Here is a 551,878-nt window from a genome sequence, read left to right as displayed (position 1 = left end):
CAAAAAGGTCCTAGAATCAATTGCCAGAGCAGACCCATTGGTCATCCTACTAAAGTTTTACAACTTGTATTAAAAAGGGCAGAACATAGCCTAGTGGTAAAGTGCTCGCCTGATGGCAACCAAGTTGGTCTAGGATTGATCCTGTCAATGGGCTCCTTGGGTTATTTCTCGTTCCAGCCAGTGCTCTGCAAATAGTGTAACAATCATCCTCATCATCATGGCGGTGGGGGAGGGTGGGTGCAGTTCCCATAATTATGGTATTTATCCTGTAACCACTGTTTCTATTGACAGAATAAGATGACGGATAAAGCAAAGTCATATCCTACTACTAGCAGGATATGACGTTTGACATCTTTCATGCGACGTCACACACATAGGTACATTACAAAATCGCTCATTTGACCTCAAGGTCTTCATACAATGTGGCTGAAATAACAGAAATAATAGCTTTTCCCCTTAATGTTTATGGTTTGCAGGATAAAGATAATAACTAGTTAATGATGTCAGACATCTGCTTTATCCTGTTCAGGCTGAATGAGAAATTACGCTGGGCAAAGCCTCGTAAAATTTCCCATTCTTACCTTCACAGGATACAGCCGATATCTGACGTCATTGACTAGTTATTCTCTATATAAACATGGTTAATTGTAGCATCTACAACTGAATGCCGTATCATGTTGTTTGGAGCCTACATGTATATAATGAAATTTAATGAATTGCTTCCCTTTTTGAACCCTTCAAAATAAAGAGTGTTAACATGACATCATAGGGGCTATTTTCATTTTCTAAGATACAAATTTAAGCACAGTTTCTTTAGTATAATTGCTAGATACATGTAGGCTAATGTTTATATGCTTGGTTATGTAAAAACAATACTGGTTAGACATAATTTTGTTTACTTGTATACAAGCAAAACGTTATTTTCTTGTAAAACACCTCAAGCCAACTATCTTGCATGTGAGTCTTTACACTGTTATGTAGCCCAGTGTTAAAGCACTCGCAACCAGCCTTGGTGGTGCAGTGGTTAAGCCATCAGAAATAAGGCTGTTAGGTACAGGGTTCACAGCCCGGTACTGACTCCCACCCAGAGCGAGTTTTAATGACTCAATGTAAGACCACCACACCATCTTCTCTCACACTAATATCTAACTACTAACAACTAACCCACTGTCCTCGACAGACAGCCCAGATAGCTGAGGTGTGTGCCCAGGACAGCATGCCTGAACCTTAATTGGATACAAGCATGAAAATACATTGAAATGAAATGAAAGCACTTGCTTGATGCATGGTAGGTACAACTGGTGTAACAAAGGCTGTGTTATGTACTAAACTGCATCAAAAAATATAAATTCCTCGCTGATAATCAGAAAGTGTAGCCCATTGCATGGCGGTAGTGGGTTTCCTCTCTCATTATCCGTATGGCTCTTAACCATATATCCGACACCATATAACCCAAATTAAAATGTAATGAGTGTGTCAGCAAATAAAATATTTCTTCCTTCCTTCCATTATGTAATTTTAAAAATAATCAAAATAAACCACGCACAAGAGTGTAAAACATAAATTCTGAATCTGCCCACCCATTTGTCAGTGGAAGTGTGTGTTATTAAGGAAAGTATTGAAGGCAGCTGGCAGTTGATAAAAGCCAGGTGCAGACGTCTCAGTGTTAACTGTGTCTGCTTATTTATGCAATGAACAACGGTGCAAAGACAGAAAATCTTCAGGGTCATGGAGAATTTGTCTGCCAATTAACAAAAAGGTTTATGTGTAGACCTGCCTTTATGATGATTTATGTGTAGACCTGCCTTTATGGTGATTTATGTGTAGACCTGCCTTTATGGTGATTTATGTGTAGACCTGCCTTTATGGTGATTTATGTGTAGACCTGCCTTTATGGTGATTTATGTGTAGACCTGCCTTTATGGTGATTTCTCTGCCAAATGTCAACAGGATTGAATAGGGACAAATGACTTATGTTGCTAGTTAGATACTGAAAAAATAAACTGGTACATAAAGAATATTACATGGGTGGCCGTTAGATACCAGTTATCTTAAAATGAGATGTTTTAAAACATATCTAATGAGTGGAATATATTTTTAAATAGCAACAAGGGATTTTTTTTATTGCATTTTTTCTACAGATAGGGAACATACATGTATATATATCCGGGTCATGAAAGTAAAAGTTTAATGACACCACTACAGCACAATGATTTATGGATCATCAGTTATTGGATGTTAAACATATGGTACATTTTTATTCATAATATTATCTTAGAGGAAATCTGATATATTTTTTCCATTAGCAGCAAGGGATTTTTGTTATACATACTTTCTCAAAGTCAGGACAGCACATACAATGGCCTTTGATATACAGTCATGGTGCACTGGTTGGGATGGGAAAAAAACAATCAAAAAATGAGTCCACTGATGTGTTTTGACCCTGTGATGCAAGCGCCTCAGGCAAGTGCTCTACTAAGTGGGCAAGGTCCCACCACACACCAGGGTCATGAATGCCTATAGTTAGAATGGGAAAAATCCTGTGGGTCCATTAATGTGTATGAATCCAACAACCCATCACAGGGTGTGATCTTCCTCATTCGTTAGACGTCTCATCCCAGGTGCTTTGTCTCAGGATCGAAATCCCTCTGTGGACCCTTTCATTGATGTGCTCTAGTGGTGTCGTTAAACAAAAAACAAACTTTAACTTTTACAACCCATGGCACTTTATGTAATTAAAGTTTGTTTTGTTTATTGGAATCACTAGAGCACATTGATTTATTAATCATCGGCTATTGGATGTCAAACATTTGGTAATTCTAACATGTAGTCTTAGAGAGGAAACACCTTACATGTTTTCATTAGTAGCAAGGGATCTTTTATATGCACCATCCCACTGACAAGATAACACATACCACAGCTTTGATATAACAGTCGTGATGCACTGACTGGAACGAGAAATAGCCCAATCCCAAACCGACCACGCATCAAGCAAGCTCTTTACCCTTTATGTAATTAATGCCTCTGATCTAACCACTGAGCTACATCTACTACATCTAACCCCAATCCCATTCACAGACTGCGTGGGAATTAAGACAAAACTCATTTTAAACTGTGTGTATACTGGCGAACATTCGGAATGCAATCATCAGTTCACCTTCGACATATTCACTGATTAGTTTCAAAAGCACGTCCCTGATTGTCTCACTGACATTTGAAGCCCGATCATCAATGAGGAATTTTTCCGAACCAGTAATAATGTCAAACAAGACAAAATCTCATTAATCAGTTACCAAGCAGGTCTGGATTGAGTAACTCGGACATATGTTTTCACACACACGTTTGATAACACAACAATAAACTATGGAAGCATCGTAATTGTACAGTATAGATACCAGAGTACCTGCAGCCATATACTCTCCACACAACGTAGTTGTAGTTAAATAGATTATAGAGAAGGAAGGAGATGTTTTATTTAATGATGCACTCAACACATTTTATTTACGGTTATATGGCATCGGACATATGGTTAAGGACCACACAGATATTGAGGGAGGAAACCCGCTGTCGCCACTTCATGGGCTACTCTTTTCGATTAGCAGCAAGGGATTTTTTTATATGCACCATCCCACAGACAGGATAGCACATACCACAGCCTTTGATGCACCAGTCGTGGTGCAGTGGCTGGAGCGAGAAATAGCCCAATGGGTCCACTGACGGGGATTGATCCCAAACTGACCACACATCAAATGAGCGCATTACCACTGGGCAGATAATAGAGAGGTTTCACACCGGTTATGGATAGTGATAGGTCATCACTGTATGTATAGTTGGTGTGGTCACAGCAATTTGCTTCACAATCTTTACAATTAATAGGCCTACTACATGTGAAACATTTCATGGCTAATATATACTGACAGCCATAGAAAACGCAGCACCAACTCAAGTGTCATTAAATCAGTGACAGTAGCAAGCAAATTCTATTCAGGCACTGTATTACAAAAATGACACTATTCTGCAAAGAGATGACAAAGTTCAAGAGGTTGGTAACATTTTTAATTTCATTAACCATCACTTATTGTGCATGGGGTACCAAACAGAATTTCTGGTAATGTGGTATAAAATGTCAATATCGGGTGTGGCCATCATAGGCATCCAATATGGCAGCACAGCAATGTCTCATGGAGCAGATGACCATCCTGATGAAGGACTGGGAGATCTAATGCCACACGCAAACCAAATTTGTCTCCAATTGCTGAAGAGTGTAAGCAGGGGCTTGCAGCCGGAGTAGTCATCCCATTGAATCCCAAACATGTTCTATAGGAGCAAGGTAGGGTGACAGAGATGACCATGGAAGAACATTCATGTGTTGCTGATTGAGATAGGCCATGGTGAGTCTAGCCGTGTGAGGCCTGGCATTATCATGTTGTAACGTCTGTAGATGAGGGTTAGCTGCCATGTGGGGCATGACATGGTTTTGGAGGACCTAGTCTGTAGGTTTGGGCATTGCAGCGTCCTCAGAAGATGTAAAGGTCTGTCCTACCATGCATACTGATTCCTCCCCATATCATCACACTACCACCTCTCCAGCAATTCACCTCATGGACACAACAGTTGGCATATCTTTCATCACGTCTCCGGCACACACACATCTGCCCATCGGCATAGCTGAGATGAAATCTGGATTCATCTGTAAAGAGGATCTGTCCCGAATGGCGTCGTGTTCATCGACGATCCGTTCCACGAACCCACTGAATTCGCTGTTGTTGTTGCTGCTGTATCAGGATGGGTCCAACACAGAGTCTTCTGGGTTGCAGGCCCTGCTCCCGTAGTCGGCATCGTACGGTCTGTTTGCTGATGGGACTGTTTGGGCCATGGGTGGTAGTAGCTGTCCTGAAATCTGTTGTGCATGTGAGACAGGTAAATTTGCTGATCTTGGTGGCGAGCAGTGACACATCGTGGACCAGGGCGGAGTCGATCACATGTGGTGACAGTTTGTCATAGGCGGTGTTGCAGTCTCACAATCGTAGAGTTGTGGCAATTGAATCTATGGGACACTTCCCTCACTGACAAGCCGGCTCTAAGACATCCTATGGCTCCTTCCCTCTCAATGCCAGAAAGTCATAGCATCGTGAACATCGTTGCATTAACCTAAGGTCGATCACAACATGTGAATCTGATAACTCAATTTCCCAGCTTTATGACCATAGAACTAGTACTGTAAGGTGCCAGTGGCATGACTTGCAAATGCGTTTTGGAGATTTTCAAGAATGGTTCCCAAATAATAACATGCTTCAGCACGTGCACAAAGTATGGTTTGACGTGACCTTCCATCCCGTTGCATTCATTCTACCCTATATTTCAGACCACATCTCCACAAAAACAAAAAATTAGCCAAATAAATGAGTGTTGCATTTTCTATGGCTGTCAGTATATAATATGTAACTGACTGCGAGTGTGTTCTGTATTGTGATTGGTTAATTACATTCTTTTTCCAGGATCAAATAAAAATAACACATGGAAAACTAATGATGTCATTAGGAAGTGGCATCATTAGCAATTGGAACAGGTGAAGTTGACAATTCAGGGGTCTATAGTTAGATTGTATTTTTTCAAGAAATACCAAATATACAATTAGTTCCATAGAAAAATTATTCAGTTTAAAATGGACATAACCGTATGGAATTTTTAGATATGCGGGTGTTATTGACTATTTGATCCCGCAAATGTCATTTTTGACCGAAGGCATTAGCCTGAAGTAAAAAATTAAACATTTGTGGACATCAAATAGATAATAACACCTGCAAATCTAAAAAATCCATATGGTTATATCCTAAAAAAAATTATATATACATTGTCTATCAGTTCTGAAAATGCTACCATTTTTAAGTCAGAAGTTCTGCAAAACTAGCTAGACGATTAGTAGTGTTACCAAACCATATTTGGTCCACATTTACGAAGCCTGTTTTTCTCAAACATACATGTAGGTATTTAAGCATATAAATGTATGTAGTTACATACATGTAACACATTTGTAAATTCTGCCTATATTTTTGGTCAACTATCACTATCGATAACAGTAATGGTCTGGTTGATTATTTGTAGTTATTTATCATCACGTACAAACAAATGTAAAAATAGCTAATATAACACAGGTTATAACCAGCAGGTCTGGATGAATGAATGAATGAGTGTTTAACGACACCCCAGCACGAAAAATACATAGGCTATTGGGTGTCAAACTATGGTGATGCAAATAAATAAAGTGATGATCAACATCAATATAAAACTTCAAGATTTAAACAAAAACAGTGTAAAGAACTGTGCAAAAACACAAATATCACAGATAGATACTGAATTTTACTCAAAACTTCAATTTTGTGCTGTATTGGCCATTCTCAAAGAGAATGTTACACCCCTGCACCACGGTGAGGTTACAGCAAAGTCTGGATGAAGCTCAGTGATAAAACGGTCACCTGATGAACAATCAGTCTAGGATCAATTCCTATTGCTGGACCCAATGGACTATTTCTCATTCCAACCAGTGCTTCTTAACTGGTGTTACAAAAGCTGTGGTATATACTATTACCTATCTGTGGGATGATATAAAAGATCCCAGACTGCTACTAAAAGATATTAGCCCATGCAGTGGTGGAAATGGATTTCCTCTCTAATGTACTAGTAATCTTAATTAAAATGGGCTATTTTTTGTTTCAGCCAATGCACCATAACTGGTATATAAGCAGCAAGGGATCTTTTATATGCACCATCCCACAGACAGGATAGTACATACCATGGCCTTTGATATACCAGTCATGGTGCACTGGATGGAATGAGAAATGGGCCACCGATGATACTTCTTAGGAGTGCACATATCACAGCCTTGGTGCACTGGCTGGAACGAGAAATAGCGCAATGGGCCCACCGACAAGGATCGATCCGACAAGGATCGATCCCACACCGACCGCGCATCAAACAAGCTCTGTACCACTGGGCTATGTCCCGTCCCTCTCTAAGACTATATGTAGCCGATGATTAATAAATCAATGTGCTCTACTGGTGTCATTAAATAAAATAAGCTTTTTAAAAGAATGTGTTGATTGTAAAACATTTCTTTCTTTCTTTAAGAATGCACCTTTAATTAAGATAAGCATTACAGTAAAACCTCTTAAAACCAGACCCTCAGTAAACCAGAATTCCCTCCAAACCGGATGTTGTTGCTGGTCTCTTCTTCAATAACAGTACAGAACACAACCTCTCTAAACCAGCCACCCCTTGTTAGTAATATTACCTTGATCCTGTAGGACCGGCCTCGGTGGCGTTGTGGCAGGCCATCGGTCTACAGGCTGGTAGGTACTGGGTTTGGATCCCAGTCGAGGCATGGAATTTTTAATCCAGATACCGACTCTAAACCCTGAGTGAGTGCTCCGCAAGGCTCAATGGGTAGGTGTAAACCACTTGCACCGACCAGTGATCCATAACTGGTTCAACAAAGGCCATGGTTTGTGCTATCCTGCCTGTGGGAAGTGCAAATAAAAGATCCCTTGCTGCTAATCCATGTAGCGGCAACAGCGGGTTTCCTCTCAAAATCTGTGTGGTCCTTAACCATATGTCTGACGCCATATAACCGTAAATAAAATGTGTTGAGTGCATCGTTAAATAAAACATTTCTTTTTTTCTTTTTGAACCTGTAGGTGTCTGATTTACAGCGGTTTCACTGTATACATAAGTTCAAATCTCTCAGTAATGGCTGCCACCTAGACAGAGCTGAAAGACTCAATGGGGAGGTGTAAGACATTAAATAGAGCATAATACATGAGTTACCAGTTATTATCAAATTTATGTCCCGAGTGAAATAATTTTCACTTGTCCCGAGTGAAATAATTTTCACTTGTCACGAGCTTTAGTGAGTGACATGTGAAAATTATTTCATGAGGGACATAAATTTGATTATGACTGGTACCATGTTTGTTACTCTATTTGTTACCCCAGCTATTTGGGGTTTTTTAAAAGCCTTTATTTTCGACAGCCTACATCGGCTACACATCCATGTGTAAACTACTTTACTGTTCTGGGTATTGCTTTAACTTTGTATTTTATTCACGGTTCACAGATAATTTTCAAAACCCAAAGTTCTATATGTTTTGTAAAAAAGATCTATAATGAATTGCATTAAACTACCATTTTATTACAAGTTTAACACTGAAACCAGAAAAATGTAAACCCAAATGTATGTGACATCATTGTCTGTGCTTTGCCAAATCATGATGACATCATACTGACAAGGTGATTGGTTTGTGTTGGCGTCATATTGTCCAATAGTAGTGTACATTAAACCAATGCATGATAATTTCTCAGTGAGAAATTATGATTTTTATTTTCCCCCTTTGTGAGCGCCTGCTGGGGTAATAATTCAATTTAAGTATGAAAATAAAGTTTAAAAAAGCACACTTGTTTTTCAGTATTAATTATTTCTAAACAAACACAATCATTCATACTGTACGTGTGTGTATGTGTATATATGTGTGTATGTGTGTATGTGTGTGTGTATATGTGTTTGTGTGTGTATATGTGTGTGTATGTGTATATGTGTGTGTATGTGTGTATCTGTGTGTATATATATGTGTGTATGTGTCTGTGTGTATGTCTGTGTGTATATATATATATATGTGTGTGTGTGTATGTATCTCTGCATGTCTCTGTGTGTGTATGTGCATGTCTCTGTGTGTGTATGTGTGTGTGTATATGTGTGTGTATTTGTGTGTGTGTGTGTGTACATGTGCGTGTGTATGTGTGTTTGTGTGTCTGTCTTTGTGTATTTCTGTATGTGTGTGTGTGTGTGGTGTGTGTGTATGTCTGTCTGTCTGTGTGTATGTGTGTGTGTGTATGTGGATGTGTGTGTGTCTGTGTGTGTATGTGTGGATATGTGTGTGTATATGTGCATGTGTCTGTGTGTGTGTGTGTGTGTGTGTGTGTGTGTGTGTATACAGGTATATGTGTGTGTGTATATGTATGTATTTGTATGTGTATGTCTGTGTATATGTGTGTTTGTGTGTCTGTCTGTTTCTGTGTGTATGTATGTGTATGTGTGTGTATGTCTGTCTGTATATATTTGTGTGTGAGTCTGTGTCTGTCTGTGTGTGTGTGTGTGTGTATGTGTGGTATGTGTGGTGTGTATGTATGTGTGTGTGTGGTGTGTGTGTGTATGTGTATGTGTATGTGTGTATATGTGTGTCTGTTTGTATGTGTGTCTCTGTGTGTATGTGTGTTTGTGTGTCTGTTTCTCTGTGTGTATTAGTGCGTGCGTGCGTGTGTGTGCATGCATGTGTGTGTTAGGCATTCAGACAGGTTAACCAGCCTTACTTTAACTATAAAAGCATGCACTTTCTCTACACATCTGGTTATCTTACCGCCTTCACAAACACAAACTTAGAAACAATCACCTCGCCACCAGGCTGCTGGGTTCCCACAAAGGAACCTCATCAGCAGATAATGGTTTTCTACAATATGTCATTAAATTACATACCTGCAGTTGTTGCATTGGTTGAGATTAGCAGCCTTGATGAAAGTCATTCCACTAACTAACCTCAACGCATCAAACACCCGTCAGACCATGTGGTACGCCAGACCTAACAAAAACCAGGGCCAAGCAAGTGATTTATTTTTGAATGCATCAATCTCCACAAAACACGAAATTAAGTTATAAAGCTGTTTGCCAGAATCTGAAACAAAAGCAAGAGTGGATATAACATTGTCCAGAGCATGGCCAGGATTGGTGTTATTCAAAACTTATTTTTGGTTGCCAAGGAAATGCTTCTGTGAGTGGTTTCAGTCTTTGTGTGGTAATTATAATAATAATAATAATATAAATCAACCATACTGCATACATAATGAAATTATAAAAATGAGAAACATATGCAAAAAATGTCTGACATTGTATATATTCAACAGTATATATATCTCTAAAAATCGCAAGTAACATATTTACAATCTTCTCAAAATTTCTTAATGAAAATATATTTGCGAGATGTTCCTAACAAAGATGATGCATGTATATCAAGAAAATAATACCTACAAATATGTTTTTGAAAAATGTTTAGTTTAGACAGATTTTGTGACATGCACAAATTTGTATTTTATGTGTTCAAAAGATATGTAGAAATATTTTAAATCATAGTGGTTTATGTCTATAGTATTTCAGAAGGCAATAATCATGTGGAAAAAAAAAATCATGCAAACAGAATCAACTACATGTATGTAACATTACAGGGTTTGAAAGGAAATGTTTCATTTAACAACACACTCAACACATTTTATTTACAGTTATATGGCATCTGAAATATGGTTTTGGACCACACAGATACTGAGAGAGGAAACCCGCTGTCAACACTTCATGGTCTACTCTTTTTGATTAGCAGCAAGGGATCTTTTATATGCACCATCCCACAGACAGGATAACACATACCACAGCCTTTGATATACCAGTCGTGGTGCACTGACTGGAGTGAGAAATAGCCCAATGGGCCCATTGACGGGGACCAATCCCAAACCGACCACGCATCCAGTGAACGCTTTACCACTGAGCTCCGTCTCTCCCCTACAGGGTTTGAGACAGCTGAATAGTAACCTGTATGACTCTAATAACAGCCAAAGCTCACATTAAGTTCATTTATTCCTTTATTATTATTTTCATGATTATATCTAATTAAGATTCAAGCACGCTGTCCTGGTCACACACATCTCAGCTATCAGGATTATCAGTCCAGGACTGTGGGTTCATGATTCATTGGTAGTTGTTAACATCTATCCAATAAGCTGTTAAACTCAGTCTAAGTGGAAGCATGTACTGGGATGTAAAACCAGTACCTACCAGTCTAAAGTCAGATGGCTTAACCACTGCACCATCAATCAAAACTCCATTTCGTGTTGGTGGTTTAAATAATAGAGCAGGGGTCTTGCTACTTCTCATAAGCAATGGTGGGCCTGCCATCTCTTAAGACTAATTTCCAATACGCCTGCTATTCATTGTAGTAATATCCGCCATCTGTTTATTTAGGCTGCCATCCAAAATCACAAGTCATGCCATTATCTTGAACTATCAGAGTAATTAGGGTTCATCGTCGTTTACAAGACATTTTCAAAGTATTTGTACCCTGCAAATCTTAGTAACCTTCCCTTCCTATAAGTGGAACCAGCTCTACTGATTCCCTCCATCCCTTTCCAGAATACTGGAGAGACCACTGTAGACACTTTAATCCTTGAACTTTGCTCAAACAAATCCACTTTACAGTTGACCATTTCAGAAAAGATTTCCCATGCAAACTCTCTCAGTACAAAGATATTTTGAGTGGAGATCACAATTGAATTGTTAATTAACATGAAATGTAAAGTTCAGTTAATCCTCCATCAAACCAAATTTTAACCATGAATTGTGGCTGAACAATCAGACATCAGGCTCAAAACCTCCAACATATAGAGTCAATAGGACAGAATTAGAAGTAATTGCTAGTGGCCGTGTGGTTACAGTCGCAGGCTGTCAAATGCCATGTAAATCTGTGCAGTAGGTTTGAATCCTGCTACTTATTAAATATTACAAACAAAATTAATTTTTACATTCAGAACATAATGAATAGTTTATACCGAATACTGCATACATTATGTTCAATAATTAAAAAATAACAATGATATAAAGATTATATGTCATTTATAGGTAGTACTAAACCAAATAACATCTGGCTGCATGGGTCAAAGTTTGAGGTGCACCCAACTTTTGATAGAACAGTTAATACCACAAGTCCTGCCATTTGTGATAAATGTAATTTTGTTTCATCTAGTACCACTGTCTCAATTAGTACATGTAGCCTTGTGCTATGAAACAAGTACCAAACATTTCTGTTAAACTAGGGGTGTTGTAAAAACATCTGTTCACTTTGTATGTCATTTTCCGCAGTTAATACTTTGAGGTAGGAGTTGTAGTATTGATATTTATGGGTCATAGTTTGGTTGATATATTGCATATAGTGTTTTTAAACACAAACAATAACATGGTCGCCTATGGGATTTTATTTTATCACATGAGCTGATTAATTTGGTTTCTCAGAACCTATAAAATAGCATTAAAATCCAAGAGGTTACTAACAAGCTGGTTTGATATGACCTTACAAAATATATTTTAAAATAATTCTTTGATGTCAGAAAGGCATTTTTTTTTTATAGGTTAACAAAAGTTTATGTACACTGGTGCAGTCTGCACACCTGAGCATTTGTGTTATATTTTAAAGTTAAACTCTTTTTTCAAAAATATTTGTTTCATGGCTACAGTACAATGGAACAGTAAATGTTTTACTACTGAAATTATTTTAATTTTAATATTTTTTAACTGAAGCAATGAGTGCATTTTTAGTGGCACCCCCCTGTATTTACTGGCCTGCATGACGGCACATAAGTCAGTGCAGAAAACATTAAAACAATCACTTTGTTGCTAATGTTCACAGAAACAACAACAGGAAATGGATCTAACTTTTTGTAAGTTCTAGACAACAAACACTTCCTATTATAGTCTGTTTTTCATGATAGTTTGATTATGCAAATGAGATAAATATAAATGGTGTTCCATGCTCCTTAGTATGAATAACACAAAATGACAATATAAAAAAGCCAACGTCAAAATTTATGATCATTATATTCAACAAAAGTCTGTTATTTAACTGTGCAAATGAGCACAAATAGTGTTTGTTACAAATATAGGACAATCAATGATAATTTTGAAACAGACTATAGCTAAAAATAGGCCATGCTGTAAGTCAGGGCAGCCATATTGCTTGTGTTGTTTCACTCGGAGGGAAATTCAAAGTATGCATGGATGTTTACATTAACATATAACATAAAACATTACTTCATTTATGGATTCATAAATTACAATAAGGTATGCATTGAAGCTTCTATGTAAACTTGTGTAAGTTGATATACAAGGTTAATCATTACAGCGGTGACAGACATGTGTTAACAGGTGATACAAAACATGTTGATCGAGGCTGGTAAAAGTATACTTTTAGTACATATATAAGAGATTTTTTTAATCAAGATGTTTTATTTTAACCATTATGAATTGAATTAATGGTGTTTGTTTGTTTACAAACATACCCCAACACTTGTTTCAAGATGTAATGTAACATAATTAAAGGGACATTTCTGAGTTTGCTGCAATGTTTCAGGTGTTATCAACTAATAGAGACTTTTTAACTATTGTAATTACATATCAAATATATTTTTCTGCATAAAATATTAGTGGCTGTATATTAAATGTGTTTTTGATCGTTCTAATATTTATACTCGGTTAAATTTCATTTTATTTCCTAAAACATTTGGGGTTTTTACGTACAAAATTATTTGAAGACAAAGTCTAGTTTGGGCTTCTTACAAATATTAAGACGACCAGAAACACATTGAATATACAGACACTGATATTGTAAACAAGAAAATATATTTAAAGTGTAAGTTTAATCGTAGAAATATTTTATTAGTCGGAAACATCTTTCTTACAATGCAGCAAACTCAGGAATGTCTCTTTAACATGCACAGACTTTTGTGCCACACATGCTAAGGTGACATGAGTGTTCTTTTTGTTTTACTATCACAGTAAATAGTCTGACATTTAATGGACATAGTCTGCTCTGTTCATTTAAAAGCACTGTAGGCAGCAGTAACTCAAATCCCACCGATCGATGATCATTATAATTTACTACCACAGATGTACAAAATCACTAACAGTAATCCCAGGGTACTACTTTATAGGTACCATTAGAACTACATCTACATAGTAAATCTTGAAGTCATGTCAAAATGTCTTCACTGCTTGTTACAATTACAATTACAGAGTAAAGTTTTGTTCTCAGAATGTCTAACTAATAAGAGAATAAAAACATTTTTGGTTGTGGGATGATTCGTACCTGATTCTGTTTGTGCCTGGATGTTCCATACTTGTTTTATACTTGTTTCATACTTGTTTCATACTTCCATGTTTCATACTTCCATGGTCATTGGATTTCTTTAGAATCAGTCAATACTGCATGACCATTAATAATTGTTTTTGTTGTTTGTTTTTCATAAGAAATGTTTACATTTATAATCCAGCATTTAGCTAAAAACACATCACAAGTCTTTGATTCAATCTTTGTATGGTTGCTTACACCATGCTGAATATCTCATATCGCATAGGTTGTTGTGATACAATCTGTTTTCTTACACACCCGTTAGTGAGAACACCATGCATTAATTTTGGTTACACATGGTTGTTTACACACACACGTGTGTTAACAGTTTCAAGACATACGACTGGCTGCTCCTAGGTGATGACCAAGTCACCAATGCCATATATCCAATGAAAAACTACATGATGGAAATAGATTAGACTGTGACGTATAGTTAATCTGACATTCATGTGTCTGTGACGTGTAAGTCAGCTACAAGTCAGACCACACAGATATTGAGAGAGGAAACCTGCTGTTCCCACTTCATTGGCTACGCTTTTCAATTAGCAGCAAGGGATCTTTTACATGCATCATCCTACAGACAGGATAACACATACCACAGTCTTTGATATACCAGTCGTGGTGCACTGGCTGAAGCGAGAAATAGCCCAATGGGCCCACCGACGGGGATCGATCCCAGACCGACTGCTCATCAAGCGAAAGCTTTATCACTGGGCTATGTCCCGCCCATACCATATTTGAAATGATAAAATACATAGCACATCATTAACTATTAAATTGGTAACTATAATTATAATTTGAACCTGCAAAGTAAACTATAATTGAATCAAGGACATGTTATACTAAAATAAAATAATAAATTTATTACAAATTCCTATCTTTCCATGTCCACAAGCTCACAGTAATCATGTTTGAAACCTCAGAAAAAAACCCAGTAAACATTTCTCAAACAAACTACAAACTAAGTCAAAACAAAACAATACATGTATATAATTCAAAATAAAGGTTGTACTCATTGAACAGGGGATAAAAGAGTTAAAGTTTTGTTTTGTTTAACAACACCACTAGAGCACATTGATTTATTAATCATCAGCTATTGAATGTCAAACATTTGGTAATTTGGATATAACAAAACCCACTACAGTTTTCCATTAGTAGCAATTGGGATCTTTTATATGCACCATCCAACAGACAGATTAGTACATAACATGGCCTTTAATACATGTATACCAGCCATGGTGCATTGGCTGGAATGAGAATGAGAAATAGCCCAATGAGCCCACTGACGGAGATCGATCCCAAAATGACCATGCATGCTTTACCACTGGGCTACGTCCAGGCCCAGGGCGTAAAAGTCTAGGGTACAAAATGGTACAAAACATCCAGGGATGAACAGGATCAGGTAGGAAATGTCCTGTAATCAACATACAATGTATATAGTCCTAGTACCAGCTCCTAGCCAAAGTGAACTTTTGTTTGGTTTGGTTTAACAACACCACTAGAGCACCTTGATTGATTAATTATTGGCTACTGGATCTCAAACATTTGATAATTCTGATATGTAAACTGTACATGTAGTCTTCAGACGAAACCCACTACATTTGATAATTCTGATATGTAAACTGTACATGTAGTCTTCAGACGAAACCCACTACATTTGATAATTCTGATATGTAAACTGTACATGTAGTCTTCAGACGAAACCCACTACATTTGATAATTCTGATATGTAAATTGTACATGTAGTCTTCAGACGAAACCCACTACATTTGATAATTCTGATATGTAAACTGTACATGTAGTCTTCAGACGAAACCCACTACATTTGATAATTCTGATATGTAAACTGTACATGTAGTCTTCAGACGAAACCCACTACATTTGATAATTCTGATATGTAAACTGTACATGTAGTCTTCAGACGAAACCCACTACATTTGATAATTCTGATATGTAAACTGTACATGTAGTCTTCAGACGAAACCCACTACATTTGATAATTCTGATATGTAAACTGTACATGTAGTCTTCAGACGAAACCCACTACATTTGATAATTCTGATATGTAAACTGTACATGTAGTCTTCAGACGAAACCCACTACATTTGATAATTCTGATATGTAAACTGTACATGTAGTCTTCAGACGAAACCCACTACATTTGATAATTCTGATATGTAAACTGTACATGTAGTCTTCAGACGAAACCCACTACATTTGATAATTCTGATATGTAAACTGTACATGTAGTCTTCAGACGAAACCCACTACATTTGATAATTCTGATATGTAAACTGTACATGTAGTCTTCAGACGAAACCCACTACATTTGATAATTCTGATATGTAAACTGTACATGTAGTCTTCAGACGAAACCCACTACATTTGATAATTCTGATATGTAAACTGTACATGTAGTCTTCAGACGAAACCCACTACATTTGATAATTCTGATATGTAAACTGTACATGTAGTCTTCAGACGAAACCCACTACATTTGATAATTCTGATATGTAAACTGTACATGTAGTCTTCAGACGAAACCCACTACATTTTTTCCATTAGCAGCAAGGGATCTTTTATATTCACTTTTCTTACAGACAGGACTGGATCTATGAACATAGCATCAATTGGAGTACTACAAGAATATAAATTTTTTCCATTGTTATTTGTAATTTTCTTTAACAGTCTTCTTGTATGTATAAATAAATCACTGGCTGATTTATTTACCTATCACCTTACCAAGATTCACTCTTAAACTACTTCATCTACATTACAGAAATGCATTAGTCAAGGTAGTTAGATGTTAATGGGTGGTTTGTGTCAATAGGATGTTATTTAAAGAAAGAAAGGAAAAAACAACTAAAATATTCTCCAAAAGTGTACTTTAACACAATGCTCCTAAGAAGTAAGTTTTCTGTATATTACTTGATCCAGTTTACTCTTAGATGGAAACATGTAAGTATATCACTAGAAAAAACTGTACAAAAATACATGAAGCAACACTTAATATAATTACTCTAGTAACTTTTTATAATTCATCTATCCAGACTCTAAAGGCAATGTCACACAAACTGAGTGTCATGGATAGCCATGAGAATAGCTGACTGAGAAGACCAACATTATACAGGGGCGAGATGTAGCTCAGTGGTACAGTGCTCGCCTGATGTGCGATCGATCTAGGATCAATTGCCATCAGTGGGGCCCATTGGGAAGGAAGGAAGGAAATGTTTTATTTAACGACGCACTTACGGTTATATGGCATTGGAAATATGGTTACGGACCACACAGATATTGAGAGAGGAAACCCACTGTCGCCACATCATGGGATACTCGTTTCGATTAGCAGCAAGGGATCTTTTATATGCACCATCCCACAGACAGGTTAGTACATACCACGGCCTTTGGGTGTTGTATGTCAAACATTTGGTAATTTTGACATATAGTCTTAGAGAGTAGTACATACCATAGCCTTTGATATGCCAGTCATGGTGCACTGGCTGGAACGAGAAATAGTGGGCCCATTGGGCTATTTCTTGTTCCAGCCAGTGCTCCACAACTGGTGTAACAAAGGCCGTGGTATGTACTATTCTGTGGGATGGTGCATATAAAAGATCCCTTGCTGCTAATCACAGAGTAGCCCATGAAGTAGTGACAGTGGGTTTCCTCTCTCAATATATGTGTGGTCCTTAACCATATGTCTGACGCCATATAACTGTAAATAAAATGTGTTGAATGCATCGTTAAATAAAACATTTTCTTCCTTCCTTCCTTCCTTCCTACAAACATTACAATTTCATTGTTTGCTATACATTTTGTTATTCTCATAGCTATTCTGGATGGATTTATATCATGTGGCATTGCCTTACAATATATAAAGAAAGGAAAGAAATACTTGTCTGACACCTCAGCACATTTTAAGCTATCACTATATCTGGAATCTAACATGTTTATTGATTTTTTGTTGGTGTGGGTTTTTTTTACATTGGAAAAGGCAAAGAGGACCTAGTACTCAAGAGAAAAAAAAGTTTGTTTTGTTTAATAACACCACTAGAGCACATTTGGTAATTTTGATATAAATATATATATAGTCTTAGAGAGGAAACCTGCTACATTTTTCCATTAGTAGCAAGGCATCTTTTATATGCATTATCCCACAGACATATCACAGATATATAGCACATATCACAACCTTTGACATGCCAGTTGCGGTGCACTGGATAGAATGAGACTCAAGAGAAGAATGAAACCTGATGCCACATAGGCTACACGTATTGAAAAAGCAGCAAGGGATGCTTTTTATGCACTTTCTCATGGGCAGGATAGCACACACACATATACATGTACAAAGGCGTTTGATATATCATATATGTGTGGAACCAACTGAGATGTATAGTATCGGCAGCAGTAGTGACTACTATGTATCTGTATTAAGAAGTTTGTTTTGTTTAATAGCACCACTAGAGAACATTGATTAATTAATCATTGGCAATTGGATGTCAAATAATTGGTAATTTTGACATATAGTCTTAGAGAGGAAACTTGCTACATTTTTCCATTAGTAGCAAAAGATCTTTTATATGCACCATCCCACAGACAGGATAGCACATACCACAACCTTTCATAAACCAGTCGTGGTGCACTGGCTGAAACGAGAAATAGCCAAATGGGTCCACCGACGGGGATCGATCCCAAACCGACCTTGCATCAAGCGAGTGCTTTACCACTGGGCTACGTCCCGCCCTCCACACCTGTATTAATAATATTTGCACTGATTCACCAACTTCATTTAATTTATACAGTGACCTCGGTTTAGTCCTTTTCCATATGTTTGGATTAACAATGATTTAAACAGAGTACCAGATTAGCTTAATGTTTCCAGTGTTATCAGCCAATGACAGACTTATAAAATCAATCTGGTTTTGCATACATTTCTGAGCTAGACATATATGCACAATAGTACTATTGATCTAGAAAATAGTACTAATATTCAGGACAGGAATTAGAAGTCACGTAGATAAACATGCTAAACTATGAATGTGCATGCAGTCAAATCAGAACAAGGTTGAACATTTCAAACTTTGAATTCAAGAAACTGCCAATTCTGGAACATATCTCCACCACATGACAGAGAAATAACAAATTATATGATTATGCAAGCCTTTTTTTGTTTTTGCTTTTGAGTAGAGTTATTATTATTTTTTTTTTTTAAAGTTTATTAACCCCAGAAGGAAGGAAGGAAGGAAGGAAGGAAGGAAATGTTTTATTTAACAACACACTCAACACATTTTATATATGGTTATATGTCGCCAATTCATGGGCTACTCTTTTTCATTAGCAGCAAGGGATCTTTTATATGCACTATGCCACAGACAGGATAGTACATACCACTGCCTTTGTTACAGTTGTGAGCACTGGCTGGAATGAGAAATAACCAAAGGGGATTATCCCCAGAAAAGAAATATGGTAATGCCAGGGTTGAGGGCCCTGGTATCACTACTGTACATTAATGTTACAGGATAAACAATATACAAGAATACAAATAATATGTTATGACAGTAATAAACCTGTTACTGGTACCACAAGAAGAAATAATAGAAGGAAGGAAAATAAACAAATAGGAAGGTAGGAAAGGTTTTATTTAAAGGCTGTGGTATGTACTACCCTGTCTGTGGGATGGTGCATATAAAAGATCCCTTGCTGCTAATCGAGAAGAGTAGCCCATGAAGTGACGACAGCGGGTTTCCTCTCTCATTATCTGTGGGGTTCTTAACCATATTTCTGACACCATATAACCATAAATAAAATGTGTTAAGTGTGTCGTTAAATAAAGCATTTCTTTGTTTCAATATTCAATAAAATGTGAACCAGTTTCAAGTTCTAATGTGGCACAAATCCATGAACTCGTAACATTTGATCACTTATTTCTCTGACAAATATTTGCTTTTTCTTGACCTGTATATTGTAACAACACAGATGTTCCACTGTTGGAGATATTCTCCCTGTGGCTAGCTGATATTTTAAAACACCGCTCTACGGAAGTCGCTTCAAAGCATTCCCACGAAGACGAGACTTTCTTGTAAATGTTGATACTTTATGAAATGTACCCCCAGCCAAGCAGACACAATATTATAACTGATTCAGCGCAAAATGGTTAACAATAATACATTTTGGCATGATAAAAAATACTACAAGGTCTTCTCAAAATGATAAGATTCAACACAAAAAGACTATGTTATTATTGACTTATTAAAACATATTTTATTACATATAATGTACAAATGGATTGGGCACAAGTTATCTAACTTACGAGACCCTCTCCCATGTTATTATTAACAGTACCTAAATAAAAAGGATGTCCTGGACTCCAGGAGTCAAATGTTAATTTTGGAAGGTCACGGCAAGTGTTACATTTTGATTAATAACAGAAATAAGGGCATCAACAGAACTTGGGAGAGGCATCAAGGCCAATTTTCCTTCAAAAGAAGGAAGGAAGGAACTGTTTTATTTAACAACACACTCAACACATTTTATTTACGGTTATATGGTGTCAGACATATGGTTACGGTCCACATAGATATTGAGGGAGAAAACCCACTGTCGTCACTTCATGGGCTACTCCTTTCAATTAGCAGCAAGAAATCTTTTATATGCACAATCGCACAGACAGAATAGTACATACCACAGCCTTTGTTACACCAGTTGTGGAGCACTGGTTGGAATGAGAAATCCTTCAAAAGAAGGTCACAAAGGCAACTTAATTTCTATCATATGTTTTGTTTTCTCAGACAAAAATTTATTTTATCTTGGTACCTTGACTCTAGCCTTTGCAGTTTATGAATACAGATGTCTTTTATAATATTACCAATGATAAATGTACATTTTCTTATATATACAACACAGAATGTATGGGAAGAACATGATGGTAAATCAGGTAGGCCATTCTTCTTACAATTAACAATGTGATTTTTGGAACACAATGGCAATTATGTTTGTCACTATAGAGCACATTAATTTAATAGTCATCAGCTATTGGATGTCAAACATTTGTTAATTTTTATATGTCAGTGCATTGATACAATTTGAAACCTGGACTGGCAAAGTCAGAAGCTGTGTCCAGGGTAGATTTGTCTGAACCCCCAAAAACTTTCATTTTGTTTAGTGACACTACTAGTGCACATTGATTAATTAATCATCGGCTACTGAATGTCAAAAATGTGGTAATTCTGACACGTAGTCATCAGAGGAAATCTGCTACATTTTTCCTAATGCAGAAAGGGATCTTTTATATGCACTTTCCCACAGACAGGATAGCACATACCATGGTCTTTGACTAATTGTGCAGCGGGATGTAGCCCAGTGGTAAATTGCTCCCTTGATATGGGCAGTTGGTCTGGGATTGATTTCCTTCTATGGGGCCATTGTGCCATTTCTCGTTCCAGTCAGTACACCACGACTGGTATATCAAAGGCCATGGTATGTGCTAGCAGGTTTCCACTCTAAGACTATATGTCAAAATTACCAAATGTTTGACATCCAATAGCTGATGATTAATAAATCAATGTGCTCTAGTTGTATCATTAAACAAAACAAACTATGGCCTGGCAAAGTCAGAGGCTGTTCCCAGGGTGGATATATCAAAACCAAGGAGATTTGGACACTTAAATAAGGTTTCCTAATCATAAAAAGGACCTTTTATGCCATTTTTCTTATGGGCAACAGCCATGTAAAGTTAGTGATGATTATTACTAAATTACTAGTCTCAATATAAATCATATACAAACTATATATCTGACGTGTTATTTACATTCTTCATTAAAAGAAAATCAATTTACAATCGACATGATATATTTTTTAATTACAATTATGAGATAGATATCTTTCTTGTTCAATTTATGATACTGAAATATTGGGGTGTTTGAGCACATGCATACATGTATATATATGATACATGTGGATATTATTATTAATATTGTTAAAATAAGTCATCATACATTCGCAAAAATAATTTATGAAAAAACTCAAGTTGTATAATTTTGTATGGGGAATATAATAGCAAAATAATTATTATGGTAAAAAAAAACCCTTAATTTGCATAATTTGTATGGGGAATATTTAATAGTAAAATAATTATTATGAAAAACCTAAAGTTGCATAATACTGTAGGTGTATAGGTGTCAAAAGTGGGGAAGAGGAGAGCACTACACCCACACATTATTTATCGACCCCCTCCTGAATTGAAAAAAAAGAAGAATGTTTTGTTTAACAACACCACTAGAACACATTGGATGTCAAACATTTGGTAAATTTGAGTTGAAAGGCCAATTATTATACTGAACAATAAAAGAAACACACATTAATCTGGTTTTCTTTAAAACTATTTACTTTGAATCTCAAATTAATTTTTATATGTCTGTTAAAATAAAAAACGTCTGGTGAACATTTTAGGCTCATGTTGGCAAAATATTTACATTAAGTGAATCATGAAAACCCCCCACCATATATTAATATATTTGCATTTCTTTTCGTTTTCGCAGTGCACCACGACGGGTATATCAAAGGTGATGGTATGTGCTATCCTGTCTATGGAATGTTGGATATAAAAGATCCCTTGCTAGTAATGGAAAAATGTAGCAGGTTTCCTCTCTAAGACTATACATGTACATATATGTTAGAATTACAAAATATATGATATCCAATAGCCGATAATTAAAATAAACCAATGTTAAACAAAACAAACTGTGGCCTGGCAAAGTCAGCGGCTGTGCCCAGGGTGGATATATCTGAACCAAGGAGATTTGGACATTTAAAGATTTTTCTTTAAAAAAAATAATTGGACCCTCCAGTTACTGGCATCTTCCAATGTCTATTCTGGATGTATGCCATTTTGACATACTGTACACGTATGTATTCCAGAAAACTGTTGTGAATTTAGAACATGAACCGCGGTTCATACCAAGACTTCATTTTGCCTGAAAACCTGCATGTTGAGAATACCTGTCATACTGGCTGGAGACAAAAAAACCTCATTTCTCTACCAGCTAGACCTCGTGTTTCTCTATCGTTTCTCTATCGCAATCTCGCCTTCCAAAAACAACACAATAACCGACATTCCATGCACCCATTCATACGCATTATTTCCGCAAGGCTCGCATTCACGTCTGTCTAATGCAGTCACAATCATCTACTAAATTGTTTAGGATTTTTTTGTGTTTTTTTCAGCTTGTGTTCAGACACACACTGAGTTCAACCTTCAGACTAAATATATATTTAACATCACGACTGGTATAGCAAAGGCCAAGGTATGTGCTATCCTGTCTGTGGGATGGTGCATATAAAAGATCCCTTGCTACTAATGAAAAAATAACTGGCCTCGGTGGCACAGTGGTTAAGCCATCAGACTACAGGCTAGTAGGTACAGCATTCGCAGCCCGGTACCGCTTCCAACCCAGAGCGAGTTCTTAAGGGCTCAATGGATAGGTGTAAATCCACTACACCCTCTTCTCTCTCACTAACCACTAACCAACTAATAACTAACCACTCACCTGGACAGACAGCCCAGATAGCTGAGGTGTGTGCCCAGGACAGCATGCTTGAACCTTAATTGGATATAAGCATGAAAATAAGTTGAAATGAAATGAATAAAAATGAAAAATGTAGTGGGTTTCCTCTCTAAGGCTATATGTAAAATTACTGAATGTTTGACATTCAATAGCCAATCATAAATATACATGTACATTGTATCAGAAGAAAAATAACAATATATCAAGTTGTTTTCTATAAACCCTGTTACATATGATTTTATGTATTATAAATTTATTACATGGTAATACATACAGTAAAAAATAACTGTTTCATATTATATGAAATTGTGTATAATAAATTTGTTATTTGGTTTCTGAATACACCAATACCATGTATACAGTTATAATGGAACATGTATGTACATTTTATTTTATACATTTGTTAATTGGTTTTACAAGGCAATAACATTTATACAGTTTCTTTTATATCAAGTGGAATTGAATATTACGTCTCTTACAAACATATCATCATGGGAATGTTATTAATTTATGCTACAGAACATTCATCAATTTGGTGTAAACTGTTTGAAAATTAACTAAAGCAAAAATCCTATTCAGTGTGAGCCCTGACATAATTAAGGTTGCACTGAACCAAAAACACATTGGTTTGTTAATCATCGGCTATTGGATGTCTAATATTTAGTAATTTTGACATATAGTATTAGAGAAAGAAAGAAAGAAATGTTTTATTTAACGACGCACTCAACACATTTTATTTACGGTTATATGGCGTCAGACATATGGCAGCAAGGGATCTTTTATTTGCGCTTCTCACAGGCAGGATAGCACAAACCATGGCCTTTGTTGAACCAGTTATGGATCACTGGTCGGTGCAAGTGGTTTACACCTACCCATTGAGTCTTGAGCCTTGTGGAGCACTCACTCAGGGTTCCCCCTCCCTTTTTTTTGGAAGGGTGGGGTATCACGTGGCCGCCCTCCATTAATGTTCAACCAGCGAGAACACTGGCAAGAGATCTGATATACCAGTCATGGTGCACTGACTGGAATAAGAAACAGCCCAATGGGTTCGCCGATGGTGATCGATCCCAGACTGACTGCACAATAGGTGTGTGTTTTGCCCAACAAAAGAAGAATGTTCCGTGACAAAGTTTTAGGTGCATCGTCAAATATTTACTGAGTAAAAACAGCTGTGGCTCTGATTGGTAGTAATATTGTACATTGATTATTTATGCAAATATTATTATCCATTGCCAATAAATAATTACACTTTTATTTGTTATACATTTGTTATGCAGTAGAAATGAAAATGATTTTCAGCAAAAATGACGGTTGCTAATAAAAATATTATAAGTATAAGTTTGTTTTGTTTAATGTCTTTGTATAGAGCACATTGATTTATTAATCATCGGTCATTTGGTAAATTTTTATACAATTTTAGAGAGGAAACCCGCTGCATTTTACCATTAATAGCAAGGGATCTTTTATATGCATTATCCCACAGACAGGATAACACATACCACAGCCTTGGTGCACTGGGTAGACAATATAGAGAAAATGTTACTTCTTTCCCTAACTCCAGCTAGTGCACCAGCTAGTGCACTGGGTATATCATTTCATTTCATTTCAACTTATTTCCGTGCATATATCCAATTAAGGTTCAAGCATGCTGTCCTGGGCACACACCTCCACTATCTGGGCTGTCTGTTCAGGACAGTGGGTTAGTTGTTGGTTAGTGGTTAGTAGGGGTTATAAAAGGCCGTGCAGACTGCTGACTGCCTGCTCAAAGTTGGCCACTTTTCTGCTGTCATGACTTCTACGAAGGTCCAGTTGAGTTGTGAGTGCGGTACAGTTGAGTTGTGAGTGTGGTCCAGTTGAGTTGTGAGTGCTGTCCAGTTGAGTTGTGAGTGTGGTCCAGTTGAGTTGTGAGTGCTGTCCAGTTGAGTTGTGAGTGCGGTTCAGTTGAGTTGTTAGTGAGGTCCAGTTGAGTTGTGAGTGCGGTCCAGTTGAGTTGTGAGTGTGGTCCAGTTGAGTTGTGAGTGCAGTCAGTTGAGTTGTGAGTGCGTTCCAGTTGAGTTGTGAATGTGGTCCATTTGGGTTGTTAGTGTGGTCCAGTTGAGTTGTGAGTGTGGTCCAGTTGAGTTGTGAGTGTGGTCCAGTTGAGTTGTGAGTGTGGTCCAGTTGAGTTGTGAGTGTGGTCCAGTTGAGTTGTGAGTGTGGTCCAGTTGTGAGTGCGGTCCAGTTGAGTTGTGAGTGCGGTCCAGTTGAGTTGTGAATGTGGTCCAGTTGAATTGTGAATGTGCTCGGACTAACAACTGGGTGTCATTGGATCCAATTAGTTTTTTGAATCAGATATGATGGCCATTGTAGAAGTCGTAAGAGCACTCAGAGACAGTTGGCAGTCTGAGCCTTGCATATAAGACTATGTGTCAGAATTACCAAATGTTTAACATCCTGCAGCCAATTTTTAATAAATCAATGTGATCTAGTGGTGTTGTTAAACAAAGCAAACAATAGGTAAAGAGCTAACGTTAATTTTTCCCCAAATAAAGTACAAAAATTGTTATATACAGTGAAACCGCTCAAAACCAGACCCTCTGTAAACCAGAATTCCCTCAGAACCGGACGTTTTGTGCGGCCTCCTTTTAAATACCTGTACAGAAGACAACGTCTCTAAACCAGATACCTCTTAAAACCAGATTTTTACTTGGTCCAGATGGTGTCCAGTTTAAAGGAGTTCCACTGTATATATATATATGAACTGCAAGCACTAGAAAGCTCTCCATCATAGACTGCATACTAGTCTCAAAGGGCGTGGTTCCAATGATTAGATTTCCTTATCTTGCCAGGATTCCAGTCTGCTCTTTCAAAGCAAACACACTCATGTTATTATTCTTTTTTATTTTCCGCTTCTTTGATGTGGTGCTGTCATCTACTCATTTTAACCTGACATATCCATGTTTCAACAGCAAGTTCCCTCCATTTCTTACGTGCTAAGGGTTTTTCCATATGGATGATAATCAGGACAGTAGGTTATGTTTTAAATACATGTACAAAAACAAAAATTACCTACCGGGTAATTTAGCTGATTGTTATTAAAAATAAAATCATAAAAATAGTTTTTTTTAGCTGATTTTTGTTTAAATACAGAATAAAATACATACTTTAGCTGAATAGTTTTTAAATAAAGAATAAAAATGGACATAATTTAGCTGATTTTTGTTTGTTTATCTTTTGTTTTGGTTCTTTGTTTTTGTTATATGGAATAAAAATACATACTTCTGCTGATTTTTCTTTTAAATAGAGATTAAAAAATTGCATAATTTTGTTGATTATTTTTAAAAGACAATAAACTGACACAATTTTTAAATATTTTTTTAAATACAGAATAAAATTTACATCATTTATGTGATAATTGTGGTGCACTGGCTGTAACAAGGAGTAGCCAAATGGGCCCATCAAAGTACATCAGGTGTACACTTTGCCACTGGTCTATTTCCTGCCACCCCCCTCCCCTCCACTCCTTCAACAAGGATGGATCCTACATGCTGTTACATCTTGGATAAGAGGTTCTTCACAAAGTTGCTGCATCCTGTAGCTGCATCCTGTATCTCTGGCATTTCATTGAATTTAAATTTTAAAAACCTAAAATTCCTTCAGATTGGAGCTTTAAAATTTCCTACCGATGTAAGATATTTCTGACTAAATTACATATTAAATACACTTTCTTGTTTAGAACTTCACTAGCTCTCTGTACATACAATGTGTTTCTGGTTGTTCTAAACAGTTATAGCTAGTAGTCTAAACTCTATTTTACCTCCCAATAATTTCATACATATGAAAATATTTATATTAAGAAGTAAAATGAACTTTGAACTATAAAAACATTAACATGACTAGAAACATATTGTATATACTTCGTCTGACAGCCTGTAACCAATGATTAATTAATCAATGTGTTCTAGTGGTTTCCTTAAACAATACAAACTTAACAGCAAGCAACAATAATTATGTTAAACCTGACTTGCAACAATAATTTTGTTAAGCATGGCCTTGCACCAATACATTTGTTAAGCTTGTTCTGATAATAAGTTTGTTAAACCTGCTCTGCAATGATAATTTTATTAAGTCTGTGTTTGTAACAATAATTTTATTAAGCCTGTGTTTGTAAGAATAATTTTATTAAGCCTGTGTTTGTAAGAATAATTTTATTAAGCCTGTGTTTGTAAGAATAATTTTATTAAGCCTGTGTTTGTAAGAATAATTTTATTAAGCCTGTGTTTGTAACAATAATTTTATTAAGTCTGTGTTTGTAACAATAATTTTATTAAGCCTGTGTTTATAACAATAATTTTATTAAGTCTGGCCTTGCAGCTATCATTTTGTTAAACCTCTCCTTCCAATTATAATAATGTCAAATCTAGCCTTGCAACAATAATTCTAGCTCGTGAAGTGGCGACAGCAGGTTTCCTCTCTCTGTATATATGTGGTCCTTAACCATATGTCCAAGGCCATGTAACCATAAATAAAATGTGTTGAGTGTGTCGTTAAATACAACATTTTCTTCCTTCTGTTAAGCCTATATAGCCTTGAAACAATAAATGTTTTAAAACTTGGCCTTGCAACAATAATTGTTTTTTAAAGCCTGGCCTTGCAACAATAATTTTGTTAAGCCTAACTGGTCTTGTAAAAAATACAAGGTATTCTAACAATAGCTCCAACTCCAAGCATGCAGCCCGACAGTTTAAAACCTAATTAATGGATTGCCAAGCAACACCCATGCTCCTCTCTTGTAGCCCAATATGTGATTGGGAAGTGATGGATTAGTTAGACGAGGGCCCGTGTTCCGATAACCACGTGCAATACTTTAACTAGGCATGTACCGATTTCTGACAGCTTCGACTCAAAGTCTGCTGCGGAGAGCTCAAGAAAAACTTCAAGAGATCCCCTCAATCTGTCATGTTCTATGTTTTTAACAGGGCCCAGGAACAAGTTGAAAGGTGCTAGAAAAAACATATCACCCATCACTGTTAACTACATTTCTCCAGAATAGTTAACATAGAATTGGATTTCTTGGCACACTATGAAAAAAAAAGTTGAAAAAAAAAGAATTAGGAAAAGAAGTTCGGCAAGTTGAAAGTTCTGAACAGCATTACTAGGAATGTGGTAGTGATGTATGTTAGTGAACACATTACTGACAAAATCATCATGTGAGCTGCATGAAGTGAGGGAGGAATTATATACAGGAAGAAAAATTGTTAATGAATGGTGTGGGTTTGTGGGGTGGGCGTTCAAGTGTCTTGGGTAGCCAAGGGAGGGAGGAATTATATACAGGAAGAAAAAAAAAATGCTGAATGGTGTGGGTTTGTGGGGTGGGCGTTCAAGTAACTTGAGTAGCCAATCGGTGGACAATAAAAGGCCAAGGACAACTACATGGATGTTTACATGGATGTTTCTCCTTTACAATGTTGTTTTAAAACTTGTAGCCAAAGAGCTACGTCACAAATTGACTTTTATAACACCCCAGCACATTTATAATAAGTGGCTATTTCATTTGAACTTATTTTCGTGCTTATAGCCAATTAAGGTTCAAGTACGCTGTCCTGGGCATACACCTTAGCTATCTGGGCTGTCTGTCCAGGACAGTGGGTTAGTTGTTAGTTGGTTAGTGGTTAGTGAGAGAGAAGAGGATGTAGTGGCCTTACACCTACCCATTGAGCCCTTAAGAACTCGCTCTGGGTTGGAGCTGGTACTGGGTTGCGAACCCTGTACCTACCAGCCTGTAGACCGATGGATTAACCACTATGCCACTGAGGCTGGCTATTAAATATAAAAAATATCAAACAAACAAACAAAAACAAACAACAAGACACATATAATTGGTTACATGTTTCACTTGATAGCAAGAGATCTTTTATATGTAAATTCCAGGACAGCACACACCACAATTAAAAATATTGAATTTCGGACCAGGATTTCTGGAACTTAAATAAAATAATAAAAATCACATGGTCTGGAAAGAACTAATGACAAAAGGTTAACAAATACATCAAAAACATTAATAAGCATTATACCCACCCTCCCAAAACAATTCACTGGAAAAACAACAAAAGACATTGATAAATAAACACCAAAACATGAAAAATATTCAACAAGCCAAATGCTAAATAACAAATGGAAAGATCTATGCCACAAAACATTAAAGGTGATAAAAACCACCTGTACATATACATACCAAGAGGAAACTTCACGTGTTGTTTTCATGGTCAGTTATTATTCTGTGAAATATACTCTTCAAAAAAAGTAGGGGAACCTGAAATATTAATGTTAATATCAACTACTAGACTGAAGATACGTTTTGACCACAGACATCCTGGTAAAGAATGTTCAGGTCTGTTTATCAACACACTGAAACACATTCCATAGTTTGCACTTGCATCACACAGTTGCCCTGTAGGTTGCACTATACCAATTAATTTCCGGCTGGGTCGAAGTTCGAGGTGTACCGAACTTTTAATAGAGAAGTTAACACCACAAGTCCTGTGATTGGTTATAAATGTGAGTGTGTTGGTTGTAAAAAAAATTAGTTTCATCTGGGCTAAAAATGTATGCAATTTTATTTGATGTAGTACCACCGTGTCAAGTAGCCTTGTGCTTGGAACATGTATGGGGTACCTGTAAAAAAAAGTACTCAAATTTTGTGCGAAACTAGGGGTGTTGCAGAAACATCTGGTTATACCAAAAATGAGCCATGAAAGGTACCATTTTCTGCAGTTAATACTTTGAGGTAGGGGTTGTAGTACTGATATTTATGGGTCACAGTTTGGTTGATATATTGCATATAGTGTTTTTAAACACAAACGTTAACATGGTCGCCTATGGGATTTGAATTGGTATAGTCCAACCTGTACACTATGTGGGGTGTCATTCTTGATTTTGACAATTTCCAGGAAGGTCGATTAATCACTGTGGAACATTATTTCTGTCAATCTTTTTCATTCTGTTGATCATACAGTTGTTATTGTTTTGTTTTTAGTAATTTTTATTGTTTGAATTTGCAATTTACTGATAAAAAAACGTCAGCTTTCAAATTTCACTTCTGACCACAATCGTCCTTCAAGATCTTTGGTGGTCATAAAACCTACTGTAATACTGAATTGTAATTGAGTTGTAATGTTTGCCCATTTAATTCACTATTATCATATAACCATTCCCCACAGCTAATATACATGTACCATATAATTTTGGCAATTGTAAATTCTTATTAGAGTTCCCCATCTTTTTTTTGAAGAGTATATATACTGGTTTATTATCTCAATCACAATGAGGGGGTGGACGAAGCTCAGTGGTAAAGCACTTGCTTGAAGCATGGTCAGTCCAGGGTCGATCCCCGTCAATGGGCACATTGGGCTATTTCTTGTCCCAGCCAGTGCACGTGTCACAACTGGTATATCAAATGTTGTGGTATGTACCCGTCTGTGTGATGGTGCTTATAAAAGATCCCTTGCTACTAATGTAAAAATGTAGCGGGTTTCCTCTCTAAGACTACATAATAGAATTACCAAAGTTTGACATCCATTAATAGCCGATGATTAATAAATCAATGTGCTCTAGTGATATTGTTAAACAAAACCAACTATAAACTCAGTCACTAAGAGGGAAAATGTAGAGATATTTGAAAACATTACTTCTGTATGTGCATCATCTGCCGACAGAGTTTGTAAAACTAAGCCTGACATTTAGAGAATCTAGCAAGAAAACATACACTGGCGCGTTCCGAACAGGTGGGTGCTTAGAGGGTGATCAGATAGCCAGCATCCGTCTAACGTCGTCTAATGTGAGAAACACCTGGGTGGCCACTCTTGTAGTTATACAGGGCTGTTCTAGAGGTGATCACGGAGGGAGGAGAGGAAGGGGGTTGCTGGGGAGGAGGGGGATGTGGGTGCTTAGAGGGTGATCAGATAGCTGGCATCAGTCTAACGTCGTCTAATGTGAGAAACACCTGGGTGGCCACTCTTGTAGTTATACAGGGCTGTTCTAGAGATGATCACGGAGGGAGGAGAGGAAGGGGGTTGCTGGGGAGGAGGGGGATGTGGGTGCTTAGAGGGTGATCAGATAGCCAGCATCCGTCTAACGTCGTCTAATGTGAGAAACACCTGGGTGGCCACTCTTGTAGTTATACAGGGCTGTTCTAGAGATGATCACGGAGGGAGGAGAGGAAGGGGGTTGCTGGGGAGGAGGGGGATGTGGGTGCTTAGAGGGTGATCAGATAGCCAGCATCCGTCTAACGTCGTCTAATGTGAGAAACACCTGGGTGGCCACTCTTGTAGTTATACAGGGCTGTTCTAGAGGTGATCACGGAGGGAGGAGAGGAAGGGGGTTGCTGGGGAGGAGGGGGATGTGGGTGCTTAGAGGGTGATCAGATAGCCAGCATCCGTCTAACGTCGTCTAATGTGAGAAACACCTGGGTGGCCACTCTTGTAGTTATACAGGGCTGTTCTAGAGGTGATCACGGAGGGAGGAGAGGAAGGGGGTTGCTGGGGAGGAGGGGGATGTGGGTGCTTAGAGGGTGATCAGATAGCCGGCATCCGTCTAACGTCGTCTAATGTGAGAAACACCTGGGTGGCCACTCTTGTAGTTATACAGGGCTGTTCTAGAGATGATCACGGAGGGAGGAGAGGAAGGGGGTTGCTGGGGAGGAGGGGGATGTGGGTGCTTAGAGGGTGATCAGATAGCTGGCATCAGTCTAACATCGTCTAATGTGAGAAATACCTGGGTGGCCACTCTTGTAGTTATACAGGGCTGTTCTAGAGGTGATCATGGGGGAGGAGAGGAAGGGGGGTTGCTGGGGAGGAGGGGGGGGGAGTGTTTAGAGGGTGATCAGATAGCCGGCATCCATCTAACATGAAAAACACCTGGGTGGCCACTCTTGTCACACAGGGCTGTTCTAGAGGTGATCACGGGGTGGGTGGGTGTGGGAGTGAGCTGGGTTTGCTTAGAGGATGATCAGATAGCCGGCATTTGTCTAACATCGTCTAATGTGAGAAACACCTGGGTGGCCACTCTTGTAGTTATACAGGGCTGTTCTAGAGGTGATCATAGAGGGGTGGGGGTGGGGTAGGGTTAAAGTTAAAGTTTGTTTTGTTTAATGACACCACTAGAACACATTAATTTATAAATCATCAGTTATTGGATGTCCCACGTTTGGCAACATTAACTTGGTCTGTTTATATTTGTAATTGCCATTTTGAGAAGCATAACAGATAAGATCCAGTATCAGTGTAATTGTTAAAAAGTTTGTTTTGTTTAACGACACCACTAGAGCACATTGATTTATTAATCATCAGCTATTGGATGTCAAACATTTGCACGGGATCTTTTATATACATAATACTACAGACAGGAGAGCACATATCACAGCCTTTGATATACCAGTCATGGTGCACTGGATGGAGTGAGAAATAGCCAGCTATTGGATGTCAAACATTTGCACGGGATCTTTTATATGCATAATACTACAGACAGGAGAGCACATATCACAGCCTTTGATATACCAGTCATGGTGCACTGGATGGAGTGAGAAATAGCCAGCTATTGGATGTCAAACATTTGCACGGGATCTTTTATATGCATAATACTACAGACAGGAGAGCACATATCACAGCCTTTGATATACCAGTCATGGTGCACTGGATGGAGTGAGAAATAGCCAGCTATTGGATGTCAAACATTTGCACGGGATCTTTTATATGCATAATACTACAGACAGGAGAGCACATATCACAGCCTTTGATATACCAGTCATGGTGCACTGGGTGGAACGAGAAATAGCCAGCTATTGGATGTCAAACATTTGCACGGGATCTTTTATATGCATAATACTACAGACAGGAGAGCACATATCACAGCCTTTGATATACCAGTCGTGGTGCACTGGATGGAGTGAGAAATAGCCAGCTATTGGATGTCAAACAGTTGGTAATTTTGACATAAGAATTGTGTGTCACTTTTTGTGAATTTATTGATGTAAAACAGTCACAAATTGCATAAAATCGTGTAGACTGGAATGAAAAATAGCCCAACTGATGATGATTGATTCCAGACCAACTGTGCACGAAAGTAAAAAAAAAATTGTTTAACGACACCACTAGAGCACATTGATTTATTAATCATCAGCTACTGGATGTCAAACATATGATCATTTGGACACAGTCATAGAGGAGGAAAATAGAGAGGAAACCTGTTACTTTTTTCCAATAGTAGCAAGGGATCGTTTATATGCACCATCCCACAGACAGGATAGCACATATCACGGCCTTTGATATACTAATGGGCCCACTGACAGGGATCGACCCCAGACTGACTGTGCTTGAAGTGAATGCTTTACCACTGGGCTATCAGTGGAATTGAGTCAATGCATGTATTATATAAAACTTCAGCTGTATCGTTATTACACTGATTTGATAGCCGCCAGCCTAATGATATTACATGCAACAGAGATGGGGACATTTTCTTTTTTGCTGGTCGTGGACTAATTTCAAGTCCCTGGAGACCAACATAAATTATTGATGTGTGTCAGTCCTACTTTTCCACAGCTTGTACCCAGTGTGAATATTAATCTACAGTCACTAATGGTGTCATTTACATCACAGATTTCACCATTCCGTGTCCTCCCAGGACGACATTTCAATTACAGTGACAGTTCTGAGTTTCCTTCCCATTGCAGATGCAGTGCAGGGGGTGGGTTATGGGAGTTGAAACCCCTCCCTGTTCAAGCTGAGTCCAATATCTTTTGATATGCTCCTATACCACTAAGGTTTCGTGCATGTCTTTCCTGGATCCCTTCTCTGGATAGCCAGAAGCCTGATCCAGGACAGAGCAAAAACAAATTCTGTATAGTTTGCTGGGAATCTTGACTAGATCCCCCTATAAACTTCGCTTGCCACAAACTAGACAAACCACCATCCTGCTAAAATTTCTGAACCCGCACCTGTATTGTAAGATTCTTATTTCTAAAAGAGTCTTTTTAACAACTAAAATTACATGTTTAAATACATTTTACTTAGCAGTCAGTATATTTAATGTGTTTGTGATTGCTCTAATGTTTGTTACTCATTTAAAAGATCCCTTGCTGCTAATGGGTAAATGTAGCAGGTACATGTGTCCTCTAAGAATATATGTAAAAATTAACACGTGGTTGACATGCTATAGCCTATGAACAAAACAAACCTATTTTCTTATATAATTAATTGTCTATATCATATGCAAGGAGTGAGACGTAGTCCAGTGGTAAAGTGCTCACTTGATGCACAGTCAGTCTGGGATCGATCTCCATCAGTGGGCCCATTGCGCTATTTCCAGCCAGTGCACCATGACTATTATATCAAATGCTGTGGTATGTGCTAACCTATCTGTGTGTGCGGGGGGGATTGCATATAAAAGATAACTTGCTACTAATTGAAGAATGTAGCAGGCTTCCTCTCTAAGACTATATATCAAAATTACTATATGTTTGACGTCCAATAATAAATCAATGTGCTCTAGTGGTGTCATTAAACAAAATGAACTTACTTTATGGTATGATTCTCAACATCATATACAACTATGTCTGGATCACTAGTCCAATCTTGACACAGCTTACAGGTTGCATAGTACTAAAGAAGAGAGTTCTGTGTCAAAGTTCGAGGTGCACCGTCAAATATTTGCAGAGTAAAAGCAGCTGTGGGTGTGATTGGTAGTAATATGTGACATTGATTATTTGTGCAAATACTGTTATCCATTGACAATAAATAAATACACTTTTATTTGTTATACAGTTGTTATGCAGTATATACCAGAGGTTGAAACTAATGCGGGGTACCCCCAAAAATGAAACTGCAATTTTCAGCAAAAATGACGGTTGCTATTAAAAACATTAATTAAATCTTTTAAATGGTATGTGACACCCAATTTTCTTGCAGGTAGATTACATGTGCTTACTTCCTGGGCGTGTTGATACGCTGCTTATATCAGTTTTATTAGTAAACGTTAACATTATCGGCAATAGGAATTGATTTGGTCTATTAGAACCTATAGCAAATGTTACACCATACCGGTCAGATTGTAATGTAAGCTTAAAGTGTCTACACTGTATAATATAATCTGTCAGCTATGACTAGTCATAATTTGCAATGATACAAATCCCAATCTTTCCCCTGAGAGATCTGTTCCTCACTATGGAGTATCCAGGGGTGGCAGCGTGAGAGTAGACCAGTTTCCATGGGAATGGTGAACACAGTTTTACTCTTGGAAAGTTTAAAATCAATTCTGAAAGCATTGATCTCAGATAATTTGTTCTGTGCTAAATAGATATTTGTGTTTTATTTTAAATATTTGGTCTGTGATATATTTTGTTGGATCTATACTCCATTCTTGGTATAGTTTGATCATGGTCTGTGTGTGAATCATGAATGGGTACAGGCATGTAAGCAGTGCTGGATTTATAAGGTGGCAAAGGGGGCAATTGTCCCGGCTCCCCCCACCCTGCCAGAGCCCCCCCCCCCCCCCGACTAAGGACTTCCTTTATAAAAAAATGTAATAATTATAAAATTAGTACATTTTTTTATTTGTCATGTAATTTAGTTTCTATGTTGAGGGGCCAGCGAACCTGAAGTGCCCCGGGCCCCCCAAGGTCTAAATCCAGCCCTGCACATAAGAAAAGTTTAAGCAAGCAATCACGGTCTAATGTTTTGTTTACCACAGCTCTGCTATTAGTTTTTGTGGTTTAAACAACAGATGTTTTGTTTTAAAGTTTTAAATTATTTTTTATGGATATGTCATTGGTTCTTTGTTCGCATAACTATGACAACTAGTATTCATACTGATGTGTCTTAAACATTTAATTAATTCAACCATCCATCATCCAAAATCCATCCATCCACCTATACCCATGCATTCCTCCATCATCATCCATCTATCCATCGATACCCAACCACGCACCCATGCATACAAAAAAACCACTCACTCATCTACCCAACACCTACCTACCCACTCACAGTTTACACATTTTAATGCTAAAGTTATATATAATCAAAATACATTATTGTCGTCTATTATCTGTGTACTATATTTAATTTGTCTGTTCGACCATCCATCCATCCATTCATTCTCCCTGAAAGAATACAAAACCAGCTTAAACTGTTTTGTCCATCCATCTGTACAACCATCTACCCATCCACCCATTCATCCATTCATCTATCCATCCATCATCCATCCATGCATCTATGCATCCATATATCCATGCATCTATCCAATTACCCGTCCGTCCATCCCTTCATCTATCCATCGATTCATCCGTCCATCCGTCCGTCCATCCGTCCGTCCATCCATCCATCCGTCCATCCGTCCGTCCATCTGTCTGTCCGTCCGTCTATCCGTCCATCCATTCAAATCCATCCGTCCATCCATCCATCCATCTGTCCATCCATCCATCCGTCCATCCATCCATTCACCTACCCCATCCCTCCTTCCATTCTCAGATATCACACTGAAAACAAATCTCAGATGTTTCTGGTGAAATCTTCAGTGTTAAAAGCCATTGTTTGTTGCACACACTGCATGGTGAGCATCTTGGCACACTAAGAGTCAATAAGCTTGGTTGTAAAGCATCCTAATGTCCGTCAGTGCCACATTGGTCACCAGCAGTTACAGCGGCCATAACCAGCACCGAATTACTCACTGTACTGGTAAGTGTCAGACAGACTCGTATTGTTCACATCATAAACTCTGTATTCATTCTGCGTATGTACGTGAAAGTTTTAGTGCACGTACTACAGTGAGAACTAATATCTTGTACGGTACTACATTCACGGTGGATGGGATTCTCAAATCACGCAGGGGTCTGAAACAATCTGCATATAACACACAGTGTACCATTAAAATAACATTTAAGGTTAAAGCTGTTCTGACAAAAGACATTAAGACAATACTTGGTGGGATGGAGTGAGAAATACTGAAAATTGACCTTTGTTTAATGGATGTGTGGGAAGGCGGGTGGGTGATTTGGCAGGCAGGTGGGTGGATAGATGGATGGACAGACAGACAGAAAAGATAGAGATGAAACCTATAGTCCCCCCCCCCCCCCAGTTCGACCGGTAGGGGTGCTAATAAGAGGGTTTGCTCCATTGATTCCACGAGTGCTTCATACGGTTATACAAACTGCATGCGTGTACCCCTGCCCACTACCAACCTCGGTCGGACTGCTAGTGCTCCCTTGCACTTGCCAGCATGGGCAGTCCCCTCTCCAACCAACCCCTACCTTTTTCTTGTCCATGACAGGCATGCACTACAACAGCCTGTTCTGAATGTGCCTGTAAAACCCTATGACTTGACCTGCATGCCTGTGATGTCATTAATGAATTGAGTTTAGACTCCTACTCGTGTTGGGCAGGATGTAGCCCAGTGGTAAAGCATTTGCTGGACGTGCGGTCGGTCTAGGATCAATCCCCGTCGGTGGACCCATTGGGCTATTTCTCATCCCAGCCAGTGTTCCACAACTGGTGTAACAAAGGCCGTGGTATGTACTATCCTGTCTGTGGGATGGTGCATATAAAAGATCCTTTGCTGCTAATCGAAAAGAGTAACTCATGAAGTGGCAACAGTGGGTTTCTTCTCTCTATGTCTGTGTGGTCCTTAACCATATGTCTGACACAATATAACTGTAAAATTTTTAAATGTGTTGAGTGCGTCGTTAAATAAAACATTTCCTTCTGTTCTGAATGTGCACTTAAAACACTATGACCTGACCTGACCTGACTCGACCTGCATGCATGTGATGTCATTAAAGATTTGAGTCTAGACTCCTACACTTGTATAAGCCAGTGGTCTCCAGGTACCTGTACCCATCAAGACATGATCATGGTCATTAACTTGTTCCATCGTAAAATAGTCTTTTTCAGACATATTTCTTTAATTATTAATTATCAACCAGTTGTTAATTATTCTGGTGAAATGATGTGCTACAAAAAACTTAAATTTCAACAAAATCAAAGATTTATTTACCTACAATGTCAGCTTTGAAAAAAACAGAAAAAAAAAACCCCCAAAAAAAGAAAAGAAAAAAAAAATACCAACCAAAAAAACAAGCATGCATAAGGCCCCAGTGTAAACATGCAGCACTGTAAAGCAGCGAAATCACCATCCATAATGTTCTGTTATGTGCTGTTAAGAAAATACTGATCTTTTTGACAGACGGAATGATGAAAACAGCAAAACAATTAACAGTCCGGAAGCTGTGCTTCTTCTTTTTGAAATACTGGGCATTCCAGACTTTGGGGTGAAACTCGACTTCGTTATCCTTTATCAGCTTGTCAAGGGGGGGGGGAGAGGAGGGGCTTGTTGGTTTGTGTAGATGTTTTATGCAGCGGTTTTACCTGGCATACTGGGTCAACAATTTTGTATTGTTTTTCAGGTGTTGGTTTTCCTAAAGGTTTTTTGCATTTGTAGCATTCTGGTACTGCTGCCAGCTAGCACAGTCTATATAGCCATTAGTTTGTGTATAGTAAATTATTTAGTTAACTAAGTAGAAAATCCAAGAAATAATTTTTTTTTGTCTACCAGGAAAGTAGTTGTCAAGCTGGTATAATTATTGTCTGTCTGGTGTAATTTGCTTTAAACTGTAGTGTCAGTTAAAAAGTTTGTTTTGTTTAATGACACCACTAGTGCATATTGATGTATTAATCATCGGCTATTGGTTGTCGACCATTTGGTAATTTTGACATATAGTCTTAGAGAAGAAACCCACTACATTTTTCCCATTAGTTAGCAAGGGATCATTTATATGCACCATTGCACAGACAAGATAGTACATACCTCAGCCTTTGATATACCAGTCGTGGTGTACTGGCTGAAACAACAAATATCCCAATAGACCCACCAACGGGGATCGATCCCAAACCGACCGTGCATCAAGCGAGCACTTTACCACTGGGCTACGTCTCACCCCATAGTGTCAGTCTACCAGGTATACTATTGGTGTGCTTGAAATATGTAAGCTTGATACTAAAACTAATATGACGTTTGTGTGTGGAATTAGGGCAGTGAAAGTTATTATCATAACATGAATCCATATTCCCTTTCTTTTACTTTAAAGTTGAGGGGTGGTTGTATTTATATTTATGGGGTCAGTCTGGAATCCTTGCTACTGAGGGAAAAATGTAACAGGTTTCCTCTATGTCAGAATTATCAAAATTTTGACATCCAATAGCCATTGATTAATAGATCAATGTGCTCTAGTGGTGTCATTAAACAAAACAAATTTTAAACTTTATATATTGACTGAAATGTTACATGTAAGATCTTTGATCACATAATGTTACTACAGTCAAATCCACTTAATTGGATATTGGATTGTTGTATATTTCAGATATTTGAATATGTTTCTCCTGCACGAAACCATTTGCTATTATGACAATACAAAATCCAACGGTTAATTGGATGTGTTTTTTAACGTGCTTTCGGATATTTGAATATAAAATTATCCTTGTCAAATGGCAATTGCATGTAAAAGCTATAGAAAAGTTTGTTATGTACAGATCAACTTGATGCGTTTTTGTAAAATGTATGATCGTATGTAATACCATACTATGTATTTGATTTTGTGATACACACCCTAAAGCATAACAATGGTTGGAAGAACTGAGTAAGGATTATTTTATTCAGTGATGCACTCAATACATTATATTTACACTTACATTGTACATAGCATTGGACATACATGTATGGGGTGGGGGTGTGGGGGGGGGGGAGGACGTAACCCAGCACTTGATGTGCAGTCAGTCTGGGATTGACCCCCATCAGTGGTCCCTTTGAGCCATTTCTAGTTCTAGCCAATGCATCATGACTGGTATATCAAAGGCTGTGGTATGTGTTATCCTGTCTGTGGGATGGTGCATATAAAAGATCCCCGAAGATCACTAATGGTGAAATGTGACGGGTTTCCTCTCTAAGATTGTCAGAATGACCAAATGTTTGACAATGAATAGTCGATGTTTAATAAATCAATGTGCTCTAGTGGTGTTGTTAAACAAAACAAACTTTAACTTTAACTATTGTTATGGAACTAACAATACTAACATACAGTAGAACAAAATCACTTAAACCAACAGAAAAAAAGCCTTTAAAACCTAAAACATTACATTTTCCATTGCAGTAACATAATACTAACTCGTGCACATAATTGTACCCAAATGTCAGGCCTTAGATGAATTAAAAGAGCAAAAAACTTGAAACCAGAAACATTATTTGTTAATCACTTGCAGAAACATGTACATCTGCAGAGTTCTGCAAGCAGATGATCACACCGAGTGCATTCAGCAACACACAGGAGTCACAGAATAATCAATCATTTAATGGTTAACCTTTTCTTTTTTTATTATTATTAATTGTTTTGTATCACTCTGCCACCTTTTGTTTTCCTCCTTTGAAAGTTTGTTTTATTTAAAGACACCACTAGAGCACATTGATCGATTAATCATCAGCTATTGGTGATGTGAAACAGTTGGTAATTTTAACATATAGTCTGAGAGAGGTAACCCGCTACATTTTTCCATTACCCCCGGTAGTAGCAAGGGATCTTTTATATGCACCATCCCTCGGACAAGAAAGCACATACCACAGCCTTTGATGTACCAATTGTGGTACAAATACATCAGCTGGAATGAGAAATAGCCCAATGGGGCCCACTGCCGGGGATTGATCCTAGAGTGACCATGCATCAGACGAGCTCTTTACAACTGAGCTACATCCTGCCCCCTTCTCTTCTTCCATTGGGCTATTTCTCACTCCAGGCAGTGCACCATGACTGGTACATCAAAGGCCATGGTATGTACTATCCTGTCTGTGGGATGGTGCATATAAAAGATCCCTTGCTGCTAATCAAAAAGAGTAGCCCATGAAGTGGCAACAGTGGGTTTCCTCTCTCAATACCTGTGTGGTCCTTAACCATATGTCTGACGCCATATAACCATAAACAAAATGTGTTGAGTGTGTCGTTAAATAAAACATTTCCTTCCTTCCTTCTCTTCTTTGAATTCCTTTTAATTTCTTCCTGATCTGGCAATTCGTCTTATCTTTCAACTTCTTTTTCTGTCCACATCCACATGCCAGTCCTTATCTCTCAAACTGCGATAGGTGCTTGTCTCTTGTGGCTATCCGTGCCACACACTTGTCATTTCCCATCAGCTTTACCTGTGGGCATAGTCTGACCACTTTGGAGAGAGTTCAACAGTTACTTCTTGCATTGTTAAGGGGCACTTATAAGCACCTACTATTATACCGTACTCTCCTACTACCAGTGTTAGTTAGTGCTATGGGTCAGCTAGACCAGCTTTATTAGCGGCAGAGGATGAGGAAGTACACAAGACTGCTTTCATGGAAAAAGTTGAGACAGGTAGGCGATGGTGTGGCCAGCTCAGAAGACCAAATCGGAGAAAACTGATAGACAGGGTCGAAACAGATTAAAATAGTAGGACAAATTGGAAAGGTTTTTTTCAAAATTAAGATAATGAGAATAACAGGCATATGGTGACAGATTAGAAAGATGAATGAAAGTGTGAGCCGACTTTGACGTGTTTTGAACCACTGTTGACAGCTTGATTGTCCAGTTAAATGTTAACTTTGTACTAATATTATGAACTATGAGCTGCACAGTTTAAATCTATTTCACTACATACTTTATATTCTCAATCACAAGTAAAATATGTTATTCCTACTTTTGCTTTCACATACGCCCTGCAAAGCTAAAACATTCTAAACTTTACTGCAAATGAAAACATGTAATGTCATTTCTTGATATTTAACTACGGTACCACTTGGCAAATAATGTTTTTAGTCAGGTTTTAACTTAACGTTATTATAAAATTAACCTTTAAATCCTTTAACAACAATTAGATCATTCTTTGTTAAATTATTCAAAGCAGTAAGAATTAATTTAAAATTAATAGACTTAATAATGTATATACGTATGTATATATGTAATATATGTAATTGATGGAGTCAATGGACCATACTTATAGATGAACTGTACTGTTGCATGTATGTTTATGGACTATATTGATAAATACATGGAATATTCTGATAATAAAATACTTGCTAAAATAACCATTGGTAAAATGGTGCATTGATTGACAGCTAATTAGTTGGGGGGTTTTAAAGCTGGGTTTTTTTTAGTATGTTTTTATTATATATAAATATATAAATGAATAAAGTGTATATTCCATTGTTAATTCAAACTATTTGCAGTAGTTATGTTTGATCAATATTTCTAACATTATATTTTATAATAAGCAGAAACCGATAAAATTAATGCATTTATTCATATTTAGTATTGTCCGGCATATATTGCTAATAAAATTGTTTTTAAAAATTATCAGTTAAAAGTACATTTAAAATTAGGTTCTTGTAAATGAGATTAATCTTTCATTCTACTATACAATGAGCTCTAGTGGTGTCATTAAACAAAACAAACTAACTTTTTTTGTGGTTTATTTAATATAATGGGGACAGGATCTACTCAGTCAGTAGTGACGTCACCTGAGGTGCTTTGATCCTAGGATCTAACACACTCAATGGACCCATTCTCTCATCTTTCTTTTCATCCCAACAAGTGCTCTATGACTGGTATATCAAAAGTTGTGGTATGTGATGTTCTGTTTGTGGAAAAATGCATATAAAAAATTCCTTGGTGCTAAGAACAAAATGAAGCAGTTTTCCCTAAGACTACCGGTATGTTAAAATAATCAAATGTTTGATATCCAATAGCTGACGATTAATAAATCAATATGCTCTAGTGCTGTCATTAAGCAAAACAAACTTTATCTTGATCTTTATCTACTATACACCATTGTTGTTTTTTGTTCTTTTTTAAAAACCTTTTACTCAAATACACGTATATTTTACTGGAACCAATTCGAACCAAAAGTTAACAGCAAATTCTTTGAATTCCTTTACCTCATCATAAATCATAATAAAAATGTACACACTGTGTTCAATAAATGTGTCTTGATGTGGAAAACCCGTTATTGTCGGCCAATAATTCAGACTGCTAGGACTTCCTGAAAGGCAAACACTGGAACTCTTTTGTAAAAAAAACAAGATAAACAACACAACAACCGAAACGCTTCGTTTATTACTGTTCTTGAGTTCTCCTCAACACGTACGTCAGTGACAAGACAAATGAACACGAGAAAAACAAAGCCCGATCATTTGAGAAACCTAAGCACGATGTGTTCCTTTGTGCAGTGGAAACCAGTTATACATTCTTCTTGTGGAAGGGAACATTATTGTAATACTCAAAGTCTAATAGTCACTGATGATGTGCTGTGCAGATGCTTTTAAAAAAAATTGCCACAAGATAAATGAATGTGCAAAAGCTTATGACTGTTAGTTATGAAAAATGAGAAATAGGTTTTTTCTTCTTTTTTCAGTAAAACTGCATTTAAATTTCTAACTATTAGAAAAAAAAGAGAAAGAAATGTTTAATTTCGTGATGCCCTCCATACATTTTAATTACAGTTATATTGCACCAGGAATATGATTAACTATACCACAGAATTAATTGGAGAGGAAACCTGTTGATGCCATTCCATCAGCCACTCTTTTTGATAGCAGTTAGGAATCTTTTATATGCATCATCTCACAGACAGGATAGTGCATACCATGGACTTTATTAGACCTATTGGCAAATGAGAAATAGCTCTATGGGCCCATGCACCAATGGAGATCGATCCTAGACCAACTGTGCATCAGGAGAATGCTTTACCACTGACTACCAGCAGGCAACCATTAAGTTACATGTAATTGTGTCATGCAATCTGATATCATACAGTTTTGACAGTGATTCATGAGTGCATGTCATCACAGCTGTACTTATTCCATGAGCTCTGTTCTGTGCCAGTTTTGATTTAGTAAACTAGTCTGGGAGTGGCTGTCCTCTTTATGGCAGTGGAAGGATGAAATCTCCAGTAAAGGATGTCCTCATGAGTGGCTGTCCTCTTTATGGCAGTGGAAGGATGAAATCTCCAGTAAAGGATGTCCTCATGAGTGGCTGTCCTCTTTATGGCAGTGGAAGGATGAAATCTCCAGTAAAGGATGTCCTCATGAGTGGCTGTCCTCTTTATGGCAGTGGAAGGATGAAATCTCCAGTAAAGGATGTCCTCATGAGTGGCTGTCCTCTTTATGGCAGTGGAAGGATGAAATCTCCAGTAAAGGATTTCCACAGGAGTGGCTGTCCTTTTTATGGTTGTGGAAGGATGAAATCTTCAGTAAAGGATTTCCTCAGGAGTGGCTGTTCTCCTATAGAATAGATGAGGCACTTGTTAAAGATTAATGTAATTATCTACTATTTTGGCAAAAAACATTCGACTCTGCATTATGCAGAGATACAGCCTGATCAGGTACTGATCATGTACATGTATTGTTGTTCAAATTCATTATGCATGGTCGACATGGTGCAGTATCTGACACTTAGTTAAAAGATAGAGAGTTACTCCACCCAAACAAGCAGCAAATGGGTCTTCTGCATAAAATTTACCATAGACAGAACAGTGCATACAACAGTTTTGTTAAAGGCGCAGACCCTAGTTTCAAGCCGTGAAAATGGACACTAAGTTTAGTTAATCTACAAACCTGTAACACATTTGGATAAAGTTACAACAGAGTGAAATAAGATTCTGTGGCACTGAAACATGGAAATACTCTTAAAAACAGACTACAGCTCATCTCCATAATACATGTATAAACATTACTTTTTAGATGTATGTGTGTTTTTAAAGATTTAGTGGTATTAGAAACACCAGGATGACCATAAAAACTTCAGATGTACGGAAATGGATAATCTAAATAATAAAATCTATGTGATGTCTAATTTCAATAATAAAAAACGTAAAAAATATACTGTAGAGTTTACAAACTATATGCATATACTAGTCCATCCCATTTTCCTATAAAAAACATTTTGTAAATAATTTCACTTTGGTTTGATGTAAGAAGAAAAGTAAAAGTATTTTTGAAAACCCCCCCAAAAACCCCCATTTTTTGTGTGCAATTTAGAAAACAATTGGCTCAGAAATAAATAACTTGTAGAAAATTCCATAGTATGGAAAAAGGCATTCCCTGTAGGCAGGACTACAGGGTCAGTTACTTTAAACAAATCAAACTTTAACTCTTGAGTCTGTCTCTGTCTGTCTCTGTCTCTCTCTCTGTCTCTCTCTGTGTGTCTCTCTGTCTCTCTCTGTCTCTGTCTCTCTGTCTCTCTCTGTGTGTCTCTATCTCTTTCTGTCTCTGTCTCTCTCTGTGTGTGTCTCTCTGTCTCTCTCTGTGTGTCTGTCTCTTTCTGTCTCTCTCTCTCTTTCTGTCTCTCTCTCTCTCTCTCTCTCTCTCTCTCTCTCTCTCTCTCTCTCTCTCTCTCTCTCTCTCTCTCTTTTCTCTCTCTCTCTCTCTCTCTCTCTCTCTCTCTCTTTTTCTCTCTCTCTCTCTCTCTCTCTCTCTCTCTCTCTCTCTCTCTCTCTCTCTCTCTCTCTCTCTCTCTCTCTCTCTCTCTCTCTCTCTCTCTCTCTCTCTCTCTCTCTCTCTCTCTCTCTCTCTCTCTCTCTCTCTCTCTCTCTCTCTCTGTCGATGTTGTTAAACAAATATTCCTTTCCTTCTTCTCTGCTTATTGCCCCCACCAGCAGCATTCTCTGACACAACGTTTAACCAAGGTAATTGCTTTGCCACTCACTGGAACATTCATACACCGGTAACCTAAGCAAAATGTTTGCTGTCGTTCTCCGCTCAACAGATAAAAATGAGAGGGAAGCAAATGGAGAAAAGCTCCAAAATTTCTTTTTTCTGGTTCCTGCCTTGCAACAGGATATGTGTTAGCAATGTGCAGATCAAATGGACCAGAAAAATAAAGAAAAACTGGTGTGTTTTAGTTTTTTTTTGTTGAATGGAAGCATGTTTTTTTAAACAGGAAGAATGAAAGTTAGAATGAAAATGATGTTTACATAACATTTAGTTTCTTCTACTGTTTTACTTCATCCAGTTCAGTGCAAACTGCCGGGGTATGGAACCAGCCCTGAGGGGACCCAGCTGTCCTGGTGCCTGGCTTCTGTCACACCATGGAGTTAAAGTCTTAAACTATAACAGTTTGTTTGTTTGCTTTGTTTAACGACACCACTAGAGCACATTGATTTATTAATCATCGGCTACTGGATGTCAAACATATGGTTGACACAGTCATAAAGAGGAAACCCGCAACATTTTTCCATTAGTAGCAAGGGATCTTTTATATACACCATCCCACAGACAGGATAGTACATACCATGGCCTTTGGTACACCAGTCGTGGTGCATTGGTTGTAATGAGAAATAGTCCAATGGGCACACTGATGGGGATCGATCCTAGACTGACCGTACATCAGGCATGAGTTTTACTACTGGGCCTCGTCCCGCCCCTAAACTCTAACAAGATCCAGCTTGCCTGGTGCACAGTCTTGAATCAATCCCCTTCGGTTTCTCATTCCAATCACTGCATCACAACTGGCATATCATAGTTTGTGCGATGGTGCATATAAAAGATCCCTTGCAACTAATGAAAAAATGTAGCGAGTTTCCTTTCTAATACCCCATTCTCACTTGAACGATTTTCTACACGAATTCCGTGTGACTACCAAATCATACAGGGTGTACAGCAGTATGTTGATGATTTGCACAGGTTGTAGGGGTGCCGTGCATAATTCGGATGGGTCGCATGCCGATGCAAGTTTTTTCAAATGTTGAAAATTTCCATACACCTGTCACATAGTTCGCATAGTTCGCATTGGTCGCATGGGGGTTGCACAGCAGTCGCATCGCAGTCTGATAGGTTACATGGGAGTCACACAGGAGTCTGAAGGGAGTCCCATGGCTTGACTGTGTGACTCCCAGCGGTTCCCCTGCGACTTGCATGCAACATCCATCAGACTGTCATGCAACTGCCATGCAAACTGTGCGAAGCTAATGTGAGCATATGCGAGCCCAGTGTGACTGCCATCAGACAGCTGTACAAGCTGTAGGAATATCATGCAAGTGAGATGTGATACCATGTGAGCCTGGGCAGATCTCATCAAGAAATATATAAAAAGTGGCCTCAGCGGCCTGAAAATCATTTGATGCCAAAAGGTCCTGCTTTTATGCAATTTTTGCATATCGGACGGTGGATCGAATGACGCTTGTATGGTGGTCGCACCACACTCTTATTGGTTGTACCACATGTGCACAGGTTGCACGTGAGTTGAACAAAAATCACATGATAAACACAAACTAAAATATATGAGGCCAAATTTGGAAAGCCAGTTTTTCTTCAATGCAGACTTAGTAAATTTCGGTCATGGAATAATGGGTTTGCACGTGAGTTGAACAAAAATCACATGATAAACACAAACTAAAATATATGAGGCCAAATTTGGAAAGCCAGTTTTTCTTCAATGCAGACTTAGTAAATTTCGGTCAATGGAATAATGGGTTTGCACGTGAGTTGAACAAAAATCACATGATAAACACAAACTAAAATATATGAGGCCAAATTTGGAAAGCCAGTTTTTCTTCAATGCAGACTTAGTAAAGTTCGGTCAATGGAATAATGGGTACAGTAAATGTTTGATGATTAAGAAAAAAGTAACTAAGTTACTAGAGACCATTGTAAAGCTGAAAAGAATAAAAATGTGTTTTGTTCACGAGATTGTCATTTACAAAACCATAATGTTCCTATTTTACGTCTTTCTACCAACATCATTAATAACAAGCATTCTGAGAGTACTGCTAAAGCAATACATGTCCCCTACCAGGCCAAACAATTTTTCTTTTCTCCTAAATTCAAGGGCCATAACTCTGTGAAAAATTAGTAAATTGCCATGAAAGTTAAACTTGATCTACAACAGTACATGATAAAGCTATAAACAAACTGTCATCTCAATATATCCACACATTACAAAACAAATAGTCCAGAAAACAAATTTTCATATCATCTAAGTTCAAGGGCCATAACTCTGTCAAAATGGGTAAATTGCCATTAAAGTCAAACTTAATTTGTAACAGTACATGATAAAACTATACACAAAAGTTCAGCTCAATATTTCAAGGCATTCTGGGGAAAAAACCCATCCGGAAAACTATATGTGAGATAGAAGGATGGACAGATGGAATGACAAACAGACAGATGGATGGACAGATGGATGGAATGACAGAAGGACAGAAGAACAGAGATGAAACCTATGATGCCCTCTGGTTGGACCGGTAGGAGACTAATAAACCAGACTGCATTGCTTAAGGAAAGCTATCATTCTTGCTCTCCATCACTCCCCTGAGACTACAATTCATGGATAATAATTTGTAGCTCTCCTTAGCATGTGAATTTAAAAAATAATAATACAAAATGATTAAATACCAATGCTCAGTATGGCAATATCTTAAATGGCTCTCCATAGAGAAGCAATTAATCACTCCCCTCAGGATTTTTTTTTATGACAAAGTCTGACAAACCCGTAATGGTCTACAGATAACTATAAACTACATTCAGTTTCCAGTTTCAGCATTTCTTTTAAACAAAATTCTCGCTCTAGCCAGTGCACCACGACTGCTACATCAAAGGCTGTGGTATGTGCTATTCTGTCCATGGGATGGTGCATATAAAAGATCCTTTGCTGTTAATCGAAAAGAGTAGCCCACGAAGTGGCGACAACGGGTTTCCTCTCTCAATATCTGTGTAGTCCTTAACCATATGTCTGACACCATATAACCGTAAATAAAATGTGTTGAGTGTGTCATTAAATAAAACATTTATTTCCTTCCTTCTTTAAACAAAAATGTGCTGCGTTGTGCATTCTCCAGCATTGAATAAAATGTCACCAGTACAAATGACCAACATTAAATCACAATGACATTATTTGCTGTAAGCCGATCTGAGATATATTGGTGTTTTAAAACAAGTGACATATGTGACACCTTGTGTTTGGAAGTGTTCAGACAAATCCACAAAATGCTGTCAAGAATGCATCGTTGGGTGTTAACCTGCAGTGAAAGTAATTCAGTTATGAAGTCCTTGACTAAACATTCACTCACATTACATACACAACAGTGAATGGTCAAGGCTTAGAAATGACAGCAAGGGCAGATGCATTTATTTTTTTTTGTAGGAAGGGGGTCCAATGTTTAACATAAGTGAACCTACATGTACAGTACTCTAGGGGTTACATTTTAATTTTTAAGGGCCACAGCAAGTGTTGCCTTAAGTTTAATCACAGAAATTAGGGCATCAAGGCAAGTCGGAAGGGCACCAAGGCAAAATTTTCATTCAAGCGAAGGGCATGGGGCAGTGGTTGAAAAAGACAATGCAGAGGTCGAAATTTAATTTTTTTGGGGAGCATTGCAAATGATTTTTTCCTCCGTTTTCTCCGACAAAAATGACTTCACCCAAGTGCCTTGGGCTCTAGCCTCTGCAATCTGTTGCATGCATATGTCTTTTATAATAAGAATGATAATTTTACTATTTCTTACATACACTTGTATACAACATGGAAAATATGGGAAAGGCATGGCAACAAACCACTAGGGCAACAGAGGATTTTTCTTGCTGTTAGTGTGTAACAAGAAAGGTGGGATACCACAGCACAATGGCCATTGTTAAAAATATGAGAAATGCATTTTGTGATATTAAAAACACCAGGATGGCCAAAACACTTCAAATGTACGGATATGGATAATCTAAACAATAAAATCTAAGTAACGTATGATTTCAGTTATCAAAAATGGCTCTGATAGTAAAAAATATGCCATAGTGTTAAAAAACTAGGGTATGTCCCTTTAAGAGCAAGCCCTATTTTGCATGGGTTGTTCAAACAGGATGATTTGTATATTTAATGCAGACAAGGTCATTGGTTAGTTATCTCTAAATGATCCTGTAAATAAATGTTATATGAGTGTATGATCAATATAATCTCAGTGATAAAATATGAAAAATATATTTCCTAAACTCTGGGGTAATCAACTGAAATATCATCCAACCTGTTTGCCAACGTTTTAGTTAATTATTATTTTCATTACTGATTGTACATTTTATTTATTAGGTCCTCTTTTCATTAGCATGATTTTGTGTGCTATTTTTCATGTAAGTTTATTAATATAGTGTTTCAGCATGCAGGCACTGTACCTGCTATATACATGTTTCAGCATGCAGGCACTGTACCTTCTATATACATGTTTCAGCATGCAGGCATTCAATGAACAGAGAAACAAGTTGATTGATGAGAGAGATTTCTGTGTGTTCATTTTTCATGTGGTTATGTCATAATGCGAAGTGTTTAATAATGGCTTAAAAGTATACTTTGAAGATGTCAACTTTTGTATTGTAATCTGCTTGTCAAAATGCACTTATGGAAATGCACACTTTAACGTATGAAAACACACATGATAAATTGCATGCAGAATCGTATTAATAGAAAGTGGGCCTTATGTTTGTTTGTTTTGGGATTTCTTTTTGGGTGGGGGAAATACTTTCACCTTAATTTCCCCAGACAGTTTAAATATTTTGATATATTGAAATAGAGTAAGCTGAATGGTGTTGAGAAATACAGTATCTGGTCTGGTCAGTGCAATCTTGGCATGTAAACAAATGTATCTAACAACTGTCACTTGATCAATCAGCTGATGCCAGTTTTAGTGAAACCAGTCAGCAATCTATTTCTCATTTCCTGCTCTATAGTCGCTTCAATTGTTTGTTGCTTTGTTTGTTTGTTAGTTTCTTCATTTGTTTGTTTACTCATTTGTTTGTTTATTAATTTAATTTAATTTAATTTAATTTAATTTAATTTAATTTAATTTAATTTAATTTAATTTAATTTAATTTAATTTAATTTAATTTAATTTAATTTAATTTAATTTAATTTAATTTAATTTAATTTAATTTAATTTAATTTAATTTAATTTAAAAAGTATTCACTTATTTATTTATTTATATATTATTTATTTGTTATAATTCATTAATTAATTCTTTTTACTAATTATTCAATGATAATTCCATGATGAAACCTGAATAGTTAAAATGATACAAATTACACACCTGATAAAATATTTAAACATAAAATGGAAGAGGCTTGCAGAAACAGAAATGACTGGCCAATCACCTGGCACCTGACTTAATGATGCAGTAACTGGCACCTGACTAATTGATGCAATAACTGGCCAATCACCTGGCACCTAACTAATTGATGCACATCTTTGGTATAATTATTTATTCACCATCCATTTGAACACAACAATTATCAAATTAAAAAGACTACATATCAGTTATTTATATAAATATATATACATGTATATAAGCTTATGGCATACAATTTTTTTTTAAAACCCAGGGTATTTGTTTGCCATTTCTTAAAGCCGCAGAGTACAGAACATAATAATCCATGTTTACAACACCGGTATGGAAATTACTGTCATAAAGCTCCAACACAGACAATATTAACAAAAATAAAACATGCCTTTTTACACTGTCTGTTTGCCAGAATTATTATGTTGATCCTGTCCTCCATTACGGAAAGCGTTGCAGTCGTAAAGTGTACGTGAGACAACATTCCATTCTTGATGCCAATCTGGGGGAAGAAAATCATAAACACTTCATATAATAAACACATGCAGCGTTACAGTGTTTCATCTTCATGGCTGATTACAAAACAGTCCATGTAACAAGAAATTACAACAGTCTAAAGTCGCAGAGTTATAAAACAATCTTTTTTTTCATCTTCTTCAAAGAAAAATTATTTCTGATTTCCCATTCTGAAAGACTCTCATATAACCTTTTTTTTAAATATAAAAAATGTCTACCCATTCATTAAATAATTCAATAGAAATGTTCTGAATATGACCCCAAAAGCAATACTGAACATCAAATAAGTATTTGCCAATTTTCAAAGCAAACTTAAAATTTTAATCTAGGATTAGCCAGAATGAACAGATTAGATTTCATGATGAATCCATCTTCTTTTTTAACTTTTCTCATCAGTGTCAATTGTAATGGGAAAGAAAATCACTAACATTTTGAAAATTGTATCTCTACAAAAGACGGAGTTAAAGGGATATTTTGACTATGAATCACTGTCAGATGCTTCGACTATAGCACTATTGTTACTGTAGGATGATACATCCTTCCTATTTTATCTGTTGGAAGGGTTCCCACATGCTAGACTCGTACCAAATTACACACAAAACAAGAACTACATGCAAGTCACTAAACATTTACAAACTAGATCACCTTGTAAAAGTAGCCATATTAAGTTGCATCTCTGTTACAACTAAGAGTGCAAGAAGTAGTTGTACCACAGACATAATTAGCATTCAGAGGTAACATGCTCTGTTGGTGGCCCCGTGGGCTATTTCTCGTTCCAGCCAGTGCACCACGACTAGTACATCAAAGGTACACGTTATCTTACAAATGAGAAGCACATTGTTTCAGTTGTGAGCTGAAGTTTGCTGTGTTAATTAATTGGAAAGTCAATGTTAATTATTAAATAAGTGTCGCTGGTTTGCTCTATGTTGTTGTTGTTAATATTTTAACATGCTCCTATACCACTAAGGCTTCGAGCATGTCTATCCCAAGTCCCGCCTCTTGATGCCAGAGGCCCGACTTGGGACAGAAAAATTAAGGGACAATTTTGAATTTTATTCTAAATCGTAAAAAATAAATAGGGGGCCAATTTTAAGAATAAACAATAACTAAAAAATTTTTTAAGCGCATTCCTAAATATTATTTATTATATTATATAAACTTTAATCTATAGTTTTTAATTTTGGACACTAATTAATCGGGCTACCTAAACATAAAAAATATCTTACTTGCCCTATGGAAAAGGAAAGGTATTGGTGACATTGGTGGCATTGGGGGCACAACCTTGTTCTCACGAAGGCCCTGCATGATAGTTATTTAAATTTATAAGAGGGTCCTCAATCTTATTGGTAACCTTGTTGCTCTATATGAATTTAGTCAATCATGGGGCGAGATGTAGCCTAGTGGTAAAGCACTCACTTGATGCGTGGTCGGTTTGGGATCGATCTCCATCGGTGGGTCCATTGAGTTATTTCTCACTTCAGCCAGTGCACCACGACTGGTACATCAAAGGCTGTGGTATGTGCTATCCTGTCTATGGGATGGTGTATATAAAAGATCCCTTGCTGCTAATCAAAAAGAGTAGCCCATGAAGTGGCAACAGTGGGTTTCCAGTTATATGGCATCAGACATATGGTTAAGGACCACACAGATATTGACAGAGGAAACACGCTGTCACCACTGCATGGACTACTCTTTTTGATTAGCAGCAAGGGATCTTTTATATACACCATCCCATAGACAGGATAGTGCATACACAGCCTTTGTTATGCCAGTTGTAGAACACTGGCTGGAATGAGAAATAGCCCAATGGGCCTTCCAACACAAATCTATCCTAGATTGATCACACATCAGGCGAGCACTCTACCACTGAGCTATGTCCTTCCCCACTATTGCATAGAGAAAGTATTACACTTGAAGTTTGTAGCTCACTAAACTTAATTTCTAGATCTACAGTATTCTACCATTTATTTTTTCGGGGTATGAAGATGTAACCCGTAAGAGATATATTCAACTGGCTGCACTTGAAAACCTTGTACCCCCCCTCCCCCCCCCCCCCACCCCCCGAGTTACATTTATTTTGTGGACCCATCCTGATTGAATGGATGATTAAAAACCCTGTAGTTGGACTTTTGTATACTCGGGGGAAATTAAGCTGAATGCAGCTCATTGTCTCTGTATCAAAGCACAAGTGTTGTGAACTCATGCATGTACTTTAATTATTAGGGGACGAGATGCAGCCCACTAGTAAAGCCTGATGCACAGTCGGTCTTTAGGATCGATCCCTGTCTGTGGGCCCATTGAGCTACTTCTAGTTCCATCTAGTGCACGACTGGTATATCAAAGGCTGTGGTAGGGACAGTAGCCCCCACTGAGAATCTCAGGGTTTAATTTGTATTGTGTTTCATTTGTTTATAAAAAGTAATGCCCCCCCCCCTCCCCACCCCAGGATTTTGATATGGGTACGGCCCTGTCCTGTCTGTAGGATGGTGCATATAAAAGATCCGTTGCTACTAATGGAAAAATGTAGTGGGTTTCTTCTCTAAGACCATAATGTCCAAATTGCCAAATGGTTGACATCGAATAGCCAATGATCAATAAATAAATGTGCTCTACTGGTGTTGTTAAACTAAACAAACTTTAACTTTTTAATTATTAGAGTCAGATCCTTTGAAGATAGTATTACAAGGAAGGATTCAGGGGAGGGTGCTGGGGTGCACATCCAAGGCTTTAGATTGCATTAAGCTACAGCAATAAATGTTGTTTAACAACACCACTAGAGCTCATTGATTTATTAATCATCGGCTATTAGATATCAAACATTTGATAATTTCAAGATATAATAGTTGAGAGGAAACACACACAATGTTTCCATTAGTAGCAAGGGATCTTTTATATGCACCATCTCACAGACAGGATAGCACATACCACAGCCTTTGATATACCAGTCATGGTGCTCTGGCTGGAACAAGAAATAGCCCAATGTGGCCACCGACGGGGATCGATCCAAGACTGAGCACACATCAGTCAAGCACATTACCACTGGGCTATGTCCCTCCCCTGCAATACTATAGGTGCTATGTTATGATGTTGTAGCCACCCACACTCTGGGCTATGTACCTCCCCTGCAATACTATAGGTGCTATGTTATGATGTTACAGCCACTCACACTCTGGGCTATGTCCCTCCCCTGCAATACTATAGGTGCTATGTTATGATGTTGTAGCCACTCACACTCTGGGCTATGTCCCTCCCCTGCAATACTATAGGTGATATGTTATGATGTTGTAGCCACCCACACTCTGGGCTATGTCCCTCCCCTGCAATACTATAGGTGCTATGTTATGATGTTGTAGCCACCCACACTCTGGGCTATGTCCCTCCCCTGCAATACTATAGGTGCTATGTTATGATGTTACAGCCACCCACACTCTGGGCTATGTCCCTCCCCTGCAATACTATAGGTGCTATGTTATGATGTTGTAGCCACCCACACTCTGGGCTATGTCCCTCCCCTGCAATACTATAGGTGCTATGTTATGATGTTGTAGCCACCCACACTCTGGGCTATGTCCCTCCCCTGCAATACTATAGGTGCTATGTTATGATGTTACAGCCACCCACACTCTGGGCTATGTCCCTCCCCTGCAATACTATAGGTGCTATGTTATGATGTTATAGCCACTCACACTCTGGGCTATGTCCCTCCCCTGCAATACTATAGGTGCTATGTTATGATGTTACAGCCACCCACACTCTGGGCTATGTCCCTCCCCTGCAATAATATAGGTGCTATGTTATGATGTTACAGCCAGCCACACTCTGGGCTATGTCCCTCTCCTGCAATACTATAGGTGCTATGTTATGATTTGTAGCCACCCACATTCTGGGCTATGTCCCTCTCCTGAAATACTATAGGTGCTATGTTATGATGTTGTAGCCACCCACACACTGGGCTATGTCCCTCCCCTGCAATACTATAGGTGCTATGTTATGATGTTACAGCCACCCACACTCTGGGCTATGTCCCTCCCCTGCAATACTATAGGTGCTATGTTATGATGTTGTAGCCACCCACATTCTGGGCTACGTCCCTCTCCTGCAATACTATAGGTGCTATGTTATGATGTTGTAGCCACCCACACTCTGGGCTATGTCCCTCCCCTGCAATACTATAGGTGCTATGTTATGATGTTGTAGCCACCCACACTCTGGGCTATGTCCCTCCCCTGCAATACTATAGGTGCTATGTTATGATGTTGTAGCCACCCACACTCCCCCCCCCCCATAACAAATCCTGTCACCACTCCTCTATTACTTGAAGCAATTTGATGAACCATGCCAATGCAACTGATAAGTACATGTATATAAAATATTTAAATTAATTAATTTTTTTTAGAAAATAAAGTTAATTATACCTACTTAAAACAAAGTTATATGCAGTGCTTCAGAGTTGAAACAAAAATGTGGCAAGTGGTTATATAGAAGGCCTATAGACAGTACAAAAAGGTTTTATAGATTTGCACTTCAAACATCAGTTTGAACAGATTTCTCAATGTAATGGAAAAATGCATTGATGGATGTATGAAAGATTAAAGTGACAGACCCTAGATTTTAAACACTACCACATATTTTTTTAAATTATTAGAGCCATTTTTAATAATTGAAATGAGACATTATTTAGATTTTATTGTTTAGATTATTCATTTCCGTACATCCAAAGTGTTTCTGGTCATCCTGGTGTTTTTAATACCACAAAATGCATTTTTCATATTTTTAAAAACACACATACTGAAAAATATCTGTTATGGAGACGAGCTCTGGTCTATTTTTAATGATATTTAACCATTTCAATGACATAGACTCTTGTTTAACTTTATTATAACTTTATCTAAATGTGTTACAAGTAGTTATTATTAATGTGTTAATATGTTATTAATGTGTGGTGGGTGAAGCAGCTTACACATGGGGGAAAAGTATAAATTGGTTATCGCTTAGTTGGTCCTGCGCGACGGCATACAATATTTTCTATTTTCGTCTAGTTTGTGCTAACCATTCCAATCTGGGGAAACATTTCCGGATGATACCCACTGCTGATTGGGGCAGTCTCCGAAGAACCTTTCGAAACTAACCAATCGCACAATGTACGAAATTTTCCACAGCACTTGTTTGGCACCCTCTTTCGCCATTGGTTAATTCCTCACTCGTTTTTTGAACGCACCAACCATGTTGCAGTGTGGTGCACACATGTCCTAGTTGCGCGCAATTCCAATCACTTTTTGAATTGGCTAGCTCACTGTTAAACGTATCTCTCTGCTGAGAAATTTTTATACCCACCCACCACACACCATGTTTACTTAAGTAGTTAGTATAATAGTTTAGTTTAGTTATGGAGTACCATAGTAGTATATCAAGGTATTATGTAATAGGCATCCTCGTCACCTCTACATGTAACTAACATGTATTAATAAATAAAATTCTATGGTATACTTGTCACCCAAAACCAAACTTGTTTGTTGTTAATTAAAATATATATACCACCAGGAAATATTAATTTGTAGATTAACCAAACTTAATGTCCATTTTCACAGTCTGGAACTAGGGTCTGTGCCTTTAAAAGGTTTTTTATTTTTATTTTATGACCCTACTATAGAGTACATTGATTTATTAATTATCCACAACTGGACGTGAAACATTGGGTTATCTTGAGATTTATTAATTATCCACAACTGGACGTGAAACATTGGGTTATCTTGAGATTTATTAATTATCCACAACTGGACGTGAAACATTGGGTTATCTTGAGATTTATTAATTATCCACAACTGGACGTGAAACATTGGGTTATCTTGAGATTTATCTTGAGATTTATTAATTATCCACAACTGGATGTGAAACATTGGGTTATCTTGAGATTTATTAATTATCCACAACTGGACGTGAAACATTGGGTTATCTTGACATATAGTCTTCAGAAGAAAAGTTATGGTTAAAGTTCATTTTGTTTACTGACACCACTAGAGCATATTGATTTATCAATCATAAGCTATTGGATGTCAAATATTTGTTAATTTTTGACATATAGTCTTTGAGAGGAAGCCCGCTACATTTTTCTGTTAGTAACAAGGGGTCTTTTATATTCACAATCCCACAGAACTGACAACACATACCACAGCTTTTGATATGCCAGTCATAAGGCACTGATTGGAATGATGGAAATCCCAAATGGTCTGCTGAGGAGATTCAATTCTACAAACCAAGCACCTCAAGCGAACGCTCTATCAACAGAGTTAAATACCATCCAATACGAAGAACAAAGTAACATTACAAAATAGGTTAAAATAGAATAATTAAAGAGTTTCTTTAAGTAGGCTCAAACTACCAACTTCCAGCACAAAGTTGGCCAACTTTCTGCTCTAACGACTTGTACAACTGTCCAGTTGCTAGTCTGAGCACTCTTACAACTCAATTCTTGATGTATACCCCATTAGTTGTTAATCTGAGCACTCTTACAACTCAATTCTTGATGTATATCCCATTAGTTGTTAATCTGAGCGCTCTTACAACTCAATTCTTGATGTATATCCCATTAGTTGTTAATCTGAGCACACCCATCATAAGTTGGGAGTTAGAGAAAGTAAAACCATTGAGTTAGCCAATTTCGTCCTAAAAGTTGGTAGTCTGAATTTAGTATAACACAGACTAAGGCAGTGTTACACAAGTAAACTACAACTAAAACTATCAGTACATTAAGTAAGATAATGAATACAATTTTTTAAGGGGTAAGTTCTAGTCATAACTAAAAATATTCTAGTGGAGGCAATTAATGACGGAGGACCATCTGTATTACCTACATGTATTGCAGTCGATCACAGAGCTTGGTGCATGTACAAACATTTCCTTTCGGTTTCCACACTAATGCTGATTCTGTACCCTGACTTCAGGGGACTTGGTTTGAGTTTGGAGTTTTCCTTCTCCAAGGAGAGTTTCCGTACTAGGATTCTGAGCCTCTCCAGCCCAGTTTTGATTTTGGAGTTTTCTTCTCCTAGACAGTTGTCTTTCTTGACTCATGTCTTCTGTCTGTCTGGTCCATATTAGTCTAGTCTCTATCCTTTGATCAGTCCAGGTTGGGTGACCCTACCTGGAGCTGAAGTTCCAGCTGGCATAGCTCTCTGAGTCATTGAGACATGCAAGCTACCTTACCACGTCAAGGAACAGACCATGAGATAGCTGTATTGCAGTAAATTGCTCAGCTAGCTCGAATCAATAGGGTTCAACCTAATTGGAAGACTATTTGCCTTCCCCTCCATTCCAACCAGCTTACCAAAAATCATGGTATGTGCTGTTGTGTCTGTGAGAAAGTGCATACAAAATATCCATTGCTGCTCATTTAAAAAATATAGTGGATTTCTTCTAAAGACTTTGTGTTAAAATTACCAAATGTCCAATATTGCAACAGTCGGTGATTAATTAATCAACGTGCTCTAGTGATGTCATTAAAGAAAAACAAACTTTTAACTGTATTATCTACACTGCACTTCACACGGTGTGATTTATCATTGAGATAATACATTCTGCTCCACTAAACAGACCGAATTTATGTAAATATTTTTACCAATGCTTTGTTCGAGTGTTTGAACACTTTCCTCCAATCAATAGCTCTTGATGCTGTCTGAGTAATGATGTAAGCGTCCTATGTGACAACACATCTGTGTAATGGCCAGACATCAAAGACAAAATTGCATGCTTCACGTCAACTAAACACGGTGTTGCTGTAAGTCCATTACTAAACATGATGGACACTTGAGTGGGGCCATTTGATCAACAACCACTATACTTCTACCTATGTACACATCAAGCAAATCTCCTGCTGAGATTGATTATGTGGGAGGGTAAACGTTTATTTCATTATTATATGAAGAAATATTATTGTGTATACACAGACAATTACTATGACATTTTGATGAGTATATTTACAAAAAAACACCACATATTATAAAATTGTTTAAAGAATGAGGTATTTGATTAACAATTCTCATAGGGACTGCAGAATATGGGGGAGGGGGCATGACAAATGTCCCTGTTTTTGTGCTCAGAATGTGGGAAAAGCCATATTTGTAACAATTCTCATAGGGGCTGACGAATACAGGGGAGGGGGGCATGACAAGTTTCACTGTTTTTGTGCTCAGAATGTGGGCAAAAACATATTTGAAGACATGAAATTCAAAAGTTTCTTAGTGGAGCATATGTCCACACCCTCATAAAAGATTTGAGGACTGGGTCCTCGAATTTACTCGCTTGGGCCTTGGCACAGCGGCCTCTGCCACTTTCAACAGCACTCTGTGGTCACAGTTTTATCATGTGGCCACAGAAAACTGTGGCAAACTAATGCTAAAAACATTAAGCCAAGGGGTGTAGGTTTGTTTCATAGAATAAAACTACAAGTGGACGTAAACATATACATTATTTTCCCAATCTGAAATTGTATACTTCTACACGACTGTTCAAAAAAAAATCTGATCAGGTGTAATATAACTTGAACTGTACAGTTTTGCTATATCATCTATTCTAAAATGAAAGTGAATGGATGTTTAATGACACCCCAGCACAAAAAAATACATCAGCTATTGGGTGTCAAACAATGACAAATGATGTATTCTAAAGGAATGTTAATGAAAATGATCAGTGGCTGTTAGGTGCAGAACAAGACATATGGAACTTGTTAAACAGACAATACTACATGAGTGGCCATTAGATACCATTTATCTCACAGCAACTTGTTTAAAAATGTATCTAACAAGGGAAAGCGAGATGGATACATTTTTAAACGACGTAGCTGTAACATGAATTGTATCAAACAGACATGATTGTGGTATTCTGTTTTTTTACTTATCCTCAAAAAACTAGGTTTAAACACTCACCTAAGTTTGGTTTGTAGAATCAAGTGTCCATTGGTTTTTTCTTTCCCAAACCAGTGCCCTGCATGTGACTGGTATATTAAAAGCTATAGGTTTTTCCTGTCACAACTATTGATATACACTGGTATATGAAAGGTTGTAGCAAATGCTGTCCTGTCTGTGGGAAAATGCATATAAAAGATCCCTTGCTGCCAATAGAACAAGAATTCTACAGAATTAAATGTCATGCCTATCATAAACATACATGATGTCATTGACACACTGACAGTTGCATCCATAGATATTCATCTCAGTGTATGTCAAAAAAATAAAAGTAAAATATAATAAAACTTAAAAAATCATATTAAAAAATTACATTACATTAAAATCTTAATTTATTTTTAATTTTGTCCCATGTATTGTAATAAACATCCAAAGGTGAACTATACTCTTCAAAAAAAGTAGGGGAACTTTACTAAGAAGTTACAATTGCCAAAAGCCAAAATTGTAAGGTATATTAGCTGTGGGGAATGGTTATATGATAATAGTGAATTAATTGGGCAAACATTACAACCGGTAGTTCAGTATTACAGTAGGTTTTATGACCACCAAAGATATTGAAGGACGACTGGGGTCAGAAGTGAAATTTGAAAGTTGATATTTTTTTATCAGTAAATCTCAAATTCAAACAATAAAAATGACTAAAAACAAAACAATAACAACTGTATGATCAACAGAAAGAAAATGATCAACAGTAATTAATGGACCTTCCTGGACATTGTCAAAATCGAGAATGACACCCCATGCACGTGTACGGGCAACTGCGTGATGCATGTGTAAACTTTGGAATGTGTTTCGGTGTGTTGATAAACAGACCTGAATGTTCTTTACTAGGATGTCTGTGATCAAAACGTATGTTCAGTCTAATAGTTGATATTAACATTAATATTTCAGGTTTCCCTACTTTTTTTTGAAGAGTATATAAACCAAGTTTTATTGATGTTGGACTTATTGTTTGTGATAAAATGGAAGCTAAATTAAAGCTTTAATGTTAAAACCAAAAGTTGATGCTGTCAACACCACTGTCAAAATAGTATAACACCATTTAACTTTGTAAAAGACAAAACACATTTTTGTTACGGGTTTCCTCTCCAAGACTACATGTCAGAATTACCAAATGTTTGCCATCCTGCAGCCGATGATGAATAATCAATGTGCTGTAATGGTGCATTAAACAAACTTTAAACTTTTATCTAGTCAATATTTAGACAAATTTCACCTCAAGTCAATTTATATTGATTTCACTTACGCTTGATTTATTGCATAAATTTAATTAAGATAACAATATATATATAAAAAAACCTACACCCCCTGCGGACCTAAATTATACCAATTACAGTAGACTACACAGGTTTTCAGGATACTGTCAATTACACTTGAGTCTTCCTATGACCCAATGATCAGATCAGCTGACAGGAAAATAGGATCAAGTTGGCACTGAAGTAGAAAGCAATACAACTGTACTATTCTCCTTTTTTTTACCGATCTCCACTGCCTTTAAGTTTTGGTGAGGATTTGATGTGCACGCTTTCTGGAAATTGTTTGCTGACCTTTACCGTAATCCAGACATAACTACTGTAACCAGCATCACTGGTGAATTAACCAGATCGAAATGAAAGATGTGTAAATGCTTATTGATGCCGAAATAACTTGGTGTGCCCCAAATAACAATGATTAACCATCTCAAGGGGAGATTCGTCACAACAGTTACACAAGCTATAGCCTTTTCACAACCGGATATAAAAATAAGAAAAAAAAATATTGGTGAAAGGAAGAAGGAAATGTTTTATTTAACGACGCACTCAACACATTTTATTTATGGTTATATGGCATCAGACATATGGTTAAGTACCACACAGATACTGAGAGAGGAAACCCGCTGTTGCCACTTCATGGGCTACTCTTTTCGATTAGCAGCAAGGGATCTTTTATATGCACCATCCCACAGACAGGATAGTACATACCACGGCCTTTGTTACACCAGTTGTGGAGCACTGGCTGGAACGAGAAATATAGCCCAATGGGCCCACCAACAGGGATCGATCTTAGACAAACGTGCATCATGCAAATGCTTTACCACTGGGCTAGGTCCTGTTCTTGGTGAAAGGATATCTATCAGTGATGGAGTTTTCATACTAAACTCATAATTAATTAGCTTTATATTAAATATTTCTTGTCATTAATGAAAGAGAATTTTAAGTACTGTCATTTTTAAAAACAAATATAGGTAAAAATGTTAATTTATTATCTAAACAAATTTAATATAACGATTAATTCAAATTGTTTGTAGTTTTTATTATTATTTTGACACCCAATAGCCGATGTATTTTTCATGCTGGGGTGTCGTTAAACATTCATTCATTCATTCATTCATTATTATTATTTTTATTATTGATTCTTATGAACATATTGCTAAATATCTGGGGCCTAATTCACTAAACTCTTGCAACTTTGCGATCTCGTAGTGCAATGCTTAAAGACTTACAAAGAGGATGCTTTGTTGTCTAGCAGAGCCTAAGAGACCTTTGTGAATTAGGCCCCTGAACAACAAAACCACTATCCACGATTAAGATCGTATCTCTGCACAATACAGATTCGAATGGGCATTTGGCAAAATAGTGGCTGATTCTATGAATCTCTATCTGATGCCTTGTCTATAACCTGTAGGAGGACAGCCACTCCCAATGAGATAATTTACTGAAGATTTCATCCTTTTGCATCATCAGAGGACTGCCACTTCAGACTAGTTTACTGAATCAAAACTAGCACAGGACAGAGCTCATTGAAATAAATACAGCTGTGATGACATGCACTCATGAATCACTGTCAAAACAGTGATGATATCAGGTGTAAGCGAAAGTTGAGCCTATCCTGCCACATATACAGATGACATCCACCATGAGTACTGTCACAATATGCTGGTAGATTGTTCAGATATTTGGACTAGTTTAGATCAATTGTAGCATATAATTTTGGTTCTGGTCAGTTCTCAAATACATACATGTAATTTGAGTACAACCAGATATTACACATACAATTAATAGCATTTTGTAATGGCATCATACACCATGTAATCCCCTATCTATACTATTGTTAGATAATGTGATATAAATTATGTACTACAAATTGACTGTAGCTTTAATTTGTGTTTTAGGAAGATAGGAATTTAATGGAGAATTAGGTCTTAACAGGGTTTTTTTTAATAATGTGAGAAGGCTGTAATAAATACAATAATAAATTGGCATCATCTATTCTATTAAGAAAAAGTGATAAAAAAAAGTTTTGAAAATAATACATAACTCTCAATTAACAACAGCTTCCCTTTGTAATGTTCAGCAACATAAATTTATATCATTCTTCCTTTAAAATGTCAATTGTTTAATAGCTCCTTGTACAAGCTTGTAGTTTGTAACTACATCACTAGAGCACATTGATTAATTAAGCATCACCTGATGGATGTCAAACATTTGATACATGTAATTGTAACATGCAATCTCCAGCGGAAACCTACATTTTTCCATTAGCAACATGGGATTTTTGATAGGCACTTTCCCACAGGCAGGCCAGCACATACCATGGCCTTTCATATGAATGTTTGGGACATGAAAACCCCAATGACTAATGTACATCCACGAAGGGGGTATGATCCATTGGCCAAAGTACTTCAGATGAATACTTTATGAGTTAGATTTTGTCCTACCAGGTTTTGTAGACACTTCTGAAAATAAAGGTTTCACAAAGAAAAAAGGAAGGAAGGAAATGTTTTATTTAACGACACACTCAACACATTTTATTTACAGTTATATGGCGTCAGACATATGGTTACGGACCACACAGATATTGAAGGAGGAAACCCGCTGTCGCCACTTCATGGGCTACTCTTTTGAATTGGCAGCAAGGGATCTTTTATATGCACCATCCCATAGACAGGATAGCACATACCACAACCTTTGATGTACCAGTCGTGATGCACTGGCTGGAGCGAGAAATAGCCCAATGGGCTCACAAAGAAAAAGTCCTATTTGTCACATATATAACAAAGTGAACAATTTGGTTAACATTCATAGGATAGAGATAATGAAATAAACTGTGTCAGACTTTATATTATGTCATCTATAGTCCGTCCCATCCTCCTACACAAATTCTTTTTGTAAATAATTTCAGTTTGGTTTGACGTAAGAAGAAAAGTAAAAGTGTTTTGGAAATAATTTTTTTTTTAAAAAGAAGGTTTTTTTGGTGTGCACATTTAAAAACAATCAGTTTAGAAATAAATAACTTGTAGTAAATTTAATAGTATGGAAAAAAAGGCGTTCCCTGTGGGACAGACTGTAGCTAACAGCTTGCATGATACCGCAGTCACCAGAATTAATGTGCGTCACAATCATTACAATACAGCTGAATGATGAACGATTCATTCCATTTGGTTGACACAAATGTCGCCCAGTACTCGCTACCGTGGTGTTCTCCCAGCAGTCAAGTGTTTGACCAAATTCTATAGCGCGGTTGCCACATACGTTATGAAATTACGCACAGACACAAATCAAATTCTTTTTACTTGCATCAGTCACAAGCGCAGAGTTACATCCAAGGCCAGTCTCAAGGAGAAGGCAAGAGTTTTATGCTGCTGCTGCTGCAAAACTAATAACGAGACCAGTGAATATTGGCTTATGTAATGTGAATATTACACACAATTGAACATTGTGAAAGAGCTATGCAATGGGAATCTGCATATTATGTAGTGTGAATATTACACACAATTGAACATTGTGAAAGAGCTATGCAATGGGAATCTGCATATTATGTAGTGTGAATATTACACACAATTGAACATTGTGAAAGAGCTATACAATGGGAATCTGCATATTATGGTAACGGCTACAGGTCTGAGATGATCATATTAATGGAGGGATGAGGGTGGGAGGAGGGTGAGGCAACCTAATAACATGTATCTCTTTATGCCTGGAAGGTTTCTGGATTATTTTCTTTATGACAATACGTGGTGGGTTTTGATTAAATGTAGGGACTTTTTTTCATGCATAGTGAATAATGCAGTCATCATAGCTGTTGATGCATGATATTGTGGTATATTAAGAGTGTGCCTTGCAAAATACCTCTCACTTCAACACTTAAAGTCGCAGATCTTAGTTTCAACCCATGAAAATGTATACTAAGTTTGGTTATTCTACAAACCAGTAACACAACTGGATAAAGTTAAAAAGAGTCTGTGACATAGAAATAGAGAAATACCCTTAAAAACTGACATAGAGCTCATCTCCATAACTGTTTCTTCTTAGAGGTATGTAATTTTTAAAAATATAAAAAAAGAATTTTTGTGGATTAAGAAGCACCAGGATAACCAGAAACATTTCAGATGTACAGAAATGGATTAAATAACCAATACAAATCTAAGAAGTGTCCGATTTCAATCAACAAAAATGGCTCAAATAGTGAAAAATATGCCATAGTGTTTAAAACCTAGGGTCTGTCAGGATTACCTCACCTCGGGTCCATATGACCCATCCTGCTGGTATAGCTGTTTGGGTCACTGAGACATACATGCGGCAGTCTCTATGTGTCAATGAGACATACACGCAGGAGTCTCTTTGGGTCACTGAGACATACACGCGGGAGTCTCTTTGGGTCACTTAGACATACACGTGGGAGTCTCTTTGGGTCACTGAGACATACACGTGGGAGTCTCTTTGGGTCACTGAGACATACACGTGGGAGTCTCTTTGGGTCACTGAGACATACACGTGGGAGTCTCTTTGGGTCAATGAGACATACACGCGGGAGTCTCTTTGGGTCAATGAGACATACACGCGGGAGTCTCTTTGGGTCAATGAGACATACACGCGGGAGTCTCTTTGGGTCACTGAGACATACACGCGGGAGTCTCTTTGGGTCACTGAGACATACACGAGGTAGTCTCTTTGGGTCATTGAGACATACACGCGGGAATCTCTTTGGGTCACTGAGACATACACGCGGGAGTCTCTTTGGGTCACTGAGACATACACGCGGGAGTCTCTTTGGGTCACTGAGACATACACGCGGGAATCTCTTTGGGTCACTGAGACATACACGCAGGAGTCTCTTTGGGTCACTGAGGCATACATGCGGGAGTCTCTTTGGGTCATTGAGACATACACGAAATCATTTTATACATTTGAGATTCACTTTGACCCAATTATTTAAAATTTAGCTTTGTGGTAAGAAGAACAAATATGGGAGAATATGCAGATACCGTATGCTGTCTTGTATTAGTTGACTCCTTAGTTTGACCCTAAATATCAAGTACAAAATCATCGGCCTCATGTATCATTCAAAGAACAAAAAGATACATAATATTGTATGATGGGGTGTTTTTATTTATACTGTGCACAAGTTATTGTTACATAAGCTGTGAAAGGCTTTAAGGGTCTGATCAAAATTTGTAAGTCACGATCAGGATTTTATAAACCAATTTGCTGCCTCCATGTATAAGCCGACTCTCTTCTTTTGGAAAGTATTTCTAGACTTCAAAACTCGGCTAATACATGGCAATATATGGTACCTATACAGTTAAACCCCTATAAACCAGACACCCATGGGATCAAGTAAAACCTCCAGTGTTATCTGGTTTAGAGAGGTTTAGAAGTTCATTTTGTTTAATGACACCACTAGAGCACATTGATTAATTAATCATTGGCTATTGTATATCAAACATTTGGTAATTCTGACTTGTAGTCATCAGAGAAAACCTGCTACATTTTTCCTAATGCAGCTAGGGATCTTTTATATGCACCATCCCACAGACAGGATAGCACATGCCACGGCCTTTGATATGCCAGTCGTGGTGCATTGGCTGGAATGAGAAACAGCCCAATGGGCCCACCGGTGGGGATCGATCCCACACCTACCGCATATCAAGTGAGCACTTTACCACTGGGCTACATCCCACCCCCTAGAGAGGTTTAGAGAGGTTATATTCTGCACTAATATTTAACAAGGGACCATGAAAAATGTTCAGTTTTGAGGGAATTCCAGTTTACAGAGGGAATTCCCGTTTACAGAGGGAATTCCCGTTTACAGAGGGTCTAGTTTTGAAGTGTTTCGCTGTATTTATATTGCAGGAAAAATCTACTGTACTTTTAATAATTAACATAATTAACTGAAAAAGTTACAATGGCTATAATTAACTGAAAAGGTTACAATATCTTACATTTTCAGTGCAATCAAAGTATGTGATATTTTTCAGATCACATACTTTAAGAATTTGATAATTTTGCAAATTAGATGTAAATTAGTTGAGGTCTCGGCACTAGGTTTATTGACATTTAAGCAAATGTACTTGGGTGACACTCCATGATTGATGTATGCATTCATAATCATCAAATAAAAACATTTCAGTGGCAATTTGACACTGAAAGCTGTCCAGCGTTCAGAAAACAAAAAACGTTAGGCATAACTTTATTTTGATGTAAGGACATCCAAAATGATGTCATTCGAGTTTGACGTCATTTCCATTCAAAAATACACTGCGCCACATATTCTTACGTCATTTGAATATCTAGTAATGGCGGACTGGAATTAAAGTTGCATGTACAGTTTACAAAAACACGTTGTATTAAGCTTGAGCTTATATGATAAAGAGATTATTACCCTCGTGTATTTTGATATCGTCAATATCATATATTAGGAATAAAAATAATGTATTATGCTCGCCAGAGGCTAGCATAATACAATTTCTCTCTCTCTCTCTCTCTCTCTCTCTCTCTCTCTCTCTCTCTCTCTCTCTCTCTCTCTCTCTCTCTCTCTCTCTCTCTCTCTCTCTATATATATATATATATATATATATATATATATACATGTATATATATATGTCTAGGAAAAACCAACATTTAGCTAATGGTTGTTGATAAGATGGATACAAATTGTTTTCAATCAGATATTAACTGTCTTTGCGTCAGACGTAGTGAGAAAAAGACAAGGTCTATTTGCAGAGTCAAACATACTGCTCTTATCAGTGGTAGACACACATTATCTCTCTCTCTCTGTTGCAATATAACAGGTCTGTGGGTAGAGACTAATGGGGGCAAAATCCATTTTAATTAATCATGGATGACTATGTAAATCATTTAAAGGTGCATTCACACTGTTATTATAGAACTGACATTTATATTATAGAGGACACACGAACAACAGAACACAAATAACACTTGAACTGAACTTGAAGTACAGTTAAACCTGTGTTAAACAGCCACCAAAGGGAGCAAAAAAAAAAGGTGTTTTAATACAGGTGCTTGCTTAATACAGGTTAGTTTATATAATATTAGATGATTGGAGTGTATGAAGGTGGATGTGGCCACTTAACACAGGTGTTTGTTTTAATACAGGTGGCCGCTAGAGCAGGTTGTCTATCATGTACATATGGTGTGTACATTGCCTGTATACTGACATTTAATGAGTTACTTCCTTTTTCTAACCCTTGAAATAAAGAGTGGATTACCCGGTATTTCAATTTAGCGGGGTGGATGCAGCCCAGTGGTAAAGCATTCGCCTGATGCACGTTTGTTCTGGGATCAATCTCCGCCGGTTGTAAGAGTGCTCAGACTAGCAACTGGACAGTCTTAGAAGTTGAAACAGCAGAAAGTTGACCAATTTTGTGCTGACAGTTGGTAGTCTGACCTTAGCATTAATAAGTCACATGTTCTTATACCTCCTGAGGTGGTTGCTTAGTAAAACAAATCTGTGTATAAAACATACAGAGAAACCTTTTTGGACTAACTTTTTTCAAACCCCCCCTGCTGAAGTACTTAAGTAAACCATCACAGAAAAGGTGTGTGAAAGCTGTTACTATAAAGAAATAAAGTCATTCGGCAGATATTTTACAAGTTAAGTTGAATAGGGCAGAAATTACAACAGTGTTCTAAAATGTTATGTCAAATACTAGTCTACATAAACAATGAGGGCTGTCCCAGAACTAATCTCATAGTAGCAGTATATACAATAGCATCTCAGTAGGTCAAAAAGTTCAAAGTGCACCAAACTTTGAATATCACATTAAATAAGCTGGACCATGCCTGCTATTGGTGAGATATACATGCGACTGGACTTACATAGTTATTATAAAATAATGTTTCATCTGGCCAGTACATTCTTTAAATTTAATTTGAACTAATATCAATGTACCAGCTAGGTATGTGCTATCCTGTCTGTGGGATGGTGCATATAAAACATCCCTTGCTACTAATGGAAAAATGTAGCAGGTTTCCTCTCCAAGACGATGTCAAAATTAGCAAATGTTTGACATCCAAAAGACGATGATTTATAGATCAATGATTTTATTATCCATATGGTTCAACATAACCGAGTTAATAATAATCATATGAAGCACACGTGTAATAACAAGTGTGATGACGTAATTTTGGGAAGCGACATCATAACATGACGTTGCTTCTCCAGTCCTAGCTCAGACTGTGCATTTGAAATATGACGTCATTTTGTCGTCTTCTAGTTGTGGCTGAAACATTTTGAGTTGGGTCTTGTTATTCATAAAGAAAACAACAATAATAATATGGATAATAAAGAAATTATTACACTTGCGTGTGAGTCGTACTGATTTTACGAAACTCGTGTCAGGATTCATGTATTACCCTCGCTCTCGCTTGGGCAATAAAAATCTTGACACTCGTTTTGTAAAATCATTACGACCAATAAGCTCGTATAATAATCTCTATTTATTTTATGGTATATGCCCTATAAACCAAGTATACAGTGAAACTCCTTAACATGGACCCTTTGTAAACTGGAATTTCTGCAAGACCTTTGTGGTCCTTTTTTAAAAATCAGTACAGAACATAAACTGTCTAAACCGTTAATACTGAACGTTTTACTTGGTCCCATGTGTGTTCACTGTATACATGTATACGCATTGGAAACACTGCTACAGACTCACCATGCATAGAATAACAATGAAGGTGTTTCCCACTCAACCCATTGTCATCAGACTGTGGTTAAAAAACTTTGTGTTATATAGCGTCAGACATATGGTTACAGACCACACAGATATTGAGAGAGGAAACCTGCTGTCGCCATTTCATTGGCTACTTTTTTCAATTAGCAGCAAGGGATCTTTTATATGCACCATCCCAGACAGGATAGCACATGCCTTTGATGTGCCAGTCCAGATCATGAAGTCTTTATTATATTATTTATGTATTAGACCAGACTGTACTATGCAAGTGTCCATACATGTATGATTATATGCACTGCTCATTAATTATTTCAGGTGTGTGTGTGTGTGTGTTGGGGGGGGGGGGGGGGTCAGTGGGGTCAAACCCACCCCTGCTCAAGCAATTTATTTTTTCCCCAGGGGAGCATGACTGAAACTCCCTATAAACTTCACTCACTACAGTCTAGACTATCCCCTGCTAAAATTCCTACACATATGCACCTGCATTTTGTGTTATACACAATGTATAGAGCTTAATAAAAACAGTTTATATACAGGTTCACCATTAAAGAACAGGTAGTGCTGGTCACCTATCATTTAATCCAGCAGTACAAATGGAAGAGTAAATAAAAAGACGGCCACTGTTGTAAGCAGTATATTGTGTCAATAAAATCTCAAAAGGCTCATTGATGACTCGGAACGCCATGTTATTTCTAGTCCGTGCCACTTGCATTCTACACGGGAATTTTGGATATTTGTTCACAAAAGTCTATGCATTATTATTGCGTGCTGTGACATATTTCGACTGCAAACTGTCTGGACATTCTCCATTGAGAGTTGTTTGTACAGGATTAGTTTACATGCCGTCTGCCCCAAGTGCCAGGAGAGTCCATCGGAAACTTCAAATTTTTTCTGTTGTAACCATACATCATCAGTGACAACAGAGACCATGTTTTCAAATACCAGTTTTGTTAAAAATTATTTATGATTAATAAGCAAGGCATAGGGTACCTGAGTACCTTAATTGTCCAAGGGCACAAAGAGCCCAAGATGTCTAAGGGGTTCATACTCCAGAGGTATGCTTCTCCAAGAAACTTTTTAAATTGACATAAAAACTTTATTGCCTGGCATTTAAAACACAAATGAAACTGTTTAAACTGGATTATTTTGCATGGTATATGATACGATAATTTTTAAAAAATTATTATAATTTTTTGTATTAAGAGGAAGAGGAAATGTTTTATTTAACAACACACTCAACACATTTTATTGATGGTTATATGGCGTCAGACATATGGTTAAGGACCACACGGATATTGAGAGAGGAAACCCACTGTCGCCACTTCATGGGCTACTCTTTTTGATTAGCAGTAAGGGATCTTTTATATGCACCATTCCACAGACAGGGTAGTACATACCACGTTCTTTGATATACCAGTTATGGTGCACTGGCTGGAACAAGAAATAGCCCAATGGGCCCACCGACGGGGATCGATCCCAGACCAACCACGCATCGAGCGAGCGCTTTACCACTGGGCTACATCCTGTGTGGCGTAACATACATGCACTTAACATTCTATGAAATTTTTTTTTTTTAATTTTTAGATGATTTAAAACAAAATAATTGTCCACTATTTTTTTCTAATACACAGGCTAAAATACTAAGCCAGTTACCCCTCCCCTACCCCTCCCCCACCCCACCCCACCCCCCAAAACCATACTCCCCAATTATTTATTTTCTTTGTAACAGTATTAAATTTTTTTTTTAATATTCCAGAAGCAAAAATGATAATAATTTTTTTTTTTGACGTACCGGTAACATGATCACAATACTAGTAGTGGGTGGATTTATTTACATTTTCTGACATTTGTCTTTTTTTTTTTTTAATCCCATTTTCCACTTCATTTCATTGTAATCTTTGTGATGGAATTTTAATGACTGGAGATTGTTAGTGAGTGTTAGCGCACATAACAAAGAAGGTTAATGCAAACAGAGACATTTTAAAGCTTCAGTCAGTGGACTGATGGTACAAAGCCTCTGAGTGGCCAATTAAGGCTACACAAATATTTGCTTTCATCTTAAAGAGAGTCTGGAGCCACAAACACAAGAATTGTTGAAGATTTGGTGGGGGTTTTAATCTACATTCTTAAATATTTCAAGATTAGATGACAAGAAAATATAAAGATCGTGATTACATCTAAAATAAACGTACTCATATCTATTTTAATTTGTTACAACAAATCCATTCATTATGAATCTGTCAACAGATGTATAGATACTGTGTGGAGCTGACAAGATTGTAGGCTGTTTGAGAGAATCTGTGTTAATTCAGAGATAAGATAAGATACATGGCCTGAATCAGGGTGTAGTCAAAACAGATAAATTACACTGATTATCACTGTACTTCCATAGAAACTTAAAAAAAAAAAAAATTTAACGACACCACTAGAGCACACTGATTTATTAATCATCGGCTATTGGATGTCAAATACTTGTTTAAAGGCAACATTACATCAGTTACAAACAAATCTTATGAACCATACATTTTTTAATTTAACAAAACAACATTTTTACATACAATTGTATATACAAATGTATTTCAAACTAGTTGACTGGTACCATCATCTTCTATCATGATATTCATCTAATGGTAACTACAAAAACCAGTCTAGCAAGCAACTGTGATTGCTCACCCTCCTGATAGATCTGGTGTGATAGATTGTAGGATATTGATCACCTTCAATAGATTCAGAATTTTTCCAGTAAAGATTACATGTTTTCATATGCCAGATGGATGGATGTGTGGGATGGATGGATGGATGTGTGGGACAGATGGATGGATGTGTGGGATGGATGTGTGGGATGGATGAACGGATGTGTGGGACAGATGGATGGATGTGTGGGACAGATGGATGGATGTGTGGGATGGATGGGTGGATGTGTGGGATGGATGGATGTGTGGGATGGATGGATGTGTGGGACAGACGGATGGATGTGTGATATGGATGGATGTGTAGGATGGATGGATGTGTGGGATGGTTGGATGTGTGGGATGGATGGATGTGTGGGATGGATAGATGGATGTGTGGGACAGATGGATGGATATGTGGGATGGATTTGTGGGACAGATGGATGGATGTGTGGGATGGATGGATGGATGTGTGGGACAGATGGATGGATGTGTGGGATGGATGGATGTGTGGGACAGATGGGATGGATGTGTGGGATAGATGGACAGATGTGTGGGACAGATGGATGGATGTGTGGGACAGATGGATGGATGTGTGGGACAGATGGATGGATGTGTGGGATGGATGGGTGGATGTGGGAGATGGATGGATGGATGGATATGTGAGATGGATGGATATGTGAGATGGATGGGTGGATGGATGTGTGTGATGGATGGTTGGATTAGGAAAAAATCCAGTGTGTTAGCCATGCTGATTCAACCCCAAGATCCATGACACTTCAGACTGGTATGTAATAATGTAATAACTTTATCTAAAGTTCACTTATATAAGTAAGGATTACATGTTCTCATATTCCAGTCGTGGAGCACAAGTTGGAAACAAATACCCATTAATAAAAAACTAAACTAAAGGTCACTTATAAACTAATGATTTATAGTGCAGCTAGTGTTGGTGGATATGCAGGTAGCACCAAAGAATTCAACCTCTCCCCTGATGCATGTTAGAAGTCAAAAAGTTCGGTTTCAATTTTCCACCACACAAATCTTGTCATCTTTATCTAAACAATACCATGGCTCATTGCAAATGAGATTTACTGATCTTCGCAGTTACGGAAAAGCAGAAAAAATACATTAAATTTAGACAACAGCACGTCATATATATTACTGTTCAACTTGTTTTACTACTGTGCTCACTTAACAAGGTGTGTATAAATCAGTAAATGAGAGCTAACAACCGAGGCCATGCCAACAGGTTTATTTACTTACCATGACAAGCATTGTACAAACTGAGTACAAAGAGTGCATTGCATTGGAGAAAGTTTTAGAAGGATGGATTTTGTTATGTTTGCCATAACTTGGTTGCTTATTTCATAAACATTTTTTTTGAATAAATTAAATTGCAAGTTAAGTCACTTTAAATATAAATACAAATATTAATTATTTAAAAAATGTATCTTGTTTTCATAGAAATAGGAATAACAGATTTGTAAAAAAGTATTTTTTGTTTTAGACATGATAAAGAAGAATGGATGAATGGATGATACAAGGAAGACAGGAGGGGTGTAGCCAGAAGGGGTGGGGATGGGGGGGGGGGAGCAACACCATAATAACTATTTGGATGCCACTCACTGAAAACCCGGCCTAAGCCAATGTAGGATGGATGAAAAAAGGATGGATTGATGGATAGATAAATTAATTGATGGATGAATGAATTAATGGGTGGGTTTTGGGCGGGTGGGCTTGCAGGCGGATGGACAATTGGATGAACGGACAATTGGATGGTCTAAAAGACAAAAACCAAAAAGAGGAATATATCAATAGCTGCCTGGTTTAGAAAGAAAAAAAGGAGGTGCCTAAAGATGGATGGATGGATGAAAAATAATATTTGAAAAATAGCAATAGATGTTCTGGCAAACATAAATAATTGCTTGTGTTTTTATAACATTTAATAACAAATAAAAATATGATTGTTTTTACAACTGAACCTAATATCTGAATCATAATACTAAAGAGTTTAGAAAAATAAATATGGAATCTCTATACTAAAAGAGTTTATAAACATAAATCCATATTTTCTAATATTTAGACATTTTTATAAAGATTTTTGTGGAAATATTGTTTATTTAGCCAAGCATTAATAATGCAAAAAGGAAAAGAAATGCCGTGAGAAATGCTGCAAGTTCAGTGGAAAGTTCAACAGGATATTTCCCATCATGTGTTCATATTTCTTTAATTACACATGGAAATTGGTCCTCAGTGGTTAACAAAAACTCATCTGGATGGTGTATTGAATAGCCTGTGTCAATCACGGGTCAATGTGACAATACTAATATCATCAGCAATATTGACAGGTTAGCAGTACACGACAATACTAAAATCATCAACAGTATTTAACTCTCCTACATGTATGTGAAAACCAACACAATTCTATACATGATTGGGTAGATGGATGAATAGTTGGATGGGATGGATGGGATGGATGGAATGGATGGAATGGATGGATAGTGGGTTGGATGGGATGTATGGATGGATGGATGGATGGATGGATGGATGGATGGATGGATGGATGGATGGATGGTTGGATGGGATGAATGGATGGATGAAATTGGGTTAGCAGATAGATAAAAGAATGAATGAATGGGTCATTTGATGTGTGAGTGGATGGATGAGTGGATTAATGAATTGATGGATGGATTGATGGATAGATAGATGGATGAAGAAAGGAAAGGATGGATGGGTGGCTGGACAGAGGGATAGGTGGTGAATAGATGGATGGATATATGCATGGATGGGTGGACAATTGTGTGTGGATGTATGTATAGTGGGTGGATGGATGGATGGATGGATGGATTGATGGATAGATAGATGGATGAAGAAAGGAAGGGATGGATGGGTGGATGGACAGAGGGATAGGTGGTGAATAGATGGATGGATATATGCATGGATGGGTGGACAATTGTGTGTGGATGTATGTATAGTGGGTGGATGGATGGATGGATGGATGGGTGGATGGACAGAAAGCCAAATGAACTTGGATCGATGCATTGACTGATAGCAGTAGGATAGTCAGAAGGGAAACGGATTGCATGGATGGGGGCATAATACATGTATATGAATGCCATTCCCCACAATTGATATGTCCCACAAGTAAGTGATACGTCCCACTATTAAGTGATACGTCCCACTATTAAGTGATACGTCCCACTAGTAAGTGATACGCCCCACTAGTAAGTGATACGCCCCACTAGTAAGTGATACGTCCCACTAGTAAGTGATACGTCCCACTAGTAAGTGATACGTCCCACTAGTAAGTGATACGTCCCACTAGTAAGTGATACGTCCCACTAGTAAGTGATACACCCCACTAGTAAGTGATACACCCCACTAGTAAGTGATACACCCCACTAGTAAGTGATACACCCCACTAGTAAGTGATACGTCCCACTAGTAAGTGATACGCCCCACTAGTAAGTGATACGTCCCACTAGTAAGTGATACACCCCACTAGTAAGTGATACGTCCCACTAGTAAGTGATACGCCCCACTAGTAAGTGATACGTCCCACTAGTAAGTGATACGCCCCACTAGTAAGTGATACGTCCCACTAGTAAGTGATACGTCCCACTAGTAAGTGATACGCCCCACTAGTAAGTGATACATCCCACTAGTAAGTGATACGTCTCACTACAGCCGGTGCCAACATCATAAACTCTAATCAGATTTAAACACAAACCTCATCAATTTCCATTCTTCATAACAATTTTATGGGGCTATATTGTTTGGGTATTAAGTAGGCTATTAGACTCACTACAAATTCATATTAAGTTTATATCCCTTGTGTGACATAAGTTTTGTTTGTCACACGTTAAAAGTGTAATAAATCAATCTGTACATAATTTGACAGGAAATGGAATCTTGTTCAATATCTAACTCTGTATTCTAAAAATAATGTATTGATCCCAAATAAATATTTGGGTCTTTGACTAAACATAAACATTTATCAAATTAAGCTGAAAGCATATTGGTTTGTTACACGCAATAAACTGACATTAATATTAAATTAAAATTAATTATTCAAAATTAAAGAGACCAAAAACAAAACTTATATAATGTTAACTGTCATTATGTATGGATGGTGGGTGATTTTTGGAGAATGGATGGAATTTAGATGGTTGGGCTGTTGCATGAATGGATAGATGTGTGGGATGGATGGATCAATATATGGGATGGATGGATGTGTGGGATTGATGGATGTGTGACATGGATGGATGTGTGGGACAGATGGATGGATGTGTGGGATAAATGGATGTGTGAGACAGATGGATGTGTGGGACAGATGGATGGATGTGTAGGACTGATGAATGTGTGGGACAGATGGATGGATGTGTGGGACGGATGGATGTGTAGGACAGATTAATGTGTGGGACAGATGAATGGATGTGTGGGATGGATGTGTGGATGTGTGGGACAGATGGATGTGTGGGATGGATGGATGCAAGGAACAGATTGATGTGTGGGATGGATGGATGTGTGGGATAGATGAATATGTGGGATGGACGGATGGATGTGTGGGATGGATGGATGGATGGATGGATGTGTGGGATAGATGGATGTGTGGGATGGATGGATGGATGTGTGGGATAGATGAATATGTGGGATGGACGGATGGATGTGTGGGTTGGATGGATGGATGGATGGATGTGTGGGATAGATGGATGTGTGGGATGGATGGATGTGTGGGATAGATGAATATGTGGGATGGATGTGTGGGATGGATGGATGGATGGATGGATGGATGTGTGGGATAGATGGATGTGTGGAACGATGGATGTATGGGATGGATGGATGTGTGGGTCGGATGAATGTGTGGGATAGATGGATGTGTGGGACGGATGGATGTGTGGGTTGGATGATTGTGTGGGTTGGATGATTGTGTGGGATAGATGGATGTGTGGGACGGATGGATGTGTGGGTCAGATGAATGTGTGGGATAGATGGATGTGTGGGATGGATGGATGTGTGGAATGGATGGATGTGTGGGATGGATGGATGGATATGTGGGATGGATGGATGTGTGGGATGGATGGATGGATGTGTGGGATGGATGGATGTATGTGTGGGACAGATTGATGTGTTGGATGGATGGATGTGTTGGATGGATGTGTAGGATGGATCAATGGATGTGTGGGATGGATGGATGTGTAGGATGGATCAATGGATGTGTGGGATGGATGTTTGGGATGGATGAATGAATGGATGGATGTGTGGGACAGATTGATGTGTTGGATGGATAGATGTGTTGGATGGATGTATGTGTTGGATGGATGGATGTGTGGGATGGATCGATGGATGTGTGGGATGGATGTTTGGGATGGATGTTTGGGATGGATGAATGAATGGATGGAAGGATGGATTTATTAGTGGGTGGTATGTGGCTAATGTATAAATGGATAGATAAATGGATAGATGGATGGATGGATGGATGCATGGATAGATGGATGGATGAATGGATGGATGGATGGATAGATGGAAGGATGGAAGGATAGTTGGATGGATGGATGGATGGATGGATGGATGGATGGATGGATGGATGACTGTATGTATGTATGTATGTACTGATACATGGATAGATGAAAGGGTGGATGGATGGTCTCAAATGCAAAATGTAAAATGAGATACAGATGAAAAGCTAAAGTTAAAGTTTGTTTTGTTTAACAACACCACTAGATCACATATAAATTTTTAATAATTGGCTTTTTAAGTTTTGGATGTTAAATATTTGGTCATTTTGTCTTGTGGTCTTCGGAATAAACGTGATACATTTTTCCAATAGCAGCAAAGGATCTTTTATTTACACTTTCCCACAGACAGGACAGCACATACCACAGCCTTTAATATACCAGTCATAGGGCACTGACTGGAAAAAAAAAAAAAAGAAAAAAAAAAAATGGGTTCCCTGAGAAGGTTCGATCCTGCGACCAAATCACCTCAAGCGAGCACTCTATCAACTGAGCAAGATCCCACCCTGGTAAAAAGTTAACAACTGAGTTAAATGAAAAGTAACATATTCAAGATAATGATCTGCAATAGAGCCACGGTTTGACGGACTATTTGAGTTACAGTCTACATGCACAGCGTTTCATTTACATACATCACTCCCGACTGACGTATCGGTGCAACATGCGATCTGAAATGCTCTAAAATATCTCTGTTACAGGCGCAGCATGGATAATGTTAGATCTCCATTTTGGGGATAATTAGATAAAGTGAGACATCAAAACGACCCCGCTTCATCTCACTGAGTTCATTGTTATAAACTGTCAAAATTAAATCTCGTTGATTCGGTTAACTTTAGAAGATAATGCTCATCAATGGAACTCTGCACCTCGGTCACAATTTTATTTCTATGTGCCAGGCAGAACTGAATGAGTGTAATTTGTGTCTTGGTTAAACTCGACATGGCTTTCTCTGATCTGATGGATAAACCTGTTGTTGGCCATGTCAAGACCAATACATTCTTAGTACCTGCAATTTCTACTGTTTATAGCTTGAATAAACAAATGAACAAACAAATGACACCTCAGTGATATTGTTATCAACAAATAAGGAATATATTTTTGATGAAATCTCAGTGTATTTTAAGTATGACTATTTGGCGTCTAACAGTTATTTTAACACTTGGTCGAAATATGGGCATTGAGTGAGACACAGAGAGAGAAAGATAGAAACAGAGACAGAGACAGACGGTGATAGGAAAGACAAGAAGAGAGACAAGGACAGGGGGGAGAGAAAAGAAAGAGATACACTGAGAGACAGAAACAGAGAGACAGATACAGAGAGACAGAGACAGAGACAGAGAGAGGGGGGAAGGAGGGAGGGACAGAGAAGGAGAGAGAGAAAAAACAAGAGAGAGAGAGACACACACACACAGACACAGACAGACAGAGAGACAGAGAGACAGACAGACAAGTAGCCTATGTGGCAGCAGGTGGTTTTCTATTGTACTTTAAACCAAGTTTTTAATTGACCACATGTTAAACATATAATTCCACATAAAGCTTGTGTCAGCTGACATTTATTAAGATACACTGAAATCTAAAAAGACCCATCAAAAATTGACATATAAAAAGAGTGTTAGAAATAAAAATGCTAAAATTTCTAAATTAATAGGTCAATCAAATCTATAATAACTGTTATTTCCATCTCTTTTATTTTATTAATAGTCAGTAATATGGTTTAATAACAACAACAATAATTATAGTCATTATTATTTCTATTTACTGGAGTTCATTTTTATATATAGCACTAATGGTACCTTTGATGTTTTCCACTCAGGGGAATATTTAATATCCATGTATAAAGTAAATGGTGATTGTTTGGTCACATAATTAAGTCAATGGGTCATGTTATACTAATAATGTTCTGTTGAGCTTAGTACAAGTCATTCTGTATACCAAATAACAAAGTAAGTCAGTAAACAAGCAAAGTTACACACTTTTATTTTATTCCTTGATTCATTCGGAATAAAGTAGAACTTTTTTTTATTATTTAAAGAAACTAATTAGTACATGTGGTTATAAAACATTTTAAATTTTGATTTATTAAACAAATCTTGGTGGCACAAGGATGTAAAAAAAAAATTGTGGAGTGTATGGCAGTCCTCCTACAGGAGACATCAGGATGTAACATCCTGTAATGGATCTGTTGAGAGTGGCAGTTTTCATACAGGTGACACCAGGATGTAACATCCTGTAATGGATCTGTAGAGAGTGGCAGTCTTCCTACAGGTGACACCAGGATGTAACATCCTGTAATGGATCTGTTGAGAGCAGACCTGTCAACCTTTAGTCAAGAGAAAGCAGGAGGTGTGTGTTGAAAAAGCAGGAGATTTTGTCAAAAAGCAGGAGATTTTTTAAATTCACACAATTTAACCCAAAATCGCAAGATTTAAAAAAAACATTATTACAATAAGTTATATGAATACTTTATAATGTCATATATACTTCTTAACTTTAGATCTTGGCATTAAAAAAAAAAAAAAAAAATTATTATTATTTTTTTTTTTTTTTTAAGTTTAAATATTATTATGATTTAATACATATTTAAAAAAAAAAAAATATTTTATCCAAAAATGTTAAGAACATGAACAAGAAATAAAAAATTTAATTAGTACATTTACGGTATTACACTTACAGCCTTACAGGTTGCGTTACATTATCATTTGTGGTTAGTGTACCTAAGTACCACAGACAAATTTATATAAATCTTATAAATTAATATTCAGTTTTTACTATAATGAGGAACGGTGGCGTGGTACTGATTTAAAATCATTATAATGATGCAATAAACATTGTATTTTCATTAATCATAAGTAAAACCTCATTACGGACATCGTGTGAAATATACCGGAATTATACCCATTTCCGTGAGTAACTTTATGTCAATGTCAAACAACATTTTTTAATTGTACAAAAATAATTTCTTGAAGTGTACCCTTATAACCAACATTTTACCGCACAAACATACAAAATTAACTGACACAAGTATGTTTATACAGCTAATTGGTCTTTTCGTTGTCTTGCTGTGACATGTGATTTTAACATGCATCGTGTGTATCGCTGTCAACTCAGATTTGTCATAGTTGCATTATGTAATCCAGTGGGAAGACATTTTACAATTCAGAGGTGTTATTAAAAGTAAAGTTTGTTTTATTTAACGACGCCACTAGAGCACATTGATTTTTAATCTTATCATCGGCTATTGGAACTAAATTGGATAGTTTTTTTTGTTTTATATGGCAACACTGAATGTCAATACACAGCCTGTTTAATTAGCGGCAACACGCTTCGTAGCCATTACGATGACAACAAACATTATAATAACACATCATTTTATAAACTCCATGTGCTTTTTTAACAATATAAATAGGCTATCCCACAATTCTCACTTCGGCAAAGGTTAAACAGTCGGGACAATTCGGCCTGTTACATTCTCGGAAACCGAAAGTAGTCGACATTTTCCGAATGAGAAAAAAAGGCAGAGTTACTTCCCTTCTGTTATTTTGACAAAAGAGGATCGATTTTTTTTTTATGCTTACAAAAATGTCATTTAACAGGAGAAACTGTCTCCCGCACAGGTGAAAGGAGATTTGATCAAATACCGGGAGACTCCCGCGGAATCCGGGAGGGTTGACAGGTCTGGTTGAGAGTGGAAGTCCTCATACAGGTGACACCAGGATGTAACATCCTGTAATGGATCTGTTGAGAGTGGCAGTCTTCCTACAGGTGACACCAGGATGTAACATCCTGTAATGGATCTGTTGAGAGTGGAAGTCCTCATACAGGTGACACCAGGATGTAACATCCTGTAATGGATCTGTTGAGAGTGGCAGTCTTCCTACAGGTGACACCAGGATGTAACATCCTGTAATGGATCTGTTGAGAGTGGAAGTCCTCATACAGGTGACACCAGGATGTAACATCCTGTAATTAATCTGTTGAGAGTGGCAGTCTTCCTACAGGTGACACCAGGATGTAACATCCTGTAATGGATCTGTTGAGAGTGGAAGTCCTCATACAGGTGACACCAGGATGTAACATCCTGTAATTAATCTGTTGAGAGTGGAAGTCCTCATACAGGTGACACAATGCTGTAATATGTAAAGGATCTACTGGAAGTGGCAGTCCTCCTATAGGTAACACAATGATGTAACATCCTGTAAAAGATCTGTTGAGGGATGTAATATCTTTCAATGGATCTATTGAGTGGCAGTCCTTGTACAATTAACACAGACAGGATATATTGGACTGTAAACGATTTTCTGGAAAGTGGGTCTCCTATTGTCGAAACACCTGAAAGTGAGTCATAGACTCAATCAGAACTTTACCCAAATATCTTTTTGACTCTGTCTTGTGCAGCGATATGGTTTTTAATTAAGGAAAACAGCTTTGTTATTCAGATTTCAACATGATATACTTTTTTTTGTCACATATGACAGCACACACCATGGCCTTTGACAGACAAGCTATGGAGTACAGACTGAAACAGCAGAAGACAGAGGCAGATCAATTCTAGACCCATCATGTCTGAGACGACACCCAGTGGAAAACCAGCTCAAAAAGTAATAAAAGTACCATGAAGGCATGTCTGCTGTCTTGACAATATTGGCATTTGATTTAATGGTTCCATGTTCAAACAAGACAGTTATTTATTCAGAAGAGATATTTGGGCCCAGAAGTGTGTAGAAAGATAAATACATATTTGATTGGACGTAAAAAAAAAAAAAAAATTAACATAAAAAAAGAAGCTACATTACAAGATTAATTTGAATTTAGTTGTTCATCTTAGCAGCATTGTCCTAAAACTGTCACTGAGCAGACTGCAACTGTAAAAAAAAAAAAAATCGTTTAACAAAACCACTAGAGCACAATGATTAAGACAAGTAGTCTTTAGAGCAAACTACTTTTTTTTCCTATTAATATCAAGGACTATTTATATGTATGTTTTCACAGACAGGACAGCACATACCACAGCCTTTGATATACCAGTCATGGGGTACTAGATGAGTCAGAGAATGGGTCCACCGAGGAGGTTTGATCCTCCAACAAACACTGAATGTTATTTTATTATAAAATAAAGAAACTAAAATCAGTAAGGTAGTCACTGATAAATTTTCCCAAAATCAAAAGCAACTTTTATATATCAACTTTGTAGTAGGACAAATATCAATATCCATTTCTATTTCATAGTCATCCATGTAATCTCCATCTTAATCATAATAAAACAGTAAGTAAAACACTGTCGTATAAAAACAAATATTGGCACCATTGAAACACATTCTTGTAATCTTTGCCGTACCAGACGGGAGTTTCAAACCCACTCAATAAGTTGTAATAGTTCCCTTGCTTGGGAGAACCGTATGATGCACTCACCACCCATTAGACCTGTGGCATTTCAGTATAATGTCTTCCAAAAACCACACTCTCTGTGTTGACCTGTCCGACACAGTCAAACATAATCACGTATTTTGCACATAAAGCTTATTGGACTGGGCTGCTATGGAGTGCAATTCCTCTCAATTGCAGGCCGTTTTTACCGTTTCCCATTGATCATGACATTTCCCATTCTCTTACAGCCTACAGGAGCTGGTCCATAACATGACTCAAAAGACCAGCAACCAAAAACCTTGTTCGATTCGATCGGATCAATGTGGAATTTCGATCATTGATTGCTGAAGTTTGACGGAGTGAGAGAAAAACCTAGATGAATACAGGTGAACACAAGCAATGCGATTGGAATGAAAAAACTTCCACCCTGAGGTTTAGACCGTCTCTCATTTAAGGGTGGCACATAGCCCAGTGGTAAAGCGTTCGCATTATGCACGGTCGGTTTAGGGTCAATCCTCGTTGGTGGCCCCATTGGGCTATTTCTCTTTCTAGCGAGTGCTCCACAACTGGTGTAACAAATGCTGTGGAATGTACTATCCTGTCTGTGGGATGGTTCATATAAAAGATCCCTTGCTGCTAACCAAAAAGAGTAGCCTATGAAGTAGCGACAGTGGGTTTCCTCTCTATATCTGTGTGGTCCTTAACCATATGTCTGACGCCATATAACCACACATAAAATGTGTTGAGTGTCATTAAATAAATCTTTTCCTCCCTCCCTTCCTTCCTCCCTCCCTTCCTTCCTTCCTTCCTTCCTTCCTTCCTTCCTTCCTTCCTTTCTTCCATTAAAAAACAAGTTAGTTTGTTTTGTTTAATGAAACCACTAGAGCACATTGATTTATTAATCATAGGCTATTGGATGTTAAACATCTGGTAATTTTGACATATAGTCTTAGAGAGTTAAAATTTGTTTTGTTTAATGACACCACTAGAGCACATTGATTTATTAATCGTCTATTGGATGTTAAACATTTGGTAATTTTGACATATATAGTCTGAAAGAGGAAACCTGTTACATTTTTTGATTAGTAACAAGGGATTTTTCATATGCACTATCCCACAAACAGGATAGCACATACCACAGCCTTTGATATACCAACTGTGGTGCACTGGCTGGGACGAGAAATAGCTCAATGGGCCCACCGGTGGGGATTGATCCCAGACCAACCATGCATGAGGTGAACACTTTACCATTGGGCTACGCCCTACCCTCTCCACCCCCAAGGCACAAAGCCACAAGAACCCAAGTAAACACAAGAACCCAAGTAAACACAAGAACCCAAGTAAACACAAGAACCCAAGTAAACACAAGAACCCAAGTAAACACAAGAACCCAAGTAAACACAAGAACCCAAGTAAACACAAGAATCCTGGTAAACACAAGAACCCTGGTAAACACAAGAACCCAAGTAAACACAAGAACCCAAGTAAACACAAGAACCCTGGTAAACACAAGAACCCAAGTAAACACAAGAACCCAAGTAAACACAAGAATCCTGGTAAACACAAGAACCCAAGTAAACACAAGAACCCAAGTAAACACAAGAACCCTGGTAAACACAAGAACCCAAGTAAACACAAGAACCCAGGTAAACACAAGAACCCTGGTAAACACAAGAACCCAAGTAAACACAAGAACCCAAGTAAACACAAGAATCCTGGTAAACACAAGAACCCTGGTAAACACAAGAACCCTGGTAAACACAAGAACCCAAGTAAACACAAGAACCCAAGTAAACACAAGAACCCTGGTAAACACAAGAACCCTGGTAAACACAAGAACCCTAGTAAACACAAGAACCCTGGTAAACACAAAAAACCTAGTAAGCACAAGAACCCTGGTAAACACAAGAACCCTGGCAAACACAAAACCCCAGGTAAACACAAGAACCCTGATAAACACAAAAACCTAGGTAAACCCAAGAACCCTGGTAAACACAAAAATCCAGGTAAACACAAGAACCCTGATAAACACAAAAGTCCAGGTAAACACAAGAACTGCGAGTGAAATGAGAAAATGTCCACCCCTAGGTTTAGACCTTCTCTTCCATTATTGCTGCTGCTTTGAATTCCAATCAATTTCTCAGAGTCGGAATGCGACTATTCCTGATGAGATGCCAGACCTGCCTGAAAGAGAAAGTGATAAGACACACCTCGACTGTCACTTCAGATCACTGGAGACGGTTTTTTGCTCATTTCCCAGGTCAATTTCAATATATTTTTTTCTAACATTGTTTTTTTAATATCAGAACATGTTGAAGTTAAAGTTTGTTAAAATTTTGTTTTATTGCTACTTTCCCAGTTCAATTTCGATATAGTTTTTGTTTCTAAAATAATTTTCTGAATATCAAAACAAGTCTTAGTTAAAGTTTGTTAGAGTTTGTTCTATTTAATGGCATCACAAGAACACATTGATTAATTAATCAACAGCTATTTAATGTCAAACATTTGGTAATTCTGATACATATTCTTCAGAATGAATGAGTGTTTAATGACCTCCCAACACAAAATAGTCTTAATAAATTCAAAGGAAGCCTGCCACATTTTAAAAATTACAAATATACATGTAACAGCATGGAATCTTTTATATGCACTTTCCCACAGACAGGACAACACACACCATGACCTTAGATATACTAGTCATGTAGCACGAGTTACGATGGGGGAAAACCCCCAAAGAGTAGGTCCATAATTTTTTTTGCTGATTATCAAAACAAGTTCAAGATTCTTTTTTTTTACAATATTTAAATTTAGGCAGTGTTCTTTTCTTTTTATTAGCCAGACCAAATTAACATTCTGATATATATCAATATACCATAATTTCTTTTAATTTTTTTTAAAAAGTTATTTATGATGTTGGGTAACCATTTATTTGTATAAAACACTGTTATACCCACTCCCAGCTTGTTTTAGTACCGGGTTGCACTCACCCGAGTTGTACCAGTAATAGGTTGTAGGATAAAACCAGTAAACCAGGACTTGTACACCAACAGTTGTGGCATGTACTGTCCTGTTTGTAGGAAGATGTATATACAAAAAGCTTTGCTGCTTTTTTGCTACCAGTATCTTATGTGGTAACAATATATTCCCCCTCCCTCCCTCCCTCCCCCCCTCTCTCTTTCCCTCTCTCTCACTCCCTCCCTACCTACCTCTCTCTGCCTCCTCTCCCTACCTCTCTCTCCCTACCTCTCTCTCCCATCTTCTCTCTCTGTTCCCTCCCTCCCTTTCTCTCGCTTGCTTTCTATTGCTCTCCATCTGTCTCTTCCTATCTCTGTCTCTTATTGAAACAACCATATGGTTAAACACAAAAATTGCTGTAGTTTAATATTTGTTTGGGTGTTGTTAAGCAAATATTCTTTTTGTTTCCTTTCGACTGATGATCAATAACAGAAATCTGTGAATACAAGGGTGTTAAATTTCATAAATCTAGCCGCAGAAAAGTAAACAATGGAACACTTTACATGCACTGAAACAACAAAATCACAAGGTACAAGATTCATTAATGATTGCCACATGTTACAGCTTGGTTTGTTAATGACCGGCCTCAGTGATGTCGTGGTTAGGTCATCGGTCTACAGGCTGGTAGGTACTGGGTTCGGATCCCAGTCAAGGCATAGGATTTTTAATCCAGATATCCACTCCAAACCCTGAGTGAGTGCTCCGCAAGGCTCAATGTTTAGGTGTAAACCACTTGCACCGACCAGTGATCCATAACTGGTTCAACAAAGGCCATGGTGTGTTATCCTACCTGTGGAAAGCACAAATAAAAGATCCCTTGCTGCCTGTTGTAAAAGAGTAGCATATGTGGCAACAGCGGGTTTTCTCTAAAAAAAACAGTGTCAGAATGACCATATGTTTGATGTCCAATAGCTCATGATAAGAAAAAAAATCAATGTGCTCTAGTGGCGTCGTTAAATAAAACAAACTTTACTTTTTTTGTTTTGTTAATGTTCCCTTGTGCCCTTGAACGGTCTACAAATCATGTACTTAACATTGTCTCAGGACACAGAAACCAGTCTATTTGTAAGACAACTCATCATATTGATAATTTCATTCATTTCAACTTATTTTCATGCTTATATTCAATTAAGGTTCAATCACGCTGTCCTGGGCACACACCGCAGCTGTCTGGGTTGTCTGTCCAGGACAGTGGGTTAGTTGTTAATTGGTTAATGAGAGAGAAGAGGGTGTAGTGGCCTTACATCTACCCACTGACCCCTTAAGAACTCGCTCTGAGTTGGAGCCGGTACCGGGCTGCGAACCCTGTATCTACCAGCCTGTAGTCCTATGGCCTAACCACGACACCACCTAGGTCAGTGATATACCGATCAACTCTTTTTTTTAAAACTTTTTTACTGTCTGTGAAAAAATGCATATAGAAGATCCCTTCCTGTACAATTATATATTGCTGGAAAAGCTGTAATGATCTTTTAAAAGTTGAACACTCTGTTCCATATAGTTATTTAAAGGTAATGTACCCCATGACTGTTATATCAATGACTGTTATATCAATGGCTGTTATATCAATGGCTGTTATACCCATGACTGTTATATCAATGACTGTTATATCAATGACTGTTATATCAATGACTGTTATATCAATGACTGTTATACCAATGACTGTATATAACGACTGTTATATCAATGCCTGTTATATCAATGGCTGTTATACCCATGGCTGTTATACGCATGACTGTTATACCCATGACTGTTATATCAATGGCTGTTATACCCATGACTGTTATATCAATGGCTGTTATACCCAAGACTGTTATACCCATGACTGTTATATCAATGACTGTTATATCAATGACTGTTATATCAATGACTGTTATATCAATGGCTGTTATATCAATGACTGTTATATCAATGACTGTTATATCAATGACTGTTATACCAATGACTGTATATAACGACTGTTATATCAATGCCTGTTATATCAATGGCTGTTATACCCATGGCTGTTATACCCATGACTGTTATACCCATGACTGTTATATCAATGACTGTTGTACCCATGACTGTTATATCAATGACTGTTATATCAAGGACTGTTATATCAATGACTGTTATATCAATGACTGTTATATCAATGACTGTTATACCCATGACTGTTATATCAATGGCTGTTATATCAATGGCTGTTATACCCATGGCTGTTATATCAATGACTGTTATATCAATGACTGTTATATCAATGACTGTTATATCAATGACTGTTATATCAATGACTGTTATATCAATGACTATTATATCAATGGCTGTTATATCAATGACTGTTATATCAATGACTGTTATATCAATGGCTGTTATACCCATGACTGTTATATCAATGGCTGTTATACCCATGACTGTTATACCCATGACTGTTATATCAATGACTGTTATATCAATGACTGTTATATCAATGACTTTATATCAATGGCTGTTATATCAATGACTGTTATATCAATGACTGTTATATCAATGGCTGTTATACCCATGACTGTTATATCAATGGCTGTTATACCCATGACTGTTATACCCATGACTGTTATATCAATGACTGTTATATCAATGACTGTTATATCAATGGCTGTTATATCAATGACTGTCATACCCATGACTGTTATACCCATGACTGTTATACCCATGACTGTTATACCCATGACTGCTTTATCAATGACTGTTATATCAATGACTGTTATATCAATGACTGTTATATCAATGACTGTTATATCAATGACTGTCATACCCATGACTGTTATACCCATGACTGTTATATCAATGAATGTTATATCAATGACTGTTATATCAATGGCTGTTATACCCATGACTGTTATATCAATGACTGTTATATCAATGTTATATCAATGACTGTTATATCAATGGCCATGGTACAATGTATATGTGTTCTCCTACATGTATCTGTGGGGAAAATACATATAACAGATCCATTGCTATTGAGGGAAAACTGTAAGAGGCTTCCTCTAAGATTATGTGTGAAAAATTACCAAATGTTTGACATCCAATATGAACAAAGCTAACTTTAACTTTCTTATATCCAAATGAAGTTCAAGAACAATGTCCTGGGCACTTAGTTGTTTAGGCTGTCTGTTTGGGACAGAGGTTAATTCAGGCCCGTAGGAAACGGGGGTGGGGTAGGGGGAGGGGACATGCTCCCCACTTGTGAGCCTTTTTTTTTCTTTCTTTTTTTTACACATTAATGTTTGCCATTGTAACCAAAATCTGATATAGAGTTTGTACCTGATCCGTCAGTGCCCCCCTCCGCCCCCACTCCCAAAGTCGTTCCTATGGGCCTGTAATGCTGTAATGGTTAGTGAAAGAGAGGTCAGTAGGTCTATAGGTTTAGCTATACCAAATAAAATTCTATATGAGACAAAGTTAACATAATGTGGCTAAAAAACCCATAATCAAAATATCAACCATATTATGATCCATTTATATAAGTACTACAACACATCCCCCCAAAGTATATTAACTAAAGAAAGTGAAATCTTTCATGGCTCATTTTCAACTACCACAATCATGCTTCCTGATTTGGCAACCATCTTGGCCTCCATCTTGGATTTTTCTAATTCCTCAAGGGTGCTTGGATTATCGTTGTACACCCTCTACAGAGTCAGAATCCACAGAGAACACTTATGCACCAAATTTTGCACAACGAAAGCCTCCAGACTAAGGAGGTTTGATTCTACCAGTTCAGCTGATCACTCTACCAACGGAACTAAATTCTGACCAGTCTTTTCAGGGCTAGCTCTGGCACTCACCAAATTCTGACCAGTCTTTTCAGGGCTAGCTCTGGCACTCACCAAATTCTGACCAGTCTTTTCAGGGCTAGCTCTGGCACTCACCAAATTCAGACCAGTCTTTTCAGGGCTAGCTCTGGCACTCACCAAATTCTGACCAGTCTTTTCAGGGCTAGCTCTGACACTCACCAAATTCTGACCAGTCTTTTCAGGGCTAGCTCTGGCACTCACCAAAGTCTTTTTCTGACCAGTCTTTTCAGGGCTAGCTCTGGCACTCACCAAATTCTGACCAGTCTTTTCAGGGCTAGCTCTGGCACTCACCAAATTCAGACCAGTCTTTTCAGGGCTAACTCTGGCACTCACCAAATTCTGACCAGTCTTTTCAGGGCTAACTCTGACACTCACCAAATTCTGACCAGTCTTTTCAGGGCTAACTCTGACACTCACCAAATTCAGACCAGTCTTTTCAGGGCTAGCTCTGACACTCATCGAATTCACCAATTGTGAATTTAAGAAACAATTGGTGAATTTTAATTTGGTGAAATAATTTTATGTATAATTAAGATTAAGTAATAATTAAGATTTTGTTGTAAAATGACTAGGTTTTTTCAAAAAGAAATTACGTTTAAAAGATAATTTGGCAAAGTTTTCTGCTCACCGAGCAGATTTTCACTTGTCAGGACAGACAAGTACTTATTTTGAATGTTACTAAATATAGTTAAATATTAGAATTCTGCATTGTCTGTCTGAAAAAAAAGAGTAAATCTGTCATAACTAATGCTTCTGATTCATTGAACAATGGAAACCTTTCAACTGTTTTCCATTATTTCCATGGCGACAAAAATAAAATACCCGAGTGAAAAAAGTCAAGTAAATTAACCATATCAAAATTGTATAAATTAATCCACACTCTTATTTCTCTCATCTGCTACAGTGAAAAACCCACTTCCATTGACTCTCTTCACATTAAAATACATCTCTGGTCCTATTAATAAATAATTACATGTAGTTATCGGATAACAAAAAGCACTTATTGAAATGTAATACTCAATATGTGTTTTTTCCCCAGTATTTATCACTGGATGTAATGTCTAAATATGGTTAACAAGCTGATGTTGTTTTTTAATATTAATGTATACTCTTCCAAACTCTTTAAAGACATTCATATCAAAATGGGTTTTTTTGGTTGATTTTTAAATATTAATTCTGTGAATGTCTTGTTGGTTATTAAGAGGTCATGCAGAACAAAATAAAAAGAAGGAATATATGATTTATTTAATGATGCACTCAACACATTTTAATAATGGTTATATGGTGTTGGACATATGGTTGAGGACCACACAGATAATCAGAGAAGAAACCTGCTGCCACCACTGCATGGGCTACTCATTTCGATGTGCATCATTCCACAGACAGGATAGTACATACCATGGCCTTTGTTACATCAACTGTGGAACACTGTCTGGAATGAAAAATAGCCAATGGGCTCACCATGTATATTCTTTGATTCTTGAAAAATAGGCCAAGGGCTCACCAAGTATGTTCTTTGATTCATGAAAAATAGCCAATGTGCTCACCAAGCATGTTCTTTGAATCATGAAAAACAGCCAATGGGCTCACCAAGTATGTTCTTTGAATCATGAAAAATAGCCAATGGGCTCACCATGTATATTCTTTGATTCTTGAAAAATAGCCAATGTGCTCACCAAGTATGTTCTTTGAATCATGAAAAATAGTCAATGGGCTCACCAAGTATGTTCTTTGAATCATGAAAAATAACCAATGTGCTCACCAAGTATGTTCTTTGATTCATGAAAAATAGCCAATGTGCTCACCAAGTATGTTCTTTGAATCATGAAAAATAGCCAATGAAAATGGCTCACCAAGTATGTTCTTTGATTCATAAAAAATCAATGTGCTCACCAAGTATGTTCTTTGATTCATGAAAAACAGCCAATGTGCTCACCAAGTATGTTCTTTGAATCATGAAAAATAGCCAATGAAAATGGACACTAAGTTTGATTAAAGACATACTGTCACAGATTTAAGGACCTTATTTCTCTAAAAATGGATAATAAATACAAACTACATTGATTGATGGAAACCAAATCTAGCTATTGCATCACCTTAACTGAACCATGATGGAGTGAAATCCATGTCAACCCTCTCAGCAATTTTAGTTTTTGAATTATGGACCATTGCCATAATTCAATTATTTTTTACAAATATCATTAATAAATGGAGTATGGTGGTTATGAAGATTGTTGAATAAAGTACATTTAGGGACAAATCAAATTATTTTTGTTCAGGTAATACTTTGTTAGACCATTAAATAGGTCAGTGGTCTGTGACAATATGCCTTTAATCTACAAGCCTGTAACATATTTGGCCAATTGAGTAAAACAAGTCTATGATGCTGAAGTGGGGAAATACCCTTAAAAATTAGATTAGAACAGTTACTTGTGCATTTATAAAAATATGAAAAATGCATTTTCTGGTATTAGAAATATCAGGATGGCCAGTGATATGGAAATGGATAATCTAAACAATAAAATTAATTAATTTTTGATGAAAAATGATAAAAAATTACCCTCATAATGAAACATATGCCACAGTGTTTAAAAAGTAGAGTCTGTCGATCACTTTAATATCGAAGATTGACGACCAGAAGTGTGCCTGAACTTATAAAACTTAAAAAGTCTAGACTTCAATCATTAATGACGTGACACTTGCCCAATTTGTAAGGCATTGCCAACGCATTACAATCTCAGACTCTTGTTAGAGTCTTAAGTCTAGACTCTCAAAGCTTTATCCACACAGGGCCTGGTTATGTTCACTCGATTCTGTGAAACAGAGAGTATTTATTTGAAATGTATTTCCTTGGTTTTCAATATAGTTTTTGAAGAGACATACAACACTGTATGTACCATATGTGAATAAGCCCTCTCCCTTTTGACAGCATTCAAGAAATTAGGTAAAACATTCGCTTGATGCACGGCCAGTCTAGGATCAATCCCAGTTTATGGACTCATTGAACTATTTCTCGTTCCAGCCTGGTATATCAAAGTCTGTGGTATGTTCTGTCCTGTCTGTCAGATGGTGCATATAAAAGATCTCTTGCTGCTAATGAAAAAGAGTAACTCATGTTGTGCTAACAGTGGGATTTTCCTATCTCATTATCTGTGTCATCTGATAGAAATAGAAAAGGGTTGTGTGTATTGTAAAATAAAACATTTGTTCCTGCCTCCACAAAAAACCATCATGTCAGGATACTGTGATGAGCTTTAAGGATAACCAACAGGATACTGGGTGTACAGAAGTCGATTGTCTAATGAAGAAACACTTCAAACTAGATGTGAAATCTTTTTTAAAAGAGAGAGAAATACCATAATATTGCTAAATAATTAAAGAAAGAAAGAAAGAAATATTTTATTTAACGATGCACTCAACACATTTTATTTATGGTTATATGGCATCAGACATATGATTAAGGACCACACAGATATTGAGAGAGGAAACCCGCTGTCGCCACTTCATTGGCTATTCTTTTTGATTAACAGCCAGGGATTTTTTTATATGCACCATCCCACAGACAGGGTAGTACATACCAAGGCCTTTGATATACCAGTTGTGGTGCACTGGCTGGAATGAGAAATAGCCCAATGTCCCCACCGATGGGGATCGATCCCAGACCGACCACACATTGAGCGAGCGCTTTACCAACACTTTTTACTCGTAATTGGAAATACAAACACAGTGAAATAGATGTAAACCATCTAGCTCATAGCTGACAATTTTATTATAAGGTTAACCCTAAATACTAAACATTAATACAGACCTAACTGCAAAAGCTGAACCCATTGAAACGAAGGCTAAAGAAAATCTATATCTCATATCTCATGATTCTGGAATTATGATCTCAGGCAAGACAAAAATCTTACAACCAGTAGTAAACTTTACACTTACAGGCTTCAAGAATTGTCCTACACTGGCTATCTGGTGTGGTATACGGAAGGCGCCAAACCTTGTCACAGTGGAGCAATTTTACTGAATAACTGATTATTATCTTATCTTCTTTCATAAGAACGGGCCATCTGTTTCAGATTTTATTACATTTTGTCGTGGTGTAAAATCCAGAGCAACAAAATATCACAGAACAGGTTTTTCACAAAGATCAGACTTTAATAAAAAAGAAAAAAAAAAATTAAAAAAAAGAAAAGAAAAAAGAGATCACACTTCATTTACGGTTTCCTGTAATTCAGTGCTACTTAGTGTGTGGCCACTTGACGTCTCCACTCTTTTAACTTGACCAGAGCCAGACATGATTCCAGCTTTCATAAATCATGATATTCGTGATCTATATCAGGACTAGACCAGGACTGATCACAAGGGGTGTGTGGAGCCAATCCTACTTAATAATTTACACATGGTCAGTCTGAGTAAAATGTTATTTTATATGTGGTTGTAAAAGATGTTGTCTCTATACCCCACCAATTTTATCCTTTTTATTCACTCATTTCAACTTATTTTCGTGCTTATATCCAATTAAGGTTCAAGTACACTGTCCAAGGCACATATCTCAGCTATCTGGGCTGTCTGTCTAGGACAGTGGGTTAGTTACTAGTTGTTAAAGGTTAGTGAGAGAGAAGAGAGTGTAGTGGTCTGACACCTACTCATTGAATCATTAAAACTCGCTCTGCACGAGTGGGAGCCAGTACCAAGCTGCGAAGCCAATACCTACCAGTCTTATGTCTGATGGCTTAAGCTGCAAAGCCAATACCTACCAGTCTTATGTCTGATGGCTTAAGATGCGAAGCCATTACCTACCAGTCTTATGTCTGATGGCTTAAGCTGTGAAGCCAATACCTACCAGTCTTATGTCTGATGGCTTAAGCTGCGAAGCCAATACCTACCAGCCTTATGTCTGATGGCTTAAGCTGCGAAGCCAATACCTACCAGCCTTATGTCTGATGGCTTAAGCTGCGAAGCCAATACCTACCAGCCTTATGTCTGATGGCTTAAGCTGCGAAGCCAATACCTACCAGCCTTATGTCTGATGGCTTAAGCAAGACACTACCAGGGCTGGTTTTATCGTTTAATTCTTCATATGGTTAATTAGAGATTCCTGTACTATTATATACTTAACAACATTAATTAAGGACTTTCTGATAATTCATGTTACTTTAGCTATTTTGATTACAGAGGACTTCTGAAAATTTGTGGTAAATATGACCCATGATACAAAAAAAAGGTTAATGTTTGTTTTGTTTAACGACACCACTAGAGCACATTGATTTATTAATCATCAGTTATTGGGTGACAAATATTTGGTAATTCTGACATATAAATGTAGGCTTAGACAGAAAACCTGTTACATTTTTCCATTAGTAGCATGGGATCTTTTATATGCAGCATCCCACAGATAACATAGCCTTTGATATACCAGTTGTGGTGCACTGGTTGGAACAAGAAATAGCCCAACGGGCTCACTGACAGGAATTGATCCTAGACCGACCACGCCTTAGCCGAGTGCTTTACCACTGGTCTATGTCCTGCCCCACCCCCACATCTCCACCTCGACCCATGATACATGCCAAAATCTTGTTCACTGTTTGTTTTTGTTCACGCTCAGCTAGGATCTGGTTCTTAAAGGGACAGACCCTAGTTTCAACCTGTGAAAATTAACACTACGTTCAGTTAATCTACAAGCCTGTAACACAAAAATAAACTAAAACTCAACTCTATAACTGTTACTCCTCAAAGGCACGTGCGTTTTTAAAAATATGAAAAATGTATTTTGTGATATTAAAAACACCAGGATGACCAAAACACTTTGAATGTATGGAAATGGATAATCTAAACAATAAAATTTAAGTAAAGTATGATTTCAGTTATCAAAAACAGCTCTAATAGTGAAAAATATGCCTTAGTGTTTAAAAACTAGGGTATGTCCCTTTAACGATTGTCTATAGTTTTCTATAAATTGTTGTTTAAATCATTAATTTTATGAATATACTACAATGTCAATACTTTACAATGGAAGAAACTGCATTTTTTAAAACCATATTTAAAGAAAAATACCAAATGTATCTTCTGTATAACCTTAATTAATTTTGTTGAATTATATTGCAGGGGTCCAATACCTGTTAAGGTAAAAGCTGAAATAATATTTCATAAGCTGAACACTTCATATCATACAGTTAATTAGAAATAATTTTTCTGAATTTCAGATCCAATCTTACCTACCGGTAGTGAAAATTTTATTATAGGTAAATGGAGCTGAAATCAGATAGAAAGCTGATTATTGTTAATTTGAATAAAAAAAACCCCACCCATTATCCATAATTATGACCATATCTCTGCACAATACAGAGCCAAAACAGTGATTGATTTCACGAATCTCTATAGGAAGACAGTCACTCTCAAAGAGATCCTTTACTGGACAATACAACCTTCTTGCAATGCCAAATAGAGGACTGCCACTCCCAGACTAGTTTGGCAAAACAGTGATTGATTTCACGAATCTCTATAGGAAGACAGTCACTCTCAAAGAGATCCTTTACTGGACAATACAACCTTCTTGCAATGCCAAATAGAGGACTGCCACTCCCAGACTAGTTTGGCAAAACAGTGATTGATTTCACGAATCTCTATAGGAAGACAGTCACTCTCAAAGAGATCCTTTACTGGACAATACAACCTTCTTGCAATGCCAAATAGAGGACTGCCACTCCCAGACTAGTTTGGCAAAACAGTGATTGATTTCACGAATCTCTATAGGAAGACAGTCACTCTCAAAGAGATCCTTTACTGGACAATACAACCTTCTTGCAATGCCAAAAAGAGGACTGCCACTCCCAGACTAGTTTGGCAAAACAGTGATTGATTTCATGAATCTCTATAGGAAGACAGTCACTCTCAAAGAGATCCTTTACTGGACAATACAACCTTCTTGCAATGCCAAATAGAGGACTGCCACTCCCAGACTAGTTTGGCAAAACAGTGATTGATTTCACGAATCTCTATAGGAAGACAGTCACTCTCAAAGAGATCCTTTACTGGACAATACAACCTTCTTGCAATGCCAAATAGAGGACTGCCACTCCCAGACTAGTTTGGCAAAACAGTGATTGATTTCACGAATCTCTATAGGAAGACAGTCACTCTCAAAGAGATCCTTTATTGGACAATACAACCTTCTTGCAATGCCAAAAAGAGGACTGCCACTCCCAGACTAGTTTGGCAAAACAGTGATTGATTTCACGAATCTCTATAGGAAGACAGTCACTCTCAAAGAGATCCTTTACTGGACAATACAACCTTCTTGCAATGCCAAATAGAGGACTGCCACTCCCAGACTAGTTTGGCAAAACAGTGATTGATTTCACGAATCTCTATAGGAAGACAGTCACTCTCAAAGAGATCCTTTACTGGACAATACAACCTTCTTGCAATGCCAAAAAGAGGACTGCCACTCCCAGACTAGTTTGGCAAAACAGTGATTGATTTCATGAATCTCTATAGGAAGACAGTCACTCTCAAAGAGATCTGCAATGCCAAATAGAGGACTGCCACTCCCAGACTAGTTTGGCAAAACAGTGATTGATTTCACGAATCTCTATAGGAAGACAGTCACTCTCAAAGAGATCCTTTACTGGACAATACAACCTTCTTGCAATGCCAAATAGAGGACTGCCACTCCCAGACTAGTTTGGCAAAACAGTGATTGATTTCATGAATCTCTATAGGAAGACAGTCACTCTCAAAGAGATCCTTTACTGGACAATACAACCTTCTTGCAATGCCAAAAAGAGGACTGCCACTCCCAGACTAGTTTACAAAATCAAAATGGATAGAGTTCAGTGGCCTAATTCACAAAGGTCTCTAAGGCTCTGCTAGACAACAAAGCATCATCCTCTTTACAAGTCTTTTAGCATTGCACTGCGAGATCGCAAAGTTGTGAGAGTTTAGTGAATTAGGCCACAGATCATTTGTGGACAAACAATAGGCAAAGCTTGCCCAAACACTACATGTGTACACACACACAAAAAACCTCCTCAATGATTGCTTAATTTGTTGTTTTGCCAACAGTGGATCTCAGTTTATCTTCTAATTATAATTGCTACAACAGACCATTCTTCACATCACCACTATAGAATGAAAAAAACCCATGGCATGAGATACTGAATGAATGACTGCACTTTGGTTTGCAATGTGTACATAGATAACACACAAATTGCACCATTTCTTAAAAGATAAACCTACCAATTAGAATGCAGACACAATTAACCAAAATCTATTACATCAATTACACATTTTACTTCCCCCAAAAGAGAACTCTTTTAGTATTCCTCAACCACCAACACCACCTAAAATATAGATTAAATGTTCCTATATTCACAATTTGTATTTGGTAAAATGGCTTCTAATATTCTTTGAAAATCTCCTGTGAAAATATAACACATCTTTTGCTGCTAGATTAATTTAGATAGATTCAGTTTATTTAATGTCTGCAGTGTTAATGTCTTGGTTTTATCTTCATCAAACGTTCCTGTGTCTGGAGTTCATACATTACTTGTGACACCTTTCTTCTTCGCTAGAGGCGGATGTTCTCCAAAAATAAACATCCTCATCTTCTTTAGAAACTGCTGACATTGCACCATCCCTTAATTATTATAGATTCTTGCTAATTTGCAAGTGTTTCAATCTCAGACATGCTGACCTCAGTTTATTAGTCAGTGCAACATATTTTCGGCAATTACAGCTTTCATAATTCAGCTGCATCATTAAATGAAAAATTACTTACAACTTGTGGCTTAAATAAGAAACATTTAGCAAATTCAGCGTTCCTGATTGTTCTGGTGGTTATAGTTGATCGAAATTAATTTTACATGAAAGAGAAAAGATATGTCTCTTGGGAACTAAAGTCACTGACTTTGAATTGTCTTTCAAACATACCATAAAACTGTTGAGTCCCCCCCCCCCCCCCCCCCCCCCCCCCCCCCCCCCCCCCCCCCCCCCCCCGACTCATGCATTGAAGAGAAAAATAGCTGTGTATATAAACCTTTTCATTTTTGGCTAACATCATGTAACATTTGAATACAATTGATAAATAACTGATGCATAACAGATACATGTACATGTTCCATTGTTAAACACTTTCTAAATGTACATAATCTACTTCATGATTTGATGTCTGTGAAGATATTTAAGCATTACAGACACATATAGGCTCAAACAACAAAAACATAGAGTTCATTCTTTACTTTTCAGCAAAGTGACTTTTATCAGTTTAATAGCACCTATATGTAGCTTTGACTATCTGGACATGCATGTATGATTATGAAAAGTTAAATTTTAAAAAACAAGTGCTGGTTAGAAATAGAAATATCAGTTTTAAAAATGTTACAATATTCAATAGAGTTTATAATTTTGTAAAATGGATTCAGGATGCAATTCTTATGTCAACACACCTGTCTGAATTTCCAATAAGCTCTGTCTTTTAATTAATTAACTGTTCAGGTTTAGTTAGATTTGTCTAAACAATCATGGAAGTGGCAGTCCTCCTAAGGCAAAGTAAGACGGATCCTGGAAATGACAATCCTTCTGTTGGTAGCAGTTATGGTATTGTCAAAACATTCCTTTGACTCTGCTTTATGGAGAATTTAAATTTTGACAATCCCAGAGACAGATCAGGAAGAATGTATCATCCTGGGTAGTGGCAGTCTTCCTATTAGCAAAACACTTGACAGTGACTCATGGATGCACTCATTCACCCTTTTGATCTTCTGCCTTGTGTAGAGATGTTATTTTGAAAATGTTAACGATTTTGATGTTCAAATTCAGATGAAGAATTCTACAAAAGACATATTTTAAATTCCAATGGATTATCTGATGCAGACATTGTAATTATCAAGGGCCTGCCTGCAAGAAAGCTTTGAAATTCTATGAACTAGAAAAAAGGGGGGGGGGGGGAAGGATTTTTCTTTTTAATGTCACTTTCAACACATTAAGAAAAAATCTACAGTTATATGACATGAGACATTCCTGAAAGCAGATGCAGGTACTAATCTGATAAACCATCGACCCATGCAGGCATTGAAATTCTTCACAGGGACAACCTTCTTCAATGGGTCACGGACCATGGCAAGAGAGCCATGTTATTTTTATGCTGGGTCACACTGTTGCATATTTAAAAAGTCTGGAATATCTTGCAATGTCACAAGTGGAGTTCCTTAGGGACCTACTACTTCTGCTGGAGAAATTGAGGTTGTTTCTTTCTCTTAAAATTTAATAACTCAGAAGCGAAGTGGCAGCTGAGCTTTAGAAGGACAATCACTCTGCTGACACCTTCTGTTTTAAAGGCATATTGTCACAGACCACTGACCTATTACATGGTCTAACAAAGCATTATTTAAAAATATATATATATATATATATATATTTGATTTTTCCCTAAATGTACTTTATTCAACCATCTACGGGTAACCACAATACTCCACTTATTAATGATATTTTGTAAAAATAATTGAATCATGGTAATGGTCCATAATTAAAAAACTAACATTGCTGAGAGGGTTGACATGGATTTCACTCCATCATGGTGTACTTAAAGTGATGCAATAGCTAGATTTGGTCTGTAAAAATTAATGTAATTTTGATTTATTATTAATTTTTAGAGAAATAAGATCCTTAAATCTGTGACAGTATGCCTTTAAAAGACAAATTTGTAGATGGTCTGTTGTTAGATTTTTAGCCACAAAACAGTTCACAGTTCAAACTTTAATTTACAGTTTCCAGTATATTAATTAGTGAATTAGCAAACAATTCTTACTCTTGTGAAATTATTAATATACAGTGAAACCTCACCCAACGATCATCCCAGTATTAAGACCATCCTGCTACAAAGACCAATTTTTTAAAGTCTGGAATATTTCCTTATTATTTTATAGCAAAACTACCCCAGGAATTAAGACCACCCTGCTATTACGGATTACAACCAGTAAAGTCAGACCCAATGCTCGTTTTCAGTACAATTTGACCCCACAATTGTGACCACAGCATTTGCCTGTCATGTCACACAAGTGACAAATAATAAATATTGTGAAATATTGCCTTGCCATGGTATTAACATTAATCACATGTTGCTTGAAAAAGTAATTTAATACATGTATATTGTAGTTGTATATTTATTTCCTGGAAAGAAGAAGAAATTACTTTCGTACAAGCAAACTACTAGTCTACCAATTACCAGTACTCATAGCAAGTCATGGTTAATTTTTTAAAAGTACAGCACAGTCTTTTTATTCTACAACTTGCAGACAAGTAGTAACATGTTTGTATATAGGGTGTATACTACCAAATTAAATCCCATAGACAATAGTAACATATGTGGCTAAAACTCCTACCTGCAGTGTATCAATCGACATAAACACCATGGATATAAATACTACCACCCCTCACCCTTAAAGTGAATCAGAAAAAAATTAGGGGTCAAGCTGCTCATTTCAGTGTCTGTGACTACCCTAGTTCCACAAAAAAATTTAGTACTGTTTTTTTACAGGTACTCCATACACGCTTCAAGCACAAGGTTACTTGACACAGTGGTACTAGATGAAATAAAATTGCATACATTTTTTGTGCAGATGAAACTAATTTAACCAACACATTCAGAACTGGCCTCGGTGGCGTCATGGCAGGCCATCGGTCTACAGGCTGGTAGGTACTGGGTTCGGATCCCAGTCGAGGCATGGGATTTTTAATCGAGATACCGACTCCAAACCCTGAGTGAGTGCTCCGCAAGGCTCAATGGGTAGGTGTAAACCACTTGCACCGACCAGTGATCCATAACTGGTTCAACAAAGGCCATGGTTTGTACTATCCTGCCTGTGGGAAGCGCAAATAAAAGATCCCTTGCTGCCTGTCATAAAAAGAGTAGCCTATGTGGCGACAGCAGTTTTCCTCTACAAACAGTGTCAGAATGACCATATGTTTGACGTCCAATAGCCGATGATAAGATAAAAAATCAATGTGCTCTAGCGGCGTCGTTAAATAAAACAAACAAACAAACAAACCAACACATTCACATTCACATTTATCACCAATCACAGGACTTGTGGTGTTAACTTCTCTAGCAAAAGTTTGGTGCACCTCCAACTTTGACCCAGCCAGAAGATATTTGGTTTAGTACTACCTGGAAGCAAATGCAATTCCATTGTAGTACTTTATTTTGCAATGATTAGCTGCAATCAGTCAAGTGCTCGAGAAGTCATGCATTTGTATTTGTGGCAATGGAAAGAAAGAAATGTTTTATTTAATGACGCACTCAACACATTTTATTTTACGGTTATATGGCGTCAGACATATGGTTAAGGACCACACAGATTTTTGAGAGAGGAAACCCGCTGTCGCCACTACATGGGCTACTCTTTCGATTAGCAGCAAGGGATCTTTTATTTGCGCTTCCCACAGACAGGATAGCACAAACCATGGCCTTTGTTGAACCAGTTATGGATCACTGGTCGGTGCAAGTGGTTTACACCTACCCACTGAGCCTTGTGGAGCACTCACTCAGGGTTTGGAGTCGGTATCTGGATTAAAAATCCCATGCCTCGACTGGGATCCGAACCCAGTACCTACCAGCCTGTAGACCGATGGCCTGCCACGACGCCACCGAGGCTGATTTGTGGCAATGGATGCCATAAACCATCAGAAGGAGTTCACAAAGTTGTTGTAATCTCTATTGTGGGGGTATTGTGTAATAATTAAGAAAAATAGCAGGCCCATGCTCACAAATAACTGAAGTAGACTTGACACTTGATTATTCTTGCAGTTCAGTGTAAATGACAGTACAACGTCGTCACCTATTAATTTTATCAGTTGACACATTGTTGACAACAACTGGAAAGGAGGGTGGGTCGTAAAATACAGAATTAATATTTACCAAACAATCATCATTCTGAATACTGGTAGTTTGGTATTAGGACCAACCTGCTAGTATAAACAATTTTAATAAGTCTTGCTGATGGTCGCAATAGCGGAGTTTACCTGTATAAACTGAACTACTGGTATTATTTTTACCTAACTGTTATTATATAGACAATAACTTACGAGTTACGAGGAATTACAGATTATCTGTTCTGCTAAAGCTCGTGACTGACATTAATTTCACGAATGACAGATAATCCGTAATTCTAAGTATCAAGTGGGCTATTGTATTTATTACCCATAGTGTAAATAGTTTAGAAACTTAAACTTTAAACTTCTTACCTGACACAAACTATATAATATACAAGACGTGAAAGTCTGAGGAAACTGATGACATCATGAATAAAAAGCAATGATGTCAAAAGCTATCTTTAGGTACACAAATCAAATGTAAGCAAGAGAGGTCACATTCTAGTGTTTCTAGTGGGAAGTGAATGAACTACAAGGAAATTAGTTCAGAGCATGTTTAATTGTTAACAAGAACAAATTGCTTGAACAATTTCAACAAAAACTGAACACCGGTGGAGCTAAATGTTTTGTAAAATCTCAGCAACAAGAGACGACAGTCGAGAAAACCGATGACGTCACCAAACTAATGTTATGACGTCAGCGGGGAAAGATAGAAAATATATTCACCTGCATCTCACTGCCCATATGGGTAATAAACAATGGCCCTAGCCTCCCTTAATTATCCATGTCAGTGGGATCATTGGGCTATTTCTCATTGCAGCACTCCACAACTGCTGTAACAAAGGCTGTGGTATGTACTATCCTGTCTGTGGGTTGCTGCATATAAAAGATCCTTTGCTGCTATTTGAAAAGGAGTAGCCCATTGCATGGAAGCAGTGGGTTTCCTCTTTCATTAAATGTGTCGTTCTTAACCATATGTCATTCTTAACCACATAACTCTAAATAAAACGTGTTGAGTGCATTATTAAATCAAACATTCCTACCTTCCTTCCTTTCCTTAACTACCAGTATATTCAAGGTTAGACACACATGAAGTTGTGCAGTGGGTTTTCTCTCTCATTATCTATGTACTCCTTAAACATATGTCCCATGCCATATAACCATACATAAAAATGTGTCTTCCTTCATCTTCTTATACATGTTCAAACCACCTCGGTGGGTCCATTCAGCTGTCTGGGCTTTTTCTAATTCCAACCAGTGCACCACAACTGGACAAAGGCCATGGTATGTGCTTTCCTGTCTGTGGGAAAGTGCATATAAAACATCCATTGCAGCATCAGGAAAAATGTAGCGGGTTTCCTCTGATGACTACGAGTCAGAATTACCAAATGTTTGACATCCAATAGCCGATGATTAATTAATCAACGTGCTCCAGTGGTGTCATGAAACAAAACAAACTTCTTTTTTTTCTTATACATGTATAAATAGCTGTAGTTTAAAATGTGTTCAAGTGTTATTAAACACACATTCCTTTCCTTTTCTAACAAAAAAAGTACATGTATTTTATAATCAATACTGGTCTGTGGTTAAACTGCTAAACAGATGTGACACATGGTGACAAGACACTCCTCTGTCCAATGGAAGCATGCCGGTCTTCAACAATTATATGGTGAAACAAAAACCTCTTAAGTATACCAGCACCAGTTTGTTGTCTCATCAATAAATAAACTGGCCTCTGTGGTGTAGTGGTTAAAACCATCAGACTTAAGGCTGGTAGGTATGGAGTTCATGTCCCACCACAATGTGAGATTTTTTAATTCCAGTTCTGACTCCAACTCAAGAGTGAGAGCACTGCTAGGCTGAATGAGAAGGTGTGAGGCCACACATACCCAGAGTTTTATCTGCTTCATGGGTGTGATTATGGGGGTTTCTCCCGAATGTATGACCGCACATGGAGGATGATTACCGAACATGCACTGCAGGTTCTGTGCATGTACCCCGGGCTTGGATGATACTGAGGTAGCTCAACTGACAGCAAGCATGGCTTGGCCCTGTCAAATTAGGGCCGTATCCTGGGGGGGGGGGGGGGGGGGGCAGGGGGGCAGGCAGGCAGTTGCCCCTCTGAGAATCTCACTTTTCTTTCTTCTTTCTTTTTTACTCCAGAAAATACTAGTAGCATACACGTCTCAGGGTTTAATTTGTATAGTGTTTCATTACTTTATAAAAATTAGTACCCCCCTCCGTAAGACTTTGATCAGGGCATGGCCCTGAAAGTAGTCCCATACCGAAAGGGAAATATTACAGCTTCACCGTTCATCTCATTATCATCATCTATGACTGTGATATCCTAACACTAAATGTCTTTATCTCTGCGTTATATATTTGTGGGGTCTTAAAAATAAAAACAAAACAAAAATACAGCAGTAGTTTAAAATATGCTAAGATCATGTTAAACAATCATTCCTTTCTTTTTGTAACAATAAAGTATTTTATAATCAATACTGGTCTGTGGTTAAACTGGTAATCAGATGTGACACATGGTGACAAGTGTCTCCAGTGTCCAATGGAAGCATGGCAGTCTTCAACAATTATATCATAAAACAAAAACTTAGTTTGCATGTAGTATATGTAAAACAGATCATTCTCACCATGTTCTCTGAAGTCAATTTTTACAACGTCTTGCCATGTAGGTGTGTTGCACATCTAATCATAGTAGACTCTTATAATAGTGTTTTAATGAGATCATGCCAGAGGGTCAAGTTTTATCATCTTTGCACCATTAGCATCAATGTTTTATTTTTTATTTTTGAAAATGCACAGAGCCTCCTATTTATAACATACTTTTAAGGCCGTACCTAGCCTAAAATAACGAGCAGGGCAATATAAAACAACCAGCTAAGCATCTTCTTCAGGTAGACAACAAAGGCATTATTATTATGTATCTGTTTGTCTCTCTGTCTCTCTCTCTCACTCTCTCTCTCTCTCTCTCTCTCTCTCTCTCTCTCTCTCTCTCTCTCTCTCTCTCTCTCTCTCTCTCTCTCTCTCTCTCTCTCTCTCTCTCTCTCTCTCTCTCTCTCTCTCTCTCTCTCTCTCTCTCTCTCTCTCTCTCTGCCTCTCACTCTCTCTCTCTCTCTCTCTCTCTCTCTCTCTCTCTCTCTCTCTCTCTCTCTCACAGTATTCTTCATTTTGTTCCTTCTTGTAATGATATCACAGGGAGATATGTGCTGCCAGGATGAATCTCACAGTATTCTTCGTTTCTTTCCTTCTTGTAACGATATCACAGGGAGATGTTTGTTGCCAGGATGAATCTCACAGTGACACAGAGGGATTCCTGGTCACCTTCAAATAATGTGCTCTAGTGGTGTTGTTAAACTTTAACTCTCTCTAGTCTATACTTCTTTCCCAATATCTCTTCCCAGTACAAGTTCTCATAGGCAAGACAGCACATACCAGTCTTTGATAGTCCAGTAATGAAAGTATAAAAAAAAGAACAATTATAAAGTTCCACTAAAACCAAGGCTGATGAGCATTATATTGTTTCCAGAAATGTGGAAGGGAGGGACTTTTAAGCTTTTATTATTGTTATTATTGTTTTTAATTTAATGGAACATACATGTACACTACAAGGCAAGAACTTCACCACAGAAAGGCTTCCTTCAATATTGCATGTTGGTAAACGGTTCTAAGATGTAATATTTGGAGAGGAATCTATAATGCCTTTAGTTACTGAAGAGTGAACTTGTCATGGCAGTGTTTGTTTGTTTGTTTTGTTTAATGACACCACTAGAGCACATTGATTAATCAATCATCAGCTATTGGATGTCAAATATTTGGTAATTCCTACAGTCAACAGAGAAAACCCACAACATTTTTCCTAATGCAACAAGGGATCTTTTATATGCATTTTTTCCACAGACAGGAAAGCACATACCACAGCCTTTGACCAGTTGTGGTGCAATCGTTGGAATGAGAAAAAACCCAAGCAGTTGAATGGATCCACCGAGCTGGTTTGATCCTGCGATGCAAGCACCTCAAGCGATGTCATGGCAGACCGTCTCTCCATTAAAACATTTTTAAAGTCTGTTTTGTTTAACGACACCACTAGAACACATTGATTTATTAATCATCAGCTATTGGATGCCAAACATTTGATAATTTTTACATATAGTCTTAGAGAGTTAACGTTTGCTTTGTTTAATGACACCACTAGAGCACATTGATTTATTAATCATTGTCTGTTGAATGTTAAACATTTGGTAATTAATTAGTCTTAGAAGAAACCCACTACATTTTTTATTAGTAGCAAGGGATTTTTATATGTATTTTTCCACAAACAGGACAACACAGCCTTTGATATACTAGTCGTGGTGGAATGAGAAATAGCCCGATGGCCCCACTGATGGGGACTGAACCCAAACCGACCACGCATCAAGTGAGTGCTTTACCACTGGGCTACGTTCCGCTCCTCAGTCAGAGGATATGTCCATTGATCCTACAATCAGGTGAATCGCTACCAACTGAGTAGATCCTGCCTCCCTCCTCCCTGTATACAAACCGACCATGCATCAAGTGAGTGCTTTACCACTGGGCTACGTTCCGCTCCTCAGTCAGAGGATATGTCCATTGATCCTACAATCAGGTGAATCGCTACCAGGTGAATCGCTACCAGGTGAATCGCTACCAGGCGAATCGCTACCAGGTGAATCGCTACCAGGCGAATCGCTACCAGGTGAATCGCTACCAGGTGAATCGCTACCAGGTGCATCGCTACCAGGTGCATCGCTACCAGGTGAATCGCTACCAGGTGCATCGCTACCAGGCGAATCGCTACCAGGCGAATCGCTACCAGGCGAATCGCTACCAGGTGCATCGCTACCAGGTGAATCGCTACCAGGTGAATCGCTACCAGCTGAGTAGATCCTGCATCCCTCCTCCCAGTATACAAAATAAACCACAAGAAAACCCCATATGTAAGAATGTAACATTGCAGCCAGTGCAGGGAGGTTGCAAGATCACCACATTCTGACTTGAAAGTGAAGCTGGTTTGATAAAGTGACACTCCAACTGCACAAGACATCTGGTAGCCATTCTCGTAGGCATCAGTTACACCAGTGGCTGGTACAGTTATGTCTTGGGAATCATCTTCAAGCTTGTCCTATTATTACAGACATTTGCACACACATAATTTGTACCAAAAGAAAGAAGTATTTTATTTAACAACGCATTCAACACATTTTATTTTACGGTTTTATGGCGTCAGACATATGGTTACGGACCACACAGATTGTTTTAGAGGAAACCCGCTGTCGCCACATAGGCTACTCTTTTACGACAGGCAGCAAGGGATCTTTTATTTGCGCTTCCCACAGGCAGGATAGCACAAACCATAGCCTTTGTTGAACCAGTTATGGATCACTGGTCGGTGCAAGTGGTTTACACCTACCCACTGAGCCTTGCGGTGCACTCACTCAGGGTTTGGAGTCGGTATCTGGATTAAAAATTCCATGCCTCGACTGGGATCCAAACCCAGTACCTACCAGCCTGTAGACCGATGGCCTGCCACGACGCCACCGAAGCCGGTCTAATTTGTACCAGTGCAAGTCACTTGTCACAAGGGCGGGATCGAGCTCAGTCAGTAGAGTGGTCACCTGAGGTTCTGGCAGCGTAGGATCGAACCATCTCAGTGGCCCTGTTCTAAGATTACGAATAAATTACAAAATGTTTGACATCCAATACCCCATGATTAATAAATCAATATGTTCTAGTGGTGTTAAACAGAAATAAACTCAAACTTTTTCATTTGTCAGACAAACTATACATATACATGTACAACGTATATACATAAATAATGCTAAGCACTAAAGATCATTCTCTGTTTAACTGGTAGAATTCAATGAAGGAAAGAAGGAAATGTTTTATTTAACGACACACTCAACACATTTTATTTACAGTTATATGGCGTCAGACATATGGTTAAGGACCACACAGATATTGAGAGAGGAAACCCGCTGTCGCCACTTCATGGGCTACTCTTTCTGATTAGCAGTAAGGGATCTTTTATATGCACTATCCCACAGACAGGATCGTGCATACCACGGTCTTTGTTACATTAGTTGTGGAGCACTGGCTGGAACAAGAAATATCCCAATGGGTCTACCGACGGGGATCGATCCTAGACCTACCATGCATCAAGCAAACGTTTTATCACTGGGCTATGTCCAGCCCCTACAGATTCAATGAATAAAAATTAATCACTTAAAAGTTTTGCTTCAAGCAAGTATGAAGCAAAATAATGTGATTCCACATTCCACATGTGATACAAATTAAATTAGGATCACACTGAGAACAAAATCTAGGTGGTCAGTTTTACTTGAATGGCAGATTATGGCTGAACTGCAAACAAAAAACAGAAAGAAAGAAATGTTTTATTTAATGACGCACTCAACACATTTTATTTACGGTTATATGGCGTCAGACATATGGTTACGGACCACACAGATTTTGAGAGGAAACCCGCTGTCACCACTACATGGGCTACTCTTTCCGATTAGCAGCAAGGGATCTTTGCACTTCCCACAGGCAGGATAGCACAAATCATGGCCTTTGTTGAACCAGTTATGGATCACTGGTCGGTACAAGTGGTTAACACCTACCCATTGAGCCTTGCGGAGCACTCACTCAGGGTTTGGAGTCAGTATCTGGATTAAAAATCCCATGCCTCGACTGGGATCCGAACCCAGTACCTACCAGCCTGTAGACCGATGGCCTAACCACGATGCCACCGAGGCCGGTAAACTGCAAACAAGAAATTGAACCTAAAAGTTGGTACAAAAATAAAAGTTTGTTTTGTTTAACAACACCTAGAGCACATTGATTTATTTATCATCGGCTAGTGGATCAAGCCAAACATTTGGTCATTTCTGACAAAGTCTTAGAGAGGAAACCCACTACATTTTTCCATTAGTAGCAAGGAATATTTTATATGCACTATCCCAAAGACAGAATAGCACATACCATGGCCTTTGGTGGTGCACTGGCTGGAAATAGCCCAATGGGCTAACTGACGGGGATCAAATTTAGACTGACTGTGCATCAGGCGAGCGCTTTACCACAGATGCAGTCTGAAACATAATTATGAATGCATGCTTGATGCATCGATAACATGAACATGTGTATTTTGAATTTTAATATTTTTGTGTTTGAGATTTGCTTGAGATTGGTTATGAAATTGCATGGCTTAAGAAGATATTATCAACAACAAAAAACTATAAGCATTCAGGTTTTGGCAAAGTGGTTAGGCCATGGTGTCTTCACTGTTGAGTTCAGAACACTAAAAATAATGATTGCTAACATTAATGGCCGTAGCAAATTTGCATGGAAAGATTACATGGATATAATTCCAATCTGTAAATACTTTACATTGCTATAAATTAATGCATGGATTGGGACAAATAATATCATGTGATTTACAAAACTGACGTTCATAGCTGTATGAACATCGTTATTTGCACTACTTTCGGCAGTGCTTAAGAAACTAAGTAGATTGTTGTTGCGTAGTGCCCATTATGAACAGTACACATGTGCGTAATGCAAACAAACCCAGGAGTAAGTTGAGGCTGTCTATAATTGTTCTATGAAATATCCTCTTAAAATTGACTCGAAAAAAAGATAGAAAAAAAAGCCTCAGAAAAGGCTCAGAATGCATCTACAGGCATCCTGAGTTTCAAAATTTTTATGGGGGGGAGGTCCCCCGAATCCCCCCTCCTGGGCACACCTTTGATGTGCGTAATGCTAACATTTTTCTGGCTACGCAAACATATATTTTGTTAATATTATCTCTTGTAAAAATGTGAGAATTGAACAGTAGAATGAGGATCCCTGTGTGCCATGTATTAAGTTCATCAATAAAGGAAGGAAGGAAGGAAGGAAATGTTTTATATAACGATGCACTCAACACATTTTATTTATGGTTATATGGCATCAGACATATGGTTAAGGACCTCACAGATATTGAGAGAGGAAACCCGCTGTCACCACTTCATGGGCTACTCTTTTCGATTAGCAGCAAGGGATCTTTTATATGCACCATCCCACAGGCAGGATAGTACATACCACGACCTTTGTGACACAAGCTGTGGAGCACTGGCTGGAACGAGATCATCAATAAAGAGTTTGATTGTTACATAACAGTATTTTATATTGATGTAACACTTATAAATTTGGTAATACAAAAACTGAAAGTGATAACGTTTTGAGGTTCATAAAAGTAAGGGGTGGGATGTAGGCCAATGGTAAAGCGCTCACTCAATGTGCGATCAGTCTGGAATTGATCCCCGTCGGTGGACCCATTGGGCTATTTCTCGTTCCAGCTAGTGCTCCACAACTGGTGTAACAAAGGCCATGGTATGTACTACCCTGTCTGTGGGATGGTGCATATAAAACATCCCTTGCTGCTAATCGAAAAGAGTAGCCCATGAAGTGGTGACAGCAGGTTTCCTCTCTCAATATCTGTGTAGTCCTTAAAAATATGTCTGACACCATATAACCATAAATAAAATGTGTTGAGTGCGTCGTTAAATAAAACATTTCCTTCCTTCCTTCATAAAATTGGTGAAATTAATACATGGCACACAGAATCCTCTTCACACACTTACCGTATGTTTGAAGGCTTTGCACTAACGCATTGTAATGCACTCTTACAGTGTGTAAAACAGTTCTGTCATTCATACGGCCATGAATGCCAAAACATATCATGATAAATGTTTAAATGCAATAAAACTCATGCTTCAAGGATTCAACCTCTTAAAATACATGTATATCACTTGACCAAATGTTCACCGTAATATCATCTCACAGTCACGGAGGTGCAGAACTTGGAAGAAGAATTAACGGATGGATTTCAGCATCATTTATCTGCTCATTCAGAAGACATAAATGAATAATATGTATAAATAAATGTCCATGCTGACACTAAAAAATTATTTCACTTGGCAGATATGTAACTAAAAGGGAATACATAGCTTTGGTGAAAATAAATGTTTCAGGATATTTACTGGCAAGCAACTTGGTTGAACTAACCAATGAACTTGATAACTTGCTTCAACTCACAAAAACAGTAGTAAAAAACAAGTTAATGGAAATGTTCGACTATATGGAAATAGATGGTATGTGGAATGTGATATGGGTCAAGTATTAAAGTTAAAAGAGTCTTTGTTTAACCACACCACTAGAGCATATTAATTTATTAATCACCGGCTATTAGGTGTCAAACATTTGGTAATTCTGACATATAGAGAGGAAACCCACCACATTTTCCCATTAGTAACAAGGGATCTTTTATATGCACTATCCCACAGACAGGACAGCACATAGCATGGCCTTTGATATACCAGTCGTGGTGCACTGGTTGGATTGAGAAATAGCCCAATGGATCCTAGAGTGATTGTGCATCAGTCCAGCTCTTTACCAATGGGCTATATCCTGTCCATGAGTCAATGTGTAGTTCTTATGAAAATGGAAAAAAATTATGTTTATTGTTGACAAAAAACCCCACTAAACATTAGCCTAATGCACCGAGTACTGGGGTCATGCTTATCAAATGTTTTAAGCTTTAAACAAAGTCTGTATGAACATAAAGTCTAGCAGAACAGGAATGAAGAACAAGACTTTTGAGTATAGAGCATATTGATTTATTAATCATCGGTTATTGGATGTCAAAAATTTGGTCATTCTGACTTGTAGTCATCAGAGGAAACCCACTACATTTTTTATATGCATCATTCATAAACAGGATAACACATACCACAGCCTTTGATACATCAGTTGTGATGCAGTACTGGCTGGAGCACAAAATACCCCAATGGGCCCACTGACAAGGCTATGTCCTGCCCCATATAGTGTTAGAGAGGAAAAGCGCATATAAGAGGAAAAAAAAAGAAGAAATGTTTTATTTAACGATGCACTCAACACATTTTATTTACGGTTATATGGCATCAGACATATGGTTAAGGACCACACATATTCTAAGAGGAAACCCGCTGTCGCCACTACATGGGCTACTCTTCCGATTAGCAGCAAGGGATCTTTTATTTGCGCTTCCCACAGGCAGGATAGCACAAACCATGGCCTTTGTTGAACCAGTTATGGATCATTGGTCGGTACAAGTGGTTTACACCTACCCAATGAGCCTTGCGGAGCACTCACTCAGGGTTTGGAGTCGATATCTGGATTAAAAATCCCATGCCTCGACTGGGATCCGAACCCAGTACCTACCAGCCTGTAGACCGATGGCCTGCCACGACGCCACCGAGGCCGGTCCGTATAAGAGGAATGAAATACACATGTATAAGTTACTTATGACATGTAAACATGTATCCTCTTTCAGTGGATACATTTTGTTATTTCTAAAGTTAAACTTTGTTTTGTCTAATGACATGTTGGACATTTTGTAATTTTGACACAATCTTCAGAGGAAACCTGCTATATCTTTCCAGCAGGAGCAAAAACAGAAAGGAATGTTTTCTTTAACGATGCACTCAACACATTTTATTTATGGTTATATGGCACCAAACATATGGTTATAGACCACACAGATTATGGGCTACTCTTTTCGATTAGCAGCAAGGGATCTTTTATATGCACCAACCCACAGACAGGGTAGTACATAAAACCGCCTTTGATATACCAGTTGTGGTGCACTGGCGGCTGGAACCATCAGGAGCAAGGATCTTTTATATGCATTTTCCCCACAGACACAGGTGCCAATTCAAAGATTTAGTAAATCAAACCTATTATGATTCAGAGTTATCTTCTCATATGTAAATTATTTTAACATAGTACTATTAGTTATCTTCTCTTGATGATATCATTTACCTTATTCAAATATGACAAAATATCTTCTGAGATCAATATTTGTTTCAATAAAATATCAAAATAATTGTTATTGTCAGAAAGAGTTTTCGTGCAAACAATAGTTACTGAAGAAAATCATTTGACTTTTTGTGAAAAGATTCAACAGTTCAGAAAAACAAAACCTTTATCTGAAGATATCCTATTAAGTGTTATAAAATAATAAATGGTTTAATGTGTGTTAGATATTCATTTAACAGTGTCATTTTCTCAGAAAGTGATACTTAGAAACACACATAAACAGCACTTAACTTATCCCATACACACTAAAACATGAGCCAGTCGGTGTGTTATTAATGATAGGACATACCTGAAATACACTGGCCGATGTTGAACTACCATAAACCACTGGTAAAGATAAAGTTAGTTTTGTTTAACAACAAAACTAGAGCACATTAATACCATAAATCTGTCACCTGCAATCAGTCAGAGATAGTCTTGTCCTGTAGTCCCACTTCAAACTAGCTAGATCACCACAACACCACACCATACACTATACAGTACCTACAACATAAAAACAAAATCATATCAGTACTACATTCAAAATTATATATCTGTAGAATGAATCCAAAGGAAGTTATAATAAAGCTATAACATAACTGTCAATCATAGAATATAAAGATATTTTATAATTCCACAAACTCGAAACCAACAGAAAATGATTGACAGTCAAAGTCTCCACCACATTATCGTCATATCAGAACAGATCTTTATTTTGCTCAAGGCCATCAAGGTAACATCAGAGGATTGTATACATATAACAAAAAAAGATATATATACATACGTTAACACCATTAATCATACATCTAAAACATTAAAAATATGTAATCTTCCTGAGCACTTGACACAAGCACACAAAAAGAGTCCTCCCCCACAAAAAAAGAAGACCACCCCCACACATACACCTATTTAGGAGTTTGACACATTGCTATATGGTTGAGCATTTGCCCGAGGTGCTTGTGTCACAGGATCAAACCACCTCGGTGGATCCATTCAATTGAGTAGGTTTTTACTTGTTCCAACCAGTGCACCATAACTGGTCAAAGGCCATGGTATGTGCTATCCTGTCTGTGGGAAAGTGGATATAAAAGATCCCTAGCTGCTAATGGAAAATGTAGCGGGTTTCCTCTGTTGACTACAAGTCATAATGACATCCAATAGCAGATGATTAATTAATCAATGTGTTCTTGTGGAGTCTTTAACTTTGACACTGCAATATTTTCAGGATTTAGAAAATATTTTTACCAAAAATATCACAATAATATTTTTCGGATCACAGTGCATAATTACTGCTATAGAACAGACATGAAGTACAATGGAAACTCCATCTAGTATTTATGTTCCTTTATGTGCCCTGTAAGACATTATACATACCAAGTTTGATACACTGCAATGACCATGGGTCTAACTCACAAATATCTCTTAAGCTCTCATGTCCACTTTATCATTTCAACAATCATACATTTGCTGTTTTTCTTTAGAAATTTTAAGACAATGAAATGTGCATGTGTGCATATTATATTCCTTTACAAGATTTATTACAAATCTATTTTAGATTGAGGAATGTTTTGTACTTACTGTTACATACATGAATTATTAATCGTGATATTTTTGTCAAACATGTCTGAGACAACATGTAGACAATTGATCTTGTCTAGCACCTGGTATGCTCTTTTGAAAGATGAGGGGCTGAATTTACAAAGCATTGTAAGGTACGTATACAGTATGAGGTAGGATGTAGCCCAGTGGTAAAGTGCCCGCTTGATGTGCAGTTGGTCCGGGATCGATCCCTGTTGGTGGACTCATGGGGCTATTTCTCCTCCTAGCCAGTGCACCATGACTGGTATATCAAAGGCTGTGGTATGTGCTATCATATCTGTGGGATGGTGCATATAAAAGATCCCTTGCTACTAATTCAACAATGTAGCGGGTTTCCTCTTTAAGACTATATGTCAAAATTACTGAAAATTTGACATCCAATAATAATAATTAATATATCAATGTGCTCTAGTGGTGTCGTTAAACAAAAAAAGAGAGAAAAAAAGAAGATTCTAGTTTTTGTTTATCAACACCACTAGAGCACACTGATTTATTAATCATCGGCTATTGGATGTCAAACATATTGTCATTTTGACAGTCATAGAGAGAAAAGCCGCTACATTTTTTCCATTAGTAGCAAGGGATCTTTTATATGCACCATCCCACAGACAGAATAGCACATACCATGGCTTTTGATATACCAGTTGTGTTGCACTGGCCGGACCGAGAAATAGCCCAGTGGGTCCACCGATGGGGATCGATCCCAAACCGACCACGCATCAAGCGAGTGCTTTACTACTGGGCTACATCCCGCCCCCAAAGAAAGACAAAAAGCTTTGAAGTCTGATGAGTTCTGTTTTGACAAAGAAAGAAGAAATATAGAGTACACATATGTAAGACAAAACCCAGCTTTGTAAATTCAGTCTGATGAGTTCTGTTAGGACAAAGAAAGAAGAAATATAGAGTACACATATGTAAGACAAAACCCAGCTTTGTAAATTCAGTCTGATGAGTTCTGTTAGGACAAAGAAAGAAGAAATATAGAGTACACATATGTAAGACAAAACCCAGCTTTGTAAATTCAGTCTGATGAGTTCTGTTATGACAAAAAGAGATTAACCCTATTTCCACCAATGTGTACTTTGGAGATGAAAGTCTTCAGGTCTATACTACACAAATACAGTAAAGTTTGTTTTATTTAACGACGCCACTAGAGCACATTGATTTTTTATCTTATCATCGGCTATTGCACGTCAAACATATGGTCATTCTGACACTGTTTTTAAGAGGAAACCCGCTGTCGCCACATATGCTACTCTTTTATGACAGGCAGCAAGGGATCTTTTATTTGCGCTTCCCACAGGCAGGATAGCACAAACCATAGCCTTTGTTGAACCAGTTATGGATCACTGGTCGGTGCAAATGGTTTACACCTACCCATTGAGCCTTGCGGAGCACTCACTCAGGGTTTGGAGTCGGTATCTGGATTAAAAATTCCATGCCTCGACTGGGATCCAAACCCAGTACCTACCAGCCTGTAGACCGATGGCCTGCCACGACGCCACCGAGGCCGGTCTAATTTGTACCAGTGCAAGTCACTTGTCACAAGGGCGGGATCGAGCTCAGTCAGTAGAGTGGTCACCTGAGGTTCTGGCAGCGTAGGATCGAACCATCTCAGTGGCCCTGTTCTAAGATTACGAATAAAAAAATTACGAAATGTTTGACATCCAATACCCCATGATTAATAAATCAATATGTTCTAGTGGTGTTAAACAGAAATAAACTCAAACTTTTTCATTTGTCAGACAAACTATACATATACATGTACAACGTATATACATAAATAATGCTAAGCACTAAAGATCATTCTCTGTTTAACTGGTAGAATTCAATGAAGGAAAGAAGGAAATGTTTTATTTAACGACACACTCAACACATTTTATTTACAGTTATATGGCGTCAGACATATGGTTAAGGACCACACAGATATTGAGAGAGGAAACCCGCTGTCGCCACTTCATGGGCTACTCTTTCTGATTAGCAGTAAGGGATCTTTTATATGCACTATCCCACAGACAGGATCGTGCATACCACGGTCTTTGTTACATTAGTTGTGGAGCACTGGCTGGAACAAGAAATATCCCAATGGGTCTACCGACGGGGATCGATCCTAGACCTACCATGCATCAAGCAAACGTTTTATCACTGGGCTATGTCCGGCCCCTCCAGATTCAATGAATAAAAATTAATCACTTAAAAGTTTTGCTTCAAGCAAGTATGAAGCAAAATAATGTGATTCCACATTCCACATGTGATACAAATTAAATTAGGATCACACTGAGAACAAAATCTAGGTGGTCAGTTTTACTTGAATGGCAGATTATGGCTGAACTGCAAACAAAAAACAGAAAGAAAGAAATGTTTTATTTAATGACGCACTCAACACATTTTATTTACGGTTATATGGCGTCAGACATATGGTTAAGGACCACACAGATTTTGAGAGGAAACCCGCTGTCACCACTACATGCGCTACTCTTTCCGATTAGTAGCAAGTGCTCTTTGCACTTCCCACAGGCAGGATAGCACAAACCATGGCCTTTGTTGAACCAGTTATGGATCACTGGTCGGTGCAAGTGGTTTACACCTACCCATTGAGCCTTGCGGAGCACTCACTCAGGGTTTGGAGTCAGTATCTGGATTAAAAATCCCATGCCTCGACTGGGATCCAAACCCAGTACCTACCAGCCTGTAGACCGATGGCCTAACCATGACGCCACCGAGGCCGGTAAACTGCAAACAAGAAATTGAACCTAAAAGTTGGTACAAAAATAAAAGTTTGTTTTGTTTAACAACACCTAGAGCACATTGATTTATTTATCATCGGCTAGTGGATCAAGCCAAACATTTGGTCATTTCTGACAAAGTCTTAGAGAGGAAACCCACTACATTTTTCCATTAGTAGCAAGGAATATTTTATATGCACTATCCCAAAGACAGAATAGCACATACCATGGCCTTTGGTGGTGCACTGGCTGGAAATAGCCCAATGGGCTAACTGACGGGGATCAATCTTAGATTGACCGTGCATCAGGCGAGCGCTTTACCACAAATGCAGTCTGGAACATAATTATGAATGCATGCTTGATGCATCGATAACATGAACATGTGTATTTTGAATTTTAATATTTTTGTGTTTGAGATTTGCTTGAGATTGGTTATGAAATTGCATGGCTTAAGAAGATATTATCAACAACAAAAAACTATAAGCATTCAGGTTTTGGCAAAGTGGTTAGGCCATGGTGTCTTCACTGTTGAGTTCAGAACACTAAAAATAATGATTGCTAACATTAATGGCCGTAGCAAATTTGCATGGAAAGATTACATGGATATAATTCCAATCTGTAAATACTTTACATTGCTATAAATTAATTCATGGATTGGGACAAATAATATCATGTGATTTACAAAACTGACGTTCATAGCTGTATGAACATCGTTATTTGCACTACTTTCGGCGGTGCTTAAGAAACTAAGTAGATTGTTGTGGCTGTTTTCTTTATTGTTTAAAATTAATAAGATTACTGCTAATGTTGAATCAGTAAATAAAGGTGTAGTGCCCATTATGCACAGTACACATGTACGTAATGCAAACAAATCCCAGGAGTAAGTTGAGGCTGTCTATAATTGTTCTATGAAATATCCTCTTAAAATTGACTCGAAAAAAAGATAGAAAAAAAAGCCTCAGAAAAGGCTCAGAATGCATCTACAGGCATCCTGAGTTTCAAAATTTTCATGGGGGGGAGGTCCCCCGAATCCCCCCTCCTGGGCACACCTTTGATGTGCGTAATGCTAACATTTTTCTGGCTACGCAAACATATATTTTGTTAATATTATCTCTTGTAAAAATGTGAGAATTGAACAGTAGAATGAGGATCCCTGTGTGCCATGTATTAAGTTCATCAATAAAGGAAGGAAGGAAGGAAGGAAATGTTTTATATAACGATGCACTCAACACATTTTATTTATGGTTATATGGCATCAGACATATGGTTAAGGACCACACAGATATTGAGAGAGGAAACCCGCTGTCACCACTTCATGGGCTACTCTTTTCGATTAACAGCAAGGGATCTTTTATATGCACCATCCCACAGGCAGGATAGTAGATACCACGACCTTTGTGACACAAGCTGTGGAGCACTGGCTGGAACGAGATCATCAATAAAGAGTTTGATTGTTACATAACAGTATTTTATATTGATGTAACACTTATAAATTTGGTAATACAAAAACTGAAAGTGATAATGTTTTGATGTTCATAAAAGTAAGGGGTGGGATGTAGGCCAATGGTAAAGCGCTCACTCAATGTGCGATCAGTCTGGAATTGATCCCCATCGGTGGACCCATTGGGCTGTTTCTCGTTCCAGCTAGTGCTCCACAACTGGTGTAACAAAGGCCATGGTATGTACTACCCTGTCTGTGGGATGGTGCATATAAAACATCCCTTGCTGCTAATCGAAAAGAGTAGCCCATGAAGTGGTGACAGCAGGTTTCCTCTCTCAATATCTGTGTAGTCATTAACCATATGTCTGACACCATATAACCATAAATAAAATGTGTTGAGTGCGTCGTTAAATAAAACATTTCCTTCCTTCATAAAATTGGTGAAATTAATACATGGCACACAGAATCCTCTTCACACACTTACCGTATGTTTGAAGGCTTTGCACTAACGCATTGTAATGCACTCTTACAGTGTGTATAACAGTTCTGTCATTCATACGACCATGAATGCCAAAACATATCATGATAAATGTTTAAATGCAATAAAACTCATGCTTCAAGGATTCAATCTCTTAAAATACATGTATATCACTTGACCGAATATTCACCGTAATATCATCTCACAGTCACGGAGGTGCAGAACTTGGAAGAAGAATTAACGGATGGATTTCAGCATCATTTATCTGCTCATTCAGAAGACATAAATGAATAATATGTATAAATAAATGTCCATGCTGACACTAAAAAATTATTTCACTTGGCAGATATGTAACTAAAAGGGAATACATAGCTTTGGTGAAAATAAATGTTTCAGGATATTTACTGGCAAGCAACTTGGTTGAACTAACCAATGAACTTGATAACTTGCTTCAACTCACAAAAACAGTAGTAAAAAACAAGTTAATGGAAATGTTCGACTATATGGAAATAGATGGTATGTGGAATGTGATATGGGTCAAGTATTAAAGTTAAAAGAGTCTTTGTTTAACCACACCACTAGAGCATATTAATTTATTAATCACCGGCTATTAGGTGTCAAACATTTGGTAATTCTGACATATAGAGAGGAAACCCACCACATTTTCCCATTAGTAACAAGGGATCTTTTATATGCACTATCCCACAGACAGGACAGCACATAGCATGGTCTTTGATATACCAGTCGTGGTGCACTGGTTGGATTGAGAAATAGCCCAATGGATCCTAGAGTGATTGTGCATCAGTCCAGCTCTTTACCAATGGGCTATATCCTGTCCATGAGTCAATGTGTAGTTCTTATGAAAATGGAAAAAAATTATGTTTATTGTTGACAAAAAACCCCACTAAACATTAGCCTAATGCACCGAGTACTGGGGTCATGCTTATCAAATGTTTTAAGCTTTAAACAAAGTCTGTATGAACATAAAGTCTAGCAGAACAGGAATGAAGAACAAGACTTTTGAGTATAGAGCATATTGATTTATTAATCATCGGTTATTGGATGTCAAAAATTTGGTCATTCTGACTTGTAGTCATCAGAGGAAACCCACTACATTTTTTATATGCATCATTCATAAACAGGATAACACATACCACAGCCTTTGATACATCAGTTGTGATGCAGTACTGGCTGGAGCACAAAATACCCCAATGGGCCCACTGACAAGGCTATGTCCTGCCCCATATAGTGTTAGAGAGGAAAAGCGCATATAAGAGGAAAAAAAAAAAGAAGAAATGTTTTATTTAACGATGCACTCAACACATTTTATTTACGGTTATATGGCATCAGACATATGGTTAAGGACCACACATATTCTAAGAGGAAACCCGCTGTCGCCACTACATGGGCTACTCTTCCGATTAGCAGCAAGGGATCTTTTATTTGCGCTTCCCACAGGCAGGATAGCACAAACCATGGCCTTTGTTGAACCAGTTATGGATCATTGGTCGGTACAAGTGGTTTACACCTACCCAATGAGCCTTGCGGAGCACTCACTCAGGGTTTGGAGTCGATATCTGGATTAAAAATCCCATGCCTCGACTGGGATCCGAACCCAGTACCTACCAGCCTGTAGACCGATGGCCTGCCACGACGCCACCGAGGCCGGTCCGTATAAGAGGAATGAAATACACATGTATAAGTTACTTATGACATGTAAACATGTATCCTCTTTCAGTGGATACATTTTGTTATTTCTAAAGTTAAACTTTGTTTTGTCTAATGACATGTTGGACATTTTGTAATTTTGACACAATCTTCAGAGGAAACCTGCTATATCTTTCCAGCAGGAGCAAAAACAGAAAGGAATGTTTTCTTTAACGATGCACTCAACACATTTTATTTATGGTTATATGGCACCAAACATATGGTTATAGACCACACAGATTATGGGCTACTCTTTTCGATTAGCAGCAAGGGATCTTTTATATGCACCAACCCACAGACAGGGTAGTACATAAAACCGCCTTTGATATACCAGTTGTGGTGCACTGGCGGCTGGAACCATCAGGAGCAAGGATCTTTTATATGCATTTTCCCCACAGACACAGGTGCCAATTCAAAGATTTAGTAAATCAAACCTATTATGATTCAGAGTTATCTTCTCATATGTAAATTATTTTAACATAGTACTATTAGTTATCTTCTCTTGATGATATCATTTACCTTATTCAAATATGACAAAATATCTTCTGAGATCAATATTTGTTTCAATAAAATATCAAAATAATTGTTATTGTCAGAAAGAGTTTTCGTGCAAACAATAGTTACTGAAGAAAATCATTTGACTTTTTGTGAAAAGATTCAACAGTTCAGAAAAACAAAACCTTTATCTGAAGATATCCTATTAAGTGTTATAAAATAATAAATGGTTTAATGTGTGTTAGATATTCATTTAACAGTGTCATTTTCTCAGAAAGTGATACTTAGAAACACACATAAACAGCACTTAACTTATCCCATACACACTAAAACATGAGCCAGTCGGTGTGTTATTAATGATAGGACATACCTGAAATACACTGGCCGATGTTGAACTACCATAAACCACTGGTAAAGATAAAGTTAGTTTTGTTTAACAACAAAACTAGAGCACATTAATACCATAAATCTGTCACCTGCAATCAGTCAGAGATAGTCTTGTCCTGTAGTCCCACTTCAAACTAGCTAGATCACCACAACACCACACCATACACTATACAGTACCTACAACATAAAAACAAAATCATATCAGTACTACATTCAAAATTATATATCTGTAGAATGAATCCAAAGGAAGTTATAATAAAGCTATAACATAACTGTCAATCATAGAATATAAAGATATTTTATAATTCCACAAACTCGAAACCAACAGAAAATGATTGACAGTCAAAGTCTCCACCACATTATCGTCATATCAGAACAGATCTTTATTTTGCTCAAGGCCATTAAGGTAAAATCAGAGGATTGTATACATATAACAAAAAAAGATATATATACATACGTCAACACCATTAATCATACATCTAAAACATTAAAAATATGTAATCTTCCTGAGCACTTGACACAAGCACACAAAAAGAGTCCTCCCCCACAAAAAAAGAAGACCACCCCCACACATACACCTATTTAGGAGTTTGACACATTGCTATATGGTTGAGCATTTGCCCGAGGTGCTTGTGTCACAGGATCAAACCACCTCAGTGGATCCATTCAATTGAGTAGGTTTTTACTTGTTCCAACCAGTGCACCATAACTGGTCAAAGGCCATGGTATGTGCTATCCTGTCTGTGGGAAAGTGGATATAAAAGATCCCTAGCTGCTAATGGAAAATGTAGCGGGTTTCCTCTGCTGACTACAAGTCATAATGACATCCAATAGCAGATGATTAATTAATCAATGTGTTCTTGTGGAGTCTTTAACTTTGACACTGCAATATTTTCAGGATTTAGAAAATATTTTTGCCAAAAATATCACAATAATATTTTTCGGATCACAGTGCATAATTACTGCTATAGAACAGACATGAAGTACAATGGAAACTCCATCTAGCTGTATTTATGTTCCTTTATGTGCCCTGTAAGACATTATACATACCAAGTTTGATACACTGCAATGACCATGGGTCTAACTCACAAATATCTCTTAAGCTCTCATGTCCACTTTATCATTTCAACAATCATACATTTGCTGTTTTTCTTTAGAAATTTTAAGACAATGAAATGTGCATGTGTGCATATTATATTCCTTTACAAGATTTATTACAAATCTATTTTAGATTGAGGAATGTTTTGTACTTACTGTTACATACATGAATTATTAATCGTGATATTTTTGTCAAACATGTCTGAGACAACATGTAGACAATTGATCTTGTCTAGCACCTGGTATGCTCTTTTGAAAGATGAGGGGCTGAATTTACAAAGCATTGTAAGGTACGTATACAGTATGAGGTAGGATGTAGCCCAGTGGTAAAGTGCCCGCTTGATGTGCAGTTGGTCTGGGATCGATCCCTGTTGGTGGACTCATGGGGCTATTTCTCCTCCTAGCCAGTGCACCATGACTGGTATATCAAAGGCTGTGGTATGTGCTATCATATCTGTGGGATGGTGCATATAAAAGATCCCTTGCTACTAATTCAACAATGTAGCGGGTTTCCTCTTTAAGACTATATGTCAAAATTACTGAAAATTTGACATCCAATAACCAACGATTAATACATCAATGTGCTCTAGTGGTGTTGTTAAACAAAAAAAGAGAGAAAAAAAGAAGATTCTAGTTTGTTTTTGTTTATCAACACCACTAGAGCACACTGATTTATTAATCATCGGCTATTGGATGTCAAACATATTGTCATTTTGACAGTCATAGAGAGAAAAGCCGCTACATTTTTTCCATTAGTAGCAAGGGATCTTTTATATGCACCATCCCACAGACAGAATAGCACATACCATGGCTTTTGATATACCAGTTGTGTTGCACTGGCCGGACCGAGAAATAGCCCAGTGGGTCCACCGATGGGGATCGATCCCAAACCGACCACGCATCAAGCGAGTGCTTTACTACTGGGCTACATCCCGCCCCCCAAAAAAGAAGAAATATAGAGTACACATATGTAAGACAAAACCCAGCTTTGTAAATTCAGTCTGATGAGTTCTGTTTTGACAAAGAAAGAAGAAATATAGAGTACACATATGTAAGACAAAACCCAGCTTTGTAAATTCAGTCTGATGAGTTCTGTTAGGACAAAAAGAGATTAACCCCATCTCCACCAGTGTGTACTCTGGAGATGAAAGTCTTCAGGTCTATACTACACAAATACAGTAAAGTTTGTTTTATTTAACAACGCCACTAGAGCACATTGATTTTTTATCTTATCATCGGCTATTGCACGTCAAACATATGGTCATTCTGACACTGTTTTTAAGAGGAAACCCGCTGTCGCCACATATGCTACTCTTTTATGACAGGCAGCAAGGGATCTTTTATTTGCGCTTCCCACAGGCAGGATAGCACAAACCATGGCCTTTGTTGAACCAGTTATGGATCACTGGTCGGTGCAAGTGGTTTACACCTACCCATTGAGCCTTGCGGAACACTCACTCAGGGTTTGGAATCGGTATCTAGATTAAAAATCCCATGCCTCGACTGGGATCCGAACCCAGCTAGTACCTACTAGCCTGTAGACTGATGGCCTAACCACTATGCCACCAAGGCCGGTACACAAATACAGATGGCCTAACCACTATGCCACCGAGGCCGGTACACAAATACAGATGGCCTAACCACTATGCCACCGAGGCCGGTACACAAATACAGATGGCCTAACCACTATGCCACCGAGGCCGGTACACAAATACAGATGGCCTAACCACTATGCCACCGAGGCCGGTACACAAATACAGATGGCCTAACCACTATGCCACTGAGGCCGGTACACAAATACAGATGGCCTAACCACTATGCCACCGAGGCCGGTACACAAATACCGATGGCCTAACCACTATGCCACCGAGGCCGGTACACAAATACAGATGGCCTAACCACTATGCCACCGAGGCCGGTACACAAATACCGATGGCCTAACCACTATGCCACCGAGGCCGGTACACAAATACCGATGGCCTAACCACTATGCCACCGAGGCCGGTACACAAATACAGATGGCCTAACCACTATGCCACCGAGGCCGGTACACAAATACAGATGGCCTAACCACTATGCCACCGAGGCCGGTACACAAATACAGATGGCCTAACCACTATGCCACCGAGGCCGGTACACAAATACAGATGGCCTAACCACTATGCCACCGAGGCCGGTACACAAATACTGATGGCCTAACCACTATGCCACCGAGGCCGGTACACAAATACAGATGGCCTAACCACTATGCCACCGAGGCCGGTACACAAATACAGATGCAATGAAACAAAAGGAATACCAGCATCAGTGATGTAGTGGTTAAGCCACTGGACTTAATGCTGGAAGGTACTGGGCTTACATCCCGGTACCGGCTCACACCCAGAGCAAGTTTAATCACTCAGTGGATAGATGTACAGCCACTACACCGACTTCTCTCTCACTAACAACTATAACCCACTGTTCTAGACAGCCAAGATAGTTGAGGTCTGTGCCCAGGACAGCATGCTTCAACTGTGTTGAATATAAGTACAAAAATAAGTATAGATAAACAAACAAAAGAAATGTTTGTTTAAGGACACGTTTTAAAGTACAGCTATTTTGTGTCTGACATATTATTACTAGATGGGGTGTGATGGCCTTGATTTCCCCAAATATGCCATGTAGATAGCCAGCCCTCATTAACCTAGGCCACCATATGTATATATAGCCACTTCTGTGTGGAGTAACTGACATGACAGCCTCCATTACAGTCGTATTTATGGAACTAATCTTTGTATGCAATATTTAGCACAATGGATGTACTGTAGTTGACTGGACTCGAGTGAAAAATGTGGCAATGGATAATTAAGAACAAAGATGGTAGTCTGCAGTACAAATTAAAAGAGGAGAGCAGTCAGAATGATTGGAAACTGATAAAAATGTCTTGCAGATGATATTAGAGATTTTGGTTGACAGAAGAAGAGAGAGAGGAAACCCACATGCACTGTATACGTTACTCCTACCACAAAAGCAGGTGTCTTTCATATACGCTTTGCCATAGGCACACAGTACATGAACCAGTCATGAGGTACAGGTTGGAATGGGATAAAGTCCACTGAAGATGTTCAATTACGAGACCCATTACACTTCAGGCAAATGTTCTACCACTAAATTGTGAAGATGAAACCTGATTTAACAATGCCTGTCCAGGTCAGTGCACCGCGACAGGTATATCAAAGACTGTGGTATGTGCTATTCTATCTGTGCTGCTAATAAAAAAAAATGTAGCAAGTTTCCTCTGAAGAATACATACATGCATGCCAGAATTACCAAATGTTTGACATCCAATAGTGGATGATTGATAATGTGCTCTAGTGCTGTCGTAAAACAAAACAAGCTTTTTGATTTAATAATCAACAAAAAACTTGCACAAAAGTAGGCCTGCCAGCTTGATGAGTTTTGTAAACACCACCACCAAGTGGCCACTGCAGTAACACCTGACATTCTTCCAAGCATGGCTCCAATTAACAGGCAGTACATTAGAGATGTGTGGAGCACTTATGAACATAAACAATTCAAAGTGTCTCACCTCAGTTAGGTATTGCTCCTGATGGGAGGAGATCGTGGCACTGGCATGGCACCAACATTGTGCTTGTTGACAAAGCGATGGATGACTGTATTCAAATGCAAAGTATGATCGGTCGTAACAAAACACATTCCTCACTGACAGCCATCTTATGTTATTGCTCACCCGACATTGTTACAGCGAGGGGGGAGGAAGGAATTTTTTTATTTAGTGACGCACTCAACACATTTTATTTACGGTTATATGGCATCGGACATATGGTTAAGGACCACACAGATATTGAGGGCTCTTTTTGATTAGCAGCAAGGGATCTTTTATATGCACCATCCCATAGATAGGATAGCACATACCACGGCCTGTGATGTAGCAGTTGTGGTGCACTGGCTGGAGCGAGAAATAGCCCAATGGGCCCACTGACGGGGATCGATCCCAAAGCAACCATTCATCAAGCGAATGCTTTACCACTGGGCTACGTCTCGCCCCTCATTACAGGGGGGATGCATGGGTGGGATATATAGACCAGTGGTAAAGCGGTTGCTTGATGTGCATCAGTCTTGGGTCGATCCCCATAAGTGGGCCCATTGAGCTATTTCTCATTTCAGCCAGTGCACCATGACTGGTATATCAAAGACGATGGTATGTGCTATCCTGTCTGGAATGGTGCATATGAAATATCCCTTGCTACTATAATAAAAAAAAACATGTAGTGGGTTTTCTCTCGGACAATATGTGTCAAATTTACCAAATGTTTAATATTCAATAGCCGATGATTAATAAATCAATGTGCTCTAGTGGTGTTGCTGAACAAAACAAACTCTTTTTTGGTTACAGTGTTTAGCTCAGTCAACAGTGTTCAACTGAGATATCTGGGTTATAGGATCGGCATTTCTCATCAAACTCATTGGAATGTTTTCCAATGCCAACCACTGCTTTACAATGATCACTGAACAATCTTGGGCCAAATTCCAGTTGCCAATTCAAAAGTTCAGTCTGTAAATATTATGTGTATTTTGAAATGTAATCAAACCAGATTATGATTCAGGGTTATCTTCTCACAACAATATCAGTTAACTTTTCTTGGCAACATCAGTTAGTTTAATCTTGTAATATTACAGTTATCTTCTCATGGCAATATCATTTTCCTTATTCAAATATGACAAAATATTATCATCTCAGAGCAGTATTTGTTATTTTCAACCAGCAATATCAGCTATCTTGTTGTAACAATACTAGAGTTATCTTCTCATAGCAATATTAGAGTTATGTTTTCATGGCAATTTCAGAATGTTGATGGTATGACTATACCAAATAAAATCCCATAGGCGACCATGTTAACGTTTCTACAACGTCCCTAGTTTCGCACAAAATTTGAGTACTTTTTTTTACAGGTACCCCACACGTTCCAAGCACAAGGCTACTTGACATGGTGGTACTACATCAAATAAAATTGCATACATTTTTAGCCCAGATGAGACTAATTTTTTTTACAACCAACACACTCAAATTTATAACCAATCACAGGACTTGTGGTGTTAACTTCTCTATCAAAAGTTTGGTGCACCTCGAACTTCGACCCAACCAGAAATTAATTGGTATAGTGCTACCTATACTGATAACATACATGTTTCAAAAGGTGGGGAATCATGTGTTTTTATGACAACCAGGATCTGGTGTCTTCTGACATAAATTGACAACCTCACTGAAACTGTTGTTTCTACAGTGCAGCCTAATTTAATGTACACCTCACAAAGCACATGTATTTTGTACAGTTTTGTACAAATGCAATATGTCATATTTGAAAGAAAAAAAAATATATATATATATATATACTCCTGAAGATATTTACTGTCAGATGTGTGTGTGTGCTCAGCTATATGAAGAGACAACATGGATATTCAGAGTACCTCAACTCCTTAAACTTATTCCATTGAAACACATGCACTTGACTGACCCCCAAATTATGAAGACCTCAATAGGCACATCAAAGAAATATCAGTATTAAAAAAATACAACGTCTGAGGAAGGAAAAATCAACATGACTGCATCTGTATGAAGTAATGACATAATGTCCTGCACATCACTGTTGGAGGGAAATCCTGTATGCTGAGTGTGGGTATCTTCAAGTTACCATGTGCGGGAATTTCAAATCCATCAGCTATGCAGATTTTCAAAATGGACCATCAAAACCATTGGCAGCCACCAATATTCCTGACTATATTTTATGTATATCTTACTGTAGTTGGAGGTTTTAAATATTTGTGATATCTGGAATTATCATGCAGCTTTCGCATATTTATTTTGGATTTATTACAAAAATAACCTGTTTTTAAATGACATAATTACCCGAACATCTATTGTATTGCATTATTTTCTAATTCAGATAAATACAATATGTATATTGGATGTATTCTTATAATCTGTAATCCAGCATATTATTTAGCTATTAACATTGGATAATACAGCATTAACAATAAAATAAATTATCAACTTACACCAAGGTAGATAATCAAATCTGGAATAATTGGTTCCAAATCTAGTATACACTTAAAATACACTTCATGGGAGCAAACTAAGTGATTATTTAAAAAAAAGATTTGATCTAGAGACGTAAAGATATGTTTACCAAGCTTATTGTTATGTATAAATGAGAACAGAAGGCACAATAGAGATCAAAATTTTAATTATGTCTTTGGTAAAGTTTTTCTTCAAAGTAAAAAAACATTTTTCCTAAAACTACAAATTTGTCTAAAATATGACTTAGCACCCTATAAATATGTCAAGAGGACAATAAAAATCAAGGTCTTTAAAAAGTTAAGCTTTCAGAAGTACATACATGAAACATTAACTATCTTTATGGAAATTAAAGACATTAACCCAATATTGTCACATGTTATTTTTAATATAAAAATAAATTGCTATTAAAATCTAAGTTCAGGTTGCCTAGATATATTACCATATTTAAGAGCAGTTGTATATGGCAAGTCAAACACCATGTAAATAAAAATATTAAAATCTTTATAGTATGAATTATAGGCAAAAACCAACTTCTCCTCAGTGCTAATTTTTATTCAAACTCCATTCAGAGCCATGCACAGTAATTATTGTCAAGGTCAAGGTCATTGTGAACTTGCATGGCCGAGTGATGGCTAATTAATCAAATAGTATAGTTTAATTTAATTAAATCACAAAAATTTAAAAAAAAAATATTATGCACTGAATATGTGCTATAGGTATGACTATACCAAATAAAATCCCATAGGCGACCATGTTAACGTTTGTGTTTAAAAACACTATATGCAATATATCAACCAAAATATGACCCATAAATATCAGTACTACAACCCCTACCTCAAAGTATTAACTGCAGAAAATGGTACCTTTCATGGCTCATTTTCGGTATAACCAGATGTTTCTACAACACCCCTAGTTTTGCACAAAATTTGAGTACTTTTTTTTACAGGTACCCCACACGTTCCAAGCACAAGGCTACTTGACATGGTGGTACTACATCAAATAAAATTGCATACATTTTTAGCCCAGATGAAACTAATTTTTTTTACAACCAACACACTCACATTTATAACCAATCACAGGACTTGTGGTGTTAACTTCTCTATCAAAAGTTTGGTGCACCTCAAACTTCAACCCAACCGGAAATTAATTGGTATAGTGCTACCCGATAAGCACTCGGCATTTACGGTGGTGGAATGAAGCTCAGTGGTATAGTGCTCACCTGAGATGGGATGGGTTACAGGAACAATCATCCTTGATTAACTTGGCTCAAATATGGTACAACAAAGGCAGTGGAATGTACTGTCCTGTTTATGGAAAAGTACAAATAAAAATTCATTGTTGCTTAATCAATAGGACTAGCCTACTGTATATGTGATGGCAATGGGTTTCCTCTCTATACCTTTTAACTAAGTATTTAATGACACCACTAGAGCACATTGATTTATTCATTGGATGTCAAACATTTGGTAATGTTGACATATGAAGGAAGGAAATGTTTTATTTAACAACGCACTCAACACATTTTGCTTACGGTTATATGGCGTGGGACATATGGTTAAGGACCACACAGATATAGAGAGAGGAAACCTGCTGTCACCACTTCATGGGCTACTCTTTTCGATCAGCAGCAAGGGATTTTTTATATGCACCATCTCACAGACAGGGTAGTGCATACCACAGCCTGTCAGTCGTGGTGCATTGGCTGGAGACTAGAAATAGCCCAATGGGCCCACCAACGAGGATCGATCCCAGACTGACCGTGCATGAAGCGAATGCTTTACCACTGAGCTATGTCCCGCCCATATTTTGACATAGTCTTAGAGAGGAAATCCGCTACATTTTTCCATTAGTCATGTCATGTCATAGGGTTTTATGTGCACATTCAGAACAAGCTGTTGTAGCGCACGCCCGTCCATGACAGGAAAGGTGGGGGGAGGGGAGAGGAGGGACCGCCTGCACTGGCAGGTGCAAGGGAGCACCAGCAGCCCGATCAAATCGGTAGCAGGTGGGTGGGGGTGGTTGTGGTGCTATGGAATTTGAATGGAGCAGTTAAATGCCAAAGAGAAAAGGGTGCGCAATTTTGATTGAGGGAATTTGGCAATTTTGAACGGTCGGTCGAAAGGTAAATGGCCGAGCTAATATAGGTTTTGATATTAGTGAATCAAGAGTAGCTCATTAATTTTAGACCATTAGTAGCAAGAGATCTTTCATATGCACCATCCTACTACCAAGGCCTTTGATATACCAGTTATGGTGCATTGGCTGGAACGAGAGCTAGCTAATTGGGCCCACTGATGGGGATCGACCCTGGACTGACAGGGCATCAAGTGATTGCTTTACCACTGGGCTACGTTCTGCCCTCCCCCCCCCCAAATAACTATAATGAAACCTTCTAAACTGGACACCCAAGAACCAAGTACAGATTCTGGTTTTAAGGGGAATGTGGCTTAGAGAGGTTTTTTTCTGTACTCACATTTAAAAAGGGACTGTCAAATGTTATAGTTTGAGGGAATTCCAATTTACAGATAGTCCAGTTTTGAAGGTTTCCACTGTACACTTTATAGACACATACCATACATGTAGCAAACAGCCATAAAATATGTTTTCTGTTTCACTTGCTTTTCTAGTAAAGGGAATATTGAGAACACTAATGTTGTTTGCCATTCATTCTGTTTTGAAAATATTGATAACGACTCACTGGCCGAGTTTAACTTTAATTGCTTAACAATAACCACGTCATTATTTGGGGATCGCAAATAATGCCAAATCTTGCGACATCTTTTGTGATGGAAAGAACACCAGGCCAGTCTTCACTGCAACTTCGTACATGGTCACATAATTCTACTAGTAAGATGCATTTGGTCAGTCAACGGCCCAGTAATTCCGGAAACTGATGTCATTTTGTAAACACGTGCACCGATGAACTGTGTGATGATTCTGTTGTTTTAAGTTTACCTTATTAACTTTGTTTACACTACTGGATGGTCAGTACTTTTTTTATGCACAAACTTTATGTTTGTAAGACAATGATGCCCAGTAACAACAGGTAACAAAGAAATTTTTAAAAATAATATTGATTACTGGCAAATTAAAACAAAAACATTACACCAATCATAATTTTTATTTTTTAATAAATATTTTTAGTTGGGTTTTTTACATAAATTTCTATATATCCAACTGCATGTGTTAACTGTAATAGTTCCGGTATGAAGTACCGCTCTGTTTTAGACTGTCTCCCATGCTTTTTTGTAGTTGGATGGCTGTTACAAAGTGAAAGTCAGTGCTATCGGTTAATCGAATAACCCGGTTAATTGCATAGGATCAAGTAGCACCAAGGGTATGCAAATAAGCGGGCTTGACTGTATATATATATATAAAAAAAAGAAGTTGAGATTTAATTTGCTATGAACAAAATTTTGTTACAGAAGCTATATCCAGCTTCACCGTGAATTGTATACATAATAGAGAGAAAATCATCCCAGACATTTTGTGTTATAGTTTCATAAAATCAATTATCTTGTAATGTCAGATTCTTGGAAGAATCTACAAATTAGACAGGACAATTCTCCACTGATCCATCATGGGATGGTAAGCCTGATAAATATTCACAAGCAGAGTAAACAGCTAGGCTGCAATATCAGCACACTGTCTGCAAGATCACAATTACACAATACACAGTCATGGAATTTTAAGCTTATAGGACCAATAGTAAAGTTAAATTTGTTTTGTTTAATGACACCACTAGAACATGTTGATTACTTTCCATTAGTAGCAAGAGATGTTTTATATGCATTTTTTTTTACAGGCAGCACAGCACATACCACAGCTTTGATATGCCAGTTGTGAGGCACTGGTAGAGGTTAGAAAAAAAACAATGGGTCTGCTGAAAGGTATCAATGCTAGGACCAAAGCACCTCATGCAAGAGCTTGATTGAACAAGTTAAATCTTGCCCTTTGGATTAGTAATGGAGCTTTTATATGCATTCTGCAGACAGGACAATACCTACCATAGCCTTTGATATACCAGTCATGGGGCACTGTATGGGATGTAGCCCAGTGGTAAAGCACTCACCTAATGCACCGCTGGACTAAAATCGATTCCCATCGGTGGGCTTATTGAGCTATTTCTCATTTAGATTGTTTATTGCCCCCATCCCAACTAGTATCCCACCCACGACTGGTATATCAATGGTGGGGGACGCAGCCCAGTGGTGTAGTATAGGAACGATGTCGGTGGGCCCATTTATTTCTGGCTCCAGTCTGTCGGATGGTGCATATAAAAGATTCCTTGCTACTAATAGAAATATGTAGCAGGTTTCCTCTCTAAGACTATATTTCAGAATTACCAAATGTTTGACATTCAATAGCCGATTATTAATAAACCAATGTGCTCTAGTAGTGTCATTAAACAAAAGCAAAATTTCACTGGAACCCATTGTATCTCATGCGAGTGTTCTACCTCAGAATTGAAGGAACAATGTAAAAATGGTTCACTGTATTTAGTATACTATATGCAGTAATGTACTAGTTATATATATAGAGATTATTAAATGAGTTTGTGTGTCATACTGATTTTATGAAACAAGTGTCAGGATTTTTGTATTGCCCGAGCGAGATCAAGAGTATTACATTAATCATGATAATAGTTTCGTAAAATCAGTACGACTAAACTGCAAGTGTAATAATTTCTTTATTATCTATATTATTATTGTAATTTTTTAAATAAATAACAAAGACTTTCTAAAATGTTGTAACTATAACTAGGAAGGGGATGACGAAATGACGTAATATTACACATGCGCAGTCATTATACTTGTGTGCTTCTTATGGTTTGTATTAACTTGGTTATAAAAGTATATATGCATGTACTTTATATATTAGCTAATTAAATTTATACAAGATTCCTGAGTTATACTGAATATCTTTCCATCCATCTGTCCATTCATTTGTCTGTCTGTTTATCCATTAATACGATTGTCATTCCAAAAATCATTAGGAAAAGCTGGGGCTTTATACTTTACACAATTTTCTAGGATTTGTGAGAAAGGGAAAGGAAATGTTTTATTTAACGACACACTCAGCACATTTTATTTATGGTTATGTGGCGTCAGACATGTGGTTAAGGACCACACATGTATTGAGAGAGGAAACCCGCTGTCGCCACTTCATGGGCTACTCTTTCCGATTTGCAGCAAGGGATCTTTTATATGCACCATCCCACAGACAGGGTAGTACATACCACAGCCTTTGATATACCAGTCGTGGTGCACTGGCTGGAACGAGAAATAGCCCAATGGGCCTACCAATGGGGATCAATCCCAGACTGACCTCACATCAAGCGAGTGCTTTACCACTGGGCTACATCCAACCCCAGAATTTTTGAGGATGCTGAATTGTTAATAAATGCCAGGAAAATAGTTTTCTTGATTTATAATACTTATTGTTTGCAGGGGTACTTCAGGTATATCAGCATCTCTCTAATTCACAAATATACCCTTAAGTGTATGAGACAGGGGGCAGGGGGAAACTGCCCCACCCCCACCCCCACCCCACCCTAGTGCTGGAGCAAAACCTCAAATTCGGGGGAAATGTGCTAATCTGAGACCTTTTTACTATGTATTTCCATCATTCTACCCTCAAAATTAGTTGTAGTCCATGTAAAAATGTGTAGTGATTTGTTTACAACACTATATAACTGTTGTGCAGTAATGCTAATACAAATAAATGTTGTTATCCAGATTCGGGCATTTTCGTTTAATTCAGGCAATAGCCAGCCTGCTCCCCCCCCCCCCACCCCCCTACAAAAATGGAAGCACGTACGCCTATGAATATACCCTGGATATTAATTTATATACAACACTAGGAGACAAATTGTCTTGTCGGTCTTCTAATACAAGTATATATAAATATTTGTATAGTGATGGAAATAAGGAATTATACACACACACCCCACCCCCCCACCCCCCCAAAAAAGACAAAAAAAGACTGTATGACTCCAAAGTCTGCATCCATAGTGGTAGGAAAAGTTTGTTTTGTTTAACGAAACCACTAAAGCATGTTGATTTATTAATCATCGGCTATTGGATGTCAATTAATTTTGACATATAGTTTTAGAGAAGAAACCCGCTACATTTTTTCCATTAGTAGCAAGGGATCTTTTATAGGCACCATCCCATAGACAGGATAGCAAATACCATGGCCTTTGCACTGGTTGGAACAAGAAATAGCCAAGTGGGCCCACTGACGGGGATCGATCCTAGACCAAAGGCACATCAAGCGAGCACTTTACCACTGGGCTACATACTGCCCCTGCATGTTTTGCTTAACGACACAACTAAAGCACACTAATTTATTAATCATCAGATATTGGGTGTCAAACATTTGCTAATTTTGATATATAGTCTTAGAAAGGAAACCTGCTACATTTTTCCATTAGTAGCAAGGCATCTTTTATGTGCACTATCCCACAGGCAGGATCCACAGCACATACCACAGCCTTTGATATACTAGTCGTGGTACACTGGCTGGAACAAGAAATAGCCCAATGGGCCCATGGATGGGGATTGATCCTAGACCAACCGCATACTAGACGAGTGCTTTACCACATGGCCTTGTCCAACCCAACATAGCGTTAAGAAGTCAACCATGTTAATGGCTGTCCATCCCACATCACCGACATTTATTCTCACAATACATCTTTGTATTTTATACAGATTGTGATTCCTTTTTTTTATCTTAGGTTTTTTCTTAGTATATCTATTAATCTGTGAATTTGTGTGTTTGTATGCATGTGTACATATATGTATGTATGTGTTGTGTGTTGTGGTTTGTGTGTGTGTGGTGTATAGGTATACGTGTATATGTGCATGTGTATATGTTAAGAGTATGTATATGTATGTGTGTCTGAGTATGAGTGAGTGTGTGTACATCATGTGTGTGTTTGCATGTGTGTCTATAGGCATAAGTATCTGCATACCATAAGTAAAGTCTCTTTTGTGTGCATTACATCACAAGAAATACTGAAATTATTATCTCTCTGAATACCTCTCTATACACACAGCCTAACTCGATCATAATAATAGCGCCAACAATAACTGTCATATGCTATTGAATAGAGGTAGCAATAACTGTTACACCACTGCATGTCAAAGTGGCTGCACCGAAAAGCATTATCAGTGTCAGCTCGGTCACACTGTACACCACACTGTATATACGACCAACGAACAGCTACAACTATAGGCATACGTCCTACCCTGCAGTATGGGAGATTCAAGGGAACCGCACAGCTGGTCGACTGCGGTAACCAGTATTGGATCAACAAGCTCAATGAGCAATAATGAATGGCCCAAGCCAAGAAATTGCCGGCTTAGCGATGATCAGCGCCGATTGGATGAGGTCCGACTGTCAGTCAGTCACACAGAGCGTTGCCGAACAGGTAGGCTGTTAGATGTTTGATAACATGTGAAGTACGCCAGCCAGTTTTTCTCCATGTGTCTTTTCTTGGAGTGTGTGTGTGTGTCTCTCGTTGGAATCTCTACACTGATCAAGGTGAGTAGATAGATATATTTATATGTATATATATATATATATATATTGTCAACTGACGGTGCTTAATGATAATTAAGTGTGGTCATTGATTAACTTTGATATATAGCTTGTGGGACAGAGTGTTATTCTTTATAATTACTTACTGAGTATATGTATTGATCTTACAGCGAGGGTCTTTCTTCTATAGTTAGTGGAGCATTTAATGCAGTTTTTAAAACTCTTATTTCGATACTTGCTTTTTGTTGTAACTATAGATGTTAAGAGAATCTTTCCGAGTATGTATAGATATTGTGCAGAGCTAGGCCTAACTTCTATAGTCAGTGGACCATTTAATGTGATTTAAAAAAAAAAGCGCTGTATTTCGATACTTTCTTTTTATTATTTTGCTATCTTATCAGATATTGTGAGGTAGCAATTTTCTAAATTACTTATTGAATAGATGAGTATATTGGAGTTAAGTAGCTATGTCAGTGGACTACTTAATGTGATTTTAAAAACACACAAAAACCCTGTCTTGTGCTACTTTCATTTCATTAGTTTAATCATTTGTTCTTACTAGACGTTGCCTGTCAGCTACTTTCTTAATTACTTACTGAGGAAATAGGAAATGATATACTATGGTCATGCAGTAAACCAAATAATGTGATTTAAAAAAAAAATATATTTGCTACTTTTGTTGTTGTTACTGTATGTTGAGTTCTATTTTCCAAATTACATACGGAGTATATGAATTGATATTGCACTGAAGCCTATGCTGTGGTAATGCATTGATCCATTTAATATGATCTGTAAAAAAAATGTATTTCTACATTTTTATTGTTATTGGATGTTAAGGGTTTTTTTTCAAATTACTTACTGAATGTATGAATTGATTTTGCACTGATGGCTACATTATAGTCAGAGTCAGCCATTTATTGTGATTTAAAAAAAAAGGTAGGAAGTTTTTGCTGGACTTTCTTTTTGTTTTTAAGCTACACAATATTGAGTTCTACTTTCTAAATTACTTATTTAGTGTACAAACTAATAATGCATATACGTTTTATATAATAAAATTTTAATGACTATCAATGGATAATGGATAAGTGACTTAAATTAGGTATACCAAAATTTAATATTACTTTGTATATCTCTAACACCCAATAGCCCATGTGTATTTTTGTGCTGGGGTGTCGTTAAACATTCATTCATAACTTATTTGCAATACATTAATTGACTAGAATGTTTATAAAATCAGATTCATGATTTTTTTTTTTTTCACTTATTTAAAGAAAGATGATGAATTTTTAAAATGAGAGATTGTTGAATTGTATTCTGTGCTGTAATATGCATTTCATGCCATTTCATAATCAAACTATGATTTTTTTTTTCTTTCTAATCATATACATGTAACTGAAGTTGGAACATGATTGAGTACTTATAATTCCAGTATTTGCCTAGCAATGATGGATGGAATATTACAAACTGGCATGAAAATGTCATAAAAATAAAGATTTTTATTTATTAAAAAACCCCAAAGCTTTTAGGCCACATTTACAAAGCCTGTTTTTGACTTACATGCATTTAACTAGATATATTTACAATGCTTAAATGCCTGCATTATGAGGAAAAACAAGTTTCATAAATATTCAGCCCTTTGTTTCAACTTGTCATTCAAATAAGCCATAATGCTAGACTATATACTAGTGTATCAAAAAGTTGTATGATAACATTTTCCATTGTTGTGTCATACATACAGTATTTATAACCCTCTTTATATTTACTCTCATAGGTAATAAATTGATTTCTGCATTGAGGTTTTATAAGTGGATCTAACTTTGACATACATAGAGGTTATTACCAGTGTTTTTCGGTATCGTCAATATCATATATTAGGAATAAAAATTGTATTATGCGAGCCTCTGGTGAGCATAATACATTATTTTTATTCCTAATATATGATATTGACGATACCGGAATACACGAGGGTAATAATCTCTTTATCATATAATCTCAAGCTTCATACAACATGTTTTTGTAAACTGTACACGCAACTTTAATTCCAGTCAGCCATTACTAGATATTCAAATGACGTAAGAATATGTGGCGCGTTGTATTTTTGAATGGAAATGATGTCAAACTCGAATGACGTCATTTTGGATGTCCTTACATCAAAATAAATTAGGGCTTAACGTTTTTTGTTTTCTGAATGCTGGACAGCTTTCAGTGTCAAATTGCCATTGAAATGTTTTTATTTAAGGAATATGAATGCATACGTCAATTATGGAGTGTCACCAAAGTATGTTTGCTTAAATGTCAATAAACCTAGTGTCGAGACCTCGACTAATTTACATCTAATTTGCAAAGTTATCAAATTCTTAAAGTATGTGATCTGAAAAATATCACATACTTTGATTGCACTGAAAATGTAAGATATTATATGATACATAACATTATGAACCTAACAAAGATCAATTACATGACATATATAACATTATGAACCTAACAAAGATCAATTACATGACATATATAACATTATGAACCTAACAAAGATCAATTAGACATATATAACATTATGAACCTAACAAAGATCAATTATATGACATTATTGAGAATTAAAACCTGTGCTTGTTTAAAAAGCAGATCATAAAATCACCTGTTTTGGAGGATCAAAATAATAATGTCATGCAAGAATTATAAAATATATACATAGATTTATGTATATCTCGGTCGGTATAGAATGAATGAATGAATGTTTAATGGCACCCCATGCAGCACGAAAAATACATCGGCTATTGGGTGTCAAACTGAAAACTGAAAATTGAAAACTAAAGTGATGAGCAACATCAATATAAAAATTCAACAGTTAAATAAAAACACAGTGTAAAGGACTGTGTAAAAGTACAAATACCACAGATAGATATAAATTTAGAATAAAACTCAGTTATCACGAAAAAAATTGCAATAAAAGTTCTGGATGGAATCGAAAGGATTCCACCACAGTTCGTGGTCCAAATATATCTCGGTCGGTATAGAGTGCTCATCTGAGGTGTCGGGTCAAAGAATCGAATCCTGTCAACGAACACATTCTCCGATTGTTTTATTGCCCCCATCCCAACTAGTATCCCACAACTGCATATAAATGATTCTAATGGAAAACATAGTGTGTGTTTCTTCCCAATTTCCAAATGTGTGACATCCAATAGTCTGGGGTGGGATGCAGCCCAGTGGTAAAGCATTTGCTTGATGCGCGGTCGGTCTAGGAACGATCCCCGTCGGTGGGCCCATTCGGCTATTTCTGGCTCCAGCCAGTGCACCATGACTGGTATATCAAAGGCCGTGGTATGTGTTATCCTGTCTGTGGGATGGTGCATATAAAAGATCCCTTGCTGCTAATCGAAAAAAGTAGCCCATGAAGTGGCGACAGTGGGTTTCCCCCTTCAATATCTGTGTGGTCCTTAACCATATGTCTGACGCCATATAACCATAAATAAAATGTGTTGAGTGCGTTGTTAAATAAAACATTTCCTCTATTTCCTCAATTTCCAATAGTCTATGATTATTAATCTATGTGCTCTAGTAGTTTCATTCAACAAAAGAAACTTTAATCATCAATGTACAATTAATAACAGTCATGCAGTTTAGTTACTTTAAAAGCACGGTTACACTCCATTTGAAAATATGTTCTTTTGATTTATCTTTAAAAAAGTACTTTATTCAACCAAACACATAGTTGTCATATATATTTATACCACTTTTTATTTAGGCTACACACACAGAATGAGAAAACAAAGAGCATTTATTCAATTAAATGACTAGGTTGGTTATGGCCATATATGGATAATAATGCTTATTTACTGTTGCAAATATCCATTTTACTGTCTCTGCTTTATGTCACTTGAATTTCCAACAGTAAAAACCTGTATTAGACCTAAAGTACACAAAATATGGTCAAATAGTAAGCTGCTGAACTGTTATCATTATTTTGATATTGATATATACACAGAATTATGGATATACAATGTATAGTCATAAATCCAACGAAATTATGTGTGTGTGTGGGGGGGGGGGGGGGGGGAGGGCTATAGACTGGTAATCACAATTTGTAGGTGGGTTTTTGGGTCATGTTCCCCTGGAAAATATTCTTAAAACAAGAAAATTTGCCTTGAGCAGGGGGTTTTGGTGCATATAAAAGATCTCTGTAGTGGGTTTCCTCTCTAAGACTATATGTCAAAATTACCAAATGTTTGACATACAATAGTCGATGATTAATAAATCAATGTGCTCTAGTGGTGTTGTTAAACAAAACAAACTTCTTCTTCTAGAGTAGGAGGTATGACCCCCCCCCCCAAAAAAAAAAAAAAAAAACCTCACCTCTGTTAAACAAATTTCATTCATGGTCTATAAGGAAGGTAGGAAGGAAATGTTTTATTTAACGACGCACTCAACACATTTTATTTATGGCTATATGGTATCAGACATATGGTTAAGGACCACACAGATATTGAGGGAGGAAACCCGCTGTCGCCACTTCATGGGCTACTTTTTTCGATTAGCAGCAAGGGATCTTTTATATGCACCATCCCATAGACAGGATAGCACATACCATGGCCTTTGATGTACCATTCATGGTGCACTGGCTGGAGAGTCATAGCTATAATGCCAGCTGTTTAAAATGTTTGCAAAATTACTTAATAACAGGCATTAGTTGCATAGAAACTGTACACATGTGGCATTAAACTTCCTGTGGAAGGTCAGCTGATGTGCAACACTGGCTTTAAAAACTTAAAAAAAAAAAAAATGTTTAAATTAATTTATCAGTTTTGTCCTGTCAATTTGCTCCAATTACCAACCTACACATGCTGTCGCCATGACATTATATCTGCACTGCATGGGGACTCTCTGCCAAGCTGGCATGTCTTGTATTGACAGAAAACTCTTCACACTCTTCGCTTTGTCTGCATAGAATTCCTAATTATTGAAGAAAAGTTCTGTCTTATTGGAAAAAATCCTCTTAAGCAACAATTCTGCTTGTATTGAATAAGTCCACACTAAGAATAATGATTACATGATGTACTATACTTTTAACACTTTTGAAAACCTTATCTTTAAACTCATTGCTCTTTAATCCATGTGTATACATAAAAGCCTTTGATCAATGTGCTATGTTTTGTACAAAAAAATCATTGATATATTCATGCACTATAAAATTTGCACCGAATACCTGACATATTTTTATTTGTGCTATTATAACATTCACTGATGCATAAAACTGTTGTTATATAGTGTCTGTACATGCAGCCAGTTTCCCTCCTACTCAATACTGAGGCACAGGACAACCATACATAAAAAAGACACTTTAAAGAAAGTTAGAGTTTGTTTTATTTAACGACACCACTAGAGCACATTGATTTATTAATTATCACCGGTTACTGAATGTCAAACATTTGGTCATTTTTGACATGGTTTTAGAGGAAACCCACTACCTTTTTCTATTAGCAGCAAGGGCTCTTTTGTATACACTTTTCCCTAGACAGGTCAGCACATACCATGGCCTTTAATATACCAGTCTTGGTGCATTGGATGGAATGGTAAAAAAAATATAAAAATATATTTTATTAACTAAATTCACATTAATTTCTCCTACATCAGTGTCTTCAACTCGTAATCACATACCTGTATAATTCTGGCTTTAACCCTTGTCAAATTCAACCGGTGAGAGGAAAATCAACACTGCGGAGGTCATATTTCAAAAGATTTGACCTGCCTTTTAATAAAAATATTCACCATCTACTTTACATAGACTGTTGTTTGAAACCCGGGTTGCGGAGGTCTCGGTAAGCTGTTGTAGGTATATATGTGGTCCACTGTTACACAATGTGCACACCTGGTATTTCACAATAGGAGGCACAGACCGTCAGGCTTTTTAAGTCTTTGTAGCACTCCTTTTAATACTTCTGTAAGCTATGGTATGCGTGTGGGTAATTTTCCTTTTTGTTGCCTCGGTCGCCATCAAAAGAATATGAAGTCTATACCGATATGGGTCGTGTCATGTTTTTTTTTATTGGTAGGCTGAGTTGCATATAGCACGGTAGTAATTATGTGCCTCGGTACATGTAAATAATATCTCGAGTCGAAGTTTTGTATGGCTACAGTATTAAACATTTAATACACTTTGTGATTTTTCTTTGAAGGTATATATGACATGCTCAAGTTACTCATGTGAAGCTTCAATTTATTTTATTATTTCATCCATTACTTATAGTCCTTAAATCTAATTAAGGTTCAAGCATGCTTTCCTGGGAACATACTTCAAATACCTGAACTGAATGTCCAGAACATGCATAGGAAGGAAGAAAATGTTTTATTTAACAACGCACTCAACACATTTTAATTACGGTTATATGGCGTCAGACATATGGTTGAAGACCACACAGATATTGAGAGAGGAAACCCACTGTCGCCACTTCATGGGCTACTCTTTCCGATTGGCAGTAAGGGATCTTTTATATGCACCATTCCACAAACATGATAGCACATACCACAGCCTTTGATATACCATCTCGTGAGAACATGCAGAGAGTTATATAGCTATGTATTTAGTGATAGAGAAGAGGGTGTAGTGGCCTTACACCAACCCAATGAGTTGTTAAAACTCACTCTGGGTGGGAGATGGTATCGGGAGGCGAAATCAGTTCTAACCAGCCTTAAGTCTGAAGGTTTAACGACTACACCACTGTATGTGTTAGGTGCTACATGTACGTCAGACAATATCTGTCACATGTTTTTTTTTAGAACACTGGATGAATTCAAATCTCATATGTGTTATCAGAAGACATTTTTAAAGGATTGTGTACTTGTACTTTAAAAAGATTAAAACAATCTTGTTACATAATCCAGACCAATTGTCATTTAAATGTTTTTGAAGTAATTACTTCTTCTAACGTTGTATGAGTTATTTATAGATGAGGGATTGATCATTTGCTGACACAGTATCAGCTTGTTAATTTGTCAAACATCAAATAACTGTGAGCCTCCTGGACACTTTCAAACTTCCACTCCCACATCTCGACTCTCCACTCCCACACATTAAATAATTTAATGCTGGATCACTTATTAATCAGGAATTCCACGAATCAGAGGGGCGGGACATAGCTCAGTGGTACAGTGCTCGCTTGATGCGTGGTCCATCTGGGATCAATTCCCATCGGTGGGCCCATTGGGCTATTTCTCATTCCAACCAGTGCACCAGGACTGGTATATCAAAGACCGTGGTATGTGTTATCCTGTCTATGGGATGGTGCATATAAAAGATCCCTTGCTGCTAATCAAAAAGAGTAGCCCATGAAGTGGCGACAGTGGGTTTCCTTTCTCATTATCGGTGTGGTCCTTAACCATATATAACCATAAATAAAATGTGTTGAGTGTGTCATTAAATAAAACATTTCCTTCCAGGGAACAGATACTCATTAAAAACAGAAGCTTAAATTGTCTAAAGAGCTGAGAAACATACATGTCATACTTCAATATTTAAAGGTAATTTTTCAGCCATTCGGAATCAAATCTGGCAACCTGCATTTTGAGAAAAATATTTTATGCACAAAAAAAAGAAAAGAAACAAAAGTTGGCTGAGGCTTAAAAGTATGAAAACTCACATTCCAGGTACGAAAACCAAACAACAAAATCAGCTAATATCACCGTACAAGAAAGAGTTCAGGAGATATGACATGATTATACAATGTCTGTGAAAATTAACATGTACTGCCTTCTACTTTACAAGGCAATACAACACTTAACCATGGATAGAACTTACAGAATAAATTGTAACTACACGTATAGTCTAACCACACAACTCCAATATGTCGCCATCCTCCTTGGTGGACACAGGGGCAGGACGTAGCCCAGTGGTAAAACGCTCGCTTGATGCGCAGTCGGTCTAGGATCAATCCCCGTCGGTGGACCCATTGAGCTATTTCTCGTTCCAGCCAGTGCACCACAAGTGGTATATCAAAGGCCGTGGCATGTACTACCCTGTCTGTGGGATGGTGCATATAAAAGATCCCTTTCTGCTAATCGAAAAGAGTAGCCCATGAAGTGGCGACAGTGGGTTTCCTCTCTCAATATCTGTGTGATCCTTAACCATATGTCTGACACCATATAACTGTAAATAAAATGTTTTGAGTGCATCATTAAATAAAACATTTCTTTCTTTCTTTCCTTGGTGGACACAATCTCTGATAGGGCCCCTACCCCACCCACCCCATCTCAACCATGAGTGACTCATGACTGATGGTATATGTCAAAGGCTGTGGTATGTGATATCCTTTCTTCTGGAAAGTGCATATAAAAGATCTATTGATGCTAATGCTAAATATAGTTTAACATGTATTACGGTTTAACTTTATGTAAGGATGAATGTTTATATGAATGTTTATATATGTAAGGTTTTATTTGCAATCATGCAGTTTATGAAAATAACCAAAATAAGACAATTATTTTCTTGAAATTAAAGCATAATTTCGATCGTCATACAGTTTTCAGTGAAGAAACAAAAATATGAATGTACGTATATTATATATTTACCTACATGTATATTCATGTATACGTGTATTGTTTAGTATTCTTTAGAACCTAATATATCAGATGTTAGACCTGTCACAAAGATCAGATAGCCAAAATATATCACTTAAATTCTACACCAGTTAAAGTGCACACTGTATGTATGTATGTCAAATATACAACTACACAATTTAATATAATAATGTATGGATGGCCTGGAAGTACTTTCGTCTGTCTGTGTAGGTTACAAGATATTTACTAAGTTACCGAGAAGGCTAAGAAGACTTCGACTGATAGATACCATGGGACATGTTTGATTACAAGATAAAAACACTTGTAACCAATATATCAAAACCCAACTGAAAGTCTCAAACTGGGGACCGTCTCCTGGAACGTAAAATGTCAGATGTCATCTGGTAAAGGTAGACACACACTGTGTAAACTGAAGTAAACACTTATAACCAATATATCAGAATCCAACTGAAAGTCTCAAAATGGGGGCCGGTCTCCGGAAAGTAAAATGTCAGATGTCATCTGGTAAAGGTAGACTCACACTGTGTAACTTGAAGTAACAATCTGTAGTGTCATACAGACCACATACAATTTAACAGTGTTTATTTTGCAGCATGTACATGTAACATGTGGGCCAAACTAAACTCCTTTCAGATTATTATCACAACATTAAATACCGGCCTCGGCATCGGTCTACAGGCTGGTAGGTACTGGGTTCGGATTGCAGTCGAGGCATGGGATTTTTAATCCAGATACCGACTCCAAACCCTGAGTGAGTGCTCCGCAAGGCTCAATGGGTAGGTGTAAACCACTTGCACCGACCAGTGATCCATAACTGGTTCAACAAAGGCCATGGTTTGTGCTATCCTGCCTGTGGGAAGCGCAAATAAAAGATCCCTTGCTGCTAATCGGAAGAGTAGCACATGTAGTGGCGACAGCGGGTTTCCTCTCAAAATCTGTGTGGTCCTTAACCATATGTCTGACGTAATATAACCGTAAATAAAATGTGTTGAGTGCATCGTTAAATAAAACATTTTCTTTCTTTCTTTCACAACATTAAATATTATTATACTTCTGAGGAACCCTGCACATGGGTGAAAGATTGAATTTTCGTCATTTAGTTTTCGGAGTTTTTTTTAGACAGTCTTTTATTACTTCAAACAATTTTTATTACAAACTTCAGCAACATTAGCAAGGAAGACTAAACAGAATGTCTGTTATTATATGTCCTACAAGATGTGACCACATACATGGAAAAATTTAGATGGAATGTGATGACTGTACACTGGGCTTTCACCCCCAATCAATCAAGAAGAAATGTTTTATTTAATGACACACTGAACACATTTTATATGGTTATATGGCGTCGGACATATGGTTAAGGACCACACAGATATTGAGAGAGGAAACCTGCTTTTGCCACTTCATGGACTACTCTTTTCGATTAGCAGCAAGGGATCTTTTATATGCACCATCCCACAGACAGGATAGTACATACCATGGCCTTTGTTACACCAGTTGTGGAGCACTGGCTGGAACGAGAAATAGCCCATTGGGCCCACCGACAGGGATCGATCCCACACCAACAGCGCATCGAGCGAGCACCTTACCACTGGGCTATGCCCCCCTCCCCCCACTAAATAAGACCATCATGTAGACAGTCAGCCTTCATCAGCAATGGCTATATATATACATGTCTGTCGTGTATATAACCACTTCTGTATTAAGTCACAAAGATGAGGCTATATATATACATGTCTGTCGTGTATATAACCACTTCTGTATTAAGTCACAAAGATGAGGCTATATATATACATGTCTGTCGTGTATATAACCACTTCTGTATTAAGTCATAAAGATGGCTGCGCCCATTGGGGTTTTATTTATGGAATTCATCTTTGTATGCAATATATAGCATAATGTGTTTACGGTAATCAATTCGACATGAGCACAAAATGATTCTTATAAAGTACAACATTGAGAAGTACAAAGATGGCCTTTTAACTGTTGCATGTAACTTATAACTGTGAATAATATTATAGATTACAAACTGGGTAATTAAACTTCATTTTGCCACAGATTAACACACTATGAGAATATATACATACACCCTAAATGTTTAATACAATCAATCAACCATTTAAAACTGAATAAATCACATAATTATATCTGTTATTATTATTATTTTAAATATGTTCTTTTCATTGAAAGAACCAGTGTCATGCAAATATGGCTATAGAAAAAAAATCCATTTACTGTGAATCATGGATATGGAATGTCAAAAGAGATAAGATTACAGAGATTATTGTTTAGGCCAGCAATATTGATACTGTATTCAAATATATTCATTGCCATTAACTCTAACCTGATGCAGAAAAGACAAACCTATTTTTCTAGCAATTTTCATAAATATTGTATATAATACATGTACATGTAACACTACCACACAAGTGTAATTATTTATTATAAAGTATCAGATTGCATACATGTCTAAACGCAGAAAAAACATGTAATCGTTTTCATGCAATATATTTAAAAAAACAAAACATAATGCAAATAAAGAACAAAAAGTTAAAAGCTAAAGTTTATTTTGTTTAACAACACCACTAGAGCACATTGATTTATTTATCATCAACTATTGGATTTGGTAATTCTGACATTAGTCTTAAAGGGACGGACCCTAGTTTTTAAACACTAAGGCATATTTTTCACTTAGACCCTAGTTTTTAAACACTAAGGCATATTTTTCACTTAGACCCTAGTTTCAACCCATAAAAATGGACACTAACTTTTGTTAATTTACAAACCTGGATACAACAAAGTGAAACAAGAGTCTGTGATGTTAAAATACCCTTAAAAATAGCATAAAACGCCACTCCATAACCATTACTTCTCAGACGCACATGCATTTTTAAAAATATGAAAAATGCATTTTGTGGTATTAGAAACAAAAAGGATGACCAGAAACACTTCGGTTGTTCAAAAATGGATCATCTAAATAATAAAATATAAGTAATGTTTGATTGTAGTGACCATAAATGACTCTAATAGTGAAAAACATGCCATAGTGCTTAAGAACTAGGGTCTGTCCCTCTAAAGATGAAACCTGCAACATGGTTTCCATGACTGGTGGTAGGCAAGTTATCTTTTATCTGCTCCTTGTTCAGTTTAATTCCCACACAGTCAGAAACTTATTTCTTGGGTGTAATAATAATAGTTATCCAATAGGTTTCAAGTCAGGAATATAGCATACTGATTAGGTATTGTAATAATGTCATTATACTTTAATTTCACACACAGTTCAAAACTAATTTTCTTGGGTTCTCGCCACTGTAACACATTCATACTGATACCAATGTTTTTATAAAGAGGCTAATTTATGTACAATCATACCATTATTCAACAAGTTGAGTCAGGAATCTGGTGTTATGAGGATTTACATGGAATGAGTTTAATTCGGATATATGTGTAGGGTTTCTATGGTCAGATTTGTTACTTAATCCCAAATAAACCCATTTGTTTGTGACAGCTGTGCGGAATATTAAGATATTTCAAGTAAGTAAGTAAATGACTTCAGAAAGCTTTATCTGCATGATTAGATTAGGTACGTACACTCAAAGATCACAAAGGCGTTAAAAGTCATTAGAGTATATTTCAATGGGTTTTTCATGTGAAAAAAAGTTTAAACGAAATGAAAGAATAAGGCTATAATGTGAAAAGAATCAGAAAACCCCCCAGGTAATTGACCGGAGGGATGTACAGGTACAGGTATACATAGCTCAGTGGGAGTATATTTTAATGGATTTTTCACATGAAAAAAAGTTGAAATGAAATGAAAGAATAAGGCTTAATGTGAAAAGAATCGAAAAAAAACCCTAGGTAATTGACTAGAGGGATGCACAGGTACAGGTGCAGGTGCAGGTGCAGGTACAGGTGCAGGTGCAGGTACAGGTACAGGTACAGGTACAGGTATGCATATAGCTCAGTGGTAGAGCGAGCACTTGCCCAAGGTACAATAAATCATAGGATTTGTTCCCATTCTCACCAGCTCACCATGATTGGGTTAAGGAAGGCCATGGTATGTACTGTCTTGCCCACGGGAAAAAGCATATAAAAGAATTTAAAAAGATACCTTGTTGGATGTTTTCAGTAGTATGTTAGACACCAAATAGCCATAGGTTAAGATGTGCTATGTTAATGTTAAACAATTTTTTTTTCTAAAGAAAAGAAGACTGACATGCATGTTGACACTGCCCGGGGTAGGAAATATCTCAGTGGTAAAGTGCTAAACTGATGCACAATCTACCATATCCTGGATTGACCCATGTTGGTGGACTCATTGGGCTATTTCGTGTTCTCCACAACTGGTATAACAAAGACTATATTATATACTATCCTGTCTGTGGAATGGTGCATATACAGTAAAGTATACTTATAACGAACATGCTTAGAACGAACTACTGAATAGAGCGAACTGATCGTAAAGTCCCGTTTTATCTCCCTATACATTAATAACTAACTTGTACAAATGTGTACAACGAACCACTGCTATAACAAACTAGCTATCATGGTACCTTCCAGGTCGTTATAAGAGTACTTTACTGTACCGGTATATATATATTTATACATAAATATAAAAATATGTTACTGCTAAACAGTAGCCCATAGCATGGCAGCAGCAGGTTTCCTCTCTCATTATCTGCTAACTGTCCAATGCCATATAACCATACATCAAAAATGTTTTGAGTGCCTCGTTAATAAAAACATTTTTTCTTGTGACACCGGGGTGTGTATGACATGCACTATGACTAACATATGTAAACACTAATCAATTCCCACAATGCCATTCATGATTGCCTGACATTAATTACTGCAGTCAATGGACATGATTCACAGGAAACGTGTGGTGGTGTTTTTTACTATCACAATTATATCTGGCATGGAGAGACAGGGTTAGTTGTCTGTTAATTACTAATATTCCTAATATACTCACACTGCATTATCAGCTCGTTAATAAGACACCGATGTGTTACAAATATACATGTACCGTCTTGAAGAGAAGCCAAAAGCCACTAATATAATATAGCATGGCTGCATGTCATATTTCTGCTTATCATATGTTATATGTTCCAAGACCATGCAGTAATTAATTCTAAAGAAGAACATGTATTTGTTTTGATGCTCAAAATGGTTGTAATGAGGGTCAAAAGGTCAAACATTAAATCTATCTCAATATACATGTATATATATATCATATTCAGGTATGGCAGACCAAAGGGGGGGGGGGGGGGGGCTACCAATCCACTTCATTTATATAGCCAATAATTCTGAATCAAAAATAGTATTCAGTTCTGAAATCATTGGTCCCCTCTGGTTGAACCGGTAGGAAACAAAAAATCTTAACTATTATACACAAGTATATATATATATATACATTGTATATATGCAAGTGATTAACTGACTAGGAATATATATCTGTTATGGCCAGAAACTATATTCCCGCAGTTTGCGACATGATAGCCGGGGTTAAAATACTGTCTGGTCTCGTTGCTTGCTTGGCATCCAGTGATCTGTCAATACCAATTAGCTGGACAAAACCCAACGGCCAATATCCAATCCAATATTTGTAAATCAAAACATTTTTATCACCGCACAGTGTCACGATTAATAGAAAAATGAGATGACTCTCTAAATATTGTTATCGCGCTCACTGCCAGCTGCAATTAATGTTTACGATTTGACAACAATTACATGTGGCTAGTTGTCTTGCGAGTAATATAATAATGTACGTTATTTTGATAATTTAATAAATATACAACATATATTTGATTGTCTATCTTGTATATATACATGTACATGTTGTATGTAATATAATAATGTACGTTATTTTGATAATTTAATAAATATGTAATATGTGTGTAATAGTTTTGTATGTAATATAATAAAGTACATTATTTTGTTAATTTAATAAATATGTGTTTGATTGTCTTATACATGTCTGTAATAATATAATAATGTAATGCTACATTATTTTAATAATTTAATAAATATATAATGTGTAAATAGTTGTACAATGGTGCTATGAATAATCTGTATCCATAAAGGTTACATTGTATTCAAAGGTGTCAGAAGCAAGGTGGGTGAAAATCACTTAATACAAAAGAACCTGTTTTATACTAACCTGTTATAAGAAGCCACCCTGCTATATATTTACTGTACTGTAGGAATATTAAGAATGAATCAATGAATGTTTAATACCCCCACACAGAATGTTAGAAATCTGAATTAAGCAGTCATCTGTCTTAACAAGCCACCTTTGTTATATTGCCTTGAGTGGCCGCTTAACCGAGGTCAGACTGTATATAAATAAAGTCAAAGTGCAATATACTCGCGAGTAACATAATTGCACGCCACATTATAGATCCAACCTCTATACAATAGGTGGGAAATGTTCAGTGCTGTTTATCATGAAATCTGTGGCCATCTAGCTGTGTTCACATGTTCGCTTTAAGAAAGCCACATAATCCATGTCGATACTGTGTCTCCTGTTTATCACCGACCATGTAACAGATACAAAAATGAGCGAAAGGCTCAGACAATCTTTTGGAAATAATGCAATCAGCCAATAGAAAATCATACATTCACTTCTAAAAGATCATTCATCAATTGTGGAAGTTCGATTCCAGAGTTCAAGTACCAGCAATTTATCATTCGTTGACCCATTTGTTCAACCACACAACATGCTTGACTGACCCCCATGTTATATTGAAGTTTTTGCATTGGTCACTGGTTTTCATACAGACATGTTTTTTAATACATCTGCCAAGTGCATGTAGCAGACGCACACAACATTTTGTGCTTTTCTGATGAATAAACATTATTACATCTTCCTTGCACTTACTTATTTACACTGGATGCATTCCAATATTTGTACATTACAAACCTTTCAGATACGTCTCGTAAAATAACCGTAGACGATAGTCATTCTGTTTTTCTGACATGTTTTTGAACATCTTCCATTAATCTTGATTAATAACTAAAGTATCTGTCTAAGTTTACGGGGAATGCTATGAAATTAAATCAGAATGAAATGTTGACTATGAGATCCATTTGGAGTTGGCTGTAATTGCACTCCAGAATACATTGTCATTTTTTGGTGTGTTTTTTTATCTGTCTGGTAATCTTTCTTTCCAATATAGAAATTGTGTATTTCCAACTGCCAAACTGCCAGTGGTTAAGTGAACTAAAGACATCTACTTACATGTATTTCCCACTGCCGAGCTTCATTACCAAGTTGGAAGTGCTGTGAATATCACAAAAAATAGTGCATATTGTTGATTGTATAGCAAGTACATTTACTGTCAATTCTTGAGACGATTTAATATTGTAGACATGTCATATAACTATTTATTTTTGTACTGTTGGATGGGTTTTGTGAAGAAAAACAGAATGTTGTATTGTATTACTATATGGTTATGAACAAAAATATTTAAATTAAAAAACAAAATCAAAAACATTCTTGAGCCTACATGAATAAAATAAAAGTTTGTTTTGTTTAATGACACCACTAGAGCACTGATTTATTACTCGTCAGCTATTGTATGTCAAACATTTGATAATTCTTACATATACTCTTAGAGAGGAAACCCGCTACATTTTTTTATTATTTCATAATTCATTTCATTTCAACTTATTTTCGTGCTTATATCCAATTAAGGTTCAAGCACACTGTTCTGGGCACACATCTCAGCTATCTGGGCTATCTGTCCAGGACAATGGGTTAGTTGTTAGTTGGTTAGTGGTTAGTGAGAGAGAAGAGGGTGTAGTGGCTTTACACCTACCCATTGAGTCCTTGAGAACTCGCTCTGGGTTGGAGCTGGTACCGGGCTGTGAACCCTGTACCTACCAGCCTGTAGTCCGATGGCTTAACCATTGCGCCATCAAGGCCGGTAATTTGATTAGTAGCAACGGGATCTTTTATATGCACCATCCCATAGACAGGATGGCCTTTGATATACCAGTCATGGTGCAGTGGCTAGAGCAAGAATGAATAAAATAATGCCAATTGTTACACTTATGAAGCAGTGGCAATGGTTCCATGTGTAAAATAACTGCTGACTCTGGACACTATAAGAATGTACTTTGCCAATTGATGACCAATGAATTTTTGTCAAACTTAAAGTTTATTTTGTCAATGACACCACTAAAGCACATTGATTAATTAATCATTGGCAACTGGATATCAAGACATGTCAAATGCCTAGGCTATAAAAATCATGTTGTTTGTTTATACTTATTTCCATGCTTATATCAAATTACGGTTCAAGCATGCTGTCCTGGGTGTACACCTCAGCTATCTGGGCTGTTTGTCCAGGACAGTGGGTTAGGGATTAGTTGTTAGTGGTTAGTGAGAGAGAAGTCAGCATAGTAACCTTAAACCTACCTACTGAGGCTGGTAAAAAACTTGTAAATGGGCATGCTATCTTTTTGCTTGTGCAACCTTTTAAAATGTTTGTTAAAATCCTTTTCTTATACATGTACTTCAAATTAATGATGAGACTGCAAATGGTTTATGGTGAAGACAACTATACTGCACATATCCACTGGCCACCTTAGCATGACAGTTCATACCCTCAAATATGATCATTTTCATAAGTCAGTTAATAGATCAGTTTATTTTAACAACAAAAAACACAAGTCACTATACTATCTGAAATCATTCACGTAACATGACTTACTATGATTAATGAAGGATACTTTTTTCCCCTCTAATAACTCCCTTGTGTATCTATACATGCCATGTGAGAATCTCATAATAAAGTAATGTTAGCATGAACCCACCTTCGTGAACCTGTCTTCCATAAACCTACCCAACATGCTGCAACTGAACTCCCGTTAATTATTCTATTTCCATCTCTCCTTTCAGAGGCAAACAACTGATAATTAAGAAGTGAGTCAACACAGAGCTGAATTCATCATCCAGCGCAATCATCCCTGCAGGAGGTGAAATGATATTGCAGCAACAATGGATAAACATGAAGCTTTCTGCAGGAAAAAAGTGTCCAGAATTCTCCTTCGACCATGCCTAAAATCACTTAGTCCAATTAAAATTTGTGCTTGATGTGAAAACAGCAACAACAATTCTTAAACAGCTTGTGGACAGTTTGTTTTCCATGATTTTTCGGATAAGCAGATTGTAAATATTTCCTTCCTTCACGAGTCTCACATTGTTGAACTGGTGTGTAATTTGAAAACAAGATAATCATTTCCAAACAATCATTATAGGATTGTGTTGAAAAATGTGGCCTCCAATTATCAACGGAACAAGTTGACCTTGAACAAAAGTGCAAGATATCGACATATACACCACTGAATAAAAAACAATTCTAAAATTATTTTTTAAAGGTATTGTGATGTGATATTAAATAAACCCCCATAAACTGTTGTTAAAAAGGAAAAAAACAAACATTGCCAAACATTTGTGGATTTGCTTGTAGTGTGGTCTAAAAAACCAAAACAATGATTGCCAATAAGTCTAAGAATGAGTGACGCCAGAGCACCGTGATGCAATGATGTCCGAACAGTCCTGTTCAATTCACGGATTATACTTTACCATCTCCTTGGTGGGAGTCGTACTGTGGAGCAGCTACATACCAGGTACGTCCTCTTTTCTGTCTTCATCGCCAGGCAACAGCATCGGGAAATTCCAGCATCTTTTTGCTTACCGGTAGTTAATAATAATGACATGATGGTCAGCATTTTATTTTATTCATTATTATTAATACACAGAGTTTAAGGAAAAAAGGAAACAAACAGAAAACCATGACTAAATTTATTTCCATATGACTGTACATTTGACATTTTAATAATTAATAGTCCTGAACAAACATTTACACCTGTCTGCTGCAAGGGATGTTCATCCGACTTATTTCCTTATCTGCAAGTATCAAATAGATTAAAATAATATTCTTCTCCATCACAGGCATAAAGATGTCAAGATTGCACTCTCAGAAATAACACCGTTTGTCACGACACATGCGCCTGTGATGTTTAGTTCAGTATTTTCTGCACAAGTCGCCCCAGTAGATCAGGCTTGTGTAAATAAGTGTCAGTACTTAGAAGCAAACAGAGGGCATTCACAGCCACACTAAAGAAATAAATTCATGTTTAAATGGTGAGCAAACCACCCAGAACTCTATAATCCAAACTTATGTCTGGTACATGTAATCCAACTCTGGTTTTGATTAGCCATGGGTGGGTGGCTAGGTGCTTGGGTTTTTTATTATTTAAAAAAAATAAAAACATGTTTTAGTGATTTAAAAACCCACCAAAAATTACATGTGGAAGCTCCTGGAATCCAAAGTTATAATGACAAAACGATAAATAAAAAAGCCCCAATCCTAACATTTAAAAGAAGAAATTAGTTTTAAAAAACACAATTAAAAACAAAGTTTAATGACAGAGTGAAAACTATTCAAACTCAACTTTTATAAGATGAAAAGCCACTCAAAATCCAATATTTAAAAGGGGAAATTATAAGTGAAAAATCCCAAACCCAACATTTAAAAGAGGAAATGAGTGAACATTATTTGAAACCTAGTATTTAAATGCAGAAATGAAGAGTGGAAAATCTTAAACCCAACATTTAAAACATTTATAACTGACAAACTATGATTTGAGTTTTGTTAATGATTAATCTAAACTATTATCAAAAGCTTGCTTCATGTGTATGGGTCTATCCAGAAATTGCTTTTGAAGGGATTTTTTTTTTAAAAGAGGATTTGGGTTTGTAATGAACTACCAAAGTGTATTTTATGAACAATATTACAAAAAAAAAAACCTGCAGAATACCTGAAAGGTAGTTTGTTCTTATCCATAAACATCCAACCCCTGAAATTTGTGACAAAAAAAAACACCTAAACACTGTTGCATCTGCAATGGCATTTTTAACATCATACTTTGTCATTATTTAACGTATACTGATATCATAAGATGATATGAATTTCAAGAACAGGTACACACCTACATGTACATGACACCAGGCCAGGCACAGCCTGTGAACATGTACAATATGTCCTTTTATAGCAGAAATTAGCTCATCATTTTACACATTGTTGCTCTGGTGATTAAACACAAATATTCTTATGATGTGGTATATATTTGTTCATATAGGTTACAAACATTATGATTCACATACAACTCATAAGCAAAAAAAATAAAAAAAATAAAATTATATTAAAATTTTTAATGGAGCTTTATTCTATAAGCGGTTCTCCTCCCACTGTGCATGAAAAGCTATTCCATTAAAACATCTTAAGATTTATTTTTTAAAAATCCTATTTTATAACCGATACCAGATCCAGGGCTTCTAGATTATGGTAGCCCCACTCCCATGGCTAGTGATATTCAGTGTTGGGCTAGTAAATAACTAACATAACTAGCCCGACGGCTAGTGGAAAAAAGATAAATTGTCAAAAAGTAAAGTTTGTTTTATTTAACGACGCCACTAGAGCACATTGATTTTTAATCTTATCATCGGCTATTGGACGTCAAACATATGGTCATTCTGACACTGTTTTTAGATGAAACCCGCTGTCGCCACATAGGCTACTCTTCTTTACGACAGGCAGCAAGGGATCTTTTATTTGCGCTTCCCACAGGCAGGATAGCACAAACCATGGCCTTTGTTGAACCAGTTATGGATCACTGGTCGGTGCAAGTGGTTTACACCTACCCATTGAGCCTTGCGGAGCACTCACTCAGGGTTTGGAGTCGGTATCTGGATTAAAAATCCCATGCCTCGACTGGGATCCGAACCCAGTACCTACCAGCCTGTAGACCGATGGCCTGCCACGACGCCACCGAGGCCGGTATAAATTGTCAAATGCTGCATTTACATATTTTGTAAATATGAATAACCTGCCCCCCTTTCCGCCCCCAATGTAAGGATTTTTAATCTCTGTCTCCCTCTTTAGGTGACATATCGGATTATTACTATTATTAAAATTGTATTTATTTAAAGTAGGGCTAGTGGATTTCTAATCATGGCTAGTACATTTTTAAAATCACTGATCCGATGGCTAGTGGATTTTTATAAAATTCTAGAAGCCCTGTCAGATCAGTCAGCAACCAGATCTTTCCAACAAAGAGCAGATAAGCAGAAAGTCTATCGTTCTGTGGCCGTTACATGTTTCATGATGAGATGTGGCTGTGGTCAATGGAAATCTCACATTAGTCAGCAAGGCATGTTACAGTATAAGGCAATAATCTCAGTTAATAATTGCACACAGTCAATTACATAGACACCGTGATTGGCTTGGATCAAAGCCAATTCGCCATGTAATCATGCAATTACACTGCTGATGATGATGGCCATGATAATGATGATGTAATATTTTCATGCTCATCCATGATTCCAGCATGCCAGTGCCATTCTGGATTGTCTGTCAAAGACAGAAACCCTGCCTGCACCGTATAATTACATAATTTATTACAGATTAATAGCAAGGAATCTTCTATTTGAATTTCTTCCCACAGACCGAATAGCTCATAAAGTAGTCATGTACCAATTGTTAAACATTGATTTTAGCATTGGCATCATAAGGAATTTATTAAAAAGGGATAATTTTTGTATTGAACTATATAATATATTTTATAGTCAATTCTTTTTCAAACCAAATGACATTATAGGAACTGCAAAAAAAAAGAAGAAGACAAAAATGAATAAAAACAGGGGTAGGGTGGGAAGGAGGGTGTCATCCACACATCCATTACCCCATGCATCAGTTGGCATGTGTGTCACCAGATATTTCTGAAGGGGGTTAATTTTGGTAATAAATTAGTACATTTTATAGTTAATATTTTTATTAAAAACAAATTTTAGGACTACAAAAAAATCCCACAAAATTGCCAAAAGAAATGTTATTCAGACCCCCCCCCCCCCCCATTTCCACCCTGATGACATAACACAGTGGAATAACTACATCACCAGAACATTTTGCAAGAAGTGAATTTTAGTAATGAAATAAGTACATTTTATGACCAGTATATTCATATATATTTCAAAGCAAAAAACAAGGAACAAGGAACAAAACTCAAAAAAGGGGGTTCATCCACATCTCCAATACCACACCCCTATCAACTGATTTGAAATGATTTAATGGGTTCTCTGAGTGGAATACCTGCTGGTATATCATACCTTGAACTGAAGTTCCGACCATTCATCCGCATGACGCTTGACAATTACGTTTTCCTGTCGATATACTTTTCAAAAGAATAACGGCTCTTGTCTAGGGAAATGGATCCATATTTTCAATCAAGATCTTGTTGAACCTGGCATGTTAGATGCATTTTCACAGTAACGTAACCACTTAAAAGACCTGCAAGACACGAATGGATATAGAATGGCTGGTGGAGCGGAGTATCCATAATTTATGATTTATATTTTTCACACTAATTTACCTTATTATACAGTAAAGTAGCGTGAACAGAAGTTATATAATAATCCCTGGATATCCTTTTTTAATCAATAACTAGTGGGCATTAAAAGTATGGAAATGGTGACACAATATGGCCTAGCCATGGCACACCCTATACTAGTATTCATTGCCAAATTGGCTAGTTGCTAATTTTTATACAAAGTAGCTATAACAATCAATATTCAATTGATTAATAAAATGTTCTTTAAATTGGCCTCTTTTGGATAATTTTCAACAAAATACTGTACATACATGAAAATTGGTTGAAACCAAATTATATCCAGTGTAAGCCCTGCCTAGCATGTAAACAACATGCTTCTACCATATATACTGTTATTTTCCATTAGCAGTGGAGTCGTTTTAGACTTTTACACAATTTTCACCATTTAAATAAAAACAGTGGATTTGACAACTGTTGGCTGCGCTCATGATGGGTGCCATGTAAAATAATGTACTGCTTCCATATAAACAGATAGTTTCCATTAGCAACAATGAGTCTTTTACATAAACTTCACCATTTACATCAAGACAATGAATTTGACAGCTAGTGGCTGCGCTCATGATGGGTGCCATGTAAAATAATGTACTGCTTCCATATAAACAGATAGTTTCCATTAGCAACAATGAGTCTTTTACATAAACTTCACCATTTACATCAAGACAATGAATTTGACAGCTAGTGGCTGTGCTTGTGATGGGTGTCACTGGTGGGGCAGAATATTCTCATCTTTCATAAACATCTGATACAATCATTGTTTGGGCAGTGATTCATGAGTGCAAGTCATCACAACTGTTTAAATTTCCAATGAGCTCCGTCTTGTATAGCTTTTAGATTTGTCCAACTAATCATGGAAGTGGCAGTCCTCCTATAGGCAAAGTAAGAAGGATGCATAATCCTGAGAAGTGGCAATCCTGCTAATGGTGAAACACCTGAGAGTGCTGAATCAGAACAGTCATGACACTATCAAATGTCCTTTTGACTATCTTGTACAGAGGAAACCTGTAAATTAAATGGTATCTAAAAGGATACTATCAAATGTCCTTTTGACTATCTTGTACAGAGGAAACCTGTAAATTAAATGGTATCTAAAAGCATACTATCAAATGTCCTTTTGACTGTCTTGTACAGAGAAAACCCATACGATAAATCGTATGTAACATGATACTGTCAAATATCCCTTTCACTGTCTTGTACAGAAAAAAACTCTTAAAATAAATGGTATTCAGTGGCCACTCAGTAATATTCTCTATATCACTGAGGCCAGTATTGTTTCTTGTATACTAGTCACATAAAAAAAATTGTAAAAAAAAAAATGGTTGCAAGAAGTAAAAAAATGAAAAGCCTATATAGATCCAATACAGAGCATTGATCCCTCAACCTCAGACAGATGCACCATATTACAAAGGAGACACTAAACCTACCCAGGAAGGAGACAGGAAGCCAATGGCTGCAGCAGCAAGCTCTCTCTTTTTATTTGTGTTTTTGTTTTGCCTGGGATACCCTCTCAGTATAAACAAATCAGCAACTCTGTAACACAAACATGTTTAACTGTATTGAATGTAAACACAGGCTAAATGAGCATTATGGAACAAGAAGGCAAAATTATAGAATTAATCAATTTTCTGATAAATCTCATATGAGATATTTGTGTATGGTTCTGATGATCCGGTATGGTGGAGGAAATGCAATCAACCTATGTACAGAATTGGAAGTCTGGGGATGAGCTGAAAACATTGACAATGTGATTCTGCAATGCCAGTTAGCTGCTGTAATTTTCACTCATAGTCTGGTGACCAGATTAACATTGTAACAGCTTTGGCAATGAGCAGCCTAGTCTAATCTGGTGGGTCAATTGCTGCTTACGATAAATCTTGGATAAAGGTATAGGTTTTAATATACATTCTGTTTGGAATCCACCACTGATACTGTCAAAGGCTCAGCACAGGGCAGATGTGCATGAACTTTAAGTAGACAGATATGTAGACACATGAAAACTGTTTGAAATTTGGAATAGTCTTTGTTATACAGGAAATAGTGATGCCCTATGGGTTTGGATGGAAATACATGAGCAATAAACCACATACTGTATGAAACATCTTTATATAATTTAAAAGTCACAAAATAATATTAATTTATAACCTTTGTTACTTTATTACAGTGGAATAAACAAAAAGATAATAAATGTTTCTTCTGTCAATATAATTATATTTGATGTTTAAAATATTTTTCTCTGAAATTTCTACATATATTATATATTTTAACTGTTTAATTCACTTTCAAAATAATGTTTACCTTTTTGTCCTACTACATTCAAAAGAAAAAAGAACAATATTGCCGAACAATATGCAATGCCTTTCGTGTCCTATGTGTTAAAACAAAGACATACAAACAGTTAGTTCATGTACTCTGACAACCTTTTACCCGGCAAGTCAAACACCAGCTTACATCAATACAGCAACATACTGATTAAAGAACCAAAGATGATAAAAAATAAATGAAGGGAAAGAAGGCGTCTTAATTAATAGCAGGTGTCCACACAACTAATTCCATGGTTATTCACATCAATGATATTTGGCTTAGTGTTACCTTGTGAATGGTGATAAAGGCTTCAAAATTTTATTAAATATTTTATAAAATGCTATTTAACATTACCACAGGTGTGATAAAGTAGTACTGGGTTGAAATAGGTTTCTTTTACAGTGTGTTGGTCGTATTTGTCAAAGGATTATTTTAGGGTAGGGTCAGGTAATGGGTGATAATACTCAAAAGCTACCACTATTCCAATGCTATCACCTATTTTCCAACCCTAGATATGCATACCTTACTAAAAATTACTACGAGTCTTATTCCCCAAAATGCATAGCACAGTGGTAAAGCGCTCACTTGATGCGAAGTCGGTTTGGGATCGATCTCTGTCAGTGGGCCCATTGTGTTATTTCTCACTCCAGCTAGTGCACCACGACTGGTACATGTACATCAAAGGCCGTGGTATGTGCTATCCTGTCTATGGGATGGTGCATATAAACATTCCTTGAAAAAAGTAGTCCATGAAGTGGCGACAGCGGATTTCCTCTCTCAATATCTGTGTGGTCCTTAACCATATGTCTGACACCATATAACCGTAAATAAAATGTGTTGAGTGTGTCGTTAAATAAAACATTTCCTTCCTTCCTTCCTTCTTATTCCCCAAAATGATACTGATAAATCCTATTGGCTCATGGACAATCTGGGGGAAAAAGACATACATTTATTGTACAGCTGGTAAGAATAACCAATGTGATGACAACTCTCAGTAATTTTCACTTTGGAAAGATGGCCATGGCATCTGGCTTTTACCTTAGTTGAAAACAAAATAATAAAATGTTTTACATATTATCAGCACCATGCATACTGCTCCAATACTTGAACTTTAGGAAATCTAAATGACAAAACCATAATACACGATCAAGGCCGCCATATCTCTGCACAATGCAGAGTCAAATGGGCATTTGGCAAAATAATGGTTGATTCCATGAATCTCCATCTAGAAGGTCAGCCACTCCCATGGAGATTCTTTACTGGAGATATTGTACATGTGTAAGTTCTGCCTGGATTAATGTTGCATGGCATACAAAAAATGACAATAACAACAGCAAAAATGTATATTTTGGGCAATACTGGGTTTCTTCTCCCAAGTTGGTGATAAAATAATAAATAATAAATACATTACATCTCCCACACATCTAAAATACTGGATGTAATGAAAAATGAAAATGGACTGATCAGTGAAAAGACTAAAACATTTGCTCAAAAGGAAAATTGTGACTTATTAATAAAGCCAGTAAATAATTATGTCCCTTGTGTGTTTATAATAACATGGAATTCCACTTGCTAATCTTCGTATTCTGTATACAAAGCAGTGCTGTGTAACAATGGCTCTATCAAAGGTCTTGGTATGCATATAGTTGCCCTGACGGCCGAGTGCACGTTAATATTCCTCGGAGGTATGCATCTGTCACAAGAATGTGTGATAACCGAAATATTATCTGCCAGTTATTGTGTTGGGTCATACCGAGTTTTTTGTTGTTTATATCAGTATAGAATTGAAAAAACAGCTCAAATTGCTGCCATCAGAACTATAATACATGTATTTGTGTTGGGTCATACCGAGTTTTTTGTTGTTTATATCAGTATAGAATTGAAAAAACAGCTCAAATTGCTGCCATCAGGACTATAATACATGTATTTATATATAATGGCAGGAAGCTCCAAAGATTCATATGTTTATACTGCATGTTAAAGTATGTGTTTTTAAAGAGTGGAATAACCTGGCATTAGGAGTGAAGAGTGTGATGAGGTCAGGAGTGTCTTGGAATCAATCTACAGTAAACACCCTCATAACCAGAAAATGGAATTCCCTCAAAACTGGCTCCTCTATGAATTGGAATTCTTTCAAAACTGTATTGTCTGTAAACTGGAATTCTTTCAAAACTGTATTGTCTGTAAACTGGAATTCTTTCAAAACTGTATTGTCTGTAAACTAGAATTCTTTCAAAACTGGACCATCTGTAAACTGGAATTCTTTCAAAACTGTATTGTCTGTAAACTGGAATTCTTTCAAAACTGGACCATCTGTAAACTGGAATTCTTTAAAAACTGGACCATCTGTAAACTGGAATTCTTTCAAAACTGGACCATCTGTAAACTGGAATTCTTTCAAAACTGGACCATCTGTAAACTGGAATTCCCTCAAAGATTGACAATCTAAAAACTGGAATTCTTTCAAAACCAGACTGTCTGTAAACTAGAATTCCTCAAAACATGCCCCTCTGTAAACTGGAATTCCCTCAAAGATGGACAGTCTAAAAACTGGAATTCTTTCAAAACTGGATGTTTTTCATGGTCCCTTTTTTAAATAATCATAACAGAACAGAACCTCTCTAAACCAGATATACCCTTTAAAATCATGGAAAATGTCATGAAGATTATTTTTCTACAGCATATTTTTACCCTGGACCATTTTCCCCACACATAGACAAAACACCATTATAGTGGAATGCACATTACATCCATTTACTTGTGTGTGTATAAAGTTGCACACTTGGAAGTGGATATCAGTATTGAAATACTGGAGAAGTTATCTCAGGGCTAGAGTTCGGCAATTGCCTTCATTAGCTAGCTAGGCTATCTCGTAACAGATAAAGCATTATACAAAGCCATGAACACTGGCAAAATATTTCATGATCGGATTGTCCAACTTGCTGCATGGAAGATTCTATTATTTCCACTGAAGGGTTCCAGAATTTATTTTTTTCATCTTATTCTTTTGCAAAACAACATGAGAGCATATAATTAAAAAAAAAAACTAAAAAAAATAATCAGAGATTCAGAGTATTAAATCTTTTGTAAGGTTTCTAATCTGAAACACTGATGCACTCTACAGATGTGATAATTATTATTATTTTATTTTTTGTATAAGCATCCTACTGATCCAACCGATGTAGCTTAGGTTTTGTCTTCATCTGTCTGTTTGTCCATCCACCTGTCTGGCTATTCATTCATCCATCTGTCTGTCCCATATACATAGTTTTCCGAACATTTGTTTTTTCACAATGCCTAAAGATATTCAGCTTAAATTTTGTGTATAACTTTATCACATACAATTACAGATCATGTTTGACTTTATGGGAATTTACCCATTTTTGACAGAGTTATATATGACCACTTGCTCCTTAGAGGTTTGAAAATGTGTTGTGCCCGATAGGGGCCATGTTGTTTTAGCAGTACTCTCAGAATGCTTGTTTCAACCTACATGTTACGCTTACAGCTACTGATTTCTCAAAGTTATTCAGTACTACAGTGTATATATGCAATGTTCCACAAACAGGATATCCACACCCTTTGAGCCTCTTATATACATGTATATATCCACTGAGCTCTGTTTGGTGTCCGTTTAGATTTGTCAAGCCATGTAGTCTGATGAGTGCCAGTCTTCCTACTCCTGGCATAGGATTGTAATATCCTGGGGAATGGCAGTCTTCCTACACCTGGCATAGGATTGTAATATCCTGGGGAGTGGCAGTCTTCCTACACCTGGCATAGGATTGTAATATCCTGGGGAATGGCAGTCTTCCTACACCTGGCATAGGATTGTAATATCCTGGGGAATGGCAGTCTTCCTACACCTGGCATAGGATTGTAATATCCTGGGGAATGGCAGTCTTCCTACACCTGGCATAGGATTGTAATATCCTGGGGAATGGCAGTCTTCCTACACCTGGCATAGGATTGTAATATCCTGGGGAATGGCAGTCTTCCTACACCTGGCATAAGGATGCAGTATCCTGGGGAGTGGCAGTCTCCATACATCTGGCATACGGTTGTAGTATCCTGGGGAGTGGCAGTCTTCCTACATGCATCATTATATATCCTGGAGAGTGGCAGTCTTCCTACAGATGACATAATGGTGTAGTATCCTTGGGAGTGACAGTCCTATAAATGAAGCACTACCCTCCATAAAACCCCAACAACAACAAAAACAAAACAAGCAAGCAAAACCACCACAAACACAGTGATTTGTGAAAACCACCACAAACACACAGTGATTTGTGAAAACCACCACAAACACACAGTGATTTGTGAAAACCACCACAAACACACAGTGATTTGTGAAAACCACCACAAACACACAGTGATTTGTGAAAACCACCACAAACACACAGTGATTTGTGAAAACAATCACAACCTTGCTAATGCCCTTTCAACTCTGCCATGAGTGGAGATATGATTTGGATCATGATAATGGTTTTGTCATTCACAAGTTTGATATATATACCAACCCTGTGGTAGAGTACAACTGTGTGCAAACACAGATCTCTTCTGGTGCCTAATGCTTACACTTACCACAAGAATTCACATTAAAATGTTAATTCATTTACATTGTTATTCACTGGACACCGATGTCTCAATTATCAGTGTTGCACGATTTTCTTTTCACTCCCTAAAATCCCTCATTAATATCACATCAGATTACAGTGTTGGCAAACACCAATAACATGTCTCATTTAGTTTATAGAAAAATCAATTTCCATAATGTTTACATAATTTCTGATTTCTGATCGTCCAGTGCAGTTGATCTGCGAAACAAAAGCTGATGGACATTTTACACCAAACAAGCAAATGATGAATTTCAGAATCTTTGTATGGTCTTTTATCATAGCAGTCAGTGAGTACAGGATGTAACTCAATGCTTGTTAGGGGCGGGAACTAGCCCAGTGGTAAAGCGCCCGCTTGATGCGTGGTCGGTCGGGGATCGATCCCCGTCGGTGGGCCCATTGGGTTATTTCTCGTTCCAGCCAGTGCACCACGACTGGTACATCAAAGGCCGTGGTATATACTACCTTGTCTGTGGGGTGGTGTATATAAAAGATCCCTTGCTGCTAATCGAAAAGAGGAGCCCATAAAGTGGCGATAGCAGGTTTCCTCTCTCAATATCTGTGTGGTCCTTAACCATATGTCTGACGCCATATAACCATAAATAAAATATGTTGAGTGCATCATTAAATAAAACATTTCCTTCAATGCTTGTTAGAGCTAGAGCATACCTGAGATGTGATGGCTCATATAGTAGAGGATACATTACTCAATATTGCTCAAAGTGCATGCACACTATTTTATCCTCCAGGCCCTACATGTATATACACTGACAAGACAAGAGCTAGAGTATGCCTGAGATGTGATGGCTCATATAGTAGAGGATACATTACTCAATATTGCTCAAAGCATGTGCACAATATTTTATCCTCCAAGCCCTACATGTATATACACTGACAAGACAAGAGCTAGAGTATGCCTGAGATGTGATGGCTCATATAGTAGAGGATACATTACTCAATATTGCTCAAAGTGCATGCACACTATTTTATCCTCCAGACCCTACATGTATATACACTGACAAGACAAGAGCTAGAGTATGCCTGAGGTGTGATGGGTCATATAGTAGAGGATACATTACTCAATATTGCTCAAAGCACATGCACACTATTTTATCCTCCAGGCCCTACATGTATATACACTGACAAGACAAGAGCTAGAGTATGCCTGAGATGTGATGGCTCATATAGTAGAGGATACATTACTCAATATTGCTCCAAGTGCATGCACACTATTTTATCCTCCAGGCCCTACATGTATATACACTGACAAGACAAGAGCTAGAGTATGCCTGAGATGTGATGGCTCATATAGTAGAGGATACATTACTCAATATTGCTCAAAGCACATGCACACTATTTTATCCTCCAGGCCCTACATGTATATACACTGACAAGACAAGAGCTAGAGTATGCCTGAGGTGTGATGGGTCATATAGTAGAGGATACATTACTCAATATTGCTCAAAGCACATGCACAATATTTTATCCTCCAGACCCTACATGTATATACACTGACAAGACAAGAGCTAGAGTATGCCTGAGGTGTGATGGGTCATATAGTAGAGGATACATTACTCAATATTGCTCAAAGCACATGCACAATATTTTATCCTCCAGACCCTACATGTATATACACTGACAAGACAAGAGCTAGAGTATGCCTGAGATGTGATGGGTCATATAGTAGAGGATACATTACTCAATATTGCTCAAAGTGCATGCACACTATTTTATCCTCCGGGCCCTACATGTATATACACTAGCAAAACAAGAGCTAGAGTATGCCTGAGGTGTGATGGGTCATATAGTAGAGGATACATTACTCAATATTGCTCAAAGTGCATGCACACTATTTTATCCTCCAGGCCCTACATGTATATACACTGACAAGACAAGAGCTAGAGTATGCCTGAGATGTAATGGGTCATATAGTAGAGGATACATTACTCAATATTGCTCAAAGCACATGCACAATATTTTATCCTCCAGGCCCTACATGTATATACACTGACAAGACAAGAGCTAGAGTATGCCTGAGGTGTGATGGGTCATATAGTAGAGGATACATTACTCAATATTGCTCAAAGCACATGCACAATATTTTATCCTCCAGGCCCTCCATGTATATACACTGACAAGACAAGAGCTAGAGTATGCCTGAGGTGTGATGGGTCATATAGTAGAGGATACATTACTCAATATTGCTCAAAGCACATGCACACTATTTTATCCTCCAGGCCCTACATGTATATACACTGACAAGACAAGAGCTAGAGTATGCCTGAGATGTGATGGCTCATATAGTAGAGGATACATTACTCAATATTGCTCAAAGCACATGCACAATATTTTATCCTCCGGGCCCTACATGTATATACACTAGCAAAACAAGAGCTAGAGTATGCCTGAGGTGTGATGGGTCATATAGTAGAGGATACATTACTCAATATTGCTCAAAGTGCATGCACACTATTTTATCCTCCGGGCCCTACATGTATATACACTAGCAAAACAAGAGCTAGAGTATGCCTGAGGTGTGATGGAGTAAAGAGTAGAAAGTTTGTAAATATAACTGATATGAATCTTAGAAACTACTGTAATAGCAGTGACTTAAAACGTTTCCTATACAGTAATTTAAATATTTGGTTATATTTCACAAACCTTGAGGTTACTAACAGCTTCGATCACCATAACTGATGCTATTAAATACAAGTTGAAGATAACAGATTTCACACATGTACAAATACATTCATCACTCCTAGCACAAAATGTTAAATTATAAGTTACGATAATTAACTTCAGGAAATAATCTGGCTATAAATAATGTAAGTGTACATTAGAGATTACACATGTAGATACTATTTCTAAAGTGAATGGTATGTTTGACTTAAAAATTGATCAGATATGCAACATGTGCTGTCAATCCGTAGAAAATCAAAACCCAGATCACATGCTGCAGTTGAGAAAATGAATCACACCAGCTCATATGGATAGCACGATGTACTCATTTGTTATGCAACATTGAACAGATACTGAAAATGCATGTTGCTGTAATGAGTCAATCATTTCACATGTACATCACTGCACAAATATAAACACAGGCTGACGATGTTATAATCCCAATGAAACCCATACCCTCCCCATACATACATGTACATGTGCTACCTCACCCTGGGACATACATGTGCTAACTCACCCTGGGATATACATGTGCTACCTCACCCTGGGACATACAGATGTTTATACCATAGCTTCATATTAGAGTACAGCAATCTGTGCTCACACTGGAACAAATTTGGGTTTAGTCATGTTTAAAGTATTTCTTTGAAAATTATAAACATTTAGTTAATTTAAGGACTATTTTATTAGCCAAAGACTAGATGTTGTAGTCACTTAAATTAGCATGAAAATTAGTAATTGGCTAATTTGGTAATGGACAATCCAGAGGTCTCAGTGCATATAAGCTACATATATATGCTCCATGGTGATGACCTGACACCAAAGTTGCACCACCCAATGAAATTAACACTACCAATAATTGCTTATTATGTGACACTTTTATTAATCATGCAAGAACAAGTTCTATATAAATAAATTGTAGAATATGTAAGGAATAACATTTATCCTATATCTCATTGTTTAAAAATGTACCAAACTCATTCCTGCTCATTAAATTAGTTTTCAAACAATGTGTAAGACGAATGATATCGAGCAACCACTCATGTACTATTCATTATACATACCTGGTATTCTTGATGCTAATTGGAAGAGGAAGCCCATGTAAAAACAGATTATGTTTCAAAAACCTCAACGTCTGAGCATCATTCAACCTTAAAATAACCATATAATAAATCATATTATCATGAGTAGCCACTTGTTATGGTTAATTTAATTTTCCCTAATCTGAAATGTTTTTTTTGTTTTTCAAAAGAGAATTCTTCTTCCTATTTTAAATATAGTTAATGACAGACCTAAGTGATGGTCTTTAACAGACCACAAAATATTTTCTCGACCAGAAAATTCTTGATCCATATTTTGACCTGGATACACATTCTGTTTGGTAAGATAAAAATTAGAAGTAAAAAATACTCAATCACTGTACATAACTTGAAAGAAAAGCGAGGAATTCAGTGGAACTGTATGAAGATGTGCGTGTGTGATGTTTTCAAACACCCGGATCTGTAGCTACTGATGACACACAAAGATAACTATTCAGCACAATCAGTACTGACAGTCCATCCACCAGGCCAGACACAGATATATGTTTACAAGCACGTACTATAGTAAATAATACATTCCTGTCATTCATCATTTCAAGTAGCATTGGTGGAGTTGTCATTGAACCATTGGACTTAAGGCTGGTAGGTACTAGGATCATCTCCCTATACCGCCTCCCACCCAGAGCAAGCTTAACGATTCAATGGGTAGGTGTATAAGGCCACTACACTGACTTCTTTCTCACTAACAACTAACCACTAACCCACTGTACTGAACAAACAGTCCAGATAGCTAAGGTGTGTGCCTGAGACAGCATGCTTGAACATTAATTGGATATAAGCACTAAAGTACCTATAAATGAATGAATGAAAGTGATTTGCCAAAATATGTATAATTGTATGCATGTACACATATATATATTTTTGTGTGTGTGTCAATGTGTTATTTGTGTGTGTTATTTATTTGTGTGTGTATGTGTGTGTACGTGTGTGTGTGGTGGTTGTGTTGTGTGTGGTGGTTGTGTGTGTGTGTGTGTGTATGTGTGGTGGTTGTGTGTATGTATGTGTGTGTGTGTGTATGTGTGGTGGTTGTGTGTGTGTGTGTGTGTGTGGTGGTTGTGTGTATGTATGTGTGTGTGTGTGTGTATGTGTGGTGGTTGTGTTGTGTGTATGTGTGGTGGTTGTGTGTATGTGTGTGTGTGTGTGTGTATGTGTGGTGGTTTTGTGTGTGTGTGTATGTGTGGTGGTTGTGTGTATGTGTGTGTGTGTGTGTGTGTGGTGGTTGTGTGTATGTGTGTGTGTATGTGTGTGTGGTGGTTGTGTGTGTGTGTGTGTGTGTGTGTGTATGTGTGGTGGATGTGTGTGTGTGTGTGTGTATATGTGTGGTGATTGTGTATATGTATGTTTGTCTGTCAGTCTGTCAGTCTGTGTCTGTTGACAATAACATACACGTAATTTAGTTTATCATTATATATCCAAATATCCAACTTAGTAGTTGAAGCATGCTCTCCTGGGCTTGCTTTTCAAATGCTTGGCATGTCTGTTCAATGGGTTAATGGGTTAATTTGAAAGAAGAAACTAAATATACTTCTACCAAATGGGATTGTCCTACAAATTAGCAATTAGTAAGCAATTTCCCAAGAGAAAACCTGACTTATATATAAACCACATACTGACTTTGAAGCTAAAACCAGCTTGCATATACTCTCATAGCACTGACCAAATTATACCTTTCTAAGTGACAGAACACATTAAAATATATATATATAGACATGTATATATTTGTTTTCTTAAACCTTTTTTGTCAAACTTTTTACAGGCATATAAATTTAATATTTTGTATTTTCAGCATATTTTTAATGTCTTCTTAATGGGGGACAATTATAAACATTGAACAATTTATAATATTTAGGTTCCCAATTTTCTTATTCAACACAGAAGTGAAAGTAACAATTTATAAAAAAATTATGATTTTATTGGGGGTTTTGTTTTCTTTACAAACCCTTCACACTCAAACTTTGTCACCCATTGACTCATTCACTTATTCACCCACCCATCCACCCATCCACTCAATACATGCTATTAATCTCAGTCTGGGTGGACGCAAGAACCATAATGCAAACACTGCTTTATGTCTGAATAATTAACTATTCTCCCTATTAAATGATTAAAACTTGCTACAAGTGGGAGCCTGTACAGGAATGCGAACCCAGTACCTACCAGCCTTAACTTTGATGGCTTAACCATTCTTTCTATTAAGCAATTAAAACTCGTGGAAGTTGCAGAGTCTATGGCTTGACCACTCTCCCTATTAAACTATTTAAAACTTGCTACAAGTGGGAGCCTGTACAGGAATGTGAACCCAGTACCTACCAGCCTTAACTTTGATGGCTTAACCATTCTTTCTATTAAGCAATTAAAACTCGTGGAAGTTGCAGAGTCTATGGCTTGACCACTCTCCCTATTAAACTATTTAAAACTTGCTACAAGTGGGAGCCTGTACAGGAATGTGAACCCAGTACCTACCAGCCTTAACTTTGATGGCTTAACCATTCTTTCTATTAAGCAATTAAAACTCGTGGAAGTTGCAGAGTCTATGGCTTGACCACTCTCCCTATTAAACTATTTAAAACTTGCTACAAGTGGGAGCCTGTACAGGAATGCGAACCCAGTACCTACCAGCCTTAACTTTGATGGCTTAACCATTCTTTCTATTAAGCAATTAAAACTCGTGGAAGTTGCAGAGTCTATGGCTTGACCACTCTCCCTATTAAACTATTTAAAACTTGCTACAAGTGGGAGCCTGTACAGGAATGCGAACCCAGTACCTACCAGCCTTAACTTTGATGGCTTAACCATTCTTTCTATTAAGCAATTAAAACTCGTGGAAGTTGCAGAGTCTATGGCTTGACCACTCTCCCTATTAAACTATTTAAAACTTGCTACAAGTGGGAGCCTGTACAGGAATGTGAACCCAGTACCTACCAGCCTTAACTTTGATGGCTTAACCATTCTTTCTATTAAGCAATTAAAACTCGTGGAAGTTGCAGAGTCTATGGCTTGACCACTCTCCCTATTAAACTATTTAAAACTTGCTACAAGTGGGAGCCTGTACAGGAATGCGAACCCAGTACCTACCAGCCTTAACTTTGATGGCTTAACCATTCTTTCTATTAAGCAATTAAAACTCGTGGAAGTTGCAGAGTCTATGGCTTGACCACTCTCCCTATTAAACTATTTAAAACTTGCTACAAGTGGGAGCCTGTACAGGAATGTGAACCCAGTACCTACCAGCCTTAACTTTGATGGCTTAACCATTCTTTCTATTAAGCAATTAAAACTCGTGGAAGTTGCAGAGTCTATGGCTTGACCACTCTCCCTATTAAACTATTTAAAACTCGTTCTAGTATAGGAAACCAGTAACAGGATGAAAACCCTGTACCTACCAGCCTTAGAAAGAAAGAAGTATTTTATTTAATGACGCACTCAACACATTTTATTTACAGTTATATGGCGTCAGACATATGGTTACGGACCACAGATTTTGAGAGAAAACCCGCAGTCGCCATTACATGGGCTACTCTTCCGATTAGCAGCAAGGGATCTTTTATTTGCACTTCCCACAGGCAGGATAGCACAAACCATGGCCTTTGTTGAACCAGTTATGGATCACTGGTCGGTGCAAGTGGTTTACACCTACCTATTGAGCCTTGCGGAGCACTCACTCAGGGTTTGGAGTCGGTATCTGGATTAAAAATCCCATGCCTCGACTGGGATCCGAACCCAGTACCTACCAGCCTGTAGACCGATGGCCTAGCCACGACGCCACCGAGGCCAGTCTACCAGCCTTAGAGACTGATGGCTTAACCACCAGACGACCAAGGCCAGTGTTGGAGTATGTCACATATTCTACATCTACACAATATGGATGACAGCAAATCTCTCATTAACTCGGATAATCCCATCTGCTTTGTATTTATTATACATAGTAACACAACTGTGACAAGCTGTCAGTAACACCAGCTAAATAACATAGGATATTCTCTGTCGAACAATAAACTAATGCTGGTCTTTTCAGTAGACAGATATTAACTTTATGTGCACTTTATACATGATAGTCTGAAATTTACATAATCAGAGATTTGACTTGTATTAGCGGTTATTACAACCTGGGCAAAAAATGCATCTTCTTCTTCTTCTTTTGTGTTCGGTTTCTTAATGCTTCAAGAAATTCAAATCTCAAGTTTTTGCTGTCTCCATGAACTCAACAGTTGGCAATAGGCCATTTCTTTTACCCTAAAAACGTTTTTCTACAATTGTTCTTAAAATGTATCTGAAATAGATGTAAGCAGTGAAATATGAAATATTACTTGATGTGTTTCTAACACTGAACATTGTACACACCATACAGTATGTCCTGTAAATTAGTATGCCTGTAGGGTTGGGTGGCTAGAATAGTTTGGTTAGAATGGACCACCCCTAAAAGTATTAGAATCATCTCCCATCTAAAACTGCACTCAAATATGAAATGGTCTCTAATCCTACATACATACAACAAATCTTTGATTTGTTCAAACAACACCACTAGAGCACAATGATTTACTAATCATTGGTTATTGGTTAAAACCTGCTACATTTTTCCATTTAATAGTAGCAAGAGATCTTTTAAATGCTCCATCTCACAGACAGGACAGCACGTACCACAGGCTTTGAAATACCAGTCGTCGTACACTTGCTGGAATGAGAAATAGCCCAATGTTCCCACCAACAGGGACATGCATATACATACATATGTATATAAAGGGATCAAAGATGAGGCAACATAGAGATGTCATGATTTGGTAATCATATAAACCATAAAACCCTTATTTTAAGATCCACCCTATGGGCATCATTAGGGCCAAAACACATGACCAGTTAAAACAGTTAATAACCTGATATGCATTTCTTTCCTCCACAGGGGCAGGACATAGCTCAGTGGTACAGCACTCACTTGATGCATGGTCGGTCTGGGATCAATCCCCGTTACAGGGCCCATTGGGCTATTTCTGTCAGTGCACTATGACTGGTATATCAGGCCGTAGTATGTGTTATTCTGTCTGTGGGATGGTGCATATAAAAAAATCCCTTGCTGCTAATCGAAAAGAGTAGCTCATAAAGTGGCGACAGTGGGTTTCCTCTCTTAATATCTGTGTGATTCTTAACCATATGTCAGACGCCATATAACCGTAAATAAAATGTGTTGAGTGCGTTGTTAAATAAACCATTTCCTTTCTTTCCTCCACAATAACATACAAGGTGAGATTAACATATTTTCTCTTTCTGCTAAAACTCATCAGATCTGACATCCAAGGAACAACTACATGCAAAATGTCAACTTCAATCCAGCTACTGGTACACACATACAGTCGGAGTAGATATATACACATAGGAATCTCATGAAAAAAGGATCTTACACAGATCTATGGCACACACACTAATGCTAATAGCTGGCCTGGCCAACAATCTGTATAAATATTAACCCATCTGCCACAAAAAGCAATAGAAAAGCAAAAAAATGGAAGTCTCAATAAAGATTTGCAGTTTTCCACACTGGAGATTTATGATCACTTTGTTTAAACAAAGCAGAAAAATGGCCAGTGCAAATGGGATGTCCTGGAAATGTGAGATTTTTAAGCGTCATCTATTGAGACGGATCCTCTTGCCTGGAGCCAAACACACATCAGAGTATTGACCTGGCTTTTGTTTATGTTAAGGAAACGTTTTACAAGTCCCCTGGGAATTTTGGAAAGCATTTCCTCGAGAAGGCTTCATAATGGAACGTAAATATAGAATATTATAAAAATTAATGCTTCCTTTTTCCCAGGAGTACACATGGCTATTTTGAACACTATATTTCTTTTACTCTCCAGCAGATGAGTAAACTGGGCAATTCTTGTGGGGACAATAAAGCAAGTGGTATTGGATGAGACAATGGAAATACAGCTACCAGTATGTATTAAGACACCATAAACACTGTTCTTGATTACAAGTAAACAAGTATATACTGGTATTTCTTTGTTTAAAAAAACATCATTCAAAATCCAAACATGAAAAAGAACTCCATTAAAATATGTGCACGGTGTTCCAAGCATACAAAAAGGTGTCCACTATTTAATAAATATCTCATATGTATACTTATACTTTTAAGATTCAACTCCAATTATTTTTTATCCATTCATCAATCCATTGATCCATCCATCCATCTTTCCTTCAATCCATATTCTGTATATCTACCAACGCACACCATCCATCCATATGTCAGTCAATTCATGTACCAGTATCTATCAATTTATCTATCATATCCATCCATCATCTATTGTTCCTGATCCATTCATCTGCTCAAATTCATCCATTTAACTCCCCAAATCAAGCATCTAACCAAATTAATCCATGAATCCATCCACCCAAATCCATCCATCTATCCACCTAAATCTATGCATCTATCCATCCACCTTCCCAAATCTGTCCATCCATTAACCAACCCTCTTAAATCAATTAATACATTATACATTTACATATTCACACATTAAATGTCATTAAGAACTGCACACTTCCTAACACTGAAGGTATTTTGTCTGTTATTTTAGTAAATGTTGTCGGTGTAGTTCAAGTAGGAATAAACAGAAAACGTGCCAGCTAGAAAAAAAAAGGAGAAAAAAAACCTACTTACAGTTTTCAAGTGCTAAATGTAGTGTAGAGTTTAGAAAAACGTTAATCCTTATCATCTGAACACCACATGGGGCAAGGAAAACCGAGAAATGTTTGGTTAACAACACCTATTAACACATTCTTTCTTTCATTCATTCATTCATTCATTCATTTTAAGTTATAGTTGGATGGATGGATATATAGGGATGGATGGATGGATGGATGGATATATAGAAATGGATGGATGGATGGGTGGGTTTGGGTGGGTGGGTTGGTGTTTGAGAAAGGATGGGTGGAATGGTGGGTGAATGTTGGATGGATGGATGGATGGATGGATGGATGGATGGATGGATGGATGGATGGTTGGATATATATAGATAGATAGATGTATGGTAAGTGGGTTGTGGATGAATGGACAGACGGACATATAGACAGACAGACAGTTGGACGGATGGATGGATTGGTTGTGGATGAATGGATGGATAAATGGACAGACAAATCTATTAGTGAATTGACATACACTTAGCTAAGTAATAACTATATATAGTTCCCCTAGTGGGAATCAACTACTTTGTTGTATGCCAGTGAAGCAAATATTCATTCTTTGAACTGCATTTTAAAAATTAATTACAAAGATCTAATTTTGTAGAGAAGTGACAAAAGGTTATTGCCTAGATGCATTGAAGCATTTCACACACTGTTTCTATTGCATTGTACAATTATTGCCGTCTGAGTGCTACATTAATTGAAGTAATTTAACTCTAAATGTTGGAACATAAAATGAGGTTATTTGCACGATACAGCAACAAACGACTATAAAATAAATTACCAATGTCAGTGTCTATAAACATCATTGTGAAATTTCAATAGGGTATGAATTTGTTTGACAAACAACTCACATAAAATAACATTGGCATCCATTCAGTTTTACCATGTTAAATGTAGTAGCTGATGACATTAATTAAATTGTATTCTTACAACTTTAAATAGTAGATGAGATTACTAAACATAGCCATAAAGTTTATAACTTTTTATAATAACACTGGTTTCAGACATCTATGGCTCAGTTACTAGAATTACTTAATTGTATGGCTGTCTAGATGTGGATGGGGTTTTTTTTAACTGTGGCTTGTGTTCTCTTGTCTGTGGTAAAATGAATATATCCTTTTGTAATGGACATATGCTCATACAATACAACACTCAACCACTGAGCTGCATCTTGTACTTCTTACACAACACTCAACCACTGAGCTACATCTTGTACTTCTGACACAACACTTTACCACTAAGCTGCATCATGCACTTCTGACAATACTCAACCACTGAGCTACATCATGTACTTCTGACACAACACTCAACCACTGAGCTACATCTTGTACTTCTGACACAACACTCAACCACTGAGCTGCATCATGTACTTCTGACACAACACTCAACCACTGAGCTACATCCTGTTGTAACAATACTCGACCACAGAGCTATAACCTGCACTTCTAACAACTCTCAACCACTGAGCTGCATCATGTACTTCTGACACAACACTCAACCACTGAGCTACATCCTGTTGTAACAATACTCGACCACAGAGCTATAACCTGCACTTCTAACAACTCTCAACCACTGAGCTGCATCATGTACTTCTGACACAACACTCAACCACTGAGCTACATCTTGTACTTCTGACAATACTCAACCACTGAGCTACATCCTGTTGTAACAATACTCGACCACAGAGCTATAACCTGCACTTCTAACAACTCTCAACCACTGAGCTACATCTTGTACTTCTGACACAACACTCAACCACTGAGCTACATCTTGTACTTCTGACACAACACTACCACTGAGCTGCATCTTGTACTTCTGACACAACACTCAACCACTGAGCTGCATCATGTACTTCTGACACAACACTCAACCACTGAGCTGCATCATGTACTTCTGACACAACACTCAACCACTGAGCTGCATCATGTACTTCTGACACAACACTCAACCACTGAGCTGCATCATGTACTTCTGACACAACACTCAACCACTGAGCTACATCTTGTACTTCTGACAATACTCAACCACTGAGCTACATCATGTTGTAACAATACTCGACCACAGAGCTATAACCTGCACTTCTAACAACTCTCAACCACTGAGCTACATCTTGTACTTCTGACACAACACTCAACCACTGAGCTGCATCTTGTACTTCTGACACAACACTCAACCACTGAGCTACATCTTGTACTTCTGACACAACACTCAACCACTGAGCTACATCTTGTACTTCTGACACAACACTCTGAGCTACATCACTGAGCTACATCTTGTACTTCTGACACAACACTCAACCACTGAGCTACATCTTGTACTTCTGACACAACACTCAACCACTGAGCTACATCTTGTACTTCTGACACAACACTCAACCACTGAGCTACATCTTGTACTTCTGACACAACTCTCAACCACTGAGCTACATCTTGTACTTCTGACACAACACTCAACCACTGAGCTACATCTTGTACTTCTGACACAACACTACCACTGAGCTACATCTTGTACTTCTGACACAACACTCAGCCACAGAGCTACAGCCTGCTCTTCATACAAAAGGAGGATAAAAACATGAAAGCTCTGCTAAAACAGTAACAGTATCCCATGACTGAAGTGTGATGCAGTTATTGTCCAATTACTGGTTCTCCTGTTTAACATGCACAACGGCTTCTGGGAACAATTTTACTTGGAGTGATCAGACAATTTGCCTGCCTCCTGGGATAATTATTTTGAATGGTATGTAATATGGCTGAAGTATAATACATCTCATATGTTCTGTGATAGAAAATCTCCCTCATTACTGTATGGTACAAACATATAACTGCATGTATATTTTACACCAGACATTTAAAAAACAACATTTAAAACATTAAAAGAAATTAACTAAAAGCAAGCAAGAAACAAATAATTTAGTGGCAGGACGTAGCCCAGTGGTAAACCACTCGCTTGGTCGGCGCTCGGTTTAGGATCGATCCCTGTCAGTGGACCCATTGGGCTATTTCTTATTCCAGACAGTGCACTACAACTGGTTTATTAAACGCTGTGGTATGTGCTATCCATCTGTAGAATGTTGCACATAAAAGATCCTTTACTACTAATGGAAAAATGTAGCGGGTTTCTTCTCTAAGACTATACATGTATGTCAGAATTACCAGATGTTTGACATCCAATAGCTGATGATTAATAAATCAATGTTCTCTAGTGATGTCGTTAAACAAAACAAACTTTTTTTCAGAAATTAATTAACAAATTAAATACATAACAACAAAAACAATTGATACATAGTCAGGAGAGAATGTAATTCCAACTGAGATAATAATAATAAAAATAAAAAAAATAAAAAAACCCAGTGAATAACAAAATCCCACAACCTTTCTACTGATTATGTAATATGAACTTCAAAAAAAATCTGTTTTAATATTGTATGTTAATTATACACCTAAAAGATAATTCAAGGATAATTAGGCAAGTCTATGACTTGAAATTTCAGTACTCAATGAATACCTTTCTGAAATAGAAAATAGTACATGTGGACACCCTAGATACATGTATTACCATAGCAACAAGAGTTTCAATAAACATTCAACCTCTCCAGGGAGTATTTTGTGTTTGATTATTAACAGAATTCCCTTGATAGAACCCTGATATACAAAACACAAACTTAAATGACACCAAACGCACTGCACAGCCCCCGTCAAACTGACATGCTTTAATAACTATGGCAGGATTGGGAATCCAATGAAAATTTGTGATTGATCAGTGGCTTATAGTTTAGAAGACATTAATCATTTAGCTACTTGATATGAAATGTCTCCTAAGGTGCCTTTTTAAAGACTAACTTCAGATATGGCCAATATATTATGCTTCGATTGTTTTCATGTTAAACAGTACAGATAGAGATCCACACACACACACACACACTCCTAAGATGCAGGTTTTTTTAAAGACTGATTGTAGATACAATCAATATGTTATGGTGCTTGAAGGTTTGCACATTAAATGTTACCAATACAGATCTTGAAAAGAATGGGCTCATTGAGCATTCATTTGGTGTCCCATTGGTGACAAGGTTAAAAGGAATGAATTCAAACAGTATCAGGTAGGGGATGGAAAAAAACCCCTGATGATCGTATTTCAAATAAATGTTATCGTCATTTATAATCCATTATTAGACACACATAAACATTGTAATCTCTGTCTCTAAAGGTTTTGTAAAATACTTAGTCAAGATGATACATCCTTCCTACTTTATTTAAAGGATTGACTGCAATACCTAAGGATGATAATCCTTTGTACTTAGTTATTAAGGACTGACTGTCACTACCCAGGATGGTAAACCTTTGTACTTACTTGTCCAAAGGATTGACTGCCACACCCAAGGATGATAATCCTTTGTACATAGTCATTAGGAGGATTGAAAGTAATTCCCAAGACAGGTTTGACAAGTTGAAACCACAAGAAAGAAATGTTTTATTTAACGACGCACTCAACATATTTTATTTAAGGTTATATGGCATCAGACATATGGTTATGGACCACACAGATTATGAGAGGAAACCCGCTGTCACCACTACATGGGCTACTCTTCCGATTAGCAGCAAGGAATCTTTTATTTGTGCTTCCCACAGGCAGGATAGCACAAACCATGGCCTTTGTTGAACCAGTTATGGATCACTGGTCGGTGCAAGTGGTTTACACCTACCCATTGAGCCTTGCGGAGCACTCACTCAGGGTTTGGAGTTGGTATCTGGATTAAAAATCCCATGCCTCGACTGGGATCCGAACCCAGTACCTACCAGCCTGTAGACTGATGGCCTACCACGATGCCACCGAGGCCAGTACAATACCCAAGGATGATAATCCTTTGTACTTAGTTATTAGGAGGATTGACTGCCACTACGCAGCATGGTAAACCTTTGTACTTACTTGTCCAAAGGATTGACTACCACACCCAAGGATGATAATCCTTTGTACATAATCATTAGGAGGATTAAAAGTCATTCCCAAGACAGGTTTGACAAGTTGAAACCACAAAGCCATATGTCAAAACTATCTGTGGCCATTTCTTGTTTCAGACAATGCACTATGACTGCTATATTTAAGGCCATATGGTATGTGCTATCCTGTCTGTGGGATGTTGCATATAAAAGTACCCTTGATACTAATGGAAAAATGTAGCGGGTTTTCTCTCTAAAACTATATCTGAAAATTATAAAATGTTTGACATTCAACAGCTGATGATAAATAAATCAGTCTGCTCTAGTCGTGTCGTTAAACAAAGATAATTAGTGCTTGATTTTTTTTGTCAATATACTACAAAGGCCTATATCAACACAATATGCAGCATTAGTTTTCCTGAAGCACACGAACATTCCACAGACACAATTATGATGTGGTCGTGCACACACATAAAGACTTTATCACATGCATGCTCTGTGGCTTATTTAATATTTATGGGCCCCATAATTACTGTGATATAATACACAGTGATCACAAGCTTACAGTATTACAAACATATTCAGTTTGTTATGTCCCATGGAATACATAATTAATAATACAAATAATTATACAAGGTTAATTAGTACTAAAATATAAAGGGAATATTTTTTAAAGTTATTAGTTATTATTTATATATTAAAGAACAAAAGTAATGCAAGATGCGTAACAATAAAATATGTTGCTTTATAAGCAGTAGGTAGTTAAGTAGTAGGATGAACTTAACAGTGGTACCAGTGGGAACAGCCGTAGCTGTAATATATACTGTAAATCATAAAAAGTTATTGAGCATAACATTTTAATGACTTTAGCGAGGTAACACAAGATGCTAATATTTCATGACACTAAATTTAAAGAGCCGTACACACACACACACACACACAAATTGGGTAATTGGTTTTTACAGTGATTAATTGAACCCACAACAATGGCTACATGTTATTGATTAAACCAAAAGGATAGTAAACAGCTTATTTAGGCATACACATTAATTACTGCAATTTTCTACTAAATGTAAATTATCTGTATAGCTACATTTATATTTTTAAAACATTATATCGTCTTATCTCACAAATTAAGTTTTCATTTTTTTAATATGATGACTTCGCTGAAGTTTCATGTCACTAATATGCCACTTTTTAAAATTTCACTTAATTTTTAAATAATTAATATTTTATAATTTACAGTATACGAATTGCTGTAGATCTGGAGTTTTATTGATGGCAGTTTTTCGCCTCTGGCTAAAAATTATTGCAAACAGTTGAAGAAATATTTTGTTTTATTTTTATAGCCATATGAGCATTGTGCCTATGGCAAAACCTTTTCAAAATTGTCACAGGTACATGTAACTAATTCTTTTGTTTCAGCCCTACTGGGTTTTTCACCCTCGCAACCATTGCTAGTGCTGCTAATGAAAAAATATCAGAAATATCAATGTGCTCTAGTGATGTCATTAAACAAAACAGCCTAACTTTTTTATAATTACTGCAGCAACAACTATAGCATACATATATAATGTTGTTTATAGAATCTGTTTTTTAGATACAATCTTGGAATCAGAATATCATCGGTTTTAAAAAATTAAAACAACCCCCCAAAATCATACATTCAAATTGAGTTAAAACCTACAAGTATACAGCTGTTTTGTAAAAATAAAACAAACCCCCAAAATCATACATTCAAATTGCATTAAAGCCTTCAAGAATATAACGTACACAATATACAACAACATTTTATTCATTTTCATAACATATAATCAAAAGCTGGCATTAAAAAATAAATTCTTTTCAACAGAATGGTCCTTTCATTTTTAACTGACCCACTTTTCTGCATGGCTCCATACTGCAAAGCCCGTATTTGTCATCAAGTTATAACCCTATTAGATTGGGCACACACAAGGAAGTCCGACAATCTTCGCCCGATCTTGCGAGCCTATAGGCAGCAGGAAGCTTGTTTTCCTCAGCCGCTGCTGAATCCTGTGTAATTCTCCATGGATGCGCCTCAAGCTCGGCTTAGAACAGGATTAGAACAGTCTCATTATACAAAGACTCTCTCTTAATAAGCTCGTCTGCTGTAACGGACCGATAACACGGGTGTTATAGCCGGCACAATACACTATTACAATTCAGTCATTCTCTACAGAGATAATCCACTGGTCTCTTTGTATATGTTGTCGCTGCACGATCCCTGGGCCCCGAACTATTACTCGAAGACAACAGTGTATATGCCAAAGGGATTGCTTTCACTAAAAATGCATTCATTCGTCTCCGTGGGTAATGTTTACAAGACATTATGTTGGTGGTGTGACTAGTAATAAACTTGCACACGATCCTTCCACACAAATGTACTTCCCACTCATAAACATCAAAGTATATTTCAAGTGCTGGTGTACTTAAATGTCAAAAATAATTCATTTTGTCTTCGTTCGAGGGCCTATAGGGTATATATGCACTTGTAGCTACTATGTATGGTAAGCCAAGTTTGTTTTTCAGATAAAGTTTTGCAAGTGGCTTTTTCTTCACTTTCTGAACAGATTATAATTATGGTGTTTGCTGTCCTGCTTATGGAAAATTAAAGCTTGTTATGTTAAGAGCACATTAGTTGATGAATGATAATCACTCATTAATTATCGACTACTGGATACTGAGATTGGGTAAATACTTGGTAATTCTGACATCTAGTCTTCAATGAAGTTTATTTTGTTTAATGATACCACTAGAGCACATTTACTTAATAATAATCAGCTATTGGATGTCAAATGTGTTAATTCAAACATGCAAGAAAAAAACCAATACATGTTTTTATTGGCAGCAAAGGATCTTTTATGTGCACTTTTCTACGGACATACCAACTGTAAAGCACTGGTTAAAATGGGAAAAACCCAATACATGTTTCTATTGGCAGCAAAGGATCCTTTATGTGCACTTTTCTATGGACATACCAGTTGTAAAGCACTGGTTAAAATGGGAAAAACCCAATACATGTTTTTATTGGCAGCAAAGGATCTTTTATGTGCACTTTTCTACGGACATACCAGTTGTAAAGCACTGGTTAAAATGGGAAAAACCCAATACATGTTTCTATTGGCAGCGAAGGATCTTTTATGTGCACTTTTCTACGGACATACCAACTGTAAAGCACTGGTTAAAATGGGAAAAACCCAATCAAAGAATGGGTCCTTTAACCCAAGCACCTCAGGCAAATGTTCTATCAACTGAACTAGACCTTACTCCCCCCTCCCACCCACCCCGCTATAATCGTCATGTGTGAATCTTGAGTTCACGTAAAATTTAATTACTTGGAATCTAAAAAAGTAAAGTTGAAGTTTGTTTTGTTCCATGACACCACTAGAGCACATTAATTAATTAATCATCGGCTGTTGGATGCCAAACATATGGTTATTTTGACATATAGTCTCAGAGAGAAAACCTGCTACATTTTTGCATTAGTAGCAAGGGATCTTTTATATGCACTTTCTTCCCACAGACAAGAAAGCACATATCATGAGCTTTGACCAGTCGTGGTGTGCTGGTTGGAGTGAGAAATAGCCCAAATGGGCCCACCAACGGGTATTGATCCCAGACTGACCGCGCATCAAGCGAACGCTTTACCACTGGGCTACGTTCTGCCCTCTCCAAACGTCTGACACCCAACAGCCAATGATTAATAAATCAGTATACTCTAGTGGTGTTGTTAAACAAAACTCACTAACTTTTCGCTTCTACATGTACACTGAGATGGTTTGAACTTGCGACGCAAGCACCTCAAGCGAGTGCTTAACCGACTGAGCTAGATCTCGCCCCCAAAACCAATCTGGTCATAAGAGAAAGGTTTTATTGAACATACGTACACATTTTCACTTACAGTTATATGGTGTCGGATGCAGAGTCTTGAAAAGTGTGTGTGTGTAGGTGTAGGTGGGAGTCAGTTTTTTTGTCAAAGAACAAGGCTAGAAAACAAAACAGTATAGTGCACAAATATGAAATTCCAGAAAAATCCCCAAGATGTTTAATCCTGTTTATCTTGTCCCATATCTGTCTGTGCCGAGTATACATCCACTGACCCCAGTCAGTTTGTATTTATCACGGTGAGGCACCAACACGTAGGTGTCAGCATGCGACGAACTCTGCCTAATCCCTGTGTTGGGCCGCACCTGTATGATGTTGATCTGGCCACCAGTTTAGTGTGTAGGTGTATGACACACGGGTGTCACCGACCACCTACCTCTCGGGTGACATATGAAACAACATGACATTTGATTCTCCGATCCGAAAAACTTACCGATCAAATCACGATACGCAAGAATAAACTTATTGTGTGTGCATACACATGTACTGTATACAAGTATGTAATGTATGTGTTCCTGTACAAGGCTGTCAGGTCAAGTGTTGGAAATTAATAAACATGCTTATAAATCAAATAAATGTTCAAGCATGCTTGTTGTGGACACCCCAAAACAAGAAGGTGATGAGGGTGATGTATGTATTCTGAGCTGCATTTATTAAGTTTGTTTTGTTGTAGATATATATTCACCAACAATTTGATGGTATATTTCCTGTTATATTAATTTAATTTTAAGCATAAAATAACAACCAAGGCTATATACATGTGTAGCAATCATAGGATTACGTAATGCCATGGAGCGACAGAATTTAGTTCAGTTGGTAGAGTGTTCACCTGGTCCCCACCCCCAACCAATGCCCCATGGCTGGTATATCAAAGGCCATGGTATGTGCTGTCCTGTCTATGGAAAATGAATGAATGTTTATCGACACCCCAAAAACAAAAATACACCAGCTATTAGGTGTCTATAGAAAAGTGCATATAAAAAATTCATTGATGCTAATTCAAAAATGAAACAAGCTTTCTCTAACACTATATATTTTTTTAAAATACCAAAGGTTTGACACCCAACAGCCAATGATTAATAAATCAGTATACTCTAGTGGTGTTGTTAAACAAAACTAACTAACTTTTCGCTTCTACATGTGCCTGTAATAACATGTTATAAAAGTGTCATACCAGCTACATTTCTCCTGTCTAACAGCTAGCTTATCTGTCAGGAATTGGGTGGGTGGCTGAAGATTAGCTCTGTATAAAATGTCTATTATAAACTACTCACGTTACATGTATAGGTATATATAAATACATTTCCATTAGCGTTATGGGGCCTGCAGCTGGGTTTGAACTATAAAAATCTATTTATGAAACCATCCTTTTTTGTTCCATCATTTTAGTTAATGAGTGAAAAAAAAGTGTTTTCTTCTTGAGAATCTTAATGCCTCAGTCACCTACCCCTGTAGAGACTGTCAGCGATCCATCCATCCACCAACCCACCGAAAATCCAGCCATTCGCTCTTTCCTTTCATCAATTAACCCTCAAAATGTATTTTTGGTTGTTGATTTACATGTATGTGTACCATATATTCAATATTCAAATAAGTATATTTTTACACCCACGTCTTGTATTTCATGAGAGTTTCTTGCGCTAAAACCGTTGGATATAAATTCCATGGTACTTAAAACCTGCACCACAGTGTCGATGGTAAAGCCCACTACAGGAGGTATATAGAGGACAGTACTGGATACACAAGCTATATAGTTCCCGCAGTTGTACATCGATACCGTTAACAATAACGGGGAGACTCAGTATTGGGCAGACACAAAAGAAGCATGTTTGTCTTGAGTTCCGCTCGACTATTCACTCGGTGTTACGGGGCTCACCATTGTAACACTACACCAGTATTGTTAGTTGTAACACTTTGCCAAAAGACACTGTAGCGTTTTTGTGAGTGAGCTGCCCTTGAAGATAAAAAAGAAGAAAAAAATCCCACAAAAATCTTTGTACAAAAGACTGTAAATTTATGTCAATTTCAGTGGCAGAAATGTGTTTATTTTTATAACATGTTCAAACATACAAGCTGTGTTGTGAATAATTAATCACTGAGATGTTCAATGAAGAATAAAAGAAGCAATTGTATGACAAAGATATGGATTTACAAGTAACTACTTGTATGAATTTAAGAGTTGATTGCTTATGCATCAGGGCATATAGACCAGTCTTCTACTTCGGTAAGACATCAAGAAACAGTAAACAAACCTTGAAAATTATTTTAATAATTACAGATTACATACAGGTAATATATATGCATGGTCTACATGACTGCAACTATAATCTACGAGACTTAGAAGATATATAACTTGTTAATGATATTTAAGTTGTCTACTGCTGGTGGTGTTTTGGTAACTTCCTTGTCGTATTTGTTTTGTTTAACAACAGCACTAGAGCACATTGATTAATTAACTGTCGGCTAATTGATGTCAAACATTTAGTAACGCTGACTCATAGTCATCAGAGGAAACCCACTACATCTTTTTTCTAATGCAGCAAAGGATCTTATGGTGTTTCAGTTGTCTATGCTCTGCCTTCTTAGTGGTTTTTAAGATGTCTGCTGAATTTAAAGTTTGTTTTGTTTAACAATGTCTTTAGAGCACATTGATTTATTAATCATCAGCTATTTACCACATTTGAGGTGATGGCAGTCAGGTAGTTGATAACTGGGACACATGGTTAGAAGGAAGGAAACCTTAAGAGGAAAGCCACTATATTTCACCATTAGTAGCAACGGATCTAGCTTTTCTATGCACTTTCCTACAAATAGGACAGCACATACCATGACTTTTGATATATCAGTTATGGGGCACAGGAAATGGGTGCACTGAGGGAATTTGATCCTTTGACTGAAGCATCTCAGCAAAACATTCTACCAACTTAATTAAATCTCGGCCCTACTCCACCAAACTTATGCTAGCTGTAATTAAGTTCTTAGTGATGTTTTTCTTCAGTGGATATAACTCTATCTGACAGACACTTGAAAAATGTGAACCTATACTGAAATATACTGTTTGATGGACACTGTGGAAGAAAGGAATTAAACATTTTTTTTAAATTCCACAGCCAAGATTCGAACGAAGTCTTTTGTATGCCATGACCAGCCCACACACATTGCCTCAGTGCAAATGTAACACATTCAGCTTTGTTTTGTTCACAGAATATCTGCATTAAACAAATGGCACAAAGATAAGTAGTCAAACTTGGCACAGAGATAATTAGCCAAACTTGGCACAAAGATAAGTAGCCAAACTTGCCACAACTATTTACGCCCTGTATTCCTGTTCTTCGTGAGTTGAACTATATGTATATGGGAGTTCTGGGTTTCCCATGACACCTCCCAGCTCCCAGGCCACCATCAAAGTGGTATCAAACCGAGAAGAGATGTGACCTGTGCCAGGTTACTGCTGATAGCCCGTTAGAAATGGGGGGATATTAAAGTAATTACCGGCAAGTGCCATCATAACAACTACAATTAACCCAAACACCTACAGATAATAACGATAATCATTCATTGATGCTAATTGGCATGGATCTGTTCTGATTCATGCACTGGATGAACCAGACATCAAGAACTCAGTTCAGACTCACACCCAAGACATTTTATGATCAAAGGAAAGGAATATTGGTTAAATGGCTCCACAGTATCATTGGTGTGCCTCTGTGCATTTGTCCATCTGTCAGTCAGTACCGGCCTCGGTGGTGTCATGGTTAAGCCATTGGTAATAAGGCTGGTAAGTACTGGGTTCGCAGACCTGTGTCGGCTCCCACACAGAACAAGTTTTAATAACTCAGTGGGTAGGTGTAAGACCACTACACCCTCTTCTTTCTCACTAAACACTAACAACTAACAGACAGCCCAGATAGCTGAGGTGTGTGCCCAGGATAGCGTGTTTGAACCTTAATCGGATATAAGCACGAAAATAAGTTGAAATGAAATGAAATGTCAGTCAGTATACAAGTAGACGAGACACATACACACGTTTCTGTGTAGCATCTTTCTAGGGTTTTACTGTACTAGATACATGCAACCCGTACTTAGGGAATGTTTAGATAGGGTGTGGAGACATTGATTACACTGGGTTTTCCCCAAACAATATGACCCCCCACCCCCACCCCGTGTAAATGGAAGTAAGTATAGTTGTGGGCTGGCTATTAAATGACACAATTGGCGGCCTTCATGGCAGCTGAATGTATGGAATTCATCTTTGTACTAAATATTTAGCATGCTGTGTATGGTAGTTGACTGGACCTGAGTGCAAAAAGATCCTTGCAGAATGCGGCTTTGGGTAATTTTAGTACAAAAAAGGTAGTCAGCAGTACAGATAAAAATAAGAGAAGCAGTCAGAATGACTGGAAACTGTTAACACAACCTTGCATATTATATTATAGATTACAGAAGAAACTGCATGCAAAGTGTTTAAACATACAGAATACACCTATAGTCCGTACCACAGAGAACGCCTTTCTTCACGATATAGAATTTACTACAAGTTATTTATTTCTGAGCCAATTGTTTTCTAAATTGCACACAAAAATAATATGTTCTTGTTATTTCCAAAACAGTATTACTTTTCTTCTTACATCAAACCAAACTGAAATTTACAAAACAAACAGTTTTATATAATGATGGGATGGACATAGGTACCTAGGAAATAAATGTACCCACCATACTAACAAATAACTGGGTTTTTTTACTGTTGTTTGATTTTATCTATAGGAACACTGTAAATAAAACAACTCTTTTGATCATTCACCCAGCATTAACCAACTCTTTGTATTCATCAGACTGTCTCTAATTAACAGGTGTCATGCAGGTATAACTACTGAAGACATGGTCATTTAACACATCCTTACGTTACTTTGTCACAATATCTCCACATATCTCTCAGGAATAATTTAAAAGCACTTAAATATATATACACATGTATTTGTCATGATACAATGAATGAAAATAGCATGTCAAGATTTCAAATGATTGTGTGTAAAAATACACGTAATTGTTGAATAATAATAGTATTTTTCATATATCAATAACTACCATATATGTAACAAAAAGGTTAATATCCTAAATTTAATGTATGATAAAAAAAAACTGGATTAATCAAAACATGACTTTCAGGAGCACCAGACAAATAAAATTACCATTCCTGCAATTTTCAGAGAACAGTTTCTGCAACACAAATTGAAAGATTTATAGATTCCATGTTTTCAAAACTTTAAACTGTGGTTTGAAAATCAAAATCAAAATACACATGGTCTATATAGACTTTTAAGACTAGACTTTACAATTTTATAAGCATGAAGCCAATTTAAGTTAAGCATTCATGTCAAAACATACATCCCTGTTTAAATACCATCTTGTGACACCAAGGAATGCTGGCCACACTTGTGTGTCATCCTATCACCTGGAATACCTGGCCCACAGGTGTTGTACTAATCCAGCTGGCATTACCTGTGTAAACTTCACTAAGTTGTGCAAATCACCAGGTTTAATCCAAAGGAAAACAGGCAAACAGTAAATTGAGGTAAACATGACACCCATCAGGAGGTGAGGTCCAACAAGATAGTCAGGCATGATGTCTTTGAAGTGCCATCGCCTCAAGTGTTGTAAATTGTTTTATAGTTATGTGATTCACTTGTTATCAGCCATACACACCACCCACCACCACCAGTAAAGTAACTTCTTGTTTAAAAAGGAGATTAAATTATTGATATGTATTTGAAAGGGCTTCAAATATGACACCTTCTATAGCAACCAAACAAAGAAATATTTGGTTAACAACACCTCAGCACATTTTAAACTATGGTTATTTGATGTATGACATATGGTTATTTTGAAACTTGGTATAAGAAAGATGGAAAGAAAACCCACTGTCCTCACTCAAATTAAAGAAAGAAAGAAATGTTTTATTTAACAATGCACTCAACACATTTTATTTACGGTTATATGGTGTCAAACATATGGTTGAGGACCACACAGATATTGAGAGAGGAAACCCGCTGTTGCCACTTCATGGGCTACTCTTTTTCGATTAGCAGCAAGGGATCTTTTATATGCACCATCCCACAGACAGGGTAGTACATACCACAGCCTTTGATATACCAGTCATGGTGCACTGGCTGGAACGAGAAATATCACTCAAATTACTTCTACCAAAAGGCATCAAGGGATCTTTTATACATACATCTTATAGACAAAACAAAACAAATTGTTTAACAACACCACTAGTACACATTGATTTATTAGTCATCAGCTAATATTGACATATAGTCTTAGAAAGGAAACCCAATTTATTAATCATCAACTATTGGATGTCAAACTGTAAATTGATATATATATATAGTCTTAGAAGGAGCAATGTAACAGTTTGTTCAATAGTAGCAAGGGATCTTCGATATGCACCATCCCACAGTCAGGACAGAACATATACCACAGCCAGTCGTCATGCACTGGCTGGAACAAGAATTAACCCAATTAGCCCACCAACTGGGATCGATCCCAAACAGGACCACACATCGGACATATGGTGTCAAACATTACAGATAATGAGACAGGAAACCTGCGGCCACCTCACAATGAGTTACTCTTTTCAAAGAATTTTTTTATTAGCAGCATCTCACAGACAGGATGGTACATACCACAGCCTTTGTTACACCAACTGTAGAGCACTGGTTGGAATGAAAAATAGCCCAATGGGCCCACCGATGGGGATTGATCATAGACTGACTGTGTATCAGGGAAGTGCTTTACCATTGGACTACATCCCAACCCCAAAATAATGAATGTGTAAAGATTTTATTTTAAATGTGGAAAAAAGGACCTACGCCAAGTCCTGTGTAGCTATTTCATTTCATTTCAACTTATTTTCATGCTTATATCCAATTAAGGTTCAAGCACACTGTCATGGACACACACCTCAGCTATCTGGGCTATCTGTCTAGGACAGAGGGTTAGTTATTAGTGGTCTTACATCTACCCACTGAGCCATTAAAACTTGCTCTGGGTGGGAGCCGGTACTGAGCTGCGAACCCAGTACCTACCAGCCTTATATCTGATGGCTTAACCACAACACCACCAAGGCCAGTGTGCAGCTATTATATGTCTGTCCAAGCTTATCAATATATAGGTCTGTGTTCTCCGGTATGCCGGAATTTAAATGCTATGCAAATTCCCCAGAGAAATTTGTTGCATCAAGCAAAGCTTCCTGTCTTAATAATGAAGCAAGTAATGTCAATATCTGCCGATGATTCTTCCAGGCAGCGCAGACCAAATATTTGTCATAAACAACTCGCTGTTAATTGTTAGTGGCTGCACCAAGCTGGTTCCAAGTCTGACAAATGCATCTTGAATGAACATAACAAAATATTAATTTTTTTCCATGATCCATATGGTTTAACAATAAATTGTGCCAGAGATAAGTACACCCATGTGTCTCGTATCATATTGTGTAAACATTTCACAGACAACTCTCCAACATTATACATTATAAGACTTGAGTATGATTTTTTAGAACTGGCACTCAACATATTAATATTGTCTGAATAGTTTTAGTCATTAAAACACATTTCATTGACTTTTTTTTTTTTTTTGAAATTGGAAGAGGAAAAGGTGGGGTGGTCATGCACATTCAATAAATTATTACACTCATATAGGAGTTGTATAACATGTCTGAGACCTGGAGGAAACACATATAGGAGTTGTATAACATGTCTGAGACCTGGAGGAAACACATATAGGAGTTGTATAACATGTCTGAGACCTGGAGGAAACACATATAGGAGTTGTATAACATGTCTGAGACCTGGAGGAAACACATATAGGAGTTGTATAACATGTCTGAGACCTGGAGGAAACACATATAGGAGTTGTATAACATGTCTGAGACCTGGAGGAAACACATATAGGAGTTGTATAACATGTCTGAGACTTGTAGGAAACACATCAAATGAAGTGATAAGTTTTGTTCCCACACGTTTCCTGGAGGAATAAAACAATGTACCAATTATTCATTTGATACAAGTTCTCATTCCAACCAGTGCACCACAACTGATCAAGGGCCGTGGTATGTGCTGTCCTATCTGTGGGAAAGTGCATATACAGGATCCCTTTCTGCATTAGGAAAATGTAGCAGGTTTCCTCTGATGACTACACGTCAGAATTAACAAATGTTTGACATCCAATAGCTGATGATTAATTAATTAATATACTCTAGTGGTGTTGTTAAACAAATAAAAAATTTTTATACAATTTCTGTAGCACAAATGTTGAAGTAAAGAGTGCATGCACCAAATAACTGAATGTTTAATTTTATTTATGGTACTCTCACAGGTAAACAAGTAATACTGTAATCACAAATCATGCAAAAATAAGTAAAACTTGCATATCATTTTTATCTATTCTGCCTATACTATAAATAAAGCATTGTGCTTATGAAATGACACATTTATTCCTTACACAAATTAACATATTTTGGCAAAACCCCCCAACAAAATTGCCAAAAACCCACAAAACAATTCATTCACTAAAAATAAACATCATCCAGTTTACATGCAATATATTCTGCCCTTTAGAAGATAAACATTTGCCAACTTTTGAACAAGAAAAAACATGAGGCAGAACCAATAATTAGACAAGAAGAGAGCTTTACTAATTTGTTAAGTAAAACCAAATGTGGTAATAGCCAAGGAGCTCTTCTCACAACACTGTTATAAACTACACTCTTGGTAATGTAGCTCGGATTAAGAGCATTCATAAACCACAGATACTCCAGTATATTTACAACAAGTTCTAGAAACATTATCAGGCGCGTGCGCAGAGGGGGGGGGTTTGGGGGTCGAAACCAACCCCTGCTCATGGCGAAAAAAAATTCATATCCCGATTTTTTACATTCCTGTGAAAGCAGCTCAGCTAGCCAGCAGAAAACACCTCAGAATAGCCCTAAAAGGGGTCAATTTTTCAAAATTTTCGGGGGGAGGGCACCCCAGACCGCCCGCCACGGGCTTCGCGCCTCGACCCCCCCTGCAAAATTTCCTGCACACGCCCCTGATTATTAATCCTCAAGGACAGGGACGGGATGTGGCCCAGTGGTAAACCACTCGCCTGATGCGTGGTCACTCTAGGATCGATCCCCGTTGGTGGGCCCATTAGGCTATTTCTTATTCTAGCTAGTGCACCACTAGTGGTATATCAAAGGCTGTGGTATGTGATATTCTGTTTGTGGGATGGTGTATATAAAAGATCCCTTGTTACTAATGGAAAAATGTGGCAGATTTCCTATCTATACATGTATGTCAGAATTACCAAATGTTTGACACCCAATAGCCAATGATTAATAAACAATGTACTCTAGTGATGTCGCTAAACAAAACAAAAACTTCAAGGACAGTTACTGAAAGGGCTAGATCTACCTCAGTCAGAAGAGTGCTGGCCTGAGGTGCTTGGAATGTAGGATCAGACCCACTCAGTGGAACCAGGCTGTAAAAACGACCAATGTTTTGTTTAACACCACCACTAGAATACACTGATTATATATCAATCATCAGCCATTGGATGCCAAACATCTAGTCATTCTGACAGAGTTTTCAGAGGAAACCCTGCTAAATGTCTCCATTACTGTAGCAAGAAGGGATGTTCTATATGGACTTCTCAACAGAAAGGACAGCACATCCCTTGTGGAGTACTGTTTTGGATGGGATAAACCCAGTGGCTCCACTGAGGAATACAATGGCCATTGATATACCAGTTGCGGGGTACTGTTTGGAATGAGATAAACCCAATGGCTCCACTGAGGAATACAATGGCCATTGATATACCAGTTGCGGGGTACTGTTTGGAATGAGATAAACCCAATGGCTCCACTGAGGAATACAATGGCCATTGATATACCAGTTGTGGGGTACTGTTTGGAATGGAATAAACCCAATGGCTCCATTGAGGAGTTTTGATCCTACGATCCATGCACCTCGAATAAATGCTCCACCGACTGAGCCTGGGTTAAAAGCTTTTTACAAACAGGATTAGAATTAAATCTGCTGGGATCACATTACACATTGTAACAATTTGCAGCCATTCAGTGGCATGTAAGTAAGAAAGTTAGTTTCATTTGAAGAGAGTGCCCATTTTATTTAGTTTGTTGGAAACGGAACACTTATCTGACTGTCAGGTTATTCAAGCTTGAAAGGGAGTTCAACTCCCATCATTATAATGTAAAAACAGTTAGTTCCTGCATGTAAAACTTGAATAAATGGAAGAAAGAAAGAAATGTTTTATTTAACAACGCACTCAACACAACTTATTTACGGTTATATGGCGTCAGACATATGGTTAAGGACCACATAGATATTTTCAATGGAAAACCACTGTCACCACTTCATGGGCTACTCTTTTCGATTAGCAGCAAGGGATCTTTTATATGCACCATCCTACAGACAGGATATCATATACCACAGCCTTTGATATACCAGTTGTGGTGCACTGGCTGGAGCGAGAAATAGCCCAATGGGCCCACAGATGGTTGAATGAATGAATGTTTAACAACACCCGAGCACAAAAAAAAAGCCCATTGACTGATGGGTGTTAAACTAGGTAAATGCACTAGAGCTGAATGTCATGTCTTGTGGTGTGTATGAGGTTTAATTAGAATTGCTTCCCTTTCTCAGATCTCTGGAAGTAAAGAGTGGTAATATTTCAAACTCTAGCTGGCAAACTTGTTAATTATTAATTTTGTTTTTTGTTTGTTTTTTTGTAGAATGACATCAGCTATATACTCTTTTATTTTAAGGTATAAGTTAAACTTATTAAATTTTTACAAAGGCTAATGTTTCTATTCTTGGTCAAGTAAAAACAATAGTGGTGTGTTACCTGCAAGGTATTTGCTGAGTGTGTGGCCAGACAGTTACACAGAGTTCTACTTCAGCTTGAAGTATGTTTTACCAATTAGCCCAACGTCTACTGTCAACACCAAAGATGTGGACTGGTGTGTCAGAAAATGTGTTAATTACTACACGATTCTACAATCTTTGTACCGCTCAACCTAGGTCTGAGAAATTATATATTTGTTAAAACCTGAAATACTGCGTGAAAAAAAAAGGGTTTTCACATCCGAAACAAATTATAGTCAATGTCTGACATGTGTCTAAACTTTACATCTGCACCCAGACATTGATATATTACAAAACTGCCAGCCATGCACTGAATGGAACTAAACGTTCTGTCTTTGATATATTGGAAGACACCAAGAACGTATAAATATAACCACCATAAACCTTCTGATAAAAATAAACATTTAATTATTACAGTTTACAGGTGTATTGTATTAAGAGATGGACCTTGAATGTATTTGCTAAAAAGTTAAGTGTTTTTGTTTTGGAAAAAAACAACCACTCTCCCTCCTCCCCCCCCCCCCCAGTTCTATACATATACATGTATGTGTATCTTCTGATGGCTCTTTCTTGCTTTTAGCTTCAGCTCCTAGTTTTGATGACCACCTAGCTGCCCCCTGTTTTCATACAGGACAGGGGGTTGGTCTTTGTAACGGGGAATGGCAAATACAAGATAAAACATTAAAAGTTAGTGTTCATCTACATGTAATTGCGAAAGGTTAAGGAAACACGATCAAAATCAGTTGCCAAGATCAAATCAAATCACCAAATACAAATTCATTTTGAATTTGACAAATAACCTCCGCCTTCACCCTTCAAAAATCTTTTTGTAAAAATTTATGATTGACGTATTTTAAAATTGCAATTGCAATGTCATAGATGTCTATTTTGTTCCATTTATGGTACTGACATTTTTTAGAATTTTGACATGAAGTTAAAATTTAAAGTTGGTTTTGTTTAACGACATCACGAAAGCACATTGATTTATTAATCACCAGCTATTGGATGTCACACATTTGATCATCAATTCCCACAGACAAAACAGCACAAGCCTTTGATATACCAATCATGGGCACTGTCAGGTTGGGATGGGGGGAAATTCAATCAGAGAATGGGTCCACCATGAGACTTTGATCCTATGATCAGGTGAACATGCTACCAACTGAGCAAGATCTCGTCACTGGCTGGATTGGAAGACAAAATTACTTTTTAAACCTGCTATTATCTGGTAATGGAAGAACTAAATGCAGATGAACAGATATAAGGATGGTAATCAAAGAAATGTGGCTTGGAAGATAGACAGATAAGAAAAAACCCCAAAACTTGTAAACATATCTACTTGTATAAAGACCGACTTTTTAAATAAACATTCGGTCACCATTCCTCACCAATTCTGAAATTAGATTTACAGAAACAATGCAGCATACACAATTAAACACAATTAAACCACACCGAACTATGTCAGTGAGTTAATGTTTTACTACTGTCACCAGCCCGAATCACTTGATTCAGAAAACCATTTCAAGGGAGGATATGTGACATGGTTCAATCAATGTGAATTTTTACGATGAGGTGAATTATGCAGCAGACACCAATATATCCATGATATTGGTCTTTATGCAGATGTAACCTCATTGTGAGTTCCATTATCCTCAATAACCGCACCTGGTGTGCCCACTCATTGCCGTTACATACACATATAAAGGCTCGACCCATTCTCGGACAGAAAACTTCATCAGTGCTCTACATCCATACAAAATTTCTGCCAACAATTACAAAATGCTATTTCCCTGATGGCAGATCCAGTAAGCAATAAGTTTTAATTTGGACTTGTTTCAGAACGGCGAATGAGAAATGTCTTCTGACTATTAAAGCAATTGGAGTTATCAAAGAAACCAATAAACCCAAATATTCTGCGAAGATAAAAATTAGTTGCGAGTAGAACAGACTTTATTACATGTACATTTATTAGACGTCACATAAAATTCTTCAAATTTCATTGGTTTTAGATTAAGTGGATAGCCCGCGGATTAAGTGGATACCTAGCCTGCATTATATTTACCTTGAGAGGTCCCATGGCTGCAATATCTTTTGTCATAATATGATCTACTGCCAAGAATTCTGATTCCACGGTAGTACCACTTTGCTTGAGGATTTGCATATCTTCGAATATAATCAAACTCTTGTTAAGGCTTTTTTCTTCTTCTTTTTATTTACAAACAATGTGTGCTTACATATTTATTCCTCACATTTAGAAATCCAGTAGATCTTACTTATTTGAAGTTTTGATTAAAACTAGAGTAAATATTTTTTCTTACAAAAAATTTACATTTATACTTTAAATACCAATACACCACTAATTACTGTATTAAAATGACCTGTGGTATTTAAACTATAAATGTCTGCCACTAATTACTGTATTAAAATGACCTGTGGTATTTAAACTATAAATGTCTGCCACTAATTACTGTATTAAAATGACCTGTGGTATTTAAACTATAAATGTCTGCCACTAATTACTGTATTAAAATGACCTGTGGTATTTAAACTATAAATGTCTGCCACTAATTACTGTATTAAAATGACCTGTGGTATTTAAACTATAAATGTCTACCACCAATTACTGTATTAAAATGACCTGTGGTATTTAAACTATACATGTCTACCACCAATTACTGTATTAAAATGACCTGTGGTATTTAAACTATAAATGTATACCACCAATTACTGTATTAAAATGACCTGTGGTATTTAAACTATAAATGTCTGCCACTAATTACTGTATTAAAATGACCTGTGGTATTTAAACTATAAATGTCTGCCACTAATTACTGTATTAAAATGACCTGTGGTATTTAAACTATAAATGTCTACCACCAATTACTGTATTAAAATGACCTGTGGTATTTAAACTATAAATGTCTACCACCAATTACTGTATTAAAATGACCTGTGGTATTTAAACTATAAATGTATACCACTAATTACTGTATTAAAATGACCTACATTCAGATACTTGAAAGGGCAGAACACAGCCCAGTGGCAAAACGCTCAGCTGATTCGCACTCAGTCTAGGATTCATCTCCGTTGGTGGGCCCATTCCAGCCAGTGCACCACAACTGCCATGGTATGTACTATCCTGTCTGTGGATGCATATAAAAGATTCCTTGCTGCTAATAGGAAAAATGTTGCAGGTTTCCTCTCTAAGACTAATGTCAAAATTAACAAATGTTTGACATCCAACAGCCGATGATTAATAAATCAATGTGCTCTAGATATCGTTAAGCAAAACAAACTTTATCTTTAACTTTTAATGTAATAGCATGAGAATTAAAAAATGAATATTTGTTTAAAGACACCTCAACACATTATGGAATGTGACTATTTGGTGTCTATTTTGACACATGGACAAAATACTGAGAAAAGAAAATCTCAGCTCCATATATAGACTACTTGCATCTAATAGATGCAAGGTGACGTTTTACAAAGACAGAAACATACCATGGCCTTCTGAAACACCAGTCATGTGTTATGTGGCTGGAATGGGAACTATAGCTTAATGGGTCCAACTTAGGTTATCAATACTGTGGCTGCATGACCATACTAGTCAGTGAATTATACCGTAACCCCTCCTCTTTTGATACAGAGATGAAGGAAGGAAAGGTATTTTTTAATGACGCACTCAACACATTTTATTTACGGTTATATGGTGTCAGACATATGGTTAAGAACACAGATCTATATAGAAAGAGGAAACCCACTGTCGCCATTTCATGGGCTACTCTGTACCACAGCCTTTTTTTTTACACCAGTTGTGCAGCACTGGCTGGAACGAGAAATAGCTCATTCATGGGGCCACTGATAGGCACTGATCTTAAACCGACCATGCATCAAGCGAGTGCTTTACCACTGGGCTATGTCTCAACCCCCCTGATACTGGGATGAAAGCAACTGATGGAACAGCCAAGGTGAAACATCCACAATTCTGTCTTTAGTTTCTGTGTACTGCATTATATCAGTTTCTTCAGGTGACACTGCATTTTGTCTTTACCCCTGTATTAAAAATGAGCTTTAATCAATACAGTTTGATGACAATGTGTTAAGAAACTTTTTTTATTATTTCCATAAAATGATTTGGTAACAAGAGTTACAAGAATTGGTATGGATTTAAAAGTTAATATATAATATGTTTTAAATAAGTTTTAGCATTAAACAGTATATAAGATACATGTATATGCCATTTCATCGGTTCCCTTGTGCTTCAGACAGACTTTACTTTATTATATCATTTTCGAGTATATAATAAAGTGGAGTATTATATATTATATTTTGAGTATTGTATAGTGTATATGTATTATATCATTTTCGAATACTGATATGTTGTACATATATGCAACATATCAGTATTTGAAAATGATATAATATACTGCTCACAAACATTTTATGAGATACTCTCTGTTAGTAGTGTACTATACTTCATTATACAGACTACACAAACAGGGTTTATGGCAACTGTAAATACTACTCACAAAATGACTTTATTGCCAGAACGAAGTCAAAATCAATGGAACATGACAAATATTACTGAAGCATGAATTTTGAACAATGGACAAAAATAACACTTGCAACAATGAATTAACTTTTAGAAAAATGTGCTCTGGAAGTGACTGCCCATAACTGACTGTGTATTTGACAGGCACAAGCAGGTCAATAGGTCGTAATTATGCATTCCTCCTATGCGCAGATGATCTAGGATTGATCCCTGTCAGTAGGTCCATTGGGCTATTTCTCTTTCCAGCCAGTGCACCATGACTGGTATATCAAAGACCAAGGTATGTGCTATCCGCTATCCTGTCTGTAGGATGGTGCATATAAATGATCCCTTGCTACTACTAGAAACAATATAGTGGGTTTCTTCTCTAAGAATATACGTCAGAATTACCAAATGTTTGACATTCAATAGCCGATGTTGAATAAATGAATGTGGTGTCATTAAAAAACCCACCAATTGGACTATTTCTCTTTCCAGTCAGTGCACTATCATTGGTATATCAAAGGCTGTGGTATGTGCTATCCTGTCTTTTGGATGATGCACATAAACGATCCCTTTCTACTAATGGAAAAATGTAGCGGGTTTCCTCACTAAGGCTATATGTCACAATGACCAGAAGTTTGACATCCAATAGCTGATGATTAATAAGTCAATGTGCTCTAGTGGTTTCATTAAACAAAACAAACTTTAACTCTCTATTCCCAAGTGTTTCATGAACAGTACGGATGCAGGATGCAGTGGTCCAGTAGAGGAACGCTTGCCCTAGTGTGATTGTTTGTAAGATCGATTGTACCCAATAAACCCTTTATTTATTCATTCCCTATATGTGCCTGTAACTGATACATCAAAGGAACAGTGAATATGAACACTGTAAATCATGAAAATAACGCATCCTGAATTAATTGCGTTGGGACAGGTACATGTACACACTAAGATTCATATTTTTATTAATGCGTCTGGCAAAGGCAATTTTTATTTCATTTCATTTCAGGTTATTTTTGTACTTATATCTAATTACTGTCCTGGGTAAACACCTCAGCTATCTAGGCTGTCTGTCCAGGACAGTGGGTTAGTTGTTAGTTGTTAGTGGATAGTGAGAGAGAAGAGGGTGTAGTGGCCTTACACCTACCCACCGAGTCGTTAAAACTCGCTCGGAGTGGGAGCCGGTACCGGGCTGTGAACCCCATATGTACCAGCCTTATGTCCGATGGCTTAACCACGATGACTTTGAGACCAGTTGCAATTTTTAAAGATCACACTGCAACATATGTGTACAGGCTCCCATATATTTCTAAGAGGGGCAGGTTGGTTTTTGCCCAAATTAAATGAAAATGCCCAAATCTGAATAACAACATTTATTCATATTAGTCTTAATACCAAACAGCTATATATTATAAGGCTGTAAAACAAATAACTACACATTTTTACATGAATTACAACTAGTTTTGAGGGTAGAATGATGGAAATACATGGTAAAAAGGTCTCAGGTTAGCACATTTTGCCAGAATATCTCTATAATTTGTACCCAATGTTTCAGGTTTTGCTTGAGCACTGTCCCCATCTCATACGCTTATGCACGGCAGAACAGAAATTATGAGTTGTTTTCACAGAATTTACTTTAGTTTTAACTCGCATCAATTAAATAACAACAGTTGGCATTTGTTTTGCTTATCATACGAGTGGAAACTAGCCATTTGTATTAGTCGGTAGTAATTTCCTGTACCTCTTATACAAAGCACCACAGAAATAACAAGGTGTGGAGCAAACACAGCACATAGAATAGAATGGATGTTTATCAACACCCCAGCACAAACAATCTATCACCTATTGGGTGTCAAACTATGTTAATGTTACACAGTACATCTACCTAGTATGAAAAAAAGTTTGTTTGTTTAAAAGTTTGTTCTGTTTAACGACACCACTAGAGCACATTGATTTATTAATCATTGGCTACTGGATGTCAAACATTTGGTAATTTTGACACATAATCTTAGAGAGGAAACCTGCTAAAAAAATTTCATTAATAGCAAGGGATCTTTTATATGCACCATCCCATAGACAGGATAGCACATACCACAGACTTTGATATACCAATGTTGGTGCATTGGCTAGAGCGAGAAGTAGCCTAATGACTACCTAGTATGAACAACAACAACAATTAATGGGCTGTTCATTACACTAGTCCAGAATACATTTCTTTTACGTTTGTGTTATCTTGTTCATTACAGGATTACTTTCTAATGATATAAAATAGCACTTCATTCTAATAGATACACACGTTTGGGTGTTTCAGTTTTTCTAGGTGGTAACATAGGTTAAACATATAATGTGTCAACTAATTACTGGGCTGTTACATCGGACACATTTTTTGCATTGATATCTTGCTCACATGGTTTACAATGGCCTATGTCATATGTACAGTATGTGGCAACAACAGTTTTCCTTTTGTTGAAACAACCATACGGTAGTATATATATATATATATATATATATATATATTTATACATGGTATATATATATTTATACACATGATAGTGATATGTCTGCAAGATGGTGCAGATAAAAGATCCCTTATTACTAATGGAAAAATGTAGCTTTTTTCCTATCTTAAGACTATATGTAAAAAAAATATCAATTGTGTGATAGCTGATGACTAATAATGGTGTTGTTAGATAAAAGAAACTTTTTAACTTGATGTTAATCAAAAAAGAAAGAAACAGCAACTAATAATGGATCTACATGTATGTAACAGAATCTTGGTGAAAATTCAACAAACAAGTAAACAAACATGTTTCACCATTTGGCAGCTATGGAGTGTGTGTATGTGTGTAAGCGTGTATGTCTGAACGCCAATACGTGTAATTCACAATTTACATGCAACACATGTGTGAGAAATTGACCCGGCCCGCACATTAAACACTGTTCCAGACAAAACACATTCAAAGACAAATGCACAATGTGATAACAACAGAAAGAAGTGACATTGCCACGGTTACATGGGATTTATTCCCTTTAATGAAAGTGTGAAGCAGTGAAACAGTTTTAATAGATTTATTCCTCTTGAAATTGATTTCTGTAGGAAACAGCTGCACGGCAATAGCTAATCCTCCTTTCATTTTAGCTGGCTTTGAAATGCACAATGTTTATTACTACTGTACTTAGTAACATTACAAGGAACACTGCAACAATAGTATTTAGTGTACTATTGTGTCTCACACCAAACAGCCATAGTTTAAGAGGTGCTGAAGTGTCGACCATTGAACAGACATTCCTTTCTTTTTCTATTCCTCACATCTACCATTTTGTTAAGCTGAGTTCACACTTAAACAACTTAAACTGGTTTAGCTGAAACACATTTTTATTGAAAATGAAGTGTAATTATTTGCACTTGCACAATTTAATTAAGACATCAAAACAATGGATTACTGCTTATTCTGACTGTGATATCATTGTTACTTCCACCTTCTACCAGTTTAACTAAACCAGTTTACGTTCACTAATACAGTTGAATCCCGTTGGCTCAAACCCTGTCAGTGATCAAAAAAGTGTTTGACCCATTGGGTAGTTCGACACAACCATTTGGTCAACAACATATAAGTATAACTTGGGACTTCGTTTTTTGGTTCAAGTGTTGTGGTATATTCAGCCCTTCCAATTTTGACCCAACGAGATTCTACTGTATTGTATGCCGGTTTAGCTATACTAGTATAGTGAAAAGATCGCGTTCACACTTACAGTTTAAACAGGTTTAGTTATACCAGCTTAGTTAAACTAGTTTAAAATTAAAGTGTGAATGCAACTATTAAAACATATCGGCCTATTAGTGTGCTGGGGTGTCATATTAATTAACATACATTTCCTTTCTTGCTAGTGGTCAAACAACTAAAGTTAAAGTTGTTTTCTTTGTTTTAATGACACCACTAGAGCACATTGTTTGATTAATCATCAACTATTTGATGTCAAACGTTTAGTCATTCTGGCATATAGAGGAAACGTGCTACATATTTCCATTAGTAGCCAGGCATCTTTTATATGCAATTTCTCATAAGACATAATAACACATACCATATGGCCTTTCATACACCAATTGTAGAGCACTGGGTGGAATGGGAAAAAACTTAATGGGTCTGCCAAGGAGGTTTGATCCAATGACCTTGAGGAAGGTGCTCTACCAACTGAGCTAAATCACACACTTCCAACAACTGAAGAGGTAGAAAGGTCTACTCTGTATACCGGTATATATATATACAGACAGATCCCTAATTAACTGTTGCATTTGAAGAGGTAGAAAGGTCTACTCAGTATACCGGTATATATACAGACAGACCCCTAATTAACTGTTGCATTTGAAGAGGTAGAAAGGTCTACTCTGTATACCGGTATATATACAGACAGATCCCTAATTAACTGTTGCATTTGAAGAGGTAGAAAGGTCTACTCTGTATACCGGTATATATACAGACAGATCCCTAATTAACTGTTGCATTTGAAGAGGTAGAAAGGTCTACTCTGTATACCGGTATATATACAGACAGACCCCTAATTAACTGTTGCATTTGAAGAGGTAGAAAGGTCTACTCTGTATACCGGTATATATACAGACAGACCCCTAATTAACTGTTGCATTTGAAGAGGTAGAAAGGTCTACTCTGTATACTGGTATATATATATACAGACAGATCCCTAATTAACTGTTGCATTTGAAGAGGTAGAAAGGTCTACTCTGTATACCGGTATATATACAGACAGACCCCTAATTAACTGTTGCATTTGAAGAGGTAGAAAGGTCTACTCTGTATACCGGTATATATACAGACAGACCCCTAATTAACTGTTGCATTTGAAGAGGTAGAAAGGTCTACTCTGTATACCGGTATATATACAGACAGACCCCTAATTGACTGTTGCATTTGGCAGCTAATAAAACCAGAAACCAGAACTGGAAAGCTATCCTGTCTGTGGGATGGTGCATATAAAAGATCCCTTGCTGCTAATCAAAAAGAGTAGCCCATGAAGTGGTGACAGCAGGATTCTTCTCTAATATCGGTTATATGTCCGACGTCATATAACAGTGAATAAAATGTGTTGAGTGCGTCGTTAAATAAAACATTTCCTGGAAAGCATTTTGCAACTGAAAAAAAAGAAGATTTAATGGCAAGTTGCATTTCAGTGATAAAGTTTTATTGCCTGTTGGCCAATCCATGACTTTCATATTTTTGTAAAAGATATTGTTTAAATGTTTTGTTTTTACCATAAAATAAGCACATCCCCAATTTGTTGTGACAGTCTTATCTAGATTTTATCATTTATGAAAGAACACCAAGTCTGTGTGAGAGTAAACTTTCATATGTTAATGAACCAACTGCCAACTTGTAACGGATGTGTTTTTAAAAGCTTGTCTCACCCATCTACAAACAAACATAAATACACTACCAGACAACCGGTGCAATTTGTGAAAAAAACAGGTTTTAATTTGAAACATAACTCAGTACTTAAGGAAAACACAACTAGTGGATCTCATGTTTTCGGTAGTTTATTGATACAGTTCGAGATAACTAATTACATCAGTTTAAAATGGTCTAACAAGTCGGAGTTGCTGTGCACTAGAGATTAAACTTTGTATGTGTATGTTGGTGGGAAGGATGAATAAATAACATGAGGGTTCATAGGGGGCTGTGGTATGAATAAAATTATTGGTTATTACAGAAAAGGGCATCAGACATGTGGTGATATCTTAATCCCGTAATGTCTAACATGACCATGCTTGTTATGGCTGATAAACAGTGAACCCTATAATAAATGGCCACCTGAGAGAGTATTGAATAACAGACTCTTAAATTCAGTTAGGACAGGTACTTGCTATAATACATATATAAGTTGGTTTGTCAGACTGTACTTTAAAAACAATTCCTGACCTAACTTATATTATGGGGTGTCATTTAAGATATTCTCATATTGCGCTTTGATCTATAATTGGGTGGGACGTAGCCCAGTGGTAAAGCCCTCGCCTGATGCATGGTTGGTCTGGAATCGATCCCCATCAATGTCGGGATGTGTGACTGGTCTGGAATCGATCCCCATCAATGTCGGGATGTGTGACTGGTTTGGAATCGATCCCCGTCAATGTCGGGATGTGTGACTGGTCTGGAATCGATCCCCGTCAATGTCGGGATGTGTGACTGGTCTAGAATCGATCCCCGTCAATGTCGGGATGTGTGACTGGTCTGGAATCGATCCCCGTCAATGTCGGGATGTGTGACTGGTCTGGAATCGATCCCCGTCAATGTCGGGATGTGTGACTGGTCTGGGGTCGATCCCAGTCATCGAGTCCATTGGGCTATTTCTAGTTCCAGCCAGTGCACCACAACTGATACATCAAAGGCCGTGGTATGTGCTATCTTATCTGTGGAATGGTGAAAGATCCTTTACTACTAATGGAAAGATCACTTACTGCAATCTCAGCTATATCTTGGCTGTCTGTCCAAAACATTAGTATAGTTAAAGTTTGTTTTATTTAACAACACCACAAATTGGTATATTTAAAGTTTGTTTTATTTAATGACACCAAAAATTGGTATAGTGGCTATAACCTCCCCATTGATGAAGCCATTAAAACTCACTGTGGGTGAGAGTCCGGAACCAGGATATGAATCCAATACCACCTATATCAACTTAACCATTACACCACCAAGGCCGGTAACATACACCACCATGACCTTTAGTTGTACATGGAACAAAATTAAGTTCCACACATCACTAAGTGAATATTTGGTGAAACTGTGTCTTTTTTTCTGATTGCTCTGTCAAACTAATATTTACCCAATCATTTCCTACAAAGCTGCAAGGAAACTGAGATAACAAGGCCTCAGTGTTTTGAGAACAGTTCGAGTGAATTAAAAAGACACAGTTTGATCTTTGATGCCCTGTAATTGACTTGATTTTGGGGAGTTAATTTGATTGTCTCTCATTCAAGAGAGGTCATCAAAAGTAAAGTGCTAAAGCCTATTGGAAACACTCGGGGAAGATTCCTTGCACTTGGCCAAACACAAGGTAATTGACAGACTTGGGAAGGTTAGGTTAACTAAACTGCACCAGAACCTTGGATGCATGTACATAGAGAGATAATTAAAACCTCAGCACATTGTTGATTTGTTTATTTTATCAATAAAATATTTATTCATCTAATAAGGGGTGGGATGCACATAGCTTAGATTTAATGATTGCACCAGGTCATATATGATTGACTTGCCTTTAAAAGACTCAGGTTTTTTCATGCCCTAACAAGTGCCCCATAAATTTTTTCCTTGTATTGCATTCATACGCCGACTTTTGTCCATCCAAATAAAATTTCTCTATGATTTGCATCAGGTTTCCAAATAATATTCTATTAAGAAATGTGGGGAAAATATAACCCACCTGTCTTCACTGAATGAAAAATAGATGGAAATTAACCGAGGTATTTAAAAAAAACCCAGGTATGATAATATTAATTACTATTTTATTTCATTTCATATCACTATATGTTGTAAACTGAAAATGGTTGCTACCTGCATAATTTTTACCCAAACCATATTGCACTGCTGTTTACAAACTCAAGATTGTTTATATTCCACATTTTATACTCGCTCTGCAAAAAAGAAATCAAGAGAAATACATGATTAAACATAATAAATAGTGTTTCATAATCATTTCATTGTCCTGCTCTTGATGCTATACACATTTTTAATTTAGGTTTAGTCAATTTGTTACTTTTTCTTTCTACTGATTTAAAGCAAAAGATGACATATTAAAGTGGAATGATCAAGTGTATATTTTATCAGAGTCGAGGACCCTAAGATCTGAGTGGATTAGTTGAGTTGTTCATTTTCACCACCAGGAGTCTAATTCACTAAACTCTCGCAACTTTGTGATCTCACAGTGCAATGCTAAAACACTTGCAAAGAGGATGCTTTGTTGTCTTACAGAGCCTAAGAGACCTCTGTGAATTAGGCCCCAGTAAATTACTTTACCGGTAATTTGAACTGCTGGTAACATCATTACAAAGAACCCGTGTACACTTTTTAACAATTTACAGACATTAATTTTTAATTGTAAGTGTAATTAAAGGCAGTGATGTACGTACACAAAATTTACCAATCGTAACATAGCCAACAAACACAGTGCCAAGGGCCATTTTAGAAACAATCACATTGGTTATGAATGAATGCATAACAATTTATGAATGAATAAATGAATGTATAAAAATGTATGAATGAATGAATGAATGTATAAAAAAGAAGTGAATGAATGAATGAATGCATAAAAAGAAGAGAATAAATTCATAAATTCATTAAAAAGGGGAATGAATGCATAAAAAAGAAGAGACCAATTATTAAGTTAGTATATTGTGTTTTAAGGAAAGATTAATTTTTATATCGTAAAAGACTCGATCCAGAATCAGAAAATGTTCACAGGTGTGTGTGCAGAGGGAGGGTTTTGGGGGTTGAAACACCTCTCTGCTCAAATAGCACATTTTCTCTTTTCATAATATATTTTCTACAGAAGCATGACTCAACCCTCCTATAAACTGTTGTCCCTACAGTCTAGACAGTCCCTACAGTCCAGACAGTCCCCTGATAAAATTCCTGCACATGTGCCTGTTTCCAAAAGTCCAGAAGCAGAGGTCCTCATACAATGTAAATAAATTGCGTGCCAGAATCAACGAGTCTAGATTCTTTACTTGAAAGGTAACTTAACGGAGATGACCAACTTTTGAATTACGAAATAGGAAGGAAATGTTTTATTTAACGACGCACTCAACACATTTTATTTACGGTTATATAGCCTTGGACATATGGTTAAGGACCACACATACATTGAGAGAGTAAACTCACTGTCGCCACTTCATGGGCTACTCTTTTCAATTAGAGCAAGGAATCTTTTATATGCACCATCCCACAGACAGGATAGTATATACCACAGCCTTTGTTACACCAGTTGTGAAGCACTGGCTGGAATAAGAAATAGTCCAATGAGCCCACTGACAGGAATCGATCCTAGATCGATCGCACATCAGGTGAGCACTGTACTACTGAGTTACTGAGCCCTGAATAACAAAATAGAGTTTACAGGAAAGACTCACATGTTCAAATTGTTTTAAAACTTTTATAAGTAACTCTGCCCCCTTCTCAAAAGAATCTTCCTAAGAAGAAGTCCTTATAAAGTAGAATGCTTGCCAAGATTAATGAGTCAAGGTCCTAATTTGAAAGCAAACTTCATTGAGAGTTGACCCACTGTTGGATTATGATACTGTGTTTAGGGGAAAGGCTTTAATTTTGAACTTTGGTCAATATCTGCTATTGAAATGAGTTGTCTGTGAAGACTGCAGGCTGCAGACAGACCTGGCATCATTTCCAGTAGATGTGTCTCAAGTTATCCATCGGCCTTTCAAATTATTCAAATTCAACTTCATTACTGTGTGCAAATTGTGATTGACAAACACTGCTAGATTGATGACCACTTGGCCCTTTTAATCTACATGACATCAGTGCAAATTAGATACATACAATGTACTGATGTTCACCTTCAGCTGTAACACTTGTTATTCTGGTCATAAAATTGCAGACCTTCAAATAGGAATTTTTAAAAAGCTTTATTTTGGTCAAAGAAATATAGTGACAATCTTAGACCTTCAAGTAAAAATTGAACTAAAAAGCTTTGTTTGAGGAAATATACATGTAGTAACAGAATCTTTCTATAATTTGAAGAATTGCAGCAATTAATGCAAGAAAATAGGATTTATACAGCCTAGTGGTTTTCTGTGTCCATCCCAACCAGTGCTTTACAATAACTGGCATCAGATATCATATGACTGGATACGAAAGTGGAACAATCCAACCACCAGCTGAGATAAATGCAGAGTAATGCAGCAGTGCAGCTGTGGTTTCCTGTTATTTAACATGCATTAGAAAATTAAAAAAAATATATTATTAATCACCCCTAATGCCAACTCACTGATCTGATGATACCCCCCAGTGTTTTTAACATTTGAACCAGACATACGGTACTCATATATTCTCTTGTGGGTTTAATTTCACAAATGTTGCTTTTCAAATTAATTAATAATTCTGCATATCAGAAGTTGCTGTTCAGTTCTGAGACCAAGAAGTTAGGGGATTATAATTCCATGATTTAATTCATTTAATATAGAACTGTATTTCAAGAACTTGCAAATCAGGGGCCTAATTCACAAAGGTCTCTTAGGCTCTGCTAGACAACAAAGCATCCTCTTTGCAAGTCTTTTAGCATTACACTGCGAGATCGCAAAGTTGCGAAAGTTTAGTGAATTAGGCCCCTGGTCATTTTAGTGATTATAATTATACTTAATTTTAATTGTTAAAATAATTTTTTAAAATCAAAATAGAATGACATTATGAGAATGGTAAGGAGGCTTAGTTTTAGTGTGATTCCAAAAATAATAATTTCTTAAACAAATAAAGTGGCTACTTAACAGTTGGTCAACTGGTGTAATGGTATTTATAAGCCTTTCACTTAAGCTTGGTACATGCTGGGTTTGTACTCCAATCCTGGCTACAGATTTTCAAAGCTATCTTAGCACTATGATATCACAAAACCGGCGAAAGTTATGACATCACTACAACGGTTTTACGATATCATGGTACTAAGATAGCACTAAACTGGTTTTAACTTGGGGCGGGAAGTAGCCCTTTGGTAAAGCGCTCGCTTGATGCCCTGTCGGTTTGGGATCGATCCCAGTCTGTGGGCCCATTGGGCTATTTCTCGTTCCAGCCAGTACACCACGACTGGTATATCAAAGGCTGTGGTATGTGCTATCCTGTGCATATAAAAGATCCCTTGCTTTCATTAGAAAAAATGTAGCGGGTTTCCTCTGATGACTATATGTCAAAATTACTAATGAATCAATGTGCTCTAGTGGTGTTGTTAAACAGACCAAACTTTTTTTCTTTTTTTTTTGGTTCCAACTCTAGAGACATTTGGCATAGCTAGGATGGATTTAGCTCTTTCAGTAGAGCATTCACCCGAGTTGGTTAGGTCATAGGATCAAACCTCCTCGATAAACCCATTCTCTGATTACGCTATATGGCCATTTCCTTAATTGCCAGAGTGGCTATAGTATAATATGCAATAATATGCACATAAAAAAGCACCATATTTATTACCAATTGAGAATGCAAACAAGATTAAAACATGATTACAATTTTCCCAATAGCCAATATGTCTTTCATTCGTGCTCGGGGGCGGCCATTAAACACCTATGATTACAATTTCAGATGCATTGTACTGTTTGAAACAGCACTTTGTGGTTATATAAAAAAAAGGACAATGCTGGTCAATTAAAAGTTTTAATTTTTTCACCCTTTGTTTATGTATTACATCCTCCGAGCTATAAACTTATTTATACTCTGAAGTCATTTGCAGATTTCCCAAGGTGTTAATACACTTCATGCCAGCACTGATCACACACAATCAAATTGGGCAGATATTATGATCACTTTTCCGCCTTTCCTTTCAATTATTCACGATCGAGGGTCTGTACAATAGCAACATACCTTCCAGACACATGCAATAAAACGGCACGTTGCGGCACGATAGATTAATTATTACTTGTGATCAGATCTGGAGAGGAATGTATCAAAGTGGTTTGATCTACCCCCATTTCAGATGAAATGAAGCTCATCAAAGTTTCAGTGACTTTCAGCTGAATAATTCTTGATTTGTCATCTAGCTCTTCAGCCTGTGGCTAAGACAATTGATTTTGCTGATGCCTTAGCTCGATGTCTCTCAGCCTTGCCCCGGGATCTTTTACGTGTGTAATGGTAATTGAAAATCTGCTGTTGATAACCATCCATGCAGTCTTTGAATTCAGCACACCCAAAATACAGGCTTCAACAAAAGTTAAATTTGTTTTTGTTTAATGACACAACTGGAGTGCATTAATTTATTAATCATCAGCTATTGGATGTTAAACATTTGATAATTTTGAAATAGTCTTAGAGAGGAAACCCACTACATTTTTCGGTTAGTAGTAAGGGATATTTTATATGCACCATCCCAGAGACAGGATAGCACATACCATGTCCTTTGATGCTCAGCTGGTCAAGGATTGATCCCAGTCGGAGGGCCCATTGGATTATTTTTCATACCAGCCAGCACTCCACAACTGATATATCAAAGGCCATGATATATGTATTATCCTGTATGTGGGATGCTGCTGCATATAAAGATCCCTTGCTGCTAATCAGAATGAGTAGCCCATCGTGTGGTGGCAGTAGTGGGTTTCCCTATGTCATCTGTGTGGTCTGTAACCATATGTCTTACACTATATAATTGTAATTAAAAAGTGTTGAGTGTGTCATTAAATAAAAAAAAATTAAATGGCAAGACTTGTATTTTTGAATCTGCCATGTAATTCTGGTCTAAAAATTAAACTTGGAAAATTAATCACTTCCAAATAAAACCCCCAACTTTTTTCATTCATTTAAAAAAAAAATCTATAACTAAAAAACCAACCCACATGGCTGGTATTACATTAAATCATTGGATATGGATAAGTTGCAAGTGTTAATTCAAGTAACAAGCACATGGGGTTGTTCAGAGTTCCCTGGCAGATGCTTGGCTATGTAAAGTTACACCAAAACAATTTCCTTTGGCTCTGTGGAATAAACTGGATCCAAGAGCCTAACAATAAACAGACCTGGCATATTCAATTTGATTTATCACTATCACTAAACTAGATGCATTTATTTAAAGCTCCCACTGAAAGGACCAGCTTAATGGCAAATTGAACTTTAAGAAAGCATCCATACAGATTCTAAGCATCTGAAACGAAAGTAACCTTGAAATTATTACAATATAGACAAATGAAAATTAACTACATGTATCATAATAAACAAAATGCATTTCTTTAAAACTTTGAATGAAAGGACAGGTTTGAAATTGAACTAGAAGCACATATATATCCACACTGATTGATCTCAAATCCTCTGATACTGGAGATGGTCAATATATATAAATATCACTACTGTTTAACAAAGTGCATTTATTTAAAGCTATCGATGAAAGGACAGGTTTATGGCAAACTGAACTAGAAGCACATATATATCCACACTGATTGATCTCAAATCGTCTGATACTGGAGATGGTCAATATATATAAATATCACTACTGTTTAACAAAGTGCATTTATTTAAAACTTTGAATGAAAGGACAGGTTTATGGCAAACTGAACTAGAAGCACATATATATCCATACTGATTGATCTCAAATCCTCTGATACTGGAGATGGTCAATATATATAAATATCACTACTGTTTAACAAAGTGCATTTATTTAAAACTTTGAATGAAAGGACAGGTTTATGGCAAACTGAACTAGAAGCAAACATATATCCATACTGATTGATCTCAAATCCTCTGATACTGGAGATGGTCAATATATATAAATATCACTACGGTTTAACAAAGTGCATTTATTTAAAGCTATCGATGAAAGGGTGCATGGGCTTATATATAAATGTATGGCATATTATATTCCTACAGTGATCCCTATTTATTTCAATTCATATGAAACTGAAGAAAGATGATCATATTGAGGCCTGAATGAACTAATTTTGCCTTGCTAATGGAGATGAGCAGATAATAATATAGCTCTGTGAAATGTTTAAGTGTATGGTGAGACCAGTAATCTCTGCCCCGCCCCTACAAGTAGTCAGAAGATGTGGGCCATTCACAGGCAGATGAATCACACACAATAGCCAATAATCTCCAGTATTCAAATGTAGCTACTCAATACAGACAATATGTGTGGGACTGACAAATATTGCTGGCATTTTCACATGTTCCAAGTGAATTATTCATAAACCCAACTGGTTTACTTTCATGTAAAAGTAAATTTTATTTATTTTCTATATGAAACTAGTATTTACGTAGTCATTAGATTGCTATATATAGCTTTCAGAAATAAAGTAATCTCCAATTGTTTGTTGGCAAGGCCGTATACTAAGATTTTTGTCCCGATTAGGTTCATTCTGTGGAGCACTAGCTTGAGGTGCTTGGGTCAAATCTCCTTGGTGGGATCCATTCTCCAATTGGTTAATTCCCATTCCAACCATTGCCCCATGACTACTATATATCAAGGGTTGATGGAATGAGTATACAAAATATTATTTTCTGCTAATTGACAAATATAACAGGTTTTCTATGAAAAAATCTGAAGATTGTTTTGTTTAATGACACCACTAGAGCACATTCATTTATTAATCATTGGCGTTTGGAAGGAAGAAAATATTTTATTTAATGATGCACTCAACACATTTTATTTAAGGATATATGGCGTCGGACATATGGTTAAGAACCACACAGATATTGAGAGAGGAAACCTGCTGTCGCCACTTCATGTGCTACTCTTTGATTAGCAGCAAGGGATCTTTTACATTTACCATCCTACATGGTAATACATACCATGGCCTTTGATATACCAGTCGTGGTGCAATGGCTGGAGAAATAGTCCAATTCATTGGCTTTTAGATGTCAAACATTTGGTAATTGTGACATATAGTCTTAGAGAGGAAACTCACTACATTTTTCCAATTAGTAGCAAGTGATATTTTATATGCACAATCCCATAGACAGGATAGCACATACATGTGTACATGTGCCTTTGATATACCAGTTGTGGTGCACTGGCTAGAACGAGAAATTTCTGTGAAAACTGTTGGTCACAATGACCAAGTGTTTCACACCCATTAGTCGATGATTAATTAATCAAAGTGATCTATAGTGGCATCATTAAACAAAACAAACTTTGGATCCAGACTTGTTCATTTTTGAAGGCAAACCTTTTTTACAATAATACCATACTGTTTATTGCCATCTGGCACCCCTGGGTTTATATCATATTATTAATTTCATACAAGGCCAGGCCTGTGCTTTATGGTACGTCCAAAACTGCCTTTTAATTTCATGCACCGTAAGTACCACACCACACAGACCTGAAGCAATTATGATATGAGCCTTTCATCAAGTAATTACATGTATGTAATATGTGTAGCTGTCAGTGTGTTGGCCAACCTCTAACACAGTCCTCGGAATCTGTCTGTGTTCACAACGGCACAAGTAACAAGATGAAGTAATTAACACATTAGCATGATTAGTTTCATTGAGAGAGAGGCGAGAAAAAATGCTGAGTGGAAATGTAGATGGAATATTCATAGCTGCATGGCATAGGAGAGTGTTATTAAGTGTGTTCTTTATGATTCCCAGTGCCAAGGGGAGACAACGCATCGGATCAATTTTGCCAATAAGCATCAATCTATCAAGTAGGCAAGCATTGCTGTCTAATGATCGCATCTCATCGTTTCGCACTCTGTCAGGGATGCACAAACGCAATCTGAATACCAATGAATGCAATGACTTGTTGACGTTTCTGCTAATTTGTGCCGATCTCTTGTAGCCGGCCCACAAGAACCATCCTTTTGGTTGTGCTTCTCATGTAGCGGAATTTACACACGTAGGAGAGCTAAAGCTACGCAGACATCCTTATTAATCCCCCATTCATGGAACAACTAGCAATTACCTAAAAAACCCACAAAAATCACTGACCACAAACCACAAGATTATATGGCCTGAATACTTAGTCTAAACCACATACCATAAATCCTTCAGTAGAGGGCTGCACTGAATAAAAGCCTACTTTGATTAGAGGTCGTGTCTCAGAGCGTCGCAAAACAAATCCATGAAGGCCTGATTCTGCTATTTTTGCTTTATCAGGTTAATGACCACATTATAACCAATATGGCAAGAACAACAGAAAAGGAGAACAATATTTCATTTCTCAGTGAGGTAAGAGGCTTCCAAGTACCAGTATACAAAAACGTTTTGAAGCCTACAACATAACATGACCTTACAGCAATGCTATATTAGAAAATTCTGCATGAAAAAAAATAAAGTCCTGCCTTGAATAGAGGCAGGGTCTCAGATCAACACAAAAAATAAATAGTTAATGTTTGTTTTGTTTAATGACACCACTAGAGCAGATTGATTTATTAATCATTGGCTATTGGATGTCAAACATTTGGTAATTTTGACCTGTTGTCTTAGAGGGTAATTTTTTTTTCATTAGCAGCAAGGGATATTTTATATGCACCATCCCACAGACAGGATAGCACATACCATGGCCTTTGACACACCAGTCATGGTGCACTGGCTGGAACGATAGATAGCCCAATGGGCCCACCAATGGGGATCGATCCCAGACCGACCACACATCAAGCTAGCACTTTTACCACTGTGCTACATCCCACCCCTCGAAATAAATAGAAGCCTAGGCTTTTATTAAAATATTTACGGTAGTTAACTCACCCTTCTTGAAGAATATTCCATTAAAAAATGCAAAATGCATTGCAACTGGTTAACAATTGTGTGCTTTTTGTCATAGGAGATCTTAAAGTCGATATAGGTGATAGTTACAATCTAGCATGTGGAATCTGTGTCATTGTAATGAGTTTTTTCACAAGTTGTGTCTAGACAGAATGCGGAGATAATTACAGGCAGCTCGAGAATAATACATCTTAGTTGTTAACCATGTGGTTTGGAATTTAGCTACCATGCTGAAAGTTTAAAAGGATGATGATTACCTAACAGAGATTGATCGCAATACCTAACAGTTAATGATAACAACCACCAATTTGTCAACAAAGTTACGTTTGTGTTGTTTTTATAACACCATTATAGAGCACATTTAAGTTTGTTTTGTTTAACGATACCACTGGAGGACCTTGATTAATTAATCATCAGCTATTGGATGTCAAACATTCGGCAATTCTGACTCGTAGTCATCAGAGGAAACCTACTACATTTTTCTTAATGCAGCAAGGGATCTTTTACATGCACTTTTTCACAGACAGGAAAGCACATACCACGGTCTTTGTCCAGTTGTGGTGCACTGGTTGAAATAAGAAAAACCCAAAGAGCATATTGAAGACATCAAAGATTTGGACATATAGTCTTTAGAGGAAGCTTGCTACATTTTCCCATTAGCTGCAATACAAGAAACCTTTTATATGCACTTTCCCTCCAACAGGACAGCACATATCATGGCCTTTGATATGCCAGTCGTGGAGTACTGGTTAAGTATGGGGAAAAGCCCAGTCAGAGAATAGGTCCACTGATTTAATCCTGGACTCAAGCACCTCAGGTCAGTGCTCAAGCATCTGAGTTCGATCCCCAGTTAGTCAACATAATAACAACATCCTATATGGTTTCTAATGTAAAAGCTGACAAGCCCTGGTAAATTGCTAATCAAAAAGAGTAGCCCATGAAGTGGCGACAGTGGGTTTCCTCTCTCAATATCTGCATGGTCCTTAACCATATGTCTGATGCCATATAACCATAAATAAAATGTGTTGAGTGTGTTGTTAAATAAAACATTTCCTTCCTTCCTTCCCTCTCTATATATTTGGTAGAAGTAATTATTAACCCACATGTTGTGGAAGTAGGGTTTTCTCTCTCCCCCTCCCCTCCCTCCCTCCCTCTCTCCCTGTCCCTCTGTATCTGTCTGTCTTTCTCTCTCTTTGCATGTTAGAATAAACTGTGCTGATGTGTATGTTAAAAAAAAAATCAGTTTCTAAATGCAAAATTAATGTTGTCCTTGGAACTAAGTAAATGCATCATGTAATGGCCTGTTTATATATGCAATTCAATTAACTACTAGCTGATAAGAACAAATGTCACTGTGTTATCAGTATGATTAAAATTCAATAATTAATCACAACCCAAAGGCAGAACTGATCATTCTTCCTATCAACAATCAAATTACAAACTTATTCTACCATAACAATTTGCTCGATACATAACAAAATATACCGGTACTGTTAATTCATTAATATGATTGTTTTGATTTAAACATATTTCTAAAGAATCTCCACTTTGTTTTAACCTCAATGTTTCCATTATCTGTCCTTTTCTTTTCTTTCCATAAAGATCCATAAGGTTTTTTTTTTTTCCTTTTTTTCTCATCCCTCTGTCCCCCCCCCCCCCCCCCCCATCCCTCCATCTCTTTATTTTCTTCACATTCAGAGGCCTAATTCACAAAGGTCTCTCAGGCTCTGCTAGACAACAAAGCATTCTATTTGCAAGTCTTTTAGCATTGCACTGCGAGATTGCAAATTTGCGAGAGTTTAGTGAATTAGGCCCCAGATCCATATACTTGCCCTTGTTCTTTTGTTTCTTCTCATTAAAATCCATGTTTTCACCCCACTCTGTTTCTTGGGGTGTTTTTTTTGCTGAGATCAAAATAGTTTTTTCTTCTCAGTCCTTTTATTTCTTCCCTGTGTTTCCCCAATGTCCATTTTCCTTCCCTCTGAAATGTGTGTTTTCTGCACCAGCATGCACATACACACATTTTCCATGTTTCCCTCCTATTGTCACATTTTCCATGTTTACCTACTATTGTCACATTTTCCATGTTTCCCTCCTATTGTCATTCTCCAAATTTCTCCCCATCTCAACCAATGCATCATGTCTGGTTTAATAAAGACATGTGCTATCCTGTGTGTGGGAAAGTGCATATATAAAAGATCCCTTGCTGCTTAGTGGGTTTCTTCTCTAAAACACTATGTCAGAATTACCAAATGTTTGACATCCAATAGCCAATGATTAATAAATCAATGCACTCTAGTGGTGTCGTTAAACAAAACAACCTTTGGTAACTTTTGTTCCACCGTGACAGCTATATACACATTTCTCCTATATGGCAATTCATTCAACACACCTTGCCACTTTAAAAATCGTATTAATATTTCATCCTAACTCAGTTAATTAATATAAATTACACAAAAGCTGCCAATAATTTAGCATACATTTTTAGCATAGGACTGTTACAAATATATGTAATACAGCAATATTTTACAGCTTTTAAACAAATTCAAGATATGACAACATCACGATTCCATGAACTGTTGTAGATAACTATAATCAGCTTTTTTTTTTTTATGTGATATCCAAATTGCATGCTCCTAGCTATCAAACAGATATACCACAACATTTTGTAGAATCAAGTGTGTTGAGTGGAGTCTGGACATGTTAGAATAATCCTAACCAGACCACATGTATCAACACAAGATTAGAACCAGTCTGATAAATCACTTCCCATTAATTGCAAGTACAAACATTAACACCACTTGTAGTTCGTCTATTCGCCAAAACCTTTGGGATTCACCTTGTTCCAACCAGTACTGCACACATGGCATATCAAAGGCCCTGGTATACGTTTTATTTGTGGAAAAAGAGTTAATGTTTGTTTTGTTTAGCAACACCACTAGAACACATTGATGTACTAATCATTGGCTATTGGATGTCAAACATTTGATAATTCTGACACAGTCTTTGAGGAAACCCGCTACATTTTCCCCATTAGCAGCAAGAGATTCTTTATATGCACCATCTCATAGACAAGATAGCACCTACCACAGCTTGTGATATACCAGTCGTGGTGCACTGGCTGGAGTCAGACATACTAGTATCCATGCATGCAGGGATCTTTTATATGCTCTTTCCCCACATACAGGACAGCACACATCATGACCTTAATTAATATGTACCAATTGTTGGGTCCAATTAAAGAATGGAACCACTGAGGGGGTTCGATTCTCTGACCCTAGCATCTCAAGCAAGTGATGTCCCAACTAAGCTACATCCCAGCCCAAGGATATTTGAAGTGTATGTCTGTTAATGTTCAAGCATGCTGTCCTGGGCACAAACCTCAGCTATCTGGGCTGTCTGTCCAGGACAGAGGGGGTTTTCAGTTGTTCAATACAGGTCAGTTTCTGTTATTTGATAATTATTGACCTAGAACAGAAAGTCGTCTCTTAACTGAGCTGGGGTGAGACCTAGCCCAGAAGTAAACTGCTCGCCTAATGTAGGGTCAGTCTAGGATCGATCCCCGTCAGTTGGGCCATTGGGCAATTCTTATTGCAGCCAGTGCACAATGACTGGTATACCAAAGGCTGTGGTATGTACTATCCTATCTGTGGGAAATAAATTATTGTATGCTACTAATACCAGCCTCGGTGGTGTCGTGGTTAAACCATCGGACATAAGGCTGGTAGGTACTGGGTTCGCAGCCCAGTACCGCCTCCCACCAAGACCGAGTTTTAACAACTCAATGGTAAGACCACTACATCCTCTTCTCTCCCACTAACCACTAATCCCCTGTCCTGGATAGACAGCCCAGATAGCTGAGGTGTGTGCCCAGGACAGCATGCTTGAACCGTAATTGGATATAAGCATGAAAATAAGCTGAAATTAAATGAAATTACCAAATGTTTGACTCTGACATCCAATAGCTGCTGATTAATAAACCAATTTGCTCTATTGGTGTCATCAAGGAGAAACTTTTTTAACTTTGAAGTGTTTGTCTATAAATGTTTATGTGAGAGGCACATCAACTAATTTTCCAGTTGTTCAATACAGATCAATTTATTATTGAAGAGATGGCTCTTTGTGCAGGTTCAATCACAGTTAATTATTTGTAACCAAACACCTCTTGTAAAAACAAAAAAAACCCACTGGTTTTCACAAAATACCAGACATATATAGACCAGTTTTAACATTATACTTGTCTTCTGGTTTTGTAACACAGTTTTGGACTACTGTATACAAAAATTGTTTAAACAGATTTTGGACAAACACTGCTAGCTTTAGACAGAATGCTTTGTGCACAGTTATTGGCAGTTGCTAGGTAAAGAAAACAATGTGGTTTGGTAGAACAATTACAGACATAGAGAAAGCCATCAGAAAATCACACAGGCTGTGAAGCTGGTAGTTTACAACTCATCACTCCAGAATCAATGGGCACACATCATCGTTCACAGGAGATATTAACGTGACATTATACTACCAACACACCATATCTCACACACGGCCATATATCATGTGCCTTCACTTTCAAAAAGTATTTTATTAAGAAAAATGTACAACTCAGTGTCTATATGTACAATGTATATTGCATAAAAGTAATGATAAATATATTCAATAATACAAGGTACCAACATGTTATTTAGTTCTATAACTGCCAGAAACTTTTATTAGACATTTAAAAAAATTAAAAAATTAAAATAATTAAAGTATGAAAAAAGAAAATAATTATTTGTTTAAAAAAATGTTTTGTTAAAATTTGTTTTGTTTAACAACACCACTAGAGCACTGATTTATTAATCATCTGCTATTGGATGTCAAACATTTGGTAATTCTGACATTCTTTTCCCACAGACAGGACAACACATACCACAACCTTTGATATACCAGTTGTGATGCACTGGGTGGAACGAGAAATAGCACAATGGGTCCACCGACAGGGATCAATCCTAGACAGACTTTGCATCAGACAAGCACTTTACCACTGGGCGTGTAGCCAATAATTTATTCTAGAATTATTCTAATTTGTTTAAAAGCTGTAAAATATTGCTGTATTACATATATTTGTAACAGTCCTATGCTAAAAATGTATGCTAAATTATTGGCTACCACACACCCCTATTTGTTTAATGACCATTCAGCATTAATATAAACATATTATATATATATATATATATATATATTTTTTTTTTTTTTTTTTTTTTTTTTTTTTAAGTTACAATTACTACCCAAGGTTTTGGTAGCATCCCACTGCTTTTATCAGAGGAATGCAACTAATTAATTATACTGTCTATGTAATGTCCATCTTCACTTACATGCATGTATATAGCTGTTTAACAAATTTAATTAGATATAAGTTTTAAAAAATGAAATGTGTAAACTTTTCACAGTTTCAGATTTTCACATATTATAGTTATTCTACATCCATATTAATAGTTATATACATTTACATGTATATCGTTTTAATTGAAGATGCCCAAACCACTAAACTGATCTGTATCGATCGCATTAAGCTAATAAAATATGTAATTTCATTTCTAATATTATAAAGTGGAATACCGGTACTAATATTTTAATGTTATTAACATTTCTGTTTTCTTTTGTAAGTTAGGTTTGACTATATATTTATAAATACTAACTTTTAAAAGTTGTTTCACTGTTTAACACAAATTTGACTATATCATATATATATATATATATATATATATATATATATATATATATATATATATATATATATATATATATATATATATATATGTACTACTTTCTATAAATTTAATTGTTAAAAAAGTCCAAACTACATATACTACTTTCTATAAGTTTATACATTATAAAAGTGCTATCAGCAGATATTACTTTTTATAAATTTATTAATTATAAAAGTCCTAAGTGTAGATACTACTTTCTATAGATTTATTCATTAAAAAAGTGCAAACTGCAAATACTACTTTCTATAAGTTTATTAATTCAACAAGCTCTAACTACAGATACTACTTTCTATAAGTTTATACATTATAAAAGTGATAACTACAGAAATTACTTTCTATAAGTTTATTCATTAGAAAAGTACTAACTACTGAGTGATGTACATGCAGTGTTGTCAAGCCCAGACATAATTTGTGATGAGGATGGGATCTCAAAACCAGTGTCCTGATCTTTAGCCTTCTCTGTCTGACTCGGAATCGGAGTTGACACTCACTGTGTATAAATGAATAACATCGGAGACGCACACTTTGCATGACTTCACTTCCCATCACGAGATGAGAATCACTTGTAAGTCACTAGCTTGAAAAGTCTGCAACTCACGGAGGATCGGAATCAGGCTCGCAGACATTGCGACATTAACAAGCAGACCATTGGTTTCAGGTCCTGATACATCCTTTGATTTGGTGCACACTTATCTGAAATCCTGCATCAAGGCAACACCATTAAAGGCATTACTTTGTTTGATGCAGCTAAAGGATCCAATTATATTCTTAATTGTTTAGCTTCTCAATAAAATCTTGTCATGCAATTGTGTATTTGCACAGTATTACAGCGATAGTCCCAGTCTGTCTGCTCGTATAATGTACATACTTGTCTGATTCAAATTAATCTGTACAAACAGAGCAATGACTACTTATGGTACGTACATGAAACTTTTGCATTTACAAAAGTTTTATCAAATATTTATGGTGATAAATCTAGCAAGTATTAATATATATTGTTGCTGAACTATTATCATATCTTTATGGCAATAAAACTAGCAAGTATTAATATATATTGTTGCTAAACTATTAAGAAATATTTATGGTGATAAAACTAGCAAGTATTAATATATATTGTTGCTGAACTATACAAATATTGTATCTACATATGGCTCTAAACAACTGTAATTTGAAGAATACATGCTTTGTTCTTCATGTCATAATTCTTAAAAAACATATGTTGCAATGAATCAGCTTTTAACAAAACAGGTTTTTGTCATCTCTTGAAATACATTTAAAAATTTAAGATACATTTACTAGGTTTTCTTAGTTCAGCAAGGATATGTCTTTAGTTGTATGATAAAAGCTGGTTTAGAAACCACAGAAATTATTTTTAAAATTTTGTCAACTATGTCGCACATTACACAAAAATGACATCATGTAAAGTCAATATTGTGCAAAAGATGTCCTGGATTTTATATTGAGAATGGAATGGCAAAAATGGGACGATTTTGAAGAACCATTTAAATAGATAAGTGGATGTATAAGTTGTCATTTACAGCATATTTTAATTGTGCATGTTCATTTCTGAGCAAAACTTTATAAACAATATCTCACAATATAAGGAAATACTTGCATCAACTGATGGCAACTTTTATTACAGTTCTATGAATTGAATGCTGCTCTAGTTGTGTCATTAAACAAAGCAAACTTTAACCATATATTTCACCCCACTGAGCATAACACAGAACCGAGCACAATCCAATATTGAGCAATATATATAACGACATGAAATATGTTTTGTGGGTCACATTTTATGTACTGACTGTATAGAATGAACACCTACACACACACAATAAACATCACCTCCTGACAAAGTTGTTAACGGGCCAACTAGATTTAAAGTTCCAGTTAGGAGGAGACGAAATTATGTCTCTCAATAAACCATACAATTGTGTTCCGAGGCCAAGAAACCGATCAATAACACAGTTATCATGGCATAGATATTGGGAGTTACGTGCCAAAAAATAAACACTCCAGACTCTTTCTAAACATCTATATTATCATTGCTTTTAATTAAATGCATTCATAGCTGTGTAGTACACTATTGACAATTACCCGCCCCAATTAAACAACATTTTAGATATCTTCCTGCCGAGAAAGCGGTGATCAGATTTATTGGAAACTGTGTCCTGTGTAAATACGGGATGACAGGACAACCATTGATCACGGTGCGCGTGTTTGATTTGCGATCATCGTTCTGTTTGGTTCATCAGGCATGAGAAGAAAGCAGTTTTGTCTTCATAAATGCGGCCGATATTACAGCTTTCAGAACCCGGCCCGAATTAGGTTTGTAAAAAAACCCACCTGACAACATATCAGATAGTTACTTCAGTGGTGCATGCCTGCTTACGTGTATACACACACACACACACACACACACACACACACATGCAAGTGCGCACACACACATAATGCATTCTGTCCTATCCAGATATATATACCTGGTAACTACACATACATATAACTACAAATACATGTACATGTAAGCAGCACTGACTGTACTATACAAACCGGCCTCGATGGCATTGTGGCTAAGCCATCGGACAACAGGCCCATTTATTTATCTTAAAGAAAGATCCTCCACCTCAGTGTGAGCACTGTCAGTGTACTCTGACTGTGCGTCACATTTTGGTGGACTGTCAGTTTTTGAAAGAAATTCGAAAAGATATATTTGGACCACGAACTGTGATGGAATCCTTTCGATTCCATCCAGAACTTTTATTGCAATTTTTACGTGATACTGAGTTTTATTATAAATTTTAATTATATCTATCTGTGATATTTGTATTTTTACACAGTCCTTTACACTGTGTTTTTATTTACCTGTTGAATTTTTATATTGATGATGATCATCACACTGTTGTTGCATTTTACCATAGTTTGACACCCAATAGCAGATGTATTTTTCGTGCTGGGGTGTCGTTAAACATTCATTCATTCATTCCAACCCAGAGCGAGTTCTTAAGGGCTCTGTGGGTAGGTGTAAGGCCACTACACCCTCTTCTCTCTCACTAACCACTAACCAACCAACAACTAACCCACTGTCCAGACAGCCCAGATAGCTGAGATGTGCCCAGGACAGCATGCTGAACCTTAATTGGATATAAGCACGAAAATAAATTAAAATAAATAAAGTACTATACAAAAATAAAATGCACAGTAATCATATAATATGTAATACATTATATGATTAAAATGCATTTGAATTTTTTTATAGTACTGTATGTACATGCAGGCTACCATAGTATATAATTTTTTTTTTTTTAAACTTGATTTTCATTCTTGCATCATGTTACGGTTCAAGCACTCTGTTGTGGGAACATATCTTTGCTATCTGTACAAGACAGTGGGCTGTAAGTGGTATACTAATAAGGTTAATATCTAATTGTGTTACGGTTCATTCACACTATTGTGGGAACATACTTTTGTTATCTGTACTGGACAGTGGGCTGTAAGTGGTATACTAATACGGTTAATATCGAATGACTGATTGGATGATAGATATACATGAGTTAACCAATTAAAAAAAAAAAAGTTTCTAAACATAAGCTTCTGAACTTGCTTAGAATATGTTTTCACCATTTGTATAGTTTTAAAAAGAAAGAACACATATTTTTTTTTTTTTTTTTTTACTTGTTGAAAATTCAAATGTTTCAAACAAATTAACTGATAAAAATAAACAAAGAAATAATATCAGTTTCTAATAAGTACTGCTAAATGTTGGACCTAAATTTCTTTATTTGAAGTCAACCTGATTCATATGCAACTTAATTTTTTTACGTTTTCCTCCAATGTTCTAAACAAACAATCTGTATTGTAATTACTACAATGGCTGGTATATTAAAGACTGTGGTATGTGTTGTTATGTATGGAGGAAAATGTGTGTAAAAGATTCCTTGCTGTAATGGAAAAATGTAGTAGTTTTCCTTTGAAAACTGTGTCCGATTTACCAAATGTCTGACATATTCAATAGCTTATGGTGAATTAATTTACACATATGTGCTCCAGTAGTGTCATCATAAACAAAATAAACTTAATCTTTATAATCATTACCGCTATACAAATTCCTTTCTTTGCTCCTTTAGTCATATATAATTAAATTATAATCTTTTCTACAGCTTTAACCCTAGAGGATCTTATCCATACCTTTTCTCAGCAGTAGGCTAAAGGCTGATTTGGTGTAAGAAAATTGTGTTAATAATCCAGATTTTGTCATAACTACATCCTGAGGCTGGGTTTTGTCATCATTACACTGTCTGCGTGCCTGAAGTTTTATTTGACTAATCAACTTTCCCTTTTATTTCACTGGGATTAAAGTCAGAGCCTGACCATTTAACCTACTGAGTGGGGGATTGGAAATACTGTTTTAACTAATCAAATCTTCTGCTTATTTGGGGGGATTATGTTATGGTCTGACCATTTCACCTATAAATATACTGACATCCAAAAGAAACTTTACATTCATAAAATTTGAATAATTTGATAAATATTGTTGTTAACTGAAAAGAACCAATTTAGAAACCATTTTACAAACACTTTGCATGTATCACGACGTGCATTGTAATAATAATAAATTCTTTATTTAGTGAGGGTAACACAGTTAGCAAAAGCTAATCTTCCCTGAGGCCCTCAGGTACAAACAATACAGAATTACAATACATACATTTATGAACAAATAGAAAATACATTTAGGTGTTGAACTTCATAATACTTTCATATCCCACCATACTGCTTGTTGGTTATCTGTAATACAATTTCAAGCCTTGTAACACTTCCTTTGGCCGTCAGTATATATTGGGTACTCTTACTGAGTGGGCACCGGCCTCGGTGGCATCATGGTAGGCCATCGGTCTACAGGCTGGTAGGTACTGGGTTCGGATCCCAGTCGAGGCATGGGATTTTTAATCCAGATACCGACTCCAAACCCTGAGTGAGTGCTCCGCAAGGCTCAATGGGTAAGTGTAAACCACTTGCACCGACCAGTGATCCATAACTGGTTCAACAAAGGCCATGGTTTGTGCTATCCTGCCTGTGGGAAGCACAAATAAAAGATCCCTTGCTACCTGTCGTAAAGGAGTAGCCCATATAGTGGTGACAGCGGGTTTCCTCTCTCAAAATCTGTGTGGTCCTTAACCATATGTCTGACGCCATATAACCATAAATAAAATGTGTTGAGTGCGTCGTTAAATAAAACATTTCCTTCTTTCTTTCTCTTACTGAGTGAAGAAAGAAAGGAAGGAAGAAATGGTTTAACAATGCACTCAACACATTTCTATTTAGTATACGGCATTAGACATATGATTATGCTTAAGGATCATACAGATAACGTGAGAAGAAACCCGCTGCCAATTTGTCATCCTTGGGCTAGTCTCTTTGATTAGCAGCAAAGGAAATATATTTGTCTTCTCCAAGTAGACAAAAAAAGAGAGAATATTTTAAAGTGAAAAGGGCATCTGTGAATCAAAATTTGTCATGTGTCTGAAGAAAATAATCCTAGTGCTAAGATAAAACAATATCTTACTGACATAAGAGTTATAACCAAAAAAATAATAAACACAAACTCAGCATAAAATAAAGTATTGTTCATTTTCAATAAGTACCAAACTGACCCTAATTTTAACCTGCAGACCCTAGCTAATATTTGTTTTTAAACAATTGCCAAGATAATGATGTTGTAGTGATCAATTTAATTTATTAAATAATTATTTAAAAAAAAAATCATACCTTCCTGTCCTATTTATTTATTAGAATGTAATAGGAAACAAACAACTTTATTGTTTAGCTCTATGTACCTTTAGTATTATGGAGATATGCAGTGCATGACACCAACCCCCCCCCCCCCCCCCCCCCCCCCCCCCCCCCCGCAAAAAAAAAGCCAACCCCAAAACAAATCCCCCAAAACCATCACAGAACTTGATGTCTTTTTCTGTAACAAAGATTTACTCCATATTGGACTTTTATTAACACTTACCTTGTATTTAAAAAACATAACTTTTCAGTTTAATATTTTTAAAGGTTCATGTATACTAATTGCTGTCTTCATAAAAATTAACTTGGCTACAAATTGGGCTTTTGTATTCGAGTTGTTGTTTTAAAATGTATCTGTATGTTTTGTGTGCTATATGATCAACATAATTAACTTAATAAATATCTGTGATGTTTCAACTGAAAAAAATCAAATGACATGAATTGTTATTTTGCAGTTTTTGTTATTTATTCCATCATTTACTTCAGTTACCATTTACATGTAATTTAATCAGACTTTAATCGTTAACAAATCATACTTTTAACTATCATTTAAAAAAGAACAACAAAAAACAATGGTCATCTGATGCTTAAGTCAGATAAATACTTGATTTCTTCATCAATGTACATGCAAATACCATATATCAATTTTATCTATCATTTTATTTAAAATGCTACACATAAATACAGTGAAACCTCTCTAAACTGGACACTTATATGACCACCACCGGCCTCGGTGGCGTCGTGGTTAGGCCATCGGTCTACAGGCTGGTAGGTACTGGGTTCAGATCCCAATCGAGACATGGAATTTTTAATCCAGATACAGACTCCAAACCCTGAGTGAGTGCTCTGCAAGGCTCAATGGGTAGGTATAAACCACTTGCACTGACCAGTGATCCATAACTGGTTCAACAAAGGCCATGGTTTGTGCTATCCTGCCTGTGGGAAACGCAAATAAAAGATCCCTTGCTGCTAATCGGAAAGAGTAGCCCATGTAGTGGCAGCAGCGGGTTTCCTCACAAACTCTGTGTGGTCCTTAACCATATGTCAAACGCCATATAACCGTAAATAAAATGTGTTGAGTGCATCGTTAAGTAAAACATTTCTTTCTTTAAGTAAAAAGCCTGTTTTAAGGAATATCCAGTTTAAAGAGGTTAAATTCTGTACAGATATTTAAAAAGAAACTGAAAAACATCCGGTTTTGAGGGAATTCCGGTTTACAGAGAATCCAGTTTTGATAGATTTCACTGTACAATATAATATTCTACACAGTATAAAGACCCTCACACAAAGTATTTACCTTTTATTCTTCACATTACCAGAAATAACACAATTCGTTTCAGCTGAAAAGAGAAAGAGAGACAGAGAATAAATTTGCACACACCCAGTCACGTGTTGTATTTGGCAAAAGCATTACCTGGATCCACAAACCTTTCAAATAAACATTACCGTTTCAGTCTTCCAGTGCAATAATATGGCAAACCCGATACTAGGTGTTTGGAAAACATGCTTTATAATTGTTATACATCTCCTCAGTACACCCTACTAAGCTCAGCAGTGCTGCCCCCTGCCAATAGGCACGGGTCCAACTCCTCGTCAATCACACATTTTACTGCTTTCCAAGAAACAATTAACAAATTTTATGCAAAATTTTCCTGTTTTTTCACTCTTCATGTTTACCCAAGAATTTGAAAGCTACAGATGTTTCGAGTTACCAGGATGAGGAATATGGTTTAAATGATCTCAATTCAAGATGGCCACAGCAAGCGTGAATGGAAAAGTTGACAATTACGGTTCTTCACTGGGTGACTGTTGCAGGAAGTGTCTGGTTAATAAGCAATCGGAGTTAATTAACTGGGTTTTAATAGTGAAGACGGCTTAACAACCAGAGCCTGGCTTTAATAGTGAAGACGTCTTTAGAAGGAAAGCCTTATTAAAAATGATTATAGACCACACAAATAATGAGAGGAAACCTGCTGTTGCTACTCCATAGGCTACTCTTTTTTATTAGCAGATAGGTATCTTTTATATGAACCATTCAATAGACAAGATAGTAGTAAACCATAATTTATGGAGCACTGGCTAGAATAAGAAATAATCTAATGGGCCCACTGATAGGGATTGATCCTAGACTGATTGTGCATTACACAAGCATTCATCATTGGGATAACCTTCTTATAAATACACATTTCTACTAAGTACATACACTGGAATAGCCTCCTTATAAATACACATTTTTACTAAGCACATATACGGTACTGATACAGCCTCCTTATAAATACACATTTTTACTAAGTACATACACTGGAATAGCCTCCTTATAAATACACATTTCTACTAAGCACATATACTGGAATAGCCTCCTTATAAATACACATTTCTACTAAGCACATATACTGGAATAGCCTCCTTATAAATACACATTTCTACTAAGCACATATACTGATACAGCCTCCTTATAAATACATATTTTTACTAAGAACATATACTCGAATAATCTCCTTATAAATATATATTTCTACTAAGAACATACACTGATACATCCTCCTTATAAATACACATTTCTATTAAGAACATACACTGATACAGCCTCCTTATAAATACACATTTCTACTAAGAACATACTGATACAGCCTCCTTATAAATACACATTTCTACTAAGCACATATACTGATACAGCCTCCTTATAAATACGACCGGCCTCGGTGACGTAGTGGTTAGGCCATCGGTCAACAGGCTGGTAGGTACTGGGTTCGGATCCCAGTCAAGGCATGGGATTTTTAATCCAGATACCGACTCCAAACCCTGAGTGAATGCTCCGCAAGGCTCAATGGGTAGGTGTAAACCACTTGCACCAACCAGTGATCCATAACTGGTTCAACAAAGGCCATGGTTTGTGCTATCCTGCCTGTGGGAAGCGCAAATAAAAGATCCCTTGCTGCCTGTCATAAAAGAGTAGCCTATGTGGCGACAGCGGATTTCCTCTAAAAAAATGTGTGTGGTCTTTAACCATATGTCTGACGCCATATAACCGTAAATAAAATGTGTTGAGTGCGTCGTTAAATAAAACACTTCTTTCTTTCCTTATAAATACACATTTCTACTAAGTGCATGTATGTTTGTTTAACAAAACAAGCAAACTTAAATAATTCTGTTTTACATCCTCCCCTGGCTCCCGACTCTCACACCTGCATGCTTACACTAGCTGTGAAGCTGATCACCAATCTTGTTGGATGCTGAGATATTTCCAGGTGCAAACCACACGCTTAATTGCACATGGACAGACCAGCAGAATACTAGTAATATTATATACATATATACAATCCCTCCATAATTAACACTGCCTGTTTGCCAGGCTGATGATCAAATACCAGCAGAATATACTATAGTAATATTACATATACTCCATCCCTCCATAACACTGCCTGTATGCCAGGCTGGCGAACTAAGACCAGTAGAATACTAGTAATATTATATATATACTCCATCCATTCGTAACACTGCCTGTTAGCCAGGCTGGTGATCAAAGACCAGCAGAATACTACTGGTAGTACCATATTTGACCGGAAATAAGCCCAGGGGGCCAAGACAACTCATTGTAAGCTTAGCATGGGGTGGGCTTATTCCCAGACAAGGGGCCAGTTTTGTTGAAAAAAACACACAAAAAACTAACAATTAAAATAAATAATAATTAAATGAACTAGGAAGAAAATGAAAAACGTCCAGTAGCACATCTATTAATTAGTGTTCCATTTGTTATTAATAAATAATAATTGTTTATTAATTAAATTGTTTTCTTTTACTAGTATCTAATTATCAGAAACACACCTTCTATGTTACAATTACTTACCAGTGCTGTTTATTTACATTCAAAATTTAATGCTGAGAAGACTTAAAACAACAAACTCAATAGTGTATACACACGTTTCTGACAGGCAGCCAGCTTACACTACAAAGAATTGTCAATCTAGGCCATTGTTCTTAGCCAATCAGAATACGGTATTTGCCTAATTAGCATTAACTGCGGACCCAGTGTGGTGGTAAAAATAGACATTGGTTTTAGTTCAGACTTGGGTTTAGGTACTTCAAAGAAATACTGCAGACATGAAATTAAAAACAATGTTACACACTGTTACTGTTACACTACTAAATCTCACTGGTGGTAAAATATTGTGTTACATTTGTGTTTAGTTATCTGCAGGAGGTATGACCTTTTAAATGAACTTTGAGCACACTTGCAGTTTTGTTATTTATAAGGTGACGAAGTTGGGGGTGGGCTTATTTACGAATGAGGGCCTAATTTCTTAAATGCTAACAAAACGGAGGGGGGCTTATTCAAAGACATGGGCTAATTTCCGGTCAAATACGGTAATATTATATATACTACATCCCTCCATAACACTGCTTGTTTGCCAGGCTGGTGAACTAAGACCAGCAGAATATACTATAGTAATATTACATATACTCCATCACTCCATAACACTGCCTGTTTGCCAAGCTGGTGAACTAAGACCAGCAGAATATACTATAGTAATATTACATATACTCCATCCCTCTATAACAATGCCTGTTTGCCAAGCTGGTGAACTAAGACCAGCAAAATACTACTGGTAGTAAATATATATATTCCATCCCTCCATAACACTGCCTGTTTGCCAGGCTGGTGAACTAAGACCAGTAGAATACTAGTAATATTATATATACTCCATCCCTACTAACACTGCCTGTTTGCCAGGCTGGTGAACTAAGACCAGTAGAATACTAGTAATATTATATATACTCCATCCCTCCATAACATTGCCTGTTTGCCAGGCTGGTGAACTAAGACCAGTAGAATACTAGTAATATTATATATACTCCAACCCTACATAACACTGCCTGTTTGCAAGGCTGGTGATCAAAGAGGCAGAGTGTGATGCAAGGCTTGTTAGACAGTGCCAATTAGTGGCTTCAGATAGACCAGGCATCTGTATGCCAGCATGGGAGTTCGGGCTGCGAATTCACTTACATTTGCACAAACATAATTGTGCTTATTATACAAAGCAAGTGGAGACTCATCAAGACATGACACCTCTTGTCAAGTAAGTGGGTGTCACTTTCAGTTAACACAGCAAATCAATGGCAGGACGGACCTTGCATGATGGCTGCCTGCAAACACGGCATGTTTGTGCATGCTCATTAGTCACTTCTCAGACGAGTGAGCGGTTAATGTTATGATTAGGTGAGGTGCAAGAGTAGGGTGGAGCTTTGTTGGTTTTTACTTGACCTATTTTTGCAATGTTCAGCATTGTATTTGACAATATTGGTCAGTATGGTGTATTTTGTTACTTGACCCATTTACAATGTTCAACATTCTTATTTGACAATATTGGTCAGTATGGTGTATTTTGTTTTCAAAATTCATACAGCACCAAAAATATAGCATATTCACCAATATTGTCAAACAGAACATTCTATTTGACAATACTGGTCAATATATGCTATATATTTTTAAACTTATTCAACATTCTATTTGACAATATTGGTCAGTATGGTGTATTTTGTTTTCAAAATTCATACAGCATAAAAAGTATAGCATATTCACCAATATTGTCAAACAGAATATTCTATTTGACAATATTGGTCAATATGCTGTATTTTTTACTTGAACTATTTACTATGTTCAACATTTTATTTGACAATATTGGTCAATATGCTACAAAATGTATATTTATTAACTTTAGCTATTTACAATATACATGTATGCCAATATGCTACATGCCCTATTTTTAGTTTAACCTACATGTATTTATAATGATTAACATTCTATTTGACATGTACTTTGTTGGTCATAATACAGTTTGTTTTTACTTCAGCTATTTACAAGGTTCAAAATTCTATTTGAAATTAGAAGTTATTATGCAATTTTGTTTTCCTTAAGCTACATGTATTTATACAGTTCAACATTTTATTTTATAAAAGCAGCTTAAATAAAACATTCAATATATAAAATATCCTAAATAGTTAAATGTTAATTTTTTTAAAGAAATTAAAAAAGACCAAATATAGGCATGAATGAATTAATTTTTACCAACACCCCAACACAAACCCCCCTCTCCCCCCCCCCCCCAACCATTGGCTATTGGCTTTTATTGTGTGTTATATCACCCAAATATATCATCCATGTCATAAAAAGCAATATACATGTACATCCTGCTGGAAACAGAAAAAAGGAACATTTTTCCTACACCTCCAGTGGAGTGGTTATCATGTTTAAAAAGATAACAAACTGATTTAGCAGTTGACCAAACTGATTTAGAAGTTGGCATGCTCATCAAGGAAGATGTGTGTAAATGTACGTATGGCACACATAGACTGCGAATCAAGTGAATCGAGAGTTTTGGCGCCAAGTGCAGGAGACGGTGTTTTAATTTTAGCGGTGGTTTTCGATAAGATCTCTGTGAAATGAGGTGTAACTGTGTTGATTCCCGCTCTTCCTGCAAGCTTATATGACACTGTCAGACTTATTGTTTTACGTTCATTTCATCTTATCATCTTATCGACATAAATATTTCCAAAATCTTCAGTCTAAGGTGTCAAGGATGGAGTCACTACAATTATTAGAAAGATTCAGGTGTTTTTTGTCTGGTTATCTGTGTGAGTATGCATGCACATCTAGTGACAGATCAGTATAAAGACCTTCCATAAAATATATACATGCTGAGGAAGGAAAGGGGGGAGGGAGTTATGGTATTGCGTACAAAGATAGTACAGGGGGTGGATCGGGGGGGGGGGGGGGTTCATCGACAGTGCATACTCCAAGCTGTTAATTGTATCCAATGTACGTTTCAGTGAGAAAGAGTTTGTTTTGTTTAACAAAACCACCAGAGCACATTGATTAATCATTGGCTACTGGATGTCAAACATTTGGTGATTTTGACATATAGTCTAAGAGAGTTAAACCTGCTACATTTTTCCATTAGTAGCAAGGGATTTTTTATATACACCATCCCACAGACAGGATAGCATGCACCATCCCACAGACAGGATAGTATGCACTATCCCACAGACAGGATAGCATGCACCATCCCACAGACAGGATAGCACATACCACGGCCTTTCATATACCTGTCGTGTTGCACTGGCTGGAATGAGACATAGCCCAGACTGACCATGCTTTACCAATGGGCTATATCCAGTCCCTTTCAGTGTGAAAGACCAGCGCACACCCGTATATCGGTATGGTGGGTAATGATCAAATGTACAAAGATGAACATGATGGAAAATGATAGGACATTCCCGATGTTGTACATACATACATACATACTATATGGATGGCTCATAAGTTCTGTTTCTAGCTGTCTGGTGGTGTACATGAACTTAGTAGCTTTCATTAACATGCTGACAATAAAAATAAAAATTCATTGTTGTAAGTTTTAACTACTGAAAATAAACATCAAAATGGAAAAATATACTGGTGCATTTTCTAAGCTGTTCAGCATATTTAAAATTTTAGTTAATGTTGTAATGTACATAGAATTCTTAACTGTAGATGATAAATAATGATAGATAACAGGAGGATGCTCTTTAAAACAACAACAATCCATACTGACATAATTATAATATATTACATGCTAAATAGTCAGCTTGTAGAATGAGAAAAAAAAAAAAAAAAAAAACCCCCACGAAAATCAACATACATGTACAATCATGTGGCTGTACTGTTTTTCATATAACAAAATGTGGGGGAGAAAAATGCCTGAATTTGTTTTAAAAACAACATTCAATCCACGGGTAGTACTGTTTTTCATTAGCGGAATGTGAAACAAAACCCCAAAAGCCACTGAAAGGAAAACATGATCTTCAGTCAGTGCTAATGGTGCACATCATTGCTAGGAGGAAAAAAAAACCCCGAGAAAGAATAGAAAAGAAAATGTCAGCTGAAGCACATTACAGGAGACTGACAAGGCAAACACGTGTCTAGGATCAACTCATGTGAAATGCTACTGCTGCTTTTTTATTGGTTCTGTCTCACATTTTGACAAGTCTCATGAACAAATTTCACTGATGAACATACACATGTAAGTCTCATCCATAACTCTCATAATTACTGCGCTCTTTTATTCTGACACTTCATGTCATAATCACTGTTCGTAAAATTTAGGGGGCTATTTGTTTAATTACACACCCATACATGTCCGTACACACACCAAAGTAATAGTAGTAGACAGAGAAGGAATATAGAATATAGTGTACTTAAGAACACCTCAGCACATGGTTTAAGAAGCAACTTTAAAACTGATATCATACATGTAGATGCTGTGCCCATTAGGCTACTTCTCATGCTAGCCAGTGCACCATAACTGGTATATCACCCGTGGTATGTGCTATCTAGCTTGTCTGTGGGATGGTGCATATAAAAGATCCCTAGCTACTAGCTACTAGTACTAAATAATAACTATGTAACTGGTACATGCTTCCATTTATGAAACAGTGTGCAACTTTATTGGATATTGTTTTTAAAATTAATTGTAAGGAAACTTTACATAGGAGGAAACAAAGCAGTTACCTGAACAATTAATGATATCGCACTTCTTCAATATTTCATCGTTAATCGTAATTTGAGTTAGTAATCTCTAAAAAAAGGTCATTATGTTACATGATCTGAACCCTTTAGAAAATGCATACTTAAGACTCTTACTGAAATTACTGTTAAAAGTAACCTCAAATCTTTTAAAATAAAACTTAAATTTTTATGACATTTTGGTAAAAATGAAGTGTCATTCATCAAAAAGATATACATGTATGATCTCTTTAGATCACTCCAGTAAAGTCCAATTAAAGGGCATTTTGTGCTAAAAGATATGCCACATATATATTTAGGCTAAGTGTTAAAGCTAAAGACAATTTTAGAAATGGCTCCAAGAAATCATTATCAATATTTCTGAGATGTTCTGGTAATGGCGTATATAAGGAGGACTAGATGGCACCAGATTGAGCTAAATTGTCTTGTCAAAAAACCTCCAATAATATTTTGAGAGAATTGATGTTATTTGACTTCAGACATCATTTCTAGAGCAATGTTGGTTCAGGACTGTGATGAAAAAGACATTAGTTCCAGATTCAGAAAAGAAATAAGAAAATAAATGTATAATAAAAAAAAAAAAAATATAGTGCGGTCTCCGTTTTTGTTTAAAAAATAAGTGCCATCTTTGTGTAAACAATTAATAACAATGGTTACTAAGTCTAAATGTAAACCAATATAGCATGGTTGCCACGAAAATAAAATGAATATTTAATAATACCCCAGCACTTAGTTGATAACAGTTGATTAAACAATCAAACATGGTATTCAGGATATAGGATCTGAGAATGGTTCCACCGATGAGGTTTGATCCTACGCCTCAAGAACCTCGGGCGACTGCTCTACCGACTGAGCTACATATAGCTCCCTCCAATATTAGTCTGCTGATTAAGGATGGATCAATTACACATGTAATCTGGGGAATTCATTTCTTAACTCTTGTACAAAGTGCCATTAAATCAATCATTGTCTGACTCCAATTATAGCAAAAAATGTTTTTCTAGTTTTAAGTAAATTTATAAAAAATATTTACAAATAATGGTGCTCTTGCATGCCATTCAAAACATCGTGATGAACATAATACTTTTGTTTTCTAATTTGGAACAACAACTAATAAACAAAGAGTAGAAAATGGCTATTAATCATCCAAACATTACAGTTGAGTCTTTCAAATTAACGGAGAGGATTTATTGAAATTTTAACAATTCTTTCAAACAAAGAAAATTTAACCATCACTGTTGGTAAACATAAATCAGCCGAAAAGATCCAATATGCTTTCAAATAGTTTCCTTTACCTTGAGAAATTAAAATGTCAGTAATGCAACTAAACTTGATTTACGATGCTGTTTGCTGGAGAAAAAACTGCTGCTACTGGTGTTGCAAAATAATAAATCATGACAAGTATGTAAAATACAAAATAGCTGATCCTGTAAGTACATATGTAATGCCATCTTTAAACAAGCATTCACCGAGTACTGCTACACATGTCCATTACTGGGCCCAATACATTTTCTTATCTCCAAAGTTCGAGGGCCATAACTCTGTAAAAAATGGATAAATCGCCATGCAAGTTAAAACTTAAGTTGTGGAATATTGGTTGGTTTGGGGAAAATGCCAATCAGATAATAGGTCCACCAACGGGTTTTGATCCTACAACCCAAGCACATCATCAAGTGCTCTACCAACTGAGTTAGATCACAGCCTGGAACAATACATGTCTACAAACAAAAATATACTTTCCACATCATGAGGGCACCTTTCAGAAAATTTAAAGCATTTCACAGCAAAAAAAAATAATTTTAAATTGAAAATTTCATTCTAGTATTTGTTTGGGGAGGGGGTGTTTAACATTGCTGTCATTTTTGTCAAAAACAATTATTGCTGAATCGTCAGTGAAATACTAGACAACCAAATAGCAATGATAACTTCCAGTAGTGAAAGAATATCTCTTCCCTTGACAATTTCTTAATCTGTTCCTTTCTTTTAAAATTCTGGATATATGCAAGAAGAAGTGGGAGTGTTAATTAAAGTTTACATCAGAAAAAGGGTCAAAGAGTTCTTGGTACAAAATGTGAAAACATGAATTTGAACAGCGCACCATGCATTGTGGTATTGCTGTGGAATGAAAACTTAATCATTCCTTTCCTTTCTTTTAAACATTCTGGATATATGCAGGAATACGTGGGAGTGCTAATTTAAGTTTACAGCAGAAAAAGGGTTAAAGAGTTCTTGGTACAAAATGTGAAAACATGAATTTGAACAGCGCACCATGCATTGTGGTATTGCTGTGGAATGTCTTCCCCAATTGTGGGGATTCCAGAAACAACTCTTGATCATTGAGTACAAATCATGTCAGAGTTAATTACATGCACTTGCCAAGTCATGGATGATACTAAAAGCATTCACAATACAGTCTCTTCCCTTCACGTCATCCGTCATTGTGATTAACCGTGAAGCAATACAGAGCTGGATTTCACCGTAATAAGCAGTACTGACTAGAAGATGATAACAGGGATCTCTCCAATGAAACAGGTAATTTGGACACTTTATCTTCCAATTAATTACCCACTAATCTCGTAAGTGTGCTCTTTATTCAGAAATCAATGCCTCACAATAAAACATTTTTATTTTTATTCAAGATGACACATGTATCATTTTTTTGTCTAAAATCAGAATCATGGTCGTCAGATGGGAATCATTCACACAGACAGCTTTGATGTTGAGAGTATCACGGCCACGGCATATTTTTACTGTACGGTAATGTAACATGATAATGCACAAATCTCATAAAATCCCTGTGACTTTTATGGAGATGAAAAATAAGAATAAAATGCATTATTGTCAAAAGTTCCACGAGTATTACTGTTACTCTTCCATTAAAAGTTAATAAAGTTACTACTGTTGGTTTTTTTGGTGCTATTTCTGAACATGGCTGGTATTTGTAATAGGAGCTAATTAATGGAAAACTCGTTAACTCTTACAGCACAGCTTGTACAGATTTTGCTTTAAAAAATATTGTAGATTTTTATTTTTGTAATTTGCAGGTGCATTGTGCAGGAATTTTAATAGAGGGTGTCAAGACTTTGGTTTCCAAACTTTATAAGGGGTCAAGTCATGCTTCTTTGGAATACATATTGAAAAAAAAAAATTGGGTTGAGCAGTGTGGGGTTTCTGTTCCTGGAACCCCCCTCCCCCCTGCAAATGTGCCTGATTTGTCATCTTTGCTGATATTTACTCCTTGCTACCTTGAGCTGTTGTAAACAGAACAAAACATTCTAATTTCCAGGTGATAATTATTGCTTGGATGTTATGGGGTACTAGAGAAATGCCAGACAAGATGATTGTAAGCACATGTTCTTGACTTCAGGTTTTTATTCTAGGTTACTGAAGAACAGAATGGACTGATTACATGCCGTAAATATACTACACATATCACATAATGGTAGTCTAGCTGTCAGAAACCATGGCATGTACTGTACTGTCATTGGGGAAAGTGTCTTTATTAATATACTACACATATCACATAATGGTAGTCTAGCTGTCAGAAACCATGGCATGTACCGTATATCTTCGCCTGTAAGTCGATCTCGGCTATAAGTCGAGTCCCTAATTTCAAGCCCTGAAAACGTATTTTTTTATTGACCCGTTTATAAGTCGACCCATGGAAAAACTACTTATAAATATTGAAATATTTCTTATTTTCAGCACATGAGAACAATAATATTTGAACAAAAGAAAATTATTTTACAAACTTCTGTTTTCACGTTTTGTACATCGCAATATGATCAGACTATTCCAATCAAACTATCATTATTACATAGCATCAAAACGAAATATTCCCTTAGTAGAGAGTGAAAGCTGTTTGACTGTTACTGTATAGTACTGTACAGATGGTTTTGTGCACAGACAACAACTTTATTTTATAAACACTGACAACAGATCACTACGATAAAACTGAAAGTATCACGTTTGCCGCCATATTAATACATGTAAGGAGGATAACTCTGGAAAGTACACTGGTTTTTGTACCAAATGATGTGTGTCCCTACTGCTGTAGATAAGTGAACTGCAGAGATCAGTCTATTTTAAGAAAGCTTAGTAATATTCATGAAGTTAATCACCGGCAAAACATTGTTTGAACAACCATTAATGCCAGTGACCAGATTTCAAATAAACTCAGGCAACAGGTAGTTAGTATTGTTTACATTTTTACTATTAGTTATGACTGTTAATTTAACTAAGTGGACTGTTGTCTTGGCATGTGAGTGAGATCGTACGCCTTTTCGCATAACCAAAACCGTTCTAATGCCCAAAAAAATAGGTTATAAAAAATAAATGTGTCAAATTAACATATTTGAGTATAAATACATGGCATACTTCAGCAATAAAACTTGTAAAATAATCCCCAAAACAGTAATATCTTTTGGTGAAATTTTTTTACCCTCTTATAAGTCGACCCCCCAAGTTATAAAATCATTTTTGGGTGAAAAAAATTCGACTTATAGGCGAAGATATACGGTACTGTACTGTCATTGGGGAAAGTGTCTTTGTTAATATACTACACATATCACATAATGGTAGTCTAGCTGTCAGAAACCATGGCATGTACTGTACTGTCATTGGGGAAAGTGTCTTTGTTAATATCAGAAGCCATACATGTGTAGATAAAATTTATGAAATGAATGAACGAGCGAACAAATGAAGGAATGAACGAGCAAGCGAACCAACGAATGAACGAGCATGAAAAACACATCAGCATAATGGTGACAGATTTCTTTTTTAAACCAAAACTAGTAATAAATATATATATATATATTAAAAAAAAAAAAATCAAGTTCAAAGGTGAATACCCAAATACCTTTTTTCCAAGGATTTTTTCTTTTTAATGGGGAAAGGAGTGGCTGAAAGAAAGAAAAAAAAGAAAGAAAGAAAGAAATGTTTTATTTAACGACACACTCAACACATTTTATTTACGGTTATATGGAGTCAGACATATGGTAAAGGACCACACAGATTTTGAGAGGAAACCCGCTGTCGCCACTATATGGGCTACTCTTTTACGACAGGTAGCAAGGGATCTTTTATTTGCGCTTCCCACAGGCAGGATAGCACAAACCATGGCCTTTGTTGAACCAGTTATGGATCACTGGTCGGTGCAAGTGGTTTACACCTACCCATTGAGCCTTGCGGAGCACTCACTCAGGGTTTGGAGTCGGTATCTGGATTAAAAATCCCATGCCTCGACTGGGATCCGAACCCAGTACCTACCAGCCTGTAGACTGATGGCCTAACCACGATGCCACCAAGGCCGGTAGGAGTGGCTGAATGCCACTGGAAAAAGACTTGTTTTAATATGGTGCATGTGAGTGTAATTTTGAATACTGGAGATGCCCTTTCTGTGCAAATTCTATCTAGAAAATCCTTTATCTGCCTCTGTACTTGTATATTATATATTTACTATAACCATCTGTAGCTTTTCCTGGATGAGGACCAAATCACAACTGTATTTTATGAGACATACATGAATTTATCACTATACAGATTGCTCTAAAAAGGTGAATACTTTTTCTGTGTCTAATAATGATCATTGATAATAATGTAGCTTTTCACCATCAAGATAAACCCAATGATAAATGGTTATGTTACATATGATATTTGATGAGTACATTGGAGCCATTTTTTATTGGCATTTGACCAAGTTCCTCAATGGTGTCAAACAAACGAGTAACACATCAAATAAATCCTTGTTTGGCATATACAAATAACGAGACCAGACTATTCTATCGAAAAAAGGCAGACTCCAACTCTGTGGTGCCTCTGAGGAATAAGGTGGAAATCAAACGCCAACACATATGGAAAATGGCTGAGAAATGGTTTATTGCTGAAGTACATTGGAGAGCTCCCTCAAGAAAAGCATGGTTAAAAATAAAACACAATTAGACGAATAACAACATGCTGGGAGTCTAGAACTCTATACAGGTCAAACTTGAGCAATTTTAGGATCCAGTGTGACAAAACACTCTAGAAATAAAACAAGATTTATTATTAAAAATCAATAAACATTAATTTAACATTTTTAAACCCAATAAAAATGTAAACCCAATAAAAACGTAACACTAGATAGCTGAAAAAGCAAAAACAAGTTGCAATATCTAAAGCAAATTTTACCAATAGAATCTGTTTATACATAAGGATACATTTAAGAGAGCAGTAAAAAGCAAAACCATGTCACGGTGCAGCTAAATCACATACAAACATGCACAACTCAAAATTAATATCCTACCAATACAGCTAGGCCCCAGTTCAGGCCAAAAAATAGATATGGCTGGTTTCTGGTTATGTGCACATGTTGATTTCGACTCTGCATGTCAACATATACATTTTAAAAAATAAATTTCTCACTACATCAGTGCCATCTACATGCATGTATATACCAAAAATAATGTCTGTATTTTATTTATTTAGTCTTACAGGCTCTGTTGTTTTAAATGAGTAGCAGGGCTTGTTTCTAAAACATATAGGGCAAAAGTCGAAGATCTAAAAGTAGCCATTCCTATATTATATGGAAACCATCAAGGAAAGTATTTAGGGTACCAAGATATGAAAAACAAAATATACTCACCTTTTCTATTCAATCAATACATGTTTTTCAAAAATATTAATAAAGAAAATATTTTTTATTATTATTTATTTTTAAACCAAAAAATTGTAAAAGTTGCATTACTGCATCAATTCTGAAACTTCGATCTGACCAGAGACGAACTATATACTTTTTTGGCCTAATTTGCAAACTGATGCACTAGTCCCAGTAAATTTCCCATAAGACTTGATTATAATAACACACCTAGAAAATTAAAATTTCCAAAACTCCAAACATTGATCTCTGAAAGTCATTTATTATCCCCATTATATGGATTTAATAGACATTTGCGTTCTAAAAGGCAAAGCAAGCTGTTGAGAGACATGCAAGCTACTGCTATGGTATTATTTCCAGAGGTGTATCATTACCCAATGATGAACTGTCAGCAGTTGATTGCAATGATCGAAATGTGCTTTTCTGGTAATGGTGGAATTCATGACATAATATTAGTAATAAAAAGATAGGTTTTTTTTTTTACATTTAACAACACCACTAGAACACATCGATTTAGTAATGAGTAATATATAAAATCAAATAAACTATATATTTATTTGTTCTGGCAATGCCAAACAATTTTATCATGCCCACATCCAAATCGTGATTTGGGCATGTCACCTCTGGTCCCTGCCGTTGGAATGGCAAGTGGCTTGGTCCAGGGCAGAAGGTTTGTTCTGCCATATTCATAAATTAATATTCATAGATTAACTATCATTTATTTCTGTGCATATTATTTTTTTTAGTTTTTATTGTCATAATAAATTAATTAATAACTTCTGATATATATACCTCAAATTAAATTGGTTGACCTGTCAATTGATAATACTGAAATTCCACTTTATATGTAATTCATCATGTCTTACTGGGACATTTTGTTCACTATTGTGTCATGATTCGTCATGGAAGCTTTAAAGATCGCTACACAAATATAAACATTAAGTAGTAGTTGCAAATTAATTTTCAATCAATTAACAACATTGCTAATAAACTTTAACAAAAATAATATATTCCCTACATTATTAATTTCGATATTTGATATCAAAGATAACCATTTTAAACGTAAAACATAAATCATAATGATGAAGTGTCACTTTTGAGTCATTAAACAAAAATTCCAATATTTCATTCATTATTAATTTGGACATTTAATCTCAAAGTACAACATTTTAAAAAGTCAAACTCATTGCCCAAATGTAAAATAATTAAGGCCTTAACAGCACAAACAAACTATCAGAAAGCTATTTTAACCACACTGGATACACAAACATTGGTAAACCACTAGACGATGGTTCCTTGCTACATACACGTACAGCACACGTGTTTTTCGTTCACTTCAATCTGTAACACGAGGGAAATGTCTAACATACTACAAGTGTTTTGTAGCCAACTGTTCCGGGAGTCTGATCTCTTGTGCCATGTTATATGTGTTATACCTACCGTACTGCAATAAGACACCTGGGAACTGTGATCTTCAAGGAATGTGAAAGAGCAACTCTGGGATACATAAACACACTTTTGATGTGAAAACTGGTCAACATGCTGTCTGCTACCATTATGTGGGTGCGAAGAAAAACTTACAGAGCATTAATGGCTCATAAAGTCATAATATCCTGTGTTTGTTTTCACAAGACATCATCAAAATTTGATACAGGTCTAATGTTGGTGGTGGGGGGCCTAGCTGGCATATTGGATTCATTTTGTGTTTCGTTGGGATAAATATGCTGTGAACTTGTTCCATTATTCTGAATATATATGTATGGAAATTTTATGTTAAAAATAATTTAGACTGTAGCTTTTTAAGACACTGACAGAATTCAAAATATTGCTTTCCATGTAGCATATGTACAAGTACAACATAAGAAATAACTTTTCCTTTTAGAAAACATACAGAGTACAGTGTTCAACTGTTGGCATTTGTAACCTTCATATTATTTAAAAAGGTTTGTTTTTCAAAATTATAGCCAAAAAACAATACATCCAATAGACAATAAAACATTTCACTTACACCACTCGCCAAAATCACTATATGTTAAAATTATCAAATATTTGACATCCACTAGCCAGCCGATGATTAATGAATCAATGTGCTCTAGTGGTGTTGGTAAACAAAACAAACTTTCATACATGTACATTGATATGTGTCCATGTGTCATCAAAGCACCGAAGGAAATACAATGTACCAATTTGTCACTACATGGAAGAACTCACACAAGTCACTCTCTTTTAACACTATGGGACTATTGCCTACATGTACAAGTCTATATCACCACTACTCAACAAAAACCCTTCCATCTGTTAAATGAAGCAAAGAGTTTTACACCACCACAACAGAATAGCATCAAGCACCGACAATTAAATCTTAAGAAGATAGTGACAACGCTGCAGGACTTAGAGTGCCATTGTTGTGAATTCCTGCTGCGTTTGACAGCCCCAGAGCCATTTGAACTGCCACTGCTACAACTAGCCGCCACTTAGTCAGATCTGCTGTACATCTCACATTTCCATCCTCGATCCTTTTATGTTTAGATTATCAAGTGAAAAAATAATTTCAGTGTATTTTCCTTGGCCATTTTCTGCATGGTCAAACATGACTGGTGTTTGATCAATACAAACAGGAGCCAGTAACAATATTGATTATGTCACTCAAGGCAGCGTGCACTGTACATTGTAGGAACCCCCAATCTGTTCACGGTAAATAGTATCTGAACCGTTCACATAGACATGATGCCATCTCTTCAATCCTGCTTCCTGGAACACTAGGGGGTAGGCTATAGCCCAGTTGTAAAGCGCTTGCTTGATGCACGGTCAGCCTAGAATTGATCCATGTTTTTGAGCCCATTAATTGGACCATTTCTTGTTCCAGCCAGTGCACCATGACTGGTATATTAAAGACCATGGTACATGTATGTGCGATCCTTTCTCTGGAATAGTGCATATAAAAAATCCTTTGCTACCAATAGAAAAATGTAGTGGGTTTCCTCTCTAAGATTATATGTTAAAATGTTTGACATCCAACAGTCAATGATTAATAAATCAAATGTGCTCTAGTAGTGTCATTAAACAAAACAAACCTTTATCTTTTCCTGGAACACTAGAGAAATATTAAGACAACAGTTAAAATTTGAATATTCAAATTAATACTAAGTTTCATAACCCTACCACCACTACCATCATCACCAAATGAAACCAAACTATATACATTTACCACCTTTAAAAACAAGCAAACAAAGAAATCAGTATGATTCTTAAAATCATTTAACTACTACAGCGACAATAAAAGTGAAATTAATTCATGCTAATTAATGACCAGTCGGACCAAATGACATACATGTAATCCATATGCCTAGATAATCAAATTAGAGAGACACGGCTAATATGGATGGCCATGCATGCGTGGATGATATAAAATCAGTATTCGTGTACCGATGGGTCTCAGACCAGCTAGTGTATAGTAAATAATTTGTGCCCAGATTCATAATCAATCTTCGAGATTAGTAGTGTCATTAAACAAAACAGTACAATGATTTATTGATCATTGCTATTATATTGGATGTCAAATATTAAGTAATTTTTTACTTGTAGTCTTAAAGGAAATCTGCAACATTTTTCCATCAGCAGAATTTTTTTTTTTATATGAAATTTTCAAGACAGGACAGCACATACCATGGCCTTTGATATACCAGTTGTGGTGCACTTGTTGGAACAGAGGGAAAAAAAAACAATCAGAGCAAGAGATTTGACTAAATTGATCAGGATATGTCTTCCCTTAGGGATTCCAGAACATCAAGATTTAGTTTCAGACTAGATCTTTTAGTTAAGGAATGCCTAAAACAAACAGAGCCTGCAATATGTCATATTAGACCGGCAGGTGTGTATATAAGTAAGAAAGAGATAAAATAGGAAGTTGTAAATGATACAAGAATAACACATAGACAGAATATCTGTCTGTTGTCGAGCAGAATACCTATACAAATAAGCCTCCAGTATGTTAAGAGTTCTGTAAAAATGTCTTGCAATATATAGCCCAGTTTACAGAGGAAAATTTGTCATGTAGAAAATATCACTAAGAATAACATGCCAGCTATATATATTCAGGGCAATGGTGTAGTGTTTATACACACAAATAAATAAATGTAGACAGCAAATAGGGCAAATATACAAGATGGAAGTAGTTATTCTTTTATAACATCAGCTTAATGGTGCAAATGAAAAGTTTGTTTTGTTTGACAACACCACTAGAGCACATTGATTGATAAATCATCCGCTATTGGATGCTAAACATTTGGTAATTTTGACATATAGTCTTAGAGGAAACCTGCAAAATTTTTCCATTAGTTGCAAGGAATCTTTTATATGCACCATTCCACAGACAGGATGGCACAAACCATGGTGCATGTACTGGCTGGAACAATTAAGAAATAACCCAATGGGCTCACCGATGGGGATTGATCTCAGACCCTGATACAAACAAAGATGGTTAGAATGAAGTGTAAATGAATGCACATGCCTGATGAAACTGTTCTGAATGTCAGCAAAAGTTTGACTGATAGAAATGGCTAAAAGTGTCACTTGTTTTTAATATTTGTCTCAATCTGATTAAAATTAGCTCTACTGGTATATGCCAGTAGATCTAACAGCATTGCGTAGACTCCCACGTCCATGTGACATTCCGTCTATAAATAACAATTTAAATATCGACCAATTACATTTCACCTTTTATAGCGTCATTCAGAAGCATACAAATTCTAAAAATATTGGGCGAGACTAGTTATGCAATAGGCGAACTTGTTGGTCTATTTCAACATTGAAAAAACAGGGGGAAAAGTGCAGCAATAAACTTTGGATTGTACACCAGTATAAACTGATTTGATGGCTATACCATCACGGTTTTTTTTTCCGTCTTGAAAAGAATTTTATATAAAATTTTATATTGAAATTAGTTTCTGGCATACTTCATAATTCACCCGAATCATTTGTATACCCTCGGCATAATCCCTAATGTTTTCAAATTCTTTTCAAATAACTGGCATGATTTTGCAAGTAAGGTTTTGATTAGACGAATGAAAGGTCAACTGGACATGAGCTCCACATGTAATAGTGGAACCAATTTTAATTAGACTGTATTTGTCTATATGTACTTAAAGGGAAACGGTTCTTGTGCACTGAAATACAATGGTCTCAAACCAAACATAAAGTTTGCAGATGGTTAAACATTTGTTACTCACGTGAATACAAAATAATTATGTAAACCATATGACAAAGTTTACACAGAGCAAATTTAAAGTTTGTTGAAAACGATTCGATTTTACCTTCAATACCGTTAAACATGTACTATGTTCAATACATGCACAGGAATGATTTTCTGCAAGTATAAAATAAAAAGAATACCCACATGCAGATAAATCCTATGTATATGCAATATAACACAGAAACATTTTCATAAACAAATACAAAGGGTATGGAATACATCACCAAATTAAAGGGACATACCCTAGTTTCAACCTGTGAAAATTAACACTAAGTTTAGTTAATCTACAAACCTGTAACATATTTGGATAAAGTTACATTTGAGTGAAACATGAGTCTGTGACTCTGAAATGGTGAAATACCCTCTAAAAATAGATTAAAACTGGACTCCATAGCTGTTACTTCTCAGACACACGTGCGTTTTTAAAAATATGAGAAATGCATTTTGTGATATTAAAAACACTAGGATAACCTAGAACACATCGAATGTATGGAAATGGATAATCTAAACAATAAAATCTAAGTAGAGTATGATTTCAGTTAACAAAAACAGCTCTTAATAGTAAAAAATATGCTTTAGTGTTTAAAAACTAGGATATGTCCCTTTAATGTATGAACTCTTAGTTCATTACCAAAATAAAGTGGAAACCTGACACATTATATCAACATTTTCCACAATTTGTTTTGCTTCAAGACACTGTTTAATTATGTATGTTAGAGTTATAGCACTTAAATAGTATTAAAAAAAGAATAATGAACTTTTTTAAATAGAACTTCAATTCACATTTGGTAATTTGATAAATAGAAAACAACCTTGTGGTCCATGTCATGAAGGCAGGAAATGTGCAATTTAAACCAGATTCAGAACACTTTTCATATTGTCTTCGGTTTTCCTGTGGTCTTATACACTAAGTCCCTTCTCATAATACTTATTCTAGCCATAGCGCATGTATCCATTTTGACTGCGATCCGATCTGATTTAAGATGGATAAGATCACCTTTACCACCCACCCACCAAGCCTTCAAGATGGCCGATCACAGATAAGTCAAGTGATTAGCCAAATGGCACTGATTTCATGATAGACTCAATCATTATCGGGACTGGTTTATTTTTCGTTTGTCAGGCAGAGTAATGTTGGAGATCTAAAAATTATTACAACAAGATCAAATCACTGATACAGGGATGATCCTAGTTACAGGGAAAGCAAACAGATGGCACGTACAGGATCTGTAGCTGAGGAAATTAAACAAGACCAGCTTAGGTGGAATATAGCACCATAGTGGTGAAGTTATTGGCTCCAAGACTGAATTTTAAAAGTTTTACAAGTTTTAGAAAAGAAACCATGCTGTAGGTCACTTCTTCAAAATTATATGGAAATGGGTCATCTTTTACTTTGCCAGGCAGAGAGATCTTCCCATGACAGATTACAACTATAGCAATATGGTAGTTGGTGTTTTATACACATTTTCTTTAGAACAGCCAATCATTGACATACATATACAATGTACCAGTTGTGGTGTGCTGGTCAGAGTAAAAAATAATTTACATCTGAATTGGATCAACTTTATTCCCCATGCACTGCACCTCAAACAAGTGTTCTACCATTAAGGGTAGTGGGATGTCAGTCAATAACAGAGCACTTGCCTGAAGTGGGTAGCAAAAGATTAAAGTTTGTTTAGTTTAGTGACACCACTAAAGCATATTGATGTCAAATATTTGATAATGCTAATATGCACTTTTTGAGGAACCCACTACATTTTTATTAGCAGCAAGGGATTTTTTTAATGCACTTTAATTCCTAGTCAGGACAGCACATACCATGGGCTTTGCTATACCTGTCATGGAACATTGGTTAGGATGTGAAAAAACCCAGTCAGATAATGGGTCACCTCATGGTGGTGATGGTGGTAGTGGTTGTGGTGATGGTGGTAGTGGGTGGTGGTGGTGGTAGTGCTAGTGGTGGTGGTGGTAGTGGTAGTGGTGGTGGTGGTGGTGACGGTGGTGGTAGTGGTAGTGGTGGTGGTGGTGATGATGGTGTTGATGGTGATGGTGACGGTGGTGGTGGTGGTAGTGGTGGTGGTGGTGGTGATGGTGGTGGTGGTGTGGTGGTGGTAGTGATGGTGGTGGTGGTGGTGATGATGGTGTTGATGGTGATGGTGATGGTGGTGGTGGTGGTGGTGGTAGTGGTAGTGGTGGCGGTGGTAGTGATGGTGGTGGTGGTGATGGTGGTGGTAGTGATGGTGGTGGTGGTGGTGATGATGGGTGGTGTGGTGGTGGTGGTGGTGGTGGTAGTGGTGGTGGTGGTGATGATGATGGTGTTGATGGTGATGGTGACGGTGGTGGTAGTGGTAATGGTGGTGGTGGTAGTGATGGTGGTGGTGGTTTGATCCTATGACACAAACACCTCAGGTGAGTACTTCAGCTAGATGTTAGACAGGTATTAAATGGCAGTAGATTTTTCATTTCCTTTTATTTCCATTGCTATTAAGGCATACTGTCACGGATTTAAGGACCTTATTTCTCTAAAAAAATTAATAATAAATAAATGGTTGAATAAAGTACATTTAGGGATAAATCAAATTATTTTTGTTCAGGTAATACTTTGTTAGACTATTAAATAAGTCAGTGGTCTGTGACAATATGCCTTTAAAGGTTTCTTTTCAATGGTAAAGGCATATACATATACAGTTTGATGCAAAATAGTATGAGCTTTGTGATGAACTTAATAAAAAATGCTCAACTACATTTACGACAGCTGATAATGCATGTGTATAGAAGATTTCGTGATACAATAAATGTTATCCATGGTATTTAAACACCCGACACCAAACACTATTAACAAACCATCCATTAAAATTGAATACACACATATAATGCATTCATTTATTCTAAAATAGGATCTTCCTCCTCACTATGAACACTGTCAGTGTACAATGACTGTGCATATATTATATTGGTGGAGTGGATTCATCTATACTAGGGGGCGAAACATAGCCCAGTGGTAAAGTGCTTGATTGATGCGCGGTCGGTCTGGGATCAATCCCAGTCGGTGGGCTTATTGGGCTATTTCTCGTTCCAGCCAGTGCACCATGACTGGTATATCAAAGGCCGTGGTATGTGCTATCCTGTCTGTGGGATGGTGCATATAAAAGACCCCTTGCTACTAATGGAAAAAATGTAGCAGGTTTCCTCTCTATGACTGTGTCAAAATGACAAAATGTTTGATATCCAATAACTGATGATTAATAAATCAATGTGCTCTAGTGGTGTCGTTAAACAAAAACAAACTTTTTTTTATCTGAACTGTTGAAGAAAGCTACATTCAGTAAAAAAAATGTGATGAATAAATCTATTAAAATTCCATCCAGAAGTAATTTTAAAGTTTTAAAAGAATAATTTTAAACAGAATTTTATAATATACTGACCCATAATATTTGTATTTTTTCACCACAGTACTCTTTACACTGTTTTTTGTTCTTCATATAATTATATTTTAATGTAACTAATCTTTTTTTATGTGCATATAATTACCTTTGACACCCAATGGTAGATATATTTTCTGAGGTTTATTTGAACTATGTCAGCAACGGAAGAACATTAATCTAGTCAGAAAATCGTATCTATTGTATCTTTTATAATGTAACTCAATATCTCTTATAAAACATGTCTGGACAAAGAAGATATCCTTATACCACACAGAGTTGGTAGATGGTGGAATGCAACTTAGCACACCCCATGACGGGGGATCCAACATTGATGAATGGTTGAATGAAGAATTGTATCACGGGTGAATTTAATGTATAATGACTATAGCGGTGTGTATATATACTGAGAAGAAGAAATAATGGAACACTTGGCAGGCACGGAGGAAGCAAGTAGACAATGGGAGCTGAATGAGATTGAGGGTGCAAAGCAAAGTTTCTAGGGGATTCGGGGGTATGCTTCACTGTAAAATTTTGAAAACTTTATGTCCTAAAATGCAATTTCCTGCATGTAAAATTCATCTCTTCCTTAAGTTTTACTACCAATTATAGTTTTGATTCAGAATTATTGGAGGGGCTACAGATACCCTACCCCCCCCCACCCTACCCCCCCCCCCCCTCCTCTCCGCTGTGCCTGCTTGGTATTGGTAAAGTTAAAGTTAATTTTGTTTAATGATACCATTAGAGTGCACATTGATTTATTAATCATCAGCTATCGGATGTCAAACATTTGGAAATTCTGACCTATTGTGTTCAGAGGAAATCTGCTACATGTTTCCATTAGTAGCAACAAACAGTGGTATATACATATATATTGTCCTGTCTGGGAAAGTACATATAAAAGATCCACTGAATGTAGGCGGTTTTCTCTGAATACTGAGAGTCAAAATTACTAAGACGATGATTAATAAACCAATGTGCTCTAGTGTCACAGTGAGCACAACACTTTAACTTTATCAACTGATGAGGATTTTGGTTGCAGGTACTGGGTAATCTTTGCTATTAGCGTTGGTGTGATCCTGTTTTTATCAACTGATGAGGATTTTGGTTGCAGGTACTGGGTACTCTTTGCTATTAGCGTTGGTGTGATCCTGTTTTTATCAACTGATGAGGATTTTGGTTGCAGGTACTGGGTACTCTTTGCTATTAGCGTTGGTGTGATCCTGTTTTTAACAACTGATGTGGATTTTTGGTTGCAGGTACTGGGTACTCTTTGCTATTAGCGTTGGTGTGATCCTGTTTTTATCAACTGATGAGGATTTTGGTTGCAGGTACTGGGTACTCTTTGCTATTAGCGTTGGTGTGATCCTGTTTTTATCAACTGATGAGGATTTTGGTTGCAGGTACTGGGTACTCTTTGCTATTAGCGTTGGTGTGATCCTGTTTTTATCAACTGATGTGGATTTTTGGTTGCAGGTACTGGGTACTCTTTGCTATTAGCGTTGGTGTGATCCTGTTTTTATCAACTGATGAGGATTTTGGTTGCAGGTACTGGGTACTCTTTGCTATTAGCGTTGGTGTGATCCTGTTTTTATCAACTGATGAGGATTTTGGTTGCAGGTACTGGGTACTCTTTGCTATTAGCGTTGGTGTGATCCTGTTTTTATCAACTGATGAGGATTTTGGTTGCAGGTACTGGGTACTCTTTGCTATTAGCGTTGGTGTGATCCTGTTTTTATCAACTGATGAGGATTTTGGTTGCAGGTTCTGGGTACTCTTTGCTATTAGCGTTGGTGTGATCCTGTTTTTTTCACCATCAGTATACTATATAGCTGCCCATTTAAAACAGCTAAACCATGACGGCTTTGTATGAAAATTAAATCATTGTAACGGTCTTATTTTGGGGAAACTATCCGTGAACTGAATACAAAGATAGATAAAGGTACCCAGCTATTGTAACAATTTCATTCTGGTATAAACTGGAGAGATGTAATCTTAGAAGGCAATTTGAAACATGAAGCTTTATCTTTTTGTAACTTAAATCTATATAGAATTTTTTTGTTGTTGAAAAATGTTATGGATAAAAGGCTTTTAGCACATTTAACCAAGATGGAGGTGTGAACACCACATAACTGTAAATCAGTTACAGGTCAGGCCATTTTATCACTGCTGCACGAAATACACTACTTTTAAGTTGTACTTGTGAACTATGTATATTCAGTAATAGAATCATGCATTATAAATCCTTCTACATTCGTTACTTTGACACCCAATAGCCGATGTATTTTTTGTGCTGGGGTGTCATTAAACATTAATTAATTCTATTATTCATTAATTCAGTTTGGGAGAATTTGAATCTCAACCCCTGCAACTGCCTACGGCAATGGGAAATGCCGTGAAGTTTTTTGTTTTCCATGGCACCTTTTTTAACTGTGAACTATATTACAATTTTTTTCCACTGCTTGTTTTTTGCCGTGGACGTTTTCTTAATTGCAGGGGTTGGAATCTTGTGACCATAAATTATAATCCTGCATTATAAATACTATTATTATTATTTAATTCAGTTTGTTTTTGAATTTGATTCTTTTGATCAAAGATTAAAATCATTGATCGACATCAGTCAACTATACAACGGCGCATGTGCAGGGGGTTTGGGTGTGTGCGTGTACGTGTCAAAACACATTCCTTATGACAACCCTACTATAGAACCTTTGTTTGCCACATGCAGTTTACACCATCCCTGCATAAATTCCTGCATATGCACCTGAACTATTTACCAACCTTGAAAATTATTTACTGATGCATGAATATACATGTATATGCATTCAGTGCATTTTATGAATATACACAGTATGGGATCAAGTTTAATTGATATTCATTGATTTCATGAGGTGGGATGTGTAACCTTATACCTTATACCAGGAGGTAGTAAAAATTTATTTTTGTATTTTTTTAAGCTTTGAAATCAGTCCGCATGTAAAATTCACAAGGTAAAAAACCTCACAATCATACAATAGTGCCATGAATATTTATGTAACATTTATAAACATTATTCAAAATTGTAAAATCAGTCATATTCAGAAATAAGGAAAAAAAAAAAAAAAAAAGTTTTTAAAAAGAGCAAATTGTCACTTGCAAGAACATATTACAAATGTAAAATGTCATTCTGTGTATGTGCAAACATTTGATACAACTTCGGGAAAAACTCGCAAATCATTGGCGATTATTTCGGTGGATTCTTGTCCAAGTAGACATGCAACCTAAAACTCTCTGTCGACTATCGGCAGTCTGGGCACACAGCTATTATGTCTCAATGGGACGAGCTCATCTATTCATCCCTAGCAGCTCCAATAGAGCTTCATAAAGCATCCTACAGACGTGTTATTAATTCTGACATCTGACACAAAGTGAATTTGAGGTCACAACTATGAAGTATTATTACCATTTGATCGCTTGTAAATATGGATTAAGTCTTTTTCGTTGTATGTTGGTGACTTATACAGCTAAAATTGCAAGCAAGGATCTGCATACAAACTGTGTGTGTGTGTGTGTGTATATATATATATATATATATATATATATATATATATATATATATACACACACATGAAGAGTTTTAAATGTCAGTACCCTTTATGACCAGAATGAACTAACAGTATTATATAACAATATTTACAAGATATGTAAATGATGCCCTATATAATGCTTTTAAGGCTTTAAGGAAACAGTGCTTGTGATATCTCACACTTGATGACAATTGACAAGACTTAATAATATGTTAAACAATTATTCATTTTATAGTTAACTCTTTTTTTTTTTTTAGTTACCAGTATTACTTTTAAACATTACCATTTTAAAAATGTAGACAACTCTATAATATTCATGTTCTTAACATTTTTGTTTACTTTATACTAATTTTAAAAATACATTCATATCATGTCCCTGACATTATATCAATAAAGAGTTGTATGGGCAATTAAATAACAAAATAAAAAATATGAAAATAATCAAATTTTATACTGGGAAAAAACCCATATTTATGTAGACCGACATGCAAATGAAAAATGTAATAATTATTTGATAGTTGTCATAAATTATAACACAATGTATATATATTCATTATAGTTTAACAAATAAAGTATGAAATATCTGTTGCAAACTCTACAAGTCTGCAACTTAAAGTGCTTCCACTTAACACTAAATCGGCAACTGTTGGTATGTCTGTCGAGTGTTTAAAGGTGAAATAGAATACAAACAGGACTTGTTGATTATAAACACTTCAACTGTCTGAACAGGGGAGATAACTGGATGGATTCCGGGGAGCAGACCATTTTACTGTGCATTGCTGAAGAGTCACCTGCCCAATTACTGGAATTTGCAGAACACTTCCCATCACCAGACACGATACTATTTACCACACCCTCCATATTCTTGTTGCAGATTGGCCTTGAAACATTCAAGTTCCATTTCATTTGTTGGCATTCATATCTTCTTAATCTTTTATCATCATTTTTGGGGGTGGAACATAGTCTAATGGTAAAGCATTTGGCTAGAATCCATTCCTGTCAATGGGCCTATTGGGCTATTTCTCGTTCCAGCCAATGCTCGATGACTGGTTGTAACAAAGACAGTGATATGTATTATCCTTTCTGTGGGATTTTTTAAATATAAAAGATCCCATGCTACTAATCAGAAAGGAAGGGAGGAAATGTTTTATTTAATGACATGCTCAACACATTTTATTTAAAGTTATATGGCATCAGACATATGGTTAAGGACCACACAAATATTGAGGGAGGAAACCTGCTGTCGTTACTTCATGGGCTACTCTTTTTGTATCAATGGATCTTTTATATCTTTCCCACATACAGGATAGTACATACCACATCCTTTGTTACACCAATTGTGGAGCATCGTTTGGAATAAGATATACAAGTAGATATAGATACAGACAGGGAGCAATACCAGACCGACCCTGCATCAAGTGAGAACTTTATATCTAGGCTACATCCCGTCCCTATATCTAGGCTACATCCCGTCCCTATATCTAGGCTACATCCCGTCCTATGTACAACTGGCGACATCTTTATTATCTACTTACTACCTTTTCTGCATGGTGTTTAATCCTATATGTAGACGGAGACGTTTTTTCTCTCTCTTTAATCTTGTGTTTTTAATGTTCAGATGATGACAAACTATGATGTTCAACAGATTTGCATAAAAATATATGTAGGTTTACAGTTGATATACACATGTAGGACATATTTTGTTGATTATCTCTATTGCCTAAAAAAATTGCTAAAATTGAAAGATAGAGAAACCCCATCCGATTCATTTTTCATTTTGAGAGTTTCATGTTCAGATGATGAGAAACTATGATGTTCAACAGATTTGCATAAAAATATAAATAGGTTTACAATTGATATAGCACATATTTTGTTAATTATACGTATTGCCAAAAAATAGTTAAAATTGAAAGATGGAGAAACTATTTTGATTTACTTTTCATTTTGAGAGATTCAAGCTTAGCATGATGAAGGGTACTGGACACTTTGGCATTATTGATCTTCTAACAGAGAATGAAAATATATCATATTTTGTTTCTAGCCTAGGTCTTCCCTTTCTTCTTCTTTTGCCATGACTATATAACTTGCTACTAACAAATACATCTAAATACGAGGTCACTTTCTATTTTCGATTTTTTATTCAGACAACAGAATTTAGCAGACAGGAAAGTGTGACCAGATGAATTCACTTCTGATTAGATCCAAAAGTCAATTAGCGTGTGCTAATTAATCCCAGGGGTAATTTATATCCAACTTGACATGTTGCGTGCTAGGAATACTTATTAGAAATATCCAAGATGATTTCTGTATCCTCCGTATAGCACACTTGTGTACATCTGTGATGAGAAAGATTTTCTTATATATTTGTAAGTCTTTATATACTGGTGTCACTAATAAAATAAAATTTACAACAGTAAAATAAATGATCTACATCTGCAAATTGGAAAACACTGTAGGGTTATCTACTAGTTTTACACTATATAGGACAGATGGACAGGCAGACAAAAATGAAATCTGTAGTCCCCTCTGGATGGACTGATAGGAGACTTAATAAAAATAAGATATGTTTATGTATGTTTGCTGTATATGAAATTCCTGGGCATGAATGAATGGAATAATACAACCACTGGGTATTAAGTAGTGGAGAATGTATGAGGTAGTGTAGATTTGTGAAAAATAAATCACAAGTTATTATATTTACTAAATGCAAGTGTTATTTAATTTACTATTTGCTAACAACTGTACATAAGAAAAAACTATTATGTTTTTAAAATCAATTGCTGTTTCTGCAATTAAAGTCAAATCAGTTAATTCTATTCTATAGTCACTATTATAGAATTTTTTTTTGGGGGGGGGGAAATGTGCTTCCCATCAACCTCACATACAATGTATGATGCATGATTATTTTTGAAACTATTAAAATCTTTCACACAATTTGTTTTTTTGTGACAATATACATGGTACATCAGGCATACTTATCGGCAGAACCAGAAATAGAAACCGACGGCAGGAAGCAATAAAAGATGGGAGGAAACAAAATCACAGAAGTATAAATCAGCCAAGACCGGCCAGATGCAGTGTTAATCTGCATGTATCTGATGCAATTTATCTCAACAGGCACAATCAATTCAACTCAGCACATCAAGAGTCCAACAAGTCCAAAATAAATTTCATACTTTTGATCGTTTGCCCTATAATTTAATTCACTTCACGTCCCGAGGTCAGCCCGCCTGCCATATCACGTAAAATTGATTCGGTGGCCATTGCAGCCACGATTTAAAATACCATCAATAATTGACGAGAATTATGTAGCATTATATAGACACACACATTTTATCATTGTGAAAAGGAAATTAATAGAGAGTGATTATTTCCTAAACTGATGAATCAGTGTGTAAATCATCAAGCGAGGAGGACGGGTTCTGCCACGACCGCCGAAACGAGACCACCCTTGTCGATATTCCAGTTTAGCTCAATTGTCTTGCTCTTTATATACAGACACACTCCGTTTTAAGGCTATTGGATCTGGAATCACTCGATAATCAGATTTTCCAACATTGACCTATAGCTCCAACTTGATATTGTTTCTGTAAATTGCTTATAGAACTGTAAGGAATCTCATATCATTCTGTATATGGTATGATTATGACAATGGATGCCTTAATTATTATAAAAGGTAACTTGGCCTCAACTTGAGTGAACTTTATGGCCTGTTTGTAGGTGTGTATGCAAAAGGAGTTTGGGATTTGAACCCTCACACCCTGCTTGATCAAAGCAAAGTTTTGTTAATGTATTCATATATCAGCATGTTATGATGAACTTTAGTTACAGAAAGCAGAAAATTGCATTTTAGTTATCTAGATTCCCAAATGTTCAAGAGCACCCCCCCCCCCCCCCACCACCCCCGCCCCACTGACAATTGGACATTTTGTGCCCTTGATTTGTCAGTCATCTCCCCAATGTTCATCATTTGCTTCTGTCATACCGGAAGAAGGTCAATATTTGAAAAGACCCACCTTGTATGGCATTGCACCTGCAGCGTCTGTGGTGTAGGGTTTTACTCACTAAAGAGCATAGGACATACTTCAGTGGTAGAGTGCTTTCTTGAGGTTAACAGTTAAACATTGTTTTGATTAACCACTAGAGCACATTGATATATTAATCATTGGCTATTGGATGTCAAACATTTGGTAATTCTGATACGTAGTCTTAGAGAGGAAACCCTCTACATTTTTCCACTGGCAGCAAGGGATCTTTTATATGCACCATCCCACAGACAGGATAGCACATACCAAGACCTTTGATAATGCAGTCATGGTGCACTGGCTGGAATGATAAATAGCCCAATGGTGTTACTGATGGGGATCTATTGATTCCAGACTGACCTTGCATCAGGAGAAGTGTTTAGCACTGGGCTACATCCCACCCCACTTTCCTGAAGTAGCACTTGATGGGTCACAGAATAGATTGCTGTTGATGGACTTGGGTTTTTGTAGTGTACAACAACTGGTACATGTATATCAAATGTCATATGTTGATATTTACTGTCATGTCTGTAGAAAGTGCTTCGATGCTTTTTTGACAACAGCCTATGTGACACCATTAAGGTTTTTTTCTTTCACTTTTGTGATCTATGTCACAGCAACCATATTGTTACTTAAGATACCAAATTAAGTTTAAAATGTGCTGGGGTGTTGTTAAACAAATATTCCTTTCTTTTCCTTGCAATTCTCAATGGATACGTCTCTGTACTTTTCCATATACCCACCTGGGCAGAAAGGAAACTGCTTGTCGTATATTTTAACAAGCTGGCCTGCCCCATGGTACTACCCAATAACTGTCGGTGGCAAGAAAGCACAGTAGATGGAAGCAAGTGCCTCTTGACAATACTAGATGGAGCCACTGGACACTTGATCCCACTCTTCACTGAAGAACAAATTACTGTAGACTGTTAGAGACACACATCAATAAACTATAGAATCGCAAAGCCACGATGGCTTGCATGATATGTATTGAATGGTGAAAAGATAAATCAATCCACAAAAGTGCTCGACAGCTATTTGAAAAGTGAGAATTAGAAGCATTATAGTGTCAATTTAACTAATGTTGCATTTGTTATAACATTCAATAACCCCACTTACTACTGAAAGAATGAAAGAAAAAAAGAAAGAAAGAAGAAAAGAAAGAAAAGAAAAGAAAAAAGAAAGAAAAAAGGAAGAAAGAAATATTTTTATTTAATAAAACACTCAAATCATTTTATTTGTGGTTATAAAGTGTCAGACATTTGGCCAAGGACCACACAAATAATGAGAGGATCCAGCTGCTGCCAAGAAATGTAGCATGGAAAGATAGAAAGAGTAACAAACAAAAATGAAAGACAGAAAAAAGGAAGGAATTAAGAAAGAAAGAATTATTTATTTATTTAACTAATGGCACACTGAAATAACTTTATTTACTGTTATATTGTTGTCCAATATGATTAAGGGCTACACTGATAATGACAGAGGAAACCTGCTACTGCCATTCTTGTAATTAATTTGTCTATACCTTAATTATTTACTAACTTAGTTTTCATGCTTCCGTCATCTGGGAGTGGACAGTTATATCAGTCAGGTTGGTGGTCTTACACCTTCCAATGTGACACAGGATCGAACCGCCTGGATCTGTTTTTTCCCCCATCTCACCCAGTGCCCTATGTCTGGTATACAAAGGCTGTGATACATACTGTAGGAAGGAGTATGTGTGTGTGTGTGTGTATATAATAGATCCCTTGCTGCCAATGGAAAAATGTGGGTGGTTTCCTCTGAAGACTATGAGTCAACATTTCCAAATGTTTAACATCCAATAGCTGATGAATAATAAATCAATGGGCTCTAGTGGTGTTTTTAAACAAAACAGACTTCTTCCCACACTTTTCCACCAAGTAGCTGTAAATTCTCATTCTATGTGGAACCCAGTACACGGATACAAACCTAGTATATACCAGTGTTAAGACCAATAACTTAACTATACATGTACTAGATCACAGGCCAATTTGTTTAGTATGCTTCCATTAGTAAACTGTTTAAAAGTTTATTCTGTTTGACACCATCACTAGACCACATTGATTAATTAACCATTGACTATAGAATGTCATGAATTTGATCATTATAAAACATTAATGTCTTAGAGGAACCCATCACATATTTCCATTAGCAGAAAGGGATCTTTTCTATGCACTCTCCAACAGACAGAACAGTACATACCATGGCCTTTGATATAGCAGTCATTGGGCACTGGAGGTGAGATGTAGCCCAGTGGTAAAGCACTCGCTTGATGCGAGTTTGGTTTGGGATTGATCCCCGTCGGTGGGCCCATAGGGCTATTTCTCGCTCCAGCCAGTGCACCACGACTGGTACATCAACGGCTGTGGTATGTGTTATCCTGTCTATGGGATGGTGCATATAAAAGATCCCTTGGTGCTAATCGAAAAGAGTAGCCCATGAAGTGGCGACAGCGGGTTTCCTCCCTCAATATCTGTGTGATCCTTAACCATATGTCCGACGCCATATAACCGTAAATAAAATGTGTTGAGTGCGTCGTTAAATAAAACATTTCCTTCTTCTTCTTCTTCATTGGGCACTGGTGAAAACAATTATAAAATGGGTCTACTGACCCCAACTCCTCAGATGACTGCTCTACCGACTATGCTAGATCCTACTCCTACTATATGTATATCACAGTCTGACATACGTAGGTAATTTGTAGCACAAGTCTGGTATTTGTTATTCCACAGGAGTTTTATATCTGCCCAGGGGCACCTGGCTAGCAGTTTATTGAGAATGAAGATCCCCAGATTAACCTAAGCAATAAGTTAAGTACACGGAATAACCCTCTCACACATCAGGTGGAGATCACTCTAACCAAATGATTTACAACCCACTCATTACTTTAATATATTACATAATAAAGTTAATGTGCTTTTAATCACAAACAGCAGGTTTTGGTGTCAAGTATCATAAGGCTATAAAACAATTTCCCTTAGAGCTGGTGCAATATATTACCAATGCAAACAGTGAGCAAGTGCTTGCAATGTTCAAGTACCCATATTTCACGGAATGATGGGTGGGTTTTTTATACACTGATTTATATGAAAGATTATTTAAGCACATCCTGCTGCTGAAGTAATACAAGGTCTTCGTACCCATGTAGGGTGCGATATAAATTAGCTCAGCTGTAAAGCACTTGTCTGAGATGTTTCGGTCATAGGAATGAACATACATGTACCTCTTCGGAAGATATGTTTGGTTTTTTCCTGTCCCAGTCATTCAGTTGAATTCATGTACCTCTTCAGAAGACATGTTTTGTTTTTTTCCTTTCCAAAACAAAAAACCCCAAACTTTGTTTGTTTTGTTTAATGACACCAATAGAGCACATTGATTTATCAATTATCTGCTATTGGATGTCAAACATTTGGTAACTTTTACATATACATGTAGTCTTAGAGAGGAAACCCGTTACATTTATCCATTATGGCAGTAGTAAGAGATCTTTTATATGCACCATCCCACAAACAGGATAGCACATACCACAGCATTTAATATACCAATCATGGTGCATTGGCTGGAATGAGAAATACCTAGTAGCCCAATGTGCCAACCAACAGGAATCAATCCTAGATCGACCACGCATCTAGCAAGCACCTTACCACTGGGCTATGTCCCGCCCCCCCCCCCGTCCCAGCCAATACTCCACAACTGGTATATGAAAGGCTGATGTATGTGCTGTCCTGTCTGTGATGCAATGTTTATAAGTTATCACATGCTGATCAATCATTTGGGCCAGAATATAAATCAGCTCAGGTGTAGAGTGCATGCACAGCGTTTTTAAGTTGTAGGATTGTACATACCTCCTCGATGAACCATTTTGTTTTCACCCTATCTTGACAAATGCTCCACAACTGGTATATAGAAAGCTGCTGTACATGTGTTGCATATAAAAGATCCCTTGCCGATAATGGAAAATTTGTAGCAGATTTCCTCTAAAGACTAAAATAATGTCAGAATTAGTTACCAAATGTTTATCATCCAATAGCTGATGAATAGTTAATCAATGTTCTCTAGTAGTGTTATTAAACTGTTTAACTTTCTTATCCATGTCAAGCTCAGTTGGTAAAAAAAAAAGTTTGGTTGTTTTGTGTAATGACACCACTAGAGCACACTGATTAATTAATCGTCAGCTATTGGATGTCAAACATTTGGTAATTATGACTTATCATCATAGGAAACCTGCACCATCCCATAGACAGGGTAGTACCATGGCCTTTGATACACAGATCGTGGTGCACCGTCCCAGTTAGTTCCCCACAACTGGTGCATCAAACGTTCTGATATGTCCTGTGTATGGGGAAGTGCTTTACTGCTTTTTTGGTAGGAATACATGTCTGTATAATACACATCTGTATAATAGATGTCTGTATAATAGATGTGGGTTCCTTCTCTTTTTTCTCTCAACCAAGTGTCGAAATAAAGTTAAAAAAGATTTGTTTTGTTTAACAACACCACTAGAACACATTGATTTATTAATCATCAGCTATTGGAAGTGAAACATTTGGTAATTTTAACATACATGTAGTCTTAGAGAGGAAACCTGTTACATTTTTCCATTAGTACCATTTATAGTTATCATTCCAAAGACAGGATAGCACATACCATGACTTTTGATATACCATTTGTGGAGCACTGGCTGGAATGAGAAATAGCCCAAATGGGCCCACTGACGTGGATCGATAAGTGTTGAAATAACCACACACTCCAAATAACTGTAGCTTAAAATGTGCTGAGGTGTTGTTCAACATTCCTTTCCTTTCATTCTCATGTTGTGATGCCACCTACCATTCCTACCATGGCTATACTGAGTTAAAACACCAGATTTTCTTGATATACTGTCAACAGTTCTTTTAAATGCATGATGTCTAAAATATTTGTTTCTCTTTTTTGCAGGTAAGTGATCAAATAACCGTACCAAAGCTGTCATATATCAAGTTCCAGGTTCCAAGTATGTATGATAAACATTATATTTACCACTTCAAAGAATATCAATCAAGAGTTTCAGATTTATGGTCCAGTTACACATGTATCATGTGCCAGCTGAATTGAAACTCTCCACTAATGTGAAGACCACATGGGATATATGTTAATTGCATAACTATTTCGTCTTCTTGGAAAGCAAAGAAAATTAATGTACAACTGGTTTTAACTTGCAACTTCATCAAGTATTTTTAACATCTTTTACAGTTTAAGTATTGGTATGTACGGTATATAAACAAAATACAGGTTTAAAAAATCTGAGAAAAACAAATCATAAACAAAAGCTAATAGCAACAAGATTTAGTTTTTATGGAGGCAGTGTAACTCCTGCTTTGAATTTTATGGAGCATTAAGAAACTGAACACAGAAAAATAATATTGTTTACATGCACTTCACTTCAAACAAAAGTGCATATATACATGGCCATTACTACTAAATAAAAAACAGAAGCCTGTTAAAGGTGTTTTTTTTTTTTTTAATGACACCACTAGAGCACATTGATTTATTAATTAACTGATGTCAAACATTAGGTAATTCTGACATAACAGTCTTAGAGAAAACACACATTTTTCCATTAGTGGCAAGGGATCTTTTATATGCACAGGACAGCACATACCACAGCCTATATACCAGTTGTGGTGCACTAGTTGGGATAAAAAAAAAAAAATCAGAAAATGGGTCCACTGATGTGATTAGATCCTACGATGCAAGCAGTCATGAGGAAATAATAATTTATGAGTATGCTGGCTCTGTTTTAATTCCCCATAACCAAATATTAAACTCTTTGGCTTGTGTAATCCTGTTCAGTTTAACATGTATACAAAAACCTGTTGATGATAAACAGAATTGGAATATTCTGAAACATGTACTTGTTTAGTGATATGGTAGGTTGGATATCACACTCACTGCCAAGATCTGATGCTAATCATGCTCAAGGCTTCCATATCATTTTCCTTGAGCTTTCTTGTTTAATTACATCATTTCGGCAGAACTCTGCCTGTTGTGGAACTCGTTACTTTGGCTCAAGCAAGTTGATTTGATTGTGCAGCGTGTGCAGTTGTTTGGCTTATCTTTCATTCGTGTCTAATTGTTCCATATCAGATTCATCACGGCCTGTTCAAATGTTATTACCAACTGTCAGTATTTGTAAACAGCACTATAGTGAGGCAGCAGCCGAGTTCACATTAAGGACAAAACGTCCAGGAAGGACCGAATGCGGTCTCTGTGTCCCGATCATTAATAAAACTAATAGGCGATAATGGCTGTGACAGCCTGACCATGAAATCACATCACATTACCCTTGGCCTGTCTCATTGTCCATCCACAAGAATCGCAAACAGAGGCAGAGTCTAAGCTTTTGACTGCTACTGTGGCTATCATCTTCAAAAATGCTGACAGTTGTTGACACACAAGATTTAAAAATATTAAAAAACCCTATTTGGAGTCGAAAGAGCACCTCAGTGAATCAGCTATTTGTTATAAGAGGCTGTGTTGTTGTACTTCCACATTAACTAATATATAATATGTAAGTTAAGTTTGTTTTATTTAACAACACCACTAGAGCACATAGATTAATTAATCATTGGCTATTGGATATCAAAAATTTGATAATTCTAACATGCAGACATTAGAGGAAACCTGCTACATTTTTACCAATGCAGCAAGGGATCTTTTATATGCAATTTTCCACAGACAGGAAAGCATATACCACGGCCTTTGACCAGTTGTGGTGCACTGGTTGGAATGAGAAAACTCCTAATCAGTTGAAAGCATCCACCTAAGTGGTTTGATCCTGCAATGCGAGTACTCAACCAACTGAGCGAAATCCTGCACCATAATATATAAAATTACCTGCATATAATGTACAGGCAACTGTCTGAATGGACTATCAAAATATTCAATGATTCAAGTGACAGCAATTTAAAAATAATTCAATATTCTGGGACAATGCATTGGGACCCCCATTTAAAAATCAAATATATAGATGCAGATCTTGTCTTGAAAAAACTTGTGCAGATTGACTAATTGCTCCACTAACTTAAGATTATGGGGAGCCATTAAAGATGTTATAATTTTGATACCATATTTATTGATATGTCATGGTGAACTGGCTGCAACAAGAAATAGCCCAGTGTCCCCCGCCCCCCTCACCACCACCCCGATAGGCATCAATCCCAGGTGAACACTTTACTACTGGGCCTAAGCACAAGAAAGTTAAAATTTGTTTTGTTTAACAACACCACTAAAGCACATTGATTTATTTATCATTGGCTATTGGATGTCAAACATTATTGTAAATATTTCCATTATCAGCAAGGGATCTTTTATATGCACTTTCCCAGACAGGACAGCACATACCATAGCCTTTGATATACCAGTCACTGGTTGGGATGGGGAAAAGCCCAACTGGAGAATGGAACCACCAAGGTGGTTCAATCCTATGGCACAAGCACCTTGGGGCGAGCGCTCTACCAACTGAGCTAGATCCCACCCCATATGCACAAGCACTGCATGGGGATCTTTGTTAAAGTGTTACTGGCCTCGGTAGTGTCGTGGTTAAGCCATCGGACAGAAGGCTGGCAGGTACAGGTTTCGCAACCTGGTACCGGCTCCCACCCAAAGCAAGTTTTAACCACTCAATGGGTTGGTGTAAGACCACTACACCCTCTTCTCTCTCACTAAAGATTAACACTCTGTCCTAGGTGTAAGACCACTACACCCTCTTCTCTCACTAAAGACTAACCTAACCCTCTGTCCTGGACAGACAGCCCAGATGGCTGAGGTATGTGCCCAGAACAGCATGCTTGAACCTTAATTGGATATAAGGACGAAAATAAGTTGAAATGAAATGTAAATGTGTTTATGCAACTGTTAACAATGTCAGGACAAGGTGCTAACTGACCTGCTGCTTTCCGACATCATCCAGATGAACGATCATCTGATGGATGGAAATGTGATGTTCTGCAGTCTGGCTTATCTACTTGTTAATGATCCAGATGGAACAACTCAGGCTTGTTGGACATGTCCTGATAAAACAACACATTTCATTGATATATGCTCAAAGTTACAGAGTACAAGACGTAAAGACACACAGTATACATTAACCAGCCTTGGTGGTGTAGAGTGGTGGTTATGCCCTCAGACATGACGGTGTATAACACCAAATCAAATCCCATAGATGACAATAGTAACATATATGTGGCTAAGAACTCCTACCTGCAGCGTATCAATCGACATAAACACCATCAATATAATTCTACCACCCCTTACCCTTAAAGTGAAACAGAAAAAATTGGGGGTCAACCTGCTTATTTCGGAGATAACAGGTAGCGTCTATGACTACCCTAATTCCACACAAAATTTCATTAATTTGTTTTACAGGCACTCCATACATTTTTCAAGCACAAGGCTACTTGGCACAGTTGTACTAGATGAAATAAAATTGCATACATTTTTTGCCAAGATGAAACTAATTTGTTTTTACAACCAACAGACTGTGTAGTATTGGTTGTTATAACCAACACACTGTGTAGTATTGGTTGTTATGTCTTCAGACTGGTAAACGTTGTTTTTTAAGTTTGTTTAGCAACAGTACAAAAAAAAAAGTAAAGTTTGTTTTATTTAACGACGCCACTAGAGCACATTGATTTTTAATCTTATCATCGGCTATTGGACGTCAAACATATGGTCATTCTGACACTGTTTTTAGAGGAAACCCGCTGTCGCCACATAGGCTACTCTTTTTTACGACAGGCAGCAAGGGATCTTTTATTTGCGCTTCCCACAGGCAGGATAGCACAAACCATGGCCTTTGTTGAACCAGTTATGGATCACTGGTCGGTGCAAGTGGTTTACACCTACCCAATGAGCCTTGCGGTGCACTCACTCGGGGTTTGGAGTCGGTATCTGGATTAAAAATCCCATGCCTCGAATGGGATCCGAACCCAGTACCTACCAGCCTGTAGATCGATGGCCTGCCATGACGCCACCGAGGCCGGTATCCACTGGAGCACATTGATTATTATTAATCATTAGTTAATGTATGTCAAGCCTTTAATAAATCGGACACAATCTTCACAGGAAACCTACTGTGGGTTTTTTCACTGGAATCAAGCTATTGTTTATATGCACTTTTCCAGACATGACAGCACATACCATGGCAAATAACAGTCGGGGGGGGGGGGGTGGGTGTGGGTCACTGGTTGGGATGGGGAGAAAACAATGGTTTTATCTTATGACCCAAGCACTCTACTAACTGGGCAACACCCCACACTTACATGTGTAGGTACCAGTTCGCACCCAGAGTGAGTTTTAATGGCCTACAAGATCTCTACACTAACTTGTCTAATAACTGCTTGGCTTGTAACTACAGATATTTTAAAGTTGGTTTTGTTTAACAGTAGTATTAGAGCGCATTGAGTTATTAATAATAAAGTATTTGGATATCAAACATTTTATAATTCTGTGATACAGTCTTCAGGGGAAAGAAAGAAAGAAAGAAATGTTTTATTTAACGACGCACTCAACATATTTTATTTAAGGTATTGGGCGTCAGACATATGGTTAAGGACCACACAGATATTGAGAGAGGAAACCTGCTGTCGCCACTTCATAGGCTACTATTTTTGATTAGCAGCAAGGGATCTTTTATATGCACCATCCCACAGACAGGGTAGTACATACCACAGCCTTTAATATACCAGTCATGGTGCACTGGCTGGAATGAGAAATAGACCAATGGGCTCACCAACGGGGATCAATCCCACACTGACTGCGAATCGAGCGAGCGCTGTACCACTGGGCTACATTTTTCCATTTGTTGCAAGGGATCTTTATATATATATATATATATACACACTTTCCCACAGAAAGGACAGCACAGCCTTTCAAAACAAATGATAGGTCCACTGAGGGGTTTTGATCCATTGACCCAAGCATCTCAACAAGCACTCTACTGACTAAACTAGATCCTGCCCTATCAAATACATCAGGTATACATCAAAACATTTTTGTTAATATTTCTATAGGCAGCTAGGTTATATATTTTTAACTGACATACATTTTATCACCTGTCATGTTGATTATGGTACAGTACTTAGATTTGAGCAAACCATCTGTGAAAAACATCTCTGATGGCATGCATATTGCAATATCCAATTTTAATCTTTATCATCCTAATCTCTGCAGTGATTTGTGGGCTGAAACTTGCAGAATAATCCTCCATGACTGCTTGAGGAATTTCATCACAATCTTTTTTTTTTAAAGTTAATGCATTAACAATCTTAGACAAGCATATCACTCATGCAATTATTTTCAAATCATCGATAACTCAATAAACTGCAAAAAAATCCTAACAAAATAGCATTTCATTTCATTTAAAAGTTTGATCCTGCTGATATCCAATTTAGGTTCAAGCACGCTGTCCTGGGCACACACCTCAGCCATCTGGGCCGTCTGTCCAAGACAGTGTGTTATTTGTTAGTGGTTAATGAGAGAAAAGAGGGTGTAGAGGCCTTACACCTATTCATTAAGTCATTAAAACTCCCTCTGGGTGCATGGGAGCTGGTACCGGGCTGCGAACCCTGTATCTACCAGCCTTACATCCGATGGCTTAACCACGACACCACCAAGGCAGAACAGAAGAGCAAAAGCAGATGATCTTTTTCAACATCAAATGAAAGTAATTTTTGCTATACATTGAAATCGTGCATGGTTGTTAAATCTAAAATTGTATGGAAATCATGTTGGCTCTCAACCCTCAAGGACTTTAAGAACAGACAGATGTAATTTACCAAGGTATTTGGAAGAAAAAAAAACTCGGCTTTATAAATGTATGTGTGATCATGCAAGTCACTAGCTAATTTAAAAGTATTTCATGTCATCCAAGTGCAGTTTATTGGAAATTACATTCCATGACCTTCTTTCATTTATAAGTATTTAAAAAAAATCAATTGTGCTTGTCCGACTTTAAAAGAAAAAGAAAAGGTTTTTGTTGCAAGCTGAACACAATGGTGGCATCAAGTGCAGTTTTTTTCTTTCATTTAAGTAATGATTTCTTCACTAGGTGTAGCAGAGTGTGGGTGTTCAAAGAACAGCATTCTCTTGTATTGGGAATAATCAAGGTTATTATGCCGTTATTACGGTAATTTGGCCACATTTTGTTCACTCACGTTGAGACTATTTCTGTAATGTCTGCTAGGCATTTAGGCTTTCAAATTAGTTAACCCATCTCCCAGTCACCACTTCCAAAATCTTTTGAAAATTAAAAAATGCAGAAACATGCATTGCAACAAAGCATGCAATATTTAATGCCTTTGAAATTCATCAATTATTGAAAAAAGAAAACAAACCCTCTAGCACAATGTGGATCTCAAAGAATTTGGGTATCGTTAGGTTTAAGATAGTTAGCAAGTTAGCAAGTGAATTAATAGGGAAGGAATTCATCAAGTTCTTTAAAAAATATTTTGCAGCCTCATGGGTTTACCCCTAATAGTTAACAACAATGCATTTGGCCAGGAAAAATACATATGGTACCATGTCATTTTATGGACCAATGTTTGACAGATCATGCTTTTCATTTTATATTTCAACCTAGCAGTACCTATTATGATGCTTAGAAGTGTCTATTATGACTACAGCGCTCGCTTTATGCGTGGTCGGTTTGGGATCGATCTCAGTCAGTGGGCCCATTGCGCTATTTCTCGCTCCAGCCAGTGCACCACGACTTATACATCAAAGCCTGTGGTATGTGCTATCCTATCTATGGAATGGTGCATATAAAAGATCCCTTGCTGCTAATTGAAAAGAGTAGCCCATGAAGTGGCGACAGCTTGTTTCCTCTCTCAATATCCGTGTGGTTCTTAACCATGTCCGACGCCATATAACCGTAAATGGAATGTGTCGAATGCGTCGTTAAATAAAACATTTCCTTCCTTCCTTCCTTAGAAGTCAATATAGGGATTCAAATTCAGAACCTACAAGTATGAGCTTTCATATCTTGAAAACCGGCATCGGTGGAGCCATCGGACTATAGGCTGGTACATGTAGGCATAGGGTTAGCAGCCTGGTACTGGCTCCAACCCAGAACGAGTTCTTAAGGGCTCTTAAGGTGTAAGGCCACTACAACTTCTTCTCTCTCACTGACCTCTAACAACTAAACCACTGTCCTGGACAGACAGACCAGATAGCTGAGGTGTGTGCCCAGGACAACGTGCTTGAACCTTAATTGGATATCAGCACGGAAATAAGTTGAAATGAATGAAATGCCTTGACATTAGTCTAAATCAATAATTGGTTTTTGTATATCAAACATTTGGTCTTAGAGAGAAAACCCGCCACATTTTTCCAATGCAAGAAATCTTTAATATGCACCATCCCTCATACAGGATAGTCCATACCACACTTTTAATATACCAGTCATGGTGCACTGTTTGGAACAAGAAATAGCCCTATGGGCCCATCTACAGGGATCAGATGAGTGCTTACCAGTGAGCTACATCCCGTCCTCTCTGTTAATACCACTTACTTCTCAAAGCATTATATTTGGTAATACATGTAGTATTAAATAACCACCTTAAAATCCAGACGATGCATATATAAAAATATGAATTATTCTGACATCATGGGCTACCAACAACCCAAAACTTTAAGGTATGAATGGTGATACTTCCCTTGTAATTCGCTTTACAGTGTTGTTAACACCTTCTAACATGGCTGTAGGAATAACTAACCCATAAAAATATTTGAAGAAAGTTGTAAAATCGGTGTTGGCAGAAATAAAGTGTTAAGTGCTTTTTCAGCATCACAAAACCTGGTACACATGACTTCTGCTGTCAGTTCCATATCTCTGTGTAAACAAGAGAGAGAGACTGACAATGGGAAGACTGGCCATCACGTTTATACAAGACTGGTAGGTACTGGGTTCACATCCTGTTACTGGCTCCCACCCAGAATGGATTTTTAATTCCAACTACTGCTCCATGATTAGTTTAAGAGCGATCTCCATTAGTGAGCCCAGTGGGCTGTTTCTTGTTTCACGCAACTGGTGTTATAAAGGCTGTGGTATTTATTATCCCGTCTGTGGGATGGAAGGAAGGAAGGAAATGGTTTATTTAATGATGCACTCAGCACATTTTATTTATGGTTATATGGCGTCAGACATATGGTTGAGGATCACACAGATACTGAGAGAGGAAACCTGCTGTTGCCACTTCATGGGCTACTCTCTTTGATTAGCAGTAAGGGATCTTTTATAAGCACCATCCCAAAGACAGGATAGTACATACCATGGCCTTTGTTACACCAGTTGTGGAGCACTGGCTAGAACAAGAAATAGGCCAATGGGTCCACTAATTGGGATCGATCCTAGACTGACCACGCATCAAATGAACACTTTACCACTGGGCTACCTCCCGCCCCTTATCTGTGGGATGGAGTAAACATACCAGTATATAAAATCCCTTTTGACTGATAATCAAAATTAGTACCAGTAGCTTATGGGGTGGTGGCAGATTTTCTTTCTCATTATCTGTGTGCATGGTCCTTATATAACCATATACCCAACATCACATAACCATAAATGAAAATGTGTTTAGCATGTTGATAAATAAAACAATTTTTCTCTCTTAATTTAAAAAAACCCCAAAACAATTATTGCCCCTCTCTCTTAATTTTAGAAACAAAAACCTAAACATTTATAATATAAAAAAATTCTTTATTTTAATCAAAACATCTTCTTTTTTCCCCCACCACCACCCCAGCAACCCAATTACAACAGAACATCCATAATAAATAATCTCTCAGAACAGAAGAGCTAATTTCATATGTTGAAAAACCCCAGGATGTCCATGTTTTATTCTGTCTCTCTCAAAACTCGATCCCCAGGGGCGAGACGAGAATTATGAGATGAGCAGCGTGTGGCAAACTCTTCTTCAGATTCACTGCCATGAAATTGCAAATCATCCCCAAGGAAGGCGGCCAAATGAAATTATTTCTTAACCAAAAACTACACTTCGCTCTCAAAAGTCCAGATGTCAGGAGTGAATTAAAATTATTTCTGAACCAAAACTGAACTTGCTCTTGAAGTCCAGATGTGAGATATAAATTAATCAACACAGCTTTTGAGCATCAACAATTGTTAACAAAACAAAGAAGTTTGTTTTGTTTAACGACACCACTAGAGCACATTGATTTATTAATCATCGGCTATTGGATGTCAAACATTTGGTAATTTTGACATATAGTCTTAGAAAGGAAACCCGCTACATTTTTCCATTAGTAGCAAGGGATATTTTATATGCACCATCCCACAGACAAGTGAGCACATACCACAGCCTTTGATATACCAGTCGTGGTGCACTGGCTAGAACGAGAATAGCCCAGTGTGCTCACCAACAGGGATCGATCCCAAACCGGCCGCGCATCAAGCGGATGCTCAATTGTTAACATGTTCAGAACAAAAAGTTGATGTGAAACATTCTTGTATTACCTTATCCACAGCTAGTGGTGGGGGGTAAATGGATGGGGCAAAGAGAAAAGCCCCCCCCCACACACACACACACACCACTTACATGTATTCCCCCCAATACCTCAATCATATTACTCTTTTTGTCCCACTGTCCCCTTTTATTTATCTTCTCTAAATTTCACTCATTTATTCCTGTTCTCCTAGCTTTCTCAGCTATGAAAATTCACCATAATATAACATTAAGTAAAATAAACCAGCCGTGTTTTTACTTCGTCTTTTTTCCTAATGAAATTGACAATGCCTACAACTCCATGATAGTCCTTTGCCCAACAATTATTTTCCCAACAACAGCTTTTAATCATATAATAGGTTAATTTAGTGTAATATTATAGTACAAGCACATGTAGTAGTGCATCTATCATATTTCTATGCCCAAGAATTTCTATATGCGATATAGTCCTCATTGCACACAATATCACAAGTAAATACTGAACACATTTTATTCTAGTATCCTCATTGTCACTGCCATTGTACTGGCCATTGGTTTCAAATTTCAACTCTTTATATCATTATTATATGGACTGAAGTAAACATCTTTTGTATCATCTTTAACTGGAATCATCATCCATCATCATTTACATGTAGTTAATCTAGGACTATCACAGACAAGGCAAAATCACGGGCCTAATTCACTAAACTCTCTCAACTTTGCGATCTCACAGTACAATGCTGAAAGACTTGCAAAGAGGATGCTTTGTTGTCTAGCAGAAATTAAGAGACCTTTGTGATTTAGGCCCCAGCTTTTTTAGTTTTACTTTCACATTAACAAATCACCAAGTGTGACTTTTTTTAATGCTCACTTGATCCATTTTCAGAATGACCAAGTGTGATTTTTTTTTAATGCTCACTTGATCCATTTTCAGATTGCTTTTTCCTAACTTGTCCCATTCATTAACCCACAGCTGGTATATCAGTGACAAAGGTACATGTATGTGCTGAAAGTGTATGTGACAAAGTGCATAGAAAAGAACTCTTACTGCTGAAAGAAAATGTAATAGGTTTCCTCTAGCACCTGTCAAAAAATACCATGTTTGACGATTAATGATTAATAAAGCAATGTGTTCCAGTGAGTGTTGTGTGTGTGTGTGTGTGTCTGTGTGTGTATGTGTCTGTGTGTGTATGTGTATGTGTGTGTGTGTTTGTCTGTAGCTGATGATTAATAAAGCAATGTGTTCCAGTGAGTGTTGTGTGTGTGTGTGTGTGTGTGTGTGTGTGTGTGTGTCTGTGTGTGTATGTGTATGTGTGTGTGTGTTTGTCTGTCTGTAGCTGATGATTAATAAAGCAATGTGTTCCAGTGAGTGTTGTGTGTGTGTCTGTGTGTGTCTGTGTTTGTGTGTGTGTCTGTGTGCATGTGTTTATCATTATGCATTTATGCAGATCAATGAAATGACATGTAACTCAAACATATTTTATATTAGTGTTATTATTCTTACTACAAATGCTAATAAGATAAATGTGTGTTATTCAAATCCTAACATGGTTAACTTGCAAGCAAAATGGGCCCTTGAATGAATGAATGAAAAATACTTAACAGCACCCAGCATGAATGAAAACACCAGCTATTGGGCATCAAACAATGGTAAACAATAAGGATCAAATGGAAGTTTGGCACCACCTAAAACAAATAAACATTGCAGACTGAGTTTAAGAACTTGCCTCTGTTTGTGCAATAAAGAGAAATGCACCATGACTTATGCCAGAGCAAACAAGTTCTAGGTGTTTAAAATCATTTAGTATATGCTGCAAACCTGTTGTTTTTCTGCTTTATGAGTCATAAGAGCAAGAATTAGGACATCTTGAGATCTCAGTATTGTCTAAACTTTACACCATAAAAACCAACGACCCTTTTAATGATACTATCCAGTAAGCTTTCATCCCAGAGTTTCTCTTTATGAGTAATGACGTTTTTTTTACTTGGGTTACAAAAGAAAAAAAATATGCATTTGAGAGCAATACCTTCTCCATGTGGCATTATTGGTGTAAAAGTTGATTTATGTGGATCTGAACAATATATACACCCACAACAGAAATATCAATTAGCTTTAGTGGCCTTGTCCTTTTTAGTATCGTTTTTTTTTAACATTAATTTACACTGTACTGGGCTCAATTTTGAGATGATCTTTAACCAGTGTCTAGCTGTATATTGGGCTCAATTCTGAGATGATCTTTAAGCTGTGTCTAGCTGTATACATGTACTTGGCTCAATTCTGAGATGATCTTTAACTAGCATCCAACTGTTTACTGGGCTCAATTCTGAGATGACCTTCAAACAGTATATAATTGCATACTGGGCTCAATTCTGAGATGATCTTCAAACAGTATATAATTGTATACTGGGCTAAATTTTGAGACGATCTTTAACCAGTGTCTAGCTGTATACTGGGCTCAATTCTGAGACGATCTTCAAACAGTATATAATTGTATACTGGGCTCAATTCTGAGATGACCTTCAAACAGTATATAATTGTATACTGGGCTCAATTCTGAGATGACCTTCAAATAGTATACGATTGTATACTGGGCTCAATTCTGATGTGATCTTTAACCAGTGTCCAGCTGAATTGTGGAATCAATTCTGAAATAATCTTCAAACAGTATACAATTATATACTGGGCTCAATTCTGAGATGATCTTTAAGCTGTGTCTAGCTGTCTAGTGGGCTCAGTTCTGAGATGATCTTTAAGCTGTGTCTAGCTGTTTACTGGGCTCAATTCTGAGATGATCTTTAAGCTGTGTCTAGCTGTTTACTGGGCTCAATTCTGAGAGATCTTTAACTAGCATCCAACTGTTTACTGGGCTCAATTCTGAGATGATCTTCAAACAGTATATAATTGTATACTGGGCTCAATTCTGAGATGATCTTTAACCAGTGTCCAGCTGAATTCTGGAATCAATTCTGAGATGATGTTTAGCCAGCATTTTGTTGTATTTGGGTTTTATTCGATAGGGTTTTAACCAAAACTTTTGCTGAATGGCCGCCTTAGTTCTGGGAATTCTTTAGTGATATGTAGCTGTATTGTAAATCAAAATATGAGGTGGTCTTTATCATTTTAAAGTTTTACCAGTGAATGTGATTTCTAACAAGCAGTCTTTACAAAGCATTACTTCAGACCTTTTCTCATTTCCATTGCAAATTTCATTCACCAATATAATTATATATGGTTAGAAGAAATCTTTAAACAAAATAATTCAAAAACGAGTTGCCTATTTGAACGGTTTCTTTCGAAATCCTTGACTCCATTTGCAAAGCCTTCGAAGGTGAAATCTACTTTGTGAAAAGATAACATCAAGAGGTGGCAACATCAAGCCATTCTCTCATCCTGCTTATCGGCACAAAATGAGTGTAATTGTCCATGTAACAAAAAGATTGATCTCAAAACATGAACATCTATTTGCGGAATCTTTTCATTTTTTTTTTCCTCATGTCATGGTGAAAAAAGAAAAACAAGCAGCTACATAGCTTTGATAATTCCAAACATTGATGATAACAGTGCAAGACAATCCATCATGTGGAAGGAGGCTGCCAGAGGGAAGCAGAAGATGAAAGGAGTGCAGTGTTAAAGAGTCTCTGCCCATTCCATAAGTAACAGAGTGTTAAGCACTCTCACTGGTCTCGGTGTCACAATGGTTACGCCATCGGACTACAGGCTGGTAGGTACAGGGTTCGCAGCCCGGTACCGGCTCCAACCCAGTTCTTAAGGGCTCAATGGGTAAGGCCACTACACTCACTTCTCTCTCGCTAACCACTAAGCAACTAACAACTAATCCACTATCCTGGACAAACAGCCCAGATAGCTGAGGTGTGTGCCCAGGACAGCATGCTTGAACCTTAATTGGATATAAGCACGAAAATAAGTTGAAATGAAATGAATGAAATAAGCACTCTCTCTCTATCCCAGTGGTAAAGTGCTCACTTGCTGCATGATCGGTTTGGGATCGATCACCATCATTGGGGCCCACTGGGCTATTTTTCGTTGCAGCCAGTGCACCACGACTGGTATATCAAAGGCTGTTTTGTCTGTGGGATGGTGCATATAAAAGATCCCTTGCTATTAATGGAAAAATGTAGTGAGTTTCTTCTCTAAGAATAAATCAATGTGCTCTAGTGGTGTCATAAAACAAAATTTGTTTTCTCTCATTCCTTCTTTAGCTAAACAGACTGTAGTTGTGACAAAAGTTAAGAGTATAAGAACAGAAACCAGATAACACTACAGAGATACTAATCTTTTCAATTTAGAAGTAAGAAATAGCAGAAAACTAAATTTGTTGCCTTCCTGATAATTCCAGGCAAAAAAATAAATATTAAGATATATAGCTTCGAAAATATGGGCCCTGGTATGAAAATAAACCATGGAATATCAGAAAAAGCAAGCCACTTATGCAACAAACAAAAAACGGGTTAGGACGTAGCTCAGTGGTAAAGGATTCATTTGATTTGCAGTCAGTCTAGGATCTTGTTACCCTCACTCAATAAAGAAATTATTATTATTATTATTATTATTATTATTATAGGATCTATCCCCATCATAAGACCCATTGAGCTATACTGATGTCTAAAAGAGACTGTACCGAAAAAAAAATCAAATTCATTTATAATTTGGATAAATGAAATGAAATAGCGGTGAAATGTGTTTGAGCTTTTATGGAATGAAATAATGTTCACAACATGACTGAAACAAAATAAATTTTTATCTTACTAATTTTTTATTGCTTCACTTAAAAGGAAAATGTATTTTTTAAACTTCTATATCTGATTATTATTTATTCATTATATTGTGAAACCGTTGTAGGCAATAGAGACGTCACATAGCTTACAACAGTTTTACAATAATGTAGTGCTAAGATAGCTTCAAAAATCTGTAGCGAGAACTATACAACCAGTATATGGGCTAATTCTTACTCCAGTCAGGACTACTTCTCATTATGTATAATAGCAGTCGGTCATTAACGGTGATAAAAGAACACCAAACTGGCTGAAAAAAACCCTCCCAAGAGGTCAATAAACCATTCATAGTCAGGACTGCAGAAAGTTCCCAGTGTCTCTGACTAATCAAAGAAAATAGTGATTTAAGAAAAATGCTGATTAGTATCAACTCGTGGAAACAAGCAACCAGTGTGAAAAGGTTCTTGATGAGTACCGTCACAGATAAACTGAAATTACCACCGGAGAAGGATTTCCAATTTCACTCTTCACCAGCAAGAAAGAAACCGAGACGTGCAAGGAATCAGAGCCACGGTCGTCCTAATTCATGTCTTGTTGAAGAACAGGAAGAATCTTCACATCATTTCAGTCAAATTTAATGATTCAAACTTCAAAAGCAGATATATTTCATAAAAGAAATTTAATGATTAAAAAAAAAAAAAAAAAAAAAAAAAAAATTCAATCCAAGAAGCAGACAGCAATTGAGTTTTTCAATTAAAATGTACTACTTCTGCCAGTGTTGCCTGCTTTTTTATGTTGACAATTACACATCTTACTGTGTGTTCAAGTAAATACAGCTGCTTCAGGCACATGTGCTGGAAATTGTACTGGGTGGGTGTGGGTAGTATTGGTCCCTACGTGTCACTGTGAGATTCATCCTGGCAGCAAACATACCCCCGTGATATCATTACAAGAAGGAACGAAAAGAAGGAGGTCTAGTCCGACACATGATGAGCAAAGTTTTTAGGCGTTTGGGTCATGCTACCCTGGAATATATTAAAAAAACTATATCTTGTAATATGTGTGTGTGGGGTGGGGGTGAGGGTTTGACAGAAAGCAAATAACTGCCTTATGTATACCATTTTTGTAATACTGATTTAAATGAGAAATATATATCCTACAGTAACTGACACTTTATTATAAAAATTAGAAAAGAAACTCGCTGACACCATATAGGATAAAAATGTATATATTTGAAATGAATGCAAGGGTCTTTCATGTGCAGCTCGGATAGTACATACATACCATGACCTTTCACGTACCATTTGTGGAATACTGATTAAAATGAGAAATCTATATATCCTGGTGAGTCCACCAAGGGATTTGATCCTATGATCTACCGCTCCTGAGGCCTGTGCTATCTCAGCGAGTTTCAAACACGTACATCCCACTGTTAGGAATCTAAATCAAATAAGACACTGTTGTCAAGGGCAGTCGTTAGTGGCTGTCTCAAGAAATGTGAAAGAAAAAAAAGATATGGTATTAAACTAGAGTCTGTTTTGCTTAACCACTGTATAAATATTGACTGAAGCCATACCACGTGAATCTAAATGCAATATCCCCAAGATGAAAAAATCCTTTTAAAAAGCTTTAACTACAGTCATTTTCAATTTGTTATGAAGGACTGCAAAGTTGCTGAAGAACTACGGTTTGTATGCTGGCACGCAGAGTGCATTAAGACATATTATCCACTAAGTTGCAAAAAAGTCAATTCACTTTTTTAAAGGAATTCCATTAATCGACTGCCATTAATCGAAGCTGTCTGTCAGACTACTGTTCAGACATACAGTGAGTTGTGTTTTGCGTAACCGTGAAGACCTCAATACTGGGAATTGCTGCCTGATTAGAATGTGATTCAGTGTCTCTCAACAATTATTTCCCACAATACAAACGGTACTTATAGAATAATTATTGAAACCACAATATCAGATAACCACTACAACAAAACCAGCCTCGGTGGTGTAGTGGTTATGCCATTGGAATTTATGCTGGTAGGTACCGGGTTCGTATCCCACCTGAGGCAATGGGGGATTTTTCATGCCAGTACTGGCTTCAGCCCAGAGTGAGTGCACCACTAGGCTCAATGGGCAAGGCCCATACACAGAGTTTCACCCACTTAATGGATGTGATTATGGGTGTCTCACCTGAGTGTATGACCCCACATAGGGGATGATTACCCGGCATGCACTGCAGGTTCCGTGTTCCCAAGATGGCTCAACTGACAGCAAGCGTGGAGCACGGACCTGTCAAGTAGTCCCATACTGAAATGGAAATACTGCGGCTTCACCATTTATCTCATCATCATTATCCATGTTTGTAATGTCCCAAAACAAAAAAATGTCTTTGTCGCTGTGTTAAATATTCATGGCGGTTATTTTTAAAAACAAACAAAATACTCCCCATAAAAATTCCCCGCTACAAGTAGTAATGAAATCACTTTCATAAATGTCAAACATGTTTAATTTTTATATTTCCTAGTTTATAACTATTACATCAATATACAATCAAACTGTTTACTGGTGAAATAAATACTCAGCATAGTAGCCGAATGAGGGAATTCTCATATTTTTACAACAAACTTAAAAAATGTCTGCATTAAAAAACCCGAAAGAATGTCAGTAAACATTAACATTTACCAATTCAGCATTAAAATTTATTTTATTAATTTTAAACAAGAAAACCATTCGATGTGATCTAAAGCTATACATGCAATATTAACTATTTAGTTTTTTAAGCACTGCCAAAAGTAGTGCAAAATTAATGTTCATGCTGTTATGAATGTCTGGGTTTTTTAGTCATGATATAATTTTCATCAATCAAAACATATTTATAATAATAGAGTATTTACAGATTAGAATTCTTTAGCATTTTTTTAATATCCAAAATGAGTCCAAATATTATATTTGTTAAAATTGTGTAACTGTTAATGTTACACTGTTGCAGTTCACAACATAACTGATTTTCTGTTCATATAGATTTAAATTTGTGTAACCAACCTGCAAACAGAACAATTGTCCACATGAAATAATGCTCTGAAGAAAAGCACACCACCAGACAAAAAGAAAAGATAGTAAACCATTGAGTATGGACTTACCAAGTACATGCAAGTCATACTAGGAAAGGAAATGTTTTATTTAATGACACACTCAACACATTTTATTTACGGTTATACGGCATCAGACATATGGTTAAGGACCACACACAGATATTGAGAAAGGGCTACTCTTTTCGATTAGCAGCAAGGGATCTTTTATATACAACATCCCACAGACAGGATAACACATACCACAGTCTTTGATATACTAGTCGTGGTGCACTGGCTGGAGTGAGAAATAGTCCAATGGCAAGTCATATTGTGGGGAAGAGGGCTACTCACATTGGGCACAGGGGAACCACACTGTCTGTTAGTCATAGTTTAGTGCAACAGGAAAATATATAACATGGTGGTGGATGAAAAGAGGTGTGACAATAAAACAGAAAACTATAATTGACCCTCTAACCCCGTGCTATAACATGGTTGTGGATGAAAAGAGGTGTGACAAGCTAACCCCGTGCTATAACATGGTGGTGGATAAAAAGAGGTGTGACAAGCTAACCCCGTGCTATAACATGGTGGTGGATAAAAAGAGGTGTGACAATAAAACAGAAAACTATAATTGACCCGCCAACCCCGTGCTATAACATGGTGGTAGATAAAAAGAGAGGTGACAATAAAACAGAAAACTATAATTGACCCACTAACCCCGTGCTATAACATGGTGGTGGATAAAAAGAGGTGCGACAATAAAACAGAAAACTATAATTGACCCGCTAACCCAGTGCTCTAATGATTAATTTCCAGAAGTAATTTTACAAGAACATTATTTTATTTCCTATCTGTCAACTCAGCACAATTTTAAATCAATGGATAATTCCTAACTTTGCTTTTAACTGCCAATCAAAAAGGAACATGCACGTTTATAAATAAAGCAGGGAAGCATGGCAAGTGATTTCTCTTTCCACTTTACTTTGACATACAAAATAAGTGTCAAACTATTTGGCAAACACCGATAATGTCTGAGGAAGTTGTTGGACCTCCACTGCGATAATGTCACAGATTAATCAGGCTGTCACGGACTTATTTAACGAGTTTCTGTATAGGATGCAGGTTTGCTAGCACACAAATCTCTGGTAATTTCCTAGTACACCAGAGAAATAAGGACTTAATTTCCATTAGATTTATTGCCCAGTGCTGCCCGAATTAAATCCAAAAACTCTATAGAATTCCAGTATTTGATGACATAAGTTAGGCAAGTTAAAAAAAAGAAAAAAGTACAAGTTAGAGATTTTATTAATTTAAATTAGTTTTTTTGCAGGGTGGTATGTGTGGACACGTATATAATGCAGTTGTATTGATGACATCTTGTGTTGTGTCCTATTCATGGTGTACTGTTATTGCATTTGTTCTGTTCTGGTTCTGGTTCTGGAGGTGGGATGTAGCCCATTGGTAAAGCACTCGCTTGATGCATGGTTGGTTTAGGATCAATCCCTGTCGGTGGCCCCGTTGGACTATTTCTCATTCCAGCCAGTGCTCCACAACTGGTGTAACAAAGGCCATGGTATGTACTATCCTGTCTTTGGGATGGTGCATATAAAAGATCCCTTGCTGCTAATAGAAAAGAGTAGCCCTTTCTCAATATCTGTGTGTGGTCCTGAAGTGGTGACAGCAGGTTTCCTCCCTCAATATCTGTATGATCCGTAACCATATGTCTGACGTCATATAACCGTAAATAAAATGTGTTGAGTGCGTCATTAAATAAACCATTCCCTTCCTTAATGTTCTGTTCTGATATTTGGTATAATATGGAATAGAATGTAAATCAGTTGGTGGCTATATTTTTACTTGGTGCAGATGCGTTTCTTTCTTTTATTCATGTAATGTAAATTTAAGTGGTCCATGCAAAATGGAAGAGATATATTCATGTCTGTAAGTCCATCAAGTAATGACAATAAACATTTAAAAGTTTATTTTGCTTAATGACGCCACTAGAGCACCTTGGTTTATTAATCACTGACAACTGCATGTCAAACATTTCACAAGTCTAACAAAGAGTCTTAGAGGAGGACAACCAGGGGACCCATCTACCCTAAATACATTAAAGAGTCTCTTTTTTTTCACTTGCTCTTTTGACGAGTTGGTTCACATGCCCTTTTTGGCCTATAGTCCCCCCCCCCCCCCCAAATATTTTCTTGATCAGCCCCTGAATATATGCATCATCAGACATAAGAACCAGCATTTTTCATTTTGATGTTTGACCACTAGATGATGCTCAAGTGATAGTTCATTGCAGATCAATCTCTAGTTATCACGATAAGGCTTCACATGCCTAATGGGACCAGACATATCATGACAAAGTCTATCTGTACCCTAATACTCCCAAGGGCCAGGATACAGCCCAATGGTAAAGTGTTCATTTCATGCATGGTTGATCTAGAATCGATCCCTTTTGGTGGGCTCATTGGGCCATTTCTCATTCCTGTCTGTGGGATGGTGCATATAAAAGAGCCCTTGCTATCTATTAATGTAAAAATGTAGCGTTTCCTCTCTGATACTAATGTCAGAATTAACAAATATTTTGCATCCAATACTCAATGATTAATAACTCAATGTGCTCTAGTGGTGTTGTTAAAGAACACAAACTTAAACTTTATTACTCCCATAGGCAGACTGTCGATCAGCCATTTCCAAATAAAACCTGAAGTGATCTTTAAAAAGCTGAGACCTCTACATGACATCTAAATAAAGTTAATTTTTCAGCAATTAAATTAAATACAATCTATTTTTCAAAATCGGATCCCAGTCGAGGCATGGAATTTTTAATCCAGATACCGACTCCAAACCCTGAGTGAGTGCTCCACAAGGCTTAATGGGTAGGTGTAAACCACTTGCACCGACCAGTGATCCATAACTGGTTCAACAAAGGCCATGGTTTGTGCTATCCTGCCTGTGGGAAGCGCAAATAAATGATCCCTTGCTCCTAATCGGAAAGAGCAGCCCATGAAGTGGCGACAGTGGGTTTCCTCTCAAAATCTGTGTGGTCTTTAACCATATGCCTGATGCCATATAACCGTAAATAAAATGTGTTGAGTGCGTCGTTAAATAAAACATTTCTTTCTTTCTTTCTTCTCAAACAATGCCCTGCATGGTCACAACTGGTATAAAGTGTGGTATGTGCTGTACTGTCTGTGGTAAAGTGCATATAAAAGATCCCACATTGCTAACGGGAAAATGTAGTGGAACCATGCAGTGGATAATAAATGATTTTATTTGTGCACAAGCACATCATTTTACAGATGCATACACCTGTCGATTGCATAGGGTCAAGACATATTTCTCATGTGACAGAAGACAAAGATTTTCAAATCCCACATGAAATTGGCCATCTAAAGAGAAAACTATCGACTCAATGTGCTTTCTGTACGAGTTCACAGAAGTGTGAAATCAGAGAGCTGGGCTATCATGATAAATGATCCCGGACCATGAAGTATCTCGAGATCAACCACCACAGTGTTAAATATCATCAATATTCCGTGCCCCATAGTCACAGCATATAAATTCAATAAAGCACTCTACACAGCTGATACCGTAGGACGGCAGTGGCCTGTCCGTTTCAAAATTAAGGAATAAAATTCCTGCAGCAGTTGTACATGTATGTCTAAAAATACGGCCTTCTGTCCACAAAGTCATTATTATGGTGGTGTTAGTGAAACTAATCCTTCAGTAAGTTCCGATGCTAATCGGGTGACCACTGGACTTGTTGGTATATAGAGACAATTACTGGTTAATATCACATATATATTGGTTGACTTGATTTGTGTGTATGTCAACACACCATGCAAATGCAAGCCCTGAAAACAGAATTTCGCACCGATCAACTTAAATTATTTGACTGACATTCTTGGCCTATGCTTGTATAAACGTTTACAGTCTAGACACAAATCCCTAATGATTTCACATTCATACAATTCGTATGGCTTGCCATGACCAGTGTCAAAGTTGTGTTAGTAAAGTAAAGTTTCTTTTATTTAACGACACCACTAGAGCACATTGATTTTTATCTTATCATCGGCTATTGGACATCAAACATATGGTCATTCTAACACTGTTTTTTTAGAGGAAACCTGCTGTCGCCACATAGGCTACTCTTTTATGACAGGCAGCAAGGGATCTTTTATTTGCACTTCCCACAGGCAGGATAGCACAAACCATGGCCTTTGTTGAACCAGTTATGGATCACTGGTCGGTGCAAGTGGAGCACTCACTCAGGGTTTGGAGTCAGTATCTGGATTAAAAATCCCATGCCTCGACTGGGATCCGAACCCAGTACCTACATGTATGTAGACCGATGGCCTAACCACGACGTCACCGAGGCTGGTAAAGTTGTGTTAGTCGTGTGTCTAAACTCTAAGGAACAAATTTACAAAGACTGTTTTTCTTAAATGCAGGTGTTCAAGTATTATAAATGTATGCAATGAGGTACTACAGGGTAAAGTGACAAACCAACTGTGTAGTGGGTGTTGTGCTCAAACATTTTTAGCTGGTCCTGGCTCCTGGACTATGGGCAGACCTGTCAACCTTTAGTCAAGAGAAAGCAGGAGGTGTGTGTTGAAAAAGCAGGAGATTTAAAAAAAACATTATTACAATAAGTTATATGAATACTTTATAATGTCATATATACTTCTTAACCTTAGATCTTGGCATTAAAAACTAAAATAAAAATATTATTAATTTTTTTTTTTTTAAGTTTAAATATTATTATGATTTAATACATATTTAAAAAAAAAATTTTTTTATCCAAAAATGTTAAGAACATGAACAAGAAATAAAAATTTTAATTAGTACATTTACGGTATTACACTTACAGCCTTGCAGGTTGCGTTACATATCATTTGTGGTTAGTGTACCTAAGTACCAAAGACAAATTTATATAAATCTTATAAATTAATATTAAGTTTTTACTATAATGAGGAACGGTGGCGTGGTACTTATTTAAAATCATTATAATGATGCAATAAACATTGTATTTTCATTAATCATAAGTAAAACCTCATTACGGACAATGTGTGAAATATACCGGAATTATACCCATTTCCGTGAGTAACTTTATGTCAATGTCAAACACAACATTTTTTAATTGTACAAAAATAATTTCTTGAAGTGTACCCTTATAACCAACATTTTACCGCACAAACATACAAAATTAACTGACACAAGTATGTTTATACAGCTAATTGGTCTTTTCGTTGTCTTGCTGTGACATGTGATTTTAACATGCATCGTGTGTATCGCTGTCAACTCGGAGTCTGGCAGTTCAGATTCGTCATAGTTCAATTGCATTATGTAATCCAGTGGGAAGACATTTTACAATTCAGAGGTGTTATTAGAACAAAATTGGATAGTTTTTTTTTTTATATGGCAACACTGAATGTCAATACACAGCCTGTTGAATTAGCGGCAACACGCTTCGTAGCCATTACAATGACAACAAACATTATAATAACGCGTCATTTTATAAACTCTATGTGCTTTTTTAACAATATAAATAGGCCATCCCACAATTCTCACTTCGGCAAAGGTTAAACAGTCGGGACAATTCGGCCTGTTACATTCTCAGAAACCGAAAGTAGTCGACATTTTCCGAATGAGACAAAAAGGCAGAGTTACTTCCCTTCTGTTATTTTGACAAAAGAGGATCGATTTTTTTTTATGCTTACAAAAATGTCATTTAACAGGAGAAACTGTCTCCCGCACAGGGGCTAGGAGATTTGATCAAATACCGGGAGACTCCCGCGGAATCCGGGAGGGTTGACAGGTCTGTATGGGTTCAAAGTGAATTCAAAGTGAAATTAATTGCTTCCTACCTTAAATTTATGTAGCCACAACTGGAAGTAAGCATATTTGGATAAAACATATAAATTTTGAAATAATTTTTAAAATGATTTTATTGTTTTCCTTTCAGCTGCTGGAACACGTCCACTCAGATACATGTTGCCTGGATTTCTCGACACGCCAGCCAACATCACGATCAAACGTGGGGACGAAGCGGTACTACCATGTGCCGTGGAAAACCTCGGACCAAAGTCTGTAAGTATCATACATGAAACATGAGAATCTCTAATAATTAAGGTATATAATATGCCCATCATGAGTTTGATCATAAATGAAGGAAAGAAATGTTTTATTTAATGATGCACTCGACACATTTTACTTACGGTTATATGGTGTCGGACATACAATGTACTTGTATGGTTAAGGATCACACAGTTATTGAGAGGAAACCCACTGTCACCACTTCATGGGCTATTCTTTTTTATTAACAACAAGAATCTTTTATATGCACCATCCTGTAGACAGGATAGCACATACCACAGCCTTTTGTATACCAGTCATGATGCACTGGCTTGGACGAAAAAACCCAGACCAACGGGGATAAATCCTAGACCAACTGTGCACCAAGCGAATGCTTTACTACTGGGCTACATCCCGCCCTTGATCATAAAGAAGCACACAAATTAATGTGTTACAAGTATGACTGTAATGTGTTACATGTACGACTGTAATGTGTTACATGTACGACTGTAATGTGTTACATGTACGACTGTAATGTGTTACATGTATGACTGGATTATAATATGGGATGAATTGACAGTTTTGGACCAACTACTGATGATACTGCTGCTATTGAAGAAGGTACACTCTGATTAAAGTTTTTTCTTTTTCTTTCTTTGTTTTATAAAGGAACACTTTTGTAGCATGGCAAAACATTTAAATTTGCAGCAAAACTATTTATGTATGTAATGTTAAATTCTGGGACAATAAACTGTCTTGAACTCTTCAAAGACTTAACAAGTCTTTGATATGATGTTCATAATCTAGAACCATGAAAAGTAGGTGGTAGTGACCTAAATAATGTTACATGATACACTGCCATCACAACTTGTACTTGCATGCAAGGTTTGGTCATCCTGCATAAGGTACATGTACTATGAAAGATTTGGTGCAAAAAAAATTGTAAAGTCACAAATACACTTTCTACCAAATTGTAGCAAAATTGAACATACATTATGTATGCATTGTTACCAAATTTTCCATCTTGCAGGTCATATGGAAAAAGGTGACCCAAGCTCATCCGATAACTATTGGTGAATATGTGTTTGTGCCAGACAGTCGGTTTTACCTGAGACGCCCACGGACCCAGCTAGCCAGCCCCGAGTGGAACCTACATATCCGAGATGTACAGATGAAGCATGCCGGGGTTTACGAGTGTCAGATCAGTGCAAAAGAAGATATAGTCCGCTATATCACACTCAATGTCATAGGTATGAATGTGGAGACTATCTGCTATATTACACTCAGTGTCATAAGTATGAATGTACAGACTATATCTAGGTATAAATGTAGCGACTATCCATATATCATACCTGGTACTCAATATCATAGGTATGAATGTAGAGACTATCCATTATATTGCATCAATGTCATAGGTATGAATGTAGAAACTATCTAGGCATAAATGTAGAGACTATCTTCTATATGATACTCAATGTTATAAGTACATGTATGAATGTAGAAACTATCTAGGCATAAATGTAGAGACTATCTTCTATATGATACTCAATGTTATAAGTACCTGTATGAATGTAGAAACTATCTAGGCATAAATGTAGAGACTATCTTCTATATGATACTCAATGTTATAAGTACATGTATGAATGTAGAAACTATCCAGGCATAAATGTAGAGACTATCTTCTATATGATACTCAATGTTATAAGTACATGTATGAATGAAGATACTATCTAGGTATGAATGTAGACTATCTGGTATATTACACCTCTATGTCATAGGTATGAATGCAGAGATTACCCATATAATACATTAAATGTCATATAGGTATGAATGCAGAGACTATTCACTACATTACTCTCAATGCCATAGGCATGAATTATTTCTTTGGACTAAAAGTTTTGTCGTTTTGCAAAAAACCCACATTTTGTTGGGTACTTAAATTGAGGTTTGAAAAGGTAGTACATATATTATAAATTTGTATTATATGTATATATTTTTGTTGTTGTGTTCTTAAATTTGTTTACTGCTCTAGTCCACAAATTACACATGAACAGAAGTATTTTCACAGTAATGGATTACAGAAGTAATAAGGATAGTTTGCTCTATTTAATATTAATTTATGTTGTAGTTATATAAATTGCGTTTTTATTTTGGGGGAATTTATGAAGTAAATAAAATCTGTGTAATATCAAATGGATAAAAGTATGTTATTGTCTACCTATAAGTAACATATTTTACAACAGTATTCTGCTAATCAGAACAGCAACTCTCTGCAATGCTAAAATAGATTAATACTATTTTATTTTATTTTTTTAATTTTATTTTCAGAAACGGGTGAAACTGCAAAAACAGGCAAGTGTATATTTGACAAACAGTGCACATGTAGACTTTGTTTTTCTAGTGCATTCTAGATTATAATTAATAAATGTGCTCCAGTGGTGTCGTTAAACAAAACAAACTTTAACTGTTCCTATAGGCCTGTTGCACTACAAGTACAATTATTTCTGGTTTTCGCTTCTTAATTTAAGTGTTTCTATTATTCATGATGTGCAAACAAAATCAACACATGACTCTCGCCTGAGGATTTTTCTTGACTCTAGTATCTAAAAATATCTATAAAAGGACATACATTTAAATTTATTAGTCAAGTAAATCAGAATCCTTTGTATACAATACTATGTCCTTTCTACAAATCATGTTTTGTAATCATAATTACAGTTTGTCTGTTTTTTTAACAAAACATACTACATGCATCGACACATAAAAGCAGTTATATTTAATATTGAGGCAGAATGGGATATCCGACTGCAATTTTTAATGAAATTCAAGAAAACAAATTCTTTACTTCGTGTGCATGCATTTAGCCTTTTCACTGTCTGCCAGTTATTACTGATTGCAATTTTATCATACACACAAGAACATTCAGTAAGGGTCAGTAGATATTTTTGACATAATTATTTACATTGTAAGGTGTTGACATTGTTGCATATTCTTAAACTTGATGATTTAAACAATTTAGTCAACAAAATGACAAATATTGTTTCAAACCAACGTGTAATAAATACACAGAACTTCACAAACGTTATTTTTTCGCTTAAATTCCTATTTATTGCATCATTTTATTTTGTGCAGCAATAATATATACCATGGTATGTTTTTGTAAAATGAATGAGTGCTACAAATAGGATGTGAAAACAACATATGTGAAGTTCTGTATTTATTACATATCTTTTTTTGTTTCACAAAAAACGGTTTTTAATTTAATGTCATAACAACACTTTATTAAATATATGATTAAAACTTCTTTCATGGATTTACTTAACATTAAGAATCATACTCTGCGGCAGCCTTGTGTAATGTTTCAAATATGATGTGATGTAATTTGTAAATCATATAAAATTATGATGTTAAGAAATAAAAGGCGCTAACTGCAGTAAAAATAAACAGGGAATTCCCCATTTAAAAGTTCCGGTCCAGATTGCACATTTATCAAATAGTTTCAAAATGTCTTTATCACCATAGTAAGATTGAATAGGTATGTAATAAATGCTAGCCCAGATGCACATTTATCAGAGTTTCAAAATGTCTTTATCACCATAGTAAGATTGAATAGGTATGTAATAAATGCTAGCCCAATTCGTATTTTGAAAGTTTTCATAAACCGACCCTCAAAACATTTGTGCAAGATGTTTGCATGTATCATGGGTCAAAGTTTACTAAAACACTAAAGTGAATTCATCTATGATACAAAAGTTAATAAGATAACATGACATTAGCAAGGAATTACTCAAATGTCTACTGGCCCTTCATTCATTTTGTTCAGTATATATTTTTGGTTTTAATGCACACCACAGAAACTTTGTAATATTGCACTTTTTAGATGAATAAAAATGTACATACCGTATACACAAAAATTTTCGCGAATAAAATATACCGCGAAAATCACGAACATGTTGACAGCACCGCGAATTTAATTACACGCAAACTTATTTCCGATTTGGTATAATGGTATAATTCATGGATACAAAAGACAAGCAGTCAGAGGTACCTGTTAAATTTATACTGAGTTTCGTATGCACTTTGACTTTACCGCCAAATTATCCACACGGTCATGTAGTTCTGTAAACTTGCATGGTCACGTGGATTTGATCGAAGTGACACACATTTGGGTGTAAGTCTGTTGTTACGTAATCTCAGTTTTGTTTGTTTTCTTTGTAACCTTGAATAGAAGTTTGTGGGTACCAGCAATAATTAAAAGTTATTTCTTCTGATATTTGCGTTTTTCAATTTTCTGTCAATTTTCTGTATCGCATGTGCGTGTTCCATTGATAATATGTCTTATCAGACATACATACAACACTGACGTCTCGCTGACAGCATGGTAACATGTCCAAGTGTGTGCGTAAAATCGTCATTGAAAAGAGTATGGCAAATGAAATATGGGTAATTTTTATTTTACACAGTTGCAAAAATAATTCCTCGCGAAAATGTAAGATGGAAGCCCGATCGCGAATTATTTTAGCTGCGAAAATATTTGCGTATACGGTACCCAAATACTTACACAGCGATTTTATGTTACATATATGCACTCACTACACTTCATATTGAACGACTTAGAGATGATAATAAAACAGATTACACACTCCCCCCACCCTAAGATCCTGATAACAATTCCCAATTTATAACTTTTTTGTTAGCAAGTCATTCTTAATTAAATAGAAGAAAAAAAATATATCTATTTTGTTTACACAAAAAATCTCTAAGCCTAAAGGCATGTAATTAAATATACATTAATTGCTTTTGTCAACTGTTATTCTTGAACACTAAATAAAGAATTTATTATTAATTTTTTTTATTTTTACTATTGTTATTGATAGCTGCATTCAGAAATTCAAACTTGATTACTCTGACAAATGATTACAGATCATTTAATATCAATTCATTAAACATGTTTAAACAATTCTGTAAACGGCAGAAAAATAGTGTGACATTTTGTTTCATAAAGTAATTACAGGGGAAAGGATACTGGTTAATATCACCATGAATTTGTAATGATAAATTGTCTGTAAAACATAATTAAAGTGTAAAAATAGAATTGACTGGACACGGTGCCATGGTGCTACTGTTAAATCAAAGACTGGAAAGTCAGGATCGTAGTTTAATTATTAATCTGTCACCAACACCACGGACAACAGACTAAAATGGAGAAGCAAGGAAGGAAGGAAATGTTTTTATTTAACGATGCACTCAACACATTTTATTTACGGTTATATGGCGTCAGACATATGGTTAAGGACCACACATATATTTAGAGAGAAAACCTGCTGTCACCACTTCGCGGACTACTCTTTTCGATATGCACCATCCTATAGACAGGATAGCACATACCACGGCCTAACAGTCGTGGTGCATTGGCTGGAGCGAGAAACTGCCTAATGGGCCCGACTAAAACATAGAGGACAATGTCACAGGGCGAAACAGAAGTAAAATATGGCCTATTATTATGGGGTTTTAATATAGCAGGTCAAAAAAAAAAGAGTAAAATAAACTTTGTTTTAACAACACCACTATAGAGCAAATTGATTTATTAATCATCGGTTAACATATGGTCATATTGACAGTCAGAGATGAAACCTGCTACATTTCTCCATCAGTAGCAAGGGATCTTATATGCACCATCCCACAGACAGGACAGCACATACCACAGCCTTTGACATACCAGTTGTGGTGCACTGACTAGAGCGAGAAATAGCCCAATAGGCCCACCGATAGGGATCGATCCTAGACAGACCATGCATCAAGCGAGCGTTTTCCCACTGGGCTACGTCCTGACCATCAAAAGAAATATGTCCTGCTAAGGAAAACTATGGTCTGCTGGTAATAACATGGGATGAGGGGAGGGTTCAGGGTAGTGTGCGAAATGTTAAGATATTTGAGATGTATTTTTGAGCGTTATATGGTATTAAAATATGACAGAATCATGAGCTAACTTGCAGATAAGATAATCGTACATCTCTCGAAAAAAACCCTGCTATTTTGTATTATCTTTTTAGCTGGTGAAGTTCTATTTCACCTACTAAGTCTAAAAAGTGGACTGCTTTTCGCATAATAATCACATACAGTGACAAAACATGTGGGTTTCTTTTCTATAATATTCTTAAACTGAAAATGTCTGTTATATGTGATATCTACTGCTGGTGGGGCACGGTCTAACTCAGTTGGTAGAGTGTTCGACTGAGATGCTTGCATCATAGGATCTAATCACCTCAGTGGACCCCTTTTCCGATTGTTGTTTTTTCCCCATCCAACCCAGTGAACCATGAATGACTGGTATATCAAACACAATGGTGTGTGCTGATCTGTCTGTGGGAAAGTGCATATAAAAGATCCCTTGCTACTAATGGAAAAAATGTAGCAGGTTTCCTCTAAAAAAATATATATGTCAGATTTACAGTAAGTTTGACATTCAATAGCTGATGATTAATAATTCAATTTTCTATAGTAGTGCCATTAAACAAAGCAATTTAAAAAAAAATGTCTTGCTGGTAGAAGCCGATTAAACATACATCCCCTTTCTTTTGACACAGTGTAAGAATTAATAATTGAAATACTATAGGCATAACAAATCAATGAAAAACTAATTATTTGTCTCTACAGAATCCATTGTAACATCATCATCATAATAATAAACTTGTTAATTACTGGATCATGTGACAGACTGAAATACACATCAAGTACTCTTAATTTAAACATGAAATCCCCAAGGGAATGTATTTTTAAAAAAGCCACTTATTTCCTATCCCAAAAAAAAAAAAAAAATCACACACAAAAATCTTATACAAAAATCAATGAACCTTTAATAACTAACAAATTCTATATAAAAAAAAACCTAATGAAAACAGCAAACATCCGTGTTATATTGAGAATTCATAGTAAAGTTAATTTTCTACAATTTCCAGGAATCAGTTTATCTGGGACCCGATACGTGGAAAAAGGGACGTCAATAAAACTGAACTGTACTGCAGTGGCCAAGGACTACCTCCCCGAAGATGTCGACTGGTTTAAAGATGGCCTGAAACTGCGCAGTAATCGCAGGGTCGCCATCTCAAAGTTGCCAAACCGAAAGACCTTTACGTTACATAGCATGTTAGAGATTAGACGGAGCAATATGAGCGATGCGGGAACCTACGTTTGTCGCAGTTCTAATATCCACATAGCCAGTCTCAAAGTGATCGTCCTCAACGGTAGGTGAATCGTTCAAAACCAAGTCAACCCAATGCTTTAACCAACAAAACATTAATATTTATGCCCATAGTATTGAATATTAAAATTCATGTCTTTTTTAACAATAGAAATTTCCCCCTCCCCATTTCCATCAATTAACAAGTCTTAAATTTAAGATTTATTGAAAATAGGTAGTTGATTTGTTCAAAATCAAATCAACCCAATGCTTTAACCAATAATACATTAATATTTATACGCACAGTATTGAAAATTAAAATGTAAATTCATCTCTCTTTTTTTAACCATAGAAATTCTTTTTCTTTCACAAGGAAATAAAATATATCCCAATGCTTTAATCAGTCAAAAATTACCCATAGTATTATTAAATATTAAAATGTAAATTCATCTTTCTTTTTTTTTAACCACAGAAATGTGTTTTTCTTTCCCATTTGCATTCATTAACCAGTCTTAAATTTAAGTTTTATTGAACTTAAATACAGCCCAATGCTTTAAACAGTCAAATATTTCCCATAGAATACAATGGGCAATATTTGACTGTAATTTAAAGCAAATTAGAATGTAAATTAATCTTTTTACTATACATGTACACGTAGGAATATTATTTTACTTTTTGATTTGCATCTATATGCTTAAGCCACTGCTTTGTTTATTCAAATATTGCTTATACATGTGTAGTATTAAATATTAGAAATTCATCTTTAACCACAGAAATTCTTTTAACTTACACACTTACATCAATATTCTAAGCATATTCATATATCTGCTGTCACACAATACTCAAAATTTGCATTTTATTAAGTAATGAATATAGTTATGGTTAAAAAAATATACTTATGTGATTTAGTACCTCACTTCAATCCATTGATTGAGACATAAGTATTATAATTTTTTCTCTCTTTTTATTACATTAAATAACTACTTTCTCTCTCTTCCTTTTACTTATTTTTGTGCTTATATCCAATTAAGGTTCAAGCATGCTGTCCTGGGCACACACCTATCTGGCCTGTCTGTCCAGGACAGTGGGTTAGTTGTTAGTTGGTTAGTGGTTAGTGAGAGAGATTAGGGTGTAGTGGTTTTACACCTACCCACTGAGTTATTAAAACTTATTTGGGTAGGAGCCGGTACCGGGCTGCGAACTATGCTTTATGTCTGCCGAGACCGGTAATAACTACTAATGATATATAGAAATTTAAAAAAAATCAACCACGATCATCCTTTTACTCTTACAATGGCCATGCCCTTTAACTTAACATGTTCCTTATACTCAACTGGGAACTAAAAGAGAGAAAATAAAGAAATAAAGATTTATATTACTAATTATAATATATGTGTAACTCAACCTAGTTTTTAATAATGCCTGACTTTGACTATCATATGAATTCATTAATTGTAGAATACATGTATGTATTCAAGCCTTAAGTCTTTATTAATTATTTTAATTTATTTCATAATTAGAATCTATCTTGTACATAAAGAGGGTTTAAATGTCTTTGATAAATTCTCAAACGTTTTAATTCAGAATCATGGTGATGGATAAAATGGAAATTAACTATTTAGACATTGGATACATTCTGTCAAATACACTAATTGGAATGTTACAAAATTTTGAAAGATAATATATTTAATTTGGCTTAAATTTAGTTAGTTTTAATTCAGTGTAGTTTTTTAGTTACTGTACCATAAACTTACAAAAACCCCAACCACAATTCAAAATTAATAATCTGTCATATTAAGTTTAGCAATGGGAAAAACAGACTACTACAGTTATTTAATTTATGAGAATCCATTACCAGTTCTATTACCACACCAAAATTCCACATCATACAAAATTTTTAACAAATTATCTTGTTCTTACAATTTTATTCTCAGCCAAAAAACACAAGTGAACATTTAGAATTAAAACAACATTTTGTTTATTTGTTTTTTCATCATCTTTAATAGTATTCCAATCATCAACTTTTCTTGTTTTAGCTTTGTGTTATTACACTTTATATGCATGAGCAATACACATTATTTTCCCTCATTTCAGCACTTTAGTTACATTTATAAACTTGTTGGATTACAAGTATGATAGAACTTATGGAATAGTTTTAAATAATTACCTAGTGGTTACAAGATGCTACCAGTTCATCTCTTGCTGTTGAAAAAAGGTTTATACCATCAAATTCCATTGCTGCAAGTTTGTTATCAGAAACAGGGGGACAGGGGCCAACTCAAAAGGTTATGCCATGCCCCCCCCCCCCCCCCCAGCTTGTTCACCCCACTACTGGAATCCTCTGATGCCAGTGTAAAGCAGTGTAAAGAGTATAAAGATGCTGAAGCAGAATCTGTATACTTAGAAAACTAAGCTGAAGTTGGAGATTACTGGTCAGAAAAGAGCTCATTTTACTTCTAAATCACTCAAATGACTCAAATTTCTACTCACATTTTAGTGTTTGCCACTGTTCTTCTTTACTGCAGTTACTCAACAGACTCAGTCTGTGCAGAGTTTTTAGTATAGCATCATTATAGTGTTGACAATAAAATAAAAAAACTCAGAAAACATTTATGGCCATTCTAATTGCTAAATATTGTATGAAGTGTTTTTAACATGATATTAATGTAATTGTTTTTTGTTTTGTACTGCAGCAGAGACATCCAATGTAAAGCGTGGTAAGCATACCTTTCTTTACTTTTTGTGCCTGTAGCATAAACTGTGCAGTCATTCATGTTCATGAAGGTTCAGTGAAGAAAATACTGTGATGCCAGTTACAAATCTTCTGAATCCTTAATAAAAAAAAGTTTCAAATTATCCAAAATGTAATCACCAATGTTATTTTTATAAAGCTGAATTTATGGTACAAGAATATTAAACATAGAAAGTGTTAAGACTTAAGTTGATTTAAAAGTTCAGAACTACTGGAAAAGAATCCACCAAAATGGTCAAAAAGATTCAGGAAATCTAAGTATTAATTTATTATATTGCTACAATTCTCAAAAGTCAATATTTTATTTCCTTTTTGAAGTGTTTCTTTGAAACAAACCTCAACAAGTATTATTTTTTCCTAAGAATGCTTACATTTTTATCATCAGTTATACCGTAATTAAGTTATGAACATAACTGGCTATACAGTATTAATGAGTGTATCTTTTGTGTATTTTATTGTCTCCAGTTTATTTACTATTGAGGGACTCACCATTTAATCTTTAAAATTTGGAGGACATTTTTACTTTGCATCAGATTTACAGGAACAATTGATTGTGGAATTTTCCTTTAATCTGATAAATAAAAGGTTAATAGAGATATTTGCATTTACAATTAACAAATTAGGAATCACCCACCCCCACCTGAATTTTGTTGTTTTAAAAGAGTAAAAATTATATAATTCTACAATAGTTCCCCACATACATGTATTAGATCCAAAAACAATTATGTTAAATTGAGGCTAGATTGCTTTTAGTAAACAGGAGATTAAATGGTTGGTACCTCAGTTAATACTGATGACATGAATACCCCATTCATAGGCATTTTGGTTTGGTCAAAGCGGAGTTACCAGTAGCAAAGTTAGCACAAACATATTCTTTGCACAACATAATCCAAGCATACATACAAATTAAAAACAGCATTGATTATACAAAAGAATCATTTCATACTAAATTTACTGAAGTTGTTTTTAAAAACATTAAAAATAAACAGGTCTTCTATACACTCACACACACACACACACACAGACAGACACAGACGACACAGATGACACACACAGACACAGACACAGATGACACAGACACACACACACAGACGACACAGACACAGACACACACACACACAGACACACCCTCCATATTCCATGAAATAATTGATACATACATATAAAGTATATGTCAAACATTTGTACTGATCAGTTGTTTACAACAGTGTTACTTTGTTTAAAAATTATTCAATATCTAAGACAAGGAATAAAATCCATTAAACAATATAATGTTGATGATACATTCAACAAGTGAATAAGTTAATAATTACTTTACAAATGTAAACTTGAAAACTGTCCTATGAATGGGGTGAAAGTAGTCTTACATACATCGTATAGTTTTCCTTGCTAAAATGCTTATATAGCCTGCATAGAAATCTCACTTGCCTTCACACTGTATCTTGGGTTAAGTATAATCATGCCTCCATCTGATATCAATGCTAATATATACATGTACATATAGGTCTGTTCAACTAACACAATTCATAGTCTAATGGCCCCTCCCCCCACCGAACAAAAAGAAAAAAGAAAAAAAAAGAAAAAAGAAAAAAAAGACTCAGTTTTAAAGATAGTTTAATGAACCAAAAGGATGAACAGACTGACACAGATGTCTGGACATCTATGAGTATGGCTTTGGCTATTCACAATTATATTTACTTTAAGACATTCTATACCTTACAGCTGGATGATACATGTATATGCACAGTATGTGAATGATCATTTACACAGTCCTACATCAAAATGGAAATATATATACACATGTATATTACCAACCCCTAAAAATTAAGTGTCAGTAAATTGTATTAAACAATAAGATAATTTGAAACAAAAGAAAATAATGAAATCAAGAAGCAAAGAAACTTAATATAACATAATACATAAAACTAATTTCCCAAAGGTATCTTTTGTGTTGAATATATTTTGACTTGAGTTATCAAGGTACATGTAAGTGCACATAGGTGAATGAATCAGTCATCAACTCCCAACAAATGCAACTTGTGCATTTCTAGCTGTACATGACGGCATGTTCTTAGTGTGAGACATTCTATAGAGTTCTAAAAAAAAAAACCAACTCAAGAAACCTACCTCTTTTTTTTTTAAAAGCCTGCAAAACCTCTCAAATAATAATTTAGTAATGGCTTTCCAAAGTTAAAGGTGCTATGTCACAGTTGCAATTGCCATATTTTGGTGTTTGTTACAATGATATGTGACAATTAAATATATCCCATATATAATGTTTGCATAACTGATTCGAAACTATTGAAATTGTAATATATTTACTAAGCATAAACAGTGGCTGCTAATGAAAAAATGTACCTGGTCTCCTCTGAAGATTTTGTGCCAATTATTATCAAATGAATGACATCCAGAAGCCAATAATTAAGATATCAATAAGCTCTAGTGGTGTCAATAAACAAAACATATTAGATTCAAAGTGATTCTTGCATCCAAACTAAGCTGTAGGACATAAAGGGATGGCTTCGAACTTTCCAAAAGTCAATTTTCCCTTTATGTCGAGCAATACAAGTTAATGGTAGACATTTGGAAGTTACATCTATGATGCATCACTGACTAAAATGATGGCCGATATGCTAGTCGATATTTTGAACTTGTGCATACTTCTTCGTCTGTTTGGTGAAACTCTTGCACATTTAATTTTTCATCTTTTTAGATAAGGTGATGGAGTTGAGAGCTGTGGTGGCAGTACTCTTGATGGGTGCCACTGGTGGGGCAGGATATGTTTACATTTCACAAATACCCGATATCATCACTGTCGTACAGTGATTCATGAATGCATGACATTGTCGTCAGTTATATTTATTCCAATGAGTTCACTCCTGTGCTAGTTTTGATTTGATAAACTACCAGTAGTCTGGGAGTGGCAGTCCTCCTTGGGCAGTGTAGGAAGGATGTATTGTCCAATAAAGAATCTCCTTGTGAGTGGCTGTCCTCCTACAGATGAAGCACTATATAGAGATTCATGAAATCAACCACTATTTTACCAAATGTCCATTCAGTGAATTGTGCAAAGATACGTTTTTGACTATGCATAATGGTTGTTGTTGTTCAGATTAACTTCAACTTTAATGCTGAATAAAGCAGAAAAATCTACATCAAATATCTATCAAAACAGCAGCTGGTTCTTCACTCTCAAAGAAGGAAGGAAATGTTTTATTTAACAACACACTTCACCCTAAAAATATTACCCATATGGGTGGAAAATACATACATCTTAAATATAATGTCACCTGTTTTATCTGTCATTCATCCTTTAAAGATTTCCCAGTATAATTATATAATTATATTATAAGTATAATTAAATTATTGGCTTACACACATGTATATAATTTTTGAAGGCATGTTTTTGAAGGTATTTTCTTTACTTTTTCCAAAAAATGTTTTTTTTTAAATTTGTCATTGTGAAACTTTGAGGCAGCCACTTTAATTGATTATCAGAGTGTTTAATAAACACAAGTATAGTTTAGACCCAGTCCAAAGTTTTAAGTGGAAATATTAAAAGCAGGAAACAGCTGCAAGCTGTGCTGGGTATCAATATTCAAGCTGGTGAATTAGTCAGATTTTATCACATTACAATTTTTGTAAATCAATGATTTGTCCAGATTCAGATGTTAAATATTACATTAGTTTTGTTCAAGTCTCCTGGCTAGATTTTTGTGTAAAAATGCACCATAATTATCGTAACAGTAAGCTGGGAGTTGTTTCAATACAAATACATGTATAAAGGCCTGGCTACAGATTTTCAAAGCTATGTTAGTACTATAATATCATAAAACTGTAGAAAGCTACATGTATGATGTTACTTCGACACTTGCCATAACCTATGAGTTTTACAATATTGTAGCGCAAAGATAGCTTCGAAAATATGGTTCCTGTTCAAAAGAAACATCTGTAAAATCATCTTCCTTTAACTGTTTATGAGACCTAAATGTTTTCAGCATTGCTGATACTGATAAAATACCTTGTGCCTAATTGCTCTGTGCTATATGTGCTATATATAAAGATGTATTTCTAAAACACTACTGAGAATAAGTTGTGCAACTTTAACATGCAGTGAAACAAATGAAAAAAAGTAGAAAGATAGTCAAGGAAGGAAGTGTTTGATTTAACAAGGCCCTCAACACATTTTATTTACGGTTATGTGGCGTCGGACATATGGTTAAGGACCACATAGATATTGAGAGAGAAAACCTGCTGTGGCCACTTCATGGGCTACTCTTTTCGATTTAGCAGCAAGGGATCTTTTATATACACTATCCCACACAGGATAGCACATACCACGGCCTTTGATATACCAGTCGTGATGCACTGGTTAGAAAGAGAAATAGCCCAGTGGGTCCACCAATGGGGATCGATCCCACACCAACCACGCCCTGTACCACTAGGCTACATCCCACCCTTAGTTTTAAAGAGACTGTCCTGAGTTTGCAGCCATTGTACTATGTTTCTGACAACAGAGCCTTTTTGGCAACAAATTTTACATATTAAAATATATTTTCTGGTTTAGAATATTAATATTTGTAAAACCAATGTGTTTATGGTCATGCACTTATGTTTGTAGGTCATGTTTGAATTTACCATAGTTTGACACTCAGTAGCCGAGGGGCGGGACGTAGCCCAGTGGTAAAGCGTTTGCTTCATGCACGGTTGGTCTAGGATCGATCCCCATCGGTGGACCTAATGGGCTATTTCTCGTTCCAGCCAGTGCTCCACAACTGGTGTAACAAAGGCCGTGGTATGTACTATCCTGTCTGTGGGATGGTGCATATAAAAGATCCCATGCTGCTAATCAAAAAGAGTAGCCCATGAAGTGATGACAGCGGGTTTCCTCTCTCAATATCTGTGTGGTTCTTAACCATATGCCTGACGCCAAATAACCGTAAATAAAATATGTTGAGTGCATCGTTAAATAAAACACCTCCTTCCTTCCCAATAGCTGATGCAATTTTTGTGTGCTGGGATGTTGTTAAAGACCTATTCTATTCTATTCTGTTCTATTGTTTGTAGGTAGTCATTGTTCATTGTATTTCTTAATATGTACCAGGTCTTTGTATGTATGATAGTTTTGGGAGGTAAAATCTGGTTTGGGTTACTACAAACATTAGAACAACAAACACCTTGAACTATCTCCTGAAATGGACAGTCTAAACAAAAAAATCTAGGTAATGTCACATTTCATTTGTCAAAAACAGCTCTAATAGTTTAAAAACTAGGGCCTGTCACTTTAATTGGTTCACTAAAGCAAAACACAAACCTTTCTTCTGGACAAATGCCCCCAAAAGCTCTTTCATATATGCCCTGGCCAGCATGCTTCAAACATATGTGAACATAAATTAGATGTACCATATACAGACACTGATATTCTAAACAAGAAAATGTATCTAATGTGTAATTTAAACACCAAAAATGCCATATTAGTTTGAAACATCTTTCAATGGAAGCCAACTTAGAACAGGAAGGCAGGGTACTGTATTAACATGCCCACATCCTTTCGGTTCAGGCACGCCCACCATGGATTCGGGTTCTGACTTCGCCAGCCATCGATTCCAGTCTCTTTAAAGCCCAGGACTGGTGCTTATAAAACGTTTTAGAGTCTCGACTCTAATCTCTAATAAAAGTCCGACACACTAATGTCATGCACTAATGTCATGACAACACCATACAAATTGTATGTGTGTGATGTCTTAGAGATTAAGTCTGGACTTAAAAGTTTTATAAGCATGGGCCTGCTGTACAAAGATGTCTATCTTATCAATGTTAATGTCTTGATCCTTACCAAGAGATACATCTCCATGTAGAAGCAATGCTTTTGCCATATACATGTATGACCGTTGATCTCAAATCAAGCATACTTCTTCCCCGACTAAATCTGATAGAAATGTAACAAGGAGAACAAGTTGTGTGTTTACTTTTGACTATGACACATTCTTCATTATAGACAACCTTCATTCGTGTTGTATTTCTTTAGTATATTAAATATTTACACCCTAAGAATACAATACATGTATGTTTATAGTGTTCTTAAAGCCAAGTTCCTATAATAATCTAATGAGAGAGTGGGTGTTTTTTTCTGAAACCTGTACAGCTAAAGTTCTCTATTGTTATTATAAAGCTAGAGGTAGACTTGATACTTTCCACATGAATTATCATCATCATTCCAGTTTTACCACCATGTATGACTTTCCTTTTCTTTTTATTTGTCTTCACACCAACTTTGCTATTACTATACTTGTCACAGAAAGAGATATACTATTAAAAACACAAAATGCTATAATAATAAAAGTTTAAAGTTTGTTTTGTTTAAAAACACCACTATACAGCACATTGATATATTTATCATCGGTTATTGAATGTCAAACATTTTGTAATTAGAGGAAACCTGCTAATTTTTTCCTTTAGTAGCAAGGGATTTCTTATATGCACCATCCCACAGGCAGGATAGCACATACCACTGTCTTTGATATACCAGTCATGGTGCACTGGCTAGAACGAGAACTAGTCCAATGGGCTCACCAATGGGGATTGATCCCAGACTGCGCTTCAGACAAGCACTTTATCACATGGCTATGTTCCGCTGCCATATTATTCAGAAAAGAGAATCAGTTCAATCTAAAATGCTATAACAAATTATTCTCAGACAGTCTTAGAACTGAAAAGCTGGGTTTATATATTAAGTAAAATCGTATTATGCATTGCATGTACAAAACGTAAACCTTTTGACTACCTCGTAAGACTGTAACAATTAAAGTAATTTCTTTTTCAAATTTGGAAACTTAGCTCAAATGAAATTCTATTTTTGGTTTTTATCATAATAAAACCAGTCAGCCATGATATAGATTTTTTTTTATTAACTTGCTCAGGTACATTTGCAGACATTTTTTTCAGGGTGGATATATGTCTACATTGTAGTGGATATCAATAAAGAAAATCTGCTTTAATCAGATTGGGTTGTCCCCTGAAAGCCACCCCCTGAACACACACCTACTGCTATGAAAACAAATATCAGCAGAGTGCTCTCCTGAAGTGCTTAGTTTGGAGGATTAACTTCTCCCATTTTCTGAGTGCACCACAACTAGTATATCAAAGGCCATGGAATGTGCTGTCCTGTCTGTGGGAAAGTACATATGCGGTAAAAGATCCCTTGCAGCTAATGGGAAAACGTAACAAATTTCCTTCCAAGACTACGTGTCAGAATTACCAAATGTTTAACATCCATTAGCCAATGATTACATGTAAGTAGTGATGTTGTTAAACAAACATTTTAACCAGTTCAGCATAATTATTTTTTATTAAACTATAACACTAACAATAGGTGATCTTATGTGCATGGCTTAATCATACACAAACATTTTCAACTGATAATTGCTTCCTTATAAACTACTAACATACCTTTTCTCCTTTGCTTGATAGTAATACGAGATGTGAGGTTTGATATTTTATTGTGACTCATGCTTTCCAACCTTTTTGACATAAAGCAAATCCATTAAAAAAATGTATATATTTTTTTGTTTACAGATTTTTTAAATTATTATTCAAATGTCATACTTTTTTTTTAGCTACAAGTATACATACATACATTTAGAAAAAAACACAAGGCAATGATAGCACATACATGGATTCTAAATATGCCATTGATCACACCATAGCAATATTCTTGACTAGATATACATGTAGCTGATCTTAGCATTAATTGCTCTTTAAAAGCTTTTTCTAATATAGCATCAAGTTTTTATAAACTGTTGAACAAGTTCACCCAAGTAAACATATCTTTATTTTGCTTTGTTTTGTTTTAGTTTAGAGCACATTGATTTATTAATCATCGGCTACTGAATGTCAAACACTTGGTAATTCTAACATATAGTCTTAGAAAGGAAACCCACTACATTTTTCCATTAATAGCAAGGGATCTTTTATATGCACTATCTCACAGACAGGATAGAACATACGACAGCCTTTGGTATACCAGTTGTGGTGCACTGGCTGGAACAAGAAATAGCCCAATGGGCCCACCGATGGGGATTGATACCAAACCGACTGTGCATCAAGCGAACACTTTACCATTAAGCTACATCCTGCCCTACGAAGGTTGCAGTCCAGTTATATATGGACAGATTACAATTAGAGATAAAAAGGTCCCGGGAAGGGGAAAGAATATACAGTAATATATGTTACGTCTAGAATCAGTTACAGTTGTCTACACACAAAATTACAAATATAAATCACAATTTAATAGCAAAATATAAAAATGCATCACAATTATTTTTGTCATACATGAATATTTTTCCTTTTTTGTTTGTTTGAAAAAAATATACAGTAATTTTTGTTAAGTTTGCAAACAAACTGTAGTAAGAATCTCAAATTTATAGTCAAAATACCATATTAATTAAATATATTTTTTACTTTTTATTATTTTGTTTAGGTGGTGCTGAAACAGATCATGAAAAAGGTACTATATGATGCAATTCAGGGAAACGATGTCATTCATAACCATCTATGTATCAATTTATTACAGCAATTATAAATACATTTCGTATATCCTATGTTTAATCCACCCACCTAAAAAAAAACCCAAAACCTCAAAATTGTTCTATGTACAGGTAGTTGTGTAATTTTTGTTAACACTGATATATATTTTTTATTTCATGCCTTCAGGATATATTCGGCTGTATGGGAAGGGTACGTCATTATGTTTCATAGAACAGCAACAACTAATAGTGCATGTTTAGAAATGTTGTAACAGTCCATAATACAAAGGATTTCCTGAGACTATCTTTTTTATTTTTGTGTGTAGTTTGCTTTTTCTTTCTCTTTGTTTAGTGAGAACATAATACATATATTTCCATAATAAAAATCAAGACAAGAAATTGTAAACATTAAAGTGCCTTTCTGAAAATAAATCACCCTAGAAATAGTTCTTAAAAAAAAGAAGAAAGAAAACAAAGAGAAAAGACCCCCCCCCGAACCGTTCCCCCCCCCCCAATCTGCAAAGAAAACCCACACCCTAAAAAACACCGATTATGTTCCGATTCATAACTGCACAAATGACCATGCATTTAAAAGCCACTTTAACCATTCCTAAAATATGAAGATAGTGTAACTGACAAGTATATAAAAATAGCATATCAGGCCTGTACACAGAAGGGGATGTGATGGGTGTATATGGAACTCCCAAATTAACAAAGGTTCACATTTTCTTTCTATTAAATTTAGATAACGTTACGTAAACATTCCCCCCCCCTCCCCATTGTTGGTCCCATTATGAGAAATTTGCACATCATCCCCATTAAAATTCCTGCATATGTGCCTGCTAACTACATGTACATGTTGTTCAAAAGGCCATATTTGAACACTCCCTTAGATGACTGCTGTTTTAATGTTATTGTTCAATAATAACACTCCCTTTAAAATGACTTCTCTTAATGTACAATGGTAACCAGTTTGGGATAATTATTCAATTTCTGTGATGGTGTTGTTTTGTAATTTATTTAATGCTTGCGAACTGAAGCAAAGTTTTAAAGCAAAATTCACATATCAACAACATACAGTTAATGATTAAAACTCAAAATCCATTATGTTCTGAATGTTTAACAATTAAGTTCTTTGCTTTTATAACATAGTATACATGTCAGGTTTTTTGTTGGTTTTTTTGTTTTTGTTTTTGTTTTTAACAAGAATTGGAGAAAATATTAAATATGTTTTACAGATTATTATGTGCGTGTTTGACAGTGCTATTTTTGTTTTAGTTTTTATTTGATTTTATGTTTTTTTTTATGAACTAAAAAGTGCCAAAGAAAGTAATATACACTTTGTATTATTGCTTTTCAAACAATTTAAAAATTTACATCACATCATGGTATAGCCATGTATAATGTACATGTAGATCTTTTAATACAATCTTTCGAGTTCATTCATCATCCATACAAACAGTACCTTTTTAAAAACCTAACTGCACATATTAGTGTTAGAAATGTAGAACTGCTTCAAACTAAAACAGTTCTTTTTGCATGCATTTTTGTCGATTAACTATCAAACTAATTTTAATTAAGAATAATTTGAAGAATTCTTTTAACATATTTCAGTTAAGTCTAAAAAAGAAAGAAATGTTTGTATTTTTATCATAGTTGTATAGTCAGATTTCTTTCAGAGATAAACAGTGCATTTGTAGGATCGTTGTAGGATAAAAACATCTCATTTTATTATATAACATTTAGTGAAATATCTTAAAATATCAGTGAAATAAAAGTGTTATCAGTTACTCAGTGACAATAACACATTTTAGAGTGAAAATTTCACTATTTCACTCTAAAATGTGTTATCGTCACTGTAGGAAGTGTTATCTTCACTATAAGAAAGCTGGAACTATTTTTCTGCTGGCATTTTAAAAATAAAGGTAAATTGCCAAAAGTTATATAATAAATAGAAAAGTTCATGTCTTTTGTCAAATATGATTTATATCTCATCGAGTGAAGTTTGCAATCATATCACACTCATGAGAGATGACTGCAAACTTCACTCGATGAGATATACTACAGACACAAAATAAGGGAATGGGTGAAATGATAGTGAATGTTTTATTTCGATTAATGTCTGGAAAACCAATTTGGGGCGTGTATATCAATATCTGGTGTGTCCACCATTTTGGGCGAAGCATGCTCAACACCTTGATGGCATACTGTTGATTAATGTACGTATGGTTGCTCTGGGTATTGCCCGCCATTCATTCTGAAGGGCTACCGCAAGCTGGGCCACGTAGGCGGGTGCTGGGTCCCTGGCGTACTCTCTGCCCGAGAACGTCCCACAGGTGCTCTATAGGGGACATATCGGGGGACTTAGCGGGCCAGTCGATTGTCGGTATGCTTTGTTGTTGTAGGTAATCAGTGACTATCCGAGCGCGATGTGGTCTGGCATTGTCGTCTTGAAATTCAAAATTCTACCAATATTTCTCGCCACTGGAACAATGACAGGACGCAAAATTTGGTCCAGATATCTCTGGCCAGTCAAATTTTCATTAACAATAATCAAATCTGTTCGCCTGTCATGTGTGATCCCTCCACACACCATGACACTACCACCCACATACCGATCATGGTCTAGAATTGTAGCCCGGGCATATCTCTCGCCGCTACGTCGCCAATGTTTTCTGCCATCTGTGAATCTGAGGCAGAACCTCGATTCGTCTGTAAACATGGTGTAATGCCATTGTCGCACAGTCCGTCCCTGGTGTTGCCTAGCCCACCGTAATCGTTGCCTAGCCCACCGTAATCGTTGCCGCCTATGGTGAGCTGTTAGGGTCACACCCTTCAGAGGACGCCTCGCTTTCAGGCGGGCTTTGTAGAGTCTGTTCTTGACGGTCGATGTTGAAATTCACCTTCCTGTTATTGTACAGAATTCAGTTGAAAGCAGCAGCTGATTTGAATCTATTGCGTAGAGCAATTAATGTTATGGTACGATTTTGTCGAGGTGTCGTCTTTTTAGGCCTGCCACGCCCAGGTCTCGTTGCAACCCCGCCAATTTGACGGTACTTATCCCACTCTCTAGAAATTACACTTTTTGATTTACCAAACATTCGGGCAACTTGGCATATTGACGTACCTCCCTCTATCGTACCGACAATTCGTCATTTCGTCTCTTCATTAAGGTATTGTCTTGGGACCATTTTCACGCATGTGATTACCTCACTTGCATCGGTGATTTGAGTTCCACGATAAGCACATACACGTGATCTTCTGTGTACACGTGCATCACATGCTGTTCATGCTGTGAAATTTCATTTTGATCAGATGAAGCGTTTAGATGCAACGTCACTGTATTGTAACAGTGCATGTCAACGATAGTTACATTCACATCAGTCGTTCCCTTATTTTTTGTCGGTAGTATATAAATCATATTTGACAAAAACATGAAATATCCTCTATATATCTGTTGTGACTCTTGTTTTACTCTAGTGTATTTACTCCTATTGCTAGCAGGGTGTGATCTACCTCAGTCAGTAGAGCACACAGCTGAGGTGCTTGGGTCATAGGATCAAACCCCCTTGGTGGACCCATTCTGTTTAAGGATCCATTCTTGAATTGAGTCCCCCTCCCCCCATTTAGAAACAGTGTCGTACAATTGGCATATCAAAGGCCATGGTATGTGCTATCTTACCTGTGGGAAAGTGAACCTAAAAACCTCCTTAGTGGACCCATTCCTTTTGGAAACATTCTCTGATTGGCTCCTCCCCCATCATCGCAAGCGGTGTTCTACAATTAGCATATCAAAGGCCATGAGATGTGTTATCTTATCTGTAGGAAAGTGCACCTAAAAAATCCCTTGATGCTAATGCAGGTTTCTTCTTAAGACTTAACAATTATTTTAAATGTATCGCATCCATCAGCCAATGATTCTTAAATCAATGTGCTCTAATGGAAAGAAAGAAATGTTTAATTTAATGACGCACTCAACACATTTTATTTACGGTTATACGGGGTCAGACCACACAGATTTTGAGAGGAAACCCGCTGTCGCCACTACATGGGCTACTCTTTCCGATTAGCAGCAAGGGAGCTTTTATTTGCACTTCCCACAGGCAGGATAGCACAAACCATGACCTTTGTTGAACCAGTTATGGATCAATAGTTGGTGCAAGTAGTTTACACCTACCCATTGAGCCTTGCGGAGCACTCACTCAGGGTTTGGAGTCAGTATCTGGATTAAAAATCCCATGCATTGACTGGGATCCAAACCCAGTACCTACCTAACCACGACGCCACTGAGGCCGGTATGTGCTCTAATGGTGTCGTTATAAACAAAACAAACATAATTTTTATTCTATAGACCATATAGTTTGCAATTATTCTGCTCAACACTCAAAACAATATGCGATGTTTAATCAGTGTTCTAGTTATTTTGGAGCACCTCAGAACCAAGTCATATCTAATCTAAAATATGGGGGGTGGGGGCGTGGAGAGATGGTAATTAAAAAAAAATATGCATCAAGATAAAAAGTTTTTTTTTTAAAGTAAAGGGCACCTGTTCATCCTTTTTAAGGGGGGGGGGGGGGACTGCCCCTTTAGTTACAGAGCCCTGCAGAGTGTAGCATTTTAACTGTCTAAAACGAGAACTATGAGTAAACGAAATCTATTTTCATTATTCAGTGTTGGTTTAATAACATAAAATGTCTGTAATCAGATAAAACATCTGGACGAATCAATCTATTTTGTTGGTCCCAAATGGGTCATAAGTTTAGACAGACCGCAGTAGATTTGCCAGATGAGAAATGTTATTAGTGAATTTAGAATTTATTCACTTTTCTTGGTTTTCTTTAAGGATATAGCCCTTTGCATTGATAATACAAACATGTAGCCGAGTTGATAGAGAGCTTGCCCAAGGTGCTTGGGATGTAAAGTTTTTTCCATGTCCCACCAGTGCAATCTCACAGTGCAATGCAAAAACATTTACAAGAATGATGTGATATTGCTTAAGAGAATTTTGTGAATTAGGCCCATGGTGGCCAAATAAAACTATAATCCAAAATAAAATTTGATTATTCTAAAAATTGTTTTTTTATTTATTTTATTTATATGGATGCTAAAGTTTTAAACTATTTGTCTCTCTTTACAGGCACATTTCCAAATGGAAAAGATGAAGATGGAACAAATAAGAAAACGGCGGGTATGGGTGGTGTTTCATCTTCACAAAACTTTCACAACAATGTGGTGCTACATTTATTGACTAGTTTTGTCTGTACGCTGCTAGCCTCGTATCAGATCACGTAGCCAAGTGAGAGTTGAAAGACCTTTTCAAGTAAAGCCAGAAAGTGCATTCAAGGGAGCAAACTCTTGTCAAATGGCCAAAGTGGATCAGAGTTGTTGTTCTTTATGGACTGGTTCAGTAAGAGTTGCACCACAAAATGGGTACATATTTTGAATTCTGTACATAAAATATGTTTTGTACAAATAGATAATTTTTTGTATGTGATGTATGTGGCACAAGAGGAATGAGCTAGTCCTCACAGAAAAATAACATAAAACAGGATTAATGAGCAGTTGGCTCCAGCCACATTACATCAGTAAAAGTTAACACAAGCCAGTAACGGAGAATTAGGATTAATGAGCAGTTGGCTCCAGCCACATTACATCAGTAAAAGTTAACACAAGCCAGTAACGGAGAATTAGGCTCCATAGCAATGTAAATCCTTGTAAAAAAAAAACCCAGACACACTGATGTTTATGAAAAGAAAAGTTCATGATCTAACGTGAGGTTGTGAAGTATCATGAGGGTTGTGAGTTTGTCAATATACTTAAAGTGTCACATTTGACATGCAAGACTAAAACATACTGTGGAGCAATACAGCTAGATGCATGATGTCAAGTGTCACTTGTTAGCATGTAAACTACAGTGTATTCTGAATTTGATGTATCATTTGTTGAGGTTGTCTGGTGACACATAATTAAGAACAGTAAGGTTGGCATTTGTGAGATTGTAAAATAATATACTGAATCTAATGTCAATAGTTAAAACTGCCAAGTAGTAAGTGAGATTGCTAAGCATTACAGAATCTGAAGTGAGACTTGTCAAGTATATCAAAGTGTCATTTGTGAGATTGCTAAGTATACTAAAGAATCTGATGTGTTACTTACTTGTGAGATTGTGAAGTATACTAAAGTGTCACTTGTGATATTGTTAAGTAGACGGAATATGATGTGTCACTCGTGACATTGTCAAGTATACTAAAGTGTCACAGGTGAGAGCGTAAAGTATACAGCATCTGATGAGTCACTTGTGAGATTATGAAGTATATATACAGAGTCTGATGTGTCATTGGTTAAAATTGTCAAGTATATTAAAGTGGCACTTGCAAGATAGTGAGACTGTCAAGTATAGAGGATCTGGCGTGTCACTTATGTGATTGTCAAATATACTACAGGATCTGAAATGTCATTTGTGAACAGTGAATAACATAATATTTTCAGCAGTTTTGTAGTTTAGGGGATGAGCTGAATGAACTTTGTTCTGGTAAACACACTGTGGACATCCAACTGAAACCCCCCAGAACTCTTACATACATGTATACTCATTTCGCAAAAAAATCATTATCACAACAAGTGACAAAATAGGGCTTGTAGAGGAAAGATCACAGAGATTTGTATGCCATCAAACATGGCATGATGTCCATACATGGTTTTGTTACAAGTACAAGCTGATACAAACAAATGAACACATCAGTCATCAGCAGCATGGAAAGCAACTATCAGTATGTCTTGGACACATCCACCAGAGAATCTTGGAGAATGTGCTCAAGACAATCGTGCTTGAATCTTCATTGGATGTAAGCATGAGTCAAATGGTTGACTGAACTATCCGTAACAGGCCAGTACAAGTTTTCTTAAAACTAGCCAGTGACCCCAACATTTCAGGATGAAGACTCTTAATGGAAACAAAATCTTGCAGCAATATTTTAGAAGGAAGCAAGCATTCGTGTAAAGAAGATGTCTGAATAATATCAACAGGTCAGAAGCAGGACTTGGTGTCAAGAAATTCTGCAAAGAGATCACCGTGGCAACAGCAGAAGTTGAGAAGAATAGAGTGTCAAGAGATTCTGTTTTTTAACAGCAGCAACATTTCAGAACAAAGACTCTTGGAAACTCTTACATTTCAGAAGCTAAAATACTCACATGCCTGTATATCTGTTGGAAGTGATTTAGAAAATTGATAATGTACTTGCTGTCGAGAGAAATGTAGCTACAGCTGGAAGTTAGGTTTAATAATGGAGGGTCAAAATTTACAAAGCTTGTTTGGGTTTTTTTTTAATGCAGGTGTTTAGCATTGTAAATATATGTGATTACATGCATGTAAATAAAAAAACAGGCTTTGTAAATTTGACCTTGAATGTCTGATGGCAAAAAGAACATTGAAACGGTTCCAAGCACGTAAGGCATCTGAACAAAAATAGTGACCAGAAATATATTTATTTATATAGTCCCCTGTATTGACATTTGCAAGCGTGACAGTACTGTCATATTGGTTTAAAACTGTGGTTTCGACATGTTACAATACCAATTAAAGAAAACAAGATCATGGATATTTGGCAATAATTAAAAAATTTGACATTATTATTATTTTTTCAATAAATCCTGCTCTTTTTCATCCATTTTAAAGCAAACATGATAATCATTTCAATTTTATTTATTAATGACATCTATATACATGAAAATTGTATTTATTATCTGTTGCGAATAGCAAAATTAAATGTTCATAAACTTTTAAACACTGCCAAAATTTTCTTTTAATTCTGCCTCGAGCAGATATCATTTTGAAATTAATATTGATTTTGTTATTTGAATAAAAAACGCAGCCTATAATATTGGAGCTAAATTTCAATGACGTCATTTTTTACTGTACAGGTGTGTGTACAGGTGTGTGTACAGGTATGTGTAGCAGGAACTAAGCCATATGAATTATTATTATAATAATGGCATATATAGAACTTAAATTGATGGCCCATTTCATCAATCATAATATAACTCCACACAGGAAAGTGAAGGTGAACATGATTGCTGGATACTCTATAACATGTAATATGTATCTATGGTGATGTGTTTTATTTAATTTGCGATGTTCATATGTGCAATATTTATATATTAAATGTGTTGTCATGAATTAACAACTCAGGAGATAGTGTTTAATAAATTAACTTCAGCCTTTGGTTGTCTTTGTACCATGTTATGTTGACACTATTCCCATAGCAATAAACATATTAACAATCGAACCTATATATAAACCATGAATATCTGGAACCTATAGACACACAAAAACTGTTAATTATCATCAAAATAAAGTATAAATATAGGATTCGTCACAAGTGTTTTTTTGATATGGAAAATATCAACTGAGTCTAATGTTAATCGGTATTTGTCGAGGCTCTGTCGAGGCAAATACCGATTAACTAGACATGATTGAAATTTTACATATTAAAAAACATGAGTAGCAAACTCTATTTACCCTATAATACTCATAAAATAACATTTTAATTGGATTTTTAGTAATTCTCGGTACTGAAGTCGTCTCCATCTCTAATATGACGTCATCACGATTTGCACAAATTCGTTTGACATTTTAACTAAATCTTATGAAAATGTTATGCTCAGTATATATATACATGTATATAGGTCTTGTTGGCTTATAAACAAATGACCCATTCACAGCAACACATTATTACCTAGAGACACTGCAAATTTGCATACACCTTTAAATTTGCATACCATTATTAACAGAAAGAAAGAAATGTTTTATTTAACGATGCACTCAACACATTTTATTTACGGTTATATGGCATCAGACATATGGTTAAGGACCACATATTTTGAGAGGAAACCCGCTGTCGCCACTACATGGGCTACTCTTCCGATTAGCAGCAAGGGATCTTTTATTTGCGCTTCCCACAGGCAGGATAGCACAAACCATGGCCTTTGTTGAACCAGTTATGGATCACTGGTCGGTGCAAGTGGTTTACACCTACCCATTGAGCCTTGCGGAGCACTCACTCAGGGTTTGGAGTCGGTATCTGGATTAAAAACCCCATGCCTCGACTGGGATCCGAACCCAGTACCTACCAGCCTGTAGACCGATGGCCTAACCACGACGACACCGAGGCCGGTACCATTATTAACAGAGTTAATACACTAAATTATCACATGGGTTAATGACATGGATATGATGGGTAAGTTATAGGATAAATGATTGTATTTCATTATATAAATTGAATCTACTGACTACAGTTTTTATGATGTTTGAGATTCAAATAATATTCAGAATGACTAGATTGCAGGGAACAATATTTCAAAATTTTAAGTAACAAAAACTTTGTTTTCCTGATTTTACTTAAGTAACCAATTTCGAATAGTGATTAAAATACTAATAATCTTGAATTTTGTAGCTTTTAATTTTAGAATATAAAGTTTCATCATGCAACTGAATGACAGCAAGTTCATGTGAATTTAATGTTGTGTAACCATTATGTGAATAAAACAATGTTTCACATGAAAATATTGTGCCCTGTATTAAATCATATATTTTTTCTTTATTCATTAACTGAATAAAGTTATTAAATTTACATATTGTTTAGTTTTTAAGGTTAAACATGTTAATGAGCATACATGGTCTTTAATATACAAGAGAAAAATTAACTTTTGCATTTATTAATATTGCTATGGGAACACCACATATACCATGCTATTTTCATTTCATTGTTTTCCATTTGAGAGCTTTCTGTATTTGTATCTTAGAAAGTATGCATAACTCATTTTATTTATTTGTGTGTTTATTGTGTAAAACTGTGACAAAAATTGAGCTTTAATTATTAACTATGAAGTCTATGAAAGACAACGACATGTGTTTCATCTCATGTACAATTCTGCATATTAAAACAAAATTCAGCAACAAAACAGATAACTCTCTTTGAAAGAGTAGTCTCCCTTCTACTGAATTATTCCATTTAAAGTGACAGACCCTTGTTCTTAAACACTATGACACTTTTTTAGTCCCCAACCAGTCTAACCAGATGAGACTGTAAGCTTAGTCTCCATCCTTCTGTCTGTCTGTCCGTCCATCCATCTGCCCCATATGTACTTTTTTAAGATGTTTTTCTTTTTCTACAATGCCTCAAGATACTGAGCAAACATTTTGTATATAGCTTTATCATGTACTGTTACAGATTAAATTTGATTTTCATGGCGATTTACTCATTTACCCCACGAGTTATGGACTTATAAAATAATTGGTTGGGCCCATGGAGTTAGATGATATGTATTGCTTTAGCAGTATTCTTAGAATGCTTGTCTACTATCCCAAAAATCTGAAATTTATTAGATTTTATTGTTTAGATTATTCTCTTTTTTAGCAGTATTCTTTGAATTAGAATGCTTGTTCACTATCCCTGAAATCAGAAATTTATTAGATTTTATTGTTTATTGATTTTCCATTTCTGTACATCCAACGTGTTTCTGGTCATCCTGGTGTTTCTAATACCACAAAATGCATTTTCTATATTTTAAAAAACACATGTACCTCTGAGAAGTAATGGCTATGGAGATGAGCTGTATATGTTTTTAAGGGTATTTCCATGTTTCAGCATCATAGATTCTTGTTTTACTATATTGTAACTGTTCTTTTTTGTTAAAAATGTGTTACATGTAACTTTTAAATTTAAAAAAAACTTAGTATCCATTTTCATGGTTTGAAACTAGGGTTTGTGACTTTAAGAATGACTTTGGAGAGAAATATACCTTTCATACACATACCTTTCATACACATTACTAAGTACTGTGACTTTTTGGGCTTAACATTCTTGTACATCTAGTTCTATACCAATAACAGACATTTGGTAATAAAACAAATTCTTGCAAATGGTGAATGAAAACATGTTCCACTAACTGAAGCCATGTATAGCAAATATAAGATGAAAGTATACAAATGCATGTTCCCATCTTGAACAAAAAACTGATGAAGTCAGAAGCTACAGCAGGCATCCTAGAACAGTTTTCAGATGGAAGCATACCACGAATGTTCCATACCCATAACCAAATTCCTGTTTTCACTACTACTGTCCATCTTAAAGTAACAGATCCTAGTTTTAAAACACTACGACATAAGTTTCACTACTAAACCCATTTTTGATAATTTAAATAAGAAGTACTTAATTTCCATACACCTAAAGTGGTTTGGTCATCCAGTTTTTTGTAATACCTCGAAATGCATTTTTCATAATTCTAAAAACGCATGTTGATCTGAAAAGTAAAGTTATCAAGACAAGCTCTAGTTAATTTTAGACAGTTTTTTCCAATTTAAACATCATATACTTTAGCTTCTCTCTGTTATAACCATATTCAAATGTGTTACAGGTTTAACTAAACTGTCTATTTTCACAGGCTGAAACTAGGGTCTACGCCTTTAAATTGCCATTCGCATACTTCAGTTTTGCTGAAAAACAACAAATAATAACTTTGGTAAGCTGGTATTTCATCCAAAATAAATAATTTACCTTTGAACATGTATTTTTATATAATATAATCAACAATGCATTCATTCATTACTACATGGCTGTATTTTTCATAATTTTATAAATAAACATCCGTTACACACAACGTTACAATGCAATGAGTGCCTGATGAAAAGCACATTTTATACAGTGAAACCCCTCTAAACTGGACACCCTAGGGACCAAGAACAATGTCCGGTTTAAAGAGGTATCTGGTTTATAAAGGTTAATTTCTGTACTGATTTTTAAAAAAGGACCATGAAAAATGTTTGGTTTTGAGGGAATTCTGGTTTACAGAGGGTCCGGTTTTGAGAGGTTTCACTGTAATTAATTTAAAACTAACCTATGAAATGTCATCTTTGTTTTTCATAATTACAGTTATATTCCAATTCAGTCAAGGACTATACTGCAGTTGTATCTTAATAAAATATGCTAACAACAAAATATGGCATTATTCTTATTTATTTAAACTTCTGTAAAAATTGTAAACGTTAAAGTAACATATTTCAAAGTTTACAAGAAATCATAAATCAGTTAAGTTGTAAGGTGGTCTTCAACAGTTGCCTGGGTGTAAAAGTAAAGAGAAGAGTACTGGTGAGGTACATGATATGAAAATCACCATATACTTTTGATACAGTGAAACCCGTTCTAAAGTGTTGTTTCTTAAACTTCGGACCAGTCAGTATTTTAACAGCAACACACTGACCAACAGTGAAATCACGCTTAACACCTTTACTTGATTTTTCCATGGTTAATTGTTTTCTAGTTAATTGTTTCTCTCGACAAAAGCAGGTCATGGTGACCTAATTACGATTAAAGTTAAGTTTTGTTTAATAATATCACTAGAGCACATTGATTAATTAATCGTCAGCCATTGGATGTCAAACATTTGGTAATTCTGAAACGTAGTCCTAGTTATGATATGCAACACACTGTCATCTCAAGTTGTACTAAAATGCAAGATTTGATGATCGTGTATGAAGTGATAAGAAAGATATGGCCCAGACAAAGATTTCCTTTAATGTGCAGAAATACATGAAAAATAGGTCATAGTGACATAGTTATGGTATGCGACGCACTGCCATCCCAATTTGTACTTGAATGCAAGGTTTTATGATCCTATAGAAATTGATAAGAATGATATGCTCCAGAAACAAAAGGCCTGAAATGAGAAATAGCCCAATGGACCCATCAATGATGATCAATCCTAGACTGATCATATATCAGACTGGGCCAGTGGCGTAGTGTGGGTTGCCAGGCCCAGGGCAAGGTGCCCGGGGCAAGACAAGTATTGCGCCCCTTAACCAGTGGACCGTTAGCACTTCCCGTGTCTTCTCCAAAAGTCCAGAATTTTGCGACGGCCCCGGTGGCCCCCCCCCCCCCCCCCCCACACACTATGCCACTGGACTGGGCTACATTGTGTCCCTCAAAAATATGAAAACGAATGTACCTTATGAATACATTTCCCTCTGTGAAGCTGCCAACTAATAATTGCTGTTATGACAAATTATTACTCTGCACTCTCATACTGTTAAATACATCAACACCACAGTATGCATGCAAGTACATACCATATTTATTATTTCTTCCTATATATAATGACCTTTTTACTCAAGGATTTATGATACTGTAAGTAACACTGGCTAATTTAATGTGTGTATTGCAACTGTCAGCCAGTATCTGTTGTTATGTTGTGATCAGGTTCTCTATTTAAATTATACATCATTCACTGTGTATTTTGTATTTTGTATCTGGTATTTATTTTTAAGAAATGTCTGAAGAGGAAATAATCCAGTTTAAATTAGGATTATCACATTTAATATACTGTAAATTTGATATGTACATATTAAAGTGATGTTTATGAAGTTTTGTGTTTGTTTTTTATTTTAAACTATTATAATAGTCAGGGGCCTAAATCACAAAGGTCTCTTAGGCTCTGTCAGACAACAGCATCCTCTTTGCAAGTCTTTTAGCATTACACTGAGAGATCGCAAAGTTGCGAGAGTTTAGTGAATTTGGCCTCGTTCCACGAAGCGATCTTTGCCCTAAAATTACCTTAAGTGCATAGCTATCCTATGCACTTAAGGTGATCTTAGGGCTAAGATCGCTTTTTGGAAGGGTGCCCTGGTCTTTATTATACCTTTTAAGATTATATTTAAAAACATATTCTACATCCCAAGACAATTAAAACATCTACATACATTTATAACCAGCCTTGCTGGTGTAGTGGTTAAACCATTCGACTTGAGGCTGGTAGGTATTGGATTCACATCTTGGTACCAGCTCCCACACACTAACACCTAACCCATTGTCCTGCCCAGCTGTGTGCCCAGAACAGTGTGCTTGAATAACACAAATGAGAGATTTATCCAAGCATTCTGTGGTACTGGACATGTAATAACATGTAGGCCCCAAAAGCAAGGAAATGGATATGGTTTATTTAACGATGCACTCAACACATTTTATTTACAGTTATATTGAGGGATGAAATCCGCTGTCACCACTTCATGGGCTACTCTTTTCGATTAGCAGCAAGGGATCTTTTATATGCACCATCCCATAGAGAGGATAGCATATACCATGACCTTTGATGTACCAGTCGTGGTGCACTGGCTGGAGCGAGAAATAGCCCACTGACGGGGATTGATCCCAAACCAATCACACATCAAGCAAGCGCTTTACCACTGGGCTATGCCCACCACCCCCCCCCCCCCCCCAAAAGCAAAGGACAACTGAAAATTCACAATTTGACATGTAAAATTTTTAAACATTATTTTTCCTTCAGAATAAATTAATTTAACAATGGTGCACTGCATCATTCAGTGGCCTAAAACATATCCCAGTTATGAATAAATTGTGCTAATTTTCCCCAATCACATCAGACATGGGACCGATAAAAAATTCGGGAAAAATCAGTGAAAATATTAATCAGTTTCATGAAGGAAGAAAGGAAATGTTTTATTTAACAACGCACTTGACACATTTTACTTATGGTTATATGGCATCAAACATATGGTTAAGGACCACACAAATATTGAGAGAGAAAACCCGCTATTGCCACTTCATAGACTACTCTTTTTCGATTAGCAGCAAGGGATCTTTTATATGCACCATCCCACAGACAGAATAGTACATGTACATACCACGGCCTTCGTTAAACCAATTATGGAACACTGGCTGGAAAGAGATAGCCCAGTGGGTCCACCAACGGGGATCGATCCTAGACTGACTGCACATCAAGTGATCACTTTACCACTGGGCTACGTCCCACCCCCAGTTTCATGAATAAAATACAGCAAGTGTGAGTGATCATTTAAACTTCATGGTAATTGGTTTTCTTACAGGGGCAGGATCTAGCTCAGTTGGTACAGCACTCACGTACCTCAGATGCTCTGATCGTAGGATTAAACTCCCTTGTCAAAATTCATTCCGTCATTTTTTCCCTCATCCCAACTAGTGCCCCATGACTAGTATATCAAAGGCAGTGAATCAATGTATGTGCTATCCTGTCTATGGGAAAGTGATATATAAGAGATCCATTACTGCTAATGGCAAAATGCTGTGTTTCTATGACTATATGTCAGAATTACCAAATGTTTGACATCTAATATCTGATGATTAATTAATAAATGAGCTCTAGTGGTGTCGTTAAACAAAACAAACTTTAACTTTGGTCTTAAAGTACAATGTTGTGAAGTATTTCCAGCTGAAATTGATTTTGGGGTGGGACTTTGTCCAATGATAAAGTGCTCACAATAATGCACGGTTGGTCAGGGATGCCCATTGGGGTATTTCTCATTCCAGCCAGTTCACCACGACATGATATAATAAGGGCCGTGGTATGTGCTCTCCTGTGTGGGATGGTCCAATATAAAAAGATTCCTTGCCACTAATGAAAAAATGTAGCGGGTTTCCTATTAGAATTACATAAATGTTTGGCATCCAATAGCAGATGATTAATTAATTAATGAGCTCTAGTGCAGGACTTGTGGTTGCAACAAACCTGAGGCAATAAAAGGTGTGCCCAAAATCAGTACAAACATGCTAACCTTGAAACATTTCACCTCAAAATCAATGGAATATGTTAAGCTGTACTTAGATTCAAATAACTTGATATGCATTTCTGAATATGTACAACTCTTTACCACCTATTATTGACAATACTGCACCAAAAAGACCTTGGTGTGCTCAGAACAGACAAATAAGCCTGTTGTGCCCAAATTAGTGACATTTAAAGCCATTAAGCTAAACAAATTTTACTTTGGTCCTCAAGTACATGTACAATGTTGTATAGGGTGTATACTACCAAATCAAATCCCATAGATGACAATAGTAACATATGTGGCTAAAACTCCTACCTGCAGCATATCAATCGACATAAACGCCACAGATATAAATATCACCACCCCTCACCCTTAAAGTGAATCAGAAAAAAAGTCTATGACTACTCTAGTTCTACACAAAATTTGTGGGTTTTTTTTAATAGGTACCCCATACATGTTTTAAGCACAAGGCTACTTAACACAGTGGTACTAGATGAAATAAACTTACATACATATTTTGCCCAGATGAAACTATTTCTTTTTACAACCAACACACTCACATTTAGCACCAATCACAGGACTTGTGGTGTTCACTTCTCCATCAAACATTCGGTGCACCTCAAACTGACCCAACTTTTATAATGTACTCAACACATTTTATTTATGGTTACATGGCACTGGACATATGGTTAAGGACCACACAGATATTGAGGAAGGAAACCTGCTGTTGCCACTTCATGGGCTACTCTTTTCGATTAGCAGCAAGGGATATTTTATATGTACCACCTCATAGACAGGATAGCACATACCATGACCTTTGATGTACCAGTCGTGGTGTGCTGGCTGGAATGAGAAATAGCCCTATAGGCCCACTGATGGGGATCGATCTCAAACCGACCATGTATCAAGCGAGAGCTTTACCACTGGGCTACGTCCTGCCCCGTGCTATTAAAGTTTTCTGTTTGAACTATGACCTGGTGTGTTGCTATCTAATATATACTGCTTCCTTAAATGTAGATAGTTTTTTTCTGCACATGTGAAAAAGGTTTGGTTACATAATCTACAAATCTGTAACACATTGAGATAAAGTTACAATAGAGGAAAACATGAATCTATCGGGAATCGATCCTTAACTGACCACGCATCAGGCGTGCGCTTTACAAAGAACACAAAAAGAAATAAAGAAAGAAGCAATTAATGAAAATTATAATGATACACTAAAAAAAAGTCCAAACAGGCTGAGCATCTAAAAATATGCTTTCCTTTCAACAAGGGGTGGGACGTAGCCCAGTGTTAAAGCATTCACTTGATGCGTGATTGCTCTAGGATCGATCCCCATCAGTGGACCCATTAGGCTATTTCCACAACTGGTGTAACAAAGGCTGTGGTATGTACTATCCTGTCTGTGGGATGGTGCATATAAAAGATCCCTTGCTGTTAATCAAAAAGAGTAGGGCAGAGGAAAACCGATATATTTGTTCCATTAGTAGTAAAGGATTTTAGCCATAAACAGGACAGAACTTACCATAGCCTTTAATATACCAGTTGTGGGGGCACCAGTTAGGAAGATGAAAACCCTGTCTGCCAATGGGGTCTGATCATATAACCCAAGCACTTCAAGGAAGCCCTACACTTATTGAGCTACATTTGTCACTGGTTGGAATGGGATAAAACCTAATAGATCTACTGAGGATAATATATATATTTCCTACAACCAATCATACCTCAGGCAAAAGCTCTACCACTGAGTTACATCCTGCCCCTGGTTCGAATGGGACAAAACCTAATGGGTCTACTGATGCTGACTAAAAAAAAGAAAGAAATGTTTCATTTAACGACGCACTCAACACATTTTATTTACGGTTATATGGCATCAGACATATGGTTACGGACCACACAGATTTTGAAAGGAAACCCGCTGTTGCCACTACATGGGCTACTATTTCCGATTAGCAGCAAGGGATCTTTTATTTGCGCTTCCCACAGGCAGGATAGCACAAACCATGGCCTTTGTTGAACCAGTTATGGATCACTGGTCGGTGCAAGTGGTTTACACCTACCCAATGAGCCTTGCGGAGCACTCACTCAGGGTTTGGAGTCGGTATCTGGATTAAAAATTCCATGCCTTGACTGGGATCCGAACCCAGTACCTACCAACCTGTAGACCGATGGCCTGCCACAACGCCACCGAGGCCAGTTGATGCCGACTAATCCTATACCCAATCACACCTCGGGCGAGCACTCTACCACTAAGCCACATCTTGCCCTGGTTATAATGGGTATAAAACCTAATGGGTCTACAATTCGGGTGACTCCCATCCACTACTGACCCCGGTCGGACTGCTTGTGCTCCCTTGAACTTGCCAGTGCAGGCGGTCCCCTCTCCCACCCACTCCAACCCTTTTTCTGTCCTGAACGGAGGAGCCAGCACCTGCGCCCATGACAGGCATGCTCTACAACAGCTTGCTCTGATGTAACCTAGTGGTAAAGCGGTCACTTGATGCGCAGTTGGTTTGGGATTGATCCCGGTTAGTGGGCCCATTTGGCTATTTCTTACTCCAGCCAGTACACCATTACTGGTATGTCAAAGGCTGTGGTATGTGCTATCCTATCTATGGGATGGTGCATATAAAAGATCCTTTTAGAAAAGAGTAGCCCATGAAGTGGCAACAGCGGGTTTCCTCCCTCAATATCTGTGTGGTCCTCAGCCATATGTCCGACACCATATAACTGTAAATAAATGTACTGAGCGAGTCATTAAATAAAACATTTCCTTCCTGAATGTGCATGGAAAACCCTATAACCTGACCTAATTCAGGCGAGTGCTCCACCACTGAGCTACATCCAGAGTTAGCCGGAGAAGTCAGAAAGAAATGGCTTGTGCTTAACGGAGCCAATCCCGTTTGACAAATATTTTAGCAGTGTAATTAAACCACCAAGTCTTTATGTTCATGCCACACCGCGACAGCTGGAGCATGCAATTGCTTTTCCCATTATCAAATGTGTGTATGGCATACGAGTGACTTTTGACTGGCCTTATAGTGACAGTTGTTAAAGCCATCAGATTTTTGGCTTGTAGGTTTTGCGTTCACATCTCGGTACCATCTCCCATCTATTCATAGTGAGTTAATTTAATGACTCAGTATGGCATACAAGTGGTTTTTGACTAGCCTTATAGACACACAGTGGTTAAAGCCATCAGATTTCTAGCTGGTAGGTTTTGGGTTCACATCTCGGTACCATCTCCCATCTATTCATAGCGAGTTAATTTAATGACTCAGTGGGGAAGTATAATGATATCCACTACACCAACTTGTCATCAATTCCTGTTCTGGACATCAAATACTTGTAGTTTAAAATGTGTTGAGGTATCCTTAAACTAACATTCCTTTCCTTTCCAAACCAAGTGTCAAAATAACCTCTCTTTTTTTTTTTTTGTAAGTTAAATAACCTTATTACCCCAGCAGGCACTCATAACGAGGAAAATAAAAATAATTATCATGCATTGGTCTAACGAACAATACTACTGAATGATTTGACACTTACAAACCAGTGACCTTGTTGATACTAACTATGACGTCATCATGATTTGGCAAACACACACTATGACGTCATCATGATTTGGCAAACACACACAATGACGTCATGTAGTTGAGTTTGCGTTTACGACTGTCTGTTTTTGGTGTTAAATTTATAACAAAATGTAATTTTAATACAATTCATTATAGATTTTGTACCAGAAAAAAGAGAACTTTTGTTTTTGAAAATTATCTATGAACGTGATTAAATTACAAACTTATAGCAATACACAGAACAGTGCGTAAAGTGGCTTACATCATTTCTATACATGTACGTGCATGTGTGTTAAAAATAAAGGCTTTTAGAGAAAAAATAGCTCGGGTAATAAATAGAATAACAAACTCGGCACCAGTTATTATAAAATTTATGTCCCTCGTGAAATAATTTTCGTTTGTCACTCACTAAAGCTCGTGACAACTGAAAATTACTTCACTCGGGACATAAATTTGATAATATTAGTAACTGGTAACTCATTTATTATCCTCTATATAGACACCAAGCAGCCATAGTTTAAAATGTTCTGAGGTGCAATTAAAATAACATTTCTTTCCTCTCCAACTTGGTCACCGACAACTTGGATGATATCAACTGAAGCTGCTGTATTAGCTAACAAACTGCAGGGAAATCGCCCTTTTCCTAAAGCTATATTAAACAGCAATCAGTAATAACAGCTAATCAATGATTTACATGTATAATTAAATTATGCACAGACTGCAGGATGGAGTGGGACGTAGCCCAGTGGTAAAGTGCTCCCCTGATGTGGAGCTGATTGTGCTATTTCTTGCAACAGCCAGTATGTGCATCATAAAAATCCCTTACATCTAATCCTCTCTAAGGCTATATGTTTAACATTAATAGCCAATGATTAATGGATCAATGTGCTCTAGTGGTGTCATTAAACAAAACAAACTTCAACTTTTAGCTGCATACACACACACACAATTTTCATGCATACACATACCTGCATGCATGCACACACACCTGCATGCACGCACACACACACTTGCATGCATGCACACACACACTTGCATGCATGCACACACACACACACTTGCATGCATGCACACACACAGTTGCATGCACACGCGCACAAAAATCCACAATAGACTGCATTGAAGCAGTTTTTAATCATGTTGGTCTTACTGCACTATTAGAGACCAGACTGTTTTGTTTAAACAAGGAGAAACACGACCCAGGTGCCTTCCTCTGTCAATCTTGTCATAATTGAGTTATGGCCATATAACGATTGTCTGACTAAGCATCTGATACAAACAGGTCCATCAGGGGGTTACACAGAAAAGGCCAATTTAAGGAAAGAGTTTATTGATAAAATCCCAGACACTGTTCCTGTATCATATCCCACGGGACCACTGTGGATCTATTTTCTTCACATAAATCTCATGTCCGTTGAATTTCCTGCCCATGTGGAGTACATGTAACTTTTGTCAAGAATTGTAGAAAACTTTCTGAGTATACCATAGAAGTAGGTCTGTCCTTTCATTTGGACAACAAGTCTGCAGCAAGAAAATGTAAATGATAGATGGTGAAAGAAATATCCTGCTCTCAAAACTAATTCATAATAATGATACTATGAAATTGACAGCAAGTCTGAAAACCTCACTGTATGTGCAATGGTCATGTATATGACAATAAGTTTATCATCTATGACAATAACTTTACCATCTATATGACAATAAGTTTACCATCTATATGACAATAACTTTACCATCTATATGACAATAACTTTACCATCTATATAACAATATGTTTCCCCATGTACCGGTATATGACAATCATTTCCCATGCATGTATGAGACAATAATTTCCTATGTATATGACAAGGGCTTTAAATCACACTAATTTGGCTACAACAGGATTTTTATCTGTTCCAAGCTACTAGTACACCAAGGTCTATTTAGTGCAGCAATGCTAATAATAGCTGGTAAAGAGTTGTACATGCATTTCAAGCTATTTCAAGCTGATTAAGCATGACATTCCACTAGTGAAATGTTTTGAGGTTTTACATGTCTGTACTTAACTTAGGCTTGCTTATTTTGGGCACACTCTTCAAGTGGGAGGTGATAATAAGCTTCCTATGAATATGACAACAAGTTTCCCAATTTTGAACTCAGCAGTATATTTCAGACCTAGACAGACCAATTATTTATTAAAGAGCTATATATATAGACAACAGTTTTGACCTTAAGCATGAAACATTAAATCATTAAACAACTGAGCAACATTTTTAGTTAACAAGATTTGGCTGTTAATTATAAAGGACGTTTTGGTAGATATATATAGCACAACACCAGAAAGACTAACAACAAATCTTATTGTAAAGAAAGAAATGTTTTATTTAAGGACGCACTCAACACATTTTATTTATGGTTATATGACGTCAGACACATGGTTAAGGACCACACAGATTTTGAGAGGAAACCCGCTGTCGCCACTACATGGGCTACTCTTTCCGATTAGAAGCAAGGGATCTTTTATTTGTGCTTCCCACAGGCAGGATAGCAAAACCATGGCCTTTGTTGAACCAGTTATGGATCACTGGTCGGTGCAAGTGGTTTACACCTACCCATTGAGCCTTGCAGAACACTCACTCAGGGTTTGGAGTCAGTATCTGGATACAAAAATCCCATGCCTCGACTGGGATCCTAACCCATTACCTACCAACCTGTAGACCGATGGCCTAACCACGACGCCACCGAGGCCTGTAGTCAGAATCAAGAAGACCAGGTTCTGTGCTTATAAAATGTTTAAGAGTCTGGACTCAAGAATGTCCCTGTCATAGACAGAACACTCGGGCAAAGTCAGAGGTTGTGCCCATGACAAGTGTGCTTGACCAGTTCTCTGATGAAAGCATGCCAAAAATTACCCACACCACACACCCAATCAAGAATTAGAGTGAGGCTTTAATGTCATGGCAATATATGCCATAGAAATTGTATGCATGTGACATCATTAAAGATTGAATGAATGAATGAATGAATGTTTAACGACACCCCAGCACGAAAAATACATCAGCTATTGGGTGTCAAACTATGGTAATGCAAACAAATAAGGTGATGATCAACATCAATATAAAAATTCAAGATTTAAATAAAAACAGTGTAAAGAACTGTGCAAAAATAAAATATCACAGATAGATACGGACTTTTACTCAAAATTTCAATTTGTGCTGTATTGGTCATTCTCAAAGAAAATGTTACACCCCTGCACCATGGTGAGGTTACAGCACACGCAGAGGCCATTAAAGATTGAGTCTAGACTAAGTTTTATAAACATGGGCCCAGGGGTATCTTTCATCTACCACTTGTGACCCAAATATTTAGGTAGTTTAATGGTTCACCAGATGCTAGGACATCATGTTTGAGGCTAAAAATAAGAACACAAATAACTGTCAATCTCATTAAGGAAATGTTTTATTTAACGACATACACGACACATTTTATGTACGGTTATAGTTAATCTCATTAAATACACTTGATGATTGGTATTTGAAAGGCCATGATATGTGCTGTCCTGTCTGTGCTTAATAGAACCATGCATCGCAATGATTAAAAATTAGCCGAGGTTCTTTTAATTCATTATTCTAATTCAGTCTGCATATACTGCAAAATGTGCCTGGTTAATCAAATCCATTTGTGGCACTAAAACCAGCATTAAAGAGTTGAAAATTATGAAGATTCCCCAAGATACTTTTAACATACTTAAATGTTCAGTGATCTTGCTAAGAAACAAATTTATGTATCCAACAAAATGTATGTATCAAAAAGATAGTATCATGAATTTATGTTATGTGTACATGTTTTTCTTCATACCATGTCTTTGACATACCAGTTGTAGTGCACTGGCTGGAATGAGAAATAGTCCAATGGGTTCACTAACAACGATCAATCCAAGACCAACCGTGCATCAGGCAAGAACTTTATAATTGGGCCACATCCTACCCTCACTAGTTATCAAGTACCAGTTGTTACTACATGTATAAGTATTCAGAACTATTAAAATCAGTAATAATATAAGTTGTAGAAGCATCACGAGGGGTATATGGCTTTTTATGTACCCTCTGTGTGTTCTTTTACCCCGAGCCTGGGTAAAAGAGCACACAGAGGGTACATAAAAAGCCATATACCCCGAGAGATACTTCTACAATGAATTTATCTTGCCGACAATAATTGTTAACAATTTATTAACGGAGCCGTACCATGCAGAAGCGAACGAAACCACTTGCCAGTGACGAAAAATAGTTCCATCGATAAATTACAGACGAGGTATAAGAGAATTTGGCTCCACCTACAGGGGTATAAGGGATTTGTCCAACGGCAAACAACCAATGAGATTAAAGAATTTTACATGAAGGCGAGATGATGGTTATTATTAAAATAATAAAATTAGAAGCAACAGTTATATAACACATGACAAATTTTATTTTAAAAATTAGTTTTTATGGTAAATATTTTATAAGGTGATGATAGTATAAGTTACTAGGCTTTAATTAATGTCATGTTCCTTATGAAAACTGGTTATTTGCATAAAACTGTTTTTTAAACAATGCATTTATTGTATTAGAATGAATATAACTTTGTTCACCATTTGCTAACTATAATGCTGATTTTGCAGATGCTAATATTTGTTTTACTGTTTTTGCTTTGTGCCACCATTAAAACAAATTTTGAGACAGTAATAATGTCCGCCAATGACAAATACAACATAGTTATTATTTCATTTCTTAAATGTATAAATATATGTATAAAAAAATAAACCAATAGCTGATGTTATATTGATTATGTTAATTACCCAATTAAAATTGTACATTTCAATTATAATTAAATGTGTAAGTCTAAATGTAATTAAAATTGTACATTTCAATTATAATTAAATGTGTAAGTCTAAATGTAATTAAAATTGTACATTTCAATTATAATTAAATGTGTAAGTCTAAATGTAATTAAGTCTGTATGAAACAAAATTGAAAAAATACACCAAAACAAAAAAAAGAGAAAAAAATCAACCAGTCACCTATTCATTTATCTCCTGATATAACACATGTGAACAGAGTCTGTCTGTTTCGTGGGCAATCAACACTTCATTCATTGGATATTGATGGTATTGTACTCAAATGTCTTTCAATGAAAGCAAGGATCCTGTACTCTCCGGTTTTATAATGTCAGTGAACTTTGTCAAATTGTCTTTGCTGGAAAGCTATGGTAGACAAATTGTAAATGGTTATTGACGGCCGGGGGAAATTGGAATGAGATAAAGTAACAGTCTGTAATGAAGGGGATCTGTGTTCTGCTGGGTGTACGTATTGGTGATCAATGTTCCAGTAAATGTGCAAAGACCGTAGACTATATAAGAGATTCACTTTAAACACCAAATTGTATGCCCACCAGACTATCTTGGATGGACTTTTAAAGGTTAATTTTATAATAAAATCATGAACTATGAGCTGTACAGTTTAAATCTATTTTATTGTATACTTTGTATTCCCAGTAAGCAGTAAAATGTGAAATTCCTATATTTGCTTTCACATAAATGCTGCATACAAAGCATCTTTAAAAAACCTATGCTAAACGTTCCAAATTTGATAGAAAACAAGGACACCTTATATGTGATGTCATCAGACCTGTCAACCTTTAGTCAAGAGAAAGCAGGTGCGTGTTGAAAAAGCAGGAGATTTTGTCAAAAAGCAGGAGATTTTTTAAATTCACACAATTTAACCCAAAATCGCAAGATTTAAAAAAAACATTATTACAATAAGTTATATGAATACTTTATAATGTCATATATACTTCTTAACCTTAGATCTTGGCATTAAAAAAAAAAAAATTATTAATATTTTTTTTTTTTTTTTTTAAGTTTAAATATTATTATGATTTAATTAATACATATTTAAAAAAAATAAAATATTTTATCCAAAAATGTTAAGAGCATGAACAAGAAATAAAAAATTTAATTAGTACATTTACGGTATTACACTTACATCCTTGCAGGTTGCGTTACATTATCATTTGTGGTTAGTGTACCTAAGTACCAAAGACAAATTTATATAAATCTTATAAATTAATATTCAGTTTTTACTATAATGAAGAACGGTGGCGTGGTACTTATTTAAAATCATTATAATGATGCATTAAACATTGTATTTTCATTAAACATAAGTAAAACCTCATTACGGACATCGTGTGAAATATACCGGAATTATACCCATTTCCGTGAGTAACTTTATGTCAATGTCAAACACAATTTTTTTTAATTGTACAAAAATAATTTCTTGAAGTGTACCCTTATAACCAACATTTTACTGCACAAATATACAAAATTAACTGACACAAGTATGTTTATACAGCTAATTGGTCTTTTCGTTGTCTTGCTGTGACATGTGATTTTAACATGCATCGTGTGTATCGGTCAACTCGGGAGTCTGGCAGTTCAGATTCGTCATAGTTGCATTATGTAATCCAATGGGAAGACATTTTACAATTCAGAGGTGTTATTAGAACTAAATTGGATAGTTGTTTTTTTGTATATGGCAACACTGAATGTCAATACACAGCCTGTTGAATTAGCGGCAACACGCTTCGTAGCCATTACGATGACAACAAACATTAACACGTCATTTTATAAACTCCATGTGCTTTTTTAACAATATAAATAGGCCATCCCACAATTCTCACTTCGGCAAAGGTTAAACAGTCGGGACAATTCGGCCTGTTACATTCTCGGAAACCGAAAGTAGTCGACATTTTCTGAATGAGAAAAAAAGGCAGAGTTACTTCCCTTCTGTTATTCTGACAAAAGAGGATCGATTTTTTTTTTATGCTTACAAAAATGTCATTTAACAGGAGAAACTGTCTCCCGCACAGGTGAAAGGAGATTTGATCAAATACTGGGAGACTCCCGCGGAATCCGGGAGGGTTGACAGGTCTGGATGTCATTTTAATATTTTTAATATGTACAGAGAGGGTAGTCATACAAATTATGTCACTATTAAAGAGAAAATCACGGGAACTATACCGGTACATCACTATTCAAGATAGTTAACCCTACTACAATATATGTTTCTGGGGTTAATTAATAAACTATGTATTAAAAAAACCTGAAAGAAAAAAACAAAAAAACAACAACATGTATATAGGCTTACAGTTTGTCATCCACTTGAGTTGTGTCAATTTGCTCTTTACCTTGTAGTGAAAGAAATAGTTTATCAATAAACCCTCCACCCTCCCCCAAAAAAACAACAACAAAAAAACACAACTTTTGGTCATTTTTCTTTTGAACCAAAAAACCAAACAGTTTTAATGCAGGATTTTCAAAAATTCTTTTAAAATTAAAATAGTCTTGAAATATTGAAAACAAAAATAATATCATCTCCTGATATATGACTACAGCTTGGCAAAAATGTTTTTGTCTGGCTTTAACCTTACTTTATAATAAGTTAATTATAAATAAATGGGCCCATTTTTATTTAATTTGGAGATTCTTACATCATGACTTATGTTCTATTACCATTTACCACAACTCCATACACTGTTGCGATGGTATGACAATAATATTTCATCTCGTCTTGTCTCATCACAGCCATTTAAACCAGTAATTAATAAAAACGTTAAGGTTCATTTTCTTTAATGAAACCACTCGAGCACACTGATTTGTTAATCATCAGTATGCATACATTGTTTTGATAGTTTGACCATAACCTTTCATCTACATGTATCATTGTCATCTAAACTGCTAATGAATTAAAAAGTTTTTTTTTTTTAATGACACCATTAGAGCACATTGCATGATTTGTTAATCATCTGCTATTGGGTGTCAGACATTTGATCACACTGACAACATACATGTAGTCTTCAGATTACACTTGGTACATTTTTCTATTAGTAGAGAGGACGGCTCGTACCACAGCCTTTGATATACTAGTCATGGGTCACTGATTGGGAAAGAGTGGAAATCCAATCTGAGAATGGATTCATAAGGGTTTCAATCCTATGATCAAAGTACCTCAGGTGAGTGCTCTTAGAACTGAACTAGATTCTGGCCAATTTATTTATTAATTTTACAAGTTTTCTACTGATGTTGTCTGTGCATTTACCTTTGTTTAACACGCAACAGTCAATCTATTTTACAATTTTTATATTGATATTGATTGTCCATTTACCTTTGTTTAACACCCAGTAGTCAATCTATTTTACAATTTCTATATTGATATTGATTGTCCATTTACCTTTCTTTAACACCTAATAGCAGGGTTCGAATTTCACCATGGCACAAATGGCAATTGCTGTAGGTGTCCTCCTTACTTGTCGTGATTCACCTAAAATCTTATGGTGATGACGGCAAGAAAAATGCTGTTCTGCCTTACCTGGTTTGCCACCGTGCCCTTTGGAATTTTTTTTTTTAAACCCAGCATTTTATTATCTAGAAATGACACAAACTGTAACATAAAAAACACACAACTAGTGACGTCGGGCCGTTTGTTGACATATGAAATGATAGGTCATTTATACCAGGATGTAAAACAAAACGTGCTATTTACAGTAGTTTAAGTTGATGACATTTATGAACATATTCTTTAACCCTCAAAATAAATAACAAAAATTAGCATATTCATTCAACTTACAAGTGTTTGTGTACATTGAACACTTCCATGCTGATATTTTAATTTTCATTAATGTGTATATACTTTTAATAATATATAGCATATCTGATACATGGAGCATTTAAGGAAAATGTAATTAACTTTGTAAAGTACATTATTAAGGCATATATATCTGTATCAAAAATAAACATTAGAGTCCAAGACCATAAGGTGAAATGATTTTTGTCTCAGAAACTTGATAGAAAGTAACTTGCCTTCGTGCTCCTCCAACTTTCCTTGGTGCCCTAATTTTTTATATTAAACTGAAGACAAACATTTGCCATGTCCCCCCCAAAATGAAATTCAACCCCTGCAATTTTTATATTGATGTTGATTGTCCATTTACCTTTGCTTAACATCCAATTGTCAATCTATTTTTTTCATGTTAAGGGGTTGTTAAAGAATCATTCATTCATGTTCCATTACCAGTATATGATTTCAACACAAAAGATAAATATTTCAAGATGACTTTCTTTTTTTTCCCCCCTTTTTTCTTACTGAATAGCCAATGTGTATTTTTGTGCTTTTTTGTTGTTAAACTTTTATTCTTTTTTTTTTCAAATTAGGTACCAGAAACTAAAGCAATAAAACTGTTTGTGCTCTAATAATATTACTATTTACACAATTTATTGAAAGTATATTTTGCAAAGGATTGTTAGTGCATGCATATAACATCAAGCATGCAATATGTGCCATACATGTAAGAATTACAAGTAACCTATCAATCTATCTATATCTTTGGAACAGGGTTCAAGCTCACATGACAACTTGCTTTTGTCAGAATTAGATTAAGTTTGTTTAATAAAAGGTTAGCAGAATTACAATTTGTTTTTATTTAAATAAATCATAGCACCAATAAACACACAAATGACACACAATTGTCCAATTTGCTCTGATTTTTGGTCAATTTACTATGAAATAAATCTGTCAAATTCATCATGAATCTGTGTTTGTTGAACAACTTAAACCTTAACATATCTGTTATTTATTTTGTTTCCAAATAAACCACAGCACCAATAAACAAACAAATGGCAAAGTTGTCAAATTTGCTCTCTATTTTTGGTGAATTTACAATGAAATAGATCTGCCAATTTCATCATCAATCTGTATTTGGTGGATAACTTACGGTAAACCTTGACACATCAGATATTTATATTTCTTTATTTTAAAAAACCCACAGCACTAATAAACATACAAATTTCCTCTTATTTTGGTGAATTTACTATGAAATCTGTCACATTCGTCATCAATCTGTATTTGGTGAACAACAGCTTAAACCCTGACACATCTGGTATTTATCTGGTGCTAGACACTGCAGATAACTGCCAACTCAAACATAAATCTTACATTACGGTAATGCAGTCTGGATGCCACGATTCCTGATCTCTGGGCTTTTCAACACCCTAACACAATCTTTAACACTAGCCAAATTCACCATTTGTCAAAACAACTGGCTAATTTCTTTTAATTTGATGAAATAATTTCATGTTGTATTTGTTGATATTTTGTTAGAAAATATCTGGGTTTCTATAATTTTTGAAGTTTTAATAGATAATTTGGTGAAATTTTCTGCTGCACACAGAACTATATATCTTTGACATCTAAATTGGTGGATAAAGATCACTAGAGGTTCCATTGCTATGTTCCTCCAATATCATTTATACTAGGTAAAAATGTTTAGCAATTTCATTCTACTGCATTGTATTATAATTCCATTTTATAATTACTGTTTTGTAATAGGCATCTGGATTGGTTAAAATGCTATCATAAGATCTAAAAAAAACAACGTTCCATGAATGACAAAAGTGTACTTTTTCGTTAAATAAAAACAAAATGTTATTACTGGAACTACTTTTTATCAATTATGTCAACAACGGAATCCCCAAGAATTCCATCGTTTCTATTTTTATACCAATATCGGCTGCACTGTGAGTGACAGCAACAATTCAGGCTTTAAATAACTCCATTTTGAACTGAGACACGTAATGTATATGACAGGCCACAAAAACGAAGCTTCTATTAGAAGTTATAGCAGAGAATGATCAACAAATCAAAAGACAGACTTATGAGCGCAGCTCTGTCACATTTGACAAAGACACCAATTGACAACTTACACGCGCGATAACACATATGCCTTCATGCACAATTACGCGATCTGTCCTTTCCGAGAATATCACACAATCACAAAACTCCTCTCAAATCCACACACACAGTAACACTGATACCACCAGGCGTGTGCTCAAGGCAAAAAAAAAATTCACATCCTGATTTTTAGTGTAATTTCTTTCCAAAAAAATGTGGTCAGAAAGCAGCTCAGCTAGCCCACAGAAAACACCTCAGGATAGCCCTAGAAGGGGTAAATTTTTCAACATTTTCGGGCTTCGTGCCTGCGGCCCTCGTGGTGTCGGGCTTCGCCAGACACCTCGACCCCCCCCCTGCAAAATTTCCTGCGCACGCCCCTGACCACTTTATCCCTTTCAAGTCAGTCTTCACATTCACTTTTCACTAATTCATCTTTTGACAACTGCAATTTTAATATAGTAATTGATAAAACTTCTAAATAGTTTGACCCTCCCCCTTATGTTAGTTCAAAATTCGTACTCTAACCGCTTTACAACAAATCTTCCATTTAAGTATATAGATCATTCAATTTTTAATTGATTATCGTAAGATTTTTTTTTTTAAACCCCAACTGTTTGCGTTATTTTAAATTTTATAACTTTTTATCCACATTTGATTCAGAAAATTAAAATTTATTAAACTTTATGCAAATCATTATAATGAATCGGGAGATTTGATGGAAAAAAACAAATGTAACTTTCTGTGTATTGATACAGTTGTAAATCATTTTAGAATAGAGTTCGATTGGGGGTTTTAATATAGTTTTGTATAATGGCAATATTAATGCATTGGAATTATAAGAATTGAACATTATATTTTTGACATTCATGCGATGATAAACACCAAAACCGTTTTACACACTTATGTATGAATGCTAACGTGTTACGCCAATCATACAGACTTCAAACGGTTTTGGTGTTTATCATTGCCTGAACGTCAAAAATACAACGTTCAATTCTTAATTAACCCTCAAGCTATGTACATTCAATGACATGACTGTTATGCAATTCATTTTATTATGTAAATCTCCCATTACATACTACTCAAAAGAATTTAAGGGTCAAAAATTTATAACCAAATAAGTTTCAGAGTGTATTAGATTGATGATGTAAACTACACCAAAAATTTAATTTATTGTTCCATATTTACAAAAAACCACAAATAAATGTCACTGTATACAAGAAAGTCACATGACATGCTGTCAAAGTTGAAGGTTGTCAAACATGGATTTTACACATTAGAACATTCGTTTAATAGTGTGTGAATCCACCCCTGGCGCGAATACACTCGACACATCGTTGCCTCATGCTGTTGATCAGACGTCTGAAGAACTCTTGGGGAATGGCCTGCCACTCTGCCATAAAAAGTTGACCCAGATCATGAAGGTTGGCCGGAGGGGCATGGTTATCCCGAACTCTCCTGCCTAATTCGTCCCAGGCGTGCTCTATTTGGGCCAAGTCAGGCGAATATGCTGGCCAATCTATCCTGGCGATACCTTGTTGTCTGAGAAAGTCCGTTACCACCCTGGCGCGGTGGGGTCTGGCATTGTCATCCTGCAGAACTGCCCCGCCGCCAATCTGCTGAAGGCCTGGGAGAACCAACGGCCGGATAATCTCATTCAGATAGCGGATTCCATTCAGATTGCCATCCACCACATAGAGGGGGGTCCTGTGGTGGATAGAGATGCCGCCCCACACCATGACGCTGCCACCACCGAACCGGTGACGTTGTCTAACATTAACGTCAGCGAAGCTCTCCCCAGGACGTCTGTAGACACGAACCCGACCGTCGTTGAACTGGAGACTAAACCTGGACTCATCAGTGAACATCACTCGACCCCACTGAACACGTTGCCACCGCAGATGAAGCATGCACCAGTGACGTCTGGCCGTTCTGTGACGTGGTAGGAGTGGTGGTCGAACAGCCTGGTGACGGCAGCGTAGATTATTGGCTCTCAGACGATTGCGTATGGTTTGATCAGACACTCGAATTCCAGTCGCAGTCCGCAGATTGTCACGTAATCGGCGTGCAGTGGTTGTGCGTTGACGTAGAGCCATATTGGTGATGTAGCGGTCCTCTCTATTTGTAGTGCTTCGGGGTCTTTCCGAACGTGAACGATTTCGAACAGAATTCGTTGCTTGGTACCGTTGCCACAGTCGGCCAACAACACTCTGACTGACACCAAGTCTCAGAGCAACATTTCTTTGCGTATTGCCATCCTGAAGCCAAGCAATAGCCCTTACTCAATCTTCGATAGTCAGTTGAAGTCGTACCATTGTCGAATTTGGAGTGTGCACCGTACACGAACGCAAGCTCCAATTATACGGAAATTCAGCATTGGGAACATGGAATACACGTGCAAAGCGTGCAAATGACGCGCTTTGTGAAAAAACAAGTTATGGGCACTTAGCAGACCTTTCACTTTCGCCCTAATTTACGTGCAAATGTAAGCATGTTTTTGCCATTAGAACTAGTCGACAGTGTCAATGACACTGGATTTTAATTCATTTATGGGTTGCTTAGACCCACTTTCATCAAAATGGAACAATACCATGCGTGACATTATGGTCTAGCTAATATAATTGACATTCAGAAAATAATGTCGAAAATATCGTCTGACCCTTAAATTCTTTTGAGTAGTATATACAGACAAATTATGCATCAATTAAATCCTGTGTCTGATTTCACTGTGAAAGCCACAAGTTTTCATTGACCAAATTGCTAAATAGAGAATATTTCATGTTTTTTGTCAAATATGATTTAAAGTTTGTAATCCTATCTCACGAGTCGTGCTTGTGATATTTTTAATATGCCATTAGCAAAATAGTTCCGTCTTTCTTACAGTGAAGATAACACATTTTAGAGTGAAATAGGGAAAGTTTCACTTTAAAGTGTGTTATCGTCACTGAGTGACTGATAATTTTATTTCACTGATATTTTAAGATATTTCACTAAATGTTATATAATAAACATTTTTATTTGAGTGCATTTTGAATCATTAATTTCTTTCTTACACTTCAAGCAGACTTTCAACTTCTGATGTATATGTGCCATTCTGAATGTAATGAATTAAAAATGTACACTAGGTACTCAAATTAACATATAGCACTGCATGTAAAGTTGATCAGACCACACAAATCCAAAAGTAACCAGATGTTTTAAAAATAGAATATACTTTTTTTTATGTAGTTAGTAAACTTGATCTTCAATATATGTAGCTTGTTACTTAACACTGCACTGATCAATGGCATAAAGTCCACAGCATCATGACAATTTAAACATGATGTAAAGTTTACATTTCTTTTTTATTGTATTACACACACACACACAAATGTCTGGTACTTAAATGAATTACCTTAAGGTACATTGTAGTACTAAAACAAATAACTTCAGGCTGTGTTTAAGTTTGAAGTGCATCCAACTTTTGATAGAGAAATGAACATCACAAGTCCTGTGATTGATGATAAATATGAGTGTTGGTTGTAAAAAAAATAGTTTCATTTGGGCAAAAGATCTATGCAATTGTATTTCATCTAGTACCACTGTGTCAAGTAGCCTCGTGCTTGAAACATGTATGGGGTACCTGTAAAATAAAATACTCCAATTTTGTGTGGAACTTGGGTAGTCGTAGACACTACCTGTTATCTCAGAAATTAGCAGCTTGACCCCCAATTTTTTCTGATTCACTTTAAGTGTGAGGGTTGGTAGTATTTATATCTGTGGCGTTTATTTTAACTAATATGCTGCAGATAGGAGTTTTAGCCACATATGTTACTATTGTTGTCTATGGGATTTGATTTCGTAGTATATACCCTTAAATGGACATAAATCATTATCATTATTATCATCATCATCATCGTTTAACTCTTGAATTTTTATACTGATTTTGATCATCACTCATTTTTACATTTACCTTAGTTTGACCCCCAATAGCCGATGTATTTTTCATGCTGGGGTGTCACTAAACATTCATTCATTCATTCGGTATAATTTCCGTCCGCACCCCACTAATAATATTTGTTAAAATGTCCACTTGATACCCCAAACAGGGGGTGTGGGCGGAAATCTTTCCGAATTGGGTAACTTATTTACAAGCTTCTCGTGTTTGAAATAGATAGCACTGTGTCCATGTACATCAGCTTTAAACTGATGACTATAAATAATATCTTTGGCAGATAAGAGAATATTGACCTAGGGTCATGCAGTGTATGTTGAACAATCAGTAACTCAAATAACTCATCCGACTTAATCCATAAGATTGAAAACTACAAGCTTACTTCATCATATTACTTTATATAATTTACTAATGCAAAATACAAACACAGTAACAATTTTAACAAGCATTCTGAAGAGTACTGCCAAAGCAATACATGTCCCTTACACTGGCTACATTCAGGGCCCAACATATTTTTGTATCCCCTAAGTTCAAGGGCCATGACTGTCAAAAAATGGGTAAATTGCCATCAAAGTAAAACTTGATCTGTAACAGTACATGACAAATATCTTGAGGTATTGTGGAAAATAAACATCCAGAAAACTGGGGCAGAAAGACTGACAGAAGAACGGAGATGAAACCTATAGTGCCCCCTCCAGTTGGACCGGTAGGGGACTAACAAAGTCATGTGCTAGCTATTACTCTCATGGTTATTGCCAGTGGCTGTCATACAACATACAAGTACAGTATATTGCCAGGTTTACTAAAGGTAACTCAAATCAGTGAAACAACAGCCTACCTTTAGGTTTTTAAAGGAAGGAAGGAAATGTTTTATTTAACGATGCACTCAATACATTTTATTTACAGTTATATGGTGTCAGACATATGGTTAAGGACCACACAGATATTGAGAGAGGAAACCCACTGTCACCACTTCAGGGGCTACTCTTTTTGATTGGCAGCAAGGGATCTTTTATATGCACCATTCCAGACAGGATAACACATACCACGACCTTTGATATACCAGTCGTGGTGCACTGATTGGAACGAGAAATAGACCAACGGGCCCACCGACAGGGATCAATCACAGACAGACTGTGCATCGAGCGAACACTTTTAACACTGGGATACGTCCCACCCCTCTAGGTTTTAAAATGGAGAGTGTGTGCATAACTAACTATGATATATTAAAACAATATTGGTGAATGATGTTTTATGCAATAAGAAAATGAATGTTGAAGGTCTATATTCCATTGAAGCTTCCAACTACAACAATGAATTCTGTGTAAAGCGGATTCATGATGAAACGTGCAGGTATAAATGGAGTGTTAGGCCCCATTTTATGAAGCGATCTTATGCCTAGATCACTGTAAATTACAAAATTTATTTTGTTTAATGACACCACTAAAGGACACTGATTTATTAATCATCAGCTATTAGATGTCAAATATTTGGTAATTCTGACATAGTCCTAGAGAGGAAACCCGCTACATTTTCCATTAGTTCCAAGGGATCTTTTATGTGCACCATCCCACAGATGCCTTTGATATACCAGTCATAGTACACTGGCATTTAGTCATTTCAATGCACTGGCTAAAACAAGAAACAGCTTTATAGGCCCATCGATGGGGATCGATCCTAGACCGACTGCACATCAACGAGTGCTATACTACTCGGCTACATCCCATCCCACAAGATCACCTTAAGGCATAAGGTAGATTATATATGGGGCCCTCGATTAGACGGATATTACCAAAACTATAGCACTGGATACTGGGACCAGACCTGTCAACCCTCCTGGATTCAGAAGGAGTCTCCTGGTATTTGATCAAATCTCCTGACACCCTGTGCAGGAGACAATTTCTCCTGTTAAATGACATTTTTGTAGTTATAAAAAAAAAATCGATCCCCTTTTGCCAAAATAACACAAAGGAAGTAGCTATGACAGATCTGAAGTGCCAGACTCTGGCCCAGAGTTGACAGCAATAACACTGTTAAAATCACATGTCACAGCAAGACAGAAAAGACCAATTAGCTATATAAACATACTTGTGTCAGTTAATTTTGTATGTTTGTGCAGTTGGTAACAAGGGTATACTTCAATAGTTTTTTTTTTTTACAATTAATAAATGTTGTGTTTGATATAAAGTTATCCACAGAAATGGGTATAATTCCAGTATATTTCACACAATGTCCGTAATCAGGTTTTACTTATGATTAATGGAAATACAATGTTTATTCCATCATTATAATGATTTTAAATAAGTACCACGCCACTGTTCCTCATTATAGTAAAAACTGAATATTAATTTATAAGATTTATATAAATTTGTCTTGGGTATTTCAATTTGGGTACACTAGCCACAAATGATGATGTAACATAACCTGTAAGTGTAATGCTGTAAATGTACTAATTCATTCTTTAAATTTCTTGTTATGTTCTTAACATTTCTGGATAAAAGAGATTTAAAAATTATTTTTTTATTAAATCATAACAATATTTAAACTTTAAAAAGAAATATATACACACACAATTTTTTTTTTTTTTTAAATTAATTTGTTGTTTTTTTAAAGCCAAGATCTAAGGTTAACAAGTATATATGACATTATGTAGTGTTCATATAACTTATTGTAATAATGTTTACAACAACCTTGCGAATTTGGGTTAAATTGTGTGAAGTTAAAAAATCTCCTGTTTTTTGACAAGATCTCCTGCTTTTTCAACACACATCTCCTGCTTTCCCTTGACTAAAGGTTGACAGGTCTGACTGGGACTGACATATTTAAACAGAAATCTGGATTACACAGATGCCGGTTTCGATAGCATCTACTGTAGTAAGATTGCCTGTTAAAAAACACAAGTGACAATATGTCTCTATATAGCACTGGCCATTTAAGAAAGCTTCATAAGACTCCCAACCAATTTCTGTCCTAATTAAGATCATATCCCATCATCTGGGCAATCTTTTCCTGTAGAACTGACGTCAAGTCACATTTTCACTATAAACCTCAAGATGGTATCGAGACGAAGTTACTTCACTGATGTCAAAAGGATTGCTTCACTCAGACCACAACAAATCCAATTTACTCACGCAGTTATCGTCCCTGTTCACACAAAACGTCTTTGGCAGTTAATTGCCTGCTGAAATTGTATGTTCACAACTTATTCTATATTTATAATATTCCTCAATGTTTTTTTGTCTGATAACTATCAAGCTGTTACAATGATTATCTTCAGAAAATAATATTCTGTATTTATATACCCTTAAATGTTTTTATGTCTGCTAATTATTAAGCTGTTACAATGATTATCTTCAGAACTTATTCTGTATTTATATACTCCTCAATGTTTTTATGTCCGATAGTTATTAAGCATGATGTGGAAATTGGGGTAGAGTATCTTAACATTCTGAGTGATGTGTTCATATTTGGTGTATCTAACTTGAAGAATACAAATAACCCAAATGACCCGGTACATCGCTGGAGTCACTGTCATCGTAAAGCATCGCAGCCATTTGATGAGCCGGTCCTATATTCTGATTGTATCATGTCTTGCCCTATCTCAGTGGGTCACCCATACATCAACAGGGGGTTTCCTCAACAACTCCAAAAAAAAATCCATATGTACATGCAGGGTCATTCCAATCAATCAAATACATTTTAAGTGTCTGCTCAAAACACTCTGTTTGAAACCAAATACAATGAAACCACTTTTAAACTGGACACGTACCCACAAGACCAAGTAAAAAAAGTCAAGTTTTAAGGAGTACCGTATCCAGTTTAGAGGTTGTATATACTGAAATTTAAAAAGGAACCATGAAAAATGTCTAGCACTGGCGGGCGGGCGGGCAGGCGGGCACTTTTCAGATATTTTGCTTTATAATAGTGTAAAAGTGTGTAAATATAAAAGTGTGCCCTCCCCCCCCCCCCCCCTTGGCACCTTCCTACGCCGCTGCCTAGTTTGAAGGAACTACTGAGGGTCCTGTTTTTGAAGGTTTTCACTGTAATTGTTCTCGATGTGAAATAAAATAACAATCAATTACGGTACTTTCTTATATTCTTGTGCAGTACAATTAATCTTAGCTTAATTCTTCCATTGTAAGGTGTTGTGGTGACACCGATAATCTGTCACTTGTACAGTTCCCCAAAGGTCTGGAGACAAGACGTCGCCATCAGCTAATTGCTGTGCATTATCCTTCTGCTACAGGCATACATCATGGGGAGTCGGGGCTGTCAACTCTAGACTGTCGCAGTTCTTTTCCCACTAGACTGGACTAAAGAAAGAATTGTTTTATTTAATGACGCAGTCAACACATTTTATTTACAGTTATATGGCATCAGACATAGTGTTAAGGACCACACAGATATTGAGAGAGGAAACCCGCTCTCGCCACATCATAGGCTACTCTTTTAGCAACAAGGGATCTTTTATATGCACCATCCCAGACAGGATAGTACATACCACAACATTAGATATACAAGTCATGGTGCACTGGCTGGAATGAGAAATAGCCCAATGGGCCCACTGACATAGACTGAACTAAGTCCACCATTGTGTTGACACTGATGTATGTTCTTAAACAACAATTTAGAGCAAACAATCTTACAAGTATCATTATGAACCAACATGTAACATTACGTACTAGCCGATTGCGCATTTAGGTAGTTTGCATGAACAACCCACTGGGTACAAGATTTTTGCTTGTCAAATATTATTTAATCGACAAAACCATAATACATGATCAGGGCCATGAATCTCTATCCATAGGACAGCCACTCACGAGGAGATCCTTTACTGGAGATTTAACCCTTCTTGCACTGCCAGAGAGGACTGCCACTCCCAGACTAGTTTACTAAATTGAAACTAGCACCGTATAGAACTCACTAGAATAAGTACAGCTGTTATAACATGCACTCATGAATCACTGCCTTAACAGTGATAATATCGGGTGTTCGTGAGCATATATCCTACCCCACCAGTGGCACCAGTCATGAGTACTGCCACCACAGTATGTCACTTAATTCATTTAAAACTATGAAAAAAAAAAAAATGTGCAAAAGTTTCACCAAAAAGATTTGAAAAAGTGTGCACAAGTTTAAAATTCAGATTAGCAGTAGATATAGCCTTCATGTTTCTACCAAAAACCTTTCTGAATACTCTCAGGAGTCCCTAGATATCATAACCCTGATGGAACAACTTCTGTACCAGAAGGATATGGCATATTGTTTGAAATCTGCATACAATGAGCATTCCCCAAATTATCTTATAAGTTGTGATATATAGACACCAAAAGCTGGAGCAGAAGGTATATATTGCTCAACATAATGGTAAAATTGACTATTGAAAAGTAAGTCAACTCTTTTGTCATACTGCTTATAGTTTGTAAACCAGTGTTGCTTTGAATCTCTACGCCTATATCGAGGTAGAAAACAACGATTAGATGTCATCCGTGATCAAAACTTGCTAAAATAATGACACAAGCAAAGATTAAGAAGAAAAATTTACTGGCCCTTAATTAATGTTGTTGAGTATAAGGAGTATAATGACACACTCAACTCATTACGGTTATATGGTGTCAGACATATGGTTAAGGTCTACACAGATACTGAGAGAGGAAACCCGCTGTCACCACTTCATGGGCTACTCTTTTCGATTAGTAGCAAGGGATCCCTTATAGGCACCATCACACAGACAGGATAGTACATACCATGGCCTTTGCTACACCAGTTGTGAAGAACTGGCTGGAATGAGAAATAGCCCAATGAGTCCACCAACTGGGATCGATCCTAGACTGACTGCGCATCAAGCAAACGCTTTACCACTGGGCTAAATCCAGACCCCTGTTGAGTATAAATGCTTTCAGAAACCAATTAAAGATTTCAGCAAACTAATATGTTAGAAAGAAATGAATGGCTGACTAACAACACAGTTTAATTAGCATACAGACTGGTACTGGGTCCCCACACAGGAAAGGTGCATGTCTAGCATGTCTAGATTAATTATAGTGTAAGTAACAGAAAAAGAAAAGTCAAGTATGTTGTGTAATGACACCACTAGAGAAAATTTATTTATCATTGTAATTGGATGTCAAAGAATTGATAATTCAAACAGTCTTAGAGAAGAAACCCGCTACAGTTTTCCATTAGTAACAAGATATCTTTTATATGGAAAATCCCATAGATAGGATACCAAATATAATGACGTTTGATATATCACTCGTGGTGCACTGGGTGGAATGAGAAAAGTCCAATGGGCTATATTTGGAAAAGGAAAGGAACGTTTAACACTCAGCACATTTTAAACTACAGCTGTTTAGAAAAGGAAAGAATGTTTGTTTAATGACACCTCAGCACATTTTAAATTTCAGCTATTTGTAAAGGAAAGGAATGTTTAATGAAACCTCAGCATTTTTTAAACTATGGTTATTTGAAAAAGAAAGGATGTTTGTTTAACAATACTCAAGCACATTTTAACCTATGACTATTTGGTGTCTAATATATGGTTATTTCAACACCAGAAGCCTAATTCACTAAACTCTCACAATTTTGCGATATCGCAGTGCAATGCTAAAAGACTTGCAAAGACGATGCTTTGTTGTGTAGCAGAGCCAAAGAGAGCTTTGTGAATTAGGACCCTGGTTTATAGAGAAAGAAATGAAAAATGTTGCCAAAACAGACTCAGCTCCTACAAAAAAGCAACAAGGGATCTTTTAAATTATTTTTGGCATAAACAGGACAGTAATTAGAGTAGACTTCAAGAAACTCTAGAACTAACAACAATACAAGTGAGGTATATGATATGCCCATTAGGAGTTTGACAGAGAACAAACTATTGATGATACTGCACCCATAGGAGAAGGTGCTGTCTGAATAACGAAGTTATTATTCTTTATTAGCAAGGAAACAGTTTTGTAGCATGGATACCATGGTGACACATTAACATTGGCAGAGAATCGAATTATCTATGTAATGTTAACTTCTGGGAAAAGAAAAGTCTCGACTTCTTTAAAAGCTGAGTGATACTCTCCTATGATGTTCAGAATGTAGATAAATTACATGATTTAATGATCTATGATAGAAAGTAGGTCTATTATCAAGCAACATGAAAAGAATGTCATGGTGATCTACCATAGTAATGGTACATAATACAGTGCCATAGTAATGGTACATAATACAGTGCCATAGTAATGGTACATAATACAGTGCCATCACAAGTTGTACTAGCTTGAATGCAAGTTTTGATGGTCCTGCATGTAGTAGTATGGAAGATATATGGTGCAGAAAATATTTTCTACTGCTGTGCAGTGAACCATAACAATTAGGTTTTGGTAGTCATATGCAACACACCATCATTCCATGTTACACTTGCATGCAATGTTTGATGGTCCTGCATGCATTATTAAAGATAGATTTCTTACACACCTGTTCATAAGAAAATCATTAGTTATTTACACATGTATGTGTGTTAACAATTTCAAAACATACAACTGGCTGCTCCTATATGTAGGTGATGACCAGGTCACCAATGCCATACATCCAATGAAAAGACAGCACAATGAAAATCATTTACACTGTGACATATAGTTAACCTGACAATTATTTGTCTGTTGATGCTGTAAATACATTTTAGTACAAAAAAAAAGATGTTAAAATTTGCTTAAAACCTGGTTTTTGAGGATATGTAAAAAATAGAAGAATACATTTGTGTCTGTTAGATACCATTTATTTACCATTTATTTTACAACTATATCTATATATATATCCCGGACAAGGATTTTCTTTAAATCCCAAGTTGTTCCTGCATGCGAGATTTAATTGAATACCAAACAGCCAATGTGTATTTTTGTGCTGGGGTGTTGTTAAACATTCATTCATTTGTGAGATTTGATGGTCCAAGATATGATTCAGACAAGAAAAGTTAACCACACCATAATATCTGTCAATCAAAGATGGGCATATAAAAATGTACAGATGAAAGTAAGATATGCATCATTAACATCTTAATAATACCAAATGAATCTGACCATGCACTGGCAGTATTATTTATTCATATGAACAACTCAATAATTTTCATGGGAATTTGTTTGTTAATTGGTGGAAAAGTGCCTATAAATTACAAATCCCTTCTTGCTTTTTTAATAGGATAATTAAGTCTTTTGGTGTTGGCGAGTTTTCTCTCATTCCCTTTCTAAACCACGTCTTCACATAATCATATGTAGACAACAATGGTCAAATTTAGAATCATTTTTTCTTAAACACATGTGTTTAAACATTGTAAATATATTTAGTTACATGTGCTTAAAACAAAAACAGTCTTTGTAAATTCAGCCCCAAATAGCCATATAGTTTTAAAATACTGAGGTTTCATTAAACACACATTCCTTTCTTTTGTTCAATAGAACTTTTCCGAACAACAGACAGACACAGCAGAACTCTGCAATATATACCACGCCTGTTCTTACATCCTTTCACCAGACAACACAAATCCATCAGCTTTGCTCATTATTGGAGTTCTATACAGCCCAGGCTGGACTTCATGAAGACGCATGCAATAACACTAACAGTGGAACAACAACCTCTGGCTGTGTTGAAAAAGAAGACCTTATTATTGTGATGAGTCAGTGTTGAAAGTTTAAACAAAGTTTAAACAAAATTAATATTGTTGGCATGAGGGTGAGAAAATATTGATCTGAACTTGGGAGAAACAAGTCAAATAAACAGTGGCCTTTTCCTGATAATCAAACAAGACTGTCTGGACTTTTCAAACAGCAGGCAGCTAAAACCACCCTCAGCAGGGAACAGACAAGCAGTAGCTCAGTCAGTTTCTATAATTAAAAATTCTGAAACAAAGGTAAAGTTTGTTTTGTTTAATGTCACGGCTAGAGCATACTGATTTATTAATCATCGGCTATTGGATGTAAAATATTTGGCCATTAAAAAATTTTGACATCATAATATTCATGTTTGATAAAAGATGAGATATCTTGCTGCAAATGTAGCAGATTTTCTCTGAAGTCTTATATTATAGAAATCGGAGGAAACCTGCTAAATTATTCCTTTGACAGAAAGAGATCTTTTATATGCAGTCAGGACAGCATATACAATGTTCTTTGATATACCATTCATGGGGCATTGGTTGGAATTGGAAATTACAATTAGAGAATAAGTCCACCAAGATGATTGGATCCTTTGACTCCAGCACTTCAGGCAAGCACTCTACCAACTGAGCTAGATCATGGCCCAAATTTTGAAACATTAACATGCAAAAGTAAAACTCAAAATAGACAAAACTGATACAAATTTAAGTGGGTTTTTTTTTAACATTTTGGTATTTATTGGGGAAGGAGATTGGGATTGGGATTGGTGGTAACAGAATTATACCAGTAAATTAGGCCAAAATAAAAAACCTCAGTAAAATCAAAATAAAACCCAAAACATGCAGTTTGACATGACGTGTTGTTGAAAACTATTTTAGTTCATGTTTAAATCCCTCTAAGCTAATTTGTTTTCTGATGAATACGGTTTTAAATATGGAGTTCTGCTTCTAGTATAATTTCCTTTGATTTTAATAGCTTGACTTCACATTTTTGAATGGAAAATTAATACCAATGTTGTTGTCATTCTGAGCATTTACTTCAGTTTTTTGGATGAATAAAAATGACAGACCATACAGTTTTTAAGTTTAAATGTCATCTTAATAATTATCTATTTTCTTGGAACACAATAAACTAATACATAACTAGGTAACTAGAGCTGGGTGTATACCCTATATACCGTTCAGTATCGGTATCATGTCAATACCAATTTACCATACTGAGCAAAATTCAAAATACCACATTTTTGTATTGAAAAATGTTTTATACCATTTAACAAAGCACTAACAATATATCTGATGAACACAAAATAGCTGAAAAGAAGAGAGATATGAGAGCCTTGTGTATGGTATTTTATTTTATTTAGATGAAATTAATGGGTGAGACTCAACCTGGGCATCGATTTAAAGCCAAGTATACCGAAAATACCACTCGTTATTGGTATCATATTCATACCAAACATTGTACCAATTCCGAGGTAAATCAACCCAAAAATGCCGATACTGATACCAAACCTGAAATGTCAATACCGCCCAGCTCTAGTGATAACAATTTAAAGATTAACATGTATGACTGGCTTCTCTTTTGGTGATGGCCTGGTCATGATAGCCATACCATTCAAGGGAAAAACAGCACAATTGAAATTGATTGATCTGTGAAGTAAAGGTTAACCTGAAACCGATTAGTCTGCACCTCATAAGTTAACTACAAGCACAAGGGCTTAATTAAGTTATAGTTGGAAAAGATGTTTAAATTTGTTTAAAACTTGGTTTTTGTGCACATGCAAGAAAGTAGACTACTACATTCATGTTCATTGGATACTATTTATTTTACTTGCTTTTGTTCGTCGTGGTTAGGCCATCGGTCAACAGGCTGGTAGGTACTGGGTTCAGATCCCAGTTGAGGCATGGGATTTTTAATCCAGATACCGACTCCAAACCCTGAGTGAGTGCTCCGCAAGGCTCAATGGGTAGGTGTAAACCACTTGCACCGACCAGTGATCCATAACTGGTTCAACAAAGGCCATGGTTTGTGCTATCCTGCTTGTGGGAAGTGCAAATAAAAGATCCCTTGCTGCTAATCGGAAAGAGTAGCCCATGAAGTGGCGACAGCGGGTTTCCTCTCAAAATCTGTGTGATCCGTAACCATGTGATCTGACGCCATATAACCGTCAATAAAATGTGTTGAGTGCATTGTTAAATAAAACATTTCTTTCTTTCTTTCTAGTTGGAAAAGATGCTAAAATTTCTTTAAAACCTAGTGTTTTAAAATGTATCTAACAACCACTCTTATAATATCCTCCATTTATTAAGTTAAAAATTCAAAACGTTCATAACCATGCTAATTTTATGCAAAACTGCCTTGAGGCATCAAAAATGCAAAATGTTTGTCCATTTCAACATGGCAGCTGCTGACACAGGTTAATTGTGTTCAACTGGCCCCAACGATCGAGTCGGCCATGGAGTGATTCCAAGGGCGATAAAGTTGTAATTCAGGGCTGAAGGGCTTCCTTCATGTCCATATGAAATGCAACCTTCAGACAAATAACTGCAGATATCACCTCATGTGGAAAATTATGCTTCCACCTCTTATTCATCAATTCCTTGATTTGAGAATAATGAAATGGAATTATAGCCATCTTTCCAGTATGGATCTTGATTAACTATCATTTGTTTCCATGATTACAACTCTGGACAATTATCCACGCTGTACGTATCATATACAGAGTCATCATGTGACAAAGTGTCATTCATTAAAAGGGGGGCGGGACGTAGCCCAGTGGTAGGGCGATCCCCGTCGGTGGGCCCATTGGGCTATTTCTCGTTCCAGCCAGTGCACCACGACTGGTATATCAAAGGCCGTGGTATGTACTACCCTGTCTGTTGGATGGTGCATATAAAAGATCCCTTGCTGCTAATTGGAAAGAGTACCGTATATCTTCGCCTGTAAGTCGATCTCGGCTATAAGTCGAGTCCCTAATTTCAAGCCCTGAAAACGTATTTTTTTTATTGACCCGTTTATAAGTCGACCCATGAAAAACAACTTATAAATATTGAAGTATTTCTTATTTTCAGCACATGAGAACAATAATCTACAATATTTGAACAAATGAAAATTATTTTACAAACTTTGGTTTTAACGTTTTGTACATCGCAAACAAGTAACGTAGCATCAAAACGAAATATTCCCTTAGTAGATAGTGAAAGCTGTTTGGCTGTTACCGTATGGCACTGTACAGCATGGTTTTGTGCACAGACAACAACTTTATTTATAAACACTGACAACAGATCACTACAATAAAACTGAAAGTATCAGTTAATCACATGTTTTGCCGCCATATTAATACATGTAAGGAGGATAACTCTGGAAAGTACACTGGTTTTTATGTATGTCCCTATTGCTCCAGTGAACTGCAGATATCAGTCTAAGCTGAAGTTAATCACCAACAAAACATTGTTTGAACAACCATTAATGCCAGTGACCAGATTACAAAATAAACTCAGGCAACAGGTAATTAGTATTGTTGACATTTTTGCTATTAGTGATGACTGTTATTTTAACTAAGTGGACTGTTCTCTTGGCATGCGAGTGAGATCGCACGCCTTTTTGCAGAACCAAAACCGTTCTAATGTCAAAAAAAAGGGTTATAAAAAACAAATGTGTCAAATTAACATATTTGAGTATAAATACAGGGCAAACTTCAACAATAAAACTTGTAAAATAATCCCCAAAACGGTAATATTTTTGGGTGAAATTTTTTTACCCTCTTATAAGTCGACCCCCCAAGTTATAAAATAATTTTTGGGTGAAAAAAAATCAACTTATAGGCGAAGATATACGGTAGCCCATGAAGTGGCGACAGCGTGTTTCCTCTCTTAAAGGAGAGGACAATTAAGGCATTTGGCCTGGTATGCATATTCAACAATATATAATGCACATTATTGCTTAATATCAACATATAATCGTATAGTTAATTAATAAAATGGTTAAATGTGATGACTATTATATATAACGGGCGCAGCCATTTTGTACCATCTCAGTCAGTACGCCCTCTGGCGAGCTGGTGGTTACGTAATACTTAACACGTCACGTCAGGAATGAGCCTTAGAACTAGAGAAACACAATCTACCTGGTTTTTGCGGGATGATAAATAGTCATACATTGCAATGTTCTGTAATAATACACATCCCAGTAAGCCAACAGTAAGTATATCCAGCACTATATATATTATTTTTCAATACAAAATAAAATACCATTGTCAAAGTGGCTACACAACAAGTCGAAACAATTAACAATGTTTTGCCCATGCATTAACCTATGTACTGAAATGATACACGGAGTGTTTTCTTAGTTAATTGGTCTATGCTGTTAGTTGCTTCTACCTTTGATTCCTGATTGGCAGGTGTGTATTTGATTGGTAACCGTACGAGCCAATTAATTGACGCTGTCTAGACACAAAAATACATACCGGTATTGTGGAATATTACCTGTCGCCCCTAAAATTGTAATGGACATGGTTTATTACTGTAAATAGTTCTGTAAAACTATTGATTAAGTAGATTTTTCCATCTAAAAACACAGAACTGACCAATTACGTAGTCCCAAAGAAAAGAAAATTATCACTTGGGTATTGTGGGTTGTCGTTTTTGCTCCAACGTAGCATATCAATAGGCGTAATAGTGTAAATTTTTCCTTTCGATTATTAAACAGAGAAAAACACTATAACCCCATTTTTTTCCGTTTAATGCAACTTGAAATATATTTAGTTAAATACTAGTAGTTTATTATATTATTACGTCATTTATGCTGTTTTACAAGTCAGTTGATCAAAGAGAAGCGCCTTGTCGAAAATTACTGCTTTTGTTTACACTGTACATACAGGAGATGGTCAGGAGCTGACGTCACTTCGCCCTAAGCTATCCCACCGGACGTCACAAAAACAAAACAAAATGGCTGCCCCCAGTTAGCAGGAATAATCATGTTTTTTTTATTAACTCTAAAATTACGCGTTTTTCATTTGCTAAAGTGTCAGTATGTGTTGGTGGTCCGGGTATGCATCTTTCCAACACATAAGGCTCTTGTTGGAGTTGACCCTACCTTTAATATTTGTGGTCCTTAACCAGATGTCTGACGCCATATAACCGTAAATAAAATGTGTTGAATGCTGAAATATGTCTTTCTTTCTTTCATTAAAAGGAGAAGTTTTGTTTAATGACACCACTAGAGCACATTGATTATTTGATGTCAAACATTTGTTAATTTTTACAGTCATCAGAGGAAACTTGCTACATTTATTTTCATTATTAGCAGCAAGGGATCTTTTATATATACACTTTCCCACACACAGGAAAGCAAATACATGTATCACAGCCTTTGGTGGTGCACTGGTTAGAATGAGACCCCCCCCCCAATCTCTTCAAAATATGATTTAGTTAAAAATTTGTTTTATAGTATAATTAAAACAAGTGGAATTTCTTTTATATTGTAAAAAAAATTATATTTTAGTAGATGTATGTATAATCACAAATAAATAATTAAATAAAAAGTAAAAAAAATGTATGCATGTGTGACTACTTACTGTTCACATCTGAAAGTGTATATATTTGTTTTGTTTAATGGCACCACTAGAGCACATTTATTAATCATCAGCTATTAGATGTCAAACACATGGTAATTTTGAGAGGAAACCCACTACATTTTTTCTAATGCAGCAAGGGATCTCTTATATGCACTTTCCCACAGACAGGATAGCACATACCACAGCCTTTGATATACCGGTCATGGTGCACTGGCTGGAACGAGAAATAGCCCAATTGGCCCACCGATGCTTTACCACTGGTCTACATCCCGTCCTGTGTATGAATAAAATCTAGATAATTATTATTCAGTGAAATTTTATAGTCAAATAAAAAAAAGAAGAAGATTTTTGAATGACAATTCACATATTTAGTAGTTCAAAACTCCAAAATACTCTACTTAAATAAAATGTATGGAAGTTCTTAAAAATTTCTTTTTTCATAAGGAGCTACAAATATTATTAATATAATTACAAAAAAAAAAAAAAAACATATTTAAATATGTCACATTTACATAATACTGTCTAACATTTGATTATCATAGTTACCCATGTTAATTAACATTGGTCAGCAGAATGTGTATTGCTCATAACTGTAAATCTGCACGGACATGACCACAACTACATAGCCATGATGAAGGTCAGTTGAGTTCTAATTACAACTGTCATTTCCTATATACACGGTGGACAGCTAATTGTTCCCAAACGAAGCAAGTTCAGTAACCTGGTACTTGATGTCAGTCTATGAACATGTTATAGACAGCTGGATGAGCCTAACGTACTCAGACCACATGGGAAAACGTGTCTGAATCGGGACAGAAAATGAGTAGTGGCAGTTATTGGTATTAATTACATGAGCCTTCTTGTGATAGATTTATTAACCCAGTAAATGTCAGACTTATACAGAACAGTGAATAATGAGTAAGTACTTTTGACGGAGACATTTGAAAGGTACAATGTCTGTAATAATGTATTGTAATTCATACAGGAAACACGTGGTGACTTAATGAATTTAGTTTATTATACATAAATTGTACAAAAGTCAACCAGCAGCCATTGCTTTCTATCCAATACTGTTGTTCATGCAGTTACCCAAATATAATCAAGTACCTCGTTGTTGTTTTTATTAATTTTCATTTTTACAAGTTAGTCTATATATGTACCATTTCCCCCCAAGTTCTTCCCCCCAATATTTTTTGTCCCTGGTTATATGTACTGTGTCTGATGTATAATGCAGTATTACTGTTACTGGTATCTCTACATCATCCTCTAACAAGAATACCAGTGAGGTACATGATATGCCCATCAGAAGTTTGATGGAAAACCATATTAATGAATATGTTATGGGTATGATTAAATTGTAATTATGTGAAATTTTTGCAATGGGATGGATGAACAGTTTGTTTTGGACCAACCACCATCCCAAGTTGTTCCTACATGTGGTTTGATGGTCATATCTGTATGCAAGATATGATCCGAACACAAAATTTATTGATATATGCAGTAGACTGTGAAAAGTAGGTCACAGTGACCTAGTAATAGTATGCGACACACCGCCATCCCAAGTTGTTCCTTACATGTGAGGTTTGATGGTCCTGTATGCATCTGTATGCAAGATATGGTCCGGACAAGAAAACGTTAACAGACAGATGTACGGACGGACGGACAATAACATACCATAATACAACCCATCATAGATGGGTGTAAAAAAAAGAACCTATATGATAATTCTGGTTGAAACTTAGAATATTCATTTCTACACATCACATATCACAGCCTTTGATATACTTGCCATTGAACACTGGTTGGGATAGGGGGGAAAATCAGAGAATGGGTCCAGTGAGGGCTTTGATCCTATAGGTTGTACTACACCAAATAACTTCCGGCTGGGTCAAAGTTTTGAGGTGCACCCAACTTCTGATAGAGAAATGAACACCAGAAGTCCTGTGATTGGTGATAAATGTGAGTGTGTTGATTGTAATGAAATGAGCAGCTTGATCCCCATTTTTTTCTGATTCACTTTAAGGGTGAGGGGTGGTGAGGGGTGGTGATATTTATATCCGTGGTGTTTATGTCGATTGATATGCTGCAGGTAGGAGTTTTGGCCACATATGCTACTATTGTCATCTATGGGATTTGATTTGGTAGTATATACCCTATAGGACCAAAGCACTTCAGGTGAGTGCTATAACGACAGCTAGATCCCGTCCCTATTCTGTAAAATTCAACAGTGACATACCATTTGGCACATTGAGATTTTGTCTGTATATTTTAGAAAAACATCCTAATAATAGCCTGTGTGTCATAATTCAGGCCAGCTCAAATTATCTGGGGCCTAATTCACAAAGCTCTCTTAGGCTCTGCTAGACAACAAAGCATCCTCTTTGCAGGTCTTTTAGCATTGCACTGCGAGATCGCAAAGTTGCGAGAGTTTAGTGAATCAGGTCCCAGGAATGTAAGCATATATTTGTCCAGGGATTCAACCAGGATTTTTTTTAGCAGGAGCCCATGGCTGACAAGATTGGGAAAATTAGGGCTATTCAATCATAATTGGGACAGAGATAATTATAAAAATATTTATGCATAAATTTGGGAATTTTAAATGTCATTTGTTTTGGGGAAAGGACCTACACATGTATATGTTCAGTACAACTGTTTTTAGGTAACAGAAAAAATTTGGGTTTGGGAATATGGAACTAATTTGTTGACAAGTATATTCAGGCCCTCAGAAAATAATTTCAAATATTTATTTCAAGCAAATAAGTTTTAGCTTGCAAGCAAGTAAGTTAAATCATTATAAACAAATTGCTTTAAAAAACAAGAAAACCCCCCAAACTATTCGGGTTTTTTCATTTAGCTTGCTATATAATACGCATATCACAATGCATTAATTTACCACCTTTTTCAACAAAGTACTTTAAATTCAGACATCAATTTTGGAGAGTAACAATTTGAAGAAGAACCGTTATGGAAAAGCCAATTAAAGTGAAATAAGACCGCTAACGACATGGAACAAGCTAACGGTAATGAGTGGATTTAAACAAGAGGACAGGCCAAAAGAGCTTGAAGCCAAGAGAGCTGGAGGCAGAGTCGGAGAAATGTCATCAAAAATGTATGACAGTTTCACTGCAAGGTGAATATATGGCAAGCGTTTGTCAATTAGGTGACAAGATCGAAATAAAAGGACAATGATAATTGGAAGCTGTCTTGTTCAGAACAAGGAACAATTTCATGAGTGATTCTAGAACATTTTTTTTTTTTTTTTTTTTTACAGAATGACAAAAACAATTGTGTACAGTATTTAAAAAATATACTGATTGAAAGAAGTAAAAAAAAAGTTTGTTTTATTTAACGACGCCACTAGAGCACATTGATTTTTTATCTTATCATCGTCTATTGGACGTCAAACATATGGTCATTCTGACACTGTTTTTATAGAAAACCCGCTGTCGCCACATAGGCTACTCTTTTTACGACAGGCAGCAAGGGATCTTTTATTTGCGCTTCCCACAGGCAGGATAGTACAAACCATGGCCTTTGTTGAACCAGTTATGGATCACTGGTCGGTGCAAGTGGTTTACACCTACCCATTGAGCCTTGCGGAGCACTCACTCAGGGTTTGGAGTCGGTATGTGGATTAAAAATCCCATGCCTCGACTGGGATCCGAACCCAGTACCTACCAGCCTGTAGACCGATGGCCTGCCACGATGCCACCGAGGCTGGTTTGAAAGAAGTAAGGCATCACATCAACACTAACACATTGATTTATTAATCATCGGCTATTGAATGTCAAACAGTTGGTAATTTTGACTCATATCTTCAAGTTTGGTTTATTTAACAACACCAACAAACTAACTTCATCATATCTAGAAACAATGTTTCAAACAACTTCAGAAATTCACTCCTTAAATCTGAGGTCAACTCAACATAGTCATCTTTATGAATTAAAACCAAGAACAGAATTTTACTGCCATAGTTTTTCATGCAGGGGTGTTAAACTGTGAACACACTACCTTCAAAGATAAAATATTCTCAATCCCTCGCCTCATTCAAATCCAGTTATTTTAAACACTATTCAAATAATAATCATTTTTAAGATAATATACCTTTCTTGTTGATTTTGACATGTTTGTTAACTTAAGTATGACATATTGAGTTATCACTGACTCAAGTTTCTTAACAAATTGATTTAAATATTATTTAAATATTCATAATATGTGCTATTGTTCCTCATGCTATACATATTACATGTATGTTGATGTTGTTTCTTTGAATGGATTTATGTATGTATAATATCATGTATAGATTAGAGAGGGCCTCATGGGAGACCAGTCACCTTATACTGAATGTGTTTATCCTCTGAAAATAAATAAATTTTATTATTATTATTATTATTATTACCAAAAGAGAACATCGATTTATTAATCATTGACTGTTGGATGTCAAACATTTGGAAATTCTGATACGTAGTCATCAGAGAAAACCTGCAACATTTTTCCATTAGTAGCAAGGTATTTTTTTTACATGCACCATCCTAAAGACAGGGATAGTACATACCATGGCCTTAGATATACCAGTTGTGATGCACTAAATGGAATGAGAAATAGACCCACCAACGTGGATTGATCTCAGACCGACCGCATGTCAAGCAAGCGCTTTACCACTGGGCTACGTCCTGCCCCAAGCTTAAGAGGAAAGCTGATATATTTTTTCATGAGTTGCAAGGGATCTTTTATATGCACTTTCCCACAGAGACAGCACCTACCACAGCTTTTGATAAACCATTTACCGTGCACTGGTCTGACAATGGCAATTCATGCTGAGAATTATCCAAGAACACCACTTCCCACTCTTCTATCAGCATTTCCAAAAAGAGCACTGCTTATTTAATAATTCAACTTCAAAGATTAGAAGATATTTGTGCAAAAGATATTTGTGCAAACTGATGCCAGATTTCTGGTACAGATAGGTGTATTTGTAATACGTCAATCTTGGACATGTATATTTTATTACAAACCAGATATATTTTATGAAATTGTTTTGTGTGTATGCGAAGTGATATTGAGCATTATATTACTATTATTTTTATAAGTTTCTCTGCTATCTGTTAATAAACAATTTTAAAGACTAAATCTGGCAAGCTGGTACATGATACACGTGTATAAAAACCCCATTAAGAACAACCATCAAGTAAGTTTTAAAGTTAGAATTAGTCAAATGTGTATAAATATCCTGAGACATGTTTAGAAAGCTGAGCACTTGTGTTTGCTCACTAAACTGGCGGGGTTTTTTTGGGGTTTTTTTTGTGGCGTACATTTAACAGATGTGAAAGGAAAAGATATGACAACCAGTCAAATTGTTTTTGTAAGTGCTTTCCTTTCTGATCATACCACTGCATAGTGGACATGGCAGTATATACAAGTAGGTGTACATAATCCTTATAACTGAAATCCTTCTTAAGACAACACACCACCATGTGTCGTGTCGTTACTTGCTGTAGCAGCTTAATATAGTCCAATTTAGGAAATAGTTCCAACTGTGCAAGTGGTATGGTGCCAGAAACACAAGTCGGTGGTCAGGCATAGGGGCCATTAATTGAAAAATCCTGTGGCTGACCTATGTTGATTTTTTTTACACAGTGTACATGTCAGTTGAGAGCACTCCCTAAAATTAGTAATCACATGACCCTCTCGACAGTGTTGTATTTTTCACAGAATATATTCTGACATAGAAATTGTCTTGAAGCGCAGGAGTAATTAATGGTGGTGTGTAACCTTAAAGGGACAGACCAAGTTTTTAAACACTAAGGCATATTTTCCACCTAAACCCTAGTTTTAACCTGTAAAAATGGACACAAAGTTTGGGTAATTTACAAAACAAATTTGGATACAAGAGTCTGTGACATTGAAATACCCTTAAAAATAGACTAAAATGCGACTCCATTATCATTATTCTCAGATGCACATGCATTTTAAAAAATATGAAAAATGCATTTTGTGGTATTAAAAACACCAGGATGAACAGAAACACTTCAGTTGTATGGAAATGGATAAAATAAACAATAAAATATAAATAATGTTTGATTTCAGTGATCATAAACAGCTCTAATAGTAAAACAATAAAATATAAGTAAAGTTTGATTTCAGTGATCATAAACAGCTCTAATAGTAAAATATGCCTTAGGTGTTTAAAAACTAGGGTCTATTACTTTAAGTTGATATTTTATATATTCTGATTGCTTAACTGAAAGTTAACCAATGACGATGGTGAAATTCCCAACAATAAAGGTGATGGTATTGGTCCAGAAAGCTTGATAGCTATCCCTACCCCCACCCGCACCCTCATACCAAATGCATGATATGAACATGGTGCACATTGCTTATGCATTTAAATGTTACAACAAAGCCTACTTTTTGGCAACTTTCAAGTCAGTTTAATTCAATTCAATTCACACTTATCAATTAAAACAAACATTCTATAAATAATGTGTATAACATACACATAAACAGCTCTTAATGTATAGAAATGTGAATGTGAAAGTAGCTGGGATGAGAATAACAAGTGAAAATCAAATTATGAGAACACTTTTGACCTATTCATGTTGAATTGGTCCAATATCCCACGAGCATGAAGCTTAACTTCGTTAATTGCAAGTTAATTGAGAAATATGTATTAATATTTCCAGGCAGTGTATTCTCAGTTGTTCAGCTGTCCATCATGCATTCTGGTTCTTGTAGCCAAACCAATTAACTACATGTATATATACTGCTGGATAAAAGAAAAATTACTTGTCTAAAGTACTGTATGTATTTTATTACATATAATTTCAACATAGATTTAGAAATCAAATCATATGGCAAAAATGACACCTCAGCACATTTGGCGTCACATTATTTGGTTATTTCCATATTTGACCCAGAAATAAAGAGAGAAAACTCACTGCTATTACATATGCAACTCCTACTGAATAAGCAGCAAGGGATATATTTTATGTGCACCTCCGCACAGCTAGGCAGAACAGTACATACCACAGCCTTTGATGTACCAGTAATGGAACATTCATTGAAGAAGTTTGTTTTGTTTAACAACACCACTAGAGCACATTAATTAATCATTAGTTACTATTAATTTAGACACTAATTAAGTCATCAGAGGAAACCTGCTACATTTTTTCATTAGCAGCAAGGAATCTTTTATATGCACTTTCCCAGACAGCAAAGTACATACCACAGCCTTTGACCAGTTGGAATGATAAAAAAACCCAATCAATTGAATAGATCCACCGAGGTGGTTCGATCCTGCGATGCAAGCACCTCAGGCAAGCGATGGAAAGAAATAAGTCAATTTGACAATGATGACATTCAATCTCACTATACACAATTTTGTAAGAAATATACGAATAGACATTACTAAGCTAGTAGTAAACTGAATTTACTCTAAAATGGGGGTGGGATGTAATCCAGTGGTAAAGTGCTCGCCTGATGCGCAGTCAGTCTAGGATCAATCCCTGTTGGTGGGCCCATTGGGATATTTCTCATTCAAGTCGGTGTACCACAACTGGTATATCAAAGGCTGTTATATGTGCTATCCTGTCTGCAGGATGGTGCATATAAAAGATCCCTTGCTGCTAATCGTAAAGAGTAGCCTGTGAAGTGGCGACAGTGGGTTTCCACTCTTAATATCTGTGTGGTCCTTAACCATATGTCTGATGTCATATAACCGTAAATAAAATTTGTTGAGTGCATCATTAAATAAACCATTTCCTTTCTTTACTCTAAAATTCCATGTGTTCCCTTATTTCATTCCATCAGTATAGCTTGAGTTAAAACAAAATTAATATTCCTTTCCATTCATCAAGATTTACCAACACAAAAAAATGGAAACATGCAGTATCAAAGAACTAAGATTTTGTTTCCCAATTGAAACCAATACAAAGTTTACAGAATGTTTTAAATAATAGCCTCGCACAGAATTCAATCAATGTCCAATATAATAATGGTATCTGTGACAGTTATTAATATATTACAGAGATGTTTTGCAATCTGACCAGTACAGTTATTGATTGTGTGTGTGATGTCACAGAGAATGTGCATAAATGTACTCAAGGACTCTCCGCATCCCAGTCTTGATGGTATCAGCTATATAGTGATCACTTGAGCTCATCTGTGATGATCAGTTATAAAAATTTATTATTGATTGTTAATGAAAATGTTACCGGCCTCGATGCTGTCATGGTTAGGCCAATGGACTTAGGCTGGTTAGGTACAGGGTTCGCAGCCTTGTACCGGCTCCCACCCAGAGTGAGTTTTAACGACTCAGTGGGTAGGTGTACAGGAAGGAAATTGTTTATTTAATGTCGCACTCAACACATTTTATTTTCAGTTATATGGCATTGGACATATGTTTAAAGACCACACAGATATTGAGAGAGGAAACCTGCTGTCGCCACAGCATGAGCTACTCTTTTTGATTAGCCGGGTAGGTGTAAGACCATTACATCCTCTTCTCTCTCACTAACAATTAACAACTAACCCACTGTCCTCGACAGACAGCCTAAATAGCTGAGGTGTGTGCCCAGGACAGTGTGCTTGAACCGTGACTTGATTATAAGCATGAAAATAAGTTGAAATGAAATGAAAATCTTAACGGTAATTGTTCTCTCACAGTTTAGGTAATGGAACTGAGGTAAATGTACTGGGCTTTGGGTTTGTTTTTATGTGTATTTATATAAAGAAAACTGAACTGAAAGGTAAAATTACTGAAATGTAGGGTCTATCCCTGTAAATACAACAGTAGATAAAACGTTTGTTTTGTTTAACGACACCACTGGAGTACATTGATTTTTTTTTTTTAAATAACGTTTATTGTTCCCAGAAAACAAATACTGTATAGTATAGTGCCAAGGCACATCAATTAATTAATCATCGGTTATCGTATGTCAAACATCTGGTGATTCTGACTCAAAGGAAACCAACTACATTTTTCCTAATGCAGCAACAGATCTTTTATATGCACGTTCCCATAGACAGGAAAACACATACGGTACCACAGCATTTGTCCAGTTGTAGTGCACTGGTTGGAACAAGAAAAAACTGAATCAACTGAATTGACCCATCGAGGTGGTTATATATCCTGTGATGCAAGCACCACAAGCGAGCACTCTACCGACTGAGCTAAATCCCATCCCTGCAACAGTAGGTGTATGGTCCTATAATAAATCCCATCCCTGCAACAGTAGGTGTATGGTCCTATAATAAATCCCATCCCCGCAACAGTAGGTGTATGGTCCTATAATAAATCCCATCCCCGCAACAGTAGGTGTATGGTCCTATAATAAATCCCATCCCTGCAACAGTAGGTGTATGGTCCTATAATAAATCCCATCCCCGCAATAGTAGGTGTATGGTCCTATAATAAATCCCATCCCTGCAATAGTAGGTGTATGGTCCTATAATAAATCCCATCCCTGCAACAGTAGGTGTATGGTCCTATAATAAATCCCATCCCTGCAACAGTAGGTGTATGGTCCTATAATAATTTAAATCCTTTCTAAGTTCTTATAATTCAACAAATAGTATAATAAAAAGTTGATTAGTTGGTGCATCAAAAATGAAATTCCGACCAATAGAATAGAATAGAAAGATCTGTTTAACGACACCCCAGCACGAAACATACATCGGCTATTGGGTGTCAAACTATGTTAAAGGCAAAACATTAAGCGATCATCAACATCAATATAAAAATTCAACAGTAAAATAAAAACAGTGTAAAGAACTGTGCAAAAAATACAAATATCACAGATACACAAATGTAGATAAGATTAAAATTGAGAATAAAAGTCAGTATCATGTAGAAATTGAAATTCTGACCAATTCCCAACACTACTTTCTGCAATGTTAACTACAATTATGGAATTTGTTTTGTTAAACGACATTATGAGAGTGCACTGATTAGTGTATTGACACATTTTTTTCATTTGTAGCAAAAATGTTTTTTATTCCCCTTTCTCACAAACATGGCACTTGATATACCAGTCATGGGACCCTGGTTGGAATGGGAAAAAAAAAACAAATCAGAGAATAGTACTGAGGGGATTTGATTCCTGAACAAGATCACACCCCAAATATATGTACAATTAAAATACAACACAAAACTACATGTATTTCAATACTACAAATTTCCCTCATTGGTCTACTGCTTTTTGTTCAATGAATCTTTCCTTACAGACAGGACAACACATACCATGACCTTTGACATACACATTGTTAGGCAATGTATGATTGGGGTGGGGGGTAAACCCAGTAGGTCCACTGAGGGGGTTTGATCCTACATTTCAAGAACCTAAGGTAATTTAACTTTAAATACTCTACCAACTAAGCTAAATCTGACCCCTGTACTAAGACATATGTTTTAAAGGGACATAACCTATTTTTTAAACACTAAAGCATTTTTTTTTTTACTATTATAACCATTTTTGATAACTTAAATCATACTTTACTTAGATATCCATACATTCGAAGTGTTTTTGGTCATCTTAGTGTTTTCAATTTGCATTTCTCATATTTTTAAAAATGCACATGCGTCTGAGAAGTAACAGTTATGGAGTTGAGTTTTAGTCTATTTTTAAAGAGTATTTCACCATTTCAAAGTCACAGACTCATGTTTCACTCAGTTTTAACTTTATCCAAATGTATTACATGTTTGTAGATTAACCAAACTTTGTGTTAATTTTCACGGCTTGAAACTAGGGTCTGTCCCTTTAATTGTAAAGGCTTTTATATGCAATGATCATCACAGTATCTATTTATACACCACACAAAATAATTTCAATCCATGAACTCCAAAAAGATGATTTTATATTCTCATCCAACACAAACAGCATGCACACTGCGCAGCCTAATGTCACAATATTAGTTTCAACACCCATTTGTGAAATATGTTCGGCAAATATGATTACTGACTTGGTGATAAGCCACGCTCTTAAAGACATTCACATGTCAGTGCAATCAGAACTACTGTTTATTATTGATTCACCAGTAAATCGAGACACTCACTTTCTGAAAAAGATGAACAATAAGATATTTTAACACCCTTCCACTATTCCAAAATCAATATTGCCACACTAATGACTTTGCACAAACATGTTTGAAAAACTTTTGGAATTTGCTTGCATTCTTCAAACAGAGCGAGGTTCTTTGGAGCAATGAAAAGGCAGACAGGCTCGGACATCCCCTGTGTTTCTGAAAGCCTAATCAGCGGTTGCGTTCGGCCGCAGATTGACGGCTTGTGTTCCCAAATGTGAAGCATAGTTTGTCGAGTTTAGACCATTTCTACACATCACGTCAAGAAGATGGACTGAACATCACATAATTATTTGAACCAAGTAATTTGTCTCCCTTTGTGATACTCATGCAGGATTTCTTAAGTCTCTAAATAATACATGCACCCCCATGTCAGGGCCATACATGTACCCATCAAAAACAAGCTAAAGCAATACATGTGCCTTACTGGGCCCAGTAATATTGAGTAAATCACCATGAAAGTTAAACTTGATTTGTAACAGTACATAATAAAGCTATATACAAAATTTAATCTCAATATCTTTAGACATTGCAAAACAAAAGTCTGGAATTTTTTTCTTCATATCTTCTATGTTCAAGGGTCATAACTCCATCAAAAATGGGTAAATTGCCATAAAAGTCAAACTTGATTGGTTACAGTACATGATAAAGCTATACACAATTTCAGTATCTTGATGCATTTTGAAAAAACCCATTCGGGAAACGGACAGACAAACAGACAGACAGACAGAGAGAGAGATGAATTCTATAGTCCCATCCAGTAAGGGAAGGGACTAATAAAGGGGATAGATTGCAGTAAAATGAAATCAAATCAAAATAGCATAGTATAACACAAAGCCTTTAATATTTACAAACTGAACAGAAATGGAACATTTTCAGATTTTTATGGGTGGATTGATCTATATGCACCCTCATCCCCCTTTATGGCTCAGCATTTTAGTACACCATTACTGGACATTTCTACCCCAATTTTTATACTTCGATTATTTCTTTTATATTTACCAAAGCATTCCTTTTAACCAGTTTCTGATGACATCTACAGTTGAGAGGCGAGGTCAAAGCTCACTCTCCAAGGATGATGTGTGTTTGACCAAGACCGATGTAGAGTAAACAAGGTGGTATATACAGAAGGTAATGAAAGGCTTCAAAGAGTATATATATATATATCACAAGTATCCTAGCAATTTCTGTCATGTCTGCACTTCCTGTACCCGCTCAGTAGCTTTACCTCTGTTATAAGTTGAGGAGCACTATATATGGGAAATCTAGGGAGACATGTCAGCACCGGAGGTCCAATTAACAAGCTACTCTCGGCCTACTAAATTCCAAACCTATACGTAGCTCCCTATCTTTTCCTTTTCGACCCATCTTTCAAACTCGCACCCATTCTCTTTGGCTTAATCCTGCAGGACATTCCAAATTCCATAGCACCATACCACTCTCCACTTGTTACCGGCTACGGCTGGACTGTTGGTGCTCCCTTGCGCCTGACAGTGCAGGCGATCCCCTCTCCCACCCAACCCAACTAATTCCTGTCCTGGATGGAGGAGCCGGCCAAGACCAGCACCTGCACCCATGATAGGCGTGCACTACAACAGCTTGTTCTGAATGTGCAGCTAAACACTCTGACCCAACCTGACCTTCACAAGAGGGGCATAAAAGCAACAGTTTTTATCAAACAAAAATGATTTCACATAATGAGAAGGGCATAATGGAAAAACCAGTTACAGCGACACCACAGCATTTTTCTCGACATTGACAATGTTTGATTTTGGAGGTACAATGGCAAGTAAGGAGGGCAAACACAGCTGTTCCCAAACCATTCTCTTAGATGTCATTTTAGGTATAGTGTTTGGGTTTAAAAGTTTAACTTTTACTTTGTTTAATGACACCACTAGAGCACATTGATTTATTAATTATCCGCTATTGTAAAATAGTCTTAAAGAGGAAACCCGCAACATTTTTTTTATTAGTAGCAAGGAATCTTTTATATACACCATCCCACAGACAGGATAGTACATACCACCACCTGTGATATACCAGTTGAGGTGTACTGGCTGGAATGAGAAATAGCCCAATGGGCCCACCGATGAGGATCAGTCCAATGTATGTTGTATAGACACAAAAATTAGGAAAACCAGAGAGAAAGTAATTATATCAGATTATTCAGCAGCCATCATCATGGAAATTAAGAGAATTAAGTCAGTGGAAACAGTACACTGGTTTTTCTCTTCAAAAGGTAATATTACGAACAATTGCTGGTATCAAATTATTAAAACAGTTTCGATTTAATCACTTCTTTTGTACTTCCTGTTATACTAGCATCAGCTAATATTAGAAAGTATTTTGTTCCATAATTTCTAGCCAGTTACATACTATTAAAAGTTTGTTTTGTTTAATGACACCACTAGAGCACACTAATTTATTAATCATCGGCTATTGGATGTCAAACACTTGGTAATTTTGACAGTCTTAGAGAGAAAACCTGCTACATTTTTCCATTAGCAGCAAGTGATCTTTTCTATGCACCATCGTACAGACAGGATAATAACACATACCACAGGCTTTGATATACCAATTGTAGTGCACTGATTGGAACAAGAAATAGGCTGATATGGGCCCACCGACAGGGATTGATTACATACTATTATACAGTTCACACAATATTACTTCTTTTTGTTTGCATTGCATGGACACAATATTAAATGGTATCCATGCTCAGGAATGATATCTGGAGTATGTGAGGGATGACACAATCTCTAGTGGAGGCAGCACAAGCCACACTTTTATCTTTATTTATATATATACAAGAGGATAAATAAAAAAAACCTGTACACTTTCATATCTCCAAATGTGTGTGTGTGTGTGGAGGGGGGGGGGGGGCGATGGGAGGGTGCAGCACAAATTACAACATTATTTACGAAACCCATCACCCTGCTAAAATTCCTTTATACAGTCCTGAACCATTTACAAGTCCGTTAAAAAAAAAATGGTTCAGAAACTGATTAATATTAAAGATATTGATAAAAATAATAAAGAAATACATATACCATACTCAGGAAATAATTTGTTAGATTTTTCACAATTTTTAAATCACTTATTTGAAGAGATCAATGTACAGAGGGATATCTTAAGATCTCTTACTCCAATTAATTCTAAACATGGGTCCAAATGAACCCACAAATGGTGACAATACCTCCACTATCAGATGACAAACACTGTGATTTATTAAATGTCTTTATTAAAATCAAAAACTATAAGATCTCTTGTATATATTACAAACAATCTATCAAATGTGTCATTTGGTTTGTATAAATGTCATTTGGTTTGTATAAATGTATGTATATACTGTAACATATACCAAAATCGTGCCACCCACAGATACATTTCTTACACGACTGTAAGAGATGACCTGGTTTAGATCAATATCATCATCTGAGACTTGTGATTGGCTGTTCCAAGGTCTATGACATCATTGTCATTAACTTATACACTTTGAACCTAATGCTGAGGCTTTTTGTTTAGTGTGTTACCATTAAACTATATTAACGATGGAAATGATTTATTTAACGATGCACTCAACACATTTAATTATGGTTATATGGCATTGGATATATGGTTAAGGACCACACAAATATTGAGAGGGGAAACCCGCTGTCGCCACTTCATGGGCTACACTTTGTGATTAACAGCAAGGGATCTTTTATATGCACCATCCCACAGACAAGATAGCACATACCATGGCCTTTGATATACCAGTCGCAGTGCACTGGCTGAAACGAGAAATAACCCAATTGGCCCACGGACGGGGATCGATCCCAAACCGACGGCACATCAAGCGAGTGCTTTAGCACTGGGCTACGTCCCGCCCCTGAACTACATTAACGATGCCTTTTTAAGGACGAGTAAGAAACAGAATAATACACTCGTGCCCATTGGAAATGATCATCTTACAACTCGTGGTTCCCAAAAATATCTTAACTTGCTTTCACTTGTTAGATACATTTGGCAACAACTTGCAAGATAAATAATCTACAATTGAGTACTCATCTGTCCGTCCCTGCATCCTCATGTCCGTCCCTGTCCCTCCGTCCCCCCTCCATCCGTGTGTGTGTCCGTCTGTCCCCATTTCTTTCCCCCTCCCTTGTGGTCATTTTGTTATTAGGTCACATTTTCTATTGTCAGAAATTTGCCATGTGTTTGTCTAGATAAAATAAGGCTTCATAATTAAAGTTAAAGTTCGTTTTGTTTAGCGACACTACTAAAACACATTGCTTTTTTTAATCATCAGCTATTAAATATCAAACATATGGTAATTTTTAGTCTTAAGACAGGAAACCTGCTACATTTCCCCCATTAGTAACAAGGGATCTATGACATGCTATCCTGCCTATGGGAAGTGCAAATAAAAGATCCCTTGCTGCCTGTCATAAAAGAGTAGCATATGTGGCGACAGCGGGTTTCCTCTAAAAATCAGTATCAGAATGACCATATGTTTGACGTCCAATAGCCGATGATAAGATAAAAAATCAATGTGCTCTAGTGGCGTCGTTAAATAAAAGAAACTTTACTGACATGCACCATCCCAAAGACAATATAGCACATTGTGCACTGGCTAGAACAAGAAATAACCTAACGGGCCCACCGACAGGGATCGATCTTAGACTGACCGTGTATCAAGTGAGCACTTTACCACTGGGCTACGTCCAGCCCCTGCACATACTAAAGATAAATGGCAGAAGTGAAAAAGGAAGGAAGGAAGGTAATGTTTTATTTAACGATGCACTCAACACATTTTATTTACGGTGTTTATATATATATATATATATATATATATATATATATATATATATATATATATAGAGAGAGAGAGAGAGAGAGAAAACCTACTGTTTCCACTTCATGGGCTACTCTTTTTGATTAGCAGCAAGGGATCTTTCATATGCACCATCCCACAGACAGGATAGTATATACCACAGCCTTTGATACACCAGTTGTGGTACACTGGTTGGAACGAGAAATAGCCCAATGGGGCCACCGATGGGGATCGATCCTAAACTGACTGCGCATCAAGCGAGCGCTTTACCACTGGGCTACTTCCTGCCCCAAAGTGAAAAAGAAAAGAATACTTAGAATCACTTCTGAAAGACCGAAAGACTTCTAGGAGTGCAGTCAGGTTAGTCAGCTTGGTATTGTGGAAGACAGGGGATTTTTCAATGCTCTCCATCCTTCAAATCAAATTTAGTTTTATTAAAATTAAATATTTTAAAGTTAATATATTTTTAAAATACCTTCCACCTATGGAATAATAATTTTCCCCATGTTATTTTATTTGCATTAAAACCATTTTAGTTTGGCTAATGAATTTATGGTCAGTTTATTACATGTGTACCTGAACTAGGTTATCAAGTTCAATCTGATTTATTAGTAATTAGTGAGATTACTGTAGCATTAACCGAGTTTATCTAGTAATTAACCAATAAAAACAACAGGCTCAAGTCTTGATAAATCCAGTGAGGTTGACCTCCTAGCTACTTATTAAATCAATAGCTTCCACTCGTACAAATTTACACTTAATTTTTTTATGAAATACTTTTTTTTTTTTTTTTTTTAAACATCACTGAGTTTTCAGAATCATATCTTTGGACAAGACAGACGGAAGGAAATGTTTTATTTAATGACGCACTCAACACATGGTTAAGGACCACACAGATATAGAAAGAGGAAAGCCATTATCACCACTTCATGGGCTATTCTTTTCGATTAGCAGCAAGGGATCTTTTATATGCACCATCCCACAGACAGGATAACACATACCATGCACTTTAATATACCAGTCGTGGTGCACTGGTTGGAGCGAGAAATAGCCCAATGGGCCCACTGACGGGGTTGGACAAGAGAGATGATTTGTCTGGTGAACGTCAATGTTTATACTATATTTTGGATATTTTTTAAACAAACCACTTATTTGAACTACTGAAAATGTTGGTGGACAAGTAGATTTTTATATGTAAATATATATCTTTATTATTATCACACACTGCATGATATGTATCATATTTTAGCTGTTTCGACAAAACAAAAAAAAGGACTATGCATATAATATATGTAAAATTATACTTTGTATGCAGTGTTCGAGATTAAAAATTTGGGGTAGTATCCCAGTTGGATAGTAATATTTCAAAATCTGGTATCCCACCTGAGAATTTAGTATCTCACTTAAATGAAATTCATAAATAGCATCGTAACAAACTTGGATGACACTGTTACTTAACTTCACCAGTAAATGGCGACTTTCATTGTTTCAGTGCAAAACAAAAACACAGGATTAAAAAAACAACCCCAAAAACATTATATGGTATCCCAGTGGAATACTGGGTTCTTGAAGTTTGGTATCCAAAATTCAATTCTGGTATCCCTGGGATATCGGGATACCATTAATCTCGAACACTGGTATGGTGGAAACAAACATTTATATGCACTTCTCAGACAGGATAGTACATACCTGTATATATCATGGCATTTGATATACTAGTTACCCTGATGATCCTGTTGTATATACATGTAATATACTCTTTTCATATATATATCAGTGGCATAGCGTGGGTTGTCGGCGCCCGGGGCAAGGCAAATATTGCACCCCCTAACCAGTGGATCGTTAGCACTTCCAGAGTCCCTTCCACCAGTCCAGAATTTTGTGCCCAGGGCGACCTCCCCGGTGGCCCCGCCCATGCTACTCCACTGATATATAGCCCAGTGGTAAAGTGCTCGCTTGATAAATGGTTGGTCTAGGATCGATCCCCATTGGTCTATTTCTCATTCCAACCAGTGCACCACGACTGGTATATCAAAGGCTGTGGTATATGCCACCCTGTCTGTGTGATGGTGTATATAAAAGATCCTTTGCTGCTATAATTGAACAGAGTAGTCCATGAAGTGGTGACAGTGGGTTTCCTCTCTTAATTATATTTCCGACGCCATATAACCGTATATAAAACGTGTTGAGTACTTTGTTAAATAAAACTTTTCCTGTCATTTCCTGTAATTATTGCCTAGTATTATATTGTATGAACATATAGGGCAGAGCCTAGTTGAAAACAACGTGTGCCCAATCTGTTTGTTGTTTATGCAATTAAATATGTGTTCAAACAAAAAATACTAGTCATTGTGGTTAAACCAGATAAGGAAAAAACAAACTCACAAGATAGTGTGATAATTAATGGCTTGTTCATACACATAAACATGTGTAGCTTGTACTACGTCACCCCTATACTAAAATATCTATAATCTTTATATCATCACATATATCAGTAGTAATTCCAATGGTTAGCAATAAATGCTAATAAAATGTGTTGTATAGTGACAATTAACAAACTCTGTGTGATATCAGCACCATGTTCATAGTGTATAAGGACCATAGTTCTTCCTAGTACAATACCATAATAGCTGCATAACTGGTATACAGTAACTTTGATATAATACTGCATCAGATATGAGTGTTGGTGTACAATAATTTCAAAATATCTCACATCTGAAGCTTCATCATGCACCTAAGCTTGTACAATATCAATATTTTATATTTGCTCTATGTGATGACATTTGTTTTAATCTCTTTTCTATTATTCATGAGTAATTTTACTGACATTGTGTTCTTCAAATAGCACAATTCAAAAGCAAATGGAATATGGCCGAGTAATTCAGTTAGAACTGTGGATTCTATAAAAAAATAAATTAAAAACAAATTCCCCCATGGATTCTCATGCACTGGGTTTTGAAAGAGTTATTAATACAGTATTCCTATTCCAAATCTGCTATTAGACTGCAGACATCATCACCAGAGTTAAAGTAAAGAAAGTTTGTTTTGTTTAATGACACCACTAGAGCACATTGATTTATTATTCATCAGTTACTGGATATCAAACATTTGGTAATTTTGACATAATATAGTGTTAGAAGAAACCCGCTACATTTTCCCCATTAGTAGCAAGGGATCTTTTATGTGCACTTCCCCAGACAGAACAGCACATACATGTACCATGGCCGTTAATATACCAGTGGGAGGGGGGGGGGGGGGGGGGGGGGGGGGGGGGGGGGTAAATATTGTTTACAGTTCACTACCATAGAAACATCATGCTAAATATTGTTTACAGTTCACTACCATAGAAACATCATGCTAAATATTGTTTACAAAGATATTCATTCATTTCAACTTATTTTCGTGATTATATCCAATTTAGGTTCAAGGCTGCTGTCCTGGGCACAAACTCCAGCTATCTGGGCCATCTGTCCAGGACAGTGGGTTAGCTGTTAGCGGTTAGTGAGAGAAAAGAGGGTGTAGTGGTCTTACACATACCCACTGAGTTGTTAAAACTCACTCCGGATGGGAGCCGGTACCAGGTTGCGAACCTAGTACCTACCATCCTCTTGTCTGACGGCTTAACCATGATACCACTGAGGCCGATCACAAAGATAAATACAACTGTAATGGAGGCTGCCATCTTTTTCACTTAACAAAGATGTGGCTTTGGGCTGGCCATCTACATGGCAATTATATTTTGGAGGCAAAGCCCACAGAAAGGTCACCACTCCCTATCTAAACCTCCCTGTACTATAAGCACGAGTTAAAGGTCACCACATCCTATCTAAACCTCCCTGTACTATAAGCATGAGTTAAAGGTCACCACACCCTATCTAAACCTCCCTGTACTATAAGCATGAGTTAAAGGTCACCACATTCATCTAAACCTCCCTGTACTATAAGCATGAGTTAAAAGTCACCACATTCATCTAAACCTCCCTGTACTATAAGCATGAGTTAATCTAGTAAAATATAAAAATTGTCAGTCATACTCATAGTCATAAACCCTATGACTGACAAGACTGGCAACTTCATGCAACATCCAAACAGCAATTTAAAGCAGCTTGAGGTGATCCGAGAATAGATCCTGTTTATTTTGGCCTCAGGGGCCTGTGTTTATAAATGTTTAGAGCCAAATTTATAAATAATGTTTATGTCTTACACACATGTAACTACATACATGTGCTTGTATTTACAATATATGAAAAATAGCCTTCATAAATTCCACCCTTATAGTACATCTCTAGGCGAATTTCTTTAACAATATGTCACATGCATATAATTTGTATGCTTTGCCATGATGTTGAATTCTCAAGATATTAATAGAGTCTTGATTCAAGATACATTTTATAAGCATATAGGGTAACGAGCTCAATTTTTTTATTGCCTTCAAAACCACTAGATAACTACTTAATCACATTAACTGCTGTGAAAAAAAGGTTGAATGTTTGGCTGTGTATATGTGGAATACATGTATCTCATGACCATATCTGCTCTAGCTATGATAAATCACTTGTGGCAGTGCAAGATGGGTGAAATATCCAGTAAAGAATCTCCTTGGGAGTGGCTGTCCTATAGACGAGGCACTAGATACATGCCTCTCAGAATTGAAAATCTGCGTAAACCATTTATGGATCACACAAAAACAAATTCAGGTAACCCATTTTGTTTTAACATAACCCATCATGACCATGTAAATGATGTCATAAATTCAATGTGCGAACGAAAAATGGGTTATGCAAAACTATATTTAAACGAGCAACGCATGAACATAATTATAGCTCTCACAATTTTCAGAGGCCTGAGATAGAGATTCATGGAATCAACCATTATTTTGCCAAATGCCCATTTCAACTCTGCATTGTGCAGATTCAGCCCTGATAATGTATTACGGTTTTGTCCTTCAGAATGCTCTACATGTATCTATGACAATGAATTCTCCCAAAATAGATATTAAAATGTTATCGATTTACATGTAAGCATGTATATTATTAATTTTTATTTTTTATTTATAAATATTTTATTTTTTTTAACCACCTCCCTGAGATGTTTGAACAATTGTTTCCCCACTAATTGTTCTGGTGATCTTATAGTACCACCTCTAGTGCAGAGTGAATACACAACTTTTGGGGGGAATAGAGAGGGGATGTGAGAAATATGAATCCACTGTATCACTAAATATATACCAGTTTTTCTCACTAACCAGGGCAGAATGTAGCCCAGTGGTACAGCGCTCGCTCAATGCATGGTCAATGTGTGATCGATCCCAGTTGGTGGCCCCATTGCGCTATTTCTCGTTCCAGCCAGTGCACCATGACTGGTATATCAAAGGCTGTGGTATGTACTGCCCTGTCTGTGGGATGGTGCATATAAAAGATCCCTTGCTGCTAACCGAAAAGAGTAGCCCATGAAGTGGTGACAGTGGGTTTCCTTTCTCAATATCTGTATAGTCCTTAACCATATGTCTAACGCCATATAACCATAAATAAAATGTGTTGAGTGCGTCGTTAAATAAAACATTTCTTTCTTTCTCTCACTAACCATAATGTAGCCCAATGGTAGAGCACTCGCTTGATGCATGGTCAGTTTGGGACCGATCCCTGTTGGTGGGGCCATTGGGCCATTTCTTGCTCCAGCCAGTGTACCACAACTGGTACATCAAAGTTCGTGGTATGTGCTATCCTGTCTATGGGATGGTGCATATAAAAGACGCCTAGCTACTAATGGAGAAAATGTAGCAGGTTTCCTCTCTATGACTGTCAAAATTACCATGTGTTTGATATCCAATAGCCGATGATTAATAAATAGATGTGCTCTAGTGGTGTCGTTAAAAAAAAATTCTGACTAACCGTAGCTTGCCACAAGACAAGCACCACCACCCTGCTCAATAGCAGAGTCACTGGCAAAGTCAGACAGTCATGATCATGCCTATATTATAAACATTAATTGAATGGATGCATGGTAAATTTGGTACCTAAATTTGGTTTTAAAGACACAGACCAAATTTGAAGTCATAAGAATGGACACAAAGTTTGGTTAATTAATCTACAAATCTGTAGCACATTTGGATAAAGGTACAAGAGATTGAAATGAGAGTGTGATGATAAACTGGTGAAATACACATAAAAACAGACTAGAACTCAACTCCATAACAGTTACTTCTCAAATGCACGTGCATATTTAAAAATAAGAAAAATGGATTTTGTGGTATTAATAACACCAGGATGTCCTGAAACACTTCATTTAGACAGAAATGGATAATCTAAACAATAAAATCTAGGTAAGGTCAGATATCAATGATCAAAAACAGCTCTAACCTTTCTTCTGGACAAATGCCCAAAATAGCTCTTACATATATGCCCAGGCCAACTGGCTTCAAACATATGTGAACATAAATTAGATGTAATAATGCCATATTTACTCCAATGGTGAAATACTAAGCTAAAAATAAATAAAAAACAATATATATTTGAAGGAAATGTTTTATTTAACGATACACTCAACATATTTTATTTATGGTTATATGGCGTCAGACATATATGGTTAAGGATTACACGGGTATTGAGAGAGTGCACCACGACTGGTGTAACAAAGGCCTGTCTGTGGGATGGTGCATATAAAAGATCCCTTGCTGCTAATCGAAAAAGAGTAGTCCATGAAGTGGCAACAGCGGGTTTCCTTCTCTCAATATCTGTGTGGTCCTTAACATAAGTCCGACGCCATATAACCGTAAATAAAATGTGTTGAGTGTGTCGTTAAATAAAACATTTCCTTCCTTCCATTGGTAGGTGTAAGGCCCCAACACCAATTTTTCTCTAACCAACCATTAACAACTAATCCACTGTTGTAGACAAGACATCCTAGATGGCTGAGGTGTGTGCCCAGGACGTGTTTGAACCCCTTAATTGAATATTAGGATAAAAATAAGCGTAAACTGAATTCATGAAATGTATTAATTATATCTGTGAGATTGTTGTATGAGACTGGTGGCTACAAAATTTGATCTATGTAAGAAGAACTATCAAATAATTGGTATATGGTACATCTGCTCGACTGCTTGATTCAGTTATTTTTGTGTCTTATACAGTTCCACTGCAGAGGGAAAATTAGGAATCTGTTATTGGACCTCACTGTCCAATTACCTCTTAAATGGAAACAATCCATGATCTTTTTTTACATCAGATGTGAAAGATTGTTCCCATAAGCATTCTGAACTCAATAGAAGAATGCAATTATAGTTACTGGAGAAAGATAAAGGATATTTTATTATTCTGGCCTAATCTATTTTTCATACAATTATTGTAAAGAAAACCATAAATAATTACTTCTTTCGGGTAATCACTCATACATATGCGTCCCCACACCTCTGGTAAACACGTAATGCCATATGGCGAAAAATAGTTAAAGTAAGAAGTTTGTTTTGTTTAACGACACCACTAGAGCACATTGATTTATTAACCGTCAGCTATTGGATGTCAAACATCTGGTAATTCTGACATACATACAGTCTTAGAGAGGAAACATGCTACATTTTTCCATTAGTAGCAAGGGATCTTTTATAAGCATCATTGCACAGACAGGATAGCACATACCACAGCCTTTGATATACCAGTCATGGTGCACTGGCAAAAATAGTCAAGTAAATCTGGGTTGTGTTTTAAAATGTGTATTTTTTAAACAATGGTTAGTTTTGGTTGGTAAGTAATTTCTAACCGTTTGATTATTTCATAATAATAATAATAATAATAATAAAATTCTTTATTTTCAGGTGGTAAACACATGTTTTCTATTATATAAAACAAGAATTCCTTATAATTAGGTGATGCACATACATGTACCAAATTGATTTTTGCTTTTATGCCAAAATAAAAATTCAGCAAAAGTTTCAAAGCTTAAAACAAAGAAGAAAACTACATGAAATACATGCAAAATCCAGAAAAAATCTTTAGGGACTTAAAACATATTTGGTTATTGCCACCTTTTAGTCAATGAAATAAGGACAGGAAGACTTTTTAGTAGTTTTTTTCCTTCAGAAAAACAAGAAAACCTTGGAGAAAACAAATAAACAAACATTTTATTTCATGACACACTCAATATATTTTAATTACAGTTACCTGACATTGGACATACGGCCATGGACCACACACATAATATGAAAGGAAATATGCTGCCACCATACCATGGATTATTCTTTTTGATTAGCAGCATCCACCTCCCCTGCCTGCACACACACACAGAACAAGATAATGCATACCACAGTCTATTACATCAACTCATTTAACCCCACCCTGCCTGCACACACACACACAACACAAGATAATGCATACCACAGTCTATTACATCAACTCATTTAACCCCACCCTGCCCGCACACACACACACAACACAAGATAATGCATACCAGTTTAGGTACATCAACTCATTTAACCCCACCCCGCCTGCACACACACATACAGAACAAGATAATGCATACCACAGTCTATTACATGAACTCATTTAACCCCACCCCGCTCACACACACAGAGAACAAGATGTTTATCACAGCTTTCATTACATCAACTCCTTTACCCCCCCCCCACCCATGCCTGCAAACACACAAGATAAAGTATACCACAGCCTTCATTACATCGGCTCCTTTAACCCTCCTCCCTGCACATACACAGAACAAGATAATGTATACCACAGCCTTCATTAGATCAACTCCTTTATCCCCCTCCCCCCTGCCTGCACACACACACACACAAGATAATGTATATCAGTCTTCATTACAACAGCTCCTTTCCCCCCCCCCCCCCCTGCACATAACAAGATAATGTATACCACAGCCTTCGTTACATTGGCTCCTTTACCCTTCCCCCGCCTGCACGCACACATAACAAGATAATGTATACCACAGCCTTCGTTACATTGGCTCCTTTAACGACACCAATTGTTTGTCTAGCACATTGATATTCAGTGAAAACACAATTCATGTTTCAATTAGCAAAAAGGGATCTTAACTGTATATGCACTGTGTCAAAATGACAATATGTTTGACATCCAAAAGCCCATGATTAATAAATCAATATGCTCTAGTGTCATTAAACAAAACAGATAGCTATGGCAGTACATACCATTGCCTTTGATGTACCAGTCATGGTACACTGCCTGTCTGTGGGATGGAACATATGAAAGATCCCTTGCTACTAATGAACACAAGTAGCAGGTTTCCTCTCTAAGACTAAGGTCAAAATTACCGAATGTTTGATGTCCAACAGCCAATGATTAATAAATCAATGTGATCTAGTGGTGTCACTAAACAAAACAAACTTTAAACTTTAACTTTCCATTAAAGAAAGAAAGAAATGTTTTATTTAACGACGCACTCAACACATTTTATTTACGGTTATATGGTGTCAGACATATGGTTAAGAACCACACAGATTTTGAGAGGAAACCCACTGTCGCCACTACATGGGCTACTCTTCCGATTAGCAGCAAGGGATCTTTTATTTTTCACTTCCCACAGGCAGGATAGCACAAACCATGGCCTTTGTTGAACCAGTTATGGATCACTGGTTTACACCTACCCACTGAGCCTTGCGGAGCACTCACTCAGGGTTTGGAGTCGGTATCTGGATTAAAAATCCTATGCCTCGACTGGGATCCGAACCCAGTACCTACCAGCCTGTAGACCGATGGCCTACCACGACGCCACCGAGACAGGTTTGAACTTTCCATTAAAGTGATTATACTATATAAATGTAATACACCCACAAATCTATAATAGCTATATTACTTATGTAAGAAATATAAAGAAAAAAAATTCATGTTTAACAGTCATAATTTTGGAATCGACCATTTCTTAGGAATGACACTGCCAATTTACAGTTCTGACAATTAACACATCCTCTAACAAGCTTAAATAAAACTGTAATTACCGTAATTTCACTTTTTTTAAATTGTTTTTAAATAAGATTAAAGTTATTCTTAAGAGTTTCTAAATGATTTTTATATGTCTGATTCATTCCGACACTAATTAAACTAGTGTTAAATTTATCCAATATTTCTATGACTCTACTCTCCAGGGAAGCACAACTAACCTAACATCTGCTGTGATCAAAGGCCACTTCATCAGCTTGTAAATTAATTACTTTTAAATCAATTATGGTAATTCGTTAAGAGAGAATCAAACTGAAGGAACATCGACAACTACCAATAATGCTATAACTACAAGTTCTGCAGAACATCAAAGATTTCGACAAGCAGCCTGTTGCAGCTAGAACCTACACCGTCAGAATTACACAACACACTTTACACTGCTTGCTGCCAGTTATACAGAATGTAGGAAAATCTGCAATTTTGTGACAACTGCCGACAGAAGGTCTTCTAAAAGAGCCAGCGTCAGTATTCAATAGCAACTATACTGGTTCACACAGCTAAGTGACTAATGGTTAACGGCGATGGCCTTAGAGTCACTTGAATCAACTGAGACACAAGCGTGAGATTGTGGACCGATTGCAGACCCCTTTAGTTGTGCACAGTGAGGAGCAAGAAGTCATGGGACCGACACAAATTTAGGAGAGTGCTGCTAATCAGGCAAGACGCGGATCAATGAGCTGTATTGATCACCAGTGAATGTCTTCTCTCTCTCTCCTTTTTTTTTTTTGCTTCATCATCGAATGTCCACAAGATTGGCGAGTGACGGCCTAAGCTGATTGGTCATATTTAACATCAATTAAATAACGGGGCATTGTCTTGTGAGGAAGTGCCCACTCGAGTTGTGACACTGGCCGTTTCATTGATCACTTCAGGATGCCGGTGTATTTGTGTGTGTGTCTGTGTATGGAAAGCTAAACAGCTTGTGTGTGCCATTTCCCCCAACTCTGGATTGGCATTCTGAATAAGAAGTTCTGAAAAAAAAAGTTTTAGTGCCAATTTGATTTAAGGTTATTAGTATCTGAATGGAGATGCTATACGAGAGCGTGGATGATTAGAAAAATGGTTCCAGTTCACAGAGACTTGTACTGGTGCTGCTAAATAATATTATCAAAGAAAGAAACCATAAAATTTAATTTTTAAAAAAGTTCAAGTGGATTAAAAGGATCAAACAGTTGCATGTTCTGAAATTTTTTATAAACACTTGACATTCGATAAAAGAAAGTATCATCTGTGCAATGTAACTTTTGTACTTGCTATGCAATTGAGAATGCATTTTTGGTGAAATATATTGATACAAATAATGGATAAAAGCTTTTACAAACTTATAACATCAACTGCTGGAAGTTAGAAGATGAAAACAAAATAGAAAATGTTTTCAATTATATAATCATTAATTCATATTAGCGAGCAATAAACAATACCAGTGATTAGTAACATGACCTGATACCATGTGTGATAAAATCATTAATGAAGTGGAAGTACATTAGCTTAAGACATACTGACTGACGGGCACTCATGGAGGGGAAGAGTACATAAACACTTAGAGGTGTGAAGTGACACGATATACCACTGCACAAACCACTCGCAGAGAGAAGCAGTGCACAGTTCTGTGATTCATATTTACATAGAACATCACTAGATAATGGACTGCATATTCTGAAAATCAGGAGCAGGAAATGAAATAACATAAAATATCCAGTTTATAACATCCAGGCAGACTTGCATGTTACAATCATTTGGTGGTTATATTTCAATACACCTTCAGCTGGAATTTTTTGGTGGCATTATTTTCAAAATGGATTACTTCACAGGATATTAATATTACAGCTTGAGAAATTTACTTGAAAGCAGTTTCATTTTGTCCACATATAAAAAATATTAACCAACAACTAAATTGGAAAAAAAGCAAATTTGTTTTAGAGAGCTCAATTTTATTGAACATTCTGCAAAAAATTACAGCAATCAATAGTTTCTGATGATGTTAAAAAACAAAACAAAAAACCCCACCAGATCTGCAAATGCTAAGGTAACATACCGGAACAAATTCGTGGCTGAAACTGTCAAAAAATATTACTACTTGAAGAAATCACAAATTTTCTGAAGCCAGCTGTTGTTATGAGAGAGAGTGTGTGTTTGTGTGTATCTTGTAAGGTGCACATGAGGATATAATGCAAGTTTAATGTAGCATGTAATTCAGACATCATCAGTTGTTGGAATATGATCTCCATGAAATGAAAACACCCCGACAGTCTTACGCTTAAAAGAGGAGTGGCATTTGTGGATGGATCTATCAATTAATACCTGCTAACAGACTGCAGCCCGGATCAATCACCACCTTTATAGCAGCGAGTGTTTAACTCCAAAGACACAAGTGACGGATACTGGCTAAATCCATATGATAGCTGCACGGCAATTACCCAATGCAATAGGAATGTCCGCCGTAATGCCGCACAGCCCGGCTGCGTGCAGAGAACCACTGGAAAACATCGCAAAGAGACTCCTCCCACAGTTATTTCTTAATCTCGGCCTTTGTGAAGAAAATTCCATTAATTGAACACCTGAAGAGTCTGAGCACTGATTTCTCAGAGCACTAATCATAGGCTCTTTATCTTAGATAAAGATAAAGTGTTGAGCACCAATAGCTTGGCAAGCCAATGTTTCCTGTATTCTTGTTATCAATAACATGAAGCATTCGTGCAGCGTTTGGATACGACTGGAATCTTTGCTGTCTTAACTAATCGGTACTGTGGTATTTCTATAGTTTAACAGAAATGTAAATTAGCAATAGGTGTTGCCATTAGATAAAGAAATATTTAAGATTAAATTAACACATTACTTGAGGCAAATTCCACATACCATTCAAAATGAAATGTAACTTTTCAAATTGTAAATCACACCATGTTTGCTGAAAATAAAAGACTTATTATTATTGTAAAAAATACATAAAAACAATTGCTGAATACAATTCTTATATTCTGTAAGTCTAAAAGATATATTGATAATTATCATTTATAATTCTTATTTTTAATCATTATTTTATTGTCTTATGACTTAATTTTTCAATTTAATACACTAAAAACATAAGATATATATATCAATCATTTTAATTCAAGATTTATGACACTATCTTTAAAAAAACCCTACTTTCCAGACAGCACCTTCTCATTTGTAGAGAGTACGGTCTATACACTTGAAAGGATAATCCAAGATAAGATTTGAAATATTTATTTCTCAACATGTGGAAATCTTCCACTTGAATCTACTATCATTAATCTTTAAAAAAAAACAACTAAAAAAACCCGGAGAGAAGAAATCTTGCAAACGGCGTATTTATTACATTTAAGTGTCACACAGTGTTGTAAAGTTGATTCTTGGAGTGTGACTTTTTAGCAAAGAGTGCCGTACAGACAGGGGCCTGCTGAGAGCTCTCCTGTGTTTGGTGCAGTAATCCATTCCATTTGATCGGAAACACAGGACGTCAACGAGCGGGCATTACTGAAGAAAACCATCCCAGCCTCATCCAACGGAAAGGCACGCAATTTTTTCAGAGCAATTTGTTACAATAGTAATCACCGCCGCATCCTGGACGTGACACTCGACGGAGATGGGTCTGATCGCCAAACAAGATTTTTGTGCAATGATAGATATAATTAACCCTACGTCTGTAAACAACACAAGATATATGTAGGCTCCTACTATATCGTCTCGACGGATTACTGATCAAAAGTAATTCCAATACCGTCTGGGATCACGGTTGAGTCCGTTTGTCACTAGCTGGTCGGTTTCACACAACAGTTTTCGCTTAACCTGTCTGGATATACCACACAGCTGAACAGTTTGTCAGGATTTCTGGATACATTCGAGACACATGTTGAGAAAAAAAATAACTTATTATTTTCACTTTTAAATATATTATAATTATAAATCGTGATATAACAACAGAAACTATTTAACCAACTGAAAATACCAGCTTTGCATAAAGTAGGAGATAAACTGGTTGGCACCAGTTGATTTATAACAAGAAAGTGAACTTAAAATATTTAAATCAACACCTACACAGTGGATTAATTTAGAAGAAAAAAAAGAAAGAAAAAAGAAAGAAGATATTTGAAATATTGGTTTACAAAATGGTCATGATTATGGAAGCTGCATAAAAATGAAAATGTAGTTTGTGCTGATGCTGAAAAGGTAGACTGAAACACAGACAGAGACAGAGTAAGAGGAACGTTTGGATGCAGCAGGCATGGATGACAGCTGTTGTGTGTGACGCCGTCGACCAGGCAGACTATGTAGTCGCAGCATGGATTAGCCACGATGCTGTGGGACTGTGAACTCTCAGCCGTGCAGTACCTTCGCGTGGGATTACTACTCGCTGTGCACCTCCTCATGATGGCCGCTCTACAAGGTAGGTACTTTCAACTTCTTTTAAGTCATTATAATATATATATATATATATATATATTATATCACAGGAATTTATACAGGTATTCTGTGGGTCCAAACATGGGCCCCATTCCCAAATAAAGTGGAACTTAAAATCCCCAATTTATTGCTTAAAATTTCCAATATATTTTATTTATAATTATGTCTGTTCCAATGGATTAATTTAAAGTGGTGTTCTGCATCATTCAGTGGCCTGAAAAAATATATCCAAATTATGATTAAATTGCACCAATTTTCTCAATCTCATCAGCCAGGTGAAACATCCTGGATATAAATCTGTGCATCATTCTTTACCATTAGTAAGGGGTGAGACGTAGCCCAGTGGTAAAGTGATTGCCTGAAGTGCAGTCAGTTTAGGATCAATCCCCAGTGGGCTATTTCAGCTTCTTTTAATTCCATTTTAAAGAATCTTTACTATAAGCAAGAGATGGGACGTACGAGTACAGTGATAAAATGCTCATATGAAGCGTGGTTGTTTAGATTCAATCCCCATCAGCGGACCCATTGGGCTACTTCAGCTTCTTTCAAATCCATTATATAGAATTCTTTACCAAAAGCAAGGGACGAGACATAGGTCAGTGGTAAAGTCTCGCCTGAAGCAGAGTCAGTTTAGGATCGATCCACGTCAGTGGAGCCATTGGGTTATTTCAGCTTCTTTCAAATCCATTATAAATCATTCTTTTACCATAAGCAATTGGTGACACGCAGACCATTGGTAAAATGCTTGCCTAAAGCACAGTCAGTTTAGGATCGTTTTCTGTTGGTGTGCTCATATGAAGTATTAAGTTTTATAAAAAATGTATTTAAAATTCTATTACTTATTCTATTACCTAAATATTTTTAGACTAGAGCAGAGGAGAGTTTGAGTGATTGCTTACCTTTCCTGAACTTAATTCTTATGCATCCAGTTTCGCAATAACAAAACGTCATCACTGGACCAAGTTTCCAATGTGAAATTGTCATTTTGAACTGAATGTTTTCAACCCCAAATTGTAAGAAAGCAACTAACATAAACCTACATGTATTCTGATGTATGTAATATTTTGGGGACATCCTATTGAGTCTAATTACCCTAATGATATATACATAAGAATTTAATTAATATTAAAAAAACCCACTTAAAAAAAAAACTTTGATCAGAATCATTGATGTTAAGTTTGACCAAGTTTATTTCATTTTTACTCGATGAGTAGTCCTGTCATCTTCTACAAAGGGCATATCATTAGTCATTGTTGGCTAATATATCCTTTAAAACATCTTCAATTTTTATGTTTTAAAAAAATATTTGCGGAAATATCAAGAAATAGAAGCCATGTGCAAGTTACATCATCAATAACATTTACTCAACTTTAAACCTTCTTTTTTTCATTTTCTTTTCGATATCTCGATAACAACCTCAATATAAATACTAGTTCCAAAAAATACACTGAACATGTTCGATTGTTATTCTACTGTGATCTAGTGTTCATAGAATCAAGACAGATAACTCTTGTCAATGATGACATCCATGTTTACTAAGACCAGTCGCATGTCAACTAGTCGAGAATAGGAGAAGAAAAATTGAAGACTTGATTACTGAACCTTTTTGCTTGCCCAATGGAATTAGAGTCCCTCTTATGTCAAGTGAAATTTAAATCAGTTTCTATTGACTATTTTATTCAGGACTGACACTAAACTTGAAAATTATGGTGGCTAAGAGAAAAAACATTGCACTGGCTGGAACGAGAAATAGCCCAATGGGCCCACTGAAATGAATTGATTCAAGACTGACCATATCAGGCGAATGCGGTTCTAGGGCATTCCCCCCCGGGTAAATTCCCCCTGGTACATATATCCCCCCATGTACATATATCCCCCCATGTACATATATCCCCCCATGTACATATATCCCCCCATGTACATATATCCCCCCTGGTACATATATCCCCCCTGGTACATATATCCCCCCTGGTACATATATCCCCCCTGGTAAATTCTCAGTTTTAACACACTAAAATAGTTCCCCTCCACCCCTTCAATACTTAAATTGACTGTTTTAACAGACACTAAAATGGTTCCCTTGCAGTAGTAGAGTTGCTTTCTAATCCTTTCTAATCCTCTTGATTTAATTGCTGGTGAAGAAGCCCTCATAGCCACCTATTCCTTTTTTCCTTAGATCAACCGATCTACTAAAAGAACAATGTTTGAAGTAGTGATATGTTACTTGCTAATCCTCTTAATCCAATTAGCAAGTAAGGAACTACAGTAAAGAAACAATCAAGATGTTAGTTGTTAAATCAGCCTAGGTAATTAGTGTGACTGTAGCTGTCCAGTACCCTGAATAACAAAGTACAAACATTAAAAATATCATTTACTGCAGACCATGGATAACTTGAAATCCACCAAGGGTAAAACTAAAATAGTCCATGAAGGATACATTTATGTAAAACAGAAGAATCTTGCAAATGGAGTCATTTCGTATGATGCGAGTTACGCAAAAATGGAAAACACAACAGTGGGCGAAAATTTAAGTTTTATGTGGATCTAGAGAATCTCGTCAATGATTATGACAACAGACGTGTGTTGCTTTTCTTACGTGGAATTGCCCACAATCTGCAGATGTAATCCCACTGTTCAGTTAAATAAAATACAATTTTGATCACTAATAGTATTAGTAATTCTTTATAATAGGGGGGAAATGACTGGGGGGGAAATGACCTAGGGGGAAAATACCAGGGGGGAAATGACTGGGGAAAATGTACGGGGGGGGGGGGGGGGGAGAAATGCCCTGGTATGGGCGAATGCTTTACCACATTTTGCTACACTGTCTTGCCTCTTGGAAGCCAGTAAAAATAAGTTGAATATATTTACTGGTAATTAAATTTAGCTATAGCCTTGAATAGCACATTTTCATAAAATGTTATTTTGCTCCTTTTTTTGTGGCGAATATGCTAACTTCAGGAACAACAATTGGTATCTGCAATTAAAATAATTGTGTATAAAGTTCATGACTTGAGGTTGGGTGTAGATGACACACAATTTATACACCCACTTTCCTCCAGTTTTTATGGTAATGTACAGCAGCCATTACTCAAAACTTTTAGATTGGTTGCATGTACATAGTGCACTGATCTTTTCACTATATCACATTTTTCATGATGGAGAGAGATATATTTGTCTCAAATTGATGGTCACCCATAAATGTTAAAGTTCTCAGATTATTGGAATGAATAAATGAATGAATGATTGTTTAACCAAACTCCAGCACAAAAATAGAGATGGGCGAATGAATGAATGATTTTTTAACCACACCCAAGCACAAAAATAGAGATGGGTGAATAAATGAATGAATGAATGATTATTTACGGACACCCCAGCACAAAAACAGATATAGACAATTAGGTCAAACAAAGGTAAGCACATCAATATGCTTACAGTGATGACTGCTAACCATGAAATTATTGAAAGCAACACAAAATATTTAAAATATTTCTGATTGTATGTGCAGCAAGGGTTAGGTAAGCTAGATCTTTCTCGTCCCAAGGTAAATCTTGCTATCAATACTGGCAGTGGATCAGGAAGAAAAAAATAAAGGAAAGAAAGAAATGTTTATTTAATGACACTTTCACCACATTTTAATTAAGGTTATATGTTATCTAACATATGGCTAAGAAACACAGAAATAATTAAAGAGGAAACCAACTGCGACTATGCCATGTCTGGTGTTGAGATGTCCAGACCATGCTATGCCATGTCTGGTGTTGAGATGTCCAGACCATGCTATGCCATGTCTGGTGTTGAGATGTCCAGACCATGCTATGCCATGTCTGGTGTTGAGATGTCCAGACCATGCTATGCCATATGACCAGAACTTCAGTATTATTCATTGAGTATTTTCATTCCTAATGTAATAAGGAGAATAACCAACTTGCTATACAGGGAGTTACAGATTATCTGTCCCTCATGAATGAATGTTGTAAAATCTTGGCCAGAGGCTTGGGTTTACAACATTCATTTACTTAATTGGGATAAATAATCCTTAATTCTTCATAGCTTGTTAGTCATCCTTTAAAAACATGACAATGACAAATATTGAAGATGCAATATTTCACAAGATCAGCTTGTTTGAAAGTTATCCAAATTGGTTGCATCCCACTTTTCTCTGAAGAAAAACTCAGTGTTTTAATACCTATAGCCATATTACAATAATTAAAAAAATAATTACATGGCAGGCACGTGTGCAAGGAAGAGTTCTGGGAGTCAACAACATTTTTCTCAATATTTTCTGGGGGAACACATGTAGGACACGATCCCACTATGAACTTTGGTCACCAGTCTAGACCCACCCTGCTAAAATTCCTGCACACAGTGAGTTTTTGCTAGTGTTGTATTATTTATCACAAAATGATTTCTAAACAATGTTTCAGCAAAGTTTGATCAATGTTAACCAGGAACAAAAATGTCAGCTTTGTATGCTTTGTAAAACCCCCAAAACCTATTTTTTCATTTTGTATCACAGAAAAAAAGAAGCTGAAACTACATGTATCTACTGGCCATTAATGAATTTTGCTGAGTATCTTAAAAGGATATACCCTAGTTTTTAAAACACTAAGGTATATTTTTGACTATTATAGCCGTTTTTGATAACTGAAATCATACTTTACTTAGATTTTATGGTTTAGATTATTAATTTCCGTACATTCGAAGTGTCTTTGGTCATCCTGGTGTTTTTAATATCACAAAATGATTTTTCATATTTTTAAAAACTCATGTGCGTCTGAGAATTAACAGTTATGGAGTTGAGTTTTAGTCTATTTTTAGAGGGTATTTCACAATTTCAAAGTCATAGACTCATGTTTCACTCAATTGTAACTTTATCCAAATGTGTTACAGGTTTGTAGATTAGATTATATTAACACTATGTTTAGTTAAACTAAACATAGTGTTAATTTTCACGGGTTTAAACTAGAGTCTGTCCCTTTAACCAATAGCAGTAAAACCCATAACACTAACAATACAATCCTCAATATCATATTAACAATGCACTTACAGACACCTGGCTTCAGCTTACGCAAAACCTCAAGATAGGATGTGTTGCTGAATCACAATTAAAATAAGCAATGTCATTGACAGTAAGAAGAGATAGAAGGAAGGAAATGTTTTATTTAACAACACACTCAACACATATGATTAAGGACCACACAGGTATTGAAAGAGGAAACCCGATGTCGCCACTTCATGGGCTACTCTTTTTTAATTAGCAGCAAGGTATCTTTTATATGCACCATTCCACAGACAGGATAGTACATACCACTGTCTTTGTTACACCAGTTGTGGAGGACTGGCTGGAATGAGAAATAGCCAAATGGGTTCACACAGATATTGGGAGAGGAAACCCAGTGTTGCCACTTCATGGGCTTTTCTTTTCGATTAGCAGCAAGGGATTACACAGGTACCAGTCACTGGGTAATAGGTGGGATAAACAAAAAAATAAATAAATGAATCACAAGAGGTGTTCAATCTTATGACCAAAGCAGGGCTCAAGTTTAACAGCAGCCATGAGACAACTTGCTGTAATGCCCTGTAGTCATACATCCCAGTGTCCTGTCAAACAGTCTCATGGTCAAACTCACCATGTCTTATTTAGCATGTTATCAAGTTGTTTTATTATAAAAACATGCAACTGTATAAACTTATCTGAATGGGTCCTGTTATTGTATATTAAGACACTTGTTGAAGTTTGCCTTGTTGCACTGACTTCTAGAAATAATCCCTCAAAAATATTTCCACAGGTCTAGGCTAAATGTCTTTGCCCTCTTTAAGTACCAAATTCGAGGCCTGCCAAAGCACCTTAGGCGATCATTCTACCCACTGAGCCCAGATCCTGCCCTGTACTGTTTGTGACTGCGACTCTTTATACTCCAATGTAAACCGTTACTGGACTTGAATCACGGATAACTACACTGTACATGAATATTCATCATTCCCACATAATATGTAATCTCTGCTCATTATCTGGTATATAATGACAGATGTTTAGGGATTACTGAAAGATCTGTTCCGAGTATCTGACTCAAAGAGCTCCATGATGGAAGAACTTCAGGAACCAGCCATGAGAGGTTCAAAGGTCATCACAGTTTGTTTGGTTAACTCGGGCTAATGGTATATTCACTTACGCATGCACGCATGCATGCACACATCCTGGTGCACACACACACACATGCATTTAAATATAATATATTATTTAAATTTTAATTCAACCACCATACCAAAATACCAATGGCATGCCATTTATACATGTATTTTGTGACAATACATAATTTGAACAATGTATTTACAAAAAAAATTTCACACCCGTTAGTGAAAACATCGTTATTTTTTTGTAAGTTTTAATTGGAAAAGACGTTTAAATTTGCTTAAAACATGGTTATGTAGGAAATAGAATCCTATGTTAGATACATTTTAAGACAACTCATAAGATAAATATTATTATCAAACGTCCACTCATGTAGTACACTCACACACACACTCTCTCACACTCTCACACACACACACACACTCACTCACTCTCACACACACACACACACACTCACACTTTTCTGCTTTTCTGCTTTGCGCTGTCCATGTTATTGATGGGGACACAAAAATATTGGGAGAAAGAGGGTTAAAAACTTAATTCAGGGTCTTCAATATTTAGGCAATAAGATAAACCACATTTTTAGTTTTCCCATTAATTATATATATTACCGGATACACAACAGAGAAATTAGTTTTGTTGCAGACACTGCATCAGTGGAACCAATAAAACTGGTGATTTAATTGCCACAGACTACATATTGGCAAATGTAATACAGTAAGGTTTTCCGTATTTCAGTTTCAACAGAGTACTTCAATGATATGGCAGCAAGCTAATACACTTACAGAGTCAAATGGACATGGAAACAAGAGGCTCTTTTAGAATATAGTCAGTCCGCTTGGAAATGACTAAGATTTAAAAAGAAAATATTTAACGATTTAGTTACCGTATATTGCCATATATATTAGCCAAGTTTTGAAATCTAGAAATACTTTCCTAAAGAAGAGAGTTGGCTTTAGACACTGAAGCAACAAATTGGTGCTTAACTCCTATTGAAAACACTCCCAACCGCGACACCACGACTATGCTATGGTATATGCTATCCTGTCTATGGGAAGATGCATATAAAAGATCCCTTGCTGTTAATCAAAAAGAGTAGCCCATGAAGTGGCGACAACAGGTTTCCTCCCTCAATATCTGTGTGGTCCTTAACCATATGTCCGATGCCATATAACTAAATAAAATGTGTTGAGTGCGTCATTAAATAAACCATTTCCTTCCTTTCCAACCCTGACTTAATTTTTTTTAGCAGAACCTTAAAGTCTTTCACAGCTTATGTAACAATAACTTGTGCACAGTATGTGGGTTTTTTTAAAGAATAGAAGTCCACATGACATAGAGCTTAAAAATTGCTGAATACGAACATAATTGTTAAGCCATTTTCGAAATCAAGTGGTTTAGGCCAGGAGCATTAGTATATAACCTGGAAAAAATTAGTAGAAAGCTGAATTTTTCAGTAAAGCTCCAGAAAGTCATACCTGTACCAACATCAAAGTTATGCAAATTCTACCCTGTGGCATTTTTAAAAATTCAAGATGGCCACCATTACCATCAGCTATAAATGGGAAAATGTCATAAGCATCATAACTGCTCAAATACAGGCTTCATAACAATGATTTTAATGTGTAAATCCAAGTTTGGAGTGTGCTGAATCCAATGGGTGGAAATATGTTTCAATTCCATCTGAAACAATCCAAGATGGCTACTAACAAAGCTAATAATCGGCTATAAAACCAGGCATTTTTTTTACTTTAGAGCTATAATAATACATAATTCACAATACATTAAATTGAAGAGGGGTTTTACAAACAAAATATTGATAAATGGAGATAGGGCAAAACACAAAATGTCTGTTTTTGTTCAACATGTTTGTGAATTATGACCTTGTAAGTGAATTTTGACCTTGCGTATCAATTTTCATTTTGTTGTTTTATAACATTATTCGAGCAGGGAACTAAATATGTTACTAATTTCACTATCATTGATTTGTTGGGCAACAATAATTTGCCCTTTTAGCATTGTAGGAGTATCTTCTGATGGATTGGATAGTATTTTTCCCCATTTCATTTTCAATAAACAAAATGGCCACCAATCCATATAAGGATAAATATGGAAAAATGCATAGCATTAGCTAAATGACATTTACACTTTGTTTTCTAATACTATAAATGAAGATAGAACCCAACTTGTATGAATCTCGAGAACTGGTTGATATATTGAGTAGCTTGTCATTTGCAGATGATTACAGAGAGGTTCAGCATCTGTATGATGCATTTCTTACAGATGAGCAGTTGTATGATATTGAGGGTGATCTTGTAAATTTTCTATTTGACAATGCTGACATCAATTTTAGAACCCTTACAGGTCATGGCACTTGGCACGTTCTGGGTGGTATTGCATGTGTTACCCTTACAGTTGAGAAAGTAGACCAGCCTGCCATTCCTAGGTCAACTCAGTAAGTCACGACTATTGTCCAAACAGGTCAACTTGAAAGTAAAATCAAAGTGTACAAAACGCCCATTGCCCCAGGATTGAAGTCCATCATGATCAGATCCCTTTAACCTCCCAAATCAAACCCACCCCTCCTGAAAGTGTCCAAATGCTTGGATAGTATCTGGTTAGCAAGTTTCTCACTTGGCATCCCTGTTTCACAATGTCCATTATGAAGTGACTTCATGCAATGTGCTGTGACGGAAGATAATCATGAGAAAAGTAATATTCAGATCTTGTCATTCATTAATCAGGACCGATCTCAACCTGAAACTATCTATTCTGCTTTGTGTTTTGCACAAACATTGTCCGAAAAGCATTCACTTGGTGTTTGTCCTGACACATTTGACCAACCCCTGTACGTCAAGCCAAATGGAATTGTAATATCGTCTTTCCCAGAGCTCAATAAAATTATTAGTAGACTTGGGGGATTTCACTTACTCATGTTGTATATGGGGTCAACTGGATATGTAATGGGTTGTAGTGGTTTAGAAGATTTGTTGGCGACCGTTTACGCTCCAAATACTGTCATCCATATGATGACAGGCCATGCATATGCTCGTGCACTCTGCACTCATCTTTTGTCATCAGTAGCCATTGTGTCCAAATTACTACAGACACCTGGATGTCTCCAGGCTATACATAAACGTCTGCTGGATGGTCAATGTTCCACTGACTTTGTGGACAATGATGAATATGTCCAAAAGCTCATACATATTATAGATAGTCTGATGGAAGATGCCGCCACTCAAAGTAGAACAGGTAAACTTTGGGTTGAATATTTGAAACAAGTGTCCCTCTAATATTAGGCATTTCATCTGAGCAGAGCGCACTGGGGATTGGGATTTACATCTTCCTGTAGTCAGTGAAATGATTCCCTTGTTCCATGCTGCTGGTCACATCATATATGCAATATCTGCCAGTCTCTACCTTGATCAGATGAAATGGCTGATGGATATTATGTCTGCTGAGCAGTATTATGCCTTCACGAAGAGAGCTTATTTTACCATTCGAAGAACAGATAAATTCTGGAGTGGAAACTTCAGTGGCCAAACAATAGAACAAGATTTGATGCAATTGCTGTAAACCTCTGTAGGTACGACACATTGCTGAGGAATTACAGACAGCACACTGACAAATACGTGCATGTTATGTCCCACTGTATCCCGATCTATGATGCCTTGGAAACTTTTACAGGTGTGCATAGTAACACATCTGACAATCATGCCTTCATGCCAGTAGCACAGCCCGAGATAGAAGAGACTATGAAACCTTCTTCCATTGGCTGGAAATGAATTTTCCATTCTCCTATGGAGAGCACAATAACTCGCTGATCTGGTGTCATTGCTGGGAAGTGTGTCAATGCAGATCAATCTGTTGCTTTTGGCATAAAAGCTGCTTCGGCTCTTACTGGGCAAATGTATGCCAACATGAAGTTGAAGAGAAACGACAGAGTGACCAGCATAAGTGGTAAAAAAAAAACTTATCACTATCCTTGGTGTTTAGTTGGGAGGTGAATAGCACATTGTTATTCATGAGGGTTACACGTGTGATTAAGGATAGTTCTGAGATGGAAGCTTATCTCCTTCATGAGTTTGCCAAAGGGATAAAGGGATTGTGAGAAAAAACATGAAGAGTGTTTTTGGTAACATTCTCAAGTCGAAAGTAAGTGTCCACCTTCAACTTCCTGATGACGCATGCTTCACCTCCTCCAAAGCTTGCCTTCGCCTACTGATGCCACATATGACCAAGTCTGTGACCACTATGTAACATACATGCTTAACACTATGGGCTAGACTCTGTCTTAGTGTTTGCTGGATATGGCAGTGCAACGTCAACAAAATCTACTGAACAGCAATGAACACAGCAAAACACATCAGCTGATATAGTTTTTGATTTGGATATGAAAACATTTTGGTTCGGGAATGGCTAAAATAAATATTGCTTTATCAAAACATTGATTGGAAAAATTGAGGGAGTAGATCTGACTGAAGCATAGCATCGCAGATGCTGACTGGTTGATTGCATCAACTATGATGGATACTGCCTAAACACAAAATTTACCTATTGTTGTTTTACCACCGCAAACATGGATCTCTATATGCTTTCTGGGCATAACCCATTGCAAGTATACTGTATAGTTGAAATTCAAGCAGCTTTTAGCAACCTCAAACAACATCTGATGTTTGTACATGCAATCAATCACAGGGTGTGATACAGAAGAAAGAAGTGTTTTATTTAATGACGCACTCAACACATTTTATTTACGGTTATATGGCGTCAGACATATGGTTAAGGACCACACAAGATTTTGAGAGGAAACCCGTTGTCGCCACTACATGGGCTACTCTTCCGATTAGAAGCAAGGGATCTTTTATTTGCGCTTCCCACAGGCAGGATAGCACAAATCGTGGCCTTTGTTGAACCAGTTATGGATCACTGGTCGGTGCAAGTGGTTTACACCTACCCATTGAGCCTTGCGGAGCACTCACTCAGGGTTTGGAGTCGTTATCTGGATTAAAAATCCCATGCCTTGACTGGGATCCGAACCCAGTACCTACCAGCCTGTAGATCGATGGCCTACCACGACGCCACCGAGGCCGGTAGGTGTCATACAGTGTCTGCCCTCTACAATCAAGGGAAGAAGAAGGCTTTTCATAGGCTGATGATGGCGACAACTAGGACTGTTTGAGTGTCTTTTCTCAGTCTAACAGCAAATGATATAGCAAGTGTTATTTCTGCTAAAGCTATATAGAGCAGTTATATCGAAGTCACTGAACAAACATTGTTATGTCAAGTATATTCGATCGGTCTCTTTATCTTCATCTGGTTTTAAGTTGGAATCACTCCCTCCAACTCCAATAGCTGTAAAATATCATAGCTTTAGAGCATACCATACTGTCCAGCAATGGCAGACAAAAGAGTTGTTGCCAATTGAATGGTGATGGCAGTACAGAAAGGGACTGTTTGTTCCAATGGAAAATAACAGATCGGTTGCTCCAGAGAAAGTGCTGAAAATGATATCCTGTGCCTACAAGGGAGGGGGTGGAAAACAGTGTGGCTGTTACAAGGCCGATTTGGAGTGCACCTTCTTGTGTACTGTTTGTGGTGGACACAACTGTACAAATTCTCATGGTATTGATGCAGACACTGATGTTATTGATTAGTCTTCCCAGACTGAAGCTAATATAAGCTAATTATGAGTAGTCAAAAGTTGGTTTTAATTGCTTATTGGACTCTCTCTTATAGTATATAGATGCAAATATAATATTTCTGTAGTATATAGTTATAAAGTTATGCAAATATTTTGATTTCGAAGCCAATTATCGGTCTCGTTGGCGGCCATTTTTGATTTATGCTAATTAACTCAGCTCCAAGACAAATGTATATAGCTTCAATGGATTCAGCACACATCAAATATTAATTTACACATTAAAATTATTGTTCTAAGGCTGATGGTTGAGCAGTTATGATGCATTTGGAGTTTTCCCATTTTTCTCTGATGTGATGGCAGCCATCTTGAATTTTTTAAAATACCACAGGATAGAATTTGCATAACTTAGTGATTTTGGCCTAGGTATGGTTTTCTGGAGCTCTCCTGAAAAATTCAACTTTCTACTAATTTTTTCCGGGTGCTTGTTATATTTTGGCTAATGCTCCTGGCCTAGTTGACAGTTGCTCATTCTTAACCACTGATGGAAGGGACTTAGCCCAGTGGTAATGCATCAGTAAACAATTTAAAAACTCTTTAAAATATACCTAACTATACAAATTATGAAACATGAATATTATATTATATTTTAATTTTTATAATGAACTTAACTCGTGACAAATTGTCAAAATGGGCCTAAAATGTCACAAAACATTGATAATTTTAACAGAAAACAAAAACTAATCTGCATCAAACTGAATAATTTAAAATAAACTGAAGAAACCTAATTAAAAATTTCCATTTCTTTTATTGTCTAGTATATTTGAAATTAGTTCCAAACTGCAGGCTCACGATATAAAAAATACCTGATCTGCATTTTAATCATGTGTGTGCCTCTTTTAATTTAAACCAAGTTTATACATGTGCATTTTTCATCTTGCCATCTGGCATACAGTCTAAAAGAATATAGTCACTAGGGAATTAATGAAAGCATGATCTTCATGAATTTTACATGGCTGGAACAATGCATTAGACAACAGCTAGTATTTTTTTTCTTAAGGCAGCTAGATCCAAGAGTTCATACCTGTGCATTATCGTTAGTAGAGTCTTTCCCGTGATGTGGACTATACATGCAGCCATGCTGCATCTCACCCCTTTTATGGTTCACCCTGTGGACCCTCAATGTACCATACTGGTGTTGTAATAATTAAATGGAACAAGAAACAAACACTTTATTATATTATGGGTCCTTTACATGACATGGTGAAGAAGAACAGGTTGGGAAGGGAAAAAACTAAATCATAGAATAGGTCCACCGAGGAGGCTCGATCCTTGGACCCAAGCACCTCGGGCAAACACTACTGACCGAGCTGGATACTGTCCCACCCAGCGTAACAACCTTAAACTATTAATACATGTCTATGTATAAATTATCATCATATAATTTTTAACACAGAAACTAACAAGCTAAAGTTTGTTCTGTTTAATGACACCACTAGAACACATTGATTTATTATAATCATTAACTACCGAATGTCAATCTTAGGATATCTGCCACATTTTTCCATTAGCAACAAGGAATCTTTTATATGCAAATGACAAAACAGCACATATCATGGACAAAACAGCACATATCACAGCCTTTGATATACCAAGGCCCGTGCTTATCAAACTTAAAGTCTAGACTTTAACGTAATGCTATTTGAATGGTGCTGCCATAACGTTAAAAGTCTGGAAGTCTAGATTTTAAGGTTTATATACCGGTCTCGGTGGCGTCGTGATTAGGCCATCTGTCTATAGGCTGGTAGGTACTGGGTTCGGATCCCAGTCGAGGCATGGGATTTTTAATCCAGATACCGACTCCAAACCCTGAGTGAGTGCTCCGCAAGGCTCAATGGGTAGGTGTAAACAACTTGCACAGACCAGTGTTCCATAACTGGTTCAACAAATGCCATGGTTTGTGCTATCCTGCCTGTGGGAAGCACAAATAAAAGATCCCTTGCTGCTAATCGGAAAGAGTAGCCCATGTAGTGGCGACAGTGGTTTCCTCTCAAAATCTGTGTGGTCCTTAACCATATGTCTGACGCCATATAACTGTAAATAAAATGTGTTGAGTGCATCGTTAAATAAAACATTTCTTTCTTTCTTTTTTAAGGTTTATAAGCATGGGCCAGATGTGCATGGGGCACTGATTGGGACAGGAAAAAAACCCTTGATTATAGAATAGGTTCACCATGGGGATTCAATCCTACTATGCATGCACCTCAGGCAAGCTCTCTACTGATTGTGTTATATAGATCACCCCCCCCCCCTGAATATAACAATTACAAGTAATTATAATGCACATGCCGATAATGAAGTAGCACAGAATGATTTGTTTTATTACAGCTATATTGCAAATCTCATTCTAAAACACACAATGAAACCAAACATGAAACACGATGTGAAATGAGCAAAAACTTAACAGTCGGTCATTGTCCTGGTTTTTATGTTACAACACAGAGGACCGAAACTCCAACTGAAAACTGGCGGAGTCTTTATCCACATCTTGGGACACATTTACGAATCAATAGATCTATCAAAGTTGTGTGTTATAAGCAAGTAACAGTTAACTGCCATTGTTCATATTTATTGTTCTGCTTTGAGACCGCATTGATTGCAGTCACACCAAGCTAGCTTGCTGCTGCATGCACTCAACTGGCCTTCACAATGATGTGACCCTCTTTATCGCTGATGCTTCGTGATTAGTTCCACTTATCATAAGGCACTTGGCACCGAAAACTGATTAATAATAATTCGGTTGCACGTCTAAGAGGGATAGAGACACAGTAAACGCAACGTTCGATATTAGCTGTATCACATTGTGCAATACAGATGCAGGTATTACATGTTCGACTCGGCATCATGTATAAGCCATACTGAATTGTTTTAAGCTTTCATCACTTGAAACCATTTCGTCTCACGCCAACAGTCATGGTTAAATGACTGCTTCATTATACAGCCTAGATTTGGATGAAATCTGTTTTAGCTTCTGACATTTTCAGTTACACAATATTTTTTCACATATACTAAAACGCAAAAGAAATGCAGGTTCTCATTAAATTGGATATAAAATATTAAAAAAACAAAACGAAATGAAGATTTCAACATTTATTTTGGAGCTACACCAATTCGGCACACATTGGTGTTGGAAATTTTTGATTGAATTCCTTTTTGGCTATTGTTTCATGTCATAAAGTAGGGTGGGGGTCCATGTTAAAAATGTGAAAGAGACGACCTGTAGCATTGTCAAAGTCAGTATCGCGTGTGACCACCCTGGGCATTCAAACAGGCAGTGCAACGTCTCCTCATTGAGTTGACAAGCCGTTGAAAGAATGCCTGAGGGAGTGAGTTCCATTCATGGACCAATGCTGCCTCCAGCGCCTGCATATTCTGAGGTTGTCCGCGAGCCTGAAGGCGACGTCCGATTTCATCCCAGACGTGTTCGATAGGCGCCATGTCCGAGATAAGGCTGGCCACGGCAATGTTGGGATGATGTGCTGAGCCAGCAACGCCTGTGTTGCCCTGGCAGTGTGCGGCCTGGCATTGTCTTGCTGCAGCAAGCGCACACGTGGGTGAGTGGCAAAGAAGGGAACGACGTGATTGTTGATGACGTCATTTTGGTACACGGCGGCATTAACGCGTTGTCTGAACACATGAAGTTGTGTTCTGTGGTTGAATGAGAACCCACCCCACACCATCACACTACCCCCGCCCCATCGGTCGGCCTGCAGAACGCAGCAGTCGGAGTAACGTTCATGTCGACGTCGCCATACTCGGATTCGGCCATCAGCGTTGGAAAGATTGTAACGGCTCTCATCAGTAAACAGAACTTGTTGCCACTGGCCACGTCGCCATCTTTGATGTTGTTGCGCCCACTGTTGACGTTGTTGGCGGTGCCGAGGGGTCAATATTGGTCCCACATAAGGACGGCGGTTACGGAGTCCTGCTGCCCTCAGACGGCGTCGGACTGTATCGGCGGACACTGGACCACGTGGACCACGCACCTGGTGAGCGGTGTTAGCTGCTGGCAGCATCCGATTCCTAAGGTGGGTCACCCGGATGTACCGGTCTAGGGCTGCGGTTGTCACCCTCGGGCGGCCGGTGCGTGGTCGATCGTTCACAGATCCAGTGATTTGGTGACGTTGAGAAAGGCGTGCGATTGTCGAAACATGACATCCCAATTGTCTGGCTACAGCAGTACGGGTCTGTCCGGCTTGCAACATCCCGATGGCCATCCCTCGCTGGAGTTGCGTCAGTCGCGGCATTTTTAAAATGTGATTCTGTTGTCTGTCACTACTCAAATTGAATTTATGCGATTAAATCCAGGTGTGTAGGCTTTATAAGCATTTCAATGAGTGTGTTTGCACTGGATTCATGATACGGATGATCCAGCACGTGCAAACAACGTGTTTTGAGAATTCGTGACGTCACACAGGTAATGAAATTGACACGCAGGTGGGACTGCGGTGTGGGTGTGTGCCATGTCCTTTAACACAGTTGAGGTTCAATTCCACCAAAGATACTGCTTTACAAAGTGCAATTCTTTCGCATTTTCAGGACCTGCGTTTCTTTTGCGTTTTAGTATATAATGTTCACTTTGACAAATTAGGGCTATAGTATATATTCTTGAATTGATTACATGTGTATGGCAACTTCAGAGAGACATTTAATAAAAATTTAATATAAAGTTAAATTTGCTTTAGTTAATGAAGGAAGGAAATGTTTTATTTAATGACACAGTCAACAAATTTCATTTACGGTTATATGGCATTGGACATATGGTTAAGGACCACACAGACATTGAAGGAGGAAACCAGCCGTCGCCACTTCATGGGCTACTCTTTGAAACCCACTACATTTTTATTTCCATTAGCAGCAAAGGATAGTTTATACGCAATCCCTATGACAGCACATACCATGATCTTTGATATACCAGTCATTTTGGGGTACTAGTTGGGACAGAAAAACAACAACAACAAGAAGAAGATCTGCCTAAGTGAATCGATCCCATATGAAACATGCATGCAGTCACCTTATGCTAATGTTCTACCAATGGAGCTAAATCCCCAACGTAGTATGATATGTTATGAATGCATGATATATGTACAGTGAAACTTGTCTAAACCAGACCCTGAAATAAAGAAAGAAGTGTTTTATTTAACGACGCACTCAACACATTTTATTTACGGTTATATGGCGTCAGACATATGGTTAAGGACCACACAGATTTTGAGAGGAAACCCGCTGTCGCCACTACATGGGCTACTCTTCCGATTGGCAGCAAGGGATCTTTTATTTGCGCTTCCCATAGGCAGGATAGCACAAACCATGGCCTTTGTTGAACCAGTTATGGATCACTGGTCGGTGCAAGTGGTTTACACCTACCCATTGAGCCTTGCGGAGCACTCACTCAGGGTTTGGAGTCGGTATCTGGATTAAAAATCCCATGCCTCGATTGGGATCCGAACCCAGTACCTACCAGCCTGTAGACCGATGGCCTGCCACGACGCCACCGAGGCCGGTAGACCCTGAAATAAACCAGAATCCTGTCAGAACAGGCTATGTTAAATTTTATGGTCCCAAATTTCTTTAACTTCTACTACGTGATCTTTTAAACACCAGATCCTGTCTAAAATCAGATAAATATTAGGTCCACGGCATGATCCAGTTTAGAAGGGTTTTGCTGTATACATGGACTCGGTGCAAAATCATGCAGTCACGACAGTATATTTTGACCAGATCATAACAATAACATAAATGTATCTAGTTGTGTCATGTTGCAGTGTGATATATTTTCAAAACACTTACAGCATAGAGTATTATACAGCTATAGTCCGTCTGTCCCACTGGGAACGCCTTTTTTAATACTATCAAATTTACTACAAGTTATTTATTTCTGAGCCCATTGATATGTAAATTGCACACAAAAATAGTGTTTTTTTGTAATTTCCAAAACACTTTTACTTTTCTTGTTACATCAAACAAAATTGAAATTTATAAACATTTTAATAGAATGATGGGACCGACTACAGAAATACAGTTTTATGCCGAATGGTCTTTTACAACACACACACACACACACACACACACACACACACACACACACACACACACACACACACACACACACACACACACACACACACACACACACACACACACACACACACACGTATCAGACCAAACACACACACACGTATCAGACCAATCAGCTAATTTCCCAATTTAATTTTCAGACATCCTGTAGCCGATGACAAAGACCATTAATATGACAGAAAGGATATGCATGTATGCGTGTTAGGGACGATAGAGGAAGGTAGTAAATTAACTATATTTGTTTTGTTTAATGACACCACTGGAGCACACCAATTTATGAATGACTGGCTATTACATATAATTGGATGTCAGGACATTGGTAATTTTGACATGCATGTAAAGTCTTAGAGATAAAACCTGCTACATTTTTCCATTAGTAGGATGGAATCTTAAATCTGGACCATCCCGCAGACAGGATAGCACATACCGTTGCCATTGATATACCAGTCATAGTGCACTGGCTGTAACAGGAAATAACCCAATGGACCAATGTGGGGTATCGATCCCATAACCAACCGTGCATCAGGCGAGTGCTTTACCACTGGGCTACATCCCGTTTCTTTACAAAATGTATACAATTTTTAAAATGGTTAAGTTACACATTCTCTCTTTACACACAGAATTCTGAACATAAAATGAATGCATCATACTAAACATATGCATGTACAAGATGACAAAACACTTAATGTGTGAAAGAAAGAAAGAAATGTTTTATTTAATGACACACCACTCAATACATTGTATTTACGGTTATATGACGTCAGACATATATGGTTAAGGACCACACAGATATCGAGATAGGAAACCTGCTTTTGCCACTTCATGGGCTACTCTTTTTGATTAGCAGCAAGGGATCTTTTATATGCACCATCCCATAGACAGGGTAGTACATACCACGGCCTTTGATATACCAGTCGTGGTGCACTGGCTGGAATGAGAAATAGCCCAATGGGCCCACCAACAGGGATCGATCCCACACCGACCGCACATTGAGCGAGTGCTGTACCACTGGGCTACATCTCGCCCCCTTAATATGTGAAGTCAATATAACATTAAAAAATGTACATGCCAAATTCAGCATATCTCACCATGACAAGAACTAATCATATTCAATAATATGTGCAGGCAACATTTGATTTAAGCAATCAAAATACCACTAGCATAAATTTGACAGCATACTGAACAAGTCATCACAGCAATATCTGAATTGTTATCCTTCTAATGGCAAAACACTTGACCAACACATGGTCATCTTAATTCATACTGTCAAAACTTCCTTTGGGCTTTGCTTTATGCAGAGATACGATTTGTCCTTCAGTTAAAGTGTAAAGTTTATTTTGTTGGATGACAACATTAGAGTACAATGGCTGTTAATATGTCAAACATTCAGTAATTTTGTTATATACATGTGCAGTCTCAGAAAGGATACCTGCTATATTTTTCCATTATAGTAGCAAAGAATCTTTTATAGGGCATATTTCAACAGTGGTCAACACCGGACCAACAAATTCAAATTAGCAGCTCAAACTAGATTTTGCCTTCATTCATTTTGTACATGTAAAACAATATATCCTGTTTAAGCTACTACAAACATTAGGAAAACCAGAAACACATTGTGTACATATATTAATATTCTAAGCAAGAAAATATTAATATCCACTTTATTCATTAAAAGCCATGTTTGCAAGGGGCATATTTAAATGTCTGTACAATCAGGAATGCCCCTTTAAGAGTCATGACTGACATTTCTTAATAATAAAATATAATAATAAAAGCACTTTAAAATAGATATCTAGGTGTGGTATATAATGTGTTCATTAAAATTATACTGATGAAATATGAAATTTTTAATTCTATCAAGACACCAAAAAATAATTTCCATCAGACACCAAAACTGTCAGAGAAGTTAGTGAATCTAGATTTCAAACATGTTTCTTGGTTATGAAAAACTATTGGTTAATCAAAGATCCCTCATATACTTTCGACAGAATGTTGCACAGATTCCGTTAAGTTGGCATATTTGATTTCTATCAATGTCTGACACCAAAACTATTTAAACTTTGCTAAGTCAAAATGGGTTAATTAAGGAATGTGTTAGGCACACCACGACTCGTATATCAAAGACTGTGGTATGCACTACCCTGTGTGGGGTGGTGCATATAAAAGATCCCTTGCTGCTAACTGAAAAGAGTAGCCCATGAAGTGGTGACAGCAGGTTTCCTCTCTCAATATCTGTGTGGTCCTTAACCATGTCTGACACCATATAACCGTAAATAAAATTTGTTGAGTGCATCGTTAAATAAAATGATTGTTTTTTTGTGTGTTAGGCATGATATTGATGGAGCTACAGAGCTTTATTACTTTACTTCCTAATGTGAATACAAGGGCAGTTTCAAATTCCATCCGACACCAAAACAAGTATTATGAAATATGCCATATATGCACAGACAGGATAGCACATACCATAGCTTTTGATATATCAGTTGTGGTGCACTGCCTGGAACAAGAAATAGCACAATTGGCTATGAATGGGGACTGATCCTCGATTGACTGTGCATCAGGCAAGCACATTATCATTGGGCTATGCATGTCCCGACCTCTTATTGTATAAGCCTGCAGCTCATGTAAAGACAAGCTTATGCAAGACAGCTGAACTATTGTATAAGCCCGCAGCTCATGTAAAGACAAGCTTATGCAAGACAGCAGAAGTATTGTATAAGCCTGCAGCTCATGTAAAGACAAGCTTATGCAAGACAGCAGAAGTATTGTATAAGCCTGCAGCTCATGTAAAGACAAGCTTATGCAAGACAGCTGAACTATTGTATAAGCCCGCAGCTTATGTAAAGACAAGCTTATGCAAGACAGCATAAGTATTGTATAAGCCTGCAGCTCATGTAAAGACAAGCTTATGCAAGACAGCATAAGTATTGTATAAGTCGCTCATGTAAAGACAAGCTTATGCAAGACAGCAGAAGTATTGTATAAGTCGCTCATGTAAAGACAAGCTTATGCAAGACAGCAGAAGTATTGTATAAGTCTTCATGCCCAAGTAAGTCAAGCTTATGCAAGGAGAAGTCTTGTATAAGCCTGCATGGTCATGTAAAGACAATTGTTAAGTTTATATGCAAGACAGCCGAAGTATTGTATAAGATCTAAGCCTGCAGCCCCAAATAAAGACAACCTTATGCAAGACAGCAGAGTTAGTGTACATACACAAGTATATATAAGAGCTGAGCCTGCATGCACATGTAAAGAAAAGCTTATGAGAAGCTTGCACAAATAAAGGCAAGATGATACATGTAATCACAAGGTGAGCTAAATTTATGAGATACAGGTGTTTAAGCATTGTAAACATGTGAATGAGAAAAGAATAGCTTTTTAAAATTTGGCCCCTAAAGATAAGCTCATAGTGAAGAAGCTTCTGTTATAATCATGCCCAAGTAAAGACATGCTTGTGGCAACCTTGTGAGAATAAAGACATGATTACAGCAACCTATAGCTGGCACAAGTAATGACATGCTTGTGGCAATCTTGCAGGAGTACTGATCAGTTTGTGAGCTAAATGTTAGCTTGCTGATAGCTTGTATTGCCTATATTACCTTGTGACAAACTGGAAACAAGGTTACAAATAGCAGCTAGTACATAATTTGGGAAGAAAATAAAAATGTTTTATGTGCGCACATTACCAATAATAGTAATCTCAATTTTGCCAAGACAATGATATTTTTATCTTATTATTGTAGGCAGAATTTTTTAATTTTGTCCTAAACATTTGCAATATGATACAGGTGTGAAATGTTTGAAATAGATATTTTAGTTTTGTACTTTAAATTTGCAGTTTTCTCATAAATGGTCACATATTTGTATCTTTATAGTAACGCTGTCTCTGTAAATTCTTTTGTGAAACAGCTTATATACATATACATGTACAAGTTACATCATTACAACCTATACATCTCCTTCGGGCTATTGGATAATTGGGCAGCACAAAGAGTTATCATATTTCTAAATGCCACTGCATAAGACCATTCTATGTCTATTCAGAATTTGTGTTTCCAGTTATCTAGCTTTATTAATTCTTCCGTTCTCTGCTGGTCATGCACAAAACTCATCAAAATCAATCACAACCACATGACAATCTCCCCTCCTGGCCAAAATTAGCCGAGGAAACGGTAACAAAAATTGGACACGTGGGATCTGTAGGATCCATTAATACTAGACAGGACCGGTTGGTGTAAAAATTACAGACCCACCAGCCAGATCAATAAGCACATTTATCAAACCATTAGACCAAAAAAGCTAAATTGTCTCACAAAAAGTGAACAACTGCATACGGCGGACTGCGGGGATTCCTTCCAAATTGTTCCTCGGGACATACGTTTTTCCTTGGAGAGCCCTCGATGAATAAATATCATGCAAGAAGCCATGAAAAGACCTTTGACCAGTCCCGTCATAGTTGGTTTTTAGTTTTCTGCGATATGTCCACTTCACCAGTGCAAGGTCTTTATTCCTGGGGTTTTTGTGCATGGTGAAGACTCAAGTTGCACGTTACTTCTGCCAAGATGTAATTCTGAATGACTGCATCGGCAATCAGATCAATATTGAAGATATTTCACAAGCCATTAAGCTGGCAAACTTTGTTATTGATCCCCATTCATTTATGTGGGTCTCAAGTATAGTCAAACTTCAATCACAAGGCACAGAGTTCGTCAAAACTATTACTGTACAAGTTAATTTAGTTCAACCTCCTACAATAAAGTCTCTGTTAGCTTTCTCTATTCATTCCATCACACAGAATGAATGCCGCGAAATTTCTTCTTCGTGTTCTTTTTTTTTTTAACACAAAAATGCATGACTGAACCAGAGTCCAAACTTTATAGTTAATTGTAAGGGATGTTCCAGACTTTATTACAAGGGAGTGTGTGGGTAATTTTTGGCATGCTTCTATCTAGAACTGCTCAAGCATGCCTTTTGTGAACACAAATTGACTTTTGCCAGTGTTCTGTCCATGTCAGGACATGGGAAGGGTCATGCAGAGGCAATGTTTTTATATGTCCATCACCAACAAAATAAAATTCTATACAAAGCAGGTATGGGAAAGAGAAAAAAAAAGAGTAAAAAAAAAAGAAGTTTGTTAATGACACCACTAGAGCACATTGATATATTAATCATCAGCTATTTAATGTCAAACATTTGGTAATCGGACTCCTCAATAGAGAAAACCCACTACATTTTCTTAATGTAGCAAGGGATCTTTTATATATGTACCTTCCCACAGACAGGAAAACACATATCACAGCCTTTGACCAGATGTGGCACATTGGTTGGAACGAGAAACACCCAATCAGTTCAATGGATCCACTGACGTGGTTAGATCCTGCAATACAGGAACCTCAAGCGAGCACTCAACTGACTGAGCTAAATCCTACCCCGGGAAAGGGAAAATATGCAGCTCACCAGGCATAATAATAATAATAATAATAATAATAATAATAAATAAATAAATAAATAAATAATAATAATAAATAAAAATAATAATAATAAATAAATAAATAAATAAATAAATAAAGAGGGTGCCTCTTACACATGATTCTGAAACAGTCCAAACTGAAAAGACAACTTTTTTCTCTTTATGATTGTTTTGTTTCTTAAATTGATTATACTTAATGACATATTAATTTATCACTGATTATTGGATGTCAAACATTTGGTAATTGTGACATGTAGTCCTCCATCAGCAGCAAGGGATCTCCTACATACACCTTTCCCCAGACAGGACAGCACATACCACAGCCTTTGGTTATATATATATATATATATACACACATAAATTATATATAAATTATATATATATATATATATATATATATATATATTTTATATATATATATATATATATATATATATATATATATATATACACACACACACACACACACACACACACGTATATTATCTATTATACACGTAGGTCAGGTCAGAGGGTGGGATGGGGAAAAACCCAATGTGTTTGTCAAGTATTGATCCTATGACCCAAGCACCTATGGTGAGCACGTGACCTATCAACTGAGCTAAATCCTGCCCGTTTATTGTTTATTGTTTTTTAAACCAATATTTATTCTGCCCCTGTTACGACATGATGTAAAATACATCCAAGAATGCAAGATACTGACCTAAAATGGTTTTTTCATTGAATGATTTGACACCAATAGGAAAAAAATAGTTACATTACATTTAAATTTAATTAGTTACGATTACTATAAATCTATACTCTTCAAAAGAAGAAACGCAAAACCACATTGTCGTAACATTTGGAGAATTGATTTAATTATTGAATGGTGAGTCCGATAATTACCAAATGTTGCAGGATTGTTCACAATTCACTCTAGTCCATTGTGAGTAAGTGATAGGACACACCACCAAGGTCAAGGTCATCTGGAGTCAATACCGGGTGTGGCCTCCGCGTGTGTTGACAACTGCCTGACACCGCCTGCCCATTGAAGCAACCAGAGTACGGATGACGTCCCGGGGGATGGTGGCCCACTCGGCCTGCAAGGCTGCTGCCAGCTCGGGCAGGGTCTGGGGCTGTGGTTGTCGCTGTCGGAGGCGTCGGTCCAACTCGTCCCATAGATGCTCAATTAGGTTCAAATCCGGTGATATCGATGGCCAAGGAAGGACATTAATGTTGTTGTTCTGTAGGAAAGCCGTTGTGAGACGTGCTGTGTGAGGCCTGGCGTTGTCATGTTGGAACACTGCGTTGGCGTTGGCCATAACTGGAACGATGTGTGGCCGGAGGATCTGGTCAATGTAGCCCTGTGCATTCAGGTTGCCCTGCACGTGGACCAGGTCAGTTCTGCCAGTGTGTGAGATGGCTGCCCACACCATGACACTACCCCCGCCGAATCTGTCCACTTCCTGCACGCAGTTTGCCGCATAACGTTCACCACGACGCCTATACACGCGACATCTTCCATCATGACGTCGGAGCAGAAATCGGGACTCGTCACTGAACCACACCTGTCTCCATCGCAGTTGAGGCCATTGTCGATGAATCTGGCACCACTGCAGTCGGAGTCGACGGTGTTGTGGTGTTAAGATGACACCTCGAACTGGACATCTGGCACGAATTCCTACCTCACGTAGGCGGTTCCGTACGGTCTGGTCGGATATCCTGCGCAAACCTGGTATTGCTGCGGCTGTGGAGGTGGCAGTAGTCAATCGTTCCCGAAGGTGGCGTACCCGGATGTAGCGGTCCTGCCCGGGGGTAGTGACCCGTGGTCGACCGGATCTAGGGAGGTCACGTGTTGATCCATGTTGCTGGTAACGGTCCCACAGTCTGGAGATGGTGCTTGGGGACACATGGAATGCCCTGGCAACGGCCGTTTTGGATTCGCCTGCGCCTAGTCGGCCGATGGCATTGTTTCTCTGCGGTTCACCGAGACGTGGCATGTCCTGGATTGTCAACTGTCGGCCAGATACAGAGGCCAGGCAAGCGAACACCCTGCACTTTTATACTGTCGGTGTTCATGTTGCACGTGCAGACAACGCACGTGCAGTGGTGACATGGTTTGCACGTGGCTGCGTTTTTGCGAATATTCACATTTTGGAACTTTATTTTACAGTAGCTGCGTTTTATCGAATGTAACCGTGGGAATGTGTTTGGGACATGCAATTACCTTATATTCACAAAGCATGAACCGGTAGGAAACATAAAATCGGAGTTATAACCCATTTGTACCCTTTTGCGTTTCTTTTTTTGAAGAGTATATAATTAAACTATACTAATACATGTATATACATTTTAAAAACACCATTTAATTTTTATTACCATTTAATAACAGAATAATTGTAATTTTTAAATTTTATTAACTGTACAAACAGAACTGCACTATATGATACTGAAATTGGTGGTTTTACATTTTTAATTTTTGATCATGATACATGTACCATATATACTCAGTGTTATGCCATACACTGAACAACAAAAGAAATGCAAATATTTCAATAGTTACATATATACATATATTTGTTTTAGTGATGAAATATATTTGGTTAACACTGTCAATATGGGCCTAAAATGTTCACAAAACATTGATAATATTAACAAAACACAAACTCCTGTAAGATTCAAACTGAATATAATTTTAAATAAAACTTAAAAAACTAAATTAATATTCATGTTTCTTTCGTGCATAGTTCAATATATTTTGAAGTTCAACACTGATACCTTGACATACCAACAAACTTGCTAAAAACTGCCTAGTTGTACAACACTTGGCTGTACTATCCTTTACGTTCGTTAATTATGGTACCTCCACAAATCATGCTTCGATTATCTGACTCCCGTCTGTGGATACAGGTCCCATAGCATCTGAAGTATATTGGTTTATTCCAGTATATCAGACAATGCTCCTAATACGATCCTGGGAGGTGTCAAACAGGCCCATCCATTTCCATAATTGAGTTGAAATAATCACTTGTTTTGAGGGAACACAGGGATTTGGATAATATATCAGCTTCAGAAGCTCTCAAATGAGATCCCATCTTTCCAAACAGGAAATTATTTCACGGCATTCAGTATTTAACACCACCAAGAACTGTATTTGGATACGAGACGAGGGAAAAAAGTATAAATATTTGATGAAGTAATATCAGTCTGCCCTGAGTTATGAAGACGAAATAATTATGAGAGACTATGGAACAATCTTCGTCATGAATAATTTGTTGAGATATTTGAAAATCTAAATGTCTTTTTTTCATACACACCGCCCACATATAGATGAACTTAAGTCACACGCAGAATGTCACTAATACAGTTCTGAATCACAAGCTTGATAACTTGGTTAATAATACTGTCCGGGTATGACAATTGGTTACCATTTGACATTCTAACCAGCAATATTATAGCTAGTGTGTGTAAAAAACTGGAGATCTTGCCTGATATGAACATTTCTTCGAGTAGAAGGCCATTGAACATAGCAATATAAGGAAGAACTCTTCGATGCACCGTTTTTCAATTTGTGTACTGCAGTTTATTTCAATTTTGTTTTTAATAGTGCATCAGTGTTTCCATAGCTTACACTCTGTTGGGAATCCTGAAGGTGTTTCCATAATAACAGCTTTCGATTCTGTTGCACGTGACATATTTACATGTACATAGTTTTGTCCTTTAATTTCTATTTTTACAATATATTTATGTATGCATGTTTTTCAAGACTGAAGTGACTATTAAACTGACTGAAAAGCCTTGTCAATAAATCATACCATGGACCAAATATCAAAAATCAAATTAAAACATTTAATCATCTCATCCCTAATTATTATTTGTTTGCCTTTACCATAGTTTGACACCCAATAGCTGATGTATTTTTCATGCTGGGGTGTTAAAAATTCATTCATTCATTCATTCATTCATTCCCATCCGTAATTAATACAACAAAAATGTATATTATCATATAAATATTTTCAGTGAACACCAAGTAAAATCAAACTTTAATATACTTCTGCTTGCATTTTCCATATAATACACTGCTTTGTTGGCCAATATACAAATATGAATACCAACAAATTAAATGCATATGCCTAAAAATTCCAATACTTCTTTATACGAAAGAATATAAAGACATTCAGTCAATATTAAAGTCCATTAAATTATGAAGAGAATGACAAGCCCTGACATTCATTTCACCAACATGTGCTTACAGGATAGGGAAAATGCCTTTCAACAGTTTTCCAATGAAAAACATTATTTTGATTTTACGACTGGAGCAAATTAGATTTTGACCATAAATCAGAGCCTTGTCTAGACTTACATTATTACATGCATTGGGTATGGACGCATGTGCCCATGATGTTGTTAAAAAGACAAGTATAAAAGATATTTGTGACCATGCATGCAACTGAAGTTTTCCTTTTTTGTTCTGTAATGAAAAAATATGATTTGGTTGTATTAATTTCAGATACATCAATACAGTATATTTGTAAGATAAGAGTTATAAAATACCATGTTATATGCAATATGTTATAAAATACAATATATTTGCAATTTGTTATAAAATACTGTGTTACATGTATATGTAATGTTATTAAAGATTATGTTATTAAAGCTGGGTGGTATACCGTATATACTATTTGGTATCGGTATTATGCCAGTACTGATATACCATACCAAGCAAATCTCAAAATACCAAAATTTTGGAATTGGATTTTTTTTTTGCCATTTAGTAAAGCATTAACAATATATCTGACAAACACAAAATAGCTGAAAAGAAGAGAGCTAGATGAGGGCCTTGTATATGGAATTAACTCGGGCAGGCATTTAAAGTATACCGAAAATACTGAATACTGTACCCATACAGAGGTATATCACTCCAAAAATACCAATACTGGTACCGAACCTGAAATTTCAATACCGCCCAGCTCTCTATATAATACTGTATACATGTGCAATATGTTATAAAATACTATGTTATAAAATACCAATACCAAAACCAAATCAACTTGCAGTATTATTTGCATCTGAAACTTCAAGGGACCCAAAACATTTCTTTAAGAAAATTATTTAACCCATTGATATAATTATAAGGTTATGATATATGCTAGACTTTGCAGAAATGTTAGGGGTTATCAGTATATCAGCAATCTGAAACATATGGCGCCCTGCTGCTCACAATGTTGACTGGATGGGTATGAATTAACACAATGGTCTGGGGGCAACAACAACAAAAATAAACAGCAAAAATTACCCTCCCCCAAAACCACCCCCCCAACAAAACAAAACCCCACACACAAACAGCCCCCATCAAAAACAAAAACAAAAACAAAACAAAACAACAACCCAACATTTCTGGTCCATAATTATCCGATATTGGACCAAATATTTTCTGTTAAAAATCTTACTATAAACAGGACACACTACTTTCATATATTCATTTTAAATTAAATGGCTGAAAATTCAGGATGAAGGCCTTATAAAACATACCTCGGGCACTTCTAATTGTGTTTGTGTCTTTATTTTTAACATTAATCATAGCTGTACAATATTTCAACATCCTTTTCAACAGATCTGTGTGAATTACGATTACAGACATTTTTTTTCATTTAAAAAAAAATTCTTTTCACATACATCCAGGTTTCCTAAAGAAACATGAGCTGATCTGTCCAAGCTGCCTGGTGGCAATATTGGATATCTCATACTCTTTGATGGAATCATGGTGCTGATAATCCAGGATTATCTTCTGAAAGCATCTGGCCAATTTGTGATAATAAATTTAACTGCATTCAGAAGAGATTCATGATAACTAAAAACATTTAGATGCTGAGATTGATACTATATATATTACTGTCAATAATAAAATATTAGCAATCTTAAAGTTTAGTGAAATCCATATCAATGACATAAAACTTTAGTGTGGTCATCATATCAAGCACTAAAAGAAATAAGCTTAATCAAGTTATCAGATCAGCTAAAATAATACTTTTGATACATTTTGACGAATGTTGATGTTATGCAACTTATAGACAACTTAAATTTAGTAGAAAAATACAGTAATGTATGTTCAGTTAAAGAGACATACCCTAGTTTTTAAACACTAACTCACATTTTTGACTATTATAAAAGTTTTTGATAACTGAAATCATACTTTACTTAGATTTTATTGTTTATATTATCAATTTCCGTACATTTGAAGTGGTTTTGGTCATCCTGGTGTTTTTAATATCACAAAATGAATTTCTCGTATTTTTAAAAACGCATGTGCATCTGAGAAGTAACAGTTATGGAGTCGAGTTTTAGTCTATTTTTAGAGGGTATTTCACCATTTCTAAGTCACAGACTCATGTTTTACTCAATTGTAACTGTATCCAAATGTGTTACAGGTTTGTAGATTAACAAAACTTAGTGTTAATTTTCACGGGTTGAAACTAGGGTATGTCCCTTTAATAACTAACAAAACGATCACACAAAAGGTGTGGGTTTTTTGGAACAGTCCATTGTATGTCTCTTTAAATTTAGTGTCATGAAATATTAGAGTCTTATATGGCCTTGCTAAAATCTTGATTTGCGACATTTCTAGTCCAGTGAAAATTTATTAGCAACTACTGTTTAGTATTTTAAAATTGTGTAGCGATTTCTGAATCTTGTTGTGGATATGCATAGAGCTAAGACTGAGAAAGTTGTGTTATGTTATGTTGTTACAGTGATAGAAATAAGCAGAATTTTTCACTAGTCCACTGGACAAACACATCTAGAAATCAACTTGTCCAACAATATTTTCACTTGTTCAAATAAATAGTTTGTTTTATTCAAGTACAAGGACGATGTTTTTCATTGCTCAAAATGAAACTTCATAGAACATTTTTACTTGTCCACTGGACAACCACCAAGGTACATTTTGTTTGTCCGAGCAGATTTTCACTTGTCAGGACAAACAAACAAATGCTTATTCCAAACACTGTATCACTTCCTGAAATTATGTCACTAGTTGGTCACGATTAAAACGTGTGCATACACACACACACACACACCACACACATATACATCACACACATACAGACATACACATCACAAACTCAGACTTACACGTCACACTGAGACACCCACACCACAGATTGACAAACTCACAATAATTATTACACATTTAATCAACACGTTTTTAGAAATGAAGCCATCTTTATGGTCACCACAGAAGAAAGTTTTGCAGCCTAAACTTCATGCCAGAATCTATACAACTGATACTTCCAATAACTTGATGGCTATAATATGCTAAATCTGCAGCGCAGGGGACTAATTCAGCAAATGGAACAAAGACCAGCAAGACGTGTCAATTAATTTTGCTTTCTTACTTGTTATACTGCAATTGTTCTGTCGGTCCCTTGGGTGTCACGGCACTAGAACACATCCATAGTCTGATCCATTTGTTAATGATGCTGATTACAGCTTCTTGGTGTATATATATATATATATAGTTGACTTGGATGTTGAAAATGTAAAATAAAAAATAAAACTGGAATCTTAATTCGCAAGCTGTAGCAGTGCACAGAGATCACATAATGTACAGCTTCAAGTGTTCTCAGTACATGTATCTTGGCAAGACATTTTTTGCCATGTGTAATAAATCAGCCAAGCTCAGAATGCATGCCATCTTATACAATGGCCAATACGCACAATTACAGTATGTGAAAAATTACATTTGATAATTACAATGTGCATACAAAGAGTTAATTTCCAAAATGCTATACAGCAAATCCCTTCAAAATCAGATCTCAATAGTGGACATTTTTAAATGTCAATACAGAACTGAATCTATTTTACTTAAAGCGGTCCTGTGGGAGATCTAGTTTGGAGGGGTTTCAGTGTATACCCATTTACATCATTTTGATCAAAACATGGTTTAATTTTGCTGCAACTTGACGTAATATATTTCACAAGAAACATAGTTTGAACACCCTGTTCAATGTGCATAGATCACACTTTTGATGTTAACTATTCTCTCGCTTTATTGAGCAGTACTACCATCATTGAACCATCACTGCCATCTCCAAAATCTGAAAACTGGCATATATTGTGTTTTGGAAATGACATAAAGATAGATATAAAGATACAGTAACTGGAAAATATAAAAAGTGTAACAAGATGGAACAGAGTAAATATGAATATAGAAGAAGTTTGTTTTGTTTAAAGACACCACTGGAGCACACTGATTTATTAATCATTGGCTATTGATGTCAAACATTTGGTAATTCTGACTCGTAGTCATCAGAGGAAACATGCAAAATGTTTTTTTCTAATGCAGCAAGGGATCTTTTATATGGTAGTATAGAGTATAGAGACACTTGTGAAGTGAGGTGATTTGGAGATTAAGTGGAGTGGAGTGGAATGGAGTTTGGAGTGATGAAATAAATCAATGTTTCTGTAATGAAACACTAGTTATAGAGAGTGATAGATGAATGAGTGATAGATGAATGGAACAATGGGTAAATGGGTGGAGGGAGGGATGAACTGGTGGGACAGATTCATGGATGAACGAAACAATGGGTAAACGGGTGGAGGGAGGGATGAACTGATGGGATGGATTTATGGATGGATGGAAAAACAAATGGATGACCAATTGTGCATACTGATGTATGAATACCAGATAATGTAATCATATAGCTAAATTAATGAACATAATTGTCAAATATATAGATCCTAGTTTTATGCATTTGCAGAATATACAGTGAAACCTCCCAAAATCAGACCCTTTGTAAACTGGAATTTCCTCAAAATTGGCTGTTTTTCAAGCTCCCTTTTTAAACATCAATGTAGAACAGAACTTCTCTAAACCAGAAATCTCTTAAAATCAAAGACCAAACATCTGTGAAAAGTGGGTAAATCATCATGAAAGTTAAACTTGATCAGTAACAGTACATGATAAAGCTATATAAAAAATTTAAGCTCAATATCTCAAGGCATTCTAAAAAACAACAACCCCAAAACTCATCCGGAAAACTTTATGTCGTGACAGACAGACAGACAGACAGGATGGTGATGAAACCTATAGTCCCCTCCGGTTGGACCGATAGAGAACTAATAAATAAGATGCCATACCACTCAGTTACTGAAGAATTATTGTGAATATATGAATAACTGATAAGATAATGGTTGCTGGAAAGATTAACTAAACTGATTTGGACATGGATGGATGAATGGATGGACGGACAGACAGATTGATGGACGGACAAACAAATAGATACAATACATAATGGATGACCAATTGCACACATCTAAATGGATGTATAACATAATATTATGGCTGTTGGGACAGAGAGAAATTAACTAAATTGATCCGAGTATGGACTTAATTATGAAGTGTATCTATAGATTCTTTTTTTATGTGATTACAAAATAAATATACAATACCAATTTTATGTAACAAATAAGCTGGCATACCAGACTGCTGCTGAAGAATTATTGTACATATTTGAATAAAAGCTAATATTAGAAAGATAATAACTAAATTGATCTGTTCGTGGATTCATAGATGGATAGATGTATGTATGTATGTATGTATGTATGTATGTATGTATGTATGTATGTGTGTGTGTATATATATATATATATATATATAATATATATATATATACTTAACTCCAAAAGAAACGCGAATACGTAGATTGGAGGTTTTGAGTGCACTCATTGAAATACGTCCCAAAGTTCTTAAAATAATCGTTTCTATGAAAAACTTAAACAATTCGTAAAGATGAGATTTCATGTTATTGACATGTTAAAAATCGAGGCCGCATTGTCATTTGAAATGTTAAGGCCATGGCGCTTCTTCAATGGCGTCACATGCCACTCAAACATGTCCACTAATAGCGGGTGTGTCCGCCATTGCTGGCCATGACCACCGCACACCTCCTACCCATGGAGAGGAAGAGGTTCCTGATGAAGGCCCTGGGCACGTTGTTGTAGGTGTCCACGACGGCCTGGCGGAGCTGCTGCTGTGTCACCACGGGAGCAGGGCATTGGTTCATCATGCGCTGAACCTCGTCCCACAAGTGCTCGATGGGGTTCAGATCCGGGCTTAAAGCTGGCCAGTCCATTGTGATGATGTTGTGCTGTGCCAGGAATGCCTGGGTGGCCCGTGCCGTGTGTGGCCTGGCGTTGTCGTGCTGGTAAACCATCTGACGGTGACCCGCGAAAAAAGGCACCACCACAGGCGTGAGCACTTCGTCGATGTAGCGCTGTGCTGTGACGCCCCTGCCGCGTCCTCGGCCGTTGTTGTCGAAGATGACAGGTTGTACACGACGTCCCCAGGATATGGCACCCCACAGCATGACGAAAGGCCCTCCCCAACGGTCCCTCTCCATAACACACGCATCTGTGAAGCGCTCACCTCGACGCCTCCACACCCTCATACGACCGTCGGCCCTATCTAAGCAGTAGCGGCTTTCGTCGGAGAAGTCGATGTTCTGCCACTGTCGGTTCCGCCACTGTCGATGCAGAACAGCCCAGTTGTGTCGTGCAAGGCGGTGTCGCTGTGTGAGACGTTGTCCAATGTACGGTCGACGACAGTTCAGATGGATGGCGATCAGACGACGTCGTACCGTGGTGTAGGAAACGGGGCGGTTGTGGGTTCCCACTGTCTGCCGGGCTGTTGTGGTGGCTGGTACGAACCGATCACGCATGTGAGTTCGGACGATGTAACGGTCCTGGCGCTGTGACGTCACTTTGGGACGGCCGCTACGTGGACGGTCGACGACGTTGTTGTTCTGTAGAAATCGGTCTATGAGACGGTAGATTGTCGAGACATGGACACCGAAAGCACGTGCAACCTGCCTGGCATCCATTCCGGCCTCCAAATTCCCCAAAGCTCTATGTCTGGAATCAGCGTTAAGTCGTGGCATCGTTGTATCGCTACTCGTAAAATGAGTTGAACATTGCTGTCTGGCGTTTCTTTTATACCCAGGCCTGGTAGTGTTTCACGTGCAATTCGCATCTTTCATGATCCACCCGTTTTGCATTCCAGATCGATTTTGGTCGTCAATTTCAGCACGTGCGTGACGTCACACTGTACTCGTTTTTTTCATGCGTTATGTGGAATTGGATACGCTGACAAGATGGCTATTGGTCAACTTAATCGATTTGTACATAGTTTATTCAAATGTGGGTTTTTTAATATTTTAAAATTTTCGCGTTTCTTTTGGAGTTAAGTATATATATATATATATATATATATATATATATATATATATATGAATGCTTATATAACAGATGTTGCATAAAGAGACTTTAGCTGAATTGATCTGTACATGAACATAAATCCTATGTATTAACCATTATGTGATTGAAGAATAAAAGTTTTAAATATAGAATACCAACGTAACAAATAAGCTGGCATACCGGACTCAGTTGGTGAAGAATTATTATATGGTACTGAATTCCATTAAGCAAGCAGACATGCCTATTCTCCAACAGCATCAGTACTAATTCCGAGTCAATATTCCATGAAGGGGGCCCCAAGAAGGCTTAACTGGAGGCATGAGCCATTCAAGACAATTGGAGGCTTCATATTTGACACTTAATCTTTTGTCATATACTCGGCCTGCTGACAGATGTGTTGGCAGATTTTCCAGTACTGCTCTGATGGAGAGATTGCTTGGACCATGCAGTGGAGGCAATTGAAATCACTGCTTAAAGAATGTCAATAGTGTTACTCAATTCGTGTCACAACTTTCCCTGGTGGTATCAGTTTATAATCTAATTTTGTTTTCCATCCCAGTTCACTTCTGCATGCACGTAATCTGACTCAATACATTGTGGTCGTCTCTTTTTTTTCCCCATCATATTCAGTTTAGTTGTAATTATACTTATGAAATATATTTAACAGATATATTTAACAGATCATCTAGAAATGTTGGTTGTCTGGACCCTTTTCCACGAAGCGATCGCAATACTAAGATCATTTAAAGTGCATACGGTAATTATGCAGTTACGGTGATCTTAGCACTAAGATCGCTTTGTGGAATGGGGCCCTGATCGCCAATACATGGCCACCACATTTTGTGAAGGTACCTAAGAAATGAAATGTGTTGAAAGGACCCCCAAGTTTGCAACCATTGTAAGATGTTTCAGACTAACAGTCTTTTTGGCAACTAGAATTACATATTAAATAAATTTTCGCGCTTAGAATACCAGTGTCTGTATATCCATTGTATTTGTGGTTGTGTGTTAATGTTTGTAGCTGTAATTTTTCACTTTAGTTCGTAATACATGTATATAGTTTTCCTAGACAAACATACAAACTTATTGGAAGGTAAAATCTGGTTTGAGCTACTACAAACATTAGGATGACAACAGACAGGATGGCAACAAACATTAGGATGACAACAAACATTAGGATGACAACAAACATTAGGATGACAACAGACAGGATGGCAACAAACATTAGGATGACAACAAACACTTTGTTCATACAGACTCTGACAATGTAACAAGAAAATATCTTTAATATGTAATTTTAGTAATCAAAATGACTCTGTATGCCTTCAACTAGTTACAATGACAACAAACTCAGGACAGTCTCTTCAATAACCTACAGTACCTAACGGACCTGTAGGGGAGGGACGTAGCCCAGTGGTACAGCTCTCATTAACCTACAGTACCTAACCGACCTGTAGGGGAGGAATGTAGCCCAGTGGTACAGCTCTCAATAACCTACAGTACCTAACCGACCTGTAGGGGAGGGACGTAGCCCAGCTCTCAATAACCTACAGTACCTAACCGACCTGTAGGGGAGGGACGTAGCCCAGTGGTACAGCTCTCAATAACCTACAGTACCTAACCGACCTGTAGGGGAGGGACGTAGCCCAGTGGTACAGCTCTCGCTTGATGCGCAGATAGTCTAGGGTTGATCCCAGTCAGTGGGCCCATTGGGCTATTTTTCGTTCCAGCCAGTCCACCACGACTGATATATCAAAGGCCTTGGCGCATGTATGTGCTATCATGTCTGTGGGATGGTGCATATAAAAGATCCCTTGCTACCAACGGAAAAATGTAGCTGGTTTTCTCTCCAAGACTAAATGTAAAAATGACCAAATGTTTGACATCCAATAGCCGATGATTAATAAATCAATGTGTTCTAGTGGTGTTGTTAAACAAAAATATATATTTATTTTTTTAACTGGCCTGTAACCCTGAATTGCCTCATTATTTAACGACTATAGATGTAACCCATGCTTAGCACAGAAAAGTTAAGCTGAGGTGTGGTAGTGTTCTACTGGGCTTCCCCCACCTCTCCCTCAAAATATAACTGCCATGTAGATGGCCAGCCTTCATTACGTGGTCCAAAGCCAAATATATGGCCGTATATAAAGCCACTTCTCTGTTAAGTGACAAAGTTGGCAGCATCCATTGACACTGTATTTATCTTTGTACACAATATTTAACATGATGAGTATATGGTATCTGACTGAACCTAAACACAAAAAGATCCTTGAGAAGTGTGGCATCGCATATATAAAGAAGGCAGTTGGTAGACAAGCAATCAGAATGGTCAGAAACTGTTAAAACACCCTGCATATTATATTACAGATGATTTTTACACAAAAAAACCCTAAAGTTTTATAAATTTCTTAGAAATAAAATGGTGGAACTTGAAATTTAATGTGTTTTGTTACATGAATTTTACCTTAATTAAATAATCTTTTCCAGATCATATATATTAACACATAATAGCAATATTTACTTTTTGAACTTTAATTAGCAGTCCATAAAGGAATGAAGGAAGGAAATGTTGTATTTAACAATCCACTCAACACATTTTATTTATGGTTATATGACGTCAGACATACGGTTAAGGACCACACAGATATTGAGGGAGGAAACCCGCTATCGCCACTTCATGGGCTACTCTTTTCGATTAGCAGCAAGGGATCTTTTATATGCACCATCCCATAGACAGGATAACACATACAACAGCCTTTGATGTACCAGTCGTGGTGCACTGGCTGGAGCGAGAAATAGCCCAATGGGCAAATCCATAAAGATTCACTTATTTGCTAACAATAAATATGATGTACCCAACTATATCACATAAAAACTTGTACAAATTCAGAATCAAAATGTGCACCTCAGAATGGCATTTAACATATAAACCACAGTCTTGTCTGGCATCATACCGAGAATAACATGATAACACAAACTAACAGAAACAGAAAACGGAAAACTATTTGCACAAGGTCTGAAATTAATTGAATGATGCTTTGAAGGATCCACAGTAATGGTGCAGAATCCAATGTCGGCAATTAAATTTCTTTTACCTCTGCCCGACTGCAAAAAGCTTCTATTAGTGCCTTTAAATTGAACGGAATTAAATTATGATTGATGTTGAGATTTTCTCAACTTAATTTTCAAGTGAGGATTGATGAATTGATGTTAAACTTTCGGGTGTGGGTGGTGGATGTATGGTTTATTAATCATGAAAAATATTTCTCAACTTGAAGGTATTTGGTCTTTTGATCCTTGGTGTATTTATGTAGTCGTTCTTGATAAAAGTTTTTTGTTTTAAGCCACTACAAGTGCTGTACCTTGCCAAATGGTGCAGGGTGGCAGCATTCTTGTTGAGAGTGGTGAATACAGCATACCCTGTCATCAGAGGGTTTTTATAAGTTTTAAAGTAAGCTCAGTGAAAGTGTATATTTATATACACATGGTATATAATCAACTCTCATTCATTCATGCATTCATGTGTTTTATGAGAAAAAAAAAGAAGTTTTTATACAGGCTTTGAATTTGGCAAATCAGAAGACAAGGCCATTTGGCTTAGGCTGATGGTGTTTTTGTTATGGGCATTAGGACCAGAAGGCAGGGCAACAAGGCAAATTTCAAGTGTTTTAATATAACAGCAACCAATCAAAAAAAAAGAGAAAAAACCCCAGAAGTATGAACCGTTTCATAATAAAATAACTTTCAGGATTCGCGTGGGACAATCAACAATTTAATACAAGTTAATCCCAGTAGTTTTTTGTAGTTAAATCAGTTTCAATCCGATGCCATATAACTGTAAATAAAATGTGTCGATTGCATCGTTAAATAAAACATATCTTTTTTAAATCAGTTTCAAGTTTAGTGTGTGTATAATACACACACATACACACACACACACACAGAGTGGACTGTAAACCGGATTCTGTGTAATCTGGATCTCTGCGTAAACCGGTCCATTTCTAAAGCCCCGTCCAGCTACTGTTTATCTCTTAGGTATACATTTCTGCCTAATCTGTACTCGTACTCCGGACTCCGGATCAAAAATCAAGAACGAAAGAACCGTTCATGCATTAATTACCTCCGTCTACACTGGACTGGGATTTGACTGAATGACGGGCTGCTTAATTAGTTGAATAATGATAGTCACTTGCTGAGTAATCAGAACGCCGTCGCAAGATCAAATACAAAATGTAATCGCACTGGTGTGAAGTTTACTCTTATCTGGATTTTGTATTCAAATAATTTCGTACGTATGAATAAATAATGTTTTAGGAAATAAAACGAAATTTAACCTAGTACAAATATTAGAACGACCAGAAACGCATTTAATATACAGCCACTAATATTTTATGCAGAAAAATATATTTGATATGTAATTACAATCGTTAAAGAGTCTCTGTTAGTGGATAACATCTTAAAAATTGCAGCAAACTCGGGAATGTCCCTTCAGGTATATTTCTTATGTCTGTGAAATGAACATGGGTTCAAATGTCAATGCGAGTTGTCGATCATTCAAGAACGATAACTCTGGATGAAAACTCTGCCTAAACTGGTCCTCTATGTAAACCGGATTATTTCGACAGTATGAAGTGAGTCCGGTTTAGACCGAGTCCACTATATATATATATATATATATACACAGGGCTCGAAGTGAACCCAAACTTCGCTCTGACCAGCCTAACTTCGCCGTGCCAGTCACTATAAGGCGAAATCTGTGTCGCCTTTTTAAAAAATAGTCATCACATGCAATGTACACATCACCGATGAATGGTGAGGAACACCTATTCTTGAGGAACACCTATTCATTGATAATAATTAAGTGTGAAGTGTCTGAGAGTTTGAAGAGAGACTGGCGCTACAAAATCATGTGACAGGCTCACAGATACTGGTAGACTGACTAGCTTAGACAACACACGTGTCTTGGCACTAATAATTGGCCTAAACGTGCTACTGACTGTTGAAGCATATTGTCAGGCAAATGTGCTGGAAATTGTATAAGGGTGGGGATCTAGACTATGGCGAATGATTTTTTTTGTGGAGTTTGGGAAATAGATTGAAAAGAAATTAATTGTTTGGAGCAGCAGACCTGACGTGAAAAAAAATGCAGGGAGTAATTAACTAGCTTTAATTAGACTTTAAATTGTTATAATGAATAAATTCAACATACAAAACAGATGTCGAAATTATAAAATAATGCAAGCAAACCTGTCCTAGTGGATTCATAATAAAAGGTAACCTGTCCTACACACCCAGCGGTCACCTAAACTGGATCCCCAAGTCACTAAAGTGCCCGTGTTAAGCGACGACTGTAAATTCTATTAAAAAAATTTAAACAAGTGATAAGGCGCAGCAGATAAGCTATTTTCACACCTTCACAGATACTAGTACCCATTCAGTCCAACAGCTTCACAGTGTATCAATTAAGAAACTGACTGTGGTCCACATTTAATTGCCTCTGGGTAATCTAAGCTTGACTGTGGTAGATTAACCTACTAGGACAATACTCTGCATGGAGCAGTTATTAAAAGAAATGAGAAGACAAACTTGTGAGAGAATGAATTCTAAATGGTTAAATTAGTGCTGTTCAATTACATTTCATTATTTCTAAAGAAGGCGATGTGGAAAGGTCATTTAAAAAAACCCCACCTAATATAGAGCAAATATCTATCAATTAACAGCACAGTCGGTAAAAAATAAAATTGCACCTGTATTAAGATAAAGTTGTTTTGCTTATTTTATTTTTGGGATAAAAAATTGAAGTCTCCCTGCTGTTAAAAACTTCGCCCTCTCTAAAGTTTTTATATATATATATATATATATATATATATATATATATATATATATATATATATATATATATTCGTGAACAGCAACAGTCATACAGGGCTTTAGACTGCCAGAAGAAAAGAGCATCAAAGAAAGCTATGGGGCAGCTCTGGAGAGCTCCAAATGATGATCCAGTTCATTGATGCAGCACATCTCAGGGTTTAGTGAGCATATGCAACCGAACGAGAAGACGACGACGACTGCACCAAAACTGAGGCGATAAAGGGTGTACCCACATAAACAAGCTAGCCCAAATTAAGTACAAACTTGCTGACCTCAAAATCAATAGAATGTTAAGCTGTAATCAGATTAAAATAACTTGAAATGCATTTTTGAATATGTATAATTCATTACCAGCTATTATTAGCATTACTGCACTAAAAGACCTTGGTATGCTCAGACAGACAAAGAGCCCTCTGTGTCCAAATTACTGAGATCTAAAGACCTGCGATATAATACTGGAATTGATCGAGTGCATATTTTCCTCATTTTTCTTAGCATATCATGAATGCATGGTATATCAATTTTCAGAATTCAAGGAACAAGGAAATGCTAAATACTAAAATCTATGACTTGTCAGGCCTTCGGATTTCACTGTAATTATCGTTTCCGATAGTGTGTTGGTATGTTCCCATGATTATACAGTAAAACCCTTCTAAACTGGACCTTCAGTAAACAGGAATTCCCTCAAATCCGGATGTTTTACATGGTCCCGTGATGTGTGTATCTTTTAACACTAAAATTTACCCCTCTAAACTGAAAACCCCTCTAAACTGTACCGGACGAAATTATCCAGTCCCATTGTGTTCCTTTAATGCAAATTTTACCTCAGAAAACCGGACGGTCACACCATCATCAATCATTACTGCATTACTTATACTTTGAATACCCACTCAGCCGATATCGTGATTGCAGAAGAAGAGCTAATTATATATAAATTAAAAATATATATATAAAAGGTTTGTTTTGTTTAATGACACCACTAGAGCACATTAATTCTTTAATCTTCGCCTACTGGATGTCAAACATATGGTCATTTCGACAGTCTTAGAGAGGAAATCCGCTACATTTTTTCATTAGTAGCAAGGGATCTTTTATATGCACTATCTTACAGACAGGATAGTACATACATGTACCATGGCCTTTGATATACCAGTCATGGTGGATTATCATATCAAGTATTAATTCAATGAAAATAATATAAACAGTTTCCGATGGGTTGCCATCGTCACAAAGTACGCAATCGAAAACGTGTTTCCCCATGAAATTTGAAATCCTATTGCCTGCTTCTTTAAGTCCACTTATATTTCAATACTAGTGTAAGCCGTGCTTAGCAAGGAAAAGTTTGGATAGGACGCTGTGGACTTACACTTGTTGTGAGCCACCTTGCTTTGACACTCAATGACCAATCAGATATTTTTTGTGCTAGGTACGTGTCATTAAACATTCATTGATTCATCAATTCATTCTTCTTGCTATCCAATTCCACATCCCTGGTATCATCTCTACAACATGACAAGTAAGTGCACATCTTGTCATTGTTGCCTGTGTAACAATCATCTCGCCACAAATGCATTGCCCGCTTTCTATAATTAACACCGTTTTTAGTGTCTGGCTTTCCTCAGACACAACATGGCCATGATGTAACATAGGAAATGATTAATCAATAATTTCTCACAAAAATTACTGCAATTCTTATTGAAATAAATGATTAATATTTTTTTAACAATTTAAATGTGTATTTATCCTGAAATAAAGTAATGTGCTGCTAGTAAGCTGTTTCTGTCACATTCCGTCTAGTGTAATCGATACTGACAAAACATCATATAATAAATAACATCTGTATCTTGTAGCTCGATCGCTTTGTCAATATTATCGATTTTCAGCAACCATGATGCTCCACTGCAAGTTGATGAAATACCCCAAAGCAAAACATGTAACTTCACTTTCCAGATAATTCATTTCTTAAACTTCGTAATTAATTGGTGATGAAAATGGAATCATATACTAATATATACATGCATCAATATCTGATCAGGCATATGTGTATAATTCTGTTATCAGGTTCACCGAGCACCTTTAATTAACATCATGGTGTAAAAGCTCTTAATTGGTTCTCTGATACTAATAAATTTATTTTAATGACTAGTGAAAATGAAACTGCAGTATAGCTCCAGCCAAATGCTGATATTTAGCTCTTGAAGCAAGAAAATCCAATCTTAATAACTATTTAATAATGTGACAGCTATAACTGTTGTTTAACAGGACTTTGTCTCTCTTCTAGTATCAATTTATTGTCAAAAGTTTACTTTACGACTATGAACCTTGTGTATATCCTTGCAGTAAGTGTTACTGTATGGTATATCTGCAGTATTTACATTACTGAAAATCTTCAAAAGCAGGAAATGGTTTATTTAACAATGCACTCAACACATTTTATTTATGGTTATATGGCATCGGACATATGGTTACGGGCAGCACAGATATTGAGGGAGAAAACTTGCTGTTGCCACTTCATGGGCTACTTTTTTTATTAGCAGTAAAGGATCTTTTATATGCACCTTCCCATAGACAGGATAGCACATATCACTGCCTTTGATGCACCAGTCGTGGTTCATTAGCTAGATGAACACCCATAGGTGCAACTATAAACCAATTTTCATTGATTTAGAATGTACAATTTGTGAGAAACTAATCTAAATGCAAAACTTTTAACTGGAACTTTAATGCAGAAGTTGTCGCCACTGCTGTCAGAAACTTAATATCTCTATCTCACCTTTTTACTTCGTAACGTTGCTGAGACCACACAAAAAAATTTTCTTTGTAGTTTAAAAGTGCAATTATGTCTGATGCTTTTTAAAAGTCTCTTCCCGATTAGGCTGGATTTAGCTATGTCAGTTGAGCGCCAGTGTTCTCGCTGCTCTATTTATGCCCCGCTATTGCATTTGCCACCTTCCTTTCACGTTCTCCGCCCTACTATATATTTTACAGCACCTATCTGCGCTATTTCCAAATGCACACTTTTTTCCACATATAAAAAAAACCCCACAACAATCAGTCTGCACACTGGAAATCAAAGGAAACAAGCCACGTTGTGTACGAAAAAGCAATTGACGAAACATTTACGACAATTACCATAATGTAATTCAACAGTATTTTTAACAGCCTCTATTTTTTCCCATACCTGTGTCCATTTGTAGGTTTAATACACATAATAAAAGTTATATTTTATTTTAGCAATAAAATCATTTTAATTTTTTACGGATTCGGCAATCTCTGATTGAAAACCCCCCCACTTATTTGGCACCAAATTTGTCATGTGATCAGAATGGTCATTCTGTCTTTTGTTTCCACTAACTATTGTCTCATATTTTGACCTCAGTTGCAGATATAATTGGTTGTAACGGATGATTTTTACTTCCTGTCATTCTTTTTATTCAGCAGTTCTTTATAAAATATGGTAAACTTTTCATTTTGGGGGGATATCACCACTTATAAAAACAACAGAAGTGGTAGTGTTTATCATTAAAGTCATTTATCTTGGATGCCAAATAATATATACATCGCCTTTACAAAAATTAAACTATCAGCTGGCGATAATATTTTATCACAGCGATCGATTCATTCTATGAAGATGGAAATAACAAAAAATGTATCAGACATTAGGGGATCACTTTACAAGCATATTTATTGTTTTTCATATCTCTTGAAATCTTTATTAACATAATATTAAAACTTTCATCGGATCAACAAAACCGGAACTACCCGTGAATGTCAGACCGGTCCAAATAAAAGACGAGTCTACCTGTATTTCGTATAAACCAAGTCTACCAACACACAACAATATGGTAACCAAGGTCCCACTCCCACTTTTTATTTATTTTTATTTTTTTATTTTTTGAAGGGTGTGGTGCTGCATGGCCGCCCTCCTTTAATTTTCACCCAGCGAGAACACTGACCACTCACCTGAGATACTTGCATAGCAGAATCAAACCACATTAGTGGATTCATTCATCTGATTGGGTTTCTTCTTCAACTGCTACTAATACAAAAATGTAGTGGGTTTTCTCTTATGACCGAGTCGGAATTACTAAATGTTTGATATCCAATAGCTGATGATTAATCAATCAATGTGCTCTAGTGCTGTCGTTAAATAAATCCCTAGATCTATAAAACAATTTCTTACAGACTTGATGGAAATGAGATCCACTTTGGCTGAAATACCTTCATGATGATTAACATTCCATCCATTTGAATGTCATTGAACTAGGTCCCCACAATTAACTGCTATATGAAAACTTGTGGTATATGCTGTTTTGTTGGTGCGAAAGTACACATAATAGATCCCTTGCTATCAAAATGACCATACGTTTGACAATAAGTAGTTCATGATTATTTTCAGTGTACTTCAGTGATGTCGTTAAAAAAACCCATTTACAAATTATTTAGGTAAAGTTTAGGAAAAAAATGACAATATGGCATTTTTCTACTTAAACAGAATGATCAACTGACTGTCTCGATAATGGGTAACCTTTTTACAATGGACCTTTCAGGCATTTTGTCAGCGTGGTTTTTTAGTGGTGATCTTTTGAATAGCAGAACATGAAAGAAGACGTTGCTTCAGTACAGATGTCAATCGCTGTATCAGTGAAGGGGAAAATCAGAGCCAATACAGAGTAGAATTAATGTTTTTCTTTGGCAAGAATATGTCATGAGAGTTTCCAATCGCTCAATAGGGCAGAAATGCCAGTGAACAGATTTTTCATATTTCATCATTGTCAGTAGCCAATCAGGTACTTAGGTGTGTGAGCGGCAATCACCTCTGTATTATAAATCACGAGAGAAATACTGTTTATAGCACTGCAGTGTTCAAACGTCTTTTCTTTTGATCACCATTCCGCATCTTTTTGTCGTATTAGCTGGACGCACATTGAGCAGATAAATCACACGTTTTGTAACGCTCAAACAGTTTTATTCAATGTTGCTCTACTTGCATGAAGATCATTTTGCTTCCCTTTCAAGTGGTTTCATTCTACTGGCACCCCCGTATTAACTACGCTTGTGTAAATCAGATCATTTGTACCAAAGTAACAGCTTTATTTTGGTTTTCTTCAGAAGCCAAATGACCACCAATATCCAGCTAGCTGCTCCAACTACAAATTTCAAGGCCTGCGAACTTCATTTGAATGGGGTGGGGGATCACACTGTAAATGTCATGGAAGTTGGGGGTTTTCATGACACCACTAGAGCACATTGATTAATTAATCATTGGCTATTGGATGTCAAAATTTTATTATTTGTTAATTCTGACACGATGTGAGAGGAAACCCACTACATTTTTCCTAATGTAGCAAGGGATCTTTTATATGCACTTTCCCACAAATAGTAAAGCACATTCCACAGCCTTTGACCAGTTGTGGTGCACTGGTTGGAATGAGAAAAGCCCCTTTAAGTTGAATGGGTCAACCGATGTGGTTCAATCCTGCAGTGCAAGCACCTCAAGCGAGCACTCAACCGACTGAGCTAAATCTCAACTGTGTGATGGAGTTGAGGGATTTAATCTCTAATGGATGTTATGTGATGGAGTTGGGGGGTGTAATCTCTAATGGATGTTATGTGATGGAATTAGGCGGGTGTCAGTCACTAGTGGAGGGGGCACATGCTGGTCATATTTTTAACTCTTATATAGTATAGGACAGAACAAACCTTATAATTTATCCTTAAATGGAGTGGGGGGGGGGGAATAGAACCCTGCCCCCGGTTCCTATATGCCTATGATGGCCCATGGGATGTAAGGCTTGAAGGGCCTGTGGGGGGGGGGGGGAATAGAACCCTACCCCTGGTTCCTATGATGGCCCATGGGATGTAAGGCTTGAAGGGCCTGTGGGGGGGGGATAGAACCCTACCCCCGGTTCCTGTGTGCCTATGATGGCCCATGGGATGTGTGAAGGGTCTGCAGGCTTGCATATATCCAAAGAGGTAACCTGTAGGGGGGTGGGGGAAAGAAAGAAAAGTTAGGGTGGGTTTTTTTTTTTTTTAAACAGAACCTCTAATGCACATTGATTTTTTTAATCATTGGTATGTCAGATGTACCATTAAAAGAAAGGAAATACCCAATTATCATACAGGTTTAGGCAAGTAAAAGTTGCAAATCTGCACATATTTTTACATAAGAATCAATGATCAAACCTTTCTGACTCTCTGACACAGATAAATTGACCTGGCTCCTGGACTAATACAGACCTGTCAACCCTCCCGGATTCCGCGGGAGTCTCCCGGTATTTGATCAAATCTCCTTTCCCCTGTGCGGGAGACAGTTTCTCCTGTTAAATGACATTTTTGTAAGTATAAAAAAAAATCGATCCTCTTTTGTCAAAATAACAGAAGGGGTAACTCTGCCTTGGAATTCGGCAAATGTCGACTACTTTCGGCTTCTGAGAATGTAACAGGCCGAATTGTCCCGACTGTTTAACCTTTGCCGAAAAATTGTGGGATAGCCTATTTATATTGTTAAAAAAGCACATGGAGTTTATAAAATGACATGTAATTATAATGTTTGTTGTCATCGTAATGGCTACAAAGCGTGTTGCCGCTAATTCAACAGGCTGTGTATTGATTCAGTGTTGCCATATAAAAAAAAAAAACTATCCAATTTAGTTCTAATAACACCTCTGAATTGTAAAATGTCTTCCCACTGGATTACATAATGCAACTATGACGAATCTGAACTGCCAGACTCCGAGTTGACAGCGATACACACGATGCATGTTAAAATCACATTCACAGCAAGACAACGAAAAGACCAATTAGCTGTATAAACATACTTGTGTCAGTTAAAAGGGTACACTTCAAGAAATATTTTTGTACAATTAAAAAAATGTTGTGTTTGACATTGACATAAAGTTACTCACGGAAATGGGTATAATTCCGGTATATTTCACACGATGTCCGTAATGAGGTTTTACTTATGATTAATGAAAATACAATGTTTATTGCATCATTATAATGATTTTAAATAAGTACCACGCCACCGTTCCTCATTATAGTAAAAACTGAATATTAATTTATAAGATTTATATAAATTTGTCTTTGGTACTTAGGTACACTACACTAACCACAAATGATAATGTAACGCAACCTGTAAGGCTGTAAGTGTAATACCGTAAATGTACTACCGTATATCGCTGTGTATTAGCCGACTTTTTGATACAAAATTTATCAAGTCAAAGGCTGGGGTCGGCTTATCTAAGGAGTCAACATTTTATAGTAAATGTAAAATTAGAATAGTGACGTCACGGCTCGACTCGATCTATTGTCATTATTGTGCTCTGCATTTCCGCTTTCAACACCTATTACAAATAAAAGAATTAAAATTGTATATATATGTTCATCTTTAATAAATTGGTGTTTAAAAGTTATTTAGTAATATTTATCTGTTTAAACAACAATAAATGGTGACCGATCAAAACAATTTGAAAACTTCGCAGGTCATGTCATTACAAAACTGCTTACTAAACCGGTGAACACGTTAATTGTTCCAGCTTCATTTGTTTTGTTTGTCGGCTTGGGATTAATCGACACGGGTGGGGTGGTTGGGTATGGTAGGGTATAGCCGACTACATGTAGTAATGAAACGACCGATTAGCACAATCAACAATGCAAACAGTCACTGTGTTTTTAACGTGTGGCTGCAATCAAGAATGTTTAGGTATATTTCGCTATCTTGGTACTTATATTTTACGAGAAATAAATTAACCGGACACCGTTTCTATAAACAGAAATCGGCTACTGCTTTCGGATAAGTTTGCTGTGACAAATGACGTTTGAAAGCAGATGTACTTTGTCATTTTGTAGACCACACAGACATCTGACTTGGTTAGTTTTATATAGGGGGGTCGGCTTATATACAAGGTCTATAATTTTAAAGCCGATTTGGATGGTGAAACTAGGGGGTCGGCTAATGCATGGAGTCGGCTAATACACAGCGATATACGGTAATTAAATTTTTTATTTCTTGTTCATGTTCTTAACATTTTTTGATACATTTTTTTTTTTTTTTTTAAATATGTATTAAATCATAATAATATTTAAACTTTAAAAAAAAAAAAAAAAAAAAAATTAATAATTTTTTTTTTCTTTTTAATGCCAAGATCTAAGGTTAAGAAGTATATATGACATTATAAAGTATTCATATAACTTATTGTAATAATGTTTTTTTTTAAATCTTGCGATTTTGGGTTAAATTGTGTGAATTTAAAAATCTCCTGCTTTTTGACAAAATCTCCTGCTTTTTCAACACACACCTCCTGCTTTCTCTTGTCTAAAGGTTGACAGGTCTGCTAATAGTCTTAGAGGGGAACCAACTACATTTTGTAGTGAACACCATTTTACCATTAGTAGCAAGGGATCTTTTATATGCCCCATCCCAGAGACAGGATTGCACATACCACGTCCTTTGATATACCAGACGTGGCCCACCGACGGGGATCAACCCTAGTCCAACCACACTATAGACAGCTTTACTACTGGGCTATATTCTGCCCCTGCCAAATATGAAAGTTATGCATTAAACACTATATTCAAGAGTTAAAAGCAATTGCAGAAACTTTAATCAAACTTGAGTGACTCTTAAACTGAACAATAGCCAATGCTTAATCATGTCTCAAAATATTCCCTAACTAGCATGATGTCTGTAAACAGAGGAATGAATGAATGAATGAATGTTTAACGACACCCCAGCATGAAAAATACATCGGCTATTGGGTGTCAAACTATGGTAGTAATGCAAACAAATAAAGTGATGATCAACATCAATATAAAAATTTAAGATTTAAATAAAAAACAGTGTAAAAAACTGTGTAAAAATACAAATATCACTGACTTTTACTCAAAACTTTAAATTGTATCCCGAAGAAAACAAGGGGATTTGTGCTGTATTGGCCATTCTCAAAGAGAATGTTACACCCCTGCACCACGGTGAAGTTACAGCATGCGCAGGGGTGTAAACAGAGAGACCAAAACAGAAGTGGAAATGCATTCATACATGACCTTTAACCTAGATGCAACTTTAACCAAAAAAAAATAAAATAATCCTATAGTGTTAATTATTTAGCACTAAATATCTTTAAATATCCCACTAACAAAAAAATCCCCAAAATTATGACCCCCCCACCCAACAAAAAAAATTCCCCAACCAAACACACAAAAATCCCCACCCAACAACAAAAAATTCCCCACCCAACAACAAAAAAATCCCCACCCAACAAAAATGAAACACACACACACTACTAACTATATTATTATAAATTTAAGTTTCAAACCATCTCAAAGAATCCCAAACATCGATTTTTATTATGATTACTTTAAAAGAACATTACAAAAAGCTGCTATTCTTGGTTATAAATATCGGAAATGATAAGATATTTTGTAAACGAGTTAATCCCAACTTCAACACCTAAAATGTTTTAATATTTTTGCATTTACGCCTAATCGTGTCAGATCATTCAGTTCCATTACCATCAATCACATTTTTATTAACAGGTTGATTTTTTCTCTGAGCAATGTTTTCTCTCCAGGAAACACTTTGTGCAGTGAACAAAGAAAATAGAACTAATAACTGAAAACAAGTCAATAAAGCACTGGTTGAATTTGGCTATATATATACACAGCCTTGAGTGCCATGCTTGTCGAGTTCAATTACTATTAATACTACTAATCGTACAGCACACATAAAAAGAAACAAAAAAAATAATGTGTCAGCTATATATACTGATGGAAAGAAATAAAGGATCACACAGATAGCAACAAGAACTAATGACTGCATCAAAAATCAATTCATATTGTCAAAAGGTGACTAGGAACATATAGGCAGCATATTCAACACTTAGAAAGACATTCTATCCCTCACTACAACTTGGTATGACATACAGATATTATTACGCTAGTTGTGAATTAAATTTGGTCTACAATTTTATGTGTTCCCTTATTTCTTTCTATCAGTATATGTAATCAAAGCACTTTATGTATTTTCAAAAATAGACTATATTATTGGAAAAAAATAAAACTCGCAGATAAGGCAAGTTTAATGCAGCAGAATTTATAGCTTGTACATACAATCAAATGCACTTAACAAAAATATATTCAAATAAGCGGCATATACAAATACCACAGCTTATGACCAGTTGTGGTGCACTGGTTGGAATGACAAAAAACCCAGTCAGTTGAATGGATCCACCGTGGTGATTCGATCCTGCGACACAAGCACCTCAAGCGAGCACTCAACCGACTGAGCTAAATCCTGTCCCCAGCAAACACTTTACCACTGGGCTATGTGTTGCCACTAGCTATACCATAGAGTCAGTTGAAGGATGGAAAGACATTTTATTTAACGATGCACACATTTTATTTATGGATGAGGACCACACATATATTGAGAGAAAACCCGCTGTCGCCACTTCATGGGCTACTCTTTTTTATTAGCAGCAAAGGATCTTTTATATGCACCATCCCACAGACAGGATAGTACAAACCACGTCCTTTCTTAAACCAGTTGTGGAGCACTGGCTGGAATGAGAAATAGCCCAATGGGCCCACTGACAGGAATCGATCCTAGATCGATTGTGCATCAGGCGAGCGCTGTACCACTGAGCTACTCCTTGCCCCGAACTATACAATACATTAACACATATGTAATAATTACCAACTAAACAAACATGATTTTGAAATATGGGTATACATCTAATTAGCTATGCAATGGATTAATGTTCTTTATATTCAAAAATACAACTACCACCCCAACAAACAAAATCCAATAATATGGTTATTTTTACAGTAAACAGCTTATTAATATACAGTATGTAATAATGCTGTCTAGCCAAGTCTTGTGTAAGCTCCATATAGCTGGGCGAGTTCTTGAAAATGGCAAGTCAGTGATGCTTTTGTGCTGGAATTACCTCTTCTCACGCACAGAACTGCAAGTAATTGGCATGAACTACAGCAATGACCCACACAATTGGTTTTTATATGTAATCATCTTGTAAAATACATGTACGTTTGTGTACTATACTAAACATTTCTCAACATTTTATGACATGTCTTTAGAGAAAATCTGCTACAATTTTCCATTAACAAGATATTTTATACATACTTTCCCACAGAAAGGAAAGGAAATGTTTCATTTAATGATGCACTGAACACATTTTATTTAGAGTTATACTCTTTGCTCACGATATCAAAACGAGGCCATACACGATCAGTGTTACTATATTTATAACGCGCGACATCCAGAAAAGTATGGAAACATTTAAAGGCCATGCCTATATTTATTAACAATTTAAACAAAATGTTCTAGTCTTGTTTTCACTCGATAGTCCTAAATATTGATTATATAACTGTTGAATATTGAATAATAATTATTATTACAGACTTTTCCATTGGAAAATGTAAATATTTTACTACAATTGAAAAACGAAACGTTTTAAGTTGACTTTTCTTCGTTCTTGTGTTGAAGTTTGTTTACTAGACATTACTACAAATGTGTGTACAAAAAGAACCATTTTTGACCTGTGCGGTCCACCGTATTGTAATGTTTGTGATTTACCGCAATATCATGATAACCTCCCTTGAACGGAAGCCAATGCTATGGTGTACTTCCACCAACTGTTTTAATGTTAAAACTGCATTTATTTGTCAGCACAATGGCATGGACATGATGCAGATATTGCAAAAATTGCAACCCAAGTATATTTACTTTCATATATGTTAGTACATTTCTTTATTTTTTCCAAATAGTTAAGTACCGTGATATCGTGGTACCTCAGTATATATGGCATCAGATATTGAGAGAGTAAACCTGCTGTCGCCACTTCATGGGCTACTCTTTTCGATTAGCAACAAAAGATCTTTTATATGCACCATTCCAGACAGGATAGTACATACCATGAACCTTTGTTACACCAGTTGTGATGCACTGGCTGGAATGAACAATAGCCCAGTGGGGCCACCGATGGAGATCGATCCTAAACCAACCGCGCATCAAGCAAGCGCTTTAGCACTGGGCTACGTAAATTTTTTAAATCACTAATTACCATGGCTAGTGGATTTTGTAAAAATTCTAGAAGCCCTCATCAAGGTTGGTCCTCTAACCCAGATGTTGCTCTCTTACAGTTTATAGCGACAGATTCTCCTATTGAATAAATCCCATTCCCTTTTCAAATGCAATCAATCGGAAAATATGAAACACTTCAAAGAAATACAATTATCACGTCGAGGAATTGAAACTCTAAAATGTCACAGAAGCATTTATTGTCACAGCAATGCCTCCTCAAATATCCTAATTGGCTTAGATACATCTATAGATTTGTCAGTCACTCAACAATATATTTGCAGCGGCAGTAATTAACACTCTTATTGCTCATAGCTGTTCAACGCTGTCACAAAGCAGAAAACAACTCAACAAGCTCGGCTCATTTCTTTGGCTAACCATTAGTTACATAAAGTATTCAATATTTCTGCTTTATAAGAGGTTAGCACACTATTATATGTTGGTAATATAATCGCCATTTGACTAGCTGGATGAATACACCTTTGTGATACAAGCAACGTAAGTGCAAGTAACAAAAGCATGCAATCACGCAAAGCTGTCGAGATGTTAGAATCAATATGAACTGGCAAACTTTGAAAAAAAAACCCGACAAGCTGAAGTATTTGAAACATTGTGTGTAAATTAGTCGATTATAAATTATCTTGACTGGTTTAGATTTCTTCCCTCAAAAAGATAATATATTTCTGTTAAAAGGCAATTAGAGAAAGTTAATTTAGCAAATGTCACGAAATGGTAACCAATTTCTAATAAGACCATTATCATGCATGTGTTTATATTCATAATATATGGGTAGGGTATACATACTAACCATACTAGATGGCAGAATGATTTTTTAGATTTGGTACACACATTCTCTGATTGGATTTTCCCTCCTATCTCAACCAGTGTCCCACCACTGGTATATCAAAGGCCATTTAGGGGTGGGAATTGGTGAACTGTAAAAAACAAGAGGAAATCGAGAGGGATCTCAGAAATTCTTGAAATCCTAGGTTCAAATCTGTGCCATCTGACACTTTTTGGAGGAAAGACGATTAAAATGCAAGGAAATGCAATGTTCCCTGAGAGGAAAACAGCTGATCTGAGGAGAATTCCCACCCCTGGCCATTGCATATGATGTCCTGTCTCTGTGGTAAAGTGCACATAAAAGATCCCTTGCTGCTAATGGAAAAATGTAGCATGTTCCTCTGCAAGAATTACCAATATGGAAGAATTACCAAAGTTTGACATCCATCAGGCAATAATTAATTCAATGTTCTCTAGTGGTGTTGTTAAACAATACAACTTTAATCAGTGTTTATCTGGTATATGGTCATTTGGCTAACATTTGTGTCTTGTTTTCTAAATCCATGATGATAATTAAAGTTGACTTAAAAAGCACTTTAAATTGTAGTTGCCAAATTCAATAGAGGTCTTACAATTATTTCTGCCACAGCATGAACTCCACCAGGTCTATCAAATGATCTCTGATGTTTCTTAGCTTTTCGTGTTAAATTACACACAAATGAACAAAACAAATTTGACATCATGACCAGTAATATTCCAATATCTCATTATTATTCCCAAAATTTCATTTCTTGTCTGCAACCCGCAGGATAATTAATTATAATGTATTTTTTCACTTTCACTAGAAAACCTATTCTTTAGCCAGACATGAATTTACTTTCTGACCACCGCCAATATTTGGAATACGGTTGTAGAATACACGACATATAAGTTGAAATCAGTGTAAGTGAATTATAGCTTATAATAGAAAGCACGCTATATGATGTAACACTGGTAAGCTTAATGGTTGAAAAAAAAATCCCAGTATTGTTGGTACATGGCTAGACTGTTCTTAAACAGCCAGATCTTTTGAATTACTTTATCACACAGTAAATATTGACTCATCATACTTGGCCGAAAACCGCCAGTCTCGTTGCACAATGTGGAATATTTTCTTGTATAAGGAAGCATCATGCCAGATCATCAATTAGAGAACTGCCTGTAACTGACATAAAAATTGATAAAAATGAACGGTTTTTATTCATATAATGTCCACATATGACATAATAATGATGCAATGTTCGCACTTGATTTGTGAACAATCATAACATCCCTTCCGCTTGACCAACATTATAACGAGGCCATGTGCTATTTCTGTTTGATGCAGTCTACTTGTAATATAGGCTAATGATTAGATGCCGTATACTTCCCTGCATAAGCCGAGTTTTGGACACTTAACCATTAAACCAATTAAGATTAACAAATTCACCTTTGGTTTGAGAGAGGATTGTTTAACTTCACATTTCATAACAATTATTAAATTTTATTCAGTTTTGGGGGGCGGGACGTATCCCAGTGGTTATAATTAAGTGCTCGCCTGATGTGTGGTCGGTCTAGGACTGATCCCCGTTGGTGGGCCGGAACAGGCCATGATATTGCTATCCTGTTTGAAAGAAAGAAATGTTTTATTTAACGATGCACTCAACACATTTTATTTACGGTTATATGGCGCCAGACATATGGTTAAGGACCACACAGATTTTGAGAGGAAACCCGCTGTCGCCACTACATGGGCTACTCTTCCGATTAGCAGCAAGGGATCTTTTATTTGCGCTTCCCACAGGCAGGATAGCACAAACCATGGCCTTTGTTGAAGCAGTTATGGATCACTGGTCGGTGCGAGTGGTTTACACCTACCCATTGAGCCTTGCGGAGCACTCACTCAGGGTTTGGAGTCGATATCTGGATTGAAAATCCCATGCCTCGACTGGGATTCGAACCCAGTACCTACCAGCCTATAGACCGATGGCCTACCACGATGCCGGTCTATCCTGTTTGAGGAATGGTGCATATAAATAGACAATAACTAGTTAATGACAAAGGATATCTGCTTTATCCTGTGAAGGTAAGAATGGGAAATTCCCTGAGGCTCTACCTAGCGGAATTTGTCATTCAGCCTGAACAGAATAAAGCAGATATTCCACGTCATTAACTAGTTATTATCTTTATCCTGCAGACTATAAAAATTAAGGGGAAAAGCTATTATTTCTGTTATTTCAGCCACATTGTACGATGACCTAGAGGTGAAATGAGCAATTTTGTAATGTAGCTATTCGTGTGACGTCATACGAGTGACGTCAAAAGTGATAATCTGCTAGTATACGTTTATGACTTTGCTTTAATCTGTCATCATAATCTGTCAATAGAAACAGAGGTTGCAGAATAAAAGATCTCTTAATTGCTACTAATGGAAAAATGTAGTGGGTTTTTTCTCTCTAACACTATACATGTATGTCACTTTACCAAATGTCTGACATCCAATAACCGATAATTTATAAATCAATGTGCTCTAGTGGTGTCATCAAACAAAACAAACTTTATACTCGATTTGTGAACAATCCTAACATTTCGTCTACTTGACCAACATTATCATGAGGCTTTTTACCAATTAAGTTGGTTCAGTCTACTTGTAATATGGGCTAATGATCAGACATATGGTATCTAATCATTAGCCTATATTGCAAGTAGTTCTTGTACATAACCGTCTAAATCAGCTGAGTTTTGGACACAAATTCATATTCAGGCAATTCCTTTTTTTTTGTTAGCAACAGTTGTTTAAAAACTGATTAGCAACTATACTATTTAATGTTTCAGAACTGTGTAGTGATCTTTAAAACTTGCCTAACAAAATGTTCTCCGATACATGTATTAACAATTCAGTTTTGATTTTCCCTCAAAATATGTTTGAATTAAATGCTTCTGCTATTTCTCGGTCCAGCCAATGTACCACAAATAGTATATCAAAAGCTGTGGTATGTGCTATCTTGTCTGTGGGTTGGTGTAAATAACAAAATTAAAATATTGCGGGTTTCTTCTCCAAGACTATGTCAAAATGTTTGAAATCCAATAGCCGATAATTAATAAATCAATGTTCTCTAGCGGTGTCATTAAACAAAACAAACTTTTTTTGTGAACCAAATGAAATCATTTCTGAATGGTCATTGGTTTATTGTTATGTAAGTTTATTGGTGTATATAGCTATAGCCTCTCTTAATTGTGTGAACCACCAATGAGAAATCTATCATTACAAGCAGAGAATAACCATCTCTAATAATTCTTTTCCACTACTTCACACCAAACAGCCAATTTATATTTTCCTTTGTGCTGGGGTGTTAACTGTTAAGCAATTAATTCCTTCACTTATTCCACCACATCAATGTGTACATACAAATTAACAGACTGTGTCAAGACAATTAATGGATCGATCATAAATGAAGCTGGAAAGTAATACACGTGTACAATGTATGTATTGATTGATGAACTCTATTATAAGGACAGGGATTTATTTCTGATATGTGACTCAACACCCATGGCTTGGTCTTTGGAAAGTTGTGGATTTATATAAAGTTGAAAGTGTTATTTAAAGTTAAACAATATAAAAAACCAAGCTATCTATAATATAATATGCAAAGACTTTTTAATAGTTTCTGATTAGGCCTTAAAAAACCCTGATTTTTTTAAATTATTTAATTTCTTTTTTGCTTAAAAAAATTTCAGGTCAATACATAAAATTAGGATAGGTTGTGATACTGGAAACACACATGATTGCTTCTAATCTTTTCATCTGCACTGCTGACCGCCTTAATTCTTTGTACTTACCCAATGCCGCACTTTGCAAGGATCTTTTCGCACAAGAGTCCAGTCGACTACCATACACACATTGTACTAAATACATGTATTGTGTACTCCATAAATACAACCTGAATGGACATTGCCATCTGTGCCACTGAACACAGAAGTGACTGTATACACGGTCGTGCACATAGCCTTGGTTAATGAGGGCTAGCCATCTACATGGGAGTACTTTGAGGGCATTTAAAGAAAGAAAGAAATGTTTTATTTAATGATGCACTCAACACATTTTATTTACGGTTATATGGCGTCAGACATATGGTTAAGGACCACACAGAGTTTAAGAGGAAACTCGCTGTCGCCACTACATAGGATACTCTTTCTAATTAGCAGCAAGGGATCTTTTATTTGCACTTCCCACAGGCAGGATAGCACAAACCATGGCCTTTGTTGAACCAGTTATGGATCACTGGTCGGTGCAAGTGGTTTACACCTACCCATTGAGCCTTGCGGAGCACTCACTCAGGGTTTGGAGTCGGTATCAGGATTAAAAATCCCATGCCTCGACTGGGATCCGAACCCAGTACCTACCAGTCTGTAGACCAATGGTCTAACCACTACACCACCGAGGCTGGTTTGAGGGCATTTAAAGCCCTGTATTTATGTGGTTCATATAATAATACCTATTGGCCTAGAGTTCTATTTAATTTTCAATTGTCTTACTATAGTAGATGATAATTAATTTGTAAGACCATGTGTCCAGTTTAAGAATTATCCAATTAAAACTACTTTAGTCATTATTTGACATTTGTAAAAAGAAGAAATATTTTTGAATATCACATATTATTATTATTTTGATTGCTGTATAGTGTTGCTCTACTTGGCAGGTGTTCAGTGTGTACAGTTGGGAATAGAGCTGTCTGAATGCATTTGTACATCTGATCAGCTTGAAGTAAAAAAAAAGTTTGTTTTATTTAACGACGCTGCTAGAGCACATTGATTTTTTATCTTATCATCGGCTATTGGACGTCAAACACATGGTCATTCTGACACTGTTTTTAGAGGAAACCCGCTGTCGCCACATAGGCTACTCTTTTTTACGACAGGCAGCAAGGGGTCTTTTATTTGCGCTTCCCACAGGCAGGATAGCACAAACCATGGCCTTTGTTGAACCAGTTATGGATCACTGGTCGGTGCAAGTGGTTTACACCTACCCATTGAGCCTTGCGGAGTACTCACTCAGGGTTTGGAGTCGGTATCTCGATTAAAAATCCCATGCCTCGACTGGGATCCGAACCCAGTACCTACCAGCCTGTAGACCGATGGCCTGCCACGACGCCACCGAGGCCGGTCAGCTTGAAGTAACAAAATCCTAAATACTCATACATGTACATACATGAACAATCTGGGTAATTCACAGAAAGCTGAACTTTTTTCACCAATCATGACACTATTTATGTTGTCATAGTGCCAAGTTTTAGAACTATCCAATCAAGAAGTTACACTTTAAAATTTTCAATGTCAAATTTCTATTTAAAAAAAAAAAAAAAAAAAAAAAAAAATAATTTGTTTTAAATTTAAAAAAACATTTCCTAAAATATATTTTTTAGTGAAGACTGACCCTGAAAATCATTGTTCCAAGTTTTAGAACTATCTGATCATAACACAAGAAACAAATAGACTTGTCAAATTTGTAATTTAAATTTAAAATTTTTAAAACTTTTTTTCCGAAATGTCTCTATTAATTTGTGAAGAATGCCCTAGATTATCATTGCATCAAGTTTCATAACAATCCAATTAAAACTCTAGGTGTAGACGTCAAAGAAAAAGTTGATGGATGGTCGGATAGACACCAGACAGCTTGGTATATTATAGAAGAGCTCTGCCAATGAATGTCATAGCAGAGCTAAAAAAAACATTTAAATATGGATTTTTTTTTTAAGATTGGAAATAAAAAATGATGTAGCCTTTTGCTTGTTAGATACATTTTAAAACACCTCATTGTGAGAAAAATGGTATCTAACGGCCACTCATGTATCATTCTCTATGTACATGTTTGCTTACCAACTGTATAAAGGTTTCATTTATATTTATCAACCATTATACATATTCATTTGTCATGTACAGAAGCTGCATGCAGCAATATATTGTCTCAATTTTCAGGCGTCAAGATTCACACCTGTTGATCTCGAAGAAATTAATCATCTTTAAGTTACATCATTAATAATATAATTTGAGGCATAAATAACATAATGGGTTTTTCAGGAAATATTTTCTTATAGAAATGTCATATATATTAAGTGTGTGGGAAAATTGTATATTGGCAATAACTGTAACAGAAAGAAAATTTTGTTCAAATTGGATTTTGGGGGAATAAAACGAGTCTTTTTGCATGTGTTTTTGCCTGCAAAAGCAATTGTTTTTTGTTTGGTTTTTTGTTGTCTTTCTTCAAAATACCACATTTCAGCTTCAATAAGTAATGCTGAAAATATACTTTTTTATTGTAAAAAAACCCATACTGGTAGTCAACCCCACATTACACAGACATTGAGTCCCACATTACACGTACATCGAGTCCCACATTACATGTACATCGAGTCCCACATTACACGTACATCGAGTCCCACATTACACGTACATCGAATCCCACATTACACGTACATTTCTGTACTTTACACAGGTATAACTACATGTACTCTAGTAGTGAATTAAATTTGGTCTAATTAATACCATATGTTCCCTTATTTCTTTCCATCAGTGTATATTCCCTACGAAAATTAATACATTTTTGACCATCATGATATTTATGGTACTGATATTTTGAGGTATTTAGGCACAGGAATGTGTATATGATATCTATTATATAACATTTTGTGAAATATCTTAAAATAAAAAGTGTCATCTCCAAAAGTCACTCAGTGACGATAATACATTTAAGAGTGAAAATTTCACTATGTTACTCTAAAATGTGTTATCGTCACCGTAGAAAGTGTTATTTTCACGAAGAAAGCCAGAACTATTTTGCTGCTGGCATTTTAAAAATAAAGGTAAATTGCCAAAAGTTATATAACAAATAGAAAATTTCATGTTTTTTGTCAAATATGATTTATATCTCATCTCGTGAAGTTTGCAATCATATCACACTTGTCGCACAAGTGCAACTCATGAGATATAATTGCAAACTTCACTTGATCAGATATAAATTATATTTGATAAAAAACATGAAATATTCTCTATATACTTTATACAGGCATAACTACTCTGTAGTGAATTAAATTTGGTCTCAAATATCACGTTCCCTTATTTCTTTCCATCAGTATATATTCCATACAAAAACATTTTAATTTTTTTAATCATATTTTTAAAAAGTGCAGTTGCAAATTGACAAACACCTTTAGTTGGTTAATTTTTTCGTGGCCAGTATACAACCAACTGCTAATGACTCTTTTCTGTTGTACTTTATGACTTGAGTGCTGCTAACTAATATTAATTTAAACAAATGTTGAAATATGAACCAAAGCTACTACAGTGTCTGGACAAAATCAGCAAAGAAAGAAGATAATACAGCATCACATTTCTGATAATCGGACAAGTGCAGTTTTACAGCTACATAATGGCGCATATTAGTTAGACATTAAAGCTGTAAACTGATTAGACCAGAGGGTTATGGCCACAAACAACATCATTAGGACACCAGGCAAGTCTCTCAGTGCCCTTAAGCACTGCAAGATAACAAGAATACAAATAATTTTCATCACTGGTGATAAATCACTCCGTTTCTTAAAATTAAGATAATAAATAACCTAGAACTTGTTCCACCTGTGCATCTTTACCGAATTCTCCAATACTGTAACCTATTATAGATAATGACAGTTACTTTTAAAGCCTGCATGGTGATAAGATAAAGATTTAGTTTTAAAAAATCATTTTAAAGGAAACCAATGACAAAGTTAAAATTACCACATGAACATGTTATGACTTATCTGCATGTGCATGTGCACCCAAAGATATGAATTTTTTTAGGGAGCAACAATTAAAGAATAGTAAAAAGAATGAATGAATGAATGTTTAACGACACCCCAGCACGAAAAATACATCGGCTATTGGGTGTCAAACTATGGTAAAGGCAAATCTAAAGTGATGATCAACATCAATATAAAAATTCAACAGTTAAATTAAAATTAAAGAATAGTTTATTTTTTGATGAAAAAATTGGGTGTGATATACCATCACCTAATTCCCATTTTGAAAGTGTTAAAATATTAATGAAATTAGTATATTTTATTATTAACAATATTTAATTAACTTTATTTTTTTGTACAAAATTTAAGTGTTTCAGTCCATTTATTACTATTTAAAAAAAGAAGAAAGAAATGTTTTATTTAACAACATATTCAACACATTTTATTTATGGTTATATGGCTTCAGACATATGGTTAAGGACCACACAGATATTGAGAGGAAACCCACTGTTGCCACTTCATGAAGTACTCTTTTCGATTAGCTGCAAGGGATCTTTTATATGCACCATCCCACTGACAGGGTAGTACATACCACACCTTTGATATACCAATTGTGGCGCACTGGCTGAAATGAGAAATAACCCTATGGGCCCAACGACGGGGATCGATCCCACACTGACTGCGCATCGAGCGAGTGCTGTACCACTAGGCTATGTCCTGCCCTTATTACTATTTATTTTTTGATGCAATTTTTATAGGCTTGAATCTTTAGGTATTTGTAAAAGATCCCTTGCTGCCTGTCGTAAAAAGAGTAGCCTATGTGGCGACAGCGGGTTTCCTCTAAAAAAACAGTGTCAGAATGACCATATGTTTGACGTCCAATAGCCGATGATAAGATAAAAAATCAATGTGCTCTAGCGGCGTCGTTAAATAAAACAAACTTTACTTTACTTTAGGTATTTGTGACACTTAGAATAGGAGAACCATGCATGCATCCATCTGTCTGCCCTTAAATTTTTCATATTTGACCAACAAAAATGACATTTGTGGCCATCAAATAGACAATAACATCTGCAAATCAAAAATCTCCATGTGGCTATGTCCTAAATGGATACAGCCTTTATGTCGAGTAAAATAAATAAAATCCATTAAGTGACAATAAAGCAGTTTAACAATTGTGCATTTTAAAAGTAAAAACTGATATTTACAAAAGAACAAATTAGCTGTATTGAAATAGTTTAGCTACATTCTTCATCAGATAATTGGGGTGGTACATAGTTCAGTGGTGAAACACTCATCTGATGTGTTGTCGGTCTAGGATCGATCCCCGTCAGTGGGCCCATGCATTGGGCTATTTCTCATTCCAGCCAGTGCACCACGACTGGTATATGCTATCCTGTCTGTGGGATGGTGCATAATAAAAATCCCTTGCTACTAATTGAAAAATGTGGTGGGTTTCCTCTCTAAGACCAAATGTCAAGAGTTACTAAATGTTTGACTTGCAATAATTAATAAATCAATGTGTTCTAGTTAGTGTCATTAAACAAAACAACAACTTTTCATCAGATAATTAGCTAGGTGATAATTAACCGATGGAAAATCAGACATGGTCGTATGTGCAACATGTATGTTTATTGCCTTTTGTGGAAAATTGCTTTTAGTACATGGGAGACCCACAACATGAAAACTCACATCATAAAACATTAAGGTTAATTAAACAAATAGGGGGAAGAACATTACCCTCTTTATTGCCACCTGGGAAATATACAAATAGATCTATATTTCACATGTGATATGTTATATATAAATATATTGACAGATTAGAAACTTGTGTATTCAGACAGCATGACCACTGGGAACAGTAATATCATTAAGCTAAAAAGTGACCACAGCTATATGTACTATATGTATTCACCGCCATTTCTATTGGCCAATTATGATGACCGATTAAAGCAGAGTCATAAAGTATGCTAGCAGACTAGAGCACATTGATTTTTTATATTATCATCGGCTATTGGACGTCAAACATATGGTCATTCTGACAGTGTTTTAGAGGAAACCCGCTGTCGCCAAATAGGCTACTCTTTTACGACAGGCAGCAAGGGATCTTTTATTTGCGCTTCCTACAGGCAGGACAACACAAACCATGGCCTTTGTTGAACCATTTATGGATCACTGGTCGGTGCAAGTGGTTTACACCTACCCATTGAGCCTTGCATAGCACTCACTCAGGGTTTGGAGTCCCATGCCTCGACTGGGATCCAAACCCAGTACCTACCAGCCTGTAGACCGATGGCCTAACCACTGCGCCACCGAGGCCGGTACTAGCAGATTATGACTTCTGACATCATGCATGTGACGTCGCATGCAAAAATACAATACAAAATTGTTCATTTGACCTCTACATGTAGGTCATCATACAATGTAGGTACAATAACAGAAATAGTAGTTGTTTTCCTTAATATTCAGTGGATTGAAGAATAAAATGAGTAATTAATTAATTTAACACCACCACTGATTTAGGAATCATTGGCTGTTAGGATGTCAAACATTTTTTTAATTTTGACAGTCTTAGAGAAGAAACCTGCTGCATTTTTTTTGTCATTAGTAGTAAGGGATCTTTTATATGCACCATCCTACAGACAGGATAGCACATACCACGGCCTTTGATATACCAGTCATAGTGTAATGGCTGGAACAAGAAATAGCCCAATGAGCCCACCGAATGAGATTGATCCCAGACTGATGGCACTTCAGGCAAATGCATTACCACTGGCCAAATGCATTACCACTGGCCTATGTCCCACCCTAAATAAAGTAACAGGTGTAAAATATTATAATTACACGTAGTCCCCATATTTGTTACAAAACTCCATATTCAGCAAGATTAGCTAGTTTTCTTTTTGGCCACCCGATATGTTGTATTCAAACTTAATATCATTACATATATGCATGCTCACAGCAGCTTGAATTTTATGGAGTGAATGATTCATCTCCAATATTTAATGCAGCTAATGAAAATCAGATTCTTCTAGCTTGTGCAATTTAATATTCACATAAAAAGTTAGCACTTTTGAAACACTCCAGCAAACGAACATCTGCATTTCAGAAATACTTCAATCAGTGACATAAATTTCTAACTTAATAATTTCAGCTACATCCACTGCCTTTGGTTTATTTCCTTGCAATGGTGTCTTGATTTCCTAGGCATGAAATTTTGATCAAATTGATCTGCATGATGAAAGTGGAAATGTGGTAATAAATATAAAACATTCAAATAAAGGTGAATATAATAAAAAGAAAGAAAGAAAAAAAGATTACTAGTTCATACTATAAAAGTAGTTAAAAACATGAATCGTTCAAACTGAAGTAGCAGAGTATATAGTGGATATCAAACAAGTTACCAGTTATTATCAAATTTATTTCACAAGGGACATAAATTTGATAACTGATACCAAGTTTGTTATTCTATTTATTACCCTGGATATATATATATTTTTTTAAAGCCTTTATTTTCGATATAGCCTACATCAGCTACACGTCCATGTATATAGCAACGACGTAAACTACTTTACTGTTCTGGGTATTAATGCTTTAACTTTGTATTTTATTCACAGTTCACAGATAATTTTCAAAACCCAAAGTTCTATACATTCTGTAAAAAAAAAAAAAATGAATTGCATTAAACTACCATTTTATTACAAGATTAACACTGAAACTAGGAAGATGCAAAAGCTTTAAACTACGTGACGTCATTGTGTGTGCTTTGCCAAATCGTGATGACGTCATATTTAGTACCGACACAGTGATTGGTTTATTGGCGTCAAATCATCCAATAGTAGTGTACGTTAAACCAATGCATGAGAAATTATTATTTTTATTTTCCCTGTTATGAGTGCCTGCTGGGGTAATAAAGGATTTTATTACCCATATGAGCTCAAATATACGGGGCAATATGTTTTTCAATAATTGTACATTGTGCAGATTGCTTCTACAGCCACTGATTGGCTAGGTTAAAAATTACGATGTTTGGTTGGTTGTTCGCCACAGCCCAGAACTTTACTTTTATTCATATAAAGTTTTTATTCATGAGACCAATTACACACAAATTATTCAGCTCGGGTTTACAATATTCATTCACTTGAGACAGATAGTACGTAATTCTTTGTAACATTCAAATATTCTAATAAAATTAATAAACTAAAAACATTAATACTACTGCAACTGCAGGGTACTGATTACATATATCATGGTACGTGTAATAGCAAATTATATATATCATGAAAAATAAATTATATCTACTGAACAAAAAAAGAAACTTCCGATTTGTACATATAGTATTTGTTGTGTTAAAGAATTCATTGTGTAATGAAATTATATAGGTAGTATTAGCCTTGAGCTGTATTATCAGGATTCATGAATTTTATCGATTATTTTTGCACTGTTAATCGTCAACAACGTGAAATTCAATTTGCACGTGCATGCATGGTTCGACATGTCCCGTGTAGTATTAGGTCAATTTGTTTTACTTGTCTTACTGACACTGTTGTCAAGTGAACGAAAACGCTTCAAAATTTGTAAAAAAACAAACATTTTTTACATTGTAGCATTTTTAGTATGCCAAGAATACCCAATAATTTACGCAAACGGGCGATTGGCATGCTTAATGTTGGCATGTCGTCAGAAGACGTTGCAAGGCATGTTGGGAGTTCTAGTCAAGCGATACGAAATCTTTGCGTTAGATTTCGAACGACAGGAAGCACCAACGACTTGCCATGTCGTGGACGTCCGCGTGTTACAACGCGTGGTCAAGACCGCTATATCATGAACACGCATTTGCGCAATCGATTCCAAACTGCCACTGCTACTGCTGCCTACACACCTGGGTTTCATAATAACCGAATCAGTGGGCAAACTGTTCGTAATCATCTGCGGGAGAACGGTTTACATGCACAACGTCCTTACGTCAGATGCGTTTTAACGCTACGTCATCATCTAAATCGTCTTAATTGGGCACGTGTACACACTCGTTGGATACGGCGATGCTGGAATACTGTCCTTTTTTTGGATGAATCCAGATTTTCTTTACAACATGGTGATGGCAGGGTGCGCATCTACCGTAGGAGAAATGAACACTATGCTGACTGTTGTGATCTTGAACAAGATCGTTTTGGGGGTGGGGGTTGTGTCATGGTCTGGGCAGCCATTGCCCATGGTTATCGTTCACCACTAGTCGTCATTGATGGCAATTTAAATGCTCAACATTACCGCGATGACATTCTCGCTCATCACGTCATTCCTCTGTTCCATAACAACGCCAACATCTTGATCTTTCAGCATGATAATGCCACCTCTCATACAGCTAGAGACACTGTAAATTTTCTTAGGACAAATAACATTGATTTTGATGACTGGCCCGCTAAAAGTCCTGATCTCAACCCCATCGAGCATGTCTGGGATAGTCTGGACAGACGATTGAGGCATCGTCCCAACCCACCCGCTAACATCAACAAACTTCGTCAAGCGCTCATTCAGGAATGGAACAATATTCCACAGGCAGAAATCAACACTTTATGTCAATTCTATGCACCTGCGATGCACTGCAGTGGTCAATTCAAGAGGTGGTCATACTTGTTATTAAGTGGGTGTTTTTCTTTTAACCCCTACCACACTTGGTCAAAATTTCTCCCAGTTTCTGTTAACCTATGGCCAAGATTTTTGCACCAAACGATGCATCATGGAACACTCTTTAAACACATATATAACAATTATTCCCCCGGTTTGTTTTCATCAAGTTATGTTCAAGCAAAGTTAGCAGAAGTTTCTTATTTTGTTCAGTATATATCATGATAATAGCAAATTATATATATCATGGTAATAGCAAATTATATATATATATCTAATGATAACAGCAACTTTAAAAATATTTAACTTTAAGTGACATGCTACAAGCTACATGTACATTTATAGTTTCAAAACGATTAATGGACACATTATGTTTTGAAACCATGCAGGCTACATGTACCTGTTGGTGAGCATAGCCTATACATTTGAAAACATATTGTACAGTAAAACCTCCTAAATCTGGAACCTTTGTAAACTGTAATTCCTTTAAAACCAGACATTTTTCAGTCCTTTTTTAAATATCAGTACAGAATGCAACCTCTTTAAACCAGACATCCCTTAAAACCAAACTTTTTTACTTGGTTACATGGGTGTCTGGTTTAGAGGGGTTTCATTGTACCTTATTTGATGTAGTAAATATATATGCTTTGAAACGTGCTCCTCTAAATTCTCCCAAATTTGCTTTGAAAATAAAGACAATTAGGTTTTCATACCCACCTTGGAAACAAACATTGACAACACTTCAAAATTAGTTTTAAATATTTCTTAACTGGTTTAAGTTCTATTCTAATTCATGTCCAAATTCCTCATAAAATATTTGTACATTATTCAAATTATTCACCCAAGCCTTAGACTAATAAAATGTATATTAATTAGTATGAAATGCAAAGATGTGTTACGAATATTGAACATTTTTAAAAATAAATAAATACATGAAATACAATAGAAAACATTTTGTTATTGAAAATGCAAACCACTAAATTATTAAATTACATCATCATAAATGCATGCTTACAAATCCATGACCTATATATAGAAGTAACCCGGGGCAGAAGTAAAGACAACACTTCTTGTGGTTCCAATGTTTTATTGTAGGCCAACTGGAAAAACCTGTAAAATATAATACAAACATTCCTTACAGTCACACATTAACTTTCACACTTCCGCGCACATGTATAATATAAACTCTCAATTAAGATAAAATTATTACATCACTATGTCCGAATATCAATATAAAATACTATTACAAATAAATATATCTTACCAGACATCCACAATGTCTATTTGATCAGACACTTGAAATGCAGCAGTGTTTAAAAAATATATATAATAATTAACCACTTATTCTTTGCAGAATAATTTGATAAAATAGTATGGACTGTCTGCTTCTGATGAAAGCTGATCATAATCTGACAGTTAGGAAAAATCTAGTTATAAAGGGCGTAGTCCAAAAGAATGCAGTGCATGTCTCGGTGTCGAGTCATCAGTCTTGCGTGAACTGTCATCGTTGCACGTGAATTAACAACTACTAACAAACGCAACACAATAAACAATGACCACTGCTAACACAAACGATGAAATAGACAACACACCTTTCTTATAAAATACCTTCTTTAACTATTTTATATTTAAAGACAGACTCCTACAATTTAGTTTTTAAAAATACTTAATATATTATAATTAATATCTAATTGAAATCTTTGATAATTAATAATTTATCACCTGGTTACATAAAGATGAATCATTCTCTGGTAAAGTTAATTATTAGTTTCCACAAATGCAAATATACACACACTGCTATTACAATTAATACATTACAAACCATTTGCTGCCAAATTTATCAACTTGGTGACCTATATATAGAAGAGAAAAGTAAAGATGAACCATTATTAGGTAAAGTTAATTATCGCGGTTTGTTCAAATACAAATATGCATACACTGGTATTATAGTTAACACACCACAAACCATTTGCTGCCGTAGTTTGCTAGTTCTTGACCTAGAAGTGTAAAGCAAAGATGAACCATTCTCTGGTAAAGTTGGTGGTAATTAGAAAACTTTATAAATGTCTGTGGGGCAAACGGGTCAAAACGTTTGGCAGGTTGGTAGCTGTGACCTTGGCAAAGAGTGTTTTCAGCTTTGAAACTTGTGATTTGATTAATAACAGTTTTCTGGACACAGTCTAAAGATCATGTCATTTATAGCCTGCTAATACAGCAGCGTGTATCAATTGTTGAACAAATTAAATGAACAAGTTCAGCAGGAATGCACAAATATATTACCATATATTGATGGGATTGCTTTATACACAAAAAAAAATAAAAAAATCTTCAAAACATTCTGACATTAAAGAAGTCTTTAATCTTCAGATTCACTGGTATTGGCAATTGGCAAATGGAACCAATCTTGTTTGTTTCATATTTTACAGCACCGGTCTAGTTTGAGTGTAAGTTCCTCCACATAATAAAGTGATCTAGCAGCAATCAATAGAATACAGATGTAAAAAGCCAGTTGAATCAATTAGAGAAAGCTGATGCTATACGTATACGTGCTGAATAATTTCTCACGCTGTCTAACAAAATTACTACTACACAGAACTGCCCACGCAGAGAAACGCGTAACACACACCGACCAATGAATCAGAGCTTGGACTGTTAACTTATGATTTTCTAACGACATTATATCTAGCATTCATCATCTTGTCCGAACACCAATAAATCCATGGTCAATGTAGTTACATAGGTGTCATGTTATAAATAGTTCTTTTTTCATTCAGTGATGATCAAGAATATATTCTATTTGGTACAGAAAAACTTTGTCCAGTGGAAGACTACCACACCTCGGCGTAACTTTTCCATGCTAAGCATGGGTTACATCTGTAGTCATTAAATAACAGGCAATTCAGGGTTTCAGTCGAGTTACAGACCAGTTAAAAAAAAAAAAGAGTTTGTTTTGTTTAACAACACCACTAGAACACATTTATTTATTACTCATTGGTTATTGGATATCAACCATTTAGTAATTTTGACATAGTCTTAAAGAGGAAACCCACTACATATTTCCATTAGAAGCAAGGGATCTTTTATACGCTCCATCTCACAGGCAGGATAGTGCATAGCAGGCTAGAATGACAAATAGCCCAATGGGCCCACTGACAGGGATCGATCCTAGAATGACTGTGCATCAAGCATGTGTTTTGCCACTGAGCTACATCCTGCCCTATTTGAAACAGATACCAATACAATTCTAAGTTAACTATTTATAGAAGATCATTCCTTTGGTCAGGTCAGATTTTACGTGCACATTCAGAACAAGCTGTTGTAGCACACGCCTGTCCTGGGCACATGAGCCAGCCTCTCCGTCCAGGACAGGAAAGGTTGGGGGGGGGGGGGGGGAGAGGAAGAGAAAGGAGGACCGCCTGCACTGGCAGGTGCAAGTGAGCACCAGCAGCTCTTTGGGTTTTCCATCAGTCTTTATAACCAACACCATGAATCGGCATGATCAACTAAACAAATTAGTCTTTTTCACAAACCATATGGTCCACTTTATTTTGAGATACTCGTACCACTGCAAGATGACAGCATGAATACAGCATTTTTGCACTAAATATATTGAACTCAATTAAAAACTCACCAATCAGATTTTTTTAGTTGTAAAAAGGATATGAGAAGAATTAAATAACATATTTTACTAAAATAGTATAATTGGGTTTATTATTCTGGTAAAAAAAAGATAACTGAAAAACTAAAAATTGTGTATCGCCAATTATCGAAAACCATACGAAATCGAACACCGTATTATTTTACTTCCGGGTATTTTGTAATGTCTGCACATGTTCGATCGTTGACACCACAACTTCTTGTGAAGAAAGTACACTTAAAACAAATTTCCTTAAAAGCGGGGAAAAAAAGGTAAGAATAAGTTTTATGGACAATGAAAGTTATTATTAGTTAATTTGTGCCCTGGAATCTTACTGAATGCAATGCAAATGCATGCCTAAACAGCAAAAGGTGCACGACGGAATCCACACAACCAAACACGTCTGCTAGCACTGCTGATTGAGTAATGACTGTTCACTTCCGAATAGCCACTTTCAGGTCACGTGATGGTTTTCACGGGGAAAAGTAAATTTTGTTTTGTTGCCATTACGTTGACGACGACATAGTACAGTTTTCGATAATGCTGTTAAAATTAAGTTTTCTTACCACCTGGTGCAATTCTTGTTCCATCATAGTACAGTTTTCGATAATGCTGTTAAAATGATGTTTTCTTACCACCTGGTGCAATTCTTGGTGGAACAGAGATAACATGCGACTATGTACTTACCTTTTTATACATTTTATTTCTAAATTGAACAAGGTAAACACATTAATGTCGTTAAATTGATAGCCTGACATGACTGAGCATGCGCACCAGCCATTTCCTCTTAGTTGTATGGTTTTCGATTAAACGATACAAGGATTACTGAAGGTTAGAATTAGGGTCCAACATGCAGGCCTGCAGCAAGTTAAAGTTTGTTTTATTTAATGACACCACTAGAGCACATTGATTTATTTATCATCGGCTATTGGATGTCAAACATTTAGTAAATTTTGAAATTAATAGAGGAAATCTGCTACATTTTTCCATTAGCAGTAAGGGATTTTTTATATGCACCATTCCAGACAGGATAGCACATACCACAGCCTTTGATATACCAGTCGTGGTACACTGGATGAAATGAGAAATAGTCCTAAGATGGACATAGCCCAGTGGTAAAGGTCTCACCTGATGCTAAGTACTGCTCTGCCTGCAGCAAGTAAGCGATGTCAAACAGTGGCGGAAAGTGAGCGATGTCAAACAATGGCGGCAAGTAAGCGATGTCAAACAGTGCCGACAGTGGCGGCAAGTAGTCGATGTCAAACAGTGGCGGCAAGTAGGCGATGTCAAACAGTGGTGGAAAGTGAGCGATGTCAAACAATGGCGGCAAGTAAGCGATGTCAAACAGTGTCGACAGTGGCGGCAAGTATGCGATGTCAAGAAGTGGCGGCAAGTAGGCGATGTCAAACAGTGGCGGCAAGTAGTCGATGTCAAACAGTGGCGGCAAGTAGGCGATGTCAAACAGTGGCGGCAAGTAAGCGATGCCAAACACTGGCGGCAAGTAGGCGATGTCAAACAGTGGCGGCAAGTAGTCGATGTCAAACAGTGGCGGCAAGTAGGCGATGTCAAACAGTGGCGGCAAGTAGGCGATGTCAAACAGTGGCGGCAAGTAAGCGATGCCAAACAGTGGCGGCAAGTAGGCGATGTCAAACAGTGGCGGCAAGTAGGTGATGTCAAACAGTGGTGGCTCTAATGTGGACCTAAACTGCCTGTAACTGTAGATGCTGTCCTAGCTAGCAACCAGAAGTTTCTGATCAAGCTCTCGGTAGATGTGTGTGCATACAAAGCTGTGATCTTGTTTGGTATGGGTGCTAGCTCACCCCTGCAGCTGCCCATGTCAATCAGCAATGCCGTTAATTTTTTAATTCTAATGCTCACTTAATGCGCGGTATGTTTGGGATCGATCCCCATCAGTGGGTCCATTGGGCTATTTCTCGCCAGCCAATGCACCATGACTGGTACATCAAAAGCCGTGGTATGTGCTATCCTGTCTATGGGATATTGTATATAAAAGATCCCTTGCTGCTAATTGAAAAGAGTAACCCATGAAGTGGCGACAGCTGGTTTCTTCCCTCAATATATGTATGGTCCTTAACCATGCGAGACGCCATTTAATCGTAAATGTGTTGAGTGCGTCGTTAAATAAACCATTTCCTTCCTTCCTTCCTATTTCTCTACATAGCACATATTTTTTTCTTTCGACTATATATATTCAAATTGTTTTCCATGGTATGTTTTTTGCCATAGATAATTTCTTAAATGTTATACAGGGATTTATCTAGGCATTCTGAAGTACCAAACATACATAGCCCTCTCCCCAAAAGCATGTGGTACCAGAAATTCCCAAATTTCATGCGTAAATATTTTTGTAATTATGTTAATACAAGAAGAACTGATACATTAATTTAATAATGGTGATTTGCATCATATAGTGGCCTAAACAATCCCAATGATGATTGGATTGCACTAATTTTCACAATTGCATCAAATATAGGACACTATCAAACAATTCCGGGATAAATCCCTGGTGCTATAATTATATTTATAAATCTTATTGTTAAATGATGACATCCAAACAATAACAACACACTCAATTAATTTTAATTACAGCTAGTATATAACATTGTACATATCTCTACAGAACACAAATAATGAGAAAGGAAAGAAGCTAAAATGCATTACTTTTTCTAATTAGCAGCAAGGGATTTTTTATATGCAGGATCCCACAGACCGGATAGGACATACATACCACAGCCTTTAATTATTAGAATAGTTGTGTTTTCATAGCATGTATTACTTTAATATACAGCAATGGAAATGGTCTCATGACGGTTTCTGCACATTATTATGCTATGCTCAGACTACCAACCACCAGCAGTACGCTAGCCAACTTTCTGTTGTCACGACTTCTAGGACTGTCCAGTTGCTAGTCTGAGTGTTCTTATACAACTCAATTCTCATCATATAACCCATTAAAAACTAGTTGTTAATCTGAGCGCACCTTCGTAAGTCGGGAGTCGTGGAATTTACCACACAACTGTCGAGTCGGCCAACTTCATTGTGACAGCTGACAGTCTGATCCTAGCATCATATGTGCTTTTTCGGTAACTTCACATAACAAGTGAATGCAATAACTCATGTATTGACAATCTGCATCACTTATCTGCCCTGATGTTCCAGTGATCAATTATGATTTAAAAAATTGATTGGTTGGGGTCTATACTGATATGATGATCGATTATGAAAATTTATAATCAAATGTCGTGAAACACATTATAGGTACAGGTAACTGTTCCCTAAAGTTTAAATCATGGACAGGTGCAGATTCAGGTGGGGCCCAGCCCCCCATACCTATTCTTGATCAAAGAATATATACTAAATACACAAAAAATGCAAACATATCTTGTCCAACTGTCAAGGACCTTTAAATTCTATTTTCAAAAACATGTTTTGGGCCCCCTCTATTAAAAAACATCCTGGATCCGTGCCCGATAGAATTTATGTAAATATGCTGTGGTTTAGGCAAATGTTTTCATGTTAAACAAAACCCCCCAAAACTGAATTGGTATATTAAAAGGTAAAATTTAGCTATTTGGTCTATCCCAGTGAACCTCTACTATAGGTAATTTCATTCATTTCATTTCAACTTATTTTATTATATCCAATTAAGATTCAAGCACACTGGCACACACCTCACCTATCTGGGCTGTCTGTCCAGGACATTGGGTTAGTTGTTAGTTGGTTAGTGAGAGAGAGAGAAGAGGGTGTAGTGGTCTTACACCTACCCATTGAGCCTTTAAGAACTCGCTCTGGGTTGGAGCCGGTACCGGGCTATGAACCCTGTACCTACTAGCCTGTAGTCCGATGGCTTAACCACTGTGCCACCAAGGCCGGTATAGGTAATGATCTTGATAATTGAAGTCTTTCTGACATAACTGTAAACGACTGAATAATCGAATGTTAATTAGTTGGGACAAACTGATTGTAACTGATGATCAATGATGAAATTCACACCAATTCCCAACACACACTGCATGGCAGACTTTTGGAAACTATATCAACTAAATACAATGCATCTCTGTCCAAAACGATCATTGATGCCATTTCATATTTTGAACGTGTGCATATTTTTTTCCATATTTTTTGTGAAACACTTGCACATTTTTTCATAATTTTTAGATGAAGTGAAGCACTTGACAGCTGTGGTGGAAGTACTCATGACTGGTGCCACTGGTGGGGCAGAATATATGCTCACCATTCGTGAACACGTGATATCGTCACAGTTATGACAGTGCATGTTATCAAAACTTCATATATGTTTATTCCAATGAGCTCTGTCCCCCGTGCTAGTCTTAAGTTGGTAAACTAAACTGGAAGTGGCAGTCCTTGAACGAAAGAAGGAAATGTTTTATTTAACGACGCACTCAACACATTTTATTTATGGTTATATGGCATCAGATATATGGTTAAGGACCACATACATATTGCGGGAGGACTTGTACATTTCACTGTTTGAGACACAAGCTGACAGCCAGAATCACGTCGATTCGCGCCAGATATCACTTTTGAATATTCTTCCTGTTGTTGTTCAGTGATAGCACTGTAATTATTTATTGACTGTATATTCTTGTGTCCTGTTATTTGAATATCTGTGGGTGGAAAAATAGGTCCCTTTGTACGTGACGTCAAAAGTCATAACATGCTAGTATACTGTTATGACTTTGCTTTAACAGGTCATCATAACAGGCCAGTAGGAACACTGGTTGCAGGATAAAATAGGATATTTAACTCACTACCATTTCATATTATGTTTATGTCCCTCATGAAATAATGTTCAATGTCACTCACAATAGCTTAACATTTTAACATTTTAAAATGATTTCTCTCGGGACATGAACATACGAAACGAAAGCTCGTTTAATATCCTGTAAATGCTATTGTGATGAAAATGATTTCACGAGGGACAAACATGATATGAAATAGAAGCTTGTTTAATATTCTATGAATATAACACGTCATCCAAGTCATCCTAGAATTAGTTACACGTCAGATGCTATATGAGGGAGCATTATGGATGTATATTTAACACCACATTTTGTTTAATACACAAATCAACTGCTGTCTATATACCCTGTAGTTTCAAAGGATTAGATACATGATAATTATGTGTTAAAATGTCCCACCCTAGACCCCCTGGAAACGTCAGTTTCTCACATAAAAAGCAATTAATGTGTATCTGTATGTCATCAAAGACCTGAAAAAGTATGCAACTGTACAGAGAATCATTGTTACCATGTGCACAGCCTCCTGGGGATAATTATATTGTGCTTTTATTCAGCTTTCATTTTATCCTGTCAGCATTTATCTTGAATTCTTCATCCTTCATGCAAACGGAACAGATGGACTCCAGGGTTTCACGCATAGACAGGCATTCTTTATCAGTATAGCGGTGTGTGTTTTTAACTTTACACCACATTACACCATCTGGGGATTCAGATTGCCAATCTGGGCATAAAACAATCCATAAGAATCATCAGTCATGAAACATAACTATGGACTATGAGACTACAAACATTTTTTTTCTTCTTTTTCAAGTCTAAATCTAACAAAAATCTTAACCTTAATGAAAGAAAGAAATGTTTTATTTAACGACACACTCAACACATTTTATTTACGGTTATATGGCATCAGACATATGGTTAAGGACCACACAGATTTCGAGAGGAAACCCGCTGTCGCCACTTCATGGGCTACTCTTTCCGATTAGCAGCAAGGGATCTTTTATTTGCGCTTCCCACAGGCAGGATAGCACAAACCATGGCCTATGTTGAACCAGTTATGGATCACTGGTCGGTGCAAGTGGTTTACACCTACCCATTGAGCCTTGTGGAGCACTCACTCAGGGTTTGGAATTGATATCTGGATTAAAAATCCAATGCCTCGACTGGGATCCGAACCCAGTACCTACCAGCCTGTTGACCGATGGCCTAACCACGACGCCACCGAAGCCGGTCGCTTAACCTTAATGTTCAAATTATAACAAATAATAAAAGGAAATTTTACAGGGGATGATCTTCAGGGGAGTAGACTTTGGGTTCGGATGACACGCCCCTCCCCTGTGAATTTAAGGCTAAAACAATTTTTACAGTGCAGTTTTAGGCTATTCATACATGTACATGTGTTCATGCAGGTAAAATGTAGACAAAAGGGTCGATAGGTTTATATTCAACACACCCACCCTTCCAGCTCCAAACCAGGCTATGCACCTAGTTTAGCTGTGATGAATCGCCAGATTTTCTAAGGTGCTCCAGGGCACACTCCACTGGAAAATATTAAAGACGAGATGTTCTGAATTGCATTGTTTTGCATTCTACAATTGAAATGAAGACTGCAAACATTTAAAGGGACTGTCCCAAATTACCTGCCATTGCAAGATGTTTCTCGTTATCAGGTAGTACTAAACCAACTTTTGATAGAGAAGTGAACACCACAAGTCCTGTGATTGGTTATAAATGTGAGTGTGTTGGTTGTAAAAATAATTACTTTCATCTGGGCTAAAAATGTATGCAATTTTATTTCATCTAGTACCACCATGTCAAGTAGCCTTGTGCTTGGAACATATATGGAGTACCTGTAAAAAAAAGTACTCAAATTTTGTGCAGAACTAGGGTAGTCATAGACGTTACCCGTTATCTCAGAAATGAGCAGCTTGACACCCACTTTTTTGTGATTCACTTTAAGGGTGAGGGGTGGTAGTATTTATATCCGTGGCGTTTATGTCGATTGATACATTGCAGGTAGGAGTTTTAGCCACATATGTTACTATTGTCGTCTATGGGATTTGATTTGGTAGTATACACCCATCAGTGTTGTTAAAATGACTAGTTTTTAAACACTACCACACGTTTCACTCCTGTAGACACATTTGATTTGGTAGTATACACCCATCAGTGTTGTTAAAATGACTGGTTTTTAAACACTACCACATGTTTCACTCCTGTAGACACATTTGATTTGGTAGTATACACCCATCAGTGTTGTTAAAATGACTGGTTTTTAAACACTACCACACGTTTCACTCCTGTAGACACATTTGATTTGGTAGTATACACCCATCAGTGTTGTTAAAATGACTGGTTTTTAAACACTACCACATGTTTCACTCCTGTAGACACATTTGATTTGGTAGTATACACCCATCAGTGTTGTTAAAATGACTGGTTTTTAAACACTACCACATGTTTCACTCCTGTACACACATTTGTGATAATTGAAATCAGACATGACTTACATTTTATAGTTTACATTATTTATTTGTATATCTACACGTGTTTTGGTTATCATGGTGTTTTGCAATACCACAAAAAAAAACATTTTCCATAATTATAAAAACACATTAACTGTGAGAAATAACTGTTATGGAGATGAGCTCTATTTTAATGGACGTATTTTTCCCCATTTTAAAATCAGACTTGTAAAACAGATGCGTTACAGGATATAGATTAACCAAACTCTAGTGTTCATTATCACAGGCTGAAACTAGGATCTGTGACTTTAATGGACTAAAATTACATACCAAATAATTTTCTTGTTTTGAATATCAGTGTCTGTATTTTTAATGTTTTTAAATTGTCCTCCTAATGTTAATAATAACTCAAACTGGATATCATCTCAAAAAACTTTTGTAGGTATGAAAAATTATATTAGAAAATAAAATGACATTTACAGGTAGAGATTACACAAACATTAGGATAATCAGAACCACAATGAATAGACATTTTTTTAAAAACAAAATGTAATTAAAATGTAATTTAGTCATAAGAATGTCTCTGTTAGATAGAAACATCTTAATATTGTGGCACTGTGTCTTTAATTGCTAATATGATCGGGTCTTTCATCAAATTACCAAACCAAAATAATGGAAAGATGCATATACCTTGATGGTTAAAAGTATGGTATATTTCTTATTAATCACTCATAAAATATATTTTGTTGACTCTGCGCAATTTATTTTCATACATTTCCCCCTTAAAATTAGACCACTCTACTGCATTATTTTCCTACCATTACAGCTATAGTAAATGAAAATACCACCACTGCAAAATTATGAACATCAAAGACAAACTTGTAGAATGAATAAATAACGCGATCAAATTCAATCAATGTGGCCAAGCCAAGCTGACCCATGCATAAATATTTGCACTACCTTAGCAGCTAATGTCATTTAATGCGAACACTTTCCCATTGGAGAACAAATTCAATTACACAAGCACAAGCCAGTGGTCATGACATCAAAGGATGTTTTACTTCAGAAACAAAACAAAAAAGCACAGACTTGTTCAGCCGTAGCATTGCCTACATATCGTGCTTCCATCAAATTCAATGTCCTTAGGCATGTCCAGCAATGCGACAGCGTTAATAACATCTTAAGTCCTGTGTGAAATTCTCTGTAGATAATATATATATATAGTCGACAGCCAGTCGGTCCCCAAATGCTGACCGCAACTTCGCAGTTAATACGAGCCAACTCTGTCACTGAATCGTTGATAATTTGCTTTAGACATAAAAAGAGATTGTTTGTTTTCACGTATGGTTGGTCTGCATTATTTTGCTTACCACAGATCGATGGAACAACTTTCTGGAAACTGAAATGGTCAATGCTTTTATTCTGGATGCAGTCTTCAGGAAATTTAATTATTCTGCAAAATTGACTTTTATTTGTTTCCATGATTATATACAGGCTATATATTTATACTATAATTACAGACACTATAGTCATGGTCAATGGTTGTTATACAGACGTACATTCACAATTTTTCCCAATTGGCACATTATATCAAACTGCTAGACATTTACCGTCAGTAACTATATTTATATATATATATATATATATATATATTATTACACCTTCAGGGTTTGATCACATATCTTGCAATAGACTCATTCAATCAGTATCATTATTAAACCAAAACTAAAGCTAATTATGATATTATTTTTATGCCCAAATTTGAAACAAAATTGCTACCTGGTAAATTCTCTTATGTGTTTACTGTAGGGATAAACAAAATTAACTTCATGTTTTGGAATCAAAATGTCCTACTTTATGCAAACACAAAACATCCCAATTTATACCGGTGCTAACTATGGATATCCAGTCGAATATCACATATAAACTGAACTAAACCTGAGCAGGATTTAGCTCAGTCAGTTAGTGCTCCCTTGAGCTGCTTGCATCGCAGGATCGAATCACCTCTGTGGATCCATTCAACTGCTTGTTTTTTTCTCTCATTCCAACCAGTGCACCAGAACTGTTCAAAGGCCATGGCATGTGCTTTCCTGTCTGTGGGGAAGTGCATATAAAAGATCCCTTGCTGCATTAAGAAAAATGTAGCGGGCTTCCTCTGATTACTACGAGTCAGAATTACCAAATGTCTGACATCCAATAGCAGATGATTAATTAATCAATGTGCTCTAGTGCTGCTGTTAAAGGGATAGACCCTAGTTTTTAAACACTAAGATATATTTTTCACCTAGACAGTTTCAAACCATAAAAAGGGACACTTAAGTTTGGTTAATTAACAAACCTGTAACAAATTTGGATACAACAGAGTGAAACAAGAGTCTGTGACATTGAAATTCTCTTAAAAATAGACTAAAACGCGACTCCGTAATCGTTACTTCTCAGACGCACATGCATTTTTAAAAATATGAAAAAATGCATTTTGTGGTATTAGAAACACCTGGATGACCAGAAACACTTCGGTTGTATGGAAATGGATAATCTAAACAATACAATATAAGTAATGTTTGATTTCAGTGATCATAAACGGGTCTAATTGTGAAAAATATGCTGTATTGTTTAAAAAAATATGGTGTGTCCCTTTAAGCAAAAGAAAACTAACTTTTAACTAAACTACATTAAACTAAGACATAACCACCTGAGGTGCTAGGAGAGGACGCAACACTGCCAGATGTTACACCCCCCCCCATCCCTGAACCACCGAGTCAACACATATTTGCCATTCACATATAATTAAAAGATAAATTAATAAGTTAATGTTAAAAGCTAAGAGGAGGTTTTAGGAGTAGATTATAGCTTCATAAAATATATTCTTAAAGGGACACACCCTAGTTACGTTTATTTGTTAACCATTACGGCGTTGTTTTTCGCTATTAAACCCCATTTTTCACAAATAAAATTGCACTTTACTTACATTTTATTATTTAGAATACACATTTCCATTCACCTGAAGTGCTTTTTGGTAATCCTGATGTTTGTAAAACCATGAAATGCATTTTTTGGATTTTTTCACAAGACGTGTTGTCGAGAGAAAACCGTTAAGCAAGCGAGGTCCAATCTATTTTTAGAGGGGATATTTCCATTTCAATGTCACAGATGTTGGTATATCACGTGACCGTTATCATTTTGGTTCGGTTTGTTTACTCGTGCACGGTTCGCGCAATCAACATCTGATTTGTTGTTGTTCATTTGTGAGATTTTTCTTCACAGTTCGTGAACATTTTCAGTAACAATAAAGTTCAGACAAGTAAGTGTCTCAATACAAAACATTACAAACCCTTAAAACCAATACTTTTGCTAAGTCTTACGATATCTGGAGAGGGGATACAACCAGAACAGAACAGTTGGAACATGTCCAGGAGAGGTGAAAGGAACACACCCCAAGTCTGTGAAATTTGTCGTGACATAGGCATTGTTGTGCTTCGAGCGACATCTACCGGTGACATGAGAATACTAACTTTCAAAATTATTTCAAGCAATTGGGACATGGGGATTCCCATGGTATTTATCGATATAAAACCTGCTTTTTCACTCCATTTGATAAAAACGTGATCTAAGTGTGTTACAGGTTTGTAGATTAACCAAATTATAATTTATTTTCGCTGGATGGAACTAGGGTGTGCGGCTTTAAGCACTTTGGGTGGGTTAAAAGGTTAACTGGGTTGTATTTAATGTTATAATTAGAAAGACATTTAATTAAGGTATTTCTTTCATTAGTATACTTATTACAATAAAAGAGGTAGTGTCAAATGTGTTCTAGTTTTTAACAGCTATAGTGGACTTAGAATCAACTTTATTGTCTAATTTATGTTTTGTATCATTTAGTCCACAGTTACCCCTATTCAAAGTCTGGTTATAGTTATCCGACCTATCGATGGAAAGAAAGAAAGAAATGTTTTATTTAACGACGCACTCAACACAATTTATTTACATTTATATGGCGTCAGACATATGGTTAAGGACCACACAGATAGTGAGAGAGGAAACCTGCTGTCGGCACTTCATGGGTTACTCTTTGCGATTAGCAGCAAGGGATCTTTTATATGCTCCATCCCACAGACAGGGTAGTACATACCACAGCCTTTGATATACCAGTCGTGGTGCACTGGCTGGAACAAGAAATAGCCCAATGAGCCCACCGACAGGGATCGATCCCACACCGACTGTGCATTGAGCGAGCGCTGTACCACTAGACTACATGTACATCCCACCCTGACCTATCGATGGGTTTTCTTGTGTCGATATAAAGGCTAGATTTTGTTTGGATTTTTTTTTGTTTTAACCACAGTGAAATCATTATCGACTGATTGGAATGGCAGACAATTCGGTGATGGTACAATAACTTCCGTCCCATGCAGATCCCTGTGGAAAAGATACGGGCGGAAGTTGCTTTAGGTATTTTTCGTTTGATATGATTTGGCTCCGGAAAGAACTGATGTTGGTTTGACGGTAGTTTTCCTACGTTTGGTGTCCTCTGTGCTTGTTTTGGTAACAACCGGAGCCGGGAAACACCAAGTGGTTTTGTTCAATTTATTTCAGAGTTGTCCGATGTCACAAGGTCGGAAGGTTCACCCCCCCCCCCCCCCCCCACTCCGCTTTATAGCCATCAATGTGACATCTTATTTGGTAAGCCGACATGATTGAAAATAGGAATGGAAGGAATGTACTCACACAAATCTTCATCTGTGGGTGGGGTGAACCAGGGTGATGGGTTTTCTCCTCTTCCCGGTCCTTTCCCAGATGTGTGTACAGGTGGTGGGGTGAACCAGGGTGATGGGTTTTCTCCTCTTCCTGGTCCTTTCCCAGATGTGTGTACAGGTGGTGGGGTGAGTGATCTTGGAGACCCCAATTCAATTGAAGTTGGTGTTGACTGTGGGTAGGTGCTTACCACACTGAGAATAACAGAACAGACAGACTCATTGGAAGTGTGTGTGTGTGGGGGGGGGGGGGGGGGGGGGGGGGGTTTCGTCATCTTCTGGAGATTCTTCACTTGACTGCAAGCTGTTGGAAACTGACAGGGTGCCAGCCGGTTCACCCAAAATAGTATTCGGTGATTCAGCCTGTTGTTCGTTCAGAGGTTGATCATCTATCTATATGGGGAAAGGAGGAATATTGTAAGCTGAAGTATTTGTTTTTGACCAAATAAAAACAAATAATTTGTCAGCATTATTGTAATTCCCAGCAGATTTGTTTGCTTGGATACTATGGATAGTACCACTATACAGTTCGGGTACCGGAGTGTGTGGCCCTTGTTTGTTAAGGGTGGAGTGAAGGGGTGGGGGGTGGGGGGGGGTCTTCTGGATATTCTTCTCTCCACTTGACTGTAAACTGTCAGAAATTGATAGAGCATCAGCCGAATCACCTAACAAAATGTTTGGTGATTCAGCCTTTTGTTCTTTAGGAGGTTGATCATCTATCCCCTCACATCTGGGTAGGAGGCGGAAAAAGAAGTATTGTAAGTAATTGTTTTGACTGAATAAAAACAAATGATTCAGTGGCAGATTTGTTTGCTAGGATACTACGGATAGTGCCATTCAGTTCAGGTACCGGAGTGTGTGGTCCTTGTTCGTTAGGGGTGGAGCAGTCCCATGGGTTTTTAGTCTACTGAAACCCATCTCAGGTTCCAAAGCCATGTCACTATTAATTGCTGTGGCCCTTTTTATGAAGCTACAGTTATAACTCATTATTTTCATTGCTTTGGGTGAAAATTTTAGAGATATTTGAACAAGTGGTATTATCCATGACCGCCATTTTTATTGGCAAAGTTCATCGGTTGAATTGTTGTTTTTAACAATTTTATTTAATAGGGGGAAATTAACTATGTTTAGACGGTAGTTTACTAATGAAATGGTTACAGAAAAGGATATTAACTAATAAATTTGACTTAAAGAAAAGCTGGCACTATTTCCAAGGCAAATATAAAAGTATAGTTTTTTGTTTTAATATTCAGGGGCCTAATTCACTAAACTCTTGCAACTTTGCGATCTCCCAGTGCATTGCTACAATACTTGCAAAGAGCACACTTTATTGTCTAGCACAGCCTAAGACACCTTTGTGAATTAGGCCCCTGGCCATGCCGATGATTGTAATGGTGATTTAGTTGTTAAGAACAAGCGCCGACCTAAAAGAAAACACCAAAATGCAGATAAAATAAAACTTAGCTAAACTGATACAACTACCAGCTTTCACATGAGACTTGGTGGTATTTAGGGAAATAGCTAAGGAGCTATGAGAAATTACGAATTATCTGTCCCTAGTGAATAATGTTGTAAAGCCAAGTCTTTTGTGAGTGTTTTACAACATATCTTCATGAGGGACAGTTAATTTTTAAGTCCTCATAGTGATCTCGTTATTCTCTATTACCCATTGTCAATTTTAAATATACAAAATTCCTCTGCATTCTACAACAAAGCCATCAGCCATTACATTATATAATCTTATGCACATTACACGACATAATGTTAGTAAAGCCATGATTTAACGGCATTCTTTTTACAGCCAAATGTTTACAGTACAAAATAATACGACTGATTGCATTAGAACATCATTCTTTTACTATGCTACTAAAGCCGCAGCTTATGAAAATATACCATTTCATGTTCATGAAACAAATGAGTCAAAAGTTTTCTATCAATCTTTGTGGATTGTATAACGTATGTGTAATCTGACTCATGAATGGTTTTGATTTTGTTTAACAACACCACTGGAGTACATTTATTAATCATCGGCTATTGGATGTCAAACATTTGGTAATTCTGATACGTAGTCATGTACAGACAGCCTAGATAGCCGAGGTGTGTGTGTGCCCAGGACAGCATGCTTGAACCGTAATTAGATATAATAAACAAAAATAAATTGAAATATAAAAATATATATAACATCCATGCATACATCCAGCTGTAATTACCTACATTATACACCGTCACAGTGGCATAGAGTTTTCATGAGAAAAAATAACCAATTGAGTGAAAACAAACTGCATTATGCAACACTTTTTAATGCATCCACCAACCCTCTATGATGCTACATAACATTTGGACCTGTACACCCATCCAACCTCTTGAACATTACTTAGTATTTGAATGGTCCCCTGTGTAACAACTATCAAGATATGGAAAACATCATCCACAGAGGCATATCGAAATACATGCATACACAATAAACACATACATATACCCCCCCCCCCCCCCCCACACACACACACACATATATTAATAATGTACATGAACATATTTCATTTCAACTTATTTTCATGCTTATATCAAATTAAGGTTAAGTCATGCTGTCCTGGGAACACCTCAGCTATCGTGGCTGTCTGTCCAAGACAGTGGGTTAGTTGCTAGTGGTTGGAGGTTATTGAGAGAGACAAGGGTGTAGTGGTCTTACACCTACCCACTGAGTCGATAACCTCATTCTGGGTGGCAGCCGTTAAGGGGCTGCGAACCCAGTACCTACCAGTCTTATGTCAGATGGCTTAACCACGACACCACCGAGGTCAGTACATGCACACAAACACATAAGAGTTAATTATAAACCCTGTACATGCACTATATAGCTATTCCTATGTGTATATCCTTGATATATGAAATCCTGTCTTGTTTGCCAATTACCAGGTCTTAGGTGTCCCGTCTAACTGCTGCAGTAAATTATAACATTATCCCGCCATCTCCCATGCCAATAGCAACTCTCCCATACAATGTAATTGGTTTCTACTTGGCAAAATTGTCATGTCTTTGCTGCGATTATCAGTTTGCGGTATGACACACATCTCACTAGCTGTCCCTTCTGGTCGCGGAACTCGGCGGGGATCGCGAGCCGCATAGACCGCCCCAAGTGAAATACAGACCATTTGTTCAATATTCCAGAAATATTCCATTCCTCGCCAAAATAATGCTCAATCTAATTTTGTGGTAAAGCTAATTACGTTGGAGTTCAATCCAAAAGGAATTTGTGAAAAACACATCCAGACTGCAACTGTTAGGCATAGTAGTACATAAACAAAAAAAAGAGAGAAAAAAGCCTTTTTTGTTTTCAGATTGGTAATAATTTGACTGTTGTCCTTTTCAGCACACCGTACACATACAGACCCTAATCTGCTTGAGTGAATGATGTGTTAACTCAATTATTTGAAGGAAAAAAAATTGCGAATGTGGTTGAAATGGAAGACCTGTGGAAAAAAACCTTGTTTAACGAAATTGCTCTCGATACTTGCCACAAATTTTATGAGAGAAAATGAGAATAGATATTAGTATTGTAACTGTGCCATCTGCGCAGACGAAAACTAAGAATTCTGTGTGTACGAGATAGAAGGAAAATAATAATCTACTTTTCTCTTTTTCTCTGACAGAGTAATATGTGCATGACAAGTTGGTGGAAAAGAAAATGAAATGAATGGATATTTGATGACACCATAGCACGAATGAAAAACATCAGCTGTTGTTAATGTTATAACTGTTGAAAAGAAAAAACTTCTCAATCTCTTGGTCTCATATTGAAGATCACGTTCTGAAAGGAAAGAAATGTGTGTTTAATGACACCTCAGCACATTTTAAACTGACAGTGATCGGAGGAAAACTAATTTATTTCATTAACAGCAAAGAATCCTTAAATGTACTTTCCCAGTGACAGGATGACACATACCATGGCATTTAATATATATAAACTGACGATCAAAAGAAAGTATACCAATTATTTTTTCAAAGTATTAAAAACAACACAAAACACAAGTTGATGCAAATGTTATATTTTGAAAGTATTTTGGCGATAAATAAACACGAGTATACTCAATAAAACCCATAAAATGATAATATCACAGTGCACAACGGCACTAGGGGTGAAATGTGTGATTTCATAAAGGACCACTCATAATGAAGGTGAATAAATATGACCACAAAGAACATGTTTCAATAGCGTGTATGTCCACCATGTGCAAGTATGCAAGCATGGACCCGACGTCGGACAGTTTGTTAAGCGCCTAATGACGACATCAGGTATTGCCCTCCACTCCTGCCTCAGTGCCTGTACCAACTGATCCCTGTTCATTGGAGGGTTAGGACGACGTCGAATTCGCTGGCCAAGATGATCCCACAAATGTTCTATCGGTGACAAGTCAGGTCAGGCAAAACATTGACGTTGTTTGCGGCGAAGAACTGTTGTACCACACGAGCTGTGTGAGGTCTGGCATTGTCCTGTCGAAACAAGAGTCTAGGATGGTGTTGCAAGAATGGTAACAGGACAGGACATAAAATCTGGTTGATGTAATGGTGTGCGTTAAGATTTCCGTCAATGACAATACGGTCTGTCTGCTGTTGGCCACAGATACCGCCCCAAACCATCACAGATGCACCACCAAACGGTTCAGTCTCCTGAACACAGCACGGAGCTGTTCTCTCTCCTGCACGTTGGTATATCCGAGTCCTGCCATCAGCTCTGAATAACTGGAACCTGCTCTCATCAGAAACGAGTACACGTTGCCAGTTCCGATGTTGCCAACGTTGAAACTGACATGCCCAAAGTAAACGTTGAAGTCAATATTGCCTCGTCAATGTCATCCCTCTGAATGGTCGATAGGCCCTGATACCATGCTGTCGTAGTCGACGACGTACAGTGTGATGACTGATGACATGTCCAAGGCCAGTCGCTGCAGATGACGTCACAGTGAGGAATCTGTTATGTAAGTGTAAGATGCGGAGATGACGGTCCTCGTTGGCTGTTGTGATGCGGGGTCTTCCACTTCGTGGTCTGTCTGCAGTCCTGCCAGTCACCCTGTAACGCTGTATTAACCTGGTGATCGTCAATTTTTTGCAATTCAGGATTCTTGCCACATGGGCATAATTCACACCCACCTGCACCATATCAATAGCTCTCTCTCTTTCTTCAGCAGTTAGCCTTGCCATATTCTCTGGTGTTTTACTGTTGACTGAGGCATGTTCTAAGCAATGGCACCCTTTTTTATACCCTTATGTGTACGAGTATCATGTTTCTCGTGCAGTATAAATTTGATGAATAAACTCATTTTGAATGTGCGGCATCGCCCAAACGCAGCAATGTGCGACTATACGTCATTGACTGCATTATAACGAACAATACTGGAACCTATCTAACCTTCCATGAACATGTATTGTGTTTATTTATAATAAAAATAATTGGTATACTTTCTTTTGATCGTCAGTTTATATATATATATATATATATATATATATATATATATATATATATATATATATACCAGCCATTTGGCATTGTTTGGGATGGGGAAAAAACAAATTAGAGGTGTCCATGCATGGAGGTGATTTAATCCTTTGGACCAATGCACCTCAGGCAAATGATTCACAAATAGATGTACAACACCATACAGTTCAAGTTTGTTTTGTTTTATGACACCACTAGAGCACATTGATTATTATTCATTGGCTATTGGATGTTAAACATTTGGTAATTCTGACAGTCTTTAGAGACGAAACCCACTACATTTTTCAGTTAGCAAGGTATCTGTTATATGCACCATCCCACAGACAGAATAGCACGTACCACAGCCTTTGATATAACAGTCTTGGTGCACTGGCTGGAACAAGAAATAGCCCAATGTGCCCACCGATGGGTATTGATTCCAGACCAACTGCGCATCAAACAAGCACTTTACCACTGGGCTACGTCCAGCCCCCAGAATGACGAGTGCCTTTGGCTGGTCAATATACTGAACTGGTTTTTGTGCCCAACATTAAATGAATGTGCTTGGATACAATAGGAAAGAATCCAGTCTTAATTGTTTGTGAGCATTCTCCCTCCACTATATATGCCACTGATCTATGACATGTCCCATTCAGAATATGGACATATAAACTAAACGATCATCCAAGACTGAGTTTAATACATGTGTGAATTTACTTTTAGCATTTATTTCTACTGACTTTATATTAGGTACCACCAAAACAAAATTGGGTCAAATGATGTATGATGAAATGTAAAATTCATTTTTAGTAGACAGTGAGGAAATGACTGAAATTATATTAAGGTTAACAACCATTTTGGTGATAACTCTGGGGAAATCAAGAGTTGGGGAATTGATACTGGTGGACACATAAACAGCATGGTCCCGACACATACATATACAGATATTTCATTTTGTTCCAATTCTTTGTTCCAAGTTGAGGGATGACCTACATGTAGATGAGTTGATAGTATACTTGACTGATGTGTTTAAGTTATAGAACATCAGAAGTTGGAGCCAAATATTCCATTCCATTTTTGTTCTAATTCTTTGTTCCGAGTCTAGATCAGTTGATAAGAGTATACTTGACTAATGTGTTTGGGTTATGGGACATCACAAATTGGAGCCAAGTATTCCAGTTTTTGTTCCAATTTTTGGTTCCAATTTGAATGATTATCTAATACTTGCCTGTTGTACTTGGGTTATCACAAGTTAGAGCGTTGTTACATGTATATACAACACGGCCAAATATTCCATTTTTGTTCTAGTTCTTTGCTCCAAGTTAAGGGAAAGAAAGAAATGTTTTATTTAACGACACACTCAACACATTTTATTTACGGTTATATGGCGTCAGACATATGGTTAAGGACCACACAGATTTTGAGAGGAAACCCACTGTCACCACTACATGGGCTACTCTTTCCGATTAGCAGCATGGGATCTTTTATTTGCGCTTCCCACAGGCAGGATAGCACAAACCATGGCCTTTGTTGAACCAGTTATGGATCACTGGTCGGTGCAAGTGGTTTACACCTACCCATTCAGCCTTGCGGAGCACTCACTCGGGGTTTGGAGTCGGTATCTGGATTAAAAATTCCATGCCTCGACTGGGATCCGAACCCAGTACCTACCAGCCTGTAGACCGATGGCCTAACCATGACGCCACCAAGGCTGGTTCCAAGTTAAGGGATGATTAGTTGAGAGTAGGTCGTGAGTCACTAACTGGTCCTAATTTGCATTGCGGGGTCAAAACGACAATTTTTTCACTATTCTTGGTATTAATACCTAGGACACTATAGTGGTCAGAAAACTAAAACAGAAATATTAGCAAAGATATTAAAATGGTTAATTAACAAATTTAATAGAAAATGCATTACACTGTACACACGTTTTTGGCATTTTCTCAATCTTACCTACCCTGACATAATTGGCCTTAGACACAATAATATCCATCTGATTTCAATAATGTTTGTGGCAAAATTATCCTGAGAAAATTATCTAAATATCTGTAAAAAAAATGTGGGTCTGAACTGCTTGTTCCATCCTAGAACTATGTCTGGATTTTCAATTAATTTTTCTCAACAAAATCTTAAAAAATTTCCATTTAGAAGAGATTATCCTAAAAATGTGACAACTTCCCAGTTTCTTTGTTTGAAATTCAACCACTGGTGTTTATGACACCCCAAAGATTCTGCAATTAGACATCTTCACATTGTCCTGCCACCTACTGATCTATTAAGAAAATGAACATTTGATCTACATCTGACTACCAAAATGAGAGATATTATATCAGATTCTTTATGAATGAAGTTAGTACATTCATGTGTTTCCACTTTCTAAATGAGTATAAAACATGACAACCATTGTCAGGACTTCCCACCCGCCTGCTACCGATTTGATCGGGCTGCTGGTGCTCCCTTGCACCTGCCAGTGCAGACGGTCCCTCCTCTCCCCTCCCCCCACCTTTCCTGTCATGGATGGCGTGCGCTACAACAGCTTGTTCTGAATGTGCACATAAGACCCTATGACATGACATGACATGACATCAGGACTTCATCCAACTGAAAGACAATGAAATGACCATATGATATGTTTTGTCTAGCTAACTGCATTGGATTTGGAACACTGTGGCTTCTTGACAAAAACTTGATAGTGAGTTACTTTAATTACCTTTTCACTAACTGATATATTATAAGTATGATCATGTACCATGAGTAATCATTTACCATTGAGTAATGGTAAGAATGAGCAAATTCGTCATTAAAATTTCAAGACAAAGGCTTGGACCGTGACATGTATAATTACCTGCCCTCTATTGTCTTCTATGGCTATTAAGTGACATCTAGTGGTAAAACCTGAAACTAAAGATGTTTAACACCCATAGAATGCCTGTAGTCATAACTCGCAAAGTATTTCATATTTTTTCATATTTTTTCTTCTGATACCAAAATCATTGTAAAAGGACCATAATTATGGGCTGTAGCAACATTTAAAAACTGGTGTTTTAGGAAAACTGCAACGGCTCCACTTTTTCAGGGTGACCAGTTAGTGACTTACGACCATTACCCACCTGATAAGTGCTTGCGTTATAGGACCCATTCATGTCCCTGCTAGTTCCTCATGACTGGTATATTAATGTCCCTGCTAGTTCCTAATGACTGGTATATTAAAGGTTGAGGTGTGTGCTGTTAGAAGAAACCGGTACATTTTTCCATTAGTTGCAAGGGATATTTTATATTGCACACAATCCCACAGACAGGATATCCTCTGATATACCAGTCATGGTGCACTGGCTGGAACGAGAAGTAGCACAATGGGCCCACTGACGAGGATCAATCCCAGACTGACTGCACATCAAGCAAGTGCTTTACCACTGGGCTATGTCCCCTCCCCCCCCCCCCCCCCCCCCACACTTCTGGTTTTATTTACATGTATAAATGTATGTTTCTTAAAGACACTATAGTGGTGGTCATGTTTTGATGATAAAATATACCAATAAGGTTTTTATTACTCATATGGCTTATACAATAAAGGATTACATAAATAATGTATTTTTCCATGCTATCTTTATGACATGGGTCATAACAATACGTTGAAAACTGTTATAGCACTCTTCAAAATTAACTACAGAAGCTGCAAGCTTGTGGCATTAGCAGTTTATGAAAATTACATCATTCAGCATTATTGTAACTGACATCGCTAAATGTTATTAACATTGACTGTGAAGCAATTTCCATCATATTTAATGTTTGTTATAAATCAGTTTGTGGATAATAAATAAATTATAACAATTGCGGAAGTACCATACATAATTAATAAAACTCACTTTAGAAATAAAAATTCCCACTTGTTTCATAAATTCTGTATGGCACTCCTGCTCATTCAATATTATATACTTGACCATATTAACTTGTGTAAACCGGGTATAAGAATCATTAATAACACTGTTCATATTACAGTTCACTTTCAAAATCCAATTTAAACAGACACAATTTCAAGACTTATAAAATAAAGTACATCACAAAAAAACCCATCCCCGAAAACATCTTAGTGATCACCCGACACCAATCTTCCTGGTAAATTCAATTACCAGTTTCAAGCACGAGACCTCTACAGTTTTACAGTGGTAAGAAAATTTAGTGCACCATTGCAATTGGTTTCCCATTCCTCTGGGTTTATTAAACAATTTGAGTCAAATGCAAATTCTTCAATGTCCGCATAATAGAATTTACGACAGACCCAGCACGAAAGACACAAGAACTGACACGTCATTTGTCAAACTGTCGCTAACACCTGAGCAAAACGGATCGTGTTGACAAAAGAATGAAAAACCAGCTTTAGATCTCATCTTAGTTTGGTGTCATTGAGACACTGCATGGTACCTGTCAGCAACTAAGGAATGGCAGCCACTAGCTGTGATGTCACCATTTATATTGGGGGTGGGATGTATAACTGAGTCGGTAGAGTGTTTGCCCCAGGTGTCTGGGTTGTAGGATCAAACCCAGTCAGTGGATCAACTGTTTTTTGTTTTTTTCTCAATCCCAGCCAGTGTCCCATGATTGGTGTATCAAAGGTTGTGGTAAGTATTGTCCTGTATGTAGTTAAAGTGCATATAAATGATCTCTTGTTGCTAATGGCACCCCAGCACATCATTCAACCAATATGTCTTAATGTCTTAGTTGTGACACTTGAGAAGGTATAGAGAATCAGAGAAGAAACATGCTGTTATATTTTACCGATTTCTTTCCAAATTTACATTCTTTTAATGTACCACTTGACTATACTATATTGTAGGTTGTGAATAACTTCAATAAGTCAACTGACAAGATTCGATCTTGCAAACCATGCAGTAACCAGGATAGTGGGTGATGTTAGGGGTGTATGCAGAAATCTAAAAGCTGTAACCTACTTAGTGATATATAAATAAAAAAAACAATACAGATGCTGCAAGCAAGATGCCATTTACAACAAAATGGTTAAAGAGAAATGTTGAATTTTATAGGGTTACAAATTCAGACACTGCTTGATGGAAATCTTAACATGTAACATTTGATATAGTACATCAAAGGCATGTTTCTGTTAGTTGTTATCTCTTTATATTTAATGATGAAATGATAGTCTGACTATATTTTACTCTCCAGAAACACACATTATAAACCTCTTTATACACTCTTAAAAACAGCAACTCATAATTATATGTTCAAAATTATTTTCATCACATATCTTTGAGTTGAAATATGTGGACATAGTATTCTTATGACCACTGGCTATCCAAAAGTGAGAAAATAATATCTTGCCATATTCCCTCGTCTGTACCTGTTTTTGCAGAGGCAGTGACATATGGCCGACAAAAATTAAATTATATGTACCAGAGATGGAAGCATTCAAATTCAATTTAATAATTAGTCTGCTGGACACAGACAGGACAGATGTACTTATTTATTAAATAAAATAAAATTCACCATTTTTGTACTTTTAAAGCCGCACACCCTAGTTCCATCCAGCGAAAATAAATTATAATTTGGTTAATCTACAAACCTGTAACACACTTAGATCACGTTTTTATCAAATGGAGTGAAAAAGCAGGTTTTATATCGATAAATACCATGGGAATCCCCATGTCCCAATTGCTTGAAATAATTTTGAAAGTTAGTATTCTCATGTCACCGGTAGATGTCGCTCGAAGCACAGCAATGCCTATGTCACGACAAATTTCACAGACTTGGGGTGCGTTCCTTTCACCTCTCCTGGACATGTTCCAACTGTTCTGTCCTGGTTGTATCCCCTCTCCAGATATCGTAAGACTTAGCAAAATTATTGGTTTTAAGGGTTTGTAACGTTTTGTATTGAGACACTTACTTGTCTGAACTTTATTGTTACTGAAAATGTTCACGAACTGTGAAGAAAAATCTCACAAATGAACAACAAATCGGATGTTGATTGCGCGAACCGTGCACGAGAAAACAAACCGAACCAAAATGATAACGGTCACGTGATATACCAACGTCTGTGACATTGAAATGGAAATATCCCCTCTAAAAATAGATTGGACCTCGCTTGCTTAACGTTTTTCTCTCGATAGAACGTCTTGTGAAAAAATGCAAAAAATGCATTTCGTGGTTTTACAAACATCAGGATTACCAAAAAGCACTTCAGGTGAATGGAAATGTGTATTCTAAATAATAAAATGTAAGTAAAGTGCAATTTTATTTGTGAAAAATGGGGTTTAATAGCGAAAAACAACGCCGTAATGGTTAACAAATAGCCGTATAGGGTGTGTCCCTTTAAGAATGACCAATTGATTTGACCAATTGACTTGACCAATGGGTCCACCAATGGGGATCGACCCTAGACCGACCATGCATCGAGTGAATGTTTTATCACTGAGCTACGTCCCGCCCCTGTACCTTTAAGAATGACCAATTGACTTTGACAATAAACAGTAGGTTTAAAAACAAAATGATCAGGCAATAATTGTTTAATGTAAATTTAAACCATAGGCACATATAATCCCCTTCATGTATGATGAATCAGGGATTTATTCGGCACGGTCCCATGTCTGAAGAGACTGGGAAAATTAGCTTGAGTAAATCATACTTGAAATATATTTTTTCAAGATACTGTTAAATTAATTAGAACAGACATAATTAAATATATACACTGGGAAATTTTAACACAGATATTGGGCATTTTTAGTGCCAGTTTTGTTTGGGTAGGGTTTTACGTTCAGACACACAGAACACCTGGATGAAAATCATGAGAGATTTATCAAATCATGTGGTAATATCCAACACACTTCAGGGATTGATTTAAAGATATCTAATTGACTATATTCAATCATAAGGACCTGTACTTCAAATAAATAAATAAAGAAAGAAAGAAAGAAATGTTTTATTTAACAACACACTCAACACATTTTATTTACGGTTATATGGGGTCAGACATATGGTTAAGGACCACACAGATATTGATGGTTTGTTTGTTTTATTTAACGACGCCACTAGAGCACATTGATTTTTGTATCTTATCATCGGCTATTGGACGTCAAACATATGGTCATTCTGACAGTTTTTAGAGGAAACCCGCTGTCGCCACATAGGCTACTCTTTTTACGACAGACAGCAAGGGATCTTTTATTTGCACTTCCCACTGGGAGGATAGCACAAACCATGGCCTTTGTTGAACCAGTTATGGATCACTGGTCGGTGCAAGTGGTTTACCACCTACCCATTGAGCCTTGCGGAGCACTCACTCAGGGTTTGGAGTCGGTATCTGGATTAAAAATCCCATGCCTTGACTGGGATCCGAACCCAGTACCTACCAGCCTGTAGACCGATGGCCTGCCACGACACCACCGAGGCCGGTAGATATTGATGGAGGAAACCCGCTGTTGCCACTTCATGTGCTACTCTTTTCAATTAGCAGCAAGGGATCTTTTATATGCATCATCCCACAGACAGGGTAGTACATATCATGGTCTTTGATATACCAGTTGTGGTACACTGGCTGGAGCGAGAAACAGCCCAATGGGCCCACCGATGGAGATTGATCCCAGACTGACCACGCATCAAGCAAGCACTTTACCACTGGTCTGTGTTCCACCCAACCCCCGACCGACCACGCATCAAGCGAGCGCTTTACCACTGGACTACGTCCCGCCCAATCCCAGACCGACCGCGCATCAAGCGAGCACTTTACCACTGGACTACGTCCAGCCCAATCCCAGACCGACCGCGCATCAAGCAAGCGCCTTACCACTGGACTACGTCCAGCCCAATCCCAGACCGACCGCGCATCAAGCGAGCGCCTTACCACTGGACTACGTCCAGCCCAATCCCAGACCGACCACGCATCAAGCGAGCGCCTTACCACTGGACTACGTCCAGCCCAATCCCAGACCGACCACGCATCAAGCGAGCGCCTTACCACTGGACTACGTCCAGCCCAATCCCAGACCGACCACGCATCAAGCGAGCGCCTTACCACTGGACTACGTCCAGCCCAATCCCAGACCGACCACGCATCAAGCGAGCGCCTTACCACTGGACTACGTCCAGCCCAATCCCAGACCGACCACGCATCAAGCGAGCGCTTTACCACTGGACTACGTCCTGCCCAATCCCAGACCGACCACGCATCAAGCGAGCGCTTTACCACTGGGCTACATCCCACCCCTGTACTTCCAAAACATCCACTGCAATTAACACAACAGATACCAAAGGCTACCGATGACGAGAAAACATGCGATTCTAATTATTATTATTATTTAAATTTATTAATTATTGATGGTCAAACATTTGGTCATTGACACCTAGTCGGAAACCTTCAACATTTTCCCATTAACATCAAGGATTGTTTTATAGGCACATTCCTCAAGGCAGGACAACACATTCCACAGCCAAGGACATGTTACTTTTGGGACACTGGTTGGGATAGGGGGAAAAAAAAATCAAAAAAAATCAAAGAGTCCACCAAGGGGTTTCGATCCTACAACCCAAACACCTGAGGCGAGCACACTTCTGGCTGAGCTAGATCTCACCCCCTTTCAACATTCAGCTCAAAGAGAATGTTATTCAGTCATATATACTGGCCTCAGTTGTGTTGTGGTTGAGCAATCAGGCATAATACTGGCAGCTACTGGGTTCGCAGCCTGGTACCACCTCCCACCCAGAGCGAGTTTTAACGACTCAATGGTTAAGTGTAAGACATAATATACACCCTCTTCTTTCTCAATAACCACTAACAACTGACCCACTGTCCTGGACAGATGGCCCAGATAGCCGAGGTGTGTCTAGGACAGCATGCTTGAACCTTAATTGGATATAAGCACGAAAAATATGTTAAAATGAAATATAATATTTAGTCATTTGATAGCACAATAAATGAGATAATTTATTTTTCTGTTTCAGCATATGATCTAGGCAGTGATGGTGGCGGAGTTCCATACTTCAACCTTCGACCGACAAACCTGACATTCCACCGCGGTGACACTGCCATACTTTACTGTTCTATAGAGCATCTGGGAACCAAAACGGTAAGGCAGTGTTCTTTCTCTGATTCTTGCGCTAGAGTGTCTTAAAACATCCATCCATCCTTCCTTCCTTGCACTAGAGTCTTAAAACATCCATCCATCCTTCCTTCCTTCCTTCCTTCCTTCCATTCCATCCATCCTTCCATCCATCCATCCAGATTATGGTAAGTTTTTATTTACTTTAGTCTTACATATGTACAATGTATGTATGTGTGTATGTGTATGTATATATTTAGTAACACTGCTAGGGAAGATTTTTTGTACAATTTGATTAGCGACAGTTAATTGCTAATGAAATTTAAATTATTACCAACTATCATTTAATATTTTAAAATTGAGTAGTGATCTCTGAATCTGCACAGTGAATCACAACTTGATATATACTGAACAAAATGTTCCACGACTACAATAGGTCCTGTCATATACAGGAAGAAAGGAAATGGTTTATTTAAAGATGCACTCAACACATTTTATTTACGGTTGTATGGTGTCAGACATATGGTTACGGGCCACACAGATACTGAGGGAGGAAACCCACTGTCGCCACTTCATAGGCTATTCTTTTTGATAGCAGCAAGGTATCTTTTATATGCACCATCCCACAGATTGGTATATCAAAGGCTATGGTATGTACTACCCTGTCGTGGTACACTGGGTGGAATGAGAAATAGCCCAATGGGCCCACCGACGGAGATCGTGTCATATACACTGTCTGTATCTTACCAATGGCAGCCATGCAAGTATATTATTTCATGTTCTCTGTATACTTGGGGACACTTCAATTCTTAACTCTTTCTGACGATTTTGGAAAACCATATACAAAAATACAGATGCTGCTGCTATTACTAAAATGAACATGTTTTAAAATGCCATTCACCAATACAAATCAGAATTAAATTTGGTGGGTGCATGTATTTCGTATCATATTTTCCAAGAAGTAAACTTAAAGGGACATTCCCGAGTTTGCTGCATTGTAAGATGTTTCCAACTAATAAAATATTTCTACGATTAAACTTACATATTAAATATATTTTCTTGTTTAGAATATCAGTGTCTGTATATTCAATGTGTTTCTGGTCGTTTTAATATTTGTAAGAAGCCCAAACTGGATTTTGTCTTCAAATAATTTCGTACGTACGAAAAAATAGTTTTTAGGAAATAAAATAAAATTTAACCTAGTACCTAAACAACGACCAGAAACATGTTTAATATACAGCCACTAATATTTTATGTAGAAAAATATATTTGATATGTAATTACAATCGTTAAAAACTCTGTTAGTTGACAGCATCTTAAAAATTGCAGCAAACTCAGGAATGTCCCTTTAAGAATACATTCTTTTCAGTCTAGGTTACAATCTGGAATAGACTATATAATACATGGGGTTGACAACTGATTATACGTCTCCCTACTTCCCTCTGTCCATTCATCCATCTCTTTCTCCGTCTTGTTCAAGTGTCAAAAAAAGCATGTAATACATAGATACTAAAATGCTGTACATGTAGTTTAAAAATGTGCTGAGGTGTTAATACAACTTGGGATGAGACATAGCCCAGTGAGTGCTTGCATCAGGTGCAATCAGTCTAGGAACAACCCCTTCAGTCAGCCCACTGGGCCATTTCTTGTTTCAGCCAATGATCCACAAATGGTGCAACAAAGGCTGTGGTATGTACCATCCTGTTTGTGAGATGATGCATATAAAAGATCCCTTGCTGCTATAATTGAAAAGAATAACCTATGGTGTCATGGCAGTGAGTTTCCCCCTTTCATTATAGCTGTCCTTAACCATGGTTAAAATGTTTTGAGTGTCATTAAATAAAAATGAAATTTCCTTCCTGGTTGAAACTTCTGACATCGCCAGTGGCTATATGTCTGAGATTAAAAGAATCCTTCATGTGTGTCCATGTGGGACAGGGCTATTCCACCCGAGGGTACATAACTTGTTGTCAGGGACGAGACTTGCTGAGTCCCTGACATCATATTATGTACCTGAGGATGGAATAGCCCTGTCCCACATGGATACATAATGGAGGATTATTTTTCTCCCATCCAGTAGATAGAAAAACAAGCATTTTGGAAAAATGTGAAAAACCTTTTTTTTTTTTTTTTTTTTTTTTCATCTTACAATAAAATAATCATAACCATTGAAACCGACCTCGGTGGCGTAGTGGCTAAGCCATCGGACTACAGGCTGGTAGGTACAGGGTTCGCAGTCTGGTACCGGCTCCAACCCAGAGCGAGTTCTTAAGGGCTCAGTGGGTAGGTGTAAGGTCACTACACCCTCTTCTCTCTCACTAACCAGTAACCAACTAACAACTAACCCACTGTCCTGGGCAGACAGCCCAGATGTGTGCCCAGGACAGCGTGCTTGAACCCTTAATTGGATATAAGCACGAAAATAAGTTGAAATAAATGAAATGAATAACCATTGAAAAGATCGTACCCAAAATTGGTTTATGCTAAAAGTATAAACTGAAAATGATCATATAATTTCATTATGACAGCAAGTTTCCTTGTTTTTATGAAATATTAAAAGCATTTCTTGCATTATTTTTTCGTTTATGTGATGTCACCCAATGTCAGCTCAAACAACAGAAGTCACGTGGTCATGCAAGACTGATTTATTCTGCATGGGCTGACATCATGAAATACGCCTGTCTTGCATGGCTAGGGATGGGAGAAAAATATTTCTTTTATTTCCTTTTCTTTAGATTAGACATTCAAGTCTCCATTATCCTTGACACCTGATAAATGTAGAAGATGCCACTAAATAGACAAAAATCCATTGCTTTTCTTATAGACATTTGATGTTGAGTACTCAAATGGTGCCTGTGCATTCCTTTGTAAATTAATAAGTTAATAACTGTCAAGATGAATTCTTTGTGCAGAAATCAACTTAAAGCTTTTACTTCCTTTTAGTAGATTATTAATTTCATCAGGTTTGCAAATTTCCATCTCAGGGGGGACAACAAAATGCAACCTGCTGAAAATGAACATTGTTTGCTTGCATGACCAACTTCTGCCAACAAATTAGGGTCGGAATCTATCAACATGAAGTGCTGATGAAATTATCTTCTTCCTCCCAAGAAATCGCTTTTCATTGCACCCATCAAGCAGTTTTGATTATCACTTTATGAGCTTATACTAAAGAGAAAAAAAATTGAATAGGTGGTGAAAAAAATATAAATTAAGTTTGCATGTAATATGAAGTGATGTCAGCCTGATTTCTTCAAATAGCTGGGACAGACGTGTATCAGAATTAGTCTGGTTATCAAGGAATGGAAACGAAATGACTATTTGTTTAAAGACACCTTAGCACATTTTAAACTATATGGCTGTTTGGTGTCTAAAATATGGCTATTTCAACACTTGTTCAAAAGATGGAAAGTGTTAAAGTATGTTTTTTGTTTAACACAACCACTAGAGCACATTGATTAATTTATCATCGGCTATTGGATGTCAAACATTTGGTAGAGAGGAAACCTGTAAAATGTTTCATTTGGAAGCAAGGGATCTTTTATATGTACCATCCCATAGACAAGATAGTTCATACAACAACCTTTGATAACCAGTCGTGGTGTCTGCTACATTTTTCATTTAGAAACAAGTGATCTTTTATATGTACCATCCCATAGACAAGTAGTATGTACCACAACCTTTGATAACAAGTCATGGTGCACAGGCTAGAATGATTGAGCTCGAGAAATAGCCCAGTGGGCCCACCAATGGGGATTGGTCTTAGACAGCGAATCAGGTGAATACTTTACCACTGGGTTATGCCCCAACCCCAAAGATAGGGAGAGATACCTGCTGCTGCCACCAGGCTAGGCATTTAAAAAAGAATATATCTTTTATTATCAGATACAACACAGTACATACCATGGACTTTGATACTGGCAGAGACAGAACCAACTTATTATATCCCAAGTCCATCGTGGGCCACCAATCCATGTTGGTTATCAATTAATTAAGACATTTTGTTGACATTGCTTTTGTGACAGTAATGACAACTGCAATAAACTTAAGCAAATGGAATCTGATTTTCAATGCTGGCAATCGGTTTGAATTTCATCATTGATTATTGGTCATAATGGGTTTGCACTGATTAATTTTCGATTACACAATCGGTTAGACCATAAGGATTTTAATTATAAGGACCATGTACCTATTGTGTTCAAGAGCATATAATTAGACCATATAAATTGTTAATTTTACTTTTAATAACTATTTAATATACTTCTATATGTACACATGAAAACAAAGACCAACCTCAACATGTTTACATCAATTCAATCATCTAAACTGGAGGCACATTTAAAGATTTTTATTTATAATCTATCATCACATCTGTATAGCTAAACTGACTGATTTTCAATTATAATCGACCAATGGAACATCACTACTAATTTTTAAACAAAATAAATATCAGACACTAAACTGAATTACCATATATATCTACATGTTAAATAAAGTCTAGTAAATCAGTATTATAAGGGTTTTGGCTGCAGCCAATATTTCCTGTTACAACTTGCTTCTTACACACCCCTTGGTGAGAACATCATGCATTATTTTTGATAACACATGGGTTTTGTTTTTGTTTTACACATGTACATGTGTTAACAATTTCAAGACATACAACTGGCTGCTCCTAGGTGATGACCAGGACACCAGTGCCATGCATCTGATGAAAAACAAGTGCTATAAGTGCAACGGCTGTAAATAACTTTTAGTCAAAAAAGATGTTAAAATTTGCTTAAAATCTGGTTTTTGAGGATATGTAACCAACAGGATAATACATTCATGTCCGTTGGATACCATTTATCTCACAACTCATTGTTTAAAAACACATCAAACTCGCTTTTGCTCGTTAAGATACATTTTAAAACAACTCATGAGATAAATGGTACCCAACAGTCGCTCATGTATTATTCTCTCTCTCTCTCTATATATATATATGTGTTCCATTGGTATATTTCCTATCAACTAGAATCAGTTCAATACCACCAACTTCAGGCATCATCCATCATAAAAGGCCGTATATAAGAATAGTGATTTCATATCACAAATACTATAATGTACAATGTAAATGCATTATTTGTAGATTGTATATAATGTAACTGTCCTATACACACCCACACAGAGATCAGGTGGCAAATAAATAGGATCTAGGTTGATCGGTAGAGCGTCCGCCTGACATGCTTTGATTGTAGGATCAAATGTCCTCGGTGGACCCATTGTCTTATTATGCGTTTTTCTCTCATCCCAACCAGTGCCAAACTGGTATATCAAAAGCCATGATATGTGTTGTCCTGTCAGAAAGTGCTATAAAAGATCTCTTACTGTTAATGAAAAAATGTTGCAGGTCATGTGTGTCAGAATTACCAAATGTTTGACATACAGTAGCCGAAAATAAATCAATGTAATATAGTGATGTCAATAAACAAACTAACTTTTAACCACATATTAAAACACTGGTTGGGATGGGGAAAAACCCCAATCCATTGTGGAGGTTTGATCCTAAGAACCAAGCACTTCATGACAGCATTCTTCCAAATGAGCCAAATCCCTAACTAAAAATTGCATCTACTTGTATGTACCAGGTGGTCAAAAGAACATTGTGGCAATGTCGTGAATGTTGCTATAAATCCCTGTCAATAGTATCGGGTGCTTTTCCTTTAGGAGGACAGCCATTTCTCAAGACAACATCCTACTTTACCTTTAGGACAGCCATTTATCAAGACAACATCCTACTTTGCCTTTAGGATAAGGACAGCAATTTCTCAAAACATCCCACTGCCTTTATGAGGACTGCCATTTCTCAAGACATCCTACTTTGCCTTTAGGAGGACTGCCATTTTAGTTAATGCTGTTTTCTATGTGAGTTTTTTTAACATGTCATGAAGGTTGGTTAAAAGTTTAATGATACTACTTTACCCCATAGCTATGTCCTGCCGCTTGACATGTCATGGGTACGGTGTAGGTTTCATTACCTAAAACAACACCGCACATACAAGAAATGCTGCTATTGATCATAGAATCAATTTTTATGCATCATATTTCTGTATTCTGCTATATCCATGCCATACCAAAAAAACATTATTGATGAAAATTGGCCCTTAAAATTGTTTATTACTATAGTACGTCTGGCATTCTACATACAGACCGGCCTCGGTGGCATTGTGGTTAGGCCATTGGTCTACAGGCTGATAGGTACTGGGTTCGATCCCAGTCGAGGCATGGGATTTTTAATCCAGATACCGACTCCAAACCCTGAGTGAGTGCTCCGCAAGTCTCAATGGGTAGGTAAACCACTTGCACCGACCAGTGATCCATAACTGGTTCAACAAAGGCCATGGTTTGTGCTATCCTGCCTGTGGGAAGTGCAAATAAAAGATCCCTTGCTGCTAATCGGAAAGAGTAGCCCATGTAGTGGCGACAGCAGGTTTCCTCTCAAAATCTGTGTGGTCCTTAACCATATGTCTGATGCCATACAACTGTAAATAAAATGTGTTGAGTGCATCGTTAAATAAAACATTTCTTTCTTTCTACATACAGTTGCAGAGAATTCATCTCACATTTAACTAGGGCACATTTAAAGTGAACCAGTGCCATCTTGGCCATCTACTCACAGCTAAACATAAAAAAGTTGGCTCAGGATTAAATGTGAATGGCAAACAATATGCAATATTCCCTGCACCAGCATTATCCTTTCACTAATAGAGAAATTGGTGCAATAAAAAGGTCTAATTTAATGATGAGCATTTGTCTCAAAAATCAAGACTGGCAATGCAATAGACTAGGCCTAATGAAAGCTAGATTTGTCAGAAAAAGCTCAATGCCGTGAGCATATCAATGACCAGGCTAATTTCATCCGAGTTGATGGTGGTAATTTACACAAGTCTCCCGTCATGCAATAAGGTGCTTTAGCAAATGAGAGGTATATTTATGAAACTGACAGAAATGGCAAGATGAAACTGAATGAAGCCAGCCACACACTAAGCTGTAAGAAATAATGGAATCCAATTTATTTTTATTTATTTATTATCCTTCCAGCTGCTCCTTTCCTTTCTATTTCCCCCCATCTCATTTCATTCTACTCTGACAGCTCCCTCCAATCATTCTTCTTATTTTTTGCTGTCCACCTCTACATTCCAGTCCTTGATCCTCTCTTGAATCCATAACAGATACTTGTCTGCTGTGCCTACAACTCCCTTCAGCTTTTGCTGTGTTTAGTCTGACTAGGGGCAAGACATAGCCCAGTGGTAAAGCGTTTGCCTGATGCATGCTCAGTCTATGCTCAGTCTAGGATAATTACTCCTGGCATTAAGAGGCACTTGTAAACTTCTACTATACTCTACTATTACTGGTCACAGATAGTGCCATGGGTCAGACCAACTTTATAAGCAACAGAAGATGAAAAGTTAAAGTTTGTTTTGTTTAACGACACCACTGGAGCACACAGATTAATTAATCATTGGCTATTGGATGTCAAACATTTGGTAATTCTGACTCGTAGTCATCGGAGGAAACCTGCTACATTTTTTCTAATGCAGCAAGAGATCTTCTATATGCACTTTTCCACAGACAGGAAAGCACATACCATGGCCTTTTTCCAGTTGTAGTGCACTGGTTGGAATGAGAAAAAAACCAATCAGCTGAATGGATTCACCAAGGTGGTTTGATCCTGCGACGCAAGCACCTCAAACAAGCACTCAACTGACTGAGCTACATCCTTCCCCCAAGTAGTTGCAGCGAAGTATATATTTAGAATGTACTGATGGGAGGATTTTTAGATGGATAGATGGTGTGCACAGATCAGAAGACAAGAGTTGGACAAACTGACAAGACTAGGTTCGAAACAGATGGACATCTAAGACCAATCTTAGAAACCAATTTTAGTCAGTAAGAGAATGACTATACATCTGTATATATTTTTAATCCCTGAACAACACAAAAAAAAAAAGACAAAACAAAGCAGAGGGCAGGAATGTAATAGCTAAGTAAATAAAAAAAATGAAAAGAATAAGAGATGTTAGATTATCTAACAGACTATTATTGATTCTAAAATGTTTTGGTGCTACTTATAAATTGAATTATACCTTGCAATGAAAAATAACATATTAAACAGCAGTAAATGTTTTCACAATTTTTTTTTTTTATTTCACCCTATAGTACACATGTACATACAGCAAACCTTAGTGAATATGCAAAATCAATAACCCAATGCACTCAGTGCAATCTATTTAATTCATGCAGTCTTTTTGCAGATAAAAAGTAGAGATTTAGAGCACATAATCTTATAGTTTGATCTGGTGCCATCCCTTCACTGACACTCCATCCATCATCATGTATTTGCACAGCTCTCATTCTTAAGCTATTGATGCAATAAAAATGGTATATGTTCAACAAATACAGTACAATATGTCAGTCCAAATTTTCTTATGTCAGCATTCTGGATATGTGCATATAACAGAGTAAAAATAAAGTGCAAAAAATAAATATTACACATTAAAGTTTTGTATTAAAAAATATACATAATGATTTTATCAAATGCACTGCATCAAAGCGTTATATGAAATTGCATGAAACTGTGCATGGTGGTGTAAAATTGGGGAAAGCAAAAAATGCAGATGTTTATTAGAACTAAATCCAGGCTGAAAACAATTTTACCGATTGTCATCAATTCCACTAAGACTATATGGCAAAAGCTCAAAGTTTGGATCTCGCAATTGCCTGATTTTTTTGACAGCAGAAACGGAGCTGTGTTTTCATAAGGGTATAAGTCAAGCTGTGGCATTTACGTTTGATTAATGAAAATACTCATCCTTGATTCCATCGTTGAGGGCTGAACATCACCAATAGACAAAATGTGACCATCCACTCTAGCCCCCAGTTGGTGTTAATTTACAGCAGGACTTTTCACCCAGTAAAGCAATCACCCAAGTCAAATAGTGGCCATGGCTTGACTAATCAACCAGAAAGAGTTACATACCAAATTTATTGCTTCTTTCTTTTCCTTATTTACCAAATCTACAAGAATCACTAGGCAAATATGTGTCAAGAATGTAAGAAGAAACCCTCTGAATAAACAATGTCATCTAAGTTAGTTCAGGACAAGAGTCTTTAACATCAGAACTGGTCAGTCCAGTTGTACAAGAAAATGCTAGCTGCATCTAATTAAAGAGATGAATAAAACATTTCTGTGGTGATACATATTCATGTATACTCTGTGCATAGTTTATTTTACAATTAAGTGATGCATATATCACAGCAGATGACCTTGCTCACCACAATATATTTTTACCAAATATTAATTGGCATATGTTATTGCTATTCAAGAAATTATTGTAAAGTGAATAAAAATGCAATGTGCAATGTTCACTTTAAGCTGCCATTTGTCATTTAGTTTGAATTTGACAAATATAATTCATTAATTCACCAAAAACCCAATTTAAAAATCAAACAAACATTTTCTTAGAGAGTTAATTTCAAAAAACCTGTTTAGCTATAATTAAAATTTGAATATAACACCACATTTTCTGACCTAATTAACCATATTACTTATGTTTTTTCTCTACCTTAATGTAACTCTGTATATTTTATACTTGTCTATGCTAAAATGTTGTCAAAAAATGATGCAACATTTTAAAATGCTCTGATCCATTTGAACAGTTGTTCAAATATTAATATTGGGAATCAACAGCCAATCAATGATTGATTAATAGTCAAGTTTAATGTAGGTCTACATTGTGCTTTAAGCAGGAAAATTCTATTTTGTTCTATATAAACACTATTAAATGTAATATATCAACCACTGGTGAAAATCTTGTTATTGACATTTCAAAATGGAATTATTTGTTTTGTCTTGTGGAAAAAAGTTAATGCAAAATTTCCGAATAATGAAATAATGATCATGAAAATATGATGAATAGTAGTACAATTCATCAATCATATTCCCCCACCCAATTGACTAGCAAAAGCAGTTCAAACTGAGTTTACAGCATCATGTTGTTTGTTATTATGTTTACTAGTAATGACTTAAACATGAATGGATGCATGCATGCATGTAAACGGTCAATGGATGCATGCATGGGTGTCGGAAAAGAATAATTTCATATTGAAACATGGCAAGTTAACAAGACCATATTATGCTTATCCTGGTAAAATAAGTAGCAGCTGGATTTTGAGAGAGAGAGAGAGAGAGAGAGAGAGAGAGAGAGAGAGAGAGAGAGAGAGAGAGAGAGAGAGAGAGAGAGAGAGAGAGAGAGAGTGTGTGTGTGTGTGTGTGTGTGTGTGTGTGTGTGTGGATGCATGCATGCATGCATGGGTGTCGGGATGGATGCATGTTTGTCGGAATAGATGGATGAATGAATGAATGAATGTGTGTGTATCAATTAATGCATGCATGGGTGTCAGAATAGATGGATAAATGAAAGTGTGTGTATGTGTCGATGGATGCATGCATGGGTGTCAGAATATATGGATGAATGAATGTGTCGATGAATGCATCCATGGGTATCGGGGTGTGTGTGTGTGGTGCGTGTGGTGCGTGGTGTGCGTGTGCATGTGCGTGTGGTGTCATTGGATGCATGCATGGGTGTCGGGATGGATGAATGAATGTGTGTGTGTATGTTGATGGCATCCAGTGGGTGTGGATGGATGGATGGATGGGTGGGTGGGTGGATTGTTAAATTAATGGATGGCTTGATGGATGGATCATAATGCAAACAGAAATATATAATTGATAAAGACCCACAAAATAAAATAATATGTTGCCCTGCTATAAATTAAGATGATGCATTAAACTACATGTACCGGCAAGCTCAGCTGGTTTTACACAGTAATTGGTTTATTATGTCTAAAATATGGCAACTTCACGACTTCAGCATCATGAAATAGTAGTGCTTTGTCATGACCTTACACAATCCACTAATATTTTATGGTCTGTAACATTATTCAACACTTTACAGAATGTGTAAATCATCAAATTAACTTGATCTTAGACTGGCTGTATACAGTTCACTAGTAGAGTGCGCTCATTTCAGATGGGTTGCAGAATCAATCACTCTTGATAGATTTGAGTTTATCCCCATCCCAACCAGTTTTCCCCATGAGTTAAAAAGTTAAAGTTTGTCAAATATTTAGGGCCGGACGTAGCCCAGTGGTATAGCTCTAACTTGATGCACAGGTGGTCTGGGATTGATCTCCATCAGTGAGCCCATTGGCCTATTATTCATTCTAGCCAGTGCACCACGACTGGTATATCAAAGGCCATGATATGTGCTATCCTGTCTGTGGGATGGTAATATAAAAGATCCTTGCTACTAATGAAAAAAGGTTTCCTAAGACTATATGTCAAAATTACCAAATGGTTGACATTCAATAGCCAATGATTAATAAATCAATATGCTCTGGTGGTGTTGTTAAACACAACAAAACTTTATTTTAAATTAATATTTCTTACTTTTTCTTCTGAAGGAACTCGTAATTATTCAGGGGTGCAAAAATGGAAAATATATCTCAGTATCAATGAAACATTTACTAGTCTGCCAGAATTTTGACTAGCCTACAGGACAGTATAATACATGTAACCAACTACATTAGAACTAAACATACTGAAATATCCTTTACAATGCAGCTTTTAAAAATGCTCTCTTTAATATATTAATACTAATGCAGCTTTTAAAAAATACTCTCTTTAATATATTGATACTAATGCAGCTTTAAAAAATGCTCTCTTTAATATATTGATACTAATGCAGCTTTTAAAAATGCTCTCTTTAATATATTGATACTAATGCAGCTTAAAAAAATACTCTCTTTAATATATTGATACTAATGCAGCTTAAACAAAATGCTCTCTTTAATATATTGATACTAATTTAAAATTGGTGAAGCAAGATTAATAACAGGGCCAGCTCTGTATCAGAAGAAAATTGTGCCATATTATGTATTAAACTTCCAAATTTTATAGGTACACTGTTATTTTGCAAGAAAATATCAATATTTATATGAAATTATTTTGCCAAATAAAAATATAATTTGCCCGTTGTTTTTAAAATTCGCAACTGATGAATTTAGTGAGTGCCAGATTAGTCCTGAATAAAGTATAAAGAAATATAACCAAATTAATAATGATTGCTACATGTATATTATAAATCGAAAATAACAGGTCACCCATTGGATCAGGGGCCTAATTCACAAAGGTCTCTTAGGCTCTGCTAGACAACAAAGCATCTTCTTTGCAAGTCTTTTAGCATTGCACTGCGAGATTGCACAGTTGTGAGAGTTTAGTGAATTAGGCCCCAGTATACTAAACAATAGTTGTAGTTTATATCTCATCCATCAAAATTTTCAGTCTCATTTTAGAACACGACTATAGAACCTTCCTTGGCCCTGTGATTCATCATCCTCAATATCTTAATTATCACACCTGAGTGCACTGAAACAACACAGTTTGCAGTACTCTACCTAATCATACCATTATAACACCTGACGATATCGTCACATCACGACAACGTGCTCAATGAGGTGATTAATAATAGAACACCGATGTGGTGCTGAACAATGCTGCACGTCTCTGGGGCGACCAGGTGATGAAGACGTTACAATTCCCCACCCATCTGTCACGCTCAGCTTCTAGCTCAATTAAAATGACTCTACAACATGTAACATATTTTATTCAAATTTAAGTTTCAGAGTTCACCTTGCCCATTTGCCACCTGCCCTTTGCCAAATTAGCCAATTGGTAATTTTCCTACATATGTGGCTACAACATTTAGTAAAGGTAGTTAGCTACAATAACATATTGTATAAATTAGCCCATGTTCAAGGAAATTCTCTGCATATTTTAAAAATTGGCAAAAACTAAATTATTTCCAGTGTGAGCCTTCGAGTTTGTTTGTTTTGTTTGACGACACCACTGGCTATTGGATGTCAAAAATTGGGTAATTCTGACTCGTAGTCAACAGAGGAAACCCGCTACATTTTTTCCAATGCAGCAAAGAATTGTTTATTTTTTTATGCACTTTCCCATAGACAGGAAAATGTACTTCAATGTTCAGTTATCTTTAAATGAATCCTCCCAAACACTCATCCTCATAAACAACTAAATAATTGTATATCAATGTTTAATTAACAATTATTTATATCAATGTTTAATTATCTTCAAGTGACTAATCCCCTGTTGAAAAAAATCCATACATACCTCCAAAAAAAACCCCCCAACAACCCCCCCACAACCACCCCCCCCCCCCATTAGAGACATATACTATGTACTATATATGTATAACAATAATAATTGACAAATATTTTCTTGAAACTAAATTTGCATGTATATTCACGAGGTAAAATACATGTAATCGTCTTTCCATATTTTACAATGTTTTCTATCAACTGTTTTATATTTATTTCTCAAGCATACATACAGCTTCTTTTCAAGATACATTTGTTATTGGTTTGGTTAATGTTTGTTTGTACACTGCATGAACTGTAATAACTATGTTGAACGTAAATCTTTCAAAGCACATGGCCATTAATTGATTTTGCTATTAATAAACAACATATCTGCTGCAGCTATATTGTATTCAGGCAGGATGTTGGGAACAAAAAATATATACTACTCAAAAGAATTTAAGGGTCAAAAATGTATAACCAAGTAAGTTTCAGAGTGTATTAGATTGATTATGTAAACTACACCAAATTTTTTATTTATTGTTCCATATTTACAAAAAACCACAAATAAACGTCACTGTATACAAGAAAGTCACATGACATGCTGTCAAAGTTGAAGGTTGTCAAACATGGATTTTACACATTAGAACATTCGTTTAATAGTGTGTGAATCCACCCCTGGCGCGAATACACTCGACACATCGTTGCTGTTGATCAGACGTCTGAAGAACTCTTGGGGAATGGCCTGCCACTCTGCCATAAGAAGTTGACCCAGATCATGAAGGTTGGCCGGAGGGGCATGGTTATCCCGAACTCTCCTGCCTAATTCGTCCCAGGCGTGCTCTATTGGGGCCAAGTCAGGCGAATATGCTGGCCAATCCATCCTGGCGATACCTTGTTGTCTGAGAAAGTCCGTTACCACCCTGGCGCGGTGGGGTCTGGCATTGTCATCCTGCAGAACTGCCCCGCCGCCTATCTGCTGAAGGCCTGGGAGAACCAACGGCCGGATAATCTCATTCAGATAGCGGATTCCATTCAGATTGCCATCCACCACATAGAGGGGGGTCCTGTGGTGGATAGAGATTCCGCCCCACACCATGACGCTGCCACCACCGAATCGGTGACGTTGTCTAATGTTAACGTCAGCGAAGCGCTCCCCAGGACGTCTGTAGACACGAACCCGACCGTCGTTGAACTGGAGACTAAACCTGGACTCATCAGTGAACATCACTCGACCCCACTGAACACGTTGCCACCACAGATGAAGTGTGCACCAGTGACGTCTGACCGTTCTGTGACGTGGTAGGAGTGGTGGTCAAACAGCCTGGCGATGGCAGCGTAGATTATTGGCTCTCAGATGATTGCATATGGTTTGATCAGACACTCGAGTTCCAGTCGCAGTCCGCAGATTGTCACGTAATCGGCGTGCAGTGGTTGTGCGTTGACGTAGAGCCATATTGGTGATGTAGTGGTCCTCTCTATTTGTAGTGCTTCGGGGTCTTCCCGAACGTGGACATTTCGAACAGAATTCGTTGCTTGGTACCGTTGCCACAGTCGGCCAACGACACTCTGACTGACACCAAGTCTCAGAGCAACATTTCTTTGCGTATTGCCATCCTGAAGCCAAGCAATAGCCCTTCCTCGATCTTCAATAGTCAGTTGAAGTCGTACCATTGTCGAATTTGGAGTGTGCACCATACACGAACGCAAGCTCCAATTATATGGAAATTCAGCATTGGGAACATGGAATACATGTGCAAAGCGTGCAAATGAAGCGCTTTGTGAAAAAGCAAGTTATGGGCACGTAGCAGACCTTTCGCTTTCACCCTAATTTACGTGCAAATGTAAGCATGTTTTCGCCATTAGAACTAGTCGACAGTGTCAATGACAGTGGATTTTAATTCATTTATGGGTTGCTTAGACCCACTTTCGTAAAAATGGAACAATACCATGCGTGACATTATGGTCTAGCTAATATAATTGACATTCAGAAAATAATGTTGAAAATATCGTCTGACCCTTAAATTCTTTTGAGTAGTATATAGTATAAAAAATAAGTTTTATTTTACACCACCACTATACAGCACATATTGATAAATTAATCAGTGGCTATTGGATGTCTAAAACTTGGTAATTCTGGTAAGTATAGTCTTGAGAGAAAATTCACTACACTTTACCAATAGAAGAAAGGGATTTTCTCTGTATACATTCACTTTTCCAGACAGGACAGCACATGCCATGACCTTTGATATACCAGTCATTGGATGCCGTTTAGGATCTGGATAAACCCAATAAGAGAATGGGTTCACCAAAGTGTTTTAATCCTACGACCCATGCATGCACCTAAGGTGACCAAACAATAAAAATTCAAGTGTTTATTACTCACAGGATTTTAACTAACTACACTGATTCACATGACACATACATGTAACTTATTACAATTAATGTCCTCAAGTGTATTACACTACAGTGAAATTAACCCCTTAAAACAAGACCCTCAGTAAACCTGGAATTCCCCCCAAAACTGGACTTACATGTATTTCATGGTTCCTTTTTAAGTATCAGTTTAGAACGGAATCTCTCTAAACCGGATACCCCTCAATACAGGACTCCATTCCTACAGAGGGGCGGGACGTAGCTCTATGGTAAAGCGTTCACTTGAAGCGTGGATGGTCTAGGATCGATTCCCGTTGGTGGTCCCATTTAGGCTATTTCTCGTTCCAGCCAGTGCTCCACAACTGGTGTAACAAAGGCAGTGATATTTGCTATCTTGTCTGTGGGATGGTTCATATAAAAGATCCCTTGCTGATAAATGAAAAAGATTAGCCCATTTAGTGGTGACAGCAGGTTTCCTCTCTCAATATCTTTGTGGTCCTTAACCATAAATCTGACGCCATATAACCATAAATAAAATGTGTTGAGTGCGTCGTTAAATAAAATGTTTCCTTCTTTCCATTCCTACAGATAAAATAATATGCGAGTCTGTCATGAAACACTGGTTAATGGGGGTTGTTTAAACTGAATGGGTTGAATGAGATTATCCTACAAATCTTTGCATTTTATACCCCGTACATCCACGATATACAACTCCATGATGTACATGTGCTACATCCTGCTACTATAGCACAATATAGAAGAATTTATATAATCAGCTATGGGGATCAAATAGTGTAGTCTGTCTGGACTGCAGTATTCATGAAGTGTCCAAAATTAGTTTCTTTGTTTCGTTTAACCCCACTATATAGAGCACATTGATCAGCTATTGGATGTCAAATATTTGTGATTTTTAATAGTCCTTAGAGGAAATACACTATTATTTTTTTCATTATATTTTATATGCAGTTTCCCCAGACAGGACAGCACATACCACAGCTTTTGATATACCAGTCACATAGGACGCTGGTTGCATGGAAGTGAAAACTTTTTCAATAGGTCTGCCATATGGATCAAGATTTGATCATATGACTCCAGCACCTCTGATCAACCAACAGCATAAGCTCAATTCTGCCTCAGACAAAATTAGCTTCACAATAAACGACATGATATATATAGTACAATTTAGTACATCTGTCTTTTACAGGATTACAACCTGATCCCTTTTATCCCCACAGAACAAAAACTTTACACAGACAATTGGTTGTTTATCAACCATAAACTGTTCAGAATCATCAAATTTGCCGTCCAGTAATCTTATTTCATTCCAGACAGTTAGGCTAAATTAAGTTTACTGTAGCATGAAGGGCAAGTGGCCACAAGACATTCTGGGTTAGAAGCCTGAACCGTCTGCAGGCGAACCATATACATTATTTCTGACCAGAAAAATCCTTTACTGCCAACTCTTATATGGGTAAAATTAATTTTTATGACACGTGAAACTTTATATATATATATATATATATATATATATATATATATACACACATACAGGGGATAATATTTCAAAATCTAAGGTAACCGGAAGTCAGTTCACGTGAGTTTTACTTAGGTAACCGATTGTTCATTTATGTGAATATAGTTCTCATAACCGAGGAGTTAGGCCTACCTAATCCTAAAACACTTGAACTACAGTTCTGTGCTACATTGGTGGTTGAAATGTATTTAAAAACAAACTGACTTTTACTTTGATTACTGATATATGATACTTTTAACTTTAGAATGTAATTGTTCACCACGTAACCGATTGGCGGTTCTCATGATTTTAAAGTTGCGTAACCGACACGCGAACAGAACAACGGTTCTCGTAAAATATTGTGCCCTGTATATATATATATATATATATATATATATACATATAAAATTAGCTTATCGAATTTGAAAAAAATGTAACGATAACTGTGACCAGTTGTGTAGCACTGGCTGGTATGAGAAATAACTCATGGACACCCTGGTGAGAATTGATACTAGATCAATCACGCACCGAGTGCTGCACCACAGGGCTACACATTTTCCCCAGAGAGGAAGGCAGGAAAAGTTTTATTTAACGACGCACTCAACACATTTTATTTACTTTTATATGGTGTCAGACATATGGTTAAGGACCACACAGATATAGAGAGAGGAAACCCACTGTCACCACTTCATGGGCTACTCTTTTTCAATTAGCAGCAAGGGATCTTTTAGATGCACCATCCTAGACAGGATAGTACATACCACATACCCAGTGGGTCCATCGACGGGGATCAATCCTAGACCGACTGTGCACCAAGCAAACGCTTTACCACTGGGCTACGTCCCGCCCCCCCCCCCCCCCACCCCCAGAGAGGTCAGAAAAGATATTAGAGATTGTTGCAACAACTTTAACATATTTTTACCACAGCCTAAAGCCTCACCTACAGGTATGGTAATTTGTACACCGTCTACAGCAATTTTAAACCAGTATCTTTGGTTTGCAACAAATATATCTAAAATTTTGAGACAAAATTATCCCTTCAACCAAAATAATTAATTTTTATTCATCAGTGAAAAACTGCCATTGGTAAACCCACTGACCTATGGCAAATCATGTTACAGCAATAGCAATTAATGCCATTGGTAAACTCACTGACCTATGGCAAATAATGTTACAACAATAGCAATTAATGTCACTGGTAAACCTGCTGACCTATGGCAATTCATGTTACAGCAATAGCAATTAATGTCACTGGTAAACCCACTGACCTATGGCAAATCATGTTACAGCAATAGCAATTAATGTCACTGGTAAACCCGCTGACCTATGACAAGTCATGTTACAGCAATAGCAATTAACGTCACTGGTAAACCCGCTGACCTATGACAAGTCATGTTACAGCAATAGTAATTAATGTCACTGGTAAACCCGCTGACCTATGGCAAATCATGTTACAATCATGTTACAGGAATAGCAATTAATGCTATTGGTAAAACCGCTGACCTTTGGCAAATCATGTTACAGGAATAACAATTAATGTCATTGGTGATGCTGTTATGTTTTAGCCCTGTATTTGTCAAAGAACAGTCTGAAACAGAAAAACCTTAGTTTTCAATTTGTCTTTTTATAATAAACTAAATATACTGAACTTCATTAAAAATGCACCATGTCATATCTGTAGTAGTTAAAAAGGATAGGAGAAGAAAAATAATACCTTTAACTGATTTTGTATAAATGGATGTATTTTGATAGGCAATAAATAACATAAAAATTGTATACAAGGATATAGCAAGGGTTATAGTGTCTTTTATAGCAACATCAAACAGTTAATAGCTACAACTGAAAATGAATATTTAACAAAAGAAAGGAATGAAAGAAATGTTTTATTTAACAATGCACTGAACACATTTTATTTATGGTTATATTGCATTGGACATATGGTTAAGGACCACACTTCATGGGCTACTCTTTTCGAATAGCAGCAAGGACCTTTTATATGCACCATCCCATAGACAGGATAGCACTTACCACTTACATATGTACAATGTGTGATAAAAAAAAGAAGTCTGAATCAGTTATTACATACTGATATTTATTTGTATTAACCAAATATATTTCACATGGAACTCACATGAATTGTGCTTTTACAGTTTGTTTTTTACAAAAGAAAAATATGTGCACATGAGGAGTTCAGACGCAAAACCCATTAAGTCCATCTGACATCGTTTGTTTTAAAATGAAGATTTTTACCCGATGGTAATTTTAATTCTCACTAATTCCACTTTTCGTGTCATGAAATGGTTATGGAGCAATGAACAAAAAATATTAATGTAAAAAATGAACCTTTATTACCGTATTTGACTGGAAATTAGCCCATGTCTTTGAATAAGCCCACCTCCGTTTTGATAGCATTTAAGAAATTAGGCCCTCATTCTAAATAAGCCCATCCCCAACTTCGTCACCTTATAAATAACACAAAACTGCAAGTTTGTTCAAAGTTCATTTAAAAGGTCATACCTCCTGCAGATAATTAAACACAAATGTAACACAATATTTTACCACCAGTGAGATTTAGTAGTCTAACAGTAACAGTGTGTAACATTGTTTTCAATTTCATGCCTGCAGTATTTCTTTGAAGTACCCAAACCCAAGTCTGAACTAAAACCAATGTCTATTTTTACCACCACACTGGGTCCGCAGTTAATGCTAATTAGGCAAATACCTTATTCTGACTGGCTAAGAACAATGGCCTAGATTGACAATTCTTTGTAGTGTAAGCTGGCTGCCTGTCAGAAATGTGTATAGGTACTGAGTTTGTTGTTTTAAGTCTTCTCAGCATTAAATTTTGAATGTAAATAAACAGCACTGGTAAATAATTGTAACATAGGTGTGTTTCTGATAATTAGATACTAGTAAAAAACCCAATTTAATTAATAAACAATTATTATTTAATAATAACAAATGGAACACTAATTAATAAATGTGCTACTGGACGTTTTTCCTTTTCTTCCTAGTTCATTTAATTATTATTTATTTTAATTATTAGGGGTGTTTTGGGGGAGGGGGGGGGGGTTCAACAAAACTGGCCCCTTGTCTGGGAATAAGCCCACCCCATGCTAAGCTTACAATGAGTTGTCTTGGCCCCCTGGGCTTATTTCTGGTCAAATACAGTAAATAAATTGGTAATTACCAAAATGTGATTTATTTTTCTGCAAAACCTTCGGTTTCTTTGCAAAACTCATTAAGTTCATTTCTGGAGACAAGTCTTATGGCACTGTTGCAGAATCAAAACAACAATTAGAAACATCTTAAAAGTGAAGGTTGAATTAAACATTTACAAAAGAAGAACTTTACTTGTCAATGAATATACCAAAGTTTGGCAGTTGCTGGCCTATTGTTCCTAGCCTTCACAAAGCGTTAAAACTGACACTTATTTAAAACGATTGTGCCATCCCAGTGTAATAACAATGACAGTAACATACTCACTCTAGAATTATAATTATGGAAAGATGACTGGAAAATAATGCCAGTTGGGGCACAACATACTGCATCCCCAATTGGAAGTCATCAAAAGTTGTCAGTCATCTCGCCTCCTCCCCAGTTTAAACACACATCCATCGATTTATTGAAATTGGGCTAGTGAGTGTTAAAATAAGTTTTCACAATATTGAACAAACTGGCACACCACATAATTCCTGGTCACATGTGCGCATGTTACACGAGGATTCAAACCTTCACCACTGTAGCGAGCTGTTTTGGCTATAGAATGGGCCGAACTTCGTGGCCGACGTCGTTTACGCTTTCCTGTTGGTGATAACATCACAGGTTCGTCAACTACATCATAAGTTTCCATAACTAGTATGGATAAATTGACCAAAATCTGAAGGAATTATACGAATTCAGCGCGCAAAAATGCTTATCATGGGCACGGCCATCTTATGCGCCATGTGATCTGATGCGCACATGTGATTGGCGGTCTACAAGCTACGTGGTTCTGCAGACCAAACTCAGATGGCGTTTACAAGTTTCTGCAAAGAAATCGTATTCTAGCTTGGATTTAGAATGGGACTAACGGGCTTTTGAAGCAAAATGTATTTGCTCATCAGGTACTAGGGACTGAGAAGGTTCGTCTCCAACGGTTATCTCAATTTTCATGGATGTGGCGTTTATGAGGTTTTGCGCCTGAACTCCTCACACACTTATGATTTATGTATTCCTCCCCCACCAACATAAACTAGCTATATGTGTGCATATATCAAGTCTAATGATTTATTGGTGTTTGTTTTTAAAAAATTTGAACATAAACAAAATGTATATATATTCATGATTTATGCTTTTTTTTAAACTAACAACATGTGTGGGTTTTTTTTTTTTTTTAATGTTTTTTTTTTCTTTAAATCCAAAGTACCAGTACAGACATACACATGTACACGTACTAATGATTTATGTTTTGTTTTAACATGGAGAAAACCTTCAAATGCCACCGGTACTTGTATGTACACTCCTGATTTATGATTTGGTGTTTTTAATCCCACGTACTATATAACATACATGTACTAATGATTTATGTTGTTGTTTTTAATCCTATGTACTATATTACATACTAATGATTTGTATTTCGTTGTTTTTAATCTCATGTACTATACTGAGAGGCATAAATAACGCAACGGGTATTTCACTGAATAATCTCTTATAGAAATGTCAAATCACATATATTAAGTATGCATACAAATAACATATTGGTAATAATTGTAAGTGAAAGAGGATTTTGTTCAAATCAGAAACAAATTGAATAAAATGAGTTTTCAGCAAAAAGCATAACTGGTATGTTTATTACAACCATACAACATTGCACATGAAAATCATTTTGCATGTGCATTGCCTTCCCTTCTCTTGTTTCCCTATAGAAGCAACCATTTTTTGTGTTTCCTGTCTTTTTTTAATATGCCATGGTAAGTAATGTTAAAAAATAGTTTTTTGTTTAAAACTACATTTTATTTTTAAAAATCCAGATTTGAACAATATCTTCTTTCAGTTTTAGTCGTTACCAGTATGTCATTTGTCTGCATGCCTAATACTGATGACATAATATTTCTATAAGAAAATATCAGCGAAATACCCATTGTGTTATATATGCCTCTCAGTGTATACAAGATACTAATGATTTATGTTTTGGTTTTAACAGGTGATATGGAGAAGAGCATCTGATCCTAATCCACTCTCCATCGGAAACCTTATTTATGTGCCCGATTCTCGCTATTCCGTAAAACACGTAAAAGAAGAACATGAGTGGAATTTAGTAATAAAGAACGTAAATCCAAAAGATGAAGGAATTTACGAGTGTCAAATCAGTAGCCGAGCTAAGTTGATACAGCACGTTCTAGTACGGGTAAATGGTAAGTAAAATAGTCACATGGTTATACAACTTTCGATGCATTGTTATAGAGCATGGTCAGTGTGTTTGTGTGGTAGTTAAAACTTTACAGATTGTCTCCCAGTTTTTGTTGTTGTTTTTTTGAAATTGTAAATTCTCAAATAGTATTGACGAAACACTTACACTTTCCATAATGTTTGTGAATTTGCTAAAACTGATATTTTTATAATACAATAGTTATTTATTCTGACAATACACGTATGAATTGAGCAAAAAACAACAACAAAAGAAAGAAAGAAAGAAGTGTTTTATTTAACGACGCACTCAACACATTTTATTTACGGTTATATGGCGTCAGACATATGGTTAAGGACCACACAGATTTTGAGAGGAAACCCGCTGTCGCCACTACATGGGCTACTCTTCCGATTGGCAGCAAGGGATCTTTTATTTGCACTTCCCACAGGCAGGATGGCACAAACCATGCCTTTGTTGAACCAGTTATGGATCACTGGTCGGTGCAAGTGGTTTACACCTACCCATTGAGCCTTGCAGAGCAGTCACTCAGGGTTTGGAGTCGGTATCTGGATTAAAAATCCCATGCCTCGACTGGGATCCGAACCCAGTACCTACCAACCTGTAGACCGATGGCCTGCCACGACGCCACCGAGGCTGGTAAAAACAACAAGTGCAACAATTCTCGACAACTAATGGTAGAAAAGTGGTATTATATTTTCAACCCCTTGTCTGGCTATTTGGTCATATTCCATTTCAAATCAACAAATGCCCCATACATTTTCATTTCATATTCACCAGTCATCTACATGATTAAGTCTGAAATATAGGCTCTGTATTCCAAGTAGTTTTTTTTTTAAAATGGTCATTTTGCAAACCACTGTAGGTTTTAAATTTAGCTTATTGTTGCTATAATTTTTATCCTATGTTTTAAGTCCCATTATCCCAGCTAATAATGTACATAGAACGTAAAATTTTGTATGGGCACTAAGAAAGTTATATAGGTGATATTTAGCAGACAGGTAGTTTTCAGTGGTCATATTGAATGCTTAGAGACACCCCAAATGAAAAATAGTTCAGCTATTGGGTGTCAAACAAAGGTAAAAAGATTAAAGAAATGATTATCAAAGGAACATAAAAAAATTCAAAAGCTATATTAAAACACATCAATGTAAAAGATCTGTCCAAAATATAAATATCACAGGTAGGTAAAGTTAAAATGTAAAATAACATTTGTTATCTTGGGAAAATGTCCAAAACAAGTTCAGGATGGAACTGAAGTGATTCCCAACACATTTTCCTTCCAAATATTTGTCCTCTCATTTGCTTCAGACAATTGCATGCACTCCACCAAAATGTCACGCACTGTCAATTAGTGTACACTGACAGTGTTCACAATGAGATGGACCAATAATTTGAAAATATTCAAAACGTTTTTCAAGCAGTTACATGTATTTTGTGCTCAATGGTACATGCAAGATGGAAATTATCCTATAGTTTTCACTACCCTTTGCTGCAGGTGTCAAAAACTAAGAATTAACTCCATAATGTTGCCAAAATTATGATTTGTATAAAAGTGACTGAGACAAATATATAATATTATTACCCATATGGTTATATTCACATCAAAGTGTTACATCCCACTAGAACATTAATTGTGACATGACACTTCAACGTCACTTGATGACATCATCGATTGGTGTACCTACTACAACTTCATAGGAATGTCAACCAAAGTTGTTTGATACAACTTCAGATCAATTATGGGTAATAAATAGGATATTAAACTGTAATTTATGTCCCTCATTAAAAACATTTAATTATCACTCATTAAAGCTCATGAAAATTAAAAATTATTTCACTCGGGACATAAACATAAAATGAAAGCTTATTTAAAGAAAGAAATGTTTTATTTAACGACGCACTCAACACATTTTATTTACAGTTATATGGTGTCAGACATATGGTTAAGGACCACACAAATTTTGAGAGGAAACCTGCTGTCGCCACTACATGGGCTACTCTTCCGATTAGCAGCAAGGGATCTTTTATTTGCGCTTCCCACAGGCAGGATAGCACAAACCATGGCCTTTCTTGAACCAGTTATGGATCACTGATCGGTGCAAGTGGTTTACACCTATCCATTGAGCCTTGCGGAGCACTTACTCAGGGTTTGGAGTCAGTATCTGGATTAAAAATCTCATACCTCGACTGGGATCCGAACCCAGTACCTACCAGCCTGTAGACCGATGGCCTGCCACGACGCCACCGAGGCCGGTCGAAAGCTTATTTAATATCCTATAAATACTATTGTGCAAGCTGTTGAGGAGTTGCCTTTCTATCTTGAAATATTTATTTGAATTGGCAGACATAGATAGTATGTATTAGTTCTAAAAGACAGCTAGCGTTTGATCGCTTCCAGTGAAAAAGGATATGGGATTACAAGAATCAATCATATGCAATCATATGGGATATAAAAAGTACACCCTGAAGGTGTTGGAAAATTCAACGTGACAATGAGGCTTGCTAGATCCCTGGGTCCAAATTTTAACCATAATGTGTCCACTTGTTATATCCCATATGATTGGATATGATTGATTATTTATTTCTCTCATTCCTTAGATAATAAACTAATAATGTACAGAGTGAACAAGTTGGCTGAAAATGACATTTTAAAAACCATTTTACCTATTACGCAAAATAAATTATACTATTACATCAACCATGTGTTAAACTGAATGTGCATGTAACATATTATAAATTAATAATAAATAGATACTACCTACCTCTACCTCTCTCTCCACCTCTCTCTCCACCTCTCTCTACCTCTCCATCCATCTCTCTCTCTCTCTCTCTCTCTCTCCACCCACCCACCCTCCCTCTCTCTCTACCTGTGTATAAACAGGTTTCAATAAAGTATCTGAAATTGTATTTTGTCTTATGACCTTACATCAGTCTCAATCTCTCATATATGTTGATATTCTACATAAAGGATATATGTTGGAGATCAATTAAAAGACATCCAAATAACTTCTCCATGGTGATGACCTATAGATATCAAAACCAAACCCATCCAATGAAATTAACACTACCTAAACCAATTACTATCTATGATGTACAAGTTAACTGTAAGCGTAAATGTTGTCATTTAATTATCTCACAACCTGTTTAAAAACATTATGGTTGTAACATAAATATAGTATAAAACACTCATGTAGTACTCTCTCTATCATATATGTTTCTCAAATGGACTATAATTTCTATCTTGCATATTATTAATTAGATATACGACAGGAAATTGATTCTCCTGTGTATACCAGTTATTATTTCCCATTCCAACCATTATTGGATTTTGGTATATAAATTATAATAACTGAAATAAACTAGTATGCTATGATAAATATGTAATCTATTTAATTTTATGTTAATTAATTAAGCAAAATGATTCTATTATATAAATGACTTGTATAGTATGGCATGTTTTATTTAACACATTGGTATCAGCAATTGGATGTCAAACAATTGGTAATTTTTGACACACTATCCATTTTTTAATTAGCAGCAAGAGATCTTTAACATACACTTTTCCACTGACAGGATAGCACATATCATGGCCTTTGATATACCAATTGTGGAGCCCTGATTGGGATGAGAAAAAAACAATTAAGACTTTTAAATAAATGTTTACATTATTATTTCTGTTATATTTCAAGATAGAAGAGTTCTGTTGAAACAGTTATGAAATGTGTAATATCGTACATGACAAGATACAAGTTATGCAATCCCACTGGGCCGAGACTAAATTAGCTTTAAGACGAGAAATTTTGTGATTGCCTTCAAGCGACACCATGATCCCGACATGACAGCATAATTCACTGTCAGCAGGATGCTCAGACTTGTGCTTTGGGGGTTCTCGTCATTAGATGAAAATTCAAAATGTAATCTGGGGGCAGCACTCCAGACTGTTGCCAATAGCAATATAAGAAAAAGAACAAAACAGAAAAAATGTAAAAGAAAGGAATAACGTCTGCAGCAGATGACGAGCCATTGTTTATTGATTTCAGGACAATGAACTAGTTTTTCTTCACGTTTATTCTTGCTGTTGTCCAATTAAGATTTAAATTGGTTAAATTTACAAAGCCTCGCTGTCATCATGCACAGCTAGATTTATTCCAATGACCTGCATGTCTGTCTGTCCTATATGCTGGTTTTCATTAAGTAAACTGCATGTAAACTGGGAGTGGCAGTCCTCTTTTTGCGCAGTGCAAGAAGAATGTATTGTCAAGTAAAAGATCTCCTTGGGAGTGGATGTCTTCCAAATATATTGAAAAGGCATGAGATAGATAGTCATGGAATCAGCCACTATTTTGCAAAATGCCCATTCGACTCTGAATTGTTCAGAGATACAATTTTGATTGCAGATAACGATTTTGTCATTCAAATTTGTCTTATACCTGTTGAACTACAAACAGTTACAATGCGTCTGAGAAAAAACAGGCTTTGTTAATCAGCCTCTGTTTTTGGAACACATCGGCTAACTGGGATGCAACCAAGAATGGTATATGGAGCTTGTTAATGTGTGTGAATATATACAGACATGAGATTTTGTACCCAATATAATTATACACATGTATTTAAAGTGGTATCACAATCTTATGCTTATTCATTCTTCCACCACATACTACCCATTTACGATAACTTTGAAAAGACCGACAAGTTTTCATTTATATTAGATCAACATCGGTCAACTCATCAGTACTTAGCACAATGATAAACACCAAATTATAAACAAGCAAGCAGAAAGTATTGTAGAAGCAACATGTCCACTATATCAGGTCCACTTTTGCCCCCATACTTCCTAAGTGTAAGAGCTGTAACTGTCAAAAATGTGTAAATCTAAATGATGAAGACGTACAAATTTCAGCTCAGTATCACGAGGCATTGTGGGATAGAACAGGTAGAAAAAAGTTTGTTTTGTTTAATGACACCACTTGAGCACATTAATTAATCATCGGCTATTGGATGTCAAATATTTGGTATTTTTGACTCGTAGTCAAAGGGAACCCGCTACATTTTCTTAATGCAGTAAGGGATCTTTTATATGCACTTTCCCACAGACAGGAAAGCATATACCACGGCTTTTGACCAGTTGTGGTGCACTGGTTGACAATCAGTTGAATGGATCCATCGACGTGGTTTGATCCTGCTATGCGAGCACTTAATTGACTGAACTAAATCCCGCCCCAAACAGGTAGAAGACCAATAAGATAGCAGAGATGTGTGCTTGAACCTCAAAACTAAAAGATGCTATATGTCACTGAAGGTTCATAAAAGGTGTAGCTTCCCACCAAAATTATTTACTCGGTACCACAAAATACAGCCTGGGTGACACCAACAAAAGTTACAAGTTAAATTTGTTTTGTTTAATAACACCACTGGAGCACAGATTTGTTAATCATCGGATATATGATGTCAAACCTTTGGTAATTTTGACAATCTTAAAGAGGAAACCTTCTACATTTTTTCATTAGTAGCAAGGAATCTTTTGTATGCACCATCCCACCGACATTAAAAACCACGGCCTTTGATATACCAATCGTGGTGCACTGGCTGAAACGAGAAATAGCCTAATGGGCCCACCAATGGGGATCGATCCCAAACTGACTGCGCATCAAGCAAGCACTTTACCAGTGGGCTACATTCCGCCCCTCAGCTTGAACAAACACAAAATCCTACGTACTCGTACACGAGAGAAATAGCCCAAATGGGTCCACCAATGGGGATCGATCCCAGACCGACCGCACTTCAGATTAGCTCTTTACCACTGGGCTACATCCCACCCTGGCACCAATAGAAAGACATAAACTCAATGCTGACATCATACATTAAGCCAGAACAGAACTATACATCACTGTATCCACTGCATGGAAGGAAAACATTTCAACTTATCATAGATGATACTATCACAGCTATAGTCTTATCTTCATGAAATCTTTTTTTCTTGATGTGGAATATGTAGTTGGGACACAACGAAGGTGTTTTGAAAATGAACCCAATGAGTAATGACCTGTCTGGGGCCCATTTCCAACTTTGTTTCATGTCTCATTTGATTTATGGTCTTGGATGCAAAGTCAATCATTATAAATAAATGACCATTAGTACTGCCTATTGACAGACCATCCTAAAATAATCATAGCCACTTGTATTCTTGTTCACAAAATACAAATATACATATACAAATGTAGTGTGTATATACAGTGAATATACTGGACACCCATTAATATGGGACCAAGTAAAAAAGCCTGGATTTAATGGGAATACAGTTTAGAATGGTTCTACAGGGGTGCAGAAATGGAAAATATTTCACTAGCCCGTCAGACCAGAACCAATTAAAATTTCCTAGACCGCCAGAATTTCTACTAGTCTGCCAGCCTATAGAACAATATATTAATTATATTTTTTTTACATTATCTTTATAATAGCATGCACCCGAACACCCCCCCCCCCCCCCACACACACACCCTAGCATTTTTGCCCACTTTGGGAGCTTAGTTTACATACAATTATTTTTATATACTAACCCTTTGAACAAAAAACATGTATTAATAACCAAAACATTATTAAGGACACTTGGTAAGTGATCAAGATCATGAATATAGCTTTACAAAATTCAAGTGACATCTTGAAAGTATTTAACAGAAGAATCTATTCAAAACACATCAGTAACATATTTTCAATGTAAACAAATCACTTGTAGGAACTATTGACCCTTGATCGGCTCCGTTTCCGAGGAATAAAGCTAAATCAAAATTACTATCAAAACGGAACCATTTTCATATTGTTTTTTTTTTGGTGGGGTTGTGTTTTCTTGGGGGGGGGGGGGGGGGGGGGGGGGGGGTTGTTGTGTGTGTGTGTGTGCTTTGTGGGATTATTATTATTTTTTTTTTTTAAGCTACATGTATAACAGCATTTCAATGTATTAAATTGGCGAAAACGGTGTTGGGGTGTTATTATGAATAATGTAGACAATGCTTGTTTGTAATGCCATTTCAGCCATACATTTAATTTTGTGCTTCTGTTTAAGCCATATAGTCAGATTCCTAGGTTCCATTTTGTCCATTTTGGTTGCGTTTTTGTTTGGGGCCGTTTTGGCACGGTTCCGTTTCTGCTATAACTTGTTTCCAGATTATTGCGCTTGGCAGTTTGGAACTCCGAAGTAGTCTATTGGCAATACGAGTCATGCATCATTGTGCATTTCTTCATAATTCTGAACCATTTGTTTGAATGTTTTGGAATTCTGGCATGGCAGATGCATAGTCGAGGATTCAATGTGAAAAAAAAACAAAAACAAAAACTATTTGATCAGAAACCACCCCAGATTGCCCGCTGGACTGATAGTTGTATTTTTTAACACATCTATCAGAATTTTTACTCATATTTGGTGAACGGCCAGTACTTTCTGCACCCTTGTTCTGTTCTGTACTGATATTTAAAAAGCGACCGTAAAAAACGTCTGGTTTTGAGATAATTCCGGTTTACAGAGGGTCTGGTTTAGAGGAGTTTCACTGTACTTTTCCCACTTGGTAATATAATGCATAATTATTGCATAAAGCAACACAAATTGTGAATTGTAAACCAAAGATGATCCATTATTTTGACAATTATTTTGTTAGTTTGCAGAGTTTGCCGTCATTATAACAATAATTGTACCCCAACTACATGCATTAAAACCTTGTTAACTACTACAGTGAAACCCCACTATTGCAACCATGGGTGGAACTTATTAAAATTGGTCTTAATGGTGAAGTGGTCCTAATACCGAATTACAAACATTCACAATGATGATCGTTTGGTAATTAATTGTAAATTTTACGCCTTTTCGGTTGTCATCAACAATGTCTAAACTGATCAAATTAATATATGTGATGACGGCGTTGTGGAATTTACATCGAACTGCAAGAATAATTAAGTGTCAAGCCTCCTGGTTATTTGTGAGCTTGGGCCTGTTCTTTTTATTAATTATTACACAATAGAGATTAACAACTGTCTAGACAAATGACAACTCCCAATGTTTTAGGACGTCCACAGACCCAAAGGTAATATAAAAGCCTGACTTCTGTCTCACTTGATTGATTGGAGCTACAATCATATATTGCATTTGTTGATATTTTCTGTGAAAAATAAAGTACTAGAATGACTGGCCATTTGCTTTCATAAAAACAAATTACTCTGTAACTTACTTTTCAACATCATTGTGTTCAATTTATACAATAAAAGGATTATGCACTGTGCATTCCAGAAATTAGCCACTACTTGCTCATTTGTAGACCAACTGTTTGCTACATGTAGTTCTAAAATAATACCTTTCTCTTTCCAACATGAGGGGTGTGTTTACGTTTTAAAAATGTGGGACACAGTCAAAACAGAAATAAATGCATAATATCATTAATGCGAATAACACAAACTCACATTTTTTGCATTAATATAATTATCACATTAATTGCAGGATCTACAGTATATATGTCATGTAAATAACTTTTAGCACCATGGCGTGGACAACCAGGCAAGATTTTACCATGTTATTTATTGTTTGTTACTTATGTGACATGTCAGGCAAATTCTGTGGTCAAATTTGTGAGGTCAAAATGCACTAAAACGACCAGTGGGTCCGACTTTACTGGTTATAATCCATAATACCAGGGTTGTTTTACTATAAATTAATAAGAAAATACTCTGTCTTTAAAATATTAGTCTTTATAGCAGGGTAGTCTTAGAAGTAGGGTGGTCATTAGGTGGGGTTTCGCTGTACTGTTATATAAGCAATGTATTTATTTGTTTTTCTTTAGAATATCACTGTCTGTATATTCAATGTGTTTCTGGTTATTCTAATGTTTGTTATAATTCAAACTGGACTTAATGTCATAATAATTTTTTAAGTTTGAAAAAAGACAGTGAAACCGCTCAAAACTGGACCCTCTATAAACCAGAATTCCCTAAAAACCGGACATTTTTTAGTGTCCAATGTTAAAAATCAATACTAAACGTAACTCTTTCAAACCAGATTAAATCTCTTAAAACCGGACATTTTATTTGGTCCTGAGAGTGTCCGGTTTAGAGTGATTTCACCGTATTAGAAAAATAAAACAATTAAGCTACTATATACACACACAGATACACACTGGATATAGGGACACTGATGTTCTAAAGAAGAAAATGCATTTAAAGTGTGATTTTAGTTGTCAAAAAGACCTTCTTAGCTGGAAACATCCATCTATGGCAGCAAACTCAATACAGTCCCTTTAAGTGTATACATATACACAGTGGACTGTCTAAACCAGATTTGAGGGGGACTAGCTGTACAAAGGTCTCTGTCTAAACCAGATTTCAGTTGGACTATACAGGTCTTTGTCTAAACCAGATTTGAGGGGGACTGTACAGAGGCCCTTGTCTAAACCAGATTTGAGAGGGAATGTACAGAGGTCTTTGTCTAAACCAGATTTGAGGGGGACTGAACAGAGGTCTCTGTCTAAACCACATTTGAGGGGGACTGCATGTATAGTGGTCTGTCTAAACCAGATTTGAACGGGGACAGTTGGTAGCAAGAGATAATTTATATGCACCATCCCACAGACAGAATAGCACATACCACGACCTTTGATATACCAGTCCATGGTGCACTGGCTGGAACAAGAAATAGGCAAATGGGCCCACCGACAGGGATCGATCCTAGACCGACAGTGCATCAAGCGAGAGCTTTACCACTGGGCTACTTCCTGCCCTAGTTTGGACAGTCCTACAAAGATCCACTGAGTTAATCTTTATACGTAAGTCCCATAGTAACATATACAATGCATAATGCATATAGCAGCTTAACAAATAATTGTACACCAGGGATGATCCATTTTTCGGAAAATTAGTACCTATATATACAGTGAACAATCTAATTAAAATTAGCTCCACTATTACACGTGGATCTAACAGCAGCCCGTTGGAGCTCATGTCCAGTTTACCTTTTATTCGACCAATCAAAACCATACTTGCAAAATCATGCCAGTGATTTGAAAAGAATTTGAAAATATTCGGGATTATGCCGAGGGTATATGAAATGATTTGGGTGAATTACGAAGTAAGCCGGAAACTAATTGCAATATAAAATTTTATATAAAATTCAATTCAAGATGAAAAAACCCTGTGATGGTATAGCCATAAAATCTGTTTGTACTAGTATACAGTTTATTACTGCATTTTTCTCCCTGTTTTTGTTAATGTTGAAATAGGACAACAAGTTCGCCTATTGCATAAATAGTCTCGCACAATATTTTTAGAATTTGTATGCTCCCGAATAACGCTATATAAGGCGAAGTGTAATTGGTTGATATTTAAATTTTTGTTTATAGATGAAATGTCACCTGGACATGGGAGTCCACGCAATGCTGTTAGATCTACTGGTAGACCCAGTAGAGCTAATTTTAATCAGATTGTACAGTGAAACGCATCTAAACTGGATACCCACAGACCAAGTAAAACATTCAGTTTTAAAGGGTATATATCCAGTTTAGAAATGTTATGCTCTATATTGCTATTTACAGTCTTTAAAAAGAGACTGTAAAAAAGGAAGAGGGTATTCCAGTTTACAGAGGATCTGGTTTTAAGGGGTTCCATTGTACATTTAATATAACTATACATTTAATATAACTATACAAGCACACATACACATTTAAAATGAAAACAAGTAATATCTGACACAGGTGAATAACTAAATATACCACTACATTACAATATGTACCAGCATGCTGCAATCACACAATAATAATATATGATGTTTAAGAAATCAGATTTGATTACAACATAATTAAATTTCTGTTACATTCATTACAATTTAACGCCATCCCATTAGTCCAGCCATAGCAATGCGAGTTTGTTAATTTCTCCATGAATGTAAAAATAATGTCATATCTGATGTCATTTTATATCGATAGTTTGTCTTACTGAGCATTATTCATGAAGAATTAAAAAAGAATTAAAAATAAAATATTACATTTTAGTGTTACTACTTACTAGTAAATATGTTTCAAATTTAATTATAAGTATTGTCTGTTATTTCTTTTACATCCATCTGGGTATGAATAAAAATAATAATAATGTGCAATCTAATGTGAGAACAGCTTCACCAATTCAGTTTGTGTATGATTTGTTTTGTTCATACCCCAATGAACATATAAAAGAAATAACAGACAATCTTTAACTTAATAATTTTTTCTTTCCCCCCAAAAAAGATTGAAGAGGATTCATGTAAATAAAGACATAATAATAAATTCCAAGCATTCTAGGTGCATGTAGCGACAATTCTGTGAATAAAAATTAGAAGGCTGTAAAATTATTAAAATCTGTCGTTATGATCAAAATGAACAATAAAAGGTCAGTCTTTAAATTTAACTTCAACTTATTTTCGTGCTTATATCCAATTAAGCTTCAAGCACGCTGTCATGGGCACACACCTCAGCTATCTGGGCTGTCTGTCAAGGACAGTGGGTTAGTTGTTTGTGGTTAGCTTAAGAGAAGAGGGTGCAGTGGCATTACACCTACCAATTGAGTCGTTAAAACTTGTTTTGGTTTGGAGTCGGTACCAGGCTGCGAACCTTGTACCTACCAACCTACCCGTCTTTAAATTTAATGCTACGTTTTATTTTACTGCCAGCCACGGCTCGACCCGAGAGGATAAACTATGAAAACTTGGAAAAAGGTAGACAATTCGCTTGTTTGTTACCCCCAGTCTTGTAGCAGTTGCTTCCCCTTCACTTTCACTTTTATTTTGCAAGTTCCTTTTTTAAGTTGAGGTTGACTTTACTTTTAAACTGCATGTGGTGAGCTTTTAAATATAGAGAAATATATTTGCACTATTTCTGTTAATTTATTTTAATTATTCTGCATATATTTATGTTCTGTCAAAATACTGATTTTATTGCACACATGTAATCGTACAATTTTTAACTGCTTTAGAGTACATGCTACCAAATCCAATCCAATAGACAACGAATGTAGCAAAAATATGTGTAAAGATATTATTAAAACCTTTTTGCTGGCCAAAACCTCTTTTCCTGACATCCTGCTATTAAGCTGCTGTTTTATCCAACAAAAAGAATGGGGAAATAGTATTTATTCCTAAGTTTTGATATACAAATTCACTGGTGAAATATTGGGATGTAAACCCAGTGTCTACTAGTCCAATGGTTATACCATCAACACATTTATCTGAACTGCATGCACAGTGTATGTCCATTATAAACATTTGATTACCATGTTTAAATTATTTTAAAAACCCCACCCCAAAACCCCAGTAACATTCAGTGATATTAATTAATTATGTAATGAAGTAAAATAAAATATATACTGTAAATCATAAAATATTAGTGATCTTAAAATTTAGCAAAATCCAAATAAGTGACATATTAGCGACATAGAACTTTAGTGAGGTCATCATATCAGAAACTAAAAAACAAATAAGCATATGTTGTAGGATCAGCTAAAATAATGTTTTTGACAATTCTTGATGATAATTATGCAGCTTACAGACATCTTGAATATAGTAAAAAAAAAAAAAAAAAAATTATGGCAGTAATGTGCATGCTCACTAACTAGTGTTGTTGCTATCCTTTTGGTTTAATTAATAGTATGTAACCATTGTTTGTCTTCAGTTAATCACAAACAAAACAATCGCACAAAAATGTCATAACAATCTGTTGTATGCATCTTTAAATTTAGCGTCATGTAATATTAGCGTATTGTATGACCTCGCTAAATTTGCTGACATTTTATGCTCGCTAACATTTCCTGATTTACAGTACTTCACTTTTATGTAATCAGCATGTTTGGTGATTTAGCTTTTATTAAATTTTACACTATTGTATTTTATGTGAGCACTGCAATGATTTGTTTTGTTTTTCTTTGTACAATAGATCATATTGTTACATATACTGCATGTACATATAGACCACAGAAATAGTGTTGTCTATCTTTTTCTGTACATATAAAAACTATCACGTATTTACACTTTCAGCAAAAAATAATATACATTTATGTGGAAAACTTATTTTAAAATCAAAGTTAAACACGTTATAATGCCATCTTAATTTTATTCTTATCGACATTTACACATTTATTACCAGTAAATCCTAGGGATTCATTTATATCTCACTAATTTGGGCACCACAGGCTTTTTGTTTGTTATGACCACGGTCTTTTTAATGTAGAAATGTTAATAATAGTTGGTAAAAGATTACAAATTCAGAAATGCAACTAAAGTTATTTTAATCTAATTACAGCTTAACATTCCATAAATTTTTGAAGTTTGCATGTTTGTACTTAATTTGGGTTTGCTTATTTGGGGCATACTTATTTTATGTTGGGCACACCCTTCAACTATTTAAAAAAAGAAGAAGAAAGAAATGTTTTTTGTAACGACACACTCAACACATTTTATTTACGGTTATATGGCATCAGACATATGGTTAAGGACCACACAGATATTGAGAGAGGAAACCCGCTGTCGCCACTACATGGGCTACTCTTTCCGATTAGCAGCAAGGGATCTTTTATTTGCACTTCCCACAAGCAGGATAACACAAACCATGGCCTTTGTTGAACCAGTTATGGATAACTGGTCGGTGCAAGTGGTTTACACCTACCCACTGAGCCTTGCAGAGCACTCACACAGGGTTTGGAGTCTGTATCTGGATTAAAAATCCCATGCCTCGACTGGGATCCGAACTCAGTACCTACCAGCCTGTAGACTGATGGCCTAACCACACGCCACTGAGTCCGGTCTTTAGCTACCCATTATCGCCTCAGCTTTGGTGCAATCTAAAGGCTTGAATCCATTCCTTCATAGAATCAAATCTAACAATGAATTATCTCCGCTGGCAGGTGATACATTAAACCATCCTATGATCTAAAAATTATTTTATTAAACTGTGAAATACAGTGAAACTCCTCTAAACTGGACACCCTTGAGACCAAGTAAAAAGTTCGGTTTTCAGAGGAATCTGGTTTAGAGAGGCTCTCTTCTACACAGATATTTACAAAGGGACCAAGTAAAACATCTGGTTTTCAGAGAATTCCGGTTTACAGAGGGTCAGGTTTTGAGGGGTTGCACTGTATTTATTTTTTAAAAATCTATAAACCGTATAAATAAAATTCTCTTTAGCTTATTAAGTCGAAACTTTTTTCTGTAGAAATAAGCCAAGATCTCCTTTATGAAGTTGTTATTCAGAGCTGTATAAGTCAGTATGGCACATCAATAACATGTCAAATACTTTTATATTACTGTATTGTTTATTTTTGTTTATTTCAGATCTAAATCCAACAGTAAAAAAGGGTGAGTATTGACAGAAAGACTTCTGCAACCAGGCAAACATGGCTATTATTTATTAACTAGTTAACCATAACTGCATGATGATTATCAAAGACAATAATGATTATGGACACTTACATGTATATACACTCCATCAAATAGGATATTAAAAAAAACCTAAGAATGCCCTTGTAAAATACAGAGGAAGATAAAGAGAGAAAGATAATATTTACACTGCCATATAAAAGTGTAACTACATTTATCAGCTACCAATGATCATGCAATCAATTCAATCGAGAAAGAACTGAACAATGTTATTTCACATTAGGTTTTTAAAAAAATAAACCTTTATTCTTTTTTTTTTAGCCATCTTAAAACCTTTATTAAAACAGTTTTTGTATATTGTACTTTTAATCAGTTAACCAAAACAAATTCCTGCGATTCACTGTTGCACAAGATCGACATTATCTTGATCAAATATATCTATATTTTTGTCCGTTTCAACTACATAAAAGTTGAGTCGGCTTATACATGATACCAACCTTTTTATATCAGATATATAGAGGGGAATACTAAGGGGTTAGCTTATCCACAGTTGGCTAATACACAGCGTATACAGTAGCTCATAGATACAGCCATCCCTGAAGTGCCATTGCAGCCACAACAGAGAATCTGTATCATACCACTTCAGTACCTTGAAAGGTAGGAAACCTGCAACAATCAGGGGACACATCCAAGCTATCTAGGCTTGAGTTATCCTCCTCTTAATGGCAACACATAACCTCAAAACAACCTTTTGACTGCCTTGTGCAGAGATACAATTTTGAAAATATTAATGGTTTTAGTCATTTGCATTCATGAGATAAATATTGGTGTAATGTTATAAATGTGGATAAGGTTAAGCAGCTGAAGCTGTCAAGTAATTAAGACATGCCAGTATTGATCAAGCTGATATCAAGTACATCTCATGATGGTAGCCCAATGTATTGCCTTTGACGGATCTACCAACATCAATATATTTAAGATACATATAACAAGATCATTATATCCAAGATGTATCAATATATCCAATATATATAATATTTCCAATATACTACCTTTGACATATCTACAAAAATCAATATATCTAAGATATATATTATTATTATACTGTTTCAGTAAATTTAATTAATTATCTGTCTATGTTCACTAAATATTTTCAGCTATATTTGTGTCGGGAACCAAGTTTGTCGAGAAAGGAGACCCCATCCACGTGGTCTGTAATGCGTCTGGTTCGGACGACCCCCCAAGTGACCTAGTCTGGTTCAAGGATGGCATCAAGATCACGCCAGACGCACACCAGAAGATCACCATCGACAAATTCAAATTCCATCCAACGAAAACCCTAGTCAGCGTGCTCGATCTGAAACACAGTACCATGCATGACGCCGGCACCTACGTCTGTCGCAGCAGCAACTCGGACATCACCAGCATCAAGGTGCACGTTCTTAATGGTAGGTATATATATATCAATGTGAGATTATCGATTTGATTTCTGGATATTTGTGGTAGCATTACGAAAATTGAGTATATCTGAAGTTGGTAGCAATTACCAGTATCAAGCTGATAACATGTTGGTAGCAATCTACATCAAGCATATCTCATGATCGTAGCCCATTTGTTTCCAATTTATTGTCTTTAACATATTATTAATATATCTGAGATAGCCCGTTTCAGCCATGTGCATCATAATTACTGAACTGAATAATCTTCACAGAGAATCTATGTCATCACACAAATACCATGAGGTAGCTTATTTGTCAATTTATTACCACCAACATAATATTCTAAAATCAATATATTAGAGATATCAATATATAAAAATATGTGACAAATATAGATCAGTCTGTATTTATTCACCCCACCTACACAATTTCCATCCATCTATCAATCATCCATCCCATCCATCCCATCCATCCATCCACCCATCCATCCATCCATCTTTGCATATTAATTACCAATACTTTTTAAAATCTTTTTTATTCATTGCAGCTGGAACACAAAATGTAAAACGTAAGTATAGCATCAGTATAGTCTTCTTTACATAGTCGTTAAACCAGGCATTACAACAAAAAAAGATAATCAGTTTTAATAGCATGAGAAATGTCGGTAATCAGATCATGGGCCATTTTTCATGTGTGCAGTTTTTCACATGGCACGGTTATTGTTACCAAAACTGTCCTGCTCCTTGGGAAACATCTGGTTTTTTGCATGTACCTGCAAAATGCTGAGCCAAAACTGCACATATGGAAAAACAACCCGAAAACTTTCATCCAATTTAAGTGAAAAAAAACCCTATTAAAATGTGTATATATTTTTAGCAATTATGTTTCATTTACTTAATATGTATGTGAACACTAATTAAATAGCATATACACTAATTAAATAGTAAACATAACTGAATGTTAACCGATTCCATTAGATAATTCACCAACAACTAAGGAACTATAAGAGAATAGACTCACTATTGCATTTATCATACAACTTTTACTCAATTAACTGATCAGATAGTTAAAGCAAACAATGCTTGATGAATTCAATTAAATGGGACATCACAGAGTACATGTGTAAGTTTGTCTCCTCATGAATGTTGTTTACAAGGGAAATTATAATACAAATCTGGACAAGAACATTCTTAAAGCCGCACACCCTAGTTCCATCCAGCGAAAATAAATTATAATTTGGTTAATCTACAAACCTGTAACACACTTAGATCACGTTTTTATCAAATGGAGTGAAAAAGCAGGTTTTATATCGATAAATACCATGGGAATCCCCATGTCCCAATTGCTTGAAATAATTTTGAAAGTTAGTATTCTGATGTCACCGGTAGATGTCGCTTGAAACACAACAATGCCTACGTCATGACAAATTTCACAGACTTTGGGGTGCGTTTGTTTCACGTCTCCTGGACATGTTCCAACTGTTCTGTCCTGGTCTTATCCCTAGAGGCACTGATTTTCCGGAATCGCGGAAATACCTATCTGAAACGGAATTCCCGATTTTTTTCCAAAACATTATTTAACTTTAAATAGCGCATTTGATTAATTAAAAATTATTTTTCTAACTAGAAACTATGGACACCGACATCTGCCTGTGCTACGCTACGACACTAGTACCTTTGTATGTTACGCCAAATGTAGAGTATCTAGACGTTTTACCAGTCATGTTTTCTTCGCTTATTCCCGGCGATTTATCGGGAAAAACCGAACATTGTCAGCTAAAATTGTCCGACATTTACTCAAGTGAAAGATATGTTATGTTTGCTTATTAATTTTTAACATTTGCGGCATTGCCATATTTCCGATCTCACAAAGGAATGCAGTAATTGCATATTGTATGTCAGGCTTTGTTCAAAATAAATTATACAAGGGAAGTGGTTTATAGTGTGATCGTTTGTAATTATTTTCCCGATCATATCGTAAAGAAAACCGAAAATGTTCGAAGTCTGTGTCGTGGCGTATTTGTGTTTAAATTTAAACCAAAAATAAATACAAACTACCGACATGTTTTACCTCATTGCATATTTATTTTACACCAGCAATTAATTGCGCGGGGTGTGTGTGTGTGTGTGTGTGTGTGTGTGTGTGTGTGTGTGTGTGTGTGTGAAACAAAAACAGAATTTGTTTAATACTGAAACGGAAAAAACCGGAATTTGTAACATGAAACGGAAAAGGGAAAAATCTGAAATGGAAAATCAATGCCTCTATATCCCCTCTCCAGATATCGTAAGACTTAGCAAAATTATTTGTTTAAGGGTTTGTAACGTTTTGTATTGAGACACTTGTCTGAACTTTATTGTTACTGAATATGTTCACGAACTGTGAAGAAAAATCTCACAAATGAACAACAACAAATCGGATGTTTATTGCGCGAACCGTGCACGAGAAAACAAACCGAACCAAAATGATAACGGTCACGTGATATACCAACGTCTGACATTGAAATGGAAATATCCCCTCTAAAAATAGATTGGACCTTGCTTGCTTAACGGTTTTTTCTCGACAACACGTTTTGTGAAAAAATGCAAAAAATGCATTTCGTGGTTTTACAAACATCAGGATTACCAAAAAGCACTTCAGGTGAATGGAAATGTGTATTCTAAATAATAAAATGTAAGTAAAGTGCAATTTTATTTGTGAAAAATGGGGTTTAATAGCAAAAAACAACGCCGTAATGGTTAACAAATAAACATAACTAGGGTGTGTCCCTTTAAACAAGTCGTAAGTCCATTGGTAATCACATCTAAAAAATAACATTCTGGCTCGGTATTCTTATGAAGTGGTCGTATTATGTGTACAGCAAACCTAATGACTGTTTTCTGTAACGACACCACTAGAGCATAGAGATTTATTAATCATCGGCTATTGGATGTCAAACATTTGGTAATTCTGACAGTCTTAGAGAGGAAACCCACTACATGTTTCCATTAGTAGCAAGTTATCTTTTATATGCACCATCCCACACAGGATAGCACATGCCACAGCCTTTGACATACCAGTCGTGCTGCACTTTACCACTGGGCTATGTCCTGTCCTGGCAAACCTAATTAAAAACAGCCAATAAGATCCATATTAGATGGACTCATGCACAGAAAACATTTCAAAGTAAGTAACTATTTTAACATGCTCATATACCACAACACCTGTCAGAGACATGGAAAAAGAAACAAATGAGATGGGTTACACCAGAAGAGAGGTGGAGAAGATGGCCACAAACTGATGGCCACAAACTGACAACAGATGCGTTCTTTAGTTGATAGCCTATGCTCCAGCAAGCAAATAGGCATAAGTAAGCAAGCAAGCAAGTATATACCACAAGAGTTTCAAACACACATTTCAAAAATATTTTTAATATAAATAGTCTATTTAAAGAATATATTTCTTTTTCTTCCAGGGACCTCAACAACAGATGAAGGCAAAAGTAGCCAGACATCTACATATGCAGATTGCTGTACCAGCACCTTGTTACTATGTCTGTTCTTACACACTTTACACTGGACTTTCCAATCACATTTACTTTGAAACTGGGCATTACATTAATCATATGCATATAAATTTTGTAGTTGCCATGCAATAAGCAAGTCATGTGGATGTGGGCACAGTGCATAAATGTGATACAATACCAGAATGATTCGGGTGACGTCTTCATACTAGATGTGACACCAATAATCAAATACATGAATGATTCGGATGACATCTTCATGCTAGATGTGACACCAATAATCAAATACATGAATGATTCGGGTGACGTCGATCTTCATGCTAGATGTGACACCAATAATCAAATACATGAATGATTCAGGTGACGTCTTCATGCTAGATGTGACACCAATAATCAAATACATGAATAAATTTTTAGTAATGGTGAGAAATACAGAAAAACAATGAAGCGATATGAATGCAAAATAATGATACTATAAAAAGAGTATAATGGTAAACTCCAACATCTGGATAATAACAGATAAGGAATAACCGAGGAGCGACACACAGCTATCATGTGTGAATCTTTTACCAAAGGAGATCACACTTAGAATATCGGATCAATGTGAAACAGTCACAGTATATAACTGAAGTAGAGGGCACAGATGATTTCATGATATTGACATCCAATTTAGCTGTGAAAAAACTTTAAGATAGTGATTAATTGTTCTACTAACTTAATTTATGTGGTGCCATCTTATCAAATTGAACATTGATATTTAATTCTTTTGTAGTACTTTAATTTTTTTTTTTAAATTCACATGCTATTGTAATTATGGAGAGCTAAAAATGACTCCTTGAACTAGTCTTAAGGCAGTGATTGGGAGCCAGAGTGATACAAATTACTGCCCTTGAACTAGATGGGGTGACAATGATAGCTTCTCTTAAAATGGTGAGATCTGTGACATTAATAAAAAGCTGTGGCTGCATACATGGACATGGTATTGAAGAATGTTTCAGGTACAAGTGACAGCTTTTCAAATGATACAAATGGAGATTGCAGAGACAAATTACATCAGTTGTTCAACTTGCAGATGGCAATTCCATTGTGTGTTACAAATGAATATAAAGACAGATTTGATGGAAATTCCAGATACAAATGGCAACCTGTACATGTGTATATTGCAAATGTTCATCACTGAATGGTGCATTAGCATATATTCCAGATTTGAAGTGTCCACTGACATGATAGCACATACCTTGTTATTTCACTCTACATAGTGATGATTAATGTACATGGTTTGCACAAACCTCTGAGCTGTATTAACCTAAGATACATGGCATGGCAGTACAAAAAGTACCAGGGCAGTTTGTAAGCCTAACATAAGGTCTCCTCCAGGCAGACAAAAAGAACAAAAGTTTGTTTTATTTAACGATGCCAGAAGAGCACATTGATTTTTTTATCTTATCATCGGCTATTGGACGTGACAAAAAGAGCACTAAAATATAACTGCAACTGTCTCCTTACCTCCCTTCCCTCACCAGGTATTTGCAAACAGATTACAAAAACTATAATAGTAAACTAGTCATAAGTTAAAAGCCTATATCAAATTTTACCTTACCATTTCAAAATTCAAATAAAAAATCAGAGGCAGTGGATAGGTAATGAAAAGTAGATAACAGACTTGAATAAAGCATTTCAGATTGCATGTACATGAGGCTTTTACTTGCAGTTTGTTTGGTTGTTAGAAGAAAGCATTTGGCAAATGCATAAAAAATCCAAGATTGTTTGGACTTTTTAAAATGTGTTTTCTTACCAAGCAGGACACCTGCCTGAAAACTGCATGGTGCACGTGAATCCTTTTTACGTTAACACCTTTCATGTTTGATTAGGGTAGAGAGTACAAATTTCTTTACAATCTGGCTTTGGATAACGATGCCACCAAATCGTAAACTGACCATTCTGGACTGTGGTCAAGCCCTGCCATACCTAAATGATAGCATACCCATGAGACAAGTAGTGAGATACCTGCAAGTGAGCCATTCCGTCATCCATTATAACTGCAAGAGCGTTTCCATACCACTGGCACAGCGAATGGGTTAATCCTCTCAAGTGCAGTGTTCATGTGGCTCTTAACTTCTTGTGACTAGTATATTATATCCTTTACCACTGGGCTACATCCTAACCCCATTCCCCACAAAAAACCAGAAGTTTGCTTTATTTAATGACACCACTACAGCATATTGATCAATCAATCATCAGCTATTGGATGTCAAACATTTGGTAATTCCGACTCGTAGTCATTAGAGGAAACCCGCTACATCTTTCCTAATGCAGAAAGTCTTTTATATGAACTTTCCCAGACAGGATAGCACATACCAAAGACTTTGATATACCAGTCGTGGCCCAAAAAACTCAAAGTACAGTCTTTAACCTTTCATGTCTGCTGGATGTTATGGACCGAGCTTTTTTGTGTTTTGAAAGTAATGGCAGTGTGAAGCATCCACAACATTAATAAACTGATGGTATATGTCGCAAACCATCATGCTACGACAGGGTTAATAATTTCATTACTTCTATTATATATGGTTGTTAGGGTTTAAGCTGGATGCCAAAAATTAATAGCAATTTGGAAAATTTTATAAAAAAATCTGTAGCCAAATTCTAGTAATATTTATCCAAGCAGAATTATTTTTAAAAATAGCTATACACATACAAATGATACATGGTTTTCAAATTAGCTTGTTGGCAAATTGGTAATAACATGTATATATATTTTTGCCAAATTCAACTTTAAATCAGTTGGAAATTTGGAGAATGACAGCTTGAAAAAAAAACAATATTTATTTTTGTGAATATGAAAACCATAGGCTATTTAAACTCTGAAAGCAAACTGGTGCAGTTAATTAAGTAATATCAGCATTAACAGATATGGATTACTATGTGCAATGGTTCAATTTCTGCCAATATTACACAGGAAATATGATTGGTTTAAGCATTCATATGAAAATATCAGTGTGGCATGTTGATCTACATAAAACCATGGAAGATCGCATGAATTCAAGCCATTGCATGTGGGCACTATTGTAAATATAGCAGTGTACATATTGTAAATTCACTACTTAACATATAGCAGCATAATTCAGATGAAGAGTTCTAGGATTTTTAATGGGGATGGGAGGCTGTAACACTAATATAATGGTGATGTTAATAAACATGATCTCTCACCTTACACAACAGTAAAATACATTACTTCACCAAAATCGCACTTTTAATTAATCCCATTGGGCTACTAAAAATTACAATTTTGATAAAGTCGCATAAAATAATTAAGATGTTTAGTACCGGTATATGGTTTGGTTAATTTAAGACAAACTAAATTTAAGTGCACCTTTGCTAATACTATTTATCAAACAGTTAAAAACATTTTGTCCAAGAATCAATAGTGATACATACAATGTATGTATATGAATGAAAAATTTCAAGTCATGACAATTTTCTATACATGGTATAATATGTTGTAATATATTTTAGTATATTGCTCATGTGTTATATCAGTAGATCCCCGATGGCAGACAAATGGACATGATTCTGAAAACATTCCAATTTAAATATACCATATAATATTTTTCTGGTTACTACATGCATATTGTTTAATATATAACATGAATCAATTGAGAAACATGAAACAGTTATTTATTCGACAACATACATTGATAATATGTTTGTAATTACAACTTGATGTGTAACCCATGACATGATTATATGGACATATGTGTATTTGACAAAATAAGGTTTACTCAAACTGTATCCCATCTTATTTTAGTGCTGGGTTTAATTAATCATTGATAATTAAGGTAAAAATAAAATTAATATTATAAGTATAGATATTTATCCTTTTTTTAATAGTGACAGGGGGTAAAATTTAATTTTTAATTTTATATTTTCAAGACATTGGAAATACAGCACATAAAGCAATGTATTCTACCAAAAATATATATTGTTACAATTATATCATTCTTTGTTTCATTTCTTCTGTTATTTTGTAGTTAGGCAGCAGCTGCCTCTACAGATAAAATAAATGAATAGATTTGGGTTTGAAAGGACAAAAATTAAATTAATAGTTTTTAACGTTTGAAAATATGATTTCATCTGGGGGGTTTTCCCCAAAGTACATTAATGATCTGAAATGCTTTAAAACAGACCGTTAGTAGCTATATATGGGGTTTCCAGCTTTCAAAAGATCATTTCACATTTTATTTTTTAAAGCACATAACTGAAATGTCCTACATATCAGATGATTCTTATACATGGTGTCTGTTATAGCAAGGTAGGCTGAACTTCATCTACAAGAGATACCAAAATAGTATTGTATGACATGTCCAACATTGGGGCTATATATAGATGGATTCTCATGTCAAACATATTACAGTGAAACCTGTCTAAACCAGACACTGAATAAACCGAAATCCTGTCAAAATAGACCATGTTTCATGGTCCTGAATTTTCTAAATTCTAAAATTATGCAACCCTCTAAACACCAGGGCCCCGTTCCACAAAGTGATCTTAGCACTAAGATCACCTTAAATGCATATGTTAGCTGTGCAGTTAGGGTGACCGTAGGGCTAAGATTGCTTCGTGGAACGTGGCTCAGGGGCCTAATAATTCACAAAGCTCTCTTAGGCTCTGCTAGACAACAAAGCATCCTCTTTGCAAGTCTTTTTGCATTACACCACGAGATCGCAAAGTTGCGAGAGTTTAGTGAACTGGACCCCTATAATCCTGTCTAAATGAGATAAATATTAGATCGCCGGTGTGATCCGGTTCAGACAGGTTTCACTGTTAACAGTACCATACTAACAGTTCAGATATTACATGTTCATTAATTATTAACAAAATTAATAAAGATTATATATGTGCACCTATACATGTAGCTAAAAAACAATGGGACATCAGTAATAATTAATTTTTATATTCTTTAAAAGAATCAAAATTAATACCTGTTTATAAATCTTGTTTTTGATAATAAATTTATTCATGCACTTGAAAAACAATCATGGTGCATATTAAAACAATGCTAGAAATCCACACATTTTATGCAATTCCTCCATTATGATTACAATATTGATCTGTTGATCATAAACATGCATGTACATTTACTGTGAAATAAAGGTTTCCATTCAATTTGGCTATTTCTTGCTCAAGCCAGTGCACCACGACTGGTACATCAAAGGCCGTGGTATGTGCTATCCTGTCTATGGGATAGTGCATATAAAAGATCCCTTGCTGCTAATCAAAAAGAGTAGCCCATGAAGTGGTGACAGCAGGTTTCCTCCATCAATATATGTGTGGTCCTTAATCTTATGTCTGATCCCTAAATGAAATGTGTTGAGTGCGTCATTAAATAAACCATTTCCTTCCTTGAAATATACTGAGGCATAAATAACACAATGCATATTTCACTGAATATTTTCTTACAGATGTCATATCACATACATGAAGTATGTGGACAAATGTGCATGGTCTAAAAACTGCAATTAACTTCAGCTGCCCCCAGTTTCAGTTATACTATGGCTAAACGAGTGTGTGGTTGAAACATTTCCTTCCTCTGCAAAGGCTATACCTACTGTGACAGTGACCCACTGAACACTGGGAAACTTTGAATTTTAAATTGCTATTGAAAGTTTTTTTGTTTCGTGATTACAAACGCATCCGATTGTGCTTGAATATTTTTTTTTTTTTTATTAATTTTTTTTTTCAAATGAGACTATAAATAAATAAAATTCTTACCTCCACTAGAATGGTGTGTGATGTCCTTGTTTGGTGCACTCCACCCTTGTTTGTCTTTGAACTTCTGGCAATGAATCAAATAAATGTTTTCCCCATCTTTGTGGAAACTGACCCAGGACTGTGAACTCAAGCTTCTGTGTTCGTCCCTGCCCCAAGTCCAAACAGTTTTAATGCATAAAAGAATACTTTTTTGCATCAAGTCTGCATCGTCAAACAAAGTCACATCAACATTAGTGCACAACTGATGCAATCAACAAGTAAATGGACACAAAAGTAAATTATGTCATAAGAAAGGCATGGACTCATGACGACTGTCACATGCAGTGTTGGTCTTGGTACAAAACAGATATATCATGGCTTTGATTAATTCCTGTGCCACCGGCATGTAAACCATTCACATGTAATTAAAACAAAAACTAATAATACGGTAATGTTAAAAACTAAGATGAGATTTATGATTTATAGACAGTATAATCTTGTTTCGTCAAACTCGGAAGGGTCAAACACAATGCAACACTAACCAAAAACGATGTTCCAAGTTACACTTACATGTTGTTGACCGAATGGTTCGGTCAAACTACCCCATGGGTCGAAATCTTTCTCAAGAGCCAACAAGATTCAACTGTAGTTATGGCAGTTGCTTTAACAGATTGGATTGTATATACATTGTAGCCTCATCAAATATATTCTTAAGCCCTTTGGGTGGATTAAAAAGGTTAACTGGATTGTATTTAATGTTATAGTTGGAAAGACATTTAATTAAGGTAGGTCTTTCCTTGGTGTACAAGTTTATAGTACAATAAAAGAGATGGTGTCTGTTTTTTTTTACAGCTAGCACACATGGAATCAATTTTATTGATAAATTTATGTCTAGTATTATTTAGGCAAAAGGTCTGGTTAAAGTTCTAGTAGTTTTAATATTGATGGAAGTGGGACTATTACCTTTTTACAGCTAGCACACTTGGAATCAATTGTATTGTCCAATGTATGTCATGTATCATTTAGGCCACCCCTATTCTAAGTATGGTTATAGTTCTAGTAGTTTTAATATTGTTGGCAGTTGACTAGGAAAGTTAACTTTAGGTTTGATCCTTAGGTAAGGATCCTTAGCAATTGAAGGGCTGTTATTGGGCTGTTAATAACTATGCGAGTAATGCGGGTTTCTACAGTTTGCGCAGTTCATTGGTTCTGTACAAGGCTTGTCTAGATACCTTTTTGGGTGTCTGTCCCCACACCTGAACTTGTAAAGGAGACCAGGTTCCCCAAACCGGATCTGCACTTTTTGATATTGTGTCCTTATCTCTGGCAATGAGTGCATTTTATTTTATGGGTTTTGGCTTGAAACGAAGTAGGGGGATGTAATTTGACATTTGTACTTGAATAAGATTTGGTCAACTTCTGCAGAAGATTTAAGAAGTATTATTGAGATACCCATTCCTCCAAACGGTGACATTCTTAATATCCAAATTATCGTTTTCTTTGATTGGGATGTTTTGGATTTGTGGGCCGGTTAATTCTAAATTAGACGTCTTGACCAATCAACTAAGAGAATAGTCCGGGCGGGTGTGAGTAGAAGGGGTAGTAACTACTCTTAACTCCTTTACTGACAATGGCAAAGCTGTTGGGTTGTAGTTTTGTTTCAGCCTGTTGTTGGGCTTGACCACCTCCACACCTTGTGGGTTGAATTTTAGTGTACAATTCCTTAGGTATATGGGTACCTGTTGTCTGGGGTGGTGGGAATGTTTACTGTTAGTGAGGGTATTCTTCCTGAAGCGTTAGGGGTTTGTTTGTAGTCACTGGTTTTTAGAAGGAAGGAAGTAAATGTTTTATTTAACGATGCACCACTCAACACATTTTATTTACGGTTATATGGCATCAGACATATGGTTAAGGACCACACAGATATTGAGAAAGGAAATCCGCTGTCACCACTTCATGGGCTACTCTTTTCAATTAGCAGCAAGGTATCTTTTATACGCACCATCCCACAGACAGTAGTACATACCATGGCCTTTGATATGCCAGTTGTGGTACACTGGCTGGAACGAGAAATAGAAATGTTGGGAGAGTTTTTGTTTATTTATTTTTTTCTGGGGGGGGGGGGGGGGGGGGGGGGGGGGGGGGGGGGGGCAGAGATATCATCTGTTCTTCACTTGACAGCAGGTCAGCCAAATTACTTTCGCCTAAGAGAACTCACTTAGCCCTGCAAATTGGGGTTTGGGTAGGGTGGACATTTTTTAGTTGTTTTAATATTCTTGGACTGGGGGACAGCATAGGTGCTGGTATCTAAAACTATACATATTAAAAGTAGAAATAGAAGAATGGTACTCACCTAAATCTTCATCTGTGGGGGAGTGAAGCAGGGTGATGGGTACTCTCTTCTTCCTGGTCCTTTTCCAGATGTATACAAGTGGTGGCGTGGGTGATCTTGGAGACCCCAGTTCAGATGAAGTTGGTGTCAACTCTGGGTGGGTGCTTACCACACCGAGAATAACAGAACAGATTGACTTGTTTGGGGAGTTTTTATTTTCAGGGGTAGGGGTTATCTTCTGGGAATTCTTCACTTCACTGTAAATTGTCTGAAATTGACAGCGCGTCAGCCAATTTACCCGACAAAGTGTTTGGTAATTTGGTCAGTTTATCTTTTGATGGTTGATCATCCATCCCCTCCCCAGCAGACGAGGGGAAAGAGAATTATCGCAAATGTTTGTTTTTGACGGGACAAAAACAAATGAGGAGTCGGCAATGTTGTAACTCTTTACAGATTTTATTCCAGCCATTGCACCACGACTGGTACATCAAAGGCCTTGGTATGTGCTATCCTGTCTATGAGATCCCTTGCTGCTGATAAAAAAAAAGAGTAGCCCATGAAGTGGCGACAGTGGGTTTCCTCCCTCAATATCTGTGTGGTCCTTAACCATATGTCCAACGCCATATAACTGTAAATAAAATGTGCTGAGTGTGTCATTAAATAAAACATTTCCTTCCTTCCTTTACAAATTTATTCGCAAGTATACTGTGAATAGTACCGCTGTACAGTTCAGGCACTTGGTAATGGAGGAGTCCAATGGAGATTTTTTTTTAAGTAGTACTAGTGTTGGTTTTGTGGTACCCATTTCTGACTGCCAAGCCATGTCACTTGTAGTGAAAGGGTAGAAAGTTTTAAGATGTCTGAACATGAAATGTTTTCTGCCATTTTTGTTGACAAAGTACAAAGGTCGGGTTGTAGTTTTAATAGTTTTATTTAGTATGGGGGATTAATTGTATTTAGTCAGTAATTTATTAATGAAATGGTTATAGGAAAAGATATTAACTAATATACATGTAGAAGTTAAATCTATTTAGGTATTATTCTAGTCATGCCTATGACCATAATGGTGATTTAGTTGAGAACAAGTGCTGACCTAAAAGAAAACACCAAAATGCACATAAAATAAAACTAAACAAAATCAATACACTTACAAACTTTCACATAAGACTCAGTGGTACATGTAATAAAATATTCAATGCGGTGTACATTTAAAAATTATTCTTCTGCATGTTGTTTTATCAGACCTCCTTGCTCTTCAGCGGCCAACGGTGGAATGGCATCATATGGGATGGGAACTTTATACATGCCCATATCAAATGAAGGTTCAGGCACACCCATCTTGGGCTTAACATCTGACTTTGCCACGGACTAATGTTTTATGGGGCTAAGCCTGTATACAGTTGTTACTAGTGTGGCCTTCTATACAATATTTGCATGTCTATTAACAAAATTAAAAAATGATGGTTAATCAGTAAACTTTTCACATCTAGGCAGGGGATAAAAATTCCCATCGCCCGACGCCCGGGTCATGTGGAATTTTAATGTTGGGCAAGTAATTAGTTTAACTGCATGTGCCCAATGACGAGTGACTAATTTAAGACCTAAAACCCTAACCCTACATCAGGAGCGATCGGAACTCTTGCCAGTGCGTTAAGACACCAACATGGAAAGAAATGTTTTATTTAACGACGCACTCAACACATTTTATTTACGGTTATATGGCGTCAGACATATGGTTAAGGACCACACAGATTTTGAGAGGAAACCCGCTGTCGCCACTGCAAAGGCTACTCTTCTGATTAGCAGCAAGGGATCTTTTATTTGCGCTTCCCACAGGCAGGATAGCACAAACCATGGCCTTTGTTGAACCAGTTATGGATCACTGGTCGGTGCAAGTGGTTTACACCTACCCATTGAGCCTTGCGGAACACTTAGTCAGGGTTTGGAGTCGGTATCTGGATTAAAAACCCCATGCCTCGACTGGGATCCGAACCCAGTACCTACCAGCCTGTAGACCGATGGCCTGCCACGACGCCACCTAGGCCAGTACACCAACATGGAGACATGTACAAGTAATCGTTTCGATGATCTTCTAACTTGGAAATAGCATCCAATACACTTTACAGCTTATATAAAATTAAAGGATGTACATGCCTTGTATGTGCAATCAAAATGTTTAATCGTTGCAAACATGGTTACCAGGTTATACGAGGTGGTATACAGTTTAAAATTGTCATATTAAAATTAACATTAACATGGTTGCGGAATCTGCTCTTTGCAAATGAACAGGGACGTAAAGCAAGTACTACTAACGAGTTTATAATTTCCGAGTTCACTCGAACAAATAATAAATATTACGAACTGTATTCAACTGTTTAAATCAACAAGTAAAGTAGACGGTATAATATCTGCCCGGTTTCCCCCCCCCCTTTGTTTTTAGTTAGGGTTAGGGGTTGAGGTTAGGGTTAGGGGTTGAGGTTAGGGTTTGAGATTAGGGTTAGGGTTTGAGGTTAGGGTTAGGGGTTGGGGTTGGGGTTAGGGTTTAAGGTTAGGGTTAGGGTTTGAGGTTAGGGGTTGGGGTTAGGGTTAGGGGTTGAGGTTAGGGTTAGGGTTAGGGTTAGGGTTAGGGGTTGAGGTTAGGGTTAGGGGTTAGGGGAAGGAGGACCAGGCAGATATTTTTCTGATTTCTAGTCTATTTTAAAAGGCATTTCACCGTTTCAGCATCACACTCTTGTTTCACTGTTGTAACTTTATCCAAATGTCTTACATGTTTGTAGGTTAACTAAACTTGGTATCCATTTTTCATGGATTGAAACTTGGTTCTGTGCCTTTAAGCATTGTAAATGTATGAAGTTAAAGCATGTAAGACAAACTGGATTTGTAAATTTGTCCCTGAATGGCTAAAATAATGTCACAGACATGTGAAAATATTCATATATTAGAGCCGATTTTGTTGTCCATTGATAACAATTAAAATACTACATTTGATATTGAAGAACTATTTACAATGACGTCGCTTCGCGGCACTTGATCTAAAAAAAAAAAAAAAAAAGGCAGACATTTTTAACTCAACGATGATAAATGTTTAGTTTTTTTTCTGGTCAAGAGTTCCTTCCATTCACTGTCAACTTACCTGATACAATCCTCAACTTATAACATTACCTGGCATTATAAACTATGCAACGATATCTTGGTATTTTAGACTATTTTAAGTAATATTCGATTACCACAATCTGCACGTTCCCTGCGTTACAAACTTCTGTAAGAGCCAGCAGCCGACGTTCACAAACGATTTGATTGGTTCCCCGTGTGGTCATCTGGTTTAACGTGAAGCTCCAAAACAAACCTACCAGCTAGTATAGACATGTGTACGGGGGGTGGGGGTCGTTTTGGTTTAACGTGAAGCTCGAAAACAAACTTACTAGCTGGTATAGGCATGTGTGCAGGAAGGGGGGGGGGGGGGTCGTTTTGGTTTAACGTGAAGCTCGAAAACAAACTTACTAGCTAGTATAGGCATGTGTGCAGGAAAGGGGGGGGGGGTCGTTTTGGTTTAACGTGAAACTCGAAAACAAACCTACGAGTTTATGCACGTGAGTAGGAAAGTGTGCGGTGTTTCGTTACGTTTAACGTGAAGCTCGAAAACAAACCTACGAGTGTAGGCGCATGTGCAAGAAAAACATTCACATTGTGCTGGGGATGGGTAGACTGTGGCGAATGAAGTTTTAGGGACGGTTCGGGTCATGCTCTCCAAGAAAATATATAGAAAACAATTCTAAATTCGTTAAGAGCCGTCCTCTGCACCCACGCCTGTCCAGTGTTTTTCCTGCTTTGTAAAAACTAATTCTGTTGAAGGCAATTTGCTTGAGGTCAAATTATAAAATAACTGGACTATGCAGTCCCTGCAATTAAGAAAATGTCTACGGCAAAAAACCAAAAACAAACAAAAACCCAAACAAAACAAAACAAACAAAACCAAAAACAAAAGTTGCCCCTTTACTTTGTTTTTGTGCTGTGATGGTCCGGGAGATGAACCTGTTACGAAAGGCCCCAGGGCATACTCCCACCTTCCTGTTTCAATTTGAAGCTTACAAATAGTTTTTATTAATTTATCTGTCGTTTAGGATCCTGAAACTGACCACTGGGAAGAGATCATGGTACAATTTTGTTTTCAAATTTTGTGCTTGAAATTTTAAGTTCTTGAGCATTAATTAGGGAAAATATCCATTCAAACCGGATCACTGGTGTAGCCAGGATTTTAGATTGTATATATGTATGTATATATGTTTTATTTTTATAGAATTTAATACTTTTAAAACGTTTGACTGGGGGTGGGGGCATGGTCCCCGTGCTCCCCCTTCCCTGAGCCATGAACCGTATTGGGGAGAGACATTCTCTTCTGGGGTGGAATTATGCGGGTAGGTATTTCTTCTCTACATGTTACAGCCGCACAGTTGTGTTCCGCCCCTCCAATGTAGCATAACACCAAACCCCATTTGCAAAACCCATAGACCATCTTCCTACTCTGATACTACGATTTTTAACATTTACTTGCAAATCTTCTTGATGTAATCTGGTTGTACAATGATTTGAACGGAACCTCCCCCCCCCCCCTCCCACACACACACATACACTTCCAATTTTAAACTACTAATAACATCTTTATCTCCATTCCAAATTCAAATTATAAGTTTAATTCTTGAAGAATAGAAACCCCCCCCCCAAAAAAAAAAACCAAAAAAAAAAACCCACAATACTCTATATATTCTTTAAAACTGTTTAATCGCAATCCATATATTTAAAATGAGTAATTTGATTTCCAAAACAATGCAAACAAGTGAACAATTAAACCAATACATTGCCATTTTCATAATGTAGGTATTTTCACAAAAGTTACAGTTTGCTTTGTTGTTACCACTACCTAAAGAACATTGATTAACAGATCATCGGCTTCTGAATGCTAAATATTTGATAGTTTCATCAGAAGGAATTTTTTTTGTTAAATATGTATTCGTCCCACAGAGAGTAGCGGGACGTAGCCCAGTGTTAAATCGCTAGATTGGTGCGTGTCCGTCTAGGATCGATCACTGTCAGTGGGCCCATTGGGCTATTTCTTGCACCACAACTAGTTTATCAAAGACCGTGACATATGCTATCTTGTCTGTGAGATGGTGCATATAAAAAAAAAAAAAAAGTGTTTTATTTAACGACGCACTCAACACATTTTATTTACGGTTATATGGCGTCAGACATATGGTTAAGGACCACACAGATTTTGAGAGGAAACCCGCTGTCGCTACTACATGGGCTACTCTTCCGATTGGCAGCAAGGGATCTTTTATTTGCGCTTCCCACAGGCAGGATAGCACAAACCATGGCCTTTGTTGAACCAGTTATGGATCACTGGTAGGTGCAAGTGGTTTACACCTACCCATTGAGCCTTGCGGAGCACTCATTCAGGGTTTGGAGTCGGTATCTGGATTAAAAATCCCATGCCTCGACTGGGATCCGAACCCAGTACCTACCAGCCTGTAGACCGATGGCCTGCCACGACGCCACCGAGTCGCGCTTGTGATATGATTGCAAACTTCACTCAATGAGATATAAATCATATTTGACAAAAAACATGAAATTTTCTATTTATTATATAACTTTTGGCAATTTACCTTTATTTTTAAAATGCCGGCAGCAAAATAGTACTAAGTAGTAATAGTGGTAGTGGTAGTGGTAGTGGTAGTAGTAGTACTTACGTATAGTACTTACGTGTAGTAGTAGTAGTAATGGTGGTGATGGTGGTGGTAGTAGTAGTGGTAGCAGTAGTGGTGGTAGTAACGGTAGTAAAGATGATAATACTATGAACAGTGGTATAGGAGAAAACAGTAACGTTTTATGTCTTTGCATTGCAATATAAACACATTTTGCAAGACAGAAAACAATTTTCATTGATTTTAATGTTAATGAATGTACACATTTGTAATAGGAAGGCCGAGCACATTACTAGTGTCGTATGGCATTTGCAGGAGTCAGCCTTTATTTTGTGATCATTTTAATTAGGTTATTATAAGTAATAACCCATAAAACGAAGACTTGAGCGAGGTTATCATAGGTTTAACAAAAGAAAATTGGTTGATGTTGACTGTAGTACAACAACAACAACAACAATAACAAACAACAACAACAACACAACTTTATTTGAAGTCAGATCACATAAAATGATACATAAGCAAATAGCTACAACTGCATGTACAATACATATTATTACAGCCTTACCTACCTACCTAAATAAATAAATAAATACATAAATAAATCGATTAGCTTGGTAATTTAAAGCTGCCATCTCTGGTTTCAATCTTATAAAATCAAGTTCTAAGTTCAAATACAAGCATAACTGCACTTTTAATTCACTCGAGTTGTCGCCATTAACGCATATCGTCAAATGCTTACTACGCACTTCGAACAATAGACCTCTTTCACATTCCACTGCGCATGTGCCCGTTGCGAGGTAATTTGAGGACGCGAGATCTCGCAAAAATAGACCTGTGGACAAGTTGGGGGGCATAGACAATGGGAAGCCACGCAGTAGGAATGTGAATATCTCCATGATTAATTATTCTATCAGTAGGGACATATAGTACACATGCGCAATGGGACTGTAAAAGAGGTCTATTCTCGCCATTTTGTAATACAACAGTAGCTAAACCGTGCTATTTTTAGCCGTATTTGACGTCGGTAGGAGCTCGTCAAAAGTGTCCCACTTTCAAAATACTGGGTTTATTTTTAACTTGGAAAAACCAGCGTAGTGAATCCAATGCGGAGTGCGGCGTCTTATATGCACCAAATGTGATTGAATTAACTGTTCTAAATGCTTAAATAATAAACAAATATTCCAGGGACTGCCGCTTTAAATGTTTTTAAAATTATTTACAGATATTATTGAGTAATTACTGTAGATCACGCATGTGTTCACCTAACCGCTCGTGTGCACGCAATATCAATTATTCAAATTCACTGAGTTGCAAAATGTCTCCGATTATGAATATATTTACAAAATAATAGAACATATACACAACGACAGAAATATGCGATATACGATGGGATACTGATTGCTTTACGACACCTGTCAGTTAGTTAGAAAATACAGACAAAACTGATCATAAGCATAAGCGTATGAGACAACGCCCCCCCCCCCCCCCCCCCCCCCCAGTGCTGGATCAAAACCTCAAATTCGGGCAAAAATTATACAAATATTCGGGCAAATGAACTAACTTGACACATTTTAACCATGTATTTCCATCATTCTACACTGAAGATTAGTTGTAATCTATGTAAAAAGAAATGCTGTTTGGTAGTAATGCTAGTGTGAATAAATGTTGTTATGCATATTCAGGCATTTTCGTTTAAGTCGGGCAAAAGCTTCCCTACAAAAATGGCAGCCCGTACGCCTATGATCATAAGTGCCCGACAGAGGTAGTTATGGGTTTGAAATCTTTTGAAATTAGTTACTGTATTTCATGTACTTTGACCAACAATCCTTCTGCTATAGCCTATTTAAATATATACATATATCCATCATTCCCCACTATTTTAGGTTACGTAATTTTACCCATCGTACCCTCCGTCAGAAACGTGCATGGTCAAATATTTCTAAATTAGTTTTCTCCAGGAAACGTTTAAAAAACAATTGAAGGGTCTTAAGTTGATATGTCTGAATTTTAACGTTTACAACTCTGCAATCGTGGAATATATATTATATATCTGCCTAAGAAAGTATAATATAACATTACTTTTAATTGTGACCTTGACATACGCGACCGTTATAATACTGACTATCTGTCTGGACATCATAGGTTATTCCAGTGGAGTCTTAAATTATTTTTTTTACAAGTTCTGTAATGGAGAATGTAGGAGGAGGTGTAGATTTGTGAAAACTAATTCACGAGCCACGTAGAGACGAGTTAATTAAGAGTAAATAATGTTCATGCTTGTACGAGAGTGACCTTCAGCTCGTCCTTGAAGGCTGCTCGAGGTCGCCGGAAGCTGATGGCGGTGAATCCGGTTCGAGCGACGTACAGAAGGCCCAGGATGGTCGGCAGAAGAACGCCGATTATGGCGAGTGGGATCAGCGCTGTCTCGAGTCCTGAAGTTGTTTGGATCCGTTTCTGAAAACCCCCAGAACAAAAAACATCCTTTCACAGGTGTCGGAAGCGGGGTGGGGCTTGTTGGGGCAGGATCACTGGTCCCCAACCATATATAAAGCTGGAGGGGCCAAGGTATGCATTGCCCCCGTTCCCATTTGAAAGGCCCATACCACGATTTTTGGTATATACGGTGTAGGTTACTGGTTGGGACGGGAAAAACCAAATGGTTTTGCCGAAGAGGTTTGATCTTACGACCCTTGTACCTCAAACGAGGACCGCATTTACCCTAAAATAAAGTAGGGGAGATGCGTGAGATGCGGTGGGATTGGTTGAGATGGGATTGGATGGGATTAAACAAATGAAATTAAATGAAATTAAATTAAATGAAAATAAATCAAATTAAATCAAATCAAATCAAATCAAATCGAATTGAATCAAATAATTAGAATACTTTTCTATGGCCTTTCGCTCCACCCCAACCCACGTCCTCGTGATATGATTTTTGGTACTGCTTTGAAAATGGAAATAGGTAACAGCTAAGCTATGAAATATATAGAAAGTTATCAAAATCAATGATCTCACCTTGTAGTCTTCAGCAGTGGCGAAACATAGAGGATGCCTTGGATGACGCTCACACCAGTCTATGAAGGAGAAATCGAACATTAAATTAAATCAAACATAAAGCTTCTACAATGTTTACAGTAAAAGTGCGGTGCATTTTAATGAGGTAAAGAGAAGTAATTAAACGTACAACAATTTTAAAAACTTTGTTTCTTGCGGTATACTACGACACACCACCATTATATGCATTTCGTTGTAACCTGATTTTTGTGTTTATGTCCAAATAAGCACGCTGTCCTTCGTACACTCCTCAGCTATACTTGTCCAGGGCCACGTTCCACTAAGTTATCTTAGCGCTAAAGATCACCTTTTAAGCGCATAATGTAGTTATGCCCTTATACCGGCTTCGGCGTCGTCGTGGTTAAGCCATCGGACATACAGCTGATAGGTAGGCTACACAGGGATCGCAGCCCGGTACCGGCTCCCACCCAGAGCGGGTTTTAACGACTCAATGGGCAGGTGTAAGACGACTACACCCTCTTCTCTCTCGCTAACCACTAACAACTAATAACTAACCCACTATCCTGGACAGACAGCCCAGATAGCTGAGGTGTGTGTCCAGGACAGCATGCTTGAACCTGAAGTGGATATAAGCACGAAAAATAAGTTGAAATACATGTAAATGAAATATGCACTTATACTTGGCACACACCTACCGATTAAGGCTGACTAACAGTCGTATCGGTGTTAATCAGTAGGTGTCTGCAGGGCAAAGACGCGAGTGCGAGTGCGAATAATTTTTACATGCTCATATACCACTAGAGTTTCGAGCATGTCCGTCCCGGGGCCTGTCTCTGGATAGGCAGTGACTTTCTCTGGGAAAGAAAAAAAAGTTAAGGAGACAATTTTGAAATTTACATCCAAAAATTCAAAGACGCGACAGTCTCGTCTAATTTCCAGTTTAGGACCTTCGTAACACCAACTAGACAGTTGCGTCGGCTGGTTAGTGCAGACGCACATTTTTAGACTAGTGCCGACCCGAAAGTCGAGTCAGCGTTAATCGGTATGTGTGCTTTGAGCATTAAGATCGCTTCGTGGAACGGGGCGTCAGAACAGTGCATGGATGATTAGCGATTTTATTTCAGTTTAATTTATTTTCGTACATATATCCAGTTAAAGTTCAAACACGCTTTCCTGGACATACACTTCAGCAATCTGGGTTGTATGTCCATGACAGAGGGTTAGTGGTTTGTTGGTAGTGGTAGAATTCAGCATAGTGGTCATACACCTAGGCTACCCACTGAACCGTTAAAGCTCTCTCTGAGTGGGAGCCGGTAACGGGATGCGAACTCATTACCTATCGGCCTTAATCCAAAGCCACCACAGCATCGATACAGCCTAATACAGTTCGGTTTAGCAAACCACCACAGAACCGAGGTAGTCTCTTAACCTACCCCACTGAGCTGTTAAACCTTCTTACAGATGGAAGATGATATGACAATACGAACCTAATATCTGTCGGCCTTAATCCGAAGGCTTTAACGACTACAGCACCCAGACAGCCTAATATAGTTTGGTTTAGCAAACACGTCTTTGGCCAGCCTCAGTGGTGTAGTAGTTGAGGCTGGCAAATACTGGGTTCGCCTCCCAGTACCGGCTCCCACCGGTGATTGAGTTTAACGACACAATGGGTATGCGTAAGATCACTACACCGACTTCTCTTTCACTAACCACTAATAAGCTAACCACTAACCCACTGTCCTGAAAACCCCCGAACCCCAGTCCAGATAGCGGAAGTGTGTGCCCAGGACAGCGTGCTTGAACCTAAATTGGATTTAAGCACGGAAAAAACTATAAGTGAAAACATGCCTTCATAATAAATAATGTAAAATTATATTAATCATAAAAAAGAGGCGGTGTTTTAGCGTTTAAAGTCAACTTATATTGATTTTTATGCATTTCAGTTGCCAAGTAATTGTTCCCCTTCAATACTGTAGGCATATATTTCTCTCGATATAGCAGCATTTATGAAATAAATGTAATCATTATTAATAGTATTCAAAACTAAATACAAGATATGCACAGTACAACCTAATATCGCATAGTAATAAAGATTCTGTATCAGGACCTTTCGCCGCCAAACTGTTCTAACTCGATCACTAACCCCAAGCCTGTGCCTAACTAAAAGTTAACCCTAACCTAACCTAACCCAACCCTAAACCTAACCATAACCCCGACCCTAATCCTAACCCCGACCCTGGCCCTAATCTTACTCCTAATTATGACCCTAACCCTGTCTATTAGCTAGCTAAATGTCGGCAAAAGGTCTGATAACTGTATTATTCTTACCAGTCGCTCTGTATTTATCTGTCTCTCGATGTTGTGTACGATTGTCCTGGGTATTCAGATTGAGTTCCACGTCACCCAGGAATTCCTTTTGATCCATCGCAACTACTTTATATCTGTGGAAATATCTCGACTTTTGTCTGGTTTTGAGATCTTTGGAGCTATAACCTTCGGTGATACCATCGTCTAACCCAGCTTCACCAGACGGCTTTATAGTGCGAGCATCTCCACCGGATCCATGAGTTGTGTCCATCTTTTTACTCGGTATATTCAACTGTTGACTGCTTCCACCAGATAGGTCCTGCTTTTCAATGATTTCAATAGGTGTGTCCAGCTCATCGTTGATTTCGTCAGATGTGCTCAATTCTTCGTTGAGTCCATCGGACGTGTCTAAGTCTTCCTTACGTATATCGGATTTGTCCAAGTCTTCCTTGCGTATATCGGATTTGTCCAAGTCTTCCTTGCGTCTATCGGATTTGCTCAAGTCTTTGTTGAGTCCATCGGACGTTTCGATGTCTTGGTTGAACCCATCGGACGTGTCAAGGTCTTCACTAGGACCATCGGGAATAACCAATTGTCGTCTTGGTCCATGTGGTACACCAGCCTCTTCACTTGGTCCGTCAGATGTGTCCATCGGTTCACTTGGTGATTTCATCTCTTTACCGGGTATGTCCAACTTTCCAGTGGTTCCATCAGTCTCGAGAAAGTCATCACTGAGGTCATCGTATGTGCACAGTTTTTCAATGGGTATGTTCAACTCTTCGTCGAGTGTGTTCATATCTTCACTCGGTATACTCATCTCTTCACTGTTTGTATCTATACCCTCACTAGGTGTGTCCATCTCTTCCATGGGTATATCCATCTCCTCACTTGGTATGACCATTTCTTCATTAGATGTGTCCATTTCGTTACCGGGTACATCAGGCTTAAGAAACTGTCCATTGGGTTCATCAGACACACACTCCTCTTCAGTGCGTCCATCACATACATCCGCCATCATTTCTCTGGTCACTATCGGGTGTTTCCAGCTCTTCGCTGTGGTCGTCAAGTTTGTCTTTAGCAACTCCATCAGATTTGTCAAATTCTTCATCGAATCTACCAGAATTGTTAAATTCTTCATCGACTCCACCAGATTTGTCAAACTCTTCAGCCAATCCATCTGATTTATTCAACTGTTCACCGAATCCATCTGATATGTTCAGTTCTTCAGCAGATCCATTGGACGTGTTCATCTGTTCACTGGACGTGTTAGATTTAACCAACTCGCCGCTAAGTCGTTGTGAAGCATCATAGTCAAGGGACTCATTTTCATCTGTAGTTTTCAGTTCACCATCGTCGTCAGCTGTTACTGGACGACCTGTTGGAGCAGCCGAGGGTGTGGCCGGTAAGCGAGTTGTCGCTGTTGTAGAGAGAAGACGTAACCTTGATGTTTTCCAGGATGGCTTAGCTCTGGCTGTAAAAAGAATTAGTTTGTTTTGTTTAACGACACCACTAGAGAACATAGATGTATTAGTCATCGGCTAATGGATGTCAAACATTTGGTAATTTTGACATAGTCATACAGAAGAAACCCGCTACAGTTTTTCGATCAATAGCGAGGGATCATTTATATGCACCATCCCACAGCCGGGATAGCACATACCACGGCCTTTGATATACCATTAATGTTTTGATTTACCATTGTTTGACACCCAATAGCCATTGTATTTTTCGTGCTGGGGTGTCGTTAAACATTCATTCATTCATTCATTCATTCATTCATTCATTCATTCATTCTTCATTCATTCATTCATTCATTCATTCACTCATATATAAGTCGTGGTGCACTGACTGGAAAGAGAAATATCTCAATGGCTCCGCTGACATGGATCAATCACAGGCCGACAGCGCACCAGGGCCCAATTTCACAAAACACCGTAAGCCTAGTTTTGCACGTAAATGTAAATCTACGACTAAACCACAATTTTTATTACTATTATAGTACAGCAAATATAGCTATTTCATTTCTTTTGTCCTTTAAATGCTCCATCTTCTGTAATGATGTACATTTCTTCGTTGAATAGATGGCGAACACGTGTAAATGTATACCTGGTATAACTGCTAGTCGCAGACGTAAACTTACGATGTTTTGTGAAATAGCCCCCCCCCCCCCCCCAAGAGCGCTTTACCACAAGGCTACGACCCGTCCACTGGATGTGAAAGGTTATGGGGTGATCTCACCAGGAACGTCTGTTGAACCGTTTGGCTTTTGGGCTCTTCGTCTTGTCTCAGATGTTGGTTGATGTTCCGTTTTCGTAGTTGTCGATACACTTCCGGTGAGTTCATCCAAAGAGTTCACTGTATAATAAAAGCGTTATTAAAGATTTATTAAAGAAAATCATAGCAAAATTTAATCTGAGGCTTAATTCTCTAAGTCGCGCATCGTTACGATCCCGAAGTGCAATCCGAAATTTGTGGATATCTGGCATTTAAAAATGTTTTGTGAATTGTCTTTTTTCATAGTATTAATTTTTAAGATATGTATTAATCTCTGACATTCTGTATATAAATATTATTGGTCTTAGTCACTCATCTTACACTCAATTTAAAATATACTATACGAAAAAAGAAACGTGAAATGCAAAATAAAAAAGGTGGTAATGTAGATCTGGTTTATCCTGAATGTGTGCGTGTACGTATGCGTATGTGTGTTATTAATTGTTTGCATTTAACATACGAGGACATCGTGAGGACAGAGAGAGAAATAAAGGGAGGAGAAGGAGATATACAAATATAATGAGAGAGAGAGAGAGAGAGAGAGAGAGAGAGAGAGAGAGAGAGAGAGAGAGAGAGAGAGAGAGAGAGAGAGAGAGAGAGAGAGAGAGAGAGAGAGAGAGAGAGAGAGAGAGAGAGAGAGAGAGAGAGAGACATCGAAGTCATTAAAAAAAAAAAAAAAAAAAAAAAAAAACCCACATCGCCGCATCATCAACTGGTGTGATTGAGAACTATATGGTGTGATCCTTAGGGATAACGAGGAAACCCACTGTAGTCTGTATAATTTTTACTGGCACCGAAAACCAGCGATGGATTTTTTAATGCACTTTCCCATACACAGGAGGGGCGAGATGTAGCCCAGTGGTATCTATAAGCGCTCGCTTGTTGCGCAGTCGGTGTAAGATCGATCCCCGTCTGTGGGCTCATTGGGCTCCACAGCTTGTATTTCAAAGGCCGTGGTATGTATTATTCTGTCTATGGGTTGGTCGTACAAAAGATACCTTGCTACTAATGTAGCGGGTTTCATCTCTAAGACTATACGTCAAAATTACCAAATGTTTGACATCCAATAGCCGATGATCAATAAATAAATGTGCTCTAGTGGTGTCGTTAAACAAATAAACTTCAACTTATAGATATAGAGAAAACGCACTGCTGTCACAAAGGTAACTGCTACCGAAAACGAAAAGATATTTTTTTTATACCCTTTTTCATATACAGGACAGTACAATTGTTTACCTGTTGGTCCGATCGGCTGGATGTTGAAGTACAGCCAACCCTTCTCGCTGACCACCTGCTGGTGTCCGTCGTACACCGTTGCCTGTAGTTGACAGGTGCGGGTCAGTCTGTTGTAGAAGTAACCTCGACAGTCACGACGTCGGTAACATATTGACGCGCAGTGGATCGTGCTGGTGTGCAGTTTCCTCAGCACTCCCGTCTTCATAACGACGTCGTGGCCGTAGTCTGGGTTGGTGAAGATGGCGTCACGCTGGTTGGTGGACAGGACCAGAATTGAACTAGACAGCATCAGGAATATCTCCATCATTGCCGTATGTCTTTCTTGAAAAATTCTGCTGTGTTGTGTTTGTTTGCCCAGATGATTTCAGTTGGTAAACTTTCCCCTTGGATTTTGACTTGCAAATAATTTAACGTTCCCGTTCAGAGCAAGTAAGTGTCCCCTTATAATATATATGTTCTTGCTAAAGCAGGACTGCGTAGGTTTAAAATAAGTTGTTTCTCTGGATCTACCGGTTAAACGTTCTTAATATATTAATAAGATATATCGATTAAAAAGATAGAATTACGTATTTCAAATTCCACCGTCCTAAACGATGAACGTCAATATACGATACAGTAGGTACGTGTCTGTTGCTTGTGAAACTATAAAAGGCTGATCATTATATCTGATTGTTGATACTGCATTGATTCATTTGCATTGTCTTATGCATTATAGCCGATACTTTCCAGACGTGATTTTAAAAATGATTTTGTTATAGTCGAATACGGTTTTGAGTAGCAATTGTTTCAGCGTGGTATAGGCTGGAATCAAATCTACATCAAAGTGAACATTATTTATTTATGGTTGTCATGACGATGACATTTTATCACTAAGAAAGATACTGTTTTATTTAAAACTAAAAATATTAAGTCTGGTGGTTGTAAAGGGGTAATCTATAAAGATGTAAATATGCCAACAATACCAGTAAAAATCTCATACAATATTACAAATAATATATGTTTTCAAAATATAGGCCTACCAAGACAAAAACGCTTAACAATTAGGTACTATTTCCTTGTACTTTAACCCCCCCCCCCCCCCCCCCCAAAGCTACATTCAGTGACGTGACAGTTACGCAAATTTTAGTTTGAATTGAAAATCTCCCGTTACTTATACTGACAAATGATGCCTCAGTTAAATCCAGTGTCTGATTTCATTGTGAACGTTACACGTTTTTTTTATATTTTTAATTTAAGCACATTTGCCAAATTTCTAAACTTTTTTGTCTTAACCAGTTAATGTATAAAAGACAGATTTACGAATAAATAGGAATTATTACCACTATAAAACTTCGTTTAAATAAAGCATTCGTTTACATAGGCGTACGGGCTCCCATTTTTGTAAGGGGTGGGGGTGTGCAGGCTGGTTTTGCCATATTTAAACAAAAATGCCCGAATCTGGATAAGAAAATGTTGTGACTGTCAAATAGCTATACAGGGTTGCAAACGAATCACTACGCATTTTTACATGGTTTACAACTAATTTTACGGGTAGAATGATAGAAATACGCTTATATTCGTTTAACTAGATTATACAACATTCATATCAACACTACCTCGAAGGAACACAACCAAAATGGTTGAAATTAACATTTGCGTCAAAGGGAACCGATCAATTGACACGCAACTCTATAAAGAATAATGTTAAAACTCAAATAAAGTATATTATTAAATATATTACCAAACTGTATAGTTTTAATATCATTTTAAGACAGACTAAAGCTAGAACTGCGCTCGCAATTGCTTATAGGGCGTATACTACCAAATCAAATCCCATAGACGACAATAGTAACATATGTGGTTAAAACTAAAACTCCTACCTACAGCGTATCAATCGACATAAACGCCACGGATATAAATACTACCACCTCTCACCCTTAAAGTGAATCAGAAAAAATTGGGGGTCAAGCTGCTCATTTCTGAGATAACGGGTAGCGTCTATGACTACCCTAGTTCCGCACAAAATTCGAGTACTTTTTTTGCAGGTACCCCATACATGTTTCAAGCACAAGGCTACTTGACACAGTGGTACTAGATGAAATAAAATTTAATAAATTTTTTGCCCAGATGAAACCTTTGTGTTTTTTTTTACAACCAACACACTCACATTTATCACCAATCACGTAACTTGAGGTGTTAATTTCTCTATCAAAAGTTCGGTGCACCTCAATCTGACCCAGCCGGAAGTTATTTAGTTTAGTACTACCTATAGCACTCGCCACCTAGTATGATATAAAGTATTATTCATGTGCTTTAGAATTGTTGTTTTAAAGTTTTTTTTTTTCCATTTTCACCAATGGTCAAGAGAGGAAAGGCAAGGCACTACCCCAACTCTGAAGATAAGATATTGCCCCCACCCTGCTGAAGGCGAATTAATATATTACTGGTCCTTCTAGTTGATGGCATCTTCTGACGACTAGATGGTTTATACCCGTTTATACTCGAGTACTATTTACCTACAGTTACAGAGTATTGTTAAACTAATTGTATTAAGATATCGCCAAGTATCTGCTTATAATAACTATGTATGTTGTGTCTATGAATATATATATATATATATATATATATATATATATATGTGTGTGTGTGTGTGTGTGTGTGTGTGTGTGTGTGTGTGTATGTGTGTGTGTATGAGGTGTGTGTGTGTGTATATTTGTGTTTGAGATATATATATATATATATATATATATATATATATATATATATATATAGAGAGAGAGAGAGAGAGAGAGAGAGAGAGATAGAGAGAGAGAGAGTGTGCGAGAGAGGATGGTGTATGAGATATGTGTGTGTCGTGTGTGTGTGTGTGTGTGAGAGAGAGAGAGAGAGAGAGAGAGAGAGAGAGAGAGAGAGAGAGAGAGAGGACAGCGTGAGGACGGAGAGAGAAATAGAGGGAGGAGAAGGAGATATACAAATATAATGAGAGAGAGAGAGAGAGAGAGAGAGAGAGAGAGAGAGAGAGAGAGAGAGAGAGAGAGCGAGGACAGCGTGAGGACAGAGAGAGAAATAGAGGGAGGAGAAGGAGATATACAAATATAATGAGAGAGAGAGAGAGAGAGAGAGAGAGAGAGAGAGAGAGAGAGAGAGAGAGAGAGAGAGAGAGAGAGAGAGAGAGAGAGAGTGAGAGAGAGAGTGCGAGAGAGGGGGGTGTATGACGTGTGTGTGTGAGAGAGAGAGAGAGAGAGAGAGAGAGAGAGAGAGAGAGAGAGAGAGATGTGTGCATGAGGTGTGTGTGTGTGTGTGTGTGTGTGTGTGTGTGTCTAATTCAATTTGAGGTAGTGTCAATGTACCAACTTCCATACTAGTTATGTCTGAAGCGAGCATCTTAATCCCCAATTTTTTCTCATTTACTTTAAGGATGAAGGGT

General features: G+C 36.7%; 3 protein-coding genes and 1 long non-coding RNA gene across 7 annotated transcripts; 3 read left to right on the top strand and 1 right to left on the bottom strand.

Annotated features, from left to right (window-relative positions):
- Nucleotides 1-83,313: 83,313 nt before the first annotated feature.
- Nucleotides 83,314-86,718, top strand: LOC121379339 (balbiani ring protein 2-like). The gene is made up of 2 exons (XM_041507914.1): nt 83,314-83,346; nt 85,936-86,718. The coding sequence occupies exons 1-2, from the start codon at nt 83,314-83,316 to the stop codon at nt 86,716-86,718; spliced, it is 816 nt and encodes a 271-aa protein (XP_041363848.1).
- A 51,985-nt stretch (nt 86,719-138,703) lies between these two features.
- On the top strand, nt 138,704-317,471 carry LOC121380668 (lachesin-like). Of its 2 annotated transcripts, XM_041509603.1 has the most exons (9): nt 138,704-138,822; nt 156,296-157,026; nt 290,205-290,329; nt 291,345-291,564; nt 292,643-292,666; nt 297,274-297,558; nt 300,188-300,211; nt 308,959-308,982; nt 313,909-317,471. In XM_041509603.1, the coding sequence occupies exons 2-9, from the start codon at nt 156,939-156,941 to the stop codon at nt 314,061-314,063; spliced, it is 945 nt and encodes a 314-aa protein (XP_041365537.1). In that variant the 5' UTR covers nt 138,704-138,822; nt 156,296-156,938; the 3' UTR covers nt 314,064-317,471. The 2 variants fall into 2 exon arrangements, with proteins under 2 accessions (XP_041365537.1, XP_041365546.1); XM_041509612.1 differs by lacking the exon at nt 308,959-308,982.
- On the bottom strand, nt 290,170-537,214 carry LOC121380687. 3 transcript variants are annotated; one of them, XR_005958992.1, is made up of 3 exons: nt 537,166-537,214; nt 300,222-300,325; nt 290,170-290,327 (listed from the first exon to the last, which is right to left on the bottom strand). It is a non-coding gene; the product is annotated as an uncharacterized LOC121380687 (long non-coding RNA). The 3 variants fall into 3 exon arrangements; XR_005958991.1 differs by lacking the exon at nt 537,166-537,214 and adding an exon at nt 444,337-444,454; XR_005958993.1 differs by lacking the exon at nt 537,166-537,214 and adding an exon at nt 327,176-327,250.
- On the top strand, nt 386,131-528,124 carry LOC121380680 (zwei Ig domain protein zig-8-like). Its single transcript, XM_041509624.1, has 7 exons — nt 386,131-387,087; nt 483,953-484,077; nt 506,322-506,532; nt 520,876-520,899; nt 522,078-522,368; nt 522,907-522,927; nt 525,811-528,124. The coding sequence occupies exons 1-7, from the start codon at nt 386,997-386,999 to the stop codon at nt 525,936-525,938; spliced, it is 891 nt and encodes a 296-aa protein (XP_041365558.1). The 5' UTR covers nt 386,131-386,996; the 3' UTR covers nt 525,939-528,124.
- Nucleotides 537,215-551,878: the final 14,664 nt, after the last annotated feature.

The sequence above is a fragment of the Gigantopelta aegis genome, chromosome 2 (assembly GCF_016097555.1).
Source record: "Gigantopelta aegis isolate Gae_Host chromosome 2, Gae_host_genome, whole genome shotgun sequence".
In the NCBI taxonomy this organism is placed as follows: domain Eukaryota; kingdom Metazoa; phylum Mollusca; class Gastropoda; order Neomphalida; family Peltospiridae; genus Gigantopelta; species Gigantopelta aegis.
The sequence above is the reverse complement of the archived record's forward strand: the minus strand, read 5'-3'. Positions and strand labels throughout refer to the sequence as shown.

Excerpts from the sequence above, each read along its gene's own strand:
- LOC121379339 (XM_041507914.1), top strand. The coding sequence starts at position 83,314 with ATGGATCTGTTGAGAGTGGAAGTCCTCATACAG. Across the intron at positions 83,347-85,935 it reads GAGTGGAAGTCCTCATACAG|GCACAAAGCCACAAGAACCC; the intron begins GTGACACCAGGA and ends TCCACCCCCAAG.
- LOC121380668 (XM_041509603.1), top strand. The coding sequence starts at position 156,939 with ATGATGTCCGAACAGTCCTGTTCAATTCACGGATTATACTTTACCATC. Across the intron at positions 291,565-292,642 it reads TATCACACTCAATGTCATAG|AAACGGGTGAAACTGCAAAA; the intron begins GTATGAATGTGG and ends TTTTATTTTCAG. Across the intron at positions 300,212-308,958 it reads GACATCCAATGTAAAGCGTG|GATATATTCGGCTGTATGGG; the intron begins GTAAGCATACCT and ends TCATGCCTTCAG.
- LOC121380680 (XM_041509624.1), top strand. The coding sequence starts at position 386,997 with ATGCTGTGGGACTGTGAACTCTCAGCCGTGCAGTACCTTCGCGTGGGA. Across the intron at positions 484,078-506,321 it reads AGCATCTGGGAACCAAAACG|GTGATATGGAGAAGAGCATC; the intron begins GTAAGGCAGTGT and ends TGGTTTTAACAG. Across the intron at positions 522,928-525,810 it reads TGGAACACAAAATGTAAAAC|GGACCTCAACAACAGATGAA; the intron begins GTAAGTATAGCA and ends TTTTTCTTCCAG.